Source organism: Channa argus, chromosome 14 (genome assembly GCF_033026475.1).
Source record: "Channa argus isolate prfri chromosome 14, Channa argus male v1.0, whole genome shotgun sequence".
Classification (NCBI taxonomy): domain Eukaryota; kingdom Metazoa; phylum Chordata; class Actinopteri; order Anabantiformes; family Channidae; genus Channa; species Channa argus.
In genome coordinates, this window is record NC_090210.1 from 24,170,550 (window position 1) to 24,705,946 (window position 535,397).

The window sequence follows — 535,397 nt, forward strand, 5'->3', positions numbered from 1 at the left end:
TGGAATGCTAAAGTTAAACACAGAGATGAGGAGCAGGTGAAGTCGCTGGTGGAACCAGGACTGTGTGGTTAAACAACGCAGGTGAAAGGAGGAAAGTTCCCAAACAAAAATCCTTTTGAACTGCATTACCAGGTCCTGTGAGAATGGTTTTGCCCTCATGGTCCACACATTGGTTAAATGGACAAGAAAGACCAGAGTAAGGCTAAGGGCTGAGGTTTTGGCTCCATGACACTGCTTTGTACAGATCTGCCCAAACAAACTCCATCAATGGAAACTAACTAATGTAGGTGTGAAAACATGCTGCAGACTGAGCATCTTGGGCCTTTGTCTACTTTGGCCATCTTTATGAGCAAACAACCAAATTTTGCTGCACCTTAGTGCCTCTTATGAACAGACTGGATTCTCCAGCTCCATAATTCCACTTAACTGGGTTTGTCTGTCTGTCAAACCTCCACATCTCTCCGGCTCCACACTGCTTTGGAACAGGTTTTCTTAGTAAAAGACAGCGAAGAACAGCCCCGAGCGCTGGAGTCATTTTTCTTTGACATGTACACAGACTCCAGCCCCCCTTCCACATAAAAAGCCCGACGGCTGAGGGGGATGAAATGTGACTGGACTGACGGTTAAGCATCACAGAGAATTTGGAGTCATTTTAGAAAATACTGCTGTACAGCTTTCAGGGTTCAAACCTATAAAAAGGAAGTTGCCCACATACGAACAATTATTCATTTCTAATAACCTACTTCACTCTGCTTGATAATATAATTTCCTCCTCTTTACTAACTCTTAATGCATTCAGTGCTCACGCCTCAGGCCAAATTCTCCGTTCACATTACGTTTCTCCTTCTTGTCCCTCTCTCTCTCCTCTTTGTGTTTCCTCCTGTCATTTTTCTCTGCAGAGCTGCTTCCTGTAACATTTCCCCTGCACCAACCTGCTGCCTGACAGCAGCTGGGCTGATCTGACTGAACCACCTCTTCGCCTGTGCAGACGTCCATTACCGACCAACAGGGGAGAAGAAGAAAAGATGCATCCAAACCAACAGTGGGAAAGATGAGGAGGACGCTTCCATGCTGCAGCGACCGGCTTCCAGCAGAAAACCTGTGAGTAGATCTTCTCTGGCTACAAGAGAAGATCTAGTGAAGATGATAAAAAAAAAAAATGACCAGCAGCAGCATCTTCGAGAGCTGAGCAAATACAAACACTGATTAAATATGAAACCGGGCTGGATTGGAAACATGTCTTCAGCTCAGCATAATGTCACTGCCTCCAGCATTTGGCTCCAGCGTTGACTTTTGTCATACAGAGAACGAGTAGCAGGCAAAACGCTTCTGAATAAAGGGGTTTGTTAATCTGTCTTGTTCTGCTCGCCACATCCAGTGTTTGGGCCGATCACGGTGACAAACATCAGAAAGGTTTGATTCTGATTTGTTTCTGAACCATTTTACTTTTTGCACGGTGCAAAGAACCGAACACAAAATTAAACAAAATTGAAAAAAAAAAAATTACATTTATGCAAAGGTTTGTGTGTCTGCATAAACCTGGACAGACTCCGAGGGCAGAGCCAACTAAGAGGAACCACGAGACCCTCAGAAAGAGCAGCGAAGATGGGAGCTTCATCCAGATCATCAAAAAAATGCTAATGACATCGGCTGCTTTTTAGTTGTAAGTTCACGGCACCACATGATAGTTAGTAAAACTCTGTTCACCACAAACCAAGGGACAGATTCTGAGTCAGCCTGTCCCTGTCCTCTGCTGCCTTTTTCAGATTTAACAACTTTTCCTTTCCTGTCAAAAGAATTATTCTTTTTTTAAAGTTTACATTGTGAATTAAGAGCATTATGGTTGACATCACATCCAACCTGATTAAACTTTAACAGCAGGAACTCAAAGCTCCTAAAACATCAACACTTGGTCAGATCATTTTCAATTCAGACTGACACAGAGGAGGTTAAACACCTCATTTCAACCAACAAGTGATATTTTATGGACAAGCAGCTCCTCAGAGCTCGATGTACAGTAGCATCCCAGTGTTTGACCTGCACATTCTCTTTATATTTGAACCGTGTTTTTCTGTGATCTCAGCATTTGGACAAACTATTTGTTCAGTCTATGGGAGTGTGGAACAAGTGGGAGAAGCTAATGAGTCTACTGAATCAGACTGGTTTGTGCTTCAGTGGCTGCAGGTTTAGGTTAAATGATTATATCTACTTATAATGTCTTAATGTGATGAGGAGGACAGGTCTTTCGTCTCTTTCCTCCACCTTTAAGTCTTTCCAAAGGTATTAAACAGCAGCTGTGATTCTGCAGGTCATTTATCCAAAGTTGCACTCATTCATGTTCTGTTGAGACTAATTGGCTGCTTAACATTCCCTTTTTGCCACAGCAGAATTAATTAATGCCCTGATGAGAGCAAACTCCCACTACATCATCACTTTCTCTTGTTTCTTTCTGTCTGTAATGAATAAATCGTGAAGTGTAGACTTGACTGTTATGTTGACATTCAGCATTTACCTCTGATTAAATGAAAAGTGTTTACAGTAATTAGAAACTAATGTAGGTGACTTTGAAATGAACTCTGGCCTCTAATGAAACCAGATCCTCCTGGAAGGAACCGCTGTGCCAAGTTGGATCTAAATTATCTGGATAAAGAAACACTTTAGTGTTAATTGCTTCACTGTTTCTCCAGTTTTTTTCCATCAAAAACACAGGTTAACACAGCTTATTAAAAACAAAAACTGATTCCTGCCATGTTTAGGGGCCTCTGCCAACCAGCCAGGTTGCAGTTTATATGCAGGTCTGTCCAGATGTCTATTGTCAGCTCATGCTTGAGTCCAACTGGACATTTGGGTCAAATGTATCAATCCTCCCTTCAGGTGTTAAATGCGACACATCAAAGTCACTGTGACCTTTGTTCAGCAAAATCTAATCAGTTCATCCTTCAACCAAAGTGGACATTTGTGCCAATTTGGAAGTTTTTCCATCATGACGTTCCTGAGACACTGTATGTGCACTTGGCAGTTACTTCAGGAAGCAGTCCTGCAAATATTAACGCAAACTAATTTGGAGAGCACAACCAAACTGCTAATGTTAAACTCTGACAGCATGCAGGAGCTGCCATAAATGCATATTCACGTCGTTAGCTGCTAACATCTTACCCCTTATCTACAGAAGCACAAAGGCAAACAGACACTGCACACACAGTTGGTCGGGCTAAATCTAGGCAGACCTGCCGTGCCGAGGTACATCTGCTTAACGGGGGAAGAGTCAACTAATTTTCCAACCAACGCAAAGTCAAAGTCCCCAGAAGTCTAGAAAACTGGGAGATAGAGTAAAGACTGGGATCACACAGATGACTGGCTCTGAAACCTCCAAGACCCAGCAGCAGGCTTCATCAGAGCTGAACTGGGATCAGTCACATCACACTGGCTGTATCTGTGGGGCCCCTTAGCTCTCTGTCATTATTGCCCATTTGGCACAGTCTGAGCGGCTCGTCCAGAATGTGAATGAGGGAGATAAAAATCCACAGTGAAGCGGAGCCTTGTAACCGAAAGAATTATCAATGCCACGACTCCTATCAGAGCCCTCGCCACACACACACACACACACACTTTGTGGCCGCTTTGCTTTCTCACGTCCTCATGACACTATTCACTTAGACTGACAGCTGAATTCCACAGCGCTGCAGGTTTGTTCACGGCGTGTGGCACCAGGCCCAGACCTGCAATTGATGTGTACAGCTATTAACAGCTTAACGATCTAAATGTGTTTGGGTTTTTAACCATGTCAGACACTGAATCCGTGTCCCAGATATCAGGCAGCTTCCCATCATCATTTCTTTACTGACCTTTAATAAAACTAGGTAGACATCAGGCGTTTGAATGTAACAGCTGATAATGTCATAAAAGAATCAGGTGTGTTTAGGTCACTAAACAAAACTTGGATCATGCTCCTTTTGTAAAACACGCCTCACTAAGCGACACAAAGAGACTAATGCAGGCTCTTAAATTCAGCTCGACCCACAGAACTCAAGACATTGTCACTACTTTTACCATTTGTATCTGTTGTCTTGTTACACCTTTAAATCATCTCTAAAGAACTTTGCCTTGCATTGATCTGTATGAAAGTAGATATATGATTTAATAATCAAAATCAATCACTCAATCTATCAAAGAAAACTGGCTGAAACGTAACCTTTGACAAAAAAAAAAAAAAAAAAAAAAAAAAAAACTCAGTGTGTTACAGTAAACGAGCATAAGCAGCGTGAAAACAAATATGGAAGCACAAATGTTGTCCTGTCTTATTTGGTTAATCCCGTTAAGTGTCCACACTGGAGTGTCTCCTCTGCACAGGTTCTTTTCTGTATTGGTTTCTGGGGTTTATGTTGGACAGCTTGTGGAAGTGGTGGGGGGCTCAGTGTCTCCTCCAGCTATAGGAAGAGTTTAACATGTAGCCAAAGGGAGTCAGACCTCAAACAGACCCCCCGGGCATAAAATAGGATGATAACCCAAAAAAAAAAAAAAAAAAGGTACCAAACAAACTATACGTCCACAACTGCTACTAATGAGGTCTTTGAGAATTTTGAGGAATTTGAATCCATTTGGCACCAGTGATGTGAAAGCTTATTGAGACCAGCCTGGTCAGTGCATTTCTTCATGCTAAATATCTGTACTACTGCAAAAAGACAGGTGGGCGTCCCCCTTCTGTCCTCTACAAGGAGCTGCCCTGTGAGCTGCCCCACAGTACAGTGAACATGGGGCCCTTTGGTTTTTCTTCATCCTTGTTGCATGGACGCTGCAGCACTGTGCAGCCAGTTTAACAATAATTTACCGTCTTCAGAGACAGAAGGTGCAGTTCGACTCTTAGAGACGTCCCCCAGTAACTGTCTGGGATTCTTCTCTCGAGTCTCTGACTGGGGAACATTTCCAAACATCATTCTCATGTAGGTGAACACACCGTGACACACTCTCTTTCACACACACGCACTATGTGGCCAGAAAATGGAGGTTCACACACTCAGACTGTGAAATGTGGCCAGTATCATCAATCAGAGCTCGGACGAATCACAATAACAGGTTCATCTGGCATTAATCTACCATCTCTGCACCAAAAGCAAATCTTTATATTAAAACACAGGTTTGTCAGTTTAGTACATGATCTTTCAAAAACAAGCAGGACAGAAGAGACCATTCATGTTTGATGCATTTAATGCAATATTTCCCAGTAATTACTGTTCACTGCATTAGTCTGCACTAAGTAAAAAGCTTTGGGTTCGTTTGGATCAGCTATTTTGGTCCTGTTGCTAAGTGATGTCTTTTTGCATTCAGACATTTTACGAATGCACGGCATCTTGTATCAGCAGAGAAACATCGGGGTTGAACAGGACTGAACTGATCTCCATTAAAGGAAACTTAGACTCAGAGTAAATGAGCTTATGTGACTGTGTGTGAACATGCAGGGAGGAAAATCCCGAGTCATCAAGTCTGAAATGTGCCGTGAGGTTACAGCTTCTATTCACTTCTGAATTAAACACTAACACTTTTTATATAAAAAGCTTCCAGTCATTTGGATTATACACTAAACGGGTCAGAACCAGAGGCAGCTGGGTCATTTTAATAGATTTTGATACTAGTGCAAAACTAGTGAGTTCTTGTACAAACACAAGTTGCACAACTGTAATTTGAATCCGTATTAGGAGTTTTTGATGGTGATTCGTGCAACATGCCCCATTAACAATCTCTCCTTTTAATGAATCTTTCACTCAGCTGCATGTTTCTGTCTGCAGCCTTTACGTTTAGCACACGCACAGTGAGACAAAGCCGATTAGAAATCTGGTTTCTTTAAACATGAAAAAGAAATCAGCGCACTTTGACAGAAATCTACCAGGCTTCTCTAATCCACTAACCAGCTTCCCCGTTTTCACGGCACTTAAGAAACCAGCTTTTCCTGAGAAAGGAGAGTGTAACCTCATCACTTCTGTCCATGTAAACTCACTCGATGAATCACCCAAATCCTGGCGACAAAATGAATTAAGAGTTTTCACCACAGCTCAACATGACTTTCATCACACACAATTAATGATTGAATAACTGTTGAAGTGTTAAACAGAGCAGCAGGGCCATCTGACAATCACAGAGGAGGAGTAAAGGCAGGATTGAACCACCTGTTGATACATTTTGAGGGGGGGGCTGTAACACAGTGTCTTGATCTCTATCCAGATCAGCGCAGCAGGAAGCTGCCGGCATTAAGTAAACGTGGAGGAGGAGAAGCTTCATTAGGTAGCAGCAGATCGTCTTCTACCTGAAGTCGAGCTGTTGATGAAAGGATCTGAGTGAACTTCAAAGAAAAATATAATTTCACATAAACAGATTCCGTTCAAAGTTGGTTTTAACTAGAACTTTGGTCACTTCTGTGTGTTTCCACTGTGCTGACTGTACGTCGTCCATGTTACCCGTGACAGGAAGTAAACGTTGGGCCACATGCAAAGATGTACAGAAAAAACCCGACTGTGAACCTGTCGCAGTGAACACAGTCGCTGAGAGGAGTCGTTTCCAAGCATCAGGAGACTGATTTGTAAAAATAGCAGAAGTAACATTACAATAAAGCTGCAGCTACAGCACAGTGCTGCTGATGTGAATCACTGCTCCACCATCCTGATGACTGCAAAGGATCAGGATGCAGAGTCGGAGCCAGGAGTGATGGGACTGTGACGGGAGCAGATTTCATCCAAAATTTCAGGATGTTTACCAGAGGAAAACATCAGAAAAGGCGAGAATGACCCAGGTGTGATCTGAATAAGAAAAAAATTGTTTACATCTTCTCATGAAATTATTGTAACAAAGTGATTTATTCCTGATAGATAAAGTTTATACGGCATCTTCTCAAAACTTTATAATCACAGCCTAATTAACCGATTTGGGCCCTTTTTGCCTCCAGTCTGAGTGTAGTCCTGGTGCATTAGGTTTAAAAAAAAAACAGCCTAAATTGATTTGTCCAACATTTATTGTAGTACCTCCAAAGTCCCATGAACCTGAGGGTTTTTGCCAAGCAGCATAGAGGACTGACAGCAGAGTAAACGGCTCAAATGTTGGAATAAAACCACTTTGGATCGAGGCGTCTGCCTAATGACTAAGTGTCAACGCAACGTCTAAATTGTTATTAACTTTGTTAAATCATAAAGGCTTCAGCTTGAAATAGCTTGTGCTTCAGTGGCTGGTGATTTTTTAACGGGACTCTGGAAAGAACCTTGAGGAACACACTAAAGAACAATAACAGAAATGCTCAGGTGGAGCTCACTTGACTCTGGCCTCCTGTAGGACAGCTTGAACGTTTCAGGAAGATGCAAAAAGCAGCAGCTTCAAGACAGCAGCTCTCCATCACCTTCTCTCTTAAACCCCACAAGTGACAGACATGTGTGACATGACACATCCTCCCACGTCTGCTCTGCTGTGAAGAAACCGTTGGGGCACAGTGGCAGCAGTTTGTCAGAGACTCTGCTCGAGCTTCAGTGTGACTCATTAACAACCGGGCTGCGTCGCCGCTCTCAGAGCTGCAGGCAAAGTCAGCCAATAAAGAAACGGGACAATTAAACATATAATGAACGCTGCCGAGAGGAGAAATTAAATTTTAAACTGAGCCAGGTGTGCTGCTGAATGAGAGGGAGGGAGAGACTCATGTGTCGCCATGTTCATGAAATTAGAGAGAATGATGAGGGGGAAAGGATTTAATAATCAAAGTAAAGGGAGACAAGAATTAGTCAGAGTCCATTTGAATGTAAATTTGTCTCCATCAATATGAGATGAGATAAGATTGAAAACACAAAAATAAAACCGTTGTGTTTCTATGTATAGTGAAAAAGCAGCTCTCTGATCAAAGCTTTGTTCGGGTCTGAAGACAAACCTTATTTTCTCCACAGCATAACTCACAGGTCTTGAGTTAAGCTGCCTTTTGATCTAAATGATGTTATTAATCAGGACCCAGAGGACAGGAAAGACTATTGACCTTTATAATGAGCGTTGTGGAGCTGACGTGCTTCGTCTTCTCTCATCCTCACCTCCCGCTGTGCACTTCCTGCCGTCAGCGTCTTGCCCTTTTGTCTCCTGCTCTCATTTTCTTTCTCTGCCCTCATTTCTCTCCCTACACTCTTCTCTCAGTTTCTTTTGAGCATCATTGTTTCATGTTTGAAATATCTTTGAGGGGATTTCGAGAGACTGGATTCAAGAACGGCCTCACAGGAGAACGGAGAGTTCAGCCATAGTTCCTCTGCACACTGGGACATGTTTTCCCAGTAGGAAAAGACGCTCAGTCCACTGCCTCTCTCAGTCCAACACTGTGGGGTTTTTTTTGTTTTGGTTCAGATTTTGAGTGACCGTGTCCATGAACTGCAGAGTCAAGTGTGCAAGAAAACACAGCAAAGGAGCAGCCGTTTCCCCCATGAGGACCAGTAAAGTCATTTCAGCTGGAGCTTCTCTAAGTGACAGTCATCACAGAACTACAGACATTTATAGTTTCTGTGAAGGACAGGCCCAAGCTTTTCATGACTGCTGCTGCACAAATATAAAAATAAAGTCCACAAGGGTCACAATCCTCTGACAACAACCATGAGTAGTCTTTAAAATCACTTCTACTCACATTTACTGTCCATCAGTCCTGGATTAGCCTGTTCGTCCCTGCTGTGGACCTCCGTTGTCCTAAAATGGTTATAGTGGTTCATTTTCTTCACCATCACCCCAAAGTTTTTGGACGAAGCATGAAGAAGCATCACCAAACACCTGCCAAACAAAGAAAACACTAGAGATAAATCTAAAACTGCCAAACATTTCGAGAAAAGACAGCAAACAGGCATCGTAACACACAACATTAGACAAGGTTTTGTTTGCTGCTGCTGTTGCTAATTTTGTGAGCATCAACTTTGTCCTATTTGAAATTGTTTTAATTAACATTTTACACTAAAAGCCACTGATGAAACACACGCGACCGTCCATCAGCAGCTCCATCATCCAGAGCTTTAATCGCACTAATCCTCCTGCTGGAGGCTTTGTCCTGCCTGCTTCCTGTTGGTCTGGCAGAGCGTGACAGCATCTGTTTGGAGCGGACTTAGTCCCTTTAGCGGATTCTGTCTCTGATTTTTTTCCCTTTAAAAACACCGTCTCAACACTCCTCATTAAAAAGAGCCAGGAATTACCGCAGTGTGCAGACACAGCCGGGTCTGTTCCACACGTTCTAGCTACTGAAACAAACCACCTGATTCACAGTGATACTGAGGGAAGCTTGCTGCTCTTAACCTCAGACATGACTGACCAGATGCTCAGTTCCTCATTTTTAACTACATTTCCTTGAAGATGCATTAAGCTTTTCTATTGATAAACTGCACTTCTAACGATCAGTTGCATGAACCTGTTCATACATATGGTGAGTTCTACACGGTTCTGACAATGACTGAATTCAGTGTCAGTCTGGTTAAAAATCTTCTGTAAGAAATTGTGTTAGATATTGGGACATGTAAAAACAAGCTGCAGGTGGATGAATTTAGACACGAGCTCCAATTATTTCAAAATGAAAACGTACAAAGTCAGTCATCACTGGTCAATGAGCAGCTGTCAGTATGTGTTTATGCAGCAGACAAACAGCCCTGATGCTGGATTACAGTTCTCTGAAGTCGGAATTAGCATAAACGTTACTTTGAGAGATCCAGGGTTCCAGGCACAGTTTTAGGATGAATACTACATTCTTACGAACATATTTTAATGGCAGAATTAATAAGAAATATGATTGTACGAATCTTTAGTCAGACATAAAAACAGTCGGTGTCACTGGAGATTATGATCTACACCATGAAACGCACAGCAGTAAATACAATTTGCAGCACCGATGATTGTTTTGCATCACAATAATTCATGAAACCAAAAACAGCAACAAATAAACATCACAGCCTAATGATTGATCACCGATTTCTCTTCTTAACTAAAAGTGTTGAGTTGCTGTGTGAACAGCTCCACAGCTGCTGCTGAGCTCATTTTTTGATACATTTTATAAATCAAAGATCACCAGCTTTGGCTTGTTGCCACAGTGCCCTTCCTGCCGCAACCCTCCCCATTTTATCCGGGCTCGGCACCACGGTGGCCCTTGGTAGCCGGGCGGGGACACACCTGGTGGGTTGCTCTACCACTGACGGACCAGCACCTGATTTTTCATAAATGCAATTAGTTAAAACTTATGTGACATTTTTTTTTTGCACCAAACATCTCAAAATCCATCTTCACAAACAGACAGATTCCCTTTGTCCTTCATCAGGCTGTTTCTGCATTATTAATGAGCTCCTGCTTCGATTGGCTGGAGATGTGGCCTCCATCTTCACTCCCGGCCTATGACAGCACGAGCTCATGAATAACACATGTTCTTAGGACAATAGTTACAAACAGTTTTGTAAACTGGACTCTGATCCTGAATGGGGAACAAGCTGCTGCAGAAAAACTGACATCTCCAACATGTTTCAGAAGCGTAGGATCGATTCCTCAGCTTTACTCACTTTTAGCAGAGCTAACTTAAACCTGAAACATGAAGCACACGCAAACAGTCGAATCACTTTCCTCCGAACCTGTTACTAAATGTTCTTTACGGTTTTAGTTTCCTGAAGAATTCAACTATTTGAAATAAAAGTACTTTCTGCTTTCATTGTCACACAGTTCGATAACGGCAGAAAAATTAACAAATATTTTGTAATATTAATATTAAACACTTTCCCCCTTTGGTAAACAGCACCAGGCCTCCTTTAGGTGGACGTCAGCTCCCGGATACGTTACGTCCTCTTCCTGCATGAATATAACTAAAGCTGAATTTGAATTTAATGCAATATGTTTTTCTTATTATCCAGAGCTCGTCTGAGAGCTGAGTGAATCTCTGAAGACGCCAAACCCAGTCAGAGTTTAGCAGCTTGTCTTTAATCACAGCTCACTGTTCCTCCTGTCTGTTCACAGGCTCAAACTGGAGTTCAGCCAAGGACGCCCGTCCACCTGTAAAGCTCCAGTCGCACAACAGGTCCAAATCCCCGTGGACAGGAACCCTCCTGTTGTTGTTGTTATTGCTAAGATGATGAAATGACCTTGGGCTTGTTGTGCTCGATGAATTGGGCTCAAATCTTCAGAGGACTTTTTGTTTACCAGTAACATTCGGCTGCAGCAGATAAAAAGTCCTCGGAGACAGACACACACAGCCACAGCACAGAGTCTTCTTCTTGTCCAATGCTGCTCTTTATTACTAAATTGTTTCCTGCACAGATGCCTCATTAGTTGCCTGATTTCCCCTAATGATAGTTATCAGGTTAATAAGTAATGAGCGTCAGGTGTGTTTGCAGCAGCTGTGACTTCTAATGCTAATGATTTTCTTGTTTACCAGCTCACCTTGTTGAGGAAGTGAGCAAACAGGAAGACACGAAGCAGCTTGTGGGACACAAAGAGTTGTAGCTCCCTTCATCCCTGCGACTCTTGGAATCAGAGAAAAACTTTGACTTGAATGCAAGTACATCAAGCTGTTCCCACTCGAGCACTGACATCAAGTCTTTGACCGCAAAATAAAAGCTTTGCATCTTTCAGTAGAGATTTATAGCCAGACAACTCTGACCTCCACACGGAAACGAGGCCACGTTGTGAGCAGGATTTTCAGTGAAAATTAGAGCAGGCCGCATTAAAAAACACAGAGCTGACGTATGAAATTATTCATACACGATTTAATCTCTCTGCTGTCTACTCAGTCCGACCGGTCGGGGCAGATGGCCGCCCACCCGGAGCCTGGTTCAAAGTTTTTGCCGCCTCACTGTTGCCGAGGGGGATTTGTTAGGTTCCCTTCCTTTTACTATAGTCTCAACATGTAAAGTGCACTGAGCTGATTTTGTTGTGCTGTAGTGAAACTGTAGTGTAAATATAATGTGTTTTTACAATATAAAAACACTTAAACAATGAAAAAGTTTGATTATCGCATTGTTTTGTTCTTACATCGACCAACCTGAAGAGAGGCTCACGTTCCGTGTGTTATTAGCACGAACTGCTACTATGTTAGCATGCTAACCTTGTACCCAGATCCCTGCTACATCCTGAGCAACTAGCCTGCTGGCCGACGCACAGAAGCCACAGTCCACCTCGAATATCCATGGAGAAGCCTCGTGTTAGCAAACAACAAGCTAGCATCGTGCTCTTGGAGCCACCAAACATTTCCCGCCTTCACAAAAGCTGCTGTGCCACAAGCAACACACCTTCCACTTCAGTCCAAAGCTCCTTTAGTTTAGTCCCCAGGTTTTTATCTCACCTCTTTGTCTCCTCATCAGTGTTCACAACCTGATTCTGCTATTTTATCCTTAACTCGTTAACAGAGAGAAAATGTGATTGGCTAACAAACACTTAGTCCCCGCCCCCTCTGGGCGGATCCTTAGTTTTCCCATCATCCCTTCTGTCTGGGCTGGACAGTTTCTTGTCATGGGACTGTCACAAAATCCAAAATCCTCTGTTTTTTTTTTCACTTCTTCATTGTTTTGGAGAATCAAAAATCTGATCAAATCATCTTGTTTCCTTTTTGCCTCTGCTGAGTTTTCTTTCTGTCTTTTATGTTGTTCGTATGTGTCTTTCCCCTTATCAACGCACCAACTTTACTGTATTTGTGTGACAAATGACAAAGGACAATGACAAAGTCTAAAGTCGTCATTTTCTCACTGGGGGTCAATAAATGGACCATTTCTCAGCTGTGTTTTCCAGTTGGTTTTCTAAACTGAGTCATTCTGACATGAGGCAAAGGTTCAGTACCCAACAGGAACTTTGGGCATGATGTGAAACACCTGGTTCTACCTGATCTAAAACCTAATTGGTTGAGGTGTTGACGCAACATCGTTGCTTCTTTTTCAACTTATTTTAATTTAACACGTTAGGTTATTTGGTGAATCTAAAACCTCTTGCCTGATGAAAGCTGGTAACAGTTCCAGCCCCCTGTGACCCAAATAGGATAAGCGGTGACAGATAATGGATGGATGAACTTGAACAAGCACTGCTTAAAATCCAGACTCACTGATCTAAAGCTCTGCAACATATACTGCGATCATGATCTCAGAATCACTCACCTCATTGGGTTCAGTGAGTGATGGTTCTCAGAAATTCCTAAATGATATTTTGTCAGTTTGACAGGCTTTTGAATCTGTGACTGAAAGATGTGTCGGTGCCTATTTGATGACCTGATTTGGTTTCACAGTAGTTTAGGTCACTACAACAAGCTCTGTATAAAATAATGAGTCCTGCTTGGATTTATTTCATTTATAGCTGAACATTTGTCATTGTTGATTAGACTTTAAAACATGGTTAGAACTATGCACTTCGAGTACAATTCACCTCCATGACGTTTGTTAGCTCCACACTTTCACGTTAGACAATCTGGCCCTCTTTAGAAAAAGTTTGGACACCCCTGCTTTAAACTGTGTTTGTGAACTTTATGTTTCTGCCTCCATTCAGTCCGTCGCTGTAGGGAGTTTCGGTCACAGGAGAGCAAACTGTCAGAAGTTTTTAGAAAGACACACACGAGGCCTGTGAAGCCGAACGAGTGGAGCATCTCTTCCACCCTCGGTGGGTTTGCTTCCACTGGGACCTGAGTGCTCTCTGTGGTGTGAGCTGCAGATAAGCGTGTCCACAAAGCAGCATGTACATATGAGGACACTGAGGCGGTGATATCGGCCTCTGTTTCTGAGCTCGTGTTTTCGCTCCACATGCTGCATCATCCTGTTGGTGCAGAGACAAAGAGCAGAAACTTCCTGCTGCCATCTGGAGCCAACACTTTGTGTCTGTCCTGATAGAGGACAGAGGAGACCGGACTCTTCCAAGAGTTTATCAGCAGCAAACAGCAGCACAATTACACCACAAATCTACAATGGGAAGTGATTACTGGAAGCAGCTTGAGGAGATTTACATAACTCACACTGACTGTCTCTCGCTCCCAGCATCTCTGCTTTTCTTTTTTTTTTCCTCCCTCTTTCACTCGTGCAGCATCCCAGCATTATTTTCAGCTCCAAACCTGTTAACTCACCTTTCTGCTTTAAGTCGCACTGCAGAGTTGATCTGTCAGGCTCCAGTTAAACAAGATTCCATTTAATCTAGTTTTCACAGAAAAGGGAATATTAAAATACCACATAGTTCCTTTGCAGACACTTTGCCGGTTAAGAGGCCTTCAGGCAAATCAGAGCAAGTCTTGTTTTCCGAGGTGGAACTTGCTGGCAGCAATCAGGAAAGACCGAAGCAGACACTGTGGACAAACTTGCTTGAGCGCCGGTCCCTGGAGCAGGGAGCTCCCTGATCTACCCAGGCAGCTACTGCACTTAGCTGCAGGATTTGGTGAATGATTTCAGAAGAGGTTTAAGTGCTGCCGGTGCAAAACAGCCCCGAGGCCAGAGGGACGTGTTTCCCCCTGCAGAAAACGTGCAGCAGTGTGGCGGCTCCTTGACACCTTATGCTAATCCGCTCAGTTATTGGCCTTTTGATGGAGACAGCTGCACCATGTTGAAGACAGCGTTTCTGGATTAATGCCTGCCACTCTCACGCACAGCTGCTGTTGGTGGGACTCTGTGACTTTCACTACGGATTGGTGTCACCACTGCAGCCAGCAGACATTATGAAATCTGTCATCCCAAACAAAACAGCAAAAAAAAAAAAAAAAAAAAAAAAAAAAAAGAGTCTGTTGGGATTTTTTAAAAATGCACCTGGGGATGTGTGAATGTTTTTATATGGTAACACCACATTCATCATGTCATCTATTTGAACAACAGAGCTTCAGGAAATGAACTCATGGAAATTTAAATCAGGCAACTGCATTGATGCCATAGACGCCTCCAGTTAAAACACAGTGGAACACTGGTTAACATGTGTAAAGCATTTGAAGCCTTCTTCCCTGGTGGTCTGGTAGGTCCTTGCTCATAGGTTCTGGTTCAGCTCCAGTGTGCAAGTCTCCTTGTTTATGTGGTCACATATTAACCTACTTTACCAACGATGACCACCACCAGGAACAACTCCACTAACTTCTAATTAAAGTAACATCACCTACAAAACACCAACAAGCAGAACAAAAAGACGTTTTGTGGTTTTGTGGTACAGTCAGGGTCAAGGAGACTATGAGCACACATACCAATGTTTAAACCATTAAGGCTTTTCCAAAGCGGCGCCTTGATACCATCGATCAACAAGTGAAGCGAGCGTCACTTTACCCCAAAGAGCAGATCTTTAACTTTCTAGTGATTTAGTGCCAAATAAGACGAACCGTGTGCTCAGTGATGCTTAGCTTCAGCCGAGTTAGAAAATGACAGGAATGAATTTAGTAGAGCTCAGGGCTGTGAGTTTAGTTTGGGCTGGTCCAAAACGATCAAGGACAAAGTGCTATACAAGTTCCACACAACTGCATCTTGTTTTTACCCTCAAGCAGGCAAAACCTTCTAAGTTGTCACTTCAGTAAACTAAACTTTATTCTCCTTTGATTCTGCAGAGATGTTTTAACATTTTGGATTTTCCATTTCCTGTTGTTTGTCAGCCATCTTGCTGATGTTATCACAAGCTAAACCTCTTCGATGAGCACATCTGTAGTTAGCTGGTTTTTCTCCCAGAGGGAGGCAGGTACAGTCCTTGAATCCTTGATCCTAACAGAGATCTCTCACAACCTGCAGTGATGCCCGACACCATGTGGGGACAAGAGCCACAAAGGCTGGTTTGGTGGTTGTTCCGTTTCTCAGACAAACAAGTTCAGTTTCAGCAGCTCAGTGATTCAAACTCCGGCTGGTTTAAGGCCAAACATGATAAATCTTCTGTTCAAACATTATCCCGGTTTTATGTTCGGACACAACCTTTAGTAACAATTCAGGAGGGTGAATGACAAAAACAGGAAGTAGAGGGCAGTAAGCAAACTGCAGATGGAGGTAAACTCTCACATTAAGGTTCTGTTCAGGAGAACCTGAAAGAGTTCTGTGATTTCACTACAGTATAAACATGGATGTGAACCATCAATGCAAAAAAATTGGATCGACCTAAAATCTACGGATTGAGCATTAAGGGCTGTAACCTGAAAGTAGCCTACAATCCCCGAGACTCAGATCTGCTGCTCTCAGCCAGTTTTCTTTTCTCTTTCCAGCCGAATTGGCAGCGAGTTCTTGCCGGTTTCCAGCCACTTTCCAGTCCCTTCCAAGTGAAGTGGCAGCCAGGTTCCAGCTCACACCCGGCCACCCGGTCTCCTGTTTCATGATGGGGTTATTTCGAGATTCCACTGTGTATTCAAGCGACATTCATGACAGTGCAGGGTATCACCACAAGGTGGCGCTTTGTTCCCACTTTAACATTTTCTGCTGCAGATCCTGGACTGTACACCTGCTTCTTTGTTTAGTCCTGATTACAAAAGCTGCCGTGACGGTAATGATGTCACCACCCATCTACTTATTGTTTGTCTTTGAATAAAATTATTTTTAAGCCACAAAATATTTCTTTAGTGTTGTGATATTAGATATTTCTTAAAGGGATACTGAAAGGAAAACTAAATGAAAAAAGCCCCTTTAGCACATTAAAGTATTCTTTTCTAACGGACAGTAACAAAGAAAGTGTTACCTTGTCAATTATTGTAATTTCTAAACCAAAGATTTGATATTTGTGAAAATTTCCCAGAGCCTATTAAAGACTCTTTAATGTTTTCTCATAATACACTCAGCAGATGAGTTGTAATATCTTCATAGATGATTCAAGTGTGGAGTGTGTGGGATGCATATAAAGTCTCCCCATTCAAGTACATGCTCACACATGTCCCACCTGGCTGTTAGCTTTCACTCTGGGTTAAGAGCAGAAAGGTGGCTGTGGGGAAGGTATCATGCAGAGCTGCTGCAGGAGTCGGAGAGGAAGCCTATCAGGAGCGTGTTTGGGTTTGAATTGCAAAGGAGGATGTAATTACCATGGACTGCTCACAGTCGAGGACTTGTCTGCGTCTTTAGCAGTGTGTAGACGGGGAGAGACGTCCTCTGAGGTGGTCAATGTGTGCACCTTGACCTGTTGAGGTTCTTCATGTCTCTCCATCCATCCTCGGATGCTCAGTGACACCAACAAACCCACCTGCAAATGTCTTGAATAATGACACAAATAGACACCTGACAAAACCTGGAGCCATTACACGAAAGCCACCTGCATGTGGAGACAAAAGGGAGTAAGTCTGATATTTCTGTAACATTAACAATGAATCTAAATGTACCAGTCACATTGTTAGCAAAGCTCAGCTCCTCATTTTCATCAGGTACAAATGATCCTTAATTTCTGAGGCAGTAAACATTTGTCTTAACATCATCGTACTGTTTCCACACAAGTAATAATGTTTCCAACACCGACACATTTATAGAAAACGCAGCATTTACTCTGAGCTTTATTTACGTCAGATAAACAGCTTTCAGGTGGTCGGCACAGTGGAACGTGGGAACTTCAGGTTTACTGTAAATTGAGCATTGATGTGTTCAGGACTGAGTATTTTAGGATATTTAAATGAATTGAAATGATACTGAAAATGATTTTCTGTTGCAACATGACCAAACAAAACGGTTTTTACTTTAATTTTGAAGCTGTGTTTTAGCCTGTGGACATGACTTTGTGTTTTTTTTTGTTTGTTAGTTGAGGTTTCTTCCAAAGCAGCTGTTGCATATTCAGTTTTTTCTCACACTATTCAGCCAAACATCCAGAAATGTGCCTCAAACAGCAGCTTCTTATGTTTAACCAGAGCTGATGCTGCATTAACTGCTTCGACTGACAAAGCTGGTTTGGTTCAAAAGTGTCTCTAGATCAGATGCTCAACATTAAAAGGACTCAGAATCAGGGTTCCTATGTACAGAAAGTGCACACTTCTATTTATTTGTAAAGTCATCTCAAGATACTTTACAGAATAAAGTCAAGACTATAAAGATGTAAAGAGAAAACCCAACAATTCCCCCTTGAACAAGCCGTATACAACAGTGGAGAGGAAAAAGTCCCTTTAACAGAAGAAACCTTCAGCAGAACCAGGCTCAGGGTGAGCAGCCATCTGCCTCGACCGGTTGGGGTGAGTGTGTTCATATTCACTAGACGGAGCTACTTTAAATACATTTTTAGAAATATGAATATACATAATTTTGTACTCCGTGTGTGAGTAGCAGAGGATCAGTCGCTGACCTCATCTCTCGGCTGCGACTCTGTACTGGAGCAATTTAAAGTAGGACAGTGTTAAAGAAAGAGGATGCAGCCTCAGCAAAACCTGTTTCCTGGATGAAGTGTTTGGGACTGATATGGTAGTTAGCATTATTCAATATCTACACTGTGGACCCTCATGTAAGATGCACTGACATCTTCCAAGTTTTCGCTTCACTGTTGTTTTTGTAGAGTAACAGAACACAATGGCCCCATTATCTGTTGTGTGTTGTAGGTTCAATTTTATTCTCACAACAAAATGTAAAAAGTGAGGGGGTTTGAATATTGAAGCCACAACATGTGGACAGCGACAATATGCAAGCCATGAAGACATAAACCTAATTTTTAAAAAATGTATCAAACTACAGGAGTTTCTCTTAAAGTAAAGTCCACTGAGTCTGTGCAGTTTTTCCCTATTTGCCCAAAGAATCTCAGTGTTGCAGCACAAAGGTTCTGAACACTTCCATAAATGACATAAATCACTTTTAGGCTTTTAATTGGTTTGAAAAAACTTCCAAAAACAGTTATTTACTTTGTCGTTGTGTCTTATTGTGAGCAGACTGAAGGACAAAATTCCCCCCATTTTGCCTGTTTAACATTAAATCTAATGTGACAGATTAAATTTCCCTTCAGGGAATTTTAATAAAACTCGAATAAAAACGAATCAGGATGTTGTGCTGTGGAAATCCTGCACCCAACTCTTAACTGTACGGCTCATAGATTAAAGGCAAACACCAGATTTTTCTGTCTCCGCTGCGTCAGTCACTCAGATGTGAGGTCCTGATTCATCTCCACATCAGGATGAAAGAAAACCTTTGGCCCCGTATGAATGCTTCATATTTTGCTTTTAACACCAAGAAACTTTTGATGAAAAATCTATTACTGAGATTTAACCCAAAGCACAAGACTTTAAGCATTTGCATAGCAAACTTTGACTTTAGCTGTAGCCTCTACTTTACAGAGTATGACACAGATTTCCATGAATATAACTCTTACAATAAGACGTATGAACTCGTTTCGCATAGTGTGTTGTAGTGTTTACAAAGTGGCCTCTGCTGCTTTGCTTGTTTTAAAGCACATTCACTCACTTTCATTTGTGTGAAACGTACAAAGGTTTGATTACAGTTTCCGTTGTAGAAGTTTAGCCGGTGGAGATATAATTGATGTATTTAAACTGGGCTTCAGGAAGAGTAAAACATCTCTGTAATAGGTGGAAAATCCTGGGAGGGTAAATCAGAGATGAAACATATTCAGAAAAACCAAAAACTCAATAAAACACTTTTTACATGTCCTCAGATATAAGAGTGGTGGTGTCTGATGTTCCTGACGCAGTGACTTTTGTTCATGTGATAACAGGTAGAGGCCGACAGCTCGCATAAAAAAATATAATAGAAAAGAATAAAGAATAAATCACGTTAGAAGTTTTTATTCCAGTTGAATAAAGCCGTCATTACATTTACAGTCTCTACCTGACACACAGGTAAAGTCCATTACCCCAGCTCATTATTCATTCCTCTCATCTGTTGCTTGCACAATCATCACGATTATACCTCCAAGCATATGTACTTACATTATACTAACTCTTCATACACTATATTGTCATTAGACCCATTCATCCGTCCACTCCCCGTTTCCACATGCACAAACACACAAACACTGTACAAATGTATCGATGTCATTTTTCTTGTTTCTAAGCTGAGATTCGGACTGATGCACTTTAAAAGCCGAACGGAGGAAGCGAAGTGCAGATATAATACAGACTGGCAGCAACCTGTCGTGTGTTCAGAGGACCTCGGTCCAGTATTTCAGGAGGACAGAAAGAGACAGAGAGAAGCAGATTCAGACAGAGGGTGAAGGAATTTAACGTTTAAAACAAAGAGTTCCTAAATAAAAACCTCCACGTCTTTGTTCTTGCTCCAACTTGTGTCTTCGTAGTGTCCAAACCTCTAGAGGCCATTCTGGATTTTTCTGTGTGGTTCATACAGACTTACAGGATCAGAGACCTCAGACACTGACACCTGCTCCGTGTCAGTCGTCTGACGGCTGGTTCAGCCCTCGTGTTTACAGCTTTTAGGAATCCAGTGTCAGGACTTGAGTGAAGTAATGCAGCTGCAGGAGAAAATGAGACTGAAAGGTGCAAAGGCTAAACTTTTTGGTCACAGGCTGGTTACAGCTATAGTTTGGTTCATGAGACATATTTGCAGTGGCTTTGGTTCAGAGGCTGCAGGATCTGGAGAAGCCGGAGAAGGCAGGAGATGAAGAGAAGCTGTTCCCGGGTCTGACCGGACTAGAGGGAGCGGTGATCGGCAGGGCCATGCTGTGTTAGGAAGAGCTCTACGTTGGGAGAGGAGAAACAGAAAAGAACCTCATCCTCCGGCGTCTCCGTCTACCTGCCAAAAATACTCTCGTATTCCAGTAGTATTAGTTCCACTATCTGGTTCTGGTAGACCATGTGCACCGCCATGTTCCAGGTCTCTATTTCAGGCCGCAGCAGCGTGGGGCCAAACACGATGGCCACGCTCTGGGTGGTCATACGGTTCTCCTCACCGTGGTAGATCACCCTGCAGGGAGGAGGGAGTGTTAGTCAGTCAGGCAGTTTCCACATTAACACACATACTGGTGCTGGGTCACCTGTGATTGCTTAGCTCAGCTTTTAGGTTTCCTGCATTTAACCCCAACTTCTCAGATATTCCTGGTTTTGACTACATGTTCACGGGCGCAACATGGCGCCTTCACAAAACCTGTTAGGCTCCGATTGTGCACATTAATGAGCGCATGAAGCAATGTAAGGGTTGATATCAGACGATCTCAACAGCAGCTTTAAGTCACCAGAACAATAGAGGAAAATGTTGGGGACAAACTTATTGAGCCTGTCCACAACTACCTGCATCTACATACCTGTCATTTATGTCATCATCAGTTTCTGTGTCGTGATCTCAACATTAACCTCTTTTACGATGTTGCCACGGTTGCTGTTTATTTGAGAAAAGCGCTGACATTTGATTTTGAGATTCCGTTGTGACACATACACGTGTAAGTGTCGATCTAATCCACTATCCACTTTAAAACATCTGTGTCAAGAAAACAATTCTGATGAATTAATCTTAGGTGACTTGATCTCTTGTTCTAGTTTACAACAGTAAATGGAATTTTTCTGAGTTTAGACTCTAGGTTGACTCTACAAAGACAACTGCAAACTTAACCTCTGGCTCTAGTCAACATTCATCATCATTTTTTAATATTTACTGACATACTTGAAACAAACACTACATCTACATTAATCCTAATATAGATGTAGTTCCTGTATTTGTTCCTGTATTTATCTCCCTCCACATTATAACACTGATAAAGGGGGAAACAGTTCATTCTCTTTTCTGATTTTTGTGTCCTTTCGGTTTGTTCCGTGAGCTCAGGGTCGTCACAGCAGATAATTTGTCCTCATGTTGATTTGGCAGTTTTTACACCGGCTGCCCTTGCTTAGCTTAGCTTAGCTTAGCCTGCTACAACCCTCCCCAATTTCTACCGGGCTTGGCACTGCATGGGCTGCTGGGGGTTCGGTGTCTTGCCATGGGACACGTTGACATGTGGTCGGGAAGAACGGGCTCGAACCTCTGACCCTATGGACGTTAGGTGGCCACTGTACCCATCTAGCCACTGCCGAGCCCAAACAGTTCACTCTGGAACTGAGCACAAATGGAGGACTTACTGTATGTGGGTATGTTCTCGAAAACGTAGAGACCCTGAAGTCAACTTTAGCCTGTTTGAGAGGAAAATTTCAGCACCCGTCAGAAGGTGGGACTAACTCAGGGTCCAGGTACTTGCAGGGGGAAGGGGCAGGTGCTTGTGAGGTGATCATTTGTGAATTGTTAGAGGTGGAAGCGGTGTCCTCCCAAGCGTTAGCATAATAAGCACAGTGAGAAAACACACACGGGTGTAAACAGCAGCTAAACACAAGAAGAGGGAAAAACTTTTACCTGAAAAATTCAGGTTACAGTTCAGTTAAGTTCCTGTGGTGGAAACTCACCTAACCAAGTTAGCCACAATAAACAAGAGAAGAAGAAGCTGTTTACTATTTCACCAGTTCGAGAATTTCAGCAACAATTTTCAGTTATGGCTTCATTACAAAAGACAACATAATTACGATAAAAACAAATCAAACATCGTTGTCCATCCAGACAAAGACGTCTGACGGATTTCTCCCTGTGCACACGTCAACATCAACCCAGCGTTCTCAGATTTAAACTCCAGGGAGTTTTTAAAGAGCTTAGTTTAAGGGGAAGAAAAGCTGTTTTAGTCTGAAATAGAGAAAGATAATAAAAAAAATAATTGGTTAACGCCTTTGATTCGTATCAGGCCAAAAGCTGTGTCTATGATAGAACTTTCTCCAGATTCAACGTCTGTTCTGAGAGACAACAACAATAATGTCCTGTTGTGTTTCTTACTTTCTGAGGTGTTTGAAGAGGGTCTGCATGGTGTCATGGTTGGGCTTAGGCAACTGTTTCACCAGCTCTTTGATGCCTTGGGCTCGCTGCTTTAAGTCCAACATCTCTGCACAACAAAACAGGACATTTATCAAAGTCTGGATGACAAACATTTCTCCCTGGAAGAATTAAGATGATGAAGAAGTACACCAAGTTCACAGTGATTCACTGGCAGCACGTACTTATGGCATTGATGAAGTCGTGGAAGAGTGCGTAGGTGAAGAGCGGCTCCGGCAACTCTCTAAAGTACATCTTTAAAGCGCCAGTCGTCACGTGGATGTCCTCCCACTTTGGGTCTGCCAGGTTCACCTTCTCATCTGGACACACACAGACACGTTAATGCTTCACTCAGGTCCTTGTCCACAGACTCAAAGTGCCTCACACGAACAGAAGAAACTGATTGAAACAACAGTAACTCACCGTGATTGACAGCATAGCGCAGTTTCTGTATGATAGCCAGGTTCCCACTAACTCTATAGAGCCCGTCTACACGCAGACCTGCACAGCATCAAGGGAAAAAGATTTCAGTTCTGTTTTTCTGAGTCCAATTAGAAACAATTAGACTGAAACTGAGACTTTCAGACGCAATCTGTGTTATGAGGAGGAAGTGAAGCTCAGCCTGGTAAAAGGAAACACGCTCAGGTCGGATAAAGTGACCCACCGCTGTTCTCTACGTGGTCAATGCACATCTTGACAAACGCTGGCACTGTGCTGTTTTCCCTTTGACACAAACTGGACAAACTGCAGCCAAACACCAGATCTAAAAAAACACAGACAAAAAATTAACAAACTTTGTCCAAAGTCTGTTACAATATGTCCAATCAGATCTTAACATTGTGTCCTTATTAGGACGAATTGTCACATTTTCAAAGAGTAAGATCTGACTGCAACTAAGAAACTTGAATGATTCCTGGAGGCAAACAGGGCAAATAACGTAGAGGAAAGACATTTCTAAAATAACTTGTAAATGAAACTGTAAATGAGACTAAAACCAACAATGAATTTTTTCTACTCCCGTTTATTTTCTGTGCAGTCTCCAAAGCCCCTGTTGGAAAACTTTAAAACGACAGGAAGAAATCTCACGTGTGCTTATTTTTTAGCCCACTGTAAAAGGTTAAGCTTCAGGAAGAAGTCATTTATATGTTGCTATGTTATTTCCATCAAGTAAAAGCAAACAATTATTTTAAGATCTTGTGTAATTACTGCAACAGAAATTACCTAATAGTTTATATGCGCAAATAAGGTGTGTGAAGCTTTTAATTTAAACTGTATCAGCGATTTAAATGTTTCCGACTCTCTGATAAGACGACTGCCTCTGCCCTGTAAAAACCATATTTCTCCAAAACATAATATTTTCTAAACCTAAGAAAAGCAGCTTGTTCAGCCAATCAAATTAGTTTGTAAATAATATTTTAAATTCAACATTCGCAGTGTTTACAGCCAAATCAAACTGGAGGCAGCGTGAGTCGTTTCGGTTCCTTACCTTTAATGTATCCCTTGTCTCTGATGGACTGCAGGGTTGGACGGCCACTGAGGAACTTCTTCAGCTTGTGTTTGGTTTTCTTGTGGTCGGACGCGTCCATGCTGGTGGACGGCTTAATGGCTGCAGAGGAGAGATGAGACAGGAAAGTGTTGTCCAAAACTTGTCTCAGCACACTGACCCTCATGATGAACGCTCAGTGTTTTGGAGGAATGAGACTGATAAGCTGCTGTTTTAAAGGGCTATTAGGACACATTTACTTTCATTTTCAGTCTCATACACTTTGAACTATGTTGTGTGTTTGTTGTGGGACAGCGAGTCAGGAAAGCCTTTAACTCCTTTTGTCCTCCCAACATGTTCACTGAAACACCACTGAATATCACACGGACCTCTGCCCTTCTTTGAGTCTTTGTGCTCTTTCTCCTTGTCATGCTTCTCTACACCAGGTGACTCGGGCATGTCCTCTTCTATGGCTTCATCAGACTCCCAGGCCTGAAATACACACACACAGATAAGATATGACCAGTCATAAAAACCTCCACTTGCTGCACCTTTGGACTCTCGGGGCAGGAAAACAAATGAACACAATGTGTTGATTATGAGGGAAACCAACTGATTCAGGCTGAACAGAAATTGAACATGCAGCTTATTTTTCAAACTGTTATTTGCACAAGCTTAACTTCCCTCTAAGTGTTTTAGTGGGTTGGCTACAGCATTTAGTATTTATCACCCTAACATAACCAGCTCTGCTCCTCATTTCATGCTCACTACAAACACCCCTGGCCTTCACGCTTCCTAAACTAATACTAGTTTTGGGGGATGTCTAGATGAATGTTGGTCCTCACGTGGGTGCTGATGACGTCCTGGAGCGCTCGGTGCCACTCGCTAATGAGGCTGTCACTTTCAGACTGGATCAGCAGCTCTGTGCCCTGACGCGTCTTCACCTGCAGCCAAGAGAGTCACCAAATAATCATCATTTAATGTTTGCTCAGTACGGCACTAAAAGCTATTTCTACATATTTACTGCCAACAGTTACAAAAACAGGTGATACACAATATGTGACATAGTCTAATGTACAAATGCATAGAGAAAAAGATTGAACAGGTCAGTCTCATCTTTATCTGACAAGGATCTTAGTATCTCTGTTGTTTTTTCTTTCCCCTTAATGTGTGTGTATTTCTTTCTCATATATATGTGAATAATGTGCTTGAGTTCTGGGTGTAATGTTTTGTGTAGTGTGTCCTCTTTACAGCTTTTTATTGGGGGAGCGTCTGGTCTTGCAGCACAGGTGTGTCCACTGGAAGGTCTAGAATTCTGTTCTTCCTATATGTATATTGTCTGTAGCAGTGTTTTTCCACTGCATGGTATCAGTTCAACTCTACTCGCTTTCAAACTCTGAACCCTGACAGGTGTGACACCAAAAACGTAAGTAGTAAGTAAGTAAAATGTATTTATATGGCACCTTTCACAGATAAAAATCATAAAATACTTTACAAAATGTAAAAAAGAGAAAATAATGCAGACAATAACAACAATGATGCAACCATAAGGGCCCAGTCAGCTAAAAGCTCGTCTGAAGAACAGTGACTTCAGTTGCTTTTTAAAAGAATCAGCCACAGGCAGAGACAGGGGACATCAATGCTCTAGAGGAGCCATAAGGGGTCAACAGGTCAGAGATGTAATCAGGAGCCTGGGCTTGAAGGGCACCATAATTTTAAAATCAATTCTATATTTGATTAGTAACCAGTGAAGAGAATATAAAACCGGTGTGATGTGGGATCTTCTATTGGTTCCTGTTAAAAACCTCACTGCTGAGTCCAAGATTTGATGATGATGCAGATAAGTGGAAAGTTGTTGGGCTAAAACTTTTTGTAAAATTTATGCTTGAAAGGTAACTTAGATATAGACCTGTAGTTTATAGGATCAAATTTCCCTGATGTCCTGCAATTTAAAAATCTGTTACAGTCAGCTGATGAGTACACAGACACTTGTGGAGCTGAGGGTGAGACAACATTTTTAAATGGTATCAAACACGACTTTAGGATTTTTCTTATTCGCAGATCTAAGATTGGTGAAATAATCTGATCTGGCCTGTTTAAATAAGACAGTGAGAGGTGTGATCAGCTCCTTAAGATCATGTTTAAGTGCTGCCACATTATTTAAAAACAGACACACAATGATTATTAAATGACTGAACTAATGACTCAGCATCAGTACACTCACTAAAAGAACTTGGATTAAACAAAGAACAAAACTTAACAGCAGCTTGATGTATAATGCGTCATTGAGTCATCATCACCTTAGATGGTGGAGACTCCATATAAAAGGTCAAATTGAAGAAAATACAAGTGTGATCACTGCCACGATCAACAACTTGTAAGTACGGTCCAACTAAGCTGACATCATGTGGTAGAAAAATGCTATAACACTGTCACACTGACATGGTAAATCCCCTTAGTTGGGCTGTTCCCCTTCCACACTTCATTGTCTTTCCATCCTGACACAGGGACACTGATGCTTCATTCATGTTCATGCATGTACAGACTGCAAAACCTCAAAACCAAATGATAAAGTTGATAAACTATATCTGAGTTGACCCCCACCTCTATAACATTTTTCTTGCTGGACTTGTCCTTTGAGGCCCAGTCTGCCGACCCCCCCTTCAGGTCCACAGTGAACTCTGGTTTGGACTGATTGCCAAACTAGACGGAGAAAAGAAGGCCAGTTTACACACAGACAACCTATTCACATCTGTCATCTCTGACTATTTAACAATGCTAATAAGAAGACGAGGAGTGTAAAGAGATGGATGAATGAATAAAGAACAAAAAGAAAAGATTAAAGAAAAAAAAAGCTGAAAATGAAAAACCTTTCTGCACTTTGTTTCGACAAAATACGGGAAGCATAAAAAGTGAGGTGGATTGATCAGAGAACACGTGCGCTCACCCAGCTCGTCCCAGCACTTTGTCCCTTGGTAAACAGCAAGTTGGATCCTTGTAGGACCGTCCAACAAGACGTCCAATTCTTCCTGCAGCAAATAGATTCGATTTTTTTAAAAATATATATTTAAGCAGCAGTTTCCTCATTTCGTTTTAAAGTAACAGTTTATAGTATATGTGTGGTGCTGCTTGTGGGTTTTTCTTATCCAAATGTAACTTTGACCAAGTTTACAGTTTGCTATTCATCACATTAGTTTGGGACTAGTCATGCAGACACCCAGTAAAAGGTTTTATCTATTCACATGAAGAGAAAAACAAATCCCAACTGATGTATTCAAACAAAACTATTAGCTTCAAAAATCTCTGATGCTGGACCAGCTCCACTGTGCACTATGTACCGCTGCATGTTCACAGCCAGTAAATGTCGGTGCTTCTCACCGTAGTTTCTTGCCGTTCTCAGTGATCTTTGTCATATTCACAATGCCACACTTCTCAGATGGCTGCAAAGAAAAGAATTGTGTTAAAACAAATCAGGTTACAAACTATGCCTGACAACCGCGGCAGGATCGTGGAGGAGAAAAAAAGCTGTCAGAAGATTGGCGTCATTCCACCACCACAACTACCCCACCACCGAGACAACCACAGAAACTATGATTACACCGACTCAGGAGAGACAAGAAAGAGCACACAGACTTCAAATTCACATAAATTAGATTAGAAAACCAGGTAAAACTCTTATTTATGCAGCATTAAGCTTTTGCCTTTTGAGACTAAACCCACAAAACATACATTTTAGGTTAACCTGGATTTTCCACCCCGACCCAGAATTTCTGCTTCATCCATACTGCTGATCACCAGTGTTTCTACACAGGCGAAAGTTTGTCAGGAGGTTTCTTTCTTTTAAATCACTTATTTACTGCTGAGACACAAGAACTTGCTAATTTAAACTCCGGACCTGTGTAGGAACCCTGCAGCAAGGTGCACCACTTGTCACTGCCTACTCTCAGTTATTCCGTGTGCAGGACAGAGCCTGGTGGTTGGTGAGTTTAGGACTGACTACTAACAGAGGCGGGGGGCTTGGGAGATGTAGGGCTGGAGTCAGAGTCGGGACAGGGGCCGTGATGTACGTCCTGGTGAGGAGACATGAATGAAAACAAACACTGTCACATGGGCTGCCAACAGAAAAGTACGTGATGGAAATCTGCCGTGAGATGATTGGGAGGTGACACTAAATTATAATTTCTCAGAATGATCATGCAACTTTAGGAGAATCATTGTTGCAGCTTAGATAATTGAAATTTAATAAGAGATCATTTTATGCTGTAGTCGAACTCCCGACTACTTTTGTTGATCAGGTCAGAGATTAAATGTAGAACTTTTTTTGGTGAATTTATTTGGGATCAACTCAGAATCTGAAAACAGGTGAATTTCATATTAAGATAAACGTTCCATTATTTAGTGTGATTATGTTCATGCAGCCTGATTATGTGCTCAGATTAAGGGCCAACACAACGATACTGACTTTGTGTTTGTATGGGTGTAGGCGGGCAGAGCCTATGCGGAAACGCCTGGTTTTTAACAGCCGCTGCAATGTGACAAAGTCTACAACTTAAACTCTGGATTCATCAAACATCTCAGCAGTGAACACAACAGACAACAGCAGCATCTGGAACAAAATCATTCTCTACACAACGCTTTTGAGGTAAAAACACGAATGATTAAACATTTTAAAATTTTAAAAGATTTTAAAATGTGCTTTTTGTGAAATTTTGACTGGAGATTATCATTGGCAGCAGTGAAATGATATGTTCAACCGTGCTGGCGTTCGCAGATTTGGGTGTCACACCTTGTCATTGGGCTCTTGATAGGTGCTGTGCCTCCACTTGGTCAGGACGATCGGCTCCACATGTTTTCTGTCTAGACTGTGGCTCTTTAGAACGTCTGCAGATTGCTGGGGAGGGGAGAGGGTGTACTGGAGCCAGGGAACAGGGAAATATATTAATATAATATTAATCTTACCTTGCAAATAGTTATAATGGACTCTGTGAGCTTTATTCTGCTAAAAGTTTCCATGCGGTTACAAACAAACGTCTTAATTTAGTGAGTCGTTATCACACAGTGAGGCTGCAGCACAAATATGACATGTGGTAAAATGATGCCAAATCCAACTACAACCCTGTTTCCAGAAAAGCAGGAGTAAGGATGGAGCAAGGTTCATCGCTCGGCGAAAGACAGTGTGGACGGGTGGTTCAACAACTGGAGAAAAAAACTTTTCATCATCGACGGTACAAAATAAACTGACTCAGGCCTCAGTCATGTCACACACATGAACATCTGGTCAATCAATTCCTCTGTGAGAGTTTTTTTGGGGTTTTGGATTCAACGTCTTATAAAAAAAACTAACCCTAAAAAAAAAGGTGTGAGCACTAATAGTTCATGTTTTCTACACTGAGATGTTAACTGATTGGTAAAGGAAACATGAAATTATATAAAAGTTCAAACTTTTGTTAGGCACTAATGCCATGTTACCGAGTGCTGAAGTAACTTAAATCCGTTGAATAAATAAGAACCTCTGCATGATCTTACCTTCGGCAGCTCCCATTCTGACCTGGAGCCGTCTGCACTGTAGTAATAAGGTCTGCCCTGGTCGTCGACATGTTTTAACCACTGATGATGCACACACACACGCGCACACACACACACACAGAGAGAGCAGAAACACAGGACCAGCTATTACCCATGTATTCGTGCAACAGCATTAAACCTCCTCCAACACAGAGAAATGCAAATGTTAGTCTTCACCATCATTTGACATGTTTATAAAGATGTGGTGATTTATGCAGTTTTTTTCCTGCAACCACACATTTTCCTTTTAAATGAGGGTAAATGGTTTAACCCTACTTTAAATTCCACTGATTATTCTGATGAACGATTTCTGAATATTGAGGACTCTGATTTGAGTGTCTCATAAGAGGAAACTACAGAGTGTGATTCTGTACTTCCCCTTTCATTTGCTTTTGTGTTATACTGCACTCGTCAGTGAGGAGGAGGACATATCAGAGCACAGCACTGCACGTGAAAAATCCTCATAATCAACCCCAAAACCACTTCCCCATGAAACCAATACAGAAGAGAGACAGTAGCTCAGCCTTGTGAAGCCTGTACCTTCTCATTAGTATAGTCGCTGACGTACAGAGTATGGCCATACTCGTCCATCTCTTCGGACCAGCCACGTGCCGGTGAGCCATACTGGCTGTCTGACTGGCTAGAGTAGGTACTGAAGCACGTGTCCTCTGATGACAGGGGCTGGATACGACCAATGGAGAGCGAGAGGTAGGGAAAGAAAGACGGTGAGAGCGAGAGGGGAGTGGTCTACGATTAGTGGAGAAAGAAAGAGAGAGAGAGAGAAGAGAACACAAAGTCACCGGGGTGTCACAGAGGAGAAAACACCATCAGAAACACCAACACCACTTTAATTAAGAACAGAGAAGCAGTAAAACCCATCACAGAGCAGAGAATCACTGAGGTTCATGCTTCATTTTAGGCAGAAACAGAATCAGTAAATCAAGTGTCCGTAGCTGATTTTTACCAGTAGGTGGCAGCAGAGTACAGCTATTAAAGAAAACAGCAGACAGGGCTCCCACATCATTCAGGGTAATGTGGTACTTGGTGTCAGACGTGTTTTTCCTTTGAGACTCAGTTACAGTTTCAACAAACTGCATGTCATGATATCTGAAACATGCTTTTGTCTAAAACTGTCAGTACTGAAAGATGCATCACACTGTGTGTGTGTGTGTAGGTTGCTGGGCCCAGTTCATCATAAAGCACTCAGAGTTAACACAAACCCTTTTTTTATCTGTGTTCTCTGTATAACTTCAGCGCTGTGGTAAAAAGTGATTTGAAACCTGATCACAGATGGTAGAGATGTCTGCGTTCTACACGGAGGAATCTATCTAGAGATAGCAAGTTATCTAATCGTCTACTCTGAATATCATAACCGGGTTTCTCTTTTACATGACAGTGAAGTGACCACGTGAATGTTGTCAGTCAGAAAGTCTCATCTGCTTTCTGCAGTGATTGACCAGATGTTTACATGAAAATAACAAGGGTCCTCACATGAGCTGCAATGATTAGATCCGTCTCTGCAGTCCACACCTGAAAAACTTTGTCCACATCAGTTTGCTCACATTTTCTACTCCATCTTTTTATAAACCATTGAAACTGTATTCATCTGGGATTTAAGTCACACTTTTAAGTACTTCACTTTGATTTGAGGATTCTCCTTAATCCTCTCAAATGTTTAATGCTGCAGTCTGCAAATGGTAAATGGTCTGCACTTATATAGCGCTTTTCTACCTGTTGGCACTCAAAGCACTTTACACTGCTTCTTATTCACCCATTCACACTCACAATCACACACACATTCATACACCGATGGGGGAGCTGCTATGCAGCTGGCCAACACTCACCGGGAGCAACTCAGTTTGGGTTCAGTTTCTTGCTCAAGGACACTTCGACATGTGACCGGAGGAGCCAGGGATTGAACCAACAACTGTGAGATTGGTGGACAACCGCTCTACCTTCCTGCGCCACAGTCGCCAACATTTTGAACCATACTTCAAGAAAAAAGTTTTCTCGTGTCTACGATTTCACTAAATGTAAATAGCTAGTTTTTTTTTGTTAACTTCTTGATGAAGATCGTTGCTGCAAAAGGTGAGCAGCCACTGTGATGTAAAAAGACTGTGTGTCTTGGTGCAGTCTGTGGGACATACCTCACAGCTCTCCCCTGCGCTGTGGCTCTCTCCTCTGGAGTTCCCAGTGCTGGAGTCTTTGGCTCGAGGTGGCTTCCAGGTCCTCTCCTGGGTGGAGCGGTTGTAGTAGAAGTGCCTTCCATTCTGGTCCTTGTAGGTCTCCCAGTCACCCAGCACGTTGATCGGTGAGCCGGATGGCTGAGGTGGCAGGCTTGCCTGGGTGATCTTTAGCTCCTGAAGGTTGGTGTAGATAGGTGAATCAGAGTGGCCCTGGCCTGATGAAGACACAGTCTGATGAGGAGAGACAGAAAGAATTGGAAGTGGATGAGTACGTCATCTGTGAAGAGGAGGGTCACACAGTTTTTGGAGTGTACATCAACAGCTGAGCATCCATCCAACGTAGAGGACCCTCAGCGTTTAAGTCAAAAACCTCAACCCCAAAGTGTTAATCCCATGTCCCTACTGAGCTCATGGATCATGAAGGAAATAGCTGAAATATCAATAGAGGAGCAGAATACTGAGTCAACTCGTAGGATGAGGACAGGGGAAGGAAACACTGGCTTATGTAACAGCGAGTAGCAGGCACCCAGGTCAGGTAGAAATAGGGAAGTTAAACTTATTATCAAACCATCCATTCTGAAAACTGGCAGGACTGATCGTCCACGGTCAAGAAGGAATGATTAGGTCTGTTTTAAAACCAGAAAAATCCGGAGGTTCGATACACTACAGAAATATGTCTGCTAAACAGCCGAGGTGGGAGAAATACAAAATACAAAATAAAAGTCACAATACTTGAGTAATACTACAGGAACTTGCTTAAAAATGTAATCTACTACAAGTTGAAGTGCCATTTCGAAATCCTTACTCAAGTGGAAGTACTGAGTACATGCTCTTAAATGTACCTTTAGTTAAAAAGTAACAGCATCTAAGTAACTTCTGAGGTTACTGATAAAAAAACTATTATTATAGTATTTTAAACACTACTGAACTTGATTGTGTTGATACAGTGAGTAAATCAAGCTACTTATGTATTATAAGACACTTATGGAGTGAACAAAAAGAGTGGTTCCTCTGCAGTGGACCAACATAATCTCCACAGCTGGAGAACAGCCTGCATCGTCTGCATCTTTTCGTCATGATTATTTGATGCAGATATTGCAAAGAAGCTGCCTGGCTGCAGACTGACAGGGGCAGGGAGAGTCATAAATAATGGCAGTTCTCTGAGGCCCTGTTACACCAGCCCTGTGAAGGTTTTTTGCTCAGAGATCAATAAGAATAAAACACCTAGAGGTGCATGTAAGAATCAGGTACTCTGTGGACTAGAAGTTCCACAACCTGACTTTGGCAGCTGGGAATGTGGGAATGACAACAAGTGTAATCAAATATGTAAAATCTCTCGAGTCAGTCACTGGTTGGACAGGTGACACAAAGCAGCAGGGGTGTGTCCTGAAATGTTTGAATCGGGAGGCCAGTGTGGGGCCATAGATGGATCACTGAACAGGCCCAACATGGCACAAGGTGTCAGGGCCCCTTGAGTTACAAAATAATTAAAGAGAGACATGAGGAGTCGCACAGTAAGTCAAAACACGTTTTGCAAAAGTACAAAAAAAGAACAGAACACTGAGAAGACACATAAGACATAATTAGACAATGGTCAAAACCATACTGAGTGTTAGACAAGGTTCCTTATATAAAATTATGTCACTTCAAACAGTCATCATTTCATTTGTTTTTTCCATTAATACTGTTGCAAACATTAACAAGACTGATATGTGCGATACTGTGGAAATGACAAACTAACCACTATTTCCTTCTCATTTCTGCAGCTGTCAGTGAAGAAATAAAGTCAGACTCAAAGTTTGATATCTTAGATGTAAGCAACAGATGGTGATAAATAATTTTGCACAAAATGTACAGCATGGACACCCAGAGTATGCCCTCTGTGTTAGATTTACATTGTCAGCTGAATTTAAGTTTCAGGAAACACAACAGGAAATAATACAGTGAGAAATGGAACAAAAATGTACTCACACTTTTGTTTTGACTTCCTTTTATTTTTTAAATTTAATAAAAATATGAAATAATCAATAAATTCCGTATTTAGAGACAATGATGGCCTGAGGCATCACGTTTTCGGGCCGTCCTTCCTTTTCTATGTAACACTGGAGATGCATTCTTTTCAAATTTGGCACTAAACTCAAGTATCCCCTGTTTAGAACATGAGTCTGGGAACACATGCATAAAAACTGTTACTTGCATCCAGCAAGGCGGTAAATTCTAATTATTATGTATCATGCCAACTTATTCCAAAGTAGAATTCAGTCAGTCATGCTCGTGTGCAACATTGTACATCCTGTGATAATCACAAACCAACTACCAACCACTTTTCACCCAATGGCAAACGGGGCTCCAGGGGCGGCTAGTGAGTCTTTTGGAGGACACCTTGGTCACTGCACTGGCCCTGCCCCTGCCAAAGCACATGTACACAAGATTTCCAAAGTAAACAACTGCTTGTCTGTAGACTGTACAGCCTAAAAGTTAAGTTGTGCACAGAAACTAAACATATATAAAATACAGCCTCACTTGTAAGTCGCTTTGGAAAAGAAGCGTCTGCTAAATGACTAAATGTAAATGTAAAATATTACCTGTGGCAGCGAGCCGCTAGTAAACACATCATCGTCTTCATGTAATGAGATCGCTCGAAGAAAACTTCTCCTCAGACGGGTCATTGCCATTTCCCTGCTTTATGTTTTGAGTTTGAGCTGTCAGTATCCTTCACTGCGTGCGGCGTGCAACACTGTTGTATGGTCTTCCTGCACTGAGCCGAGTGAGCATGTGATTAAGTGCAAGGGTCTGTCAAAGGGGAAGTCCTGGTAAACATTCGACCGTTACAAAGCCAATTGGGCAACATCTCACTTAGGTGTCAAGTTATTTTTATATCAGTGGTTTTGACCTGACAGTGTGTCACTACGAAGTCACAATATGTAATTCAAACGGCTGATTAGTCTGAGAATAAGAGCATTCATTATGTAACTAAAGGCTACAACGCCATGTGCCAGCTTGGCTCATTAAGAATCCAGGGGAGGATCTAACTCTATTACAGCAGCAGTATATTAGCAGCTGTGCAGGACATCTGGTATGAACAGACTGACCCACTAATCAATACTAAGCTCTGAAATCACTGACCCACAGTGGCACGTTTAGAGGTTGCTCTCTAACAATGAGGAAGGTGCCCCCACTGTGAATTAAGTAAAGGCTGCAAGGTGGATGAGTATCAACGTGAACTACAGTGGAGCCAAGTACAAGGAAAAAATGTGGTGTTCAGGGCTCTGGAAACCAAAATTGTGTTTATTTTCTGCCAAAACAATATTAGGCAATTGAGTTTAAGGGCTCAGACACGATATACTTCCCAAATACCTACTATTGTATTTTAGCAGAATAATGCCCCTCTCAGCATCCCTCTCCATTTTTCAACTCCACTTTTATAAATTATGTAACAAGTTACACACAAGGCTCAAAGCTACAAACTTCATCATCATAACTACAACCACAACACCACCCGTACTGAGGCCGAGTCAGCATACTGGTAATATCTTCTATCAGACCAGGGGTTAGTGGGCAGCAAACAGGAAGGGATGGAAAGTGACGCTGCTAATTCCAGACAGAGGCTGTGCGTAGCCTTATCAGTACGGCCTGCAGCTCTGCAGGGGAATAACAATCGACTGGTCCCATATTACTCAGCCAGAGATAATTCACATCAGAGCCAGAGAGAAAGAAGAGGAAAGAGACAAGACTTTGCTTCAGGCACGACAGCTAATATTAGATGGAAACAGCTGCAGATGCTTCTGCAGCTTTTACTGTCACATTCAGGACTATTTATTTTAGAATGTGATGCTGCTGTTTTCATTAAGGTTAAGTTGGCCTCTCTAGGAAATGACTGGGCTGCGTTTCAAATACCACGAGACGTCTGCTGCCTCCTTTCAGTGTTTGTTTCAGTTGTGGTTTCCAGGGCCCAAAGTCACTTCTTATTTTTATAAGAACACTTTTAAAACAACACTGTTTTAATATTGTGCATCTACAAAAATCAATTATAGCTGCAATGATTAGTTGAATCATTAATTAGCAGATTGTCACAAAAGTCATCAGTGATTGAATAGTTGTCTTTTTCTTTTCTTTTTTTTTTTAAACACGAGTAAGGTCTCCACAGACCTGAATGTGCAATGGGTGCACATTTCCACTTCCCAAAATAAAAAGACACTTCTGCACGCGGTTTTAGTTCAACTACAATTATTATTCATATTTCACTCTCTTAGACCTTTAGTGAGTGTAGGAAATTGCACCACATTGATCCCATCAAGATCACCTTGACTAAACATGCACATCTTGATGTTTCAGTGCTGGGACTAGCCATGCGACATCTCAATTTACTGAACAATATATCTGCAGGTAAATTTGCTGATATTAAAAAAACAACAAAAAAACTATTGTAGCTCATGGATCTTTGGTGTGTATGCTATTTTTGAAATTGTAATGCATTTATAGCGTCCATGGTTTTAGTTATATGCATGTGGTAGATGTTGGACTTGTAAGAGTATTTATAATGCGGTTTTAACATACTGATGCTGCTGAGACAAAGCACAGCATTTCAATATGTCACCTAAGGAAAATTGTGTCCACACACGTTAGAAAGGCTTCTGTAACCTTTTCCGGACTGATTAGAAACAACAACTCTACTTCTAAAGTATCTTGCTTGTTTGAGCCATGACATACTTGTTCAAACACGTGTTGTCAAAATCAAATTTTAACAGTAATGATCCAGACTCTTCTTTGAATGGGTAAGTCCTCCAAGACTCACAACTGGGATCCCATTCACTGAAACATCTGATTCTACGTTCCTCTTTAAATGAACTGATAATTCCAGAGGTTCACATACTTTTGTCATGCACAAAAATGTAAGACTGGATTATTTGACTTAGTCAATGAATGAACAAATGTATGTTCTCTCTCATTTGGTCCAGTTGGGTAATTGTGTGAAAGCCTGGTCACATTTCAGGTCATCATATAAAGACGTCACAACCTTTTAAGCACCACAGTAAATGACGGTTCTGCTATGACGGATTCTGTTTTGTCAGCAGCAGAAAGTAAGTCCCAGGAGTGCACAGAAGCAGGCATTACTGTCCTGTAGGTGGCAGCCTGACATCAAAATTGGTGAATTCTTGGAGCGCTGGTCAAGTGACGGAGGAGGAGGTGGGGCTCCACGTGTTCACCTCCTTCCTGCCCCCTTGTTCTGTTCTACACAGATGAACCTGCTCTGCTGCATACCACAGAGAGCTGGGCCACGCAAACCTGCACACACACACACTTGTAAACATACAAACGTAGTGAAGTGCCACGAATTCACATGTGCACATGCACATGTGAACACGCTTACAGAGAAAGAGAGAGAGACACTCCTCTTCTGCTTCCTCATCCATTTAGTGTGTAGTTGCACTGAGGCAAAGTGCCACTGCACATCATGAGTGTGTAGCAAAGATCAACAGCTATTTAACATGGGTAGGAACAGATTTCCTACTCTGACTCCACAGCGAGGCAGAAATTAAGTCCAATTCAGTTTCTTTATCAAAAAATCCACAGAGTCACTTTGTTTAATTAACTCTGGAACTGAATGGCACAATTATAAAGTGCAAGTCTTCCACATCACAATCTGCCAAAGGAAACTACAGTAAGTTTGGCAGCTTTCCAGAGCCAATGCTTCCACAATGAACAACAAGGAAAAAAGCAGGTGGCTAATGCTGCAACGATTGGTCAACACAACATTTAGCATATATTGCGTTACATTAATGTTCATAGGATATTTTCTTCATAACTTCTAACAGTTGCTTTTTGAAATATTTTGTATGTATGATGACTGTTAAAATCCTTATAAACAGTATATGTACATCTGTACTTGAGCAAATGACAAATGAAGCCTTGATTTGACTTCAGTGTTAGTCATCTGTTGCTTCTGGACTGTCAGTCATATAAAACAAGCCTTTAAAGCAGATACCTTTGGCCTTATACTTTTATACTAGCATTTATTACCATTTCATAACCAACTTTTAATGTCAATACATTTAGTTACAGTGATAAATGTAGGTACAAAAACAGTGCATTTCTGTATTAGATATGGTTTAAGGTGGAAGCAGTTAGTTATATGACAGAGCTAAACATTGACCAGTGACCAGTGAAACCAGTCTGAAGGTGTGACAGCACCTGATCGAAACAGGAAGACAGGATGTTGCATTAAAGAGGAGTTTGCACTTGGACACTGGCCAGGATCTCTTTCCTGAAAAGATTACATCACAGTCAATGTGTGAGATGTCAGTTAACAAAACTTTATATCGTTAATCACTGTATGATCTTATGCCGGTTCCTCCTTTCAGCTCACTTTTCCCAGAAACCACATCTCTGTTGTAAATATGCAGAGGGGTAAGAACTGAGAACAAAGGAGACAAGGGAAAATACATGTTAAGAACACAGTAAATTAACCAGGAGCAGAGACATAATATAAATATGACTGAATGGCCCAAAGGTCCAACAAACAAACCTGAAGAGGCCTTGAAGAGCTTCTTGCTTAAACAACATGTCCAGTAAAGCCAAGGTCATCTTAGTAAATCTAAGTGAACCAAAGGGAAGAAAAGCCAGTCCTGGACAAAACACTGCAAGTCAAAACACAAAAATGCCTCGAAACGGCGGCAACACCCAAAGCGATTACATAACTCAAGTGCAACTGCATTCAAACAGGAGAAAAGAGCTGATAATGCAGAGCGAGGAAGTGAACCGCCTGAGGTGAGCTGGTTCTATGAGAGAAGCTCTATTCAGGACGCCACATCAAAATGTCCATTTGTCTGGTTTGGGGACAATATCACAACACAGACATACCAGATATAGAAAACAGGCATAGAAAATTAGAAGATGCCTCTGAAACAACATTCATTTACCAAACTTACTGTCAATAAAGAAAGGAATTAAGAAGTCAATAATCCAATTATTGAACTGCTGTCTTTTCTTAGAATTATTCACCAACTTGTCTGAGAGCGACTGTCAATACATGCAGCAAGTTTACCTTAACAAATCAGTACTGCTCTAAAAAGTAAAAAAGTGGGTGTTCACGTTAAACAAAGTAGTGTTCACTTCAATGTTTGATTAGCTAATACAGCCCATTGCCAGAAGATGTTGCATGCTGGTAAAAATAGACAAAGGTTTGACTTCTTGGTTCCCTTTGACCTTTTTTATGCAGCGCTAATAAACATTTGAAAAACTGAGGAAGTAAAAAAACTTCTACAATGTACAATTCTGTTTTTACCTCGACTAAATGTACAAAAGTACCTGAGGAAGAGTGACACAGAAAGTGAAAAGTGATTACGCACTGCCCAACCCTAGATGTGTGCTGCAGAGAGGACGACCATATGGATGTGAGTCTGGAAGAGCAGCTGTCTGGATGCGGCTCTGCCTCCACCCAAAGGGGTGAGAGTTATTCCCTGCAGGCTCATACATGATGCCAGCTCCTCCTGCTCCCCATCCAATTGCAGCGTGTATCAGTTTTGCCACCTGAATGACATTTCTGTCCACAGCAGCAGGTCAGCTCAGTGTTTCTCTGAGATATTTTCACTGACTGGGTTTGAAGGTTCGAACACAGTGACACACGCTTGTTAAAATATAGTCTTTAATATTCTCATAGTTGACTCAGCTTTAAATACAAGATCACATGCTGTGGTGAATCCAGGCTAAACAAGCTTGGGGGATGGGGAACAGCTGACAAACTCCACCGAGTGATTAATCCTCTAATTCCATCTACCTGACTGCTCACAGTTAATGACGCTAATTCTTCTACACTGTGGTTGGCTGCAGGGGATTATGTAAGAGGATAGCAGGGGGACAGGTGTGGTCACTGCACTAATGCAATAGGATGTTACGTAGGAAGCTGCATGGTGTGTGTGGCCTGCTTCTCCACCCTGTGCATCGGATTTAATGATGTTATCTAAACCATGGAGCTATAAAAACCTGTTGCCAGGTAGAAATGCTGATAAAAGATTCTAAAAAGCCAATGATTAAAATATTAATTTCTCAAATCTAAAACAGAATTGGCTAATTAGGAAGATACAGTTTTCACATTCACAATAGAAAAACCCAGAAATCTGTTTTATTCTGTATTATTAGACATTATTAGTCTAACACATGCTTGTTATCTCAATCCTGCTCTGTTGGCTAAAGACGGTTAAAGATATGAAGAAGTGATACAGTCTCAGGTTTATACAGCAAAACAAGCCACATGTATGGAATCTGGTGCTTTATGGTCTTTAAGTCCAGCACGGAAAACAGCCAATTTACTTTGCTCACATTGTGTATTTATTTAGACATTGTGTGGCCTACAGCACAGTCTATTTTCAGCAGTGCTGTTTTACATTCATGCTGTTACAACCTTTCAGGCCTCAAACGGTTTTTACACTCAGAAACTTCACTGGAGCAGCTGGGTGTTAACAGGTCTCAGGAAGCAGCTCTTTCTATCCATATCAATCCTGCTTTATTGCAGCTGGTCTAATTGAACCACCAACTCACTGGTCACAAGACCACAACTGTCCAGCTGATCTCCTAGAAGAGATTTAGAATTTGAGCCAAAGTGCGTGACCCAAAATAAAACACGTTGATGTGAAACTGCAAAAAAACAAACCAACAAAAAAAGAAATCTATTAATAAAATACAGTTGGCACAACAGGAAGAAATAAAGAGACGATATGTTTTCGATGGTTGTGTCCATCGTGCAGTCATAAGACGAATGTAGAAAAAAATCCTCAGCACATTTAAGTTGCAGTTCTCTGATTTTTCCGAGAGAAGATTGGTGTTTTTATGTAAAATACTGGAATAGCATCCTTTAGTTAAACTGCTTAAATGTAATAAACATGTATAAATTGTCATGAGAGATTGATGAGGTCTTTGTAAAGGCGGAAAACACCTGAAGACTAGCTGAGGTCTACAAAGACGGGATAAATTACACTTAGGACGGCTTCCACCAACTGTTACACATGTTTAGTCCAAGTTGAGTTAAAAACTCAATCAGTCTCGGATGGATGTTTGTAGCCAGGTGCATCGCAAAGACTCTGGCACAAGACAAACCCTGTGAAAACACTGTTTAAATGGTGGATGTACAAAAGTAGAATCAACAGTTTCTAAATGATGACATTTGTGTTCACGACCAGTTCAACAGTCGTAGGGTGTGTCCCTCCCTCATGTGGTTATGCAGAATCCCCCTCATTGGCCAATTAGTAAAGTGAAAGCAGACTGTAGGTCAGATATAGTTTGAGCAGCAGCTTTAATTAAAGTCTAGGACCAGTATTACTGACCCATGAACATCAATAATCATAATCAGTATTCATTACTTTCAGGTAGCATTTAACCTTTGCGTGTCTAACCTCCAGCAGACCTCAGCATGGTTTTGAAGTGGTGAGACAGACGGGCTGAGTCAAGGGTGTGTGAGTGTATTGTAATTCGTCCCTCAGTTCATTTCCCCGAGCAGCACATTAGACAACACGACGGAGGCAAAGCCTGGTTTTAACTGGAGTCTATACCAGTCCGACCAAACATTGATCCGTAAACAAGGGCTTTAAAATGTGGGCTTCCAACAGATCCACACAGAACAAATTAGGAACAGACTGATTAAATGTAACTAATGTTTCCATTGATGTCGCTGAGTTACATACTGTTACAATTACACATTTCCTGATTCTGACATCTTTACAAATATTAAAATATTTGGCTGGCATACATCAATAATGTCAAAGCTTGAACAAATGTTTCTACTTTGCAACGTTTAAAAAGGCAAAAGTCAATCAAATGAAAAACAAAAAGTAGAATGGAAACACACCTAGCTTCAAATTACATCGACAGTTTATAGGCACGTTAATAGAATACTCAGGTACGAGCAACTGCTCAGCTTGCTATAACAACTAATATTTGCATAACAGAATGAAAACATGCAATTGGTATTAATTTGCATTTTCCTGTCAGTTATTTTCAGGACATTCTGCTCAGTTTGCACAAAATTTGGATGGAGACTTGGCCTCTGTGGGACAGACCTGTGTAAAGTGAGAAGCAGTGTGTTTTACACACTCACGATTGTCAGTTCCTCTACTCATCTGCTTATCTAGTGACTCTAAACATTATGATGAGTAAATATGGGAATTCAGTCACAGCTGTTGTCTGTAAACAAGTGAACATGACAATTCGCTTTTGACAAATATCATCAAAGAAGAGCTTTGTCATAAAAAAAAAAAAAATGTTAACAGACAGTGAAACTGGCAGGACAGCAATAAAACATAACAGCTTCATTTAAAGTCACCACACCTTAGTGCTAATGTCCAACAATCAACTGTCTACATTTAGGTGGGACATAAAACCCTGGCCTCACTGAGTTCACCAAGGTTTTGACCTGATGCTCATCACATTCTTACTGTTAAAACTCCTGGCTCAACAACACAACCTGTCTATAACTAAAATGACCACCCTATTATATATATAATGAGATACATATCTACTTCATTATAGAAGAAGATGATCTATTGGAGCTTCGGGGGCATCACTAAATCAGGAAAGCAGATTTATATTAATTTTACTAATTGTGTAAGTAGAGCTGAAAGGAAAGGCTCGATAACACATAATGTAATATACTTACATGATTGCAATTTAGCTAAATTTAAATGATATTTACAGCTAAATAACTAGTTAATTGTTCAAGTTTTGTCATGAAAATATTTGCTGATTTGTTTCTTTGTATATCATTGAAAATCAAAATGGATTATCTCTAGGTTTGAGATGTGTTGCTAGTAGGGCAAAATGAGACATGATGTGATTTTCCCCACTAACAGAGATTTTCAAATAAGATGTTTTCATTTTTATTGATTATTAGTATAGAACAGATTAGAGAAATACTTACAGTAAATGAAAAGACTAAATTTGTGATGAAGGAAAGTTGAGCAGCAGCATGTGATAAAAAGATAGAACAATTAGAAAGTCGCACTGTAATTAAGCTTGACAATGTGCTTGAATACTTCCTCTCAAGCCTTTTCACAGCTCCAGTAACAGAGACTGATGAGGAAATTAGCAATTACAGCTTGATTCAAGTGTTTGTAGAACTATACATAAACACAAGGTCAACGCCGGATGCCTGTCCTGTTGCAACCCTCCCATTTTATCTGGGCTCGCCCTTGGTGGCTGGGTGGGGCCACACCTGGTGGAGTGGGAATCGAACCCACTGCCTTCTGCATGCCAACCCAATGGTCTACAACTGAGCCACCAGGCCCCAAACTATACACGATCACAACTCCCATTTTATTGCGGCCTTTGTCTCACTGCAGTGTCTCTCTCTGAGGCAGGTCTGAGTAGATCTGCATTTCTTTAAGCCCATGTAGGTTAACCTGCCAGAGCCTCATTGATCATCCCGTATCCCATTTAGACCATGAGACGCAGCGGAGAGCTGCATATAGAAAACAGGCCAACGCTGACGCAATGTTTCCTCTTAAAGAGAAACCCACGACAGATCACTTTGTGTTTTCCTTACATTCTGTTAAAATATATCTTCACAGTTCAGCTGCGTTTATCGTGTGTTTTTTTTTTGACAGATAAAGTGCTGTGTTGGGCAACTGTGGTCTACAAAAGCTGGTGTAAAAATCGGATCAGTTAAAGGACAAGTATCTGCTTTTGCAACACGGCCTCCTCTCTGGTCTTCTGCCCCATCTTTCTCCTTTCTTGTGCATCTTTTTGAGCTCATTTCACACACACTTAATCCCTTCACAAGAGATTCATGCATCAACCTGTATTTGCACACCTTAAGGAATGTGGTGAAGAGGGAGGAAGCAAAAAAAAAGAAAAGAAAAAAAGACACTTAAATACTTTTACCTCCTCCAGCTACAGAGAAGAGGCTACGTGTCCCACTTATCTTACAGCCGCATGCCTCAACAAGGCACCTCTTAATGGAAGAGGAGGGGAGTCAAGGGCAGGTATGAGGAAGACCGAGGCAGACAGAAAGATGCCGCTGGCTAAAGATGATCCTACAGTACTGCCAGCTCGCTGCAAGTCAGGACTTTTCCTTTAAAATTACTTTATGGGCTCGAGCTGAGAGACATATTACACAAGCAGAGCACTACTGCATACAAAGATTCAGGTAATTTTATATTATAAGATAAGAAGCAAAGTATTACTGGACAGCACTATTGGAGTGAAATTTAAGGGAGACATCCACCATTAATCTGAGCTCATGTTACTATCATACAAGTGTCATTTTTGTAAAATGTTATGTAGCAGCTATATTATTAAAAAAGGCCAAATAATCACAAAATGACTTCTGTTTGAACAGGTAGAAGCTCCTATCTACAGTATATTAGTCACATTTGCAAACAAAAACTAGTACCGGAAAAGTCCATAGATCTTGTCAGTAATTATCTGATTACAGATGGGCAGATAAATAAGTAGCGCTTGAGGAGCTGGGTGGCTCAATGACTAACACATTGTGCTGAGAAGATTCCGTATTGTGGCAAAGTCTAGGCAGAACATGCAGATGCTGCTAAAGACTGTGACTGTTCAGACATCCAACCCCGGAAAGATAATTGAAAATGTGAAGAATGTAGTAAAAAACGGAACAAATTTCCCTGCTCGGATGTTATATGCTGTAGCCCGTTTTCTGCGTTGCTCTTGGCACGTTTCACCGTCAACTGGCTTCTAGCCGGCAGCTTGGGACAAAAGTGCTGACTGTGATTACTTCAACGACCATTCAAATTCTGCGAGGTCATTTAGAGAAACAAGCAGGGAGGCACAGAATAGAAGAAGCACAAAGCTCTGCTACAGTGAGTCAGTAGTGAGATCAATTGGAAGGAGAGGTCTGAGAAAATGAATGTAGCACACAGCATTTGCCCAGTATGCTGTGGAACATGTTTCAACATGAACCAAAAGGAGAAAATCTGCTCAAACATCACTCAGGAGCACTCTGGGTTAAAGAGGTACAGAGTGTGAGTGAACGAGCAAGTGAATGAAAAAGAAATTACACAGTAAAAGAATCAGAAGTATGACAGTCTCCTGCATTGTTTTCTGACCAAAATAAGAAGAGTCTCCTCCACAAAAAAAGACCAGACACAGACCGTATGGTTAATCTGATGCGTTCTTCTTTGTGCATGGCTGAATAGGAACGACCACGAACAAAAGGTTTCACAGCAGAGGATCAACTTTCTCCAGGGCCAAACAAGCATGAATCTTAACGTTGTGAGGACTAAACAATTGTATTAACTGAATTGTTTTACTCTTGTAGTTATGCAATAATCTCACCTATGTGTGGCCTGTCCTAGTGTGTTTTTCAGTGGTGCAGTATTCTTCCCCTATGATCTGGGTGGATGGAGGGGTTGGGCAATGTATAGGTGGCAGTAATAATCTAATCTGCTCAATAAAGAGAACAATAAAAGAAAAGATAATGCATTCATTTTTTGAAACACTTTTTTCATAGAAATGGGCAATCAATGATCAGATAGCTCACACTTAACATAAATGACCAGAATATATTGAGTGGGTAGCAACATGTGGGTTGACTGGAGCCACTAAAATACAACTGTCCTCGTGAAAAAGAAAGAAACAAAAACAACTACACCCGTTTCCTCCATTCAGAATACCAGCGAATCATTGGGCCTGAACCTGTATTTCTGGTCTTGAATGAAAATCAACAACAGTGTGCATGGTGTCTCTGGGCTTTTCTGGCAGAACACACCTGAACCAGGCATAAAAACCTCCCCTTGTCAAACCAGTTCAACAAGCTAAAGGAGGATCACTGGGACTTTGGTGCACTTATAACTTTAACAGCACTTTGGATCATGTGGAACGAGCAGGAGGAAAAGCAGTAGGAAGAGGAAGTGACAGGCAAGTCTCCAAGAATAATCTAATAATCTGATCTGAATTATATCGGGGCACAGTCCTAACGGGACGTTTAAGAGCATTTATCCTGCAAGTGAGAAGCTGGAGAGCTGACAGTGTGGAGCCAATTTCCCAGCATGACTCTGTAGCTCCTGCTGTAGCCTTTGTTCTGTCAAAACAATTCAATCACTATGTTCAATGCAGAGTATTTCTATTATTATTATTATTATTATTATTATTATTATTATTATTTTATTTTTTTTCCAGGTCACTTTTAACTTTAAAATGTGCAAACTGTTGAAGGATGCAGATGGAATGAGGACCAGGCAGACTTTTGAGGCTGCACAGCTGCTGTTTGACAAAAATACACAAAAATACACAAAAGCTGCAGAGATTGGTTTGAACTTGGATCTATACCAGTATAGTTGATCAGGTTATCGGTGAAGTCAATAATATGCATGCACATATACTGACTCTCTGCAGATGCTGAAAACCAATATGCACACAACATGAAAAAAAATGCGGCTCCCTATTGTTCCCTATTCTATTTTTATTCTGCTTTAGAACAAAGAAAAAAACTCACCCAAACATAAAAAAAGGCATTTAAGGCACTTCTTTGAAGCCTGGTGTTAGCCTGGACTAGACCTGTACCTTGCTGCCCATTATGGGTTTGTTCTGTTCTGACATTCTTTCCTTGCTTAGAAAAATCAAAAATCAAAGTTTTGTAAGCATAAATAATAGTGATATATTCTTAGTGTTACAGAGGCAGGGAAATAAATTACTATACATCAGTTTTACAGGTTTTTAAAGGTCAACTTGCTCTTAAATTGGTGTATTTCAGAAGCTTGTGAAATGTTCCTAGTAGTCACTGTGACTCTTGCTGCCTGATTAGTTCCAGTGAAACACAATAAAGAAACAATCCTCCAACCAAATAGAAATCAGCCGACGCAAGGTCAGACTGAATAAGTCAAAGGCGACAGCCTGTGTGCAGGTGACCTATATGCAAAGTTGATTATCTCTGGCTTTGAACTTCACAGGGGGCAAAGTTCACAAAGAATAGAAGACAAGAAAGTGTGAAAAGACTGTCGTCAGCCTAACCAACATGAGCACACATGGGCAGGGCCGTAAACAAACCTTTATTTATACTGGAGCAGCTGATTATATGGTGCATATGGTTCTCTGTCATTTAGTGGCTGCTCAGATAAACATGTTGGTTTTGGAGGAGACTGATCTTTGCTTTGAAAAGAGACGTTTCTGAGAATTCATGTTCACATAGTTTAATGTTATGAACTCCAAGAGAAGCACTATTTGGTGGAATTTCTGCATGTCACAGTGTAAATAACCTGCTCAACACACACACACATTCCCAGAACTACAGACCTGCCAGAGTTTAGCTACCCCCAACCACTTTGTATCCATATGTGTGTAAAGTGTAGACCTGTCTGATAATGATGTCACAGTTCAGTAAAATATATGTTGTTTGTTCTATACTAAAATGCAAAATGTTCCAATATGTCTAAAATAAATGCTACGGTATCTCTAAAAATAAATCTGTCAGAATATTTTGTCCTGTCTGGCACTTTCCCTCCTCTTCCGCCTTCACCCTCTCTCCCTCCCATCATTCCCGCTGCCCCCCAGCTCATCTCATCGGCCAGCTGTCCAAACAAATGTTACATAGCCGACACTTATGCAATGAAGCAAGGGAAGTGCTTAGCACATCCTCTAAGCCATCTTGCCTCATGATATAATCAGCTGAAGTGTCTCAGGATACGACTGGCCCTCCTGATTCCTCTACCTGGCTATTGATTTTATGGATTTGGTAAAAATGTGGCATCATCAATCAATGTTATAGATCACTGTGAGTGGTCAGTGGACGGTAAATACAAATTCTGCTTGAGCTGTTGAACAAAAGCTGCAAGATCGGCTACTCTGTGTGTTAGACAGACAGGGAAAAGAAAAGAGACAGAAACACTGTGATGATGAAGAATATTCACAATGAAAGCTTGTGTAGACAACTTTAGGGGTCAATTCTCCCAGCTTGCATGACTGGGATGGAAAAATCACTGCTCTTAGTGTGCAACAGACACTAAATGCAACAGTGGCAAACATCCAGCTGGATGTTTGGCTTTGTTTCTAAAGTAGTTACTGTGCAGCACGGTCACAAAAGTGTTTGCCGACTTGGTGAAAAATGCGGATGCAGTCATATCAACAGATCAACAGATCAATCAGTTACTGTGTCCCTACTGTTTATGCACACATACACAGAGAAAGAAGCTGTCTCTTACCGTCTCATTCTCATCTGGGTACATACTGTCCTGTTGCCGAGTTCCCACTGCAGAGGAGAAAGTGTTGTAGCTGGCAATGCTGATGAACACTGATGATGCCGAGAAACACAGCAGCCTCTGCCTATTCACAAACCCTCTCCCTGACTGACAGGTCACTGTGGCGAACCAGATAATGTCACTCAGAGGCCACACACACACTGCGAGACACTCTTATTTACTCACACATTATTACATAAACAGAGAGGGAGAGAGCGTGCACATAAAGCTCAGTGGTGCTTGGTCTCCCGCACACATACAGTTTGACCTCCTCCCATAATGCCATCATTTCACTTCACACAACACAGGATGCCACAGTACACGTAATACCCAACATGCACGTACACAGACAAGCATAGATTTAGTTCTCACAAAGGGATTAAAAAAAGCTCCTCCACAAACATACACTTCTCTTTTTTTCTCTCTAATCAAAGACATCATATAGAGCTGGATAACTTAACAACAGTTGACAGTTTTTAACTTCAAAGTGATGGACGGCTATCAAAGATTCCTACTGTATGAACACTCATTAACCAGGCTCATTAAACAGCCTAACACATCAACATGACCCACATCAGCAGACTGTATTACTAGATGGCACGCGTTGCTGTGTATGATACAATAGATTAGCAGTGACCTTGTTTGATAGTACATTGACTTATTATTTTTATTTAATTATTTATTTATTTGTCCTTTCGGCTTCAGTGTCGCCACAGCGGATCATTGTCCGCATGTTGATTTGACACAGTTTTTACGCCAGATGCCCTTCCTGACGCAACCCTCCCCAATCTTTACAGTGCTTGGACCGGCACTGCACAGCTGGGGACGGGAATGGGCTGTTAGGGGTTCAGTGTCGAAGGGACATTTCGACATATAGCCAGGGCCAGGGATCAAACCACTCACCCTGTGGTCCCTGGACAACTGCCTTTACCAACTGAGCTACAGCCGCCCCTGATAGTACATTGAGTACAGAGTTACATGGTGCCCTAAGCCATTATACAGTTCTAGTAAGAGGACTCTGAGATGGGACTCCAAAGTTCCATAGATCAGTATCTGAGGTTCAAGTTCCGCTGTTGTGATCACAGAGATGCTATTTACCCTATTATAAGTCAATGATAGGGTACTTGGGTGACTTTTTTTGCTCTTCATGCCCTCTTTCAGTAGATCCATGTTCTTAGCCTGGCAGTAAGAAGGTGACTTTTGGGTCTGGAGTGCCAATAAAAACATATCTGTTCTGATTCTGTTTGTGGAATCTTTGACTGGTACGCATGAGGAAAAATGTCTGATCCTTAATATATTTGATTCAATATAAAACTATGTTTTAGCACGTTGGAGTTTGGTTTATGGTTTGCATGCACATTACACTGGATAAGTATGTTACAGAAAGTTGGGATTACATGATGATTATTCGTTGAGTTGCTCTTTGTGTTATGAAAATAAAATTATCAAATAAAATTACACAAAGTCATTAGAATTCTGTAAATAGGGCTGGACGATATGATCTATATACGTTGTGAACACAGAGAAATGTTTAGAGATGGGAGCATAATATGAAATGATACAGTATACCTTGGACTCTGGAAAGGCTTGTATGTAAAGGTGGAAACACTTCTGAAGGATAGTTTAAACTTTTAAAAACTGGTTGGTTCACACTGAAAGTTTGATAGTCTGTGCAAAACAACAATTTTCAATGTTGTCAGCACTGACTGAACCAAACTGGAACAAACTCAGACCAACAATGTCGAAACTACTCATCAACCACGACCAAATCACACGTACAGTCAGTTCTACGGTTGTTAACTGTCTACGTTATTTATAGCCAAGCAGGTCTCTACCTAACAATTTATGGCTGTCTTAGACCACTCTGTTTTCAAAATAAGAATAGCTTTAGGAAAAATAGTATTTTTACCACAATCTGATGAAGTACCATCATAACATATCATGATTGATTGAACTGGTCAAAAACTAAATTCTACACACTTTATCTACAAAACATTTTCGGTCTGGGTTTTCAGAAAATGTGTTTGACATATTAAATATAGCTATTTAAAGAAGTGATCAGTCTGGGTCAGCTTCCAAACAAAATATGTATAATATACTGCAGCTGGGAGAGCACATGTATTTTGAAAGACCACAAAATAAAAAGACACTGACACAAAGTGAAGGTGTCAAACCTGGTGTTACCTCTGCTCTTTTACACAAAAGGCAAACACACTGCAAACAAGTGGACCAGACTGCTTTAAGCTGTGTGTGTGTGTGTGTGTGTGTGGCCCAGGTTGAGAAAAGTACAGAACAGTATTTATAAAACCCTCAGGGCTGCTACACACACTAACACACAAGCTGACACTAGCACAGAGTGAAGAACTCCGCTGAGATACTCTTGCTTTTTCCCAAATGAGCTGCTGTTTGGTGACAGCGATATCCCTGAAAAGAGACATCTGGGAAGTGTGAGAGTCCACGACAGAAACAATGAATATGGACAACAAAGATCTGTTTGAATTGGCCGCTGTTGTTGCATTTTAAAGATGAGCTGAAACACAATCTTTAAGCATCTCACTGTGCTAAAAATCTGTACGGCTAAAACGGTGAGTCAGACTTAAGAGAAATGTGTTTGTGAAAAAAGGCCAGCAGCTGTAATCTTTAAACAACCTGGCAGAAACAATTATGGAGTGAGATAGAGACACACACACACACACACACACACACACAGCTAGTTTTCAGTAAATGATAGTAAGCAGAACGTCTGGGAAAAGTGTGGCTTGGTGTTACTTCTGTAAACAGTTAATGCTGATCAAGCAAGGCATTTAATTTCTGTAATTATGCTGTTCAGCAGCCAAAAACAGAAGCTGAAAAAAGCAACTCATGAGACTCATGCATCAATAAAAAAAAAACAAGGCAAAGCTTTTAAGAAAACTAGCTCAAGGGCAATGAATTCATGCTTTATTACAATTCTTTACAAATTAGAGACCTTGTTTTATTATGCTTCCATCTGGGAATCCTTGGCATGAAAGCATTTGAGACCCCCTTAAAGAGGAGAAAATTCGGGATCTAAACAACCCTGCAGTGAGTTCAGATCCTCCCAGTCAGTATGTGATATAATAGGCTTTTTATCAGGGCAGAGAAAGAGTATTAACAGCAGGGCAGATGGCTTGGCTTCGATTATCAAGTCCCCCACACTGCATGTACGTGTGCATAATATGTGTGTCTGCTCTGAATTAGGCATCTTTGCTGACAAGATCACTTGACTCGACTGTCTGTAAATAGCCACAGAGAGTGAATGAATAACTGGATTACCACAGATTTACATCAATGTGCATGGATGTGTTCAACTGCTTAATGCACGACAAAGTAGAGCTGCATAAAGGGCCACAACTTCCTACCACATTAAGTAATCAAAATGAGGAAGCGCTTCCTGTAATCAATCATCCTGCTGAGAGTCAGAGGTTTTTAGGTGATTACAGCCATCATAAGTAATGACGGGAGTCTGGTGGTTTGGGTGGGTGTTATTGACCGTATCAATCAAAGGTGGCGGGCACAGAGAACTCTCAAGTGTCTGCAGCTTTCATAAGTGAAATGCTAAGTGTGACAGTCTAGATTTAAATTGTTTTTCTTCAAAAGGATTTTCTTGATTTTTAGATGGTTTCTTTTTTTGGCAAGTACAGACTCTTGAGGACGGAAACGTTTTTCAAAACTTCTCAAGACTTCCAGTAACCCTGCAAATACATAAGAAAGAGACACATGGACGTCCGAGGTGAACCTATTTTAGCAGAACAAAGGCTGCAGTGACTGTAGTAGGTGAATGCACACTGTTTGCAATTATCCATGTGTTCAAACTTGCACAAGCAAGTTGTCACGTTGTCGCACTCTGACATTGTAGTGGGTTCGGTGAAAATATAGTTTCGGCACAATCTCTTGTCTCTCTCTCTCCCAGTCAAGTGTCCTTGGCTGCAGCAGAGAGGGAGCAGACAGCTCAGGTAACATCAAACATACTTTTCAACTCAAGCGGACAACATCAGTGCTGAACCAGGTAAGTGCGAGAAAAAGGCTCTGAATTAGGGCTGTTACAGGATCACACTGCAGCACATGAGGTTACATAATGATTTAATGCACGTAACACCAAACCCAATGACTAAACAGTTCAATAAAATTGTCCTGGTTTTTAAGCATAGGTCCTGTCGCGACATTATTTCTCCAGCTGTCTGAATACTATCTTTGTAAAGCTATAGTTGCACTAGACATGTTTAAATATTGTAACACTTCGCTACAAGACCTAAGATTAAGGCATATTATCATGGGTCAGGGTTCAGCAGCCTATTAATTTTTAATAGGCAAATCTAATTACATCGGGAAGTTCCTGAGGAAACAGAGAAGATGAAAAGCAGGATGGATGAGCCGGTGCAGTGAAGCAGCAAATTGAAACACTCTGAGACCATAACAGTCATTATATTCAGTGGCTGGAGGGAAACATCTGCTCCGGTGGATACACTATCCAATCCACCCTGGCCAGGGGCTTTAGATGTATAGTTCAGTAAGGTCAACATTCTCCAACTAAGGATCACTAGCAAATAGATGGATTATAACACAATTTTGAAATATGCCTGTGCTGTTTTCACATACATCATTTATTTTATGGCAATGTGCTTCTTCAAATTAGCCAAATGCTAATTTTGGCCAACTTCAAACCTCTGCTAAAACCTGAAGCTACCAAACTTTCCTTTCTGTAGCTACTTCCAAATGAATGCTATCGATAAGTAAAGGGTGTCTTATAAAAAGCAGTAACATTGAGAAAATGAAAAAGGGGCACAAAGAGCCACTTTAACTATTTCTGGTCACACCAGAATTAGTTGAAGTGGCAAATCAATATACAGGATCAATAGCATCAATATACAGGAAAACACAGAGCAGGTTGTATTTTCCAAGGAGACTAATGTCCTTCCACATCTGCAGCACCATGCTGTGTTTTATGAGTCAGTGGTAGCCAGCTCAATGTTCTATGCTGTGGTTTGCAGCAATATGAAGGTGCCAGATGCCAACAGGCACCAATCGATCGGTAGCGTTTACTCGTACTTGTCTATTTTCTTGGGTCTGGTAAAAGTTTTTCTTTCTTTTCTACTTTTCCCGTGGAGAGCAGCTGTAACAAGGCAACACAATTTCCCTATGGACTCAATAAAGTTGTCTAAATCTTGAAATCACCACACCTGTTAGCTTGCTGCCTTATTGGACGACGGCTCTCATAGTTTATATTTTGCGGAAATTGCGCTGTGTGATTCCATTTAAACATGGAAATTTTTGTGTAAGATTTTTTAAAAAAAATCAAGTTAAAATCTTATTTATTTAAAACCTTATTTTGCGCAAATCTTAATGTGGAGATGAAAAACATACATTTTACAAATCAGCTGCTGAGGTGCAATCACAAATTCACGTATTGTGAGCAGCATCTGAGAGGAGACATAGAAATACACAAAAACAAAACAGTGGGTCTGTAGGAGCCGAGCAGTGAGTTCATTCATCACAGTTTGAACAAAGTGGCTTATCAGAAACTATACAAGTTGGCAACAATACCTTGGGGTGTAAACAAACTTCCTGCATTTAATATACATTTAGTAAATTGCTTGCACCTAGTATAGGAAAGAGGCTTGGGACAGCACATGAGAAGAGGAAATAAGAGAGACAGGAGCAGTGGGGAGTGAATATTTTCGGCTCCTCTGAATAACACCTGCAGCCTGCTGCCAGGTCAGAGGGAAAACAAACAACTCCTCACTGAAACCGGGACAGTTTCATATCCGCAGGCTTGTGTGGGAAACGCCCATATTCTACACGTTTATTGTCATCTCATAACAGTTATATTAATAGTTTTGTTGTACTTTGGTACATATGATAAAATTTAATTGTATTTCCCAGGGTTCTGGTGAGATGCAAGGTAGCTTGCAGTACCTTACCAAAGGAATGTGCAGTAGGACAGTAATGATAATGCTAGTAGTACTAAAGCATACAGGACTTATATTATTATATAGCTTGTAAGAATGCTGATTACTTGCAGTCTATTACAGATGACAATGATTTAGAACAGTGACTAAACTGTTGATGACATGTTCATTTTCAGGCGTCCTGATATTTAATATAAAAGCAAATAAGCCAAATAAGAAGAAACGTTCTCCTGCCAAGTGCAGCACTAACTGAAAGGGTATCTTTGGGGAAGCAGATCCAATGACGGGAAAAACGGGAAAGTCACAGAGTGTTTACCTGCAGACAAAGCTTGACTTGTTGTGTACAAAACCACAAGCAGCTTGACTGTTCTGACCTTTCTACTGACATTTATATGGCACTGGGTGACTGAGGAAGGAAGGAACACTATTGTGAACTGGGCTGTTTTCAGAGAAGATACAGAATTTGAAACTGTATATGCTCACTTTTAGATAACCTTTAACAAAGATATCATACTGAATCGCACGTCACTCTGCCATGCGTCATTTTGAAAACAGTACTAGTAAAACAAAAGTTGGAAAAGTGTTAACGAGGATAAAAAAAAAAAAGAAGAAAAAACAGTGAAAAGGTAACAGAGGTGCAAGTCCCTGAATACATTTCTCCTGTTCTACTTAAAATTATTATTTAGGTTAGAATAAATAAATAAATAAAGTATGATGTTGTACATGTGTAACTTGAACACAGCTCGTATCCCTTTCTTCCCATAAACACAATAAGAGGCAGCAGCACACAGACTCAGCTTCTACTTTGTCATGTGCTTTTGTTCAGTAGCAGGCTGATCTAATGATTTCAGGAACAAACAAGGCAAACTAAATATCTGAGGCTACTCCACATTAGCTGTAGATACAGAGCAATAAAAGCCAAACCTTTTGTATCCTGTCAAGACATCAGACTGCATAAATGTAGAGAGGATACAGAGAGGAAGAACTTACAAGACTTATAGGAACAACAAGGGGAAAATAACTGGAGCCAACACCATTAATCCTGTACAGACTTACAGAAAATCCAGATACCACTTTAATGACAAATCATTGCTGCATATTCAGTGTCTAGAAAATATATAGTATAGCAGCTGTCTGGAAACACTGACAATAGCTTTAAATCAGTAAACAGCTGTGCACTGACCGTCTCAGTCCACTACCTGTTGCATAATACACAAAACATACCCTTTTTCGACCAACGCAAACAAGGTACTAGTTCTAGTTATGGGGGGTTCCAGTACCAGTTTACAATTGCTCTATAGGATGTAAAACATTAACTCTGTGTATTCTTTCTCCCGTAGTTGTCCTTCTCCTTCTCTGTCTCCATCTCTCTGTCCCTTTCTGCAGGTGTCCCCGGGCTTTGAAACTGTGTGTTTTCCAGTGTGCAGCTACTGGTTCTACCAACCTGCCCGGTGTTTTGTTGTTGCCCTTTTTCTTTTCTCTCTTTAATTTCCACTCACCCCAACCGGTCAAGGCAGATGGCCGCCCACCCTGAGCCTGGTTCTGCTGGAGGTTTTCCTCTGCACTGTTGTCTAGGGTTTGCTCATGGGGGAATTGTTGGGTTTTCTTTAAATATCTTTATAGACTTTATTATGTAAAGTGCCTTGAGATGACTTTGTTGTGAATCGGCACTATATAAATAAAGTTTAATTGAAAATTAATTGACTTGCATCTATTTTACACTGAGACAGTTCCACGGCTGGTTCGTGTGCCTAGTTTTGACCGTGTTCTTTGTGATTTAAAAGACAAAGAACTGGTTCTTGGACAGGAAAACTGGTTTCAGAGAGGCACCAATTCTTTGCTGCTCCAGAACAAAGAAGTGCTTTTTTAAGAGGCTGGTGTTGAGACCATTTTCTCAGAGTAAAGCCTTGTTGTATAGACAAAGAGCAATGAGTGGATCATTTACTGTTTGTATAACTGCACTGCGATTGATACCGACACAATGATGCTAGTGCGCTGGCTAAAGGCTAATAAAGACAAACATCAAAGCTGCACGTTCCATATTATCACAAATCAAAACATGATGAACAATTCGTATCCAACATAATCACAGTCCATAGCAATCACAACAGCCCATTGTGGTGCAAAGTGTTACTCCTGACCTGCAAGCCTACAATGCATCATGGACACATACATTTAACAGCACTAAAAGTCGACTTTACCTGTAGATGTTCAGTGGAAGAGCTGCTCAGTTCATCTCCAGATTCTGAGTCGTTTGTGCGTCTCTCTTCGCCTGCAGAGTCACAGTGTTGGGTGCTGTCCACATCCAGCGGGGCCCTGGAACTGATCTCTGGGGATCGAGCTCGGGTACGGGGCAGAGTACTAGACTTGTGGGTCAGCTGGTGGCCGCCACCCTGGACAAGAATGTCAGGCAGAGATCGGTCATAGTCTGTGGGAGAGCTGGGGGTATGATGGTTGTTTGTGTTTCTTCGCTGACTGGAAGGACTAAGGTGTCCTGAGGAGGCAGTCTGTGCAGATGGTGAGCGCCGACAATTGGAATCCTTTCTTTGAAGGTTCTCGGGGGACCGGTCTCTGACTCCAACCTCCAGATTGGTTGGCTTTACCCAGAGTGCACCCCCAATTTGTGGAGGTGGGTTGCTGCTGGCAGGAGGAGGGTGCAGAATAGGTTTAGGAGGCGGCATGAGGGCTTTGCGAACCTCTCGAACATACTGAGCTGGTACATAGAAAGCCTTAGCCCCCTCCTCTTTCTTCACCTGCCACCAGTCCTCATTGGTTTTCTTTACCAACATGTAGCGATCCCCCTGCCGGATGCGGATGAGGCGGTCCTTAGACTTGTACTCATAGTCGTACTCTACCTCGATGTAAATCTGTCCCGGGGCAATAGGCAGTTCTGCCATGACCTTCTACCAGGCAGTTCACTGCAACACTGCAATGATGTTTATTAGCATGGCTTCATGAGGAGCACTGAAAAGAAGAAAAAAAAAAAAAAAGACAGCTTCAGTAAAGCTCAATTTGTATGATAATGCATTTCTTAATGCCACTTTCTATTTTAATTTTATATTCTGCCATACCAATCCAAGCGATATCTGGACCATAGGGGCCATAGTGCTACTAAGACACTGACCCCAAGGCTACAGCTACAATGGTACTGATCTGTAGCGGCCAAGTCAGAGCCCAGACCTCAAAGCCAGTTTAGAACTTTTTACCTCAAGAGGAATCTTTTTGGTTGAGCAATATAATAGGAAAAGCTAATTGAACTGTACATGAATTAGGGCTGGGTGATAAATCAAATTAAAATTATTATTTTTTTATTTTGAAGAAGATTGAAAGATTAGAATTTACACTGCCATTACTCTAGCTGAAAATTTCACTGATTCATACATAAATAAACAGAGATTTAGATTTAAATTGCCAGCAGGCTCACAATTTAATGTTGACAGGTTTTAAGGAGAGGGAATATAATAATTTTTATAGGTACTAAATGTCCAGATGTCCAATCTGCCTTTCTATTTTGTGCTATCAAATTAAGGCAACATGCTGAAATTATTTTCCCAATTAAATCACCTGTCTCGGTCTGGTTTCAATGTGAGAGTATTATGTGTATTGTTTGCAATTTGGGAAATTTTGAAACACAAGGTTTATTTTGTTTTCAGCTTAAGCACCCGCAAAGGTCAGCAAAGGTCAAAAGCCCAACAAATCTGAACTCTCCGCACATTCCCACTCTACTCAGCATACTTCAGATGCCCACGTTCAATACATCGTATAGAAAAAAATGGCAAGCAAACTTTGTGTTCAACAAACTTTGTGTTCTACATTTTCATCTTGTACTAATTAGTAACAATATCAACCAGTAGTCCAGAAAAACATCCACCAAATGATGAGCAACTCACATCATATCACTAGTAAAATCCAAAGGAAAAGACAAAGCTTGTAGGCAGAAAAAGTTGAGTGTAAATAACAAAAAAAGATGGATTTGAAAAAGTGAAAAGATCAAAACTCCACATAAAGACAGAAACACAGCCCTGAACTCCCAAAACCTAATTAGAATCCACAATTTGCTGAGGGCAGCTAAGATCAGACATTAACGTGACTCACGTGATCTCCTTCCACAACTGTATCTCTGATTTTCTGCCTAACAAACTCTTTCTCTGCTCCTCTGCTAATGAGGCACGTTGCTGCTGAGTGGAGAGATTGGTCAAATCGCACACATAGTTTCCTGCTGAAGTCATGTGCGTACACACACAAACACTGTTTCAACATGGAGGTGAGGCTGCAGCACCTTGAGCAACCTCAGCTTCGAAGTCACTTTTTCCTCAAAGCTATTTTCAACATGTCCTTAAGAAGTATGCGATGTGTTTGGTTCAAAACCCCAAAAATAACCTGTAGTGAACTTTATGGACAAACCTTACTTCAGTAATAATAATAATAATAATAATAATAATAATAATAATAATAATAGCCATAAGCCAAACTGTAAGAAAGCAAGGTCAAAGCTACACTAAAGTCAGGCGGGTTCTGTGCACAAAAACAGATGGTGCAACATGATGTAGCTAATGCTGAGATTTGGAAGCTCATGGTAGGAGAATTAAGACTTCATGTCCTAACAGGCTGAAGAGTTCAAAGACATGTATCTTGCCAGGAAAAGCTGGTTAAAGTGAAAAATTTCTGCAAAGCATTTGACCGGATCTGTGTGATCGGACTATTTTCAACCATGCAAAGCTGATCATGCAAATCATTTTATAGTAGAATAACGAACAGAAAAAAGACATGTTTGGAGGTTGTGGATACATTTTGATTTGCATCATTTAATAATCAATTGAAGATGTCCTTATTTTGTGGTTGTTACTGCTTGTAATATGAATATAATATAGGACAACACACTGGCAAAGCTGCCATATAAAACACTAGACTTGTGGACTTCAATATGTGCACATGAGGAGCTGGGGATCAAACCATTGACTCTGTGATGAGTGGACAAAACATTCTGCCCACTGAGGCACTTCTTTAATATGTTAAAAAGATGGGTAGAAACACTGCAATACCACAGTACCTGAAAACAGGTACACTGTCAAAACAGGAAATGGATAAATTGGAAAAGATTTATAACTTATATTTCAGTGAGGTCAGTTAAATATAATATGTTTTAATTGAGTATTCAATGTCTTATATTTTCATAAATTAAATAAATGTAATAATAAATAAATGCATTTATGCTTTTTGTCTTAATGGTTTTGGCTTCATAAATAGATGCTGGTTTTGGTTCAGCAGATAAAAACAAACCATCTGTGTTTGTCAAGTTGCTCTTAAGTTGGAAAATTCTGGGGGACACTTCATAGACAGAGGAAACACTTCTCAGATTATTTAATTGAGGTTTAATAAAAATCACACTAATCATCAGTGTGACCTCAGTACATAATATAATCACACAACCTACAACATACAAGCTGTTTCTGGGTTAGATCAGGGAACAGAACTTGACAGTGTCAATAGCAGTTCAAGAAGAAGATGTTATATATTGTCGTAACTTTAATTCACACTAAGTCATCAGTAAGTCATAACCAGTGAGAACTTTGTCTTTGAAACAAGATTGTGACTTCAATGGACAATGTGGATTGAAATCTGTAATCCTGGATATATATTCATGATGCACAGCCCATAATGACTTCTTCCATCAGAGTCACAGCTCTTTCTCTGCTGCGGACGGGGTCACAACCAATAACTTTCACTGCCAAGTCCATGTGGCTGCCAGACAGACAGAATCCTGATGGATGTGTGTGAGGAGCACGTTTACAGCTTGTTCTAACTCTATGTGCAAAGAATCCATAATGAATCTAACATGGAAAGTAGCCACAATTTACACATAAACCTGAAATATTCACGCCTCTTTACAACAACTTGATTAATCATTAAAACATTTTAAAGTGTTGTCACTATAAAAGTGGCAGCTGAATAGTTAAGCACGGCTTTTCCAGCTGTTGTGTAGTATTTCTGTGGCGTCTCTATTGACGCACTCTCTCAATAAAGATCTGTGATTACAGCCAACATCACCAGGATTACACCTAATGCGGTGACAACGGGGTTAATATCCTTCCTCGTTTAGGTCAGATCTCACCACGTCTCTCTGCTGCACAGACCATCCATTAGTTTCATGAAACCCAGCTCAAGAGTAGTAGCACACACACACACACACACACGCACGCACGCACGCACGCACGCACGCACGCAGGGCCAGTGAAGCTTTACACTGGGTCATGGGCATATCTTGGCACAAACTGGCAAACTGGCATCTTCCCACATTAAAACTTGCCCTGCTAATTCATCCAGCTGGCCTCACAAGAACACTGTCTTTTCTATTCTTATCTAATCCTCGTGCTGAAGACGAGGAGTCCAGCAGCACAGCAGACCAAGAGTCTGTCTGGTAACAGCTGCAACTAATGATTAGATGCAGGTTATATTCTCAATAATCCAACTGTTTAGTCTATAAAAAGTTAGAAAATAAAGAGTAATGAGTGTTTCCACACAAAATAAAATAAGTATTTCACAGGTGAAAACTGTTTTTTTTTTTGGTTTTTTTTGCATTTTTGCTTAGAAAATGACGAACAGTTATTGCAGATTTTTTTAAATACATAGATGTAGCCATCTATCCATCTATGCAGAGATGCCTTTGTAACAGAAGTAGGTGGTAAATTAGTCAAAGTTGGAAGGAAATTTTAGGATTTTAGTTCCTGCAGCAGTTGGGCTCGTTCATTTCTTCATCCTAAAAGCATCAGAAGGTAAGCAGCTGGGGGCTCTGGTATCTTTCACTTATCCCTGTCCACATTAAGCTCCAGTATCTGCACCAGTATTTAGACGACAGCACAAATCTTCTCAGAGTGCAATCAGCAGAATCCCAAGAAGCACCTTAATTTGATGTGATGGTAATACCAGCTCAGTACAAAGGGCCTGGATGAGCTGTTAGGAAGAATAAAACAGAAGGTGATGACAGGGCCTCTACTGGACACACTGGGGGTGATGGGAAGAAAGAACGGCAGCATAACAGAAAACAGCAAACTTAAAAAAAGAATTAACTACGTCGTGTCTCACATGACTGCTTCTGTACAGCGCTTTGCGCTCAGTGTCAGCAAGCTAAAATCTCTGTGTACATATTTAAAGAAGGCAAAGGAGGTCAGAGAGATGGTTATCAGCCACACTAAGCTCATGCGAAGTGTTTACATACAGCAAAACCCAGATGCCATTTCTGTTCCTCATGTGAATTCACAAAGATCACGGTTTATTGTTTCTCTGGAACTACACTAATCCCTTAGAAAACTGCTGACAGCCAGGTTTGTGGAACCATAACAAGGTTTGCAATGGAAAAACGCCTTTAAACGGCTCCCATTAATATTTTTATGATAACAAAATTTCATGTGAAGGCTGTTGCTTGTAGCGAAAAAACCTGACGATCAACTGAATCTGCACCTCCTGTCAACTTTACAGAGCTTTACAGGAGTTTCAGTTTGTTGTTCGGTTTCCAGGTTTAGGTTAAGTTTTACACTCGCAGACAGAAAGAACTGTTCTATACCTGGTGGATGTGTAAAAGGAAAAAAACAAGTTGTTTTCTCAAACTGTATAAACTCCAGCTTTCGACCTTCTGGAGAAAGCAATTTCTTAAATGTCATAGACAGAAACCTGAAGTCCGCTGGCTTGGTGAAAAGGAGCTCTGTTCTGTCCTTTTTTCTCACGCCATGCCATCAGGAAAAATACGTAGCCAGGAAGTCAGGAAGCAGCAGCATCTCTCACCCAACAGATAAAATCTGGGAGTCACACTTTCAAAATAAGTCAGAGGTAAATGTCACTCTGAGCAGCAAAGCACTGCTGACACAGATGCAGATGTTGAGGCAGATGTGTCAGAAACTGAGATATGTCCAATCTGCTACGCATGAGGAAAAACCATCAACATGGTTCAACAACTAACTGAGTAACTGGGTGCACTGACTCTTTAATGTGTAAAACTGATGAACATTAACTAGCAATGGGAGCGAGCAGACTGTCAAAGTGTGCACGGTGACCTTCGCACGGAGCCACACCAAAGATAGGCCACATGTTGCCCCCGAACAGCCTGGATTCTGCACACGCTGTCCCACATAGGCTCCTCTCAGCACGACTTTCCTCAAAACTCAGCTTCCCGTGGTCCCCAGAGACGGACAATACCACAATGTGTCACGCTTCAACAAAACCCAGCTGCAGCTCACTTAACGTGTGGAGAGAGACGAGGCGTGAGAGTCCACAGCATGAAGACACACACAACCAGGACATGTTCAGCTGCAGGTCGGTCACTTCACGTATATGTACTTGATGTCCATAAAAGAGCTTGTAGTTCTTCTTAAGGTCCCACAAAGCAGCAAAACTAATCACATTTGAACAGAAAAAGACGTCCTCACACATTTTATAAGCATAAAACTGAAACACCTTGGACGTCAACAGACAGAGACCTCTTTTTTCACATACACTGGTCAAACTCAAATGATGAAACCACAAGTTCTTTATTGTGAGCTGCAGCCTGCCGGCGATTCCAGATGAGTTTATTTTAATACATTCTAGTTACAAAACTGCTGCTCTGCAGTGTTTCTTCATTTGGTAACTGACACCCTTCTAACCATTTAACAAAATGACCTTTCATGCTGTATTCGTTCAAATTAGCTCCACCTCAACAGTAAAATGCTGCTCACATTTTAAGCCATTAGTAATATCAACATAAACATCATGTTGAAAATATGCTAAATCAGTGGGAGTCATTTTACTCAAGTCTACATTTGATAATCTGAGACTTTAAACGCAGCATTGGTAATTTTACCACAGTATTTTCACACTGTGGTGTCGGTACTATTACTTTAGTACATTTAAATACTTCTAACAACACTGCTCATGGGAATATAAAGACACATCTGCCACAGGACACAGAAGCATTTTTTTTTTAAGAAATCAGGTTTTGAAGCGTGTCCGTCCTTGAATCTGTCCACGATTTCTGCAGAGACATGTGGAACAAATCTGGGCTCGTGCAATCATGTTATCACCAGCACCAAGTTCCAGACCATTAGTGATTAAAATACTTTGTTCTTATGACCAAGTCAGTGGCTTTGATGACCAGAGAAGAATCTCTTTTGTACTTAAAGTACATTGTGGAGCATTTAGATACTTAGCACCTTCACTTTTTAGACAAGTACTTGCACCTTTTCCTGTGTATTGAGTAACTTCTGGCACCACTGTGTAAAAACTTCCTCTGAACTGCATTAGGTGAGTAACGTTACTCGAGTACTTTAATTTTCGGGGGTTAGAGTTTACTTACGCTAAACTAACATTTGGTGGCGGCTCTTCGCAGGGATTCGGACCCGGTTTACAGGAGCTAATCCCGCACTAACGTTAGCTTGGTTCGCTAACTAGCTTCCAGGCTACGACATTCCTGAGCGTCCCACACCAACACCCGCCGCCGCACCTTCACCTACCGTCTCTCCCGGGCTGAGGCCGTCCGTCCGCACAGGTGAAAATTCGCTCCAACGCTCCTGGAGGTGACGTTAAACTTCCGAAAAAACTTCCCCGTCCACGGAACACCGTGTCCTGTTCTCCTTGTCAGGTTGCTGCCGACTCTCCTGCTCTCCCCTGGCCGGTGCTCTGCTCCACAGCAGCGGGGCTAGTTCTTGCGGATTCACGCCCGCTGTCACAACTTCAGCGAAGATGGTCTATTAAGAAGACACATCACTCTGGTGTTTTTCCCCAGGAGAACCTAAATCAGTTTCCGGTTACCGTTACCACAGCCACCGAGGCGATCTCTGAACTGACATTCTAAGCAAAACACTGTTTTATTTGCTAAATCAACCGTCTGTTTATGAGTATAAACTCACTAATGAACAGTGTTTATCACAGAGGGGTTCGGGTGGCTCAAATGTTGACATACGCATTAAAAAGAACGCACCATGTTTACAGCGAACGGAATTGCATTCAGAGTGAGAGCTCTTTCTAATTTGCATTCTCTGCTCCCAACTCTCCAGAGATTTGGTGCCACCTGGTGGTGCACAGGTCGAATTATTCGAATCCCGAATTACAGGACGCAACCAAGCGGTTCAGTTGTTTCCCATGTGCTTAATTAAACACTACACTAGAAACCCAAACATAAAATAAACATCAATTTATGAATATGCGTTATTCAAATATTTATAGATTTTTTTATTTTGTTGTCATATTGCGGCACTCTGCACCTGTACTTTGTAGATTACTAGTTGAAATACAGTTATAAAAACTGAAATTAGAAACTAATTTTTACTGTACTGCATCAGATTTCATTTCCATAATGTTCAAATACGGTAAAGGTGAACTCTGTAAATACTTAGGTGTAGGGCGACACATAACGATTTTTTTTTGGTCGTTTAATGTTTTAAGATGTTTTCGATTAATCTATAATTATTTTCCCATTAAGCTCTTTTCTGTTTTACAATAAATATATCATTTATTTTCATAAAATTTTAAATTATCAATCATTGATATTTCAAATTGTTCATTAATTTTCACTTTAAACATACAAATAAAAGTTTTATTTTATTTTGTGACGCATCGACGTAAATACGATTTAAGAGAAATAAAGAGAAACCAAACAAAATGAAGGGTGGAAATATAAAAAAAAAAATCTAAATGAATAAAGAAAACACAGAGAATTTAGTCCATTAGGACACCAGTTCTCATCACCGCCACACTTGACTGTTTTCTCTTGTCTGTGATCCATTAAATAGAACACACCATGTTTACAGCGAACGGAATTGCGTTCAGAGTGAGAGCTCTTTCTAATTTGCATTCTCTGCTTCCAAATCTCCCGAGATTTGGTGCCATCCGGTGGTGCACAGGTCGAACTACAACTCCCGAATTACAGGACCCAATCAAGCGGTTCAGTTGTTTCCCACGTGCTTAAACACTACACTAGAAAGCAAAAGACCTTGTCTGTGATCCAAAACAGACGACCATGTTTTATGGATGGATCAGGACTGATCACTAATTGGAGTGAAACTGTACATACACATATAAATGAGAAAATTCATCGATTTGTAAGGAATTTTTATTCCTACACATTTGCTGTGCTAAGAAAGTGACGATGAAGGTCAAGTAGATACTGATAAACCAACACAAAATCAATCCCACCCTGTGCCGCCTTTGGGTTTTCATGTATGTTGTAGCCTACAATCACTCTGCCTCAGCAAAAACATACAAAAATAAAAAAATCAGTTCAAATACATCATTTGAAGCACAATTTTGCCCCTCGCCACAATCTTAAAGTCTAAACACAGCAGTAGTGTAGTGAGGAATTTCTCTGGGCATCAATGCAGCTTAGTTACTGATAAAAACGAATTATTTTCTTTAAAACATGAACTTGATGCTGTTGATAACATGAATGTACAAATCTAGTCCAGATTTGTTCCACATGTGCCTCATAAATGAAGTTTCCGCAGAAATTGAAAATTCCGTTCGTTTTAATTCATGTACAGATTCAAGGAGGGAACCACTTCACAAACTTGATTTCAGACCATTTTCTGTCAATCATCATCAACATAAGCTGTATTTTAGCAATCACAGCACCTTTATTCATGGTTTAGGGTGGAGAGGAGGAATATAGACAATATCCAGATAAATCTATTTATTACTACATCTCAAACACATGACATTTAATTAACTAGAGAACAGCTGTTCCAATAAAACATTGTTTGTATATATCAGAAACATCATTATGAATGTAATTATGATTATTTTTTTAATTACAGCAAAGAAAACTACAATTATTTGGTCAAAATAAGGAATAAGAGTGAGTACTGTACATACCCCAAATACATCAGGGGTTAAAATATGAGAAGTGCGAGAGCTGAAATCTGTTACCTGCTCTCTGTATGTTACTGATGAAGGTGTGTTGAATGTGATCAGTGTGAACATTGACACAATAAACCAACATGAAGTGAAACATTAGACATAAAAACTTCCCCACTGAGTATATTTAAGTAATAAGTAGTATTATGCATTACAAACATTTGAATGCAACAGTTAATGGCACCAAGCAAACTCTTGAAACACTCAGATTTCCCTCTTTCACTGTAGGATTTATGGCCATATCAAAAAAGTGTTAATTAAACTTCACTGATTTGAATCTAGCACTACAAACATGATCAAATGTTCAAAGTCCAACAACAAACTGAGACACCATGCTAACACCACCATTGCTACAACAGGACAGAAAATCTACCTTGATTGTAAGCAGATAAATATGGTTATTCAAAGTTTATCATTAATCTGGCAGATTGGTTTCCCTGGAAATACAGTAATGAGCATTACAGAATCATAACTCTTGTTTTACTCAAACCCAAAAAAAATCTAAAAATCTTTTAAACAAGCCTTTCTTTTTTTGCCTCTGCTCACTTTCTTCTGCCAACTCTTCCTGGGTTTTTGTAAGTTTGTCTCGCTTGGCTACCTTAGAGATGATTGTTGCTCGTTCCTTCATCGCCTCCAAAGACCTGATTCGAGCCTGGTAGCCCTCTTTGGCCTCTGACTTTTCTCCTTCGATCAGCATTTCAATGTACTCTGGAGTGGTCAGAGGGTTCGGTCTCAGGGCGATCTCTTGTAGACGAGTTATACAGTTGGCTGACTGATCCATGAGGGACACTATCAGGTCTTGAAGGTGAAGGATCTCCTCTTCTTGCCTCTCAATCATTTGCTGAACAGTCATCTTTTCTTTTGTGGCTTTTTCATACTTCTGTTTGAGCTCTTGCAGCGTTTGCTTCTCTTTGACTCGAACATACTCCCACCTGTATGTCTGGTTGAAATGCACACTCCAAATACATTTTCCAGGACAGACGGTGCACATTCCTGTGTTGTCCATTGATGCACAGCCTCTTTTCTCATTATCATTAGGTATCGCACATGGGTAGTGGCATGTTATTGAACATTTCTGGCAGTTGGTGATGTATGCTCCTTTCTCCGTGAGTGTTTTTTGCACTGGCCTAATAACATCCACCTCAATTACAAAGTTTTCATTTGAAGTCAGGGCTGCTTCATGCTCTTTGATCTTTTCTTTGGTTGACTTAATTTCTTCAAGTTTTGCTAATCCAGCTCTGACTTGTGGCTGCAGACCCTCCACAGCTGTTTCCAGCTGCTTTCGTTCTTTCAGAACCTCTTTGGTCATCAGCAAGCTTTTGGTTGTCATCTTGCCCAAAGCAGTGAAGAACTTCTCCATACTTTTAGCACCCATGTTCCAAAACATTTCATCAAAGTTGTCTTCATCCCCATCTGAATCCTCATCACATTTGTTGTCTGCGAACAAGGCAGAGTTGTTGAATTTAAAGTGAACTGGAAGTCCTATGTCATTTTTTGGACATGGAACCGCAGAGACATTTATTGCCTCAAGAACTGGTGGCTGCTTTCCATCAGCAAAAGTCACCAGCATCTCAATGTTCTCTGCCACATCTTTGCCAAAAATGGAGAGCACAGAGTCAAACACATACCGTTGTGTTGCTGTTAGTCGTGCTAGAGAGGCCTGAGTAACAAAACACACTGCATCAATCTCACTGACTCCATTCCCTGAAGTAAAAAGCCTCCGGATTTGTTCTGTGATCTCCTTGTCTCTTGCAACTCCTCTTGTATCTCCAAACCCTGGGGTGTCCACCACAGTCAGCGAGTAGGGGATTGTAAAACCGTCCTGATGGTTTATTTTGTACACAGTGACTTCAGAAGTCTGGCTTTCAGCTTGTGACCTTGACTGACCCTCATCAATTAATTTAAATCTGAAATTGTCCTTCCACTCTACACCAACAATGTAGTTGATCATTCCATTGATCAGAGTGGACTTTCCTGCTCCAGTTGCTCCCAGAAGCATGATAGTACGATTCTGCCTCATGCTTTCTTTGCCAAAGTAATAGCTACGACATCCATCAATATCAATATCTTCTTCTTTCAGTGGCAGTTTGTAAAGTGAAGATTTAGAATTTATCCTCTTGCTGATGTGTTTGAGAAAGTCGGCAAGACGTGCAAATTCCCGTTTTGTTGTGCAGACTTTAACACTGATGCTTTCCTTGCTAGTGCCAGCTACACCACAATCACATCTGACCCTGACAACATATTGTGTCTCTGAATCAAGCCCTGAAATTATTGTCTTTTCAGCTCTTGACATGGTTTGGTTCCACTCCAGATCTTCCTCTTTCACCCTGTTGTCTGTTGTAGCGTACTCGACCACGTAGCTCAAAATGTGAACATCCTGTCCAAGCTCAGCAGGTTTCTCCCAGCTAACTGATATCTCTGTAGAGTTTGCTTCAACTTTAGGTTTTCCAGGAGGACTGCAGGGTAAGGTTTTAATGGAACCACTGACTTCATTGGCTGGTCCAACACCTACTGAGGTCACTGCTCTGCATCTGAACATATACTCTGTGTTGAGCCTCAGATCGCTCACTGTGACTTCTCCAGGTGTTGATGCTGTCTTTCGTTGCCATCCATCCTCTCCACTGACACAGTACTCAACAGAGTAGGAGCTGATGTTCTCTGCTCCAAATCTGGGTGGAGAAACCTTCAGTGTCACACTGTTGTGGTTTATGTCACTGACTGTCACAGTTTCAGGTTTTGAGGGAGGCTCAAAGTTCTCACTGACAGAAAATCCATCTTTATAAAGGTAGATGCTTGAACCTTTCTGTTTCTCATCCTTTAAACCCACTGTCAGGAACTTAATGTTCTGGTTCTCCTTGTTGGCCTCTGCAAAATCACTGAAGAGCTTTGCTTTTTTTCTCATTGCCTCCGATACATTGTTTGAAAGGTACCATTGTTCCTTCTCTAGATCATAGATATGTGGGTTTTGAATGTTGTCTGGCTTGTTTGGTTCTTTTAAGTACTCTGATAAAGCTGAGAGATACGGTTCACGATCTCCCAGTGAGGTAAAAACAAAGCACACAGCATGTTCTACACTGAAAACTTCCTCATGAAGAACATTTGGAGATGGGACGATCTTTGTGTTTTTCATCATATTGGTGAAAGATTTTAAAATGCAGATTTCTCTTTCTTTACAGTCCATCCACTCATTCAGGTTCTTGCTGTTGAAAGGAGAAGAATGTCTCTTCTTCAGGATCTCGGCAAGCACAGCTTCCTCTTCACCGCCTCCTCGGATTAATGGAAGTTTCTTTGCCAGGTTTTGCTGAAATCCGAGCTTGAACTCAGAGCACATTTCTTTAAAAGCTCTAAGCTTTTTGCAAATCTGTGAAAACTGCCGTGTAGTTGTTGCTCTCATTGCATCATTGCACCTCATTTCCAACTCATTCAAGTCCTCCAGGACACTCTGCGATTCCTGAACTAGCCTTATACTTATCTGACGAACAAGTTTAGCAGCATTAGAATCTAAACTTGCTAGAGGCAACAGCCAGACCTTTACTGGTACAGCATTTTCTCCCTTTGCTCCCAGCAGTTTGGGCAGACTTTGATAGACTTCCACCGCATCCTGAAAGGACACTGGACTTTTGTCAAGAGAAAAGTCCCCATGGAATTTGCAAGAGAATTTCTGAACATTTGCCAAGTCCTTGTCTTCCATTTTTAGTGAACCTTCACCCTCAATAGAAAAGCAAGGAATCTTCTTGATCATCACTTTCAAGTTGCCCTGAATGTCTTGATGATCTTCTTTTTCAGACACCTCACGGTCAAAGACAAAGAAGGCTTGTGCCCCATAAAGAACACCTGTGACTACATGTGTTGCTATTCCTTTATCAAAAACATATGGATGCTTCACATTTCCTCTTCCAAGATGATTCATCGACAACTCTTGGAACTTAGTAGTGGCTTTGTAACTCAGTGTTACTCTGGCCTGATTTTTGGATGTCCTGTGATCATTCAGGTATTTGGCAGATCCTTCAACTTCAACTAGCCCTCCCAAGAAACTTGCCTTCAGAGAGGCTTCAACCTTTAGTGCTGATGATTTAGCCTCAATCGATTCTGATGCAACTATCTCAAAGTCACTGTTAGGTTTTGATCTTTCTCTTGTATCTTTTTCAAGGTCATCACGGTCCCACAAAGTCATTCCTGCCAACAAGGAGTCAGAAAAGGAGAGAAAGAAAACAGAAGTGTGAAAGAAAAAGTTAATCAGTTTTTTCTCCATGACTGAAAGCTCAGAAATGTTCAGAATAGTCTTTTAGACATAAGAAGAAAAAAATAAGCCTGAAAGAAACAAAACCCCAGTTTATTTCTAAGGAGCTTTCTCCTGTTCATGATTTAAATCTATAGTCAAATCTAAAAGTGAAATAAAATTACAAAGCATAAATTTTTGGCCCTTAGTGTCCAGAATTTTAGGAGTGAGACTGATTGCTTGATCTCAGTGGTGTGGGAAGCAGGGGGGCCAGGGGGCCATTGACCCCCCACTTTAAGCCCCCATTCCCACAACAGGACAGTGTCTCACTATTCATGTACAGTGTGCACAGAAATAGGTCTATAACTGGGTACGTAGCCCTCTGCAGTGCTGATCCACAGACACATAATGTGGTTTTCTTTATTAGTCATTTAGCTTAAACTCGGCTAAAACAAACACATTTTTCAATGCAATTCAGCCTCAAGGTTGATGATTTGTCAATGACAACACAGCTTCTTTAAGGTGGACATTTTGAGAAAAAACCTAACTGCTCATTTCCATTTTTGACTAACGTTACAACCCCCAGTCTGAGGTCAATAACTACTTTGGGTAAAGTTGGTAAATCGAGGCTGCAAAAGTAAACTTTACTATCCAGGCAGTAGAAAAACATGAAGCATTTAAGTATAACAAAATGTGAAAATTCACTTTGTTATATTAAATGCAAGTCTGCAGCTCTTTCAGGTCAGTAAGTGCACTTAGTAACAGAACTGGCCAACTATTCTCAATGGCTGCATGCAGCGCACTTTATTACATTTACTGAAAACTGTTTTTCCCCCCAAGTTAAACTATTTCAGGACAGTCCTTCACTATAACGTGCAAAACAAAGGGGGCCAAGGGGGAGAACTAGGGTTCAGCTAAGGTGTCAAGCATAATGAATTATTTTTCAGATGAGGCCCCACAATGTGTCATCCCTCCACATTTTATGTCAGCGTTGATGAACCAGGAGAGTGAAACAGATATGACTTTATTGTGCTCAATTTTCTTTGGTTTTTAGATGACTGTAGATTTGAAATGTTAACTGAAGCTGAAGTCATAGTATTTGGGCCCAAAAATCTCAGAAATATGATGTCCAACCATATTGTTACTCTAGATGGCACAAGTCTGGCCTCCAGTGCTACTGCAAGGAACCTTGGAGTTATTTTTGACCAGGATTTGTCCTTTACCTCACATATAAAACAAATCTCTAGAACAGCCTTCTTCCACCTACGGAACATTGCCAAAATTAGGAGCATCCTGTCTCAAAGTGATGCCGAAAAACTGGTCCATGCATTTGTTACCTCTAGGTTGGACTACTGTAATTCCGTACTTTCAGGATGCCCCAGCAGCAAGAGTACTGACTGGAACTAGCAAGAGAGATCATATTTCACCTTCGCTAGCTTCTCTCCATTGGCTTCCCATTAAATCTAGAATAGAATTTAAAACCCTGCTTCTTACATATAAAGCTCTGAATGGTCAGGCTCCATCATATATAGAAGACCTCATAGCACCATATCATCCCAGTAGACCACTTCGCTCTCAGAATGCAGGCCTACTTGTGGTAGGTAGAGCTGAGAGGTTGAGGTAGAGCCTTTAGCTATCAAGCTCCTCTCCTGTGGAACCAGCTCCCAGTTCAGATTCGGGGAAGCAGACACCCTCTGTACTTTTAAGTCTAGGCCTAAAACCTTCCTCTTTAATAAAGCTTATAGTTAGTTATAGTTATGCTGCCAAAGGCTTAGACTGCTGGGGGACCCACCCCCCGATGCACTGAGCTCCTTTTCTCCTCTTGGCCATCTCTCCTCTACTGCTGGATGTTTCTTCCGTTAAAGGGAGTTTTTCCTCTCCACTGTTGCCTATGACTTGCTCCAGGGGGAATTGTTGGGTTCTCTCTACACATCTTTATAATCTTGACTTTATTCTGTAAAGTGCCCTGAGATGACTTTGTGGTGAATTGGCGCTATATAAATAAAGTTGAATTGAATTACATTGAATTAATTAAAGCTTTATTAAACTTAATTAAAGTTTTTTTTTTTTTTTTTTTTGGGGCGATGTGCTGGATATTAAAGTGGAGAGGTGCTTTCAAAGCAATGACACAGATTCACAAAACAGCACTGGCAGCATTGTAATTGTGGCCAAACCCTATGCCTCACTATAACAATACGGACAGGAACCTTGCGTGACTCTATGAGATGCCCCTGGATGACGCAGATTTTGACAAAATTGAATTTCAGGTCTCATGCTGTAACTAGCTTGCTTCCCATAAGTTGCATGTTGTATCATCAGTGTCCATTTGTGTGCTTCAAAATTGTCATTTGATTGTGCTGTGAACGTCAAGGGCAGAAATGTTGAAAGATTGTTTCCCAAACTGAATATTTAGAATGAAATCCTGGGGCTTATTTTGAACACTTTAAATAGCATTGTGGTTTACTTGCATTCGTTAACTTTATGTGAATTCTTACCAGGGACGAGTAAGTCTTGGCGGCAGTCGTACAGCATCCCGAGACTGAAAGGCCGGCCAAGCGCCGCAAGCTCCATCGTTCTGCTGGCTTCAGGGTCCATGTCTTACTCTAGATTTGGCAAAAGACAGAGTTAATTCCCAGCTGTCCTGCTATTAAAAATGCCAGAAGCAGCAGATACTCTGTTGCTGGCATATGATCAACCCTTGCACCTTTGGCTAAAAAGATCATTTAGGTGCATGAAAAAAAAAAGTCCAGAGTCACAGTGCGGACTCATGGCTGCTTTGAGACGGAGCTGCTAACGTCTGCATGCTCACAGTGACAACGAGCAGCCACAAGTTCACCATCATAGTGTAGCACATCAGCATGTTAACATTTTCCCTATGACAGACACACAGTCAATTAACATTGATCCACAGTGTCTCTAAATACACATTTATTTAAGGAGACCAAAGTTTGAAAAGAAACTTCTGTGGAGTCGGAAATGTTGAAGGTCTAACTCAAATTATCTGTTGATATTTCAGTCTGTAGACACATTCTGCATTGACTGGCTGGATAACAAGTCCATCAATTGAACATCACTGCTTATTTTACTCTTTAAACCTGCAAGCTTCTGTCCATAAAGTCACAGGTTTTACAGAAATACATTCAAAGGGTATTTAACAACCATTCTCTTATTCTTTTTGTACACCGGCTTGAAAGATTTGAACAGTCAGTGACATACAGGATTATTTATTACATTTCTTTTCCCATAGTTTGGTTAAATCTCAGAATCTGAAACTCAGACTGAACCACAGCACATTAACAAAAAGAACCTTGTTGTACTTACAGTAGAGATATGTGAGGTCCTCTGGAGGAGTTTTGTAGCTTCAGACATTTTATGCCCTGTGAGAGAGAGAAACACCCCCCTGATCATTATTCATTAACCGGAGGCGGCACAGAGGAGAATCAGGGTTATTTCCCAGAAATGACATGACCTGCAGAAAGTACTCTTCATCACTGGGGGGCAGCACCCTGTGCTACCCAGCAACTCAGACAATATTGTGAAAATTGGAAACAGGCATTTGATGCAGCTACTATATTTGTAACCATGAGATGAAGGTGGTGTGTTTGTTGCAAAGAGTGAATAAAAACAGCCTCATAAGTTGGATTTCATATTGTTCAGTCTTGCAGTTATTACTTTGCTGTAAATATGCTGGAAACAAAGGTGAATATGAAGTGAAGTCGTATTCACTGTAACTAGGTCAGTTTCCTCTTTGTCTCCTGACCTTCACTTTTTAAATGCCTGATGACTGAAACAGGGCTCAAAGAACATTAGGTTTGCAGAGCTTCTTCTTTTATATTCAGGCTGATAAGGTTGGAGTTCATGGAAACTGTCTAAACTTTTGGTTTGTAGTTTGGTTGTTAAAGATCATCTGTGTTTTTCTCTGCTGTTAACGTTACAGGGCTGATAACTGAGCTCCACTTAGAGTTTAACGAGGTATTTGGGGCAAAGAGTATCAGAACTTTTAACCACATACCAACTCTTTTAAAAGTGCCAGAGCCTGACAGCTGCCCTTAGTGGTAAATTAGCTTAATCTCCGTTTCCACTTTGTCCCCTGACCTTCCACGTTTCACACTGTGGCCATGGGGCAACTGAGCGGTCACACCTTAGGAAAGGGTTTCAAGCAATGTCAACAATGTGGAATTCAGTCGCTAACCCTGCAGACTTATTCAGCACGGTACCTCAGAGTTACCTTGCCTGTTTCACAAGAACTGCAAAACTGCTTTGCAGCACCTTTGTCATAAGAAGTGAAGATTTCCTGTTTTGATCCCCATTGGAAAATGTTGTTGTTCAGCAGCAGGACCAAACGTCAAACACTCGCCTTCTGGTGCATTATCTATGAACACCCTCCGACCTCGATCATCATATCTCACTCTTCCTTATGTCTGCTTGTTTCTCTCAGTTCTCTTGCTCTCATTTGGCTGGAGCCTCTGGATGACTAAACAGTAAATTGAGCTCAATATACAAACCTTATTTACTGAAATGTAAATGGGCTTTGAAATGCTGTGTAAGTAAATGAATACAAATGCTATTATTTGCTGAAACCAACAATTCTGATTTGCTAATTTTGAATTTGATGCCAACATATTGGTACAAAGTTGGGACAGGCCCATGTTTTTCTCTCTGAAAGCATCTGTGAACAGAGAAGGAGGCTATTTTTCCTCATTCCTGCATAATAAAGGATTTCTGATTGAAGCGTCCGTAGGCAAGACGCTGAACCCACAGTTGCCCCTGGCTCTTGTTCTATTAGTCAGTTTAAAAAAACGTGTCAGATCAGCAACTGTAAGTGTCATCAGGCATGAAAATACTGAGCAGATATTTTATTGTCTTTGACATTTTCACTTTCATCAAAAAAAGATTAATTAAATTGAATATGTGTCATATGGTTGTATTCACGTTCATCACTGACGTAAAGACCAAATGTGCAATTTCTAACATTTATTTTCAAAATATTGCATAACTTGCTTTTTGTTGTCTGATTTCCATCTCCTGACAACCCAACAAAATGATCAAAGTGTGCACAACGATCAATTTGTTGTTATATGGAAATGCAATTTAGCCTGATATTCAAGCTTGTAAAGACATATTCTGTGTGTATCTCTAACCTGTGAGGAGCCTGGTACGAATTTCTGTATTAATCTTCCTGTGTTTTGCTGTACAGTTGACGAACTTTAAGAGTGTATATATTATGTGACAGGGAAGAAATATGTTTGTACAGCAAAGAGGCTGCTGACGCTGCCCCACCAGAAGCATCCTGTTTATAACCACAGGTCTCTGAAAGAACCAGTGACTGTAAGTATCTGTGCAGATTATTGGAAACTTGTGAATTGTAGTTGAATCTTGTCATGCAACATTTTATTATTATAAACTTGCCCAGTTTGCATTGATCTGAGTGAAACTTGGTTTATCAGTGATGAAGACCAAGCCTGAAACTGATTCATCCACGTCCGAACTTTCATTTCCTTTTTTAATTCTGCATAAGAAGAAATTCCACATCCAGGATACATTGTATTCAGCAGTGTATATTTTATCTGCTTTAAGCTTTAAGAGTAGAACAGTGTAATAAGGTGAAGTTAACCTTAAGATAACATTAAAAGTTCAAACGCTCCAAGATGCCATCATATTAGAAAGGTGTGGGGAACTGTAAGAAAGCCATGTGTCCTGGTAACAGTATACAATATCAGAAGAAGAAGTTTTAGTGTGTGACCTTTATGAACCATGGCCCTTGCAAAACACATCCTGTGGATAAGTCTGTTATCAGCATTTACAAAAATGCTGCCTTTCACTTTCACCGTCAGGTTCGCAGGCTGTTATTTCTGGGAATTGGTTACACTTTTTGTAAAGGCATTATGCAGTTCATGGCCCATCTCACGTCTCTAACCACTGTGTGCAAATCTTTCTTGTTCCACTTGTTATCTGCACATGTAGAATAAAAAGAACATCAAACCCCAGTAAGCATTTCATCAAACAACACATTGACATTCTTTCAATGATTTTTTACACAATGTACAACAAACGCTAAATACATCTATCAATACCCCAAGGTGATTTACTAGACATGACAAACTGCTGAACTGTGCACTTTTCAGACGCCTGTTGAAATAATAAACATTTCTTCACATTGTACAGCTACATCAAGCATCTACACTAGACCTGTACTGTATTCTTTCTTCAACAACAAATACATCTGATTTTACCATTTTTACTGTATTATATTGTATCAGATTTCATTTTTTCCACCCTGTGTTCAAACACAGAACGGATCAAACCTACTAAATGATTTACATTAGGAATAAGCTGGGATTAGTTGCTTTCTTTTTGTTTAACATGGTCTAATAAAGTTTTTGGTCTTTGGATGGTGTGTGTCAGGAGGCGATAATGAAAAGTAAGTGGATCCCAGTTTCATGAACTGAGTCTTAGCAACTGAGAGAAAGTGAGGGAAGTGAGAAAAGTAAATTAAAAAGGGTTAAATTAAAAAAGTAGAAAAGTTACGGTTAAATGCTGCAGTTTTTCTTTCACTCTCAGGATTTAATGGCCATTAAATCCTGAGTGTGAAAGAAAAACTGCAGCATTTAACCATAATTCTTCTCTGGTCAGGGTTTCTGGGACTGGTGTCAACCGTTGCAAAATTCCTGCACTTTTTGATCCAATTTTACAAAAGGACAGTCTGCAATGTTCTGAATATTTTACTCCTATAAATCTTTCAACATATTCTTATAATATGCTGTTTGTTCAGTTAGTGCTAATTATTTGTTCACTGAGCAAAGTCTTTGCACTAAGTGAAGCCACACCCTCGAGTGTGCGTAAGATATAAAACAGCTGCATCTACCGAGTGAAGTGCAGCAGACCTCTCCCTGCCTTCCTGATCAGAGGAGAACTGAGCGGTAAGTTGATGAACACACTGAGCTGTTGGTTTACTTCTTTTATGTGTTTTAGTGTTTATGTCATATAGTAATTGTATAACTGCCTGATTTCACCGTTGTTTTAAAGTGTGACAGTTGGTAGTGCCTGCAGTACGGTTAATGCACATATCACACATCACTATTTACTATAATTCAGAGATGCAAACTGGTGAAGCCTCCAAAAAGTGACATTCTGACCACACAAAACCGAAAAAAGCTGCACCTTCTTCAATGCAAATTTCAGATCCTTCTACTAACCTTTCAACTGTTTGATATTTTTCTTTTCAGTTATCTGAACAAGTTAATATTCATCTTTTTAAATGAGATATATATCACCGATTTATGGCAAAATCTCTCAAGTCTAGACTATACAGATTTCTAGAGAAAACCCAACAATCTCTTCATGTTGATTTAAGACTACTGGCTGGACAATATTTGTCTCAATATTTTGCATAGTTTAGAACTTTTACACACTAAAAAAAAATCCACTGATAATTGAAGAAAACAATCAAAACATTACACCAAATAAAGTCATCACTTCTTGAGGTCCTGCATAAGATACTGTGCACAACAGCCAAAGCAAAACGCTGATTACACATTATCTATAGTAATAGTGACAATACTATCATAAAGTGGTTGTGATTATCAAAGTTATATCAAGATTTTAAAAGTAATAAAACGTTTTACAGTGTGGTCTGAATACAGCATCTGAGTTCACTGTACGACTGATTGTTACTGGTTATCTACTTACAGAATGTCAAAGAAACCCACAGTGGGGAATGAAACAAGACTTCTTACTTAACAATCACTCATCTTCTTTCAGCTACAGTTTAGCTAAGCTCTCTCAGGTGAAGGCACGTAGACACGTCAAAGACAACATTAATCTAATTGGTGAGTATTTTTGTTGTTTACCAGGGCTGACAGCATAACACTAAGATAAATGCATAAATTAGAAAATTCAGAATTCAGAGTCAGGGAACCTTAGACTTTACCCTTTGGGCACAAAGGAAAAAAACACCTGCACAAAATGCTGAGGGCTGAAAACACAAAACTGCCAACTTGAATTTTTTTATAAAGGATTTTATTGACTGCTGATATTCTTCACAAGTTAAAGAAAAACTAATGCTACATGAACAACTGCACGGAACACGTCAAGGTGGGAGGCTGGTCAAAAATACAGCATTTATGTTTGAAGTGTTTTAAATTTTCTTAATAAAGTAACTCACTTTTTCCTCAGTTTGTCAACCAATCCATTCCCCTTGGCTCAGGCGGACAAGTGAAGCTGGTTAGTTTACGGCAAATGTCTACACAAGGTAACACTCTCTTTTCTCACTGTCCTCAGTCTAACTGCTAAACTACACACTGCTAGTTCATTCAGTATTATTAAACAGTAATATGAATGTTCATCATGTTACCAGGCAACCAACAAACCCCTGTCCTTAGCCTGAGTGCTAACCTCAAGAATGCTAGTTAGCTAAGCATTTGTAAACATTAATATGAATATTCGTCATATTACTAGGAAACCAGGAAATCACTGGCCTAGTTTTTAACCCGAAAATATTCAGCAAGTTCAGTAAAGATGCTGTGTTATGGCTGCAAAAAGTTATGTGAAAGCTCCAGCAAAACACATGTTCTGCACAGCTGAATTATATTTAAAGTTCAAGAAAATCCACAAAGTCCTATTTTAAAAGTTTGATAAATTTCTGATGTTTCCAAGTAAGTGGTGAGTAAGTGAGTAAATTTTGTTAAACTACAATGAAAATATTGAAGAATGTAATTGGGATTATGATCTGTGTCCTATTTGAGCAGCAGCAACATGTTTCAAAGCAGCCGTCTAAAGGTCAGTTGTCAGGTGACTGACTGCACAACGTAGCTAATTGCACCGTAAAGATGCTGATTGGTCAGAAGGTGAATGTGTCGCCCTCTACTCTTATGGAACCTGTTAGTATTTACATAAGAATTTTGATCATCATCCATGAATAACCTCATGATCCTCAGTAATTACTTTGATTTTACTGTACAGTATTGGAAAATGGTAGCTGCTTGGTCTTAGAGATTTACAATGAGATTAACATGCACTAGTATCTACACACTATGAAATTGTACTACTGCATTACACAGTGATCAGGGCCTTGTATTCTGTGTATTTTATTCTTGGAATGTTTCATATTTTACAGATTTGGACCTAAAGTACAAAGACACTTCAAAGCAGAAGATAAGCAGTAGTATCAGTCTTCAGTCTGCTGGTCCTGACATCACTCACTGTGTTATTTCAAATACATTCTACAGCCATGTCGTCTATGTTGTCTATGTTTAAGTCTAAAACTTCAGGCCCCCAACGACTTTCTGATGTTGTTAAAGACAAAATCAAAAAGCTGGGTATTCATGAAGGGCCTATGCCTGTCTATCAGATTCCTTTAAAAAACATCAAAATCGATGTAGATGGATGCAAGCGTTTCACTTTTGGGGAAGAAACCAAATCAAAACCAAAACAAAATCGCACCATAATGGTTCTTGGAGCAACTGGTGCTGGAAAGACAACTCTCATCAACGGGTTGATCAATTACATTCTAGGTGTGAAATGGGAGGATTCATATCGGTTTAAGTTAGTTGATGAGGGTCAGTCAAAATCCCAGGCTGAGAGCCAGACTTCGGAAGTTACCGTCTACAAACTCTACCATGAGGACGGTTTTACGATCGATTACTCCCTGACCATTGTTGACACCCCAGGATTTGGAGACACAAGAGGCATAGAAAGAGACAGGATGATTGTAGAGCAGCTACGTAATCTGTTCACTGCTGAGCTGGGGGTCAGTGAAATCGATGCTGTGTGTTTTGTAGCTCAGGCAGCTTTAGCACGACTCACACCAACACAGAGATATGTGTTTGACTCTGTGCTCTCAATCTTTGGCAAAGATGTGGCTGAAAACATCAGGGTTCTGGTGACATTTGCAGATGGCAAACATCCACCAGTTCTAGAGGCCATCAATGCTTCAGGTGTCCCGTGTCCTAAAGCTAAAGACGGTCTGCCAGTTCACTTCAAATTTAATAATTCAGCACTGTTTGCACACAATACATCATCTGCAGGTGACACCCTGAGTGGGGATGATGATGATGAAAACTTTGATCAGATGTTCTGGAAAATGGGAATAAAAAGCATGAAAAGGTTCTTTTCTGCTCTGAATGTCATAGAAACCAAAAGCTTGACCCTGACAAAGGAAGTCCTCAGAGAAAGACAGCAGCTGGAGAATTCAGTTGAAAAGCTGCAGGAGCAGGTTAAACTTGGTTTAGCAAAGCTTGAAGAAATAAAAGAGACAAGTGAAATACTAAAAGAAAACGAGGCAGAAATCAGCAGAAATGAGAACTTTGAGTTTGAAGTCACTGTCAAGAAGCCGCGTCAACAAGATATTTCTGGTTCTGGAAACTACATCACCAACTGTCAACAATGTCATGTGACCTGTCACTATCCTTGTGCGATACCAAATGAGGGACATAAGGCAGGTTGTGCTGCAATGGACTCAAATGGATACTGCACTGTGTGTCCAGGCAAATGTTATTGGAAAAAACACTTTAATCAGAAGTACAGGTGGATGTATGAGGAGGTTAAAGAGAAGAGAACAGTTAAAGAGCTACAAGAAAAGTACCTAAAAGCCACAGAGGGTAAAAAATCTGTTAAGCAACTGATTGACAGACTGAAGGCTGAATATGACCAAGTGCAGGCTGAGGTGGTGAAACTGATGCAGAGGTCAGCAAACTGTCTGAACAGACTTCAAGAGATAGCACTGAAGCCAAACCCTCTGTCCACTCCAGAGTACATTGACATGCTCATTGAGGGAGAGAAACAGGAGGCGAAGCCAGGCTGGAAACAACGCATTCAGTCCCTGACAAGTATGAGAGGAAAAGCAGAGACCATGGCCAAAGTGGCAAAAGGAGACCAACTCCTTCATCGCCAAGAATCTCAAATGTAGGGTCACCAACCTGGTGATAAGGCATCTTGTTTTTATTGTTTGTGATACATTTTTCGCCAATTTTAAAATATATAATCATCTACTGCCGTTGTTTTTAGTACATTTACATTTGAAGTTAAGACATAAACTAAATAATTATGACTTTACAAGTTATTAAAAGTACTGAGTTATACTTTATTTTGTATGGTAAAAAGGGGGCTTCTCTTGAATGTTGGAGAAATGATTAAATCAGAAATTTCAATATGCATATTAATTGTTGTCACTTGGTTATTAGTTTATTAAATGTCCTAAATGTTCCAAACCACCAGATGAACAATCAAATGTCTGAAGACCAAACTGTGGTCATGGGGTCTCTTAATGAACATCACATCACTCTCCTCCAGCTACAAGATGCTGCAGTTCAGTGTTTGTCCACACAGGACTAATCGGCCTCCAACAAGAATGTGGTGGACAGTCACACATGAAGTTAAAAGAATCATAGTCATATATGGAAAACTATGATTTTTTCACAAATTCGGGAAACATTGTTTGGGAATTCTCCCTGTGAAACTTTGTCTGTGGAAAGTATTACTTGAGTGTGCATTAATATTTCTGCTTTATTTGTATTAATAACTTAGTGTCATATGTAACATGTGTCATTATAGCTATAGCGTGATTAGAATATATGCAAGCAATAGTAAAACTTAACATAGTGAGTGTGTGTGTGTGACACATCGTGTGAACAATGTATGTAAGTTGTTTGGCAGATGGCAGAGCAGGGGGCGGCTGGAGAACAGGAACCAGGCTCGATGTATATGTCTCCAAATAAGGAAGTAAACGTTGAAAGAGCGACTCCCGGCAGAAGCTGCAGCTGCAGTAAAACAGACTGGCTATGTAATGTCTGGCTGGTCGAGGGAGAATCAGAGGTCAAATTATATTTTCACACCTGTTCATATTATTCATATTTAGATCTCTTGTAACCAGGATTGAACTAAAATAATAAAATCTCTCTTTGAGAATAAAGTCGCAGTCCTTCTCATCTATTTTGGAGACGCTACAATACACATCCAAACATGGAAAAACACGAGTCTTGGTTGGTGACTTGCTACAGTCTAAGTATTTAACCAATAGTAAGGATCTGTTGCTCACAAATAATAATACGAGATCGTTAAGCTGCCTACAGTATTTCCCTCTGTAATGTAGAGTAGAAGCATTAACTAACACAAATACTGATAAGGATGTTAAAAGTGTACTTTACAGTACCTGAGTATATGTATGTTTCACCGCTGTGTACAAGTTACACACAGTACATTTACACTTAGTGAGATGCAGAACAGCTGCTAGTATCATAATAAACTGGTCTTGTAAAAACAGAAGAAAAGAAAAACAATAAGATTAATGATATGGATAATTCTAAAATTATACTTTAAGTCTGACAAATTCACCGACCAATTTTCAAACAAAACCAATTTAAAAGAAAGAAAAACCCAAAACGGATTAACCTGCTCCAAAGAGAGTGAAACCTGAAAAAAAAAAACATTTCTTCCCTTTTAAACTCAAGACAAGAGTAATGAAAAGGTCACCTTCAGTAAACAGATATCATCTTACATAATTTAATTGTAACTTATTACTTTTAACGCACAGAAATAAGTCTATTATTTGATACAATGAAGCTGTTGCTTTCATGAACAAACTCAGGGGAACATCTTCAGATCTCTGTCCCTCTGTAGCTGGTCCTGTTCTACTGCTGCAGCTACTAATTACCTCTAATTGATTTGCAATTCATTGTTCATAAACAAGAAAAGTTCCGTTTGTAAAAACTGAAGTGATCTGACAGTTTTGCTGCTCTGTCCACAAACTTTACTAATGAAAATGTCACTTGTTTTATAACTGCTTCCCTTTTTTAGATGAGTACATTCTACCTGAACTTTATTTCCTGTCTCCTGTCTTCAATCACACTGAAATATGAAACGTTTTTGATTTAAATATCTGACAGAACGTCAAGCAGCACTTTAAGGTGCAGGGTGGACACAGGTCAGGAGCTGTGAGTCTCTGTCAAACTAACTAAAGCAGCAACAGCGTGACACTGAACCTTTAACTCCGCAGCAAAAATCATATTTTCCCACTTACAGGCCTGACTCATAACCTGGGAGCTAATGGCTGCTTCATTTGTCAGAAGGCACAAAATAAAACACACACACAAAGTTAGTTTCTACTCACCGGTCCATGGAGCCTGAACTCCACCGTGGAGGAAAAGGGGGAGGCTGTGGTGGACTGGACACGGCAGCAGACGGGTCTTTGGCTGGTGTCTCCAGGTCGGACTGTACCTGTAGCAGGCCGGAAGCTTCTTCTGCTCACACAGTCCAGACTGTTACCCGCTCTGCTCTTAATACAAATGTCAACCGAGCAATCAGAGACTGTAGCACACCGAGCTAGTTTTAGCATTTAGCACCAAATCTATGCTAATATCGCTAGCATGCTAACGCGCTACTTAGCATCACTGTGAATGAATACAAGCTTACAAATGTACACGTTTTTATACTAGAGGAACTACAGTAAGATCTGAAACAGGTAGTAGTACTTCGTAATAACCAGGGTTATGGACGGTTTTACACACAGCTACTGGTTTGTGCTGAGATGGTCTCTGCTCTGCAGCTTTACTCTGTGGTGGTGCTGCTACAACTTGGCTAAAACTCGGATTAAAGTTCAACAAAATAATGATTTCACTTGTGAAGCAGAATATATTTGAGATTTACAGATTCGTTGTGAATTGGTGCCATATAATTAAAGTTGAATGGAATTGACATTAAGTACATTTTGACCCAACAAATAAACAGGTTCACACTGGTTTTTCTAAGCGGTTAAATCAAAACCAAGGGACTGAAACACTTTCATGGAGTTTTGTAAACTCAACAAACACAATGTCAACAGAGGGAAATAATGAGTTTCTGTAACCATAAAGAAATATTAAGTACAAATACATTTAGTACAAATACCTGTCCTTCCCTGCTTCTTCACTTCTTGCTTTTTCAGGCTGAGAGCAATAAAACACACTGAGACTAAAATGTCCAGTTAATGTCTACATATATTCTCCTACGCTGTCTAACAATGTAAAGACTGTGTGTAAAAGTCAAAAAAATGTAGTGAAAATCCTCAAATTAGTGAACGAAAAGGCAGCAGATCAAGACTGTGACCAGCAGACAACTTGCACATTCACATGTAAAACCAAACCTTTTCCAGTAGATGTCGACATGTTAAAAACAAATTAAGGACAAGGTTCAGTTTTGTAGACACAGAAACAGCAGCAGGTAAAAGTGGAGCTGATATAACATCTTTATTTACCGACAGCTGCTTTATCCATAAGAATCCATCATGATCAGTACTTAAAGTAACGTAAACTTGAAATACTTCAGTAAAGTACAAGTACCCAAACATTTTACTCAATTACAGAACTTAGTAGTAAAATAGACTCAGTTACTCTGGAAAGTAGAACCTCAGAACAGCTGCTCTCCACCACGTGCTCATCACCCAGTTACCTGATCAGCTGCTCCCTGTTACTCATTAGCTTCAGTCATGTACGTGTTGCTGCACAGCATCTTCTTCTGTGTGTATAATCTCACACGTCACGTGTCCTGGAAATTACTTGGTTAATGTGAATGTTTGTCTTTTTTCCTTTCATTTTTTAATCTTCATTCAGTTCTTCAGCAACAGAAGAACAACTGGACTGAGCTCAGGATCAGTTTCCTCCTTCATTCCCTACAACTTGCCTTAAACACCTAAAAGACTTTCTATCTCCTAGTAGGTTCAGTCAACTCTTATCATGCCATATAATGGTAAAAGCACCTGACATGGTTCTTACCATCCACTATGCTGCACAATTGTTGCAGTTCTTGTTGCAAATTAACACAGGGCTACAGTCTTCTCATGTTTAGGTAATATGTAAAGGTAATATATGAAAATATGAGTGGTCTCCACTGGAAGAATCTTACAACAAAATAAAATAGGAAAACAGGAGTTTCAACCCTTATACACAAACTAAAATTAATAAAAAGCTTTTCAGCTGGTTGATGTTTTAACATCTGTCTTTGGGACCATTAGGTAGCTAGTTAATTCAATGTGTTGAATTTTGTAGTAAGGACGAGATCATTCACTCCACCTGTGGTAAAGCAGCAAGATGGTAATCGTCATATGATACAGTTGGTTTTCCTGGTGTTGTACAACATCTTCGTAGCACCAAAGCAGAGTTATATTTAGGGGACTTGTATTATATGTATCTCAGAATTAGTACAGATCTGTGGAACCGTGATGATGGGTGGAACAAGTTATTCATGATGATTGTACAGTTGGGTGCAAAACTTTGCATCGTCTCATTATGAAATAGCAAAATGATTAAAACAAAATCCAAAATATTAAATGCACACTTAACTATTACAAATTCTATTACAAATCCTTCATCAGAAATTAAAGTAACTTTTTAATTCATTTATCAAGGGGGATGCAAACTTCTGCACTAATATGATTTTCATTATTTTACTGAAACATACTTTGATGAATTTTGTTATGTTGTAAATTTAGGGTTAAGTTTGCATCCACTTATACTGAAATGGCATAAAATGTCTTTTATTTAGATTTTGCAGTTATGTATTTTATTCTGTGTATGTGTCTTTTGGCTTCATTTACTCTATGAACAAAATGTACCAACAGCAAAATGATCAAAACAATCTGTGCAAAATGATGAATTATGTTCTATAGAAGTTAAAGGTTGTGAGCAGTCCGAATGTTGCATCGTCTTCAAGCTTTTCATAACGGGACATAAACTGGGTCTTGTCATCGTCCTTGTATTTATCAGGTTTCAGCATATTCTACTTTACTCTAAAACCTGTGATGATCTTTGTTTGCATGAATTTCTATATTAATCTTACTGTGTATCACTCTGCAGTACATGAAATTTAAGAATTATGTAGAATTTGAGAGTGAAGAAATGTGTTTGTGCAGCAAAGAGGCTGCTATATGGAATGAGGGAAACACACTTTTTATATAAAGCTTCCCTAGTTTGCATTGTCCAGGGTGGAGCTTGGTTCCTCAGTGATGAAGCCTGTGTTAACCAGATTCAAATAAAGTGCCTAAAACTGAAACATCCACATCCTGATTCTAATTTCCCTTTAATTCTGTATATAATGTAATTCTCACTTATACCAGGATCAAAGACTGTGTCACGCAGGGCTCATAATTAAGGGTTCTTGTTCATTCTTTCTAAACCTCACCCAGTTTCCATTTGATTAAGGAGACATCACTGAGTCTGTGTCGGGACTTTGCTGTTGTAGATGATGAATAAATTCCTACTCAGTTGTAAGTTTATTGGACTCAAACTAAGTCAGTCTGATCCAACAGTCCTGCAGAAAATCCTCCTTCATGAAGGCGATAATGTTCAGTTTGTGTTCACACTCAGAGGAGTTTATTTGTTTTTATGCTGTAAAATAAATCATTTACTGAGTTTTCCAAGTGTGTCTATATACATTTTCCTCACCAATAGAGAAACACTTTAAAGACTGTGGAAATATCCCCATCTTAGTGAATCCCACAGGACATCCAGGAAAAAGAAAAACACCCCATGGCCGTGATTCATTAAGATGTGCAGATGAGATAATTTCCAATGTAATTAAGACAGGATGCTTCTGGTTTTCGTGAAGTTGAACCGTGTTATAAAGTATCAGGTGTCACAGATGATGCCTCAGTAAATCTGTACATTTCAGAGAATCAGACTGTGTTTTTGAACATTATCTGTAGCCATAATCTGCATGCACATGTTTTGCTAAATAGTAGAGAGTAAGGTGCAGATTTGCCACGACACACTAATATCTCCAATTCTATTGGTTTGTCCCATCAAGCCGGCAGAAGACACTTATTGTCTAGTTGTGTGGACAAATTAACCACATCATACAATGTGTAACATTAACCTTTTTAGCTAAAATAGTATAACAGTATAGGGCATATGGATTTGAGCATATGGATTTTTGATTAACAGAAAATCACTTTTAGAATCTTTAGTTGACAGGTTAAGGAGATAACTGCATAACTTTGACACATTTTTCTAAAAACTTCAAAGGGAGAAATAAAATGAGAATAAGAAGACAATAATAATGACTAACCCATAAATGTCTTCAAACCACTGCAAACAATGTCTTTTGTTTCCCGTTTAATAATCCTTTTAGAAGTTATCTTGTTAATTTTAGTTAATTTTAGAAGGCATCTTGTTTTCATTGTTTAACACAAGCTGTGATCCGAATTTTGCTAAATAGAAAAATTGTTTAATCATCTACTATTGTTAGATTTTTTTTTGTTTGTAGATTTGAAAGTCCTGAAGTTAATATCGTGTATACGGAGGTGATCACTCTCCTCCAGTTACCACATGCTGCAGTTCAATGTTTGTCCACAGTGTGGCAGCACAGCCTCCAACAAGAATGAGGTGGCCAGTTACACATGAAGCGGAAAGATGTGCTAGTCATATATGGAAAACTATAATTTTTTTTTTCTCAGATTCAGTAAATCTCCCTGAAACATGTAAAACAATGAATTTTAACTATGGTCACATGCAAATCACATAACCTTTCACTGATGCTGCCTTAGAAGTCACATTCAGCCATGTTGATGTCACATACTTCACATATTAGCATATAACAAGATGAATGTAAACTTGAGCTTAATGACATATCAATTGTTAGACTCAGCCTCTTGTTCTTGTATACCATTGTATACATCATGTATAATAGTACATTTAAATCATATTTTTTGTCCTTTTGGCTTAACCTGTACAGTCAGCGGATCATTTGTTCACATGTTTTTACAGTTTTTACACCGGGTGCCCTTCCTGACACAACCCTCCCCAATTTCTACCGGGCTTGGGAGCGGCACTGTGGAGCCAGGATGGGGAAGTGGGCTGTTGGGGTTCAGTGTCTTACCCAGGGACATTTCAACGTGGTTGGCAGGCAGCCACTGCGGCCCCACACTATGATACATTTAAATAAGTTAGACAATAGTTAATTGTTTCCATTCACTCATTTGAACAAACTTTTTTTGTTCTCTGTAAACAGGTGTTCAAGTTCACTTTTCTCTTAAATTGTGGTATCTTAAAATGAACCTATGGTAATTTTAAAGAGGAGAAATCAAACAATATGAATTAATGAAGTACAATATAAACCAATGTTTGACAGTGTTATGAACTGTATGTTATCAGTAGCAATAAAATTTTACAATTGAAACTTCTTAAATACAGTAGCAGTTAACATCCTTTCATCCACCAAACACTTTGGAATCAGTTTACAGTCAAAGTAAATGCAAATTAACTTTTTAGAGAGTTTAGAAGAGCTTTTCTGCCGAATTAACTACTTAACTATTAATGAACTTTAATTTTGTTTATTATTATTAAGTGTGTACATGTGTACAATCTACTGTGCGTTAGCTATGTAAACTCCCTTCTGCTTTAAAATCTAGTCTTGATAACTGGTAACAGTCACGGATGTCATACAGTTCTCCTACTATCAAAATGTGGTGGTCAAATAAAAAAACAAAAAAACAAATTTCAATCAGACAACAAATTTAAACCAAACTCAAGATTTTTAACATTGATGTACTGACTGTGCTGCACAATACACTAACACGCTGTGTTCATGGTCTGGTCTCATCACTAAATGTACAGAAAAGACAACTTGTCACCAGATTCATAAAATATTATGCAGACCTCCACAAACCCTATTGCTGTATTGATCCATCCATCCATTTTCTTAACCACTTGTCCCCCTAAGGGTCACAAGCTGACAGACAACCATTTAGAGCTACAGGCAATTCAGAGTCACCAATTAACCGAACATGTCTTTGGACTGTGAGATGAAACAGCAGTACCTGGAATTAGAAACCAGGAATTCCTATTCCTATTCGAATTCGAGCTAAGAGGTGGCAGCACAAACCACTCCACCAGTATTTAACAGTATGTATTAGCTGATGATTCTTTTATAGGAATAAACATCTTCAAACGGCAGCCAGTAATTAAGTAGTATAGTGTGTTAAGTATAGTGGTGTAAAAATACATATGTCTGATTTGATGGAAATAAAAAAATACAGTACTTGACTAAATCTACTTAGTTATTTATGACCACACATAAGTGAAAATTAAATGACTTTTTTTGCCCTGTTTTTCCTTCCAAGCAGTAAAAAATGTCAGAAATTCTCCAGATGAAACTCGGAATAACAGTGGTAATAATAATATCCACATAAGAACTTTTCTCACTCAGCTGCTCAGAATAATTTAAACAACTTGATATGAATGCAGCACCACGACAGAAGCCTCCAGATTCCATTAATTTTGGAAATCTTAGCACAAGGTCACATTGTTACCGTTTCCTATTATTATCTCCCAAGAAAAGGGTAAAAATCTGAAACCAGTGAATGTTCAGCTTTAGTATGAGTTAATGAATTAAGCAATTGCAGCTGAATTTATACTTGCATTGTAATTTCCTGTATTGCAATAGTCTCTACACTGATTCCACAATAATGTGAGGACACTGTCATGTTCTATTTTTACCTTCCCATTTAAGGTGACTAAGAATGCAACCATCTCCTTGTTAAAAAATAAATAAACATTTTCATACATTTTCTTGTGAAGCCAAAACAACGACAAATCACTGTGTCAAAATCAAAACTGAAACCAAACTGTGTCTGATGTCTTGATAAGGATTAACAAAATGTGGTAGTGGGAGAATGTAGTACCACAATGCATAATATTGAGTACCTACATTTTGAAAATTGAATTTGTATTTAACTGTCTATTGTTTATTCCATATTGTTTGTTTTGCCAAATGAGGGCTGATGGAAATTCAGCTATTACCTAATTGTGGTATATGTAAACATAAATTCATCTCCTCTTGTATGGGATTAATGTTGTTAATGTTAACATTGTCCGTGATAACTAAACACACCCAACCACTACAACCACTAGAACGTGGCCTGACTTCCCCTGACTTCCCGTACAATCTGCACATCCATCGAGTTTCAGTGCCTGAGTCCTGTCACTGCCTCAGGTGAGGCTGGTATGGGTTAGTTAGAAAGACGTCCAGCAGCCATGACTCAACTTCCACATTCAGTGGATCACTGATGTCACAACATAACTCCCCCTGACACTTCGTTGTACCACCTCTAGGTCATGAATAAACATCAGGGGGTGTTTCTTGCTGATAGAGGATTTAAGGATGGAAAGAACAGCTCTGCCACTGTGCCGAATCAGATCTGCAAACCTCTACTGTAAGTACAGTGGCGCGTTCATTGTTTTCAGTATTAATATTTATTATAACGGGTAACGTTAGAGCTCCACTGATGGTTATAGTCTGAATTAACATTTGTATTTTTATTAACTCAAAAAAACTAATAGGGCTAATTTCAGATGTGTTAAAAAGATCCTGAAATAAATAGAACATGATGCCTATTGGTAAGAATATACAGACGAACACCAGTCAGTCACTAGCTTAGCACTGGTGGTCTTACTGTTATAGAGGACAAGTGTGCATATGAGCAATTTAAGAAAACTTGTAGCATTCACACATTTGAAATTACTTCGAAAGATGTTTTCCAGACATTATTTGACTTTAGAATAACAGTGGCTTTGTCTTAATGAATTTGAAATTTGACTATAACACTCGAATTGACTGAACTGACATGTTTAATTTATGTGTCAAACCTAATGCTAACTTGATGTTCACATTATTGTCATTATGATGGCTACCAATTTATATAGAGATATTATAGATTTCAGTAGTGGTATTCGCATATTTGGTCCTGGCAGCCTCTTCATTTCAGTAGTTAAATGATAACTGGTCATTTTCTAAATGAATTGTATTTTAATAAATCCTCATTCTGACACTAAAACCAACAATAAATTGCCTTTACTGTTATTTGCTGTGTTAGCCTGCAACCTGGATCAGCTTATTTATCTGAGCCTTAGACTCAAGTCTAAATCAAATTCCATTCTACATTTATTCAAGGCTTAATCACACCTGATGTGAGCTGATCATAATGTAACAACTGCTGACAGAACTGACAATGATTAGAACATTGTAGCTACGTTAATGCTCAGTATTTTTATTGTCCTTTCTGTTTATCCCGTGAGTTCAGTGTCGCCACAGCGGATCATTGTCCGCATGATGATTTGGCACAGTTTTTATGCCGGATGCCCTTCCTGACCCAACCCTCCCCAATTTCTACCGGGCTTGGACCAGCACTGCACAGCTGGGGAGGGGAATGGGCTGTTAGGGGTTCAGTGTCTTGCCCAGAGACACTACAGCCGCCCCCACTCAGTATTTTCAGTATAATTTTATATTATTTGAAGTTGGATGGTTTGATAAACTTTGAATAATATTAATACGATGTGAGGTCTACTGAGTTCAAAAACTCCTGGTACAACTCAAAGTTTTATGTTTCGAGAAATTTTCAGAGCTACTTTTTCAGATTTAATTGAGTAAAAAGTTGAATCGGTACTTCTACTTTTATCAGTCTTTTTTTAAAACAAAAAACTGTACTTCTACACAAGTAAAGAACGTACTGTACTTTTGACATCTCTGCCTCGCATAAAGTCTTTGACCTGCACATTAGAATAACTGAAAGACTTCCTGGGAACCATGCTGGTGAAAAGTTGTTTGAATCCTTAATGGAAACTATAACACTGTTATTAAGTGTTATTGCCTACACTTAAATGATGCTTAAAGGGAAAACAAGTTTCGAGGTAAAAGGTTGGTAACAGGTTAGACGGCATCAGAGTTACAGATTGATCTTTTTTTCCTCTAGTTCACGCTGAAAGATGGACCCTACAACAAGCCACACAATGACCGTAGCAGCGCTCGGCCGACCTTTCAGCCTTGGGATGCTGCATGACTGTCGCCAAGATGCACTGATCCCTGGTGAAGTTTCACATGTAACTACAAAAAGTTGTCAGTTTGTAAGCTCATAGGCCCCAGCAATTGTTACTAGAGGTGCTCTATCGTTAATGTGATGGCGCTTATATTCAAAATACAGATAGGCAATATGGGAAACAAATTATTTATTTGTGGTTTTACAAAAAAATATCTCTCTAGCTTTAGCAACCTTACACAGGAAAGGAAGAATTGAAGTCCTCAACGTAAACAACCATAATGTATGATATGACAAAAACAAGCAAAAAGATTAAAATGAACATTATTTTCAGATCTTTGTAATATTGCTTGATCATTAAACAGGCCAGCAAAGTAGAGTATGGTCCTTATATTTGTCCCATCTATTTTGCAGGGGTGACATTGTGGGACAGTGAAGTTCTAGCAAATAATATTGGAGAAAGAAAACAAGGCAACAGTGACTTTCAGATAGTTGCATCTGAATCAATTGCAGATAAATCCTCAGTATTAGATGTTGGGGCATCCCTGAAGGCAAGTTTCCTTAGCGGACTAGTAGATATTGAAGGATCCGCAAAATACCTGCATGATGATAAAACATCAAAAAATCAGGCCAGAGTAACACTGAAATATGAAGCAACCACAAAGTTCCAGGAACTGTCAATGGATCACCTTGGAAGAGGAAATGTGAAGTATCCGTATGTTTTTGATGAAGGAATAGCGACACATGTAGTCACAGGGATCCTGTATGGAGCTCAAGCTTTCTTTGTCTTTGACCGCGAGGTGTCTGATGATGAAAATCACCAAGACATTGAAGGTCACCTTAAGGTGATGATCAACAAGATTCCCAGTGTTGGGATAGAAGGTGATGGGTCCCTGAAACTGGAGGATACTGAAATTAGAAAAGTTGAAAAATTCTCCTGCAGATTTTATGGAGACTTTCTACTTGACAAGACTCCTGCCTCCTATAAGGACGCTGTAGAAGTCTACCAAAGTCTGCCGAAGCTGCTAGGAGCTGACGGAGAAAATGCTGTACCAATGAAGGTCTGGCTGTTGCCACTCACAAGTTTAGATTCTTCTGCTGCTAAACTTGTCCGTCAGATAAGTGCAGTATATGTAGAAGAAGCGCAAACTGTCCTGGAAGACCTTAAAGAGGTGGAAATAAGGTGCAATGATGCACTGAAAGTCACACAGCAATTCTTAGAAATCGTTAAAAAACTTAAAACTTTTAAAGAACTGTGCTCTGGATACAAGCTGGAATTTCAAAAGAATCTGGCAAAGATTCTTCCATCAATCCGAGGAGGCGGTGAAGAGGAGGCTGTGCTCGCAGAGATCCTGGAGAAGAGACATTCTTCTCCTTTCAATAACACATCCCTAAATGAATGGATTGACTGCAAAGTGAGAGAAGTCTACACTGTGGTATCTTTCACCAACATGATGAAAAACACAAAAATAGTCCCATCTCAGATTGGCCTGTACAAAGACATTCTCAGTACAGAACATGCTTTGTGTTTTGTTTTCACCTCACTGGAAAGTCCCGAACCGTACCTCTCAGCTCTATCAGACTACCTAAAAGACCCATCCAAATCAGTAGACCCTCAAGATGTAGAGAGGGAACAATGGTACGCCTCAAAAGAAATAGCAGGTCAAATGAGGACAAAGGCAAAGCTCTTCAGTGATTTTGCAGAGGCCAACAAGGAGAACCAGAACATTAAGTTCCTGACAGTGGGTTTAAAGGATGAGAAACAGAAAGGTTCAAGCATCTACCTTTATAAAGATGGATTTTCTGTCAGTGAGAACTTTGAGCCTCCCTCAAAACCTGAAACTGTGACAGTCAGTGACATAAACCACAACTGTGTGACACTGAAGGTTTCTCCACCCAGATTTGGAGCAGAGAACATCAGCTCCTACTCTGTTGAGTACTGTGTCAGTGGAGAGGATGGATGGCAACGAGAGACAGCATCAACACCTGGAGAAGTCACAGTGAGCGATCTGAGGCTCAACACAGAGTATATGTTCAGAAGCAGAGCAGTGACCTCAGTAGGTGTTGGACCAGCCAATGAAGTCAGTGGTTCCATTAAAACCTTACCCTGCAGTCCTCCTGGAAAACCTCAAGTTGAAGCAAACTCTACAGAGATATCAGTTAGCTGGGAGAAACCTGCTGAGCTTGGACAGGATGTTCACATTTTGAGCTACGTGGTGGAGTACGCTCAAATAGACAGCAGGATGATGGAAGAACATCTCCAGTGGAAACAAATAATTTCAACATCTGAAACAGCAATCATTTCTGGACTTCAGTCAGAGACTGAATATACCGTCAGGGTCAGGTGTGACTGTGGTATAGATGGCAGAAGCAAGGAAAGCACCACTGTTAATATCTTCACAACACCGGATCAAATTCAAATGATATTACATGAAGTTGTGCAGGACATTAGTGATCTCATATTAAGGTGTGATAATACAACTAAAACTACAACTGTACAACAGTTTCCACAGATTCTCAACAAAATTAAAATGTTTAAAAACCTGTGCTTGCAGTACGAGCAGCAAGTTGAAAAAAGGGTGACGTGGCATTTATCATCAGACATTCTGAGCAAAGAGGAAATAAATGCTTACATCAAGAGCCTGAAAGCTGAGAGAAATTCCTCTCCTTTCAATGAAACGTACCTGAGCAAGTGGATGAACAATAAAAAGACAGAAATCCAGACCATAGAATCTTTAAGCAGCTTGATGCCAAACACACAGATTGTCTTTTCAGAAAATGCCTTTCAGACAGAAATTCATAATGCAAAACATGCTTTGTGTTTCATTTTCACCTCACTGGGAGATAAGGAACCATACCTCACAGATTTATCACAGTACTTACAAATAATCAACCTCCCAACACGTCTTGAACCACCAACAAACATAAAGTGGGAACAATGGTTTGAGGACATCTTGGATGTATTGAGGGATAAAGCAAAGCTCTTTGGGGATTTTGCAGAGGCCAACAAGGCAAACATGGGCATAAACTTCCTAGTAACTGGTTTAACATATAATAGTAGGAAAGGTGCAACCATTTGCCTTTTTGAAGATGGAATGCCACTCAAGGACGACTTTGAGCCTCCTTCAAAACCTGAAACTGTGACAGTCAGTGACATAAACCACAACAGTGTGACACTGAAGGTTTCTCCACCCAGATTTGGAGCAGAGAACATCATCTGCTACTCTGTTGAGTACTGTGTCAGTGGAGAGGATGGATGGCAACAAAAGACAGCATCAACATCTGGAGAAGTCACAGTGAGCGATCTGAGGCTGAACAGAGATTATGTGTTCAGATGCAGAGCAGTGACCTCAGTAGGTGTTGGACCAGCTACAACAAACATAATAAGCACCAGGTTTGTGTTAGCATGCACCACATATTACAACTGCAACAGGACATCCTGGCCACAAATCTCTCTCTCACACACACACACACACACACACACACACCTTAATACATTATATGCCACACACATTTTATTACACCCTCTCAACTGAAATACATTAATCAGCATACATGAAACCAAGCAGCATATATTACATTATAATATGAAGGCAACATAAACAAACACATGAACATTTAGTTTCCAGTGTTGGAATTTTTTGCCAGATCAGATGTCCTACACAATCATTATTAACTAAATTAACAAAATAGCAACAAAGATGTTAGCAACACCATCAGCTCAGTCTTCAGGTTTTTCTCAGCTATTTTGTCTGAGAACTCTTTTATTACTTAATTATCACTAACAAAACCAGAAACACGAGTCAAAAACAACACAAATTTTTCCATAGCTATTACTTTTAGAATGAGAAGTTTTACAAACTTCAGGCCTTTTGAATGTGCATGACAATATTTAAATGCTATTTATACTTAAATATGTAGATGAATAATGTAAAGATGCTGAGTAGTGTATTCAATTTCTAAAGAGGGATTTTCGTTATCTCATCAAAACATCAAAAGTTCCTTCGTACATAGATACATACATGCAAACAACTTTCTTAAGTGTGACTCATTTTGTGACTCTGTTTTGCTGTTCAGGTTGGGGGGCAGGGGCCCAGGAAAGAAACCACCACACCCTCCAGGGCCTATATAGGTACACTTGGGCCAAAGTGCATCAGTGAATGAAGGAGCAGAACACAACACTTGCCATGATGCTGAGAGTCACAGTGATCTGCAGAAATCCAATTTAATCTCAGTGCTAACAGTGTTAGTGCACACTGTTAGCATCGTATGATTTTTTTGTTTTAGATTTATTTGTGTTTGAGGATTACATAGTGTTCTGTAATATGATCAAATCTCTGAGATAAACAAAACGTTTCCATATTTGTGCAGCTGGGAAAGGAATCGATTGGCTTCCAGCTATGTCCAGTTAATTACTTAATTATACTACAGCCAACTAATGGCAACTGTTTGTATTTCTTTTTGTCTGATGTTGCAGAGCAGACGTTTAAATAATCAATAATAACATTTCATTTATCAGATTGCTCTTTTTTCAACTCATTTATTTTAATTGTCTTTCAATAATAATTTGATTGGTTTATGGCTTTGCATTTTACTGTCAGATTGTTGATCTTGAAGAATCTTTGAGAAGAACATTTTTAAACAAATTAAAAGATAAATGGTGGTGATGATCGAAAATGGCACAACTTAGTTGATTTGAGTAGTTATACTATATCTTGATGTTTTGTTTTTAGATTGTTCGTCGTTTTTGTGTTGTTTATTTGTTCAACTTTCAGAAAGTATAAATAAAACTTCTAAATGCTTAAAACTGTAATTTTTTACTGTGATAAAATGACAAATCTACTGCACATTGCATTAAATTATCAATATTATAAATCATTATTGTAAAATGCATGAACTATTTTGTCATCGGGGTAAATTAGTAACCAGCTATTCCAAACCTTTAATAAAAATAAGACAACGTCTGTGTGTGACTCTTATCTACTGCTTTAATATGTTGTGAGTAGCTTAAGTGGGTTTTTTTTCCAAGTAGTTTAGTTCAGATAAGTATAAACTTATCAGCAGATCTTAGCAGAAACGTTTAAATGTTTTATTTTACCATGTTCACAAACAGTTATACTAAAATAAGCAAAGTTTCTCAAATTGTTTATGTTAAATATACTCAGTTAAAAAGAGTATTTCACAATACAATGGAATATTTTTTTGAGAGTCAGATAAAATAATTTCATGTAGAAAAACTTAAATATCTCCCACCGATAACTTTGAGGACCATGACCCCCTTATTCTTTTTCTGACCACCCTCTCGAACCCAAGTTGTGGGAGTCCATTCTACACACGAAAGATTAAGTGAACAAAATATCACATTATAGTCAGTGACAATTCTAGACATTTAGAAATGTGGTGGCCTTGTAGATGTCTGTAAAAGTGTGTGTGGTTATTTTAAGATGTCATTTGCACCTAATTTAATCAAACTAAAGCAGTAGATGCGATCCTGCCACTTCTGCAAAAATCAGATTCATTTTATAAACAGCACATGCCTCTCTGTTGGGGTTCCTTCTTTTTACCACATGACTAAATAATTGTTTTAATTGACTGATCATACCACACACCAAGAACTAACTTTCCGATGTTTTATGAATAAACATTCACAATAATACGATTGCTCCTCTCTTTGTGTATGTGTGCACTGGCTTTGGCACCAAAATCCATAAACATGCAAAGCTCAGGATACAGTTGTCGTGCTGCACATACAATACAATGCAACTTACATTTCAGATTTAATTTGACAGCGGACATTTTACTATTACACCATCTATGGCCTATGCCGTATTTGCTGTTCTTAAAAACAGGACAAGCACCAAAGAATTTGCTTTTTAAGCAACTGAAAAGGAAAGCTGCACATTTTAGATAAATCCTATCAAGACAATTTGGTAACCGAGTTTAACCGAAGAAAAACACTGATATAAAAGTTTACAACATAAACAGAAGATGAAATATCATCACAGATGAACCCAGCAAATAACATCTCTGCAGGGGGTAAATGTAAAATACACAGCTCCTACGTGTTGGTGGGTACTGGTCCACTTTGAGCTCTTTGCATAGGAATTACAGAAGTTCATGGAAATCTCGAAGAAGCCACAGGTACAAAGCACTATGCTGAAAATATTGTTTTAAAAAAGCCTCATACCTGATATTTAACAATCATTGATCATGAGCAATGATAATATATCAGTAATGGTACAAATGTTTATGGCAGTAACTCATCCAGTCAAACTGGGCTGTTTTACCTGAATTCAGGTGAGGTTTACTAATTTTTCTCTGTGCAAAAAAGTTATTAAATCCATGGCTGGTTATTATCCATCAGACAGATCTGGACCATATCCTGGTTTTCAAACTTCTTTTCTCCTCCATTTGTCCAGTATAGTACAGGTCAGGAAAGATTAGCTTGAAGCTAATGGGTTTAGCCCTGGTCCTGTGCAGTGTCCCAGTGAAATGTAATCTGTTCTCAATGATATTTACATGAAGAGCAGGTCGTCCTCAAAAACTGAGTGACCATACAGGAGGGAGACTAGTGAGGGAGGCCAGTCAGAGCATCTAGACTCCGATGGTCACAAAGTTCAATTTTGGTCCCAACAGACCATAAACATTCTAGTTCATTCAGGTTGAGTCTTGAGTCTCCAATATGGCTTATGGTAAACTCCACCCGAGATTTCAATTGATCCATTTTTGCCATTCTCCCCTAAAACTCTGACTGCTGTAGAACCTCGTGCATCGTGTAGCCAGTGCACAGTCTTAGCAGGTGAATCTTTTATGCAATCACCTTATTCTATATTTTTGATTAATTTTGATTGCTTTGTATAGAGATTAATTGTCAATTTGACAGGACTTTTTTTGTAACTTTGTCAAAAAATGTCAAATTAAATTGACTAGGATTTAATGTTGCACACATGATTCTTTTCTATACCCACTTTAAAAAAATAAGATGACCTTCTCCAGTCAAATCCTGAATTTTGGACAGTACAGTTGTGAAGTTGAGAACATTTAGATAGCTGTTGTTTTCGTGCTGTAAGGCCAACATTTTCCCACAACTGTATGCATCAAAATGGAAAAAGTCACAAAAAAAAAAAATGTTGAAACATCTGCATCTGAGTGACACATTTTCCATGCGCAATACCAGTGGTGGATGTTTTACACTCAGATTTTGAAACAAGTGGAACAACATATGCCATGACTGCATGAGTAACATTTTGCTGACACAGAAACAAAAGGTTAAACCTAAAAAGAAAAGTTCAGCATGTTTGCAAATCTGTTTAGTCCAACAATTGTTGAACTGACTTATGTGCTAGAAATCGTGACCATAGCTTTCCAAAATTGAGTACACTCATAGTTAATATCAAAATATATCAGCTAAATTCAAAAACAGATGTGTTTAGTTACTTTGACTACAAGTCACAGTTTAAGAATCAACTGTAACAAAGTCAGTGCATCCTTAGTGATATTCCATTATTTTATTTAAATCTAGATGTGTATTTCTTTATTAGCTATTACAAATGTTGCTTCATCAGAAATTAAGTTAATTTTAAATCATTTATCAAGAGGAATGAAAACCTTTGCAGTTTTCAAGTTTTAATTATTTACTTTTTTTTTTTTTAATATAAACACTTTGGGCATTTTTCTTACTTCTGATGATGAAAGAACATTTGGACTAGGTGAATGTACATTGTTATTGTACCAGGTTTAGGGTTAATTTGCATCCCTCTACATGCTGTTTAAATGTAAGGAGATGCAAACACAACCCTAAACCTAAAATAATAAAAAAAGCCGTTCAATAGTTTCAATCCCGCCATTACAACTAGTTGCAGAACCAAAGATAAAATACTAATCAGATTAAAAACAACATATAAAAGTGGCTCAGATCTGACATGAAATAACTGATATGACTTTTGTTGCAGTGGTCACGTGTTCAATTTTGTTGCTATGAAGTTTTACTTTATGGGCTGGATTTTGTATGTGAACTATTAAACCTAACTATAATACATAGAATGAAACATTATTTAGTTAAACTTCAATAAAATTATTATTATAAGATTATACAAATTTGAATAAGTTAAACAGAGTAGTGATAGTGACCAGGAGGTGCACTCACTTGTATGAGCCAAGATATGTTAATCTTGTTGGGTAATTTTCTGTGCTTCCTCCAGTTAATGAATAAAGATCAGGGGGCGTTTCTTCATCTCTTGTGAAGAATATAGTCAGAAACAACCAAACTGCCTCTGTGACAATCGATCACACAACTTTCTACTGTAAGTACTCAGTTCTCTTTTGGTGCCATCATGATCTTGTATGTTTATTATTCCTTTAGTTTTCTTCAAACGTGTCACCATACTGCTGGAACATCACTATGTGCTTGATTTTATATGTGTCTTGAGGTTTTATTTACAAAAACGGGTGTATGTTATAAAACCATATTTGAAGTGCAGTTTATAGATGGCTGCTATGACTTATTTTTAAATATGATCCTTATAAAACAGTCCATAGACAGTGATTGTACTTACTCAGCAACTCCATTCTTATTTCCCATTGCTGCATACTGATCAGCTACACATAAGCTTGTGATGAAATGTCCAATTAATATGTCATTATGAGATAAGTTATTCAATTCAATTCAACTTTATTTATATAGCGCCAATTCACAACAAAGTCATCTCAGGGCACTTTACAGAATAAAGTTAAGTTTATAAAGATATATAAAGAGAACCCAACAATTCCCCCTGGAGCAAGCCATAGGCAACAGTGGAGAGGAAAAACTCCCTTTAACGGAAGAAACCTCCAGCAGAACCAGGCTCAGGGTGGACGGCCATCTGCCTCGACCAATTGGGGTGAGTGGAAAGGGGAGAGAGAAAAGAACAGAGCAACAAAAAGCAACAACAAAACATCGGGCAGGTTGGTAGGACCAGTAGCTTCACGCTGGAAGACACACAGCTTCAAAGCCGGGGGACACCTGCAGAAAAGGACAGAGAGAGGGGGACAGAGGAGGACAAAGACAACTACGGGAGAAAACACACAGAGTTAATGACATACAGTGGTGACAATTACAGGGTGAGAGGAGGAGAGAGGGTCAAGAGGTGGTGGGTCCCCCAGCAGTCTAAGCCTATGGCAGCATAACTATAACTAACTATATGCTTTATTAAAGAGGAAGGTTTTAAGCCTAGACTTAAAAGTAGAGAGGGTGTCTGCTTTCCGAATCTGAACTGGGAGCTGGTTCCACAGGAGAGGAGCTTGATAGCTAAAGGCTCTACCTCCCATTCTACCTTTGGAAATTCTGGGAACCACAAGTAGGCCTGAATTCTGAGAGCGAAGTGGTCTACTGGGATGATATGGTGCTATGACATCTTCTATATATGATGGAGCCTGACCATTCAGAGCTTTATATGTAAGAAGCAGGGTTTTAAATTCTATTCTACATTTAATGGGAAGCCAATGGAGAGAAGCTAGTGAAGGTGAAATATGATCTCTCTTGCTAGTTCCAGCCAGCTCTCTTGCTGCAGCATTTTGGATTAATTGCAGGCTCTTTAGTTACTGGGGCATCCTGAAAGTAGGGAATTACAGTAGTCCAACCTAGAGGTAATAAATGCATGGACCAGTTTTTCGGCATCAAGTTATGCATTTAAATCTATGGAGGACCACTCCAACCATATGTACTTGCAGCACAGTATCTTTACACAATACTAACTATTTAGAATTCAAAGTACTCCATACTGTCTAGTAGTAGTATCCATTCAGATCGCAGAGCTAACCACCATTTTTCTAAAACTGAATTTATCAGTGATTATTAAAGCCACACTACTTTGGTTTCCAAAATACTGAAACAACTTGAATGAAAAACAAAGTACTTTTAGACACTTGCTGTAATCAACTGTACATAATGTAATAATTATTGCATTCACAGTTTGTCTCAAAAGCTAAGGTACTCATCAGTTACTGCACTTTCTTAACACCTAATGCTGTGTTGGAGAAGCGGAGGGACATGTTCTTCTTATGTCATGTTCAGGGTGGGAAGTTTTTAAAAACCATAAGGTATTAGTGCTTCCAAGACCTGACAGATGTTTATGCCAGGAAAGATGACAAGAATGTATCATGAAAAGTTAACATTACATAAGTGCAGTATTGGTAAGAATATTTACTGAAAATATTCAAAGACGTCTATCAAAAATGGCTCCTGTGCAGTTATTATTATGTAAACTGTTAAAACATATAAGAGTTATTACAAATACCTACACACAACTACCTACAAAGCCTCAACATTTAAGGTTGAGCTAATTTTAACTGCTTTGTTATTTTTTGTTTTGACTTTTCATCACTGGTCATATTCTTACAGTGTGTGTTGCTGGTAGTCTGTCACATTACGTAAGTAATATTTAGTTGTGTTTTTTTGTCTAGTTTCCACAGAGCTATGGACCCTGCAACAAGCAAGACTATTACGTTGGCGGCGCTCGGTCGGCCTTTTAGCCTTGGGATGCTATACGACTGCCGACAAGATGCACTCATACCTGGTAAAGGATCACAATAAGGAATTAGAACTGAACATTTGGTATAAAAATTGTTAGCACAGACATCAAAACATGAAAACAAACCAATCCTGATTGCTAAGGTATCAAAAAAGACAACTAGTCTTCGTAAAATATATTAGCAGTCTACACAACCTGTCAAATGGTAAATGATCTGCTTCTATAGTGCTTATCTAGAGGAACCAGAACTCGAGCCACATGGACGACTAATCAACTGTGCTACAGCCACCATAAAAAAAAAAAATTCTTTCTTGTGCTCAGGATGAAATGGGAAAAGCTCTATAATAACCAAACAAGAAGTTGACAAACTAATTCTAGCTGTAGTAGGATTAGCATCAAGTTTTTTTATTTAATTTTTTTACAGCTCACTAAAAGTTTTATAAAAGCTATAAACACACAAATAATACATTTAACCTGTAGTTAATCCTTTATTTACATGTTTTTAAAACAGGAGTTACAATGCTATTATTATGATCATCCTATATTTAGATTAAACCTAAAGCAAATTAAAAGTGAAGTACAAAGCAGGCAAACTATAATACAGAGGTTAAAAAGTTTAAAAATTATACCCATGTGTTATAAGGATAAGTAAGAATTATTATTATTATAACAATAAATATGCTTTTAATAACTACATTTGTGTTATCTGCTTGTCACTTTCATAGATTTCCTTATATTTTATACCGTTAAAGCCGCATGCAACTAATACAACTGTCTAATTAAACTCAAATTAAGAGGCATAATGTTGTCAGTAAATAGCATCAATAGCATTAGCACAAAATTAAAAATGGTGAATTTCCAGTACCTTAAAAAATGCTAACTTTGAGTTTTAACTTCTTTTGCAGGCATGACATTGTGGAACCATGATGTCCTAACAAATAATTTAAGGGAAAGAGCAAAGAACAACAGTGACTTTCAGATAGTTGCATCTGAATCAATTGCAGATAAATCCTCAGTATTAGATGTTGGGGCATCCCTGAAGGCAAGTTTCCTTAGTGGATTGGTTGAGGTTGAAGGATCTGCCAAATACCTTAATGATGATAAATCATCTAAAAATCAGGCCAGAGTAACACTGCAATATAAAGCAACCACAAAGTTCCAGGAACTGTCTATGGATCATCTCGGTAAAGTAAATGTGAAGTATCCATATGTGTTTGAGCAAGGATTAGCAACACATGTAGTCACAGGGATCCTGTATGGAGCTCAAGCTTTCTTCGTCTTTGACCGTGAGGTTTCTGATGATGAAAGTCATCAAGACATTGAAGGTAGCTTAAAGGTGATGATCAAGACGATTCCCAGCATTGTGATAGAAGGTGAGGGCTCCCTGAAACTGGAGGATGACGAAATTAAAAAAGTGGAGAAATTCTCCTGCAAATTCCATGGAGACTTTCTGCTTGACAAAACTCCAACATCTTTTCAGGACGCTGTAGAAGTCTATCAAAGTCTGCCAACACTGCTGGGAACGAATGGAGAAAATGCTGTACCACTGAAGGTCTGGCTGTTGCCACTGACAAGTTTAGATTCTACTGCTGCTAAACTGGTACGTCAGATAAGTGCTGCCTTAGTTAATGAAGCTCAGAGTGTCCTTCAGGACTTTAGTGAGCTGGAAATGAGATGTAATGATGCACTGAGAGTCATTGAACAGCAGTCTGCCCAGATTGTCAAAAAACTTAAAACTTTTAAAGAACTGTGCTCTGGATACAAGCTGGAATTTCAAAAGAATCTGGCAAAGATTCTTCCATCAATCCGAGGAGGCGGTGAAGAGGAGGCTGTGCTCGCAGAGATCCTGGAGAAGAGACATTCTTCTCCTTTCAATAACACATCCCTAAATGAATGGATTGACTGCAAAGTGAGAGAAGTCTACACTGTGGTATCTTTCACCAACATGATGAAAAACACAAAAATAGTCCCATCTCAGATTGGCCTGTACAAAGACATTCTCAGTACAGAACATGCTTTGTGTTTTGTTTTCACCTCACTGGAAAGTCCCGAACCGTACCTCTCAGCTCTATCAGACTACCTAAAAGACCCATCCAAATCAGTAGACCCTCAAGATGTAGAGAGGGAACAATGGTACGCCTCAAAAGAAATAGCAGGTCAAATGAGGACAAAGGCAAAGCTCTTCAGTGATTTTGCAGAGGCCAACAAGGAGAACCAGAACATTAAGTTCCTGACAGTGGGTTTAAAGGATGAGAAACAGAAAGGTTCAAGCATCTACCTTTATAAAGATGGATTTTCTGTCAGTGAGAACTTTGAGTCTCCTTCAAAACCTGAAACTGTGACAGTCAGTGACATAAACCACAACAGTGTGACACTGAAGGTTTCTCCAACCAGATTTGGAGCAGAGAACATCAGCTCCTACTCTGTTGAGTACTGTGTCAGTGGAGAGGATGGATGGCAACGAGAGACAGCATCAACACCTGGAGAAGTCACAGTGAGCGATCTGAGGCTCAACACACAGTATATGTTCAGATGCAGAGCAGTGACCTCAGTAGGTGTTGGACCAGCCAATCAAGTCACTGCGGTGACTAAGGCTCATCCCCACGTACCAAACTGGTAAGAGTTTTCAGGTTAAGGCCGCGATAAAGCATCACTAATTTCAATTTTGGGTTTAATTGTTAATGACCATGTTTGCTTAGAATTTAATTGTAAAACATTTATCAGAGCAGATCCTGCAAGGAAATGAAATGAAACGTCAGTTATTTGGTTCACATGTTCAGTGGAAACAGTTTACTTTCAAAATACATGTATTAAAACATTCCCCAATAAGACCTAAATGGTTAAAAATGTAAACTGGACATTGCTGTTTTTCTATAAACCCAACTGATGTTGTAAATCTGTAGTTTATAGAGGTAATATCCACATATAAAGACTCTCTTGCCAGGACATTATTGTTGATTGTGCTAAAATATTCTGTATTTTCTTTTATTTTAGATTCCCTCCTGTTGATCTTTCTGGTGCAGGAGGAGTTGGCATAGTGGAACCTGTCCTGTAGATCATGTGGCAGCAAAGGCTGTTTACCCGCAAGTGAACTTAGCAATTTAAAGCCATACAGAACAAATTTGCTCCTGCTAATATGCTTTACTAGAAACTGGATATCAGTGAATGAACGAGAAAACATTTTTATTTTCAGGTCTTTAATCTATTAGCTATTTTACCCATTAGTCAACTTATTAAAATGATTAATTTTCCTCCCAAAAGATGTTGACGTGTTTTTTTGACGTGTTTTTTTGCACATACTATAGAGAACACAATTATAGTAATGTTAAAATCTTAAATCCCTAGTTGATCAATACTGTGATTAAAGATTGCTACAAATAAAGGTTATAATTTTTTAAAGGTTAATAAAAATTGTTTCAACTGTATGATTTGTTGCCATTGTTTCCACTCTTATATAACCCAAACTGCTGCCATAAAACCATTTGGAAAATAAAAAACCCACAGTGTCATCTTTGTTCTGGTTGCTGCTTCATTCACATAAGATTTTAAATAATCAACAGGGTTTTAACAAATCACTATTTTACAGGTTTCTCATATCTTAAAACTTTGTTTACCTACATTTGTGTCCACTTACGGTGCTAGAGGAATTACAGCAAAGGTCTCTTATTTTAGTGTATAGTTAAATCGAATTTATTATTGAAATCCAGAAAAATTTGAGTCACCTTTTTAATGCCCAGTAAATATAATTATTAATTAAGTATAGGAAACTGTGTCATAAGTTTTACATTTGTACACATATAATATTTCATCTAATAGACAAAAAATAATTATTATTTCACTAAAATGTTAGTTCTTTCTAGATTTTTCTGAGCGACCATGAAGTGGTTTGCACTGGACACATGGAAAAATAATTATATGAGCTCTTTCTGTGTTAGTTACAGCATATCTTTAACAACCCCAATTAAAATAAAAGTTGGGATAAAATGTAAGCTATTAAAAAAATAAATAATAAGAATGCAATGATCAACCCATATTTTATTAACAATAGAACATAAACAACATATCAGATGTTGAAACAGGTATCTTACCTTTTGATGTAAAATATTAGCTCCATTTGAATTTGATGACAGTACCACATGTCAAACAAGTTGGAACAGCGCCAACCAATGGCTGGAAAAGTAACAGCTGTGAATCAAAAACTAATTGAGCATTTGACAACTAATTAGGTTAATTGGCAACAGGTCAGTAACATGTCTGGGTATAAAAAGAAGGCAGAGCCTCTCAAATGTAAAGATGGGCAGAGGTTCACCAATCTGAGACAAACCTTGTCTAAAAATTTCATAAAAAGTTTCCTCAAGGTAAATTGTCAAGACCTTGAAGATCCCACCATCGACACTATATATCATCATCAAAAGATTCAGAGAATCATGAGAAATCTCTGTGCACAAGGGACAAGGCCAAAGGTCAAAACTGAATGTGCATGATGTTCAAGCTCAGGCAGCACTGCATTAAAAATAGGCCCGATTCTCTACTGGACATCACTGCATGGACTAGGAAACACTTCCAGAAATCACTGTCTGTGAACACAATTCACTGTTCAATCCCCAAATGTAAGTTAAAGCTGTATCATGTATAGAAGAAGCCATATGTGAACAGGATCCATGTTCATTTAAAATGTTCTGAGGCAAAATGGAAATAAAACTGTTGTCAGGTGAATCAAAATTTGAAATTCTTTTTAGAAACCATGGATGCTGTGTCCTGCGGACTAAAGAGCAGAGGGACCATCCAGCTTGTTATCAGCGGACAGTTCAAAAGCCTGCATCTCTGGGTAAATTAGTGCCTATGGGCAACTTACACATCTGGAATTTTTCCATGAAATGGTAAAATGCCTCAGTTTCAACATCTGATATGTTGTTTATGTTCTATTGGGAATAAAATATGGGTTGATGAAATTTGCAAATCATTGCATTCTGATTTTATTTACAGTTTACACGTTGTCGTAACTTTTTGAACTTGGGTTGTATTATTCCCTTAAATTCTATATTGCATAACGAAACTGAAATATGCATTATTACAAAAATGTGTGCTGAGAGATGAGCCAGCATCCCAGCCTTAGGTCTCATGGGGTAGGTTTTCTTCAAGTGGTTCTCTGTATTTGTATGAGTTTAGAGAAGAAAGATAATATTAAATCTTGGCTAGAATCTGCAAAAAGATGTGTGAGAGATTGAAGTTATCTGGAAGCAGGCTCTATTTTCTGAGGACAACAGGGAATCAACATTTTGACTTGTTGCTTTAGCCAACAAGCTGCAGCCATAGCAGCTACAGAAGCTAAAGACACTGAAATAAAACCAAAGAAAGACCATGTAACCTCAGTGATCTGACATCTGAACACTTCATATTAAAAGAAAGCTGACTGACACCACTCCAAACAGTTTCAGTTTTAATAAATTTTGGATTACTATATTTACTTCGATTACTTTACACCCACACACATACGTATACTTTTCTAAGCTATATGGAATTACTTCAGTTTGCCACCGGTGGACTTTACATAAAACCATTTAAACAAACAGGATGCACCTGAACGCTGTTGGAAAACAGCAATTATATGAAAATTTAGTTTTTGCTGAAACGCAAATATACAGAGTGTTTTAATGTCAAATTGCAAAAAGTGAAGAGGTCTGAATCTTGACTAAAAAGTAGACCACAAACATGGCAGAAACCTTTACACTTTAGACTAAAATCAATGTCAGGATTCCTTGGATATGTTTTTTCCTCCCCAATTTAAACACCACCACTGTTACGCGTTTTTCCAGTTGTCAAGATCAGCAACAGATGCTATGACTACACGACAAAGATTTTGCTGACATTGATTGGATGTAATCCACTTTAGTGTTTGACCCTAGAATTTGACAGGTCATGAACTAACAGTCATCACTTACTGTGCAATTTACTTCACCCACGCTTCTTAAACTGTCAAAGTTCCCCTTTCTTTCCTCTGAGTGTACACACACCCACACACTATGTACCTTTTTGAATAATTCACTGTTCAAGATAAAATACGATTTTGGCTTTCAATCAGCGATGAGTCCTTTAATATTAGCTTTTGTTGGTTGCATACAGCACAGAGGGCTTTAGTGCCATCTCGTGGTTGCATTATATTGTCTCAGTTGATCTATATTCAGACTGATTTAGTTAAATGAGCAACTAATATAACAAACGTACAAACAGCATACGTTTGTACGTTTACACTGTGCCATTATAATCAGACAATAGATACAGGTATGTATTTTTTTTTTTAATATTGTTGATTACAATCCATCCAAACATTACCTTTAACCACTTATTCTGTTCAGGGTGGCGGGGGGGAGGGGGGGGGGGGGGGAGGGGGCTGGAGTCTATCCCAGCTGGGAGAGAAGTGGGGTACACCCTGGACAGGTCTGCAGTCTACCTCGGGGGCCAATGCAGAGTTTCTTACACAGACAGACAACCATTCACACTGACGTATTCACCTACAAACTATTTAGAGTTACTACTTAATTCAACATGTTTTTGGACTGTGGAAAGAAGCCAAGACAAAGCACGAGAGAACATAAAAAATGCCCCCACCAGCCAGGCAAGATGAAAACCAGTGACCTGAGTGACTCAAATACAGTCAATTGCATTAAAGACAGGTAAACATTCATTCTAATTTTTCCTTATCAAATTTGTCTTTTTGTGTTTTGCTTTTTCACATTGATTTTAACCTAAATTTGTGATCCAGTCAAATTTTGCTGAATTGCTGTATTTAGTGGGTAATTTTTTTAGAAAGTAATTTTGTGCTTTTTTTCATAGTGCGTTTCAGAGGAGACAGAGTGGTTTCGAGCTTCCTACAGGAAGGAAGAAGATGTAAACCTCAGTCAATTCTGGATTGAAAGCCCAGTTTTCTATGTCAATCTCCTGCCTTTTAGCACAAGCCATGACATACAAAGAATTTTGCCACTTTTCTTTCACTTTTCTTCTCACTTTATACTTTTCGCTCGGAATGCAGCCTTTCGCCTCTTTTCAGTGATTGACTGACATTCTCACCCCGACCAATCTCGGTCCTCAGGCCTAAACTGATAGCATGTCCCTGAGGCTGAGTAGTGTTGTAGAAACATATCAGAAAAGACTCGTCGGTCCATTGTAATCTCCGCCAGAACTGAATAAATAAATAAATAAATAAATGATATGACGGTTCTGGGGCTGTGTCCAGACAGGATAGGGTCTGTGTCCAGACCTGGACTGCGGTCCACTTATTAGTTACATTACATCTCACCTAATCTGACACAGAAGAGCAACAGACCAGCAAACGCAGGTTTCCAACCAGCCTATTTTTGGTCAAGATGCTCAGAACATGCATAAAAACTGAACTAGTTCTCTGTCAGCTGAAAAGCATTAACCAAGAAGCTGGGTTCTTCTGAATTTACAATACGCCCCAAACATGTCAGTACTACCACCTCAGCAGAAACTCTTCCACTTGGGGCCGGTGCAATTCTTATGTGCAATCGATGGAAGGTCCGCCCTGGGTGTATACGGTTTATTTTTCCCTATTCAAACACAATCTGTTAGATGTTTCACAAAAACGGATGTCGATTTCAGCAAAAGTTGCCCTGACTATCTGAAAATATTTCTGCTGATCCTGATTAAATGGACTGTATCTTGACCCCAAAACAACTTCCAATATTAAATACTATTCATCAAACCACACATTCAAAACTCCTTACTGAGCAATTTACTTTACCAAGTTTCCAAAGTTCCCTTTTCTCTGACTGTACACACACTACGTGCACTTCCCCTTTTGCGATAGTCACTATTTCTTTAGGATAAAATAAGATTGCTCATATTATGTAAACATATAGCATTTAGGTCAAGTATACATTGCTGATTATACAACACAAGCTTCTTCTACAATCACTTAGTCTGCTGATCATTTCTGAATTAACCAATATGTAATCTATAACCAATTAATCAATGTGAAAATGTATACAATTGTGCACGAAAACCAATCAGAGTTCAAGATACTGTTAATCCACAAAAGCTGTCCAATGATTACAAGCCAAAGGTTAATCATTCTCAAATTGGCAATTCTGGGTAATGGACACTTTCATTTTTGTGACTTTAACTATGTTAATGCTAACATACTTTTACTCGGGTAAATTCAAAATGTAGCATGTTTACTGTACATTTAACAGAATTTCAACGCTGTAGTACTAAAAAACTAGCTTTGATAAATTAAACGACCTGCTGATCCCGTACTAAGTAGGAAATCAGGTTTTGATGCTGTTTGACCTATTCAAACAACCACGATGGCTTTGGAGGGTTTGCTGCTGGAACAGTGGAATTTCCCCATTCTGGGATCAATAAAGTTTTGTTTAATTTTATTCCAGCCTGTAAGATCCGTAAGTTGTAAAAGAGCTAAATAGTACTATTTGTAATACTGTAAAAACCCAAAGTCAGAGAAGAAATTGTCAATTGTTCTTCCTGTTTTCAACCTGAACGTAATTTAGACCCGGATCAGTCAGATGTGGTCTTTCTGGTAAAAAATGAGGATTTCATGTAGGCTGATAAAAGTGACTTCAATAATTAATAAATCAAACACTTTTTGGATGTGTCTTATTATTTTCCTCCTTATCATCTAATCCTGTTTGAATGTATCTCTGTCTTAGGTAAACACCCTCGGTTTTAAAATGTCCCACATAAATATGACAGTGATGACAGGCATGAGCATAAATGCCTGTGTCTTATTTTTTTTTTTACTTTATTTACTGCTTGCATATATAATGCATATATTGCATATATAATGCGGATGTGTGCCCACATTACAACAAGGACTATTTTCCTGTACTTTTGTACCACAAAAACAGTTTATAAACCTCATATTTACTGTAAAAGTACAACATAAACTTGTAAAAGTACTCCCTGAACATTTCTGGGACCTCCCTCCGAATAACATCTGTTCTGCCTCCAGTTTATGAATAAAGATCAGGGGGCGTTTCTCCCTTACAGCAGATTTAAAGACAAATGACAAACTTGCTTAAAAGGATCATATGTTTTCTATGGTAAGTACATCTGCGTTGTTTTCACCAGTTTGAATGTTTTATTGTGCTGCTGTGCCCGTCTTTTTGAGTTATTGCTATTGAGTACTTTTAAACATGTTTTTAAAGCTAAGGGCACCTTATGGTAAATCACTTAACCAATTCCATACCGCATGCATACAGCAGGGAATAGTCTGAAGAAATGATTACAAGCCAGACTGAGCCAAGTGACTTCAACATGTTGTTTAGGCCCTTAACTGTACTGAAATAAGACACATTGTGATGAATATATTTATTACTATTTTTGTTCATTTTGTTTTCACATCTTCTAGCATTTTATTCTGTTACTGGTCAAGATACTGTCTACTGTCAAGTTGACATGCAGTATGTTGATATGACATTGATATGAATTATTAGTTTTATTATTAATATGTAGCAATATATTTTAGCAAGCAAACAAATAATATTACATAGATCATTTGTTTCCATCAAAGAGGTATGTAAATTCAGCAGCAGCATTATCCACATAAATGCCTATCGACAATGAAGTTATTATGCACATAACGAAAAATATCAGCACTGCACAATAACCATTATCGCTCAGTTGTTCCTTAACTGCTCATTCATGCTCCAGCAGATTACGGTTATGTAGAAGTAAATGGTGCAACGTTGCTTCTATTCAGTGTTACTAAATGTACCATAATTATTACATTTGCATAGTAATTTTGACCTTTATGCGATGTGTGATCAGTAACAATTTGGAATTCTAACTGGTCTAGAACCAGCCTGGTCTTTACTGACAAAGTTAGTATAGAATAATGTGTTAGGTGACTGATGTTAGTTCTGCCATTAATGATCCAAATCAATCTCTTCGATATCTTGTTAAACAGTCACTGAAACTACTCATAACCTTTTAAAATCTTTCTGTTAGAAATTATGAGGTCAGACCATCTTCTTAGGTTTGGTTCATGGTACAAGAAATACTGATCTGAGTAACTAGAGCAGACTGCAGTCAGGTTTGTGGGAGCTGCAGGACAAACCTTCAAGCCCTGTGACATTACATCTAATGCTGCAGAATGTACAATAGTTTTTCTGTTTCTGTGCAATTACTTTGTTTGCAGGATCTTGTAACACTGCTTCCTCTATTTTGCACACTCAGAGGCTAAAAGGTCCACTCTGTCTGGACAGTTTGCTATTAGCCAACAGTAAAAATATGCAAGATTATACAAAATTATAATATCTTGTCCAAATGTTTAAATATCACACAGAATTTAAAGTCATTATGGAAAATTAGCTCACTCCAACATCTGTCTCCTGGGAGTAATAACGCCGGACTGTTTATTATCTGTGGCATCACATGGACCTTGCCGCTTCCCATTTTAATTGCCGAACTAACTTCATGTTAAAACATTCTTGCTTTTTTCATCACAGTAAATCTCTGATGACACACACCCCTTCAGTTATTTTCCTCTAATAAAGCTTGTGACTGTCCTATTTTACTCCCAACCTCATTGTAACATGTCTGTGGTTTTGTATTTTCTAAAGTGAAGCCAGCAGGATGGACCCTGAAACCAGCAACACAGTGATGGTTGCAACACTCGGGCGGCCTTTCGCCCTTGGAAAGCTGTATGACTGCCGCCAAGACTCACTCATCCCAAGTAAGAATTCACATGTACATTTGTTTTAGAGCTTAAAAATCAAACATCTTCTGACTGAAAACCTGATATGCTGTACTAAAAACTAAATTGATGTGTTTCTTGTATTTCAACCATTTCATTTTTATTTTTGGTTTTCACAAGTTTTTATTTCACTTAGAGAATATTACTTCACAACCACCTTACATTACAGCGATGAGGAAAAAAGATGAAAGGAAGAAACTAGGGGTTTAATTCTATTAATTTCAAGCGGTGTTGTCCTCCAAAAAACAAACATCATGAATTTATAATCATAAAAACATAGAAAGTAATGCTCTGACACTTGAGCCTGGATTCCATTTTCCTTCACATGGATTTAAACAAATGACCACTGATGAATAATTTCTTGTCTATTGAGTAAGTGTGAAAGCCCTAATATAAAACCCAACCAAGCAGTTTCCACTCTCCTGAACAAAATGTTTGCTACAAGTTTTCCTTCTATAATAAGAAATGAAATTGGCCTGGAGAATGACAACAATTCAGTGCTGTATTCTTTTCTAAATATTTGTACAGACCACTGTCTGAATATTTGTCACAAACACGATTTAAACTTTTGAGTAAACAACATATAAAATTCTGATGTGAGACCATCTGTCCAATGTTTATACCATCTCCTTTCACATTACAGTGTTTGATTAGATTTTTGGTGGAATAGACCAAAACAGCTACACAGAGCATAGCATCTCCTTGAAAATTAGTTGTGTGTTAGCATGCTTAGCCCATTTTTAGGCTGATTCACTTAAGACCAGGAAGAGCCTGTTACATCTCCCAGTGAAACGTATGGTCAATTCCAGTTGTCTTAAGCTATCCTGCCATCACTCTTACATGTAACTTGTAGCTTTGGTAGCCATCGCAAATATTATCTACACTCTCAGGCATATCCACACAGAGCTCAAAGTTTGGCAGTGCTAGTAATCCAACCATTAACATATAAATAGACTTTGACATGTTTTATAATACATGTAAATTTTTTGATTGAAGACTTAGATTGTCCTATCACAAGGGCTCTTATACTTTATATGTACCTGGAACACTGTCCTTCCTCATCATGAATATAGAAATCTACTTTTTGTGTTAGAAGTTGTTGGACATACAGCCAAAAACCCAATCTTTAATTTACAACAGTAACTTTGTAAATGTGGTTTCCTGTTCAAATTAAAATATTTAGAGTAGTGGACATTATAGTGTTAGTAACGCCCCTTTCCTGCCACAATCCTGTATATAAAAAGGTATAAGTATAAATTGAGCTAAAACATGTTTCCTGAACTTTCTTTTTTTAACCATTTTTTGCAGGTATGACTTTGTGGGATCATAATGATCTGGCCAATCACATAGTAGAAAAAAAACAAAGTTACAATGACTTTAATATAGTTGCCTCTGAATCAATTTCTGAAAAATCTTCAGCCTTAAGTCTTGAAGTATCCCTCAAAGCAAGTTTCTTGTTTGGACTAATACAAATATCAGGATCTGCTAAATACCTCCATGATAACAAGATATCCAAACGACAGGCCAGAGTAACACTGAAGTACAAAGGAAGTACAAAGTTTCAGGAACTGTCAATGGATCATCTTGCAAGATGCAATGTAAAGTATCCTGAAGTTTTGGATAAAGGAATAGCAACACACGTAGTCACAGGGATTCTTTATGGGGCTCAAGCTTTCTTTGTATTTGACTGTGAGGTGTCTGAGGAAGAAAGTCACCAGGAGTATGAGAGTAGCTTTTATGGGATTCTCAGGAAGGTTTCAAACATGATTATACAGAGTAACGGTTCCCTGAAATTAGACAACAATGACATAAAAATTGCTGAGAGATTCTCCTGCAAATTCCATGGAGACTTCTCCCTTAAAAAATCTCCAACAAATTTCAAAGAAGCCCTAGAAGCCTACAGAAGTCTGCCAAAACTGCTGGGAGCCAATGGAGAAAATGCTGCACCACTGAAGGTCTGGCTGTTGCCACTGACATGTTTAGATTCTTCTGCTGCTAAACTTGTACGTCAGATAAGTGCAGCCTTAGTTGATGAAGCTCAGAGTGTCCTGGAGGACTTACATGACCTGGAACTTAGGACCAATGATGCATTGAAAACAACTGCAGAGCAGTTCCCACAGATTGGAAAAAAGCTTAGAGCTTTTAAAAAGCTGTGCTCTGAGTTCAAGTTAGACTTCCAGCAAACATTAGCAAAGAAACTCCCATCAATCAGAGTGGGAGGTGAAGAGGAGGCTGTGCTGGTAGAGATTCTGAAGAAGAGACATTCTTCTCCTTTCAACTGGAAACATCTGAATGAATGGATTGTCTGTAAAGAAAGAGAAATCTACACCTTAATGTCTTTCATCAACATGATGAAAAATGCCAATATCATCCCATCTCAGAATCATCTGTACAAAGAAAGTCTCTGTGTAGAACATGTTATGTGCTTTGTTTTCACCTCACTGGGAAGTCCTGACCTGTACCTCTCAGCTCTATCAGAGTACTTAAAAGGAAGAACCAAACCAGACGACCCTCAACATCCACATTCTCATGATGTGAAGAACGAAAAATGGTACACCTCAGAAAAAGTATTGGATGAAATGAGAACAAAGGCAAAGCTCTTCAGTGATTTTGCAGAGGCCAACAAGGAGAACCAGAACATTAAGTTCCTGACAGTGGGTTTAAAGGATGAGAAACAGAAAGGTTCAAGCATCTACCTTTATAAAGATGGATTTTCTGTCAGTGAGAACTTTGAGCCTCCTTCAAAACCTGAAACTGTGACAGTCAGTGACATAAACCACAACTGTGTGACACTGAAGGTTTCTCCACCCAGATTTGGAGCAGAGAACATCAGCTCCTACTCTGTTGAGTACTGTGTCAGTGGAGAGGATGGATGGCAACGAGAGACAGCATCAACACCTGGAGAAGTCACAGTGAGCGATCTGAGGCTCAACACACAGTATATGTTCAGATGCAGAGCAGTGACCTCAGTAGGTGTTGGACCAGCCAATGAAGTCATGATACCCCTTCCAGGTCCATAATTTGCTTTGGTAAGGAGACAATGTTTATTTTTAAATAATAATGAAAACACAAAAACAGGAAAAAATTAAGACGGCAGCTTAAAGATAATAATGTTTAGTCTTCTATTCAGCTGGTAGCATTTAGATGTGTGCATAGATGGGAAACTACACATTGTAATGTTTCAGAGCTTTCATTTTAATCTTTAACTTCACAAAATCCGCTTTGGTCAGGTGACATCACTTGACCTAGATGTTAACAGCTGGTCATGTCAGAGAGGCAAAAAAGGTTTGATGTATCCTTAGCACCATGTACTGCCAATATTCACCTGAATGATGACTCCTAATCAATGGAAATACAACTAATATCCAACATTATGAGAGCAAGTATCTGAATCTCAAACATTAGGTGCACTTTAAAGATACTGCATCACATACTGCATAGGTGAAAACAGAAATCTTGGGTGTGTTGCATTAATATTACAATTTGTTTTCATTTCAGGAGCAACTGTGCATTAACAGATCTTCCTTCAGTTAGTTAGCAGAAAACATCTAGAAAAAAACTAACTGGGAATCATTGAATGAAGAACCACAACTCAGTAAACAGAGGACATGATGCAACGTCTACACATGCAGGCAAATTTTATTTTAAATGAGTACAGTGTTAAGTCAACTACACTCTCTAACTACAGAATGGTGTTGAGCTTGACACATGTAAATTAATGGAGTAAACACGTCTGCTTAATTTTATTCCTATGACACTTGACAGACATTTATCCATGTTTATATTATACTGGAAGTCACAACTCTTAACCCGGTAATGTTGCAAAGACTGCTAACCTTGTAAAGACTATCTACAAAATGGCACAAAACAAACTTTGCAGGCCATTTTTAGGTCAATTCTATCCCAGCTTCATGTTTTTGGGTGCACTGAGAAAATATATATATAGATTTAGAGCTATAGATAGATATTATACACAATATCTACTCAACATCCTTATTATTATTATTATTAAAAAGACTGTAATAATAAAACGTACTCAGCTTGTCACTTAGTAGTCAAATGTCTGCTTAAAACTACTACTTACTTTAGTTCGTATACACTATGTACTTATCCTTGTATACTTGCCCTAAATTGTAAACTCATGTTACAATAATTAAAAGTGTATTTGTCTCAAGCCAAATTAAGTTGGATTTTTCATTGTTAACATAGATTTTCTGACATATTCCACTGAAAGAAAATGCTGGTTATTGATCTCATTACACTTTCTATGCAATAGTAGTAAAAAGCATTGGAAATCATGCTGTAAAGAAGTAAATCTTGTAGTTAAAACCTTCAGCAGTAAAATCTAGCAATGTACTTTTCTGACAAAAGACATGCTCACTGCCTGCCCTGCAACAACCCTAAAGCAAAGGTCCCATTTCGTGATGTGAATGGCATGTTCCCTATTCTTACGTGAAAATTTCTATTATTTTATTTGTGAATAATTTATTTTAGCACTCTTCCTAAAATCAAACAGAAGCCAGAGCATTAGAAGACTCTTTGATGAACAGACTTTGTCCACATGGTGGCAGCACAAACTATAAGCATACAGACCTCTGAGCCTACAACAAGAATGAGCTGGAGAGCCAGACTATAGAACCCACAGATAACCAGGCTGGTTATCTGTGACAAAATATAATATAATGTAAAGATAACGTAAGCTTCAGTTACGTACAGCATGATGGAAAGCCTGTAGTATTGTGCCAACCCACCTTGACTGCTAGTACTAAAAAAAAACATGTAAACTGTTGTAAAACTAGTTTATATAAATACTATATTAAACTCTTTTCAAAAATAAGAGCTACAATAAGAGATACAAGTACAAAATGTCATAAATGAGGCCCTTACCTCACATAGGCTGTTATAGTAGGAAATTATTTATATTTTACCAATATCCTGTCATTCTACATGCCGATTCGCCAACAGTCAATCATTCACATTAAGCATAAATCACCGCCACGTTATAAAGAAAAATGAAAACTAACCTCAATTTTCTGGCACTGGGTTCTCGGCTCTGATGGCCTCTGTTAGCTTCCATCCCCCAGGTAATGAATCAGGTTCTGGGACTGCGTGTAAAGCCACCACAGCTCCAGGTTCCATGTTGGTTCCCGAGGAGTTTTTTTTTTTTTTTTGTAGTACTTACTTAACTCCGATCGAAGCCAAGTCTGCGGTCCGTTTCCTTGTACAGTTTTGGATTCTCTTTAGTCAGGATGCACCTGCTCAGGTGCTTCATTTGATGTGTCTTCTTCTCTTTTATTTATTGATGAGCAGCATACAATGTAAAGGTACATTTACACCACTTACTAGGTGGACCACTGTAACTATCCCATTAGTATTTATAAAAAAATTAGTAAACAAATAAAACTAAACTCTATTTATTATTCCCTAAAGGCTCTTTCTGTTAGTGACAAAACTAAATGTGACTAAACGTGTCTCGTTTGCCTATTGAATGTTAATTTTTGGCTCCTGTTGATATTCTGACTTGTTTTCATGATGGCAGCCAAGGCTGTACCCTCCACTGAAGTCACCAACATCTGGACTTGAGAATCAGTTTTGTGCCACAATTTCTGGTTTGTCTAAAAAACAGACGGACTGCAGTTGTGTTGTTCTTGCCTTTGCCCAGGCAACATTGAGAAAACATAATAATTTAGAGGTAAACCTGGGAGTTGGTCACTCAGAATGATGGGGAGCATGTCAAGTTAAGTTAAACCTATATCATAAAAATAGATACAGACCAGCACAATGTTGTCAGTTAAAGAAATTCTGTCCCAATCTAAAAGCAATAGATCATGAAAAAACTTTTTATGAATATGTACAAATCAAATTTCAAAAAAATACTAGACCCACGTTTTGGAAGCTTTGTTTTTCTACCTGCTGTTACAACACAGTTATCCTTAAAATCATTAGCAAAGTCATAATCCAAGAACATTCAATAATACCAGCTCAGGATCCCAGTCTGTCAGGACAGGTAACAGAAGGTTGGAAGGAACCCTGACCGAGCCAAAACAAGATAATCAACGTGTTTCCAAAGACCAAAACCAACAGAAGACCCCTGTTCATGGGAAAGATTTGACAGGATTTCACAGCAGCCACCTAGTCCACTGCACCAACTACAGTCTTGAAGAGCAACGACAAAAGCTTAAACCAACAATTATGAACATTGATGGTTGTGGATGGTGCACACTCACCCACAGGAGCCAGGGGCGATTCTTAGATCAAACCTTTAGGGCAGATTAGCCCCTAATGAGAAGGAGACCTGAGTACAATGCCTTCATTAATTTTTTTCCCTGAACTTTAAACAATTATTTCTGCTTAAGTTTTAATTCACATTTGGTTTTTCCTTGAAATTCAGTTCACGTCTTCTTCTTTTCCTTTTTAAGAATATTCTGTAATAGACCAAAGGTCTGTTTAATTGTGACATTGAGAGATATGATCAGCTCCTTAAGGTGTAATCTGTGTACTTCAAGTTTCAGAGGTTTTCCACAAACGCTCTACTTTACGACAACTTGTCCTAAAACTAAAGATGCTTTCATTTAGCCAAGAACACTGTTTTTGAGGAGAAATGAGATCATGTTTAAGTGGTGCCACATTATTGAAAACAGACACACAATGATTATTAAATGACTTAAGTAATGACTCAGCATCAGTACACTCACTAAAAGAACTTGGATCAAACAAAGAACAAAACTTATCAACAGACCAGACCGTTTGTAACCCGTTTTTGAGTGATCACCTTAGATGGAGGAGAATCCATATAAGAGGACAAATGAAAGAAAATACAACTGTGATCAGTCACTTGAATATCGTTGATAGATATTTGATCCACACACAGGCCCAAACTGAAAACCAAGTCCAGTGTATGGCCTTGTGTGTGTGTGGGACCAGAGACCTGCTGTGTGAAGGACTCGGTCAAAGATATTAATTCTAGAGCCGTGTTGCAGGAAGCGTCATCAATGTGGATGTTAAAATCACCAGCTATTAACACAGACTCCAATTTGATGATAGTGGATAAAAACTCTGCAAACTCATCTAAAAACACACTTTGTAGTACCAACCTTAGACATGTGGTGTTCGAACGAGCTGCAGATCCTCCTCCACGACCTGTACCAAACACGGAGCAGTCCGGAGGACGGATGTATTCCGACTCACGCTGCCAGGTCTCATTCAGGCACATGAAGTCTAAACCTTCTTGATAAAAACATCACGATTGTTCAGCAGAGCAACCCGAATCAGGTCTGCGCCAACTCCAGCTGACTGGAGCGTATGGGGCGGAGGTTCCGCTCCGTTACTTCCCCCACACAGAGGCACGGGACGCAGAACCCGTTCCAGGGGGCCCGCTGTCTGGGCCTGTCGAGTTGGAAAAGCTCGGCTGCAGTGTAGATCGTAGAGGTGAAGTGGCTACGACTGAACCATGTCCTGCTCTACCTGTTCCGGTCTGGTCCCACTCGGAGGAAACGGAGATGCCCGGTATCTCCCGGTCTGGAGCCTGACTTTTAAAAACCTCCTGCCACGACCCTTAGACAGCAGGAGGTAGTCCGGTGACGTCACCGAGCGCTCAAAGACGGGCGGGAAAAACGGCTTGTACCTGATCCAGGTAACATAGTCCTCCATAAGCTCTTTGATGTGAAACAACATGTGCCGATCATACTTAATAGCAGTCAACACACAAATGTTAGCATACAGGGCTAAAAAGCAACAAATAACACAGGAACAATCACAAATGCACGAGAAAGCAGAGAAGTAGCGAATCCGAACGCAGGCGCCATCTTGAAAAACAGCAGTGAGTATATTTACTCAAGCTTAGTTAAGCTCTTGCAGACTGGACACGTCTTGGTGTATTACACATGAAGTAGCTTATATTCATTCATACTTATTTACTGCTTATTTATGACCAAATATCTGTAATTAGAAAAATGTTTAGCCATAAAGGGAAAGTCAGCATGAATATACTGTGGCAGGACAGTGAGGCATAGCTGAAACTAACCACTACTTTCCTATGTGGTTTCAGCTCAGCAGGTGATTCACTTACAAAGCCTCCGTGGGACAAGTTGGCAGCTGCAAGTCCAGGAAAAAGTGTCTGGAATTAAACTAACTGATACAGGTCAGTCTTTCAAACACATTCACTGCATTCAGCTGGTCTCCATTTAGCTAATTTTGTGACTTTAGAAACATTTTGCTGCTTTGAGTTGCTAGAAAAAGGGATGAATCTTTATACAGTCACTTATTACTATCCATTTTCATTTTGACATGAAGGTGTATTTTTAGTAAATTTTCACACACACACACACACAAATTAAATCAACTACGATACAATGTTAAAAAAATAAATTAAATTAAAACATTAATGGTAACCATATCAAAGGGGGGTGATTCTTTCTATACCCACTCTAACTGTGATACCTTCTCATTCTGCACTCAACATGATGGTTGTAATACATATTGTATGAAGATACAATAAATTAAATACCTATTCCTGATTAACACATTTTGCTTTGGTAAATGCTTATTTAGTGTGTTTCTTTATGACACTGTGTTAAGGCTGTTAACAATAAACTCCACACATGAAAAAATGAACAAGAATATGTTCAAACATTGCCAACAATCGTTTAAGTGTGAGAAATACGTGTTTAAACATGGGTTCACGCTCTCAACCATATGGCCTGTATATTGATATTAAAACTATTACAGATGAACAATTTAGGTCTTTATTCCCTGGTTTGAAGTTTTTTTAATTGTACCAGGAGGGTCACACTTGTACTAACTTGGCTTTCCCAAACCAGGTAGGTAGTCAGACCATTAGATATGTAGTAGTCAGTTTTGTGTTTGCAAGTCTGGTTTTGATAGTAAGCTTGCTGTTTGTATTTAAAGAGGACACCAACATTCCCACCTTTATCTTTATTTTACGAAAAACCCTAGAGTAAATACTGTAAGTAAAATTACTTCTACGCGTCTAGTATCTACAGACCAGGTTGGAGCCAGAGGGGTGGGCTCACTGGCCCCTGCCAAAATCTAACTGGCAACCACAGGTGGCAACCCCCTGCCAAAGTGAGAAGGTGATAAGTACATGATGTACAACTATTGGCACAGCGGGAACAGACCAAATCTGAAGCTGAAATCAATAAATAGCATCTTAAATCAAGAAAGGCAAATTGTGTATTTAAAGCATATTCCTATTTTTCCTGCATTAGAATTTTGTAGCAATAGATTATAACTACAATGGATGGTATTTTTACCACCTACGCAAATATTTTTTTATTATAAGAAATATCTTATTATTTGTTTATTAGAAGTTATAAATGGTTCATATAAAACGAACAGGAAAATTAATGTGTTTGATTACAGCATATTTGACAATTGGTAAATGTGTCACCCTATATTGGGAATGTGCTCAGCCTTGACACCCCAACAATGAACATCTAGAGCCGCTAATGCTACAGAAAAATACACAAAAATATTTTCCAATATTTAACTTGACTGAGGAGCAACATTCAGTGTCTGAGCTAACGACTTTATCCACATGCACTAGTAGATAATGAAAATCAGCTATGTGCATACCAACCTCACAACTTAGCAGTATTCTAATTTTACTTTTATTTTTTTTACATCAGTGTCACATTACTATCGCTCAACACAGAAGCATTTGATAAGCTACACATTGTGCTGGTTTGAACATTGCAGCATCTTGAACAAGAATTCACTCAGCTGAACAAAGTAAAAATGTCGTTGTTAGAAACCAGGCCAGTGGTCAATGGTTATTTTACATTAACCCCCAAGCAAATATGTTACACAGTGATTTCATTTTTTGAAACAATGAAGTGAAATCTTGCCATCTTGACCTTTTAAAGATTAAACCATCCTAAATTTAAGTTAGCCAACCTCAAGGAAATCAAAAACAGGTGTGACCAGACCTTGAATGCAAAACTGAGGACAGAATATTCTAGTTATACTATGAAAAGGTCTGAGGAAGGGCATCGGTGTAAAAACGGTGCCAAATCAACATGCGGACAATGAACTCACGGGATCAGCGGAAAGGACAAAAAAAAAAAAAAAAAAGTGCAGACCTTGTCATATTTATTTGTTTAAAGAACAAAGTTGATTGAAGAAAATATTGAAATATAAATGACGGATACATTTTGATGAAATTTTTGAGTCTTTAGTATATAGTGTTTGTTAAAATGATGCTCAGTTAGTTCCCCACAGTTCAATTATGAATTTCTGGTAGATCAATATAATTTTAATATTAGAATAGTTGTCCCATTTAAAGTCTCCAACTGTCTCCTTGACTTCTCTGTCCATTTGTCCTTTAGGGTCTGCAGGAGGCCGTCCTGCATGGAGCTGTAGGCTCAGTAGTAGCTGACCTGCTTCACTTTCTGACCATTAGTAAGTTTTACTTCAACCTGTGTTTGTGTCTTTTCATTGCTTGTTTCTTGCTTTAGTGGCACTTAACTTTGAATGTCATGCTCAAAGAATGTAGGATCATTTTATTTTTCACAATTCTTCTGCACAACAACTTACAGAAAAAATATTAGTGTGTCCAACCTATGGGTGGGAGGACGCATCGACGTAAATCGAGGGTAAATACAAATAATTTACATATAATACGATATAAGCTTTGGCTTTATTTATATATTGGACAGACACATTTTTTGCATTTCCTCCGGTATGTTAGTCCTCCCGTCTCCACTACAAACTCTACAGTCCTTCTTTGCCTAAAGGTTAACAATGCACCTGCTCATGTACTTTTACAAATAAGCAGCTGTTCCATTTTTTTTATGTCTAAAGATTCTTTATTGACAATATATCAGTTACGACAACACAATGTAAACTTTGTACACAGAAACATTTCCCACCATTTGGCTGCTTTTCAATAGAAAATGTATGTTTGGGAAACATCCATTTAGTGTCATAGAAATCTAAAACGGACATAAAAAATAATTTAAAAAGTAATAAATAATAAAAAAAAAATCCAGCATGTACATTAAGAGCATTGAAGCAGCTGTTCTATTTGTCTGTACAGACATGCCGCAAGTGTGGGGTTACCCTCTGTCATGATTCCTTTATTTTTTACTGTTTTATCCTATTAATTTAGCCATTTACTATTGATGAGTTAAGATAATTTTGGGTAGGAGATATTTTTAAATTTAAAACACACAGGAACAATGTATTCACTTCATCAAGTTTTATATAATAACAAAAACAACAACTGCTGAAAATATAATAAGGTACCAGCAACACATCAGTAACTACTACATAACTGCACGTTGTCCTTAATTTGTCAAATACATTAACATCAATATGTGGGACACGCTATAGTAAAAGATTTACGTGTGCAGGTCAAGGGTCACAGAGAACTATTATATGTGAAAAAAAAAAAAAAAAAGATTTAAATTTTTTAAACTTGCATTTTTTTAAACACAGAGGTTAGGTAAATATATTTATTTAGTTGTGTTTGCCATTTGTAGGCTCCCAGTCATTTTATAGGACAAATTACTTTAATACTAGTCACAAGTATTCTGTCCATGTCCTCTGGAACTGTCCTTGAATATCCAGTTTACTGGTATCCATACACCAGAAAGCATCAAGTGCCAGCAGTCTGCCCCAGTTAGGAACCAGTCCTGGTCCACAGGACTGAGTTTAGAACGCAGCTTTCTTTCTGTGTTTCTTTTAGTTTCTTCAGCTTTGGTTTGAAGGTTTGGTTCAACAAAATCCTCTAAAACTCACCGGAAGATGAGTTCAACAGCAGCTCCTAGAAACATAGATGTTCAGTAGGTTGGTCTCCAGATGTGCAGTGAATGCAGCATCAGTCTCTGTTGCTCATTGCTTGACGTAAACATTCTGTACTACGTGGACCTGCTCACAACGCTCCTCTTCCTCCTCCTGAGGACCTAGCAGGACGCCCTGCACATGTTGCTGCAGAAAACACAAAAAGCAGACCTGAGTAAACAGGGGACACGTCATCCTGTAACGTGTGCTGTAACAGCTGGGCTCCAGTTGAAGGATTTGAGATTGAGTACAACAACATCCATCCCAGTGAGTGAAACACATTAAGTATTAATATGCACTATAAGAATAAACTCTGTGGGGCATGTTTAAGATTTAGATTTCAAGTTCTGGAGCTTTAGAGAAAATGAAATATGAAACACTGCATTTTGTCATATACAAATTATTTCAAGTTATTTATGAGCTGCATAAATGTGCAGAGCACAGATAGTTGCTCCATAAATGTGGCAACTATTTATTATTGATCATATTTTGTTTATTTGCGCCACAACATGTTTTTCTGTTTCTGATCTATCAAAATGTAATTTACTCGAGTGGTTGTAAACTGTAGAACTGACCAGTGATTGTGGCAGCTGCTGCTTGCGGAAATACGTTTGGCACTGATCTGGACGACAGTAAGCAATGGACCAGAAGACAGCGAACAGGAGTCCGGCCATGATGATGACAGTCCCAGTCACAGTGGTCGTCTTCTTCCACGCAGCATCCGGGCCTGCAGGTGAGTCAAGCGTTTACTCTCAGAGATAACAGTGAGAAGCATCGTCCTCGCTTTGTCAACTCCAGTCAAATATGTCATAAGACGTCATGTCATAATTACTTTCTGACAAAAACGGCTCATTTGTGGTTTGGAGGTTTGAGATCCAATTCTGTGGGTCTGATTCTTCACTTTACTGGTTAGCTTTGAATGCTTTTTAGAAATTCAGGCTTTGGTTAGAAACATCTGGAAAATGTTCATTTTTGGACAGTGAAAATATAGGTTTGAAAAGGGGCAGTTTAAAGCTATAAGAACAACTTTTTTCAGATTAATAACATTTTGAGAACTCAGTAGATTTTTTAAGAAAGAACAAACATGTTAGAAAAATGTGTGCATTTAAGAAATCTAGGGGAAAGTGTGGACGTTTTTTTAAAACAAAGGTCAAACAATGTTGTCAGAGGTCAATGACATCATTTTAGGAATTGGCACAATTTTGGGAGGTTGAAACATGTAAGAAATTGACCTTAGTTACAGATAATTATTATACAGCTAAGCTGTGTGTTTTAGGTTCATAACATTACGTTGAACAGGTGGATTTAATTTCATTTCTAATTAACAGTAATTACTTCATCATCAACTATTGTGCTTTATAATTTTATTTACATATTGACACGAGTGCATATGAATTGTTTAACACTTCACCCAGAGAGTGAGAGTTGTGTTACCATTACCAACACCCCAGAGACACTGGAGAATCATAGCCAATCCAGAAAAAAAAGGGTTAACGTTTGATGACATGGATTATTTCTACTGAGAGTTGGGATGTTTTTGTATTGAGGACGGATCAGTAAAATGGTGTGTGTGCGTGTGTGTGTGTGTGTGTGTGTGTGTGTGTGTGTGTGTTTGCTGTACCTGTGATGGACACACAGTGAGCGTCAGTGCTGCCGCTGTGGAGCTGCGTGTTCAGAACAGTCTGAGCTGTGACGCAGTACTCGGCCCCGGCCTGCAGATCGCTGACATGCAGCACCTTCTGCTCAGCTGGCACCGTGTAGAAGGAGGCCTGAAAGAGAAGGAGATGGAGAGGAAGTGTCAGTTTGGATTGTGTGAGCAGTGCTGAAACCCACTCATGGAGAAAACAGTAAAGACTCAATCTGCTGCACTGTGAAATGGGGAAATGGAAAATGAAGAACCGGGAAAGGTAGTAGGGAAGCTACGAGGTGAGAGGAGAAGAAAAAGGGCAAAATAAGGCTGGAAAGAAAAGAAATGAGTTGGGGAGGTAAGAAGAACAGACTTGAAGTTAGAGGTAAAAATACAAGAACAAAGACATAAAAGGAGACGGAAGGTAAACTCTGACCTGCAGCTCGTGTCCTTTCTTCCACACCGTCACACTGGCGACAGCATTGGAGGGAAGTTTAAGGAACGACAGGTGAAGGCCGCCGCCCACCACAGTCACCGTCATGTTGGGCACAGTGAGAACTGCTGCACAGGAGATCAACACTCAGTGATTTTGGTCATGTGGTTAAAAACCTGCTGACTTCTTTACTTCGAACAGAGCAGAGCAGCTGAACTACACGAGTCATATGAAGGTGTGTTTATTGATCAGTTAGAGTTAAACAACCTGTGCTGTCATCTACACTGTTGTTTGTTTCAGTCAATTTACATAAATGTCTAAAAAAAACGCCAACATATCTGTGTCAAAGTCTTTGCATGAGTTTCTGTGTCAGTCACTAAAACTGTTAGAGAGGAAATAACACAGCTCAAGCTGCGATCAGCCCGGAAGAACAAGCTGCACTCTAGCAACTGTTAAATGTTTGTGGCAAAGGTTGTGTTTCCGTTCAGTCTTCCTGTCCCCTCTCAGCCACTAGGTGTCCTCGGACACTGTCCCTGTCCTCTGTATTTTTGACATTTTTGACTGAGCTACTGTTTGTCTTTAACTGGTGATGGACACTGGGGAAAATGTGCAAAGATAAAAACAGCAGAAATTCCAAACTCCATGAAAAGTGTCCCTTTTTAAAAGATTCACACACTTTTGACATTACTCAGCCCCCGACTGTCTTCTCACCACAATTTCTGGAACATTCATGTTCCATTTACTGATGCTTTTTCAGTCTTTTTTACTGCAGCTGCACCTGCTGGACTGAGAACCTGCTGCTGCTAATGTCTTACTGTCTCTGCGGTTGAACGGTCGGCTGAGCTCGGACCAAGCCGAGAGCTGGGACCCGCACCGCGCTCTGACGTGGAGGTTGTAGTCGGCATCGGAGCCCAGGTCAGCGGTCACGTCACAGTGAGTGTGAGGAACCTGCTGGCAGTGGTGAACGTCCCTCCAGCTGCCGTTCAGGAGCATCAACTCAAACTCCCTGAAGGACACACACACACACAGCATATGTATTGGTCTCCCTGAGTCAATGCCTGTGTCAAGTGAAACTAATTCACAATCATCATTTTCTTAGTGCTGAATCACACAGATCCTTGTACTCTAAATTTTAAACGTTGCCTGCTCCCATTGTGCAAATTATTTCACTTCCTAATAATAAAATGAAAGTAGATTTTTATGTGAAAAAAAAAATTTAACAGCAGAACTAAATTATGAAGGCAACACTGGCGTCTCACTTTTATATTTTCATTGTGGTTTTTGTTTCCGCCTCTGCAGAATTGCTCCATATCCACGTTCGTAGCGTAGACACGGGCGGTTATGTTTGTAATGGCACTAAACCTGATCTGTACCAAAGCACCTACAATTATGAGACATCTCACATTCCAGGTGTTTTTGTGCATGTGGCCACAATAACTGTGAGGTGCTGCGGCCTCTTTGCTCCTGCATCACACGGGCCGCAGTGGATGTCAGAGACACACAGAAACCGGTGAGTCCTTATTGTTTTTCTATTTTCTTTTTGTTTTAATTTGGAATTCTGTTTTCAGCAGTTTAGTCGGAAGTGAAATCAGGTGTGAATGTGAGTCAGTGTTTCAGTGTGGTGGAGTCGACCTGTTGGGTGACATTTCACCACCTTCGTATTACTTGTTATCAAAGTTTTAGTTTAGGTGCCAAAGTTTTCAAGACAACAGAACTGAAACATTTGTGCTGATTTTCCACCTTTATTGTTCTTGATGTTTATGATGGCTCAGAAATTGCTTGCTACAGAATGTTTCAAGACTTCAAAACACCTGCAGGAATGTTTAATTACAAGGTTCTTTTCTTTGATTGACAGCTTGATGACGCACATCAAACATATAAACGTCCTCCTGAGTGCAAACTAAAACCAAACAGCTCTAATTGTTGCTGTGTTTGTTACACACACACCTGCTGATATTAATTATTAAAAGAGGTGTGTCATTGAAGCCTGTGCTATTAGGCAGTAAAATTGACGTCTTAATGTACACAACAATCATCAGGAATACGCTGCTCACTTTGAACTGAAGGCATCTGCTGCATATCTCACATATTTCCCTCTGAAACATGATGAACAAACCTTTCAGGGTGTTTAATGAAGAGCTTAAACAATAAGCCAGGAATTTAAAAGCTATTAGTCAGTTTAACAATAATGATGTGTTTTTCTGATTCAGTTTGTTGCATATTTGTCCAGTATGAAACAAATTTCATAGCTCGCGGGCTGCTAGCATGAGTTCATCACTCACCCCTGGTACTGGACGGAGTAGAGGATTGTGGTGTTGCAGGGAGCCTGCAGTGGGGTCCACGTCAGCGTGTGCCTCATGTCTACAGAGTCCACAGTGACCGAGCTGGGAGCTGGTAGCGTCCAAACACCTGCAGACAGTTCAAATTTTAAATCATATCTCAGACCTCAGGGTTTTTCCTGGGGAAGTGGCCTCGTGTCACTGGTTATTGTTTTATTCATCTTCTTTTCACCTTTCTTCATGGTTCACTTGAACCCTTTTCAGTCTGCGGTTGCTGCGACTGAATGCTGGCTACAAATAACAGCTTCCAGGTGTGAATGTGTTTAACTGTGTCAATGTGACCAGTGTCTTTCTACAAAAGAAGAAGAAGCTTTGCAGTGAATCTAACCTGAAGGAATTAAGGTTACGTTTAAAAACTGAAATGAGGCCCTGTGACCATTAACAGAAGCCACCCAGTTACTGTAGGAAACCACTGTGTGGAACAGTAGAGATGTGATGCTGTCTACCAGGTTTCCACTTGAATTCCTGTTCTGATTTTTAGCTTCTGGGTGTTATTTTTGGCCTGAACACAAGTCTGAAGTTTGTGATTGCTTCATGCAGCACTGTAAAAAAAGAAAGTGTTCAAGACAACAAACATCAGCCAAGTTAATCTTAGTGATTTATTTAATGCATTAGTATGTAAAGTAATATTTATCAAAACTTACAGTTTGACAGCTTCTTATTTTTTGTAATTTCATATTGACTGTGCAGAGCGTAGTAGATGGTGCAGGAGCAAACAGGAGCAGGGAGAAGTAGGGCTGGTTAGAGCAAAGTGGATTGAAGCTGCATATTGTATCCTTCACTTTAAGTTTATACAAGTTAGAAGTTTTATTCTTGTTAACTTTTCCAGGTTAGGAAAACAATTCATATATTGTGTTGTGTTTTAGTTTTTAATTTTAGTTCACAAATGAGCTGGAATTTCTTCTTCTTTTTTTTTTTATCCTGTTTACCAAAATGGCAAATTCACAAATTTTGGGCGCGTTTTCTGCCTGTATTTTCAGTGAGTGGCAGTGAGGCAGATAGGAAATATGGCGAACAACAGGGGTCTGCAGCTGGAACCCAATCTGGGACGTTGCAGTCATGCAGCATGTCCTCTTTGACCTCAAGTTTCTAGCATTTCATTTTTGTATAGGACGTCAAAGTAAATGTAGCCTTTGGCAAATACATGCTGAGGAGTAGGTGCAAATGTGTTCTCACTCATGATTTCGACAGTTTTCTGATCACACGGAGTTTATAAAAGATGTTTGTCAGACATTTCTTTAAAAAGAACATTGACAGGATTTTAACAGTTTGCAATTAAATACAGTCAAATGTGTCACACTCTATGTTGATGGATTTTTAGGGGGGGGATGTTTTTATTTTTACTTTTATAGTTAATAATCATAACAACATAATATTTATTCCACTTTTATTCAGTTGGGGTTTTTACAGTCAGCCTGCTTTACACTTCATATCCACATATTTGTATTTATGACCAAACCTACTGTAACTTAAAGATACTGTCAATGTTGAACATTGAGGCCTGATTATCAACACAGAGACACGAGATTTACTCTTTGCGCAATCACTTTAACTTTTACTTTGATGGTCCAGAAGCTGATTTAGGTTTTTATGTCTTCCGCAGAAACTGGACCAGGCTGAGAGTGTAAGTGAACTCACCTGTGATTAAGTGCAGCAGGACTATCGTCATCATCGTCACACTCAGAGTCTGCTGCAGTCTCATCACCACAAAGCTCATCGCCACAACAAAGGATTTAAAAGTAATGTCACGTCAGCTCCACCATGTCCAAATCCCACCTGTCATCTGAGCTTGGACTGACCCAGAACCTTTATATAATCCAGAATGATGTCCAGGAATCCCTAATGGAACAGAATCCAGATGCTCCTTTTTTTGTTGATGTAATGCTGTTTCCACCAGTCTCCACCAGTCAGATCCTCCAGCAGGTTAATAAAAGCTTTCAATCCACTGTGGAGATGATGATGTCTCCATGTTAAATCAGGTGAGGATCCCGATCTTCCACAGCCCTGTGACGTTTCTTTCCAAAGTGTGTTGTCCCATGACAAGCAGTTTTCCTGTGTGTAAAGCAGAAGCCATGTGAGGCTCAGTGCAAACTGTGCTGCATCTGCAGAGAAAAGCTGGTGTTTCTGGATGCTGAGGCTGGATTCCAGGCTGCAGAGCCGGTCCGACTTGTTGTCAGCTCCCCCGGGCCATCACCTGCCAACTAGGCAATTTCAAGTTTAAACTTAACAGCACACCTGAAGAAGACAATGTAGGGCTGTTAGAGCTCCTGGTACAGAATGTGCTGACGATCCTTCACAGTCACCTTAAGTGCTTTAGTTTCTTTTCTTTTTAAAGGCGTTAATAAGCACAATGACATCCCCATAATAAAGTGATTATACTTCTCTATTTCTTTTGTTAATAGTCAAAGTCCTGAACTGTTCTGAATGGTTATAAAAACAATCTGTGTTGCCTGAAGGACGACAGAGAAAAAATATTGATTTATATTAGATTCTTCACATCCAAAGTAAGAGTTTTAAAGTTGTTCTCTCTTTGAATTTATACATGAGTTCAACTTAACAAGACCTGAACATTGTAGATTTCTGCACAAACTTTATTTACAGATATACAGATCTGGCATAACATTATGACCACCTGTGCAATTTAACGCAATCCTGTCAGAAAGGTGATAATTCTACTATTTGTTTAGTGTTGAGTAAACGTGGGGAGCAGAGTCGTCCTCGAGTGTATTATAAGAAGAGGTGGTTCTAATGTTTTGGCCACTATACTTAAAATAAATGTGGCCAATACAATACATCATGATAAACCCACATTTCCTTCCCCGCCTGTGTCACCTCTGGTTATGCTGTTGTTTGGTTTAATTGGTTAATTGGTCAGGGACAACACAGAGAGACATACAAAGACATCACACAAACTCATGTCTCCTCTATTTTATTTTTGAAGATGTAAAGACGACAGTGTGGTGTTTCAGGTCCAGTCTGTTACTTTGGTTGTAAAGATGAAGAGTGTTTCAGACTTTGGCCTCTCACCACAATCAAATATTAACAGGCACCAGCCATAAAACTATAAAATGACTCAGTCAACCTGCTGCTTTGTAGCTTTGCTTTAGTCTGAAACCTGCAAACACACAACTCATCTGCTCCAGCAAAGGGCATCTAACGTGGACTATTCAAACTGTATTTATTTCTATTCCTCATGCTTAAACATTTTTAACCCATGTTCAAGCAGCTGTAGCTTTTCCTCTGCAGTGCATAAACGTAACAGGGGGACAAAGTTGTGGCAACGTTTTGTTGGTTAGGTGACTGAATTTATGCTTAAAGGGTGATTCAATGGAGAAATGATGTAATTATTCAGACAGGTGGAGCGGAGGAGACATTAATCTGTCCTTATTGATTTGACTGACAGCAGGGCGGGAGCTTCATTTCCTTATTTGGACAGAAAAATGTTTATTGCCGTCCCACTGCTGCTGTCGAAAATTTCACCATCTGCTTTTCTCACACTCAGATTCACACCTACAGACAAATTAGAGTCACCAGTTAACCAAACATGCATGTGTTTGGACCGTGGGAGGAAACTGGAGGAAACCCACAGAAGCACGGGGAGAACATGCAAACTTCACACAGGCAAATATCAAACATATTTACAGTCCATCTTCTGTTTTCTTTTCTGTCAGCGGTTTAAAAATGTTTCTCATCCTTTAATGAATCAATGCAACAATGTAAAATACTCCATCACAGGTTACTTGAGTAAAGATACCTCTGTATCTTTACTCAAGTAAAGATCCTTTAAAGTATCAAAAGTAAAATGTCTTGTATCAGGTCAGAGTCACAGAACAGACCTGAGGTCTGGACATGACTTTGCACCAAAACTATTTTTTTCACATCCAACCCCTGTGGGGGTGTTGGGTGATGAGCAAGAATCAACCCCAGTAAAAACCTCACATTACCAAGCAACGACTAACACCACCCCTCCGTAAGATCTGAGGACATTACAGCAAGTCAGTATCAGCGAGTGTTGCCAACAACATACTTAGTGTATTTACTCCTTTGATTGGGATCAGTTTTTTATTGACTAGCAGTCCTGGTCACATGGCCACAGGCAAACAACCACACACAACCTGCAGCCTTTTCTGTTGTGGTTACACTGTTGGTCTTCTGCAGCTTCCTGTGGGGAAAACCAGTATATACCTGAGGAGTGGCTGGAGATGATGATGATGTCATCATCATCATCATTATGACCAGGCAGGCTGAATGATGGGGGGGATTAATAAAGGGAGTGGCTCCCAGCCATTTATGGCCCCTTGCAGAGGCTAAAGTCCTGCTGTCCTCCTTTTGGAGCCACAGTTGTCTGATTAACAAGCCAGAGGCTCCAAAAGCCAACTCCGACTGAATTCACCTGCTGAAGCTTCACCTCTGAAGCCCGAGACCCTGTTGTTCCCTTGAAACTTGAAGGTTCTGTTCTTCGTTTGGATTTTCTCAGAAGGTTTTGCACTTGTTTCACCTCAGCAGTTTTCTGGAATCGCTGCCATCATGTCCACGGGTTTGGAAACAACCGGCTTCATCATGTGTATAATCAGCTGGCTGGTCAACGGGGCTGCGCTGTCTAACGACTACTGGAAAATTTCCTCTGTGTCTGGCAATGTCATCACCAGCCAGAGACTGTTTGAAAACCTCTGGCACTCCTGTGCCGAGAACGCCGGCGGCCTGTCGGAGTGTCGAGATTTCCAATCGCTGCTCGACCTTCCAGGTAAGACACAATATGCTTTCATTTTTTTCATTTGTACACGCAGTACATATGGGGGTCATTTCTAAACCTTACATTTCAAAACTGACAGAGATAATTGGGCACAGGGACGAGAGCAATGACTTCTGAATAATCTGCTCTTTTTTCAGAATAGATTAGTGATTTATAGACAACATTTTCTTCACTTTTTTATTCTGACTTCAGACCACAGAGTTAACAAGTTGTAAAGAATAAATAAAGACATAGAAACATTAAGTTCCTTGTTAGAAAGCTGCTATAGGAAACCAATAATCTGAAATAATTTCATTAATAATTAGCTCTAAATATTTCAGAGTCACCAGAAGCTCTCATAAATATAGAATTTTGTGTACTTTCTGAAGATGTGTCAGGTCAAAAACCCTTCTGAATCACTTGTCCAAAGGTTGGAGGATTTCTTTTGTTTTTCACAGCTAAATGTTTCCCCACCTAAAATAATCTATGTCTTTACAATGAAAACACAGCCAGCAAATTATCTTCACGGACATTTTTATTCAGTATTTGTTTCATTCTTAATCATAGTGAAGTTAATTAATAACTAGGTTGTGTTTTCCTTATACATCGTTTAAGAGATAAGACCATCGTTCGGGCGCCATTTTGATCCTGCTCCTCGCAATAAAATGGAGGGAATCACCTGTCGAGAAGAAACACAGAGAGGCAAAAAGGATTTAGTTTGTAGCTTAGAGGAGTTTGTTCAGGAATCTCCTGAATGCCCATGTTCCCCTTAAATGTTCCCTTAAGTTTCTAATTAGCAGAAAGCCTCTGTGTTTTTATGCTGATAAGTGCTTGATGTCAAAGACACGTCTTCTTTGAAAAGTTCGGGCTCTCCACAAATATTTTTAAGAAAATATTTTTTGTTAAAATGAAGCCGGAGAAAAGTTGCTGGACTGGAGAAGACAATAGCTCAGTGTTCAGCTGACTTATCCTAAAAGTCATAAAGAGGTGTGGCAGGTTTTTATGATCATTACAGCTCATTTCGTCAATCAGACCTGGTGGCTCAATGGGTGCAGCATAGGATTGGGATGCAGAAGGCCGCAGGATCAAATCCCACCCCACCACGTGTAGCCCTGCCTGGCCACCAATGGCCACCTTGGTGCTGGTCCTGAACCCGGATAAAATGCGAAGGTTGCGACAGGAAGCGCATCCGATGTAAAAGGGCACGACAAATCAAACTGTGGAACATGATCTGCTGTGGCGACTCCTGAAAGGGAGACACACTTAAAGACGTTGATCTTTTTTGACAGGTCATTTAGTCAATAAATTACTCCAACAGCTGGGTACTACAGTCCCACAGTGGGTGAAAACTGCTTTTAGTTTTCTTTTTTCTTTGAACAACTTTAGGATACAAAGATTTTATTTAAAACCTTTAGAGGGACAGCAGGCTGGTAGGTTTCTTTCGGACCGAGCGAGTGGTTTCCTCCTGTTTCCAGTCTTCATGCTAAAAGTTCGACTTCTCAGAGCTGTGTAAACTTGCAGGTATTTCCATTGCACTTCCTGTTTTCTTCGTGATGGACAAGCCTGTCTTGTACAAATCACAGTGCATTTTATGTGCAACTAAACTTCAAAAACAAGTGTTTGGTACAAAAAGTTAAATTCAGTGTTCATGGTGTCAAACACATTAATCTCTGCCTAACTGAAAGTCCAAACAGTCCATTTTGGTGGAAAGAGATGTTGGCTGTGGCCTTTTTACTGACTTTTTACTATTTTTTACTATTTTACCAACATTTCTTTATAACAGTGATAGAAAATCTGATGTGGTTGTCACTCAGTTTCATGATAAATGTATGTTACTGCACTTTCGTGGTACATAAATGTAATTACTAGGAGACAGTGTTGTTTGACCTACTTCACTGCTAATGTCACTGTAAATGAAGCCTCTGTCTGAGCTCAGTGGTAAACTACAGTTCCTCCAAATTAAGCTGCCATTGGGTTTTTTTCTTGACTGAAATGTTTGGCTTCAGTTTTTTGTATATTTCTGTCTCCGTAGTCCATGTCCAGGCATGTCGGGCTCTGATGATCATCTGTCTGCTGCTGGGGCTTTGCTCCATGATCATGACCCTGTTCGGCCTTAACTGCATCAAGATTGGCTCGGCCGACGACCAAACCAAAGCCAAGCTCGCCGGTGGAGGGGGAATCATGAGCATCATCGCAGGTGAGTCCACACAAAGCACAACCTGAGACAAGTTCATGTGAGCAGAGGTAAAGCAGTGAAGACATGACCTGATGACCTTCACCCTAATGCAACACTGCATCAACAACGCTTTTCATATAAAGTTTGAATTTCCTGGGTTATTTTAGTGAGATTCCGTCTTTGGAAATGACCACAACGTGAAGCACATCACACATAAACTAACATTTCACTAGCCTTAGTGTTAGCTCTCCAGGGGTTTATTAAAAAGACAAAAAGTCCTGTGTGACAGGATGTTACCAGGCTTCACTACCAGCTGAACCTTGTTGATGCCTTGCTGAGAGTGACTGAGCTCTTGGTGAGAGTTGAGAGTCCACAGCTGTAACTTTTAACACAAGGCAAAATGAAACAGGAAGGGTCATCCTTGTTTTCATAATCATTTGAAGCCATAATGATAATTAAAATCAAACTTCAATTATTGCACAGCCCTAAACGCAAGTTCGTCTTTTTGCAGTTTAAAATTCTCTTCAAATGTGTGGTAAGTCTTTTAAAGGCTTTTATTTTGATGTATGTGAAGAGTTGTTTAAACTAACTCTTAATGCATTTAGAACCCAAAGACCACCAACAAAGTGCAAATAAATGTTTTTGTGTTTGCAGGCTTCTGCTGCTTGATAGCCTGCTCCTGGTACGCCTACAGAGTGGTGCAGGACTTCTACAGCCCACAGTATGTTGGCATAAGGTGAGTTCACAGCAGGTTTGGTTTTTTAACTTTTAAACCGAAGTTCGGGTTCTTTAAAATCCTGTGATCAGGATCTAAATTCATATTAAATAGTGGGGATTTTATAATGTAGCGGCTTGAAGAAGAGAGACGGTGTTTACTGTGTCTGTGGATCCATGTTTCATCTGACCATTCATCCATTTTTATTTTTATATAAAGATGATTCCTGTGATTGCAGATTTGAGATGGGTGCCGGCCTCTTTTTAGGCTGGGCCGGAGCCGCTCTGGCCACTCTGGGTGGAGGTTTTCTCTGCTGTGCATTTAGGAGAGCATCATCAAAAGGCAATAAAGGGTAAGAGCTACACACCTCACCGGTCCTCTTATTGTCTTAGTTACGGAGCAGCTGAGAATCTGTGGCTGAGAGTTTCACAAACAGAACGTCACTGGTTTGTCCTGTTTCTGATTCGTTTGTCCCGTCTGTCTCCTGCCAGTTCTCCATCCAGGTGTTGCTGAATCTTTCCCTTTCTCTGAGTCACATTCATTCTTTTCCACTGTCTAATACCTGCACACACTCACACTTACACACCTATATTAGCTCGGTTTCACTAGTCATTAACCTCATTTGTTTTTGCCAACCTGCCTGTTTTCCCTCCCTGCTTGTGCTTTCTTGAACTTCCTTTTTGTTCTGGCGTTTGTGGATTTGTCTGCCACTGCTTGTCTTCCTGATTTTGCCTCTGGCTGTCTTCATCCCATCTAACTGACCTGGACTCTTTTTAGGCTCCGTTGTCAGAATAAAGCGTTCAGCTTTTTACCACTTGCCAGCTCTGTTGTCTGCGCTTGGTTCACTTTATTTCCCGTTTCTTACACAAAACATGAAACTGAAACTTTCACCCACAGAGGTTGTTGGTCCAGTAGATGTGGTCACCTGTAATCAGACCCAAAGGTCCTGGAATGCAGCTTTTAAAACAAGTTCAAAAATACACCTACAGTACAATTTAGTTGCCTGCAACACCAAAAGATGCAAAACAAAAGACAAAAATTGACATAAAATTACAATAAACACAAAAAAACTACAAATATAGACTCAACAGAACGAAAACCAACCAAAAAGAAAGCATGAGGCCCCGTCCCTGTGTGAGCCCATGTGGCCTCTTTGTCTTGATCCGCCTGTGGTCTGAATTGAATTAAATGTTCTGCTGTAACGTGCACAGACCATTTAACCTCAATGTGTTGTATTAACAGCTTGGGTGTGATGTTCCTCCTCCTGTTTTTCAGAGTTTACTATGGACAAGCTCAGCAGAAGATCTTCACGGCCAAGTCGGAGTCAGAAACAGCCAAATCTTTTGTCTAAACCCAAACTTTTCTACACTTGTTAAGGACATTATCTAGACCTGTTTTTTTTTTTTTTTTGAACAGCCCTCTTGCTGATTTTTATTAGCTGTTATAATAAAATGTAAAACCTAAAAGCAAGGTTTGTGGGGACCTGCTGTTTGTCCAGAGATGGAAACAAAAAGGACTGTACTCCAGATCCTCTTGTGTCTGACTTAATGGACCAGGTTCTTATGAGCTGTGTTGTTTCTTTCTGTCTTTTTTTGTGTGTGCTATGAAGAGTTCTGGAGGTGAAATCTTGAATCTGAATCTAGGGACTAGACAGGAATGTGCTGATGATTGTTGTTATTGTATTTCTATTCATAATTGGGTTTCTGAATAAAGTTTGTATAATATAAAAGACCTGGTTTGTTGTTGTGCTTACTTACTGTCAGGCCACAAACTGCTTGCTGCCTGTTCTACAATAAAAGAGCTTTTTGTATGTCTATTAGTCCACTAAAGTAAATTAGACACTTTTTAAAAACTACATTGAAGGTTTTTGCAAATATGATGGATGCTAATGCTAACAGAAGGTAAATGTACATGATTGTCCAAGTTCAAACTACTTGTTTCAAAATTTTTTCACCACACACAGTTCCACTACAGGCTGTGGACGTCCCTGCTTTTACAGGCAGACATCTGTTTGCTTCCAGGTCTGCGATGGACATTATCTAAAAGAACATTAAAAAAGCAGTTTGGGACTAATAGCATGAAATAATGTCCATGTTTAATTTGTGTAGTGCAGCAGTCCCCTGTTGTGTGTTTGTTGTAATCTCCTGTGTAATAATGGAGATTAATGTGAGCAGGGCAGTAATCCATCTGTGTCTGTTTACCTGCTGACGGGCAGAACAGTGGATTAAAGCTCCACAGCTTCACTCGTCCGTCCCTAGTCCTCTACAAACCTGCTGCCGTGTGGTTCAGCATCTGTTCACAGCCCTTACTGCAAACGAAATCCTCATGTGAAAAACCACTTCTAAAGTTCCTGAGGTTCTGCTGGTTTTCTGGATTACTTTCCCATGCTGATCCCTGTAAAGTTGGTGGCTGGTTGATGGAAACACACCTGTGTCTGGAGGGTCCAGTCATTGCTGAAGTATCCCGGACTGAATCCACACTGTGAACACAAAAAACAATCCAGTCAACTCTGTTCAAAGATTATTCAAAAGCAGAAGTCAGGGGATTGAGTCCAGAACAGTTCCACACTGAATGTCTCTGAGTACAGTTGACTAGTGTCACTCTATGTTTGATGCAAACCAAACACTTTTACTGTATTTTCTTCATGTACTGAAACACAAAAGACAACATGTTCGGTGTTTAAAGTCAGAGTAAAAAAGATGCTAAAACTAACTGTCTTCCTCCCCCTGTCTCCCTCTGTCTCGCTCTAATCTGGCCCTGTTGTGCTGACTACGGAGGAACCTCAATCTTCTCAGTCGGCTCATTCAGGAAGTCTGCATGAGTCTGTCTGGATGCAGGGATCAGTGGAGGAGGAGGGGGACGTGGGGATTGGTCAAAGTTCACAGCCGGATCAGCTGATTGGCTGAGGGCTGTCTTGACGGACAGCAGGTGTTTACTTATAGAGCTTCTGTGGACGCTGCTTGTCTCCTCTGATCCAGCAGCATTTCCTTCCCCACTACAACACAGGTGAGTTTGATCCTAAAACCGTCTATTCTGAATCTGTGTGTCTGTTGAATCTGTTTGAGTCGTGAAATCTGAAAATGAGCATCACTATCTTTAAACGCTGCATTAGAGACAATGTCCCATCCACATTCAAAGAGACATCACTTTAGCAGCATATGGCATCTGAGACTAACACAAAGACAGATTCACAAACAGAAATCTGTCGGACATCTGAGGATGAAATTATTGCGTTGCCAGGTGAACGTGTCATGTAGCAATGATACGTTTATGTAGCACATTTACTTCATACATTTCTTAAACTGACAAACCGATTAGATTAGAAATGATGTTGAATGGAGATGATTTTTTTTATTCCAGAAACAAAAAACAGTTAATATATACAAATCCAGGTGATTTTTAAAATTCAACATCTTTTTCATTTATTCTTATGGCTAAACTGCTTTGTAATTAAGAACTTCACATGTTGGGAATATTTACTGATGAAGCTGATTTTCATGTAAAATTATCATTTTTAGTTTGGCTGATTACCAAACACTCAAAGGAAGTGAAATTCGTTTGTGTTGTTTTCAGTGAGCAGAGGTGAAACCCATCAGAGAAGGTTTTAACAGGATTAGGAAGCTCAGCAGAGTTAAATCGTCTTTATTCAATTAACTCGGCAAAAAGAAATCATTCAGAGACCAATGCAAACATCCCTCACTGTTATGGTTTAGTGAAAATCAGGATTTTTGAGCTGTACTCTGGTTGTTCAGTCAGTTCTATGGAACCTCTGGCCTTAATACGCCAGATTTTAAATCATTTTTATTGACATGCAGTTTTTATTCCCCTGAATATGTTACATGGTACAAACAAATGGAAATGACAGTGGTCTTCTCCAGTTTTATCAGGGCCAAATGATTGAGCACAGCAAAGGTTCTAATTACAGGAAATAGTTGGCATTATCACTATAATCCATTTATCTGTGATCTTTTTAACAGATATGTCTGAGCCATTTTCATTTACTGTATTGTTTAAAATATTTAATTGAACAAAATTGCATTTTATTTATTTTACTTCCTTTTTTACTTGTATTGTGCAGCTTTTGTCAGTTTCATATTAATTCAGAGTAAATTTCATTTTGAATTTTTTTCCCGGATGTGTGAAAACTAATTTCCTCCACTGAAGAATCACTGACATCATGTCACAAACCTCATGTACAGATATTTCTGTCTGAATTCTGTCTGAATCTACACCGTTGCCAAGTTCAGATTAGTGTGCATCCCAATGTTAGGTAAATTATTACATCACATCATATTTCTCATCCATCCATGGATTTGTTTTCATTTTGGAAAATAAAATACACTGAATGAGCAGAATCGTGATTCTGAAAATAAAATACACTGAATGAGCAGAATCGCGATTCTGCTGTGACACTTCATGTTTTTTCTCTGTGACAGTGTGAGTTTTACTGAGCAGCTGCTGAGGTTGAGGAAAACTGGCTGACTGGCTTTTATCTGTGCTGCAATATTTTGCTGCCATTGTTCAAAATTAGGGAAGAGCTTTCAATTAAGATGTGAAGAACTGAATTTGTTTGATCAAAACCATGATTAGAGTTTTAAGTGTACACGTTTGAAGAAGCTTGCGTTTCTCTTTTTGTTCAGGTGCTGCCGACCCGCTGCACTTTCTGCACCAACATGAGCTCAAAGAATGTTGTTTTCAAGAAGATTTCTAAAGACAAGTCGGTGAGTGAAACATCTGAGGTGAAATAACCACAGGCGCACAAAATGTGAAGTTGTTGTAAGGACACATCGATACCTGCTATTAAACCCACAGCACCATCTTCAGGTGCCAAGTGCGTTTTCTTTCTAACAAAGGAAAATAGACAAAGGGATGTTGCAGTGAAAGAACTCTGATGAAACTAGATTTACTTTCAATGTATAAACTGAACCAATGAAACTGCAGAATGTCACTTAGTTAAACTGTGCAGCTTTTTAAAAATAGCTAAAGAAAATATGCACCTGGCATCGAACATGCTGTTATTTCTTGACGTTGACCATTTTCCGTCTCCCTGCATGTAATTCTGTGAAGCAGTTCAGCAGCTCGTCGCACTGATCCTCAGGTCAACTCAAAGTCACGGCAACGTGAGCTGAGCCACGTGTGCGAACAAAGCTTTATGTCAGATTACAGCTACTGCATCACTCTGCTCAAAAGTTTGAGTGGTTGTTTCAAACTATTTAATAACAGCACACAGTGTCTGGTGGATTAGAGGATGGCTGTGATGTACACAACCTCTTCGTGCTCTGCAGAGACAACAACCTGTGTTACCAGAGAACTCACTGTTAGTCTGACACTTCCTGCTGCTTTAACTATAGTTAGATCCGTTTTTTATTGTAACGTAGACTTTTTCTCTGTTGTAGTCAGTTTACAGTCGATTCTTGGCAGAATATGATTCTAATGATTTATACAGAGAAAACTTCTAAAAGCTATGAATGGGTTCTGTTGTTTTGAAGGCTGTTGTCACGTGGTATTTCATCCTAAATCTGCAGGGCCCTCGTTAGAAGCAACACCATTTTTTAGCCCTAACTGGTCATAATATTGAGGTGATGTTGGGAACATCCAAAGATTTCAGTGACTGTAGTGTAATGTAATGTATGTGTCTGTCGAGCTTCAACATAGAAAACACTGTAATGCTGCCTTAAACACATCATGCAAACTCTCCTCATGCTCCTCTACAATTATCCAGTTAGATCTACAGGAACAACTATGAATCAGTAGTAACCCTGTGAATAACAGTCTGTGCGACTGAAACAAATTCTGTTAGAGTGACAAGCAAGTCTGTACGTGAGCAAATCTGCCAACACTGACTCACTTTAGCCTGTTTACTGAACATTGGACCTTTTTACACTTAGGTCGAAGACAGTATTTTACAAAACACACATTTAATCTTCGTTTCTTCTCAGTTTTGACAGGGACAGTATCTTCTCTCCTACAGGTCGGAGTGTACATTGGAAAAAGGGACTTTATCGACCATGTTGACTCTGTGGATCCTCTGGGTGAGTTTGTCCAAAATTAAACATGAAAAAAAAAAAGTCCAGCTAACTTAATGGATCTTGAGATTAGAGGTTAAGAGTTCAGTTAGATCAAATCACTAAACCTGTGCCATTAGGTCTATTATCTATCCATTGTAACAGCTCATCCTGTTCAGGGTCAAGGGGGGCTGCTGCCTATCCCAGCTCTCATTGGGCATGAGGTGGGGTCCACCCTGGACAGGTCTCAAGTCAGGGCCAACACAGAGAGACACACACAGACAACCATTCATACTCTCCTTCACATCTATGGGGAATTTAGTCACAAATGAGCCTAACAAGCGAGTCTTTGGAGTGTGGGAGGAAGCCGGAGTACGTGGAGAAAACCCACATGAAGACGGTGAGAGCGTGTAAACTCCACACTGAAGGCTGGAGCCAGCAGAGATTCCAACCAGGGACCTTTTGGCTGTGAGGTGGCAGCAATAACAAGGGCTGCACCAAACAATGTATGTTTTGGCTGATTAATCTGTTGACCGTTTTTTCGATTTATCAATTAATCTATAGATAATTTTCCCATTTCCGCATATCATCAGTCATTTATATTTCGATATATTCTTCTCTTTAAACAAACAAATATGATAAAATATGCAGTGGTACTGTTATTTTACCTTCATGTTCCTCTACGTTCCATGTTGTTCACAATTCTCCATCCAGGATCTCACATCATTTTTTCTTCTTTTCTTTTTGCTCTTTGCAGCCAGAGTTGCTCTGTTTGTTAAAAAACGGGTCACTGCCATATTTGTTTTGGCAAGAATGTGCGTGAATTTGTTAACTGCTGTGGATTTTACTGTCCAGCAAATCATAGAAGCCAAACAGTTTAGTTCTCGTATCAGCATTTGGTTTGGCCGAGTACTCAATTGTAAGTACTTGTTCTTGAACTCAGTCTGTGTGTTAATATGCTTGTTCATGAGGCTGGACTTGTTTGTTTGCCACCTAGCTTCACTGCCCACCTTCCGACCATGTAGACCTGTCTGTCATGTGGCTCTGAATTTGTATTGTTGCTGGTAAATTCTAGCAGAACAGTAAAGACATGGGAGAAAGCAGCTTATGTTGTTTGTAACCCAGTAAAGCTTACAGTAGGAATTGAACTAAAGGTTTTAGGGTATTTGGTGTTTGGTTATCTGCTCTTTGTGGTCACAACTTCACTGAAAGACTCTGGCTCAGGGACCTGAGAGGCAAAAGTCAATCAATTCGCCATTATCCATATGTCCCAGTACTTTTTCTCTTTCCCCGGCATAAGGAAGCGTGGCCTTATTTTCATTATCCAGACAATAAAACTTTGTTTAAAATTTCTGTTTCCTTTAATCTCCGAAATAACTTGTGTTTTTTTCCCACTAGATGGCGTCATCCTCGTTGATCCTGAGGCACTGCAGGGGAGAAAAGGTCAGTAACCATAGTTCATTAACTTAGTATTAGTTTTATAGTATTACAGGAGATTAAGCTTAAGATACAGTTTACCTGCCACATTTGTCCTGAAGTGTGACAGACCTGTTTCCTTGGCCCCTCAGAGTTTAGTTTCATTTCCCTTCAACACGTTTAATATATCTCAATCTTGTCTCATCTAGTTCCAGCTGTATTAAATTCAGACTGAGTGAAATATTTGTATGGCTGCTCTTTCTATCTAATAGAATTAATCTTTATGTCTCGTAAAAAGGTTTTAATCCACAAAACACTGAAGTGAAATAACAGACATAAAGGACCGGAAACATCAGTGTCTCTCTCCTGTCCTCCAGTGTTCGTCACGCTGTCTTGCATCTTTCGCTACGGCAGAGACGACATGGATGTGATTGGAATCGCCTTTCGCAGGGAGCTGTACCTGTCCACGCGCCAGGTGTACCCCCCTCTGCAGGATCTCGAGAAAGGAATCCACACCAAGAGTCAAGCCAAGCTGCTGCGCAAGCTAGGAAACAATGCCTACCCGTTCTTCTTTGAGGTGAGAGGAACAAGCCGGATGATGCTTCAATAGCGGGATTCAATAGCATGGATGTAATACTGCTTTTAAATGATACTGGAGCTTTAAACTTTACTGTCGAGGTCGTGAGGAACAGTAGGAGGTTTATTTCATTATTTTGTAATACTCCTCTTACGTATTACTCTGCCTCTTATATGTTATGATTTTATTTATCAATATGTTGAGATGTATTTGCTAAAAATCAGCGAGTAAATAAAGACTCTGACTTTGTAAAATTCCCTCTCAGTTTCCTGACAACCTGCCTTGCTCAGTGGCTCTGCAGCCAGCGCCCCACGATGTTGGCAAGGTGAGACCCAGACTAAGGAGTCAAAGTAGAAGCCAACGTGTCCCATGATGCTGATGCCTCTATTCTTCTTTGCAGCAATGCGCAGTGGAATTTGAGATCAAAGCTTTCAGTGCTGAGAGTCAGGACGCTAAAGTGCGCAAACGGTGAGTGTCAGTTAATTCGTCCCAGCTGCAAGAACGTGGAAGCTACACCCAGACTTTGTAAACTGAAGTTATTACCATTTTTGTCCAACAGGAGCACAGTGAAGTTAATGATTAGAAAGGTCCAGTACGCTCCAGAGAGCGAGGGACTGGCCCCCTCTGTTGAAACCACCAGGGATTTTCTCATGTCAGACAAACCGCTGCATGTCAAGGCGACTCTGGACAAAGAGGTTTGCTCCTACACATCAATATCAGCTTCAGCTTCATTAACAGTCAAGACTCAAAGTACTCATGTTTTACTTTCAGTCCACATCACACTGAAGACATTTTATCAGTCAGGCGAGGATCCAGAGTCCAGGATCTCAGTGGATCAAATTCTCCAGCTCAAATATCAAAATGAAACGTGGTTGTTGTCATAGAATTTTGATAGTGTGAGAAGTTCTTGCTTTACGTTCTTTAATGAGGGTTTTTTAGAGGCCGTTTTTACTTCCAGTTGTGTGATGAGGAAAGTGGTGTTGGACTGATTATAAAGCACCTTGAAGCCAATTTGTAATTTTGGGCTATACCACAGTACTAATGCAGCAAGAACAAACGCTATTTTATGTTTCCATTATATGTTCTATTATATGTTCTATTGTTTTTCATTGATGCTGATATTTATCAGATACTGATATATATCAGTTCATTAACCAGATGTTGATAAAAGACCTTAAACAGGGAAGATTAACTTTATCCACCTTGAGTACTGTAACATCAGAACATAATCTGATGTATTTGCCTCTTGTTTTCAGATTTACTACCATGGTGAGGTCATCAAAGTACATGTCAGCGTAACAAACAACTCCAGCAAAACCGTAAAGAACATCATCGTCTCTGGTAAATAATTCCTGCCATTCCATATTATTTTGACTCTAAGTGGAAATGTGTTGGGGGTTAATGTTAAAAAAGCTCAAAATATTTGACCTCATTGGAAAAGAAAAATAAATAAATCAATAATAATTCACTGAATGGAATTGGTGAGTTACACTTGCTTATGTCTCCTCTGCAGTTGATCAAGTTTCCACTGTGGTGTTATACTCCAATGACAGCTACGTCAAATCTGTGGCCATCGAGGAGCATGGGTAATAGTCACCACACACACACACACACACACACACACACACAACACACACACACACTCCACAAAAATGTTTATGTCTGTACTAGTGTATAAATCTTTAACAGTACTAAAAATAAAAGTCCTGTTTAGAAAGGGAATAAAGAAAAACACATCTCAAAGCTGAAACCAGTGGAGCTGTGTGTTTACAGTGTAAAGGGGCATTTTTAGTACTGATACTGATTATTGTTGCTGTCATTTGCTGCCTTGCATGCTGCACAGTTCTCCATCACTTCATTAGACAGGGTTTGCCCCCGCGTCTTCTATCAGTTGGATGTACCTGGAAAACTGTTTCGGTTCCTTTCGAGGTGGATCTACTCCCTCAGGATGTCTGAACTGTACTCAATTTCTAATACTTAGTGCTTAGACATCCTATGTAGGGAACTTATCTCGACGGCTTTTATTTGTGACTTCATTCTTTTGGTTACCACCTAAAATTGACCACAGGTGTGGGGTTGGAACAATAAATACTGGTAAATTGGCAATTTTACTCCAAATAATTAAATCATGCCAGTTTTAGAAGTTTTGTTCTTGATCGTTAATCAGGACCTTGGGTTTTGGGATTAGTAGCTACTATTTTACTAGTAGCTGCTATTTCAATGTGTCAGATACAAATGTATTCATCATTGTGTGGTGATTACACACCCGATACCAAATGATAGTACTAACAAACGAATATGATTGGGATGTCCTTGCTGTGGGTACATTCGTATTCAGCCCCTTTACTCTGATACCACTAACTAAAATCCAGTGGAACCAATTGTCTTCAGAAGTCACCTAATTAGTAACTAGAGTCCACCTGTGTGTAATTTAACCTCAGTATAAATCCAGCTGTTCTGTGAAGCCCTCAGAGGTTTGTTAGAGAACATTAGTGAACAAACAGCATCATGACGTCCAAGGAACACAGCAGAGGTCAGGGATAAAGTTGTGGAGAAGTTTATAGCAGCGTTAGGTTATAAAAAATATCCCAAGCTTTGAAAATCTCACGGAGCTCTGTACAATCCACTATCTAAAATGGAAAGAGTGTGGCACAACTGCAAACCTACCAAGACATGGCCGTCCACCTAAACTGACAGGCCGGACAGAGAGCATTAATCAGAGAATGAGCCAAGAGGCCCATGGTAACTCTGGAGGAGCTGCAGAGATCCACAGCTCAGGTGGAGAATCTGTCCATAGAACACGTATTAGCTGTGTGCTCCACAAATCTGGCCTTTATGGAAGATGTGGCAAGAAGAAAGACTTTGTTGAAAGAAAGACATAAAAAGTCCCCAGAAGCCATGTGGGGGACACAGCAAACATGTGGAAGAAGGTGCTCTGGTCAGATAAGACCAAAATTAAACTCTTTGACCTAAATGTAAAACATTATGTGTGTCTGAAACCTAACACTGCACATCACCCTGAACACACCATCCCACCGTGAAACATGGTGGTGGCAGCATCATGTTGTGGGGATGATTTTCTTCAGCAGGGACAGGGAAGCTGCTCAGAGTTGATGGGAAGATGGATGGAGCCAAATACAGGACAATTTTAGAAGAAAACCTGTTCAGACTGGGGAGGAGGTTCATCTTCCAGCAGGACAACAACCCTAAACATACAGCCAGAGCTACAAAGGAAGAGATCAAAGCATATTCATGTGTTAGAATGACCCAGTCAAAGTCCTGACTTTGAGCTGTTTTCCAAAGAAGAAAGTTTCACTCTCTAGATGTGTAAAGCTGGTAGAGACAAACCCCAAAAGACTTGCAGCTGTAATTGCAGCAAAAGGTGGTTTTACAAGGTATTGACTCAGCGAGCTGAACACAAATGCAAGTCACACTTTTATTGTAAAAAAGTTTGAAAACCATTTATCATTTTCCTTTCACTTCACAATTCCACTTTGTGTCGGTCTATTACAATAAAACACATTTGCATTTGTGGCTGTAACATGACAAAATGTGGAACATTTCAAGGGGTATAAATACTTTTGCAAGGCACTGTAATATGATCAGATACTACATGTACCCACTGAGCATTGAGAGCATTTACACTCACACCTTAGAGTGAACATTAACAGAATATCACTTTGTAACACTTGTGGTTTGCATTTCACTGCCTTATTATGTGAAATAAAACCAACCTCTGGACTGATGAACAAGGAAACTGGTATTATAACTAACTTGCTTCGAGGAGACTTGTAGAGAACTATGAAATGAAAACTCTGAGAAAGATCACTTATAAAAGTGAGTACTGGGAAAGCTGTTTTTTTTAACTTGCTGAAGACTGAAGACACACTGACCTACACTAAAGAAGCAGGTGACAGGACCATCTGATTCTCTCATGGCTTCGAAGTTGGAGAAGGATCTCTGCTGTCCTGTCTGCCATGACATCTTTTTAGATCCTGTCATCCTGCCATGTTGCCACAGTTTCTGTAGAGACTGTCTGCAGAAATGGTGGACAGTGAGAACCATTCACGATTGTCCACTTTGCAAGAAAAGGTCTTCAAAGGAATTCCTTTCATGTAATTTTACTTTGAAAAGGCTGTGTGAGAGCTTCTTACAGGAGAGAGACACAAGCTCTTCAGATGATCTTTGCAGTCTCCACTCTGAGAAACTCAAGCTATTCTGTGAGGACCATCAGCAGCCAGTGTGTGTCGTGTGCAAAGATTCAGAAAAACACACCAACCACAGATTCAGACCCATCGATGAAGCTGCGCAACAACACAAGAAAGAAATTAAGAAAACACTGGAGCCTTTAAAGGAGAAGTTAAAGGTTTTCGAAGAAATAAAAATGAAGTTTGATCAAACAGCAGAACACATTAAGGTCCAGGCCCGACACACAGAGAGGCAGATTAAGGAGCAGTTTAAGAAGCTTCACCGGTTTCTAGAAGAGGAAGAGGAGGCCAGGATGGCTGCACTGAGGGAGGAAGAGGAGCAGAAGAGTCAGAGGATGAAGGAGAAGATGGAGGCTCTGAGCAGAGAGATGGCAGCTCTTTCAGACACAGTCAGAGCCACAGAGGACGAGCTGAGAGCTGAAGACGTCTTATTCCTGCACAACTACAAGGCTGCAGTGGACAGAGTCCAGCAGTGCCCCCTGCTGGAGGATCCACAGCTGTCCTCAGGAGCTCTGATAGACCAGGCCAAACACCTGGGCAACCTGAGCTTCAACATCTGGAACAAGATGAAGGATGTGGTCTCCTACACTCCTGTGGTGCTGGATCCAAACACTGCTCACCCAGAACTGATCCTGTCTGAAGATCTGACCAGTGTGAGGCAAGGAGAGCAACAGAAGCTTCCTGACAATCCAGAGAGGGTGAGGTGTTGTCATTTCTCTGTCCTGGGCTCTGAGGGCTTTAACTCAGGGACTCACAGCTGGGACATCGATGTGGGAGACAGCACAGACTGGGAACTGGGTGTGTTCTCAGAGTCTGTCCAGAGGAAGGCAAACTCATGGCCTGGATTGTGGACAATATGGTTCAGCCACGGTAAATACAAAGCATACTCTACCTTTCATGTATCCAGTGTTTTTGTGCTGAAGGAGACACTTCGGAAGATCAGAGTGAGCTTGGACTTTGAAGCAGGGGAACTGTTGTTTCTTGATCCTGATACCGACACACACATTTACACATTCACAGACACGTTCAAAGACAAAGTATTCCCATATATTCGGAATGGGAAACTTTTCACATTAAAGGTTTTGCCAGCAAAGGTTTCTGTGACAGTAGAATAGCAGAAAAACATTTGTGTATTTGTAATCATCCATTTCAAACTCTTCTAAAGTAACTTATGAATAATTACAAACTTAACAAATCTCTGCCAGTTTGCCATCATAGTTTCATACCTTTGCTGTTATGCTTGTGAAAATGTTCCCTGTACCTACTTACTCGTACTCGTATCATATTATGGCAGTTTAGATGATCTGGATGAACATGTCTAATCTTATTTTAATTCACATCATTGTATTCAGAGATCTCAAATATTAATTTGGTGAGCTCAGTGTTATTACTGACAGAGACCAGGGCTGGAGAAGCTGTGAAAAATACTCCTAAATCATAATTAACCACCAGTTTTACTCTTAATAATTTGAATCATATGACCAACAAAAGGGCCATAAATGTAAATAAGCTTTGGCTTCAGACTATTTATTTCTTGATCTCACTTGAGAGGACATCAATCACCATATCAGTCATCATTTGTACCAGCTAAAGGTGCAGTTATTATGTTCCCCTTACACTGAAACTTCATGTAGGGGGATGCAAACTTAACTCTAACCTAACACAATAATAAAAATAATTAATAAGTGTTTTGGGGGCCTTTCTGTTTATCCCGTGAGTTCAGGGTCGCCATAGTGGATCATTGTCTGCATGTTGATTTGGCACAGTTTTTACACCGGATGCCCTTCCTGACACAACCCTCCCGAATTTCTACCGAGCTTGGACCAGCACTGCAGAGTGTCAGTGCATTGCCCAGAGACACTTTGACATATAGCTGGGAACGAGGATTGAACTACTGAAGCTGTTGTCGACTGCCTTTACCAACTGAGCTATATCTGCCCCTAATAACAGTTATTAATAATAATAATAATAATAATAATAATAATAATAATAATAATAATAATAATAATAATAATAATAATGTATATTTAGTTGGTGCAAATTAACTGTATCATACCCTCAGAGTTTGGATAAGTGTTGTAAAATGATTTTGCACATTTGGAAATTGTTGCCATGTATTGATTTCTTTTTAATCAGGGTCTTTGTTTCTTTCTTTAGTGTTTGTTTGTATTCTTGTTCTTACTGTGTAATTGTGTAGTTTGCAGTACTGCTGAATGATATTTGAACATCTCAGTCTCTACTTATAGATTGTTTGTTTCCTCACCCAAAAGTTGACCAAACCTATTCTCTAATTTTGGACCGAATTATTTTGTGATAAAGAAACGTTTCCATAGGAGACTTGTGTGTTAGTATTAGCATAGTAAGTGAGTACATGTTCAAACATTGTATTTGTAATAACTAAATAATATTCATAAAACTGAGCAAGTTTTCAACTAAATAAAACATAAAACCAACTTTTCAGCTCACCCCAAATTGATTTACTTATTTTAATATAATTTAAATGCACTATATTCAGTTACACAGCTTAAAACAAATTGAACAAGGAAGTTCTATAAGATCAATGTTAAATTTGTAGTTTATTATCACACTTCTTCTTTTTTTGAGGTTTTACCTCTGAATTAGTACATACACAGCATTTTATAGCAACAAAGCTTTTGGTTGGTGTGTAACTCTGCTCATGTGACAAAGCTCCACCTTTCTCATGACTAAGCTGAGCCTAACCAGGAACAGGAAGACATTTTTTACTGTATATATTTTCCATTGGTGACAAAAACAACAAAGTAAGAGACAAACTGCACCATTCGCCACTCAATGAAGCTTATCCTACTCCTACAGAAGAGGAAATACTGGGAGTCCTGGAACACTTCAACCTCTTTTTTTTCCAAGGCTGAAAGTGAAAGTAATTTTAAACCTTCTGACTTACAGACTGTCTGCCTGCTGTCTGTCCAGCCTCACAGACAAAATGGCATCACACTCGGAAGAACATCTGAACTGTCCTGTTTGCTGCGACATTTATAAAGATCCTGTCCTCCTGACATGTAGCCACAGCTTCTGTAATGTCTGTCTGCAGAGCTGGTGGAGAGCTAGAGGCATTCAAGACTGTCCAGTTTGTAAGAAACTTTCTTTGCAGAGTGAACCACCCTGTAACTTGGTGTTAAAGAACCTGTGTGAGTCCTTCCTACAGGAGAGACACCAGAGATCCACAGAGGGTCTCTGCAGTCTGCACTCTGAGAGACTCAAACTCTTCTGTCTGGACCATCAGCAGCCAGTGTGTGTCATCTGCAGGCATTCAGAAAAACACACCAACCACAGATTCAGACCCATCGATGAAGCTGCGCAACAACACAAGAAAGAAATTAAGAAAACACTGGAGCCTTTAAAGGAGAAGTTAAAGGTTTTCGAAGAAATAAAAATGAAATTTGATCAAACAGCAGAACACATTAAGGTCCAGGCCCGACACACAGAGAGGCAGATTAAGGAGCAGTTTAAGAAGCTTCACCGGTTTCTAGAAGAGGAAGAGGAGGCCAGGATGGCTGCACTGAGGGAGGAAGAGGAGCAGAAGAGTCAGAGGATGAAGGAGAAGATGGAGGCTCTGAGCAGAGAGATAGCAGCTCTTTCAGACACAGTCAGAGCCACAGAGGACGAGCTGAGAGCTGAAGATGTCTCATTCCTGCACAACTACAAGGCTGCAGTGGACAGAGTCCAGCAGTGCCCCCTGCTGGAGGATCCACAGCTGGGCTCAGGAGCTCTGATAGACCAGGCCAAACACCTGGGCAACCTGAGCTTCAACATCTGGAACAAGATGAAGGACGTGGTCTCCTACACTCCTGTGGTGCTGGATCCAAACACTGCTCACCCAGAACTGATCCTGTCTGAAGATCTGACCAGTGTGAAACGTAAAGACAGTCAGGTGTTTCCTGAAAACCCAGAGAGGTTTGATTTGTACACCTCAGTCCTGGGCTCTGAGAGCTTTAACTCAGGGTCTCACAGCTGGGACATCAAGGTTGGAGACAGTTCAGATTGGACTGTGGGTGTGCTTGGAGAGTCTGTCCTGAGGAAAGGAGTCATACTGTATGAATTATGGACTTTATGGTTGTCTGATGGGAAATACAGAACATTCTCCACATCGCTTCGATGCTCTGATCTTGTACTGAAGAAGAAACTCCAGAGGATCAGAGTGAATCTGGACTGGGAGGAAGGAAAGTTGTTGTTCTCTGATGCCGATACAAACACACACATACACACATTCTCACACACCTTTACTGACAGATTGTTTCCATACTTCAGCAACTGGACTGAATTTCCATTGACAGTTCAACCAGTCAAAGTCTCTGTGACTCTTGAATAACACACTTAGACACGACGATGCTCATGACGGTGCCTTTGTTATTACACCTTTTGGACTTTAACTCCTTCCTGAAGTTCTTGTCTGCACTAGTGGTGCCGCCCAGCGCCAAAAGCTTTATTAAGCTGGTGTAAAGTGTTTCTCATCAAATACAGTGGGTACTTTATTTCCTTTTACTTATTTTATTTGGATCTAATAATCTGTCACTAACAGCTTTTCTTTTTAGGCAGCATATGAAAAAGAAACTGCAACATAGGCCTGACAATGTAAATAACAAGCCCCATTTTAGGGGTTTAGGGAGTTAGGGTTTTAATCATTACATCTTGATGCCTCCACCCTGTTCCCACCTCACAGCTTAAGGAGCCTATTCAGGCCAGGGTGGAACAAAGGTCTATAGGTTATAACTGGGTTCCCTAACCTCTTTATTCACACTGAAGAAGCTGCTTGGAAGAGTAGCAAAATGTTTCTAACCAAGAAGAAAGAAGTCCAGTTGACGTGATTCAATCTTCGGATAACCAAACCTGGATGACGAGAATCTTCACCGACATTAAACATTCATACACATATGCAAGTACATTAACAGTATTAAGTTGTGACAAACTAAGCACAGTGCATTAAGAAAATGCAATATTCAACAATATTGAAGAATATTCTTTAATAAAGAATAATAAAGCAAATCTTATATCCAAAAACAACCTTATATTATGCACCAACCTTATAAAACTAAAGCTGTGACCTTTCCAATCTCTTTTGAGACATGTTGCAGGCATCAAATTTAACATGATCCAGTTTTGTTTTTGTTTTTTTACAAATCTCTCAGTTTCAACATTTTGATATTTTGTCTTTGATCAGTTATGTTTTTTGGAAGCAGACTTACTTTGATTCTCTGATAAATGATGGTAAATTACTTCACTGTGTAGCTGTTTTGCAGAACAGGTTTTATAAAACATCTGTTCTAGACCTGCTTAACCAATAAACAATCACATCTGTCATTAATCTTAACTTTTATTTTCAATGGCTGAAAGATTCACCATAAGATCCAAACTGTTCCAGAGCATTTTCCTGCATTTTCAGGGAACCTTTGTAAGGCCAAGCTAACATGATGACAGCCTGACTGACCTCTGTCTGGTGGAGAAAGAAAGAAATTGGAAAGCGTCCGGTGTGTAAAAAGAGTATTGTTGCAGAGGGAGCCACACTGTAACCTGACTTAAAAGAAGCTACAAAGATTGTCGGTTTAACATCTTTTATCATTTTTATCTTTTTTTATATTCACCACATATACACAAAAACCAACAATTAATTATTTCTACTCACATTTACTGTCTGACCGTCTCAAACCTGGATTATTTTGTCTCTGGTGTGTCTGTCCTCCTTTGCTGTCCAGAAACTATTAAAAACACATCGGCCAGACACACGGCTTCACTAAATGTTTCTTTGTTGCAAAATGCTTGAAGATTTGCTTGAAATATTTTTGCTTGCACAGTTGACTGGCTTAATTAACACAGAAGTTGTTGTGATGCTGATGATTTGGACGAACGTTTGTTAAAATGTATGTTCCCCAAATGTTTTGGAATAAAGAAAAGATGTCACCCAGTGCAGTGGTGTATCTGGCCCATGTCTTTTTAATTCTTTGTCTGAATATAGTTTCTCATGCAAAGTAACTTACATCCCTGAAACCTTTAAAAAGCTTCAATATATTACAGTAATGTATTTAAGCTTTTCATTTTTTACACCTGCTCATTTTATTGTACTTTAAATTAAACCTTCCTCCATTTTCACTTTTGTTTTGAAACTTAACTTTAGTCTCAAGTGTCCAACCTCCCAATGGGCCAGCAGGATATTTAAGATGTAAAGGCTCAGTATTCATGGCTGAGGTTGTTGATCCGCCTTTTGCTTGTTGTCTATTTCATGTCTCAGCGACTCTGTGTCTGCTGGAGCGACCCTACACAAAGTCTACACTCTGCTGCCTCTGCTGGCCAACAACAGGGAGAGGAGGGGCATCGCTCTGGACGGCAAACTCAAGCACGAAGACACCAACCTGGCATCATCCAGCATGTGAGCAAACAGTCAGACGCAGCATCTTCAGACATGCTGAACGTCAGCTCAGACACATGCTTTCTTCTCTTCTAGTATCAAGGAGGGTGTGCTGAAGGAGGTGCTGGGCATCATGGTTTCATATAAAGTCATGGTGAAGCTCATCGTTGGAGGGTTAGTCACAACTGTGTGTGTGTGTGTGTGTGTGTGTGTGTGTGTGTGTGTGTGTGTGTGTGTCACTATTTCAAAACATTAAGCCTGAATGGGTTCAAACTAACATAATTAGGTTTGAGCCTGAGATGCAGGCAGTGGTGACTATCACTTAAGTAGATGTGTTCAGTGCACCGAGCTCTTTATATGAACACTACAGCACTGCCAAGTCTTTACTAACAGAGAAACAGGACATGCATAATGTTTTTTGTTTATTAGGTTAGTTCACACAAAGTCCTGAGTCTTATAATAAATGCCCTTATGGAAAAAGTACATGTGAAGTGTAAGATTTCACTTGTGTCAAAAGTTGTTTTTTCAGTTGTTCGGATTTTTATCTTCTGTGCTCCCTCTGTGCTCATAGGATGATGGGATCAAGGTGGGTGGATCTTTGCTTGTTTTCATTACTAGTTAACCACTGCTCCATTTAGTTTGAGTAGAGAAAATGCCAAAGACTAGTCATAATAGTAACAAAAAGTCTGAATAGAAGATAAATGGTCTATTTATTGAAATTTATTTCATGTTTCTGATTTCTTGATCAGGATATAATGAATTTATTTGTAAAAGACAGTAAAATGTTGTCATTTTACACATGTAAATCTTTTAATATCTTTTTTTCAGGGTAGTTCATATTTATTAACATGGATTCTCGTTTGCTCAATTATGCATTATGATTCACAGTGATGAATCTTTAATCCAGTAAAGACAGTTGCAGTTTCGCTTTTTATTGCAGTGAGGTCGGCCTAGAAGTTCCCTTTAAACTGATGCATCCTAAACCAGCTGCAGGTAAGAAACATACAGATCATTTCAACAACCGACTGTACAGTTAACCTGAATCTGAACTGTCCTGGTTTTTCTCTTCTTTATTTCTGCCAACAGTGAAGGAGGGGTAAGCAGCGGTTCTCTCTCCTCCAGCTTTAAGCATTGATACTATTAATTGCTATTCGTCCATTTCACTAAACTTCAACTGTGCTGCTTTTGTCGGCAGTGAGATTGAGGAGGAGATGGTGTTCCAGGAGTTCAAGCGCTCCTACCTGAAGGGGGTGATCGCAGACGACGAGGACGAAGAGGGAAATGTCTCAGGTGGCGACGACGTGCCCAAAGAGAAGTAGCGGAGACAGTTGAGCTGGGAGTTTGAGTAGCATCAGATTTAGCATGAGAAAAGATAAGATTTAATAACAGGAATAAAACAGTGATTTTCAGTTTCGGCAATACTGAGGTGTATTTAACATCACTGCAGGTCAGTCTACAAATCCTCCTGTTAGGGTACACGCTTCATGTCAAGTATGAAAACACAAGACTTTGGGAGGATAATGCACGTTGCTCTTCACCAATAAGAAAACAAGGGAGCTGATGTGCATACAACCAAAGTTTACATCAAAAGCACAAAAATGAGGGTTTTCACAACCAAATGAAAAACATGTTTCCACGAATTAAGTTCAAATCCATGTTTTGAATTCTTCAATGTGAAACAGTCCTTAAGTCTTGGGACAAAATGAAAAGACCTTATGTAGCTATTGTTCTACATAAGGACCCAAAGATGAAAATGAAAAACTGCAGAATCTAAACATCTGGGCTGACGTGGGACAGTTTCAACTACAGCATTTTAACCAACAGTTGCTTGTTAACATGAAAATCTACATATGACATCCTTGAAGAAATAGTATAATTTGGTAAAACGTAGTTTGTGAGGACTGTTGTTATTGCTTTTGTGTTTGTAGCAACACAGCTAACACTTAACTATTGAGGTTCACTTAGGAAACCAGAGAAGAAAGAAAAGTGTAAATGTGGCTGATGGAGGAGAAAGTTGATGGAGAAGGAGTTGCTTTAGTAAAGTTACAGTTGTAACTGTTTTAATTAAACTAGTAGAGAAATGACAAAAATGCTAAATGGATATTCTTTAAATGTATGTTCTCCTTGATATTAAAATAATCTTGTTATTCCTAGAGGTTAGCTATAGGTCACATTAGCATGGAAACCAGCACAACTTAAACAGCTGAGTTTCTTCTTTGTTTGACTCTGGTGGGAAGGTCCCAGCTGATAATGTGATCAGTTATAAATAAAAGCTGACTGACTGTCGGTGTAAGTCATGTGGTGTTTTTTCTTTCTAAGAAGACATAAAGAATGTGTTTTTAATGACTTCACATTTTCAGATAGGGTGTGAGTTGTTCAAAACAGCCAAACCGCAGAAGAAATAATGGAAGATGCTGGAAGCCTCGCGAGAAAGTAAATTTTTATTTCAGACAAAAACCACAATGCACAGATCACAGCAGAAACATGTGTTGCACTATAACATGTTCATATCTTCTGTTTGAGCGCTGTCCTGAATCACCTAAAGGTGTCTTATAGCACTCAAGGATCACAGCTTCCTTTTTTAACATGTTTTTAAATAAGCGCAAGGGGGTTTTATGAATTAAAAAATTTTAACTCTATTGTAATTATTGTAAACAGTGTTGAGAAGTCGGCCTCTGTTAGTTATCTCGCAAATTCATTTTTAGCAGTTTTCAGTTTTAGAGTATTCGAGTAAGTATGACATACTATGCAAAAATGTTTTATTATCTTAACAAATCATGTGACCTTGTGTTCCAACGTCACTTAAGATAATACAAATAAAGTAATTTGTTCCCCATGCAGTCTGCACTACTATTTAAAAATCTTAAAATCACATTGTTAGAAATATTTGTTCATGTTGGTTTTAACCTACATTTAAAACCAATGACCTCTAAACAGTCCAAGGCCTATTCGAGCCTCCGTTTTTCAACTTCTTGTTCCCTTCAGTGGCTTTTGTCTCCTGAGAAGACTCAGTTTAAACCTCTTCAACCAGAAAACCTCGGTCTAAACAAAGAGTTTATTAATAGGATTCAGTATAGACAGTTTTGAAGTATTTCCTTGCTTCTTCCTAAAGCTGTTGAGTTAAATTAAAGATTTATCGGGCATAACTACACCGACCCAATATTTGAAAAAAATGTTATCACCCCTCCAGGAAATAACAGAATGTGGATGTTTTTTATTTAGTTTCTTTCCGGTTACTCTAACAATACTGTATGTTCATTGAGACAAGTAATTCAGCTGTAGAGTTTGTCAAACCCTATTTCAGACATTGTCACTTTTGTCTGAAATACAATGTCAGAGAATGTTTAATCAAAGCAGCTGGTTTGCTTGCAATATTCTTTTGCCTTAAGCATCAAAATTTTTGCATAATCAACATGAGAAAGCTAAATGATAATATATCTAAAACTAATCTGATCGCAAGAATAAAAAATTTACTCTGATGCAAAGTGCTTTTAAAACATTTGTCGTTGCAGCAGGTCTGAACCCCTACAGCTGACTAAAAATGTCCGCAGCAAGCTTGGTGATCGAGCCAATTATTAAAGCAAGCGCATGATCAAATGTTAAGTTCAAGCTGGCAAGTGTAAGCTTTTATGCATTTCATATTAGTGAATTTATCTCCACACTTAAAGGAGGGGTATTATCCTGATACATTTTTGTGTCTCAGTCTTTTGTTTTTCTTTGTTTTAGTGCAATAGAACATGTTAACTTGTTGCAAATAAAACATTGTTTTAAATGTTTTTGTTCATCATTTAGTGCTCAGACCCTTTTTTATAAAAATATGCAGAAAACTGCTGCTTAGTTTGAATATTTGAGCCTGATTGAAATATCAATAATTCAACTATTATAAGACCATTTTGAGTAATTATTGTTTGTAGCTTAAAGGATACGTTTGGTCAGTGTCCACACATGCTTTTAACGTATGTCAGTCTGCAGCCAGGATTAGCTTGTTTGTCTGTGCTGCAGACGTCCACAGTTCTCCAAAAACATAAGTCGGACACATTGCTCCACTGTGTAACATGTTTCCTCTTTCTGTGTGGTGGAAAAATCTTGAACAAATGTTGCTCAGATTCACCATAACTTTCAACTTTGCGTGTGCAAGGTCTCTGCAAAAATTTGCAAAAACTTCAACATTTTTTGATAAAGTGTTTTGGAATAGAGACACATCACCATTTGTAGTACTGTGTCTGGCTGATGTGACAATACCAAATAATTAAGAACAGAACTGACTCCACCCTCATTCTAGCATCTTTGCGAGGCGTTGGCACAGCGAGGCTTTAGGCTAAATGCTAACACCAACATGCTAACGTGTTTTTATTAAAGGTACCTAAGCTAGCACTAGCGTTAGACTCCGAATCAGTCCTTTCTGCTCTGGTCAGTCCTGCTCTGAAACAGCTTTACTTTACTTACATAGAGATCAAATCAAATTACAATAAATAAGATTGTCAATAAACATAATAATTTAGCAGAAATGATTGCTTTTTTCTGGCTGGTCAGTAGGGTAAATGTCGCTCAAAATACTATATAAAATAGAAGTGAAAATCTGTTCCCGCAGGTTACCACCACGTCTCCACATCAATATAAGTCTAATGCATATTTCTATGAAAAATGTTACGGTAAGTTAAACGGTAAGTTTAAGCAACTGTAATGTTTACCAAGTTAAGTTTTAGTTTAGCATGCTAACATTTGCTAATTAGCATTAAACACAAAAATATTGGACAAATTCAAATTTTTATCTGACAATGCAACTAGATAAAAAGCCAGATAATCATAAAATTGGAAAATTGATTCAACAGTGGTTTAGATGTTTCCATATAGACCAAAGTGGACAGACTGATCCCAGTCATTAACATTAAATGTTTCATTTGTTTTCTCTGCATTTCTAGAATACCCCTCCTTTAAATTTTGCAGTTATAAATACACAATGTTTGATTTTGTGTATGTCTGATTAGGATTGTGGCTCTGTATGACTGACTGGACTATGCTCAGTAGGGTTTATTGTGGTACCTGGAGGACCATCCCAGCTAAAGTCTTCTGGCTGATACTCTGGTGGGAGAACAAAATCTCGTCCCAAGGGTAACTCACAGCTGTCGGGATACAGTAGGTACCCAGAGAATGTGCTGCTGCTCTCATTGTCGGTGTAGATGCCGTTGGTGACACTGTTTTTCACCTGCAGCCACACTTGGTCACCCATTGTGAGGTGGAGGACGACAGTCTGGCTGGCGGTGGCTTGGTTGTTTGCTTCAGTTATTCTGACTATAGGGAAGAGGTTTCGAAACAACCCAACCTTAAGTGCCCTGTTTGCAACAGCCAGGTGAAAGCTGAAGACATAGGTGCCATTGACAGGGGCTGTGTAGATGCCAGATGTTGGGTTGAAATGCCTTTGCTGGTTCGAAATGATATTTAAGAAAGGAATCGGCTGGTTTTCCAGGGGATATGGCTGTTGGATTGATGCAGTGAATGTCGATTGGATGGTTGGGGAGCAGGGGCCGGGTGGCCCAGTGGGACCAATGATGCCTTCATGGCCTTTTAGCCCCATGGCCCCCTGTATACCTTGAGCACCGGTATCACCCTTTTCTCCTTTAGCCCCTTTCTCTCCTGGTCTACCATCAGTGCCGTTGAGCCCGTTTGTGCACTTACATAGACCCTGCTCACCTTGCTCACCCTTTTGGCCGATCAACCCAGGATCACCAGGTCTACCCAGGTCTCCCTTATCACCCTTAAGGCCTTTGGCTCCAATTGGTCCCTCTATTCCAGGCAAGCCTCGGACTCCAGCTGGACCAGGGGTACCTTGAAGACCTGGTGGACCCTGGATGGTCTCACAGGATGCAGGGCATGTGCCAGTTTGTCCCTGTGGGCCCTGATCACCTGGGGGACCCATCAATCCTCTGTCCCCTTTCTCACCTGGAAACACACAAACATAGACTTAAGCAACATCTGTTTTAGAAACCCCTCGACTTGTTTCCTTAAAAGACCCCAGTTGAAAGTTTTAGAAAATTAAGGTAATTCTTGTTATTTCTATGCAGATTCTTACACTTCCTTTATATTCTGTGTGAGGGATTATGGCATCTGCAAATCAGGAGGCTCATCAAGAGCATCTGCCTGAGATGGATAAACTGTTATTTTAGAAAAATAGCTAGAAAACCCAACAACAATAGCACGTAAAGTGAGTCGTAGTAGCTTTCAATGCTCTGCATAATTTATAATTTGAACTTTAAAGAAACTAAAGTAAAAAGAAAATCAAATCAGTATTTGGTGTCACCCCCTTTTGTCTTTAAAACAGCACCGGTTGTCCTTGGTGCACAGATTTTCAAGGCACTTGGCAGGTAGGTTGTTCAGCATGTTAGAGAACTTGCAGTAGTTCTTCTGTGGATTTAGTCTCTTTCAGTTTATCTCTCCATGTATGGCTCTGTAGAGGCCCATGGTGACCTAGAACGTGGCGATCATAAACTCAAGCTGTCTTTTGTAGTGGACGCACCTTTGGTTGCAGGACACTTTGTTCTTCTTATCTCTTTGATAGTTCTTTATGAATCTGATTCATGATCCTCCTTGTAGCTGGCACTTTTTTCTTTTTCATGTCCTTTCGGCTTATCCCGTGAGTTCGGGGTCGCCACAGCGGATCATTGTCCGCATGTTGATTTGGCACAGTTTTTACGCCGGATGCCCTTCCTGACACAACCCTCCCCGATTTCTACTGGGCTTGGGACCTGCACTGCACATCTGGTAATGGGAATGGGCTGTAGGGGCTTCAGTGTCTTGCCCAGGGATGTGGTCAAGAAGAGTAGGGTGCGAAAATCAGTAGGCAGCCACTCATGCTTGCACTTCTTTAAAAAGTTTAAAAAATTGTTAAACCTTTTTTGATAAGTGAAATATCTTCAAAGCCTACAAGCTAGTTCAGGTGCCATGAACAGCACCTTTGGTATAACCGTGATTTCAGTTACTAACTGCAAAGTTATTTTTGTGCCTGACCCAACCAAACCTTAAGAACAGTGATCATAACAGTTTTTTTAATTGTTATTTATACAGATTTATAACAGTTTGGAAAATCACTGAAAATGTTTTTCTCTACTTGAAGATTGTTTTGGGCTCCAATTCCGGCCCTTTGAATATTTGCTGTCAGCCAGTTCCAAATCCAATCCAGTACTTTATTTAGGAAGAACTCTTAAAGTTTGCTGCTGTGGGATCATTAGCACCTCCTGCACCTGCGAGAAATCTTCATATTCTCTTGAAAACCAACTAATTTGATATAGACAATCCTATTGCTAGTTAGAATTAATGGATACATAAAAATAGCTTTCATTTTCATCTTTTTCAGATTAATTAATAAAATTAATTAATATAAATGTAAACATACATTTGAAATTGTTTAGGTGTCAAAGTAGTAAGCGAAGCAGTGACAGGTTCACATTTCTGCAAATCTTGCTCTGATAAACCCCCCATATCGTCCCTATCAGTGATTCTTTTCCACATTTTCTTAATAATTGACTATGGCCTCCATGTTATCTTTGCACCCTTCTTTGTCTGTGAGCAACTCATCCCTCCCATTCTTACTGTACACAAAGAGCAGGAAAGGGACAAGAAAGAAGTAGACATAACAGGATACTTGGAGGAATCTTAACGGACCTTTGAAGCCTCGCTCCCCCTTTGTCCCATTGAAACCGAGAGGTCCTTGCTGCCCTTTCTCCCCCAGGTCTCCTTTCTGACCTATGACAACAGATGAAGACAAAAATTATAACAAAAAGTGAAAAGCAAGAGGTGACTTTCATGAAGAGAGTCAAGTCAAGTGCTATGGACTAACTAGTAGGAAGTTAAACATGGCAACTATCCACAACATTTTTCCCATTATGCCATAATTTCAGATTTAAAGCCACTAAACCTTATATATTATTTTTTAATTATTTCTCTTTGGCATCATCCAGTAGTATCAGCAGGGGACAGCTTTACTGAAGTGAATAGGCTTACAGGCTAATAGTTTCCCTCTGCTTCTAGTCTATTTGCTCAGCTAGACTAAGGCCTTCCAGGACCAATGTCTGAGCTGAATGTCCAGAGTTGAGATCTATCTTCTACTTTGTCACTGTAATATTATTTAGATATGGTATAGTGTTTGTGGTACTTGTGGTCCACAGGATTTAGCATTAAGTGACGTCTTAAGCAAACCTATAGGCGAAGAGACCAAAACTTCAACAACAGGACTGAAGTTTTGTTTGTTGTCATAACACATGAACTGAAAGGGGGGTTAGTGATTTGTTACTCACCTTTCATTCCTGCAGGGCCTGTGAATCCTGGGTTACCTTTGAACCCTGTCAGTCCTCTAATCCCTTGACTCCCAGGCATACCTGATCACAGATAACAGTCAGCTCAGTTTCTGCTTTGAATGTTCTAATGTACAGTACTGAAGGGGCAAACAGCCCTGACAGAGAGCAGTGATTGTCAATACTTATTTGTCTTTATCTTATTTATAATAAAATATTAACACAAGAGTGAAAACTTGTAAATTTTGAATTAATTTTAGTGGAATGACCACATGTACTAATTATATTATGTTCCTCTTTTCTTTTCATACTAGTATAGTCTTTGCAGCCTTAGGTTTTGCTCAACTTTTTCTCAAATGATGCAAACAGGTTTTTGGTTCTTAAATCTTTTTATTCACGTCTTGCTTTCTGAAATCATCTTGCTAACTTGAATATTTAGAAACTAAGCTAGATTGGTTCATTTTAAGAATTTAGGTTGTCAAGTAAAGTGGTCTACATGCCTGGTGGACCCCGGTCTCCGTGGTCTCCTTTGGGCCCTGCCGTGCCTTTGCAGTGTGAACACAAACAGAAAAATGGAATCTGGTCGATAGGTGGGGGTATCGGCGAATTCAGCAGAAAGTCACAGATGGTGGTATCAGGCATGGGTGGTAACCCTGGGTTAGTGGTCCCAAATGACCGCGAGGAGTCGAAAAGGTTGGAGTTGTTGCCGATGTGGAAAGGGGGTTCCCTTGTGGGGTGGAGCGGCAGGAGCCCATCTTGGGAATTGTTTGACCAGAGCGTTGTACTGTTTGATAGATTAGCAGAAGATTCCTCTTCTGGTCCTTCCCAGTAGTGGGTGTTGGGGTCCAGGTAGGAGCCTTCATCTTCTTTGAAGTATTCTGTGGTTTTGTTTTGTGGCAGCATGGTTAAGCAGAGAGAGGACAGCATGAGGACTCCCAGCAGCCTCAGCAACATCTGGAGGAAACAGTCAAAACAATGATGCTGAGAAAATCTTTTTCAGTCTCTTTGTGATGATCTCCATAAGGGAAGATGGCTGATTTTAATAGAAACACATTTGTTTGAGTCGGTTTTCATTTTTCCACTTCATGACTTCTTACGGAAACTCAGGTGATGCACACAGAAAAAATGATCTCACACTGTGTGCTACTGACCCTATTTACACTAATCTGGGTAAAATTACATGGAATTTTATTCATTCACAAATGTGTATGAAACAAAGCTGTTGGAAAGTAAATTTAGTCAGGAACTGTTGAGGTTGACGTACTTGTCTTTTACTTGATTATTTCAATTTAATGCAATTGTTTGTCCACTACAGTTTCGAGGGAAAATCTTGCTTTTTGTTCCACTCCCTGCATCTGACAGATTTATCTTTAGAAAAGAGAATCTTTAAAGCAGAATCTAAATAACTAATAAATGCTGATGCATTATTGTAGATGAAACAATTGTTAGTCTATAAAGTGGTTTAAATCAGCTCCACTCTAACCTGCTGCATTATCAAAATGTGATGTTCACATAATGGTGATAACGAATGTATCATAGTGCTAACACTTTTCACACATTTACACTTCAGTTGTCAGAGAACGACTGTCGACTGATGTATTTTAGTTGGGAGATGTATGCATTTATACCTTTTCACTAGTTTGGTATATTAATCTGAAGTAAAGCCTCTTTAAATAACCAATAACCATTTGATCTATCAAAGTGTAAATAAATTGTATTAAAGCTAATCGTATGGATGCAAAGATACAAAAATAACAGGGTCTAAACTGCGACTTTTATCTTCGTGCATTTGCCTGTAGTTGTAAATTTTTCAGACTGTTGCACTTTCATACTACTTTTTTGCCAATTAACACAGTGAGAAAAGTCCAAAACTTGCCATGGCTCTAAACCCTGACCTCCAGTACACATTCAGAAGATACTCTCTAATTCTCCACCAGGTTTATTGCATAATAATTGTGTGCTGACTGTGAAGCAGGAGCAGGATCTTTTAAAAGCTGTTGGAAAACTGTATGTCTGCAGTAGCCATAAATGTACTTTGGGTGGGCTAAACACAGGTATTTAGGTTTTCTAAATTAAACATTATCTGGTTGTTACAGCGCAAACTTAAGAACAGTAATATTTAAACTTTTTAATGAGCTGTGGATAGACAATATAATCAGATAAGAAAATTATTTTTTTATACAAAAAACCTTTTCTGCTTAGCATTTTCTGCTTAAAGAATTTTAACTTGGAATAAAAATAATAAACTCAGATCGGAAAACTCACCGCTCCGTCTTTGCGCGGCATCGCCTGGAAGAGGATTTGTGGGATGATGAGCAGGCTCGAAAGGCTTTGATCCACTTATAAGCCTCTCTCAAGACAAAACGTCTTTCAGGGTCTGTCTCACCTGCCAGGCCAACAAACAAAAGCTGAGGATGGAAGGGAGGAGAGACAGGGAGGGAGGACATGTCTCTATTGTCTAATTAAGGAAGAACTGGGGCTTTTGCCTGCAACATGACCTTGTTCACCATGAAACAGCAAATAATAAAGTCAGTCTATCTCTCCATCGTTATCCACCCTCTTTACATCTCTCATCCATCAGATTGTCTCTGGCATGTTCTGTGTGGCACTTTGCTTCAATCAGTTTGGGGTTTTACAGTAGAGTCACACTTTCTCTGTTGTCCACATATTCCCAGTATCAACATGAGTGGTGGCAGCAGAACTCTGACGCTTTCCTTTCCTGTCCTTTCAGTCAGCTTTTTTTTTTTTTTTGCTTACTAAAAGCACAAAAACCTATAAATTGTCACATGGGGATTAAATTCTGAATCAAAGCTGACATTAACACCAAAAGAGATGTAGTGACCCATTTGTCAGTGCGAGAGTGACAATGTGGATCATAGTAATGCTTCAATTAGCTTTATAAAATAATACTAAATATAAAATAAATGTTTATTTCTTTGTAGACATTTCATAAGCTCACGTCCTGTCCCTTAAATCAAATTCTTCCGGTAAGTTTGAAATGATAAACACATAGCTTATCATTAAACAACTGCAAGCGCATGAACGGATCTCTCTGTATTTTAGCTGAAGTTCATGTCAAATTATATGGCTTCTTCCAGTCTTAGGAGATAGTTTGGTAATTATTTGAAATTTTCCAACCTCAAAATAAAGCATCGAGTCACACATGAAGCAGGTTAAAACCTATTGTGTGCATAAACTACCCATTGCCTTTCTCATAGTGTAATACAAAACATATCTATCCATTAAGCCATTGTTTCGAATAGAACACAAACAACTGAAGGCCTAAATTCGAAACGTGGCTGTGATGCAGCCTAATTGTCAGACTGAAATTGTCCTTTAAACAAAAAAGTAAAATGATTAGGTAATTCCACTTGTTCCCAAGTAATATGAAACAAATACTCCTCAATGGACAACAATGACTTAGTAAGGTGAAGATTTTTTTTCTTCTTTCTCTTTCTCTTTACAAACACCTCAGTTGGTTCAACAATGTAGTAATCCAAGTAGTCAGTCTTCACAATGAGCAGCCTACTTTATTTATTTTAACAAACTTTACAGCCAGTGACAATGATTTCAATCTGTAGGACACACACATAAGAAATCAACATGAGGACAGAGGTAAAAACCTTCAATTTAAAATTGCATTCTTACTGTAATATTGTCAAGCATACATTTTACCGCTATTATTCATAGTCAACATATCTCACTTCTATTACTGAGGCTAATGATTTAAGTTCTTTTGTTCCTTCATCCCTCTTTCCCTCTCACTCGTTTCTTGTTACATTTGGTGTTAATGTGCAATACAGAGTTAATTCTGTAAAAATATCTTCTTCAGAACATGTATTCACGTTCTGAGAAACAGAAATTCTGTCCTGTGGCGTTTGCATCAGTAAAAGACGTACAAAGCTATCTGACAATTGATGCCTGGCTCTTCAACATTTGAAGGTATTTGAATATTTGAATTTGAAAGCAATGACATAGTATGTAAATCAAAAAGTCTTCAGGGTGGTTGAACAATAAAACAGCATAAAAGCAGCAATATTTGATGCCTTGACCAGCATAATTATCTGACACTGTACGACACGTGACGTGATGTGTTGGTTCTACTGATGTTTTTTTTTTCCTGATGTCCCTATTGATTACAGTAACGTCCATAAGAAATTCTTCTTATTTATGATATGATTTATCCTCGTGTTGTTAAGGGTTTTTCTTTACTGTGGAAATTTGTTTGTCTGTTATGCACATTTATGCTTGTTTTGTTGTTCCTGAGTTCAGCACTTACTTTTTAGAAGTGATAGATTTGTCTGATTTGTCAGCCTAATGGCCTCTGTACCAGCAGTGATGGATCTTTGAACTTAACAAATTTCAAAAGCAACAAACACCTGACTATTGAATAGCAGAGCGAAAAACTAATCTAAATTTAGGGGTTATGTTTCAAAATAGCTGCAAATTATCCACAGTTGATCCAATATCTATCAGCTAAGACATACAGAGCCAAAATTATGAAACTTTGTCACTGTTCAAAAACTAATGGAGCTGACTATGTGTTAGAAATGTCACTACAGTAAATCCAAAAAAGGTAAAGCAACAGCAATATGTTCATCAATACAGACGTATTTACAGCAATTTTGATAATCAAATTATTGTTAAAATAAAATTATTTTTGGGTTTGGATTATTATCATTGGTTTTGCCACCTCAGAGCCAGAAGGTCCCCAGTTCGAATCCCTGGCCGACTGTATGTTGTGTGTGGTGGCCCTGAGATAGAATGGAGACCTGTCCAGGGTGGACCCCACCTTTAACCCAATGGCAGCTCAGATAGGCTCCAGCCCCCCGTGATGCTGAACTGTTAAGTGTTTAGGATAAAGAATGTATGGATCTTAGACTCCAACAAACTCTGACATCTTTTAGACATTATTTACACTAACAGGTCTTTTATTTAATCAAGAATTTAATAATTAGATTATTGGTGACAAAAAGGAAGTTTGCTTTGACACAAAGCATCAGGCAGCAGGCAAGTCCTTGGACCAGCTCATATCACATAAAAGTCATGTTTGGGAAAAACATACCCTGCCTGACCAATTCCCACATCAGCATCACTCGCCCAGTTGCTGAATCACCCTTGGAACCAGAGACAGGTCTGGTTCATCCCTGAGCCAGCTTTTATTCCGGAAAATCAAAACAGCGGAGGACACAAAAGTAAACTGAGCTGAGGGAATGATGCTGAGGCATAAAAGAAGACAAAGAGATGAATAGTTCACCTTAACAAGTGTCCTGGTTTCCACAGCCAGGGGCACTCCCAGAGGAGGTCAGGACCTCCTGGAGGACAGACTGAGTTTCACACCTATAACTGCTCCTTCACTGGGTGTTCAGAGCAGGACAAAAACAAGACCTGTTTCCTGTTTGACTGTTTATTGAGGCTCACTGGAAGGATTCCCCTGGACTGCAAAAGTAAAACGTGAAAACTACATTAACTTAGGAAGAGAACATCATGTGACCATTGTGACAAACATGATATATATGCATACATATAGTAAATTGCAATCATATACAGTTTTCTTCTCGCAACTTTAACATTTCACATTAACTTCTTGTTGAGAGGTAGCTGATATATAAGTACCACTGTGATGTATGTGCTGTAATTATGAACCTACAGCCAGACGTTTGGCATCTAAATTTAGAGTAAAGCCTAGTTTAGGACACATCATCATTACATTTGTTTATTCTATACCAAAAGTGTAAAAACTACATCTTGTGGCTTCAAGGGACGTTATGAGTTGGATTATTTCTGGGAGAAGTGATTAAATGGATAACATGAAAATGAGAAAATGAGTACATACTGATAGGGGGTTACTGATAGGTAAGGTTTGTTTTACTTGATACAGTCTTTATTAGAGCTGTCTCCAGAGTAAGTCACCATTTTGTATTCAGCTCCTCAGGAATCCAGGTCTCCATCTGGATGTATTACAGACCAAGCCTATTCTGACATGGGTTTTTGACCTAAACCTTATGACTCATTTCAGCTACCCAACTAAATCCTGACGTGCTAAATAGAGGACATCCTGGCATAATATCTAATGTGTTTGGGTGGGATGAGGGGAACTTAGTTTTCATGCTGAGACAAAATGGTGACTGCAGCAAAACATACTTTTTTCTTTGGGTCTCAGAAGGATAAGAGAAACCATATGAGTCCACTTTTGCACCCCAAAAAATGCTTGTATTTGTCTAACATTTCTCAGCCCTTGTTTCAATTTGACGCTCCTGATGTAAAAAAAATACATTTTGTTTAAATAACAAAATCCATTTTTATCATAGAATAGATCTTCCTGTAGTATCTAGATGAACTATTTTGGTTTAATGTACTCAGGTGATACAAGGTGCAAAACATTGTTAAAATAAAAGCAAATATACGTGAATAAATTCAAAAAGGTAGAAACCACTAACTAGTTATAATATACAAATCTAAATGCACAACATGTAAAGAATTTTCTGGGAGCTCCCCCATAGCCAAATGGTTTGAGCACACATCCATCTGGAGGACTTTGCTGCTGTGTCTAATGATTCCAAAAAATCCTTTAGAACACCCTTAAATTTTACCTAAATCTCTTGTGATTAAGAAAACCACCTGATCGGCCTGGCTGATTTCAGGGACCACTCATTTTATGTGTGTGTTCTTGGGGACATAAAGATTGTCCTCAAAAGAAAAATCATTAAATTTGGGGTTTAAGACTTTAGGTCAGAGTAGGGTGTAAGATTCAGTTATTGTTAAAGTAAGTCAATGCTGTGTCCTTCCCGGGGACAGAACAAGTTTTTTGTGATTGTGGTCTTTTCATCCCATTTTGTCTATTGATGTCTTCCTGATCTCATAAGTTTTACAAGTTATATAATGCCTCAGTCTTTATGTGTGTGTTTGTGATATGTAATTCAGCTTGAAAAATAATACGTATCATGGTCCCAGAAGCCTTTTTATTCCTTTATTTTCAGTTTCCTTTTATAAAGGCCAACTCTGATTGTATCTGCCGTCTGTTGTCATCTGCAAGTTGAACTCTTTCTAAAGCTACAACAAGTGTTCTCCCTCGTCTTTATTTTAACTAGTTCATACAAATGAGAAATCAAGTGTTGTATTTCACAATCTGCATCAGTTACATGATGATCAGACACAGACTTTGGAGTTCTGTAAATTTTCAGTGATGCATTACAACTACTGGAAAACATCAATTTATTGTTATAATTATTTGAAATTTTTTATTTATGTTGAAAAACATTGTTGGTGTTTATCTGTCACCAACATTCTTTTTTCATTTCAATTTACATAATTTCATTCACATTTATATATTATTGTTGTGCTTCTTGTTAATTAATCCCAGAAATTTCAAGATTTCAAACGAATAAAATGAAAAAAGATTATTTTACACGCTAAGGCAAAATACCATCCCCCTTATTTACCTGTAAGTTATTTTTTTAAATGTACACCATGCCAGATGCAGGCTCAGTCCCAGCTCCCTTAACTGCAGCCATGCAACAGCATCCTCAATGTCAACCAGTCTGGCTTCAAGAGTGGTCAGTCCATAGAAACAGCACTCCTGACACTCATGGAAACTCTGCGGGCTGCAAAAGCTTCAGGTCAATCTTCTGTCTTAATCCTACTCCATCTATCTGCAGCCACTGACACTGTGAACCATCACATTCTCTTGTCCACACTCTCAAGCACTCTTAAGCATTTCTTGATCAGTTTTAGCCTGGCTTCGGTTTTAATTTTCGGGGCGAAACTTCAAGGTATCCTGGCACGGGTATGTTTCTAACTCTCACAGCCTCTCGATGGGTGTCCCGCAGGGCTCAGTTCTTGGTCCTCTTCTTTTTAAATCTATGCTACCTCCCTGAGTTCTATCATCTGCTCACGGGGCTTTTACTATCACTGCTATGGTGACATCACACAGCTTTTCCTGTCCGTTTACCAGATGACTCCACTGTCTCATCACGCATTTCTGCCTGTCTCTCAGACATCTCTCCTAGGACGAGAGAAAGACATCTTCAGCTAAACCTCTCCAATACCAAAATGTCTGGTCTTCTCAGCCAGACCTTCAACACAACATAACATCAGCATCAATATTGGATCTACAGTGATTGTCCACATTAAGTTGGTCAGAAATCTGGGGATCATCATCAACGATTTGATTTAAACACTCACATTAAGGGAAATATAGAGTTGCCAATTATCCAAACACTAGATTCACAACCCTCTACAACATTAAAAAGATCAGATCCTACCGTACAGAATATACAATCCAGCCTATTATGCAGGTGCTGGTCATATCTTGTCTCGATTAACTGCAGCGTCTTGTTAATGGGGTTACTATTAACAAGAGCATTACAGGTTTCCACAATCAAACTCTTGCAGATGATCCAAAATGTGGCAGCACGCCTCATTACTAAACAGCCAAAAGGACTCATGTCACACCACTCTTCAGATCTCTGCACTGGCTTCCTGTAACTGCACGCATCAGGTTCAAAGCTTTGTCTCTTGTCTACAGGATGTTCCACTAAACAGCTCCTGCTTACCTCAACTCCGTCATTCAGGTCAACAATCCCTCCCATTGATGATGTCTGGTGGTCCCAGTACCGCACAGATGACACCAAGCCAAACTCTTCAGCTCAGTGATCCCACGGTGTTGGAATGAATAAACGTGAAAATTATGTTAATCATATGGTATGGCCTTTGCAGTCAACAGATCTCAACACAAATGAACATCAATGGGAGATTTTGGACCAGTCTGTCAGACCATATTTGGACCATGGTCGCTTGTCAGAAGGGTTGGTACACAGTCGGCACTAGTCCGAGCCTCATCAGGGGCTTTTCAACACGTTGAAAATCAACTTTTGGAGGTCTGGGCTCTGATCTGTTACAGAAGTGAGTGGGTGGAGGTTAAAGAGGAGGATTGTGTGTGTATTGACAATGTTGTGACAGTGTTTAGCTGCAGACTGTGGACTCTTAAATAAACACTGGTAGTTAGTTATTAACACAGCAGAAACAGCGCAAACTGTCTTCTCTGTCAACAGCTTCTATTCTTCACTCGTAAGTAAAAAAAACTATCTCAGACATCCACTTGTTTTTCTGGATCTTGTTTTAATGAAATTGTGACAACAGTTTTAGGCTGTTGTCTCAGCTCTGCTTCAGGGCCTCTGTTCGTAGGTTCAAAGGTTATAGGAGTTTAAGTTATTGCTCTGTCAGTTTGGAGGCCTCTATGGTCAATACATGATTAATATTGTAGACGCTGAAGTAGTTCAGTGAGTCTTAAACATTTAAAGTAATAAGAACAAATGCAGACGATTTTGTATATTTGTTTGTCTCCTCTCGGGATTCCCCAAATTTTATCCTGTCAATTTGTTATTAATGTGTTCACATTAACCTCCTTAAATCAGTCGCTCTTGAATAAGAATTGCTTCTGTTATAAGTGAACCTGGGAAACACTTTATTAGTATTATTAATAGCGGCTGAATATAAACAGTCTAGCTTTGCTCACATTTGTCTCGTGTCACTGGCTGCAGATTTGACTGACATCATGTCCCGCCTCCTCATCTGTGCATCTGTCATCATTGCTCTGTGGTCAGCATCAGTGCTCAGTGTGTCAGGTGTGTTTCAATGGATTACTGAAACGGAATGTACAGCCCCCCTGCCATAGACATAATATGTGTAATGTGTGTTTTAGCAAAAACTAGCTGGAAAATCTCCAGTATGATTGTTGTGACATTTGACTATAAGAGCTCAGTACATTTGTCATCGCTTAACTGTTGATTTTTTTGACTAGTATAATTTCTTTTACAAAATAATATATTGTTTTGTAATGTATTAAGGTCAGTTCATAATTCAGTTCATAATTTATATGAACTGACCTTTTATAATGCAACATAAATTTACTCTACTCAGTGTTCTCCGACCCTCCGGAGGCTCACATGTTGCTCCGGTCTCGTCGGGCGAACTCGTTCCTGGAGGAGCTAAAAGCCCCGTCCAAGGAGCGGGAATGTATAGAGGAGAAGTGTAGCTTTGAAGAAGCCAGAGAGATTTTCCAAACTAGAGAAGCCACGGTAAGATTCTTTACTTATGTGTCTGAAAAACCAATCAGTTAATGTAGAGAAGATTAAGTTTGCTGCAGTAAACCTCACTGGTTCAGTGTGAAATGATCCTTATGGCAGTCAAATTTGGAAATAGCTGTTGACTTCTCCTTCTGTGTGTTCGCAGCTGGAGTTCTGGACATTGTACACAGGTGAGACAAGTGTATTTCCCCCGGTGTCCGTACGATATATGTCATCAGCTCTACAGTTTGTTTCTTTTCACCTTGTTTTGTTCACCTTGGATGTGCATCATCTTTTTCTTCTCTTGCTGCCTCCCTCTGTCAGTTTCCTGCTTCACCACAAATGGCATGCAAGTAATGTATGATGGCACAAGACTGTAATCAGAACCAGAATATGTTTTATTAGCCAAGGAAATAAAAAAAAACCTTTAAAACATTTTTAAAAAATTGGAATTGTTTACATTGTCATGATATACTGACAATTAAAATTTGGTATGAAATATGTACTAGCAATGAGCAAGGGAATGAGGTATATGTACAAATGCGTTATGTAAGAGATAAGTAAGGCAAGTAGCAGTAATTGATACTGTATAACAGTGAAGGATGGAGGAGGATGAAGGAAGGTGGACTGTTAATGACAGACATGTAAACGTATGCCAATAAACTTCCCTTTGACTTCTCTATATTAAGATATCTCGCTTGAAAGGAACCTTCAGTTCAGATAACATCATCTTGTTGCTCACACAATGGAGTTTGTAATCATTGTCAAGCTGCTTTTCCAGAAGTCCTCCAGATGACTCATCTGAACTCCTAATGGTGCAAAACACTTCAGGGGATGTCATCTGGGGGAGTTTTTCAGCTAGAAGCAGAGAAATATTTAGATATAAGGAAGTCAGAGGAATGTTCAAAAACATTACATGTACATTTACACTCAAACTAAAGTCATAGAAAGTAAGTTCGAAATTGGTGAAGTCGCCCTTTAATATTACTTAAAATATGTTGGACATTTGGAACAAAACCACAAAAAGCAACTGCAAATACAAAGTGAAGCTGATTCTTCAAACGAAAAATGCGAAGAAAATAAAATGTTTCTTGATGTCATTGTAGGAAAACCTGGCAATGTACAATTTAACAAGTAGAACTTTGTTTTAGATGGAGACCAGTGTCAGTTCCACAACTGTGTCCATGGAGTCTGTGTGGATCTGTACCAAGACTACACCTGCAACTGTACCCTTGGATACGAGGGCAAATATTGTGACCAACGTGAGTCTGACTCTAATCAGAGGCAGTAATAGTACACAAATACTTAGGTACATGTGCAAGTACTTGGCTAAATAAAACTCAAATAAGACTAGAGGTACTATTTCAAATTGATTTTTTAACTCAAGTTAAGGTACTATGTACTTCAACCACAAAAGGTCCAAAAGTAGCAGGACTACAAGAGGAAAGTATTTAAACCACTAAAGAACTTGATTCTGTTGATTACATAAATGTAAAGTCCAGAATTGTTCTACATGTGCCTCATAAATTAGCTTTCTGCAGAAATCTGAAATGTTCGGGTTTTGTTAAGTTTATCAAAAACACTTTAAGGAGGGAACCACTTCAAAAACCTTCTTTTCCCCTTTAAATATAACTAATTATGAAGCTAATCGTGGGGGCTACACACCACAACTTTTTAAAGGGAGTGACAGGAATTCTCCACTAAAACCTAAACTTAGTTTACGTTCTCAAAAGTAAAATACGAACTTTGCAATTTCACATCTTTTATAAAGTAACAACAGCAACTTAACATGTACTAAAACTTTAAAGGTGAATTATACCTGTTCGTTGTTCAGCTCAAACAGCCACCAACTGCTCTGTGGATAACGGTGGCTGCGACCATGACTGTACAGAGAGCGAGGACGGCCTGTCGAGGACCTGCAGCTGCTTGAAAAGATACAAACTGCACTCTGACTCCAAAAAGTGTGTCCCAGCAGGTGAGAACAGGCAGAGTTGGACTGCAGGTGCATGGAAAGCTGTTTTAAGAAGTTTTTTATTGATGCTTTATCAGAAGTGTGAAGCCACAGAGTTTACAGCTGATGACTTTATGTGTGAATATATTAATGTGTATGTGTGCAAGAATATCTAAAACCATTTACTTCACTACAAATACGTGAGGCCAGCAATCATTCCAATCCCATGTCTGAAAAGAGCTTAAGTGGAATTCAGGTACTGGCTCTGGCATGAAGCTACACATTTATCACAAAACACACTTATCAGTTTTCAGACCCTCATCTGTGTAATGTAATGTGGTCTAGAGCTCATCTGTTTTTTTCCTATAGAAATATTAGGGAAAGGACGATAATATTATTAACCTAACAGAACCAAATGGGATCTGCTTTTTATTTTTATACTTAGAAATGAAATGAAAGCAGATAATTGCTTCTAACTAATCAGTTATTTCCCTTTTGGTTTGAGCTGAAAGGGGCAAGTGTATTGTAGCTTAGTTGGTAAGGCAGTTGTCCACAGTGGTTCAATCCCCGGTCGTGTCGAAGTGTCTCTGGGTGGGACACTGAACCCCTAACAGCCCATTCCCCTCCCCAGCTGTGCAGTGCTGGTCCAGGCCTGGCAGAAATTGAGGAGGGCTGTGTCAGGAAGGGCATCCAGTGTAAAAAACTGTGCCAAATCAACATGCGGGAAATGATCCACTGTGGTGACCCTGAACTCACAGGATAAGCCGAAAGACCAATTTTGGTGGTTTTAATAAATTGAATACCACACAAAAGAAAAAACTATTTAAAGCATATTGGAGCACAGACTAAATTTTACATGTTAAATTTTAGTTTCTTAAAAAAACTGCCTTTGCAGAAATAAATTAATTTATTTCAACTTTATTTATATGGCACCAATTCACAAAAAAGTCATTACCAAAGGCAGTAACTGCCTGACAAACCTGTGGTTTCTACTGATCACTTTTTGTGGATAGTCAGGTGTGATTTCCCCACAGGCCTGCTGTGCGTGTTTATCAGTGTTCCCAAACTCTTCAGTTCAGCTTCTCCCACACCACCTTGATGGGGTTCACATCTGTCCTGCTGAAAAATGTAGTTATCCCCAATTAATTGTTGCCCAGAGGGAATGACCTGCCGCGTCATCAATAATTACCAGTATTTTCCCTGCAGGAAGCTCGTCCTGTGGTCGCCTGATGATCAACAGGTCGTCGTACACCAAACCACAAGACGGGCTGCTGCCCTGGTTGGTGGGAGGCGAGGTGGGAAAGAAGGGGGAGAGTCCCTGGCAGGTAACAGATGGACTGAGGGAGAACTTACCTGTTTTGTCACAGTGTGGAGATCAGGGGAGCTAATGTGATACATGGCTCCTTTTCTAGACATTTAACACACAGCAATAGTGGGAAATAAGCCATAATATTGTGACAACTTGTACGACCACCACACTGAACAGATTTTTGAATTTCTAGTCATGTGTTGCTAAAAAAAATGTTGCTGTTTTGTTTTCATATAACTTAGTGTTGGAGGATACAAACATTTAAAGAAGAAACTACAGAAATGAAAAGCAAAGTAAAAAACAGTAGCACACACTACAGAGTTAGATTTAGGATATTTACTTATTCAATCTTTTATCTAATGGCAACAGTTTTGTGGATTACAAAACATTTATGCTGTTTGGTATTTTCTGACCTTTAGTTGAAGTTAGATAAATGTGCTGAGCTTCCTGCAACATTTGAGTGTTGCAAGTTAGTGTTCATGCACCGACTTCTGGAGCAAGATGGAGCCTGTGTTCGGCTTTGCTGTCGCTCCTTCTCTGCTTTCTCGTGCATTTGTGATTGTTATTGTGTTATTTGTTGCTGCATTAGCCCTGTCAGCTAACATTTGTGTGTCGGCTGCTATTAAGTATGATCGGCACATGTTGTTTCACATCAAAGAGCTTATGGAGGACTATGTTACCTGAACCAGATACAAACCGTTTATCCCGCCCGTCCGTGAGTTCTCCTTGACGTCACCGGAGTACCTTCTGCTGTCTAAGGGCCGTGGCAGGAGGTTTTTAAAAAGTGAGGCTCCAGAGCGGGTTGAGGAGATACCGGGCAGCTCTATTTATGCAGCTTGGGACCGGACCGGAACAGGTAGGGTGGCTTCTAAGGCAGGTTTCAAAAAACGCATCGGGACATGATGTGGCTACGACCGCACCCCCTCTCTACGATCTACACTAAAGCTGAGCTTTTCCAACTCGACATTTCTCCTTCCTCGCACACCTATACTAGAGGTTCTCCACTGCACTCTTGGTCCTGTTTTTCTCCTGTCACCCTACAGGACATTAAGCTTTTATTAAAAAAAGGTGAAACCTTCTTGCAGCCCTGTTGAGATTGTTCCAACCACTTTACTGTTGAATGTTACTGAATCACTTGGTCCTTGTCTGGTAAATATGATGCATTTGTCTCTTTCTGCTGCCATGTCCCCGTCCTTTTTTAAACAAGCTGTAGTGAACCCCATTCTTAAAAAAACAAACCTGGATCCTTCTGACCCTAAATTACAAGCCTATATCTAAGTTGCCTTTCTTTGATTGGCTCCTTTTTCTTTGATTGTTGCCCCAGAGAAAATTCTGCAGATCAGGCAACATCTTGGTTCTTTGGGCTCCTGACTGTTTATCTGAGGACATAGATTAAATACAACACAGTCTTGACTGAACAGAGGACAGATGGCCAAAAATGTTTTTATTATTTACAGAATATTTCTAAAGTGAGGAAAATGTTGTCAAATGTAGATTTAGAGATGATCATACATGCTTTTATCTCATCTCCTTTGGACTATTGTAAATCACTCTTCACTTGTCTTAACAAATGAGGGATAAATCGCAGATTGTTCAGCATTTAGCATTGAGGATTTCAACAGGAACCAGTAGAAAATCCCAGATCATCATTTTATATTCTCTTCACTGGTTACCAATCAAATTTAGAATTGATTTTAAAATTTTTGTGCTCACTTATAGAGCCCTTCATGGCAACGCTCCTGAGTACATTTCTGACCTGTCTAACCCATTATGGCTTCTCGAGAGCATTGAGGTCATCAGGTCAAAATCTGCTTGTGGTTCGTAAAACCCATTTTAAACTCGGCGGGATCTTTCTTTTCAGTCTGTGGCTCACAGACTGTGGAACAGACTGACTCTGCGTGTGGCTCTTCTTCAGACGAGCTTTTTGCTGACTGGGCTCTTATTGTTGCACCTTTGTTGTTCTTGTGTTTTAAGTTAGATTTGAAGTGTTATTGTCTGTATTATTTTCATTTTTACATTTTGCAATTTTTGATTTTATCTGTGAAAGGTGCTATATAAATACATACTTAAATCTGGTGACAGCTGTGAAAGGATACTATCTAATCAGATCCACTAAGTTCTAAGAAGAGGATTAGCTGCGTGCTATTCTATAATTACAGTAAATAACCAAAGATGTTTAATTTTCCCACACTTTAATTTAAAGGTCAAATCTGGTGATTTTCTGTAATTCTGTGCTGATGTAGTGAGCAAATGTGGCGCTATGGCACAGACAAATAAGATAAAGTTCATTGCTGGTCCTTTTAATTTGATTTACTGACAATTTCAAAAACGCAGAAAATCACCGGCTTTAAAATTATAAACTTACACTATGAAAAGGTTGGACAGGAGTCTTTTTGTGCACAGGCGCTGTTGGTGAATGCCAAAGGACGATTTCAATGTGGAGGCGTCCTCATTGATGAGAGCTGGGTGCTGACGGCTGCTCACTGCCTTGAAAATAGCATAAAATTCAGAGTACGACTGGGTGAGTTTTCCCTCTGCAGACACTCAAATACTAAACCCAGTAGTTCTTGATAATATCAGTTTGCCCATATGAGTAGTAGCATGAACCAGATTAAGTTCTAAGTGGCACAAACATGTAATTTAAAGGAATTTGAAATATTTACACACTTAACATTTGTCCTGCCCTTATTTTTTTCAAAAATGAGGAGAAAGGTCATGTACACAATATTGTGCTGCTGTGAAACAAAAAACTTGTTTTAATTAATTACCATCTGAATCAAGTTAAATTAAATTCAAAACATTCCCAAACACTCTAGAAAGCAGGAACAGCTTTACTGAGAATGTGACTCACACAAATTTTTTTTGAGCAAACTTTTTTCAGATTGCTGTCATACGATGCTTAGTTTGACCTGCAGCACTTGATCAATCACCTGAATGACAATCTCAGCTTGGTTCTCAAATATCAATAGACGTTTGACCAAGTTAGTAATTTTGGACCTTTTGAGCAGTTTGAACATGGTTGCTGTCAAAGGATTAAAAAACTGTGCTGAGCTGTTTTGATTTTACTAGACTAGTGTTTTAGTGGATAAAAGTGGATAAAACTGTCTCCTAGAGGTAGACAATATCATTGGTGAAAGTCTGATGTGTGTCTTTAGGGGACTACGAGCGTCACAGAGTTGAAGGCAGTGAGGTAACTCTGAAAGTTGTTGAGTTCTTCAAACACCCAAACTACGACAGCATAAGGGTGGACAATGACATCGCCCTGCTGCGGCTTGAGTATCCCATCAAGTTAACCGATTACATCATCCCCATTTGCCTGCCGGGACGTGAAATGGCTGAGCGTGTGCTCCACCTCAATGGTACCCTCACTGTGGTGTCTGGCTGGGGCAAAGAGGAGCAGGACAGTAGCAAGTTCAGCTCAGCGCTCAACATCATCAAGGTCCCACTGGTCGACCACAGCATCTGCGCCAGACAAATGTCCCACAACATCTCAGAGAACGTCCTCTGTGCTGGGATTCTTGGACAGAGGATGGATGCCTGTGAGGGGGACAGTGGAGGACCGATGGTAACGCTTTATCGAGACACCTGGTTCCTGATTGGCCTGGTGTCCTGGGGTGAGGGTTGTGGCAGAGAAGACAAGCTGGGAATTTACACCAAGGTGTCCAACTACAACGATTGGATTAACAGTGTGATTAATCAGTGGAGCCCGGATCAGGTTCAAAAACAACCTCCAAATGTCTGAACCTCCTCTATCCTCCCTTCAGTATTTGAAGCCTACATAAATGCTTCAGTAGAATAGAAACATAACACAAATAAACCTATTCTGTCTCAAAAAGCTTCTGTTTATTGTTTTTAACATGAGTGTCTTTATTTTCAGTCATTTAAAAAAACATTTTGTATTACAGATCCCTCTAAAAGTACTGGAACAACAGCAAAGCCAAGTAATTCGTCGCTGCTGTACAGCTTGTTTAAGATGGACGTGTGCTGAAAGTTCACCATAGTTAGATTGAACAACATAGAACATAATCCCTTTTTCACGTGAAAGTTTAAGTGAAAAAGGTCCTGGAACATATATTTTTAAGTAAATAAAATTTTATATTGCATATTTTTTTAATGCAATAACTGTTTAGTTGCATTAAAAGCAAATGAACTGTTGTTTTAAGTCAAGTGCGAACACCCAGAAGCTATAGGTTAGCTGACCTGAAACATCAAACTTCAATATGACTTAACAATTCAGAGATGTACTCAGGGGTCTCGCCATGTAGAAAATGATAGGTAATAACTGAGGTTTACCATTTGATTCTAAATTCCTCTGGCAGCTAATGAAAAGATGCTAACACTGGAGTTTTGTGGTCCCAGTGCTTTGTCTGCACAGGCCGTAGCCTTTTTAACTGTTCCACAATTATGCTGCTCTGTCCTTCGAGCACCATCAGTGCCTGTTATAAAGACCTCTAATTCGTCTTCATTCCATTTTAGACATCCAGCAAGTCGTGGCTTTCAACCACTGATTTAGATGTTATAAATTGCAGAGATTCTTACATTTCACAGACAGGTAACGTTGGGTGTCATCTGCATATAATGATTTGATATCCATCCATTAATTATCATTAACTGCTAATCCTGTTCAGGGTCACTTGGTGCTGGAGTCTATCCAAGCTGTTATTGAGTAGGAGGAGGGGTCCACCCTAGACAGGTCTCCAGCCTGTCTCCGGTCTAACACAGAGAGACATATACAGACAGATGACCATTCACACCTATGGGCAATTTAGAGTCACCAATTAACCTAACATGCTTGTCTTTGGACTGTGGGAGACCGGGGTACCAGGAGGAAACCAACACAAGCACGAAGAGAAAATGAAAACTCCACACAGAAAGGCTTCAGCGAGCCTGGGATCCAAACCAGGCACCTTCTAGCTGTGAGGCAGCAGTGCAGTGTACCCAAAAAAAATTGGTCCAAAAAAAGATTATAAACTCAGATGATTATTTTTATGTTAATGTATTATGTTTCAAAATGCTTGGAAAGATCAAGTAATTCTTGAAATATTATTTCCCTAATTGCCAAAGTGCACTTGTGTTGCTGTACAGAGGTTTCCCGTAACTCAATGCCTGGGTGACCTCCATCTTTGTATCTCCAACACCAAAACCCCATTCAATACTTCAATCTGGTTAAAACAAACATGGCAGATTTAAATTTAACCTTTATTTTACCAGGAAGTCCCTTGACATTGCATCTCTTTTACGAGGGAGATCTGGCCAAAAAGCTCAATAAGTGCATCAACAAAACAACAAAACAACACGGAAACACATCCAAGGATGAATTTCACTTGGAATTTTATTGAGTGAGAGACACAGATCTTTATTTCATTTTACAACAATTAAAACAAACAGACATTTGTATAGTAGCAGTGCATTATCAGGCTTGTCCTTGTACAAAGCTGCAAAGCAGTGACAACACATACAGCTGATCATCAGCAGATCTATTGTCATGCTCACATAATGAGGTCTTATGTGATTATAATGATAACAATAAAATTGTTGCTTTTAATTCAGTTGCGGCACCAAAAAAATCCTTTACAAACACATACTCCCTAAATCCCAGTTTTTATCCTGCGCTGACATTCATTCACTGGAAAGACAAATATTGAACCATTGTTCATCACGGAATAAACAGAGGACACTGAACACTTAACCATTAGCAGCTTTAAAGTGACGCATGCACACTCATTTCAGTGAATATCACTGAACATTTAGTAAATTGTAGCATCTCAGTTTCTTTCATGATGTCATCAAAACAGGCTGTAACCTGCACTAGTAAAGCGCTGATGCTCATTAAATCTTCTTTTCCTTTCAGCTGTTCCCTTTCAGGAGTCGCCACAGCGAATCATGTGCCTCCATCTAACTCTGTCCTCTGCATCCTCTTCACTCACACCAACTAACTTCATGTCCTCCCTCACTACATCCATAAATCTCCTCTTTGGTCTTCCTCTAGACCTCCTGCCTGGCAGCTCCAACCTCAGCATCCTTCTACCGATATATTCACAATGTCTTCTCTGAACATATATGCAGCCTGATAAAAACGCACTTTAGAATAATGTTTATCCTACTGTCATTATTATTGTTAACCTGAGCTTAAGTCTTGGTTTGTTCTAATCACTATGTCCAGTAAAGTTAAAGACATCTTATTGCTTGTTTGAGTATTAATCCTGAGCTAAAAAGTTACTCTGTAAGAAATGTTTTCTGGCCTGTAAGGATTCCTGTACGCCAGAGTTTTGAAAAACCGCACCATCACTATGTTTTAAAGACTCTGTTTACCCACACAGTTATAGTTCTGTTATAATTAGTTGATTATGTAGACTTTTTAGTTATTTCCTGTATTCATATACAGTCACATCAATAGTAAATAACTCTTATGAAACAGGTTGTTGTGCTTTTTCTAATAACAGTGGGAAAACCTGTTTCCTTGTGTGGCCAAAAGTGATGTTTGTGAGAGGGAAATCAGTATAAAGGTACTAAGGCTGAGGGAAATTCTCTTTTGGTTGTGTTAAGAAAGTTTATTATAATTGATTATAGTCGCTTTAATGTCAGTAACTATTGTCTGATTATCTAACTGTTCTAACTGTAATATGCTGCTTCAAAGAAAACTGTATATAAACAGAGTTTGTTTAATTTTTAACTAAAGGTATTTGTACTTTAGTATTTCCATATTTGACTACTTTCTACTTCAATTTCACTACATTTCCATATAATATTGTACATTTTTACTCCATTAATCTAAATATTAGATAACATTTAGTTATCTGTTCAAAATCAGATTAATAAAACAAAAATACAGTATAATCATCAGACTTCATTATAAAATTCCCCAATAGTGCGTAAAGTAATTTGCATCATTATATTCAAAACACATGATTTAAGTATATTAGGTGGTGCAAAGTGATGAACACATTAATGCTATTATTGTTATTCTATTTTAAAACTAGAAGAGCAGTGAACTAAAGTCTGCTTTTAATAATTTAATCAAACGTGTCCAAGTGGAAATTAAACTCTTGAATCAGGTTGACGTTGGGCAGCGGCAGGTTATAAATATGGGCTCACTAAAAGTAAACATATAGAAAAGATTCATATGAGTGGAAATGCCTGTGTGGGCTTTACATATTCCGTTTTACCCAGAAGAGGTTTCTCTTTGCTCTGCTGCATTATTCACATGAGATTGAAAGTAGAAATCTTCAGTGTAACGTCATCCCTGCTCAGCTTGCTGCCTCAGATTGACAGTGGGAGCGTCCCAGTGAAACTGACCTGTGATCATTATTATGCTAGTTATCCTGTATGAGCAGGACCAAAAGTGGGAAATTAGTTAGCTATTATAATTAATAGACGTGATTTGTTGGAGTAAGAGTTTTAATTGTGTTAATACAGAAAACGGATTTCAGAGCAGATTCCTTCAGGATAGTAACAGCTGTTTGGTTGTGTTTCATAATGAGCCTGAGTTACTTTGTGAAGATAATATTCCTTTTTTTTTAAATGCAGCCTGCATCAGAGAAAACCTGATCTGTGTTTAATTCATAGAAACACTTCCATCTTGAGGTAGAAGGTGGAACTATAGCCAGAGGTGTTTTAAGTAAAGATAAAAAAAATAAACTGCAAGTGAAGTCTGTGGTTTTAGACAGAAAAGTTTTAGTAGACTGGAGCAGATTAGTGGTTTTCTTTGTCACAGTTTTAGCACTATTTTCATTCATTTCGGCAAAGTTTCACCAATTGAGGACAAAATATTATACAAAGATATAATTTTATTAAATGAGATGACTTTAAAACACATTCTTGAAAGTCACATTTCTTGAAAGTCAACTGTGTCAATATGCTAATGTCTATGTTTCTGTACTTATGTAAAACAAAACAGTCGACATGAGGCCTGGAGGAACCGAGAGTCAAACCATCGACTCTGCAGTTATTGGATGAACCACTCTCCTGTTCACCTTAACATTTTACGTTAATCCCAAAGCCAGAATCTAGAGGTGAATAAGGACATTTATGGCCCCGCTTTAAAATTCCTACTTGATAAGAATAAAAGTGAAACACATTCTGATCCTGCAGAGACAAATTGTCTCTGATCAGAGACAAAGCAGTTCACCTGGTGGTTGTTGTTGTTTTTTTTTTAGGACTCTCCTCGTCTTTTCTTCAGGTCCTGCTCGTATCTCTGCAGCTGGGACATGAAGCCGGGGTTTGGATCGATTACATGACGGGCCGTCTTCACTTTCTAAAGGAAAGACAACAGCATACAAAAAGAAGCATGTGAACCTTCTCTTTGCAACTGATTGTATTTTAAAATCTATTTTTGCAAAAGATAAAATGATTTTTTTTTAATACCATCTGATTGATTAAAAATTGGAAAGGACACCGCTAATAAAAACATTTGGATGGAATATCTGTGCTGCTAGTGCTGCTCTGTGAGTCTGTGTCAGGTGTATTTTTACTCATTTAATATCAAGATCATAAAAAACATCCATCAGACCATCATTTCAAATGAACCAAATTAACTGAATGACACCTCTGGGTAAAACTAATCATAGATAATATCGTACAAGAGCTAGCTCAAAGTTCAGTTCACACAGGTTAAAATAAACTAGTGGTGTTGATTAAAATTCACAGTCTCAAAAGCCAAAGCAGTCCATGATATCACACCCAAACAAACTTTGTTTCAGCGAGATGCCTGTTATACTGGTCGACTTTGATAAACGATAGATTCATTCAGCTCTTAACACTTTTGAAATGTAACCACCTATGATCTGTACAGTCTCTGAACGCCTCACGTACACATGGAGTGAGCAATGTTCAGAGAGAGAGGATCAGGGAAGGCTGGCAACTGTGTAGTGTATGTGTACTTGCTATATACTAATGTGTACAAGTAGACAAAAGCAGCAGCATCAGGATCATTGTTCACATACTTCCTTGTGTCTGTCTGGAGTTTGAACGTTAGCCACAAGGGGGGGAGATTTGGGCCTGATCATGTCTGACTGAGGATAACATTTCTACCGCACGAACTTCTATTTTTCCTCAACATAACCAGAAACTATGGCAACACTTGAAGAGATGACATTAATGCTCTGTAGTCGAAGAAAGAAATGTTTAGTTCAGTGCACAAAATTAGTACATTAAATGAACAGCGCTCCGATCACACGTTCAAGCACAGCAGCATCTAAAGACAAACATTAAAGAATGAAGCATGTGATATGACCAAAATCTCATATCCCAGTATAATACTACTGATCCCTCTAAAAGTACTGGAACAACAGCAAAACCAATTAATTCGTCACTGCTGTACAGCTTGTTTAGGATGGACGTGTGCTGAAGTTCACCATAGTTAGATTAAACAAAATAGAACATAATCCCTTTTCCACATGAAAGTTTAACTGAAAAAAGGTCCTGGAACATATATTTTTAAGTAAATAAAATTTTATATTGCATATATATTTTATGTATAATGACAGAGCACATTTCCTGTAAATTGAAGTAGGGATGTCTCAAGCGTGAGAATTTCTGTTTTTGCAGACTGCGAAGGATTGATGTGTCCCGCTACTATAGTTTAGTAGTTGCATCGGTACTTGGTACTGGTGAGTACTCAACAGTAAGTACTTGGTTAGTACTCTGGTTGGGAAAAAAATTGGATGCCCCTAAATTTAAACATACTGCTTTGCTCATGTTACTCCCACCTGCAAGGCGTCTGTCAGTGTCATTTTGCGGTGCTTCATCAGGTAGGCAATGCAAACTGTGGCTGAGCGGCTACGTCCGTTCTTGCAGTAGACGACACTGCATCCTCCCCGGTTCCCCTCTTTCTGGATGGCGTCGGCGCAGCAGTCAAAGTGGCTGTACAGGTCCTCGTTAGGGTCGTCGTAAACAGGGATTTGCAGCTTCTTGACATCGGAGGAGGGAAACGGCTGCTGCTTGGACACATTGATGCAGAGCGTCACCGCCTCCTGCTGGATGAGCTCGTCGCTGCAGGCTGAACGGGCATTACTGATAAACAAGGCATTGGTGACTTTACACAGCTGCAGCATCCTCTGCAGTAAGCAGGAGGACTGACCCTCACAGGCTTCCTTACTCGGCCTCTGAGGCTCTGGGTAACCGCCACCTGGTCCAAAAGAGGTGTGAGCATGCAGATAAATGAACCTCAGAGGCTTCTTTACTGTGAGAGTAGATTAATGTATTGCTGAAATATTTAATCAATTTAAAAATGATTTATTTGATGATACAATTATTTAGTCAGAAACTCCAGGCATACTCTTCTATGCCATGTAAATAAACACAAAGTTTGCCCTTTTTTGCAGTTCAGATATTTCAATAGATATTTCATTTCTCATTTATATTTTTTAATATAAATGTGTTACACCCAGACAGGAGTAAGTAAATGTAATGTAAATTTAAGAAAATAAAACCAAATTGTAATAAACGACCCACCAACACAAGCAGAGCCTGTGTCACACAGAGCCCCACAGCGACTGATCACCAAGGACACACTGACTCACATCAAGCTGATCTTCGGGGTCACTTTAGATAAAGTCAGAGGATTTTTATATGTTCTTGTCCTCTTTGCAGTCCTGCAGACAGATGTCAAAAGCTTCAGAATGATCCGGTCTGTTCAGGTCTCCTCATGACCCCCAACTGCCCTGATCAACACGCTCCTGCTATATTTACTGCATGGACTGTGACAGCTCCTCTGCTCTGGGTCCTAACTGTGCTCAGACTCAAGACTGACAGATCAAAACATGTACAAGAAGGAAAAAGAAGTCAAGTAGGAAACAATGAAGTAGGGCTACGCCCCACGAGCAGCTTACACATTGTTAACAATATTTAAGAAAAAGAAAAAAGACAAGACAATGATAAAACCAGAGTGTATTCATTTTGCATTTTAGAGTAAGACAAAGAAAGAGCAAATTCTCACAAACTAGAACCAGGTAATTTTAGTATTTCTGTGTTTTATAAATAATCATAAAAATACTTATAATTGCAGATTATTTTCCTGTTATTGTATGACGCTGATAAACTGTCTGACTGAAAAGCGGAACATTAAGATGATTCAATGTCGGAGGTTTAAAGTGTGACACCTGCCGGATGTAAGCGGAAGCGCTAGTCTGCTTAGCAGTGTGGTTATGTAGCGTTGGTGCAGACGCCAACATTTGTGTAGCAAAGCAGCAACAATGTCCTCAGTTCAGTATCTGAGAGAGTTTGTCACCGAGCGACTAACTGCTGCTGCTCCTGAAGAAATATTGGGAGTTTTTGGAAAAACTCTTGTTGAGTACGAAGAAGAGATCGACCGTCAGCGCAGATTGTTGGACATCGTTTGGAAAATGGAGATAAAAAGAGGGGACAGGACGAGGACAGGATTTAGTGTTTCTGATGTGTTTTGACGTTACCACACGAAGTTTGTCATCTCTGTCATTTACAGAGAAACGACGAGCTGCATGATTTGTTGTGCTGATGCAGGGATTCAAAGTCGGCTGCTTTCGGCTAAAATTGTGGTTGTTAACTGTGCCGCAGACAATTTGTGTGTAATTTGTGCAGTTCAGTATTAAATGTGAATCACTATATCCATTCAGTGCTTTTAAAGGGAAGTTTAACAGCGTTGGTTTTAGTTTAGTCCTGACGCACCTAGAATTAGCAGTGTTGTTTTTAGAAGTGTGATTCTCCATTTGTGTTGTTAAAGAGCTGTGTATTTATGAGCATTGTGGCACATTTCTAAATGTCTGCAGATGATCTTTTCCCATCACCACACTATTTAAAATGTTTCTTGTGTACCTGCACATATATTGATTGATTTATATTGATTCACTCTCAGTAGGACTCAATAGAAAGTGACCACAGTGAACTAGAACTGAACACTGACCTCCAGCTGCACTCTCATAGCTCACCAGTAGTTGACAGTCAAGATCAGGAAGGAAGGAAGCGTGTAGACTCTGGATCCATTAGGGATGCAAACTCTAAACCAAAGATGCAATGTCACACTAACAATGCACACAACTCTGTGATGTCAGAAATTCCACATTATTTTGACATAAGTGAAAAGCCTTGTGCATGATTTGTTGTGCTGAAGCAAGGATGCAAAGTCCTTTCGGCTAAAATCTTGATCGTTAAAGTCCAAGCTGATGCACAGACTATTCGTCTATTCGTTTGTTTAACTTAAATGCAGGTAAAGCGTTGGTTTAAGCACCTAAAAGATTTACCAAGAACCACCAACTCTTGCTTACTTGGATTCTCTATTTGTGTGTGGACATTAGGATTCATTGCTTTAGAACAGAAGTCTCTTAAGTCTTTACCTTGAGTCCCAAAGGCCTGTTGTTTTGCAATTATCCCTGCACTTCCCACTGCTGATCACCTGCATCAGGTGTGTTCAGTCAGTCAGAAACCGGAACATCACAGTTGTGCAGGGATAGTTGGACAAAAACAGAGCAGGGGTCCTTGAGGAGCACTGTTGTAAGATGATTTACCTCTCACCCAAACAATCATGAATGAAAAATTTAAATATCTTATATTATATATTATATTTTAGTAGGACAAGGAAAAGAATAGACAAGTCTTTATCCGGTTACACAGCAGAACATATTCGTTTATTTAGTATTTTTCTAGGTACCAGCAAACATTTGGGTCAAAGGAAATTAAACGACTGACAAGATCGACATTAAAGGAGAAATTGAAGGAAAGATGGCAGAAGCCATAAATGAAAGAAAAGAACGGACACTAGTTTTATAGGATTCAAAGGAATATTGGAGAGATCAGAGATGCAGGTGCATTATTCAAAATAGGAAAACCAAACAAAGGTTCATTTGATTATTGTGGGCAAGAAGAAACAGAACATGTCATGATACACTGTCAGGACTATGAAACAGAAAGAGGGTAACTAATTAAGAACCTCCGGAAAATAAAAGTACATTTTGATTTAACAGACATTTTAGGGGAAAGATTCAGAAACCGAGTGTTATATGTACACAACTATTTCAATTTCTTAGAGGATATGAGTTTTTAAAAAAAATAATGTATGTATTAGAATCCTGATTCACACTCCATTCTAGTTGGTGTCAATAATGCACCATTCCGTTGTTTGCCAAGAATTTTATTAGATTTTGATACTTGTGTGAATGTATATTTTCACACTTGTTGTAACTTTTTCATTTTTAAATAATGACAGATTTAAAACATGTCACAAAGCCTTATTGTGTTTTTTCTGCTGTTAAAAGGTTCATTAAGTGGTTTTTGTGGATGTCTTATAAAAAAGGTTTTTAAAGCATTAAAGTCCTTGATGACCTGCAGATACCTTTTTGTTATCACCATATTAGTAAAATGTTTCTTGTGTCCTTTTATCCCCGCAGAGCCCCCACGCCAATATATCTGTTGGAAGGAGGAGGTTCTCACTGACCAGCAGCTCTGTAAACAGGAGAGGAACTCATTCTGGACCAGGTGGACCCAGAACCATCACAGATTAAAGAGGAACAGGAAGAACTCAGCAGTCAGCAGGGAGAGCAGCTTGTCCTGAAGCAACAGACTGAAACCTTTATGTTAATTCCAGTCAATAAGGATAATGATCACAGTGAACCAGAACCAAACACTGACCACCAGCTGCTCTCTCACAGCTCTCTTGTAGCTGAGAGCCGAGATCAGGAAGGAAGCAAGCATAGAAGAGATGCTACATTTAAAAAAGTCACAGTAACAATAACTCTCTGAAGACTCATTGTCAAGGTAAAAAGTTTTTCAAGTGTGGTACCTGTGGAAAAGCTTTTACACGTAACTTTGATTTGAAAAGACATATAAGAATTCACACAGGTGAGAAGGCATATGTTTGTAACACCTGTGGGAAAAGATTTACTCAGAAATCAGCACTGACTTAAGAATCCACAAAGGTGAGAAACCGTATTGTTGTGAAACGTGGGAAATGTTTCAGACACAAAAGTACCTTGTTGTTCCACCAGAGAACCCACACAGGTGAGAGGATTTGTAGAGAAGCTATATTGAGAAATCATATCAAAATCCACACTGGTGAGAAGTTGTACTGTTGTGGAACATATGGGAAATGTTTTCCATACAACAGTAACTTCTTGGTCCATGCAACTCAGAAGTTGTATTCATCTGAAACATGGGAACAGATGCTGTCAGATGGCAGAAACTAGAAGACAAAGAAGTAAATAAGACAATTGTGTCCCTGACTTTTATTGAAAGCTTTTGAGTATATATCTACACTGGATAGACAAAGTTTTTATTGATGGAAGCCAAGTCCAAGACGGTATCTAAATTACAGATACAAAAAATACACATATTAAACCTAAATGTTTCAATTAATGCAAAACAAAACTGTGATATTTGTACTTTGTCTGCTATATATAACAGCCATAGCTACTTTGCTAAATACAACTTTTAACCAAAAGAGACTAGTAATAATGCATTTTTTTATAGCAACAATTTAAGGTAAAACAATACAATTAGTATGCAGTTACAAATTTATGGAAAATGGTTCAGGCTTATTGAAATAACTACTTCCTCAACAAGTCGAAGATAATTAGTTGATAAAAGGTACCTTCCCGTTGACTCTGGGTGTTGGTTGGTTTAAAATAATCCAGTTACAATACTGGTTGTGTGAACTGGGTGAAATTGAGGATGAATTTTTCTACTCTAGTCTTTGTACTGTTCTTATGAGGATTTAGGAAAATTTACATTTGATGTAATATATGAGAAAGTTTATAAAATACTGTGTATGAAGAACCAATCCAGACTACTATGTTAAATGTGTTTTAAATCTGTTATTATAAGTTAGATTTACTTTTATGTCCCTTTATTTTACTTTTATAATATATATTAATATTTCTATAAATTATGTGTATTATAAGGACACAAAAGCTAGGTATCTGTAAATTCATGACACGATAAAATGAATAATATTTTGAAATAACTTGGTGTGAAAATTAAGTCAAAATACAGAGAAGTTGCCACTTTTGCTCAGTTTTGTGTAATTCTTCCATCCCTGCTTCTGCTGCTGCTTCCCTGGTTTGAATTCCTGGCCTGCTGCAGCCTTTCTGTGTCGAGTTTGCATGTTCTCACCGTGCTTGTGTGGGCTTCTTCCGGCTAATTAATTTGTGACTCTAAATTACCTGTAGGTGTGAATTGTTGTCTGTCTGTGTATGTGTCTCTGCGTTGTCCCTGAGACAGACTTAAGACCTGTCCAGGTTGGATACTGCCTCTCACCCAGTGACAGCTGGGATAGACACCAGCCCCACACACACATGAGCAGGATACGCTGCCTTTTTTGGAAATAGCTTAAAAAGGTCTGTTAAATGTAGACGTACAGAAAAAAATCGATTTTGTGGTGGAATGAGCAAAAAGAGGAACAGATATAATCGAAGGCGGAACGAAAAGTGAACTCGCTTTCACTCTCGGAACTTTACCGTGTGACATCCGGTGGAAGTAAACAAAGAGGTCTCCAGTAGCGTTAGCTCTTCGGATGTGAGTAGTTTGAAAACGTTCTTTTAGTTTTATCACTGATAAATATTTAAATAGAAAAGCAGCAACAATGTCCTCAATTCAGTATCTCAGAGAGTTTGTCACCGAGCGACTAACTGCTGCTGCTGAAGAAATATTGGGATTTTTTGAAAAAACTATCGTTGAGTACGAAGAAGAGATCGATCGTCAGCGAAGATTGTTGGACATTGTTTGGAAACCGGAGATAAAACTACAGAGGATCGGTGGGTGAAACGACCAGCGGGTGACAGGATTTAATGTTTCTGATGTGGTTTTACGTTACCATCTCTGTGATTCACAGAGAAGCGATGATCTGCATGATTTATTGTGCTGATGCGGGGAAGGAGAGTCGGCTCTCTTCGGCTAAATTCGTGCTTGTTAATAAACACTGAGCGTGAAAATAATTTTTATGATTAAACCACCCTCATTAAAATCATGTGGTGCACCGGAGAAAGATGCTTAACTGAAACGGTTTCAGTGCATCTGTGTGTGTTCCTGTAAAAGTTAGTCCCCTTAAACAATCCTGTGTAAATATTCATACATTTTGTAAAATAATTTGTTCTGGTGTTAAAAAAAGGCATTTGTTGTTCTTTTTTGATGTCTTAAAAAGGCTTCAAAGAATTAAATATAATTTCCAAAACCTTTTCCTAACCCCATATTGGTAAAACGTTTATTCTGTCCCTGCAGAGCATGCCATTATGGAGGAGGATGTTCCCACTGACCAGCAGCTCGGTAACCAGGAGAGGAACTCCAGTTCGGACCAAGAGGACCCAGAACTCCCACAGATTAAAGAGGAACAGGAGGAACTCTGCAGCAGTCAGGATGTTAAGGAGCTTGTCCTGAAGCAGGAGACTGAAAACTTTATGTTAATTCCTACTAATGAGGAAAATGACCACAGCGAACCAGAACCAAGCATTGACCAGCAGCTCTGTGACAGCTCTACTGAACCCGAGAGCCAAAACCAGGAAAGATGCAAACATGTAGACTCAGGATCAACTATAAATGCAGAGCCAGAGCCAAAGAAGACATCTCTTGAAAACACAAGTCACGGTAACCGTGGCGATAAAATTGTGTCAAAGATTCATTGTGAATCTCAATCAGGTGAAAAGTCTTTTGAATGTGGCTTTTGTGGAAAAACTTTTTGCCGTGAATCTAAACTGAATGTACATGTGAGACTCCACACGGGGGAGACACCATTTGTTTGCAAAACCTGTGGAAAAGGATTTAGGCAGATATCAGCTTTGAATACTCATTTAAAAATCCACACAGGTAAAAAACCATATTCTTGCAAAACATGTGGGAAAGGTTTTCTCCGCAGCAGTAACTTGTTAGTCCACCAGAGAACGCACACAGGTGAGAAACCGTATTCTTGTGAAACATGTGGTAAAGGTTTCACACATAGAAGTAACTTGATGGTCCACCTGAGAACCCACACAGGTGAAAGACCATACTGTTGTGAAGTATGTGGGACACGTTTCATATATAGTAACGAATTGACTGTCCACATGAGAAGTCATACAGGTGAGAAACCTTACTCCTGTGACATCTGTGGAGAAAGGTTTAGTGGAACAAAGTTTTTGAGAAACCATATGAAAATCCACACTGGTGAGACGTCGTATTATTGTGAAACATGGGAAACATTAGATGTGAGTGATTTTACCGTAAATGATGGATTGAACGATACTCCAAGAGACATTCAGTGACTCAACCTTTTTTGTATCCATTCTCCGAGTTTTGCATTTCAGTTACCGTTTTCATAGAGTTGCTTGAAGTGTTTTTTTGTCTTGATGGTGTAGTTATTGGTCAGGGTACTGATTCACTAGTAACTCAACCGTCCTGATTTTTAACCATGTTAGCTGCACTCAGGTGACCTCTATATAGCCGACTGTGAGACTTCTAAAAACCCATTGGCTGCATCGGTGATGGTTCTAGTTAGTCCAGGTAAAAATAAACTGGGTGAATAATGTTTTCTTTTCTATATTAATAAATTTAGATTAGTTTAGAGAACGCTTAAAATGCTAGAAATGCCTTTCTTTTGGTTAAAAAAGGCCAAATAATATTGACCATGATGCAATATTTTAAAAATGAGAAGGTGAAAACCAAATACATTTACAGAGAACATTCACAGGAGAACATGCAGAGCTAGTGGTGGCTTCAAAACCTGTGACTTGACAGGAGAGAAACCTTTAACCTTGTGCCTGCAAAATATGCCACTTGTTGACAAACCACACAGGAACCCACAGAAATGAAGAGCCTTGTAGTTGCAGCTCATTTCTGAAATGTTTTTTTTAAATCCGATAACCCAATGTTAAAAATACACCAGAGAACTACTTTACACGGGGAACCATTAAGTTAAAACTTGTATTGAGAAAAACCGACGGAATCACACTTTTGCAGTTACTACGTGTATTTTAATGTAGAAAATTCCTGTTACAAAGTGGTCACAACATGTTAATTTTTCTTTGCATCACACTATGTTAACCATGCTGAACCTTTTCTCCTCATGGCCGCATTACTCATTTATTTGACACTGTGAACTGTAATATTCAGAATCTTGCCAAAAATATGTCTTATAGTAAGTACTTAGGCCTACAAATGTGAATGATTTGCCTCCTAAATGAATTTTTCATCATCTACTATTTTATCCTCGATTGTAGCTATATTTATTAGTGATTTGTGAACTCTGACAAACCCTCGGGTGCTGCTGGTTACAGATGTTGTCATTCTGCCACCTTGTCTTTATTTTTAAGACGTGTTCTTTTAATGTGTAGTTTTATTAATTTTGTCATTTCATCAGATTTTAAAAAAAAACTCTGTCTGGCTTTAGAGTTGACACAGACAAAAGTTATGTACTGCAGTGTTGTGTATATGAATAAACATTTGTATTTGACGTTTACTAAATAATTCTGATAATTGTTTCAGTGCTCATTACTGAGACTGATGTTCCTCAAATAATTAATGGAGTAATTAGCTGATTTTGTTGTTCTTTTCATAGTTTAAGTAAAATATAACTTGCATACTTCCCTACATTTACCTAAGCAGAAATATCAACTTGTATGAATACTTTTACTAGAATACATTTGTTGTGTGTGTATTCTTATTTTATTTATGTATTCTTTTGGTTTCTGAGCACTTTCTCCACCACTGGTAATTTTGAAATAAAACGAAACGACACAAAACAACAAATGAAGAAAGATAAGTTGACTGACGTTTACACTCGGTACTTTATTGTGTGACATCCAGAGGAAGTAAAGCTCTGTCGTCACCGTGTGACATCCGGTCGAAGTAAACAAAGAGGTTTCTCTGTGGATGTGTACAGTTCTTTAAGTTTTATCACAGATAAATATTTTAATAGAAAAGCAGCAACGATATCTTCAGTTCAGTATCTAGTATAGAATGAGAAAAAACTATTTACAGTTGTGATCGAAGGCGGAAAGAAAATTCAACTCACTTCCACTGTCGGAATTTTACCGTGTGACATCCGGTGGTAGATCTCCAGTAGCGTTATCTCTGTGGGGTTGTGTATTTAGAAAAAAAATACCCGAGTAGAAAAGAAGCAACCATGTCTTCAGTTCAGTATCTGAGAGAGTTTGTCACCGAGCGACTAACTGCTGCTGCTCAAGAAATATTGGGAGTATTGGAAAAAAAAATCGTCCAGTACGAAGAAGAGATCGATCGTCAGCGCAGATTGTTGGACATCGTTTTGAAACCTGAGATAAAACTACACACGATCGGTGGGTGAAACCAGAATGAGCACAATAGAAAACACTTGTCCAATCAGAAAAGGTGCTGTCAGAACAAGACTATAAATTTGTGTAGAAACCGGAGATTTTCTGGATCTCCGAATACGGTTCACTGTTTAAAAGCGTTTGACACAGCTTGATATGACGATAACTTCTGATCCTATTCTTGTTATTACATGCAAACGGGCTGAATAAATGATGAAGTCGTTTTTTTCAAAACTCATCATGTTAGACCATCACACAGTGACAGTAACAGCTTTGTCATTTCAAGCATAAATCAATGATACAACCACTGAGTAAATATCCAGAGAGCTGGAAAAATTTGAGGATGCACAAAATGAAAGAACCACAGAAATCCCTTAACAAGGAGGAAATATGAGTGTAAAGGTCTGTGCTTCTCTTGGAGCTTTATTTAGTTTTTTTACACCTGATTTAATCCAAGTAAGTTCCAAGTTCCAAAGGACGGGTGAACAAAGAATGTCCTTCATTCATAAGAATGTGTAAAAGTCTCCAAACCACTTCACAGGAAGATAAATGAGTTCACACACTTTTATATTTCTTTTTCTGTTTACTCCATAACATCCATTGCCTTAAGCCTTTAACTTTATGATTATATTCAGTTTGACACAGATGTTGATGTCGTGTCAGGTTTTTGTTCGTCTAGTCTGCATTCTACTTTTCTGTCTCTTTGTTAGACCACATCACACTAGTTGGTAGACTTAAGTCATTGACATTAGTGCATCCAACTAATTTGTAAGACTCCAACACCATGTAATTTCCTTGTTAATGACATGGTGACATTGTAGGACCTTGTTAGTAATTTGGACTTTTCATGTGCTCAATTTTGTCATTTACTATAATAGCATTAGTAAAATATTTCTTGTGTCCCTGCAGAGCTCCCAAAGCAACGTGTCTGTAAGGAGAAGGAGGTTCTCACTGACCAGCAGCTCTGTAACCAGGAGACGAGATCCAGTGTGGACCAGGTGGATCCAGAACCCTCACAGATTATAAAGGAAGGGGAGGAACTCTGCAGCAGTCAGAGGGGAGAGGACCTTCTGCTGAAGCAGGAGACTGATACCTTTATGTTGATTCCTACTAATGAGGAAAGTGACCATCAGGTCCTCTCTGACAGCTTTCCTATAACTAACAGTCAAGATACGGAACGAAGGAAGCATGTAGACTCTGGATCAACAAAAAAAGCAGAGCCAGAGCCAAAGAAGATATGTCACATAATCACAAGTGATAATAACAATACTGACAACACTTTCATGTCAGGTACTCACTGTGATAGTCAGACAGGTAAAAAAGGTGAATGTAATGTTAGAATGTAACTTTTGTGGAAAGGATTAAGAGTTTGCATTTGCATTTGAGGATTATTTAATAATGAAATGCAGCATGTTTTGAAAGCAGATCTGTACAATGCTCTAATTCATCCATCCATTACCTTAATCACTTAGCCTGTTCAGGGTCATGGGGGCTGGAGCCTATTTCAGTTGTTAATGGGAGAGAGATGGGGTCCACCCTGGACAGGCCTCCAACACAGAGACATACACAGACAGACACCCGTTCCCTCCCTTACTTGTCTTCTTGCACAGTCAGTCCGTTTGTGAAGATGACCTGCTCAAGGCAGATTTACGCTTGTGCCATATTTTTTGATTTCTGTGTAACTAATTTTATGACATCGGAAACACCACCAGGAATAATTTACATGAGTTATTTTTGAAGTGCTTGAATACATATGAAATCATCAGCTCTCCTGAATAAAATCTCATCATATTGTGACTATATAGCCATGTGACCTTGTGTAAGGTGGACATTTCACCTAACCAAACCAACAGCATGCATGTGGTGGGGGCCCCAGCTCAACTCTTATTTTTAGGATTACATTTTTAGCCAACATTGTAGAGATCTGTTTTCATTTTGATGTAAAAGAACCAAATTTAATTGAAAAAATAAAAGGTTAAACATTCCAAGTAGGGTGGTTATTGGTTCTTGAGTGAACAATTTTAAAGCCATATCTAGGTGTGTAATTAAAAAGAAAGTATTTTATTAGTAAGAACTTTTGCAACCAGACAGAGAACACCTTTATTGTAATCTATTATTAATGAACCTTGTCCTTGCAGAGCTTTAACAACATGTCTGTAATGAGAAGGAGGTTCTGGTAATGGTTAAACTTGTATTTATTTAACCAATATCACATCAGTAAAAGGTTTCTTGTGCCTTTTTATCTCTGCAGAGCTCCCAAGGCAACATGTCTGTAAGGAGGAGGAGGTTCTTACAGACCAGCAGCTCCAAAACCAGGAGAGAAACTCCAATCTGGACCAAGAGGATCCAGAAACTTCAGAGATTAAAGAGGAACAGGAGGAACTTTGCATCAGTCAGCGGGTAGAGGAACTTGTCCCGAAGAACGAAACTGAGAACTTTATGTTGATTCCTCCTTATGACGAAAGTGACCACCAGCCCCTCTCTGAAAGCCAGCAGGTAGACTCGGAATCAACCAGAACTCTAGAGCTAAAGCCAAATAGAGAGCACACAAACACAAGTTACAATAAGAATGTAGACAACTCTCTCATGTCAGAGACTCATTGTGATACTCACACAGGTAAAAGGTCTTTCACATGTGGCACTTGTGGAAAAATGTTTAAATATAAATCTGCATTTGACATACATCTTAGAATCCACACCGGTGAGAAGCCGTATGTATGCAACACCTGTGGGAAAAGGTTCACTCGGGTATCAGCACTGAATGTTCATTTAAGAATCCACACAGGTGAGAGACCTTATTTTTGCAGAATATGTAGGAATACTTTCACGTTCAGAAGTGGCCTGCTGGCCCACATAAGAACCCACTCATGTGAAAAAACATATTCTTGCTTGGGATGTGGTAAAGCCTTCAAAGACAGCGGTGATTTGAAAATTCACATGCAAACTCACACTGGTAAGAGTCCATACACATGCAACAAGTGTGGCAAAAGATTTAGTGACACTTCATCAGTGAGACAGCATATAAAAACCCACAAAGGTGAGAAGCCGTATCCTTGCCATATATGCAGTACACGTTTCATATATGGTCATGATTTGAAGATCCACATGAAAACTCACACAGGTGAGAAGCCGTACTCATGTAAAACCTGTGGGAAAAGATTTAGTGCTACTAAATTATTGAAGAGTCACATGAAAGTCCACACAGCTGTAAATGCATATGTTTGTGAAACATGTGGGAAATGTTTCACATTTAGCAGTAACTTGTGGGTTCACTTGAGAACCCACACTGGTGAGAAACCATATTCTTGTAAAACATGTGGGAAAGGTTTTCTATGTAGTCGTGACTTGAAAGGCCATATGAGAAGTCATACAGGGGAGAAGCCCTATGCCTGCAACACCTGCGGAACAAGATTTGGTTGTAGCGCATCATTAAAAAGGCATTCGAGAATCCACACAGGTGAGAGGCCGTACTCTTGTGACATTTGTGGGAGAAGTTTCACACATAATAGTAGCTTTTTGGCCCACAGGAGAACTCACACAGGTGAAAGCCGTACGCCTGGAACACCTGTGGGAAAAGATACTTTCAGATGCCGGACTTCAGAAGACACATAAAAATTCATAAAGTATAAAGTTGCTTAATGACAAAATATGTGGGAGAGCTTTCAGACTTAGTGGCATCCACTAAAGAAAAGCCCACACTGGTGAGAAACCACATCACTGCAACACCTGAGGGAAAATAAACTTTATTTGTTTTATTCAGGATGACATGTAAGATCAAATGCAGGCAAGTAAGCTTGTATGTTGAAAAAATTGTTTGTAGCTGTGATGGGAAAGTTTTCCATTTTATGTTTGTTTTTCGTTTTTACAAATTACATATTTAAATAAAACATGCAAATCACTCACACGCAAAAGAAACTATTAAGATGAAACCTTTCTGGAGAAGAGTTGACTGACAGAAATACACTTCTGCCAGACCAGAGATTTGCTGTAGAATGTAGTGTCTGTAAATAAATGGTCATAATATCTAAACATGACAGTTTAATGTGGAACATTAGTGCTTAGTGAAAATTTTAATAGCCACTTTTTTTTTTTTTTTTAAATTACTATTCGTGGGAACGTGGGTCTCAATGGGTAAGGCATCAGGTAAGGATGCAGAAGTTTTCCAGTTAAAATGCTGACCAATGCACCAGATTTGTTTTTAAGTGAGACAGTTCTAGCCCCCAAGCACTGCCTGTGGCTGCCCACTGCCCCCCCTTTGGTGGTAAGTTAAATGCAGAGAACAAATTTTATTGTGACATGTATGTGTTAATGTATATGTACTAAATAATGGCAAAGAGATTCTATTTAATTATTTTTGTATTATTGCTTTTTTTACAACAGTATTTCCTTTCTGTAATCACTCAACAATAACAAACTCAAATGTTGAGATTAATCTTTTAGTGCTGTTGGTGCCACCTGGGGGTCCCTAACTGAATCTGTTGAACCATTGATTAAGCTCATTGACTATCCAGACAGATAGATTGACACTTTATTCATCCCAATGGAAAATTAACAAATTTCACCAGGTGATGCTGTGCAGTAGATGCTGTAATAAGAATATTAATAATAATAATAATAATTATTATTATTATTTATTATATTTATAAAGCACAAGCAGATTAAAAGCAAGACTAACACGTAAGAAACATGTAAAGTATAGAAACATATAAAAACAGTGGATTGTCCATGATCCTCACCAGCTTGTCCAGATGTGAGGCATCCTTCTTGATGCTGCCTCCTCAGCACACCACCGCATAGAAGAGGGTGCTTGCCACAACAGGGTGATAGAACATCTGCAGCAGTTCTTTTCAGATGATGAAGGATGGCAGCCTTCTGAGGAAGTATAAGAGTGTCTGTCCTCTCCTGCTCAGAGCGTTTGTGTTAGCCGTCCAGTCCAGTGTATCATCCAGCTGCACTCTCAGGTATTTGTAACTCCTTATAAACTCCATACTGTGACTGCTGATAGTCACAGGCTCCGGTTGAGGCCTAGGGCTCCCGAAATCCACCAGCATCTCCTTGGTCTTGGTGGTGTTGAGGTGCAGGTGCTTTGAGTCACACATGAGACAAAGACCTGCATCAGTTTCCTGTGCTCCTCCTGTCCACTAGTGATACAACCCACAATAGTAGTTTCATCCACAAACTCCCTGTCAGGTAGTCCATTATCCATGCTACCAGGTGTGAGCCCCCTCCCATTTCTGTCAGTTAGGCCGTCAGCAGACATGGGGATATTCTGTCTGGACATGCTGCTTTTCTGGGATGAAGCCCCCACAGTATTGCAATCAACAACCTCCTTGATGTTCCAACTATGCGACCCTTGTAGTACATCCCAGACTGTATTTCCGAAGCAGTCTCTCAGAGCCGGCTCTGCCTCAGAAGACCAAACCAGGATGCTGGTTGGGACCCAGGTTTCACAAAAGCACAACAAACTGCATCTCTGTAGTTCTTGACAGGCGTTGTACCATTCCCCCCTCCTTTCTTCTTACCGCTCTGTCCAGCCCGTACGATGTGGAACCTAGGGATGGTGGAGTGAGGGTCTGGAACATGCTCCTGCAGCCAAGTCTCAATAAAGTGCATCATGCTGCACTCCTAAAAATCCCGCGGGTGAGTGCACCAAGCTGTAACCTCTGACCCCAACTGATTTCATGTTAATTTTGGCTTAAGTATCATGAAATTAATGTAGTAATTTATACAGTAATTTGTGCCTATAAATATGAGCAAAATGTTGTTATTTATCTTAACAATAAAGCTTTGTACAGTGATATGGTAAGAATACCAGATTTATACATTTAAGTCTAAAAGCAGAGTGGCTACAGGCTTCAGTGTATTGGTGTCAATGGTGCAAACAATGCACAGTCAGAGAAAATGTCTGTAGAATTGACAATGAATTACTCTGTAAGCTTTATAAGGTTTTATCTCCAAAAGGAGTTTGGGTTTTTTGTCATCTCTGCCATTTATGTCACACTCATTGGACATGCAGAGAGAGCTGCAGCCTACTGATTAGACTGTGTTACCATCAGCTACAGCATTCACCTTCTTCTTTTCCTTTTGGGTGTTCCCTTTTTAAAAGCACTTAAACACGTTTGGCTAATTCTGACCATAACACAGTACCACTTAATACCAACAGGCAGCAAACCACAGATAAAAACTATGACTGTGTGGTCAGAATAAGTATAGAGATACTGAAAGAATAGAATTTATGAAAAATTTAGGTTTCAGGAATCACAAGAGGGCAAAGCTGTTAATGGTTTAGAAAGAACTTTAACCAGTTGTTAAAGGAGGCCAGTAGGTGGCAAGCGGATAATGCAACCGCAAGGGGGCACAAGCCAGTGTCTTCTTGTGCCAGTCCCAAGTCTGGATAAATGCAGAGGGTTGTGGCAGGAAGGGCATCCGACGTAAAACACATGCCAAATCAAACATGCGAATCGTGACAAAGACTTCCATACCGGATCGGTCGGGGCCCGGGTTAACAACGACCGCCACCGGTGCTGTTGACCTACAGGGTACCGGTGGAAATTGGACTACTGTTGGTCGAAGACGAAGAAGAGGAGGAAGGTGTGTTCGTAGGCAGAGAGAGAAGAGGAAAGCTAAGAATGTAGGACTGACAGTAGGGACTTTGAATGTTGGTACTATGACAGGGAAGGCTAGGGAGTTGATCGACATGATGCAGAGAAGGAAGGTGGACATACTGTGTGTCCAGGAGACCAGGTGGAAAGGTAGCAAGGCTAGAAGCTTAGGAGCAGGGTTTAAGTTGTTTTACCATGGGTCAGATAGGAAGAGAAATGGAGTAGGAGTTATATTGAAAGAGGATTTTGTGAGGAATGTTCTAGAGGTGAAAAGAGTATCAGACAGGTTGATGAGTCTGAAGCTGGAAGTTGAAGGGGTGATGTTCAATGTTGTGAGTGGTTATGCCCCACAGGTAGGATGTGAGTTAGAAGAGAAGGAGAAATTCTGGAGTGAGTTAGATGAAGTGATGCAGAGCATCCCCAGAGGTGAGAGAGTTGTCATTGGTGCAGATTTCAATGGGCATGTAGGTGAAGGGAACAGAGGTGATGAGACTGTTATGGGCAGGTTTGGTGTTCAGTACAGGAACGCAGAAGGTCAGATGGTGGTTGACTTTGCAAAGAGGATGGAAATGGCTGTAGTAAACACTTTCTTTCAGAAGAGGCAGGAACATAGGGTGACGTACAAGAGCGGAGGGAGAAGCACTCAGGTAGACGACATCTTGTGTAGACGTTGTAATCTGAAAGAGATCAGTGACTGTAAAGCATTGGTAGGGGAGAGTGTAGCCAGACAACACAGGATGGTGGTGTGTAAAATGATGCTGGTGGTGAGGAAGATAAGGAGGACTAAGGCAGAGCAGAGGACAAAGTGGTGGAAGTTGAAAAAGGAAGAATGTCGTTTAGTTTTCAGGGAGGAGCTGAGACAGACTCTGGGTGGTTTGGAGGTGCTTCCAGATGACTGGACTACTACAGCTAATTTGATCAGGGAGACAGGTAGGAGGGTACTCGGTGTGTCATCTGGAAAGAGGAAAGCGGACAAGGAGACTTGGTGGTGGAACGAGGAAGTTCAGGAGTGTATACAGAGAAAGAGGTTAGCTAAGAAGAAGTGGGACACTGAGAGGACTGAAGAGAGTAGACAGGAGTACAGGGAGATACAGCGTAAGGTGAAGATAGAGGTGGCAAAGGCCAAACAAAGAGCATATGAGGACTTGTATGTTAGGTTGGACACTAAAGAGGGAGAGGTGGATTTGTACAGGTTGGCAAGACAAAGAGATAGAGATAGAAAGGATGTGCAGCAGGTTAGGGTGATTAAAGATAAGGATGGAAATGTATTGACAGGTGCCAGGAGTGTGATGGGAAGATGGAAGGAGAACTTTGAAGAGTTGATGAATGAGGAAAATGAAAGAGAACAAAGAGTAGAAGAGGTGACAGGTGTGGAGCAGGAAGTAGCAAAGATTAGTAAGAGTGAAGTGAGGAGGACATTGAAGAGGATGAAGAGCGGAAAAGCAGTTGGTCCTGATGACATACCTGTGGAGGTATGGAAGTGTCTAGGAGAGGTGGCAGTAGAGTTTTTGACTAGTTTGTTTAACAAGATCTTGGAGAGTGAGAGGATGCCAGAGGACTGGAGGAAAAGTGTACTGGTACCAATTTTTAAGAACAAGGGAGATGTGCAGAGCTGTGGCAACTACAGAGGAATAAAGCTGATGAGTCACACAATGAAGTTGTGGGAAAGAGTAGTGGAAGCTCGGCTAAGGGCAGAGGTGAACATTTGTGAGCAGCAATATGGTTTCATGCCTAGAAAGAGTACAACAGATGCAGTATTTGCTTTGAGGACGCTGATGGAGAAGTACAGAGAGGGTCATAGGGAGTTGCATTGTGTCTTCGTAGATTTAGAAAAAGCGTATGACAGGGTGCCGAGAGAGGAGCTGTGGTATTGTATGAGGACGTCTGGAGTGGCAGAGAAGTATGTTAGAGTGGTGCAGGACATGTATGAGAGCTGTAAGACAGTGGTGAGGTGTGCTGTAGGTGTGACAGAGGAGTTTAAGGTGGAGGTGGGTCTGCATCAAGGATCGGCTTTGAGCCCCTTCTTGTTTGCTCTGGTGATGGACAGACTGACAGATGAGGTTAGACAAGAATCTCCCTGGACTATGATGTTTGCAGATGACATTGTTATTTGTAGTGAGAGCAGGGAGCAGGTGGAGGAACATCTAGAGAGGTGGAGGTCTGCTCTGGAAAACAGAGGAATGAAGCTTAGCTGCAGCAAGACAGAATACATGTGTGTCAATGAGAGGGACCCAGGTGGAATGGTGAGGTTACAGGGAGCAGAGGTGAAGAAGGTGCAGGACTTTAAGTACTTAGGGTCAACGGTTCAGAGCAACGGTGAGTGTGGAAAAGAGGTGAAGAGGCGAGTGCAGGCAGGTTGGAACGGGTGGAGAAAAGTGTCAGGTGTGTTGTGTGATAAAAGAGTCTCAGCGAGAATGAAAGGAAAGGTGTTCAAGACGGTGGTGAGACCAGCAATGTTGTTCGGCTTAGAGACAGTGGCACTGAAGAAAAGACAGGAGGCAGAGCTGGAGGTAGCAGAGCTTAAGATGTTGAGGTTCTCTTTGGGAGTGACGAGGATGGACAGGATCAGGAATGAGTACATCAGAGGGACAGCTCATGTTAGATGTTTTGGAGATAAAGTCAGAGAGGCCAGATTGAGGTGGTTTGGACATGTTCAGAGGAGAAACTGTGAATATATCGGTAGAAGGATGCTGAGGTTGGAGCTGCCAGGCAGGAGGTCTAGAAGAAGACCAAAGAGGAGATTTATGGATGTAGTGAGGGAGGACATGAAGTTAGTTGGTGTGAGTGAAGAGGATGCAGAGGATAGAGTTAGATGGAGGCACATGATTCGCTGTGGCGACCCCTGAAAGGGAGCAGCCGAAAGGAAAAGAAGAAGTAGGTGGCAAGCGGATATAAAAGAACAAGATATCACCACAAGTTCTCCAAGACTGCGAAGGCCATAAGGAAAACAGAGTCAAGTAGGAATCAAGGAGACATCTTGTCACCATGGATGATTCTCCAAAAACTGGCAAACTAAATGATTTTGTACTTTAGGATTGAGGCTGAATTTTACTTATTACTGCGAAACTGCACTTAAGTCCACTCTAAGTAACTAAGCCAGTAGTAGACTGATCTGTCCAGTCACTCTTCCATCAGGTATGTACCAGGATCTTACTATTTTTACTATCTTTAGATTCACACACTATACATGTAGTTTGAAGTTTAAAAAGTTATTATACCAAATTCAAATAAACGCTGTTCAAATTTTAAAAAATGGACCATTGAGCTTTAACCTTACTTTAAATGGTATATATAATGGATGGATGTACATATACTTTTACGTAACAATTATACTTCACCAAAAAAAAAAAAAAAATACTGTGACTTTCTTAACCGTGTTATGTTTTACATGTTAAAATATATAAGTCAGTATGTGGACTACATCATTAAAGATATTTGCATTTGGTCCAGAGAAAATAATAACATGTCCTTCTGCAATAAACTCCACAAATGTACGATAACTGAAGGCGGAACACAATGCTAACTCTCTTACCTCGTCGGAATTTCATAGTGTGACATCCGGCGGAAGTGTGCTAGTAGTGTTAACCCTTCTGTTGTGTGGAGTGGAAGAAGGAAGATTTAATTAGTTGTATAGTTGAAAGATTCTTCAGTTCAGCAGCCATGTCGTCAGTTCATCCCCTGAGGGAGTTTGTGACCGAGCGACTAACTGCTGCTGCTGAAGAAATATTGGGAGTTTTTGCAAAAGCGACCGTCGAGTATCAGGAAGAGATCGAGCGTCAGCGCAGACTGTTGGCTGTTGTTCTGAAACCCCAGATAAAACTAAACAGGATCGGTGAGTAATCTTAGCTATACTCCCTCTTTTATGGATCTTATTTTGTATACTATTTAAGAGGGACATGCTGGAGCCTGGAGAACATCTGCTACACATTTACAAAATACTGTCTTGATGCTAACACATAATGGAATTTGCTATTAAGACTCTAACGGAAATGAGCATCGCGATATTGTTTTCACATTTTTTTTTTACAAATAAAGTGAGCTATCTCTACCTCAGTTCAAACAAATTTAACGTGACCTAAAACTTTCAATTAACATCTTCATCATACTTACAAACATATGTTCGCTTTGCTCTGTATAGATAAACCTGATGATGTAAAAAAAAACTTTAAGAACAGTAAATCTTACAACACTTATGCATATAGTTCACAAACCTCAATAGACTCTTATCACATATGAGTAGTCGGTTTTCCTTGTATGGCATTTTCTTCTCCACAAAAACTAAGATGGGCACAGGAATGAAAGGACTAACACTCTTATTTGTTAACTCAACTCTGTAATAGAGCTCATATGTAACGTCAGTCCTGTGATGTACCAGTGGTTTTAGTTGCAGGCTAACAATGATTCTGAAATGTTTAATAAATGTGGGCCCTGAGCTCTTTTCTTCTAGAATGTTAAAGTACTCAAATGAACAAAGAGGTAAAGTGTGTGATATCTGATACAGTTTGCCGGTTCAAATGCTGCGTTGTTTAATAAAGCTGGTTACAATAGAGCTGTGTGATATGATAATATATATCATGTGAGGACAGATATTTCTTATTTATAATATTGTTATTTATTTTGTTTGTTGTTCTTTTTGGCAGCATGAGACACATTTCTTTACCACAGTGCAGATACAGCAGTGCAGTGACACAAACAACCAGAGGAGATTGAAGGTTATGCAGAAAAGTAATGTGGAACAGGAGGAGGATAATCCAACAGTCAACCAAAAGATAGATTTCACCTACTTACTTGTGCAAATCAAATGAAGCAGCATTAGAAAGATCCATTTATGGGAAAAAGTTACTGTTGTTATGCTCATCTAGGAAAATGTTGTGCAAGCTTTTACTGGTTTCTGTACCAGTTAACATTAGCTAGCAACACAGTTATGGTTGCTGACACGCTAACAGCAGCTACTGGCAACTTCAAGGCAGCTAATGATTATTTTTCTTGTTGATTAATCTATCAATTGTTTTTTCGATTATTCAGTTAATCTATCGATTGTTTTACCGTTAAGCTCCTTATTATTTTCAATTAATAAATAATAATATGACATAATAACATAACAGTCCATCCTCACTCAGACTCAGAGAGAAAAAGCTGCTCCACGAGTTCATTTTCTTATTCACTAATCTCAGTGGTGTCTTGAACAATCCACATCAGAACACAAATATTTATATTTTCGTGCTTTAGTTGACCTTTAACAACTAAATCCACGCATTTTGAGGTAACTTCTTTATTGTCCTAAAATTGCCCCTTACAAAATCTTTGTGTATCATTAATTTTAGACCAGTTTGTGATGCATTGACGCACCTTTCGTAAATCAATATATTTACGTCCCTCCTCTAATGTTGTTTTCCACGTGCTTCAAGTGCATGAGCTCCCATTTTGAATCAATCAATCAACCAACCGTAAATTTTTATACAACTTTGACCATTACACATGTTTTTATTGCATCCATTGCATGATATACACTTTGCTCATGATTGGATCTTGAATGTAATAAAGAAATGTAGCAAAGCCTGCAGCTTCTGTGCTCTGGCAGCACCAAAACTGTGCGCTCAACAATGAGTAACACCAATGCAAAGTCATGTCACATAGTGCAGATGTAATTTTTGAAAGAGAGCCTACAATTATGCTGCACATTTTGTGAACTAGTTAATTGTACAAATACCTTTTTGGTCAAGTATATAATTCAAATCATAATAAGAAATTAACCTTCCCAAGTGGTATTTTCATGCTGATTTGGAACAGTTTTTACGCCAGGTGCCCTTCCTGGCACAACCCTCCCCAATTTCTACCCGGCTTGGTATCGGCACTGCAAGCCTGGGGAAGGGCTGTTGGGGGTTCAGTGCCTTAATGCATATTATTATTATTATTATTATTATTGGGATATAAAATAAGGTATTTCGGCATATGGAATTCTGGTGATACTGCACAACCAAATGTGACAGCACAGTTGTTGTAGCTATATCTATTAGGGCCATGCAATATCTCCTTAATACAGCTGGGTGCAAATGTTTGCATCTGCTTAATTTAAAATGGCAAAAACAGTGAAAGGTTTTTTTGTGAACATAATAGTTTAAAATCTCCTTGATAAGAAATAAAGTTTATTTTTTAACAAATATATTAGGGGCCATTGACCATTTTGTTACTTCTGATGATGAAAGAACATTTGTACGACCCGGTTTGGACATCTAGTGAAACTTTAGTTCATTCTTCTTTGCATAAAAGCTCAAGCTCAGTCAGCTTGGATGGAGAGCGTCTTTGAACGGCATTTTTTTAGTCTTGCCACAGATTCACAATTGGATTTAGTTCAGTTGTGGTTTCATCTGACCAAAACACCTTCTTCCACATGATTACTTTGTCCCCCACATGACTTGTGGGGATTTCTTATGCGGGCTTTCTTCAAAAATGGCGTTGTTCTTGCTACTCTTCCAAAAGGGCCATTAAACATTTATCATTTTTCTTTCACTTCACAATTATGTCCCACTTTGTGTTGGTCCATCACATAAAATTACAACAAAGATTTAGGTTGTAATGTTCAAGAGGTAATAATATTTTTGCAAGGCACTGTAAATTAAATTTTCTATTCAGTTTCAATTCAATTCAACTACAATGAATTTTCCAATGAGAGAGACTGAAATCAATAATAATTTGCACCTGTGTTCCCAAATAATTTGTTATAATCCCCCTATATAATTCTTCTGTACATGAATGGCACACTGTAAAATTCTTTAATGGGTTAAACTTGTATTTATTTGATGAGATGTCTTTTTAATGATCATCGCATTAGTAAAAGGTTTCTTGTGCCTTTTTATCACTGCAGAGCTCCCAGGGCATTATGTCTGTAAGGAGGAGGAGGTTCTCACAGACCAGCAGCTCTATAATCCAGAGAGGAACTTCAGTCTGGACACAGAGGAACCAGAACCTCCACAGATTAAAGAGGAACAGGAGGAACTCATTCAGGAGGGAGAGCAGCTTGTCCTGAAGCAGGAGACTGAAACCTTAATGTTGAATCCTACTAATGAGGAATTTGACCAAAGTATACCAGAACCAAACACTGCCCACCAGCTCCTGTCTCGAGGCTCTCCTGTAGCTGAGAGCAAAGATCAGGAAGGGAGGAAGCATGTAGTGCAAGGTTTAACCACACATCCGAAAACCACAAGTCAGAGTATCAATGTACACAACTCTGAGTCAGAAAATCATTGTAATACTCGCACAGGTAAAAAGTCTTTCAAAGGTGACGGTTGTGGAAAAGCTTTTCAAAAAGAGTCTGAGTTGATTAGACATACAACAATCCACACAAGTGAGAAACCATATGTTTGTAACACATGTGGGAAAAGGTTCAGTCAGAGAACAAGATTGAATGTACATTTAAAAATCCACACAGATAAAAAACCTTATTCTTGTAAAACATGTGGCAGAGCTTTTCGAGAAAACAGCGACTTAAAGGTTCACAGTAGAATCCACACAGGTGAAAGACCTTTTTCTTGCAAAATATGTATGAAGACTTTCCTAGTTAAAAGCACTTTGTCGACCCATATGAGAATCCACACAGGTGAAAAACCATATTCTTGCAAAATATGTGGGAGAGCATTCAGAGTTAGTAGTGTCTTGAAAGTTCACATGAGAATCCACACAGGTGAGCGGCCATACACCTGCAACACCTGTGGGAAAAGATTTAGAGAAAACTCATCATTGAAGAGGCACATGAAAGTCCACACAGGCAAGAAGCCATATTGTTGTAAAACATGTGGGAAACGCTTTATTTGTAATAGTAACTTGTTAGTCCACATGAGAAGCCACACAGGCGAGAAGCCTTTTTCTTGTAAAATTTGCAGGAAAGGTTTTACAGTTAACAGTAACTTGTTGGTCCACATGAGAACCCACACAGGTGAGAAGCCATTTTCTTGCAAAAAATGTGGCGCTTGCTTCAAACGTACTAATGACTTGAAAATTCATTTAAGACATCACACAGGTGAGAAACCGTACTCCTGCAACACTTGTGGGAAAAGATTCCGTGAAAGCTCAGCACTGAGAAGTCATATGAAATGCCACACAAATGACAGGCCATATTCTTGTGAAATATGTGGGAAAAAATTTACATATAGGAGTAACTTTATGGTCCACTCTAGAACCCACACAGGTGAGAAACCATATTCTTGTGAAACATGTGGTAAAAGTTTCCCACTTAGTCGTAGTTTGTGGGGCCACATGAGAATCCACACAGGTGAGAAACCACATTCGTGTGAAGTATGTGGGAAAGACTTTACACTAAGAAGTACTTTGATGGTTCACATGAGAACCCACACAGGTGAAAGGCCGTACTCTTGTGACACATGTGGGAGAGGTTTCACGCATAGTAGTAGCTTGATGGCCCACATGAGAATTCACACGGGTGAGAAGCCATATTCTTGTGAAACATGTGGGAAAGGTTTCACAATTAGTAGTTCCTTGATGTTCCATAGGAGAACTCACACAGGTGAAAAGCCGTATGCCTGCAGCATCTGTGGGAAAAGATACTATCGGATGTCAGACCTGAGAAGACACATTAAAATTCATACAGACGAAAGTTGTTTTCAGACTTAATGATGTCCATTAAAGAGGAGCCCAAAGTGGGTGCTGGAGTCGTACTGCAGTGCAGTTGTGTGTTCTGTAAAACTCAAAAGCTTTTGACTGTTCAGACTTGGGATTTTAGTTTATTATAGATACTGTTTTTATTTTTTGAAATACAGTTGTATAATGTTCTACATTACTAAGGAACAGTTAAAAAACTGTTTAAGCTGGACAAATAGAAACTTGGTTTATATCATGATGTACATCAATGTCGACTGAAAAATGTGGTTGTGAAAATTGTGAAAATTTTCTCAGGCTTTTATTTAATGAGAAAAGCTTAATGCAGAACATTGTCTAAAATGAATTATTCATATGTCTGTATTCCTTGTATTTCTGTTTTAGTCTATTGTAATTTCCCAAATTTAAGAGCATAACTTTTTAAAACCCATCACCTTGGGGTGTATGGCACAGAAAAGTGAGCTAATCCTGTTTGCACTAACAGGCACCGTTTGTGAGTACTGGGAATCATTTGTTGGTTTTGTATATGTAGGGGGGTTTGGAAAATATGTGTATTATAGAAAAAGACAAGTGATGTATTTGTAAATGCAAGGCTTGGCTAAATAAATAATAGCTCAAAAAGACTAAGCTGGCCATTGGGGTTTTTGCACTAGAGTTCATAAGTAGCATTAGTATTTTATGGATGCAAACATTTTGCTAATATCACAAAACTCTAAACTCTCTGGTTTCTTTCCAATTATTTTTTACATTGACACACTGTAATTTTTACCCTACATTTGTAGAAGTGAAAAAGAGTTAAACTACAAAAGCAACATGTGCAGCAAACGTAACGTTACGTAAAGCAAACTTTACCTTTGTCTACTTCATAATTAATATTGTGTTTATGCATATGTTAAACAAATGACATTTCATTGTATGACAGAACAAAATGTCATCCCACAGCATTTCTGAAGGATTCAAATCACTTGGAGTTTAATGCAAAATCGTTTCCACTAAAGTAGAAGAACACCGCTCTTTTGAAAAGAGAAACTGATTTCCAAGCTGCTGACACACATCTTCATGGTAAAATGGAAGGCGGAACTTAAGGCTTTCGCTGTTCCCCAGTCGGACCTTCACAGTGTGACATCCTGCGGAAATAAGTCGCTAGTAGGGTCAGTGTTGACATCAATAGAGCTTTCGGCGGAGTAACAGTTGCGGGAGTATAGTCGTATCTAAGATAAGTTCTTAAACTGCAACGAGGCAACAATGTCTTCTGTTCGGTATCTGAAAGAGTTTGTCACCGAGCGACTAACTGCTGCTGCCGAAGAAATATTCGGGGTCTTTGAAAAAACTATCGGCGAGTATCAGGAAGAGCTCGTTCGTCAGCGCAAATTGTTGGACATCATTTGGAAACCGGAGATACAACTACCCAGGATCGGTGAGTAAAACCCGAGCGGTCCTAGTGAAAGTTGAAGGAATGTGACTTTAAGGTATTAAGCTTAACGTTGCGCTGATCCCTTAGTACATAACGTTAGAGGGAAAAGGACAAAAACAATGCATCTTAACTTTAATAACATTAAGTGTAGCATAGTAAATACTATGACTGTGTATTTCCACCATACAAACTATTTATTGACCAGTTTATTAGGCAGTGGCGCTTTGTGATAGTTTCTCAACAAAAGCAGAGCGCAAAGCAACGAGTCCAAAAACCGTGGAGAGGAGGGGGCAAGATAGCGAAGCGATAACTTAAACTTTTTGTGGGCTGGTGCCTTCTATTTACATGGAAGCTCGGAATGACGTCACAGTCGAGTTGACCACATTCCATTTGGTCAGCTAGTTTGATTATAATACAGTACATTTAAAAGCTACTTTCCAGTCCCCGTACAAAATCCATAATAAAGTATAAACAGAGCACAAGAACAAACTACCTAAGGATAAAATTGCCCAATAGGGCAATAAGGTAAAAGTTACAGTGGGAAATCGCAAAGGATAAGTCATTTTAAACTGAGTCGTGATTTGAATAGGGATAAAGAATCAGTGTTGTCAGGGAGAGTTCCAAAGACGGGGGGGCGGCAATGCGACTAAAAGCCCTAGAGCCCATGGGCTTTTAGTCACATTGCCCCCCCCCCCCCCCACGTGGGTGAGGAAAGAAGAACTACCATGTGTACCAATGAGTGGAAGAACGACGAGTACATGAAGGGGGTATATGACTGTAGGTGAGTTGGTGCAAGGTTGTGAAGGGCTTTAAAAGTAAGGAGGATTTTAAAGTCAATACGATATCTGATGGGAAGTCAGTGAAGCAGTTGAAGAAGGGTGTGACATGTTGTATGGTGGGAGTCTGGGTTATAATATGAGCAGCAGAGTTGTGAACAGTTGTATATTTTAAATGGGACTGGTTTAAATTTAGAATGAGACAGATTGCCATTAATATTTATATTTACATTTAGTCATTTAGCAGACGCTTTTATCCAAAGCGACTTACAAGTGAGGTACAAGGCAGCAAAAATCTAAGTCCTATCAGAAAAGTGTTCACATTTCACGACATGCAAGTGCAATAAAGAGCAGAAAGGAATTTTTTAAATTTATTTTTTAATAGATTTAAGTTCATAGGAAGATGTGGAAGAGTTCTGTTTTCAGCAGTTTTTTGAACATTGGGAGTGAGTTTGCTGAGCGTGCAGAGTGCGGTGCTGGGACCACCAGGCGTCGTTCGTTGGCAGACCACAGCAGACAGGAAGGTTTGTAGACTTGAATGAGTTGAGCTAAGCAGGAGCTGTTGAGGTGATCACCCTGTAAGCAAGAGACAGAGCTTTGAGCCTGATGCGAGCATCTACAGGAAGCCAGTATCAATATGGAAGTAGAAGATGGCAAATATTAAACAAATCTGTAGTCTCACTACCACGTGAACTTTTTGACTTCTCGCTGCAGATGTTGATGACCCTGATTCAGAACATCTGAGTCTGCTGGATTCTCACTGCTGAAATAGACATAACACATCTCCCTGTTAGAGCTACAGAGACAATCCACTGATCACTGGTGCTACAGAGTGATGGTTTCACCTTAATCAGAGTAAAGAAAGCAGCGTGATGTTAAAGTCTGATGTCTTTTATAGTAGAAATGTATGTATGTTAATTATATGCATTATACACTAATCACACAGACTGTCAATGTACTTAACAAAAGCTATACTGCTAAATAGACTCAGACTAGCTTCTAGTTGACTGGTGTTTGTTCTGGACCAACTGGGGCTGTGAACTCACTCTGTTCCTTCGCTAATACAAAGTTACTGCTGCTAGAATCATTTGAATGTTTCTAAATGTAACTTCTTTTCTTTCTATGCCTTCACCTCTAAAAAATAATATTCATGTAAAGCGACTCAGCAAGTGTTTAAACCTTGGTGAGCCACTGCACTACTGGCAACAGTGATGCCTTTAGACCTAGCTAAATCTAAGAAGCGCCTCTGTTTGTACACTAAACCCCAATCTACCCCAGTAGTAATATTTTTCTTGTGTTCTTTGTCCCCCCAGAGCTCCCACAGCTGTATGTCTGTAAGAAGGTGGAGGGTCTAAATGACCAACAGCCCTGTGACCAGAAGGAGAACTGTGGTCTGGACCAAGAGCACCCACAACCTTCACAGATGAAAGAAGAAAAGGAGGAACTCTGCAGCAATCAGGAGGGTGAGGAGATTGTACTGAAGCAGGAGACTGAGATCTCTATGTTGGTTCCTACTGATGAGGAAAGTGACCATAGTGAAGCAGAACCAAAGAGGGACCACCAGCTCCTCTCTGACAGCTCTTCTGTAGCTGAGAGCCAAGATCAGGAAGGAAGCCAGCATGTAGACTTGCCATCAACCATAAATGCAGAGCCAAAGGTGAAGAGGAGACGTTGCAATAACAAGAGTCACACTAAAAACGCAGACAACTCACACACAGGTAAAGTCTTTCAAATGTAACGAGTGGAGTTTATTTACAATTTCATCGGCTTTGTGGGTAGTTTGAGAGTCATTAATGCCTCAGCTAGAAAGACAAGAAGCCACATTGTTTTAAAATATGCTTTTAAACTTTCTGGTAATGTGAAAAGAACATTCATAAAGGTTAGAAGTTGCATTCTTACAAATTATGTGGGAAAAGATTTGGCACCACATATGTATTGATGTGACATATGACAGCACACACAGGTGAAAAACTATACATATATATGGTGAGAGAAAATGTAGGCACACGTCATATGTACAAATCCTGCTGCAGAGAGAAACATGCAGCTAAGTGTAAGGCTGAATAAATGGAGACATTATAAATGATGTGATGCTGCTTCATTTTAAAACAAAGTGCCTGAAGTCACACAGAAAAATGTACCTACCATACTTCTATGTAAAAGTCTGAGTCACTTTTCCCAGCAATTGTTTTAAAAATTCAGACAATTCCTGTTGTGGATCAACTGTGTCTCACCCTTTGTCCCCCCTTTCTCCCCCCCTGCGATGTCACTCTGCTGTGATATGAACACACACACAAAAAGACAGAAAGCTGCATTTTCTGTCAGGAGAAATAATTTTACTCTTCTGCTCCATGTTTACGTGCGTTTCCAGTAACCATGTTTCTTACGTGCATGTAAATGCTGTTGCCCAGCTACTCAACAAAGCTGATTTCTCTGAGTAACCTGGTAACAAGGCAACATTATTCACACTTGGCAAAAGCCTGCTGTTAGCCACCAGCTAGTATTTATGCTAAACACATGCCAGCTCTCAGCTGAGAGACATGAAATCTAGTGGTAGCTGAAGATATGAAGGTACAGAGCTGAAGCCAGGTGTTTGTTACACATGGCTCAGAATTGCACCCCTTGACAGCCAGTTTTCAACTGTCCCCCTTCTCCTCCCTGCCTGATAGGTGGAATATTCTAGAGAAGGAAAGATTATTTCTTATCGTTGATCTAACTCACGGTCACAATGTAAGTGACAAGACAAGTAATTTTGGAAAGGTTAATTGGTTATTATATGTTTGCATTGATAAAATTTGATCTCTTTGATGTTTAATGCTTTTCTTTAGAAATGGAACCCACTCAATAATTTAATATTTTTATTCCTCCTAAATTTTACCTGCTTTACATTAATGTAAATAGTATGTGGTTGATTGCAACATGACTGTCCCCTGAACAGCCATGAACTGCAAATTAAACGTTTGGCAACATTATGAATTTTAAAAGAGAGATGGGAAACAGCACATGTCACATCCAGTTTGGTAAATGTGCTGTGCTGCTGTAAAGTACATGGAATATACAGTTAAACTTCAACTAACATGAAGCAGTGTCATGCTGTGATTTATTGTGGACTAACTAACCTGTAATTGTGCAGGAGTCTGGATGACCAAAAAGTGTCCTATTGGCACTATTATCTTTATCATTGTCTGCATTCAAGTTCTGACCAAAGTTATGGTTAATTTCTGTCTCAGCTGTTGTTATGACTGTGAGACTTGTTGTTTCTAGCAGCATGTAACTGCTAATACTGCTTTCCTTCTTTTCTTATCCGGATGTATCCAAGCTGTACTGTACTGTAAGCTTAAAACACAGAGACCACTTACAAAACGAGTGAAGTTATTCGATAAGTAAACAATCATTGTATTTGAGTTGCATAGCAGCCAGTCTTTTGCATTGTCCAAACTCATCTGATCGCATTGAATTGTGGTGTGTTAAATCAGATTGTGTTAAATTTTGCTGCAGCTTGATTCAGGTATAAATCCTATTGTGTTGCATTAGTAAAACCGCAGGCCTTGAGGGCCTCTGCAATGCTTTTTGTAATAACTATTCCTGCACTGCTGATTGCCTGGATCCGTTGTGTTCAGTCAATCAGTACCTGGAGGACATGGGTTGGGCAGGGACAGCTGGAAAGTCAGCAGGGCCGCTGGCCTTCAGATCTGGAGTTTACTATCCCCTATGTAGCAAGAGTAACTCTGCACAAAACCAAGCATTCAGGACTGAAGCTCTCACTTTAAAACTCCAGTCAGTTTTTGCAGCAGGAAGATATGCTGCTAAATAAACTGATTTAATGTTGTAGCTTTGATTTCTCCTCTGAAGGCTAAAAACAAAGCTGCCAACACAGATTAAAAATAGATAAATAGCTTTTGGCTTGACCCTTGGGGGTCGATACAGTGGACCCTGTTCTGCATGTTGATTTGGATTGAGTGCCCTTCCTGCTGCAACCATCTCATATTATCCAGGCTCGGGACCGGCACCAAGTTGGGTGGGATTCGATCCCATGGCCTCGTGTATCCCAACCTAATGCTCAAGCCACCAGGCCCCTATGTTGTAGACACAGAACACTTTCATATATTACATATATTTGTTGAGGACACATTATCATAGTTTTTGGAAGTTTATTGTCACCTCGTTATGTAATGCAAGCATGAAGTCTTACCCAGAATTTTCTTAGGACTGGACTCATAGTGGTCTCTCATTGTTAATTAATTCACTTGTATTGGAGGTCTTAGTGATTATATCATTAACGTAGCTGGTGCTCCCCATAGAAATCATTTAGTTATTATGTTGGTAATTATGAAGAAACCTTAAGTTCCTGCTTGAGTACATGCATTGTGGGATAAACTTAAGAGCAGCTGAAAAGTGTTTTGAGATGTAAGAAGAAATAACAAAGGCTTGAATTTAAGTTTGAATTTAAAGAATGTCTAAACCCATATGATGACTTTCCTTATGGCAGGGTGTCAGTATGTATCAGTATGTATCAGTATGTATCAGTATGTATCAGTATGTATCAGTATGCCGCTTTGCTCATATTATAATGATTAAATAGAAATACATATGTTTAGGGGTTTAGTTTAGTTGTTATGTTTAATTGGGAAAGGCAGTTGTCTACAGACCACAGGGTCAGTGGTTTGATTCCTGTTCCCGGCAATATGTTAAAGTCCAGGGAGACGCTAAAACCCTAACAGTCCATTTCCATCCCCAGCTGCACAGTGCCCATCCAAGCCTGGTAGAAATTGGGGAGGGTTGCGTCAGGAAGGGCATCTGGCAAAACGGCCAAATCAACATGCCGACAATGATCCGCAGTTGCAGCCCTGAACTCACTGGATAAGCCGAAAGGACAAAAAATAAATAAATAAATCGTAGTTGAAAATATAAGAATACATGTGGAACAACAGAGTTATATTTCAGTTTTACCTTGTTTACCTGGGACTCTGGAAGGCAATAAACATTGTTTCAAACCAAATTCAGCTTTCTATGTTTTTCTAAACTCACAGCCAAGCATTTGTTGGCTGCTTTCAGTTGTCCTTTTATTTGGATTAGATTTATTTTAATTTCTTTCCTGACCTCTTGTGATATTAAGCCACTGGAGTGGCCAACCTGTTTGCGTCATTCTTTAGGTACAATAAGCTCCACTTTGTCCAGTCCCTCTCATTGTAGTACAATTGAAACCCTCGACACTTTGATATTTGACATCTAAAGCAAAGACGTAGCATATAAATTGCGTATAATTGCATTTTTATGTAATTTATCTTATAACTTAACTTTTCCCTGAAAGTTGTTTCTAATCCTAACCCATGTCATCTTATAATGTAACCTTAACCTGAAGTTGTTTTATCTCGTGGCGCAAAAGGTTACCATCAATATGATGCGACAAATTTGACGTCTTAGGCAGCTTCATCTGACGTTGTGGGATGAGAACGTAACACGCAGATATACAAACATGGTCAGTCACTAACTAAAACATATAGGCCTGAGAATTAATAAAACAGTGATGAAACAAGACAAATTAGTTGATTTAATTCGTTGGTTTAATTTGAAATTTATTTTAATTGTTCAATTAAAATCTAACATTTTGGTTATTATAAATGAATGTGCACAGCTCTAGAGAGTCAGCTGGAGGAAACGAGGACTCAGCTGGAGACAATGAGGCAGAGCCTGGGGCAGATCAGAGCCCGTTTACAGTGGGGATTATCCAGCTCGCCAGCGCAGCACAACCAGCTGACCACCAGCCCATCCCACCCCTCCTGCGGACATTTGCTTTTTCCACCCTCGGCCGAGAGCCTAGCAGAGGAGAAGCCACTGTCCTTCCCTCCACAGGTAAAACCTGCCAGTCCAGCCAGCTGCAGCACGGACACGACAATCCCCCCTCAAGAACAAGATGTGACTCTCCGGGTGCTGTCTGCAGAACGAGAAGATGCGTTATTTAAGGACTGCTTTGTGCGGGGAGAGCATCGCCCTGATGTGTATGCTGCAAATATATTTATGGCACTCGCGCCATTTGATGCGTACAGAAGCTGGGTTAAGCGGGTTAACTGGAGTGGCAGTAATAGCAAAGCCGAACTGCCGCAGAACCTAAAAGATAAGGTTCATGAGTACATAACACAGAGGTTTCCTGAACTCTCGACTGATCAATGGCTCCGGATCCGAAACAAAATCAATGAAAGGCTAAGGAGTTCCCGAAAGGTCGACCCAGAGAAGGCCCGCGCCGGTTTTCCAAAATAAAAGATAAGTGTCAATGTTATTTTTAAATAAAGTTTATCAAACCCTCAATTTAGTCTTTTATTTCCTGGTTGGCATTAAATCTACTACGACCACAAGCCGTTTTTTCTAAAACAAAAGCTGTTTTTGGGCCAATTATTAATATATTTGTTCACAATGATTTCATTGTGACTACAAACAACTAAACACTCCTCTCTTTAAAGCACAGCACACAACTTTTGCATTGTTGTAGATGGGGATAAGCTGCAAATAATGACCAAAATGTGGGTTTTGGTATAAAGGTTTTCTAGTGGACGGAGCACATCACCAGTTACAGTGCTTTAGTCTTTGTTTCAGCATAGCCTATTGCTTCACTTTGATCACTTTTCATACAGAAATGCTGCCTTCAGTGATGATGATTAGATTATTTGTCTCTGGTAAAAACACCTGGGTATGGCCATCAAGATAATAATGAAATTTGCAGTTGCGCAAATCACTAAAAGTAATCCAAAGATGGTGTTTGATGTAATTGGATGAATTAACCATAGAAATTAAAATTTTTAATGCCAACTTAAGACGCTTCTGGTGGTTGGTGTGTTGGATTAAAAGTGTTTATTTACATGTTAAACATGGCCTCCTAACTCTCCGCATTTGCTGCTATACAGTTAAATTTATTAGATTGCTCTTCATGACAAAAGCAGAGAGTAATAATGCTTTGAAACCAGAGATGGATCACAGATGCATTTCTTCAGTGTAGCAATATTAAAACCGCTTGAAACGTCCAGCTGATCATTGTTAGCGCTTGCCCCAAATCTCCTGTCAGGCAAAAGCAAATTTCAGGTACAGGAAGGGATGGAACGTTGCACTGGTTGGTGTAAAAACCTATTGAAAGGTTCTATCTTTCCTTACCTCTTGCATTAAGTAGCTGATACAGACATACAAACCTAATATCACACATATGTACACACCAGAAAAAAGCCACATTTAATATGTCTGTGACCTTACACTGAAGAGTTTTGATTTGACAGATTGTTCAGATCATCACACTAGCAATATCCTACCATTTGTTATAAAAAAGATTTTGTTGTTATGTCATTTAAGGGCCCTCATTATGAATGTTCTTTAGCCTCAGGAATGCCTGAATAAACACTGACCAGGCACAACAATATGACCACCTGTGCAATTTAATACAATCCAAGACGGTGGTTCTGCCATTAACTCAACTTTTACAAGGTTATTATTTTTCCGATTTGGGTTTAAACTGTCAGAAACGTAAGAATTTAGTTTCAACCTAAAAATGGTGAAGCCATAATCTTTTAAAAGTAGAATTCATGGCAAAGCCACTGTATTGGATTTTATTAAGTTGCACAGGTGGTTGTAATGTTACGCCTGATCTGTGGATATAGCGATATAGTGTTCTCATGTTTCAGTAGTGCTTAGGAAGACACCTCGGACTTGTTGTTATAGTTTTTTTTGGGTTTTTTTTGGTCATTTTTGTGGAACTCTCATGAAAGTGCTGTATAACTGTCATAGTTCATTATTTGTGCAGCAATAAATACATGAAAGACCATCTTGTTGAAATCTGTTTATTTCTTTAACAAAATCGCTGTTTGATCACTGTTCAACCTGACAGATCAATACAACATTGTAACAGAAGGTTGTTTTCGTTATAACATTATTGGGGAGGTCATCAACAGCATTTCACTGACAATAACCAATACTGAATTTGAAGAATGCATAGCTTAACATTTACTACTACTAATATTTTATTTTCTACAGGAGTAAAATGAATAGATTGTGAACTTCCAAATGTGCTGTTGGGCCACTTATGTTTTCATCCTGTCAACTCTTTTATTGTCTAGAAAGTGGGCTTTAATTACTTTATTTTTTTGATCTAGTAATTGTTTATTCAATAAACAATAATTACTAGATCAAAAAATAAAATCGGTGTCACGTCCTATACAATGAACTATGTCAATTTTGGTTTTGGTCACTTTGATAGTTTCAGATGAGCAATTACCACAAATAATCGAGCAAACACTTTTATTCAAACCAACTAACAAGTGAGTAGCACAACTGACCCTGTAGTTTGTGAACAACTACTCTACCAACTCGGCTACAGCTGCACATGACAACCTCAGTACAGCTTGTAAATTCCTGAACTGTTCCTTTAATTGTTCCCATACATAGAAAACAGCTTACGCCTTTTAATAGCATTCTGTGTTCAAAAGTTCAGTTTTGAAGGACTGAACCACATTTTTATTTCTTCCAGTCTAAGTAATATAGTTCTGGTTTCATGAGTGTTTATTATGCTTCATATATTTAGTACAGCTGCCATTTGATGTTACTTCATTGTCTGCATATGTATTAATATTCTCTAGAATTTTCTTAATCACTGTACATTATTGTAGCTTTGTAATTGTAGTTTCAGAGTAGTTTTTCTTAACTTTTTTTTGGCTTTAATGGGAGAAGCCAACCTTGATGACAGACACAAACATACCTTACTCCATTACAATTATGTATCAGCTATGTTTGCATTTAATGACATAAAATAAACTTCACTTTCACCTTCCAACCAACAACTTCACTTTGGAATATCAAGTGCAGTTCCACACAGGCGAGAAGCCATACTTCTGTGACACCTGTCGGAAAAGATCACTGTAAAGAAAACATTTCTTAGTCCACACAGGTGAAAGACCATATTGTTGTGCCCCTTATTGTTAAAACATCCGAGCAACCACATTGTGGGACTTTTAAAAATCCATAGATCATACTGGATGGCACACTTCATATAACGGTTCATACATTTAAAGAGCAGGTTAAAAAATGTTTTTTCAACTTATCTTTTCAACTTTTTAGCTTAAGAGGGTACTTTTTGAGAATTGCCTCCCCCACTGAGTTAAATAGATTCAGTTGCTTTCTACCTCACGTGAAGAAAAGCTCAGAAACAAACATGACAATCTGTATTGATCCATTAAATCTGATTCTGATTTTATATATTTCTACCTCAATTCTCAAATGTGTAATTGCAATTTAGATTGTGCTAAAAGTTGAGCTTGCTTAAACCTTTTCTTCATTTATTTCCAAACATCAGCCAAAAAAAAATTGAAATGCTTCAATCAACAGGACCAGTGTCACCCTGAAATCTGAAGCAAAGATTCAGATAGATGTTAAAAGTAGTCCTTGTGAAAAAGAAGTATTTTTTTCTATTATTACTTAAAACAAGGGCTTTATTGCTGCAGGTAAGTATGATATATTCCAATTTGGACACTGCCATATATTTACCAGCAGTGATTGTTCTCAAATAATCAAGATGGGTGTGAATTCTGCAGTTCTATCTAATAAACCATATATGTCTTTATATGTACATTTTTAGTTCCCCGTTATTTAATGGAGCATCTTAGAAGCAATCTTCTAAATTTGAATGTCAGAAATTGATCTAGGATATTGTTTTCATGCACTGAATCATATTTTTTTGCTGTTTTTATTTTTTGCTTTTTATTTTTTGTTGGTGGTGTTTGTTATGCAGACTATTAGTAGAGACTTTAACGATTTCTCTACCTTTACAATTGGTAGAATTGTCATTTGATTTTATGGATTTTGAATAGGTCATTATGAATTTTATTTTAATTTTTGTTATCAGCTTATTGCAGTTGGAGTGCATATGAAGTAGAGTTACATGCCATATGGGCTGCTTTAAAGTTTTCCCTTAAGGAGCTAACAAATGAAACATGAAACAATTGTCAAGCAGTACTCACACAGGGATAACAGGTAATGAGAAGGCAGAAAGAGGAAGGAAAACAAGCCATAAGTAAAAAAAACATGATTAACTCAATATACTATTGGAAAGAAAAGTGTAAGGAGGGAAATAAGGGTAGCGGCAGAATTGGAATAGTGAAAGCAATGGAAGAATTCTCATTGCAAAGTAAGGTGGAAATGGCAAAGAGCTGAGGTCCTTAAAGACCAAACACTCATCGAAGGATGAGTCTGGCAGTGTGTTCAAACATTAGAGGTTCTTATACACTGGAGTTAAAATAAATTTACTGAGGCAAAATTCCCTCCTTGAACCTCTGGAGTAAAACTTTTTTAAACAATTAATAATAGAATGTAAATTATGTTTACTATATATGTTTAATTGCTATTAATTGCTTTGTCTTCAACTCATGAGCAAACGCATCAAAATCTCGTTAATTAACTAATGATTGTTTATTTGCTGAGACTTTCACTAAACTGCTTCTGGTGTCTCTTTCCAGAGCTCCCACAGCAAGCTGAGAGCCAAAATCAGAAAGGACGGAAGCGTGTGAAGTCAAAATCAACTAAAAATAAAGAGCCAAAGCCAAAGAAGAGAGATCAGGAAAATAGAAGTCAAAGTGAAGAGTCATTCAAATGTGAAACCTGTGGAAAGTCTTTTCAATACAAATGTAGATATACTGCACATTTAAGGAGCCACACAGGAGAGAAGCCATTTGTCTGCAACACCTGTGGGAAAAGATTCCACTACACATCGCATCTGAATAGTCATTTAAAAATTCACACAGGTGAGAAGCCGTACCCTTGCAAGACCTGTGGGAAACGGTTTGTTCATGCTTCAGCTCTGAAAAAGCATATGAGAAGCCACACTGGTGAGAAACCATATGCTTGTGAGACGTGTGGGAAAAGATTTAGTCAACTGTCATCCTTAAGAAACCACATGGTAACGCACAGTGACGATAAACCATACCCATGCAACACCTGTGGTAAAAGATTTAATTTACGGTCAGTATTAAAAATTCACATGAGAATCCACACAGGTGAGAAACCATACTCCTGCAAAACATGTGGGAAAAGATTTAATTACTTGGCGTCACAGAAAAAGCACATGAAAATCAGGTATGTTTGTGCAGAACCTGTGAAAGAGCTTTCAGAGTCATTGGTAAATTGATGATCCACATGGGAAGAGCACACATGGGTGAGAAGTCACATCACTGTAACATCTTAGATCATTCATGGATGAAACACACAAGAAAACACCACTGCAAAAGTGTTTACACTGGACAAACCATCAAGAAACTTGCATGAAGAACAGTACAATGAGAATAAAATACAATTTTGCAATAACTTGATCTCTGTATGTGTAAAATGTCCCATTAAGAAGAGGTCACACATCTCATGTTCATGCAGTTCACTGGCAAGTTTTGTCAACCTGGCTTATTTTGTCCCTTCTTTGACTTTGTTGCTTTGGAGTATTTGATGTTGTGTTTTGTAAGTCAGTTTTCTTTAAACGTACTGTTCTTCAATTCTTCCTTATGTGTTCACATACACAATTACTATTTAATAGAACGATTCAAAAACAGAAAAAAGGTCAACAGTCACAATTGAAGGCAGAACTTAAAAGCTAACTCACGTCCACTGCCGGAGTTTGACAGCGTAACATCCGGCGGAAACGCGGAAAGCGCTAGTAGCATTAAGCTAGCTCCGTGGAAATGTGGAGTTGGTTGATGGTGGCGTTTCATCGCAAATGAATAAATCTGTCGTAGTGAAACAAGCATGTCTTCAGTTCAGTATCTGAGAGAGTTTATCAGCGAGCGACTAACTGCTGCTGCTGAAGAAATATTCGAACTGTTTGAAAAAACCATCATCGAGTATCAGGAAGAGATCGAGCGTCAGCGCAGACTGAGGGAAAACGTTATGTCATGGAAACCCGGAAAAAAGCTACACATGAAAGGTCAGTAAGACTCCAGCTCATATCCGATACGAGTGATTGGATTTGTCTCGTCTGCGTGTGGGTTGTCACAGATGTAATGTTATTGTCCACATCATAAAACCACGTTGCTACATAGAATTTAACTGTGGTTAGTCGTTTGGGTGGTTTTATTCTTTTTATACCATTTGTAATGTTAAGTTTTGTCCGATTTGTCAACATTTCAGGACAACTTGAGCTGATTTTAGTGCTTTTGTGTGTGAAACGCAGTCAGTAGGTTTTTGTTAGTGGGATTTAAAAAAAAATGATAGTTAACATTTCTTTTGCACAATATTAGTAGATTCTGAAACGGTTGGACAAATTGTTAAAACACTGGTTTGCCACTTTTTGTGTAACTTCAAAGCAGAGACATACTAAACACAGATGTTCTGATCCATTGGTGAGGTATATCTGTCATCTGCAGTTAATTAATAAAGAGGATTTCCCCACCTTTGCTTCTACATAATACAAACCCAAAGTAACCAAATGGAAAAGCTACAATAGGTTTATCAATCATTATTTCACTTCATAACTATTACCCCATTTCCACCGAATCCATTTCAGAGCTGGTTCTGTGTCAGTGTCTATTGTAGAACCAGATCTTTGCATTTCAACAGAAAGTAGAGCTTATTGCCAGAGAAACTGGCCCCAGAGTAGCACCAACTATTTGCTGAGGTAAAAATAAATGTACCATTTATCAGCTTTGTATAACTGCAGTGTGATCAATACCAGTGAACTTGATGCTAGTTAGGGAGGCAGAGACTAAGGCTAATAAAGGCTGAAATCGCTTATTTAAGTTCAGTGTTTCAGTTAGGTAGCGTTAATTACAGTTTGAATCAAACAAAGATACTGCAGAAATGCATTTGAGCATTGGTATTTGGGTGCTGATGTATTCTCACAAAGTCAGAAGCAGCATCGGTAAAGAAAGGTTGTTGTTGTGCTTTGTGATTGCTGTAATGACACGGCTCTAAAGTGGCTTTCTAGCTCATCGAAAGCAAAGCAGTTCTTAACACGTGCTAGTTGAACCAGCTTTGAACAGGCTCCGGCACAAGTCCAGGACTAGTACCTTAGCAACCTTAAGGTACCAGCAACTCTGGGGCTTCTAGATCTACAAGCCCCAGAGTTGCTGGTTAGATTCCCAGTTCATCCTCGAACATCCAAGTAAATATCTTTAGTGGCGCCAACATATCTGTGCTGTGACATGTAGGTTTGACTTCAATTATTGCTTCGATTTTGATTAATTTACAATTTTGGCCAAAAAAGGGATTATTCAGCCTATACAACCATGAGTTTCACCTACTAGCTCAGCCTGTGACACAGTCAGGCTGATTCTTTATGACGAGGGAAGTACCAAAAGAGGAAAACAATAAGAAAAACAACAGTGATTCTTTAGTAAAGTGGTAGATTCCAGTCTGGGTTTGGAATCAAGGGGCTTGTATACAGACTACGTGGTGTTCCTGATGTCTAATCAAGTCAGAGGATCGTGGTCACAATATTGAAGACAATTATCATGATTACAGACCAGGGCTGGGTCTTTACTAGTGCTTGAAAAACACAATACATTAAATAATATTATGTAATTGTTTTCTGAGGTCACATTAGAAACTTTATTTCCTGTGTGTATTTCTCCCTGCAGAGCTCCCAGAGCAACATATATGTAAGGAGGAGGAGGTTCTCACTGACAAGCAGCTCTGTAACCAGGAGAGTAACTCCAGTCTGGATCGAGGGGACCCAGACCCTCCACAGATTAAACAGGAACAGGAAGAACTCTGCACCAGTCAGGATGTAGAGGAGCTTGTCCTGAAGCAGGAAACTGATACGTTTACGTTGACTCCTACTTACGAGGAAAGTGATGACAGTGAACCCGAACAAAACAGTGACAATGAGCTTCTCTCTCACAACTTTCCTGTTGTTCAGAGACAAGATCTGAAAGGAATCGAGCATGTAGACTCAGGATCAACTATAAATCTACAACTAAAGCCAAATAGACAGCAAGTAAACATTGGTCACACTAATGATGTAGATAACTGTCCTATGTCAGAGATTCATTGTAATACCCACACAGGTGAAAAGTCAATCGAATGTGACTTCTGTGGAAAAGCTTTTAAGTATAAATACAATTTAAAGAGGCATCTCAGAATCCACACAGGTGAGAAGCCATTTGTTTGCAACACCTGTGGGAAAAGATACAGTCAAATGTCAATTCTGAAAAGGCATATGAAAATCCACACAGGTGAGAAGCCATATTCCTGCAAAATCTGTAGGAAAAGATTCTGTCAGAAGACACAATTGCAAAGACACATGAACATTCATACACGTGGAGAGACAAATACTTAATAATCACTTAGGTGAGTTTTCCGACTTTGTGATGGATTCACTGCCAACATCACCTGAGAGAAAGAATAATTTGATTTGTCTCAGGTGGGGATGAATGTGGGGATGTTGGGGTGTTAAAATACAGGCGAGTAAGCTTGTATTTGATATGTTGGAGAGGATTCAGTTGTAGCACTTCATAGACAAAGCTAAAAACACAGAAGTGAGGAGCCACAAAATGAGCTCTTTAAAACTTGTTTCTGAGAAACTCCTGACAATGAAAAGACTTCATATTCAGCTGGGTACAAAAGTTTCCCCCCATTTTGAAACAGCAAAAAGTGTAAAATTCTTTTTTAAATCAACATTATACTAAATGCACACTGAGCTTGTACAAATTATAGGAAAATAAAGTTACATTTTAATTTATCAAGGGGCATGCAAACTTGCACCAGTGTAATTTTTATTGTTTTGCCATTTACATTTAGTCATTTAGCAGACGCTTTTATCCAAAGCGACTTACATGTGAGGTACAAAGGCGGCAAAACTCTAAGTCAAGGAGAAAACATCAAAGCAAAGTCCTATGAGAAAAGTGTTCACATTTCATGAGATGCAAGAAAGGAAGATGGAAGGAAGATGCAGAAGAGTAGTGTTTTCAGGGGTTTTTTGAATATTGTAAGTGAGTTTGCTGAGCGTGCAGATTTTAGTAGCTCGTTCCACCACCGTGGGATCACTGAGCTGAAGATTTTTGCTTGGTGTCTCCTCGGTGCGGTGCTGGTACCACCAGGCGTAGTTCGTTGGTAGACTGCACCTGGTAGACCTGAATGAGTGAGTTGAGGTGATCACCCTGTAAGCAAGAGACACAGCTTTGCAGCTGATGGGAGCAGCTACAGGAAGCCAGTGTAGAGATCTGCACTGGACAGATCCTCATTAATCCACTGCAGTTAAGCGAATCCCATGAGAATGGAACTTCTAGCGTGTTCTTCTGTGAAAGCAAATGTGGCGACCAGTATTTTATAAATGGAGCAACTTGCGCTGAAAAGAACAAAAAGAATCTGGAAAAAAAGACAAAGCACAGATTTAGAGTGAAATCCTGAACGGAGAAGCATGGACAACATGGGACTGTAGAGAACGTACAACAATTGACCTTTTCACCAAATACAAGTACTTAGCAGTTGGTTAACTTTAAATTAGAGCCAACACAACACACTGACGATGGGTTATTACCTTGCAGCTAACGTTCTACATCATGTTACATGTTCATCTTTCTTACCAGTGGTGGGCCTGAACCCTCATCGTGGTCCAGTTGCAAAGCTTCAGTGGCAGCTTCAACACTTACACCAGACAATGAGGAGACAGTTTCCTCTGCAGTTAAAGATTCACTTGCCCTCTGATAGACGTTCTTCCCTTTCTGCTGATCCAGAGAAATTGGCTTGGGAAAACTTTGTTTATGAGCCGAGTGCTGCCTGCTTTAATTCAATGATCCAGAGTGAACCGCTGAATACAAATGTATGCACTACCTCTTTGCACCTTAAAACTTTGTCACCTGTCTCGCCTAATCACCTGCACCCATTTTATTTATTTTTTAAAGCTTTGGATATGTTCGTCTTCAGATATGCTACAAAAGCAAGTTTATAGATCGTGCAATTGTTTGGCAGCCTGTTCTCAGCTTCTTCCCGTTTAGAAATGTGGAAGTGTGAAAAAGATCTATATGAAGGTAAAATAAAGAGCAGTTCAGGTAACATTCTAGTTACTATATATAACACTCGTTGCCAATGTCAGTTGCAAGTATTAAGTTTTTAAAAAAACTTTTTAGAAACATGAGTGACTATTATGATCTAGATCTTAAGACTTTTCAGCTTTACTTTTGTCCTCATCGATTATCTTAAAACATCCACCTCCGTCTACCTGCAGCGGTTAGCGGGGTATCGGGTGCAGTATTGGAGAAGTTGTAGGAGTACAGGTACACAAAGGCAGAATTGGAGCCAATGTTCGCTATTGGTACCTGCATCAGGAAAGCATGAATAATAATATCAATTATTATTAATAAAATTATCCCCATTCAGCTAGTTCAACCTTTATTTAATGATCAAAAGTTAAACAAAACAGCAACAACAAAAAAAAAAAAAAAAAAAAAGGAGCATATAAAAAAAAAAGTAAGAGTAAAATGCTGGATTTTAAATTGGTGCAAACTTAATTAAAATTTAACATTAACTAATTTTGGTTGATGGCACATTAGTACAAACCCAGTGTGCATTAAATATAATGTTATTGAAAAAACTTAATAATGGATGCAAACATTTGCATCCAACTGTAGCATCTACAATTTCACATTCTGTTCAGATACCAGTGTTTTTGTCATTAACTTTTGCAACAGTTCTTTATACTCAGTTCTCTACTCAAAGGAAACATCTGCTTTTACACTGAATGCTTAGTTTTTACAAATGTAAATGATGAATGAATGACTTCATTATTCACTATTGATTGCAAACGTTTATGGGATTTTGCAGCTGAAGAACTTCTAGTGCTGTTGAGTTACTTGTCATCTTGCCACCTATGGTTCTGTTTTTAATGTATTTTGTGATTGCATCAACCTAATGTAATATTTATTGTCTCATGTTTTAGATGTAATATAAACATGTTGTAACAGACATGGTTTAGTGAATGGTCCTACAAAAATAAACATCAAAGAATTTTAATATTTTGCTCAGTTATTGTCCCAAATGTATGGACAGGATGAATCGATTAGATGACTGGGGGAGGCAGTGGCTCCAGAAACTGGAACAAACACTATGTTAATAATTATTAAGACTATTATTATTAAGATTATGACTGAATTAAATTAATGATACAGTCAGTTTTTCTTTCTCTAATGTTACACGTTATTGTGTACAACTACATATAAACGTGCTAATTAAAAAGGTCAGCATGTCTGTCTGTCTGCCTTGGATTAATGTACAGATACAGTGTGGTTATATTTAGTGGAATAGATGAACATTCCATAAGGGTCTTCGTAATTTATTTACAATAAACAAAAAGGCAAAGGCACTGATGTATTTTCTAACTATGTACAACAGTATAATGTATAAGTATAGTGCAGAAGCTCATTTGTAAACTAGTTGTATCCTATTGTGTTGATTTAAAAGGTCATAGATCCTGTAGAGCAGCACATAATAATAAGGCATCCATGGCTCTGGGATTGTTCCATGAGGCTGTAGAGAAATTTGGTCTTTCATCCCTGTGGAGCATCTTGTTTTGCTTTTAATGTTAACATTTACAGTTTTCAATGAATGAAACTGTGAATTACAGTAAGAAGCTTTGGTCCACTAACCATTACATTAATGTTACTAAATCACATTCTCTATTTAGTCGCTACAGGTTGCACAGATGTTATTACTGATCTGACACGTAGTCAGCGGGCTAAGGCTGTTTTGACTAATCGGTGTCAGCCAAAGTCATTGTGAGTCTCTCATTGCTGTCAAATTTGAAATATAATCCTCTCTGCACTGACGTCTATCATTTAAGTTTGGAAGAAGAGAGAGGCAGATGGAAAGAATGGGAGAATGATTAAACTGAATGATTTAAAATCATCTGAAGTAAAACCTGTATTGATTGATCTGTATGTATTTGTGCACATTTCAAGAGTGAGAAAGGATCAAGGACTCAGGAATGTGGGAACTGCTCACTGCCTATTTAAAATTTGAGGCTGTGGTGGTGGAAACGTCATCTCAGGGAAAAGCGTCCACATCCACAGGTAATGTCAGCATTTGCAAGTCCACCATGCTCTATTTGAGTATCTTCTACTTTTATTTCCTGGTGTATACTTGGCCAGTGTCTCCAGGAAGTCGCAGACCACTCTCTCTCTTTTTTACATAGAAGCAGCCTAAAACAATCTATTTCACAACACATTTTCTTAAAAAACATTGTGATGCATCTTGTGTTGCAAATGAGTTTTTTTGTTGTCATTTCTCAACATGAAACAGCATAGAAGTGTTACAGTAGCTCGATGGGTAGAACAGCAGGACGGGATGCAGAAGTCTGCAGGATCAAATCCCAGTGAGACACCAAGTCACCAGAGACACTCAGTGCTAGCTCCCTGGGCAGGATGGGTAAATGCAGAAAAAGAATTTCATTGTAATATGTATAATGTGCTCAATGGTTAGATTCTTCTGTACACTGCTTATGGTAACATTTGTAGCCTCTGAGACAGAACAGTTATGTCTCAAAACTTTCAACAGCTGTACCACCGAGTTTGCAGAAATACAGGACAGTTGATTATTTAATTAAGAATTAGAGAAGCCTTTACTGCAGTGTTGGTTTGTCGCTTGGGTGGATTCTTAAATGAGCATTCAGGGATAATATGTGACTAAATCCTTTCTCACAAATGTTACAACAATATGGTTTCTCATCTGCATGGATCAACATGTTGCAGACGTGTGGCTTCTCACTTGCGTGGGTTCTCAAGTGAGCTGACAAGTTACTACTATGTTATTACAAAAAATGAAATATATATATAAAAATACAAGTATTCATTAATTCACAAGCAGCATGGATACAGATTCACCCATTTTATTAAACTTGGAATTATTTTAAACTACTCTTTTTCCAAAACAGTATTACTTCATAGATACAAATGTGTACAAATTTACCACAATGTCTGGTAACTACATTCAGGTTTTGGGGTAAAAATAACTGCCTCCTTAATGCAGTTAGTCAGTTAGTCAGTTAGTTAGTCAAGAATTAAAATACTGCGTACATGTAACTAGATAAACCTGTCAGTTTTTTTTAATAATTGCAAGCTATACCTAAATAATGTTTTAAAAATATTAGAGGGAGAAAATATGAGATTAGTCTTTAAAAAGAAATGCTGCTGCTCCAACATAGTGTAATATAAAGCATGTAAACAAAGATGCTGCTCTTGCAGCACGACGCTGTTTCCCATCTTATTAAGGACAAAAAATTCCTCCACGTTTTGCATTTAAACAGCTCCTTGCTTGGTTTGACATCTGAAACTTTAAAGCTGCCATAAACCCACATTTCACCTTTGGGCCTTTTCATATTACAGATTACTAACAGTTCTACTACTCAATATACTAAACTACATCAAATTTAATCTTCGACTCCAGCAGGTGAGGTGAAATATTTAAACACATCTCGTATGAGAGAACAAACTGAAAATTACTTTTTTCTATTATGACTAGATTCTTCAGATTTCCATTTGAATTGGGTTTATTTGCTTTTAAAAAGACTGCAGTGCCCTTAAGTGGTGAACTCGGAGAAAAGCATGTTTTGTAGCTTTGGACTTAAGCATGAATCTGGTTGTTCTTACATCACCACTTTACAAAGCTGTGATGAGGACAGATGATACCTTTTAAAATAAGAACCAAACAAAATTCCTTTAGCCACTGATCATTTGGGCTGACAAAGCTTGTAGTTACATGCATTTGGAAACATAAGTCTAGATTTAGTTTTAAAACATGTAAATACATGTAGAAAATCTACAGAATGTTTAGGACATGTCCAAAGCCTGAGATCTGCAACCATAACCCAAAGACAAATGAACAGTTAGTAGAAAGAATAAAAGACCTTCATTGCTCAATTCTGTTTTTAATTCAGATCTGATCATCTTTCTATGTTGGTTGTTCACATTGATGTTTGCAAGTGACGTGTCCAGGTCTGGTGTAGATGTCGTTGTGGCCCTCAGTAAATATCAGGCACAAAAACACCTGAAATGTGAGTCACATGCTTGTAATAATGACAATGTCTTTCGCACAACGGTCAAATGGTACCGTTTCCTTACAAACTTCTTGCTTACAATATGATTCTTTGCATATGTCCATTCATGCCCATCTCTGTTGTAGCTTGCTTCTGTGTTCATTTTTACCTGACACTAGCTGATAATGGTAACCGGTGTGTGTCACATTAAAATAAAGCAACAACAACAACAAAAAAAAACAGGAATTCTGATCTGAGCCTTCTGACAAATGAATTAATAAATCTAGGATACATACAAATATTTAATGAGATGTATCTCTCTCTCTACACACATTAAAAATTAAATGTCAGTTTCTCCTGATTAACAGTTGCAATGTTATTTTATATGAAAGCGTTTGTCAAGACAGTCAAAGATCCTAGAAAACAGATAACGTACAACCTTAAATTAACTGTGTGGACTGTTACATGATTTTTTATATTCATATCTAATTGAAGATATTGCACAGGTTTGCAGGGTAACTGGTTTTCACCTGTGGTTTCTCATGTGGACTTTTAGATAAGACTTGCGTCTGAAAGCTTTTTCACAGATTTTACACAAATGTGGCTTCTCACCTGTGTGAATACTCACATGAGCATTTAGTGATGATATGTGACTAAATGTTTTCTCACAGATCTTACAAAAATATGGCTTCTCACCTGTGTGGATTCTCATATGTCTTTTCAGTACTGACTTATCACTAAATCTTGTCCCACAAGTATTGCAGACGTGTGGCTTCTCCCCTGTGTGTATTACCATGTGTCTTTCCAATTTTGATGAGTCAATAAATCTTTTCTCACAGGTGTTGCAGGCAAAAGGTTTCTCACCTGTGTGGATTTTTACATGGGTATTCAATGCTGCTGTCTTCCTGAACCTTTTTCCACAGGTGTCACAGCAATAAGGTCTCTCACCTGTGTGGATTCTTAAGTGAACATTCAATCCTGACATCCAACTGAATCTTTTCCCACAGGTGTTGCAAACATATGGCTCCTCACCCGTATGGGTTTTCAGATGTGATTCAAACCTGGACTTGTATTCAAACGTTTTCCCACAAGTGTCACATTTGAAAGACTTTTTACCTATGTGAGTATTACAGCGAGTCTCCGACATGGCAGAGATTATTATGCTGTTACTATGATTTGTGTTTCTGTAACATCTCATCTTCAGCTCTGCATTTCCAGTTGATTCTGAGTCTACATTCTGGCTTCCTTCCTGATCTTGGCTCTTAGCTACAGGAGAGCTGTCAGAAAGAAGCTCCTCGTCCCTTTCCTCATTAGTAGGCATCAACATAAAAGTCTCAGTCTCCTGCTTAACAACAAGCTCCTCTACATCCTGACTGCTGCAAAGTTCCTCCTGTTCCTCTTTAATCTGTGGAGGTTCTGCCTCCTCATGGTCTACACCGGAGTTCCTCTCCTTGTTACACAGTTGCTGGTCAGAGAGAGCCTCCTCCTCCTCCTTACAGACATGCTGCTGTGGGACCTCTGCAGGGAAAAGGGGACACAAGAAACACTTTACCAATGCATTAGCAGGACGTAACCGTTTAACTAACATACTAACATCTTGGTTGGACAACATTTTGGTGCCGCAGTGCAGGTGATTTATAAGATCTGAGTCTCTTATTAGCAAACTTTTACAAACCTCAGGTAATCAATCTCTTTAGCTCTTCAGGTAACAGAGTGTTGGTAAAACAAGTGTCAATCCAATGTAGCCTCTTTATGTACTAAGTGATTTGCAAACATGTCCCAACTGTTTTGGAAACGTTGTTGTATTGTAATACAATTTGACAGTTTGATAAACAGCTGAGTTATAATTCATAACTGCATGTATAATTATTATATTTCTATGTCTGCGGTTATTTGTATAATATGTGATGAGAAATAATTGTAAGTTGTGTATTAGCCATCTGATACCAGGGTGGATATTATTACCACACCTGGCGACAACTAAAAGATCTGAGATCAAAACTTAAACGGTCATGTCAGTATTTGTTTCCACTGTGACTTTACATACGTGTCCTCTGTAGTTTTATCTCCGGTTTAAAAACGATGTCCAACAATCTGCGCAGACGATCGATCTCTTCTTCGTAGTCGACGAGAGTCTTTTCGAAAGCTCCCAAAATTTCCTCAGCAGCGGCAGCGAGTCGCTCGGTCACAAACTCTGTTGCTTCTTCACAGACTTGGAATATTTCTTCACTAGCAACATTCAATCTCTCAGTAACAAACTCCCTCAGAAACGGAACCGAAGACATCGTTGCTTCTTCTGTTAAATTAATTAGATCTGTGATATTAAACCACCGTCTTCTAACTAACGCCACGCACGCGCAGGGCTACTAGCGCTTGTTTACTTCCGCTGGCGTCGTCTTCTTCGTTTTCTTTGTTTGTACTTAAGCTCATTGCCGCCGCCTACAGATCGGAGTGATTCTTACAGCTAAACGTTCCTGCTACGCCCGTGTTTTATTCCAAAGATGTAAATAAGCCCCAAACCCAAAATACACCGAATTTAATTGCAAACAATTCCTTCACTTCAAATTTGTACATTTTTTTTTCAATTTCATTTAAAGCACTACTTTTTCTTGTTGATACTGAGAACAGTGACGAGCAAGAGTTAGTAGCCCGTTTATTTTGAAACACGGAAGGTTTTTATTAACATATTTAATCTACACTGAGTGACTACAAATGTTTCTTAAAATTCACCTTCACTCACATCTGTACATATAAACGCTCTTTATCATTCAGCGACATACAAATTGCCATATGTGTCAATGTGCATTTTTCTTTATTTTTCTAAAATGAGAGCCACTGGAAACTGGAGTAAAATTCCTACCATGTGCAAACTTACCCAAACAATAAAACAGATTTTGATTATTATTAAAAGTTATTATTTTGTTTTCCACACTCCATCAAGACACTGGTCATTGTGTCTAATGCAACTATGATTTTTATCAATCATTGAACCCATCAATTTGAAAAACATTGGGAATATCACCACTAAAAGAAATATCCTCCCTTTCATTATGTTGACTGCTTCTTCTGTTAAGGGTCGTGGGTCTGCTGGAACATATATTAGCTAGAATAAATGTTTTTTTCCTAAATTAATTGACTAAAGTAAATGTATTATTTGTAGCACCTTTTATTAAAAAAAATAAGTTTGTCTAAACCAATTACAAAGCCTGAAACCTGCAAATCAAAAACTATAAAATACTAGTTTAAAACAACAATCACAAGGGGTCAATCTCGTAGGAACCATGGAGACAATGAGAAGCAAAGAATTTGTAAAAGCAGTAAAAAATGTTTATCAGAGGTCAGTCATTTACAGTACATTTGCATAAACAGTGCAGTCAGTGTGAATCCAAGCACTGAATATTCAGGTTCGTTTTTGACACAACTATGAGTAACACATCTATCAAAAATCAACACTTATCTGATGGCACATTACTTGTTTAGACAGAATTAAGGCTTTTCATAAAAGTATATTTCAATCAGATGTGTAACTCCACACAAGTCTGATCTGATTTGCGGTTGTATAGGATGTATTTTAGTTTAAGTGCTTGTCAAAATGAAGGTGTGTTGGAAGGAGTTATTACCTTAAAACTACACAACTAGGAGTTTGTACCAGTGTAAACTTTTAACTGGTTTCACTGTTGATATCTATGGCTTCATACATGGGAATTTTGTGGATACTCAAGTGGACTGTAATTACCACAAAGTTTGCACAAATATGGCTTCGCTGCTGTTTGGTTACTCATGCGCCTTTTCAGTACGGACCTGTCATTAAAGCTCTTTCCACAGGTGCAGCAGACAAGCGCTTTCTCACCTGTGTGGACTCTTAAATGAACATTTAGTGATGATAAGTGACCGAATTTTTTCTCACAGATGTTACAACAATAAGGCTTCTCATCTGTGTGACTATTCATGTGCCTCTTTAATGATGACTTGTCATTAAATCTTTTTCCACAGGTGCTACAGACGAACGGCTTCTCACCTGTGTGAATTACCATGTGCCTTTCTAATTTTGACATGCTAATAAATCTTTTCCCACATGTGTTGCAGGGTAAAGGCTTCTTGCCTGTGTGGGTTCTCATGTGGGCCATCAAATTACTAATATGCATGAAACCTTTTCCACATGTTTGACAAGAGATTGGCTTCTCCCCTGTGTGGAGTTTTACATGATTATTCAGTGCTGCTGTTTCTCGGAATCTTTTACCACAGGTGTCACAAGAATATGGTCTGTCACCTGTGCGGCTTCTCGGATATGAAGAGTCACATTTAAAAGACTTGTTGCCTGTTTCACAGAAAGTCTCTAACATTGGAGGGTTTTTTATATTGTTACTGTGACTTGTGTTTATGTGTTGTCTATCTGGGTTTGACTTAGCAAAAATGTGAGAGAAGAGCTGGTGGTCACTGTTTGGTTCTGCTTTACTGTGGTCACTTTCCTCAGAAGGAGGAATCAACATAAAAGTATCAGTCTCCTGAATCAGGACAAGCTGCTCTGCCTCCTGACTGCTGCAGAGTTCCTCCTGTTCTTCTTTAATGTGGGGAGGTTCTGGGTCCTCTTGGTCCAGACTGTAGTTCCTCTCCTGCTTACAGAGCTGCTGGTCAGTCAGAACCTCCTTCTCTTTACAGACATGTTGCTGTCGGAGCTCTGGGGGGGAGGGAAAAAAGTATGGCTCAACTGTTTGTACCAAAACAACCTTGTAATAAAACACACTTATGATCTTAATTAGAAATAGTAATCTGTCAGAACTCCACGACTCCTAACTTGTAACGTTTAGCTTGAACAGGTGTAGTAAACTCATGCGACTTAAAAACTGTGGAGACTGGGATCAATCACCGGTGCCGGTCACATGTCAAAGTGTCCTTGAGCAAGACACTGAACCCCAACTTAGTTGCTCCCAGTGAGTGTTGGCCATTGGTGTGTGAATGGTGAATGAGAAGCAGTGTAAAGTGCTTTGGGTGCCAATAAGGTGGAAAAGCGACATATAAGTGCAGACATTTAAAAAGCATTAAATACTTGTGAAGCCCTCCCAGTTTTGTTGTGCAAGTCAGGGTCACACAAGGCATTGACAGAACCGCTCCACAGTGACATGAGTTTGTTTTTTACATTGGTCACTAATGTCAAAGGTACATTTAGAAGAAGACATCACACACTTTGTGATCGTGACTCTCAGGACCCACTGATCTTTCGTAAGCATATGAGTATGAAAAGGGTAAATACTGGAGTTACGTTTATTTCTTAATTTTTGCGTATGTTTCTTATAATGTATGTTTAATGTTAAATGTTTAACCACGTTCCACTTCTTTAAAACAACAGACGTGTATCATGTGTCCTTTAAAATACACGTAAGGGAGAAATCCTGTATAAGATTCTTTTTTTTTTTAATCAAAATGATTCTGCTTTCACCCACCGACCCTCTGTAGTTTGATCTCCGGTTTCCAGACGATGTCCAACAATCTGCGCTGACGATCGATCTCTTCTTCGTACTCGACGATAGTTTTTGCAAAAACTCCCAATATTTCTTCGGCAGCAGCAGTTAGTCGCTCGGTGACAAACTGTCTCAGATACTGAACTGAGGACATCTCTTCTCCTTTACAACTTAAGTTTGGATTTGCCTCACAACTACCAGCCACACTTTCACTGTTTGTTTCCCCCGGGTGTTACACTATGGGTTTCCGACAGTTGAAGTGAGTTCGGTTTTTGTTCCGCCATTTCATTTAAAACCCACGTGTGTCGATATTATAATGTGCACAATGTCAATTCTAAAACTTACATGATATTTGTATATTATTATAAAATCTAAGATGTTTATGCTAATCTTAAACAATGCATATTTTACATTTGTTTTATCTAAACCTCAAATTACCTTTAACTACATTCACAATATACATGTATGTATTTATATATAAATATATTTTTTCCTTCGAATGAAGGTGAAGAATTACAATACTGTTCAATGTCCACCCAAACAAATAGCTTGTCACTTTCTTCAGCTAATTGCAAAGTAGAACTTCTGAACTACTAATAAAGCAGAGGAGTCTTTGTAAAAAAACCTTTTGTTTTACTAGAGTGAATTATTTGAATTTTTGACAAAAACGTCTACAATCTTCACAATCTGTAACCGAATTTAATGAAACATAAACACGTACCCCTTTAAAGTGGCATCACTGATTGGTTAGCACATTCAGAGTTTACTTCTGCTGGGTGTCACATTATTCTAGCAACGAAGAGCTTTAGCTTTCATTTCCGTCTCCATCCATCAACATTCTACTAAAGATACTTGTGTTTATTATTAGCAGAATTGATGCAAATCTACTGTGCTTCACACTATGAAATGTAGTAACGTAAATTATGCAGCACTTCATTTTATAATCTCATTATGTTCTTTTACTTAACCTCTTAGCAATTACAGTGTCTGCAGCTGGGTAGGTGCAGTAGGTACTAAGAGCTAAAGAACTGTCAGACTAAAGTCCAACTGTAACTGTAGTATTATTATTAAATTAAGACTTTAACAATCGTAAATATGAAAACAATATGTGACAAATAGAGATAAAGAAGAGCATTTGATCAGTTGCATGACTCCAAAATGTGAACACCTGATCTTGTTTGCATTGCTCCAGCATAGGCTCCTTCAGTCATTCAGCACATCAGCTTGGGAACAAATACATTAACACAAATCTTACACTGCTGATATAGCAGTTTTTGAAACAATGAAATTATATCAAATTGATTAAGTATATATAAGTACAGTACAACAATATTAAACTAAAAAGAAGTTTCTTTTTCGTCACATGATGCAGTGATGCAGCTTCTGACCAGTGTGGGCTCTTCCACATACTTTCTAATCATACAACTCGACGTGTATGAACTTTCATGTGACTTTTCAAGTGTGTCGTCCGATTGAACCTTTTACCACACATTTTGCATAAAAAAGGCTTCTCATCTCTGTGGATTTTTAAATGACCATTCAGCGTCGATGTGTCTTTGAATCTCCTACCACAAGTGTCACAAGAATACGGCCTGCCATTTGTGTGTATTATCATATGTCTCTTCAGTTTCGACTGTTCATTAAATCGATTCCCACAGGTGCTGCAAAGGTATGGCCTCTCACCTGTGTGGATAACGAGATGCCTTTTCAGTTTTGACCAATTCTTAAACCTTTTGCCACAAGTCTTGCAAACATGTGGCTGCTCACCTGTGTGGACTCTCAGATGTATATTCAACCCGGACTTTGACCTAAAAGCTTTTCCACAACAGCTATATTGTAAAGACTTTTTACCTGTCCCAGTATGACACTGAAAGAGAGGAACGATCGGAGAAATGTCCTCACTTCTACTGTGACTTGTGTTTCTGCAACATCTCATCTTCAGCTCTGGCTCTGCATTGCTAGTTGATTCTGAGTCTACGTTCTTGCCTCCTTCCTGATCTTGTCTCTCAGCTACAGAAGAGCTGTCATAGAGTAGCTGATGGCCACTTTCCTCATAAGGAGGAATTAACACAAAGGTCTCAGTCTCCTGCTTCACGACAAGCTTCTCTCTCTCCTCACCGCTGCAGAGTTCCTCCTGTTCCTCTTTAATCTGTGGAGGTTCTAGCTCCTCTTGGTCCAGGCTGGAGGTTCTCTCCTGGTTACAGAGCTGCGGATCTGTGAGAACCTCCTCCTCCTTAAGGACATGTTGATGTGGGACCTCAGCAGGGACAGAGGGACACAAGAAATAAAGTTTCTAATGTGAGAAGAAAAAACAAACTTCGTCAAAAATGAAGTTCAAACTGACTCTTGTAATAAACTGGATCAAGGTTGAGACAAAAGGAAGGAGAGACGTGGTTTTGCATATAAAAAAGGAAAAAAAAAAAGCTGCTTAAATAAAACTGTATAAAATAGTTTCATTAGTAATGTGGCTGGATGCATGAATGAGTAAAAAAAAGGTTTTGCTCAAGGCCAACACAACTCACCAAACAGAAAAAGCTGAGCCAGAGAGATGAACTGATCAGTCCTGCTTCTACTTTATTCACACGACACATGCTGAATTTTGTTGAAGGTTCACTTCCATCTTTGTATGTTTACACATTATACCTGATCCAAACGCTGCATGAGGGTCTGACTCCTTAATATCACAAACGGTCCTGCAAAAAACTGACGTTGGGTGACAACCTCACCAGGTGGTGACACTTCTGTCTCATGTAGACGTTGCTAATTCATCCGGTTTTGAATATTTATTTTTCCTTTTCTACATTTTACTACGTTGACACTTCATATTTTTAAGTAATTTACAGTAAGTTTTAATTCGAAAGCAACCATTACATTTGGAACTTGTTTGAGAAAATTGACATTTGCATTTTAAAGATCAGCTCACTTTCACTTCTTCGTTGTCAGGGTTTCATTTCATCAGCAAGCACAACCCATCTTCACCTGACTCAGGTGGTTTACAGTGCACTCAAAAGTCCACTACTTTACGAAGTGTCCAGAGCAGTTCGGCCACCTCATCTACTCTAAATAGTGTTTTAGACGCGTTGGTTTGAGGCACAACGTTTTTAAAAAGGCAAAATAGTTTAATCATTTAAAACGTTCTTAATTTTAACAAAGATCATTCAGGTTTTACCCACCGATCCTCTGTAGTTTGATCTCTGGTTTAAACACGATGTCCAACAATCTGCGCTGACGATCGATCTCTTCTTCGTACTCGACGATAGTTTTTCCAAAAACTCCCAATATTTCTTCGGCAGCAGCAGTTAGTCGCTCGGTGACAAACTGTCTCAGATACTGAACTGAGGACATTGTTGCTGCTTTGCTACTGAAATATTTACCTGCCAATCGACTAAACCTCCGTCTTTCAATAGTTCCAACAGATATTGCAGCGCTTTGTTTACTTCCGGTGGTTGTCACATCATAAGGTGTCGCCGACACCAACAGTGACTTTTAGTTCCGCGCGTAACAAGGAATTTTAGGAAAATCCTAATTGATAGATGTTTATTTACTGACATTATTCTCCCAGGGAATTTCATTACTATTTTTCAAGAATCTTTGAAGGTATTTGCAAATTCCGTATTTTATATACAATGTTTAGATGTTTAAATATGTACATGTTAAACCGTAAAGGTGGATTTAAGCAAAATGGCCACTGAAAGTTCATTCAGCTATGACAGTTACACCCATGTTAATTCCCTAACAGCTGACATAAAGCATTTATCCCACACTTTATTAAAGTGATTACAACTTCATACAACTTCATCACTGTGTATCAACTGACTGTTCATACAATCCAGACCTGTCACCCAGTGACACATTATATAATATTAATTTGTTTAAAAATACTCAACAAAGGCAACAGTGAACTGATGAGCAGCTTAGATCCTGTATCAAGCAAGATTTTTTAAAGCCGTGTTACTGGTATTAAATTCAGAACGAGCAAGTATTATTTTAAAAAAGTATTATATTAAAAAAAAGTATTATATAAAAAAATATTGATGAGTCTCTTTGCTGTTTAAAATAAAAATCAACTTTTGAATTATGTGCAAATTTTTGGATTTTTTCCATGTTACAGTCAGCCCACAACTCTGGAAACAGGGTTTGTACATTATTTGTAGGTTTTAGTTGAACACTGAAAAACTCTTTGATGTCACTCAACTCCACTGCACATTAAATTGACACATTCTTAAACTTCATTTTGAGTGTGAAATTCCTAATTTAAGACTTTATAGAGAAGTATTGTTGGAATCAACAAAAAGATGTTATCAGTTATCCATAAATACACTACTACCACTCAGGAAAATGACACTCACGTACCCTAATCATTCATTCCATTGGTTTGGGAACATCAGTCTGAATAAGTAGCACTGAAAAAAATTGTCTATTTACAAATGTTGGTCAAAAGTTTCTTTTTATGTCACATTTTGCAAAATCATGTAATACAACCTCTGAAACTTCTCTAAAGCCTGAAACTGTAAAATTGAAATGGGTAAACTATATACACCAATGAAGTTCAGTAATAGCATGTAGCATATGCAAACAATAAAAACAACTGGAATCTCTTCTCCGTATTTTGGAAACACAGGTCTCACACAGTGTCACCTCATATATATATTTACCCAACTGAATGGTAAATGATCTGCACTTACATAGCGCTTTACTACCTATTTGCACTCAAAGCGCTTTACACTGCTTCTCATTCACCCATTCGCACTAACAGTCACACACACTCACCGGGAGCAACTAAGCTGGGGTTCAGTGACTTGCTCAAGGACACTTCGACGTGTGAGCCAGGGATCGAACCAACAACTGCAGGATTGGTGGACGACCGCTCTACCTTCCTGTGCCACAGTCGCCCCAAACTGAGAAATTGCAGTATGTTTTCCCCTCAGGTGTTGCACTGATGTTGTGTCTCAACTAACTGGGCTCTTCTCATGTTGAGATAAAGCCTGAAGGGGCTGCCATATGTTTTAATGTAAGTCTCTTCACGTATATGAACTTTCACATGATTTGTCAAGTGGCTCATTTGATAGAATCGATCCCCACAGGTGGTGCAGAGGTAAGGCTTCTCTATTGTGTGGACTGACTTCATGTGCATTTGAAATTCTGGCCATTCATCATATGCTTTCCCACAGATGCTGCAGCAGTAGGCCTTCTCACCTGTGTGGACTCTCACATGTTTATTCAATAAATACTTTATCTTGAAAGTTTTTCCGCAAAAGTCACATTCCAATAACTTTTTACCGCCCTTGGTTTTGCACTTATTCACTGACACAGACGGGTTTTCCACATTGGTCACGTGACCTGTGTTTTTGTAACATTTCCTCTTTGGCTCTGGCTCTGCATCTCTGGTCGAGCCAGAGTCTACACGCTGGCTTACTTCCTGATTCTGGCTCTTGGCTACAGCAGAACTGGGAGAGAGGAGCTCATTAGTAGAAATCAACATAGATGTATCAGTCTCCTGCCTCAGGACTGGCTGCTCTTGCTCCAAACTGCTGCAGAATTCCTCCTGTTCCTCTTTAATCTGTGGAGGTTCTGCCTCCTTTTGTTCCAGACTGGGGTTCCTCTTCTGATTACAGTCAGTGAGAACCTCCTTCTCCTTATAGACACGTTGCTGTGGAGGATCTGCAGGAAGGAAAAAAAAAAAAAAGCGACATCTGACAATTTGGATTTAACATGTATCTGGTTCCAGTGTAAGCACCAGGTCTCCCTAAAAAGGAGCCACATGGTTACAATGATGACATTTGTGCAAAAGTTAAACAGCAGTGTTTACTCAAATGCTCCTTTATGCCGTGTCCCTCACAGTTGGACCTGAACAGAAGTGCCATGATCAACAGAAGTAAAACTTTACTTATTCAGTGAATTCACCTCCGTTTATGGCAGCACATTGCATTCACCAAAAAATAATCTAACATTGAGACCTTATGTTGTAATTACATGACAGACAAACATAAGATAGGGATCTCATATTTGGATATTGATCATATAATTGTGACTTAGGGATTTCATAATTTCTGTTTTACTGAACTATGAGGAGCTGATGTGAAATGATGACAACAGGAGAAACTGAGTTGAGTTTTTGAATATTGTAAATAAATAAAAAGTTCAAGGAGACATGGGAAAACAAATTAAAATTACATAATAAAAACAAGCACTTTTTCTAATCCTTCTCATTGAAACGTAAACAGTTTCATTTAATCTTTCCTACGTTTTTACTAAGATCATTAAGTGTATACATACCGATCCTGCATAGTTTTATTTGGGGTTGCAAAACAACATCGGAAGGAAGTTTTCTCATTGAGGTTTCAGTCTTCTCAACATCCTGACTGCTGCAAAATTCCTCTTCCTTTTTAATCTGTGGAGAATCTTGCTCCTCTTGGTCCAGACTGGAGTTTGTCTCCTGGTCACAGAGCTGCTGCTGCTGCTGCTGCTGCTGCTGAGTGAGAACCTCCTCCTCTTTACAGATATGTTGCTGTGGGAGCTCTGCAGGGACAGAAGGACACAAGACATTATGTTTCTAATGTGAAAAGAAAGAAAAAGGGACATGTTGAAATTATTACCAGGTTACTATGATATGGAAAGGTTCCTCACATATACAAGTGAAATGTATGTATATATTATATGCTTCATGAGTTCTTGTGATGAACTGACTCAAGGTTTAGAAAAAAAGGAGAGTCACGTGGTTTGTATCAAAAGTTTATAAATGGCCAAATAAAACTGCTTCAATTAATCAGTGTAATTAGTCATGTGCCTTGATGCCAGAAGGGGTGAGAAGGGTTGTGCCCAAGATAAACAAAACCAACCGACCTGCTTCTAATTTAGTTACATTACATATGACATAGACGCCGAATTCGAAATCCAGTCACATCTGAACGTTATTTAAAACCACGCACGTGCAAGTGCCTCTGAATGGGAGCCACGTGCTTCCATTAAGGGGATTTGTGCAAAAGTCGGGTTTAGTCAGCGTGTCCCTCACAGTTTGACAGGAACAGAAGTGTAAAACATGAACAGTCAAACTGTACCACCTCTGTTGTTGGTCTGTATAATTACTTTTACTGGACTGCGAAGAGCTGGCGCGGATTAATGACGATACAGACTTTTTTTTTTTCTAGGGTTAAGCAAAAAAAGGACAAGGGAAAAAGCAATGAAATGGTCCGGGAGGAACAGGAAGACAAATTCAAATTACATTAAGTAATTACACAACACAATTACACAACAAACAACTTGAGCCCTAAACAGTTAAATTTAATATAGTTTCACTAAGATTCTCAGGTTTGTACATACCGATCCTCTGTAATTTTATCTGAGGTCTCAAAACGATGTCCAACAGTCTCCGCTGACGATCGATCTCTTCCTGATACTCGGCGATAGTTTTTTCAAAAACTCCCAATATTTCTGCAGCAGCAGCAGTTAGTCGCTCGGTGACAAACTCTCTCAGATGATGAACTGAAGACATTGTTGCTGCTTTATTACTGAATAAGTCTGACACGACCACACCAGCGTCTGATAACCTGAAAACCAGCGAAGCACATCTGTTGACCTAAGCTACTAACGCGGTTTGGTTTCCGTCGGGTGTCACAGTATAAAGTTTCGGGATACCAACCCTTAACTTTTGTTCCGCCCCCAATTGTGTCCGTTTAATAAAAACAATGCATGAACCCTCATCTGCTTTCATTGATCTCAAACTACTACCGAGGGAATTATAGTTTTTTTGTTACTTTTTAAGTATTGAATCTGAAAAATATCACAAAGGTTTTGCAGAAATATGGTTCTGACCTTTGTCGAATTCTATATCCTTCTTCAGTTTCGAAGTTTTACTAAATCTTTTCCCACATGCCTTGCACTCGTGTGGATTCTCTGATTTACATCCAATTTGTACTAACACTGATAAACCTTACTATGAGTGTTTTATTTCAAACCCCTTTTACTTATCTGAGTATCACCGTGAGCCTCTGAGTTGTCTGCATTGTTACTGCAGAAAACTGTGTCTGCTGTGAGCTGCTGGTTAAACAGAACATGCTCCTATTTTGGGATTCTTGGTGTTTTTATCTGGTAATTATCCTGTGACAGGCCCCATGACCTACAACTGTATCCTATATGGATTATCAGCCTACTTCTCCAATTGAAGCCTTACATCATCACCTCTCTGTTCTCCAAATGCAGTACTGGTTGTCCCTAGAGCTAAAACGAAGTCAGCTGCTGGCAGAGACTTCTACCGCCCTACTTTGGATCAACCCTGCTGTATGGATGCACATCTATATGTATATTTATCTTTTTCTTTTCATCTTTTATTGTAGTAAAATGTTGTGAAACTAATTTTAAAGTGTGGTAAGACGTGTTTATGTGTAAACATAATATGTTCATAAATCTTGAATTAATTCATAGTACATTCACTATAACTAACCAAAGTATTCAAGTATTTCTATCCAAATACATATTAGTTTGTAAGTGTTTAAATAACATTTTTGCAGAATGGCCGATCAGATCAATAAATATCACGGATTTTGCTCTTGGTGTTAGTTGGAGCTAATTTTCTTAACTTTTGCAGTATTGCCTAAAACAAATGATGGTATTTGCAGTTTCACTCCTGTTTGTTGTACATCAGACTCTAGATAGAGCAGTTGATTAATCTGTCAAACTGATTGGAAGAAGTCTTAATAAAACAAACATCAGACAGCAGTCTTTCCTAAAAAGATTGACAATTGGTAAATGCTCTTATCAAGAAAACAATTTATTATCCGCATATCACCATTACTGTGCATATACACCACTGATTGTCCTGAGAAATGATTTTCAAACATATTTTAATAACTGTGATATAGCATAGCATGGAGGTGCTGATTTATTGATCATATGTCGGCCATTGGTAGTTGTCGGGCTCAAAAACTGTGGTTAAGTAAAAGTAAAAATACACAAACAAAACTGTACTCTAGTATAAGTACAAGTGCCCTACTGACATTTGTACTTAAGTAAAAGTATGTACATGATTCACATATAATTTACTTATACGTAAAAAAAGCAAAACAATAACATCGATCAATTAGTTGACAACTATGGAGCCAAATAGGCTTTAATTAGTCAACAGTGGTCTTCACTCAAAAGACCTTTTTTGACATTTTTCAAGAAAAAATGTCCTGACAGCTGTAAATAAGGTGAGGATGCAGAGAATTAAAGAGCCCTAGAAAACAGGGAGGAAACCTAAGTGTAAAGGTCTGTGCTTCTCTTTGAGTTTTATTTTGTTGTGAAGAGGCTGGGAGCCACTGAGGTGTAGAGTTTTGCTTGGGATCTTTTGTTTGGTGCTGGGACCACCAGCTGCCATTTGTTGGCAGAGCACAGTGGACAGGAGGGATTGTAGACCTGTTGAGTTGTAGGCAAGAGTCAGAGCTTTCAAGCTGATGGGGAGGGTTTGATTGTGCTGGTGGTAACACAGTCAACATGAATCCTTTTGATTCCAGAAAAATGTTTTGGATGCACTATAGAACATCCTACAGTGCATCCAGAAAGTATTCACAGCGCTCAACTTCTTCCACATTTTGTTACGTTACAATAATTCTACCAATCAATACCCACAATGACAGTGTGCAAAAAAGTTTGTTTTTAATCTTTACAAATTTATGAAAAAAATGTTTTTGAAAAATCACCATGACACTCAAAATTGCCTCCCGTTTCCACTGATCATCCTTGAGATGTTTCTACAACTTGATTGGACCAATCAAATTTAGTTGATTGGATCTGATTCTGAAATGCATACACCTGTCTTTACCTGTCCCACAGTTAACAGTGCATGTCAGAGCACGAGCTGTGTGCTGAGCACATTATTCAACTCTGCTGATTGTGGACAGTTGTTTTCTAAGCACCACCAGATGTAAAGAATGAAAGCATTTTCATTTTAATTCCTCCACACGAGGTAGAAAATAAATGTGCTGGAATCAAAATGATTGTGACTGAATCAACTGGCTGTTGTTGTAAACGGCTTCAGAGAATATTTGCATAAAGTTGCGGCTTTCCAACCTTTGCCCTGTAGTGTCGTGGTGGACAATTTAATTCTGTTAAGCTCTGTGAATGATGCAGAGCCTTTTTGAATCTGTATGTGTAAACAAACTGTACATCTATAAGCTTTTCCACCTATTTAGATGAAAGACTTTAATCTATATGAATTTTCATGTGACCTCTCAAGTGTGTCATCCGATAGAATCCTTTCCCACAGGCTTTGCAGCAGTGCGGCTTAACACCTGTGTGGATTTGTAAATGACTTTTCAATGCTGATGCCCGCTTAAATTTTTTACCACAGGTATCACAAGGATATGGTCTTTCACCTGTGTGGATTCTCTTATGCCCAATCAAAGCTGACTGATCGCTGAATCTTTTTCCACAGGTGTTGCACAGGTATGGCTTCTCGCCTGTGTGGATTCTGTTATGCGTTTTCAGATTTGAATGTTCCTTAAACTTTTTCCCACAGACGTTGCAGACATGTGGCCTCTCGTCTGTGTGTACTTTTGTATGAATTTTCAGTCTGTAAAGCTGATTGAATCTTTTTCCACAGGTGTCACAAGAGTACGGTCTCTTAGCCATGTGGTTTTTCTTATGTCTATTGAATTTTGATATTTCTCCAAATCCTTCCCCACAGGTTTTGCAGAGGTACAGGTTCTGACCTCTATGGACTTTTGTATGCTTCTTCCATTCTAAAGTTTTCCTAAATCTCTTCCCACATGTCTTGCAGACAAATGGTTTCTCACTTGTGTGGATTCTCCGATGTAAATTCAGTTGGTAGTTATACTGATAAACATTACTACAAATGTCACATCTGAAAGAACTTTTACTTGTCTGAGTGTCACAGTGAGTTTCTGACATGGTAGAGCTGTCTGCATTGTCACATGTCTTCTTTGGGTTTGACTCCACATTTCTAGTTGATCCCGAGTCCACATCCGTGCTTCCTTCCTGGTCACTGGGGTCACTTTTCCCATAATGCGGAATCCACATAAATGTATTAGTCTCCTGCTTCAGGACAAGCTGCTCTCCTTCCTGACTGGTGGAGAGTTCCTCCTGTTCCTCCTTAATCTGTGGAGGCTCTGGGTCCTCTTGGTCCTGAGTGGAGGTCCTTTCATGGTTACAGAGTTGCTGAGCAGTGAAAACCTCCACCTTACAGACATACTGCTGTGGGAGCTCTGCAGGGAAAAAGGACACAAAAATATGGTGGTGATGTAATGATCGAACAACTGACATCTGAGCATGTACATTACGTTTTCTTTAACTATGAAATCTTAAGGCCATAGAGTAGATAGATAGTTAGATATTCAGACATTTGGCAAATTTAATTCTCATTAGCTTGTAAGGGAGAAAGCTTCTAGATATTTCAAACCAACTTCATAAAAATGTCGGAGTTGACTCATTACATGCACATGCTTTGTTTTCAAACTAAAATAATGTAAAATATAATAATAAGGTGTTAACTTGTTTTTTCCCAATAGCTTCCTCAGTTTTGAGTGACTCATTTTATTGAGATGTGGACGTCCTCTCGCTGCATACACAACCTCCAGATCTGATTAAGAGCTCGTCACAGTTGTATCTGACTATGGCATTAACTCTCTCTCAGTCTAGGCCATTTACCTGTTTTTTCATTCTTTGCATGGTTTTATCCTAAAAATAGGACATGTGACATCAGTGATATCAGGCACTTTTGTGTCCACCTGGCTGAAACCAGAGTAGTATTCTTCATTTTACTTAATGTTTTATCAACATACATCTATGTCCATTTATTGTCTAACTTGTGTCTATTTTTATACTCTCTCATTTTCTCCTGTATATTTCCATATCTAATGTTCTGTGCAATGGCTACACCAGAATTTCCGTTTGGGATTAATAAAGTATCTATCCAAATCTAATTCTGGAGGTTATGCATGCAGTAAGTGGAGGTCCAGGTGTCAATAAAAGTGATTTAAAGAGTGGTAGACAAAATATAACAAAATAAGATATTTTGACAAAAATCTTTAAAACCTTATTTGTACATGCTGCGTGATTTTAGCCCCAAAAAAAAAGAACATGTGCAATAAGTGAGTACAAAGTTGGTCTAAAATATCTAGAAAGCAACAATTACACTGAATCTTGAAAATGACCTGATCCTGTATATGACACAGCTAAAACACTAAAAACCGGACGTAACAGGCCACTGAGCCATGAATGCTGTGCATGTAAAAGGACCCTTAGATGAAAAAACTTTATATGTCTCAGATCAATGAGTTGGAAACTACTGAGAAAAAAACAGGCCATAAATAGCTCATTTGACCACATCGTGTATTTTTATGGAAAATCCTGGTTGTGCACATGGTGGCAGAAAACACAGGCTGTAAACTTTGCAACCGCTTTGCAGGTTTCATTTATAGTAGAAGGCTGAGTTGAGGAAAAGTGGTTTGAAATTTGTGAGTCAAAAATGAGCAGGCTATTAGGAAAAACGCTGTTTCACCTTCTTAGTATGTCGGTGAAGGTTCTCGGTTATCCAGGTTTAGTCATCCAAAGATTAAATCGTGTCAAATAGACCCTTTTCTTCTTGGTTATTAGAACACGCTACCTGACTTTCTTGTAAAAACAAAGCATGTCCCTAAGGAGTAATGAGTGATTATGAAGCTGCTTTGAAATATTTAGAAAACATGAAAAGTATGAACTTGGAATAATGAGAAAAACACTTGTTGCATGCTACGTTTCCCTGTGTCCCGTGAACTGACGCGAGGTTTTTCAAACACGGATCACGCGGTGCAGAAAGCACCTGTTCGGCATCGGAGACGTTTTTCCTTTTTATTTCCAACCAAGCTGATGTGAATTAGAGTCAACTAGTGTCGTGGAAAAACAGACATTTGAGCAAATACACACACGTTTGAAAATTCACGATCCTTTCTACTTTTATTTGTTCCCGTTAAGATCACGATTGTTTTTACCGATCTTCTGTAGTTTTCTCTCCGGTTTCCAAACGTTGTCCAGCAGTTTGCGCTGACGATCGATCTCTTCTTCGTACTCGACGATCATTTTTTCAAAGACTTTGGATATTTCTTCAGCAGCAACAGTTAGTCGCTCGGTAACAAACTGTCTCAGCTGCTGGACTGAAGACATTGTTGCTGCTTTAATACCCAAATACTTTAACCATATACGATCGCTAACCACAGGCAGTGCGCTCATTCTTTACTTCCGCTGGTGTCACACTTTACAGTTCCGATAGTGGAAGTTTAAGTTCCGCTCGATTCTGATCTAGTAATAATTTTCAGCTTATTTGTAGTAATTGTTTTAAAGCAGCTTTTGCTCACTTCAAAAGGCCTAGAAAATCACAACTTTAAACTATTTTTTAAACTACTTTCAAGTCTTGTGCCTTATAAGAGATGGACACGTAGAGCATCAATAACTGAGCTTGGCTTATTTCCACAATACATAATTCTGTATCAATTGGTCAATCTGCATAGTGAGTATTTAAAATAGTAGCAATTCAGGTGCATTTTGCTCATAATAACAAATGGTTACAGAGCTGCTGGTCAGTGAAACCCCTTCCTCCTTATAGAAAATGTTGATGTGGGAGCTGTGGGGGGTCAAAGAGACAAGAAGTACTTTACTGTGAAACATGGTATGATAATAAAGGAGATGGCTAAACCTTTTTCACCAATTTCAGGTCAACACGGAAAGTGGCATCACCATCAATTTCAATATGAAGAAAAATGTGACAAAACTAATTGACAGATTGTAACATTAACATTTTGAAAATGAAGAATACCGTTAACAATTAGGGGCATTGTGGTTTCTGTGAGATAATGGATCACTGTAACCTGGAGAATCCTGGGTGAAGTATCAGTGAACACTTCTCTTCCATAAACTTCAGTGTATGTATGAAATACATTAAAAGTGTTATTCTCAGGTCACTCTGTCAAAGAGAGACCAGACTGAAGCAGAGATGAGACACGGAGAGAGGCACCTTCATTATAGAAACTATTCATGTTGTCAGTCTAAAGATAAAGAAGTAGAAACATTATAACATAACAAGTATATCTTTTACTTATCTATATGTGGATCACAGCACTTGGTGCATGCAGGACAGGTGAATCACCTGAATCTTCCTGGACACCAAGATTTTGTCAGTTGCAGACTTTTTCTTTTGTCCTTTATTGTTCTTACTTCTCATTTCTGTGTTTATATTTATTGTCTCACTGTAATTGTAATTTTTTTTACCTTTTAAACGTGGCATCTGTTTCATCCTGTAACAGCATGCACATTGCACCTCTGCATACATCTCTTCCACACTCTGCACATCAAGCCAGTAGTTTGACTCTCTCTCCAAATCAACAAAAACAATATGGCTCCCCACAATCGATCTAAAAAAAAGCAAATTAAACTGAAGGCCAAGGACCCTACAGGTCCAGTTAACCGATCCAGGTGACTTTTTCTGGATTACCGTAATACTTGACAATACACAGGGAATTTGAGTTGGAATGCAATGGATTACCATCATGTATGGTATGCTGTAGCTCAGTTAGTAAGGCAGCCGACAATGGACCACAGGGTCAGTGGTTCGATCCCTGCTACCAGCTACATGTCAAAGTGTACTTGGGCAAGACACTGAACCTCAAGTTGCTCCTGGTGGGTCAGGTGAGCACCTTGCATGGCAGCCACCACCATTGGTGTGTGTTAATGGGAATCAACATTGTAAAGCGCTATATAAGTGACTATTTACCATTTTATACTGGTGCAAAGTTCAGATTGTGTAGTTTCAAGTGCACTTCAATTTTGTGGTATCTCAAATTTATAGCATTTAACAGATGGCTCACTAAACTGCATCTCCGACAACACGCTCTATGGTCTTAAAGGGTTAAACCGAACACAGAATCTTAAAGGAGCGAGAGGGTGTGACGTAAAACAAAGGTCACTATACAGACTGGGAATGTTGCTGGATAGTGGCATCTATTGTAATCATTTGTTTACCAGGAAGCTCCTGCAGAGATGCTGCTTTTCAACTGAGAAAGTTTTCATGTGAGTTTACAAATTACTCGTAGAGCTGGGTATTACTAAAACGGTAGGTTCGTGCCCCGTGCTTCCTGTCGAGGGACACTTCACAAGTCTAAGTGTCCCTGGGCAAGACACTGAACCACAACAGCACAGCCCCATCCCCGGCCATGCAGTGCCAGTCCCAAGACTGGTAGACATTGGGCAGAGTTGCACGAGGAAGGTTATCCGGGGTAAAAACTGTGCCAAATCAACAATTTAATAAAATGCATTTTAACAAATGCCATCTTAAACAATTTTCCTAGGTAAAGTTTTTAATGTCAGTACCAATACCAGCACTTTGAGCTTGAATCCAGTTCCTAAACATTACTTTAAAAAAAAAAAAAAAATTTTCTAAAACCAATTCTAGCAAAATTATACTACACATCATGCTACAAATCTAGTTTATTTTGCAGTAGTTTGAAATATTTACACTTAAAGCAACATAAAAATTAAAAGCCATTTATCACAACTTAAAGTTGTCTGCTAACATATCAATGACTAAAAAGTATAAAAGCTGGATTTGAAGAAGGAACCTCCAGGTTACCAAATCCCAGATGTACTTCCTGAACCGCATCCACTTTAACAAAAAATATTATAGAATAAAAAAACTAAATACAAACAATGCAAAAAATTGCAAGTCATGCTTATTGACTCACTGATGCAGATGAGATTTATCATCAGGGAATGACAAAGGATATTGATTTCTGTCTGTACTGGACAAAGTTCAGTACCGAATCCTAATTACTACGGTTTCTGGAATCTTCCTCATATACTGTATATCAAAAGAACATTGCTTCTCATCTGTGTGGATTCTCACATGTACTATTCAAGTTGCTGCATCATTAAATCTTTGTCCACATGTCTTGAAAAATTGTAGTTACTCATCTAGTATGTGTTTTCAAATGAGTTCTCAATGTTGAACTCAGACTGAATCTTTTCCCACAAGTGTGGCAAACATAAGGTTTCTCACCTGTGTGGATTCTCATATGGTTTGTCAACGATTGCATACACCTAAAGCTTTTGTTGCATGTCTGGCAAGGGAACGGCCTCTCACCTGTGTGGACTCTAATGTGGTATTTGAACGTATCCTTGTTAGTAAATCTCCTCCCACATGTGTTGCAAAGGTAAGGCTTCTCACCTGTGTGTCTTCTTAAATGAATATGTAATGTTGATTTGAGAAGGAATCTTTTTCCACAGGTGTTGCAAACGTGCGGCTTCTCTCCTGTGTGGATTTTCATGTGCGTTGACAAACCTGATTTAGAAACAAATGTTTTCCCGCAGGTCTTACAAGCGTACGGCTTTTCACCTATGTGGGATCTCATGTGGGTTTTATAATTTGAGCAATCATTAAATCTTTTCCCGCAGGTCTTGCAAAGATATGGCCTCTCACCTGTGTGGATTCTCATATGGACCACCAAGGCTGACCTACTTATAAAATCTTTCCCACATGTGTTGCAAATATATGGCCTCTCACCTGTGTGGATTCTCGAGTGGATAAACAAGCCTGAAGAAGTTCTGAAACCTTTCCCACATGTCTTGCAAATACATGGCCTCTCACCTGTGTGTAGTCTTACATGCTCTATTAAAGACGCCTTTCTACTAAATCTTTTCCCACATGTACTGCAAATCTCAGCCTCATCTGTGTGAACTTTAAAATGATCAGTCAGTAAAGCTTTCTGCTTGAATTGCTTCCCACAGCTGGTGCAAACATATGGCTTCTCACCTGTGTGATTTGGTAGATGTCTTTTTAACTTGTGTTCTTTCTTTTTACCAGCATGGATTCTCAGATGTCTATTCAACTGGGACTTATACCTAAAGGCTTTGCCACAAGTGTCACATTTAAAAGACATTTTACATGTCTGAGTATTAAGGTGAACATCTGACATGGATGAATTGTCCACATTGCTTCTGTGATGCCTCTTTTTCAGCTTTGACAATCCCAAGCTAGCTTGGCTTTCTTTATGGTCTTGGCTGTCAGCTACTGGAGAGCTGTGAGAGAGGAGCTGATGATTATTGTTTGGTTGTGGTTGACTGTGGTCACTTTCTTCATCAGTCGGAGTCAACATAATGGTATCAGTCTCCAGCTTCATTAGCAACTGTTCTCCCTCCAGATTTCTGCAGAGTTGCTCCTGTTCCTCTTTAATCTTTGGAGGCTGTGGTTCCTCCTGATCCAGCCTGGAATTCCCCTCGTTGTTACAGAACTGCTGGTCTGTGAGAACCTCCTCTGCCATACAGAGATTTTGCCCTGGGAGACAGGAAATGTGTTACTGATGCCATGATAGAAAAATTGAAATCTGAGCAAATAAATACAAGTTGCACAAACTTAACTTAAAGGCAGCATTGTTAGAGAGACTGATTCTTTGTTTTATGTACAGTTTCTGCTTGTGAAAGCTTGTGACCTAAAGACCTACATTCTTTGCAATCTTTGAATAAGAAACATTCTTTTTGAACTTATTGAAAATTCACTCATTGGCATATGACACAAAGTAGTAAAGAGCCATCATTACTCACAAATACTGAGCCTTTAGTGAAGGTTCATTTAAATCCAACCACCTGTCACCTGTCACTAATTAACCTTCTAACTAACGAATCATCCAGAACAGTGTTACATGAATATTTTATACACCTGTCACAACTTTTTTTAGAGAGTGGTGCAGCATCAAACACTGAATTTGCTTATATTCAGGAAATTTAAAAAGTTGTTCAAATCTTTTCTTTGTACTTTTGTCCGATAAGAAACAATTCAGGTGATTAAATAAAATAGCATTTATTGCAATATTTAAAAAGTTGGAACTTTTGCAGTGTATAAGTCATATTCATTTTCCTTTTCTTAAAAAGCAATATGTATTTACTCACCTATCCTGTGTAGCTTAATTCTGGGATTCCAAACAATATCTAGCAGTCTGTGTTGACAATCGATCTGTTCCTTGACAGTCTCTGACATGGGAGAGCCGTCTACATTGTTGCTGTAGTAAGTAGTAGTAGGAGTCAACTTAAAGGTATCCATCTCCTGGGTCAGGACCAGCTGCTCTCCCTCCTGAATGCTGCAGAGTACCTCTCGTTCCTCTTTAATATGTGGAGGTTCTGGGTCCTCTTGGTCCACACTGGAGTTTGTCTCCTGGTTACAGAGCTGCTGGTCAGTGAGAACCTCCTCCTTCGTACAGACATGTTGCTGTGGGATCTCTGCAGGGACCCAAGAAATATTTTACTGATGAGACGATGATAAAAAAAGGACATAGCTTCCTAGCTTGGTTACAGTGCTACAGCTTAATATGGCAACACATATACGTGATCATCGCAAGCAGAGCTGACCTTACCTTTTATTAGTTTGTTAAAAAAAAAACTACTTATATTGGCTTTTTACTTGCTGAGCTGTATTTGCAAGTAGCAATACAACATAAAAGTTCTGATCTGTCTCCCTGCAGCTGCTGCTGTGCCCTCTGTTTTACAGAGATGCAGCCGGCAGTGAAACTGTTTCAGAAATATCACAACCATAACTTCACATCTGCTCATTTCACTCAGTCCACTCTTCGAATTAAATAAAATGCTCATAAACAGCCAGTTTTCCTACTTGGTGACTCACACTGTCGAGCTCTGCACAGGTGAAGCAACAGGTGATTGTAACAGAAACTCAGTTAACAGTGTTGAAAAAAAGTGTTATTTTAAAGGGAATTTGCATTAACGCCTTATCACATTATCACACCTATGAAATAATCACAAATGTGAACCTCTGACAAACATACATATAAAATGTCAGTATATCCAGAAGACATTTCACTGTGATCGGAAGGTTCCCAGCTGTCAAGAAAACTGAAAGAACAAAGAAGAAGCTGATGATCAGAAGGTCTGGATTTATTCCTCGTATATAAGACCAGGTCAGCAACAGTGAGCAAACCACACAATCACCTGACAGGACTGCTCACGGCTAAAGGAATCCACCAGACTAATGATTTGAAGAACTGTTCAGAATCAATGGGATCTTCAGCAGCTTCAAAACCATCTCTGTACAACAATGGATCATCCTTTATATTTCACTACATGTCACCCAGTGGAGATGATGTGTTTTTAAAAGATTTTGCACAACAATGGATTTTTATGAAATCAAGAAATGAGTGAACCCAAAAGTTTAGCCATCTAGCAATATGCAAATCATAAATCAATTTTAAAAGTATTCAGAAACAGAATGGCAATGTTGCTGTAATTACTGTCATTTGGATATGGTTGATAAAGTTGACTGTAGAGACTGGCCTGACTTTAAAAACTCTTTTTGATGGTTAATGGGGTAAAGTTACGTGAAACAAAACAACTTCAACAAATAGAGGACTGTTAGTAATCTGTACTGTTAATTTGACCTTATTTTATTGAAAGGATACTTCTTCACCCACTGGTTACTTCAATACGTTAATCAAGTTTGCTTTTGATATTTAGATTGTTGCACTGCTTTGGATTACAACTGTCTGAGAGATTCACAAATTCTGGGCCAGAGTCTCGCGCAGAAGACTCCGATTTTCCTACCAAATAAAACACATAGGCAAATAGGCCAGATGTATGTAAAACTGCTTTTAGGTGAAATATCAGAAATAATGTTAGAAAATGATGATAATTGTCAAAGTTTACTTTTCTTATCACTCCAGCCTTTGTCACAACAACTCTAGATACTTATTGGAACAACCATTTCTCTCCCATTACACTGTCTAATCTACTTGATACCATATCGCATATGAAAGCATTAACTGGTCCACTTGACATTATTCTGACAAAGTTTTTACTGGCTACCGCCCCATTTTCAAACTGCCATTTGTCTCTAAAGTGTTTCGCTAAATTGGTCTCGCTGCAGTTGCTGGCAGTTTTGGAAACAAACAAGAGTTTTTAAAAGTTCCAATTCGTTTTTTGTGGTTTGTTGAGAATTAATGCTGACTGGCTTATGCTCTGTTCTAGTGCTGTTGGACTGAAGAGCTGCATTTGAAACGGTTGATCATAATGTTCTGTTGGATGCACTGAAGCACTGGGTGGGTATTGGGCACAGAGTTAAACTTGTTTGCTTCATATTTGTCAAATAGGAAATCTGGTGTTTCCATTGACAATTATATATCATCCCTCTCCCCGTCTGAGTATGATGTTTCCCAAAGATCAATAATTGGTCCAATTCTCTTCTCAATCCCACTGGGATGTCCGATATTAGAAACTGGATGTCTTTAAATTTTCGGGAATTAAATTCATATAAATCGGAAATTCTCAGAACTGGACAGAAACCTTGGTGTTTTATTTGACTTGAGTTTTGAGCATCACATCACTAAACTAGTTCAGTCCTGCTTTTATCATCTGAGGAATATTGCAGAGCACTGACCAAGTTACTTTGTACAGGTTTCAAGTGTAGGTGCCACGAGGCAGAGAAACTTAAAATTGAGTTAAAATATAAAATCCCTTGCAGGAGTTTGGTTCACATATTCTAATCATGTTCAAACATCGATGTCTCTGACAGAGACAAACCCACTCAGGCTCCACTAAACACAATTCATCGGTTGTTTAAGTCTTTGTGGTTTGTTAAGAATCACAAAACCAAACGTTAAGATCACAAGCTTTTCCTTTCAATTTCTCCAAGTATGATATTTATTTAATTACATCTTCAATGCTAACTTAGCCCCTTTATTCTTTACATTCGTCCATGTCCCTAAAACTAATTGTAAACGTTAATTTAACTTTCATTGAATGTATTCTGCTTTCACCCACCGATCCTCTGTAGTTTGATCTGCGGTTTCCAAACGATGTCCAACAATCTGCGCTGACGATCGATCTCTTCTTCGTACTCGACGATAGTTTTTCCAAAAACTCCCAATATTTCTTCGGCAGCAGCAGTTAGTCGCTCGGTGACAAACTGTCTCAGATACTGAACTGAGGACATTGTTGCTGCGTTTATACTCAGAGATGTATCTAAAATACGAGCACGTTTTCCCGCTAACTACACACACGCGCGGAGCGAACGTTGCACGCGCCTCTTTGTTTACGTCGGCCTGATGTCACAGCGGGAAGCTCCGGCAGCAGAACGAAGACAGTTTTTCGTTCCGCCTTATATGTTTTAAATTTCACATGAAGAAAACACATCAGCAGTGTTGAAAGAAGTGTTCAGATTTCAAATGGAGAAAACTCTGTGCAATTCAACGTGAATTAAAATATTTGCTGAACTGTTATATGAAAACAATTCACTGAAATTGGTCTCAGTGCTTGTTATCCAGAAAACCAGAGCTAATACAGACTTGCCCTGTTTAATATGGTCGCGTTGTTGAAGTACATTTATGCAAACAATGCACCATGTACATATTGTGTCTAAGGACCCCCTACAGCAGTCAGAACACATTTCACACATTCATACCTGGTTGGGTGGGATTTGAACCCACTACCTCCTGCATACTAACCCAATGCTCTGAGCCACCAGGCCCCAAAAGAACATGGGTTTTGACCTTATGGACTTTTGTATGCTTCTTCATCATTAAAGTTTTCCTCATGTCTTGCAGACAAAGCTGTCTGGATTCTCCGATGTAAATTCAATTGGTACATTACTGATAAACACTACAACAAATGTCACATCTGAAAAACTTTTCTTTGACTCAGTATCACAGAGAGTTTCTGACATTAGAGAGCTGTCTGCATTGGTACTGTGGCATATGTCTTCTTTGACTCTGCATTTCTAGTTGATCCTGGGTCTACATGCTTTCTTCCTTCCTGGTTACTGCTTCCTTCTGGTTCACTGGGCTCATTTTCCTCATCAGTCAGAATCAACTTTAAGGTATCAGTCTTCTGCTTCAGGACAAGCTGCTCTCCCCAATGACGAGTTCCTCCTGTTCCTTAATAGTCTGTGGAGGTTTTGGGTCCTCTTGGTCCAGACTGGAGTTCATCTCCTGGTTCCGGAGCTTCTGGTCAGTGAGAACCTTCCCCTCCTTACAGACATGTTGCTGTTGGACCTCTGGAGGGACAAAGAGACATATGGAACATTTTACTAATAGGCCACAAAAGCATATAAATACAAGTTTAAAACATTTTCGTGGCTCTGTAAAGCTAATGCTTCACACACACAAAACTTATGATGTATAAATGTTGGGTACCAGAGTAAATAACTCAAGTTTCTGACTCACCTCTCAAAGAAGCTCAGTTTAGATGATAAAGACCAGGACAGTAAGTGAAACTTTGCTGTTATAGTGTTTGTGTACTTTCTTTAAGCAATTCTGCAGTTTGTGTTCAGCCAAAAATTGTCTAAGGCTCTAAACAAAGGAATAGATATTAAACAGCTGACACTTCTTCTACATCAAGCCAAAATTTATTTATACAAGACCTTTACAGAACAAATGTTACAGGGTCCTACACAACTAAACATGTCAAACAACAGAAAGCATCTCCCTGTTAGATTTTTATTCATACTCTGTCAGCAAATTGTTAGTTCTGGGAAACCAAAGCAGAGGCCCTTTCAAGGACTTCCATGTCAGCCGTATATCACATCCAAGCTAATACTGCAAACAGCAACCGGGGCTGTTAACTTACAGCCAGCATGCAAGCAGATGTTTACCTCAAGATTTGGGCTTGGATCATATTTAATACTGACACCCAGCTTCACATAATATTAGATCATGAAAAAGATAATATGATCTTTTTAAGTACAGAACCTGTGTAATTCTCATTACATTCACAATAAGCACAAGTATGAAAGGCCCCTGTCAGATACATATAAACACAGGTTATAACGGGAATAACATTATGACCAAATGTGCAATTAAAGGCAATCCAATACAGAGGCTCTGCCATGAATTCTACTTTTACCAGGTTATAATTTCTCAGTTATTAGGTTAAAACTGATAATTCTACTATATGTTTATTATAGAGGTCAAAGTGGGTAGTGGTGTTGTACTGGAGCGCATTATAAGAATAGGTGGTTCTAATGTTTAGCCACCTCATTCATTTTAAATAGGGGGGCCTAGTGAAAATAAATTTGGTTTTATTGTTTGTTGTCTATCAGACTCTAGATAAAGCAGTCCACGAATCTGTTAAACTGATTAGACCAACTACTAATAACATCAAAACATCAGACACCAGTCTGTAAAATTAACTTTTATGACATCAAATCATCAGCAAATGAGTTAGTTCTGAATCAGAGACGCTTATATCTGAACTAAGTATTGAAAATAGAAGCTTTAGGTGATTATGTGTAAATACAAATGTTAGTAATATTTTGTCTTCTGCTGCCATGTAAAGTCAGGTACTCTATTCCTTGACATTCAGCTTAAATTGAATAATGGCCGCATTGAGTTTCAGCTTCAAATGTTTTTTACATAAATATTGAAATAACTCTGAGAGAGGTCACAATTTTAACTTATGAAACTTGACTACTAAAGGCCTTTACCTCCTCTGTAAAACTGCTGCTGGTTGTGCTATGGCATATATGACTGCCAGTTAAAGTGTCCCAGTCAGGTCTTTCAGTCTACCTGACATGAGTGAACAGTACTGATGCGTGGCTTCTTCCTTGTAAGATAGATTAATAATATGAAATTCTGTTGGAGCAGCTCCTGATGCCACACAAATTAATCTATACAAAAGGAAATAGAATTATAAAAACAATTGTAAACACTTATTAGATGTCCATTCGTCTATGTCAGTGTATTATATATTGCTAAGGAAATTATTCAGTGATGCACACTACACAGAGTGTATGTCACACAAGGTATATCTTGCACAAATATATGTCAGGTGCAATAAATACTATTTATGTGTTTATGTGAATGAAGTTTACTGTAATGTTTGCCAGAAGGGAGGAGGAGGAAAATCTTCTGACTCGGATGTGAGGGGTCAGTAATGATGGCCATGGTGCAGCTTGTGCACCATAATTTGCTGAAAAGACTTTCTGTTTTGTGCAGGACAACCAGAGCACCATTCTGTGATGCAGTAGGTGATGACACACTCAATGAGTGTCATCACATCATCAAAGTTCACCAGCAGTTGTTGTGGGAGTTCTTTTGTAGTTTAATGTTACGTTTCTAGATGTAGTTCTGGGCGGTAATAGGAGACACCTGTTTTCCAAAAGTATTCCCAAGCCATGTGTCTATATTCTTAACAGTAGCATGACAGTTTCTCATGCAGTGTCACCTGCAGGCTTGAAGGTCACACACGTCTACAGTGGTTTCCACCCATATCATTGGGACCATGAGCAGATTCTTTTTAACTAATTGACAATTATCTCATTGGCATTTGGCACATGACCCATCTTTGCTTGCAAAGACTGAGCTTTTGCTGAATGCTCCTTTATACACACCTGTTACTAATTAACTTGCTAATTTTGGAATCTTCCAGAACAATGTTACATACATTTTTTTAACCTTTTCAGTTTTACTTTGCCTCTGTTTCTGACTTTCTTAAGTGTGCTGCAGCAACTCGAACTTTGATTCAGCACCTATACGTGCATTCACATCACTCCCAGAGATGGACACATTAAAGCCTTAGTAATTATAGTTTCATTCTAAAATACACAACTGTCCGAGAATAGTATTTAAAACTACAGTAACACAGGTATATTTTGGTCATACAGCTAAACAGATGCACAAAAACTGCAGTCTTTTATCAATTGTGGTACAATACCTGAGTGAAGAGATTCTGGAAATCCAACAGTGAAGATTTAATTTGTCAGAATATGCCATACGACAAATATGGCCAAGTATGTGCCAAATGCCACTTACATTAATTACATGTCACTCCTTCAGTTATGCCTATTGAACATGTGGTAATTCCTTTGTTCAAAACTGTATTACACTTTAACAATTTACAACATTTAAATACTTTAATCATGTTCTAATTTCTCGCTGATAAGAAAAGTCTTCACTTTGACCACTTGGTTACATGTATCTGCAGCTTTGATGAACAGACTGCTTGGATTTCAGTGTGAATGTAGTTATTTTTCTGCCTTGTATACCTATATAAGACATTTATTTATTATTATTAATATTATTATTGTTTCTCCGGCCAAACTTTGGCAAAAAATAAAGGACACGTAGTTTCAGTTACTTTTACAAGTTGATGTTTGTTTGAATAAACCAGTGTCTGTGTGGAAAGCTGGAAACTCATATGTGCACATTCACAAACACTGTGGTAACCTCAGGACAACAGTGATAAGATGATTTTATCCCAAACGGACAGGATAAGCTGTCAGTGACGACACAAAACAAACAGAGGTGAAGGAAGAGATTTTATTTTTGGGGGTTGAAAATTCATCACACATGCAAACAGTGATGTCAAAGCCGGTTGTCATTATTATTTTATTAGCAAACCAGAGAGAAGTAAACAACAACAACAAAAAAGCTGAAGAAACTGAACAATCTGTGTTTCCGTAGTTTATGTACAGGTCCAAATATACTACAATATATACTATTATACAGCTGGATTACAATTCATGTCATTAGTACAGCAGTCACAAAGAAAAACTTTAAGTGTTTAACAGCAGTGTCTTCTTCCTTCGGATTTGTTTCCTCTCTTACTGATGATGACGATAATGACTCGGGTTCAGCTAATGAGTCTGCTACACTAATGTTCCCTCTCTTGCTCAAAGTGCTAAGTCTCACATTTGCTAACTTCAATGCCAAAAAGAAACTTCATATCTGTGATTCACACAACTGGGAATATGACCAAAACCAGAAAACAAAAAGGCCAAAGAACATTTTTAAGGTCAAATATGAAGATTTAAGTTTAAATAAAGAACGTCTGACATAAAAAAATCACACAATTAAAAGTTGAACAAAAAAAGCCTTAACGCAAAACAAAGTTTGTGTTCAAAAAACAAACAAGAACAGGTTTTAAGGCCTGACAATGAGTTCCTCCATCAATGTCATTTCAAGAGCAACATGGAGATTTGGAAAAACATTTTGCTGGCAGCAAAAGCGACTGATTCGCAGATTCTTAATTTTAAAGGACATTTGACATTTTGGGATATTGTGGTTCTTTGTCCAAACATTTCTCACATAATTTCTTATCTCTGCATAACATCTCGTCTGGCACACAACCCTTCTGTAAAATCTGAACATTTTACTTAAAGCTTGTACCAATTAAACAAACAAAATGTATGAGATAATAAACTGAAACAGTACACAGTCGGTCTAAGCAGCCAACTCTTACTAAAATATTCCTCTCAATTTGTTTCATTGTCAGATCAGCGAACATTTCTGTGGGTAATAAGCTCTGCTCTAAGACGAAGACACCATCACTTTGGTGTAGGAAGCAACAATAACTGCAAGGGTCTTTATTAGCATCTAATCACAGCATCAAAAGGAATCATGTATTCTTAATGAATCACTAAGAGTCGGTTTCTTCTTATGTGATCTTAACATTTTGATATGTGGGATTTGCCCTAATGAGAAATAGGCTGCTTTTCTATTTTAAAAATAAAATTAGTGTGCAACAACACAAAGCTTTCTCAGGTCCAGGTTCTGAGTTCAAAGGTTTCTAACTGTAATTCTGGCTCCCAATTAAATAAGTAAAAAAACTTTAAACCTCCTCTGTTCTCAGCAATGAGCCAGAATGTCTTAATGCTCAAAAGAACAGTGAACACCTTTGTGAGACCGTGGTCGACTGAAACTGTTATTAAAATAGACATAAGCAGCAGGCTAAGAATGACTGTACTAATGATTCTTTTATTCTGCAAAATATCTCCCCGCAAGAACAAGAATCTACATTTTTTGAAACAGAAGCCAATCATACATGATACATTATTTATCTACATTAAGATCTTTGACACCCAAGTGTGAAACCATTTGTGGGGTTAGTTTTGTGCATTTTGAAAACCACGTCCAAACCATGCAAAACAAACCAAATGTTCAAAAATGTGTCGTTGTTAGTCGTAGATTCAACCTTTTTTTTTTTAAAGACTCTTAAATAAATCCAGTCAAAAACACAAGGCTGTCCATATACTTCTGGCCACATTGCGTAGCTTTCAGCTCCAAAACATAAAATCCTTCAGGATAGTTCTTTAGCAACAAAACTAATTTGTTTTTGCTACTCACATCCTGTGTGTACAAATGCAAAAAATGCGGAATGTGAACCAATACTGAAGCTAAAGAGGCACAAACTGCAACAACCTGACGGGGAACAGCAACAAGGTCTGAAAATAGAGCAGGGCTAATGACTTATGAGAAGCAAATAGGAACCTTTGGATGTGATTAGATGCTTATAAAGACGTCTGCAGCAGTTTGGATGTCAGAAGTAAAAAGAAGAGAAAGCCAAAAAAACTACAATCTTTTAAATGCTACGAGACCGGGAGACTTCTTCTGTGTGAAACAGCTTAGCACCCGCAGTGGTTTGTTTAAACCTACAGTTTAAAGTACATCCTCCACCATAAAGGTGATAATGTTCAGGTTTTGTTGATTAAACTTTGTGGTGATGTTGTTGGGCAGCAGACAGTCGAGTCAACATCTTTCTGAAACATTTTGAACAAAACTGGAACATTTTCACCTTCATGAAGAAGGATTTATTGCTGTACTGTTTAATTAGACTAACCTAGTTTTAAAGAGGTGTACCTAATAAACTGGACACCCACTGTGTGTGTTTGTTTGGAGGGTGGGGTTCACTGAAGAAGTCTGTATAGGACAGAGGCACCTGTAGATTAGTTTCCTTTATCAAATGTCAGATCCAGAGACTGAAAACCAGAGACTTGAACCTGGTTTATCTTTGGACACATTCTGCCTTTAAATTTGGAGGTTTTAAACATAAATCAGCCAAAGAGCCAATGAAACACGATGACAGAAAAGGTTGCACTTCTATGGGATGTGAACCTGCATGATGTTCTCGTTCGAGCGACAACAACCCTGTTGGTATTGTAGCATGTTTGACCAACATGTCTGGTTCATTACCAAACTGACTCAGAGCTCGTGTTCACTCTAAACATTTATCATGGTGCCCACTTTCAGGGCTGAGTGTGGGGTAAAGGGGTAGTGTGACAGTAAGATAAGAGCAAAGAAACCTAAAAACTCATGCAGCTCAACACAAACCCCACACTTTGTAACATTTCTCATTTTCATTCCAGTGGCGAACTCTAACTGCATTTCACCAACTTACAGTTAAGGTAAAATGGCATTTCTAAAATTAAATGATCTGTTGAAACTCTCAACATCTTGTAATAATGTCGTCTTTAGATGAGAAACACCCCCTGCAGCTGCTTTTAAGTTGCTCACGCATGATTCTGTGCAGAGTTTCTCCACAAGGGGGATTTTTCTTTCCCTTTTGCACATCATCAGACCGACTGACAACCAAACACCAAACATCTGTACCACCAACCAGCAACACCTACGGACCTGAAGTCACTTCTGCTCGATTTTTATTTATGTTTACTAAAATATGAACTGAACATTTGCATCTGCTTTGCATCTATTACCAAGAAAACACTAGTTTCATATTGATAAACTGTTAATTTTACTAGAGGCAAACACTTCTATTTTATTGTTTCAAGTTTTGAGAGGGACAGGATCAGCTCTACGGATGGACATGTGCTTCAGATTTAAATTGAATCAAATGTTGGCTGTGTGTGGTTTTCATACAAACAATGGAACATTGCTGTGTCACACTGACCACATTCAAGTCCCCATTAAACACAAATCTGAACACAATACTGCATACTGCCGTAAAACACATTTTTCTAAGCGAAACTATCTTCTATTTTCCTCTAAACATGAACTGAGCCACACGAAGCTATTTTAGGCACTTGACCATTTAACAGATGTGTCTTAACTGCAATAATTATGTGTAGAAATACTCGTGAACTACGTAAAGAGTTTTGATACTGTCAGAGCTGACAATATTTAGAAATAAGTGATTCAACCTACACTGAACAATGACAACTGTAATTCAAGGCTTTTCAAGGCTAATAATTAAATCGCTATATATTTCAGTCAATATTTGTTTTAAGCAGAAATACTAAATGTGCTTCCCAGTACATTTTACAGGATAAAAACCCGTCACTGGTGTCTTGAAATGCCTTCACTTGTATGTTTTACAGCTGACACTTCTGCTAAATGATTGCTGATATTGATATATTTTCAACAATCTGTGGACTGTGGACACAGGATGTTACACTGCATTAAATAATGAACAAAAAGTTAGAATACAACACACTTTAGCAGCCGATGGTATCGAACTTCCTGGCCTGTAGGTGCTGCAAGTTGGTCTCAAGCTGGATTCAGGTAACAAAAACACTGTTGTGGAAAATAAAATTCAGAAAAGTTAAATTGAAGTGGTGACTGTTGGGAGATGGAAGCTTACATTTTTCTACCAAGCAGTTGGACACAGATTAAAGCTCCTCCTGTGGTCCTCAGACAAAGGGACAGTGAAAAAGCAGATTCTGGTGAAGAAGGCGTTGATGCATACAGAGGCTGGTGCACGATTCAGAGTGTGCACTTTGACGGAAGCATGTTTAAGGATGTGACACTGCTGCCAGCAACCAGCAGGTCTCCTTTTGGTGGCAGATTAAGACTCAGAGGACTTTTGTATCTACAGGAATGCATCTCACACATCACAGCATTTGTTTCCTCTTTGGATATCCGTGCGTGTTTAAAGCGAGAGGATCAAACTTCTGCAGATGGGTAGGGCTTAACATACAATCCTGTGAATCTGCGATCAACTGCAAGACAGTCGTTTACGATACATCATCAGTTCATAAGAAAAACGTATCCTAACAAGCAAAATAATTTCTTTCAGAAGCAGTAAATCAATCATAAGCTGTGTTTATTATTTACTGCATTGTGAAATGTAAGAGTTGTGTAGGCAACTACCAAAGTGCACAGAGTGTAAACACACACACACACACACACACACACACACACACACACACACACACACACACACACACACACACAGCTACAGCTTCAGTTGTGGAACTGAACTGTGGTATTGGTGTGTTCTTGATGCATCGCAGACAGCGTGTCACAGTAAATCGCCTCATCACTCAGTGGACCCGTCCCCAGACTGCACCTAGGTGAGGACGGTGGTCCCGCTCTTTAGTCATGCAGTAAACACAAGGAAACACAATGAAGACCGAAGCTTTAGAATTCGACCTGAGGCAATATGATCCACAGGTGCCGGCCAGACGGAGCGGGGGCAGGGCAGCGCCGGGGATCAGAAGTGATCAGGAGTGATCCATGGGTTCGGTTATATTGCTGTGCCCAGCATCTTGGCTCTCCATCTCCTCCAGTTCCTCTGCCTTCTCTTCTGGTTTACTGGCTGCAGATGCTCCCCCCACAGCTGGATCGCGGCTGACTGTAGAGGATACTTGACCTTTACCTGTCTTAGTCCCACCTGTCTGTTCCGGGCTGGCCTCGCCCCCTGTGGCAGCGGCACTCTGCTGCTCTCTCAGGTGACGTTCCATGGAGGCCTGGATGGAGGAGACCATCTCCTGCAGCTGCTTTCTCTGTTGCTCCATCAGGGTGGGATCCAGACCACGACTGTCCTTCATGGTGACAAAGCCCGGCGCCATGCGGACCAGCTCCCTGGTGGTGTCCTCAGGGATATCCGAAAGGTCTGGAGGGCCATGGGACACGCTAGCGCTCAGGTCCACACCGCTGCTGTGCTGACGCGTGATAGGCCGGTGCTCTGGAGGGGAGGATGCACCGGCGCTGCCCAGAGAGTGACCTTTACCCTGGAAGGCGGTGACGGTCTGCAGCTGCTCCTTCTTACGGACGACGCCACCACTACCCAGCCGCAACACACCATGGGATGGACTCCCCTCCCTGTTGCCCCTGGTGGCTGCCTCAGAACGTAGCTGCACCAATGCCTCCTTCACCAGCTCCTCCACATCAGGGCCAACAGGGAAGTGACCGGCAGCATCCACGCAGAGCTCCAGACGCTCCTCTGCAGCATTATACACAAACGTCTTCCCCGTCAGATGAGGCAGCGTGCAATGTTTCCCGTCTATCAGGCCTGAAAAACAGGAAGTAGACACAAGCTGAACAAATGCGATTAGGGACAGTCGATTTCCCAAACAAAATTATTAACACTGCTGGGGTTTTATATCTAATCAATCCAACACCTCAACACATAATGCTTTTCTTACCCTTAATAGTTCTTTGTGAACTTGAAGTTACAGAAACTACAAGATGAAATCAAAAAATTCTGATTTACATCTAAAAGTAAACCTAACTAGGAGCCTAAGTGATGATATATGTAAGCATCACCAGTGAATCAGCAAAGCGTTGTGCTGGTTTTGAATACAGAATGTGTTTGACAATCTGCCACAGTAAGCAAAGCAAACCTGTTTTTAATCACGATGTAGAGAGGAAGTAGTTACGTGTCGTGAGCTTCAATAAATGCAGTAATGGCATCTGACCAGCAGCCGTCACCATATGACTGAATTAAATGCTTTAAATCGATGAACAATCTTTAGTTTGATTGTTTAAGGTGGTTCAAAACTCAAGATACACCATAATAACGACATATCTCAATAAGTATTGATTCCTAGAGGTTTTACTTATAATAATAATAATAATAATAATAATAATAATAATAATAATAATAATAATAATAATAATAATAATAATAATAATAATCTGTCCTTCATTTGCACCACTCTGGAGTCATATGCTGATATTTCTGTTTGTCATGCACACATCCTCCTTTTAAACTTTATTACAAAACAGGGTTTTGTTTTTGCCAATGTGAATCAAGTTTATTTTAATTGCTAATATGATCACAAAAAAGAGCCCGATTATCAAACAGTAGTCTATTAATTACATGTAAAACCACTGGAAGAGGTGAGAGAGAACTGTTTTATCTGAGAATCCCAATGAAAACAAACTCACCCATGTCTTTCTTGACAATGTTGTAGAAGACGCCACCTTGCTGGAACAAGTGTGGCAGCTTCTTTGCATATGACCAAACATCCTCACCTGCAGCAGAGAGAAACAGTTCCAAGCAAGTTAACAGTGACTTCAGTGACAAAGCAGATGAAACTCATCATTCAGAGTGACGGGCTGCAGCATGCTCCCACCAATGTGACAGCAAACACACAAATTGCAATAATAAAGCAGGAGTAGCTGATTTTCAAAGCACATAAAGGTTAAATGAAACCAGCAGTTGCCTATAAGGAGGCTGCAGTTCCTTCTCTTCAGTCTGGGCCTTGTTTCTGCACCCTGGTCTATCAGTCATAAAACTATTGGTGGTGATGCAGCAACCCTGCTAACCACAGTGCTAACAATAGTATGACAACATGTGTTCAGTTCAAAATTAACCATTGAAACTTCCATTTAAAAATCACTGAAGTAAAAAAAAAAAAAAAAAAACTGCATTAGAAAAACAGACATTCCTCAAATAAGTAGACTATAAAACACTGTGAGAATAAAGCCCTTACATTCTTAATCAGAACTGCTCATTTTTTTGATTCTTTGTTTAAAATGTTAGACGTGTATTTAGTTCTAAACTGTTTAGTACAGAAACAGTCTGTGAAGCCTTTGGAATTACCTTTATAAATTATAGAATGACTTCAAACAAAGAGAATTTTCTAAAGTCGGAGCCCAGAAATCAACACAGCAGAAAGGCTGTGGAATAAGCTCAGAGACGTTCACACCAGACGTCCTGAGAATCTGTCTGAGCTGAAGCAAGTCTGATCCATAGCTACAGGAAGCTGCTTGCTGCTTAAAGACATTTAACCAGTTATTAAATCTTTGCGTTCACTAACTTTTTACACAAGTGATTTGACTGTTTAGTGGTTGTGTTCAATGAAGATGTTTGTGTATTATTAGCACATTGTTTTTCAGTGTAGTTGTGACTTCAGTGAAATCACGTCACATTTACTAAACAGTTGTATTCAGAAAACAAGCTCAACTCAAATGGTTTACTGACTTTTTCATGCCACTGCACCAGTTGTTCATTTTGCTAGTTTATGTATGAGTGAGGCTCCTGTTATTACTGTTTGTCTGTGACTGTGAGGTCTGTATAACCATGGTAAGTGGCATTATCACAGTGCATATGATTTGTATTTAAAACCCAGAAAGAACAGTTACTGTGATACAGCAGCTAATGAGAGTCTAATAAAACCATCTAACTTTAGCAAACGATATACATTTTTGACAAATCTTTTGTTGCATTTTAAATGGGAACATATATTATCTAATGTTATATGATTTATTGATGTTAATACGCCTGGATTTAAAAAGCAATATATCAAAAGTGATGTGCTACATTAAGGACCTAAAAGCACATTTGTGCAGATACTGGTTTCACTTGAGTCTCACTGTGCAGACTCTGAGCTCCAGTTTAGAAACTCAGACTGATGAGCGGATGTTTTGTTTCTTCATGGGCTGAAGGATTATTGAATGTAAGCTCTTGCTAACAGGAAGTGCAGCGTCAGGCCCACAGGGCGCTCAGAGTGCAGACGAAACCTTCCTGAATATCGGGGCCCTCTATCACGCTGCCTGTTGGCCTGATTATCTGTTTATCTGAATGCGGCAGTGACCTTTGACCCTGTTGGCAGGTGAGATGCCTGAGTCAGCACATTCAGATCAAAAACACACTTTCTGGTAGTGTTCAGGGCAGTTGAACAGGCACAGACCCTGTAAGCTCAGTTGTTACCTGCAGGTTGTTATTCATCTGCCTGCTGTGACCAATCAAGCACCAGGATACACCTGTGAACTAGACCCAAGTATGTGAGCAGAGGGAAACCGTTTCCTCTCAGCATCACAGCCACTTCCTGCTCACACTGAGGAATAACCTACTGAATTCAATGAAGTTAACCTATGCAAATCTGCAAACTACAGATAATTACTGCAGTTTTTGGCAGTAAATGAGTAAATGGGTTGTGATTTACCAAACAGACATAGACAGATTTGGCACAGGACAACACTTCCGTGAATGTTTTTCATGTTTCACAGAAATGTCCAGAGATAACGAGAAGATTTTCTTTAAATATAAAATGTTTTAACAATCTTCTTTAATTACTAAAATATAAAAAACACAACTGTCACAAATCCATAAAACCAATGTGTTGTCTTTAAACTGTTTGTCCCAACAATTTCTTTTGTAATGAAACAAAGAAAAGCAGAAACTGCTAACACCGAAAGCTGCAACCAGGACATGTCAACGGATGAGACCTGTCACTGATTATTTTTTCTGTTCTGCTCAACGAATCTCTTTAGTACGTTAAGGAACTTAAATAACAGCCCATTTTTTGTACATCATTGTAGTGATAGTATCTCAGGAATAAATTCTCTTTAAAACTCCATTAAAGACCCAGTATCTCACTATTTTGAAGGCTGTCATAATAGTAGGTTTGAACAGTAATAATTTAAACAAACAAAGGTCATATTTATTATTATTCATATTACAAACGAAGTGGTCATGTTTGGACCTAAAGACCTTAAGTTGAGCTTAAGGAGAAACATAGAATTTAAGATATGATTTAAAGTAAACTTAAAGCTGAAATGAAGTATTATTAGCAAAACTACCATTAGTTAAATAAAACAAATTTTAAAGCAGATTAACAACTTTAAAATTAGTCAAACTATATTCTTACTATAAGAATTACATATTTTTTATGTAAATATAATTTATTGCTGAATCAACTAGTTAAATGAATTACAATTTGATAACCAGCTGGTGATTTATCAAATTATTATTTGTTTTAAATTTTAACATTTTAGCCAATGTTCAAATCTGCTTTTCTCTGTTGCCTACAACTTGACTGAATCTTCAACTGTGTTTACTCTGTGTAGTTGAAAAATAAATACAACAATTAATAATTTAACTAAAAGATCATCAGTTTAAGTCAGTGTTAGTTCAGGTGATAAAGTGACTTGCCACACATGAACTTGTTACTGTGAATCTGGCTTAAGATGGACTCTCTAAATTCAATGGTTTTCTAAAAGAAAGGAAGTGATGGGGAGAGACATCAAGGGAAGCAGCTTACATGTTAAACTCATCTGTGTTCTTACCCATCAATGTTGCCAGGAGACAGAGGGAAGACATCTCAAGGTCTATGCTGTCTTGGAGCTCCCTGCTGCTCATTCTGCCGGACGTCACAGCATCATCACTCTTCATCGAGTGCAGGGCGGAGTGTGAGCTGGAGGCTCTGGGAATAGAGGCTGGAGGGCTCTTTTCCTCTGGGCCCCTCAGTATCTCCACCGTTACCCTGTCACCGTGCTGGAGCGCCACTGGCTCGTTCTCTTCTCCATCCTTTGGGGGGATCAGCTCTTTGGGTGGGAAGCCATAACGGATGCACTGCTGTGCAGGTGGCACGCCAAACTGATTAGTGATGCTCCTCTGCAGCTCTGAGAAGGTGGTGTGGACCTGCAGGGTTAGCATAGCCTGCCTGCCATCACTGGTGGTAACACGGATCTTCTTCTCCTTATTGGATGTAGATGGGGAGGAGGATTTGGTTGGCGTAGCCGGAGCTGAAGATGAGGCTTCTGGAGACCCACCAGGGGAAGATATTCGGCCTTGACCTTTGTGCTCTTGTTTCAACTTGTCAGTCCGCCGCTTCTGAGTGACAAAGGCCTGTTCACTGATGCTCTGCTGGATGCTACGCTCCGTTCGGCTCATCGTCAGCTCTTCTTTGTGGAGTGTCTTAGCTTTCTGACCAGTGAGGATGATCTTAGTGGGTGGCTGTGGGTCCACTGTCTGCTCAATCTCTGTGGTGTCAGTGAATCGCTGGACATGGGCCCCGTCGATGGACACTGGGTTGTACTCGTCCGGGTTCTTCTTGGCCGTGTGATGCAGGATGGTGTTGACAACTTTCTGCACCAAAATCTCGCTGCCAAACTCTCCAGGAAAGTGCTTGGTAACCAGCTTCATGGCCACATCGTATACATTACTATTCAAAGTTGGGTCAGTCTCATACTGAAACCAGTACACAGTCTCTCGCACCACACGACCACCCCACTCCAGCGTGATGGGGAAAGCCTCTGGGAGGTTGTCATACTCCTTTCCTTCCCAGTAATGCTTAAAGCCACAGCCACACTTACCGCCCTGTGAGCGGGTGTTGGTTCTGTCCCCATTAAGATAAACCACTGAACCGTTGCCATGGATGTGGCGGACTGATGTGCCATGACACCAGTTGCAGGTGTTAAGGGAGCTCAGTTTATAATCTGGAATGAGGATGTCTCTCTGGGGGTCATAAGAGCAGACAACATTGTTAAGGGGGAAGCTATAGTTCTTGTCTGGCCGCAGCTGGCCATGTGTGGATTTGGCTAAGTTGTAGAGCTTCCCTCCAGGAACCAACCACTCAGGTGGGACATGGAGTTCAGAGAGAGCACCACAGATGAGGCAGCGATGGAGCCGGTTCTCCATTACTGACTTCTTAGCTGCCTCAGTCACCTCCTCTGGCTGGATGCCAATCACTCCAGTCCGTCTGTAGACATACTGGTGCACATCAGCCACCAATGATGGGTGAATGTTGTGCTTCTCCATGAAAACCTCTTCCATGGCATTAACCAGCCTCATCAGATATTTATCCTGCAAGCTGCGGTCACCACCAATCACACAGCTCCCATCTGGTTCCAGTTTGATGTACTTCTTTATGAGCTCCTGAGGTACTCCCCAGGCCTTCGGGAGGAGGCGGGCCGGCAGTTTAGGTAACAAAGTGTTCTTGATTCCCACCAGAGGGATGTAGTGGTTTCTCCCAGAGCTGCTCCAGGCTATGCAGATGGGTTTGTTGAGTTTCCCATCTTTCCCCCTGCACTGCTCCTCGGGCACTAGACCAGGCAGGAAAGTGGCTGAATAATCTCCAGAGCTCCTCATTCCACTCAGGGAGTCCAACAGGATTATGGGTCGATGCAGGACATTGGCTAAGCCAAAAATGTGGATGTTCCGTAGTCCGAGCGGCACACCTTCAGGTGGGATGAACAGGGGGTCACACTCATTGATGATGTCCTCCCACTCTGCAGCATCAATAAAATCCTGAAACAGGGCCTTATAGCGATCTAGGTTCTGCTTGAAGTTCTGTTTCAGGTTTTCTCTCAGGGCGTGCCAGAACAGTTCTCTGCCCACCAGCGCTCTGGACACAGCATGGACCAGACAGTGTCCGTCTCCATCCACATGGACTGGGATGAGACATTCTCTGTTACCATTGGCTTTTTTGACCTCCTCCAGGGTGTCGTGGAGGTATATGAGGCTCCCAGACCGGTCTTTGCCATAGCCCATGGTGGAAACATGGTCAGGCTCAATGAGAAAAGCTCTGTCCCCCAGGAGAGAGCAGTCAAACATCTCGCCTTGGTTCATTTCTCTCAGCAGCTTGGCTTTGCCGGTTTGTTTGTCCATGCCATACCTGGTAAGGACTGGCGACAGCAGCTTGCAGTGGTAATTAGAAAGCCCCATTACCTTAACGAGCTCGGTCCCTTTCTTCGGCGCTCCGGTGACGCCGAGCAGGGCGTTTCTGAGCAGATTGTGAAGCACAACATCTGGATCAGTCACTTCTTCGACATTTAGCAGGCTCTTCTGTTCGTGGCGTTGACCACACTCCGTGCACTCGATGCTAATGGAACCGTAAGCGGGGAAGAATAGCCTCGCCTGACATTTCGGGTCTGGGCAGGTACCAGACAAAATACGCTTGTCTTTTTTCTTTGAGCTCTGCAACAGCGACATTTCGAATCAGAAAAGCTTAAACTATCTATTAACTTCACAAAACCATGATAGTCCGAGTACTGGTAGGCTGTCAGATGAGCTCTGACTCCGCTAACGATAGTTATTAACCAAAATAACACAAGAACAACACGGAAGCGGCTGTTTTTTTTTAGCCACTGACCGTTGCCAAACGTAATACGTAATGACGTCAAATTGTGGGACTTGTAGTGCTGCATGTAATTACTTTTAACGTACTAAATTCAAGAATCGAAAAAAATGTCCTTGCTTTTTATTTCTGTCTGCATAGAAATATTGACATTAAGAGAATAACTATTTATCAAACACGTATCTATCGTTAAAACCTTAAAATCAGCAAGGTTTGTGATCAGTTGACTACATTTACCATAATCCAACGCGCTAGGATGAAGCTACGTTTCGTTGTGTCAGGAAGTCAGTAAAGCAGAATCATGGCAGTTTAGGCAGAATGTGTGATTGTTTCCCAAAATGTTTTCTACTTTAATTAACCAGATATTTATTAAATGAGTTTGTGGCTGCATGTGCGAATGTAGACTTGTGTTGCAGTGTGGTTTGAGTTATTTAGGCCATAACAGTAGCTGAGTTTGAGTTTAACGATACTGAACACCGGAGCTTTGTGGTTAGCTGAGCTTAGCATAGCCACTAGCCAGCTGCGTGAACAAGCAGAGCAACGCTGCTAAACCGTAAAACTAAACCTAAACATGGATTATATTGCACACGAAAAAGCAGCTATTCATGTCCGAACACTAATGACGTTGTAGACACAACTGTAGCCTCCCTGGATCTGGACGTTAAAACAAAGATGCGTCTGTTTAATGGTTCTGTGCTTTGCGACCAACAGAGACAAATTAAAACACAGCTTCTTTAATTCTGAGTGACTTTGAATCAATACGTCCTCAACTCCATCCACCAAATTGCACGTTTTAGTTCAGCAAACTGGCTCAAACCGTTTACTGCTGCCATCTGGTGGGACAATAACAAACCACATGACAGTACGGATTTTTAGAAGTGTCCGCCGAACCACCAACAGCCCATTCCCCTCCCCAGCCGCGCAGGGCGTGTTTCAAGCCCGGTAGAAATTGGAGAGGGTTGCGTAAAACTGCCAAATAGACATGCAGACAAATGATCTGCTGTGGCGACCCTGAACTCACGGGAGAACCCGAAAGGACAAATGAAAAAATAGTGAATGTAATTAGTTAGTAATATAAACCCTATAGGAAACAATTTTCCTAGCAAACATAATAAGACAGACCGGCAAAGAAATGCTAGAAGAATCATTACTAAAAAGAAAGAAATAGCTGAAAGAAATATTGCTTCCTTATATATTGAACTTCAAAGGCAATGATGTGATGTCATCAATGAAGTCACCAAAGCAATAATTGATTAAAGTATAAACGATATTTCAAGTCAAGTCAAGTTAAGTCAAGTGGCTTTTATTGTCATTTCTACTCTACACAGTGGTTCACAGTACACAGTGGAAACGAGACAATGTTCCTCCAGAACCAAGGTGCTACAAAACAGCTAATAATGCTAATAATGTCCCTTATAAGCTGAATGCTGTGAAGTTTGAACAGTGTTTCTATCTGAAAGTATTCCAAAGTAGTTAGGCTCCAAAACAAGTACGGAAGACATAATAATAATAATAACAATATTACGGATTAGTAGATGAGTACATGTAAGAACTCCAACCCTTACACAGCTCAGTATCTGGTCCAAGATCTTTTAGCTTGAACCACTTGGATGTAACTCTAAGATTCTGACAGTTAAAGGACAAATGGATCCAGTTAAGTAGCTACTGCTCATCCTATAGAGAGTTTCATGGGCCCTGGAGCCTACTCTCTCCTTGGAAAACTAATTATAATAATCCAAATATGATTTTGGATAAGTCTCGTTATTTATTTATTTTTTTGATTCTTTGAAGCTGGTTTAAAATGTATCTGGAGTTCATCAGCCAAACCTTTCAAAAAGCAGGTTTATTTATTAGCTGGATCAGGACCCAGACATGAAGTTATTTAAGATTCTAATCACTTCCTTTAAAAGAGCCTATAAAGCAACAATCTCTTGATTTAAGCATCACAATGAAAGTCCATATTCTCATGCACATTAAAATATAACAATGAATTAGATGTGAAGTTAAATTGTTAACTTATTCTTTTTGACATCTCATTCTTTTATTCTAATTGAAAAACGTGTGCATACATGTGGTGAAAAAGGTAACAACATTACTCATGGACTGAACACATTCACTGGAAACTGGCGAAAGTGAGATCATGATGGAACAATACAACAGTAAAATGTTGAACTTATTTCTATTAATCTATTGCCCCAGTGCATGCTGGGAAGTTTCCTAACCTACCAGCCACATTTGCCGCCAACCATCAGCCAAACAAATTAATACTCGTGACATTTTCAACTCTTTGACAGCCTTGATCCAGCAACCTCTCAACACACTGCACAAACCTTTTTGTTGCTCTGACATCAGCTCAAAATCAAAATTAAACCAGTTTCACTGAACCAAAACACACAGACTTATTTCATATCATAAACGTTATAATCTGGATAATTTGGTTATTAGATGTAGTGATTATACTGATTTCGGTGAAGCTTCTTAGTCATCCAGGTTTGGATATCCGAAGATCATACTGATAACTATATGATTATAGTGTAATTTTACTGTTTTAAATACATACTACTATATCATTGCAGTAGAAATAGTATTTAAACTGTTTCTTGAAGTAGTAGCAGCAGGAATGTCACTAATTCTCTAGTAAGTGACTGCTCATTAGATGTGACTAGGATATTTTGGTAGCATCATAACAGATGAGAGCGACACCAGGTTGTCATGACAATCATAATTTGCCTTCCCCACAGCTGCTTGCACCTGCTATGCCTGACCACTGGATGGCAGTATCACTCTTTCATGTTTGATTTCACCCCAGCAGCAAACTGAAAGCGGGGGAGCTGCCTGCAGCAAAAAGATCACAGACTGCTGGTGGTGAACTTCTACGAGTACACTGTGACAAATAGATGTAAATTTAAAGTGGATTTAACACAATATCTTACTATATTTAAAGATAAATGTAAAAAAATCGTTAGGCAGGTGGTAAAGTGGTTAGCGCATGTTGATTTGGCAGGAGTTTTTATGCCAGACGCCCTTCCCGTCACAATTTTATTTTATTTGGTCTCAGGACTGGCCTTTGGTGACTGGGTGGGGCCACACCTGATGGGGTGGGATTCGAACCCGCGGCCTTCTCCATTCCCACCCAAAATCAGACAATAGACAACTGTCATTAAATGGTAAATGTTCTGCACTTATATATCGCTTTTCTACCTATTGGCACTCACAGCTCTTTACACTGCTTCTTATTCACCCATTCACACTCACAATCACACACACCGATGGGGGAGCTGCTATGCAGCTGGCCAACACTCACTGGGAGAAACTAAGTGGTGGTTCACTGTAAAAGTGCTCAAGGACACGTCATCATGTGACCGGAGGAGCTGGGGATTGAACCAACAACTGCATCATTGGTGGACAACAACTCTACCTTCCTGTGCCACAGTCGCTATTAACAGGCTCCATAAATGGAATTTAGACCTTACATGTTTAAATAATGTAGCTGCTTCTGTTACATGATCCTGGTCATAATACCTGTGTGCTTCTTGCTGTGGCGTGTCAACATGTCTGCAGTGAAGAAGGCCTTTTGTCAGAAAGCTTTATCTGTCCACCACAGGCGCTGATGGGAGCTTTGAGCAGCCGTCACAAACCACGTGGTCCTGCTCTGATCTCCCAGCTCGTCCTTGTTTGGCCTCAGCTGCATCAGAGCGCCACTTCTCCCCAGGTTCACCAGAGGAAACAGCACTACACAAAATGCTTTTCCTCCCAGCTGCTGCTCTGTGCTGTCTGTGTTCAGGTGAGTGTTTCCAGCCAATCAGGAGCCAACAAAGTCAACCTTTACCAAACACTGTCACACTGACCTTCATCTATCTGTCTGCTTCTCTACAGCACTGGTTGCCGTGGCAGCACAGCTGATTCAGGACGATTTGACATTGACCAAGAGAGCTGATGAAACTGACACCTTAAGGTACACAGTCACTGGGCAGTGTGAAAATAATCAGGTTTACTGGTACCAGAAGACAGACACAGACCCACTTAGAGTGATTCTGCGTGTGGATCTGACTAATGGAAAAGTGAATTCACGCTACAGTCATCCTCAGAAAAATGATTTCTCTGCTTCAAGGAAACCATACGGCTGTGAGCTGGTGATCACAAAAATGAAAAGCTATCACTCAGGCACCTACTACTGTGTGTGCTGGAAGAGATATTTCCACGTTGAGAAACGATTCCTTCCCCCCTAACAAGAACCAACAGATGAACAGATGTTAAACAGTGTTGGTGACAGGGAGAGAACAGGAAACCACAGCACAGGTTCAGATAATTCACCGGCATCTCAGACAAAGCCACAAAACATTATAGGGAGATAAAACATTATCGGCCTAAAGGTTTAGAGTATGACATTTTAAGTGTCATCCTCTAGAAGATTGAAAGCAGTTCGGTTAAATAATAATATGGATCACTACGGTCTACTGTGTTCTAGGAGGCAGCGCTAATCCCTCGACTATTTCTAAAAACTTTGGTATAAATTATAAGGGAAATGTACAGTGTTAGTTGCTACTGTTAAGAAGTTTTTTTTTTTTTAATTCTAAAACAAAAATAGGAATGCGTTTTGAACATAAATGTGTATTTTGGATACTTTCGGACTTTAAACTATCACATGCTATAGATCTGGTTGGTGATCAGTAACATGAATCAGTTTTAATGTACCTGATGTTTTACTACACTTTGCACACTTTGTCACTTTTAGCTGCACTGGACAATTTTAGTTCTGTGTTTCAAACTGATGATGATCTACAAACCAAACACACCACCTGCTGTACAGATATATGGACTCAGCAGGTATATACACAAACAGATTTACTTCATTTCTACAAACCAGACCTAAAAAATGACTTAATGCTGCACAGTTTCTGTCTTATCAACGAATAAGATTTTTTGTTAGTCTGTCTTTGAAACCAGATAATGATGTCTGTTTATTAACTATTTTTTACTTTAGTAAACTTATTACAGGAGCCAATAACACTTAGTCTATTTGCCTTACAACTAGTGTAAAAATTCTTGGGCCTTTCTGGGAAATATTCATGTAATTAACAGTTAAATACCAAATGTTGTTTTCAGGAAATAACCTGGGACACATAACATAAAACATAAAGTTTGATTGTATCTTTATCTTCTGCAAATTTTCAGTTAAACGAGAAAGCAGGTTATATCCTCAGATCAGCTCCATACATCAGGTAGTTTTATTCTTAAACTCGAGCTCAGGGCTAAAGCTAAATCTGGACTTGACAGAGGAGATGTATTTGTCACTGTGTTTAAAGAAGTGAACTAAACATCTGATACAATCAGTGATAACATTTTAATTTTACCAACTAGGAACTCAAACTATTCTGCTTGTTTATTGCTGCAGTTAGAGTAAAATATAACCTCAGTGGTTTTCCACATGGATCAGTTCTGGGCGCAAAAAATTCTGAACAGTTTTCAACAACACAGTTTAATACAAACAGGAAGCACTGCAGACTGAGCTGCTTCGAAAAAATGTCTTGAAAAAGCCTCATCTGTCCACCACAGGGGCCAATGGGAGCTTTGAGCAGCCGTCACAAACCACGTGGTCCTGCTCTGATCTCCCAGCTCGTCCTTGTTTGGCCTCAGCTGCATCAGAGCGCCACTTCTCCCCAGGTTCACCAGAGGAAACAGCACTGCACAAAATGCTTTTCCTCCCAGCTGCTGCTCTGTGCTGTCTGTGTTCAGGTGAGTGTTTCCAGCCAATCAGGAGCCAACAAAGTCAACCTTTACCAAACACTGTCACAATGACCTTCATCTGTTTGTCTGCTTCTCTACAGCACTGGTTGCCATGGCAGCACAGCTGGTTCAGAACCAGTTATCTGTCACCAGTAAAGCTGGTGAAACCGTCTCTATAGGTTGTACTGGCTTTGACCAATGTGACAACAGTTTCGTGTACTGGTACCAGAAGACAGACACCTTCACAGTGCTTCTGCGTTTCGATCGCAGTAAGCATAAAACTTCACGTTTCAGTCATCCTCAGAAAATTGATTTCTCCGCTATGAGAAGCGAGAGCGGCTGTGAGCTGGTGATCAGCAACACTAATACTTTACATTCTGCCACTTACTACTGCACCTGTCAGAAGGTTGTTTCCCACAGTGAGAAATGATTCCTGCAGCCTGAACAAAAAACCAACAGATGAACAGATGTTCCTGTCACAGGAAGAGAACAGTCCTTAAACAATTCATGCTTTACAATCCATTCCTTTATTTGACTGAATATATTCAGCATGCTCCAAATACTCATTCTCTCTTTGTGTACTTGGTATAAACTCTGACAGTGTCTGTACTTTAAGTGTAATGTTGCATTTCTGTGATTTAATTATAGGGTGTGTTCGACTTACGTTTGCATTTTTAGCCTTCATCATCTTCTGTGAAATTCAGGTTTAAAAAGCGAGGGGATCCTCCCTGTTGTCCTCAGATATGTTCCTTGCATCATCAATTGGGGAAGTAAACCAAAACATGTACTTTATGCTCAGCAGCGGGGAAAGTTTTCTTTGTGTGAACTTTCCTCTTTTTCCTTTGTTCATTAACAAAAGCCTCACACTGTTTAGAACATTTTTGCTGCAAAACCCATCTGAGAACAACATATAAGCATCACCACAAGACAAGTCTTTACAAGGCTTTTAAAATGCAAATCATTTAAAGTGACAGTAAGTAGAACATTATGGTTCCTGTGAGGAATGAAAGTCTAATATCAGTTTGTTTTACAGTTCATTAGTACTTCAGGCTGCTGCAGCTGCTATGAGTAAAATCCTACATACTGAGCTGAGGATGAAGAATTGTATTTTGTAAAAATGGCTTGAAGCACGAGTTACACAGGGTTAATATATGTTATAAAAAGTACACATCCAACAGCAGATACAATGTAGTCAGTCAGTTCAGTGTCTTTATGCTGCATATACCTGAAAATGTTCCTGCTGGTTGTTACACTAACGTGTAACTGCTCCTATGTTGAGTTTGGCAGAAACATTTTGCCAGGATGAATATTTTCCAAAGACAATAGCTGATGCAGTGTTTATATTATGAGATATTTATGAGATCACCTCTGACACTACACAAAGCCCATACCAGTTTTTACTAGGGCAGTGTGTGGACATTATAAAGCAGTTTTGTTGTCCCATGTCACCTGGAGGCTGAACTACACAAACCATCAGTGTCTGTAACAGTAGCTTCTTTAGAGTTGATGGTGTTGAACAGTAACTAAACAAAACCACAGACGTTTAGAGTGAAACTACTTTGTCGCAGGTGCAAAAAGCTTTAAAATCCTTCACCACTTCACATTCTGTGTAATAAACAACTTCAGCTAAGGCATGACATTTAACTAAAAAATATTAAATATAATGGAGACTTTGATAGGAAGGCTTGATAAATAAAAACGATATTATTATTATTAATATTAATACTTTCTTTTAATATTTTTTGTTAAAATTTCCGAACCACGAGTGATTATTTTACTACAATACTATGTGTTTTAACAAATATGATTTGTTGAGTTAAAGTTGATAATGACTGTTGCTCTTCCTTACTAACTCTTTCCCAACTTGAAACTATTCTTTTTGTTTATTGCTATACTAGTAAAATATAACCTCAGTGATGTTCCACATGGTTTAGTACTGGGCCCCTTAAAATATATCAGTTCCACTGTCCTGTCGCAGGGTAAATTTTCAAGTTCATGTTTACAGACAACATTTAGTACAAACAGGAAACTCAGCAGACTGAGCTGCTTCGAAAAAATGTCTTGAAAAAGCCTCATCTGTCCACCACAGGGGCCAATGGGAGCTTTGAGCAGCCGTCACAAACCACGTGGTCCTGCTCTGATCTCCCAGCTCGTCCTTGTTTGGCCTCAGCTGCATCAGAGCGCCACTTCTCCCCAGGTTCACCAGAGGAAACAGCACTGCACAAAATGCTTTTCCTCCCAGCTGCTGCTCTGTGCTGTCTGTGTTCAGGTGAGTGTTTCCAGCCAATCAGGAGCCAACAAAGTCAACCTTTACCAAACACTGTCACACTGACCTTCATCTATCTGTCTGCTTCTCTACAGCACTGGTTGCCATGGCAGCACAGCTGGTTCAGGACCAGTTATCAGTGACCAGGAGAGCTAGTGAAACTGTTTCCATCAGCTGTGGAGCAACTGATGAATGTACTAACAAGATTGTGTACTGGTACCAGAAAAAAGAGCGAGAACCATTCACAGTCATTCTAGGTATTAACAGGAATACAGGGAATGTTTATTCGGAGTTTGATCATCCTCAGAAAGATGATTTCTCAGCTGTGAGAAGACAAAATGGCTGTGACTTGGTGATCACGAAAGTCAGTCCTTCACACTCAGCCTCCTACTACTGCTCGTGTCAGAAGTTAGATTCCCACAGTGAGAAGTGATTCCTGCAGCCTGAACAAAAACCGACAGATGAACAGATGTTAAACAGTGATTGTGACAGGAAGAGAACAGGAAACCACAGCACAGGTTCATGTGTTTCACCTGCATCTTAGACAAAGCCACGGACACTGAGAGTAAAACTAATCAGCTTTGACCTTCAGCTTCCTCTTTCACATTGACAAACTTTCTGCAACTTCTTCACAGTAAAAGCTTTCCAGCATGTGTGTTTCAGCTATTTTCACATTAAAAAAATTATTTCACTAGCATTTGTAATACATTTCATCATAGATAGACTATGGATGCTTTAATATATTAACACTAATAGTTTTTATACTACTACTACTCTCCTTTCGGCTTATCCCGTGAGTTCGGGGTCGCCACAGTGGATCATTGTCCGCATGTTGATTTGGCACAGTTTTTACGCCGGATGCCCTTCCTGACGCAACCCTCCCCAATTTCTACCGGGCTTGGACCTGCACTGCATCGCTGGGGGAGGGGGAATGGGCTGTTAGGGGTTCAGGGTCTTGCCCAGGGACACTTCGACATATAGCCAGGGCCAGGGATCGAACCACTCACCCTGTGGTCCATAAGCAACTGCCTTTACCAACTGAGCTATAGCCGCCCCTTAATAGTTTTTATAAAGTAAATAAAATACATTTTTAAAGAATGATTCATTACATTATTTTTTTTAAGTATTCACATCCACACACTTTTCAACAGCACTAAACATTTTATGTTCATTTATGTTTAGAAAAAGTATTCTTCCATTATTATTTTAATACTATCATAATTTCAACAGAAATATATACAAACAGTGATGTGTAAAGTCTACACAGACATTATACACAGTGTGTGAACAGCATGGAAATACATCATGGAGCTGGAGAAATATGATACTGGTTTTGTTACAGTTCAACTGACGCCTTCACGATCAGGTTTTTGTATCACACTCTTTCACTGTGGAAGGAGCCAGTGAATCTGACAAGTACCTGATTTTTGGCTCTGGAACAAAACTATATGTAAACAGTAAGTAGTTCACTTTCCTCTGTTGTATTACAGTAGAAGTAGTTGAGTTTGATAAGTGTTCCTACATGTTTTACACATTAATCCATAGACAAGTCGCTGTTTACCTCTTCTCAGCTTATTAGTCGTGGTTTTCTCGCACAGCCTAAATTCTTAAAGTGTGACTAGTAAAGAGAGAACATGCACTGACGTATGTGGTTCAATCTGTTTAAGGATCAGCTGCCGTTAAATGAAACTTTTCTTTTGAATTATTGTGCCGCGTTTTACTGCTTTGAGTATAGACAAAGTCTGTGTACAAAATCTTCAAACTTAAAATGTCAGTCACTTTTGTTGATGATGAGGATGTGTCCACACAGGCAGGAAGTGTAAAGTCTGGCAGTCAGTCTGATTTGTCTCCTGTTTTTATTCTATGTGTGGTACTTTATGTCAAAAATACTTCAATGTGTACCTCTTGAATGCGCTATGTTATGGTACATATTAAATATTTAAAATGAAAGCAAAAGTATATCTAATGCTTAGATAAACAAGCCTCTTAAAATCAAAGTAAAATATGAGCAATTTATATTTTGTATTACATGTAAGCATTTAAAATAAATAAATGAAATACATTCTTAAATTAAATCTTTTAAATTATAACTACCTTTACCGACAATTATGGATTGAAATAAATGTGGGGGATACATACAATTTGTAATATAGGATTGTAAAGAATTTTATCAGATAGATAACATTTTCTGAAATGTTTTTAGATTTTAGTAATTATTTCTTTAAGGATAAATGTAATATAATATTATTTTAAAATAAATAAAAGTTAACCCATTTAATTGTAAAACTGTAAGAGTTGTTATAATAATTTTTTTTTGACCTTTCAACTAATCCCGTAAGTTCAGGGTCGTCACAGCGGATCATTGTTTTTACGCCAGATGCCCTTCCTGACGCAACCCTCCCCAATCTCTACCGGGCTTAGACCGGCACTGCAAGCAGGGAGGGGAATGGGCTGTTAGGGGTTCTGTGTCTTGCCCAGAGACGTTTCAACACATAGCCAGGGCCGGGGATCGAATAGTAATTTAAAACTGATAATTTTGTTTTTCCTCATTTGCTCAAAAACTTTTGTAAAGTTTAGTGATTAATATGATGATACATATCATGTCTCAGTCGATGTTATATTGGAGATAAATATTGTGCAGCTTTTAATTTAGTTTCATTATATTTATGTGGAATTATTTTTACTCTTCTAACTAAAATAACTTTGTGTTTATTATTAGTTACTACAACTAATAAAATATTAATTATATTTTAAACATACATACAACAAAACAGTAGTACAACATATGACAAACAAACAACATACAACTTTTCCAAAGCACAGTGACAAAGTGCTTTACATGAGAAAAAATACTAAAAAATTCATCATCATAAAAAATTAAAATAAATCAGACCAGTGAACAAAAAGTAGTATGTGTTAATGTTACACAGACAGTCTGTTATTTAGCTTAACCTCATTCCTACAAATTGAGTGAACAAAATAACAATAACCCTTTTTATACAGTGCAACACAGTCCAAAAGAATGAAAAACTTAATTTTCCAAAATAACCATACACAAACATGCACACTTTACCTCTGTAACTGTGCAAATAAATATGAACCATTATCAGCTTTATGAGGATAGGAATTGTTGCAGAACCTCAGTTGATTGTACTTGAAAAAATTTAAAGCTGAGTAAATATCATGATACATCACAGTGTTACTACAGTCTGTGTAGTAAACTTTGTGCTGTAATAATGAGTAGTTCAGTGAACATGACGTTTCCAGTATCAGAGCTGGAACTTGCTGTTGACTGTGTGAATGTGTCAAACTTGAGATGAGCAGGTGGTGAAGCCCGTGGTGAGCGTGTACCCAGCAGCATCCAGAGACCACCTGGAGGGGAAGAGCTCCCTGCTGTGTGTGGCCTCACAAATGGTTCCTCCTCAAGTCAAGTTTCTCTGGAGAAGACAGAAACAGAACGGTCCTCTGGAGGAACTGCCCGATGCTGACGGAGAGCAGCTGCAGCTGGAAGAGTCGGGACGCACCGTCTCCATCAGGAAAGTGGATCGAGTTGCTCTCAACACGTATAAATACAGCTGCTCTGTCAAACATGAGGGGGGAACAGTGGAGGCCCAAACAGAACAAGGTGATGAAGGTTTGGTGACTGTGTTCGGTGGGGATTCATGTGAAGATGATTCTGTTTCAGAGGTGACTCCGTCCCCAGAGACTGGTGGACAGGACTGGCACAGACACAGGCTGCTCTGCATGATGTACACTGTTCTCATAGCTAAAGGTTTGGTGTACTGCTGTGGACTGTCTCTGCTCAGGATCCTCAGAACCAAGGTGCTGTGCTCAGGATCATCCACCAACATAGAAGATGACTTATAATTGTTCTTTCATTTTCCACAGTCATCTGTGTATTAAAGTCTGATTATAAACTGAACTGATCCTCTGATGCATTTTTCTGTTTTTCAGCAATAAGAATATGAATTGTTTCAATGTCTCAAATTAAAAAATGCTGCAAACATATAACTAAATTAAAAATATAACTTGTGATTAATGGAAACAAAGTGAGTAAGACCTCCTGATGCAGGTTTGGTCTTTCATATACAATATGTAGGTTATTAATGTGTGTTTTTGTATCATGACATTGTTTTTTTAATGACAGTGAATCAAATCCTGAAACATCTGTTTTTATAATAAAGTTTATAAAGTAAATAAAGTCTTTTTTTTCCCTCATTTGTCTTAGATATAGTTCTAAACTGTCCATTTGTGTTATTATCCTATTATTATTTTCTATACTGTAAAAGTTTCATTTAACATTTTAGGATAATGGGTATAATATAATATTTTTACCTTTAAAGGCAACGTACACAATATATAAGACAATTTGTCAATGTTTACTATGTAAAATATTTGTTATGTGTTAAACATGTGGCAAAAACAAACAACTCTTCTAAAGTAAATACAACTTTATTTAATTGAATGTCAGATTGTGTTAAAATATTAACTTTTACCATTTTAAATCAATCATACATTTTATTTATATAGCATCGTTTTTACTTATAATGCAAATCAAAGTCAAAACAGTGATAATAATGTCATAAGAATCATAAAAATAAATAAATAGTGAAGTTGACAACAAGCCAATACCAATGAGGGCAAAAAGACATAAAAGTATGGGACCATAAGACCATAAGAATTATAATCAATGAAAAATGTTAAGAACACAATAAAAAAATGTAATTTTGATTTTAAAATATATAAAATCTTATATAAATGTATGAATAATATATAAACATATAAAACTGAAGAAACAATGATGAATTTAATGTTAGTGTTTTTAACAAGAATATTTGAATTTAAACAGATGTTAATAACAGAGGTGTCACATGAGAAATCTAATAATAGATGATTTTTGAGGACTGTGTGAGTCACTGAATTCAGTTTCTGTGAAGCCTCAGTGGAAAAAGCTTCACTAAAAGACGAACAGTGCTGATGAGTGTTCAGAGCAGCAGATGTGAACCTGTTCTCAGTGGCTATTAGGACTTAGAAAAAACTGTTTACAGCAAATCAACACTTGGTTTCTGCAGCACATGAGCTGTGTGGGTTTCAGCTCTGCAGCCTGCTGTTCGCTGTGGTTTCTCACTTTAATAACACAATGACAGTTACAAGCCTCCACTTTGGTTAAAGAATCTTTCCAGGAAGCATCTGTGTGTTTTGTATCTGTGAGAACTGATAAAGTCAATAAAGCTTGATAAAATAAAAGGAGAGACATTAAACCACCTGCAGAATAAGTTTTGAGATATTGATGACTTAAATAAAAATGTTGGACGAGCTTTTAAAACACAAAAGACATTTTTTTGTAATTTACATATCTTTTTGTATCTTTTGTGAAATTATTTTTCTCATATATTTGACTTTAGTCCTAACTTCTCATCATTTTATAGACCCCGCCCCCAACAAATCATACTGTTGAGATTATAAACTGTACAATAAAAAGTAAATACATCCATTAATATGACTATAATGTATAAATATGAATAGAGTTGGTTTTACTGTAAGTTTTGTCACTAACTCAGTGCAGTTGTTGAATACTCACAAAATATTACCTCTATGATGAGTAAATATTAAAAATGTATGTTTACATTAATACCGTGAAAGGTTTTTCGATTTTGTCTCCTCCAGAGAGCAGATTTTCCATATGATATGAGCTACTAGTTATTATTGTTCATCAGACCAACATGAACCACACACAGAACAAAACACAAACCACTGAGACAAACAAGTCAAGTTGTCTTTTTGAAGCAGCTACAGCTTCCATGTTGGTTCACCTCTAGGTTCCAGCTGATGAAGAAAATCTGCCATCAGACCAGATTTAAGAGTCTGTACGTCTGAAAACTTGTTACATTCATATTAGTTCCACATGTGAACCACAGTGAACCAGTTTTTAACATGTTTGGACTGTAAGGACACCTGAGAAACAAGCACAGGAAGGACACAGTCAACTGGGGATGTGAACCTGCAACCTTCTAGCTATGAAGCTATAACCATCCTGCCACTGTGCTGCATGATTAACCACATATTAAATATATATTTTTTATCATTATATAAACGTATTAAACACAAACCTTAAACAGCCTCTTTATCTTTCAGAAATGAACACTGTAAAAAATTGGCTGTAGAATTTACAGCATTTACAATTTACACATAACTACTGCCACCGCAAGGGAACACACGCCAGTGTCTTCTTGTGCCAGTCCCAAGTCTGGATAAATGCAGAGGGTTGTGGCAGGAAGGGCATCCGACGTAAAACACATGCCAGATCAAACATGCGAATCGTGACAAAGCCGAAAGGAAAAGAAGAAGAAGACAATTTACACATAACTACTGGAAAAAGAATTACAGTATACAAGTGGATGTAGTTTAAACAATTTATTATATTTAAATTACAGCAATATGTTGTTTTCTGACAGAAAAAAAAACTTGGCTTCTATAAAAATGACAGGAATTATCTCCTCTACTGGGACTTTATCCACGACATGTTCCCTTTACACCGGGTTAAACTGGGCTTCATGAGGTTGGGGAGCTCAGCAAGAAGTGCAGCTTTTAGTTTCCTCCAATTTCCAGCTGAAGGTAACTTCATGTAGAACCATGGTCTGATGTCTTTGTTCTTCCAGTGAGTCACCACATGATGGAGCTGCTTCTCTTTGCTTCTTCATTTTAGATAAAAGCAGAAATAAAATCATCATCCTGCTCCAGTTTGTCCATCACACAGACACAGTGGAAGGACTCAGAGACTGATGGGACACTGATCTAAGACTGTGGACACATCAGTTCTTCATGGTGTTGACAGATAGAAACAAGGTGTTGGATCAAACACAACTGTCATTAAAACACAACTTTATCACTGCTCATATTTTGACACGTCATAGGTGGAAATAATGTAAGAAATGACGGCTGAATTCCATGTAGCTGCTTCACTTTCGGATCCTGCTTTTGTGTCTGTTGTCTCTCTGTCTCACTGTCCTGTTTCACTGGGACACAACAGAGACACAACAGAGTTAATGTTCTTAGTAACAGCTGAACAGCAGCATGAGTCTTATCTGTGGGCAGCAGCAGCAGGGGCTGATGGGAGCTTTGAGCAGCCGTCACAAACCACGTGGTCCTGCTCTGATCTCCCAGCTCGTCCTTGTTTGGCCTCAGCTGCATCAGAGCGCCACTTCTCCCCAGGTTCACCAGAGGAAACAGCACTGCACAAAATGCTTTTCCTCCCAGCTGCTGCTCTGTGCTGTCTGTGTTCAGGTGAGTGTTTCCAGCCAATCAGGAGCCAACAAAGTCAACCTTTACCAAACACTGTCACACTGACCTTCATCTATCTGTCTGCTTCTCTACAGCACTGGTTGCCATGGCAGCACAGCTGGTTCAGGAGGATTTGACATTGACCAGGAAACTTGGTCAAACTGTCTCATTTAGGTGTGAAGGAACTGGAGAGTGTGATTACGACTATGTTTTCTGGTACCAGAAGAAAGAGACAGAAACATTCAGAGTGATTCTTGATATTGACAAGACTAATGGTAACATAGATAATGATTACAATCATCCTCAGAAAGAAGATTTCTCAGCTGTAAATATAAAAAACGGCTGTGAGTTAAAGATAGAGAAAGTTAAACTCGATCATTCAGCCTCCTACTACTGCTCCTGTTTGATCAGTGATTCCCACAGTGAGAAATGATTCCTGCAGCCTGAACAAAAACCAACAGATGAACAGATGTTAAACAGTGTTTGTGACAGGAAGAGAACAGGAAACCACAGCACAGGTTCATGTGTTTCACCTCTGTCATAGTCAGTTTTATAGTCAGATTTGTTTGATATTATTCAGATTTCAGCAGGTTTTCCATAATCCTTAGCTTCTTCCTTACATGGACTAGGACTTTGGAATTGATGTACTCAAATGGTAAGAAGGTCTGCAGCTCCACTGTCCTCCTCCCCCAAATTATTGCACATATTTAAAACACACAAATAATAAATATTGCACCAATTTGAGACTGGCATTCAGAAAAGTGGTTGCTTTTAAGTAAAAGCTATTTAACAGTCTAGTTGTTCTTATACAAACTGTCCTGTAAAACCTGTCAGGGTTTCAAAGACATGGTGTGATTGGTTTTGATGAGACCTTCAGAATATTTTTTACCTTCTGGAGGCAGTGACAAGTGAAAATGTCCTCTAGAGCTGGTAGTTGTGTTTTTATAACTGTCTCTGCAGATCTGATGATTGTCTGCAGGACCTTCCTATCAGCTGAAGAACTGCCCCTGTACCACACAAGGATGTAATGAGTCAGAATACTTTCCACAGAGCAGTAATAAAAGGAAAGCAGCACATGTTGTGACAGGTTGATCTTCCTGAGAGCTCTCATGAAGTATAATTACTGCTGCACAACTTATCAGGCGGTTTGTATTTTGTGTCCATGTGAGGTCCTCAAGAGATTTGTGTGCCCAGGAACTTGAAAGTTGACACTCTCTCCACTTTTTCCCCTTCTCTGTCTCATGAGGCTCATGATCATTCTGTGTCTTTCTAAAACCAATGATTATTTCCTTTGTTTTTTTAGTTTTCAAGGTTAAGTTGTTCAATTCACACCACTCAGTTAGGTTGTAAATCTCTTCCTTATAAACAATCTCATCACCATTACTGATCAGGCCAAAAGTGGTGTATCTGTGAATTTATTGATGACATTGATGTTACTGATGGATGTGCAGTCATGGGTTTACAGAGGGTACAGGAAAGGGGTCAGGACAGAACCTTGTGGCTCCTATACTGAGAGACAAGGAGGATGAGTGGTAGGGGCCTATACTCAGACTGTGCCCTGTTTGTTTAAAAGTCCATTGTCCATAGGCAAATGTTATGATGGAGGTGAGGTGATTAGTACATAAGGCTGGACCAAGTAAATAGAAAGGCAAAAAAAACCTCAGGAAACTGAGGACAGAGCTAAGTAAAAATCCTTCTAAATCAGCGGTCTCAAACTCTAATTACCTGGGGGCTGGGTGAAATTTACTGTGAAATTATGAACACAATGACATTTACAACTCTTCCTGAAGCAGAACTAGAGCGTCCATGTTGGTTCACCTAAGGTCTCATTGTTCCACTTGGTTCCAGATAATAAAAAATGTTGTCAGAAGAGTCTGTGCATCTTCATCACTGCTGCATTTTCATTCTGACTGTGTCATTAAAGCTGGTTTGAAAATTTCACTTGGATGTTGTTGCTCTGGATGTGTGTTGGGCTGTGAACTCATCTGGTCTCCTGCAAAGAGTTGCTGACGATGAAATGAAATTATGTCATCTGCAAACAAACAAACTGCTTTATCTGTGGTACTACAGCCATAAATGTTATGAAATGAAAGGAAACATTTAACAGTTCAAACCTGAGCAGAATATGTTGTTGTTTTGTGCCCTGTTTGTTAAAAAGTCCATTGTCCATAGGCAAATGTTATGATGGAGGTGAGGTGATTAGTACATAAGGCTGGACCAAGTAAATAGAAAGGCAAAAAAAAACCTCAGGAAACTGAGGACAGAGCTAAGTAAAAATCACTTTAAATCAGGGGTCTCAAACTCTAATTACCTGGGGGCCGCAGGAGCCAGAGTCTGGGTGAGGCTGGACCACATCAGGTATTCCACAAAAAAGCTTTGTTAAAAAAAATCTAATGTTCTCAAACGTCATTACTAACAGTTCCTTAATTTAAATAGGTTCTTCTGAACATGGCTTCTCTTACCTGCTTCTTGCAGCCAGAGATCTGGCAGCGCTTCCTCTCACATAGCTGAGCCACATTTGGCTTGAGGGAGGAGGCAGTTGAGACCCTCAGTATGGCTTGAAGATGATCGTCATTAAGTCTGGACCTGTACTTGGACTTATTGAAGTTCAAGTTAGAGAAACACTTTTTATACAAATATGTACTTACAAAAAGTCACAGGCTCAGGGGAACCGGGGGTCAATTCTCTCAAAAATTGCCAAAGCTTGTCTGCTTCTCCACTCACTTCCCTGATGTGATGTTACACAGACGCCTCCATAGTTGTGCAAAGTTTCTCTGCTTGCAAAACTCGTGGGCCGCACTAACATTAAACTTTCATATCGTCTTGTGGGCCGTGAGTTTGAGACCCCTGCTCTAAAGGGAAGCCAAAATCCACATAGACAAAGAGAGAGAGACTAATCACAGAAGGGCAAAGGAAAATTTGGAAGCTGAACAGGAGCAAAGCTCAGTGAGTAGAAAACTTAACAGATCAAAACTAAGTGCGTCGGAAACTAAATGTGAACAGGACAATATGAACTTGGGAAACTAAATGTCACGGCCGTGACTTTGATTTGTGTTGTCCTGGTTACCAGTCCTAGCTCTCCTCCCCATGGCTCAGACTTCCTGTTCTGTTTTTCCTTCTCCTGGCAATTCATTGTTGGACCTCTGGTTCTGATGGTCTGCCTCTCCTTGTAGTAAGTGACTCTTTGTCTTATTAAGAAGAGGATTTTGCACAAGTCTATTACACAAACTTTCTCCTAGTGGACACTTTTAGTTGTTACTTTGTTGCTTGTCTTGCTCCCTGTGGTGTTGTACTCCTGTCTCCACAGCCGTCTTTAGTTCTCTCTCCTGCCCTGGTTTTCTTCCCTACCACCAATCACAGTAAGCATATAGTTCCTGTAGTTTATTCCCTGTATCCACTATATTACTTACTACTTCTCTCTTTTCTAGATTTACGCTACGTTGCCTGTTCCCCTGGTCTCCTCTGCAGTGTGAAACCCGCTCCTCCTGCTAAACCCACCTGCTTCTCCATCTACTCCCAATGTTATGATGATGATGATGATGATGATGATGATGATGATGATGATGATGATGATGACCTGCCTTTTCAATCATTTGTGTCCTGCATTGATTTCCAGGTCCCCATTTCTGACACTAAATCAGCTGAGAAAACCACACATGGGCTAAACAAAAAAATTATACGAAGACCTAACATGGAACAGTAGAATTAAAGTCTGACAATAATGTCTGACAGAGATGCACTTGCATCTAGTGAAATGTAAAGACTTTTATGATGTTTTCTCTTTGACTTAGATTGTTGCTGCCTTGTACCTCACGTGTAAGTCGCTTTGGATAAAAGCATCTGACAAATGACTAAATGGAAAAGGAGTTTAGACACACGGAGAACTAACAGGGACGAGAATAAACAAAACAACCAAGAAGTTGCACATGTAGGGAGCAACAGAAGCAAGATTACACGACATGTCAAAAACTATGTGCAAACAGAAGCTTGGATACTAAAATACAATGTGCACACTAATCAAATAAACAAGAGTGGAGATCAAGATAAATGAAACTAACAACACATGAAGAAACCCATAAACCAAAACTCAGGAAACAGAGTCCAGAAACCAGGAAGCTGAGAGTCCATGGAAAAGTATCGTAGAGGCTCTGAGGGAATGGATCTTGGAGGGGGTTTCAATGGTCAGGAACACGGGTCAAAGCAATCAGGACTGACGATGAGTGCTGAAGTTGCCGGAAATAACTATGGGAACAGGAAATGAGATGGGGGACTACCAAAATAAAAGCAAGGAACAGGAGCTGGAGAGGGAGAATGACAAAGCAGGACTATGTTGGACATCTTGTGAAAGAGTCTGTGTGGGAGGATGGTGTTAAAGGCAGAAGACTAATCCACTAATAATAACTTTGCTCCTCTTCATCATCTGGTGTGATCTGCTGTTTTCCTGCAGTTTCCTCTTCTGTAGTGCAGGTTATGCTAATGCTACTTGGCTCTATTTCAACCAGTGATGCTGTGCTGCTGTTAGCAAGGAGTCTTGAGTTGTAGCTGCGCCATCAGCTATTTATACTTTTGGCATCGGTAGTTGTTTTCATCAAATGTGTTGTAAGTTTTGCTCTGTCCTTAAGTATTGGTTCACTTTTTGTCTTCTTTATCAGCTGTTTTTTTCTGTGCACCACTTTCGTGTTTACGAGGTGGGTTCATCTCGACAGTGTCTCAGGCAAAACCGAGATTAAAATTTTTTTTAATAGAATCTATTTAAAGCCATTTTTTGTCACATTGATTGCAAAAATAAAAGCAAGTGTAAATATATGTATAAAAAAGAATTTAACATTTAAAAATATTAAAATAAAAAACAAATTATCTATACAACTCGTTGCCGCCCCCTGCTGGTGAGGACCTGGGCTGCAGCCTGTGTAGCTAATGTGTCTAAAATGACTCTGCTGGTTATGTTCTTTGTGTTTAATCCTGTTCATACTTTGTTTGTTGGTTCCCCTCAGTCCACTCATGCTTAGCTTTTTCTAGTTCTGTTAGTCTTGTTTCTACTTGGCTTTTTTGTCTCTTAGTGAGGCTCCTGTCTAGCTTCTCTTGTTTCTTCAGGTTTGCTCATGTTTAGTTTCTTCGTTTAGTTTTCTCAGTGTAGATTTTGTTCTCTCTCTCTGGCAGTGTCTTAATTTTGTTCTTTTTCTCCAATAAAGCACTTTTCACTATGATCCATCCTTTACACAAAACCCTGACATGGACGGCCGGTTTCATTGTTCATTGGCTGTTGGATATGTACAATGAATTTTAACAGGAGACATTTATAAAGTAAAAATAAAGTCCCAGTAGAGGAGGAGCTGAATTTTCCTGCAGCTGTTAAACAACAGAAAACAGTCTGTTACTAAATTCACCACCAACCTGAATGTGTTTGTGGGAACGTGAAGCTTTTTTGTGTTTCTGCATCATCATGACCCAGATTCTTGATCTGCTGTCAGATTCAAATCATCACCAAGAAACTTTTCTCTGAACCCGTCAATCAGCAGCAGCAGGGGCTGATGGGAGCTTTGAGCAGCCGTCACAAACCACGTGGTCCTGCTCTGATCTCCCAGCTCGTCCTTGTTTGGCCTCAGCTGCATCAGAGCGCCACTTCTCCCCAGGTTCACCAGAGGAAACAGCACTGCACAAAATGCTTTTCCTCCCAGCTGCTGCTCTGTGCTGTCTGTGTTCAGGTGAGTGTTTCCAGCCAATCAGGAGCCAACAAAGTCAACCTTTACCAAACACTGTCACACTGACCTTCATCTATCTGTCTGCTTCTCTACAGCACTGGTTGCCATGGCAGCACAGCTGGTTCAGGACGATTTGACATTGACCAGGAGACTTGGTCAAAATGTCTCGTTCAGCTGTGAAGGAACTGGACAGTGTGGTACCTATGTTTACTGGTACCAGAAGAAAGAGACAAAACCATTTCAAATAATTCTGCGTATTGCTAGAAGTAATGGTGACATAGAAAGACATTACAATCATCCTCAGGAAAATGATTTCTCATCTGTAAAGAAAGGAAACAGCTATGAGTTGGAGATAAAGAAAGTTAAACTGGATCATTCAGCCTCCTACTTCTGCTCCTGTATTAAAAGTGATTCCCACAGTGAGAAATGATTCCTGCAGCCTGAACAAAAACCAACAGATGAACAGATGTTAAACAGTGTTTGTGACAGGAAGAGAACAGGAAACCACAGCACAGGTTCATGTGTTTCACCTCTGTCATAGTTAGATTTATACATTTATTGCATATTAATCACATTTCAGCAGGTCTCCTGTCTCTACAGTGAGGACAACAAAGGACAAACACCAACACAACTTTAAGAATAAAAAAAAACATTCATTTTAATGTATTTTCAGTCTTTAAAAATGCCACATCACAGCAAACACGTCCTCTGCCCGGTAAATCTGGGTGATTTGGCCATTAAATAATATTGCAATATTTTTTGGCTGTATTGCAATGCAATATATATATCAATAAATCACTTTATAAATACTGGACTTAACTATTTGATGTACAGTCTCACAAGTGAATGATTCTAGTGATCAGTGCAAAATAAATTGAAACATTCTCGTTTACATTAATAGTTTTTATTGGATCATTTTAAACCTTCATGTAAAAAGGGAGAAATCACAACCGACTTAAAGTAAACAAAGCAGTTGTTTTTTAAATCAGACAAATATTAGCAGCTGCCATCAAATAAATAATGTACCAGGCCTCATACACGGTTTTTAGTGTTTATCCCTATTTTAAAATATCACTCAGTTATTTTATGGCAGGTGTTTTATATTCGCACACATTTGATTATTGACAAGAATAATTGTGTTTACAAAGTAAATAAGACAGTTAAACTGCATTATGAAACACAGGGACCACCTGTAATACCTTCACAGACCACTAGAGGACCAAGAACCACAGGTTGAAACCTCTGCCGTAGCAGCCTGACTTCGTCCCTTCATTCACTGTCATGAATGTGCAGTAAAAATACTTCAGTTCTAAAAATATCAAAGTACAACAAGCTGCAGTCCAACATTCAGTGTGGATCCAGGTTTGGAGCTGTGGAGTCACTGTGAAGCCAAATGAAAGTCTAAAGTAACAGCAACATGTAAAAAGAGTCACGGTGTAGAAAGTGAGTTATGGTTCCTGTGTGTTTTCTTCTTAATACTGATGAACCATGTGAATCTTCAGCTGAGGGACGTCACTGTTTAACACAAAGGAAACACTGTCAGGTGTTTTTCCTGTTCACTTCTGAACACGCTTCCTCTTTTTTCCTCACTCACTCTCAAAAACTAAACTCCAAATCAAGTCTCAGGCCAGAAGCCAGAAGCCTGTACCATCACTATATCATGTTCATGATATAGTGATTTAAAACATCCCACAGAGAACAAGTCACAATACACGAGTGTGTGTGAGACATCACCACCTCTACTCTCTGTGTTTCAGTCTTTCTATGTGAATAATTCTCAGATTCTCAGTGTTTGTGTCAGTGAATTTGTCAGCAGCCTGATTTAAAAGTTAAAGAAATGGGTCGACTGTTCTGTGACCAGTGGGATGTTACAGACACAGAACTGCTGAGATCTTTGGTTCATCAACATCAACTGAAGCCTCCAAGAATCAAGCACAGCACTGGTTTTAATCTGAGGACACATGGAGATAAGTGTGAGAGACAGGACGAGGAATGGTCCAATCTGTCCTATGGACGATAAGCAGCCTTGGATTTAACAACATGAAACAACATAACAGTGCTGCAGCATCACCAAACCTGAGCTGCTGCTTCAGTGTGAAAACAGGAAATTCCCTCTAGAACCAGAGTTTGATTTGTCTGTTCTGGGCTCCTGTAGAAACATGTCAGCACAACATGGCAGCTACTGTGAAAAGGGACCTGCTCCCTGTAAAGACATGAAAGATTCATTCAAGCTGAAGATTTTCAGGTGATTACACACTGATGAAAACTGAATTCTAAATACTTTATTCCATTTCTATTCAATTCAACTTCATTTATATAGCACCAATTCACAACAAGGTGATGTCAAGGCCCTTTACAATAAAGACTATAAAGATATTTAAAGAGAAACCAACAATTCCCCCTTGAACTAGCCATAAACAACAGTGGAGAGGAAAAACTCCCTTTATCAAGAGAAACCTCCAGCAGAACCAGGCTCAGGGTGAGCGGCCATCTGCCTTGACCGGTTGGGGAGGGGAAGGTGGAGAGAGAAAAGAAAAAGAGCAACAACAAAACATCGGGCAGGTTGGTAGGACAAACGCCAAAGCCCGGAGGACACCTGCAGAAAGGGAGAGAGAGAGGGGGACAGAGAAGGACAAAGACAACTACGGGAGAAAACATAGAGTTAATGTCATACAGTACTGACAATTGTTGGGTGAGAGGAGGAGAGAGGGTCAAGAGGTGGTGGGTCCCCCAGCAGTCTAAGCCTATGGCAGCATAACTTTAACTAACTATAAGCTTATATATAGCTTTTACTTAGCTGGTTCCACAGGAGAAGAGCTTGATAGCTAAAGGCTCTACCTCCCATTCTACCTCTGGAAATTTGGGAACCACAAGTAGGCCTGCACTCTGAGAGCAAAGTGGTCTACTGGGATGATATGGTGCTATGAGGTCTTCTATATATGATGGAGCCTGACCATTCAGAGCTTTATATGTAAGAAGTAGGGTTTTAAATTCTGTTCTAGATTTAATGGGAAGCCAATGGAGAGAAGCTAGTGAAGGTGAAATATGATCTCTCTTGCTAGTTCCAGTCAGCACTCTTGCTGCAGCATTTTGGATTAATTGCAGGCTCTTTAGTTACTGGGGCATCCTGAAAGTAGGGAATTACAGTAGTCCAACCTAGAGGTAACAAATGCATGGACCAGTTTTTGAGACGGTCAAATCCTGGTCAAAAATAACTCCTAGGTTTCTTGCAGTAGTACTGGAGGACAGACTTATGCCATCTAGATGGTTGGTGACTTTTACCAGTGCTGTTTCTGTACTATGATGAACTCTAAATCCTGACTGAAAGTCTTCATACAAATTATTCCTATGAAAGTGGTGACATAATTGTTTTGCAACTACTTTTTCAATTATTTTAGAAATAAAGGGGAGATTAGATATTGGTCTGTAATTGGCTAAAACACCTGGGTCAAGACAGGGTTTTTGAAGTAGTGGTTTAATTACAGCTACCTTATAGGCCTGTGGTACATAGCCTGTTTCTAAAGATAGATTGATGACATCTAATATGAATGTATCTATTAAGGGTAAAGCTTCCTTGAGCAGCTTAGTTGGAATAGGGTCTAGCAGACAGGTTGTTGGTTTAGATGAGGTAATAATAGAAGTTAGCTCAGAGAGATCTATGGGTAAAAAGCAGTCTAACAGGGATTGTGGCCTTATCGATGAGTCTAGCACTGTTGAACATGAAGATCTATCTGTAATTTTTGGGGGGAGGATCTGGTGAATTCTTTTTTTCTAATAGCTACATTTTTATTCATAAAGAAAGTGAAGAAGTCATTGCTGCTCAGAGTTAAAGGAAAACTAGGCTCAACAGAACTATGGCTCTTAGTCAGCCTGGCTACAGTGCTGAACAGAAACCGGGGGTTGTTCTTGTTTTCTTCTATTAATGATGAATAATATGCTGTTCTGGTATCACGGAGAGCTTTTTTGTACATTTTTAAACTATTTTTCCAGGCTAAATAAGATTCTTCTAAATTTCTGGAACCACTTCCTTTTTGACTTTTGTGTTCCCTGTTTTATGTTCATGAGTAATTTAATCCATTTCAAGTGAAAGATATGAGTCATATGGAGGTTAAACCATAAACACAGATCACCTATGTGAAAATGTCCACAGATTGCCTCATTTCTTAGTCAATAAAAGCTTTAAAAGCTCTGACTCAGCAGAAAACCACACTACAGCTTCAAATGATTATCTGTGGGGAGCAGCAGCAGGGGCTGATGGGAGCTTTGAGCAGCCGTCACAAACCACGTGGTCCTGCTCTGATCTCCCAGCTCGTCCTTGTTTGGCCTCAGCTGCATCAGAGCGCCACTTCTCCCCAGGTTCACCAGAGGAAACAGCACTGCACAAAATGCTTTTCCTCCCAGCTGCTGCTCTGTGCTGTCTGTGTTCAGGTGAGTGTTTCCAGCCAATCAGGAGCCAACAAAGTCAACCTTTACCAAACACTGTCACACTGACCTTCATCTATCTGTCTGCTTCTCTACAGCACTGGTTGCCATGGCAGCACAGCTGGTTCAGGACCATTTGACCAGGAGACTTGGACAAACTGTCTCATTCAGTTGTGGAGAAACTGGACAGTGTAGTGACGACTGGATGTACTGGTACCAGAAGAAAGAGACAGGAACATTTCAAAGGATTCTGCGTATTGCTAAGACTAATGGAAACATAGAGAGAGGATACGATCATCCTCAGGAAAATGATTTTTCAGCTGCGTATAACCAGAACAGCTGGGGGTTACGGATAAAGAAAGTTAAACTCGATCATTCAGCCTCCTACTACTGCTCCTGTTATAAAAGTGATTCCCACAGTGAGAAATGATTCCTGCAGCCTGAACAAAAACCAACAGATGAACAGATGTTAAACAGTGTTTGTGACAGGAAGAGAACAGGAAACCACAGCACAGGTTCATGTGTTTTCCTCCATCATAGTAACTTTTTATTTGCTGGTGTCAGGATTTATTTTATATTGTAATTTATTACTTTTTATCAGATTTTTCTGCAGGTTTCCTGTTGTTCTACAAATGAGGACAATGAAGACAAACAGAAACACAATAATCAAACTAATAAAAGTAACTAAATTTATCAAATCACAGACAAAAGCAGATTAAAGATGAAAAAGCTTCAGTGAAGCACTGATGAAGCCAAAGCAAAGTGTGATGAGGAGGAGGAGGTTGGACTGAGACTCTGATCTGCTTGGAGCTAAATGCTAACATGCTAACATGCTGATGTTCAGCAGGGATCATGTTGAACATGTTCATCCTCATTTGCTATTTAGCACTAAATCCAAAGTCCAGCTGAGGCTGATGCTGATCTCATGAGTTCTGCAGCTGATCAATTTATTTATTTTTTTTTTGACTTATCCTGTGAGTTCAGTGTCGCCACAGCGGATCATTGTCCGCATGTTGATTTGGCAAAGTGTTTACACCGGATGCCCTTCCTGACGCAACCCTCCCCATTTTCTACCGGGCTTGGACCAACACTGCACAGCTGTGGAGAGGAATGAGCTGTTGGGGGTTCAGTGTCTTGCCCAGGCACACTTTGACATATGGCCAGGGCTGGGGATTGAACCACTCACCCTGTGGTCCATGGACAGCTGCCTTTACCAAGTGAGCTACAGCCGCCACCCTGCAGCTGATCAATATGTCGTCAAAATATTCAGAGAAAATCTCATCCAGCTGCAAATATGTTCCCTATAAAAACAGCTCAGAGATGTGCACACATCCATTAAAGACGTCTTTTTACACATTCTATCAGTTTTATCCAGGACCAGTACTTCAAAATCAGAGCAACTCTGAAATCTGGATCCACAGCTTCTTCCTCCTGCCTTTATCACACAACGGGTTCCTGGATTTGAATTTGCAGAGGATGTTAGAGGAAGTTGATGAAATGATCCTCACTGTGGAAAACAGTGACTTTGATGTTTTGGATGTAAAAACACATCAAGAAGCTGAAATATGATCATTGATCTAAGCTGAAACATTCAGCAGCAAAAAGGTTTTTGTATCACTCTCTGTCACTGTGGGGGAAGGCTGGTACTTGATCTTTGGTTCTGGAACTAAACTGGTTGTAACAGGTAAGAATGAACATTTATTTTCATTATGTTGTTTTAATGAACAAGTTGAAAACGTGTTTAAACTCAGTTTCTGCTTCTTCAGACTTTAAATGTTCATAATAAATTCATTCTGCAGCTGATTTTAAAGGCAAAAGTTCAATAATAGTAAATAATCAGCTACATATTAGAGAAAGACAGAATCAGTTTTTCAGGTGTTTGGTCATAAAGTATCTGACAAAGTCAGATGTTGAGTTTATGGTGGAACTAAATGAAAAGTCAGAGAATCAGTTAGTTAATTAAGTTAATTAAGTTAGTTAGTAATTAGTTTTATATCAGGGATGAATCTATTTATCTAAACCAAAGTATTTGACAAATGTTGATCTGATGAAGGAGCCAGACCAGAAGTCAGAGGATCAATAAAGTTATTAGAGTTTATCCTCAGAGGATCATGAATGTCTGAATCAATGTTTAAACAATAATTGATGCGACTGATGTTGAAATGTTTCAGTCTGAACAATAAAAAGAGAAGGAAAAACAGCAATTGTGATAAAACATTATGGAAATTCATCATGGAGCTAAAACACATAATGTTTATACTGGTAACTCATTCACCTCAGCTGATACATTCAGCAGCAAACAGCTTTTTGTATCAGTGTGTTTCTTTGGTTCTGGAACTAAACCGATTGTAACAGGTAAGAAAACTGTTTGATTTTCCTTCACTTGTTTCTTTCAGAACAAGTTAAAAATCAGTTTAAAAAATTGTGAAACAGACGCAAAAATCAAGAATTAATTTTCTTTACTGACATTTAGTCAAGAAATTGTTCAAATAATGAGACGTTGACTGTTCTGAACATTAGAAACAATATTTTCTAACAATATTTCAGTCAGGTTTGTTAGAACATGTCAGCAGTCAAGTTCTGTGTCTGATTTTCCTGCTCTGGTCACTTTTTGTACTAAACTTAGAGAAAATACAAATAAAATTCAGTGAATTCTTCACATTCTCCAATTCTTAAGTTAAATGTTTAACATATTGTTGTTTCTCAAATTTATGGTGATAAATAAACGACTGTATGTGAAATGAAAATTATAGTTGTTGTCTGAACATAAATGTATTTTATCTTATTGTATATATTGTTTTTAAGATGAAAAATACCTTCAGAAAAAAATACGTTTCTATATTTACATTTTACACAGAGAAATTTTAGTATGTGAAACATGTAAGTATTGAGTAACAAAACTACATTTTGTACACGTGAAACTTGTTGATTTAAGTAACTGCTTTACAAGAATTATAAATATGGGTCAAAATCTTTGTTTTTATTTTCCTGAAAAATAGACTTTATATGAACGTAAACATTTACATCATAAGTTTATATATTGTAGTTTTTATTCCAAAAATACAAAAATTTATTAACAATAAAAAATATTCACAGTTATTTTTTATATAAAGTGAATGAATGTGACTGTATTTTCTGCCCCATAACATTTACACTATTTACTATAATGTGGGTTGTTTCCAAAACTGAATGTTGATAAAAGTTTAATCATAACTTTATGATCTAAATATATTTCTGAAATTATTTTCACTGCATATTTTTTATATGTGTAGAAAAGCAGTTTTTTTCTTCCCTCTGTGAATCAGGAATATGTTCACACCGTATTATATTTACTTCCATGTTTTACCAAAATCTATATTGAGATTTTCTCTGTGTCAAACTTGAGATGAGCAGGTGGTGACGCCCGTGGTGAGCGTGTACCCAGCAGCATCCAGAGACCACCTGGAGGGGAAGAGCTCCCTGCTGTGTGTGGCCTCACAAATGGTTCCTCGTCGCATCCAGTTCTCCTGGAAAAGACAGAAACAGAACGGTCCTCTGGAGGAACTGAACCCTGCTGACGGAGAGCAGCTGCAGCTGGAAGAGTCGGGACGCAGCGTCTCCATCTTGCTGCTCCATCAGCCAGAGAGCAGCACATATAAATACAGCTGCTCTGTCAAACATGAGGGGGGAACAGTGGAGGCCCAAACAGAACAAGGTGATGAAGGTTTGGTGACTGTGTTCAGCAGTGATTCAGCTTCATGTGGAGACACAGAGGACTGACATTTGTCACTGCACCTCCTTTTCTGTTTCAGAGCTTCCAGCTCCAGCAGCCTCCTGTCCTCCAGAGAGACAAGCAGCAGACCTGGCAGCTCTGCAGCAAGAAGCTGACTGTAAGATCACCTGCTGCCTCTCTGCATGTTGTGCTGCATATCAGTCTGTTCAAACAATTAGCAATTACACAACTTGGACTTCACATTGTGACCAGTAACATGTTTGTTTGAGTTTCTTTTTGCCTCCTTTTGTGTTGCAGTGGTTCCTCTGGATCCTCTCCAGTCTCAGTACCAGGTGAAGCTGCTCTGTCTGCTGTACACAGTGCTGATAGTGAAGAGTCTGGTGTACTGCTGTGGACTGTCTCTGCTGAGGAGCCTCAGAGACCAGGGAGCGTCCACCAACTAGTTAAATACTGATTATTACTAAGTGCAAAAGCTGTTGTGATGTTTAACAGTTCAGTCTGTTCAGTTTGACATGTTTAATAATAGAAAATTATCAGCAGCTGTTTCCTGTTTCTGTGTTTATCTTTTAATCCTGTACATTATACAGTTTGGTAAGTTTGGTTATTTTCTTCATTGCAATATTCTAAATAAAATATAAATCTCCAAATTTTTATTTCCAACTGTGCATTATTCTGCAAGGACCCGTGTGTGTGTGATGATCATTAAATTAATCAGTTCAGCACCTTTTATAACTGTCAGTTTGAATGTAAAACTCTTTGCTGATGATGTTGTTTTTGACGTCTATCTACAGCACAGTGAGCTGCTCAAACTTTGCATAAAGCTGATGACATTATTTCTGAAGTAAATACAGTTTTGCTTGGATATAATTTACAACTTACCTCAAAAGTTACTTAAAGTCTGGTTCACAATCATTAAATTCAAATCCTATTTTAAAAGTGTGTTGATAATCAAACAGTTACAAAGTGATCAAGTGGACAAATGACTATAAGTTTTTGTTGTATGGATGTTTTATGCATTGGTTTAAACCAAAAGTAAAACAACAGTGACATCTTCAGTTTTTCATAAATGTTATACAATGAAGGAGTTTGGCTGTTTTCTCAGGCCTCCATGTTGTGTCCTTGTACATTAACCATCACACAGTTGTTAAAATGTTGGAAAGCTCTATGTGATGCCATAAGTGTTTATGTCAGCAGATGTGAATCTATTTTCAGCAGTTATTAGGACTCACAAACACCAGCTGAAAGCGAGTCAACACTTTGTTTCCTGCAGCAGATGATCTGTGTGGGTTTCTGCTCTGCAGCCTCCACACTATGAGCTGTGGTTTGTCACTTTAATGACACAATGCCAGTTACAGGTTTGGTTAAAGAAACTTTCCAGGAAGCATCTGTGTTATTAATCTGTGAGAGAGTGAGAACCAACTTTATTACAACACATTATTCATCAGTATTCAATAACACCATCGTCTCTGTGTCCTAACTCAGGAGCATAATGTAAATCAGCATCATCAAAGAAGAGGACTTCATCTAAAGTCTTCTCAAAAGTGTCCAGATCCTTCATTTTTACATAGAACCGATAGAGCTGATGTTAGTTTTACCTTTACAATTTTTTTAAATCATCATCACTGGTTCAACCTCACGTTCATTCTCCAGTCTCTTTTAGCTGCTCATATAATTCACCAAGTTCAACTTCCTGATAAGAGAATTAGTTGATCATCTTTCTTTGTCATTTCCTTTCTCATAGCTAAATTCCACAATGAAAACCTGGTTGCTAAACACTGCACCCAGACGACTCATCAGCTGCAATGTACAGTGACTACAGTATTGGGAAGCATCAGAAACTGACCAGCATCTTCTCTACCAGTCTAAGGGAATAGACTTGACATTTGACAGATATACTGAGTTATGAATAGTAACCATTCCACCCAGTAACCATTGCATCAGGATACCAGGGTGGAAAGGTTCATGCATGCTTAGGTAAAAAGGTGGTATTGAATCCAATAAACAAAACCAACATAGTCCATATACTAAGCCACCAACCTGACAGAGGATGTTCTCTGCTATTTGTCTCCATGGCAGAATGGGAGGTCCATAAAGCTCCATTAACTGCAACTGTGACGTCATCTGCATGTGTAGACACATGGAAACTATATAACAGCCTGACCCCCACATTGACAGAGGTTCAATGGATAGTGAATACAGCATCGACTCAAACCTTCATTCATCTTCTAAATTTTGCCACTGCCGGCCCCTAACTTTAAGTGTTAATATAAAGAACTTTAATCCTCATGAAAAAACATAGTAGCGATGTTCTAATCTATCAAAGGCCAAATCATTAGACCTTTGTCTGTCTCTGTACTTCAGTGGTTTTCTTAGTATCTTACTGATAGAATTTTTTCTGTTGCGATAAACCAGATCATGTCTGACTCAATGCCTCAGTCATGTTAAGTACCACAGTGATGTGTTAGGTCTCTTGCTGTTTTTATTGTATCTGACACCTCTTGCTTGGATTATTCAGTGTTTTAAACATGTGTCTTATTGCTTATATGCTGATGATATTCAGATATATTGCTCTTTCAGGGAGTCTGAGTTTCACTTGTTTTCTAGCTTCTTGGAATATCTGTCTTGCATTAAGAAGTGGTTGGGCAGTAACTACCTTCAACTAAATCCAAAAAAGACAGAAACTTTGATCGTTGGTCAAATGGTCAAAAACTATTTTTATCATCTACGGAAAATTTCTAAAATGAGGAAAATGTTGTCCAGTGTAGATTTAGAGATGATCATAAATGCTTTTATCTCATCTCCTTTGGACTATTGTAACTCACTCTTTTGTTCGAAATGTCTTTCAGATTGTTTAAAATTCAGCAGTGAGGCTTTTAAATGGAACCAGTAGTAGATCCCACATCACACCGGTTTTATATTCTCCTCAATGGTTACCAGTCAAATTTTACTTAACATATAGAGCCCTTCATGACCAAGCTACTGAGTACATATCTGACCTGTTGACCCCTTATCCTTATGGCTCCTCTACAGCATCAATGTTATGAGGTCAAAATCTGCTTGTGGTCCTAAAACCCAAAAACCCAAAAACTTAAAAAAAATTTAATACTCATGTTAATTTTAGTGTGACAATCCTTCCAAATACTATAGTGTTTGACTTTCATAAAAATGTTTTTCTTCATGTCTTTTTACTTGTAGGACAATTACAACAGGTTTAAAATGCCTTTAATAAATGTGTCATTTGATGTCAAACTGTACGCTGATGATACTGTTCTCTACGTCTAGATATTTAGCAGCAATAAAACACACGGGCTGATGGGAGCTTTGAGGAGCATTCACAAACCACGTGGGCCTGCTCTGATCTGACTAGACTTAGACATTACTGTCAGGGTTTGTTTTAAGAGGTCGGAACCAAGAGACAGAGAAGGGAATGTTCTAAATAAAGGTTTATTACAGACCATAAAGTATAGAAAACAGGTTTGTTAGAATCACTACAGAAGGGAGGACAAAACATATCCAAACACAAATAGGTACAAGTTTTACACCAAAAACAGCTAATGTGCTGTGTTGAGTGATTAACAAATTATTAACAAAACCAGAGTCAGACAAACTAAACAACCTGACTGGGAGAATAAGGGAAACTAAGCTGAGCTGACTAAACCAATTGCATAAACTACAAGGTCTAATACTAAACACAGAAACATTTATAGGGGAAAATATTAGCAAGGGGACACGTGAGCTGGAGGGAACAAAAAGGCTGTGGAAATAAACAGAGAATCCAACACAGGAAAACTAGAATTAAACAGGTTATAAATGACTAGAGAAGTTAAACTTAAGTGCACTGGATTAAAACGAGGAACCAAGTTCAAACAAAGCAGCAGCCAAGTCACGTTTAATCAGTAAAACTACAAATCCCCATTTTAAAAAGATGTGAGCTCCAGGTGAATCATTGTCTTAACTTTATAATAAAAATAAAATGTGGATTAAATTGAATAAAAGACAAACTACATGAGTGAGGGGAGGTAATGAGTGTGTACAGCAGCAGATATGAATCTGTTCTCAGTGGTTATTAGGACTCAAACAAACTGTTGTTTCGTGTAACAGACGAGCTGTGTGGGTTTCTGCTCTGTACTGTGAAATTATGAACACAATGACATTTACAACTCTTCCTGAAGCAGAACTAGAGCGTCCATGTTGGTTCACCTCAGGTCTCATTGTTCCACTTGGTTCCAGATAATAAAAAGCTGTTGTCAGAAGAGTCTGTGCATCTTCATCAATGCTGCATTTTCATTCTGATTGTGTCATTAAAGCTGGTTTGAAAATTTCACTTGGATGTTGTTGCTCTGGATGTGTGTTGGGCTGTGAATTCATCTGGTCTCCTGCAAAGAGTTACTGGCACTGAATGAAATGATGTCATCTGCAAACAAACAAACTTCTTTATCTGTGGTACTACAGCCATAAATGTAATGAAATGAAAGGAAACATTTAAGAGTTCAAACCCCAGCAGAGGAGGAGCTTTGTGGGTTTGTTGTTGTTTTGTGAAGCTTTTTTGTGTTTCTGCATCATTGTGACGCAGATTCTTGATCTGCTGTCAGATTCAAATCAACACCAAGAAGCTTTTCTCTGAACCCGTCAATCAGCAGGAGCAGGGGCTGATGGGAGCTTTGAGCAGCCGTCACAAACCACGTGGTCCTGCTCTGATCTCCCAGCTCGTCCTTGTTTGGCCTCAGCTGCATCAGAGCGCCACTTCTCCCCAGGTTCACCAGAGGAAACAGCACTGCAGAAAATGCTTTTCCTCCCAGCTGCTGCTCTGTGCTGTCTGTGTTCAGGTGAGTGTTTCCAGCCAATCAGGAGCCAACAAAGTCAACCTTTACCAAACACTGTCACACTGACCTTCATCTATCTGTCTGCTTCTCTACAGCACTGGTTGCCATGGCAGCACAGCTGGTTCAGGACGATTTGACATTGACCAGGAGACTTGGTCAAAATGTCTCATTCAGCTGTGAAGGAACTGGACAGTGTAGTAGTAGGCTCCCCTATGTTTTCTGGTACCAGAAGAAAGAGACAGAAACATTCAGAGTGATTCTGTATATTAATAAGTATAGTGGTACCATAGATAGAGGTTACAATCATCCTCAGAAAGATGATTTCTCATCTGTAAAGAAAGGAAACAGCTATGACTTGGAGATAGAGAAAGTTAAACTCGATCATTCAGCCTCCTACTACTGTTCCTGTTATAAAAGTGTTTCCCACAGTGAGAAATGATTCCTGCAGCCTGAACAAAAACCAACAGTATGTAACCATCATCCCTATTTATATACAGAATCAGTTTGAATGTTTCCGTCTCTTTCTTCTGGTACCAGAAAACATAGGGGAGCCTACTATCACACTGTCCAGTTCCTTCACAACTGAATGAGACAGTTTGACCAAGTTTCCTGGTCAATGTCAGATCCTCCTGAATCAGCTGTGCTGCCATGGCAACCAGTGCTGTAGAGAAGCAGACAGATAGATGAAGGTCAGTGTGACAGTGTTTGGTAAAGGTTGACTTTGTTGGCTCCTGATTGGCTGGAAACACTCACCTGAACACAGACAGCACAGAGCAGCAGCTGGGAGGAAAAGCATTTTGTGCAGTGCTGTTTCCTCTGGTGAACCTGGGGAGAAGTGGCGCTCTGATGCAGCTGAGGCCAAACAAGGACGAGCTGGGAGATCAGAGCAGGACCACGTGGTTTGTGACGGCTGCTCAAAGCTCCCATCAGCCCCTGCTGCTGCTGCCCACAAATAAGACTCATGCTGCTGTTCAGCTGTTACTAAGAACATTAACTCTGTTGTGTCTCTGTTGTGTCCCAGTGAAACAGAGAGACAACAGACACAAAAGCAGGAGTCTGAAAGTGAAGCAGCTACATGGAATTCAGCCGTCATTTTTAAATTATTTCCACCTGTGACGTGTCAAAATATGAGCAGTGACAAAGTTGTGTTGTAATGACAGTTGTGTTTGATCCAACACTGTGTTTCTATCTGTCAACTGTCCACAGTCTCAGATCAGTGTCCTTCTACAAGTTTAGAGTCAGGTAATAAAATGGGACCTGATCAAACATCAGCAGCTTTTCTGTTTCTCATTATTTCATCACACTTCAGTTCAGAATTTGAGTTGTTTCTCTCACAGATTAAAAACACAGATACTTTCTAAAGTGTTATGGTTGTAATCATCATTCAGAAACCACAGATTGAAGTGTGGAGGCTGCAGAGCAGAAACCCACACAGCTCCTCTGTTACAGGAAACAACAGTTTGTTTGAGTCCTAATAACCACTGAGAACAGATTCATATCTGCTGCTGTACACACTCATTACCTCCCCTCACTCATGTAGTTTGTCTTTTATTCTATTTAATCCACATTTTATTTTTATTAGAAAGTTATGATGACGAGCTCACATCTTTTTAAAATGGGGATTTGTAGTTTTACTGATTAAACGTCACTTGGCTCTGACAACAAGTTCAAATACTTCAGATTATTTCTCAGTTCAAAATAACAAATATGAGAGTTTTCTGATGTAACATTTAGTCAGATAAGAACAGGGCCACATGGTTTGTGAATGTTCTTCAAAGCTCCCATCAGCCCCTGCATTTATTGTAAAAATACATTTATTGCTTTTTTATTTCTAGGTGTACAGAACAGTATCATCAGCGTAGTTTGACATTCAAAATAACACATTCATTAAGGGCGTTTTAAACCTGTTGTAATTAGTTGTCCTACAAGTAAATTTAAAGGTATGAAAAAAAAACATTTTTTATGAAAGACACTGTGATTTTCACTTTATTAAGAAAACATTGCTACACTGAATAATCTCATCAATCTCCCATTGTTGCTGTTATCAGATTATTGTTTTTTTTATAATGGTGGAAGTTGAAAAAGGAAGAATATCGTGTAGTTTTCAGGGAGGAGCTGAGACAGACTCTGGGTGGTTTGGAGGTGCTTCCAGATGACTGGACCACTATAGCTAATGTGATCAGGGAGACAGGTAGGAGGGTAGTCGGTGTGTCTTTGGGAAAGAGGAAAGTGGACAAGGAGACTTATATATATATAGTAGGACCACTTTTGGGTTTCCTGCTGAAACTAACTCTCTGTTTGTCTACTGCTCCAGATTTGTGAACAATTAAAACATTTTCTAAAATCCAAAATCTTTACTGTTTTTATCTTCAGCTTACTTTGTGCTTCTATGAGCCACAAATTCAGCACCTTGAGCTAAATAATAGGATGGTGAAGCACCAAACCTCAAACATCACATTATGTAACAGCAAAATCTTGCTTCTCTCTCATGGTGGGATTGTGTAATGCAGAACCATCTGGAAACAGTAACATTGTAACTGAGTTAATAACATTACATCCATTAACAGTTACATTACATGTCAAGTAAAACTGTATCGTATCTCAGACATCTCACTCTGGAAAGGTGATGAATTCCTGCTCCTGGAAGATGAGAGAGAAAGAGTTAGATCAGCCGAACCAGCACTTTGTCTGCAATTGTCACTGCTTGCAGGCATCATGATCCAGCATATACAGGGTCCAGCTTAAGTAATGTTGTTATCTGCCATCATGGTCCTGTAACAAAACAGATGTCATACAGCATAAATAATAATATATACAGAATAATTAGGAGATTGTTTTCAGTGTGACGTCAGACCCCAGAAACCCAAGAAATCATTTGTTTCTTGGTTAAAGAGATGAGAATGGATTGTTTGGTTCTCAGCTGTGATCACAAATTGTAAAGGAAACAGACTGATTTTATGTCTGTTTTCTGCTAAATGTTTGAGGAGGTTCCACCTTCTCTAACATGCAGACTTTCTCAGACAGGCTACACATCATAAAATCATCCATGTACTGCAGCAGAGCTGATCCTGCTGGTTAATGCAATGTCTATGTCATGGTCACAGTGTACTTCCTGTCCCTGGACTTTTATTTTGTGGCCCCTTCTCCTTAATTCCTGTCCCTGGTTCTTTTTGTCCAGCTTTACCCTCGTTGTCCCTCTTTGTTTGCACCTGTTCCCTCCTCTATTTAAGTTCAGTTTCCCTTTCACTCCCCTGCCAGATCCTTTTGGTCACTGCTGTTGTCATTGCTGGTGTTGTCATTGCTGGTGTTGTCATTGCTGGTGTTGTCATTGCTGGTGTTGTCATTGCTGGTGTTGTCATTGCTGGTGTTGTCATTGCTGGTGTTGTCATTGCTGGTGTTGTTACCCTCACCAACCCCACATATGTGTGTTTCCTGGACTCTGTTTCTTTGTCATTTGGTCTGAGGTTTGGATTTTGATTTGTTTCTTAGTCTTTTCCCGTTGGTTCATTGTTTTAGTAGTTTATTTTCAGACCCGTGTCCTATTTAGTTTGGCATGTTCCCATTTTATTAGTCGTGTTCCATGTGTTGATCCTAGTTTTGTAGTTATTGTTATCTGTGCCTAAGTGTTTAGTTTCTCTCCTGTTTTAGTACTTTTAGTAGTTGTGTTATCTGAGTCTCCATTTACCAGTTTCCTTAGTCTTCCCCGTGTGGTCATATAAGTTATTAGATTTTCTGGTCTTGTTTATTTCCGAGTCTCGTGTTTATTTTGGCCAATTAAGTTCCTCTCTTGTTGTCGATGTTAGTTTCTGTTGTCTGTGTCTTATCTGTTCCGAGCCTGTTTTCTTGTAACCTCCTGTTAGGAGCAGTTTCTGTTTTTGTTAAGTCCCTGCCAATAAAAGCCCTTTTGTTACTGCATCCCTTGCACTGTCTCCTCTCTTGGGTCCATCCTTTAACCAAAATCGTGATAGTCTAGAGTTTCTAGAACTTCCTTGAAAAGTACATTAAAAACCCAAATCTCATAATAAATCATTATTATTTGTAAGGAAAAAAGCAAACAATTAGTGACAGCGAACGTAAGGACAAACATAAATCTTCTTTTCCTTTGGGCTGTTCCCTTTCAGGTGTCTCCACAGCGAATCATGTGCCTCCATCTAACTCTGTCTAACTCCTCTTTGGTCTTCCTCTAGACCTCCTGCCTGGCAGCTCCAACCTCAGCATCCTTCTACCGATATATTCACAATGTCTCCTCTGAACATGTCCAAACCACCTCAATCTGGCCTCTCTGACTTTATCTCCAAAACATCTAACATGAGCTGTCCCTCTGATGTACTCATTCCTGATCCTGTCCATCCTCGTCACTCCCAAAGAGAACCTCAACATCTTAAGCTCTGCTACCTCCAGCTCTGCCTCCTGTCTTTTCTTCAGTGCCACTGTCTCTAAGCCGAACAACATTGCTGGTCTCACCACCGTCTTGAACACCTTTCCTTTCATTCTCGCTGATACTCTTTTATCACACAACACACCTGACACTTTTCTCCACCCGTTCCAACCTGCCTGCACTCGCCTCTTCACCTCTTTTCCACACTCTCCGTTGCTCTGTACCGTTGACCCTAAGTACTTAAATTCCTGCACCTTCTTCACCTCTGCTCCCTGTAACCTCACTGTTCCACCTGGGTCCCTCTCATTGACACATGTATTCTGTCTTGCTGCGGCTAAGCTTCATTCCTCTGTTTTCCAGGGCAGACCTCCACCTCTCTAGATGTTCCTCCACCTGCTCCCTGCTCTCACTACAAATCACAATGTCATCTGCAAACATCATAGTCCATGGAGATTCCTGTCTAACCTCATCTGTCAGCCTGTCCATCACCAGAGCAAACAAGAAGGGGCTCAGAGCCGATCCTTGATGCAGACCCACCTCCACCTTGAACTCCTCTGTCCCACCTACAGCACCTCACCACTGTCTTACAGCTCTCATACATGTCCTGCACCACTCTAACATACTTCTCTGCCGCTCCAGACGTCCTCATACAATACCACAGCTCCTCTCTCTGCACCCTGTCATACGCTTTCTCTAAATCTACGAAGACACAATGCAACTCCCTATGACCCTCTCTGTACTTCTCCATGTGCATCCTCAAAGCAAATACTGCATCTGTTGTTCTCTAGCTTCTACTACTCTTTCCCACAACGTCATTGTTTGGCTCATCAGCTTTATTCTTCTGTAGTTGCCACAGCTCTGCTCATCTCCCTTGTTCTTAAAAATTGGTACCAGTACACTTCTCCTCCAGTCCTCAGCATCCTCTCACTCTCCAAGATCTTGTTAAACAAACTAGTCAGAAACTCCACTGCCACCTCTCCTAGACACTTCCATACCTCCACAGGTATGTGATCAGGACCAACTGCCTTTCCACTCTTCATCCTCTTAATTGTCCTCCTCACTTCACTCTTACTAATCTTTGCTACTTCCTGCTCCACACCAGTCACCTCTTCTACTCTTCGTTCCCTTTCATTTTCCTCATTCACCAACTCTTCAAAGTTCTCCTTCCATCTTCCCATCACACTCCTGGCACCTGTCAATACATTTCCATCCTTATCTTTAATCACACTAACCTGCTGCACATCCTTCCCATCTCTATCTCTTTGTCTGGCCAACCTGTACAAATCCACCTCTCCCTCTTTAGTGTCCAACCTAACATACAAGTCCTCATATGCTCTTTGTTTGGCCTTTGCCACCTCTACCTTCACCTTACGCTGTATCTCCCTGTACTCCTGTCTACTCTCTTCAGTCCTCTCAGTCCTCTTCTTCTTAGCTAACCTCTTTCTCTGTATACACTCCTGAACTTCCTCGTTCCACCACCAAGTCTCCTTGTCCACTTTCCTCTTTCCAGATGACACACCGAGTACCCTCCTACCTGTCTCCCTGATCACATTAGCTGTAGTGGTCCAGTCATCTGGAAGCACCTCCAAACCACCCAGATTCTGTCTCAGCTCCTCCCTGAAAACTACACAACATTCTTCCTTTTTCAACTTCCACCACTTCGTCCTCTGCTCTGCCTTCGTCGTCTTCATCTTCCTCACCACCAGCATCATTTTACACACCACCATCCTGTGTTGTCTGGCTACACTCTCCCCTACCAATACTTTACAGTCACTTATCTCTTTCAGATTACAACGTCTACACAAGATGTCGTCCACCTGAGTGCTTCTACCTCTGCTCTTATGTCTCCCTACGTTCCTGCCTCTTCTGGAAGAAAGTGTTCACTACAGCCATTTCCATCCTCTTTGCAAAGTCTACCACCATCTGTCCTTCTGTGTTCCTGTCCTGAAAACCAAACCTGCCCATCACATTCTCATCACCTCTGTTCCCTTCACCTACATGCCCATTGAAATCTGCACCAATGACCACTCTCTCACCTCTGTGGATGCTCTGCATCACTTCATCTAACTCACTCTAGAATTTCTCCTTCTCTTCTAACTCACATCCTACCTGTGGGGCATAACCACTCACAACATTGAACATCACGCCTTCGACTTCCAGCTTCAGACTCATCAACCTGTCTGATACTCTTTTCACCTCTAGAACATTCCTCACAAAATCCTCTTTCAATATAACTCCTACTCCATTTCTCTTCCTATCTGACCCATGGTAAAACAACTTGAACCCTGCTCCTAAGCTTCTAGCCTTGCTACATTTCCACCTGGTCTCCTGGACACACAGTATGTCCACCTTCCTTCTCTGCATCATGTCGATCAACTCCCTAGCCTTCCCTGTCATAGTACCAACATTCAAACTCCCTACTGTCAGTCCTACATTCTTAGCTTTCCTCTTCTCTCTCTGCCTACGAACACACCTTCCTCCTCTTCTTCTTCGTCTTCGACCAACAGTAGTCCAATTTCCACCGGTACCCTGTAGGTCAACAGCACCGGTGGCGGTCGTTGTTAACCCGGGCCCCGACCGATCCGGTATGGAAGTCTTTGTCACGATTCGCATGTTTGATTTGCCATGTGTTTTACGTCGGATGCCCTTCCTGCCACAACCCTTTCCACTTATCCAGACTTGGGACTGGCACAAGAAGACACAGGCTTGTGCCCCCTTGCGGTTGCATTTGTACCTGCTGCAAGTGTGAACATATTTTTTAAAAGTCCACATATTTGCTATTACACTTAAATATGTATCTGATCGTTTGTCCTGTGTGACATAAAGATGTATAGTTTTTTTTCCTGTTTATTGAAAAAATTACACTGAAAGAATTTAACAAACTTGACTTTCATAAAATGTTTTTATTCATGTCTTAAAATTTACTTGTAGGACAATTACAACAGGTTTAAAATGCCTTTAATAAATGTGTCATTTGATGTCAACCTCTACCCTGATGATACTATTCTCTACATCTAGATATTAAGCAGCAATAAAGATAAACCATTTAAGTAACAAGCTTTGAGAAGCAGTCACAAACCACAGGTGAAAACAATTAGAACTAAATAAGAACTAAATAATGGGAACAGGAAAGGAGAAAGAGGGCTACAAAATAAAAGTCCAGAAAAGGAAGTGAAGCTGAAGGGTCAGATTATGACAATTACATCAGAAAACATATTATATCTATATAATATGTTTATATACATATATATAATATTTGTTATTTTGAACTGAGAAATAATCTGAAGTATTTTAACTTGTTGTCAGAGCCAAGTCACATTTAATCAGTAAAACTACAAATCCCCATTTTAAAAAGATGTGAGCTCCAGGTGAATCATTGTCTTAACTTTATAATAAAAATAAAATGTGGATTAAATAGAATAAAAGACAAACTACATGAGTGAGGGGAGGTAATGAGTGTGTACAGCAGCAGATATGAATCTGTTCTCAGTGGTTATTAGGACCCAGACAAACTGTTGTTTCCTGTAACAGACGAGCTGTGTGGGTTTCTGCTCTGTACTGTGAAATTATGAACACAATGACATTTACGACTCTTCCTGAAGCAGAACTAGAGCGTCCATGTTGGTTCACCTCAGGTCTCATTGTTCCACTTGGTTCCAGATAATAAAAAGCTGTTGTCAGAAGAGTCTGTGCATCTTCATCACGGCTGCATTTTCATTCTGACTGTGTCATTAAAGCTGGTTTGAAAATTTCACTTGGATGTTGTTGCTCTGGATGTGTGTTGGGCTGTGAATTCATCTGGTCACCAATGAAATTATGTCATCTGCAAACAAACAAACTGCTTTATCTGTGCTACTACAGCCATAAATGTAATGAAATGAAAGGAAACATTTAACAGTTCAATCTCTTTTTTGTGTTTCTGCATCATTGTGACCCAGATTTTTGATCTGCTGTCAGATTCAAATCAACACCAAGAAACTTTTCTCTGAACCCGTCAATCAGCAGCAGCAGGGGCTGATGGGAGCTTTGAGCAGCCGTCACAAACCACGTGGTCCTGCTCTGATCTCCCAGCTCGTCCTTGTTTGGCCTCAGCTGCATCAGAGCGCCACTTCTCCCCAGGTTCACCAGAGGAAACAGCACTGCACAAAATGCTTTTCCTCCCAGCTGCTGCTCTGTGCTGTCTGTGTTCAGGTGAGTGTTTCCAGCCAATCAGGAGCCAACAAAGTCAACCTTTACCAAACACTGTCACACTGACCTTCATCTATCTGTCTGCTTCTCTACAGCACTGGTTGCCATGGCAGCACAGCTGATTCAGGACGATTTGACATTGACCAGGAGACTTGGTCAAACTGTCTCATTCAGCTGTGAAGGAACTGGACAGTGTAGTTTCAGTGAAGTATTCTGGTACCAGAAGAAAGAGACAGGAACATTTCAAAGGATTCTGCGTATTGCTAAGACTAATGGAAACATAGAGAGAGGATACGATCATCCTCAGGAAAATGATTTTTCAGCTGCGTATAACCAGAACAGCTGGGGGTTACGGATAAAGAAAGTTAAACTGGATCATTCAGCCTCCTACTACTGCTCCTGTTATAAAAGTGATTCCCACAGTGAGAAATGATTCCTGCAGCCTGAACAAAAACCAACAGATGAACAGATGTTAAACAGTGTTTGTGACAGGAAGAGAACAGGAAACCACAGCACAGGTTCATGTGTTTTCCTCCATCATAGTCACTTTTTATTTGCTGGTGTCAGGATTTATTTCATATTGTAATTTATTACTTTTTATCAGATTTTTCTGCAGGTTTCCTGTTGTTCTACAAATGAGGACAATGAAGACAAACAGAAACACAATAATCAAACTAATAAAAGTAACTAAATGTATCAAATCCTATCACATAGAAAAGCAGATTAAAGATGAAAAAGCTCCAGTGAAGCAGTGATGAAGCCAAAGCAAAGTGTGATGAGGCTGATGCTGATTGCATGAGTTCTGCAGCTGATCAATATGTCCTCAATATATTTAGAGAAAATATCATCCAGCTGCAAATGTGTTCCCTATAAAAACAGCTCAGAGATGTGCACACATCCATGAAAGACGTCTTTTTCCACATTGTCTCATTTCACTTTTGTGTCCATGTCCCAGATTTAATCATGTGACCACAAGCAGTTTTATCCAGGACCAGTACTTCAAAATCAGAGCAACACTGAAATCTGGATCCAGAGCTTCTTACTCCTGCCTTTTTTAGGCAGGAGTAAGAAGCTTTGAATTTGAGTAAGAAGCTTTGAATTTGAGTAAGAAGATTTGAATTTGCAGAGGATGTTAGAGGAAGTTGATGAACTGATCCTCACTGTGGAAAACAGTGACTTTGATGTTTTGGATGTAAAAACACATCAAGAACCTGAAATATGATCATTGATCTGAGCTGAAACATTCAGCAGCAAACAGGTTTTTGTATCACTCTCTGTCACTGTGGGAGGAAACACATACTACATCTTTGGTTCTGGAACTAAACTGGTTGTAACAGGTAAGAATGAACATTTATTTACCTTCAGTTGTTTTTCTGAACAAGTTAAAAATGTGCTTAAACTTTCTGCTGCTTCAGACTTTACATGTCAGTGTCATCATTCAGTTCCTTCTGCAGCTGATTTTACATGAAGCAGTTAATGATGTGTCATCAGGTTTATGTGGTTATTAACTACATCATAACATAATTCCATTGCAACTGTAACCTACATCCACTGTTTGTGATCATGAACATTTAGTCAAATAGTAAACAACATGCACTAATGAACTTTCAATGGACAACAGAGGAACATGTCTCTGGCTTATTAGTATTGTTCACCTCACTAAACTGTCCAATGAACAGTTATTAGTCCGATGTTATTAGTATTTTTTATAATATTTTTAACAGTATTGATATTTTAATACTTTTTCTAAATATTATTATGTGTAACAGCAATACAAAAATGTCCCTTTGGCGATTAATAAAGTATTTATTTCTCTAGAAGATCAAAACTATTACAGCTCATCCTTACAGGATCATAAATATGTGGAGCAAGATTTTAACAATTTAATAGATTTTGAGATTTCAGTTTGAACAATAAAAAGAGAAAAAAACATGGTCACAATGGTATAAACATTATAGAAACTCATCACGGAGCTGAATTATGAAACTGCTTCATAATTTGGACTCATTCACCTCAGCTCATACACTCTGCAGCAAAATGATACAAAGGTTTTTGTATCACTCTCTGTCACTGTGGGAGCAAATAAATATTACCTCGACTTTGGTTCTGGAACTAAACTGGTTGTAACAGGTAAGAATTAACATTTATTTTCATTACTTAGTTGAAGTTGAAAATGTGTTTAAACTAAGTTTCGGTTGCTTCAGACTTTACATTTTCATAATAAGTTAATTCTGCAGCTGATTTTAAAGGCAAAAGTTCAATAATAGTAAATAATCAGGCTACAGATTAGATAAAGACAGAATCAGTTTTTCAGGTGTTTGGTCATAAAGTATCTGACAAAGTCAGATGTTAAGTTTATGATGGAAGTAAATGAAAAGTCAGCGAAGCAACAAAGTTATTACAGTTCATCCTGAGGGGAACAAGAAAGTGTGAACCAGTCAGACACAACCAGCAGCAGGTTTTAGTATCACTGTCTGAACTAAACTGATTGTAACAGGTAAGAATGAACATGTATTTTCCTTCAGAACAAGTTAAAAATCTGTTTAAAAAATTGGAAAACAGACGTTAAAACCAAGAATGAACTTTCTTTAGTGACATTTATTCAAGAAATGTTTCAAATGTTGAGACGCTGACTTTTCTTTGCATCAGAACATTTTACAAAGTTATTTTGAACATTAGAAACAATATATTCCAACAATATTTCAGTCAGGTTTGTTAGAACATGTCAGCAGTGGAGTTCTGTGTCTTATTGTCCTGCTCAGGTCACTTTTTCTACTAAACTTAGAGAAAATACAACTAAAATTCAGTGAATTCTTCACATTCTCTGATTCTTAAGTTAAATGTTTAACATATTGTTGTTTCTCAAATTTATGGTGATAAATAAATGACTGTATCTGAAATTAAAATTACAGTTGTTGTCTGAAGATAAATGTATTTTATCTAATTGTAAATATTGTTTTTAAGATGAAAAATACCTTCACAAAAAATACGTTTCTATATTTACATTTTACACAGAGAAATTTTAGTATGTAAAACATGTAAATAATGAGTAAAAAAAACTGCATTTTCTATTAAGTAACTGTGTAGTTTAAAATATGTACAATCAATAATTACAAATACGAGTCAAAATCTTCAAAAATGACAAAAAGCTCAATGATATTTGTACATTTATTAGAAAAATTATTAATTTGTAAATAAATGAAAATACACAGAAAAGGCAGTTTGTTTTTTTCATTTAAATACATTATCACAATCTATCGCAGTAAATGTTAGAGACATACAGAGGATGTGTCAGGTGTTTTGTTAATACTGAATGTTTGTATAATGGTTAAAATATTTTTTTACTTTTATTTTTGATAAAATAGAAATAATTAGTTAATTCAGTAGTAATTATTTATATGTTATTTCATTACTTACAAACATTATTAAAATATATATATATATGTATGTATGTGTGTGTATATATATATATATATATATATATATATATATATATATATATATATATATATATATATATATATATATATATATGTGTATGTGTATATATATATATATGTATGTATATATATATATGTATGTATATATATATATATGTATGTATATATATATATGTATGTATATATATGTATGTATATATGTATGTATATATATGTATGTATATATATATATATATATGTATGTATATATATGTATGTACATATATATATATGTATGTATATGTATGTATGTATGTATGTATGTATATATATATATATATATATATATATATATATATATATATATATATATATATGTATATGTATACATGTACATATATACACACATATATATATATTTATATGTATGTATGTATGTATGTATATATATATATATATATATATGTATGTATATATATATATATATATATATGTATGTATATATATATATATATATATATATATATATATATATATGTATGTATATATATATATATATATGTATGTATATGTATACATGTACATATATATACACTTATATACATATATACACACATATATATATATATTTATATGTTGTATGTATATTATATATTATATTATATGTATATGTGTTATATATATATGTTGCAAATAGGATGTGAGTCCACTCAGGAATATGTTCACACTTCATTATGTTTATTTCCATGTTTTACCAAAATCTATATTTAGATTTTCTGTGTGTCAAACTTGAGATGAGCAGGTGGTGACGCCCGTGGTGAGCGTGTACCCAGCAGCATCCAGAGACCACCTGGAGGGGAAGAGCTCCCTGCTGTGTGTGGCCTCACAAATGGTTCCTCGTCGCATCCAGTTCTCCTGGAAAAGACAGAAACAGAACGGTCCTCTGGAGGAACTGAACCCTGCTGACGGAGAGCAGCTGCAGCTGGAAGAGTCGGGACGCACCGTCTCCATCTTGCTGCTCCATCAGCCAGAGAGCAGCACATATAAATACAGCTGCTCTGTCAAACATGAGGGGGGAACAGTGGAGGCCCAAACAGAACAAGGTGATGAAGGTTTGGTGACTGTGTTCAGCAGTGATTCAGCTTCATGTGGAGACACAGAGGACTGACATTTGTCACTGCACCTCCTTTTCTGTTTCAGAGCTTCCAGCTCCAGCAGCCTCCTGTCCTCCAGAGAGACAAGCAGCAGACCTGGCAGCTCTGCAGCAAGAAGCTGACTGTAAGATCACCTGCTGCCTCTCTGCATGTTGTGCTGCATATCAGTCTGTTCAAACAATTAGCAATTACACAACTTGGACTTCACATTGTGACCAGTAACATGTTTTTTTGAGTTTCTTTTTGCCTCCTTTTGTGTTGCAGTGGTTCCTCTGGATCCTCTCCAGTCTCAGTACCAGGTGAAGCTGCTCTGTCTGCTGTACACAGTGCTGATAGTGAAGAGTCTGGTGTACTGCTGTGGACTGTCTCTGCTGAGGAGCCTCAGAGACCAGGGAGCATCCACCAACTAGTCCCATGATCACTGACTGCTTTCTGCTCAGCTTCAAGTCTCAGTAATATTATTCATTTCTTTTATGTAAACAAATAAGATACAGTCATTGTTTGAAGAGTAAATACACATATTACACTTATATACTGATTATTAACAGTTCAGTCTGTTCTGTTTGACCTGTTTAATAATAGAAAATTATCAGCAGCTGTTCCTGTTTCTGTGTTTATCTTTTAATCCTGTACATTATACAGTTTGGCAAGTTTAGTTATTTTCTTCATTGCAATATTCTAAATAAAATATAAATCCCCAAATTTTTATTTCCAACTGTGCATTATTCTGCAAGGACCCTTGTGTGATGATCATTAAATAATCAGTTCAGCACCTTTTATAACAGTCAGTTTGAATGTAAAACTCTTTGCTGATGATGTTGTTTTTGACGTCTATCTACAGCACAGTGAGCTGCTCAAACTTTGCATAAAGCTGATGACATTATTTCTGAAGTAAATACAGTTTTGCTTGGATATAATTTACAACTTACCTCAAAAGTTACTTAAAGTCTGGTTCACAATCATTAAATTCAAATCCTATTTTAAAAGTGTGTTGATAATCAAACAGTTACAAAGTGATCAAGTGGACAAATGACTATAAGTTTTTGTTGTATGGATGTTTTATGCATTGGTTTAAACCAAAAGTAAAACAACAGTGACATCTTCAGTTTTTCATAAATGTTATACAATGAAGGAGTTTGGCTGTTTTCTCAGGCCTCCATGTTGTGTCCTTGTACATTAACCATCACACAGTTGTTAAAATGTTGGAAAGCTCTATGTGATGCCATAAGTGTTTATGTCAGCAGATGTGAATCTATTTTCAGCAGTTATTAGGACTCACAAACACCAGCTGAAAGCGAGTCAACACTTTGTTTCCTGCAGCAGATGATCTGTGTGGGTTTCTGCTCTGCAGCCTCCACACTATGAGCTGTGGTTTGTCACTTTAATGACACAATGCCAGTTACAGGTTTGGTTAAAGAAACTTTCCAGGAAGCATCTGTGTTATTAATCTGTGAGAGAGTGAGAGGCTTTGAGTTTTCAAACCAACTTTATTACAACACATTATTCATCAGTATTCAATAACACCATCGTCTCTGTGTCCTAACTCAGGAGCATAATGTAATTCAGCAACATCAAAGAAGAGGACGTAATCTAGAGTCTTTTCAAAAGTGTCCAGATCCTTCATTTTTACATTGAACTGATAGAGCTGATGTTATTTTTACCTTTACAACTTTTTTTATCATCATCACTGGTTCAACCTCACCTTCATTCTCCATTCTCTTTTGGCTGCTCAAATAAATCACCAACTTCACCTTCCTGATAAGAGAATTAGTTGATCATCTTTCTTTGTCATTTCCTTTCTCATAGCTAAATTCCACAATGAAAACCTGGTTGCTAAACACTGCACCCAGACGACTCATCAGCTGCAATGTACAGTGACTACAGTATTGGGAAGCATCAGAAACTGACCAGCATCTTCTCTACCAGTCTAAGGGAATAGACTTGACATTTGACAGATATACTGAGTTATGAATAGTAACCATTCCACCCAGTAACCATTGCATCAGGATACCAGGGTGGAAAGGTTCATGCATGCTTAGGTAAAAAGGTGGTATTGAATCCAATAAACAAAACCAACATAGTCCATATACTAAGCCACCAACCTGACAGAGGATGTTCTCTGCTATTTGTCTCCATGGCAGAATGGGAGGTCCATAAAGCTCCATTAACTGCAACTGTGACGTCATCTGCATGTGTAGACACATGGAAACTATATAACAGCCTGACCCCCACATTGACAGAGGTTCAATGGATAGTGAATACAGCATCGACTCAAACCTTCATTCATCTTCTAAATTTTGTCACTGCCGGCCCCTAACTTTCAGTGTTAATGTAAAGAACTTTAATCCTCATGAAAAAACATAGTAGCGAGGTTATAATCTATCAAAGGCCAAATCATTAGACCTTTGTCTGTCTCTGTACTTCAGTGGTTTTCTTTGTATCTTACTTTCTGTTGCGATAAACCAGATCATGTCTGACTCAATGCCTCAGTTATTTTAAGTACCACAGTGATGTGTTAGATTCAAGATTTAAGATTCAAAGTGTTTATTGTCATATGCACAGATAGAACGCATGTTTCCCTGTACAATGAAATTCTTACTTTGCCATCCACTCTAAATGTCACACAGTTAGTAAAATGAGAATTGATAAAAAAATAGAAATGAAATAAAATACAAATAAAATTAAAAAAATAAGAGCAAACAAAATAAGAGCAATAAGGCAATAAAGGTGAGGTAGTGCAATTCTGAAAAGAAAAAAAAAGAAAAGAAATAAATTTGGGTGCAAATACAAAATGTGATGTGTCCGTGTAACAGTTATGTTATAACTGTTATGTTATGCATAACATGATATGTTATGTTCATGGTTGCAAACTCCTGTCAGCTGTTTAGGAGTCTGATGGCAGAGGGGAAGACAGAGTTCTTCAGTCTCGAGGTCCTGCATGTCACACTTCTGTACCTCCGTCCTGAGGGTAGAAGTGTGAACAGTCCGTGCTGGGGGTGGGAGGGGTCTTTGAGGATGGACGCAGCTCTCCTGTGGACTCTGCGGTGGTAGATGCTCCACAGAGAGGGCATGGAGGTCTCTTGCTGTTTTTATTGTATCTGACAACTCTTGCTTGGATTATTCAGTGTTTTAAACATGTGTCTTATTGGTTATATGCTGATGATATTCAGTTATATTGTTCTTTCAGGGAGTCTGCGTTTCACTTGTTGTCTAGCTTCTTTGAATATCTGTCTTGCATTAAGAAGTGGTTGGGCAGTAACTACCTTCAACTAAATCCAAAAAAGACAGAAACTTTGATCGTTGGTCAAATGTTCAAAAACAGTTTTTATCATCTATGGAATATTTCTAAAGTGAGGAAAATGTTGTCCAGTGTAGATTTAGAGATGATCATACATGCTTTTATCTCATCTCTTTTGGACTATTGTAACTCACTCTTTTGTTCGAAATGTCTTTCAGATTGTTTAAAATTCAGCAGTGAGGCTTTTAAATGGAACCAGTAGAAGATCCCACATCACACCGGTTTTATATTCTCCTCAATGGTTACCAGTCAAATTTTACTTAACATATAGAGCCCTTCATGACCAAGCTACTAAGTACATATCTGACCTGTTGACCCCTTATGGCTCCTCTACAGCATCAATGTTATAAGGTCCTAAAACCCATTTTAAAACATTCTTTTCTTTACATTTTGTTAAGCACTTTGTGACTTGTACATTTTACTATATATATGTGTGTGTATATATATAAATAAAACAGAACTATATATTCCTGTACCTGCTGTAAGTGTGAACATATTTTTTTTCCCATTTGCTATTACACTTGAATATGTATCTGATAGTTTGTCCTGATGTAAAATACAGATGCAGAGTTGTTGTTTTTTTTCTGTTTATTGAAAAATATTACACTGAATGAATTTGAACCGGGGAGGGTTGTTTCAGGAAGGGCATACGGTGTAAAAACTGTGCAAAATCAACATGCGGACACTTATCCGCTGTGGCGACTCTGAACTCATGGGATAAAATAAATAAATAAATAAATAAATAATGGAATAATCATGTTAAATTCAGTGTGACAATGCTTCCAAATACTATTGTGTTACTTTCTAAATAAAATAAAAAATCAGTGTTTGTCTTTCATAAAAATGTTTTTCTTCATGTCTTAAAATTTACTTGTAGGACAATTACAACAGGTTTAAAATGCCTTTAATAAATGTGTCATTTGATGTAAAACTGTACGCTGATGATACTGTTCTCTACATCTAGATATTTAGCAGCAATAAAACACACGGGCTGATGGGAGCTTTGATGAGCAGTCACAAACCACGTGGGCCTGCTCTGATCTGACTAGACTTAGACGTTACTGTCAGGGTTTGGTTTGTGAGGGTGGAACCAAGAGACAGAGAAGGGAATGTGCTAAATAAAGGTTTATTACAGACCATAAAGTATAGAAAACAGGTATGTTACAATCACTACAGAAGGGAGGACAAAACATATCCAAACACAAATAAGTACAAGTTTTATGAAATCGCTCTAAAGCCCCCTGACTTTGCGGGTGACATGCAGATGCTTTGTTATACTTAATATTCAATTGCTTGAGGACATGTGTGGCAGGTAGACACTAGGACTCGGGGTGATGGCAATAGAGGAACAGCAGCCAATGAGGGAAACAGCAAACTGATTAAGAGAGAAATGTGAAGCAGGTGTGAGAAGCTGGCTGCTGCTCATTCTGCTGTGACTGTTGAGATGTTTCTGCTCATGGTTTTAGTAAGTTACATTTTATATTTTTGTGTTCTGTATTTTGATGTATCTAGTGGAAGCAGGTGCTTAAATGCCCTGAGGTACTGTTTTATAATTTAAGTGGTTCTGCCATAACTTTTATATGTTAACGAGTGGAGCAGTCTAATCACTGGTGTAAAGTCTGGTGTTTATATGTTTATATAAAAATATAAAATGTATGTTTATTTCCTTACACATGTTGTAACAGTGCTTTGCTTGTTTGCAGGCATTGCACTGACTGCCGTTTATTTTAGTACTGTTGCATGTTGTGGTTTTAATTTGTTATGATGTTTTTGGATTTGGTTGAGTTTTAACTTTTCTTTTGTTTCTAGTACTGTGGCAGGGTGGAGCCTCCACCTATGGGTGTTGCTGGTATATTGGGAGTTCACCATTATACTGCATGCTCTGTGTTTGTGAGGTTTGTTGTCTTTTTATTTAATATGGTTTTGGTGTGTTGTGTGGTTACTTCACGTTTAGGATACTCCCAGCCCCCTGCCAGTGGGAGGTTCGTCTCCCGGCCGTAGTATGATTATTTGTCTTATTCTTTTCCTTTTAATTTTAGGATTTTAATATTGTTTTGTTTTTATTAAATAGCCAATATGGCAGTTAACCCACACTGACTGTTGTGGCCTCTTTATTGAAGCCCCTGTGCCTGGTTTGTGTATTTAATCTTGATTGTGTATCTTAGAATGTATCAAGGTCACACTTGCAAGAATAAATGTGAAGAAAAGTTAGAACCTTGATCACTTCGAATGAGTTACTTGACACATGACAGTTAATAGATATTTTGATCCCAACTTTGACTTCGGTCCAACACAGTCAATTATCAAATGTTCAAACCACTGCAGGAATTGGACAAAGCGGAGCTGGTTTAAGAGTCTGATTCGGCTTTTCTAACTGACATGTATGACAAGTTTAATATAGGCGGCAACATCACGTTTAAGACGGGGCCAAAAGAATTAACGCAAAATATGAGTGTATGTTTTATTCCCTCCCAAATGACAGGTTTGGTCAAGAGAACACTTCAACACTTCATTGTGGTACTTAGCTGGAACCAAAATCTGGACCACAGGATCACCAGTGTAATTAGGGCTCTGTGGTACCCACTTCCGGACCAATAGTTGATCCTGCAAGAAATACCCACAGACAGCACTTTGGGCTTCCTCACCGGAACGTACTTTCCCAAATAATTTACTCAAAGAGGCATCAAGTCGCTGCTCACTCATCAACTCGTGCTGGGAAACAGAAAAAGAATCTGGTAAATGCAACTCAGAACCCAAACCACACTCTTCTTCACAGCGCGAAAAACTTTATGAATGAGCTTTAGCCATGGCTCTTGTTCACAATTATTCAAATGTTTCACACACATAGGTGGTAATTTGATTGATGAAGATCTACCAGGCCAAACCCGATTGCCAGCCAAATCATTCCCTAGAATCACGTCTATACCATCTATTGGCAGTGCTGGATGAACACCAATGTGAATATCACTGTCCACAAGGCCACAGGACAGGTTGACTTTATGCAAAGGAACACACAAAGTAGCTAAACCCATTCCTTACTAACACACAATCACTTGTATCCGCTTCGTCAGAAAAAGGGAGAACAGGCTGTAGGATAAAAGAATCCTTTGCTCCAGTGTCCCGTAAAATCTTTACAGGGACATTAACTTTACTATCAGTAAGAGACACAAATCCATCTGAAACAAATGCTTCAAAACCAGAGTATTTTTAAATACCAGATTTAACTGCATGATGTGGTTTTGTGAAACATACAGGCCTTTTCCTAATTGGAGCTGCAGGTTTTACAGGTTTAGCACCTGCACAATTACCTCAGTTTTTCAACATAGGACAGGCTGTCTTCCAATGTCCCATATCATGGCAATAATTACACTCTGAACGAGAGCCACAATTGGTTTTGGTTGTCTCAGACCAATAATATTTAGGTGCATGACCTGGAGGCTTATGATTAGCATTAACAGTTAACTTGACAGTTGAATAGTAACCATTCCATACAGTAATCATTGTATCAGGGTGGAAAGGTTCATACATACTTAGGTAAAAAGGTGGTATTGGATCGAATAAACAACAACAACATAGTCCGTCCATACACCAAGCAACCAACCTGACCGAGGATGTGCTCTGCTATTTGTCTCCATGGCAGAATGAGAGGTCCATAAAGGTCCATTCACTGCAACTGTGATGTTATCTACATGTGTAGACAAATGGAAACTATATAACAGCCTGACCCCCACAGAGGTCTGACAACAGTAGATGTTTAATGGATAGTGAATACAGCATCCCAGACAGAGCACAGCCTAGTTTAATTCTGGAGCATTCAAACCAACACTGATGTTCTAAACTTTGCCACTGCCGGCCCCTAACTTTCAGTGTTAATATAAAGAACTTTAATCCTGATGAAAAAACATAGGTAGCAATGTTCTAATCTATCAAAGGCCAAATCATTTAGACCTTTGTCCGGCACTGTACTTCAATGGTTTTCTTTGTATCTTACTGATACAATGACTCAATGCCTCAGTTATGTGAAGTACCACAGATATGTGTTAGGTCTCTTGCTGTTTTTATTGTATCTGACACCTCTTGCTTGGATTATTCAGTGTTTTAAACATGTGTCTTATTGCTTATATGCTGATGATATTCAGTTATATTGTTCTTTCAGGGAGTCTGAGTTTCACTTGTTGTCTAGCTTCTTGTAATATCTGTCTTGCATTAAGAAGTGGTTGGGCAGTAACTACCTTCAACTAAATCCAAAAAAACTTTGATCGTTGCCCCAGATAAGAAAATTCAGCAGATCAGGCAACATCTTGGTATCTTGGCTCCTCTGTTCAGTCAAGACCTTGGTGTTCTATTTAATCTATGTCCTTAGATTAACATTCAGGACAGATGGTCAAAAACGTTCTAAAATGAGGAAAATGTTGTCCAGTGTAGATTTAGAGATGATCATACATGCTTTTATCTCATCTGCTTTGGACTATTGTAATTCACTTTGTTTTAATAAACATGTTCAAAATCTCATTCAGATAGTTCAAAACTCAGCAGCGAGGTCTTTAACAGGAACCAGTAAAAGATCAAATCACACTGGTTTTATATTCTCTTCACTGGTTACCAGTCAAATATAGCTCACTTATAGAGCCCTTCATGACCAGGCTCCTGAGTAAATCTCTGACCTGTTGACCCCTTATGGCTCCTCGAGAGCCTCAATGTCATAAGGTCAAAATCTGCTTGTGGTCCCTAAAACCAATTTTTAAACATTGGGTGGAACCTCTTTTTTTCAGTCAGTGGCTTCCAGACTGTGGACCACCCTGCCCATCTCCACGTGTGGCTGGTTTTTAAAAAGCAACTTAAGACACAATTCTTCAGATGATTTTTGTTTGTTTTTTACAATTTGTAAAGCACTGTGTGACTTGTGCATTTTACTTAATAAAACAATATATTCCTGTACCTGCTTGTACCTGCTTTTACCCTGTCTTTTAAAAGTCAACATATTTGCTATTAAACTTGAATATGTATCTGATCCTTTGTCCTGGTGTAAAATACAGATGTAGAGTTTGTTTATTGAAAAAGATTACACTGAAAGAATTTAACAAACCTGCCAGTGTTTGTCTTTCATAAAATTGTTTTTCTTCATTTCTTAAAATTTACTTGTAGGACAATTACAACAGGTTGAAAATGCCTTTAATAAATGTGTAATTTGATGTCAAACTGTACGCTGATGATACTGTTCTCTACATCTAGATATTTAGCAGTAATAAAACACAGGGGCTGATGGGAGCTTTGAGGAGCAGTCACAAACCACGTGGGCCTGCTCTGATCTGACTAGACTTAGATATTACTGTCAAGGTTTGGTTTATGAGGGTGGAACCAAGAGACAGAGAAGGGAATGTGCTAAATAAAGATTTATTACAGACCATAAAGTATAGAAAACAGGTTTGTTAGAATCACTAACTACCAAACACAAATGGGTAGCAGTTTTACACCAAAAACAGCTAATGTGCTGTGTTGAGTGATTAACAAATTATTAACAAAACCGGAGTCAGACAAACTAAACAACCTTACTGGGAGAATAAGAGAAAACTAAGCTAATCCGACTGAACCAACTGCATAAACTACAAGGTCTAATACTAAAGACAGAAACATTTATAGGGGAAAATATTAACAAGGGGACACGTGAGCTGGAGGGAACAAAAAGGCTGTGGAAATAAACAGAGAATCCAAAGCAGCAGATATAAACAGAACAAAACTAATCAGGAGAACACACACACACACACACAAACACACACATCTCAGAACAGCGTCAAGAATCAAGAATGTGAGTTTGCACATAAGAGGGGATCTGATAACTACTCCAAATAACCAAGGAGTAGGTTCATAGAAAGCAGATCAGGAACAGGTAGAACCACTGAAACTAAAAGCGCCAACGTAAAGGCTGCAGAAAACACAATGGAACAAACTTCAGACCAGAAACAAGCAACAGAGTCCAAATGACAAGAGTCAGAAGACTGGAAGTTTACTCAGTGAATAAACAGAGTGTGAATCTTGCTGGGGGGTTTAAATAGACCAGAGACAAAGGTGACAACAATTAAAACTAATTAAAAATAATGGGAACAGGAAAGGAGAGAGAGGGCTATAAAATAAAAGTCCAGAAAAGGAAGTGAAGCTGAGGGGTCAGATTTTGACAGTTACATCAGAAAACTCTCATATTTGTTATTTTCAATTGAGGAATAATCTGAAGTATTTAAACTTGTTGTCAGAGCCAAGTCACGTTTAATCAGTAAAACTACAAATCCCCATTTTAAAAAGATGTGAGCTGCGGGCGAATCATTGTTGTAACTTTCTAATAAAAATAAACTGTGGATTAAATAGAATAAAAGACAAACTACATGAGTGAGGGGAGGTAATGAGTGTGTACAGCAGCAGATATGAATCTGTTCTCAGTGGTTATTAGGACTCAAACAAACTGTTGTTTCCTGTAACAGACGAGCTGTGTGGGTTTCTGCTCTGCAGCCTCCACACTTCAATCTGTGGTTTCTGAATGATGATTACAACCATAACACTTTAGAAAGTATCTGTGTTTTTAATCTGTGAGAGAAACAACTCAAAGTCTGAACTGAAGTGTAATGAAATAATGAGAAACAGAAAAGCTGCTGAAAGTTTGATCAGGTCCCATTTTATTACCTGACTCTAAACTTGTAGAATGACTCAGAGACTGATGGGACACTGATCCAAGACTGTGGACACATCAGTTCTTCATCGTGTTGACAGATAGAAACACAGTTTTGGATCAAACACAACTGTCATTAAAACACAACTTTTCACTGCTCATATTTTGACACGTCACAGGTGGAAATAATGTAAGAAATGACGGCTGAATTCCATGTAGCTGCTTCACTTTCGGATCCTGCTTTTGTGTCTGTTGTCTCTCTGTCTCACTGTCCTGTTTCACTGGGACACAACAGAGACACAACAGAGTTAATGTTCTTAGTAACAGCTGAACAGCAGCATGAGTCTTATCTGTGGGCAGCAGCAGCAGGGGCTGATGGGAGCTTTGAGCAGCCGTCACAAACCACGTGGTCCTGCTCTGATCTCCCAGCTCGTCCTTGTTTGGCCTCAGCTGCATCAGAGCGCCACTTCTCCCCAGGTTCACCAGAGGAAACAGCACTGCACAAAATGCTTTTCCTCCCAGCTGCTGCTCTGTGCTGTCTGTGTTCAGGTGAGTGTTTCCAGCCAATCAGGAGCCAACAAAGTCAACCTTTACCAAACACTGTCACACTGACCTTCATCTATCTGTCTGCTTCTCTACAGCACTGGTTGCCATGGCAGCACGGCTGGTTCAGGACGATTTGACATTGACCAGGAAACTTGGTCAAACTGTCTCATTTAGGTGTGAAGGAACTGGAGAGTGTGATTACGACTATGTTTTGTGGTACCAGAAGAAAGAGACAGAAACATTCAAACTGATTCTGTATATAAATAAGGATGATGGTACCATAGGTAGAGGTTACAATCATCCTCAGGAAAATGATTTCTCATCTGTAAAGAAAGGAAACAGCTATGACTTGGAGATAAAGAAAGTTAAACTCGATCATTCAGCCTCCTACTACTGCTCCTGTGAGAAGTTTGATTCCCACAGTGAGAAATGATTCCTGCAGCCTGAACAAAAACCAACAGATGAACAGATGTTAAACAGTGTTTGTGACAGGAAGAGAACAGGAAACCACAGCACAGGTTCATGTGTTTTCCTCCATCATAGTCACTTTATATTTGCTGGTGTCAGGATTTATTTCATATTGTAATTTATTATTTTTTATCAGATTTTTCTGCAGGTTTCCTGTTGTTCTACAAATGAGGACAATGAAGACAAACAGAAACACAATAATCAAACTAATAAAAGTAACAAAATGTATCAAATCCCATCACAGACAAAAGGAGATTAAAAATGAAAAAGCTCCAGTGAAGCACTGATGAAGCCAAAGCAAAGTGTGATGAGGCTCCAAAGGAAAGTTGGTGACAAATATGAACAACAGTGTGCAGCCATGCAGCAGCTCTGGGAGGTTGGACTGAGACTCTGAGCTGCTTGGAGCTAAATGCTAACAAGCTAACATGCTAAGGTTCAGCTTGGAGCTAAATGCTAACATGCTAACATGCTGATGTTCAGCAGGGATCATGTTGAACATGTTCACCATCATTTGCTAATAAGCACTAAAGCCAAAGTCCAGCTGAGGCTGATGCTGATCTCATGAGTTCTGCAGCTGATCAATATGTCCTCAATATATTCAGAGAAAATCTCATCCAGCTGCAAATGTGTTCCCTATAAAAACAGCTCAGAGATGTGCACACATCCATGAAAGACGTCATTTTCCACATTCTCTCATTTCACTTTTGTGTCCATGTCCCAGATTTGACCATGTGACCAGAAGCAGTTTTATCCAGGACCAGTACTTCAAAATCAGAGCAACACTGAAATCTGGATCCAGAGCTTCTTCCTCCTGCTTTTATCACACAACAGGTTTCTGGATTTGAATTTGCAGAGGATGTTAGAGGAAGTTGATGAACTGATCCTCACTGTGGAAAACAGTGACTTTTATGTTTTGGATGTAAAAACACATCAAGAAGCTGAAATATGATCATTGATCTGAGCTGAAACATTCAGCAGCAAACAGGTTTTTGTATCACTCTCTGTCACTGTGGGAGGAAAGTGGTACTACATCTTTGGTTCTGGAACTAAACTGATTGTAACAGGTAAGAAAACTCTTTAATTTCCTTCGCTTGTTTCCTTCAGAACAAGTTAAAAATCAGTTTAAAAAATTGTGAAACAGACGCAAAAATCAAGAATTAATTTTCTTCAGTGATATTTATTCAAGAAATTGTTCAAATGTTGAGATGCTGACTTTTTTTTTTGCTTCAGAACGTTTTACAAAGTTATTCTGAACATTAAAAACAATATTTTCTAACAATATTTCAGTCAGGTTTGTCAGAACATGTCAGCAGTCGAGTTCTGTGTCTGATTTTCCTGCTTAGGTCACTTTTTGTCCTAAACTTAGACAAAATACAAATAAATGTCAGTGAATTCTTCACATTCACTCTGATTCTTAAGTCAAACGTTTAACATATTGTTATTTCTCACATTTATGGTGATAAATGAATGAGTGTATGTGAAATGAAAATTACAGTTTTTGTCTGAACATAAATGTATTTTATCTTATTGTAAATATTGTTTTTAAGATGAAAAATACCTTCAGAAAAAATAATTTTATATATTTACATTTTAGAAAGATAAATTTTAGTATGTTAATTGTTAATGTAAATAATGAGTAAAAAAATGCATTTTGTATTAAGTAACTGTGTAGTTTAAAATATGTATTAACAATAATTTATTTTCCTGATAAATGTATTTTATATGAATGTAAACATTTACATCATCAGTTTATATATTATAGTTTTTATTCCAAGTCCACATTTCAAAAATGACATTATGACAAGAAAAGTTCAGTGACATTTGTAAATTTATTAGAAAAAATATACATTTGTAAGTAAATGAAAATACACAAAAAAGGCAGTTTGTTGTTTTCATTTAAATACATTATCACAATCTATCATAGTAAATCTTTTTTATCTCTCTCTCTCTCTCTCTCTCTCTCTCTCTCTCTCTATATATATATATATATATATATATATATATACAGATTTAATCAACTTTATGAAAACAATTGATTTAATTTACATTAGAAACATACAGAGGCTGTATCAGGTGTTTGGTTGATACTGTATGTTTGTATAATAGTTAAAACATAAAATTTTTAATAAAATACATATATTTAGTCAATTCCTTAGTAATTATTTATGTTATTTTGTTAGCTACAAGCATTATTTAAAAAAAATCTATATATTGCAAATAGGATGGGAGTCCACATTACAAAAATGGAATAATGATATGGAATGTTAGATTAGATTTATTTATTATGGATTTAATAATCTCAAATATATTATACATATAAAGAGGCTGTATTAGGTGTGTGGTATAATGGTAAAAAAAAATTATAAAATATTAATATTCAATGAGGGATTCAATAAAAATATAGTCATTATAGTCATAGTATTCTAAATATTATTTTAGATAAATTAAATAAATTATTTTGTTAGCTACAAAACATATTTAATAACATTTAATGACAATGTAAAATATTCACAGTTATTTTGTACTGTATTTCCTGCCCCATAACATTTACACTATTTACTATAATGTGTGTGTTTCCAAAACTGAATGTTGATGAAAGTTTAACCATAACTTTATGGTCTAAATATATTTATGAAATTATTTTCACTGCATATTTTTAAATGTGTAGAAATGCAGTTTTTTTCTTCCCTGTGTGAATCAGGAATATGTTCACACTGTATTATATTTACTTCCATGTTTTACCAAAATCTATATTTAGATTTTTTCTCTCTGTCAAACTTGAGATGAGCAGGTGGTGAAGCCTGTGGTGAGCGTGTACCCAGCAGCATCCAGAGACCACCTGGAGGGGAAGAGCTCCCTGCTGTGTGTGGCCTTGCAAATGGTTCCTCGTTGCATCCAGTTCTCCTGGAAAAGACAGAAACAGACACAGGCTGCTCTGCATGATGTACACTGTTCTCATAGCTAAAGGTTTGGTGTACTGCTGTGGACTGTCTCTGCTCAGGATCCTCAGAACCAAGGTGCTGTGCTCAGGATCATCCACCAACATAGAAGATGACTTATAATTGTTCTTTCATTTTCCACAGTCATCTATGTATTAAAGTCTGATTATAAACTGAGCTGATCCTCGGATGCATTTTTCTGTTTTTCAGCAATAAGAATATTAATTGTTTCAATGTCCCAAATTAAAAAATGTTACTGCAAACATATAACTAAATTAAAATTTAACTTGTGATTAATGGAAACAAAGTGAGTAAGACCTCCTGATGCAGGTTTGGTCTTTCATATAAAATATGTATGTTATTAATGTGTGTTTTTGTATCATGACATTATTTTTAATGACAGTGAATCAAATCCTGAAACATCTGTTTTTATAATAAAGTTTATAAAGTAAATAAAGTCTTTTTTTCCCTCATTTGTCTTAGATATAGTTCTACCAGCAGGACTCCTGTCATTTATAACTGTCCATTTGTGTTATTATCCTTTTATTATTTTCTATACTGTAAAAGTTTCATTTAACATTTTAGGATAATATGTAGAATATAATATTTTTACCTTTAAAGGCAACGTACAAAATATATAAGACAATTTGTCAATGTTTACTATGTAAAATATTTGTTATGTGTTAAACATGTGGCAAAAACAAACAACTCTTCTAAAGTAAATACAATTTTCTTTAATTGAATGTTAGATTGTTTTAAAATATTAACTTTTACCAATTTTAGAATAATAAATCAATCATACAATCAACATTTTACTTATAATGCAAATCAAAGTCAAAACAGTGATAATAATGTCCATTACATGGAAGAATCATAAAAATAAACAGAGAAGTTGACAACAAGCCACTACCAATGACGGCAAAAAGACATAAACGTATGGGACCATAAGACAGTGAGACCAATGCAAAAGAGCAAAGATAAAAATAAATTAAGAATTATAATCAATGAAAAATGTTAAGAACACGATAAAACAAATGTAATTTTGATTTTAAAATATATAAATAATATATATAAAATCTTATATAAATAAACATATAAAACTGAAGAAACAATGATGAATGTATTGTTTGTGTTTTTAACAAGAATATTTGAATTTAAACAGATGTTAATAACAGAGGTGTCACATGAGAAATCTAATAATAGATGATTTTTGAGGACTGTGTGAGTCACTGAATTCAGTTTCTGTGAAGCCTCAGTGGAAAAAGCTTCACTAAAAGACGAACAGTGCTGATGAGTGTTCAGAGCAGCAGATGTGAACCTGTTCTCAGTGGCTATTAGGACTTAGAAAAAACTGTTTACAGCAAATCAACACTTGGTTTCTGCAGCACATGAGCTGTGTGGGTTTCAGCTCTGCAGCCTCCTGTTCGCTGTGGTTTCTCACTTTAATAACACAATGACAGTTACAAGCATCCACTTTGGTTAAAGAATCTTTCCAGGAAGCATCTGTGTGTTTTGTATCTGTGAGAACTGATAAAGTCAATAAAGCTTGATAAAATAAAAGGAGAGACGTTAAACCACCTGCAGAATAAGTTTTGAGATATTGATGACTTAAATAAAAATGTTGGACGAGCTTTTAAAACACAAAAGACATTTTTTTGTAATTTACATGTCCTTTTGTATCTTTTGTGAAATTATTTTTCTGATATATTTGACTTTAGTCCTAACTTCTCATCATTTTATAGACCCCGCCCCCAACAAATCATACTGTTCAGATTATACACTGTACAATAAAACGTAAATACATCCATTAATATGACTATAATGTATAAATATGAATAGAGTTGGTTTTACTCTAAGTTTTGTCACTAACTCAGTGTAATTGTTGAATACTCACAAAATATTAAATCAGTGATGAGTAAATATTTAAAAATGTATGTTTACATTAATACCGTGAAAGGTTTTTCGATTTTGTCTCCTCCAGAGAGCAGATTTTCCATATGATAGGAGCTACTAGTTATTATTGTTCATCAGACCAACATGAACCTCACAAAGAACAAATCACAAACCACTGAGACAAACAAGTCAAGTTGTCTTTTTAAGCAGCTACAGCTTCCATGTTGGTTCACCTTTAGGTTCCAGCTGCTGAAGAAAATCTGCCATCAGACCAGATTTAAGAGTCTGTACGTCTGAAAACTTGTTACATTCATATTAGTTCCACATGTGAACCAGTTTTTAACATGTTTGGACTGTAAGGACACCTGAGGAACAATCACAGGAAGGACACAGTCAACTGGGGATGTGAACCTGCAACCTTCTAGCTATGAAGCTATGACCATCCTGCCACTGTGCTGCATGATTAACCACATATTAAATATATATTTTTATCATTATTTAAACGTATTAACCACAAACCTTAAACAGCCTCTTTATCTTTCAGACATGAACACTGTAACAAATTGCCTGTAGAATTTACAGCATTTACCTGGCAAGAAAGTTGCCAACAAAGTCTTGTAAAATTTGTACATAACTATTGGAAAAAGAATTACAGTATATATGTGGATATAGTTTATACAATTTATTATATTTAAATTACAGCAATATGTTGTTTTCTGACAGAAAAAAAAACTTGGCTTCTATAAAAATGACAGGAATTATCTCCTCTACTGGGACTTTATCCACGACATGTTCCCTTTACACCGGGGTTAAACTGGGCTTCATGAGGTTGGGGAGCTCAGCAAGAAGTGCAGCTTTTAGTTTCCTCCAATTTCCAGCTGAAGGTAACTTCATGTAGAACCATGGTCTGATGTCTGTGTTCTTCCAGTGAGTCACCACATGATGAAGCTGCTTCTCTTTGCTTCTTCATTTTAGATAAAAGCAGAAATAAAATCATCATCCTGCTCCAGTTTGTCCATCACACAGACACAGTGGAAGGACTCAGAGACTGATGGGACACTGATCTAAGACTGTGGACAGTTGACAGATAGAAACACAGTGTTGGATCAAACACAACTGTCATTAAAACACAACTTTATCACTGCTCATATTTTGACACGTCACAGGTGGAAATAATCTAACAAATGACGGCTGAATTCCATGTAGCTGCTTCACTTTCAGACTCCTGCTTTTGTGTCTGTTGTCTCTCTGTTTCACTGGGACACAACAGAGACACAGTTAATGTTCTTAGTAACAGCTGAACAGCAGTGAGAGTCTTATCTGTGGGCAGCAGCAGCAGGGGCTGATGGGAGCTTTGAGCAGCCGTCACAAACCACGTGGTCCTGCTCTGATCTCCCAGCTCGTCCTTGTTTGGCCTCAGCTGCATCAGAGCGCCACTTCTCCCCAGGTTCACCAGAGGAAACAGCACTGCACAAAATGCTTTTCCTCCCAGCTGCTGCTCTGTGCTGTCTGTGTTCAGGTGAGTGTTTCCAGCCAATCAGGAGCCAACAAAGTCAACCTTTACCAAACACTGTCACACTGACCTTCATCTATCTGTCTGCTTCTCTACAGCACTGGTTGCCATGGCAGCACGGCTGGTTCAGGAAGATATAACACTGACCAGGAGACTTGGTCAAAATGTCTCATTCAGCTGTGAAGGAACTGGAGAGTGTAGTGGCACCTATGTTTACTGGTACCAGAAGAAAGAGACAGAAACATTCATAGTGATTCTGTATATAAATACGGATGATGGTACCATAGGTAGAGGTTACAATCATCCTCAGGAAAATGATTTCTCATCTGTAAAGAAAGGAAACAGCTATGAGTTGGAGATTCCGAAAGTTAAACTGGATCATTCAGCCTCCTACTACTGCTCCTGTTTGATCATTGATTCCCACAGTGAGAAATGATTCCTGCAGCCTGAACAAAAACCAACAGATGAACAGATGTTAAACAGTGTTTGTGACAGGAAGAGAACAGGAAACCACAGCACAGGTTCATGTGTTTCACCTCTGTCATAGTTAGATTTATACATTTATTTCATATTAATTACATTTCACCAGGTCTCCTGTCTCTACAGTGAGGGCAACAAAGGACAAACAGCAACACAACTTTAAGAATAAAAAAATAAAACCAACCCGTTCATTCTAATGTTCTTTCAGTCTTTAAAAATGCCACATCACAGCAAACACGTCCTCTGTCTGGTAGATCTGGGTGATTTGGTCTTTAAATAATATTGCAATATTTTTAAGCTGTATTGCAATATACTATATATATGTCAATAAATCACTTTATAAATACTGGACTTAACTATTTGATGTACAGTCTCACAAGTGATTCTGATGATCACTGCAAAATAAACTCAAACATTGTTGTTTACATTAATAATAGTTTTTATTGGATAATTTTAAACCTTCATGTAAAAAGAGAGAAATCACAACCGACTTAAAGTAAACAAAGCAATTGTTATTCAAACCAGACAAATATTAGCAGCTGCCATCAAATGAATAATGTATCAGGCCTCATACATAGTGTTTAGTGTTCATCCCTATTTTAAAATATCTCTCAGTTATTTTATGGCAGATGTTTTATATTTGCACACATTTGATTATTTACAAAATTAATTATTACAAATGTGTTTACAAATAAATAAGACAGTAAAACTACATTATTAAACAAAGGGACCACCTGTAATACCTTCACAGACCACTAGAGGACCAAGAACCACAGGTTGAAACCTCTGAACACGCTTCCTCTTTTTTCTTCACACACTCTCAAAACTAAACTCCAAATCAAGTCTCAGGCCGGAAGCTTAAAAAACTGCTATGTTCCAGTTTATACTGGATGTTCATGATATAGTGATTTAAAACATCCCACAGAGAACAAGTCACAATACACCGAGTGTGTGTGGAACTTCACCACCTTTACTCTCTGTGTTCTACTTCAATATGTCCTGTTCGAAAGTGACCATCACAAACATTCACAAACTACAACACTGATCAAACCTTTATGTGTAGAAACTATTTAGTTCCATGAGTGAAAATGCAATGTTTTTCATGTAAAGAAGCACCAACAGTAAATAAGTGGTTAAAGTTCTCATTTGACTAAGAAACAGACGTTTTTCAGTCTTTCTATGTGAATAATTCTCAGATTCTCAGTGTTTGTGTCTGTGAGTTTGTCAGCAGCCTGATTTAAAAGTTAAAGAAATGGGTCGACTGTTCTGTGACCAGTGGGATGTTACAGACACAGAACTGCTGAGATCTTTGGTTCATCAACATCAACTGAAGCCTCAAAGTATGAAGCACAGCACTGGTTTTAATCTGAGGACACATGGAGAAAAGCAGAGTCTGAGAGACAGGACGAGGAATGGTCCAGTCTGTCCTATGGACGATAAGCAGCCTTGGATTTAACAACATGAAACAACATAACAGTGCTGCAGCATCACCAAACCTGAGCTGCTGCTTCAGTGTGAAAACAGGAAATTTCCTCTAGAACCAGTGTTTGATTTGTCTGTTCTGGGCTCCTGTAGAAACACGTCGGCACAACATGGCAGCTACTGTGAAAAGGGACCTGCTCCCTGTAAAGACATGAAAGATTCATTCAAGCTGAAGATTTTCAGAAGATTACACACTGATGAAAACTGAATTCTAAATACTTTATTCCATTTCTATTCAGTTCAACTTTATATAGCACCAATTCACAACAAGGTGATGTCAAGGCCCTTTACAATAAAGACTATAAAGATATTTAAAGAGAACCCAACAATTTCCCCTTGAACAAGCCATAGGCAACAGTGGAGAGGAAAAACTCTCTTTATTAAGAGAAACCTCCAGTAGAACCAGACTCAGGGTGAGCGGCCATCTGCCTTGACTGGTTGTGGTTAGTGGAAAGTGGAGAGAGAAAAGAAAAAGAAACAGTAGCTGCACATTGGAAGACACACAGCTCCAAAGCCCGGGGACACCGGCAGAGAGGGACAGAGAGAGGGGGACAGAGGAGGACAAAGACAACTACGGGAGAGAACACACAGAGTTAATGACATACAGTGGTGACAATTGCGGGATGAGAGGAGAGGAGAGAGGGTCAAGAGGAGGAAAGGAGCTCAGTGCATTGGGGGGTGGGTCCCCCAGCAGTCTAAGCCTATGGCAGCATAACTATCACTAACTATATGCTTTATCAAAGAGGAAGGTTTTAAGCTTAGACTTAAAAGTAGAGAGGGTGTCTGCTTCCCGAATCTGAACTGGGAGCTGGTTCCACAGGAGAGGAGCTTGATAGCTTAAGGCTCTACCTCCCATTCTACCTTTGGAAATTCTGGGAACCACAAGTAGGCCTGCATTGTGAGATCGAAGTGGTCTACGGGGATGATATGGTGCTATGAGATCTTCTATATATGATGGAGCCTGACCATTCAGAGCTTTATATGTTAGAAGCAGGGTTTTAAATTCTATTCTAAATTTAATGGGAAGCCAATGGAGAGAAGCTAGTGAAGGTGAAATATGATCTCTCTTGCTAGTTCCAGTCAGCACTCTTGCTGCAGCATTTTGGATTAATTGCAGGCTCTTTAGTTACTGGGGCATCCTGAAAGTAGGGAATTACAGTAGTCCAACCTAGAGGTAACAAATGCATGGACCAGTTTTTGAGACAGTCAAATCCTGGTCAAAAATAACTCAGAGGTTTCTTGCAGTAGTACTGGAGGACAGACTTATGCCATCTAGATGGTTGGTGACTTTTACCAGTGCTGTTTCTGTACTATGATGAACTCTAAATCCTGACTGAAAGTCTTCATACAAATTATTCCTGTACAGGTGGTTGCATAGTTGTTTTGCAGCTACTTTTTCAATTATTTTAGAAATAAAGGGGAGATTAGATATTGGTCTGTAATTGGCTAAAACACCTGGGTCAAGACAGGGTTTTTTAAGTAGTGGTTTAATTACAGCTACCTTATAGGCCTGTGGTACATGGCCTGTTTCTAAAGATAGATTGATTATATCTAATATGAACGTATCTATTAAGGGTAAAGCTTCCTTGAGCAGCTTAGTTGGAATAGGGTCTAGCAGACAGGTTGTTGGTTTAGATGAGGTAATAATTGAAGTTAGCTCAGAGAGATCTATGGGTAAAAAGCAGTCTAACAGGGATTTGGGGCCTTATCGATGACTCTAGCACTTCTGTACATGAAGATCTATCTGTAATATTTGGGGGGAGGATCTGGTGAATTCGTTCTCTAATAGCTACAATTTTATTCATAAAGAAGGTCATGAAGTCATTGCTGCTCAAAGTTAAGGGAAAACTAGGCTCAACAGAACTATGGCTCTTAGTCAGCCTGGCTACAGTGCTGAACAGAAACCGGGGGTTGTTCTTGTTTTCTTCTATTGATGATGAATAATATGCTGTTCTGGTATCACAGAGCTTTTTTGTACATTTTTAAACTATTTTTCCTGGCTAAATGAGATTCTTCTAAATTTCTGGAACCACCTCCTTTCTAACTTTCGTGTTTCCTGTTTTAAGTTGCGTGTTTGCAAACTATATCCATGGAGATCACCTCTTCTGGTTTTCTGGCTTTTTTTTCCTTCAATTTCAATGTAAGACTCCTAACTTGGTTAGATCAAGGAGGATCACAGTTGTTCTTCACCGATCTCAGTGCATGATGGGAAATGCCTGGTTCTCACCTGATCAAACAGCTGATTGGTTCCGATGTTGGATCAACAACACAACATTTTATACTCATGATTCCTCGTTTATTTAATGTGAAATAAACTGATTTGTGATCAGTTTGTGATTCATCAGAGACTGAACACATCAGTTCATATCACACAGTTCACATGTTGTACTGCTGACAATCTAGTTCTACAGCCTGTGAATTAAACTTTAATGATTTAAGACACAGAATGTTTTGCTAAGTGGGATGAGAACATTCCTAAAATAACATCTGCACAAATGTTTTATCCCTCACAGTAGAAATATCTGATACATTAGTGATGAAAGTTTCTTGTTCCAGTAAATTTTGACTGATTATTTGCATTTATGCAGTTTGAGATGAAATCAGTCAGATCAGTTAGAAACAGCAGCAAAGTGACATCCTGCATTTCATGAGTAATTTAATCCATTTCAAGTGAAAGATATGAGTCATATGGAGGTTAAACCATAAACACAGATCACCTATGTAGTACATCAGCTTTAACTATCTGGTGAAAGTTTTATTTCCTCAGAGGATGTGAGTCTTTGTAACTTCCTGTACAGACGACAACTAATCATGAACTGTAATCATGACAAATGTCTGTAACTATGAAACATGTTTCCCAAGACTAATGAGGAGGTGACAGTCTGGACCAGAGGCAGCCTGTTAGTGAAGCAGTAAGAAATGTAAAAACACACAGTCTGACCAGTTGGATTTAACTTCCAACTAATGTTCCAGTGGTTTCCAGTTGATTCTGTGCAGCAATCTGAAGCAGCAGCAAAGAGTCAGCAAGAAACAGCAGGTGAAATGATTTATGAATTCTGATAATAATGTGTTTCTCCACAAGCAGCTTGTGCATATTTGTCTTTATTATTGTGTTTTCCACATTGGAAAAGTGGTGCAGCTATAGGAGACATTTACATTTGTGTTGAATAATTAGAAAACAGCTGTGGAGTTATTATGCAGAACTGGTTGGTGCATTATTTGTCTATGGATCCAGAAAATGTCCACACATTGCCTCATTTCTTAGTTAATTTTCTGCTTTGAAAGCTCCGACTCAGCAGAAAACCACACACCAGCTTCAAATGATTATCTGTGGGCAGGAGCAGGGGCTGATGGGAGCTTTGAGCAGCCGTCACAAACCACGTGGTCCTGCTCTGATCTCCCAGCTCGTCCTTGTTTGGCCTCAGCTGCATCAGAGCGCCACTTCTCCCCAGGTTCACCAGAGGAAACAGCACTGCACAAAATGCTTTTCCTCCCAGCTGCTGCTCTGTGCTGTCTGTGTTCAGGTGAGTGTTTCCAGCCAATCAGGAGCCAACAAAGTCAACCTTTACCAAACACTGTCACACTGACCTTCATCTATCTGTCTGCTTCTCTACAGCACTGGTTGCCATGGCAGCACAGCTGGTTCAGGACGATTTGACAATGACCAGGAGACTTGGTCAAACTGTCTCATTCAGCTGTGAAGGAACTGGACAGTGTTACAACAGCTATGTTTACTGGTACCAGAAGAAAGAGACAGAAACATTCAGATTGATCCTTAATATTTATAGGACTAGTGGTGACATATATAGTGGCTACAATCATCCTCAGGAAAATGATTTCTCATCTGTAAAAAAAGGAAACAGCTATGAGTTGGAGATAAAGAAAGTTAAACTGGATCATTCAGCCTCCTACTACTGCTCCTGTTATAAAAGTTTTTCCCACAGTGAGAAATGATTCCTGCAGCCTGAACAAAAACCAACAGATGAACAGATGTTAAACAGTGTTTGTGACAGGAAGAGAACAGGAAACCACAGCACAGGTTCATGTGTTTCACCTCTGTCATAGTTAGATTTATACATTTATTGCATATTAATCACATTTCAGCAGGTCTCCTGTCTCTTCAGTGAGGACAACAAAGGACAAACAGCAGCAAAACTTTAAGAAAAACAAAAGAAAAACATAATTTACTTTATTATTTTATTTCTTTATTACACGTTCCAGGAAAACAGAAACAACAAAACAATAACACCTACACACACAAAACAAAGCAAAGAAACAAAACTATTCATATTATAATATCACATAACTACATAGAAGCTAAAACACCAAACGTTCCACACTTGAGAGAAGAACCTGACCGAGCTTAGTGTGGAGTTTGTCAGTGTTCAACTGATGCTGTTCACAGAGTCTAAAAACCTACACATACATCTGCACATGAGATTCACAGCAACACTAACACACATGTGACTGGCACTGGTCCACAGTGGCACCTTCAGCAGCAGCCTCCATCCTTCCAGCCCCATCGTTATAGTGTCGTGTTCCTAGTCCTGTTCTTTAACTTTAGCTTCGTTATCCCTCTTTATTGTTTGCACCTGTTTCACCTAGTAAAGTCCAGCCTTCCCCACACTTCCCCTGCCAGATCATCATCTCCTCACTCCCAGCCAATGCGCTGAACTCTTGGTTTACCTGATTGTAGAAATCGTGGCTCCAGTATATTAGACTCTGTTCTCCTGCAACGTTTGGTCTGAGGTTTGGTGTGTTTCTGTTAATTAGTTTCTTTAGCCCTTTCCCGAGTGTTCATCCAGGTTTAGTAGTTTGTTTCACCTCCGTGTCGTATTTCTTTTGGTGTTTCTGTTTGTTACTTAGTCTTTTCCTGAGTGTTAATTTAAGTTTTGTTTCACATCCGTGTCTTATTTCATTCCTGAGTCTTTGTAATGTTTATTTTGGTTTTCTTAAGTTAACTTCTCTAGTGTTCTGACAAGTTGATAGTTTTGTGTTAGTCTGTTACCTGCCGTGAGCCTGTTTTCTTTGGACCCTTCTGCTAGGAGCGATTTCGGATTTGTTAAGTGCTTATCAATAAAAGCCTTTTGTTAATTAAGTCCCTCTCACGGTCTCCTCACTTGGGTCCACCCTCACCTTAATTGTGATATATACGCCACATTAAGTTTGTGCAATATGCTTTAAAAAGTACAGTCTTCACACATACTGAACACACACCAAGTTAAGCTTGTGCGTCCATCACGCGACACTGTCTGTATATATCCCTGTCATCTGACAGACTGTCAGTTATATAAAGCCCTAAATATTGAACCTCATTACATTCTTTAAGGACAGCACCAGTTGATAGTTTCCTATTATCACTACCCCTAACGATCGTGATGTTACTCTGCTTTGAATTATATTTAAAGTCAAAGTCTGAGAGCAAATCCTCAGTAACTGTTGATGACCAGCGATATATGGACAACAAATTCACCAAATCATCTGCACACATCAAATGGTTGATGATAGTCACCAACCCTTCATCCTGTCCCACAGTCAATCAAAAACTTTGGTAAATAGTCAATATAAACATTATAAAAAGGTGAGATAAAAAAACGTCCTTGTCTAACTCTGGTCAATCCATTGAAGGCAGCTGACACCAAGTTACCCCATTTCACGTACATGGACTCGTGGGTGTACAATCATCTCATATATAAAAGCTCTTAAAAACACACTCTGACCTAAACACTGTTTTATTTTCCTAAATGACAAACTGACCTTGTTTGTTGTCTTGGTGTCTTTTTGGTCCAGACCAGAACCAGTACAGCAAATACATAAATATAACTGATGATGTTATTAAGTCTTTAAAAATGTCACATCACAGCAAACACGTCCTCTGTCTGGTAGATCTGGGTGATTTGGCCTTTAAATAATATTTTTAAGCTGTATTGCAATACACTAATGAAAACAAAGCACTTTATAAATACTGGACTTAACTATTTGATGTACAGTCTCACAAGTTAATGATTCTAGTGATCAGTGAAAAATAAACTGAAACATTCTCGTTTACATTAATTAATAGTTTTTATTGGATAATTTTTAAACATTCAAAAAGGGAGAAATCACAACCCATTTAAATTAATTTAAAGTAGACAAATATTAGCAGCTGTGTAATGAAATTAATAATGTAGCAGGCCTTCATACATATTTTTTTGTGGTTTATCCCTATTTTAAAATAGCTCTCAGTTCATTTCTAGGAGATTCCAATCTTGAGCTGAGTTTAGATTATGATTTTGAACAATAAAAAAAACTGTATGTTGATTTTCTTAAAGCTACAATTTTCATGTTTCTGTATCAGGTGAGTTTTCAGCTGATGGTGGATCAGGGACCACTATAATGACTAAGAACCAACCTGAGGACCCTGTCACCTTGGCTTTTCTAAATGTTTTACATTTGCCCACATTTGATTATTGACAAGAATAATTATTACAAAATGTGTTTACAAAGTAAATAAGACAGTAAAACTGCATTATTAAATACAGGGACCACCTGTAATACCTTCACAGCCCACTAGAGGACCAAGAACCACTGGATGAAACCTCTGCTGCAGCAGCCTGACTTTGTCCCTTCATTCACTGTCATGAATGTGCAGTAAAAATCCTTCAGTTCTAAAAATATCAAAGTACATCAAGCTGCAGTCCAACATTCAGTGTGGATCCAGGTTTGGAGCTGTGGAGTCACTGTGAAGCCAAATGAAAGTCTAAAGTAACAGCAACATGACAAAAAGGTTCAAACAGCATCATGTAAAAAGAGTCACGGTGTAGAAAGTGAGTTATGGTTCCTGTGTGTTTTCTTCTTAATACTGATGAACCATGTGAGTCTTCAGCTGAGGGACGTCACTGTTTAACACAAAGGAAACACTGTGTTTTTTGTCTCCTCCTGACGCTGCTCCACAGTTAAACATTATGTTTCCTACCACAGCTTAAGTGCTTCTGTTTTTTCTGCTGACATCACTGTCATCATTAAAACAATAGGATAACAGCTCACAACAACACTTTTCTTGAAATTCTGTTAATGAAAAAATCATTGTGACTCAGATTCTTGATCTGCTGTCAAATTCAAATCTGAAGCTTTTTCAAGAAGGTTTTCTCTGAACCCGTCAATCAGCAGCAGCAGGGGCTGATGGGAGCTTTGAGCAGCCGTCACAAACCACGTGGTCCTGCTCTGATCTCCCAGCTCGTCCTTGTTTGGCCTCAGCTGCATCAGAGCGCCACTTCTCCCCAGGTTCACCAGAGGAAACAGCACTGCACAAAATGCTTTTCCTCCCAGCTGCTGCTCTGTGCTGTCTGTGTTCAGGTGAGTGTTTCCAGCCAATCAGGAGCCAACAAAGTCAACCTTTACCAAACACTGTCACACTGACCTTCATCTATCTGTCTGCTTCTCTACAGCACTGGTTGCCATGGCAGCACAGCTGGTTCAGGAGGATTTGACATTGACCAGGAAACTTGGTCAAAATGTCTCATTCAGCTGTGAAGGAACTGGAGAGTGTAGTAGTAGTTATGTTTACTGGTACCAGAAGAAAGAGACAAAACCATTTCAAATAATTCTGCGTATTGCTAGAAGTAATGGTGACATAGAAAGACATTACAATCATCCTCAGGAAAATGATTTCTCATCTCTAGAGAATGGACACAGCTATGAGTTGGAGATAAAGAAAGTTAAACTCGATCATTCAGCCTCCTACTACTGCTCCTGTGATTCCCACAGTGAGAAATGATTCCTGCAGCCTGAACAAAAACCAACAGATGAACAGATGTTAAACAGTGTTTGTGACAGGAAGAGAACAGGAAACCACAGCACAGGTTCATGTGTTTTCCTCCATCATAGTCAGTTTTATAGTCAGATTTGTTTGATATTATTCACATTTCAGCAGGTTTTCCTTAGCTGCCTTACATGGACTAGGACTTTGGAATTGATGTACTCAAATGTTAAGAAGGCCTGCAGCTCCACTGTCCTCCTCCCCCAAATTATTGCACATATTTAAAACACACAAATAATAAATATTGCACCTATTTGAGACTGGCATTCAGAAAAGTGGTTGCTTTTAAGTAAAAGCTATTTAACAGTCTAGTTGTTCTTATACAAACTGTCCTGTAAAACCTGTCAGGGTTTCAAAGACATGGTGTGATTGGTTTTGATGAGACCTTCAGAATATTTTTTACCTTCTGGAGGCTGTGACGAGTGAAAATGTCCTCTAGAGCTGGTAGTTGTGTTTTTATAATTGTCTCTGCAGATCTGATGATTGTCTGCAGGACCTTCCTATCAGCTGAAGAACTGCCCCTGTACCACACAAGGATGTAATGAGTCAGAATACTTTCCACAGAGCAGTGATAAAAGGAAAGCAGCACATGTTGTGACAGGTGGATCTTCCTGAGAGCTCTCATAAAGTATAATTGCTGCTGCAATTTCCTGATCAGGCAGTTTGCATTTTGTGTCCATGTGAGGTCCTCAAGAGATTTGTGTGTCCAGGAACTTGAAAGTTGACACTCTCTCCACTTTTTCCCCTTCTCTGTCTCATGAGGCTCATGATCATTCTGTGTCTTTCTAAAACCAATGATAATTTCCTTGGTTTTTTAGTTTTCAAGGTTAAGTTGTTCAATGCACACCACTCAGTTAGGTTGTAAATCTCTTCCTTATAAACCATCTCGTCACCATTACTGATCAGGCCAACTGTGGTGTCATCTGTGAATTTATTGATGACATTGATGTTACTGATGGATGTGCAGTCATGGGTTTACAGAGGGTACAGGAAAGGGTTCAGGACAGAACCTTGTGTCTCCTATACTGAGAGACAAGGAGGATGAGTGGTAGGGGCCTATACTCAGACTGTGCCCTGTTTGTTCAAAAGTCCATTGTCCATAGGCAAATGTTATGATGGAGGTGAGCTGATTAGTACATAAGGCTGGACCAAGTAAATAGAAAGGCAAAAAAAACCTCAGGAAAACTGAGGACAGAGCTAAGTACAAATCACTCTAAATCAGGGGTCTCAAATTCAAATTACCTGGAGGCTGCACGAGGAGAGTCTGGGTGAGGCTGGGCCGCATCAGGTATTCCACAAAAAAAGCTTTGTTAAAAAAATATAATGTTCTCAAACGCCATTGCTAACAGTTCTTTAACTTCACTGAGTTCTTCTGAACATGAACGGTTCTTCTGAACATGGCTTCTCTTACCTACTTCTTGCAGCCAGAGATCTGGCAGCACTTCCTCTTAATAGCTGAGCCACATTTGGCTTGAGGGAGGAAGCAGTTGAGACCCTCAGTATGGCTTGAAGATGATCGTCAGTAAGTCTGGACCTGTACTTGGACTTATTGAAGTTATCAATTCTCTCAAAAATTGCCTAAGCTTGTCTGCTTCTCCACTCTCCTCCCTGAACTTGGCTTTGAGGTCAGACTTGCACTGCAGGTCAGTGAGCTCCATTTGAAGCACAGGAAGGACATCTTGCACAAAAAGAAGAAGGGGTCATGTCTTTCATGATGACATGAAGATCATAACATTTGTAGATGGTAGAAAGTACCAGGAAAAAAAGGCAGCTGCTACCAGGCTCTTCATTATCAGCTGGGACAGTGGGACACTATTATTTATTTATTATATAAAACAATGGGATGCAGCCATGGAGGCGTTATTCACTGGCTTTTGTCATAGCCAACACTGATGTTCCGTTGACTATTTAACCAAGGCAGGTAAGAACCTGATGAGGCTCCAGCCTGACTCCGAAGCGGGACAGCGGGCGGGAGCTGGCTGAGTGTCCCCATCGGAGGTCCACTCCCCTCGGTGACATCGTCAACGGAACATCGGTGTTGGTCGTTAATGCCGGTAACACCGACTTCGTCCAGCTCGAAGTCAAACATGTTCATTTCACACACAGTAAGAAGTAATAATTCTATGATGGTTATGTGATGTTACACAGACGCCTCCATAGTTGTGCAAAGTTTCTCTGCTTGCAAAACTCGTGGGCCGCACTAACATTAAACTTTCATATCGTCTCGTGGGCCACAATTGGCCCTGGGCCTCGAGTTTGAGACCCCTGCTCTAAAGGGAAGTCAAAATCCACATAGACAAAGAGAGAGAGACTAATCACAAGAAGGGCAAAGGAAAATTTGGAAGCTGAACAGGAGCAAAGCTCAGTGAGTAGAAAACTTAACAGATCAAAACTAAGTGCGTCGGAAACTAAATGTGAACAGGACAATATGAACTTGGGAAACTAAATGTCACGGCCGTGACTTTGATTTGTGTTGTCCTGGTTACCAGTCCTAGCTCTCCTCCCCATGGCTCAGACTTCCCGTTCTGTTTTTCCTTCTCCTGGCAATTAATTGTTGGACCTCTGGTTCTGATGGTCTGCCTCTCCTTGTAGTAAGTGACTCTTTGTCTTATTAAGAAGAGGATTTTGCACAAGTCTATTACACAAACTTTCTCCTAGTGGACACTTTTAGTTGTTACTTTGTTGCTTGTCTTGCTCCCTGTGGTGTTTTACTCCTGTCTCCACAGCCGTCTTTAGTTCTCTCTCCTGCCCTGGTTTTCTTCCCTACCACCAATCACAGTAAGCATATAGTTCCTGTAGTTTATTCCCTGTATCCACTGTATTACTTACTACTTCTCTCTTTTCTAGATTTACGCTACGCTGCCTGTTCCCCTGGTCTCCTCTGCAGCATGACACCCGCTCCTCCTGCTAAACCCACCTGCTTTTCCATCTACTCCCAATGTTATTATGATGATGATGATGATGAACTGCCTTTTCAATCATTTGTGTCCTGCATTGATTTCCAGGTCCCCATTTCTGACACTAAATCAGCTGAGAAACCACACACGGGCTAAACAAAAAAATGATACGAAGACCTAACATGGAACAGTAGAATTAAAGTCTGACAATAATGTCTGACAGAGATGCACTTGCATCTAGTGAAATGTAAACACTTTTATGATGTTTTCTCTTTGACTTAGATTGTTGCTGCCTTGTACTTCACGTGTAAGTCGCTTTGGATAAAAGCATCTGACAAATGACTAAATGGAAAAGGAGTTTAGACACACGGAGAACTAACAGGGACGAGAATAAACAAAACAACCAAGGAGTTGCACATGTAGGGAGCAACAGAAGCAAGATTACACGACATGTCAAAAACTATGTGCAAACAGAAGCTTGGATACTAAAATACAAAGGTGCAAACTAATCGAATAAACGAGAGTAGGGATCAAGATAAATGAAACTAACAACACATGAAGAAACCCATAAACCAAAACTCAGGAAACAGAGTCCAGAAACCAGGAAGCTGAGAGTCCATGGAAAAGTATCGATAAGGCTCTGAGGGAATGGATCTTGGAGGGGGTTTCAATTAACAGGAACACAGGTGAAAGCAATCAGGACTGATGATGAGTGCTGAAGTTGCCAGAAAGAACTATGGGAACAGGAAATGAGATGGGGGGACTACCAAAATAAAAGCAAGGAACAGGAACTGGAGAGGGAGAATGACAAAGCAGGACTATGTTGGACATCTTGTGAAAGAGTCTGTGTGGGAGGATGGTGTTAAAGGCAGAAGACTAATCCACTAATAATAACTTTGCACATGTTCCTGGTTTTTCCAGCTATAGCAGTTCAGTGTGGAGGCCTGTAGAGATGCCATCATCTCTTCACCTATTGTGTCCATATGCATATTGATGTGGGTCCAAAGTGATTGGAACAGCAGCAGCATGTTATTCAGTGTTTCACTGATCTTTCCATCACTACTGGTGTTAGTGCCACTGGCCTGTAATCATTTATCCCATTATTGCAGTGTTTTTTGGGTAGTGGTGCTATTGTGGACGTTTTGAGACAGGTGGGGACCAAGCACTCTGACAGGGATCTGTTGAATGTATCAGTAAAGACCTCTGCAGACTCCATAGTCCACTGGTGGACAGATTTACCAAGTGCTCCACAGCAGTTCTTTTCTGGCAGTGGACATTAAACTGTACAACTCGCCCGCTTTTGGACTGAGATTGGACTAAAACTAGACAATCAGTCCAATGTGTTGGACTTTGTTTTTGCTGTGGACCATGTTTTTGACCTGCCTTGCCTGGTTCCCTGGTTTCCTCTGCCCTGGTTAACACACACACTCTTTTTGGAAAACTACATGCAGTTCTCTCTCTTTTAGTAGAATGAGAAAAATGAGGTGAGGTCTCAAAAACTGTTCAAGTTCATCTGGGAAATTTTCATCCAGATTACAGTGGTACTTCCTTTGCAAATTTTAGACAGACTTTATTTCTACAGTCTGTGTTGGTGATCATCTGGTTATCCTCCCTCCCGTTGTCCTCTGTGGGTCCCTCAGTGATGATGCTAGTAGTAGCAGTGAATGTTGGCTCCTCTTCATCATCTGGTGCAATCTGCTGTTTTCCTGCAGTTTCCTCTTCTGTAGTGCAGGTTATGCTACTTGGCTCTATTTCAACCAGTGATGCTGTGCTGCTGTTAGCAAGGAGTCTTGAGTTGTAGCTGCGCCATCAGCTATTTCATACTTTTGGCATCGGTAGTTGTTTTCTTCAAATATGTTGTAAGTTTTCCTGTGTCCTTAAGTATTGGTTCACTTTTTGTCTTCTTTATCAACTATTTTTTTCTGTGCACCACTTTCGTGTTTACGAGGTGCTGGGTTCATCTGGTTCATCTCGACAGTGCCAAACAGTGGATCAATAAACACAATTATGTAAAATAAATGATGCTATAAATACAAAACTCATGTTTCATGTAATTTTAAATGAATTTTAACAGGAGATATTTATAAAATAAAAATAAAGTGCCAGTAGAGGAGGAGCTGGATTTTCCTGCAGCTGTTAAACAAAAGAAAACAGTCTGTTACTAAATTCACCACCAGCCTGAATGTGTTTGTGGGAACGTGAAGCTTTTTTGTGTTTCTGCATTATCGTGACCCAGATTCTTGATCTGCTGTCAGATTCAAATCAACACCAAGAAACTTTTCTCTGAACCCGTCAATCAGCAGCAGCAGGGGCTGATGGGAGCTTTGAGCAGCCGTCACAAACCACGTGGTCCTGCTCTGATCTCCCAGCTCGTCCTTGTTTGGCCTCAGCTGCTTCAGAGCGCCACTTCTCCCCAGGTTCACCAGAGGAAACAGCACTGCACAAAATGCTTTTCCTCCCAGCTGCTGCTCTGTGCTGTCTGTGTTCAGGTGAGTGTTTCCAGCCAATCAGGAGCCAACAAAGTCAACCTTTACCAAACACTGTCACACTGACCTTCATCTATCTGTCTGCTTCTCTACAGCACTGGTTGCCATGGCAGCACAGCTGGTTCAGGACGATTTGACATTGACCAGGAGACTTGGTCAAAATGTCTCATTCAGCTGTGAAGTAATTAAGCAGTGTAACACAGACTGGGTAGTATGGTACCAGAAGAAAGAGACAGAAACATTTAGATTGCTTCTTGATATTAATAGAAAGAATGGTAAAATAGACAAAAGGTACAATCATCCTCAGAAAGATGATTTCTCAGCTGTAAATATAAAAAACGGCTGTGAGTTAAAGATAGAGAAAGTTAAACTCGATCATTCAGCCTCCTACTACTGCTCCTGTTATAAAAGTGGTTCCCACAGTGAGAAATGATTCCTGCAGCCTGAACAAAAACCAACAGATGAACAGATGTTAAACAGTGTTTGTGACAGGAAGAGAACAGGAAACCACAGCACAGGTTCATGTGTTTTCCTCCATCATAGTCACTTTATATTTGCTGGTGTCAGGATTTATTTCATATTGTAATTTATTAATTTTTATCAGATTTTTCTGCAGGTTTCCTGTTGTTCTACAAATGAGAACAATGAAGACAAACAGAAACACAATAATCAAACTAATAAAAGTAACTAAATGTATCAAATCCCATCACAGACAAAAGCAGATTAAAGATGAAAAAGCTCCAGTGAAGCAGTGATGAAGCCAAAGCAAAGTGTGATGAGGCTCCAAAGGAAAGTTGGTGACAAAGATGAACAACAGTGTGCAGCCATGCAGCAGCTCTGGGAGGTTGGACTGAGACTCTGAGCTGCTTGGAGCTAAATGCTAACAAGTGACAGTGTGTTGCCTAGGAACACTTTGACATATAGCCAGGGCCGGTGAACTAACCACTCATCCTGTGGTCCGTGGACAGCTGCCTTTACCAACTAAGCTGATGCTGATCTCATGAGTTCTGCAGCTGATCAATACGTCCTCAATATATTCAGAGTAAATCTCATCCAGCTGCAAATGTGTTCTCTATAAAAAAAGCTCAGAGATGAGCACACATCCATGAAAGACGTCTTTTTTCACATTCTATCAGTTTTATCCAGGACCAGTACTTCAAAATCAGAGCAACACTGAAATCTGGAGCCAGAGCTTCTTACTCCTGCCTTTATCACACAACAGGTTCCTGGATTTGAATTTGCAGAGGATGTTAGAGGAAGTTGATGAACTGATCCTCACTGTGGAAAACAGTGACTTTGTTTTTGATGTATCAAGAAGCTGAAATATGATCATTGATCTGAGCTGAAACATTCAGCAGCAAACAGGTTTTTGTATCACTCTCTGTCACTGCGGGAGGAGGCTGGTACTTTATCTTTGGTTCTGGAACTAAACTGATTGTAACAGGTAAGAATGAACATTTATTTTCATTATGTTTTTATATTGAACAACTTGAAAATGTGTTTAAACTCAGTTTCTGCTGCTTCAGACTTTACATGTTCATAATAAGTTCATTCTGCAGCTGATTCTAAAGGCAAAAGTTCAATAATAGTAAATAATCAGGCTACAAATTAGATAAAGACAGAATCAGTTTTTCAGGTGTTTGGTCATAAAGTATCTGACAAAGTCAGATGTTGAGTTTATGATGGAACTAAATGAAAAGTCAGAGAATCAACAAAGTTATTACAGTTCATCCTGAGGGGAACAAGAAAGTGTGAACCAGTCAGACACAACCAGCAGCAGGTTTTTGTATCACTGTGTTTCACTGTGGGAGACTTTGGTTCTGGAACTAAACTGATTGTAACAGGTAAGAATCAACATTTATTTTCCTTCAGTTGTTTTATTGTTGAAATTTTTTTAAATCAGTTTCTGCTGCTTCAGACTTTACATGTCAACTATATTTCAGTCAGGTTTGTTAGAACATGTCAGCAGTGGAGTTCTGTGTCTGATTTTCCTGCTCAGGTCACTTTTTGTACTAAACTTAGAGAAAATACAAATAAAATTCAGTGAATTCTTCACATTCACTGATTCTTAAGTTAAATGTTTCTCACATTTATGGTGATAAATAAATGACAGTATGTGAAATGAAAATTACAGTTGTTGTCTGACCATAAATGTATTTTATCTTATTGTAAATATTGTTTTTAAGATGAAAAATACCTTCAGAAACAATAATTTTCTATATTTACATTTTACACAGAGAAATTTTAGTATGTTAAACATGTAAATAATGAGTAAAAAACAGCATTTTGTATTAAGTAACTGTGTAGTTTGGGGCGGCTGTAGTTCAGTTGGTAAGGCAGTCGACCATGGACCACAGGGTCAGTGGTTTGATCCCTGGTCCTGGCTACATGTCGAAGTGTCCTTGGGCAAGACACTGAACCCCAAGTTGCTCCCGGTGGGTCAGGTGAGCACCTTACATGGCAGCCACCACCATCGGTGTGTGAGTGTGTGAATGGGAATCAACATTGTAAACCGCTTTGGATAAAAAGCACTATATAAGCAACTATTTATTTTTTATTTTTTTAGTTTAAAAATATGTACTAACAAAAATATTTTTAAAATAATAAAAAATAAATAAAAAATATGGGTAAAATTATTTACAAACCAATACATTATAAATGTATATATTCAATTTACTGACAACTTTGTTGCATTATGTAACTGTTTAAAATATGTACTAACAATAATTACAAATATGGGTCAAAATCTTAAAAAATGACATTATGATAAGAAAAGTTCAATGAACAAACATTGCTCAGTTGGTAAAGGCAGTCTTCCACGGACCACAGGGTAAGTGGTTCGATCCCTGGCCCTGGCCCTGGCTATATGTCGAAGTGTCCCTGGGCAAGACACTGAACCCCTAACAGCCCATTCCCCTCCCCAGCTGTGCAGTGCTGGTCCAAGCCCGGTAGAAATTGGGGAGGGTTGCGTCAGGAAGGGCATCCGGCGTAAAAACTGTGCCAAATCACCATGTGGACAATGATCTGCTGTGGCGACACTGAACTCACGGGATAAGCTGAAAGGACAAAAAAAAAAAAAAAACATTTGTAAGTAAATGAAAATACACAAAAACGGCAGTTTGTTGTTTTCAATTACATACATTATCACAGTAAATGTTTTTATGTCTATACATTACAGATTAAATCAATTATGGATTTTATGAGAAAAATGTATATAATTTACATTAGAAATATACAGAGGCTGTATCAGGTGTTTGGGTAATACTGTACGTTTGTATAATGGTTAAAAAATTTTAAAAATGTATTAATAAAATACATATATTTAGTAAATTCAATAATTGTTATTTTTTTTAGCTACAAACATTATAAAATAAGAAATACATATATATATATATATATATATATATATATATATATATATATATATATATATATACACATTATACGAAAATCTATATACATATTGCAAATATGATGAGAGTCCATTTCATAAATGGCATAATGACTCCTTGTCATTATGCCATTTATGTAATGGACTCTCATCATATTTGCAATGTTAGATTAGATTTATTTATTATGGGTTTTATAAAAAAATCATCTAATTTATTAGTTATAAACATAAAGAGGCTGTTTCAGGTGTGTGGTTTACTTTATGTTTATAAAATGGTTAAACACATTGTCATAATATATATATTTAATGGTGGATTCTATAGTATTATAATAATTATTTTACCTAAATTAATTTGTTAATTAAAAAAAATAATAACAATAAAAAATATTCACAGTTATTTTTGTATAAAGTGAATGAATGTGACTGTATTTCCTGCCCCATAACTTTTACACTATTTCCTATAATGTGGGTTGTTTCCAAAACTGAATGTTGATGAAAGTTTAATCATAACTTTATGATTCACTGCATTATTTTTATATGTGTAGAAAAGCAGTTTTTTTCTTCCCTCTGTGAATCAGGAATATGTTCACACTGTATTATATTTACTTCCATGTTTTACCAAAATCTATATTGAGATTTTCTCTGTGTCAAACTTGAGATGAGCAGGTGGTGAAGCCCGTGGTGAGCGTGTACCCAGCAGCATCCAGAGACCATCTGGAGGGGAAGAGCTCCCTGCTGTGTGTGGCCTCACAAATGGTTCCTCGTCGCATCCAGTTCTCCTGGAAAAGACAGAAACAGAAAGGTCCTCTGGAGGAACTGAACCCTGCTGACGGAGAGCAGCTGCAGCTGGAAGAGTCGGGACGCAGCGTCTCCATCTTGCTGCTCCATCAGCCAGAGAGCAGCACATATAAATACAGCTGCTCTGTCAAACATGAGGGGGGAACAGTGGAGGCCCAAACAGAACAAGGTGATGAAGGTTTGGTGACTGTGTTCAGCAGTGATTCAGCTTCATGTGGAGACACAGAGGACTGACATTTGTCACTGCACCTCCTTTTCTGTTTCAGAGCTTCCAGCTCCAGCAGCCTCCTGTCCTCCAGAGAGACAAGCAGCAGACCTGGCAGCTCTGCAGCAAGAAGCTGACTGTAAGATCAACTGCTGCCTCTCTGCATGTTGTGCTGCATATCAGTCTGTTCACTTTGTGTTCAGCACTGAAGCACTCAAACATACACTCCCTGATCCTGTTACAGTCCAACAGCACAACAAATAGCAATCACACAACTTGGACTTCACATTGTGACCAGTAACATGTTTGTTTGAGTTTCTTTTTGCCTCCTTTTGTGTTGCAGTGGTTCCTCTGGATCCTCTCCAGTCTCAGTACCAGGTGAAGCTGCTCTGTCTGCTGTACACAGTGCTGATAGTGAAGAGTCTGGTGTACTGCTGTGGACTGTCTCTGCTGAGGAGCCTCAGAGACCAGGGAGCGTCCACCAACTAGTCCCATGATCACTGACTGCTTTCTGCTCAGCTTCAAGTCTCATCAGTGGCTTTATGACGTTAGTCAGTTTTCAGTAATATTAGTCATTTCTTTTATGTAAAAGTCAGATACAGTCATTGTTTGCAGAGTAAATTCACATATTATACTTATATACTGATTATTACGAAGTGCAAAAGCTGTTGTGATGTTTAACAGTTTAGTCAGTTTGACCTGTTTAATAATAGAAAATTATCAGCAGCTGTTCCTGTTTCTGTGTTTATCTTTTAATCCTGTACATTATACAGTTTGGTAAGTTTAGTTATTTTCTTCATTGCAATATTCTAAATAAAATATAAATCCCCATATTTTTTCCAACTGTGCATTATTCTGCAAGGAACGGTGTGTGTGTGATGATCATTGAATTAATCAGTTCAGCACCTTTTATAACTGTCAGTTTGAATGTAAAACTCTTTGCTGATGATGTTGTTTTTGACGTCTATCTACAGCACAGTGAGCTGCTCAAACTTTGCATAAAGCTGATGACATTATTTCCAAAGTAAATACAGTTTTACTTGGATATAATTTACAATTTACCTCAAAAGTTACTTACAGTCTGGTTCCTAATCGCTAAATTCAAATCCTATTTTAAAAGTGTGTTGATAATCAAACAGTTACAAAGGGATCAAGTGGACAAATGCCTTCAAGTTTTTGTTGTATGGATGTTTTATGCATTGGTTTGAACCAAAAGTAAAACAACAGTGACATCTTCAGTTTTTCAGAAATGTTATACAATGAAGGAGTTTGGCTGTTTACTCAGGCCTCCATGTTGTGTCCTTGTACATTAACCATCACACAGTTGTTAAAATGGTGGAAAGCTCTATGTGATGCCATAAGTGTTTATGTCAGCAGATGTGAATCTATTTTCAGCAGTTATTAGGACTCACAAACACCAGCTGAAAGCGAGTCAACACTTTGTTTCCTGCAGCAGATGATCTGTGTGGGTTTCTGCTCTGCAGCCTCCACACTATGAGCTGTGGTTTGTCACTTTAATGACACAATGCCAGTTACAGGTTTGGTTAAAGAAACTTTCCAGGAAGCATCTGTGTTATTAATCTGTGAGAGAGTGAGAGGCTTTGAGTTTTCAAACCAACTTTATTACAACACATTATTCATCAGTATTCAATAACACCATCATCTCTGTGTCCTAACTCAGGAGCATAATGTAATTCAGCATCATCAAAGAAGAGGACGTCATCTAAAGTCTTGTCAAAACAGATCCTTCATTTTTACATAGAACTGATAGAGCTGATGTTATTTTTACCTTTACAATTTTTTTTAATCATCATCACTGGTTCAACCTCACGTTCATTCTCCAGTCTGTTTTGACTGCTCAAATAAATCACCAATTTCACCTTTCTGATAAGAAAATTAGATTGTCTTTCTTTATCATTTCCTTTCTCATAGCTAAAACCCACAGTGAAAACCTGGTTGCTAAACACTGCACCCAGACGACTCATCAGTTGCAAAGTGCAGTGACCACAGTACTGGGAACCATCAGAAACTGACCAGTCTAAGGGAATAGACTTGAGATTTGACAGATATACTGAGTTATGAATAGTAACCATTCCACACAGTAACCATTGTATCAGGATACCAGGGTGGAAAGGTTCATACACACTTAGGTAAAAAGGTGGTATTGGATCGAATAAACATCAACAACATAGTCCGTCCATAGACCAAGATACCAACCTGACCGAGGATGTGCTCTGCTATTTGTCTCAATGGCAAAATGTGAGGTCCAAAAAGGTCCATTCATTACAACTGTGATGTTAACTATATAACAATAGTAGATGTTCATTGGTCAACTGGGGTGGGTGTAGCTCAGTCGGTAAGGCAATTGACCATGGACCACAGGGTCAGTGGTTCAATCCCCGCTCCTGGCTACAAGTCGAAGTGTCCTTGGGCAAGAAGCCAGCATCCCAGACAGAGCACAGCCTTGTTTAATTCTGGAGCACTCAAACCAACATTAATCTTTAAAACTTTTCCACTGCCAGCCCCTAACTTTCAGTGTTAATATAAAGAACTTTAATGCTCATGAAAAAATATAGGTAGCAATGTCCTAAGCTATCAAAGCCCCAATCATCAGACCCATCAACAGTCCTTGACCAAAAACCGTGTCATCTTTAATCGATCTGTTGTGCACATAGTGTCAAGTTCAATGTGCGCACATCAATATATTTTTATCTTAAGCCTATTTGCCAGCACTTTTGAAAGGATCTTGTAGACTTCAAATTCATGGCAGAGCAGCTGGATTGTAATTCTATTAGAGTGTGTGAACAGGTGTTCCTAATATTGTGGCTGATTGGTGTATTTTCAGTCTGTAGAGCATTTAGACAAAAAAAAAAACTTACTAAATTATATTTAAAAGTGGTAAAATAACATTGTGAATGGTTGAATGATTCAATTCAATTCAATTCAACTTGATTTATATAGCGCCAATTCACAACAAAGTCATCTCAGGGCACTTTACAGAATAAAGTCAAGATTATAAAGATATATAAAGAGAACCCAACAATTCCCCCTGGAGCAAGCCATAGGCAACAGTGGAGAGGAAAAACTCCCTTTAACGGAAGAAACCTCCAGCAGAACCAGGCTCAGGGTGGACGGCCATCTGCCTCGACCGGTTGGGGTGAGTGGAAAGGGGAGAGAGAAAAGAACAGAGCAACAAAAAGCAACAACAAAACATCGGGCAGATTGGTAGGACCAGTAGCTGCACGCTGGAAGACACTCAGCTTCAAAGCCGGGGGACACCTGCAGAAAGGGACAGAGAGAGGGGGACAGAGAAGGACAAAGACAACTACGGGAGAGAACACACAGAGTTAATGACATACAGTGGTGACAATTGCGGGGTGAGAGGAGAGGAGAGATGGTCAAGAGGTGGTGGGTCCCCCAGCAGTCTAAGTCTATGGCAGCATAACTATAACTAACTATATGCTTTATTAAAGAGGAAGGTTTTAAGCTTAGACTTAAAAGTAGAGAGGGTGTCTGCTTCCCGAATCTGAACTGGGAGCTGGTTCCACAGGAGAGGAGCTTGATAGCTAAAGGCTCTACCTCCCATTCTACTTTTGGAAATTCTGGGAACCACAAGTAGGCCTGCATTCTGAGAGCGAAGTGGTCTACTGGGATGATATGGTGCTATGAGGTCTTCTATATATGATGGAGCCTGACCATTCAGAGCTTTATATGTAAGAAGCAGGGTTTTAAATTCTATTCTAGATTTAATGGGAAGCCAATGGAGAGAAGCTAGTGAAGGTGAAATATGATCTCTCTTGCTAGTTCCAGTCAGGACTCTTGCTGTAGCATTTTGGATTAATTGCAGGCTCTTTAGGGAGTTACTGGGGCATCCTGAAAGTAGGGAATTACAGTAGTCCAACCTAGAGGTAACAAATGCATGGACCAGTTTTTCGGCATCACTTTGAGACAGGATGCTCCTAATTTTGGCAATGTTCCGTAGGTGGAAGAAGGCTGTTCGAGAGATTTGTTTTATATGTGAGGTAAAAGACAAATCCTGATCAAAAATAACTCCAAGGTTCCTTGCAGTAGCACTGGAGGCCAGACTTATGCCATCTAGGGTAACAATATGGTTGGACATCATATCTCTGAGATTTTTGAGCCCAAATACTATGACTTCAGTTTTGTCTGAGTTTAAAAGTCAAAAATTGTGGGACATCCAGGCCTTTATGTCTTGTAGGCTTGAAGCTTTATTAACTGATTATTTTCATCTGGTTCCATAGATACATATAGCTGGGTATCATCAGCATAGCAGTGGAAATTTATGGAGTGTTTTCTAATAATGTTGCCTAAAGGAGACATATATAAAGTAAAAAGTATTGGTCCTAACACAGAGCCTTGTGGAACTCCATAGCTAACCTTTGTGTGCATGGAGGATTCATCATTAACATGAACAAATTGAAATCTATCAGATAGATAAGATTTAAACCAACCTAGTGCAGTTCCTGTAATTCCAATTTCATGTTCCAGTCTCTGTAATAAAATGTTATGATCAATGGTATCAAATGCAGCACTAAGATCTAACAGAACAAGTATAGAGATGAGTCCATTATCTGAGGCCATGAGAAGATCGTTGTTGACTTTTACCAGTGCTGTTTCTGTACTATGATGAACTCTAAATCCTGACTGAAAGTGTTCATACAAATTATTCCTATGAAGGTGATCACATAATTGTTTTGCGACTACTTTTTCAATTATTTTAGAAATAAAGGGGAGATTAGATATTGGTCTGTAATTGGCTAAAACACCTGGGTCAAGACGGGGTTTTTTAAGTAGTGGTTTAATTACAGCTACCTTATAGGCCTGTGGTACATAGCCTGTTTCTAAAGATAGATTGATGATATCTAATATGAACGTATCTATTAAGGGTAAAGCTTCCTTGAGCAGCTTAGTTGGAATAGGGTCTAGCAGACAGGTTGTTGGTTTAGATGAGGTAATAATTGAAGTTAGCTCAGAGAGATCTATGGGTAAAAAGCAGTCTTATCGATGATTCCAACACTGTTGTACGTGAAGATCTATCTGTAATTTTTGGGGGGAGGATCTGGTGAATACTTTCTCTAATAGCTACAATTTTATTCATAAAGAAGCTCATGAAGTCATTGCTGCTCAGAGTTAAGGGAATAGTAGGCTCAACAGAACTATGGCTCTTAGTCAGCCTGGCTACAGTGCTGAACAGAAACCGGGGGTTGTTCTTGTTTTCTTCTATTAATGATGAATAATATGCTGTTCTGGCATCACTGAGAGTTTTTTTGTACGTTTTTAAACTGTTTTTCCAGGCTAAATGAGATTCTTCTAACTTTCTGGAACGCCACTTCCTTTCCAACTTTCGTGTTTCCTGTTTTAAGTTGCGTGTTTGTGAACTATACCATGGAGATCGCCTCTGCTGATTTACTGCCTTCTTTTTTAGAGGGGCAACACTATCGAGTATTGTACGTAGTGAGGCTGCAGAATTGTCAACAAGATAATCTACTTGTGCAGGAGTAACATTAAGGAGACTACTTTCCATTGTATTAACATATGGTGAAGCAAATGATGGAGAAATAATTTCTTTAAATTTGTTGACAGCTTTTTCACTTAAGCATCTGCTATAGTGGAATTTTCCCTTAACTGCTATATAGTCTGTTATTGTAAATTCAAATGTTATTAAAAAATGGTCAGACAGAAGAGAGTTGTGAGGAAATATTGTTAAATTATCCGCTTCAATTCCATACGTAAGGACAAGGTCTAACGTGTGACTAAAACAGTGAGTGGGTTTATTTACATTTTGGGAAAAACCAATTGAATCTAATAATGAATTAAACGCAGTGCTCAGGCAGTTACTGTCAGCATCTACATGAATGTTAAAGTCACCCACTATAATGACTTTATCTGTACTAAGCACTAAATCAGATAGAAAATCAGAAAATTCAATCAAAAACTCTGAATAAGGGACTGGAGGACGGTACACGATAACAAATAATAGTGGTTTTTGAGTTTTCCAGTTTGGGTGTGAAAGGCTAAGAGTAAGACTCTCAAATGAGTTATAACTATATTTAGGTCTAGGGTTTATTGATAAGCTACAATGGAAGATTGCTGCAACTCCTCCACCTCGGCCTGTGCTTCTAGGAACATGATAATTAATATGACTCATTTAAACTGACATATTCTTCCTGCTGCAACCTAGTTTCAGTGAGACAGAATAAATCGAATTGATGATCACTTATTAAGTCATTTACTAACAGAGATTTAGAAGAGAGAGATCTGATATTTAATAATCCACATTTAATAGTTTTGGGGTTTTGTTCTGTAAGAGGAGTAGTCTTAACTTTTATTAGGTTATTATGATTAACTCCTCTTGTTGTCATATTTACTCTATGTAATTTAGGTCGGGGAACAGACACAGTCTCTATAGGTATGTTGGAGTTGTGGGGGGGTGACGGTTGTAAGGACACTGCAGAGAGGCGTGTAGGACAGGATCTCTGCATCCTAGGCTCAACTCTGGATTGTCATACTTTTGGTTGTTTAATAAAACCAGCCATATTTCTGGATAAGAAAGCTGCACCATCTAAAGTAGGATGGATGCCATCTCTCCTAATCAGCCTAGGTTTTCCCCAAAAACGTTTCCAATTGTCTATGTAGCCCACATCGTTTGCTGGACACCACCTAGACAGCCAGCGGTTGAACGATGACATGCGGGTGTACATGTTGTCACTGGTCAGATTTGGCAGGGGACCAGAGAAAATTACGGAGTCCGACATTGTTTTTGCAAAGTTACACACCGATTCAACGTTCATTTTAGTGACCTCCGATTTACGTAATCGGGCGTCATTAACTCCCACGTGAATAATAATATTACTGTATTTACGTTTATCTTTAGCCAGGAGTTTCAAATATGATTCAACGTCGCCCGCTCTGGCCCCAGGAAGACATTTGACTACGGCCGCTGGAGTCTCTAACTTCACGTTTCTGACTATGGAGCTGCCAATTACCAGAGTTGGTTTCTCAGCGGGTGTGTCGCTGAGTGGGGAAAATCGATTAGAAACATGAACCGACTGGTGGTGAACCTCGGGCGTCTGTTTAGCATTAGATCTCTTACGAACCGTCACCCAGCCGGACTGGCTTCCCGGCTGCTCGGAAACTGCCTGGGGACAGCTAGCAGGGGCTACGCTAGGTCGGCCCGCACCAGCTACCGGGGCCTGACTAGCGGAGTTGTTTTCCATGGTGCGGAGCCGTGCTTCCGAATGATGTGCTGAATGATGTGCTGGTGGACATGTTACTATATTAAATAATAGAGGAACATGTATTATTTATTAAGATAAGACTTTGATCCCACAATGGGGAAATTCTACTGTTCCAGCATAGAAAAAAAAACACGTAACAGAAATTGGACCTCACATTAAAAAGAGACCTCACATTGCACAAGAGCAAAAACAGTTACTCCCATAATAAACATGAATATAACACAGAAAAACTCCCATTTGTGTATCACTGTAGTATCTGTATTACATTTGCTTTTCTAAACCTTAGAACTGAGAATTTCCAAAACCCAGAGTGAAGCTGAAAATATACAGAAAACAAACCACAGAGACAAACAAGTCCTGTTGTTGTTGTTGTTGTCTTCCTGAAGCAGAACTACAGCGTCCATGTTAGTTCACCTCAGGTCATGTGAGTGATCACACTTGGATTTTCTTCAATTTGACCTTTTATATGGAGTCTCCACCATCTAAGGTGATGATGACTCAATGACGCATTATACATCAAGCTGCTGTGAGTGAGTGTACTGATGCTGAGTCATTAGTTCAGTCATTTAATAATCATTGTGTCTGTTTTAAATAATGTGGCACCACTTAAACATGATCTTAAGGAGCTGATCACATCTCTCATTTTCATAATTAAACAGGCCAGATCAGATTATTTCACCAATCTTAGATCTGCGAATAAGAAAAATCCTAAAGTCCTGTTTGATACCATTTAAAAATATAAAAACACCCTCAGCTCCACAAGTGTCTGTGTACTCATCAGCTGACTGTAACAGATTTTTAAATTGCAGGACATCAGGGACAGTATTTGTCCTCCTTCACACATCTATATCCAAACACAAATAGGTAGAAGTTTTACACCAAAAACAGCTAATGTGCTGTGTTGAGTGATTAACAAATTATTAACAAAACCAGAGTCAGACAAACTAAACAACCTGACTGGGAGAATAAGGGAAACTAAGCTGAGCCGACTGAAGCAATTGCATAAACTACAAGGTCAAAGCTAGGAACCAAGTTTAAACAAAGCAGCAGATATAAACACCCACACCCACAAACACACACACCTCAGAACTGGGTCAGGAATCAAGAATGTGAGTTTGCACATAAGAGGGGATCTGATAACTACTCCAAATAACCAAGGAGTAGGTTCATAGAAAGCAGATCAGGAACAGGTAGAACCACTGAAACTAAAAGCGCCAACGTAAAGGCTGCAGAAAACACAATGGAACAAACTTCAGACCAGAAACAAGCAACAGAGTCCAAATGACAAGAGTCAGAAGACTGGAAGTTCACTCAGTGAATAAACAGCAAGGACGTGGCAGAGGGTGAATCTTGCTGGGGGTTTAAATAGACCAGAGACACAGGTGACAACAATTAAAACTAAATAAGAACTAAATAATGGGAACAGGAAAGGAGAAAGAGGGCTACAAAATAAAAGTCCAGAAAAGGAAGTGAAGCTGAAGGGTCAGATTATGACAGTTACATCAGAAAACTCTCATATTTGTGATTTTGAACTGAGAAATAATCTGAAGTATTTGAACTTGTTGTCAGAGACAAGTCACGTTTAATCAGTAAAACTACAAATCCCCATTTTAAAAAGATGTGAGCTCCAACTGAGTTGTTGTCTTAACCTTATAATAAAAATAAACTGTGGATTAAATAGAATAAAAGACAAACTACATGAGTGAGGGGAGGTAATGAGTGTGTACAGCAGCAGATATGAATCTGTTCTCAGTGGTTATTAGGACTCAAACAAACTGTTGTTTCCTGTAACAGACGAGCTGTGTGGGTTTCTGCTCTGCAGCGTCCACACTTCAATCTGTGGTTTCTGAATGATGATTACAACCCTAACACTTTAGAAAGTATCTGTGTTTTTAATCTGTGAGAGAAACAACTCAAATTCTGAACTGAAGTGTGATGAAATAATGAGAAACAGAAAAGCTGCAGAAGTTTGATCAGGTCCCATTTTATTACCTGACTCTAAACTTGTAGAAGGACTCAGAGACTGATGGGACACTGATCTAAGACTGTGGACACATCAGTTCCTCATGGTGTTGACAGATAGAAACACAGTGTTGGATCAAACACAACTGTCATTACAACACAACTTTGTCACTGCTCATATTTTGACACGTCACAGGTGGAAATAATTTAAAAATGACGGCTGATTCCATGTAGCTGCTTCACTTTCAGACTCCTGCTTTTGTGTCTGTTGTCTCTCTGTCTCACTGTCCTGTTTCACTGGGACACAACAGAGACACAGTTAATGTTCTTAGTAACAGCTGAACAGCAGCATGAGTCTTATCTGTGGGCAGCAGCAGCAGGGGCTGATGGGAGCTTTGAGCAGCCGTCACAAACCACGTGGTCCTGCTCTGATCTCCCAGCTCGTCCTTGTTTGGCCTCAGCTGCATCAGAGCGCCACTTCTCCCCAGGTTCACCAGAGGAAACAGCACTGCACAAAATGCTTTTCCTCCCAGCTGCTGCTCTGTGCTGTCTGTGTTCAGGTGAGTGTTTCCAGCCAATCAGGAGCCAACAAAGTCAACCTTTACCAAACACTGTCACACTGACCTTCATCTATCTGTCTGCTTCTCTACAGCACTGGTTTCCATGGCAGCACAGCTGGTTCAGGAGGATTTGACATTGACCAGGAGACTTGGACAAACTGTCTCATTCAGCTGTGAAGGAACAGGACAGTGTGATGACACTTGGATATTCTGGTACCAGATGAAAGAAACAGAAACATTCAGAGTGATTTTGAGTAATAATAGGAAAACTTGTAAACTTATTTCACGTTACAATCATCCTCAGAAAAATGATTTTACACCAGTTAATAAAGAAAACGGCTGTAATTTGGAGATTCCGAAAGTTCAACTCGATCATTCAGCCTCCTACTTCTGCTCCTGTATTAAAAGTGATTCCCACAGTGAGAAATGATTCCTGCAGCCTGAACAAAAACCAACAGATGAACAGATGTTAAACAGTGTTTGTGACAGGAAGAGAACAGGAAACCACAGCACAGGTTCATGTGTTTCACCTCTGTCATAGTCAGATTTATACATTCATTTCATATTAATCACATTTCAGCAGGTCTCCTGTCTCTACAGTGAGGACAACAAAGGACAAACAGCAGCAAAACTTTAAGAAAAACAAAAGAAAAACATAATTTACTTTATTATTTTATTTCTTTATTACAGACACAGACACGTTCCAGGAAAACAGAAACAACAAAACAATAACACCTACACACACAAAACAAAGCAAAGAAACAAAACTATTCATATTATATCACATAACTACATAGAAGCTAAAACACCAAACGTTCCACACTTGAGAGAAGAACCTGACCGAGCTTAGTGTGGAGTTTGTCAGTGTTCAACTGATGCTGTTCACAGAGTCTAAAAACCTACACATACATCTGCACATGAGATTCACAGCAACACTAACACACATGTGACTGGCACTGGTCCACAGTGGCACCTTCAGCAGCAGCCTCCATCCTTCCAGCCCCATCGTTATAGTGTCGTGTTCCTAGTCCTGTTCTTTAACTTTAGCTTCGTTATCCCTCTTTATTGTTTGCACCTGTTTCACCTAGTAAAGTCCAGCCTTCCCCACACTTCCCCTGCCAGATCATCATCTCCTCACTCCCAGCCAATGCGCTGAACTCTTGGTTTACCTGATTGTAGAAATCGTGGCTCCAGTATATTAGACTCTGTTTTCCTGCAACTTCTGGTCTGAGGTTTGGTGTGTTTCTGTTAATTAGTTTCTTTAGCCCTTTCCCGAGTGTTCATCCAGGTTTAGTAGTTTGTTTCACCTCCGTGTCGTATTTCTTTTGGTGTTTCTGTTTGTTACTTAGTCTTTTCCTGAGTGTTAATTTAAGTTTTGTTTCACATCCGTGTCTTATTTCATTCCTGAGTCTTTGTAATGTTTATTTTGGTTTTCTTAAGTTAACTTCTCTAGTGTTCTGACAAGTTGATAGTTTTGTGTTAGTCTGTTACCTGCCGTGAGCCTGTTTTCTTTGGACCCTTCTGCTAGGAGCGATTTCGGATTTGTTAAGTGCTTATCAATAAAAGCCTTTTGTTAATTAAGTCCCTCTCACGGTCTCCTCACTTGGGTCCACCCTCACCCTAATTGTGATATATACGCCACATTAAGTTTGTGCAATATGCTTTAAAAAGTACAGTCTTCACACATACTGAACACACACCAAGTTAAGCTTGTGCGTCCATCACGCGACACTGTCTGTATATATCCCTGTCATCTGACAGACTGTCAGTTATATAAAGCCCTAAATATTGAACCTCATTACATTCTTTAAGGACAGCACCAGTTGATAGTTTCCTATTATCACTACCCCTAACGATCATGATGTTACTCTGCTTTGTATTATATTTAAAGTCAAAGTCTGAAAGCAAATCCTCAGTAACTGTTGATGACCAGCGATATATGGACAACAAATTCACCAAATCCTCTGCACACATCAAATGGTTGATGATAGAGTCACCAACCCTTCATCCTGTCCCACAGTCAATCAAAAACTTTGGTAAATTGTCAATATAAACATTATAAAAGGTGAGATAAAAAAACGTCCTTGTCTAACTCTGGTCAATCCATTGAAGGCAGCTGACACCAAGTTACCGCATTTCACGTACATGGACTCGTGGGCGTACAATCATCTCATATATAAAAGCTGTTAAAAACACACTCTGACCTAAACACTGTTTTATTTACCTAAATGAGAAACTGACCTTGTTTGTTGTCTTGGTGTCTTTTTGGTCCAGACCAGAACCAGTACAGCAAATACATAAATATCACTGATGATGTTATTAAGTCTTTAAAAATGCCACATCACAGCAAACACGTCCTCTGTCTAGTAGATCTGGGTGATTTGGCCTTTAAATAATATTGCAATATTTTTAAGCTGTATTGCAATACACTATATGTCAATAAAGCACTTTATAAATACTGGACTTAACTATTTGATGTACAGTATCACAAGTTAATGATTCTAGTGATCACTGCAAAATAAGACTGAAACATTCTCGTTTAAATTAATTAATAGTTTTTATTGGATCATTTTAAACCTTCATGTAAAAAGAGAGAAATCACAACCGATTCAAAGTAAATAAAGCAATTTTTATTCAAGCCAGACAAATATTAGCAGCTGCCATCAAATGAATAATGTATCAGGCCTCATACATGGTTTTTACTGTTTATCCCTATTTTAAAATATCTCAGTTATTTTATAGCAGGTGTTTTATATTTGCACACATTTGATTATTGACAAGAATAATTATTACAAATGTGTTTACAAATAAATAAGACAGTAAAACTGCATTATTAAATACAGGGACCACCTGTAATACCTTCACAGACCACTAGAGGACCAAGAACCACAGGTTGAAACCTCTGCTGTAGCAGCCTGACTTTGTCCCTTCATTCACTGTTATGAATGTGCAGTAAAAATACTTCAGTTGTAAAAATATCAAAGTACATCAAGCTGCAGTCCAACATTCAGTGTGGATCCAGGTTTGGAGCTGTGGAGTCACTGTGAAGCCAAATGAAAGTCTAAAGTAACAGCAACATGACAAAAAGGTTCAAACAGCATCATGTAAAAAGAGTCACGGTGTAGAAAGTGAGTTATGGTTCCTGTGTGTTTTCTTCTTAATACTGATGAACCATGTGAGTCTTCAGCTGAGGGACATCACTGTTTAACACAAAGGAAACACTGTCAGCTGTTTTTCCTGTTCACTTCTGAACACGCTTCATCTTTTTTCCTCACTCACTCTCAAAAACTAAACTCCAAATCAAGTCTCAGGCCGGAAGCTTAAAAAACTGCTAGTTTATACTCGATGTTCATGATATAGTGATTTAAAACATCCCACAGAGAACAAGTCACAATACACGAGTGTGTGTGAGACATCACCACCTCTACTCTCTGTGTTTCAGTCTTTCTATGTGAATAATTCTCAGATTCTCAGTGTTTGTGTCAGTGAGTTTGTCAGCAGCCTGATTTAAAAGTTAAAGAAATGGGTCGACTGTTCTGTGACCAGTGGGATGTTACAGACACAGAACTGCTGAGATCTTTGGTTCATCAACATCAACTGAAGCCTCAAAGTATGAAGTACAGCACTGGTTTTAATCTGAGGGCACATGGAGATAAGCAGAGTGTGAGAGACAGGACGAGGAATGGTCCAGTCTGTCCTATGGACGATAAGCAGCCTGGGATTTAACATCATGAAACAACATAACAGTGCTGTAGCATCATCAAACCTGAGCTGCTGCTTCAGTGTGAAAACAGGAAATTCCCTCTAGAACCAGAGTTTGATTTGTCTGTTCTGGGCTCCTGTAGAAACATGTCGGCACAACATGGCAGCTACTGTGAAAAGGGACCTGCTCCCTGTAAAGAGATGAAAGAATCATTCAAGCTGAAGATTTTCAGGTGATTACACACTGATGAAAACTGAATTCTAAATACTTTATTCCATTTCTATTCAATTCAATTCAACTTCATTTATATAGCACCAATTCACAACAAGGTGATGTCAAGGCCCTTTACAATAAAGACTATAAAGATATTTAAAGAGAAACCAACAATTCCCCCTTGAACTAGCCATAAACAACAGTGGAGAGGAAAAACTCCCTTTATCAAGAGAAACCTCCAGCAGAACCAGGCTCAGGGTTGAAGGTCATCTGCCTTGACTGGTTGGGGTTAGTGGAAAGTGGAGAGAGAAAACAAAAAGAGCAACAACAAAACATCAGGCAGGTTGGTAGGACCAACGTCAAAGCCCGGGGACACCTGCAGAGAGGGACAGAGACAGAGAGACAGAGAAGGACAAAGACAACTACGAGAGAAAACACACAGAGTTAATGTCATACAGTAGTGACAATTGTGGGGTGAGAGGAGAGGAGAGAGGGTCAAGAGGAGGAAAGGAGCTCAGTGCATCGGGGGGTGGGTCCCCCAGCAGTCTAAGTCTATAGCAGCATAACTATAACTAACTATATGCTTTATTAAAAAGGAAGGTTTTAAGCCTAGACTTAAAAGTAGAGAGGGTGTCTGCTTCCCGAATCTGAACTGGGAGCTGGTTCCACAGGAGAGGAGCTTGATAGCTAAAGGCTCTACCTCCCATTCTACCTTTAGAAGAACCACAAGTAGGCCTGCACTCTGAGAGCAAAGTGGTCTACTGGGATGATATGGTGCTATGAGGTCTTCTATATATGATGGAGCCTGACCATTCTGAGCTTTATATGTAAGAAGCAGGGTTTTAAATTCTATTCTAGATTTAATGGGAAGCCAATGGAGAGAAGCTAGTGAAGGTGAAATATGATCTCTCTTGCTGGTTCCGGTCAGCAGTCTTGCTGCAGCATTTTGGATTAATTGCAGGCTCTTTAGGGAGTTACTGGGGCATCCTGAAAGTAGGGAATTACAGTAGTCCAACCTAGAGGTAACAAATGCATGGACCAGTTTTTGAGACGGTCAAATCCTGGTCAAAAATAACTCCTAAGTTTCTTGCAGTAGTACTGGAGGACAGACTTATGCCATCTAGATCGTTGGTGACTTTTACCAGTGCTGTTTCTGTACTATGATGAACTCTAAATCCTGACTGAAAGTCTTCATACAAATTATTCCTATGAAGGTGATCACATAATTGTTTTGCAACTACTTTTTCAATTATTTTAAAAATAAAGGGGAGATTAGATATTGGTCTGTAATTGGCTAAAACACCTGGGTCAAGACAGGGTTTTTTAAGTAGTGGTTTAATTACAGCTACCTTATAGGCCTGTGGTACATGGCCTGTTTCTAAAGATAGATTGATTATATCTAATATGAACGTATCTATTAAGGGTAAAGCTTCCTTGAGCAGCTTAGTTGGAATAGGGTCTAGCAGACAGGTTGTTGGTTTAGATGAGGTAATAATTGAAGTTAGCTCAGAGAGATCTATGGGTAAAAAGCAGTCTAACAGGGATTTGGGGCCTTATCGATGACTCTAGCACTTCTGTACATGAAGATCTATCTGTAATATTTGGGGGGAGGATCTGGTGAATTCGTTCTCTAATAGCTACAATTTTATTCATAAAGAAGGTCATGAAGTCATTGCTGCTCAAAGTTAAGGGAAAACTAGGCTCAACAGAACTATGGCTCTTAGTCAGCCTGGCTACAGTGCTGAACAGAAACCGGGGGTTGTTCTTGTTTTCTTCTATTGATGATGAATAATATGCTGTTCTGGTATCACAGAGCTTTTTTGTACATTTTTAAACTATTTTTCCAGGCTAAATGAGATTCTTCTAAATTTCTGGAACCACTTCCTTTCTGACTTTCGTGTTCCCTGTTTTAAGTTGCGTGTTTGCAGACTATATCCATGGAGATCACCTCTTCTGGTTTTCTGGCTTTTTTTTCCCTTCAATTTCAATGTAAGACTCCTAACTTGGTTAGATCAAGGAGGATCACAGTTGTTCTTCACCGATCTCAGTGCATGATGGGAAATGCCTGGTTCTCACCTGATCAAACAGCTGATTGGTTCCGATGTTGGATCAACAACACAACATTTTATAATCACGTTTCCTCGTTTGGTTAATGTGAAATAAACTGATTTTATAGTCAGTTTGTGATTCATCAAAGACTGAACACATCAGTTCATATCACACAGTTCACATGTTGTACTGCTGACAATCTAGTTCTACAGCATGTGAACTAAACTTTAATGATTTAAGACACAGAATGTTTTGCTAAGTGGGATGAGAAGATTCCTAAAATAACATCTGCACAGATGTTTTATCCCTCACAGTAGAAATATCTGATACATTAGTGATGAAAGTTTCTTGTTCCAGTAAATTTTGACTGATTATTTGCATTTATGCAGTTTGAGATGAAATCAGTCAGATCAGTTAGAAACAGCAGCAAAGTGACATCCTGCATTTCATGAGTAATTTAATTCATTTAATGTGAAAGATATGAGTCATATGGAGGTTAAACCATAAACACAGATCACCTATGTAGTACATCAGCTTTAACTATCTGGTGACAGTTTTATTTCCTCAGAGGATGTGAGTCTTTGTAACTTCCTGTACAGATGACAACTTTACTAATCATGAACTGTAATCATGATAAATGTCTCTAACTATGAAACATGTTTCCCAAGACTAATGAGGAGGTGACAGTCTGGACCAGAGGCAGCCTGTTAGTGAAGCAGTCTTCTTCTTCTTTTCCTTTCGGCTGTTCTCTTTCAGGAGTCGCCACAGCGAATCATGTGCCTCCATCTAACCCTGTCCTCTGCATCCTCTTCTCTCACACCAACTAACTTCATGTCCTCTCTCACTACATCCATAAATCTCCTCTTTGTTCTTCCTCTAGACCTCCTGCCTGGCAGCTCCAACCTCAGCATCCTTCTACCGATATATTCACAGTTTCTCCTCTGAACATGTCCAAACCACCTCAATCTGGCCTCTCTGACTTTATCTCCAAACATCTAACATGAGCAGTACTTAAAGTCCTGCACCTTCTTTACCTCTGCTCCCTGTAACCTCACTGTTCCACCTGGGTCCCTCTCATTGACACACATATATTCTGTCTTACTGCGGCTAAGCTTCATTCCTCTGTTTTCCAGAGCAGACCTCCACCTCTGTTGATTTTCCTCCACCTGCTCCCTGCTCTCACTACAAATAACAATGTCATCTGCAAACATCATAGTCCATAGAGATTCCTGTCTAACCTCATCTGTCAGCCTGTCCATCACCAGAGCAAACAAGAAGGGGCTCAGAGCCGATCCTTGATGCAGACCCACCTCCACCTTGAACTCCTCTGTCACACCTACAGCACCTCACCACTGTCTTACAGCTCTCATACATGTCCTGCACCACTCTAACATACTTCTCTGCCGCTCCAGACGTCCTCATACAATACCACAGCTCCTCTCTCGGCACCCTGTCATACGCTTTTTCTAAAAAAGACACAATGCAACTCCCTCTGACCTTCTCTGTACTTCTCCATGTGCATCCTCAAAGCAAATACTGCATCTGTTGTTCTCTAGCTTCTACTACTCTTTCCCACAACTTCATTGTGTGGCTCATCAGCTTTATTCCTCTGTAGTTGCCACAGCTCTGCTCATCTCCCTTGTTCTTAAAAATTGGTACCAGTACACTTCTCCTCCAGTCCTCAGCATCCTCTCACTCTCCAAGATCTTGTTAAACAAACTAGTCAGAAACTCCACTGCCACCTCTCCTAGACACTTCCATACCTCCACAGGTTTGTGATCAGGACCAACTGCCTTTCCACTCTTCATCCTCTTAAATGTCCTCCTCACTTCACTCTTACTAATCTTTGCTACTTCCTGCTCCACACCAGTCACCTCTTCTACTCTTCGTTCCCTTTCATTTTCCTCATTCACCAACTCTTCAAAGTTCTCCTTCCATCTTCCCATCACACTCCTGGCACCTGTCAACACATTTCCATCCTTATCTTTAATCACACTAACCTGCTGCACATCCTTCCCATCTCTATCTCTTTGTCTGGTCAACCTGTACAAATCCACCTCTTTCTCTTTAGTGTCCAACCTAACATACAAGTCCTCATATGCTCACCTCTACCTTCACCTTACGCTGTATCTCCCTGTACTCCTGTCTACTCTCTTCAGTCCTCTGTGTCCCACTTCTTCTTAGCTAACCTCTTTCTCTGTATACACTCCTGAACTTCCTCGTTCCACCACCAAGTCTCCTTGTCCGCTTTCCTCTTTCCAGATGACACACCAAGTACCCTCCTACTTGTCTCCCTGATCAAATTAGCTGTAGTAGTCCAGTCATCTGGAAGCACCTCCAAACCACCCAGATTCTGTCTCAGCTCCTCCCTGAAAACTACACAACATTCTTCCTTTTTCAACTTCCACCACTTCGTCCTCTGCTCTGCCTTAGTCCTCTTCATCTTCCTCACCACCAGCATCATTTTACACACCACCATCCTGTGTTGTCTGGCTACACTCTCCCCTACCAATGCTTTACAGTCACTGATCTCTTTCAGATTACAATGTCTACACAAGATGTAGTCCACCTGAGTGCTTCTACCTCTGCTCTTGTACGTCACCCTATGTTCCTGCGTCTTCTGAAAGAATTTCCATCCTCTTTGCAAAGTCAACCACCATCTGACCTTCTGCGTTCCTGTCCTGAACACCAAACCTGCCCATCACAGTCTCATCCCCTCTGTTCCCTTCACCTAGATGCCCATTGAAATCTGCACCAATCACCACTCTCTCACCTCTGGGGATGCTCTGCATCACTTCATCTAACTCACTCCAGAATTTCTCCTTCTCTTCTAACTCACATCCTACCTGTGGGGCATAACCACTCACAACATTGAACATCACCCCTTCAACTTCCAGCTTCAGACTCATCAACCTGTCTGATACTGATACTGTTTTCACCTCTAGAACATTCCTCACCAACTCCTCTTTCAGGATAACTCCTACTCCATTTCTCTTCCTATCTGACCCATGGTAGAACAACTTGAACCCTGCTTCTAAGCGTCTAGCCTTGCTACCTTTCCACCTGGTCTCCTGGACACAGTATGTCCACCTTCCTTCTCTGCATCATGTCAATCAACTCCCTAGCCTTCCCTGTCATAGTCCCAACATTCAAAGTCCCTACTGTCAGTCCTACGTTCTTAGCTTTCCTCTTCTCTCTCTGCCTACGAACACACCTTCCTCCTCTTCGACCAACAGTAGTCCAATTTCCACCGGTACCCTGTAGGTCAACAGCACCGGCGGCGGTTGTTGTTAACCCGGGCCCCGACCGATCCGGTATGGAAGTCTTTGTCACGATTCGCATGTTTGATTTGGCATGTGTTTTACGTCGGATGCCCTTCCTGCCACAACCCTCTTCATTTATCCAGACTTGGGACTGGCACAAGAGGACACTGGCTTGTGCCCCCTTGCGGTTGCATTAACTGAGAATTATAAATAACTTTCATAGTATTAATAAAATTAAGAATCAACATTTCAAGAAAAAAAAAAATGTAGTGTATAATTTTTTTGAATGTAATTATCTGTTTCTTAGTGGCGTTTCACATTCCGACTTTTAACACTGCCACTTTTTCAGAGCAGATGAAGGATGAACATGTATGACACGTTTCATTACAGAATAAAAGCCCAGTTTTGTGTGTCAACCTTCCACCGAAATGTAACCTCTGCCAAAACTGTATAAAAACTTAATTGTGTGTTGGTTCCAGCTCTGGGTCTGGACAGGACAAACTCAGTCTTGGTCCAGACCCTATTTGTGACCCCTGCCATAGGTTCTGTGGGTCTTAGCTGAGCTTCATAATGTAGTTCAGACTAATCAGAAGAGACAACATCATATAAAGTCAAAAGTGTCCAGATGATTATTTTTTTTTACATAGATAGAGCAGCTGTAGCTCAGTAAGGCAGTCATCTATGGACAACAGGGTCTGTGGTTGGATCCCTGGTCCTGGCTACATGTCGAAGTGTCCTTGGGCAAGACACTGAACCCCAAGTTGCTCCCGGTGGGTCAGGTGAGCACCTTGCAGGGCAGCCACTGCCATCGGTGTGTGTGTGTGTGAATGTGAATCAATATTGTAAAGCACTTTGGATAAAAGCACTTTGTAAGTGGCCATTTAAAACTGATATTTTTGCCTTTACACCATTACTGGTTCAACCTTGCCCCTTTTCTCCAGTCTGTTTTGCCTGCTCTAATGAATCACAAATTTCACCTGCCTGATAAGAAAACTGTACATGTAGACATTAGATTGAATAAACAATAACATAGTCCATCCATACACCAAGCGTCCAACCTGGATGTTGTCAGGGTTTTGGTTAAGGGTGGACCGAAGTGAGGCGACTGTGCGAGGGATGATAAAAGCTTTTATTTACAACTTAAAAGGCAAACGAAAATCGCTCCTAACAGGAGGGTACAAGAAACCAGATTCAGAACTGATAAGACTAAGACAAAACAATCCACAGGACCAGAACATGAGGGTAGTTAACTTAATAGAAAATAAGACAACAGAGCTAAAGTCCAGGGGAACAGAATTTACCAAAATAAACACAAAGGCTCAGGGACAAATAAGACTAGGACATGAAAGAATGAAGTCTAAATGGACACAGGGAAAAACTAGAACTATTTTAACATAACACACTTAACGAGAGACATGGAACAGGAAACAACTAAAAAACTGGAGAGTGGGTGAAAGCAGCACTGGAGAATATCTTAACCAAAAGAAACCTAAACACTAATGTAAAAGTTTAAACACAAAGACCAAGCAACACTGAACAGAATCTTCAAAGTTACATAGAAAACTAAAATACACAAACCAAAGCCACAAGGTTTAACGTTAACAAAATAACTAAAAAGACTTAAGCAACAGAAATGTAGGGGCAGGAATAATCAACTAGACAAAACTTCAGACATAACTAAAGAACAAGGGCTACTATGAATCCACACAGAAAAAAACAACTAGGAGACAGGGTGAAAAATAAACCAAACCTCAGATCAAAGGTTGCTGATGCACAGAGTCCAGAATACAAAGTCAGGTTTGCAAGACTTCAGAATGTTGACTGTGGGTTAGACAACAAGGATCTGGGAGTGGGGAAGATTGGACATTAAAAGTGAGGGGAACAGGTGCAAACAATGAGGGATAACGAACGTAAAGCTAAGGAACAGAACTAGGCACAGGAAGTGGGGAGAAGAGGCCAAAAAATAAAAGTCCAAGGACAGGAAGTGTGTGGGATCATGATAGATGTGCTCTATTTGTCTCCATGGAAGAATGGGAGGTCCTTAAAGGCCCATTTACTAAGATTGTAACATCATCTGCATATGTAGACACGTGGAAACTATATGACAGCCTGATCACCACAGAGGTCTGACAACAGTGGATAGTGCTCAATAGGCTCAATGGATAGTGAATACAGCTTTGTTTAATTCTTGATCTTCAAAGCACTTTCATTTTTTATTATTTTTTTTTGGGGCTTTTGGCTTATCCCAGTTCAGAGTTCAGAGTCAACACAGCGGATCATTGTCCGCATGTTGATTTGACACAGTTTTACCGTGGATGCCCTTCATGATGCAACCCTCCCTAATTTCTACCTGGATTGGTACCAGCACTGCCCAGCTGGGGATGGAGATGGGCTGTTGGGGGATCAGTGTCTTGCCTAGGGACACTTTGACATGTGATTGGGAAGAGCGGGGCATGAACCTCAGACCCTATGGTCAGTGGGAAGCCACTCTACCAATTGAGGCACTGCTGGCCCCTAACTTTCAATGTTAATATAAAGAATTTTAACCCTCTTGAAAAACCACAGCAAAAGCAGCTGGGACGTCCCAAAGGTAGCAACATTCTAACCTATCAGAGGTGTTTTCCTTGATCTAATGGTATAAGCCCAAACGTTAGTCCCATCTCCCTTGAGACTTCTAAACAATCTTTGACCATAAAAATTGTAATGTTTAATCGATCACAGCGGCTCAGCTCAGTGTGTAAATACATTACCATCCTAAGCCTATTTGCCAGCACTTTTAAAAGCATCCTGTAAAAGTTGAATCTCATTGTTTCACAATAAAACTGAATATCACAGAAACACAGATTCATATATAGACAGAGTCTGTGTTAATAGTTGGTGATTTTTACATCCACACTGATGATGCTTCCTGTAACACGGCATTAGAATTAATATCTCTGACTGAGTCCTTTAACTTCACACATCAGTTCTCTGGTCCCACTCACACAAAGGGCCATACATTAGACTTGGTTTTCTGTTTGGGCCTGTGTGTGGATCAACTATCTATAGAACATATTCAAGTGAGTGATCACAGTTGTATTTTCTTCAATTTGTCATTTTATATGGAGTCTCCACCACAGGGCGGCTGTAGTTTCCTGAGGAAGTTTTCCTTCCAGTTAACAAAATTAGAAGAAAAGTTGTTAAATTAAGAAAAGTGTTTGTCACAGAAAGACATACAGATGTGTAACTTACATAATTTGAAATGTGTGGGGGAGAAAAAGGAAAATGAAGTAGAGAATAAGGAAAGAAGACGAGTAAAAAGAAATAAAACTCATCACAACTGCAGCAAACAGAACAGATAATGCTTCATTAGAAAACCCACATCACTATCACATCTTCTCTCTGTCCACAGACCACTGCACTGAAACTGGACACTGACTTGGACTCCTACCCATCAGCTCTGTCTCCACCACCAGTTCAAGGAGCAGAAGGAGGACGGCATACAGAACCTGATTCAGCCACCTCTTCTAAGCCGTCTACTTTGTAAAGCAGAGTGCAAACCAGATCAATGAGGGATGAACCCCGAGAATGCACCTATGGTCGAAGTGACCGGCCCAGAAGGTCCGAAATTGGTCTTCAGTACGTACACTGTCCCTCTGGCATTAATTGATGTCCTTATTGGCATTGAGGAGGACATAGACCCAAAGATTGTCCTGAGAAGTCATTGCCAGTGGCAAACTGACGAGAGGAGGAAAAGCTGGTGCTCTGCGGACGGTTGCTGCTGGCTAAGGTCATGCACATTGACACACACTGCAATGATGATGAGCAGACTGACAGTTTGCCAGACAAATGCAATGGAAACTGCTTAACAAAGCTCACACATGCAGAAATTGATGTGGATTTGATTGAGCAATGTGTTCAATATCTGAAGCACCTGTTTAAACAGTAGGCTGAGGGAGAGACTACATTTCCTGAATACACTCTGTGAGTGAAAGGTCAAGAGGTGACATTTTTGGTAGAGAGCAACTATGTCAGTAACGGAAGTTGCAAAATGAGCAGTGTGCATGTTGGTGTTTCTGGAGAAACACGAAAACAGTATTTGACTCAGTCATAATTCTCAACATCGATCTTTCAAACATGCATTCATGTTGTCAGAATTATGCCCCATAAATCTGATGATTAAGTTGTGGATCTATCTGATGTCTTCATCAGAAGAAATACAAGTGTTCAATAATTTAAATGTACAAACACACAATGATGAATTAACGCCCTGATTCTCTGTTATGTGTGTGAATGGAAGCTGCAGCCGTCTGTCTGTCTTGTTCATGTCAGGAAGTGATTTACATTGTACAACACGTTTCACATGACCCTGATGTTCCTTATGAACAAAGAGCAGATTCAGTGAAGTAAAAGAAAACATTTTCTATGACGTTCCAAATGCTGCTCCCCATATTTTCATTAGTTTAATCAGAATAAGTCAGGTGTGAAAATTTAGGCTATTTTGTCAAAAGTGCATAGTTGTTAGCAACTTGAGGTTGAATCAGCTGTGATATGTTCAGTGTCTGCCTGTGTCTACAGGAAGGCTGTTACTTCTGTTCTTCCTGCTTGTGCCTGAGCACTTTTCTTTGTTCCCATCAGAAATAGTAGCAACATACAGTGATAGAGGTGCAAGCAGAGAGCAGAGGGTTAGGATCAGATGACCCAGTGATTCTCTCCTGTGTGAATCAACTGAGATTTTAATATTTCCCAGTCAAAGGGCATGAAGCTGTCCTTGTTATAGAGTAGGTCACATATTAATACACACTGACGTCACAGTGAGCTTAATGTAACCTGTGATAACCTGTAAATTAAAATAAATGATAATGTGATTCATTCATAAATATTTCCAAGAGGGTGATTCAGATTCACTGTTTTCTAATGGGAAAAGTGGGATTTTGCATCATTCAAAACATTTCAGCAAAAAAAAGGTTTTTATACTGATTGAGTAAAACAAAAATACATTTGGTTCCTGTTTGTTTTCATATAGTGTATAATAAATAGTTAACCAGCTTAATGTTAAAGCTTATAATATGTTGAAACAAAGAGTTCAGATGCTGTAAAAGATGCAGAAATAATTGTTTCTACATTCAAATTATAGCAGCCGATTAACAGCTGACTTCTTACGTGTTACTGTGACTCAATAAACAAAATAAATAAAATAAAATAACATTTTGAGCTGGTTGTGAAAACACCAAAGTTTACCTACAGGCCCAGCAAATATCGATATTCTTTAAAACAAAAAGGCCACTGATGGAATTACATCAGTTTTTAAAAGCATCTGAGAAATATATCTGGAATATCTGGAAATATTAAACCAAAACCAAATCATTTTCTGATTGCTTATTTGAGTAATGTATTTATGTTTGTCCTTATGTTCGCTGACAGTCATTAATTGTTTGCTTTTTTCCTTACAAATAATAATGATTACCTGGATGAGATTTGGCTTTTTAATGTACTTTTCGGGAAGTTCTAGAAACACTAGACTGTCACGATTTTGGTTAAAGGATGGACCCAAGAGAGGAGACAGTGCAAGGGATGCAGTAACAAAAGGGCTTTTATTGGCAGGGACTTAACAAAAACAGAAACTGCTCCTAACAGGAGGTTACAAGAAAACAGGCTCGGAACAGATAAGACACAGACAACAGAAACTAACATCGACAACAAGAGAGGAACTGAATTGGCCAAAATAAACACGAGACTCAGAAATAAACAAGACCAGAAAATCTAATAACTTATATGACCACACGGGGAAGACTAAGGAAACTGGTAAATGGAGACTCAGATAACACAACTACTAAAACAGGAGCAATAGAAACGAATGACACGGATAACAATAACTACAAAACTATAATGAACACATGGGAGTGAAGGGAAGACTGAACTTAAATAGAGGAGGCAACAGGTGCAAACAAAGAGGGACAACGAGGGTAAAGCTGGACAAAAAGAACCAGGGACAGGAATTAAGGAGAAGGGGCCACAAAATAAAAGTCCAGGGACAGGAAGTACACTGTGACCATGACATAGACATTGCATTAACCAGCAGGATCAGCTCTGCTGCAGTACATGGATGATTTTATGATGTGTAGCCTGTCTGAGAAAGTCTGCATGTTAGAGAAGGTGGAACCTCCTCAAACATTTAGCAGAAAACAGACATAAAATCAGTCTGTTTCCTTTACAATTTGTGATCACAGCTGAGAACCAAACAATCCATTCTCATCTCTTTAACCAAGAAACAAATGATTTCTTGGGTTTCTGGGGTCTGACGTCACACTGAAAACAATCTCCTAATTATTCTGTATATATTATTATTTATGCTGTATGACATCTGTTTTGTTACAGGACCATGATGGCAGATAACAACATTACTTAAGCTGGACCCTGTATATGCTGGATCATGATTGCAGACAAAGTGCTGGTTCGGCTGATCTAACTCTTTCTCTCTCATCTTCCAGGAGCAGGAATTCATCACCTTTCCAGAGTGAGATGTCTGAGATACGATACAGTTTTACTTGACATGTAATGTAACTGTTAATGGATGTAATGTTATTAACTCAGTTACAATGTTACTGTTTCCAGATGGTTCTGCATTACACAATCCCACCATGAGAGAGAAGCAAGATTTTGCTGTTACATAATGTGATGTTTGAGGTTTGGTGCTTCACCATCCTATTATTTAGCTCAAGGTGCTGAATTTGTGGCTCATAGAGGCACGAAGTAAGCTGAAGATAAAAACAGTAAAGATTTTGGATTTTAGAAAATGTTTTAATTGTTCACAAATCTGGAGCAGTAGACAAACAGAGAGTTAGTTTCAGCAGGAAACCCAAAAGTGGTCCTACTATCTATCTATCTATCTATCTATCTATCTATCTATCTATCTATCTATCTATCTATCTATCTATCTATCTATCTATCTATCTATCTATCTATCTATCTATATATATATATATATATATATATATATATATATAAAGTCTCCTTGTCCACTTTCCTCTTTCCAGATGACACACCGACTACCCTCCTACCTGTCTCCCTGATCACATCAGCTGTAGTGGTCCAGTCATCTGGAAGCACCTCCAAACCACCCAGAGTCTGTCTCAGCTCCTCCCTGAAAACTACACGACATTCTTCCTTTTTCAACTTCCACCACTTGGTCCTCTGATCTGCCTTTGTCCTCTTCATCTTCCTCACCACCAGAGTCATAAAGCCTGTACTGTGTGTCACCTTTATTTTAATACCAATGATTTCCTCTAAAACATTAAAGGCAGTCAGGTTCTATCCCAGCTCACATTGGATCAGAGACCATCTACAACCTTTACAGGTGACAATTCTATCACAGGGCAGAGACAGAGATAATCACTTATAATCAATAATTAGCAATATGTAGATTTCAATGCATCTGACCTGCAGATCTTTGCATCTCCAAGCACCTGGAGACCAACACAGACACAGGGAGAACATGCAAACTTATAAGTCACCTTTGTAAAATGCTGTCTGACATTTTTGCTGATATAATTGAATGTGTGTGTGTGTGTGGTCCTTTACCTCCTGTTGTCTGACATGTGATGATTTAAACAACTTTTTAGCAAAACCAAAGATATGCAGGTCACCCATTGTAACCACTGCAACAGGCAATGAGAAACAGAACACACTCATCACAAGATGGTGATGTCATTTCACATTCACTGTATTCAGATAGGAAATGAGGTGACAAAGAGACGTATGACCTAAAACAAAGACCTTTTCAGTCTCCTGCCACTGGGTTTGTCCACCAGCTCACATCACTGTACCACACTGCCATAAAACTGAGCATCTACACTGTTCTATAAGTTCTCTGTGAAAGAAAAGAATTTTTTAGACAGGAAAAGAGGAATCATTACATTTTGTTGTCATATTGAGAGAAAACAACATCTGATTAATCTATTCCCAAGTGTTTTATATTATTAATATGGACACTAATCATTTCATCCACAAGATGATAAAAAATCCATAAAAAAAAAACAAACAAACAAAACTTGTCACAGACAAACCTGCAGGTGCTGTCTACAGTCAGACACCTGGTCTCACTAAAGTCTTTCACCGCTGCTGGTCAACTGTGGAAAAGAAAATATATGTTTTCTGAATATGTTAGAGTCAATACCTGAAGTTTACTCCCACGTCCTCATGCTAACTAATGCCTAACAATAGCTAGCATTAGCCTTTAGCATTTGCTAATGTTAAACCTGCTGGTATCTACAGTAAAAACACAGTATACTTGTAGCATTAAAGTGGAGCAGTCAGTTACTACTAAGCCTCCAGCACCATGCAGGATGGCGTCTCTGGAACATTGAGTATTTTACACATCGTGACGTGGTGCTTGGTGCTGGACACAGTGTTTCAGAAACTGTTGATTCACACACAAATCTCTAGGGTTCACAGAGAACAGTCTAAAAAAGAGAAAATATCCAGTGAGCAGCAGTTCTCTGAGTGACAATGTCAAGTTGATGTCAGAGGTTGGTAAAGTGCAGGACATCAGGACAGTTGTCCTTCTTCACACACCTATACTAGAGGTTCTCCTCTCCACACTTGGTCCTGTTTTTCTCCTGTCACCCTACAGGACATTAAGGTTTTATTAAAAAAGATGAAACCTTCTTGTAGCCCTGTTGACATTGTTTCAACCACTGTTAAATGTTACTAAATCACTTGGTCCTTGTCTGGTAAATATGATGCTTCAATTAGGTTTCTGCAAACTGCACTCAACAGAGACAGAGTCCTTCGTAAAGTGTCAAGTGACATTTTGATAACCGCGGACTAGGACCCGTACACAGTGTTGGTTTTATTGGATCTAACTTCAGCGTTTGATACAGTTGACCAAAATGTTATTGGTTTGTCTGGCTCTGTACTTCAGTGGTTTTCTTAGTATCTTACCGATAGAACTTTTTCTGTTGCGATAAACCAGATCATTACTCTGTCATGTGGAGTACAACAGGGATCGGTTTTAGGTCCCTTGCTGTTTTTATTTGTTACGCCCCTGTCTAGGGGGTAGATGTGCAACATACAAAGATATGATACGATGTTCTAACAGAAAGATATTTATTGTAAACGAAAGAAAAGTGTCAAACAAAACATGACACTACAGCTCAGGGTGAACCAAGGCCAACATAATAAACAAAATAAACTATTCCCCACAGAAAGTGCTAGCTAGCCTGATAGAAAGAAACAAACAAAAAGACAGTCGCTAACCCTAACTCACTAATGTGAAACAAGAGAAAACAATCAAAAGAAAATGGCAGTTCACCCCTACAGATTTAATACTATTTACAAAATGTACAATTTACAAACAAAACCACGGCACAAAACCTAACAGTTCAAAGAACAGCGAACAGGTGCTGCTGCCAGAAAAAGCCTCTCGCTGGCTGTTGGGAACCGTACTTTTCAAACTCCAGGAAGTGTAGGATGGACCAATCAGCTTCCGGTACTGCCCCCCAATCCGGCCAATCAGGCAGGGCACCTATAAGAACAACAATGTACAAACAAAACATACGGCCAGGGCCATAACATTATTGTACATGACTCCTCTTGCTTGGATTAGTCAGCATTTTAAGCATGTGTATTATCACTTATATGCTGATGATATTCAGTTATATTGTTCTTTCAGAGAATCTGAATTTCACTTGTTGTCTAGCTTGTTGGAATTTTTTCTCTTTGTATTAAGTGTAGCTGGGCAGTAAGTACCTTCAACTAAATCCAAAAAAGATGAAAACTTTGATCATTGCCTCAAATCTCTACAACAGCCTTCTTCCACGTATGGAACATTGCCAAAATTAGGAGCATCCTGTCTCAAAGTGAGGCCAAAAACTGGTCCATGCATTTGTTACCTCTAGGTTGGACTACTGTAATTCCCTACTTTCAGGATGCCCCAGTAACTAAAGAGCCTGCAATTAATCCAAAATGCTGCAGCAAGAGTGCTGACTGGAACTAGCAAGAGAGATCATATTTCATCCTTCACTAGCTTCTCTCCATTGGCTTCCCATTAAATCTAGAATAGAATTTAAAACCCTGCTTCTTACATATAAAGCTCTGAATGGTCAGGCTCCATCATATATAGAAGACCTCATAGCACCTTATCATCCCAGTAGACCACTTCGCTCTCAGAGTGCAGGCCTACTTGTGGTTCCCAGAATTTCCAAAAGTAGAATGGGAGGTAGAGCCTTTAGCTATCAAGCTCCTCTCCTGTGGAACCAGCTCCCAGTTCAGATTCGGGAAGCAGACACTCTCTCTACTTTTAAATCTAGGCTTAAAACCTTCCTCATTGATAAAGCATATAGTTAGTTATAGTTATGCTGCTATAGGCTTAGACTGCTGGGGGACTTAATTTGTTGATTAATTTGTTGTGAATTGGTGCTATATAAATAAAGTTGAATTGAATTGAAATTATGTTGCATCCTTGTTCTAGTGGTTTTTTTACATTTGGATTTGAAGTTTTATTGTCTGTATTATTATCTTGTTTTTAATTTTGTAAAGCACTTTCTGATTTTATCTGGGAATTGTGCTATAAAGTTTACTTACTAGAATTATATATTCCTGTACATGCTGTAAGTGTGAACATATTTTTAAAAAGTCAACATACTTATTACACTTGAATATGTTTCTGATAATTTGTCCTGGTGTAAATAACAGATGCAAATTGTTTTTTTTTCTGTTTATTGATAAAATTACACTGGAATAATCTGTATTACGCATCTAAAAGAAAACAAAACAAAAACTGAAAAAAAAAATTATAAAAAAACAATTACAATGACACTATTATAGAAAAAACAATAATCTGATAACAGCAACAATGGGAGATTGATGAGATTATTCAGTGTAGCAATGCTTCAGAATTTCTTAATAAATTGAAAATCACAATGTCTTTCATAAAAAATGTTTTTTTTTCATACCTTTAAATTTACTTGTAGGAAAACTAATTACAACAGGTTCTTAATGAATGTGTTATTTTGAATGTCAAACTACGCTGATGATACTGTTCTGTACACCTAGAAATAAAGCAGCAATAAAGTTAAATGCAGGGGCTGATGGGAGCTTTGAAGAGCATTCACAAACCATGTGGCCCTGTTCTTATCTGACTAAATGTTACATCAGAAAACTCAGAAAAAATCTGAAGTATTTGAACTTGTTGTCAGAGCCAAGTCATCTTTAATCAGTAAAACTACAAATCCCCATTTGAAAAAGATGTGAGCTCCAGGTGAATCATTGTCTTAACTTTCTAATAAAAATAAAATGTGGATTAAATTGAATAAAAGACAAACTACATGAGTGAGGGGAGGTAATGAGTGTGTACAGCAGCAGATATGAATCTGTTCTCAGTGGTTATTAGGACTCAAACAAACTGTTGTTTCCTGTAACAGACGAGCTGTGTGGGTTTCTGCTCTGCAGCCTCCACACATCAATCTGTGGTTTCTGAATGATGATTACAACCCTAACACTTTAGAAAGTATCTGTGTTTTTAATCTGTGAGAGAAACAACTCAAATTCTGAACTGAAGTGTGATGAAATAATGAGAAACAGAAAAGCTGCTGAAGTTTGATCAGGTCCCATTTTATTACCTGACTCTAAACTTGTAGAAGGACTCAGAGACTGATGGGACACTGATCTGAGACTGTGGACAGTTGACAGATAGAAACACAGTGTTGGATCAAACACAACTGTCATTAAAATACAACTTTATCACTGCTCATATTTTGACACGTCACAGGTGGAAATAATTTAAAAATGACGGCTGAATTCCATGTAGCTGCTTCACTTTCAGACTCCTGCTTTTGTGTCTGTTGTCTCTCTGTTTCACTGGGACACAACAGAGACACAGTTAATGTTCTTAGTAACAGCTGAACAGCAGCATGAGTCTTATCTGTGGGCAGCAGCAGCAGGGGCTGATGGGAGCTTTGAGCAGCCGTCACAAACCACGTGGTCCTGCTCTGATCTCCCAGCTCGTCCTTGTTTGGCCTCAGCTGCATCAGAGCGCCACTTCTCCCCAGGTTCACCAGAGGAAACAGCACTGCACAAAATGCTTTTCCTCCCAGCTGCTGCTCTGTGCTGTCTGTGTTCAGGTGAGTGTTTCCAGCCAATCAGGAGCCAACAAAGTCAACCTTTACCAAACACTGTCACACTGACCTTCATCTATCTGTCTGCTTCTCTACAGCACTGGTTGCCATGGCAGCACAGCTGGTTCAGGACGATTTGACACTGACCAGGAGACTTGGTCAAACTGTCTCAATCAGCTGTGAAGGAACTGGAGAGTGTTATGAAAACTATGTTTTCTGGTACCAGAAAAAAAAAACTGAAACATTCAAAGTGATTCTGAATATTAAGAAAGATACTGGTAAAGTTTCCAAATACAATCATCCTCAGAAAAACGATTTCTCAGCTGTGAATGAAACAAAATTGCAGATTCAGAAAGTTAAACTGGATCATTCAGCCTCCTACTTCTGCTCCTGTATTAAAAGTGTTTCCCACAGTGAGAAATGATTCCTGCAGCCTGAACAAAAACCAACAGATGAACAGATGTTAAACAGTGTTTGTGACAGGAAGAGAACAGGAAACCACAGCACAGGTTCATGTGTTTTCCTCCATCATAGTCACTTTTTATTTGCTGGTGTCAGGATTTATTTCATATTGTAATTTATTACTTTTTATCAGATTTTTCTGCAGGTTTCCTGTTGTTCTACAAATGAGGACAATGAAGACAAACAGAAACACAATAATCAAACTAATAAAAGTAACTAAATGTATCAAATCCCATCACATAGAAAAGCAGATTAAAGATGAAAAAGCTCCAGTGAAGCAGTGATGAAGCCAAAGCAAAGTGTGATGAGGCTCCAAAGGAAAGTTGGTGACAAAGATGAACAACAGTGTGCAGCCATGCAGCAGCTCTGGGAGGTTGGACTGAGACTCTGAGCTGCTTGGAGCAAAATGCTAACAAGTGACAGTGTGTTGCCTAGGAACACTTTGACATATAGCCAGGGCCGGTGAACTAACCACTCATCCTGTGGTCCGTGGACAGCTGCCTTTACCAACTAAGCTGATGCTGATCTCATGAGTTCTGCAGCTGATCAATACGTCCTCAATATATTCAGAGTAAATCTCATCCAGCTGCAAATGTGTTCTCTATAAAAAAAGCTCAGAGATGTGCACACATCCATGAAAGACGTCTTTTTCCACATTCTATCAGTTTTATCCAGGACCAGTACTTCAAAATCAGAGCAACACTGAAATCTGGATCCAGCGCTTCTTCCTCCTGCCTTTATCACACAACAGGTTCCTGGATTTGAATTTGCAGAGGATGTTAGAGGAAGTTGATGAACTGATGCTCACTGTGGAAAACAGTGACTTTGATGTTTTGGATGTAAAAACACATCAAGAAGCTGAAATATGATCATTGATCTGAGCTGAAACATTCAGCAGCAAACAGGTTTTTGTATCACTCTCTGTCACTGTGGGAGGAAAGTGGTACTACATCTTTGGTTCTGGAACTAAACTGGTTGTAACAGGTAAGAATTAATATTTATTTTCATTATGTTGTTTTAATGAAAAAGTTGAAAACGTGTTTAAACTCAGTTTCTGCTTCTTCAGACTTTAAATGTTCATAATAAATTCATTCTGCAGCGGATTTTAAAGGCAAAAGTTCAATAATAGTAAATAATCAGGCTACAAATTAGATAAAGACAGAATCAGTTTTTCAGGTGTTTGGTCATAAAGTATCTGACAAAGTCAGATGTTGAGTTTATGATGGAACTAAATGAAAAGTCAGAGAATCAACAAAGTTATTACAGTTCATCCTGAGGGGAACAAGAAAGTGTGAACCAGTCAGACACAACCAGCAGCAGGTTTTTGTATCACTGTGTTTCACTGTGACCTCATCTTTGGTTCTGGAACTAAACTGATTGTAACAGGTAAGAATGAACATTTATTTTCCTTCAGTTATTTAATTGTTCAAAATGTTTAAAATCAGTTTCTGCTGCTTCAGACTGTCAGTTTTTTATCCTTCAGTTTCTTCTGCAGCTGATTTTTTATGAAACATTTCATAAAGTATCATCAGGTTTATTTGGTCATAAACTAAACCACAATGTAATTTTATTGTGACTATAACAATCATCCACTGTTTCTGCATATGTACATTTAGTACAAACACTAAACAACATCAGGCACTAAGCTTTTAAGGACTGTTCACCTCCTTAAACTGTTTATTACATTATTGTACAAAGTATCAATATTAGTTTTATATCAGGGATGAATCTATTTATCTAAACCAAAGTATTTGACAAATGTTGATCTGATGAAGGAGCCAGACCAGAAGTCAGAGGATCAATAAAGTTATTAGAGTTTATCCTCAGAGGATCATGAATGTCTGAATCAATGATTAAACAATAATTGATGCGACTGATGTTGAGATGTTTCAGCTGAACAATAAAAAGAGAAGAAAAAACAGCAATTGTGATAAAACATTATGGAAATTCATCATGGAGCTAAAACACATAATGTTTATACTGGTAACTCATTCACCTCAGCTGATACATTCAGCAGCAAACAGCTTTTTGTGTCAGTGTGTTTCTTTGGTTCTGGAACTAAACTGATTGTAACAGGTAAGAAACTGTTTTATTTTCCTTCACTTGTTTCTTTCAGAACAAGTTAAAAATCAGTTTAAAAAATTGTGAAACAGACGCAAAAACCAAGAATTAATTTTCTTTACTGACATTTAGTCAAGAAATTGTTCAAATAATGAGACGCTGACTTTTCTGAACATTAGAAACAATATTTTCTAACAATATTTCAGTCAGGTTTGTTAGAACATGTCAGTTGTCGAGTTCTGTGTCGGATTTTCCTGCTCAGGTCACATTTTCTACTAAATTTAGACAAAATACAAATAAATATCAGTGAATTCTTCACATTCACTCTGATTCTTAAGTTAAATGTTTAACATATTGTTGTTTCTCACATTTATGGTGATAAATAAATGTTTGTATGTGAAATGAAAATTACAGTTGTTGTCCGACCATAAATGTATTTTATCTAATAGTAAATATTGTTTTTAAGATGAAAAATACCTTCAGAAAAAATACATTTCTATATTTACATTTTACACACAAAAATGTTAGTATGTGAAACATGTAAATAATGAGTAAAAAAAATGCATTTTGTATGAATTAACTGTGTAGTTTAAAATATGTACAAACTAATTCTGGAAATATGGGTAAAATTATTTACAAACCAAATATTATAACCGTATATATTCAATTTACTTACAACTTTCTTGCTTTATGTAACGATTTAAAATATGTACTAACAATAATTACAAATATGGGTCAAAACCTTCATAAATTACAAAACATTATATGATTTTTATTATATGATATTTGTACATTTATTAGAAAATTTATAAATTTGTAAATAAATGAAAATACAAAAAAGGCAGTTTGTTTTTTCAGTAAAATACATTATCACAATCTATCACAGTAAATGTTTTTACATATATATATTAGAGATTAAATCAATTATGGATTTTATGAAAAAAACATTTTTAATTTACATTAGAAACATACAGTGGATGTATCAGGTGTTTGGTTAATACTGTATGTTTATATAATGGTTAAAATATTTTTTTAAATTTTTAATAAAATACAAATATTTAGTAAATTCAATAGTAATTATTTACATGTTATTTCATTACTTACATTATTAATAAATATATATATATATATATATATATATATATATATATATATATATATATATATATATATATATATATATATATATATATATATATATATATATATATATATTGCAAATAGGTTGAGAGTCCACTCAGGAATATGTTCACACTGTATTATATTTACTTCCATGTTTTACCAAAATCTATATTGAGATTTTCTGTGTGTCAAACTTGAGATGAGCAGGTGGTGAAGCCCGTGGTGAGCGTGTACCCAGCAGCATCCAGAGACCACCTGGAGGGGAAGAGCTCCCTGCTGTGTGTGGCCTCACAAATGGTTCCTCGTCGCATCCAGTTCTCCTGGAAAAGACAGAAACAGAACGGTCCTCTGGAGGAACTGAACCCTGCTGACGGAGAGCAGCTGCAGCTGGAAGAGTCGGGACGCAGCGTCTCCATCTTGCTGCTCCATCAGCCAGAGAGCAGCACATATAAATACAGCTGCTCTGTCAAACATGAGGGGGGAACAGTGGAGGCCCAAACAGAACAAGGTGATGAAGGTTTGGTGACTGTGTTCAGCAGTGATTCAGCTTCATGTGGAGACACAGAGGACTGACATTTGTCACTGCACCTCCTTTTCTGTTTCAGAGCTTCCAGCTCCAGCAGCCTCCTGTCCTCCAGAGAGACAAGCAGCAGACCTGGCAGCTCTGCAGCAAGAAGCTGACTGTAAGATCACCTGCTGCCTCTCTGCATGTTGTGCTGCATATCAGTCTGTCAAACAATTAGCAATTACACAACTTGGACTTCACATTGTGACCAGTAACATGTTTGTTTGAGTTTCTTTTTGCCTCCTTTTGTGTTGCAGTGGTTCCTCTGGATCCTCTCCAGTCTCAGTACCAGGTGAAGCTGCTCTGTCTGCTGTACACAGTGCTGATAGTGAAGAGTCTGGTGTACTGCTGTGGACTGTCTCTGCTGAGGAGCCTCAGAGACCAGGGAGCGTCCACCAACTAGTCCCATGATCACTGACTGCTTTCTGCTCAGCTTCAAGTCTCATCAGTGGCTTTATGACGTTAGTCAGTTTTCAGTAATATTATTCATTTCTTTTATGTAAAAGTCAGATACAGTCATTGTTTGCAGAGTAAATACACATATTACACTTATATACTGATTATTACGAAGTGCAAAAGCTGTTGTGATGTTTAACAGTTTAGTCAGTTTGACCTGTTTAATAATAGAAAATTATCAGCAGCTGTTCCTGTTTCTGTGTTTATCTTTTAATCCTGTACATTATACAGTTTGGTAAGTTTAGTTATTTTCTTCATTGCAATATTCTAAATAAAATATAAATCCCCATATTTTTTCCAACTGTGCATTATTCTGCAAGGAACGGTGTGTGTGTGATGATCATTGAATTAATCAGTTCAGCACCTTTTATAACTGTCAGTTTGAATGTAAAACTCTTTGCTGATGATGTTGTTTTTGACGTCTATCTACAGCACAGTGAGCTGCTCAAACTTTGCATAAAGCTGATGACATTATTTCCAAAGTAAATACAGTTTTACTTGGATATAATTTACAATTTACCTCAAAAGTTACTTACAGTCTGGTTCATAATCACTAAATTCAAATCCTATTTTAAAAGTGTGTTGATAATCAAACAGTTACAAAGTGATCAAGTGGACAAATGACTTCAAGTTTTTGTTGTATGGATGTTTTATGCATTGGTTTGAACCAAAAGTAAAACAACAGTGACATCTTCAATTTTTCATAAATGTTATACAATGAAGGAGTTTGGCTGTTTTCTCAGGCCTCCATGTTGTGTCCTTGTACATTAACCATCACACAGTTGTTAAAATGGTGGAAAGCTCTATGTGATGCCATAAGTGTTTATGTCAGCAGATGTGAATCTATTTTCAGCAGTTATTAGGACTCACAAACACCAGCTGAAAGCAAGTCAACACTGTTTCCTGCAGCAGATGATCTGTGTGGGTTTCTGCTCTGCAGCCTCCACACTATGAGCTGTGGTTTGTCACTTTAATGACACAATGCCAGTTACAGGTTTGGTTAAAGAAACTTTCCAGGAAGCATCTGTGTTATTAATCTGTGAGAGAGTGAGAGGCTTTGAGTTTTCAAACCAACTTCATTACAACACATTATTCATCAGTATTCAATAACACCATCGTCTCTGTGTCCTAACTCAGGAGCATAATGTAATTCATCAAAGAAGGGGACGTCATCTAAAGTCTTGTCAAAAGTGTCCAGATCCTTCATTTTTACATAGAACTAATAGAAATTATGTTATTTTTACCTTTGCAATTTTTTTTAACCATCATCACTGGTTCAACCTCACCCCCATTCTCTAGTCTCTTTTGGCTGCTCAAATAATTCACCAAGTTCAACTTCCTGATAAGAAAATTAGTCTTTCTTTAACATTTCATTTCTCATAGCTAAAGCCCACAATGAAAACCTGGATGGGTTATCTCTATACATCTTTATAGTCTTGGCTTTATTCTGTAAAGTGCCTAGAGATTACTTTGTAGTGAATTGGTGCTATATAAATAAAATTGAATTGAAGTGAATTAAACACTGCACCCAGATGACTCATCAGTTGCAAAGTACAGTGACCACAGTACTGGCAAGTATCAGAAACTGACCAGTATAAGGGAATAGACTTGTGTCACAACCTCTTTCAACAGTATGTGACAAAGAAGGAGGGAGGCCACACAAGGTTCTCAATAAACTCAACATATTTTAATTGAGTATATAAAGATTCAAATTAAGTTTGTGAGCAAATCAGTGTTGTATGCAATGTTGGATGGAAAGTGTAAAAGACATGTAGAGAAAACTAAAAGAGAACTCAGCAAGAAGGCCCAGGGTAAGAGAGTGAGCCGATCTTTAAGGCCTCCTTTATAGGAACCTCAACCCAATTGACACAGGTGTACAGCATTCCTAAATCTCAGCTCCACCCACTGGCTTCCTGGAAAACAAGGAAAAACACAGCCACACAGACACGGAGGAAGACAGAACCCAGATCTGGCTTAGGCCATCACACTCCCCCCCATAAGACAGGGTTCCTACCCTGAACCTTACTACCATTGTATTTTTAGCTGCAATAATTTAACAGTTGAACTTAACAAGAATTAATAGAGCTGACCTGAGACAATCTTCCCACACACACCCACAATTTACGACTCCCAATTCTAAAAGCATCAGCATCTCCCACCTCAGCAACCATTTTATTTAAGAGGAGAAGAACAGACTACAAAGAACCAGGGAAAACGTATGACTAACAATCAGAGTAAGTGTTATATAGGTGCACGGGAAAGAGCATCTGCCATCTTTGCCCTTAATAAGTTTAATAACCAGGTTATAAGGCTGCAAAAACAGAGCCAGCGCACAAGCCGCTGATTAGGATTCTGAAGAGAGTTCAAGAATGTAAGTGGGTTATGGTCAGTATTTACAAGTGTTGGCTTTGCTGAATCAAGATAAACATGTAAATGCTGCAAAGCCAAAATTAAAGCTAATGCTTCTTTTTCCATCACTGAATAATCAGCTGATAAGAGGTGAACTTTTTAGAAAAGAAACTAACAGGACAATCAATACCCTGTGGACCACCTTGAAGCAAAACCGCACCCACTCCAACGTGGCTTGCATCCACCTGAAGTGTGAATGACTGATCCAAACGGGGAGCTGGCAAAACCGGAGGAGAACATAGTAAAGCCTTCACATTAGCAAATGTTTGTTGACAAGTTTCTGACCAAATAAATTTTGATTTTGCTTTAAGCAAGTCTGTTAGCGGAGCCACAACCGTTGAGAAATTTCGGCAAAAACAACGATAATATCCAACCAAACCTAAGAACCTCATTAGAACCTTTTTAGTTGTGGGAACAGGGAACTCATCAATAGCTAAAACCTTAGCACAAACAGGTCGTACCTGCCCTTGACCCACCACCTTACCAAGATACACTATATTGCCAAAAGTATTGGCTCCCCTGCCTTTAGACCCATATGAAATTTAGTGACGTCCCATTCTTAATCCATAGGGTTTAATATGACATCGGCCCTTTGCAGCTATAACAGCTTCAACTCTTCTGGGAAGTGTGTTTATGAAATACATAATACACAGTGCTCGCAGTCTTCGCTCTAATTCATCCCAAAGGTTGAGGTCAGGACTCTGTGCAGGCCAGTCAATGTCTTCCACACCAAACTCACTCATCCATGTCTTTGTGCACCTGAATTCATTTATTTGGATGAGCGAGCGAATACTGTTGGCAATATAGTGTATGTTACAGTGGCTTTTGCAAATTCACACTTAGCCAAGTTCACTGTCAAATTAGCATCGGCTAGTCGTTGTAACAAAGCCCCAATACGTTTCACATGCTCCTCCCAGGTATCACTATATATCACCACATCATCCAGATACACAGCACTACCCTCAAGTCCATTAACTACCATGTTCATCAGACACTGGAAGGTAGCAGGTGCATTACGGAGGCCAAAACCCATAACTGTATAGGAGAAAAGACCAGATGGTGTTATAAAAGCAAATATTTGTTGTGCTCTTGGGGTCAGTGGCACCTGCCAATACCCTTTTAACAAGTCAAATTTACTTACATACCTTATTTACCTTACAGAAATCTTTGCAACAGCGTGGCAACAGAAGAAAGCACAGCAATGTTATTATCAAGCATGTATTTCACTTCAGCATCAATGATTTTCCTTTTCTCTTCTGAAACCCTATAGTAGCGTTGGAGAGTTGGTTCTGCATCACCAACATCAATGTCATGTTCCAGCAAGTTTGTTTTAGAAGGCGTGTCACCAAAAAGAGATAGATAACCTTTAATTAAATTTCCCAACTCTGAACGGTTTTCCTCAGGTAAATGAGCCGAAAACCATTTACATAATCTATCAAATTCTGGGGGGGTTGTTTGGTTTTCATCCATCCTGCAGGACTGCCAAGGGACCACGTACCTTTCGGCCAAAAACCAAATCATTAGGAGTAAAGCCAATACTATCATGACACACTTCTCTGGCAGCTAACAAAAGCCAGGGCAAACCATCTTCCCAGTACCATTTCTGTACAATACGCTCTCTTTAAAGATTTAAGGGTCTGATGAAATCGCTCTAAAGCCCCCTGACTTTGCGGGTGATATGCAGATGCTTTGTTATACTTAATATTCAATTGCTTGAGGACATGTGTGGCAGGTAGACACTAGGACTCGGGGTGATGGCAATAGAGGAACAGCAGCCAATGAGGGAAACAGCAAACTGATTAAGAGAGAAATGTGAAGCAGGTGTGAGAAGCTGGCTGCTGCTCATTGTGCTGTGACTGTTGAGATGTTTCTGCTCATGGTTTTAGTAAGTTACATTTTATATTTTTGTGTTCTGTATTTTGATGTATCTAGTGGAAGCAGGTGCTTAAATGCCCTGAGGTACTGTTTTATAATTTAAGTGGTTCTGCCATAACTTTTATATGTTAACGAGTGGAGCAGTCTAATCACCTGGTGTAACTGTCTCAGCTCCTGTCCCTGTTTGCCCCAATCCGGTCCAGAGGTCTGGGTCAGCCACCACTCCACCAGCTACTGTTCTGGGGCGCGTCGACGCCGCCACTTCGGTCCAACCCCCCGGGAGAGTCGACGCCGCTCTGGCTCTTCCTGTTTCTGTCACGGCGCCGAGGACGGCGACCGCTCGTCTGGTTCCTGTTCCTGTCGCGCTGCTGAGGGCGGCAACCGCTCGTCTCGTTCCTGTTCCTCTCCTTTTCCCGGCGCAGAGGTCGACGTCTGTTTCTTCCGTCTCTGTTTTTCCTGTTTCTATGTGCCTAGGTCCAGCTCCCGACTCTGATCCTACTTGGGCGCCTGCCTTTCGACCGGTCAGTGCTTCACCGGGCCCCGATGCCGATGTTGCTACAGCACCTGCCTCCAGGTCCCTCGATGACTCGTCCGGCCTCGACACTAGTCCTGCTACGGCACCTGCCTCCGGGTCGCTCGCCGCCTCGCCTAGCCTCGACTCTGGTCCGGGCTGTGTTCCTGTTCCTGGCGTTGGGTCGGCCGCGGTCTGGCCTGGCTCTGTTCCTGTTCCTGATCCTGGTGCCGGTCCGGCCTGGCTCTGATCCTGTTCTGGTTCCTGCTCCTGGCGCCAGGTCGGCCGTGGTCCGGCCTGGCTCTGTTCCTGATCTGGTTCCTGCTCCTGGCGCCGGGTCGGCCGACAGTCCTTCTGGTCATTCTGTCCGGCCCCCGGAGGGCCTTCGCCTCTGCCGTCGCCGCCGGCCTCCCACCCGGCCCCGGTGGGCTTCTGCCGTCTCCGACGGCCACCCGCCCAGCTCCCTGCTGGGTCTCCTTTCTGGGTCTGGAGGGCTTCTTTTGATTTAAAGATTGTCCGGTGTTTATTTCCCTTCCTCCTGTTTGGTAGTAGAGTTCGGAGTTTTCTAGTTTAGAGTATTTATGTTAAGATAGTTTTCCTTAGCCTTCCCCTCGTGTTTACTTGCTTTAGTTGTCTGTTAACCCGCGCCTTATTTATTTAGTAGTTTAGTGTTTCTCCCGTGTTTTCCTTTAGGTTTTATTTCTGTATCTGTTCTCCCTATAGCCTAGGTTTTTTGTTACCTCCTTTTAGGAGCAATTTTGGTTGTATTATATACCTGTCAAATAAAGCCCCTTTCCGTTCATCCCACGCACGGTCTCCTCTCTTGGGTCCATCCCTAAGAAAAACCGTGACAATAACAGTGATGCAGCATCACCAAACCTGAGCTGCTGCTTCAGTGAAATTCCTTCTAGAACCAGTGTTTGATTTGTCTGTTCTGGGCTCCTGTAGAAACATGTCGGCACAACATGGCAGCTACTGTGAAAAGGGACCTGCTCCCTGTAAAGACATGAAAGATTCATTCAAGCTGAAGATTTTCAGACGATTATACACTGATGAAAACTGAATTGTAAATACTTTATTCCATTTCTACCTCTTCTATCACTGACATTTGATCAAGAAATGTTAAAAAAATCATACATGGATTTTTTTATCAGTTAATGATTTGATGTATTTATCATATAACATATTCTGACCTGTTTTCTCACTGTAGCTGGAACTCTAGTCCTTAAAGTAAAAGTTTTGTGTCTCAGATAATAAACAGTACAGTACATTTTAGCAAATATAGAAAAGACAGTGGAGACCATCACTCATAACTAAACGTTTCTTGAAATTCTGTAAAATGTGTCGCTTGCTCGGTGTGTCTCATGTTCAGTTTTTCCTCTGCCTCCTTTAGTGATAATGGTTTATGTAATAAGTGTAAGGTTTTTGCAGCTTTGGAGTCGAGGCTCACGGAATTGGAAGCACGGCTCTGCACCACGGAAAACCACTCAGCTAGTCAGGCCCCGGTAGCTGGTGCGGGCCGACCTAGCGTAGCCCCTGCTAGCTGTCCCCCGGCAGTTCCCGAGCAGCCGGGAAGCCAGTCCGGCTGGGTGACGGTTTGTAAGAGATCTAATGCTAAACAGACGCCCGAGGTTCACCACCAGTCGGTTCACGTTTCTAATGGTTTTTCCCCACTCAGCGACAAACCCGCTGAGAAACCAACTCTGGTAATTGGCAGCTCCATAGTCAGAAACGTGAAGTTAGAGACTCCAGCGGCCGTAGTCAAATGTCTTCCTGGGGCCAGAGCGGGTGACGTTGAATCATATTTGAAACTCCTGGCTAAGGATAAACGTAAATACAGTAATATTATTATTCACGTGGGAGTTAATGACGCCCGATTACGTAAATCGGAGGTCACTAAAATGAATGTTGAATCGGTGTGTAACTTTGCAAAAACAATGTCGGACTCCGTAATTTTCTCTGGTCCCCTGCCAAATCTGACCAGTGACGACATGTACACCCGCATGTCGTCATTCAACCGCTGGCTGTCTAGGTGGTGTCCAGCAAACGATGTGGGCTACATAGACAATTGGAAACGTTTTTGGGGAAAACCTAGGCTGAGGATGCATAGATCCAGTCCTACACGTCTCTCTGCAGTGTCCTTACAACCGTCACCCCCCCACAACTCCAACATACCTATAGAGACTGTGTCTGTTCCCCGACCTAAATTACATAAAGTAAATATAAACAAGAGGAGTTAATCATAATAACCTAATTAAAGTTAAAACTACTCCTCTTACAGAACAAAACCCCAAAACTATTAAATGTGGATTATTAAATATCAGATCTCTCTCTTTAAATCTCTGTTAGTAAATGACTTGATAAATGATCATCAATTCGATTTATTTTGTCTCACTGAAACTTGGTTGCAGCAGGAAGAATATGTCAGTTTAAATGAGTCATATTAATGATCATGTTCCTAGAAGCACAGGCCGAGGTGGAGGAGTTGCAGCAATCTTCCATTGTAGCTTATCAATAAACCATAGACCTAAACATAGTTATAACTCATTTGAGAGCCTTACTCTTAGCCTTTCACACCCAAACTGGAAAACTCAAAAACCACTATTATTTGTTATCGTGTACCGTCCTCCAGTCCCTTACTCAGAGTTTTTGATTGAATTTTCTTTAACATTCACGTAGATGCTGACAGTAACTGTCTCAGCACTGCGTTTAATTCATTACTAGATTCAATTGGTTTTTCCCAAAATGTAAATAAACACACTCACTGTTTTAGTCACACGTTAGACCTTGTCCTTACTTATGGAATTGAAGCGGATAATTTAACAATATGTCCTCACAACTCTCTTCTGTCTGACCATTTTCTAATAACATTTGAATTTACAATAACGGACTATATAGCAGTTTGGGAAAAATTCCACTATAGCAGATGCTTAAGTGAAAAAGCTGTCAACAAATTTAAAGAAATTATTTCTTCATCATTTGCTTCACCATTTGTTAATACAATGGAAAGTAGTCTCCTTAATTTTACTCCTGCACAAGTAGATTATCTTGTTGACAATTCTGCAGCCTCACTACGTATAATACTCGATAGTGTTGCCCCTCTGAAAAAGAAGGCAGTAAACCAGCAGAGGTGATCTCCATGGTATAGTTCACAAACACGCAACTTAAAACAGGACACACAAAATTTCAAGAATCTCATTTAGCCTGGAAAAATAGTTTAAAAATTTACAAAAAAGCTCTCAGTGATGCCAGAACAGCATATTATTCATCATTAATAGAAGAAAACAAGAACAACCCCCGGTTTCTGTTCAGCACTGTAGCCAGGCTGACTAAGAGCCATAGTTCTGTTGAGCCTAGTTTTCCCTTAACTCTGAGCAGCAATGACTTCATGACCTTCTTTATGAATAAAATTGTAGCTATTGGAGAAAGAATTCACCAGATCCTCCCCCCAAAAATTACAGATAGATCTTCATGTACAGCAGTGCTAGAGTCATCGATAAGGCCACAATCCCTATTCCAACTAAGCTGCTCAAGGAAGCTTTACCCTTAATAGATACATTCATATTAGATATCATAAATCTATCTTTAGAAACAGGCTATGTACCACAGGCCTATAAGGTAGCTGTAATTAAACCACTACTTAAAAAACCCTGTCTTGACCCAGGTGTTTTAGCCAATTACAGACCAATATCTAACCTCCCCTTTATTTCTAAAACAATTGAAAAATTAGAGACTTTCAGTCAGGATTTAGAGTTCATCATAGTACAGAAACAGCACTGGTAAAAGTCACCAACGATCTTCTCATGGCCTCAGATACTGGACTCATCTCTATACTTGTTCTGTTAGATCTTAGTGCTGCATTTGATACCATTGATCATAACATTTTATTACAGAGACTGGAACATGAAATTGGAATTACAGGAACTGCACTAAGTTGGTTTAAATCTTATCTGTCTGATAGATTTCAATTTGTTCATGTTAATGATGAATCCTCCATGCACACAAAGGTTAGCTATGGAGTTCCACAAGGCTCTGTGTTAGGACCAATACTTTTTACTTTATATACGTCTCCTTAAGGCAACATAATTAGAAAACACTCCATATTTTCCACTGCTTTGCTGATGATACCCAGTTATATTTATCTATGGAACCAGATGAAAATAATCAGTTAATAAAGCTTCAAGCCTACAAGACATAAAGGCCTGGATGTCCCACAATTTTTGACTTTTAAACTCAGACAAAACTGAAGTCATAGTATTTGGGCTCAAAAATCTCAGAGATATGATGTCCAACCATATTGTTACCCTAGATGGCATAAGTCTGGCCTCCAGTACTACTGCAAGGAACCTTGGAGTTATTTTTTAACAGGATCTGTCCTTTAACTCGCATATAAAACAAATCTCTAGAACAGCCTTCTTCCACCTACGGAACATTGCCAAAATTAGGAGCATCCTGTCTCAAAGTGATGCTGAAAAACTGGTCCATGCATTTGTTACCTCTAGGTTGGAGTACTGTAATTCCCTACTTTCAGGATGCCCCAGTAACTCCCTAAAGAGCCTGCAATTAATCCAAAATGCTGCAGCAAGAGTGCTGACTGGAACTAGCAAGAGAGATCATATTTCACCTTCACTAGCTTCTCTCCATTGGCTTCCCATTAAATCTAGAATAGAATTTAAAACCCTGCTTTTTACATATAAAGCTTTGAACGGTCAGGCTCCATCATATATAGAAGACCTCATAGCACCATATCATCCCAGTAGACCACTTCGCTCTCAGAATGCAGGCCTACTTGTGGTTCCCAGAATTTCCAAAGGTAGAATGGGAGGCAGAGCATTTAGCTATCAAGCTCCTCTCCTGTGGAACCAGCTCCCAGTTCAGATTCAGGAAGCAGACACCCTCTCTACTTTTAAGTCTAGGCTTAAAACCTTATAGTTAGTTATAGTTATGCTGCCATAGGCTTAGACTGCTGGGGGACCCACCCCCCAATGCACTGAGCTCCTTTCCTCTTCTTGACCATCTCTCCTCTCCTCTCACCCCGCAATTGTCACCACTGTATGTCATTAACTCTGTGTGTTCTCTCCTGTAGTTGTCTTTGTCCTCCTCTGTCCCCCTCTCTCTGTCCCTTTCTGCAGATGTGTCCCCCGGCTTTGAAGCTGTGTGTCTTCCCGCGTGCAGCTACTGGTCCAACCAACCTGCCCAATGTTTTGTTGTTGCTTTTTGTTGCTCTGTTCTTTTCTCTCTCCACTTTCCACTCACCCCAACCGGTCGAGGCAGATGGCCGTCCACCCTGAGCCTGGTTCTGCTGGAGGTTTCTTCTGTATAAGGGAGTTTTTCCTCTCCACTGTTGCCTATGGCTTGTTCAAGGGGGAATTGTTATAATCTTGACTTTAATCTGTAAAGCGCCTTGAGATGACTTTGTTGTGAATTGGCGCTATATAAATAAAGTTGAATTGAATTGAATTAAAATTGAAATAATGCAGCAGACACTGAAATGTATCATAAAGAAGATTCATATGTTGCTAATACTTAAATGAATTTTAAAATAATACAAATCTAATGGCATAAATTTAGATAACATGAATTTTAGCAGGAGACATTTATAAAGTTAAAATAAAGTCCCAGTAGAGGAGGAGCTGGATTTTCCTGCAGCTGTTAAACAACAGAAAACAGTCTGTTACTAAATTCACCACCAACCTGAATGTGTTTGTGGGAACGTGAAGCTTTTTTGTGTTTCGGCATCATTGTGACGCAGATTTTTGATCTGCTGTCAGATTCAAATCAACACCAAGAAACTTTTCTCTGAACCCGTCAATCAGCAGCAGCAGGGGCTGATGGGAGCTTTGAGCAGCCGTCACAAACCACGTGGTCCTGCTCTGATCTCCCAGCTCGTCCTTGTTTGGCCTCAGCTGCATCAGAGCGCCACTTCTCCCCAGGTTCACCAGAGGAAACAGCACTGCACAAAATGCTTTTCCTCCCAGCTGCTGCTCTGTGCTGTCTGTGTTCAGGTGAGTGTTTCCAGCCAATCAGGAGCCAACAAAGTCAACCTTTACCAAACACTGTCACACTGACCTTCATCTATCTGTCTGCTTCTCTACAGCACTGGTTGCCATGGCAGCACAGCTGGTTCAGGACCATTTGACCAGGAGACTTGGACAAACTGTCTCATTCAGTTGTGGAGAAACTGGACAGTGTAGTGACGACTGGATGTACTGGTACCAGAAGAAAGAGACAGGAACATTTCAAAGGATTCTGCGTATTGCTAAGACTAATGGAAACATAGAGAGAGGATACGATCATCCTCAGGAAAATGATTTTTCAGCTGCGTATAACCAGAACAGCTGGGGGTTACGGATAAAGAAAGTTAAACTGGATCATTCAGCCTCCTACTACTGCTCCTGTTATAAAAGTGATTCCCACAGTGAGAAATGATTCCTGCAGCCTGAACAAAAACCAACAGATGAACAGATGTTAAACAGTGTTTGTGACAGGAAGAGAACAGGAAACCACAGCACAGGTTCATGTGTTTTCCTCCATAATAGTAACTTTTTATTTGCTGGTGTCAGGATTTATTTTATATTGTAATTTATTACTTTTTATCAGATTTTTCTGCAGGTTTCCTGTTGTTCTACAAATGAGGACAATGAAGACAAACAGAAACACAATAATCAAACTAATAAAAGTAACTAAATTTATCAAATCACAGACAAAAGCAGATTAAAGATGAAAAAGCTTCAGTGAAGCACTGATGAAGCCAAAGCAAAGTGTGATGAGGAGGTTGGACTGAGACTCTGATCTGCTTGGAGCTAAATGCTAACATGCTAAGATGCTGATGTTCAGCAGGGATCATGTTGAACATGTTCACCCTCATTTGCTAATTAGCACTAAATCCAAAGTCCAGCTGAGGCTGATGCTGATCTCATGAGTTCTGCAGCTGATCAATTTTTTTTTTTTTGACTTATCCTGTGAGTTCAGTGTCGCCACAGCAGATAATTGTCCGCATGTTGATTTGGCACAGTTTCTACACCAGATGCCCTTCCTGACCCAATTTCTACTGGGCTTGGACCAACACTGCACAGCTGTGGAGAGGAATGAGCTGTTGGGGGTTCAGTGTCTTGCCCAGGCACACTTTGACATATGGCCAGGGCTGGGGATTGAACCACTCACCCTGTGGTCCGTGGACAGCTGCCTTTACCAAGTGAGCTACAGCCGCCACCCTGCAGCTGATCAATATGTCGTCAAAATATTCAGAGAAAATCTCATCCAGCTGCAAATGTGTTCCCTATAAAAACAGCTTAGAGATGTGCACACATCCATGAAAGACGTCTTTTTCCACATTCTATCAGTTTAATCCAGGACCAGTACTTCAAAATCAGAGCAACACTGAAATCTGGATCCAGAGCTTCTTCCTCCTGCCTTTATCACACAACGGGTTCCTGGATTTGAATTTGCAGAGGATGTTAGAGGAAGTTGATGAACTGATGCTCACTGTGGAAAACAGTGACTTTGATGTTTTGTATGTAAAAACACATGAAGAAGCTGAAATATGATCATTGATCTAAGCTGAAACATTCAGCAGCAAAAACGTTTTTTTGTATCACTCTCTGTCACTGTGGGAGGAGGCTTGTACTTGATCTTTGGTTCTGGAACTAAACTGATTGTAACAGGTAAGAATGAACATTTATTTTCATTATGTTGTTTTAATGAACAAGTTGAAAACGTGCTTAAACTCAGTTTCTGCTGCTTCAGACTTTAAATGTTCATAATAAATTCATTCTGCAGCTGATTTTAAAGGCAAAAGTTCAATAATAGTAAATAATCAGGCTACAAATTACATAAAGACAGAATCAGTTTTTCAGGTGTTTGGTCATAAAGTATCTGACAAAGTCAGATGTTGAGTTTATGGTGGAACTAAATGAAAAGTCAGAGAATCAGTTAGTTAATTAAGTTAATTAAGATAGTTAGTAATTAGTTTTATATCAGGGATGAATCTATTTATCTAAACCAAAGTATTTGACAAATGTTGATCTGATGAAGGAGCCAGACCAGAAGTCAGAGGATCACTAAAGTTATTAGAGTTTATCCTCAGAGGATCATGAATGTCTGAATCAATGATTAAACAATAATTGATGCCAGTGATGTTGAGATGTTTCAGTCTGAACAATAAAGAGACACGAAAAAAACAGTAATTATGATAAAACATTATGGAAATTCATCATGGAGCTAAAACACATAATGTTTATACTGGTAACTCATTCACCTCAGCTGATACATTCAGCAGCAAACAGCTTTTTGTATCAGTGTGTTTCTTTGGTTCTGGAACTAAACCGATTGTAACAGGTAAGAAAACTGTTTTATTTTCCTTCACTTGTTTCCTAAAGAACAAGTTAAAAATCAGTTTAAAAAATTCTGAAACAGACGCAAAAATCAAGAATTAATTTTCTTTACTGACATTTAGTCAAGAAATTGTTCAAATAATGAGACGTTGCCTATTCTGAACATTAGAAACAATATTTTCTAACAAAATTTCAGTCAGGTTTGTCAGAACATGTCAGCAGTCAAGTTCTGTGTCTGATTTTCCTGCTCAGGTCACATTTTGTACTAAATTTAGACAAAATACAAATAAATGTCAGTGAATTCTTCACATTCTCTGATTCTTAAGTTAAATGTTTAACATATTGTTGTTTCTCACATTTATGGTGATAAATAAATGACTGTATGTGAAATGAAAATTATAGTTGTTGTCTGAACATAAATGTATTTTATCTTATTGTATATATTGTTTTTAAGATGAAAAATACCTTCAGAAAAAAATACGTTTCTATATTTACATTTTACACAGAGAAATTTTAGTATGTGAAACATGTAAGTATTGAGTAAAAAAACTAAATTTTGTACACGTGAAACTTGTTGATTTAAGTAACTGCTTTACAAGAATTAAAAATGTGGGTCAAAATCTTTGTTTTTATTTTCCTGAAAAATAGACTTTATATGAACGTAAACATTTACATCATAAGTTTATATATTGTAGTTTTTATTCCAAAAATACAAAAATTTATTAACAATAAAAAATATTCACAGTTATTTTTTATATAAAGTGAATGAATGTGACTGTATTTCCTGCCCCATAACATTTACACTATTTACTATAATGTGGGTTGTTTCCAAAACTGAATGTTGATGAAATTTAACCATAACTTTATGATCTAAATATATTTATGAAATTATTTTCACTGCATATTTTTATGTGTAGAAATGCAGTTTTTTTCTTCCCTGTGTGAATCAGGAATATGTTCACACTGTTTTATATTTACTTCCATGTTTTACAAAAATCTATATTTAGATTTTTTCTCTCTGTCAAACTTGAGATGAGCAGGTGGTGAAGCCCGTGGTGAGCGTGTACCCAGCAGCATCCAGAGACCACCTGGAGGGGAAGAGCTCCCTGCTGTGTGTGGCCTCACAAATGGTTCCTCGTCGCATCCAGTTCTCCTGGAAAAGACAGAAACAGAACGGTCCTCTGGAGGAACTGAACCCTGCTGACGGAGAGCAGCTGCAGCTGGAAGAGTCGGGACGCAGCGTCTCCATCTTGCTGCTCCATCAGCCAGAGAGCAGCACATATAAATACAGCTGCTCTGTCAAACATGAGGGGGGAACAGTGGAGGCCCAAACAGAACAAGGTGATGAAGGTTTGGTGACTGTGTTCAGCAGTGATTCAGCTTCATGTGGAGACACAGAGGACTGACATTTGTCACTGCACCTCCTTTTCTGTTTCAGAGCTTCCAGCTCCAGCAGCCTCCTGTCCTCCAGAGAGACAAGCAGCAGACCTGGCAGCTCTGCAGCAAGAAGCTGACTGTAAGATCACCTGCTGCCTCTCTGCATGTTGTGCTGCATATCAGTCTGTCAAACAATTAGCAATTACACAACTTGGACTTCACATTGTGACCAGTAACATGTTTGTTTGAGTTTCTTTTTGCCTCCTTTTGTGTTGCAGTGGTTCCTCTGGATCCTCTCCAGTCTCAGTACCAGGTGAAGCTGCTCTGTCTGCTGTACACAGTGCTGATAGTGAAGAGTCTGGTGTACTGCTGTGGACTGTCTCTGCTGAGGAGCCTCAGAGACCAGGGAGCGTCCACCAACTAGTCCCATGATCACTGACTGCTTTCTGCTCAGCTTCAAGTCTCATCAGTGGCTTTATGACGTTAGTCAGTTTTCAGTAATATTATTCATTTCTTTTATGTAAAAGTCAGATACAGTCATTGTTTGCAGAGTAAATACACATATTACACTTATATACTGATTATTACGAAGTGCAAAAGCTGTTGTGATGTTTAACAGTTTAGTCAGTTTGACCTGTTTAATAATAGAAAATTATCAGCAGCTGTTCCTGTTTCTGTGTTTATCTTTTAATCCTGTACATTATACAGTTTGGTAAGTTTAGTTATTTTCTTCATTGCAATATTCTAAATAAAATATAAATCCCCATATTTTTTCCAACTGTGCATTATTCTGCAAGGAACGGTGTGTGTGTGATGATCATTGAATTAATCAGTTCAGCACCTTTTATAACTGTCAGTTTGAATGTAAAACTCTTTGCTGATGATGTTGTTTTTGACGTCTATCTACAGCACAGTGAGCTGCTCAAACTTTGCATAAAGCTGATGACATTATTTCCAAAGTAAATACAGTTTTACTTGGATATAATTTACAATTTACCTCAAAAGTTACTTACAGTCTGGTTCATAATCACTAAATTCAAATCCTATTTTAAAAGTGTGTTGATAATCAAACAGTTACAAAGTGATCAAGTGGACAAATGACTTCAAGTTTTTGTTGTATGGATGTTTTATGCATTGGTTTGAACCAAAAGTAAAACAACAGTGACATCTTCAATTTTTCATAAATGTTATACAATGAAGGAGTTTGGCTGTTTTCTCAGGCCTCCATGTTGTGTCCTTGTACATTAACCATCACACAGTTGTTAAAATGGTGGAAAGCTCTATGTGATGCCATAAGTGTTTATGTCAGCAGATGTGAATCTATTTTCAGCAGTTATTAGGACTCACAAACACCAGCTGAAAGCAAGTCAACACTGTTTCCTGCAGCAGATGATCTGTGTGGGTTTCTGCTCTGCAGCCTCCACACTATGAGCTGTGGTTTGTCACTTTAATGACACAATGCCAGTTACAGGTTTGGTTAAAGAAACTTTCCAGGAAGCATCTGTGTTATTAATCTGTGAGAGAGTGAGAGGCTTTGAGTTTTCAAACCAACTTCATTACAACACATTATTCATCAGTATTCAATAACACCATCGTCTCTGTGTCCTAACTCAGGAGCATAATGTAATTCATCAAAGAAGGGGACGTCATCTAAAGTCTTGTCAAAAGTGTCCAGATCCTTCATTTTTACATAGAACTAATAGAAATTATGTTATTTTTACCTTTGCAATTTTTTTTAACCATCATCACTGGTTCAACCTCACCCCCATTCTCTAGTCTCTTTTGGCTGCTCAAATAATTCACCAAGTTCAACTTCCTGATAAGAAAATTAGTCTTTCTTTAACATTTCATTTCTCATAGCTAAAGCCCACAATGAAAACCTGGATGGGTTATCTCTATACATCTTTATAGTCTTGGCTTTATTCTGTAAAGTGCCTAGAGATTACTTTGTAGTGAATTGGTGCTATATAAATAAAATTGAATTGAAGTGAATTAAACACTGCACCCAGATGACTCATCAGTTGCAAAGTACAGTGACCACAGTACTGGCAAGTATCAGAAACTGACCAGTATAAGGGAATAGACTTGTGTCACAACCTCTTTCAACAGTATGTGACAAAGAAGGAGGGAGGCCACACAAGGTTCTCAATAAACTCAACATATTTTAATTGAGTATATAAAGATTCAAATTAAGTTTGTGAGCAAATCAGTGTTGTATGCAATGTTGGATGGAAAGTGTAAAAGACATGTAGAGAAAACTAAAAGAGAACTCAGCAAGAAGGCCCAGGGTAAGAGAGTGAGCCGATCTTTAAGGCCTCCTTTATAGGAACCTCAACCCAATTGACACAGGTGTACAGCATTCCTAAATCTCAGCTCCACCCACTGGCTTCCTGGAAAACAAGGAAAAACACAGCCACACAGACACGGAGGAAGACAGAACCCAGATCTGGCTTAGGCCATCACACTCCCCCCCATAAGACAGGGTTCCTACCCTGAACCTTACTACCATTGTATTTTTAGCTGCAATAATTTAACAGTTGAACTTAACAAGAATTAATAGAGCTGACCTGAGACAATCTTCCCACACACACCCACAATTTACGACTCCCAATTCTAAAAGCATCAGCATCTCCCACCTCAGCAACCATTTTATTTAAGAGGAGAAGAACAGACTACAAAGAACCAGGGAAAACGTATGACTAACAATCAGAGTAAGTGTTATATAGGTGCACGGGAAAGAGCATCTGCCATCTTTGCCCTTAATAAGTTTAATAACCAGGTTATAAGGCTGCAAAAACAGAGCCAGCGCACAAGCCGCTGATTAGGATTCTGAAGAGAGTTCAAGAATGTAAGTGGGTTATGGTCAGTATTTACAAGTGTTGGCTTTGCTGAATCAAGATAAACATGTAAATGCTGCAAAGCCAAAATTAAAGCTAATGCTTCTTTTTCCATCACTGAATAATCAGCTGATAAGAGGTGAACTTTTTAGAAAAGAAACTAACAGGACAATCAATACCCTGTGGACCACCTTGAAGCAAAACCGCACCCACTCCAACGTGGCTTGCATCCACCTGAAGTGTGAATGACTGATCCAAACGGGGAGCTGGCAAAACCGGAGGAGAACATAGTAAAGCCTTCACATTAGCAAATGTTTGTTGACAAGTTTCTGACCAAATAAATTTTGATTTTGCTTTAAGCAAGTCTGTTAGCGGAGCCACAACCGTTGAGAAATTTCGGCAAAAACAACGATAATATCCAACCAAACCTAAGAACCTCATTAGAACCTTTTTAGTTGTGGGAACAGGGAACTCATCAATAGCTAAAACCTTAGCACAAACAGGTCGTACCTGCCCTTGACCCACCACCTTACCAAGATACACTATATTGCCAAAAGTATTGGCTCCCCTGCCTTTAGACCCATATGAAATTTAGTGACGTCCCATTCTTAATCCATAGGGTTTAATATGACATCGGCCCTTTGCAGCTATAACAGCTTCAACTCTTCTGGGAAGTGTGTTTATGAAATACATAATACACAGTGCTCGCAGTCTTCGCTCTAATTCATCCCAAAGGTTGAGGTCAGGACTCTGTGCAGGCCAGTCAATGTCTTCCACACCAAACTCACTCATCCATGTCTTTGTGCACCTGAATTCATTTATTTGGATGAGCGAGCGAATACTGTTGGCAATATAGTGTATGTTACAGTGGCTTTTGCAAATTCACACTTAGCCAAGTTCACTGTCAAATTAGCATCGGCTAGTCGTTGTAACAAAGCCCCAATACGTTTCACATGCTCCTCCCAGGTATCACTATATATCACCACATCATCCAGATACACAGCACTACCCTCAAGTCCATTAACTACCATGTTCATCAGACACTGGAAGGTAGCAGGTGCATTACGGAGGCCAAAACCCATAACTGTATAGGAGAAAAGACCAGATGGTGTTATAAAAGCAAATATTTGTTGTGCTCTTGGGGTCAGTGGCACCTGCCAATACCCTTTTAACAAGTCAAATTTACTTACATACCTTATTTACCTTACAGAAATCTTTGCAACAGCGTGGCAACAGAAGAAAGCACAGCAATGTTATTATCAAGCATGTATTTCACTTCAGCATCAATGATTTTCCTTTTCTCTTCTGAAACCCTATAGTAGCGTTGGAGAGTTGGTTCTGCATCACCAACATCAATGTCATGTTCCAGCAAGTTTGTTTTAGAAGGCGTGTCACCAAAAAGAGATAGATAACCTTTAATTAAATTTCCCAACTCTGAACGGTTTTCCTCAGGTAAATGAGCCGAAAACCATTTACATAATCTATCAAATTCTGGGGGGGTTGTTTGGTTTTCATCCATCCTGCAGGACTGCCAAGGGACCACGTACCTTTCGGCCAAAAACCAAATCATTAGGAGTAAAGCCAATACTATCATGACACACTTCTCTGGCAGCTAACAAAAGCCAGGGCAAACCATCTTCCCAGTACCATTTCTGTACAATACGCTCTCTTTAAAGATTTAAGGGTCTGATGAAATCGCTCTAAAGCCCCCTGACTTTGCGGGTGATATGCAGATGCTTTGTTATACTTAATATTCAATTGCTTGAGGACATGTGTGGCAGGTAGACACTAGGACTCGGGGTGATGGCAATAGAGGAACAGCAGCCAATGAGGGAAACAGCAAACTGATTAAGAGAGAAATGTGAAGCAGGTGTGAGAAGCTGGCTGCTGCTCATTGTGCTGTGACTGTTGAGATGTTTCTGCTCATGGTTTTAGTAAGTTACATTTTATATTTTTGTGTTCTGTATTTTGATGTATCTAGTGGAAGCAGGTGCTTAAATGCCCTGAGGTACTGTTTTATAATTTAAGTGGTTCTGCCATAACTTTTATATGTTAACGAGTGGAGCAGTCTAATCACCTGGTGTAACTGTCTCAGCTCCTGTCCCTGTTTGCCCCAATCCGGTCCAGAGGTCTGGGTCAGCCACCACTCCACCAGCTACTGTTCTGGGGCGCGTCGACGCCGCCACTTCGGTCCAACCCCCCGGGAGAGTCGACGCCGCTCTGGCTCTTCCTGTTTCTGTCACGGCGCCGAGGACGGCGACCGCTCGTCTGGTTCCTGTTCCTGTCGCGCTGCTGAGGGCGGCAACCGCTCGTCTCGTTCCTGTTCCTCTCCTTTTCCCGGCGCAGAGGTCGACGTCTGTTTCTTCCGTCTCTGTTTTTCCTGTTTCTATGTGCCTAGGTCCAGCTCCCGACTCTGATCCTACTTGGGCGCCTGCCTTTCGACCGGTCAGTGCTTCACCGGGCCCCGATGCCGATGTTGCTACAGCACCTGCCTCCAGGTCCCTCGATGACTCGTCCGGCCTCGACACTAGTCCTGCTACGGCACCTGCCTCCGGGTCGCTCGCCGCCTCGCCTAGCCTCGACTCTGGTCCGGGCTGTGTTCCTGTTCCTGGCGTTGGGTCGGCCGCGGTCTGGCCTGGCTCTGTTCCTGTTCCTGATCCTGGTGCCGGTCCGGCCTGGCTCTGATCCTGTTCTGGTTCCTGCTCCTGGCGCCAGGTCGGCCGTGGTCCGGCCTGGCTCTGTTCCTGATCTGGTTCCTGCTCCTGGCGCCGGGTCGGCCGACAGTCCTTCTGGTCATTCTGTCCGGCCCCCGGAGGGCCTTCGCCTCTGCCGTCGCCGCCGGCCTCCCACCCGGCCCCGGTGGGCTTCTGCCGTCTCCGACGGCCACCCGCCCAGCTCCCTGCTGGGTCTCCTTTCTGGGTCTGGAGGGCTTCTTTTGATTTAAAGATTGTCCGGTGTTTATTTCCCTTCCTCCTGTTTGGTAGTAGAGTTCGGAGTTTTCTAGTTTAGAGTATTTATGTTAAGATAGTTTTCCTTAGCCTTCCCCTCGTGTTTACTTGCTTTAGTTGTCTGTTAACCCGCGCCTTATTTATTTAGTAGTTTAGTGTTTCTCCCGTGTTTTCCTTTAGGTTTTATTTCTGTATCTGTTCTCCCTATAGCTTAGGTTTTTTGTTACCTCCTTTTAGGAGCAATTTTGGTTGTATTATATACCTGTCAAATAAAGCCCCTTTCCGTTCATCCCACGCACGGTCTCCTCTCTTGGGTCCATCCCTAAGAAAAACCGTGACAATAACAGTGATGCAGCATCACCAAACCTGAGCTGCTGCTTCAGTGAAATTCCTTCTAGAACCAGTGTTTGATTTGTCTGTTCTGGGCTCCTGTAGAAACATGTCGGCACAACATGGCAGCTACTGTGAAAAGGGACCTGCTCCCTGTAAAGACATGAAAGATTCATTCAAGCTGAAGATTTTCAGAAGATTATACACTGATGAAAACTGAATTGTAAATACTTTATTCCATTTCTACCTCTTCTATCACTGACATTTGATCAAGAAATGTTAAAAAAATCATACATGGATTTTTTTATCAGTTAATGATTTGATGTATTTATCATATAACATATTCTGACCTGTTTTCTCACTGTAGCTGGAACTCTAGTCCTTAAAGTAAAAGTTTTGTGTCTCAGATAATAAACAGTACAGTACATTTTAGCAAATATAGAAAAGACAGTGGAGACCATCACTCATAACTAAACGTTTCTTGAAATTCTGTAAAATGTGTCGCTTGCTCGGTGTGTCTCATGTTCAGTTTTTCCTCTGCCTCCTTTAGTGATAATGGTTTATGTAATAAGTGTAAGGTTTTTGCAGCTTTGGAGTCGAGGCTCACGGAATTGGAAGCACGGCTCTGCACCACGGAAAACCACTCAGCTAGTCAGGCCCCGGTAGCTGGTGCGGGCCGACCTAGCGTAGCCCCTGCTAGCTGTCCCCCGGCAGTTCCCGAGCAGCCGGGAAGCCAGTCCGGCTGGGTGACGGTTTGTAAGAGATCTAATGCTAAACAGACGCCCGAGGTTCACCACCAGTCGGTTCACGTTTCTAATGGTTTTTCCCCACTCAGCGACAAACCCGCTGAGAAACCAACTCTGGTAATTGGCAGCTCCATAGTCAGAAACGTGAAGTTAGAGACTCCAGCGGCCGTAGTCAAATGTCTTCCTGGGGCCAGAGCGGGTGACGTTGAATCATATTTGAAACTCCTGGCTAAGGATAAACGTAAATACAGTAATATTATTATTCACGTGGGAGTTAATGACGCCCGATTACGTAAATCGGAGGTCACTAAAATGAATGTTGAATCGGTGTGTAACTTTGCAAAAACAATGTCGGACTCCGTAATTTTCTCTGGTCCCCTGCCAAATCTGACCAGTGACGACATGTACACCCGCATGTCGTCATTCAACCGCTGGCTGTCTAGGTGGTGTCCAGCAAACGATGTGGGCTACATAGACAATTGGAAACGTTTTTGGGGAAAACCTAGGCTGAGGATGCATAGATCCAGTCCTACACGTCTCTCTGCAGTGTCCTTACAACCGTCACCCCCCCACAACTCCAACATACCTATAGAGACTGTGTCTGTTCCCCGACCTAAATTACATAAAGTAAATATAAACAAGAGGAGTTAATCATAATAACCTAATTAAAGTTAAAACTACTCCTCTTACAGAACAAAACCCCAAAACTATTAAATGTGGATTATTAAATATCAGATCTCTCTCTTTAAATCTCTGTTAGTAAATGACTTGATAAATGATCATCAATTCGATTTATTTTGTCTCACTGAAACTTGGTTGCAGCAGGAAGAATATGTCAGTTTAAATGAGTCATATTAATGATCATGTTCCTAGAAGCACAGGCCGAGGTGGAGGAGTTGCAGCAATCTTCCATTGTAGCTTATCAATAAACCATAGACCTAAACATAGTTATAACTCATTTGAGAGCCTTACTCTTAGCCTTTCACACCCAAACTGGAAAACTCAAAAACCACTATTATTTGTTATCGTGTACCGTCCTCCAGTCCCTTACTCAGAGTTTTTGATTGAATTTTCTTTAACATTCACGTAGATGCTGACAGTAACTGTCTCAGCACTGCGTTTAATTCATTACTAGATTCAATTGGTTTTTCCCAAAATGTAAATAAACACACTCACTGTTTTAGTCACACGTTAGACCTTGTCCTTACTTATGGAATTGAAGCGGATAATTTAACAATATGTCCTCACAACTCTCTTCTGTCTGACCATTTTCTAATAACATTTGAATTTACAATAACGGACTATATAGCAGTTTGGGAAAAATTCCACTATAGCAGATGCTTAAGTGAAAAAGCTGTCAACAAATTTAAAGAAATTATTTCTTCATCATTTGCTTCACCATTTGTTAATACAATGGAAAGTAGTCTCCTTAATTTTACTCCTGCACAAGTAGATTATCTTGTTGACAATTCTGCAGCCTCACTACGTATAATACTCGATAGTGTTGCCCCTCTGAAAAAGAAGGCAGTAAACCAGCAGAGGTGATCTCCATGGTATAGTTCACAAACACGCAACTTAAAACAGGACACACAAAATTTCAAGAATCTCATTTAGCCTGGAAAAATAGTTTAAAAATTTACAAAAAAGCTCTCAGTGATGCCAGAACAGCATATTATTCATCATTAATAGAAGAAAACAAGAACAACCCCCGGTTTCTGTTCAGCACTGTAGCCAGGCTGACTAAGAGCCATAGTTCTGTTGAGCCTAGTTTTCCCTTAACTCTGAGCAGCAATGACTTCATGACCTTCTTTATGAATAAAATTGTAGCTATTGGAGAAAGAATTCACCAGATCCTCCCCCCAAAAATTACAGATAGATCTTCATGTACAGCAGTGCTAGAGTCATCGATAAGGCCACAATCCCTATTCCAACTAAGCTGCTCAAGGAAGCTTTACCCTTAATAGATACATTCATATTAGATATCATAAATCTATCTTTAGAAACAGGCTATGTACCACAGGCCTATAAGGTAGCTGTAATTAAACCACTACTTAAAAAACCCTGTCTTGACCCAGGTGTTTTAGCCAATTACAGACCAATATCTAACCTCCCCTTTATTTCTAAAACAATTGAAAAATTAGAGACTTTCAGTCAGGATTTAGAGTTCATCATAGTACAGAAACAGCACTGGTAAAAGTCACCAACGATCTTCTCATGGCCTCAGATACTGGACTCATCTCTATACTTGTTCTGTTAGATCTTAGTGCTGCATTTGATACCATTGATCATAACATTTTATTACAGAGACTGGAACATGAAATTGGAATTACAGGAACTGCACTAAGTTGGTTTAAATCTTATCTGTCTGATAGATTTCAATTTGTTCATGTTAATGATGAATCCTCCATGCACACAAAGGTTAGCTATGGAGTTCCACAAGGCTCTGTGTTAGGACCAATACTTTTTACTTTATATACGTCTCCTTAAGGCAACATAATTAGAAAACACTCCATATTTTCCACTGCTTTGCTGATGATACCCAGTTATATTTATCTATGGAACCAGATGAAAATAATCAGTTAATAAAGCTTCAAGCCTACAAGACATAAAGGCCTGGATGTCCCACAATTTTTGACTTTTAAACTCAGACAAAACTGAAGTCATAGTATTTGGGCTCAAAAATCTCAGAGATATGATGTCCAACCATATTGTTACCCTAGATGGCATAAGTCTGGCCTCCAGTACTACTGCAAGGAACCTTGGAGTTATTTTTTAACAGGATCTGTCCTTTAACTCGCATATAAAACAAATCTCTAGAACAGCCTTCTTCCACCTACGGAACATTGCCAAAATTAGGAGCATCCTGTCTCAAAGTGATGCTGAAAAACTGGTCCATGCATTTGTTACCTCTAGGTTGGAGTACTGTAATTCCCTACTTTCAGGATGCCCCAGTAACTCCCTAAAGAGCCTGCAATTAATCCAAAATGCTGCAGCAAGAGTGCTGACTGGAACTAGCAAGAGAGATCATATTTCACCTTCACTAGCTTCTCTCCATTGGCTTCCCATTAAATCTAGAATAGAATTTAAAACCCTGCTTTTTACATATAAAGCTTTGAACGGTCAGGCTCCATCATATATAGAAGACCTCATAGCACCATATCATCCCAGTAGACCACTTCGCTCTCAGAATGCAGGCCTACTTGTGGTTCCCAGAATTTCCAAAGGTAGAATGGGAGGCAGAGCATTTAGCTATCAAGCTCCTCTCCTGTGGAACCAGCTCCCAGTTCAGATTCAGGAAGCAGACACCCTCTCTACTTTTAAGTCTAGGCTTAAAACCTTATAGTTAGTTATAGTTATGCTGCCATAGGCTTAGACTGCTGGGGGACCCACCCCCCAATGCACTGAGCTCCTTTCCTCTTCTTGACCATCTCTCCTCTCCTCTCACCCCGCAATTGTCACCACTGTATGTCATTAACTCTGTGTGTTCTCTCCTGTAGTTGTCTTTGTCCTCCTCTGTCCCCCTCTCTCTGTCCCTTTCTGCAGATGTGTCCCCCGGCTTTGAAGCTGTGTGTCTTCCCGCGTGCAGCTACTGGTCCAACCAACCTGCCCAATGTTTTGTTGTTGCTTTTTGTTGCTCTGTTCTTTTCTCTCTCCACTTTCCACTCACCCCAACCGGTCGAGGCAGATGGCCGTCCACCCTGAGCCTGGTTCTGCTGGAGGTTTCTTCTGTATAAGGGAGTTTTTCCTCTCCACTGTTGCCTATGGCTTGTTCAAGGGGGAATTGTTATAATCTTGACTTTAATCTGTAAAGCGCCTTGAGATGACTTTGTTGTGAATTGGCGCTATATAAATAAAGTTGAATTGAATTGAATTAAAATTGAAATAATGCAGCAGACACTGAAATGTATCATAAAGAAGATTCATATGTTGCTAATACTTAAATGAATTTTAAAATAATACAAATCTAATGGCATAAATTTAGATAACATGAATTTTAGCAGGAGACATTTATAAAGTTAAAATAAAGTCCCAGTAGAGGAGGAGCTGGATTTTCCTGCAGCTGTTAAACAACAGAAAACAGTCTGTTACTAAATTCACCACCAACCTGAATGTGTTTGTGGGAACGTGAAGCTTTTTTGTGTTTCGGCATCATTGTGACGCAGATTTTTGATCTGCTGTCAGATTCAAATCAACACCAAGAAACTTTTCTCTGAACCCGTCAATCAGCAGCAGCAGGGGCTGATGGGAGCTTTGAGCAGCCGTCACAAACCACGTGGTCCTGCTCTGATCTCCCAGCTCGTCCTTGTTTGGCCTCAGCTGCATCAGAGCGCCACTTCTCCCCAGGTTCACCAGAGGAAACAGCACTGCACAAAATGCTTTTCCTCCCAGCTGCTGCTCTGTGCTGTCTGTGTTCAGGTGAGTGTTTCCAGCCAATCAGGAGCCAACAAAGTCAACCTTTACCAAACACTGTCACACTGACCTTCATCTATCTGTCTGCTTCTCTACAGCACTGGTTGCCATGGCAGCACAGCTGGTTCAGGACCATTTGACCAGGAGACTTGGACAAACTGTCTCATTCAGTTGTGGAGAAACTGGACAGTGTAGTGACGACTGGATGTACTGGTACCAGAAGAAAGAGACAGGAACATTTCAAAGGATTCTGCGTATTGCTAAGACTAATGGAAACATAGAGAGAGGATACGATCATCCTCAGGAAAATGATTTTTCAGCTGCGTATAACCAGAACAGCTGGGGGTTACGGATAAAGAAAGTTAAACTGGATCATTCAGCCTCCTACTACTGCTCCTGTTATAAAAGTGATTCCCACAGTGAGAAATGATTCCTGCAGCCTGAACAAAAACCAACAGATGAACAGATGTTAAACAGTGTTTGTGACAGGAAGAGAACAGGAAACCACAGCACAGGTTCATGTGTTTTCCTCCATAATAGTAACTTTTTATTTGCTGGTGTCAGGATTTATTTTATATTGTAATTTATTACTTTTTATCAGATTTTTCTGCAGGTTTCCTGTTGTTCTACAAATGAGGACAATGAAGACAAACAGAAACACAATAATCAAACTAATAAAAGTAACTAAATTTATCAAATCACAGACAAAAGCAGATTAAAGATGAAAAAGCTTCAGTGAAGCACTGATGAAGCCAAAGCAAAGTGTGATGAGGAGGTTGGACTGAGACTCTGATCTGCTTGGAGCTAAATGCTAACATGCTAAGATGCTGATGTTCAGCAGGGATCATGTTGAACATGTTCACCCTCATTTGCTAATTAGCACTAAATCCAAAGTCCAGCTGAGGCTGATGCTGATCTCATGAGTTCTGCAGCTGATCAATTTTTTTTTTTTTGACTTATCCTGTGAGTTCAGTGTCGCCACAGCAGATAATTGTCCGCATGTTGATTTGGCACAGTTTCTACACCAGATGCCCTTCCTGACCCAATTTCTACTGGGCTTGGACCAACACTGCACAGCTGTGGAGAGGAATGAGCTGTTGGGGGTTCAGTGTCTTGCCCAGGCACACTTTGACATATGGCCAGGGCTGGGGATTGAACCACTCACCCTGTGGTCCGTGGACAGCTGCCTTTACCAAGTGAGCTACAGCCGCCACCCTGCAGCTGATCAATATGTCGTCAAAATATTCAGAGAAAATCTCATCCAGCTGCAAATGTGTTCCCTATAAAAACAGCTTAGAGATGTGCACACATCCATGAAAGACGTCTTTTTCCACATTCTATCAGTTTAATCCAGGACCAGTACTTCAAAATCAGAGCAACACTGAAATCTGGATCCAGAGCTTCTTCCTCCTGCCTTTATCACACAACGGGTTCCTGGATTTGAATTTGCAGAGGATGTTAGAGGAAGTTGATGAACTGATGCTCACTGTGGAAAACAGTGACTTTGATGTTTTGTATGTAAAAACACATGAAGAAGCTGAAATATGATCATTGATCTAAGCTGAAACATTCAGCAGCAAAAACGTTTTTTGTATCACTCTCTGTCACTGTGGGAGGAGGCTTGTACTTGATCTTTGGTTCTGGAACTAAACTGATTGTAACAGGTAAGAATGAACATTTATTTTCATTATGTTGTTTTAATGAACAAGTTGAAAACGTGCTTAAACTCAGTTTCTGCTGCTTCAGACTTTAAATGTTCATAATAAATTCATTCTGCAGCTGATTTTAAAGGCAAAAGTTCAATAATAGTAAATAATCAGGCTACAAATTACATAAAGACAGAATCAGTTTTTCAGGTGTTTGGTCATAAAGTATCTGACAAAGTCAGATGTTGAGTTTATGGTGGAACTAAATGAAAAGTCAGAGAATCAGTTAGTTAATTAAGTTAATTAAGATAGTTAGTAATTAGTTTTATATCAGGGATGAATCTATTTATCTAAACCAAAGTATTTGACAAATGTTGATCTGATGAAGGAGCCAGACCAGAAGTCAGAGGATCACTAAAGTTATTAGAGTTTATCCTCAGAGGATCATGAATGTCTGAATCAATGATTAAACAATAATTGATGCCAGTGATGTTGAGATGTTTCAGTCTGAACAATAAAGAGACACGAAAAAAACAGTAATTATGATAAAACATTATGGAAATTCATCATGGAGCTAAAACACATAATGTTTATACTGGTAACTCATTCACCTCAGCTGATACATTCAGCAGCAAACAGCTTTTTGTATCAGTGTGTTTCTTTGGTTCTGGAACTAAACCGATTGTAACAGGTAAGAAAACTGTTTTATTTTCCTTCACTTGTTTCCTAAAGAACAAGTTAAAAATCAGTTTAAAAAATTCTGAAACAGACGCAAAAATCAAGAATTAATTTTCTTTACTGACATTTAGTCAAGAAATTGTTCAAATAATGAGACGTTGCCTATTCTGAACATTAGAAACAATATTTTCTAACAAAATTTCAGTCAGGTTTGTCAGAACATGTCAGCAGTCAAGTTCTGTGTCTGATTTTCCTGCTCAGGTCACATTTTGTACTAAATTTAGACAAAATACAAATAAATGTCAGTGAATTCTTCACATTCTCTGATTCTTAAGTTAAATGTTTAACATATTGTTGTTTCTCACATTTATGGTGATAAATAAATGACTGTATGTGAAATGAAAATTATAGTTGTTGTCTGAACATAAATGTATTTTATCTTATTGTATATATTGTTTTTAAGATGAAAAATACCTTCAGAAAAAAATACGTTTCTATATTTACATTTTACACAGAGAAATTTTAGTATGTGAAACATGTAAGTATTGAGTAAAAAAACTAAATTTTGTACACGTGAAACTTGTTGATTTAAGTAACTGCTTTACAAGAATTAAAAATGTGGGTCAAAATCTTTGTTTTTATTTTCCTGAAAAATAGACTTTATATGAACGTAAACATTTACATCATAAGTTTATATATTGTAGTTTTTATTCCAAAAATACAAAAATTTATTAACAATAAAAAATATTCACAGTTATTTTTTATATAAAGTGAATGAATGTGACTGTATTTCCTGCCCCATAACATTTACACTATTTACTATAATGTGGGTTGTTTCCAAAACTGAATGTTGATGAAATTTAACCATAACTTTATGATCTAAATATATTTATGAAATTATTTTCACTGCATATTTTTATGTGTAGAAATGCAGTTTTTTTCTTCCCTGTGTGAATCAGGAATATGTTCACACTGTTTTATATTTACTTCCATGTTTTACAAAAATCTATATTTAGATTTTTTCTCTCTGTCAAACTTGAGATGAGCAGGTGGTGAAGCCCGTGGTGAGCGTGTACCCAGCAGCATCCAGAGACCACCTGGAGGGGAAGAGCTCCCTGCTGTGTGTGGCCTCACAAATGGTTCCTCGTCGCATCCAGTTCTCCTGGAAAAGACAGAAACAGAACGGTCCTCTGGAGGAACTGAACCCTGCTGACGGAGAGCAGCTGCAGCTGGAAGAGTCGGGACGCAGCGTCTCCATCTTGCTGCTCCATCAGCCAGAGAGCAGCACATATAAATACAGCTGCTCTGTCAAACATGAGGGGGGAACAGTGGAGGCCCAAACAGAACAAGGTGATGAAGGTTTGGTGACTGTGTTCAGCAGTGATTCAGCTTCATGTGGAGACACAGAGGACTGACATTTGTCACTGCACCTCCTTTTCTGTTTCAGAGCTTCCAGCTCCAGCAGCCTCCTGTCCTCCAGAGAGACAAGCAGCAGACCTGGCAGCTCTGCAGCAAGAAGCTGACTGTAAGATCACCTGCTGCCTCTCTGCATGTTGTGCTGCATATCAGTCTGTTCAAACAAATAGCAATTACACAACTTGGACTTCACATTGTGACCAGTAACATGTTTGTTTGAGTTTCTTTTTGCCTCCTTTTGTGTTGCAGTGGTTCCTCTGGATCCTCTCCAGTCTCAGTACCAGGTGAAGCTGCTCTGTCTGCTGTACACAGTGCTGATAGTGAAGAGTCTGGTGTACTGCTGTGGACTGTCTCTGCTGAGGAGCCTCAGAGACCAGGGAGCGTCCACCAACTAGTCCCATGATCACTGACTGCTTTCTGCTCAGCTTCAAGTCTCATCAGTGGCTTTATGACGTTAGTCAGTTTTCAGTAATATTAGTCATTTCTTTTATGTAAAAGTCAGATACAGTCATTGTTTGCAGAATAAATACACATATTACACTTATATACTGATTTTTAACAGTTCAGTCTTTTCTGTTTGACCTGTTTAATAATAGAAAATTATCAGCAGCTGTTTCCTGTTTCTGTGTTTATCATTTAATCCTGTACATTATACAGTTTGGTAAGTTTGGTTATTTTCTTCATTGCAATATTCTAAATAAAATATAAATCTCCAAATTTTTATTTCCAACTGTGCATTATTCTGCAAGGACCCGTGTGTGTGTGATGATCATTAAATTAATCAGTTCAGCACCTTTTATAACTGTCAGTTTGAATGTAAAACTCTTTGCTGATGATGTTGTTTTTGACGTCTATCTACAGCACAGTGAGCTGCTCAAACTTTGCATAAAGCTGATGACATTATTTCCAAAGTAAATACAGTTTTGCTTGGATATAATTTACAACTTACCTCAAAAGTTACTTAAAGTCTGGTTCACAATCACTAAATTCAAATCCTATTTTAAAAGTGTGTTGATAATCAAACAGTTACAAAGTGATCAAGTGGACAAATGACTATAAGTTTTTGTTGTATGGATGTTTTATGCATTGGTTTAAACCAAAAGTAAAACAACAGTGACATCTTCAGTTTTTCAGAAATGTTATACAATGAAGGAGTTTGGCTGTTTTCTCAGGCCTCCATGTTGTGTCCTTGTACATTAACCATCACACAGTTCTTAAAATGGTGAAAAGCTCTATGTGATGCCATAAGTGTTTATGTCAGCAGATGTGAATCTATTTTCAGCAGTTATTAGGACTCACAAACACCAGCTGAAAGCGAGTCAACACTTTGTTTTCTGCAGCAGATGATCTGTGTGGGTTTCTGCTCTGCAGCCTGTGGTTTGTCACTTTAATGACACAATGCCAGTTACAGGTTTGGTTAAAGAAACTTTCCAGGAAGCATCTGTGTTATTAATTTGTGAGAGAGTGAGAACCAACTTTATTACAACACATTATTCATCAGTATTCAATAACACCATCGTCTCTGTGTCCTAACTCAGGAGAATAATGTAATTCAGCACCATCAAAGAAGAGGACGTCATCTAAAGTCTTGTCAAAAGTGTCCAGATCCTTCATTTTTACATAGAACCGATAGAGCTGATGTTAGTTTTACCTTTACAATTTTTTTAAATCATCATCACTGGTTCAACCTCACGTTCATTCTCCAGTCTCTTTTAGCTGCTCATATAATTCACCAAGTTCAACTTCCTGATAAGAAAATTAGTTGATCGTGTTTCTTTATCATTTCCTTTCTCATAGCTAAAGCCCACAATTAAAACCTGGTTGCTAAACACTGCACCCAGACGACTCATCAGCTGCAATGTACAGTGACTACAGTATTGGGAAGCATCAGAAACTGACCAGCATCTTCTCTACCAGTCTAAGGGAATAGACTTGACATTTGACAGATATACTGAGTTATGAATAGTAACCATTCCACCCAGTAACCATTGCATCAGGATACCAGGGTGGAAAGGTTCATGCATGCTTAGGTAAAAAGGTGGTATTGAATCCAATAAACAAAACCAACATAGTCCATATACTAAGCCACCAACCTCTCTCTTGCTGTTTTTATTGTATCTGACACCTCTTGCTTGGATTATTCAGTGTTTTAAACATGTGTCTTATTGCTTATATGCTGATGATATTCAGTTATATTGCTCTTTCAGGGAGTCTGAGTTTCACTTGTTTTCTAGCTTCTTGGAATATCTGTCTTGCATTAAGAAGTGGTTGGGCAGTAATTAACTTCAACTAAATCCAAAAAAGACAGAAACTTTGATCGTTGGTCAAATGGTCAAAAACTATTTTTATCATCTACGGAAAATTTCTAAAATGAGGAAAATGTTGTCCAGTGTAGATTTAGAGATGATCATAAATGCTTTTATCTCATCTCCTTTGGACTATTGTAACTCACTCTTTTGTTCGAAATGTCTTTCAGATTGTTTAAAATTCAGCAGTGAGGCTTTTAAATGGAACCAGTAGAAGATCCCACATCACACCGGTTTTATATTCTCCTCAATGGTTACCAGTCAAATTTTACTTAACATATAGAGCCCTTCATGACCAAGCTACTGAGTACATATCTGACCTGTTGACCCCTTATCCTTATGGCTCCTCTACAGCATCAATGTTATAAGGTCAAAATCTGCTTGTGGTCCTAAAACCCATTTTAAAACATTCTTTTCTTTTCATTTTGTTAAGCACTTTGTGACTTGTACATTTTACTATATATATGTGTGTGTATATATATAAATAAAACAGAACTATATATTCCTGTACCTGCTGTAAGTGTGAACATATTTTTTTTCCCATTTTCTATTACACTTGAATATGTATCTGATAGTTTGTCCTGATGTAAAATACAGATGCAGAGTTTTTTTTTTTTCTGTTTATTGAAAACAATTACACTGAATGAATTTGAACCGGGGAGGGTTGTGTCAGGAAGGGCATACAGCGCAAAAACTGTGCAAAATCAACATGCGGACACTTATCCGCTGTGGCGACTCTGAACTCATGGGATAAACAAAAACTTAAAAAAAATTTAATACTCATGTTAATTTTAGTGTGACAATCCTTCCAAATACTATAGTGTTTGACTTTCATAAAAATGTTTTTCTTCATGTCTTTTTACTTGTAGGACAATTACAACATGTTTAAAATGCCTTTAATAAATGTGTCATTTGATGTCAAACTGTACGCTGATGATACTGTTCTCTACGTCTAGATATTTAGCAGCAATAAAACACACGGGCTGATGGGAGCTTTGAGGAGCAGTCACAAACCACGTGGGCCTGCTCTGATCTGACTAGACTTAGACGTTACTGTCAGGGTTTGTTTTAAGAGGTCGGAACCAAGAGACAGAGAAGGGAATGTTCTAAATAAAGGTTTATTACAGACCATAAAGTATAGAAAACAGGTTTGTTAGAATCACTACAGAAGGGAGGACAAAACATATCCAAACACAAATAGGTACAAGTTTTACACCAAAAACAGCTAATGTGCTGTGTTGAGTGATTAACAAATTATTAACAAAACCAGAGTCAGACAAACTAAACAACCTGACTGGGAGAATAAGGGAAACTAAGCTGAGCCGACTGAACCAACTGCATAAACTACAAGGTCTAATACTAAACACAGAAACATTTATAGGGGAAAATATTAGCAAGGGGACACGTGAGCTGGAGGGAACAAAAAGGCTGTCGAAATAGAGAATCCAACACAGGAAAACTAGAATTAAACAGGTTATAAATGACTAGAGAAGTTAAACTTAAGTGCACTGGATTAAAACGAGGAACCAAGTTCAAACAAAGCAGCAGCCAAGTCACGTTTAATCAGTAAAACTACAAATCCCCATTTTAAAAAGATGTGAGCTCCAGGTGAATCATTGTCTTAACTTTATAATAAAAATAAAATGTGGATTAAATTGAATAAAAGACAAACTACATGAGTGAGGGGAGGTAATGAGTGTGTACAGCAGCAGATATGAATCTGTTCTCAGTGGTTATTAGGACTCAAACAAACTGTTGTTTCGTGTAACAGACGAGCTGTGTGGGTTTCTGCTCTGTACTGTGAAATTATGAACACAATGACATTTACGACTCTTCCTGAAGCAGAACTAGAGCGTCCATGTTGGTTCACCTCAGGTCTCATTGTTCCACTTGGTTCCAGATAATAAAAAAGCTGTTGTCAGAAGAGTCTGTGCATCTTCATCAATGCTGCATTTTCATTCTGATTGTGTCATTAAAGCTGGTTTGAAAATTTCACTTGGATGTTGTTGCTCTGGATGTGTGTTGGGCTGTGAATTCATCTGGTCTCCTGCAAAGAGTTGCTGGCACTGAATGAAATGATGTCATCTGCAAACAAACAAACTTCTTTATCTGTGGTACTACAGCCATAAATGTAATGAAATGAAAGGAAACATTTAAGAGTTCAAACCCCAGCAGAGGAGGAGCTTTGTGGGTTTGTTGTTGTTTTGTGAAGCTTTTTTGTGTTTCTGCATCATTGTGACGCAGATTCTTGATCTGCTGTCAGATTCAAATCAACACCAAGAAGCTTTTCTCTGAACCCGTCAATCAGCAGGAGCAGGGGCTGATGGGAGCTTTGAGCAGCCGTCACAAACCACGTGGTCCTGCTCTGATCTCCCAGCTCGTCCTTGTTTGGCCTCAGCTGCATCAGAGCGCACTGATGCACTGCACAAAATGCTTTTGCTCCCAGCTGCTGCTCTGTGCTGTCTGTGTTCAGGTGAGTGTTTCCAGCCAATCAGGAGCCAACAAAGTCAACCTTTACCAAACACTGTCACACTGACCTTCATCTATCTGTCTGCTTCTCTACAGCACTGGTTGCCATGGCAGCACAGCTGGTTCAGGAGGATTTGACATTGACCAGGAAACTTGGTCAAACTGTCTCATTCAGCTGTGAAGGAACTGGACAGTGTAGTAGTAGGCTCCCCTATGTTTTCTGGTACCAGATGAAAGAGACAGAAACATTCAGAGTGATTCTGTATATTAATAAGTATAGTGGTACCATAGATAGAGGTTCCAATCATCCTCAGAAAGATGATTTCTCATCTGTAAAGAAAGGAAACAGCTATGACTTGGAGATAGAGAAAGTTAAACTCGATCATTCAGCGTCCTACTACTGCTCCTGTTATAAAAGTGTTTCCCACAGTGAGAAATGATTCCTGCAGCCTGAACAAAAACCAACAGTATGTAACCATCATCCCTATTTATATACAGAATCAGTTTGAATGTTTCCGTCTCTTTCTTCTGGTACCAGAAAACATAGGGGAGCCTACTATCACACTGTCCAGTTCCTTCACAGCTGAATGAGACAGTTTGACCAAGTCTCCTGGTCAATGTCAAATCGTCCTGAATCAGCTGTGCTGCCATGGCAACCAGTGCTGTAGAGAAGCAGACAGATAGATGAAGGTCAGTGTGACAGTGTTTGGTAAAGGTTGACTTTGTTGGCTCCTGATTGGCTGGAAACACTCACCTGAACACAGACAGCACAGAGCAGCAGCTGGGAGGAAAAGCATTTTGTGCAGTGCTGTTTCCTCTGGTGAACCTGGGGAGAAGTGGCGCTCTGATGCAGCTGAGGCCAAACAAGGACGAGCTGGGAGATCAGAGCAGGACCACGTGGTTTGTGACGGCTGCTCAAAGCTCCCATCAGCCCCTGCTGCTGCTGCCCACAGATAAGACTCATGCTGCTGTTCAGCTGTTACTAAGAACATTAACTGTGTCTCTGTTGTGTCCCAGTGAAACAGGACAGTGAGACAGAGAGACAACAGACACAAAAGCAGGAGTCTGAAAGTGAAGCAGCTACATGGAATTCAGCCGTCATTTTTAAATTATTTCCACCTGTGACGTGTCAAAATATGAGCAGTGACAAAGTTGTGTTGTAATGACAGTTGTGTTTGATCCAACACTGTGTTTCTATCTGTCAACTGTCCACAGTCTCAGATCAGTGTCCCATCAGTCTCTGAGTCCTTCTACAAGTTTAGAGTCAGGTAATAAAATGGGACCTGATCAAACTTCAGCAGCTTTTCTGTTTCTCATTATTTCATCACACTTCAGTTCAGAATTTGAGTTGTTTCTCTCACAGATTAAAAACACAGATACTTTCTAAAGTGTTAGGGTTGTAATCATCATTCAGAAACCACAGATTGAAGTGTGGAGGCTGCAGAGCAGAAACCCACACAGCTCGTCTGTTACAGGAAACAACAGTTTGTTTGAGTCCTAATAACCACTGAGAACAGATTCATATCTGCTGCTGTACACACTCATTACCTCCCCTCACTCATGTAGTTTGTCTTTTATTCTATTTAATCCACATTTTATTTTTATTAGAAAGTTATGATGACGAGCTCACATTTTTTTAAAATGGGGATTTGTAGTTTTACTGATTAAACGTCACTTGGCTCTGACAACAAGTTCAAATACTTCAGATTATTTCTCAGTTCAAAATAACAAATATGAGAGTTTTCTGATGTAACATTTAGTCAGATAAGAACAGGGCCACATGGTTTGTGAATGTTCTTTAAAGCTCCCATCAGCCCCTGCATTTATTGTAAAAATACATTTATTGCTTTTTTATTTCTAGGTGTACAGAACAGTATCATCAGCGTAGTTTGACATTCAAAATAACACATTCATTAAGGGCGTTTTAAACCTGTTGTAATTAGTTGTCCTACAAGTAAATTTAAAGGTATGAAAAAAAACATTTTTTATGAAAGACACTGTGATTCTCACTTTATTAAGAAAACATTGCTACACTGAATAATCTCATCAATCTCCCATTGTTGCTGTTATCAGATTATTGTTTTTTTTATAATGGTGGAAGTTGAAAAAGGAAGAATATCGTGTAGTTTTCAGGGAGGAGCTGAGACAGACTCTGGGTGGTTTGGAGGTGCTTCCAGATGACTGGACCACTATAGCTAATGTGATCAGGGAGACAGGTAGGAGGGTAGTCGGTGTGTCTTTGGGAAAGAGGAAAGTGGACAAGGAGACTTATATATATATAGTAGGACCACTTTTGGGTTTCCTGCTGAAACTAACTCTCTGTTTGTCTACTGCTCCAGATTTGTGAACAATTAAAACATTTTCTAAAATCCAAAATCTTTACTGTTTTTATCTTCAGCTTACTTTGTGCTTCTATGAGCCACAAATTCAGCACCTTGAGCTAAATAATAGGATGGTGAAGCACCAAACCTCAAACATCACATTATGTAACAGCAAAATCTTGCTTCTCTCTCATGGTGGGATTGTGTAATGCAGAACCATCTGGAAACAGTAACATTGTAACTGAGTTAATAACATTACATCCATTAACAGTTACATTACATGTCAAGTAAAACTGTATCGTATCTCAGACATCTCACTCTGGAAAGGTGATGAATTCCTGCTCCTGGAAGATGAGAGAGAAAGAGTTAGATCAGCCGAACCAGCACTTTGTCTGCAATTGTCACTGCTTGCAGGCATCATGATCCAGCATATACAGGGTCCAGCTTAAGTAATGTTGTTATCTGCCATCATGGTCCTGTAACAAAACAGATGTCATACAGCATAAATAATAATATATACAGAATAATTAGGAGATTGTTTTCAGTGTGACGTCAGACCCCAGAAACCCAAGAAATCATTTGTTTCTTGGTTAAAGAGATGAGAATGGATTGTTTGGTTCTCAGCTGTGATCACAAATTGTAAAGGAAACAGACTGATTTTATGTCTGTTTTCTGCTAAATGTTTGAGGAGGTTCCACCTTCTCTAACATGCAGACTTTCTCAGACAGGCTACACATCATAAAATCATCCATGTACTGCAGCAGAGCTGATCCTGCTGGTTAATGCAATGTCTATGTCATGGTCACAGTGTACTTCCTGTCCCTGGACTTTTATTTTGTGGCCCCTTCTCCTTAATTCCTGTCCCTGGTTCTTTTTGTCCAGCTTTACCCTCGTTGTCCCTCTTTGTTTGCACCTGTTCCCTCCTCTATTTAAGTTCAGTTTCCCTTTCACTCCCCTGCCAGATCCTTTTGGTCACTGCTGTCGTCATTGCTGGTGTTGTCATTGCTGGTGTTGTCATTGCTGGTGTTGTCATTGCTGGTGTTGTTACCCTCACCAACCCCACATATGTGTGTTTCCTGGACTCTGTTTCTTTGTCATTTGGTCTGAGGTTTGGATTTTGATTTGTTTCTTAGTCTTTTCCCGTTGGTTCATTGTTTTAGTAGTTTATTTTCAGACCCGTGTCCTATTTAGTTTGGCATGTTCCCATTTTATTAGTCGTGTTCCATGTGTTGATCCTAGTTTTGTAGTTATTGTTATCTGTGCCTAAGTGTTTAGTTTCTCTCCTGTTTTAGTACTTTTAGTAGTTGTGTTATCTGAGTCTCCATTTACCAGTTTCCTTAGTCTTCCCCGTGTGGTCATATAAGTTATTAGATTTTCTGGTCTTGTTTATTTCCGAGTCTCGTGTTTATTTTGGCCAATTAAGTTCCTCTCTTGTTGTCGATGTTAGTTTCTGTTGTCTGTGTCTTATCTGTTCCGAGCCTGTTTTCTTGTAACCTCCTGTTAGGAGCAGTTTCTGTTTTTGTTAAGTCCCTGCCAATAAAAGCCCTTTTGTTACTGCATCCCTTGCACTGTCTCCTCTCTTGGGTCCATCCTTTAACCAAAATCGTGACAGTCTAGAGTTTCTAAAACTTCCCGAAAAGTACATTAAAAAGCCAAATCTCATCCAGGTAATCATTATTATTTGTAAGGAAAAAAGCAAACAATTAGTGACTGTCAGCGAACATAAGGACAAACATAAATCTTCTTTTCCTTTGGGCTGTTCCCTTTCAGGTGTCTCCACAGCGAATCATGTGCCTCCATCTAACTCTGTCTAACTCCTCTTTGGTCTTCCTCTAGACCTCCTGCCTGGCAGCTCCAACCTCAGCATCCTTCTACCGATATATTCACAATGTCTTCTCTGAACATGTCCAAACCACCTCAATCTGGCCTCTCTGACTTTATCTCCAAATAATCTAACATGAGCTGTCCCTCTGATGTCCTCATTCCTGATCCTGTCCATCCTCGTCACTCCCAAAAAGAACCTCAACATCTTAAGCTCTGCTACCTCCAGCTCTGCCTCCTGTCTTTTCTTCAGTGCCACTGTCTCTAAGCCGAACAACATCTCTGGTCTCACCACCGTCTTGAACACCTTTCCTTTCATTCTCGCTGATACTCTTTTATCACACAACACACCTGACACTTTTCTCCACCCGTTCCAACCTGCCTGCACTCGCCTCTTTACCTCTTTTCCACACTCTCCGTTGCTCTGTACCGTTGACCCTAAGTACTTAAAGTCCTGCACCTTCTTTACCTCTGCTCCCTGTAACCTCACTGTTCCACCTGGGTCCCTCTCATTGACACACATATATTCTGTCTTACTGCGGCTAAGCTTCATTCCTCTGTTTTCCAGAGCAGACCTCCACCTCTCTAGATTTTCCTCCACCTGCTCCCTGCTCTCACTACAAATAACAATGTCATCTGCAAACATCATAGTCCATGGAGATTCCTGTCTAACCTCATCTGTCAGCCTGTCCATCACCAGAGCAAACAAGAAGGGGCTCAGAGCTGATACCCACCTCCACCTTGAACTCCTCTGTCACACCTACAGCACCTCACCACAGTCTTACAGCTCTCATACATGTCCTGCACCACTCTAACATACTTCTCTGCTGCTCCAGACGTCCTGATAACATTAGCTGTAGTGGTCCAGTCATCTGGAAGCATCTCCAAACCACCCAGAGTCTGTCTCAGTTTGTCCATGAAAACTACACAACATTCTTCTTTTTTCAACTTCCACCATTTAGTCCTCTCCATCTTCCTCCGCTCTTGTACGTCACCCTATGTTCCTGCCTCTTCTGGAAGAAAGTGTTCACTACAGCCATTTCCATCCTCTTTGCAAAGTCTACCACCATCTGTCCTTCTGCATTTCTGTCCTGAAAACCAAACCTGCCCATCACAGTCTCATCACCTCTGTTCCCTTCACCTACATGTCCATTGAAATCTGCACCAATCACCACTCTCTCACCTCTGGGGATGTTCTGTATCACTTCATCTAACTCACTCCAGAATTTCTCCTTCTCTTCTAACTCACATCCTACCTGTGGGGCATAACCACTCACAACATTGAACATCACCCCTTCAACTTCCAGCTTCAGACTCATCAACCTGTCTGATACTCTATTCATCTGTAGAACATTCCTCACAAACTCCTCTTTTAGGATAACTCCTACTCCATTTCTCCTCCTATCTGACCCATGGTAGAACAACTTGAACCCTGCTCCTAAGCTTCTAGCCTTGCTACCTTTCCACCTGGTCTCCTGGACACACAGTATGTCCACCTTCCTTCTCTGCATCATGTCGATCAACTCTCTAGCCTTCCCTGTCATAGTACCAACATTCAAAGTCCCTACTGTCAGTCCTACATTCTTAGCTTTCCTCTTCTCTCTCTGCCTACGAACAAACCTTCCTCCTCTCCTTTTTCGTCTTCGACCAACAGTAGTCCAATTTCCGCCGGTACCCTGTAGGTCAACAGCACCGGTGGTGGTCGTTGTTAACCCGGGCCCCGACCGATCTGGTATGGAAATCATTGTCACGATTTGCATGTTTAATTTGCCATGTGTTTTACGTCGGATGCCCTTCCTGCCACAACCCTTTCCACTTATCCAGACTTGGGACTGGCACAAGAAGACACAGGCTTGTGCCCCCTTGCGGCTGCATTTGTACCTGCTGCAAGTGTGAACATATTTTTTTAAAAGTCCACATATTTGCTATTACACTTAAATATGTATCTGATCGTTTGTCCTGTGTGAAATAAAGATGTATAGTTTTTTTTTCCTGTTTATTGAAAAAATTACACTGAAAGAATTTAACAAACTTGACTTTCATAAAATGTTTTTATTCATGTCTTAAAATTTACTTGTAGGACAATTACAACAGGTTTAAAATGCCTTTAATAAATGTGTCATTTGATGTCAACCTCTACCCTGATGATACTATTCTCTACATCTAGATATTAAGCAGCAATAAAGATAAACCATTTAAGTAACAAGCTTTGAGAAGCAGTCACAAACCACAGGTGAAAACAATTAGAACTAAATAAGATCTAAATAATGGGAACAGGAAAGGAGAAAGAGGGCTACAAAATAACAGTCCAGAAAAGGAAGTGAAGCTGAAGGGTCAGATTATGACAATTACATCAGAAAACTCTCATATTTGTTATTTTGAACTGAGAAATAATCTGAAGTATTTTAACTTGTTGTCAGAGCCAAGTCACATTTAATCAGTAAAACTACAAATCCCCATTTTAAAAAGATGTGAGCTCCAGGTGAATCATTGTCTTAACTTTATAATAAAAATAAAATGTGGATTAAATAGAATAAAAGACAAACTACATGAGTGAGGGGAGGTAATGAGTGTGTACAGCAGCAGATATGAATCTGTTCTCAGTGGTTATTAGGACTCAAACAAACTGTTGTTTCCTGTAACAGACGAGCTGTGTGGGTTTCTGCTCTGTACTGTGAAATTATGAACACAATGACATTTACAACTCTTCCTGAAGTAGAACTAGAGCGTCCATGTTGGTTCACCTCAGGTCTCATTGTTCCACTTGGTTCCAGATAATAAAAAGCTGTTGTCAGAAGAGTCTGTGCATCTTCATCAATGCTGCATTTTCATTCTGATTGTGTCATTAAAGCTGGTTTGAAAATTTCACTTGGATGTTGTTGCTCTGGATGTGTGTTGGGCTGTGAATTCATCTGGTCTCCTGCAAAGAGTTGCTGGCACTGAATGAAATGATGTCATCTGCAAACAAACAAACTGCTTTATCTGTGGTACTAGAGCCATAAATGTAATGAAATGAAAGGAAACATTTAAGAGTTCGAACTCCAGCAGGATTTGTTGTTGTTTTGGGAAGGTTTTTTATGTTTCTGCATAATTTTGACCCAGATTATTGATCTGCTGTCAAAATTAAATCAACACCAAGAAAATTTTCTCTGAACCCGTCAATCAGCAGCAGCAGGGGCAATGGGAGCTTTGAGCAGCCGTCACAAACCACGTGGTCCTGCTCTGATCTCCCAGCTCGTCCTTGTTTGGCCTCAGCTGCATCAGAGCGCCACTTCTCCCCAGGTTCACCAGAGGAAACAGCACTGCAGAAAATGCTTTTCCTCCCAGCTGCTGCTCTGTGCTGTCTGTGTTCAGGTGAGTGTTTCCAGCCAATCAGGAGCCAACAAAGTCAACCTTTACCAAACACTGTCACACTGACCTTCATCTATCTGTCTGCTTCTCTACAGCACTGGTTGCCATGGCAGCACAGCTGATTCAGGACGATTTGACATTGACCAGGAGACTTGGTCAAACTGTCTCATTCAGTTGGGGAGAAACTGGACAGTGTAGTGACGACTGGATGTACTGGTACGAGAAGAAAGAGACATAAACATTTCAAAGGATTCTGCGTATTGCTAAGACTAATGGAAACATAGAGAGAGGATACAATCATCCTCAGGAAAATGATTTTTCAGCTGCGTATAACCAGAACAGCTGGGGGTTACGGATAAAGAAAGTTAAACTCGATCATTCAGCCTCCTACTACTGCTCCTGTTTGATCAGTGTTTCCCACAGTGAGAAATGATTCCTGCAGCCTGAACAAAAACCAACAGATGAACAGATGTTAAACAGTGTTTGTGACAAGAAGAGAACAGGAAACCACAGCACAGGTTCATGTGTTTTCCTCCATCATAGTCACTTTTTATTTGCTGGTGTCAGGATTTATTTCATATTGTAATTTATTACTTTTTATCAGATTTTTCTGCAGGTTTCCTGTTGTTCTACAAATGAGGACAATGAAGACAAACAGAAACACAATAATCAAACTAATAAAAGTAACTAAATGTATCAAATCCCATCCCAGACAAAAGCAGATTAAAGATGAAAAAGCTCCAGTGAAAGAGTGATGAAGCCAAAGCAAAGTGTGATGAGGCTGATGCTGATCAATATGTCCTCAATATATTTAGAGAAAATATCATCCAGCTGCAAATGTGTTCCCTATAAAAACAGCTCAGAGATGTGCACACATCCATGAAAGACGTCTTTTTCCACATTGTCTCATTTCACTTTTGTGTCCATGTCCAAGATTTAACCATGTGACCACAAGCAGTTTTATCCAGGACCAGTACTTCAAAATCAGAGCAACACTGAAATCTGGAATCCAGAGCTTCTTACTCCTGCCTTTTTTAGGCAGGAGTAAGAAGCTTTGAATTTGAGTAAGAAGCTTTGAATTTGAGTAAGAAGATTTGAATTTGCAGAGGATGTTAGAGGAAGTTGATGAACTGATCCTCACTGTGGAAAACAGTGACTTTGATGTTTTGGATGTAAAAACACATCAAGAACCTGAAATATGATCTTTGATCTGAGCTGAAACATTCAGCAGCAAACAGGTTTTTGTATCACTCTCTGTCACTGTGGGAGGAAACACATACTACATCTTTGGTTCTGGAACTAAACTGGTTGTAACAGGTAAGAATGAACATTTATTTACCTTCAGTTGTTTTGCTGAACAAGTTAAAAATGTGCTTAAACTTTCTGCTGCTTCAGACTTTACATGTCAGTGTCATCATTCAGTTCCTTCTGCAGCTGATTTTACATGAAGCAGTTAATGATGTGTCATCAGGTTTATGTGGTTATTAACTACATCATAACATAATTCCATTGCAACTGTAACCTACATCCACTGTTTGTGATCATGAACATTAATTCAAATAGTAAACAACATGCACTAATGAACTTTCAATGGACAACAGAGGAACATGTCTCTGGCTTATTAGTATTGTTCACCTCACTAAACCGTCCAATGAACAGTTATTAGTCCGATGTTATTAGTATTTTTTATAATATTTTTAACAGTATTGATATTTTAATACTTTTTCTAAATATTATGATGTGTAACAGCAATACAAAAATGTCCCTTTGGCGATTAATAAAGTATTTATTTCTTTAGAAGATCAAAATTATTACAGCTCAGGATCATAAATATGTGGAGCAAGATTTTAACAATTTAATAGATTTTGAGATTTCAGTTTGAACAATAAAAAGAGAAAAAAACATGGTCACAATGGTATAAACATTATAGAAACTCATCACGGAGCTGAATTATGAAACTGCTTCATAATTTGGACTCATTCACCTCAGCTCATACACTCTGCAGCAAAATGATACAAAGGTTTTTGTATCACTCTCTGTCACTGTGGGAGCAAATAAATATTACCTCGACTTTGGTTCTGGAACTAAACTGGTTGTAACAGGTAAGAATTAACATTTATTTTCATTACTTAGTTGAAGTTGAAAATGTGTTTAAACTAAGTTTCGGTTGCTTCAGACTTTACATTTTCATAATAAGTTCATTCTGCAGCTGATTTTAAAGGCAAAAGTTCAATAATAGTAAATAATCAGGCTACAGATTAGATAAAGACAGAATCAGTTTTTCAGGTGTTTGGTCATAAAGTATCTGACAAAGTCAGATGTTAAGTTTATGATGGAAGTAAATGAAAAGTCAGAGAAGCAACAAAGTTATTACAGTTCATCCTGAGGGGAACAAGAAAGTGTGAACCAGTCAGACACAACCAGCAGCAGGTTTTAGTATCACTGTCTGAACTAAACTGATTGTAACAGGTAAGAATGAACATGTATTTTCCTTCAGAACAAGTTAAAAATCTGTTTAAAAAATTGGAAAACAGACGTTAAAACCAAGAATGAACTTTCTTTAGTGACATTTATTCAAGAAATGTTTCAAATGTTGAGACGCTGACTTTTCTTTGCATCAGAACATTTTACAAAGTTATTTTGAACATTAGAAACAATATATTCCAACAATATTTCAGTCAGGTTTGTTAGAACATGTCAGCAGTGGAGTTCTGTGTCTTATTGTCCTGCTCAGGTCACTTTTTCTACTAAACTTAGAGAAAATACAACTAAAATTCAGTGAATTCTTCACATTCTCTGATTCTTAAGTTAAATGTTTAACATATTGTTGTTTCTCAAATTTATGGTGATAAATAAATGACTGTATCTGAAATGAAAATTACAGTTGTTGTCTGAAGATAAATGTATTTTATCTAATTGTAAATATTGTTTTTAAGATGAAAAATACCTTCACAAAAAATACGTTTCTATATTTACATTTTACACAGAGAAATTTTAGTATGTAAAACATGTAAATAATGAGTAAAAAAAACTGCATTTTCTATTAAGTAACTGTGTAGTTTAAAATATGTACAATCAATAATTACAAATACGAGTCAAAATCTTCAAAAATGACAAAAAGCTCAATGATATTTGTACATTTATTAGAAAAATTATTAATTTGTAAATAAATGAAAATACACAGAAAAGGCAGTTTGTTTTTTTCATTTAAATACATTATCACAATCTATTGCAGTAAATGTTAGAGACATACAGAGGATGTGTCAGGTGTTTTGTTAATACTGAATGTTTGTATAATGGTTAAAATATTTTTTTACTTTTATTTTTGATAAAATAGAAATAATTAGTTAATTCAGTAGTAATTATTTATATGTTATTTCATTACTTACAAACATTATTAAAATATATATATATATGTATGTGTATGTATATATATATATATATATATATATATATATATATATATATATATATATATATATATATATGTATATATGTATATATGTATATGTATATATGTATATGTATATGTATATATGTATATGTATATGTATATATATATATATATATGTATATATATATATATGTATATATGTATATATGTGTATATATATATATATATGTATGTATATATATGTATATATATAATATGTATATTATATATTATATTATATGTATATGTGTTATATATATATGTTGCAAATAGGATGTGAGTCCACTCAGGAATATGTTCACACTTCATTATGTTTATTTCCATGTTTTACCAAAATCTATATTTAGATTTTCTGTGTGTCAAACTTGAGATGAGCAGGTGGTGACGCCCGTGGTGAGCGTGTACCCAGCAGCATCCAGAGACCACCTGGAGGGGAAGAGCTCCCTGCTGTGTGTGGCCTCACAAATGGTTCCTCGTCGCATCCAGTTCTCCTGGAAAAGACAGAAACAGAACGGTCCTCTGGAGGAACTGAACCCTGCTGACGGAGAGCAGCTGCAGCTGGAAGAGTCGGGACGCAGCGTCTCCATCTTGCTGCTCCATCAGCCAGAGAGCAGCACATATAAATACAGCTGCTCTGTCAAACATGAGGGGGGAACAGTGGAGGCCCAAACAGAACAAGGTGATGAAGGTTTGGTGACTGTGTTCAGCAGTGATTCAGCTTCATGTGGAGACACAGAGGACTGACATTTGTCACTGCACCTCCTTTTCTGTTTCAGAGCTTCCAGCTCCAGCAGCCTCCTGTCCTCCAGAGAGACAAGCAGCAGACCTGGCAGCTCTGCAGCAAGAAGCTGACTGTAAGATCACCTGCTGCCTCTCTGCATGTTGTGCTGCATATCAGTCTGTTCAAACAAATAGCAATTACACAACTTGGACTTCACATTGTGACCAGTGACATGTTTGTTTGAGGCTTTGAAAGTGACTGACTGCTTTCTTTTTGCCTCCTTTTGTGTTGCAGTGGTTCCTCTGGATCCTCTCCAGTCTCAGTACCAGGTGAAGCTGCTCTGTCTGCTGTACACAGTGCTGATAGTGAAGAGTCTGGTGTACTGCTGTGGACTGTCTCTGCTGAGGAGCCTCAGAGACCAGGGAGCGTCCACCAACTAGTCCCATGATCACTGACTGCTTTCTGCTCAGCTTCAAGTCTCATCAGTGGCTTTATGACGTTAGTCAGTTTTCAGTAATATTATTCATTTCTTTTATGTAAAAGTCAGATACAGTCATTGTTTGCAGAGTAAATACACATATTACACTTATATACTGATTATTAACAGTTCAGTCTTTTCTGTTTGACCTGTTTAATAATAGAAAATTATCAGCAGCTGTTTCCTGTTTCTGTGTTTATCTTTTAATCCTGTACATTATACAGTTTGGTAAGTTTAGTTATTTTCTTCATTGCAATATTCTAAATAAAATATAAATCCCCAAATTTTAATTTCCAACTGTGCATTATTCTGCAAGGACCCGTGTGTGTGTGTGATGATCATTAAATTAATCAGTTCAGCACCTTTTATACCAGTTTGAATGTAAAACTCTTTGCTGATGATGTTGTTTTTGACGTCAATCTACAGCACAGTGAGCTGCTCAAACTTTACATAAAGCTGATGACATTATTTCCAAAGTAAATACAGTTTTACTTGGATATAATTTACAATTTACCTCAAAAGTTACATACAGTCTGGTTCATAATCACTAAATTCAAATCCTATTTTAAAAGTGTGTTGATAATCAAACAGTTACAAAGGGATCAAGTGGACAAATGACTATAAGTTTTTGTTGTATGGATGTTTTATGCATTGGTTTAAACCAAAAGTAAAACAACAGTGACATCTTCAGTTTTTCAGAAATGTTATACAGTGAAGGAGTTTGGCTGTTTTCTCAGGCCTCCATGTTGTGTCCTTGTACATTTACCATCACACAGTTGTTAAAATGGTGGAAAGCTCTATGTGATGCCATAAGTGTTTATGTCAGCAGATGTGAATCTATTTTCAGCAGTTATTAGGACTCACAAACACCAGCTGAAAGCGAGTCAACACTTTGTTTCCTGCAGCAGATGATCTTTGTGGGTTTCTGCTCTGCAGCCTCCACACTATGAGCTGTGGTTTGTCACTTTAATGACACAATGCCAGTTACAGGTTTGGTTAAAGAAACTTTCCAGGAAGCATCTGTGTTATTAATCTGTGAGAGAGCAAGAACCAACTTTATTACAACACATTATTCATCAGTATTCAATAACACCATCGTCTCTGTGTCCTAACTCAGGAGAATAATGTAATTCAGCACCATCAAAGAAGAGGACGTCATCTAAAGTCTTCTCAAAAGTGTCCAGATCCTTCATTTTTACATAGAACTGATGTTATTATTACCTTTACAATTTTATTTTAATCATCATCACTGCATCAACCTCACCTTCATTCTCCAGTCTCTTTTGGCTGCTCAAATAAATCACCAGTTTCACCTTCCTGATAAGAAAATTGGTTAATCATCTTTCTTTTTTTTGTCATAGCTAAAGCCCACAATGAAAACCTGGTTGCTAAACACTGCACCCAGACGACTCATCAGCTGCAAAGTACAGTGACCACAGTACTGGGAACCATCAGAAACTTACCAGCATCTTCTCTGAGTCTAAGGGAATAGACTTGGAATTTGACAGATATACTGAGTTATGAATAGTAACCATTCCACACAGTAACCATTGTATCAGGATACCAGGGTGGAAAGGTCCAAACATACTTGAATGAATGGGAGAAATAGAATGGGAGGTCCATAAAGGTCCATTCACTACAACTGTGACGTCATCTGCATGTGTAGACACATGGAAACTATATAACAGCCTGACCCCCATAGAGGTCTGACAACAGTAGATGTTCAGTGGATGGTGAATACAGAGCACAGCCTTGTTTAATTCTGGAGCATTCAAACCAACATTGATCTTCAAAACCTTTCCACTGCAGGCCCCTAACTTTCAGTGCTAATCTATCAAAGGCCCAATCATTAGACCCATCAACAATCCTTGACCAAAAAACGTTTCATCTTTAATCGATCTGTTGTGGACATAGTGTCAAGTTCAATGTGCACACGTCAATATATTTTTATCTTAAGCCTATTTGCCAGCACTTTTGAAAGGACTTTGTAGACTTCAAATTCATGGCAGAGCAGCTCGATTGTAACTCTATTAGATTGTGCAGATGTTCCTAATATTGTGGCTGATTGGTGTATTTTCAGTCTGTAGAGCATTCAGACAAAAGAACTTACTAAATTATATTTAAAGGTGGTAAAATAACATTGTGAATGATGTGCTGGTGGACATGTTACTATAATAAATAATAGAGGAACATGTATTATTTATTAAGATAAGACTTTGATCCCAAAATGGGGAAGTTCTACTGTTCCAGCATAGAAAAAAAACACCTAACAGAAATTGGACTTCACATTAAAAAGAATATTGCACAAGAGCAAAAACAGTTACTCCCATAATAAACATGAACATAACACACAAAAACTCCCATTTGTGTATCACTGTAGTATCTGTATTACATTTGCTTTTCTAAACCTTAGAACTGAGAATTTCCAAAACCCAGAGTGAACCTGAAAATATACAGAAAACAAACCACAGAGACAAACAAGTCCTGTTGTTGTTGTTGTTGTCTTCCTGAAGCAGAACTACAGCGTCCATGTTAGTTCACCTCAGGTCATGTGAGTGATCACAATTGGATTTTCTTCAACTTGAACTTGTTGTCAGAGCCAAGTCACGTTTAATCAGTAAAACTACAAATCCCCATTTTAAAAAGATGTGAGCTCCAGACGAATCATTGTTGTAACTTTATAATAAAAATAAAATGTGGATTAAATTGTATAAAAGACAAACTACATGAGTGAGGGGAGGTAATGAGTGTGTACAGCAGCAGATATGAATCTGTTCTCAGTGGTTATTAGGACTCAAACAAACTGTTGTTTCGTGTAACAGACGAGCTGTGTGGGTTTCTGCTCTGTACTGTGAAATTATGAACACAATGACATTTACAACTCTTCCTGAAGCAGAACTAGAGCGTCCATGTTGGTTCACCTCAGGTCTCATTGTTCCACTTGGTTCCAGATGATAAAAAGCTGTTGTCAGAAGAGTCTGTGCATTTTCATCACGGCTGCATTTTCATTCTGACTGTGTCATTAAAGCTGGTTTGAAAATTTCACTTGGATGTTGTTGCTCTGGATGTGTGTTGGGCTGTGAATTCATCTGGTCACCAATGAAATTATGTCATCTGCAAACAAACAAACTGCTTTATCTGTGCTACTACAGCCATAAATGTAATGAAATGAAAGGAAACATTTAACAGTTCAATCTCTTTTTTGTGTTTCTGCATCATTGTGACCCAGATTTTTGATCTGCTGTCAGATTCAAATCAACACCAAGAAACTTTTCTCTGAACCCGTCAATCAGCAGCAGCAGGGGCTGATGGGAGCTTTGAGCAGCCGTCACAAACCACGTGGTCCTGCTCTGATCTCCCAGCTCGTCCTTTTTTGGCCTCAGCTGCATCAGAGCGCCACTTCTCCCCAGGTTCACCAGAGGAAACAGCACTGCACAAAATGCTTTTCCTCCCAGCTGCTGCTCTGTGCTGTCTGTGTTCAGGTGAGTGTTTCCAGCCAATCAGGAGCCAACAAAGTCAACCTTTACCAAACACTGTCACACTGACCTTCATCTATCTGTCTGCTTCTCTACAGCACTGGTTGCCATGGCAGCACAGCTGGTTCAGGACGATTTGACATTGACCAGGAGACTTGGTCAAAATGTCTCGTTCAGCTGTGAAGGAACTGGACAGTGTAGTCTCCCCCTTGTTTTCTGGTACCAAAAGAAAGAGACAGAAACATTCAAACTGATTCTTTATATTAATAAGGATGATGGTACCATAGCTAGAGGTTACAATCATCCTCAGGAAAATGATTTCTCATCTGTAAAGAAAGGAAACAGCTATAAGTTGGAGATACAGAAAGTTAAACTCGATCATTCAGCCTCCTACTTCTGCTCCTGTTATAAAAGTTTGTCCCACAGTGAGAAATGATTCCTGCAGCCTGAACAAAAACCAACAGATGAACAGATGTTAAACAGTGTTTGTGACAGGAAGAGAACAGGAAACCACAGCACAGGTTCATGTGTTTCACCTCTGTCATAGTTAGATTTATACATTTATTGCATATTAATCACATTTCAGCAGGTCTCCTGTCTCTACAGTGAGGACAACAAAGGACAAACAGCAGCACAACTTTAAGAAAAACAAAAGAAAAACATAATTTACTTTATTATTTTATTCCTTTATTACAGACACAGACACGTTCCAGGAAAACAGAAACAACAAAACAATAACATCTACACACACAAAACAAAACAAAGAAACAAAAGTATTCATATTATAATATCACATAATTACATAGAAGCTAAAACACCAAACGTTCCAAACTTGAGAAACACTGTTTTATTTCCCTAAATGACAAACTGACCTTGTTTGTTGTCTTGGTGTCTTTTTGGTCCAGACATGAACCAGTACAGCAAATACATAAATATCACTGATGATGTTATTAAGTCTTTAAAAATGCCACATCACAGCAAACACGTCCTCTGTCTGGTAGATCTGGGTGATTTGGCCTTTAAATAATATTGCAATATTTTTAAGCTGTATTGCAATATACTATATATATGTCAATAAATCACTTTATTAATACTGGACTTAACTATTTGATGTACAGTCTCACAAGTTAATGATTCTAGTGATCAGTGAAAAATAAACTGAAACATTCTCGTTTACATTAATTAATAGTTTTTATTGGATAATTTTTAAACATTCAAAAAGGGAGAAATCACAACCCATTTAAATTAATTTAAAGTAGACAAATATTAGCAGCTGTGTAATGAAATTAATAATGTAGCAGGCCTTCATACATATTTTTTTGTGGTTTATCCCTATTTTAAAATAGCTCTCAGTTATTTTCTAGGAGATTCCAATCTTGAGCTGAGTTTAGATTATGATTTTGAACAATAAAAAAAAAATGTATGTTTATTTTCTTAAAGCTACAATCTTCATGTTTCTGTATCAGGTGAGTTCTCAGCTGATGGTGGATCAGGGACCACTATAATGACTAAGAACCAACCTGAGGACCCTGTCACCTTGGCTTTTCTAAATGTTTTACATTTGCACACATTTGATTATTGACAAGAAATAATTATTATAAATGTGTTTTCAAAATAAATAAGACAGTAAAACTGCATTAATAAATACCACCTGTAATACCTTCACAGACCACTAGAGGACCAAGAACCACAGGTTGAAACCTCTGCTGTAGCAGCCTGACTTTGTCCCTTCATTCACTGTCATGAATGTGCAGTAAAAATCCCTCAGTTCTAAAAATATCAAAGTACATCAAGCTGCAGTCCAACATTCAGTGTGGATCCAGGTTTGGAGCTGTGGAGTCACTGTGAAGCCAAATGAAAGTCTAAAGTAACAGCAACATGACAAAAAGGTTCAAACAGCATCATGTAAAAAGAGTCACGGTGTAGAAAGTGAGTTATGGTTCCTGTGTGTTTTCTTCTTAATACTGATGAACCATGTGAATCTTCAGCTGAGGGACGTCACTGTTTTTTTTTTCTCCTCTTGAAGCTGCTCCACAGTTAAACGTTATGTTTCCTACCACAGCTTCAGTGCTTCAGTTTTTTCTGCTGACATCACTGGCATCAATAAAACAATAGGATAACAGCTCACAACAACACTTTTCTTGAAATTCTGTTAATGAAAAAATCATTGTGACTCAGATTCTTGATCTGCTGTCAGATTCAAATCTGAAGCTTTTTCAAGAAGGTTTTCTCTGAACCTGTCAATCAGCAGCAGCAGGGGCTGATGGGAGCTTTGAGCAGCCGTCACAAACCACGTGGTCCTGCTCTGATCTCCCAGCTCGTCCTTGTTTGGCCTCAGCTGCATCAGAGCGCCACTTCTCCCCAGGTTCACCAGAGGAAACAGCACTGCACAAAATGCTTTTCCTCCCAGCTGCTGCTCTGTGCTGTCTGTGTTCAGGTGAGTGTTTCCAGCCAATCAGGAGCCAACAAAGTCAACCTTTACCAAACACTGTCACACTGACCTTCATCTATCTGTCTGCTTCTCTACAGCACTGGTTGCCATGGCAGCACAGCTGGTTCAGGAACATTTGACATTGACCAGGAGACTTGGTCAAATTGTCTCATTCAGCTGTGAAGGAACTGGACAGTGTAGTAGCAGCTATGTTTTGTGGTACCAGAAGAAAGAGACAGAAACATTCAAACTGATTCTGTATATAAATAAGGATGATGGTACCATAGGTAGAGGTTACAATCATCCTCAGGAAAATCATTTCTCATCTGTAAAGAAAGGAAACAGCTATGAGTTGGAGATACAGAAAGTTAAACTCGATCATTCAGCCTCCTACTACTGCTCCTGTATTAAAAGTGTTTCCCACAGTGAGAAATGATTCCTGCAGCCTGAACAAAAACCAACAGATGAACAGATGTTAAACAGTGTTTGTGACAGGAAGAGAACAGGAAACCACAGCACAGGTTCATGTGTTTTCCTCCATCATAGTCACTTTTTATTTGCTGGTGTCAGGATTTATTTCATATTGTAATTTATTACTTTTTATCAGATTTTTCTGCAGGTTTCCTGTTGTTCTACAAATGAGGACAATGAAGACAAACAGAAACACAATAATCAAACTAATAAAAGTAACTAAATGTATCAAATCCCATCACATAGAAAAGCAGATTAAAGATGAAAAAGCTCCAGTGAAGCAGTGATGAAGCCAAAGCAAAGTGTGATGAGGCTCCAAAGAAAAGTTGGTGACAAAGATGAACAACAGTGTGCAGCCATGCAGCAGCTCTGGGAGGTTGGACTGAGACTCTGAGCTGCTTGGAGCTAAATCCTAACACCTTCCCACATTCTTTTCCACGTCTTTTCTACATTCTATCATTTCACTTTTGTGTCCATGTCCCAGATTTGACCATATGACCACAAGCAGCTTTATCCAGGACCAGTACTTCAAAATCAGAGCAACACTGAAATCTGGAGCCAGAGCTTCTTCCTCCTGCCTTTATCACACAACGGGTTCCTGGATTTGAATTTGCAGAGGATGTTAGAGGAAGTTGATGAACTGATCCTCACTGTGGAAAACAGTGACTTTGATGTTTTGGATGTAAAAATACATCAAGAACCTGAAATATGATCATTGATCTGAGCTGAAACATTCAGCAGCAAACAGGTTTTTGTATCACTCTCTGTCACTGTGGGAGGAAAGTGGTACTGGATCTTTGGTTCTGGAACTAAACTGATTGTAACAGGTAAGAATTTATTACATTACATTTATTTATTTATTTTATTGTTGAAAATGTGAATTGGAATTTATTTCCATGCTCAGTTCACTTTTTGTATATTTGGAGAAAATCACAGATTAATTCTGATTCTTAATAGTTAAATTGTTTAATGCTCCTTGATGTGTTATCCAGCATCATTTATTGTTGTAGTTTAGGATATCCGCTTGTGAAGATTTACTAATGTGCATAAAACTGAAAGATTTTAAAATATGACTGATTAATTTCAGTAATTAGACTGAAGGAAGTTGTCAGTAATGTAATTCATTTTTCAGGTTTTTGATGATAAACCAAAGTATTTGATACATTATAATATTTACTCTATGGAGCCGATAAATATGACATCAGACGATCAATAAAGTTATTACAGTTCATCCTCAGAGGATCATGAACGTCTTAATCAATGATTAAACATTGATATTGAGATGTTTTAGTCCAAACAATAAAATGGAGAAAATAAGATACAGTCATGATATTATATTAGAGAAAACCATCGTGCAGCTGAAATATGAAACTGCTTCATAAATTAGATTAATTCACCTCAGTTAAAACATTCAGCAGCAAACTGTTTTTTTTTTTATCATTGTGTTTTACTGTGGGAGGATATGTGAATCCTATCTTTGGTTCTGGAGCTAAACTGTTTATAACAGGTAAGAAAACAATTCAAATTTCCTTTAGTTTTGTCCTTTAAAAAAGTTAAAAATTGGTTAAATTAATAATAAAAAAATCCAGAAACCGACACTAAACCAACAATTTACTTTCTTTACTGACATTTAGTCAAGAAATTGTTCAAATATTGAGACGCTGGCTTTTCTGAACATTAGAAACAATATTTCAGTCAGGTTTGTTAGAACATGTCAGCAGTCAAGTTCTGTGTCTGATTTTCCTGCTCAGGTCACTTTTTCTACTAAACTTAGACAAAAAACAAATACAATTCAGTGAATTCTTCACATTCTCTGATTCGTAAGTTAAATGTTTAATATATTGTTGTTTCTCACATTTATGGTGATAAATAAATGACTGTATGTAAAATGAAAATTACAGTTGTTGTCTGACCATAAATGTATTTTATCTCATTTTAAATATTGTTTTAAAAGATGAAAAATACCTTCAGAAAAAATACATTTCTATATTTACATTTTATACAGAGAAATTTTAATATGTTAAACATGTAAATAATGAGTAAAAAAACTGTATTTTGTATTAAGTAACTGTGTACTTTGAAATATGTAGTAACAAAAATTACAAATATGGGTCAAAATCTTCAAAAATGACATTATGATAAGAAAAGTTCAGTGACATTTGTACATTTGTTACAAAAATTATACATTTGTAAGTAAATGAAACTGCATAAAAAAGACAGTTTGATGTTTTAATTTTAATACATTATCACAACCCATCACAGTAAATGTTTTTATGTCTATATATTACAGATTAAATCAATTATAGATTTTATAATTTTATTTTAATATAATTTACATTAGAGTGGCTGTATCAGGTGTGTGGTTAATACTGTATATTTGTATAATGGTTAAAATGTAATTTTTTTATTAAACCACATATATTTAGTAAATTTGATTGTAATTTATATATATATAATAATATAAATAATTATAATTGTTATTTTGTTAGCTACAAAAAATATTATATATATATATACACACACACACATACTATTATGTGTTTTATTAAAAAAAGAATGTCATTTACATGATAAACATAAAGAGGCTGTTATTAGGTGTGTGGTAAATACTTTGTTTATACAATGATAAAAACATTGTTATAAAATATTTATATTTAATGATGGATCTAATAAAAATATAAATATTTTTTATAAGTATTATTATGTCAGGTATAAATATAAATTAAAATAAATGTTGATGACAATCATTTTTGTACAAAGTGAATGAATGTGACTGTATTTCCTGCCCCATAACATTTACACTATTTACTATAATGTCGGTTGTTTCCAAAACTGAATGTTGATAAAAGTTTAATCATAACTTTATGATCTAAATATATTTCTGAAATTGTTTTCACTGCATATTTTTAAATGTGTAGAAATGCATTTTTTTCTTCCCTGTGTGAATCAGGAATATGTTCACACCGTATTATATTTACTTCCATGTTTTACCAAAATCTATATTTAGATTTTCTGTGTGTCAAACTTGAGATGAGCAGGTGGTGACGCCCGTGGTGAGCGTGTACCCAGCAGCATCCAGAGACCACCTGGAGGGGAAGAGCTCCCTGCTGTGTGTGGCCTCACAAATGGTTCCTCGTCGCATCCAGTTCTCCTGGAAAAGACAGAAACAGAACGGTCCTCTGGAGGAACTGAACCCTGCTGACGGAGAGCAGCTGCAGCTGGAAGAGTCGGGACGCAGCGTCTCCATCTTGCTGCTCCATCAGCCAGAGAGCAGCCCATATAAATACAGCTGCTCTGTCAAACATGAGGGGGGAACAGTGGAGGCCCAAACAGAACAAGGTGATGAAGGTTTGGTGACTGTGTTCAGCAGTGATTCAGCTTCATGTGGAGACACAGAGGACTGACATTTGTCACTGCACCTCCTTTTCTGTTTCAGAGCTTCCAGCTCCAGCAGCCTCCTGTCCTCCAGAGAGACAAGCAGCAGACCTGGCAGCTCTGCAGCAAGAAGCTGACTGTAAGATCACCTGCTGCCTCTCTGCATGTTGTGCTGCATATCAGTCTGTTCACTTTGTGTTCAGCACTGAAGCACTCAAACATACACTCCCTGATCCTGTTACAGTCCAACAGCACAACAAATAGCAATCACACAACTTGGACTTCACATTGTGACCAGTAACATGTTTGTTTGAGTTTCTTTTTGCCTCCTTTTGTGTTGCAGTGGTTCCTCTGGATCCTCTCCAGTCTCAGTACCAGGTGAAGCTGCTCTGTCTGCTGTACACAGTGCTGATAGTGAAGAGTCTGGTGTACTGCTGTGGACTGTCTCTGCTGAGGAGCCTCAGAGACCAGGGAGCGTCCACCAACTAGTCACATGATCACTGACTGCTTTCTGCTCAGCTTCAAGTCTCAGTAATATTATTCATTTCTTTTATGTAAACAGATAAGATACAGTCATTGTTTGAAGAGTAAATACACATATTACACTTATATACTGATTATTACTAAGTGCAAAAACTGTTGTGATTTTTAACAGTTTAGTCAGTTTGACCTGTTTAATAATAGAAAATTATCAGCAGCTGTTGATGTTTCTGTGTTTATCTTTTAATCCTGTACATTATACAGTTTGGCAAGTTTAGTTATTTTCTTCATTGCAATATTCTAAATAAAATATAAATCCCCAAATTTTTATTTCCAACTGTGCATTATTCTACAAGGACCCTTGTGTGATGATCATTAAATAATCAGTTCAGCACCTTTTATAACAGTCAGTTTGAATGTAAAACTCTTTGCTGATGATGTTGTTTTTGACGTCTATCTACAGCACAGTGAGCTGCTCAAACTTTGCATAAAGCTGATGACATTATTTCTGAAGTAAATACAGTTTTACTTGGATATAATTTACAATTTACCTCAAAAGTTACATACAGTCTGGTTCACAATCACTAAATTCAAATGCTATTTTAAAAGTGTGTTGATAATCAAACAGTTACAAAGTGATCAAGTGGACAAATGACTATAAGTTTTTGTTGTATGGATGTTTTATGCATTGGTTTAAACCAAAAGTAAAACAACAGTGACATCTTCAGTTTTTCATAAATGTTATACAATGAAGGAGTTTGGCTGTTTTCTCAGGCCTCCATGTTGTGTCCTTGTACATTAACCATCACACAGTTCTTAAAATGGAAAGCTCTATGTGATGCCATAAGTGTTTATGTCAGCAGATGTGAATCTATTTTCAGCAGTTATTAGGACTCACAAACACCAGCTGAAAGCGAGTCAACACTTTGTTTCCTGCAGCAGATGATCTGTGTGGGTTTCTGCTCTGCAGCCTCCACACTGTGAGCTGTGGTTTGTCACTTTAATGACACAATGCCAGTTACAGGTTTGGTTAAAGAAACTTTTCAGGAAGCATCTGTGTTATTAATCTGTGAGAGAGTGAGAGGCTTTGAGTTTTCAAACCAACTTTATTACAACACATTATTCATCAGTATTCAATAACACCATCGTCTCTGTGTCCTAACTCAGGAGCATAATGTAATTCAGCAACATCAAAGAAGAGGACGTCATCTAGAGTCTTTTCAAAAGTGTCCAGATCCTTCATTTTTACATTGAACTGATAGAGCTGATGTTATTTTTACCTTTACAACTTTTTTTATCATCATCACTGGTTCAACCTCACCTTCATTCTCCATTCTCTTTTGGCTGCTCAAATAAATCACCAACTTCACCTTCCTGATAAGAGAATTAGTTGATCATCTTTCTTTGTCATTTCCTTTCTCATAGCTAAAGTCCACAATGAAAACCTGGTTGCTAAACACTGCACCCAGACGACTCATCAGCTGCAATGTACAGTGACTACAGTATTGGGAAGCATCAGAAACTGACCAGCATCTTCTCTACCAGTCTAAGGGAATAGACTTGACAGTTGACAGATATACTGAGTTATGAATAGTAATCATTCCACCCAGTAACCATTGTATCAGGATACCAGGGCGGAAAGGTTCATACACAGGTAAAAAGGTGGTATTGGATCACATAAACAAAACCAACATAGTCCATACACTAAGCCACCAACCTGACAGAGGATGTTCTCTGCTATTTGTCTCCATGGCAGAATGGGAGGTCCATAAAGCTCCATTAACTGCAACTGTGACGTCATCTGCATGTGTAGACACATGGAAACTATATAACAGCCTGACCCCCACAGAGGTTCAATGGATAGTGAATACAGCATCCCACTCAAACCTTCATTCATCTTCTAAATTTTGTCACTGCCGGCCCCTAACTTTCAGTGTTAATGTAAAGAACTTTAATCCTCATGAAAAAACATAGTAGCGAGGTTCTAATCTATCAAAGGCCAAATCATTAGACCTTTGTCTGTCTCTGTACTTCAGTGGTTTTCTTTGTATCTTACTTTCTGTTGCGATAAACCAGATCATGTCTGACTCAATGCCTCAGTTATTTTAAGTACCACAGTGATGTGTTAGATTCAAGATTTAAGATTCAAAGTGTTTATTGTCATATGCACAGATAGAACGCATGTTTCCCTGTACAATGAAATTCTTACTTTGCCATCCACTCTAAATGTCACACAGTTAGTAAAATGAGAATTGATAAAAAAATAGAAATTAAATAAAATACAAATAAAATTAAAAAAATAAGAGCAAACAAAATAAGAGCAATAAGGCAATAAAGGTGAGGTAGTGCAATTCTGAAAAGAAAAAAAAAAGAAAAGAAATAAATTTGGGTGCAAATACAAAATGTGATGTGTCCGTGTAACAGTTATGTTATAACTGTTATGTTATGCATAACATGTTATGTTATGTTCATGGTTGCAAACTCCTGTCAGCTGTTTAGGAGTCTGATGGCAGAGGGGAAGACAGAGTTCTTCAGTCTCGAGGTCCTGCATGTCACACTTCTGTACCTCCGTCCTGAGGGTATAAGTGTGAACAGTCCGTGCTGGGGGTGGGAGGGGTCTTTGAGGATGGACGCAGCTCTCCTGTGGACTCTGCGGTGGTAGATGCTCCACAGAGAGGGCATGGAGGTCTCTTGCTGTTTTTATTGTATCTGACAACTCTTGCTTGGATTATTCAGTGTTTTAAACATGTGTCTTATTGGTTATATGCTGATGATATTCAGTTATATTGTTCTTTCAGGGAGTCTGAGTTTCACTTGTTGTCTAGCTTCTTTGAATATCTGTCTTGCATTAAGAAGTGGTTGGGCAGTAACTACCTTCAACTAAATCCAAAAAAGACAGAAACTTTGATCGTTGGTCAAATGTTCAAAAACAGTTTTTATCATCTACGGAATATTTCTAAAATGAGGAAAATGTTGTCCAGTGTAGATTTAGAGATGATCATAAATGCTTTTATCTCATCTCCTTTGGACTATTGTAACTCACTCTTTTGTTCGAAATGTCTTTCAGATTGTTTAAAATTCAGCAGTGAGGCTTTTAAATGGAACCAGTAGAAGATCCCACATCACACCGGTTTTATATTCTCCTCAATGGTTACCAGTCAAATTTTACTTAACATATAGAGCCCTTCATGACCAAGCTACTAAGTACATATCTGACCTGTTGACCCCTTATGGCTCCTCTACAGCATCAATGTTATAAGGTCAAAATCTGCTTGTGGTCCTAAAACCCATTTTAAAACATTCTTTTCTTTACATTTTGTTAAGCACTTTGTGACTTGTACATTTTACTATATATATATGTGTGTGTATATATATAAATAAAACAGAACTATATATTCCTGTACCTGCTGTAATTGTGAACATATTTTTTTTCCCATTTGCTATTACACTTGAATATGTATCTGATAGTTTGTCCTGATGTAAAATACAGATGCAGAGTTGTTGTTTTTTTTCTGTTTATTGAAAAAAATTACACTGAATGAATTTGAACCGGGGAGGGTTGTTTCAGGAAGGGCATAAGGTGTAAAAACTGTGCAAAATCAACTTGCGGACACTTATCCGCTGTGGCGACTCTGAACTCATGGGATAAAATAAATAAATAAATAAATAAAAAATGGAATAATCATGTTAAATTCAGTGTGACAATGCTTCCAAATACTATTGTGTTACTTTCTAAATAAAATAAAAAAATCAGTGTTTGTCTTTCATAAAAATGTTTTTCTTCATGTCTTAAAATTTACTTGTAGGACAATTACAACAGGTTTAAAATGCCTTTAATAAATGTGTCATTTGATGTAAAACTGTACGCTGATGATACTGTTCTCTACATCTAGATATATTGCAGCAATAAAACACACGGGCTGATGGGAGCTTTGATGAGCAGTCACAAACCACGTGGGCCTGCTCTGATCTGACTAGACTTAGACGTTACTGTCAGGGTTTGGTTTGTGAGGGTGGAACCAAGAGACAGAGAAGGGAATGTGCTAAATAAAGGTTTATTACAGACCATAAAGTATAGAAAACAGGTATGTTACAATCACTACAGAAGGGAGGACAAAACATATCCAAACACAAATAAGTACAAGTTTTACACCAAAAACAGCTAATGTTTTGTGTTGAGTGATTAACAAATTATTAACAAACCAGAGTCAGACAAATTAAACAACCTGACTGGGAGAATAAGGGAAACTAAGCTGAGCTGACTGAACCAATTGCATAAACTACAAGGTCTAATACTAAACACAGAAACATTTATAGGGGAAAATATTAGCAAGGGGATACGTGAGCTGGAGGGAACAAAAAGGCTGTGGAAATAGAGAATCCAACACAGGAAAACTAGAATTAAACAGGTTATAAATGACTAGAGAAGTTAAACTTAAGTGCACTGGATTAAAACGAGGAACCAAGTTCAAACAAAGCAGCAGCCAAGTCACGTTTAATCAGTAAAACTACAAATCCCCATTTTAAAAAGATGTGAGCTCCAGGTGAATCATTGTCTTAACTTTATAATAAAAATAAACTGTGGATTAAATAGAATAAAAGACAAACTACATGAGTGAGGGGAGGTAATGAGTGTGTACAGCAGCAGATATGAATCTGTTCTCAGTGGTTATTAGGACTCAGACAAACTGTTGTTTCCTGTAACAGACGAGCTGTGTGGGTTTCTGCTCTGTACTGTGAAATTATGAACACAATGACATTTACGACTCTTCCTGAAGCAGAACTAGAGCGTCCATGTTGGTTCACCTCAGGTCTCATTGTTCCACTTGGTTCCAGATAATAAAAAAGCTGTTGTCAGAAGAGTCTGTGCATCTTCATCACGGCTGCATTTTCATGTTAACTGTGTCATTAAAGCTGGTTTGAAAATTTCACTTGGATGTTGTTGCTCTGGATGTGTGTTAGGCTGTGAATTCATCTGGTCACCAATGAAATGATGTCATCTGCAAACAAACAAACTGCTTTATCTGTGATACTACAGCCATAAATGTAATGAAATGAAAGGAAACATTTAACAGTTCAAACCCGAGCAGGATTTGTTGTTGTTTTGTGAAGGTTTTTTGTGTTTCTGCATCATTGTGTCACAGATTTTTAATATGCTGTCAGATTCAAACCAACACCAAGAAACTTTTCTCTGAACCCGTCAATCAGCAGCAGCAGGGGCTGATGGGAGCTTTGAGCAGCCGTCACAAACCACGTGGTCCTGCTCTGATCTCCCAGCTCGTCCTTGTTTGGCCTCAGCTGCATCAGAGCGCCACTTCTCCCCAGGTTCACCAGAGGAAACAGCACTGCACAAAATGCTTTTCCTCCCAGCTGCTGCTCTGTGCTGTCTGTGTTCAGGTGAGCCAATCAGGAGCCAACAAAGTCAACCTTTACCAAACACTGTCCCACTGACCTTCATCTATCTGTCTGCTTCTCTACAGCACTGGTTGCCATGGCAGCACAGCTGGTTCAGGACGATTTGACATTGACCAGGAGACTTGGTCAAAATGTCTCATTCAGCTGTGAAGGAACTGAACAGTGTTACAACAGCTATGTTCTCTGGTACCAGAAGAAAGAGACAGAAACATTCAAGCTGATTCTGTATATAAATAAGGATGATGGTACCATAGGTAGAGGTTACAATCATCCTCAGGAAAATGATTTCTCATCTGTAAAAAAAGGAAACAGCTATGAGTTGGAGATGAAGAAAGTTAAACTGGATCATTCAGCCTCCTACTACTGCTCCTGTATTAAAAGTGATTCCCACAGTGAGAAATGATTCCTGCAGCCTGAACAAAAACCAACAGATGAACAGATGTTAAACAGTGTTTGTGACAGGAAGAGAACAGGAAACCACAGCACAGGTTCATGTGTTTCACCTCTGTCATAGTTAGATTTATACATTTATTTCATATTAATCACATTTCAGCAGGTCTCCTGTCTTTACAGTGAGGACAACAAAGGACAAACAGCAACACAACTTTAAGAAAAAAAAAAACAACCAAACAAAAAAAAAAACACAATTCACTTTATTATTTTATTTCTTTATTACAGACACAGACACGTTCCAGGAAAACAGAAACAACAAAACAATAACACCTACACACACAAAACAAAGCAAATAAACAAAACTATTCATATTATAATATCACATAACTACATAGAAGCTAAAACACCAAACGTTCCACACTTGAGAGAAGAACCTGACCGAGCTTAGTGTGGAGTTTGTCAGTGTTCAACTGATGCTGTTCACAGAGTCTTAAAACCTACACATACATCTGCACATGAGATTCACAGCAACACTAACACACATGTGACTGGCACTGGTCCACAGTGGCACCTTCAGCAGCAGCCTCCATCCTTCCAGCCCCATCGTTATAGTGTCGTGTTCCTAGTCCTGTTCTTTAACTTTAGCTTCGTTATCCCTCTTTATTGTTTGCACCTGTTTCACCTAGTAATTAAGTCCAGCCTTCCCCACACTTCCCCTGCCAGATCATCATCTCCTCACTCCCAGCCAATGCGCTGAACTCTTGGTTTACCTGATTGTAGAAATCGTGGCTCCAGTATATTAGACTCTGTTTTCCTGCAACTTTTGGTCTGAGGTTTGGTGTGTTTCTGTTAATTAGTTTCTTTAGCCCTTTCCCGAGTGTTCATCCAGGTTTAGTAGTTTGTTTCACCTCCGTGTCGTATTTCATTCCTGAGTCTTTGTAATGTTTATTTTGGTTTTCTTAAGTTAACTTCTCTAGTGTTCTGACAAGTTGATAGTTTTGTGTTAGTCTGTTACCTGCCGTGAGCCTGTTTTCTTTGAACCCTCCTGCTAGGAGCGATTTCGGATTTGTTAAGTGCTTATCAATAAAAGCCTTTTGTTAATTCAGTCCCTCTCTCAGTCTCCTCACTTGGGTCCCCCCTCACCCTAATTGTGATATATACGCCACATTAAGTTTGTGCAATATGCTTTAAAAAGTACAGTTTTCACACATACTGAACACACACCAAGTTAAGCTTGTGCGTCCATCACGCGACACTGTCTGTATATATCCCTGTCATCTGACAGACTGTCAGTTATATAAAGCCCTAAATATTGAACCTCATTACATTCTTTAAGGACAGCACCAGTTGATAGTTTCCTATTATCACTACCCCTAACGATCGTGATGTTACTCTGCTTTGAATTATATTTAAAGTCAAAGTCTGAGAGCAAATCCTCAGTAACTGTTGATGACCAGCAATATATGGACAACAAAATCACCAAATCATCTGCACACATCAAATGGTTGATGATAGTCACCAACCCTAATATAAACATTATAAAAAGGTGAGATTAAAAAACTTCCTTGTCTAACTCTGGTCAATCCATTGAAGGCAGCTGACACCAAGTTACCCCATTTCACGTAAATGGACTCGTGGGTGTACAATCATCTCATAAATAAAAGCTCTTAAAAACACACTCTGACCTAAACACTGTTTTATTTTCCTAAATGACAAACTGACATTGTTTGTTGTCTTGGTGTCTTTTTGGTCCAGACCAGAACCAGTACAGCAAATACATAAATATCACTGATGATGTTATTAAGTCTTTAAAAATGCCACATCACAGCAAACACGTCCTCTGTCTGGTAGATCTGGGTGATTTGGCCTTTAAATAATATTGCAATATTTTTAAGCTATATTGCAATACACTATATGTCAATAAAGCACTTTATAAATAGTGGACTTAACTATTTGATGTACAGTCTCACAAGTTAACGATTCTAGTGATCAATGCAAAATAAGACTGAAACATTCTCGTTTAAATTAATAGTTTTTATTGGATCATTTTAAACCTTCATGTAAAAAGAGAGAAATCACAACCGATTCAAAGTAAATAAAGAAATTGTTATTCAAACCAGACAAATATTTGCAGCTGCCATCAAATAAATAATCTACCAGGCCTCATACATAGTTTTTACTGTTTATCACTATTATAAAATATCACTCAGTTATTTTATGGCAGATGTTTTATATTTGCACACATTTGACAAGAATAATTATTACAAAGTCACTGTTTAACACAAAGGAAACACTGTCAGGTGTTTTTCCCTCCACTTCTGAACACGCTTCATCTTTTTTCCCCACTCACTCTCAAAAACTAAAGTCCAAATCTAGTCTGTGAATGTGAATAATTCTCAGATTCTCAGTGTTTGTGTCTGTGAGTTTGTCAGCAGCCTGATTTAAAAGTTAAAGAAATGGGTCGACTGTTCTGTGACCAGTGGGATGTTACAGACACAGAACTGCTGAGATCTTTGGTTCATCAACATCAACTGAAGCCTCAAAGTATGAAGCACAGCACTGGTTTTAATCTGAGGACACATGGAGAAAAGCAGAGTCTGAGAGACAGGACGAGGAATGGTCCAGTCTGTCCTATGGACGATAAGCAGCCTTGGATTTAACAACATGAAACAACATAACAGTGCTGCAGCATCACCAAACCTGAGCTGCTGCTTCAGTGTGAAAACAGGAAATTCCCTCTAGAACCAGAGTTTAATTTGTCTGTTCTGGGCTCCTGTAGAAACATGTCGGCACAACATGGCAGCTACTGTGAAAAGGGACCTGCTCCCTGTAAAGAGATGAAAGAATCATTCAAGCTGAAGATTTTCAGGTGATTACACACTGATGAAAACTGAATTCTAAATATCATGTCCTCCCTCACTACATCCATAAATCTCCTCTTTGGTCTTCCTCTAGACCTCCTGCCTGGCAGCTCCAACCTCAGCATCCTTCTACCGATATATTCACAGTTTCTCCTCTGAACATGTCCAAACCACCTCAATCTGGCCTCTCTGACTTTATCTCCAAAACATCTAACATGAGCTGTCCCTCTGATGTCCTCATTCCTGATCCTGTCCATCCTCGTCACTCCCAAAGAGAACCTCAACATCTTAAGCTCTGCTACCTCCAGCTCTGCCTCCTGTCTTTTCTTCAGTGCAACTGTCTCTAAGCCGAACAACATCTCAGCTTCATTCCTCTGTTTTCCAGAGCAGACCTCCACCTCTCTAGATGTTCCTCCACCTGCTCCCTGCTCTCACTACAAATAACAATGTCATCTGCAAACATCATAGTCCATGGAGATTCTTGTCTAACCCCATCTGTCAGCCTGTCCATCACCAGAGCAAACAAAAAGGGGCTCAGAGCTGATCCTTGATGCAGACCCACCTCCACCTTGAACTCCTCTGTCACACCTACAGCTCACCTCACCACTGTCTTACAGCTCTCATACATGTCCTGCACCACTCTAACATACTTCTCTGCCACTCCAGACGTCCTCATACAATACCACAGCTCCTCTCTCGGCACCCTGTCATACGCTTTTTCTAAATCTACAAAGACACAATGCAACTCACTATGACCTTCTCTGTACTTCTCCATCAGCATCCTCAAAGCAAATACTGCATCTGTTGTTCTCTTTCTAGGCATGAAACCATATTGTTGCTCACAAATACTCACCTCTGCCCTTAGCCGAGCTTCCACTACTCTTTCCCACAACTTCATTGTTTGGCTCATCAGCTTTATTCCTCTGTAGTTGCCACAGCTCTGTTCATCTCCCTTGTTCTTAAAAATGGGCACCAGTACACTTCTCCTCCAGTCCTCAGCATCCTCTCACTCTCCAAGATCTTGTTAAACAAACTAGTCAGAAACTCTACTGCCACCTCTCCTAGACACTTCCATACCTCCACAGGTTTGTCATCAGGACCAACTGCCTTTCCACTCTTCATCCTCTTCAACATCCTCCTCACTTCAATCTTACTAATGTTTGCTAATTCCTGCTTCACACCAGTCACCTCTTCTACTCTTCGTTCCCTTTCATTTTCCTCATTCATCAACTCTTCAAAGTTCTCCTTCCATCTTCCCATCACATTTCCATCCTTATCTTTAATCACAATAACCTGCTGCACATCCTTCCCATCTCTATCTCTTTGTCTGGCCAACATGTACAAATCCACCTCTCCCTCTTTAGTGTCCAACCTAACATACAAGTCCTCATATGCTCTTTGTTTGGCCTTTGCCACCTCTACCTTCACCTTACGCTGTATCTCCCTGTACTCCTGTCTACTCTCTTCAGTCCTCTCAGTGTCCCACTTCTTCTTAGTTAACCTCTTTCCCTGTATACACTCCTGAAGTTTCTTGTTCCACCACCACGTCTGCTTGTCCACTTTCCTCTTTGCAGATGACACACCGAGTACCCTCCTACCTGTCTCCCTGATCACATTAGCTGTAGTGGTCCAGTCATCTGGAAGCACCTCCAAACCACCCAGAGTCTGTCTCAGCTCCTCCCTGAAAACTACACAACATTCTTCCTTTTTCAACTTCCACCACTTCGTCCTCTGCTCTGCCTTAGTCCTCTTCATCTTCATCACCACCAGCATCATTTTACACACCACCATCCTGTGTTGTCCCCTACCAATGCTTTACAGTCACTGATCTCTTTCAAATTACAGCGTCTACACAAGATGTCGTCCACCTGAGTGTTTCTACCTCCACTCTTATATGTCACCCTATGTTCCTGCCTCTTCTGAAAGAAAGTGTTCACTACAGCTATTTCCATCCTCTTTGCAAAGTCTACCACCATCTGTCCTTCTGTGTTCCTGTCCTGAAGACCAAACCTGCCCATCACAGTCTCATCACCTCTGTTCCCTTCACCTACATGCCCATTGAAATCTGCACCAATGACTATTCTCTCTCACCTCTGGTGATGCTCTGCATCACTTCATCTAACTCACTCCAGAATTTCTCCTTCTCTTATAACTCACATCCTACCTGTGGGACATAACCACTAACAACATTGAACACCACCCCTTCAACTTCCAGCTTCAGACTCATCAACCTATCTGATACTCTTTTCACCTCTAGAATGTTCCTCACAAAATCCTCTTTCAATATAACTCCTACTCCATTTCTCTTCCTATCTGACCCATGGTAGAACAACTTGAACCCTGCTCCTAAGCTTCTAGCCTTGCTACCTTTCCACCTGGTCTCCTGGACACACAGTATGTCCACCTTCCTTCTCTGCATCATGTCGATCAACTCTCTAGCCTTCCCTGTCATAGTACCAACATTCAAAGTCCCTACTGTCAGTCCTACATTTGTAGCTTTCCTTTTCTCTCTCTGCCTACGAACACACCTTCCTCCTTTTCTTCTTCATCTTCGACCAACAGTAGTACAATTTCCACCGGTACCCTGTAGGTCAACAGCACCGGTGGCGGTCGTTGTTAACCCGGGCCCCGACCGATCCGGTACGGAAGTCATTGTCACGATTTGCATGTTTGATTTGGCATGTGTTTTACGTCAGATGCCCTTCCTGCCACAACCCTCTGCATTTATCCAGACTTGGGACTGGCACAAGAAGACACTGGCGTGTACCCCCTTGCAGTTGCATTTTACCCTGAACGTTACTATCATTGTTTTTTAGCTGCAATAATTTAACAGTTGAACAGGGTACTCTTGCTTTAATCGGATACATAAACTCAGGGCAACTTAACAAGAATTAATAGAGCTGACCTGAGACAATCTTCCCACACACACCCACAACTTACGACTCCCAATTCTAAAAGGATCAGCATCTCCCACCTTAGCAACCATTTTATTTAAGAGGAGAAGAACAGACTACAAAGAACCAGGGAAATGTATTACTAACAATCAGAGTAAGTGTTATATAGGTGCACGGGAAAGAGCATCTGCCATGATGTTATCTTTGCCCTTATTAAGTTTAATAACCAGGTTATAAGGCTGCAAAAACAGAGCCAGCGCACAAGCCGCTGATTAGGATTCTGAAGAGAGTTCAAGAATGTAAATGGGTTATGGTCAGTATTTACAAGTGTTGGCTTTGCTGAATCAAGATAAACATGTAAATGCTGCAAAGCCAATATTAAAGCTAATGCTTCTTTTTCCATCACTGAATAATCAGCTGATAAGAGGTGAACTTTTTAGAAAAGAAACTAACAGGACAATAAATACCCTGTGGACCACCTTGAAGCAAAACCGCACCCACTCCAATGTGGCTTGCATCCACCTGAAGTGTGAATGACTGATCCAAACGGGGAGCTAGCAAAACCGGAGGAGAACATACTAAAGCCTTCACATTAGCAAATGCTTGTTGACAAGTTTCTGACCAAATAAATTTCGATTTTGCTTTAAGCAAGTCTGTTAGCGGAGCTACAACCGTGGAGAAATTTCGGCAAAAACAACGATAATATCCAACCAAACCTAAGAACCTCATTAAAACCTTTTTAGTTGTGGGAACAGGGAACTCATCAATAGCTAAAACCTTAGCACAAACAGGTCGTACCTGCCCTTGACCCACCACCTTACCAAGATACACTATATTGCCAAAAGTATTGGCTCCCCTGCCTTTAGACCCATATGAACTTTAGTGACGTCCCATTCTTAATCCATAGGGTTTAATATGACATCGGCCCTTTGCAGCTATAACAGCTTCAACTCTTCTGGGAAGTGTGTTTATGAAATACATAATACACAGTGCTCGCAGTCTTCGCTCTAATTCATCCCAAAGGTTGAGGTCAGGACTCTGTGCAGGCCAGTCAAGTTCTTCTACACCAAACTCACTCATCCATGTCTTTGTGCGCCTGAATTCATTTATTTGGATGAGCGAGCGAATACTGTTGGCAATATAGTGTATGTTACAGTGGCTTTTGCAAATTCACACTTAGCCAAGTTCACTGTCAAATTAGCATCGGCTAGTCGTTGTAACAAAGCCCCAATACGTTTCACATGCTCCTCCCAGGTATCACTATATATCACCACATCATCCAGATACACAGCACTACCCTCAAGTCCATTAACTACCATGTTCATCAGACACTGGAAGGTAGCAGGTGCATTACGGAGGCCAAAACCCATAACTGTATAGGAGAAAAGACCAGATGGTGTTATAAAAGCAAATATTTGTTGTGCTCTTGGGGTCAGTGGCACCTGCCAATACCCTTTTAACAAGTCAAATTTACTTACATACCTTATTTACCTTACAGAAATCTTTGCAACAGCGTGGCAACAGAAGAAAGCACAGCAATGTTATTATCAAGCATGTATTTCACTTCAGCATCAATGATTTTCCTTTTCTCTTCTGAAACCCTATAGTAGCGTTGGAGAGTTGGTTCTGCATCACCAACATCAATGTCATGTTCCAGCAAGTTTGTTTTAGAAGGCGTGTCACCAAAAAGAGATAGATAACCTTTAATTAAATTTCCCAACTCTGAACGCTTTTCCTCAGGTAAATGAGCCGAAAACCATTTACATAATCTATCAAATTCTGGGGGGGTTGTTTGGTTTTCATCCATCCTGCAGGACTGCCAAGGGACCACGTACCTTTCGGCCAAAAACCAAATCATTAGGAGTAAAGCCAATACTATCATGACACACTTCTCTGGCAGCTAACAAAAGCCAGGGCAAACCATCTTCCCAGTACCATTTCTGTACAATACGCTCTCTTTAAAGATTTAAGGGTCTGATGAAATCGCTCTAAAGCCCCCTGACTTTGCGGGTGATATGCAGATGCTTTGTTATACTTAATATTCAATTGCTTGAGGACATGTGTGGCAGGTAGACACTAGGACTCGGGGTGATGGCAATAGAGGAACAGCAGCCAATGAGGGAAACAGCAAACTGATTAAGAGAGAAATGTGAAGCAGGTGTGAGAAGCTGGCTGCTGCTCATTGTGCTGTGACTGTTGAGATGTTTCTGCTCATGGTTTTAGTAAGTTACATTTTATATTTTTGTGTTCTGTATTTTGATGTATCTAGTGGAAGCAGGTGCTTAAATGCCCTGAGGTACTGTTTTATAATTTAAGTGGTTCTGCCATAACTTTTATATGTTAACGAGTGGAGCAGTCTAATCACCTGGTGTAACTGTCTCAGCTCCTGTCCCTGTTTGCCCCAATCCGGTCCAGAGGTCTGGGTCAGCCACCACTCCACCAGCTACTGTTCTGGGGCGCGTCGACGCCGCCACTTCGGTCCAACCCCCCGGGAGAGTCGACGCCGCTCTGGCTCTTCCTGTTTCTGTCACGGCGCCGAGGACGGCGACCGCTCGTCTGGTTCCTGTTCCTGTCGCGCTGCTGAGGGCGGCAACCGCTCGTCTCGTTCCTGTTCCTCTCCTTTTCCCGGCGCAGAGGTCGACGTCTGTTTCTTCCGTCTCTGTTTTTCCTGTTTCTATGTGCCTAGGTCCAGCTCCCGACTCTGATCCTACTTGGGCGCCTGCCTTTCGACCGGTCAGTGCTTCACCGGGCCCCGATGCCGATGTTGCTACAGCACCTGCCTCCAGGTCCCTCGATGACTCGTCCGGCCTCGACACTAGTCCTGCTACGGCACCTGCCTCCGGGTCGCTCGCCGCCTCGCCTAGCCTCGACTCTGGTCCGGGCTGTGTTCCTGTTCCTGGCGTTGGGTCGGCCGTGGTCTGGCCTGGCTCTGTTCCTGTTCCTGATCCTGGTGCCGGTCCGGCCTGGCTCTGATCCTGTTCTGGTTCCTGCTCCTGGCGCCAGGTCGGCCGTGGTCCGGCCTGGCTCTGTTCCTGATCTGGTTCCTGCTCCTGGCGCCGGGTCGGCCGACAGTCCTTCTGGTCATTCTGTCCGGCCCCCGGAGGGCCTTCGCCTCTGCCGTCGCCGCCGGCCTCCCACCCGGCCCCGGTGGGCTTCTGCCGTCTCCGACGGCCACCCGCCCAGCTCCCTGCTGGGTCTCCTTTCTGGGTCTGGAGGGCTTCTTTTGATTTAAAGATTGTCCGGTGTTTATTTCCCTTCCTCCTGTTTGGTAGTAGAGTTCGGAGTTTTCTAGTTTAGAGTATTTATGTTAAGATAGTTTTCCTTAGCCTTCCCCTCGTGTTTACTTGCTTTAGTTGTCTGTTAACCCGCGCCTTATTTATTTAGTAGTTTAGTGTTTCTCCCGTGTTTTCCTTTAGGTTTTATTTCTGTATCTGTTCTCCCTATAGCCTAGGTTTTTTGTTACCTCCTTTTAGGAGCAATTTTGGTTGTATTATATACCTGTCAAATAAAGCCCCTTTCCGTTCATCCCACGCACGGTCTCCTCTCTTGGGTCCATCCCTAAGAAAAACCGTGACAATAACAGTGATGCAGCATCACCAAACCTGAGCTGCTGCTTCAGTGAAATTCCTTCTAGAACCAGTGTTTGATTTGTCTGTTCTGGGCTCCTGTAGAAACATGTCGGCACAACATGGCAGCTACTGTGAAAAGGGACCTGCTCCCTGTAAAGACATGAAAGATTCATTCAAGCTGAAGATTTTCAGACGATTATACACTGATGAAAACTGAATTGTAAATACTTTATTCCATTTCTACCTCTTCTATCACTGACATTTGATCAAGAAATGTTAAAAAAATCATACATGGATTTTTTTATCAGTTAATGATTTGATGTATTTATCATATAACATATTCTGACCTGTTTCCTCACTGTAGCTGGAACTCTAGTCCTTAAAGTAAAAGTTTTGTGTCTCAGATAATAAACAGTACAGTACATTTTAGCAAATATAGAAAAGACAGTGGAGACCATCACTCATAACTAAACGTTTCTTGAAATTCTGTAAAATGTGTCGCTTGCTCGGTGTGTCTCATGTTCAGTTTTTCCTCTGCCTCCTTTAGTGATAATGGTTTATGTAATAAGTGTAAGGTTTTTGCAGCTTTGGAGTCGAGGCTCACGGAATTGGAAGCACGGCTCTGCACCACGGAAAACCACTCAGCTAGTCAGGCCCCGGTAGCTGGTGCGGGCCGACCTAGCGTAGCCCCTGCTAGCTGTCCCCCGGCAGTTCCCGAGCAGCCGGGAAGCCAGTCCGGCTGGATGACGGTTCGTAAGAGATCTAATGCTAAACAGACGCCCGAGGTTCACCACCAGTCGGTTCACGTTTCTAATGGTTTTTCCCCACTCAGCGACACACCCGCTGAGAAACCAACTCTGGTAATTGGCAGCTCCATAGTCAGAAATGTGAAGTTAGAGACTCCAGCGGCCGTAGTCAAATGTCTTCCTGGGGCCAGAGCGGGTGACGTTGAATCATATTTGAAACTCCTGGCTAAGGATAAACGTAAATACAGTAATATTATTATTCACGTGGGAGTTAATGACGCCCGATTACGTAAATCGGAGGTCACTAAAATGAATGTTGAATCGGTGTGTAACTTTGCAAAAACAATGTCGGACTCCGTAATTTTCTCTGGTCCCCTGCCAAATCTGACCAGTGACGACATGTACACCCGCATGTCGTCATTCAACCGCTGGCTGTCTAGGTGGTGTCCAGCAAACGATGTGGGCTACATAGACAATTGGAAACGTTTTTGGGGAAAACCTAGGCTGATTAGGAGAGATGGCATCCATCCTACTTTAGATGGTGCAGCTTTCTTATCCAGAAATATGGCTGGTTTTATTAAACAACCAAAAGTATGACAATCCAGAGTTGAGCCTAAGATGCAGAGATCCAGTCCTACACGTCTCTCTGTAGTGTCCTTACAACCGTCACCCCCCCACAACTCCAACATACCTATAGAGACTGTGTCTGTTCCCCGACCTAAATTACATAAAGTAAATATAAACAAGAGGAGTTAATCATAATAACCTAATTAAAGTTAAAACTACTCCTCTTACAGAACAAAACCCCAAAACTATTAAATGTGGATTATTAAATATCAGATCTCTCTCTTTAAATCTCTGTTAGTAAATGACTTGATAAATGATCATCAATTCGATTTATTTTGTCTCACTGAAACTTGGTTGCAGCAGGAAGAATATGTCAGTTTAAATGAGTCATATTAATGATCATGTTCCTAGAAGCACAGACTGAGGTGGAGAAGTTGCAGCAATCTTCCATTGTAGCTTATCAATAAACCATAGACCTAAACATAGTTATAACTCATTTGAGAGCCTTACTCTTAGCCTTTCACACCCAAACTGGAAAACTCAAAAACCACTATTATTTGTTATCGTGTACCGTCCTCCAGTCCCTTACTCAGAGTTTTTGATTGAATTTTCTTTAACATTCACGTAGATGCTGACAGTAACTGTCTCAGCACTGCGTTTAATTCATTACTAGATTCAATTGGTTTTTCCCAAAATGTAAATAAACCCACTCACTGTTTTAGTCACACGTTAGACCTTACGTATGGAATTGAAGCGGATAATTTAACCATATTTCCTCACAACTCTCTTCTGTCTGACCATTTTCTAATAACATTTGAATTTACAATAACGGACTATATAGCAGTTTGGGAAAAATTCCACTATAGCAGATGCTTAAGTGAAAAAGCTGTCAACAAATTTAAAGAAATTATTTCTTCATCATTTGCTTCACCATTTGTTAATACAATGGAAAGTAGTCTCCTTAATTTTACTCCTGCACAAGTAGATTATCTTGTTGACAATTCTGCAGCCTCACTACGTATAATACTCGATAGTGTTGCCCCTCTGAAAAAGAAGGCAGTAAACCAGCAGAGGTGATCTCCATGGTATAGTTCACAAACACGCAACTTAAAACAGGACACACAAAATTTCAAGAATCTCATTTAGCCTGGAAAAATAGTTTAAAAATTTACAAAAAAGCTCTCAGTGATGCCAGAACAGCATATTATTCATCATTAATAGAAGAAAACAAGAACAACCCCCGGTTTCTGTTCAGCACTGTAGCCAGGCTGACTAAGAGCCATAGTTCTGTTGAGCCTAGTTTTCCCTTAACTCTGAGCAGCAATGACTTCATGACCTTCTTTATGAATAAAATTGTAGCTATTGGAGAAAGAATTCACCAGATCCTCCCCCCAAAAATTACAGATAGATCTTCATGTACAGCAGTGCTAGAGTCATCGATAAGGCCACAATCCCTATTCCAACTAAGCTGCTCAAGGAAGCTTTACCCTTAATAGATACATTCATATTAGATATCATAAATCTATCTTTAGAAACAGGCTATGTACCACAGGCCTATAAGGTAGCTGTAATTAAACCACTACTTAAAAAACCCTGTCTTGACCCAGGTGTTTTAGCCAATTACAGACCAATATCTAACCTCCCCTTTATTTCTAAAACAATTGAAAAATTAGAGACTTTCAGTCAGGATTTAGAGTTCATCATAGTACAGAAACAGCACTGGTAAAAGTCACCAACGATCTTCTCATGGCCTCAGATACTGGACTCATCTCTATACTTGTTCTGTTAGATCTTAGTGCTGCATTTGATACCATTGATCATAACATTTTATTACAGAGACTGGAACATGAAATTGGAATTACAGGAACTGCACTAAGTTGGTTTAAATCTTATCTGTCTGATAGATTTCAATTTGTTCATGTTAATGATGAATCCTCCATGCACACAAAGGTTAGCTATGGAGTTCCACAAGGCTCTGTGTTAGGACCAATACTTTTTACTTTATATACGTCTCCTTAAGGCAACATAATTAGAAAACACTCCATATTTTCCACTGCTTTGCTGATGATACCCAGTTATATTTATCTATGGAACCAGATGAAAATAATCAGTTAATAAAGCTTCAAGCCTACAAGACATAAAGGCCTGGATGTCCCACAATTTTTGACTTTTAAACTCAGACAAAACTGAAGTCATAGTATTTGGGCTCAAAAATCTCAGAGATATGATGTCCAACCATATTGTTACCCTAGATGGCATAAGTCTGGCCTCCAGTACTACTGCAAGGAACCTTGGAGTTATTTTTGACCAGGATTTGACCGTCTCAAAAACTGGTCCATGCATTTGTTACCTCTAGGTTGGAGTACTGTAATTCCCTACTTTCAGGATTCCCCAGTAACTAAAGAGCCTGCAATTAATCCAAAATGCTACAGCAAGAGTCCTGACTGGAACTAGCAAGAGAGATCATATTTCACCTTCACTAGCTTCTCTCCATTGGCTTCCCATTAAATCTAGAATAGAATTTAAAACCCTGCTTTTTACATATAAAGCTTTGAACGGTCAGGCTCCATCATATATAGAAGACCTCATAGCACCATATCATCCCAGTAGACCACTTCGCTCTCAGAATGCAGGCCTACTTGTGGTTCCCAGAATTTCCAAAGGTAGAATGGGAGGCAGAGCATTTAGCTATCAAGCTCCTCTCCTGTGGAACCAGCTCCCAGTTCAGATTCAGGAAGCAGACACCCTCTCTACTTTTAAGTCTAGGCTTAAAACCTTATAGTTAGTTATAGTTATGCTGCCATAGGCTTAGACTGCTGGGGGACCCACCCCCCAATGCACTGAGCTCCTTTCCTCTTCTTGACCATCTCTCCTCTCCTCTCACCCCGCAATTGTCACCACTGTATGTCATTAACTCTGTGTGTTCTCTCCTGTAGTTGTCTTTGTCCTCCTCTGTCCCCCTCTCTCTGTCCCTTTCTGCAGATGTGTCCCCCGGCTTTGAAGCTGTGTGTCTTCCCGCGTGCAGGTACTGGTCCAACCAACCTGCCCAATGTTTTGTTGTTGCTTTTTGTTGCTCTGTTCTTTTCTCTCTCCACTTTCCACTCACCCCAACCGGTCGAGGCAGATGGCCGTCCACCCTGAGCCTGGTTCTGCTGGAGGTTTCTTCTGTATAAGGGAGTTTTTCCTCTCCACTGTTGCCTATGGCTTGTTCAAGGGGGAATTGTTATAATCTTGACTTTAATCTGTAAAGCGCCTTGAGATGACTTTGTTGTGAATTGGCGCTATATAAATAAAGTTGAATTGAATTGAATTAAAATTGAAATAATGCAGCAGACACTGAAATGTATCATAAAGAAGATTCATATGTTGCTAATACTTAAATGAATTTTAAAATAATACAAATCTAATGGCATAAATTTAGATAACATGAATTTTAGCAGGAGACATTTATAAAGTTAAAATAAAGTCCCAGTAGAGGAGGAGCTGGATTTTCCTGCAGCTGTTAAACAACAGAAAACAGTCTGTTACTAAATTCACCACCAACCTGAATGTGTTTGTGGGAACGTGAAGCTTTTTTGTGTTTCGGCATCATTGTGACGCAGATTTTTGATCTGCTGTCAGATTCAAATCAACACCAAGAAACTTTTCTCTGAACCCGTCAATCAGCAGCAGCAGGGGCTGATGGGAGCTTTGAGCAGCCGTCACAAACCACGTGGTCCTGCTCTGATCTCCCAGCTCGTCCTTGTTTGGCCTCAGCTGCATCAGAGCGCCACTTCTCCCCAGGTTCACCAGAGGAAACAGCACTGCACAAAATGCTTTTCCTCCCAGCTGCTGCTCTGTGCTGTCTGTGTTCAGGTGAGTGTTTCCAGCCAATCAGGAGCCAACAAAGTCAACCTTTACCAAACACTGTCACACTGACCTTCATCTATCTGTCTGCTTCTCTACAGCACTGGTTGCCATGGCAGCACAGCTGGTTCAGGAGGATTTGACATTGACCAGGAGACTTGGTCAAACTGTCTCATTCAGCTGTGAAGGAACTGGACAGTGTGATGACGACTATGTTTTCTGGTACCAGAAGAAAGAGACAGAAACATTCAGAGTGATTCTTGATATTTCTAGGACTAATGGTAACATAGATAAACGTTACTCCACTCATCCTCAGAAAGATGATTTCTCATCTGTAAAGAAAGGAAACAGCTATGAGTTGGAGATAAAGAAAGTTCAACTGGATCATTCAGCCTCCTACTACTGCTCCTGTTATAAAAGTGTTTCCCACAGTGAGAAATGATTCCTGCAGCCTGAACAAAAACCTACAGATGAACAGATGTTAAACAGTGTTTGTGACAGGAAGAGAACAGGAAACCACAGCACAGGTTCATGTGTTTCACCTCTGTCATAGTTAGATTTATACATTTATTTCATATTAATTACATTTCAGCAGGTCTCCTGTCTCTACAATGAGGACAACAAAGGACAAACAGAAACACAACTTTAAGAATAAAAAATAAAAAGAACATTCATTCTAATGTTCTTTCAGTCTTTAAAAATGCCACATCACAGCAAACACGTCCTCTGTCTGGTAGATCTGGGTGATTTGGTCTTTAAATAATATTGCAATATTTAAGCTGTATTGCAATATACTATATGGACTTAACTATTTGATGTACAGTCTCAAAAGTTAATGATTCTGATGATCAGTGCAAAATAAAAGGAAACATTCTTGTTTACGTTAATTAATAGTTTTTATTGGATCATTTTAAACCATCATGTAAAAAGAGAGAAATCACAACCGACTTAATGCATTTTTACTGTCTTATTTATTTGTAAACACATTTGTAATAATTATTCTTGTCAATAATCAAATATGTGCAAATATAAAACACCTGCCATAAAATCACTGAGAGATATTTTAAAATAGGGATAAACACTAAAAACTATGTATGAGGCCTGGTACATTATTTATTTGATGGCAGCTGCTAATATTTGTCTGGTTTGAATAACAATTGCTTTGTTTACTTTATTAAATACAGGGACCACCTGTAATACCTTCACAGACCACTAGAGGACCAAGAACCACAGGTTGAAACCTCTGCTGTAGCAGCCTGACTTTGTCCCTTCATTCACTGTCATGAATGTGCAGTAAAAATACTTCAGTTCTAAAAATATCAAAGTACATCAAGCTGCAGTCCAACATTCAGTGTGGATCCAGGTTTGGAGCTGTGGAGTCACTGTGAAGCCAAATGAAAGTCTAAAGTAACAGCAACATGACAAAAAGGTTCAAACAGCATCATGTAAAAAGAGTCACGGTGTAGAAAGTGAGTTATGGTTCCTGTGTGTTTTCTTCTTAATACTGATGAACCATGTGAATCTTCAGCTGAGGGACGTCACTGTTTAACACAAAGGAAACACTGTTCACTTCTGAACACACTTCCTCTTTTTTCCTCACTCACTCTCAAAAACTAAACTCTAAATTAAGTCTCAGGCCAGGACATGAAGTCCATGGAGATTCCTGTCTAACCTCATCTGTCAGCCTGTCCATCACCAGAGCAAACAAGAAGGGGCTCAGAGCTGATCCTTGATGCAGACCCACGTCCACCTTGAACTCCTCTGTCACACCTACAGCACCTCACCACTGTCTTACAGCTCTCATACATGTCCTGCACCACTCCAACATACTTCTCTGCCACTCCAGACGTCCTCATACAATACCACAGCTCCTCTCTCTGCACCCTGTCATACGCTTTCTCTAAATCTACGAAGACACAATGCAACTCCCTCTGAACTTCTCTGTACTTCTCCATCAGCATCCTCAAAGCAAATACTGCATCTGTTGTTCTCTTTCTAGGCATGAAACCACATTGCTGCTCACAAATGTTCACCTCTGTCCTTAGCCGAGCTTCCACTACTCTTTCCCAAAAATTCATTATTCCTCTGTAGTTGCCACAGCTCTGCACATCTCCCTTGTTCTTAAAAATTGGCACCAGTACACTTCTCCTCCAGTCCTCAGCATCCTCTCACTCTCCAAGATCTTGTTAAACAAACTAGTCAGAAATTCTACTGCCACCTCTCCTAGACACTTCCATACCTCCACATGTATGTCCTCTTCAACGTCCTCCTCACTTCACTAATCTTTGCTACCTTTGCTCCACACAGTCACCTGCTCTTCTCTTCGTTCTCTTTCATTTTCCTCATTCATCAACTCTTCAAAGTTCTCCTTCCATCTTCCCATCACACTCCTGGCACCTGTCAATTCATTTCCATCCTTATCTTTAATCACCCTAACCTGCTGCACATCCTTCCCATTTCTAACTCTTTGTCTGGCCAACCTGTACAAATCCACTCCTCCCTCTTTAGTGTCCAACCTAACATACAAGTTCTCATATGCTCTTTGTTTGGCCTTTGCCACCTCTATCTTCACCTTACGCTGTATCTCCCTGTACTCCTGTCTACTCTCTTCAGTCCTCTCAGTGTCCCACTTCTTCTTAGCTAACCTCTTTCTCTGTATACACTCCTGAACATTCTCTTTCCAACACCCAGTCTCCTTGTCCACTTTCCTCTTTCCAGATGACACACCAAGTACCCTCCTACCTGTCTCCCTGATCACATTAGCTGTAGTGGTCCAGTCATCTGGAAGCACCTCCAAACCACCCAGAGTCTGTATCAGCTCCTCCCTGAAAACTACACGACATTCTTCCTTTTTCAACTTCCACCACTTCGTCCTCTGCTCTGCCTTAGTCCTCTTCATCTTCCTCACCACCAGCATCATTTTACACACCACCATCCTGTGTTGTCTGGCTACACTCTCCCCTACCAATGCTTTACAGTCACTGATCTCTTTCAGATTACAGTGTCTACACAAGCTGTAGTCTACCTGAGTGCTTCTACCTCCGCTCTACCTCCTCACCCTATGTTCCTGCCTCTTCTGGAAGAAAGTGTTTGCTACAGCCATTTCCATCCTCTTTGCAAAGTCTACCACCATCTGTCCTTCTGTGTTCCTGTCCTGAACACCAAACCTGCCCATCACAGTCTCATCACCTCTGTTCCCTTCACCTACATGGCCATTGAAATCTGCACCAATCACCACTCTCTCACCTCTGGGGATGCTCTGCATCACTTCATCTAACTCACGCCAGAATTTCTCCTTCTCTTCTAACTCACATCCTACCTGTGGGGCATAACCACTCACAACATTGAACATCACCCCTTCAATTTCCAGCTTCAGACTCATCAACCTATCTGTGACTCTTTTTACCTCTAGAACATTCCTCACAAACTCCTCTTTCAGTATAACTCCTACTCCATTTCTCTTCCTATCTGACCCATGGTAGAACAACTTGAACCCTGCTCCTAAGATTCTAGCCTTGCTACCTTTCCACCTGGTCTCCTGGACACACAGTATGTCCACCTTCCTCCTCTTCTTCTTCGTCTTCGACCAACAGTAGTCCAATTTCCCCCGGTACCCTGTAGGTCAACAGCACCGGTGGCGGTCTTTGTTAACCCGGGCCCAGACCGATCCGGTTTGGAAGTCATTTTCATGATTCGCATTTTTAACTTGGCATGTGTTTTACATCGGATGCCCTTCCTGCCACAACCCTCTGCACTTATCCAGACTTGGGACTGGCACAAGAAGACACTGGCTTGTGTTCCCTTGCGGTTACATTTGTACCTGCTGTGTGTGTGAACATATTTTTTAAAAGTCAACATATTTGCTATAACACTTAAATATGTATCTGATCGTTTGTCCTGTGTGAAGTACAGATGTAGAGTTTTTTTTTTCCTGTTTTTTGAAAATATTACACTGAAAGAATTTAACAAACTTGACTTTCATAAAAATGTTTTTCTTCATGTCTTAAAATTTACTTGTAGGACAATTACAACAGGTTTAAAATGCCTTTAATAAATGTGTCATTTGATGTCAAACTGTACGCTGATGATACTGTTCTCTACATCTAGATATTAAGCAGCAATAAAACACAGGGGCTGATGGAAGCTTTGAGGAGCAGTCACAAACCAAGTGGGCCTGCTCTTATCTGACTAGATTTAGACGTTACTGTCAGGGTTTGGTTTATGAGGGTGGAACCAAGAGACAGAGAAGGGAATGTGCTAAATAAAGGTTTTACAGACCATAAAGTATAAAAAACAGGTTTGTTAGAATCACTACAGAAGGGAGGACAAAACATATCCAAACCCAAATAGGTAGAAGTTTTACACCAAAAACAGCTAGTGTGCAGTGTTGAGTTATTAACAAATTATTAACAAAACCAGAGTCAGACAAACTAAACAACCTGACTGGGAGAATAAGGGAAACTAAGCAACCAACTGCATAAACTACAAGGTCTAATACTAAACACAGAAACATTTATAGGGGAAAATATTAGCAAGGGGACACGTGAGCTGGAGGGAACAAAAAGGCTGTGGAAATAAACAGAGAATCCAAAGCAGCAGATATAAACAGAACAAAACTAATAAGGAGAACACACACACACACACACACACACACCTCAGAATAGGGTCAAGAATCAAGAATGTGAGTTTGCACATAAGAGGGGATCTGATAACTACTCCAAATAACCAAGGAGTAGGTTCATAGAAAGCTGATCAGGAACGGGTAGAACCAATGAAACTAAAAGTGCAAATGAAAAGGCTGCAGAAAACAGAACGGAACAAACCTCAGACCAGAAACAAGAAACAGAATCCAAATGACAAGAGTCAGAAGACTGGAAGTTCACTCAGTGAATAAACAGCAAGGATCTGACAGACGGTGAATCTTGCTGGGGGTTTAAATAGACCAGAGACAAAGGTGAAAACAATTAGAACTAAATAAAAACTAAATAATGGGAACAGGAAAGGAGCAAGAGGGCTACAAAATAAAAGTCCAGAAAAGGAAGTGAAGCTGAGGGGTCAGATTATGACAGTTACATCAGAAAACTCTCATATTTGTCATTTTCAACTGAGAAATAATCTGAAGTATTTGAACTTGTTGTCAGAGCCAAGTCACGTTTAATCAGTAAAACTATAAATCCCCATTTTAAAAAGATGTGAGCTCCATGTCAATCATTGTCTTAACTTTCTAATAAAAATAAAATGTGGATTAAATAGAATAAATGACAAAGTACATGAGTGAGTGGAGGTAATGAGTGTGTACAGCAGCAGATATGAATCTGTTGTCAGTGGTTATTAGGACTCAAACAAACTGTTGTTTCGTGTAACAGACGAGCTGTGTGGGTTTCTGCTCTGTACTGTGAAATTATGAACACAATGACATTTACGACTCTTCCTGAAGCAGAACTAGAGCGTCCATGTTGGTTCACCTCAGGTCTCATTGTTCCACTTGGTTCCAGATAATAAAAAGCTGTTGTCAGAAGAGTCTGTGCATCTTCATCACTGCTGCATTTTCATTCTGACTGTGTCATTAAAGCTGGTTTGAAAATTTCACTTGGATGTTGTTGCCGTCACAAACCACGTGGTCCTGCTCTGATCTCCCAGCTCGTCCTTGTTTGGCCTCAGCTGCATCAGAGCGCCACTTCTCCCCAGGTTCACCAGAGGAAACAGCACTGCACAAAATGCTTTTCCTCCCAGCTGCTGCTCTGTGCTGTCTGTGTTCAGGTGAGTGTTTCCAGCCAATCAGGAGCCAACAAAGTCAACCTTTACCAAACACTGTCACACTGACCTTCATCTATCTGTCTGCTTCTCTACAGCACTGGTTGCCATGGCAGCACAGCTGATTCAGGACGATTTGACATTGACCAGGAGACTTGGACAAACTGTCTCATTCAGCTGTGAAGGAACTGGACAGTGTAGTAGCAGCTATGTTTTCTGGTACCAGAAGAAAGAGACAGAAACATTCAGAGTGATTCTTGATATTTCTAGGACTAATGGTAACATAGATAAACGTTACTCCACTCATCCTCAGAAAGATGATTTCTCATCTGTAAAGAAAGGAAACAGCTATGAGTTGGAGATAAAGAAAGTTCAACTGGATCATTCAGCCTCCTACTACTGCTCCTGTTATAAAAGTGTTTCCCACAGTGAGAAATGATTCCTGCAGCCTGAACAAAAACCAACAGATGAACAGATGTTAAACAGTGTTTGTGACAGGAAGAGAACAGGAAACCACAGCACAGGTTCATGTGTTTCACCTCTGTCATAGTTAGATTTATACATTTATTTCATATTAATTACATTTCAGCAGGTCTCCTGTCTCTACAATGAGGACAACAAAGGACAAACAGCAACACAACTTTAAGAATAAAAAAATAAAACCAACCCGTTCATTCTAATGTTCTTTCAGTCTTTAAAAATGCCACATCACAGCAAACACATCCTCTGTCTGGTAGATCTGGGTGATTTGGTCTTTAAATAATATTGCAATATTTAAGCTGTATTGCAATATACTATATGGACTTAACTATTTGATGTACAGTCTCAAAAGTTAATGATTCTGATGATCAGTGCAAAATAAAAGGAAACATTCTTGTTTACGTTAATTAATAGTTTTTATTGGATCATTTTAAACCATCATGTAAAAAGAGAGAAATCACAACCGACTTAATGCATTTTTACTGTCTTATTTATTTGTAAACACATTTGTAATAATTATTCTTGTCAATAATCAAATGTGTGCAAATATAAAACACCTGCCATAAAATCACTGAGAGATATTTTAAAATAGGGATAAACACTAAAAACTATGTATGTATGAGGCCTGGTACATTATTTATTTGATGGCAGCTGCTAATATTTGTCTGGTTTGAATAACAATTGCTTTGTTTACTTTATTAAATACAGGGACCACCTGTAATACCTTCACAGACCACTAGAGGACCAAGAACCACAGGTTGAAACCTCTGCTGTAGCAGCCTGACTTTGTCCCTTCATTCACTGTCATGAATGTGCAGTAAAAATACTTCAGTTGTAAAAATATCAAAGTACATCAAGCTGCAGTCCAACATTCAGTGTGGATCCAGGTTTGGAGCTGTGGAGTCACTGTGAAGCCAAATGAAAGTCTAAAGTAACAACAACATGACAAAAAGGTTCAAACAGCATCATGTAAAAAGAGTCACGGTGTAGAAAGTGAGTTATGGTTCCTGTGTGTTTTCTTCTTAATACTGATGAACCATGTGAATCTTCAGCTGAGGGACGTCACTGTTTAACACAAAGGAAACACTGTTCACTTCTGAACACACTTCCTCTTTTTTCCTCACTCACTCTCAAAAACTAAACTCCAAATCAAGTGTCAGGCCAGAAGCTTAAAAAACTGCTATGTTCCAGTTTATACTCGATGTTCATGATATAGTGATTTAAAACATCCCACAGAGAACAAATCACAATGCACTGAGTGTGTGTGAGACATCACCACCTCTACTCTCTGTGTTTCAGTCTTTTTATGTGAATAATTCTGAGATTCTCAGTGTTTGTGTCTGTGAGTTTGTCAGCAGCCTGATTTAAAAGTTAAAGAAATGGGTCGACTGTTCTGTGACCAGTGGGATGTTACAGACACAGAACTGCTGAGATCTTTGGTTCATCAACATCAACTGAAGCCTCAAAGTATGAAGCACAGCACTGTTTTTAATCTGAGGACACATGGAGAAAAGCAGAGTGTGAGAGACAGGACGAGGAATGGTCCAGTCTGTCCTATGGACGATAAGCAGCCTCGGGTTCATTTACATTTACATTTACATTTAGTCATTTAGCAGACGCTTTTGTCCAAAGCAACTTACAAGTGAGGTACAAGGCAGCAAAAATCTAAGTCAAAGTTCAACAACATGAAACAACATAACAGTGCTGCAGCATCACCAAACCTGAGCTGCTGCTTCAGTGTGAAAACAGGAAATTCCCTCTAGAACCAGAGTTTGATTTGTCTGTTCTGGGCTCCTGTAGAAACATGTCGGCACAACATGGCAGCTACTGTGAAAAGGGACCTGCTCCCTGTAAAGACATGAAAGATTCATTCAAGCTGAAGATTTTCAGAAGATTACACACTGATGAAAACTGAATTCTAAATACTTTATTCCATTTCTATTCAATTAAATTCAACTTCATTTATATAGCACCAATTCACAACAAAGTCATCTCAAGGCCCTTTACAATAAAGACTATAAAGATATTTAAAGAGAACCCAACGATTCCCCCTTGAACAAGCCATAGGCAACAGTGGAGAGGAAAAACTCCCTTTATCAAGAGAAACCTCCAGCAGAACCAGGCTCAGGGTGAGCGGCCATCTGCCTTGACTGGTTGTGGTTAGTGGAAAGTGGAGAGAGAAAAGAAAAAGAGAAACAACAAAACATCGGGCAGGTTGATAGGACCAACGTCAAAGCCCGGGGACACCTGCAGAAAGGGACAGAGAGAGAGAGACAGAGAAGGACAAAGACAACTACGGGACAAAACACACAGAGTTAATGTCATACAGTAGAGACAATTGTGAGGTGAGAGAAGGGGCGAGAGGGTCAAGAGGAGGAAAGGAGCTCAGTGCATTGGGGGGTGGGTCCCCCAGCAGTCTAAGCCTATGGCAGCATAACTATAACTAACTATATGCTTTATTAAAGAGGAAGGTTTTAAGCCTAGACTTAAAAGTAGAGAGGGTGTCTGCTTCCTGAATCTGAACTGGGAGCTGGTTCCACAGGAGAGGAGCTTGATAGCTAAAGGCTCTGCCTCCCATTCTACTTTTGGAAATTCTGGGCACCACAAGTAGGCCTGCATTCTGAGAACGAAGTGGTCTACTGGGATTATATGGTGCTATGAGATCTTCTATATATGATGGAGCCTGACCATTCAGAGCTTTATATGTAAGAAGCAGGGTTTTAAATTCTATTCTAGATTTAATGGGAAGCCAATGGAGAGAAGCTAGTGAAGGTGAAATATGATCTCTCTTGCTAGTTCCAGTCAGCACTCTTGCTTCAGCATTTTGGATTAATTGCAGGCTCTTTAGTTACTGGGGCATCCTGATAGTAGGGAATTACAGTAGTCCAACCTAGAGGTAACAAATGCATGGACCAGTTTTTGAGACGGTCAAATCCTGGTCAAAAATAACTCAGAGGTTTCTTGCAGTAGTACTGGAGGACAGACTAATGCCATCTAGATCGTTGGTGACTTTTACCAGTGCTGTTTCTGTACTATGATGAACTCTAAATCCTGACTGAAAGTCTTCATACAAATTATTCCTATGAAGGTGATCACATAATTGTTTTGCGACTACTTTTTCAATTATTTTAGAAATAAAGGGGAGATTAGATATTGGTCTGTAATTGGCTAAAACACCTGGGTCAAGACAGGGTTTTTTAAGCAATGGTTTAATTACAGCTACCTTATAGGCCTGTGGTACATAGCCTGTTTCTAAAGATAGATTTATGATATCTAATATGAACGTATCTATTAAGGGTAAAGCTTCCTTGAGCAACTTAGTTGGAATAGGGTCTAGCAGACAGGTTGTTGGTTTAGATGAGGTAATAATAGAAGTTAGCTCAGAGAGATCTATGGGTAAAAAGCAGTCTAACAGGGATTGGGGCCTTATTGATGACTCTAGCACTGCTGTACATGAAGATCTATTTGTAATTTTTGGGGGGAGGATCAGTTGAATTCTTTCTCTAATAGCTACAATTTTATTCATAAAGAAGGTCATGAAGTCATTGCTGCTCAGAGTTAAAGGAAAACTAGGCTCAACAGAACAATGGCTCTTAGTCAGCCTGGCTACAGTGCTGAACAGAAACCGGGGGTTGTTCTTGTTTTCTTCTATTAATGATGAATAACATGCTGTTCTGGCATCACAGAAGTTTTTTGTAAATTTTTAAACTATTTTTCCAGGCTAAATAAGATTCTTCTAAATTTCTGGAACCACTTCCTTTCTAACTTTTGTGTTTCCTGTTTTAAGTTGCGTGTTTGTGAACTATACCATAGAGATCACTACTTCTGGTTTACTGCCTTCTTTTTTCCTTCAATTTCAATTTAAGACTCTACACTTAGATCAAGGAGGATCACAATTGTTCTTCACCGATCTCAGTGCATGATGGGAAATGCCTGGTTCTCACCTGATCAAACAGCTGATTGGTTCCGATGTTGGATCAACAACACAACATTTTATAATCATGTTTCCTCGTTTATTTAATGTGAAATAAACTGATTTTATTAGTCACTTTGTGATTCATCAGAGACTGAACACATCAGTTCATATCACACAGTTCACATGTTGTACTGCTGACAATCTAGTTCTACAGCATGTAAACTAAACTTTAATGATTTAAGACACAGAATGTTTTGCTAAGTGGGATGAGAAGATTCCTAAAATAACATCTGCACAGCTGTTTTATCCCTCACAGTAGAAATATCTGATACATTAGTGATGAAAGTTTCTTGTTCCAGTAAATTTTGACTGATTATTTGCATTTATGCAGTTTGAGATGAAATCAGTCAGTTCAGTTAGAAACAGCAGCAAAGTGACATCCTGCATTTCATGAGTAATTTAATCCATTTCATGTGAAAGATATGAGTCATATGGAGGTTAAACCATAAACACAGATCACCTATGTAGTACATCAGCTTTAACTATCTGGTGACAGTTTTATTTCCTCAGAGGATGTGAGTCTTTGTAACTTCCTGTACAGACGACAACTTTACTAATCACGAACTCTAATCATGAAAAAGTCAGCAAGAAACAGCAGGTGAAATGAAATGCATTATTTGTCTATGGATCCAGAAAATGTCCACATATTGCCTCATTTCTTAGTCAATAAAAGCATTAAAAGCTCTGACTCAGCAGAAAACCACACTACAGCTTCAAATGATTATCTGTGAGCAGCAGCAGCAGGGGCTGATGGGAGCTTTGAGCAGCCGTCACAAACCACGTGGTCCTGCTCTGATCTCCCAGCTCGTCCTTGTTTGGCCTCAGCTGCATCAGAGCGCCACTTCTCCCCAGGTTCACCAGAGGAAACAGCACTGCACAAAATGCTTTTCCTCCCAGCTGCTGCTCTGTGCTGTCTGTGTTCAGGTGAGTGTTTCCAGCCAATCAGGAGCCAACAAAGTCAACCTTTACCAAACACTGTCACACTGACCTTCATCTATCTGTCTGCTTCTCTACAGCACTGGTTGCCATGGCAGCACAGCTGGTTCAGGACGATTTGACACTGACCAGGAGACTTGGTCAAACTGTCTCATTCAGCTGTGAAGGAACTGGCACCTATGTTTACTGGTACCAGAAGAAAGAGACAGAAACATTCAAGCTGATTCTGTACATAAATAAGGATGATGGTACCATAGGTAGAGGTTCCAATCATCCTCAGGAAAATGATTTCTCATCTGTAAAGAAAGGAAACAGCTATGAGTTGGAGATAAGGAAAGTTAAACTCGATCATTCAGCCTCCTACTACTGCTCCTGTTATAAAAGTGATTCCCACAGTGAGAAATGATTCCTGCAGCCTGAACAAAAACCAACAGATGAACAGATGTTAAACAGTGTTTGTGACAGGAAGAGAACAGGAAACCACAGCACAGGTTCATGTGTTTTCCTCCATCATAGTCACTTTTTATTTGCTGGTGTCAGGATTTATTTCATATTGTAATTTATTACTTTTTATCAGATTTTTCTGCAGGTTTCCTGTTGTTCTACAAATGAGGACAATGAAGACAAACAGAAACACAATAATCAAACTAATAAAAGTAACTAAATGTATCAAATCCCATCACAGACAAAAGCAGATTAAAGATGAAAAAGCTCCAGTGAAGCAGTGATGAAGCCAAAGCAAAGTGTGATGAGGCTCCAAAGGAAAGTTGGTGACAAAGATGAACAACAGTGTGCAGCCATGCAGCAGCTCTGGGAGGTTGGACTGAGACTCTGAGCTGCTTGGAGCTAAATCCTAACACCTTCCCACATTCTTTTCCACGTCTTTTCTACATTCTATCATTTCACTTTTGTGTCCATGTGACCGATTTGACCATGTGACCACAAGCAGCTTTATCCAGGACCAGTACTTCAAAATCAGAGCAACACTGAAATCTGGAGGCAGAGCTTCTTCCTCCTGCTTTTATCACACAACAGGTTTCTGGATTTGAATTTGCAGAGGATGTTAGAGGAAGTTGATGAACTGATCCTCACTGTGGAAAACAGTGACTTTGATGTTTTGGATGTAAAAACACATCAAGAAGCTGAAATATGATCATTGATCTGAGCTGAAACATTCAGCAGCAAACAGGTTTTTGTATCACTCTCTGTCACTGTGGGAGGAGGCTGGTACTTTATCTTTGGTTCTGGAACTAAACTGATTGTAACAGGTAAGAATTTATTACATTACATTTATTTATTTATTTTATTGTTGAAAATGTGAATTGGAATTTATTTCCATGCTCAGTTCACTTTTTGTATATTTGGAGAAAATCACAGATTAATTCTGATTCTTAATAGTTAAATTGTTTAATGCTCCTTGATGTGTTATCCAGCATCATTTATTGTTGTAGTTTAGGATATCCGCTTGTGAAGATTTACTAATGTGCATAAAACTGAAAGATTTTAAAATATGACTGATTAATTTCAGTAATTAGACTGAAGGAAGTTGTCAGTAATGTAATTCATTTTTCAGGTTTTTGATGATAAACCAAAGTATTTGATACATTATAATATTTACTCTATGGAGCCGATAAATATGACATCAGACGATCAATAAAGTTATTACAGTTCATCCTCAGAGGATCATGAACGTCTTAATCAATGATTAAACATTGATATTGAGATGTTTTAGTCCAAACAATAAAATGGAGAAAATAAGATACAGTCATGATATTATATTAGAGAAAACCATCGTGCAGCTGAAATATGAAACTGCTTCATAAATTAGATTAATTCACCTCAGTTAAAACATTCAGCTGCAAACTGGTTTTTTTTTTATCATTGTGTTTTACTGTGGGAGGATATGTGAATCCTATCTTTGGTTCTGGAGCTAAACTGTTTATAACAGGTAAGAAAACAATTCAAATTTCCTTTAGTTTTGTCCTTTAAAAAAGTTAAAAATTGGTTAAATTAATAATAAAAAAATCCAGAAACCGACACTAAACCAACAATTTACTTTCTTTACTGACATTTAGTCAAGAAATTGTTCAAATATTGAGACGCTGGCTTTTCTGAACATTAGAAACAATATTTCAGTCAGGTTTGTTAGAACATGTCAGCAGTCAAGTTCTGTGTCTGATTTTCCTGCTCAGGTCACTTTTTCTACTAAACTTAGACAAAAAACAAATACAATTCAGTGAATTCTTCACATTCTCTGATTCGTAAGTTAAATGTTTAATATATTGTTGTTTCTCACATTTATGGTGATAAATAAATGACTGTATGTAAAATGAAAATTACAGTTGTTGTCTGACCATAAATGTATTTTATCTCATTTTAAATATTGTTTTAAAAGATGAAAAATACCTTCAGAAAAAATACATTTCTATATTTACATTTTATACAGAGAAATTTTAATATGTTAAACATGTAAATAATGAGTAAAAAAACTGTATTTTGTATTAAGTAACTGTGTACTTTGAAATATGTAGTAACAAAAATTACAAATATGGGTCAAAATCTTCAAAAATGACATTATGATAAGAAAAGTTCAGTGACATTTGTACATTTGTTACAAAAATTATACATTTGTAAGTAAATGAAAATGCATAAAAAAGACAGTTTGATGTTTTAATTTTAATACATTATCACAACCCATCACAGTAAATGTTTTTATGTCTATATATTACAGATTAAATCAATTATAGATTTTATAATTTTATTTTAATATAATTTACATTAGAGTGGCTGTATCAGGTGTGTGGTTAATACTGTATATTTGTATAATGGTTAAAATGTAATTTTTTTATTAAACCACATATATTTAGTAAATTTGATTGTAATTTATATATATATAATAATATAAATAATTATAATTGTTATTTTGTTAGCTACAAAAAATATTATATATATATATACACACACACACATACTATTATGTGTTTTATTAAAAAAAGAATGTCATTTACATGATAAACATAAAGAGGCTGTTATTAGGTGTGTGGTAAATACTTTGTTTATACAATGATAAAAACATTGTTATAAAATATTTATATTTAATGATGGATCTAATAAAAATATAAATATTTTTTATAAGTATTATTATGTCAGGTATAAATATAAATTAAAATAAATGTTGATGACAATCATTTTTGTACAAAGTGAATGAATGTGACTGTATTTCCTGCCCCATAACATTTACACTATTTACTATAATGTCGGTTGTTTCCAAAACTGAATGTTGATAAAAGTTTAATCATAACTTTATGATCTAAATATATTTCTGAAATTGTTTTCACTGCATATTTTTAAATGTGTAGAAATGCATTTTTTTCTTCCCTGTGTGAATCAGGAATATGTTCACACCGTATTATATTTACTTCCATGTTTTACCAAAATCTATATTTAGATTTTCTGTGTGTCAAACTTGAGATGAGCAGGTGGTGAAGCCCGTGGTGAGCGTGTACCCAGCAGCATCCAGAGACCACCTGGAGGGGAAGAGCTCCCTGCTGTGTGTGGCCTCACAAATGGTTCCTCGTCGCATCCAGTTCTCCTGGAAAAGACAGAAACAGAACGGTCCTCTGGAGGAACTGAACCCTGCTGACGGAGAGCAGCTGCAGCTGGAAGAGTCGGGACGCAGCGTCTCCATCTTGCTGCTCCATCAGCCAGAGAGCAGCACATATAAATACAGCTGCTCTGTCAAACATGAGGGGGGAACAGTGGAGGCCCAAACAGAACAAGGTGATGAAGGTTTGGTGACTGTGTTCAGCAGTGATTCAGCTTCATGTGGAGACACAGAGGACTGACATTTGTCACTGCACCTCCTTTTCTGTTTCAGAGCTTCCAGCTCCAGCAGCCTCCTGTCCTCCAGAGAGACAAGCAGCAGACCTGGCAGCTCTGCAGCAAGAAGCTGACTGTAAGATCACCTGCTGCCTCTCTGCATGTTGTGCTGCATATCAGTCTGTTCAAACAATTAGCAATTACACAACTTGGACTTCACATTGTGACCAGTAACATGTTTGTTTGAGTTTCTTTTTGCCTCCTTTTGTGTTGCAGTGGTTCCTCTGGATCCTCTCCAGTCTCAGTACCAGGTGAAGCTGCTCTGTCTGCTGTACACAGTGCTGATAGTGAAGAGTCTGGTGTACTGCTGTGGACTGTCTCTGCTGAGGAGCCTCAGAGACCAGGGAGCGTCCACCAACTAGTCCCATGATCACTGACTGCTTTCTGCTCAGCTTCAAGTCTCATCAGTGGCTTTATGACGTTAGTCAGTTTTCAGTAATATTAGTCATTTCTTTTATGTAAAAGTCAGATACAGTCATTGTTTGCAGAGTAAATTCACATATTACACTTATATACTGATTATTACTAAGTGCAAAAACTGTTGTAATGTTTAACAGTTTAGTCAGTTTTGCCTGTTTAATAATAAGAAATTATCAGCAGCTGTTCCTGTTTCTGTGTTTATCTTTTAATCCTGTACATTATACAGTTTGGTAAGTTTAGTTATTTTATTCATTGCAATAATCTAAATAAAATATAAATCCCCAAATTTTTATTTCCAATTGTGCATTATTCTGCAAGGACCCGTGTGTGTGTGATGATCATTAAATTAATCAGTTCAGCACCTTTTATAACTGTCAGTTTGAATGTAAAACTCTTTGCTGATGATGTTGTATTTGACGTCTATCTACAGCACAGTGAGCTGCTCAAACTTTACATAAAGCTGATGACATTATTTCTGAAGTAAATACAGTTTTACTTGGATATAATTTACAATTTACCTCAAAAGTTACTTAAAGTCTGGTTCATAATCACTAAATTAAAATCACATTTTAAAAGTGTGTTGATAATCAAACAGTTACAAAGGGATCAAGTGGACAAATGACTATAAGTTTTTGTTGTATGGATGTTTCATGTATTGGTTTAAACCAAAAGTAAAACAACAGTGACATCTTCAGTTTTTCAGAAATGTTATACAATGAAGGAGTTTGGCTGTTTTCTCAGGCCTCCATGTTTTGTCCTTGTACATTAACCATCACACAGTTGTTAAAATGGTGGAAAGCTCTATGTGATGCCATAAGTGTTTATGTCAGCAGATGTGAATCTATTTTCAGCAGTTATTAGGACTCACAAACACCAGCTGAAAGCGAGTCAACACTTTGTTTCCTGCAGCAGATGATCTGTGTGGGTTTCTGCTCTGCAGCCTCCACACTGTGAGCTGTGGTTTGTCACTTTAATGACACAATGCCAGTTACAGGTTTGGTTAAAGAAACTTTTCAGGAAGCATCTGTGTTATTAATCTGTGAGAGAGTGAGAGGCTTTGAGTTTTCAAACCAACTTTATTACAACACATTATTTATCAGTATTCAATAACACCATCGTCTCTGTGTCCTAACTCAGGGGAATAATGTAATTCAGCACCATCAAAGAAGAGGACGTCATCTAAAGTCTTGTCAAAAGTGTCCAGATCCTTCATTTTTACATAGAACTAATAGAAATTATGTTATTTTTACCTTTACAATTTTTTTTAATCATCATCACTCGTTCAACCTCACCCCCATTCTCTAGTCTCTTTTGGCTTCTCAAATAATTCACCAAGTTCAACTGCCTGATAAGAAAATTAGTTGATCGTCTTTCTTTATCATTTCCTTTGTCGTACCTAAAGCCCACAATGAAAACTTGTTTTTTTCCACTTTCCACTCACCCCAACCGGTCGAGGCAGATGGCCGTCCACCCTGAGCCTGGTTCTGCTGGAGGTTTCTTCTGTATAAGGGAGTTTTTCCTCTCCACTGTTGCCTATGGCTTGTTCAAGGGGGAATTGTTATAATCTTGACTTTATTCTGTAAAGCGCCCTGAGATGACTTTGTTGTGAACTGGCGCTATATAAATAAAATTGAATTGAATTGAATTAAACACTGCACCCAGATGACTCATCAGTTGCAAAGTACAGTGACCACAGTACTGGCAAGTATCAGAAACTGACCAGTATAAGGGAATAGACTTGTGTCACAACCTCTTTCAACAGTATGTGACAAAGAAGGAGGGAGGCCACACAAGGTTCTCAAAAAACTCAACATATTTTAATTGAGTATATGAAGATTCAAATTAAGTTTGTGAGCAAATCAGTGTTGTATGCAATGTTGGATGGAAAGTGTAAAAGACATGTAGAGAAAACCAAAAGAGAACTCAGCAAGCAGGCCCAGGGTAAGAGAGTGAGCTGATCTTTAAGGCCTCCTTTATAGGAACCTCAACCCAATTGACACAGGTGTACAGCATTCCTAAATCTCAGCTCCACCCACTGGCTTCCTGGAAAACAAGGAAAAACACAGCCACACAGACACGGAGGAAGACAGAACCCAGATCTGGCTTAGGCCATCACACTCCCCCCCATAAGACAGGGTTCCTACCCTGAACCTTACTACCATTGTATTTTTAGCTGCAAAAATTTAACAGTTGAACTTAACAAGAATTAATAGAGCTGACCTGAGACAATCTTCCCACACACACCCACAATTTACGACTCCCAATTCTAAAAGCATCAGCATCTCCCACCTCAGCAACCATTTTATTTAAGAGGAGAAGAACAGACTACAAAGAACCAGGGAAAACGTATGACTAACAATCAGAGTAAGTGTTATATAGGTGCACGGGAAAGAGCATCTGCCATCTTTGCCCTTAATAAGTTTAATAACCAGGTTATAAGGCTGCAAAAACAGAGCCAGCGCACAAGCCGCTGATTAGGATTCTGAAGAGAGTTCAAGAATGTAAGTGGGTTATGGTCAGTATTTACAAGTATTGGCTTTGCTGAATCAAGATAAACATGGAAATGCTGCAAAGTCAAAATTAAAGCTAATGCTTCTTTTTCCATCACTGAATAATCAGCTGATAAGAGGTGAACTTTTTAGAAAAGAAACTAACAGGACAATCAATACCCTGTGGACCACCTTGAAGCAAAACCGCACCCACTCCAACGTGGCTTGCATCCACCTGAAGTGTGAATGACTGATCCAAACGGGGAGTTAGCAAAACCGGAGGAGAACATAGTAAAGCCTTCACATTAGCAAATGTTTGTTGACAAGTTTCTGACCAAATAAATTTTGATTTTGCTTTAAGCAAGTCTGTTAGCGGAGCCACAACCGTTGAGAAATTTCGGCAAAAACAACGATAATATCCAACCAAACCTAAGAACCTCATTAGAACCTTTTTAGTTGTGGGAACAGGGAACTCATCAATACCTAAAACCTTAGCACAAACAGGTCGTACCTGCCCTTGACCCACCACCTTACCAAGATACACTATATTGCCAAAAGTATTGGCTCCCCTGCCTTTAGACCCACATGAACTTTAGTGACGTCCCATGTTTAATCCATAGGGTTTAATATGACATCGGCCCTTTGCAGCTATAACAGCTTCAACTCTTCTGGGAAGTGTGTTTATGAAATACATAATACACAGTGCTCGCAGTCTTTGCTCTAATTCATCCCAAAGGTTGAGGTCAGGACTCTGTGCAGGCCAGTCAAGTTCTTCTACACCAAACTCACTCATCCATGTCTTTATGGACCTTGCTTTTTGCACCTGAATTCATTTATTTGGATGAGCGAGCGAATACTTTTGGCAATATAGTGTATGTTACAGTGGCTTTTGCAAATTCACACTTAGCCAAGTTCACTGTCAAATTAGCATCGGCTAGTCGTTGTAACAAAGCCCCAATACGTTTCACATGCTCCTCCCAGGTATCACTATATATCACCACATCATCCAGATACACAGCACAACCCTCAAGTCCATTAACTACCATGTTCATCAGACACTGGAAGGTAGCAGGTGCATTACGGAGGCCAAAACCCATAACTGTATAGGAGAAAAGACCAGATGGTGTTATAAAAGCAAATATTTGTTGTGCTCTTGGGGTCAGTGGCACCTGCCAATACCCTTTTAACAAGTCAAATTTACTTACATATCTCGCTGCACCAACTTGGTCCATACAGTCTTCCACACATGGAAGTGGGTAAGAATCTGGTTTTGTCACAGAATTTACCTTACAGAAATCTTTGCAACAGCGTGGCAACAGAAGAAAGCACAGCAATATTATTATCAAGCATGTATTTCACTTCAGCATCAATGATTTTCCTTTTCTCTTCTGAAACCCTATAGTAGCGTTGGAGAATTGGTTCTGCATCACCAACATCAATGTCATGTTCCAGCAAGTTTGTTTTAGAAGGCGTGTCACCAAAAAGAGATAGATAACCTTTAATTAAATTTCCCAACTCTGAACGCTTTTCCTCAGGTAAATGAGCCGAAAACAATTTACATAATCTATCAAATTCTGAGGGGGTTGTTTGGTTTTCATCCATCCTGAAGGACTGCCAAGGGACCACGTACCTTGTGGCCAAAAACCAAATCATTAGGACTAAAGCCAATACTATCATGACACACTTCTCTGGCAGCTAACAAAACCCAGGGCAAACCATCTTCCCAGTACCATTTCTGTACAATACGCTCTCTCTAAAGATTTAAGGGTCTGATGAAATCGTTCTAAAGCCCCCTGACTTTGCGGGTGATATGCAGACGCTTTGTTATACTTAATATTCAATTGCTTGAGGACATGTGTGGCAGGTAGACACTAGGACTCGGGGTGATGGCAATAGAGGAACAGTAGCCAATGAGAGAAACGGTAAACTGATTAAGAGAGAAATGTGAAGCAGGTGTGAGAAGCTGGCTGCTGCTCATTCTGCTGTGACTGTTGAGATGTTTCTGCTCATGGTTTTAGTAAGTTACATTTTATATTTTTGTGTTTTGTATTTTGATGTATCTAGTGGAAGCAGGTGCTTAAATGCCCTGAGGTACTGTTTTATAATTTAAGTGGTTCTGCCATAACTTTTATATGTTAACGAGTGGAGCAGTCTAATCACTGGTGTAAAGTCTGGTGTTTATATGTTTATATAAAAATATAAAATGTATGTTTATTTCCTTACACATTTTGTAACAGTGCTTTGCTTGTTTGCAGGCATTGCACTGACTGCCGTTTATTTTAGTACTGTTGCATGTTGTGGTTTTAATTTGTTATGTTGTTTTTGGATTTGGTTGAGTTTTAACTTTTCTTTTGTTTCTAGTACTGTGGCAGGGTGGAGCCTCCACCTATGGGTGTTGCTGGTATATTGGGAGTTCACCATTATACTGCATGCTCTGTGTTTGTGAGGTTTGTTGTCTTTTTATTTAATATGGTTTTGGTTTGTTGTGTGGTTACTTCACGTTTAGGATACTCCCAGCCCCCTGCCAGTGGGAGGTTCGTCTCCCGGCCGTAGTATGATTATTTGTCTTATTCTTTTCCTTTTAATTTTAGGATTTTAATATTGTTTTGTTTTTATTAAATAGCCAATATGGCAGTTAACCCACACTGACTGTTGTGGCCTCTTTATTGAAGCCCCTGTGCCTGGTTTGTGTATTTAATCTTGATTGTGTATCTTAGAATGTATCAAGGTCACACTTGCAAGAATAAATGAAGAAAAGTTAGAACCTTGATCACTTTGAATGAGTTACTTGACACATGACAGTTAATAGATATTTTGATCCCAACTTTGACTTCGGCAACGGTCCAACACAGTCAATTATCAAATGTTCAAACCACTGCAGGAATTGGACAAAGCGGAGCTGGTTTAAGAGTCTGATTCGGCTTTTCTAACTGACATGTCTTAATATATAGGCGGCAACATCACGTTTAAGACGGGGCCAAAAGAATAACAAAATATGAGTGTATGTTTTATTCCCTCCCAAATGACAGGTTTGGTCAAGAGAACACTTCAACACTTCATTGTGGTACTTAGCTGGAACCAAAATCTGGACCACATGATCACCAGTGTAATTAGGGCTCTGTGGTATCCACTTCCGGACCAATAGTTGATCCTGCAAGAAATACCCACAGACAGCACTTTGGGCTTCCTCACCGGAACGTACTTTCCCAAATAATTTACTCAAAGAGGCATCAAGTCGCTGCTCACTCATCAACTCGTGCTGGGAAACAGAAAAAGAATCTGGTAAATGCAACTCAGAACCCAAACCACACTCTTCTTCACAGAGCGAAAAACTTTATGAATGAGCTTTAGCCATGGCTCTTGTTCACAATTATTCAAATGTTTCACACACATAGGTGGTAATTTGATTGATGAAGATCTACCAGGCCAAACCCGATTGCCAGCCAAATCATTCCCTAGAATCACGTCTATACCATCTATTGGCAGTGCTGGATGAACACCAATGTGAACCTCACTTTGCAAAAGGCCACAGGACAGGTTGACTTTATGCAAAGGAACACACAAAGTAGCTAAACCCATTCCTTACTAACACACAATCACTTGTATCCGCTTCGTCAGAAAAAGGGAGAACAGGCTGTAGGATAAAAGAATCCTTTTCTCCAGTGTCCCCTAAAATCTTTACAGGGACATTAACTTTACTATCAGTAAGAGACACAAATCCATCTGAAACAAATGCTTCAAAACCAGAGTATTTTTAAATACCAGATTTAACTGCATGATGTGGTTTTGTGAAACATACAGGCCTTTTCCTAATTGGAGCTGCAGGTTTTACAGGTTTAGCACCTGCACGATTACCTCAGTTTTTCAACATAGGACAGGCTGTCTTCCAATGTCCCATATCATGGCAATAATTACACTCTGAACGAGAGCCACGATTGGTTTTGGTTGTCTCAGACCAATAATATTTAGGTGCATGACCTGGAGGCTTATAATTAGCATTAACAGTTAACTTGACAGTTGAATAGTAACCATTCCACACAGTAATCATTGTATCAGGGTGGAAAGGTTCATACATACTTAGGTAAAAAGGTGATATTGGATCGAATAAACAACAACAACATAGTCCGTCCATACACCAAGCAACCAACCTGACCGAGGATGTTCTCTGCTATTTGTCTCCATGGCAGAATGGGAGGTCCATAAAGGTCCATTCACTGCAACTGTGATGTCATCGACATATGTAGACACATGAAAACTATATGACAGCCTGACCCCCACAGAGGTCTGACCACATTAGATGTTCAATGGTTAGTGAATACAGCATCCCAGACAGAGCACAGCCTAGTTTAATTCTGGAGCATTCAAACCAACACTGATGTTCTAAACTTTGCCACTGCCGGCCCCTAACTTTCAGTGTTAATATAAAGAACTTTAATCCTGATGAAAAAAACATAGGTAGCAATGTTCTAATCTATCAAAGGCCAAATCATTAGACCTTTGTCCGGCTCTGTACTTCAATGGTTTTCTTTGTATCTTACTGATAGAATTTTTTTCTGTTGCAAAAAAAGCAGATCATGTCTGACTCAATGCCTCAGTTATGTGAAGTACCACAGATATGTGTTAGGTCTCTTGCTGTTTTTATTGTATCTGACACCTCTTGCTTGGATTATTCAGTGTTTTAAACATGTGTCTTATTGCTTATATGCTGATGATATTCAGTTATATTGTTCTTTCAGGGAGTCTGAGTTTCACTTGTTGTCTAGCTTCTTGTAATGTCTGTCTTGCATTAAGAAGTGGTTGGGCAGTAACTACCTTCAACTAAATCCAAAAAAACCTTTGATCGTTGCCCCAGAAAAGAAAATTCAGCAGATCAGGCAACATCTTGGTTCTTGGCTCCTCTGTTCAGTCAAGACCTTGGTGTTCTATTTAATCTATGTCCTTAGATTAACATTCAGGACAGATGGTCAAAAACGTTCTAAAATGAGGAAAATGTTATCGAGTGTAGATTTAGAGATGATCATACATGCTTTTATCTCATCTGCTTTGGACTATTGTAATTCACTTTGTCTTAATAAACATGTTCAAAACTCAGCAGCGAGGTTTTTAACAGGAACCAGTAAAAGATCAAATCACACTGGTTTTATATTCTCTTCACTGGTTACCAATCAAATATAGAAATGATTTTAAAATTCTGGTGCTCACTTAGAGCCCTTCATGACCAGGCTCCTGAGTAAATCTCTGACCTGTTGACCCCTTATGGCTCCTCGAGAGCCTCAATGTCATAAGGTCAAAATCTTCTTGTGGTCCCTAAAACCAATTTTTAAACATTGGGTGGAACCTCTTTTTTCAGTCAGTGGCTTCCAGACTGTGGACCACCCTGCCCATCTCCACATGTGGCTGGTTTTTAAAAAGCAACTTAAGACACTCTTCTTCAGATGATTTGTTTGTTTTTTACAATTTGTAAAGCACTTTGTGACTTGTGCATTTTACTTAATAAAACAATATATTCCTGTACCTGCTTTTACCCTATTTTTTTAAAAGTCAACATATTTGCTATTAAACTTGAATATGTATCTGATCCTTTGTCCTGGTGTAAAATACAGATGTAGAGTTTGTTTATTGAAAAAAATTACACTGAAAGACTTTAACAAACCTGCCAGTGTTTGTCTTTCATAGAATTGTTTTTCTTCATTTCTTAAAATTTACTTGTAGGACAATTACAACAGGTTGAAAATGCCTTTAATAAATGTGTAATTTGATGTCAAACTGTACGCTGATGATACTGTTCTCTGCATCTAGATATTTAGCAGTAATAAAACACAGGGGCTGATGGGAGCTTTGAGGAGCAGTCACAAACCACGTGGGCCTGCTCTGATCTGACTAGACTTAGATATTACTGTCAAGGTTTGGTTTATGAGGGTGGAACCAAGAGACAGAAGGGAATGTGCTAAATAAAGATTTATTACAGACCATAAAGTATAGAAAACAGGTTAGACATGTTAGAATCACTACAGAAGGGAGGACAAAACATATCCAAACACAAATGGGTAGAAGTTTTACACCAAAAACAGCTAATGTGCCGTGTTGAGTGATTAACAAATTATTAACAAAACCGGAGTCAGACAAACTAAACAACCTGACTGGGAGAATAAGAGAAAACTAAGCTGAGCCGACTGAACCAACTGCATAAACTACAAGGTCTAATACTAAAGACAGAAACATTTATAGGGGAAAATATTAACAAGGGGACACGTGAGCTGGAGGGAACAAAAAGGCTGTGGAAATAAACAGAGAATTCAAAGCAGCAGATATAAACAGAACAAAACTAATCAGGAGAACACACACACACATCTCAGAACAGCGTCAAGAATCAAGAATGTGAGTTTGCACATAAGAGGGGATCTGATAACTACTCCAAATAACCAAGGAGTACGTTCATAGAAAGCAGATCAGGAACAGGTAGAACCAATTAAGAACCAAGAAATTAAAAGTGCCAATGAAAGAGCTGCAGAAAACACAATGGAACAAACTTCAGACCAGAAACAAGCAACAGAGTCCAAATGACAAGAGTCAGAAGACTGGAAGTTCACTCAGTGAATAAACAGCAAGGACCTGGCAGAGGGTGAATCTTGCTGGGGGGTTTAAATAGACCAGAGACAAAGGTAACAACAATTAAAACTAATTAAAAATAATGGGAACAGGAAAGGAGAAAGAGGGCTATAAAATAAAAGTCCAGAAAAGGAAGTGAAGCTGAAGGGTCAGATTATGACAGTTACATCAGAAAACTCTCATATTTGTTATTTTGAACTGACAAATAATCTGAAGTATTTGAACTTGTTGTCAGAGACAAGTCACGTTTAATCAGTAAAACTACAAATCCCCATTTTAAAAAGATGTGAGCTACAGACGAATCATTGTTGTAACTTTATAATAAAAATAAAATGTGGATTAAATTGTATAAAAGACAAACTACATGAGTGAGGGGAGGTAAGGAGTGTGTACAGCAGCAGATATGAATCTGTTCTCAGTGGTTATTAGGACTCAAACAAACTGTTGTTTCCTGTAACAGACGAGCTGTGTGGGTTTCTGCTCTGCAGCCTCCACACTTCAATCTGTGGTTTCTGAATGATGATTACAACCCTAACACTTTAAAAAAGTATCTGTGTTTTTAATCTTTTTTTTTTTTTTCGTTTTTAATCAACTCAAATTCTGAACTGAAGTGTGATGAAATAATGAGAAACAGAAAAGCTGCTGAAGTTTGATCAGGTGCCATTTTATTACCTGACTCTAAACTTGTAGAAGGACTCAGAGACGGATGGGACACTGATCTAAGACTGTGGACAGTTGACAGATAGAAACAAGGTGTTGGATCAAACAACTGTGAGTGAACTGACAGGCAGCAGCAGCAGGGGCTGATGGGAGCTTTGAGCAGCCGTCACAAACCACGTGGTCCTGCTCTGATCTCCCAGCTCGTCCTTGTTTGGCCTCAGCTGCATCAGAGCGCCACTTCTCCCCAGGTTCACCAGAGGAAACAGCACTGCACAAAATGCTTTTCCTCCCAGCTGCTGCTCTGTGCTGTCTGTGTTCAGGTGAGTGTTTCCAGCCAATCAGGAGCCAACAAAGTCAACCTTTACCAAACACTGTCACACTGACCTTCATCTATCTGTCTGCTTCTCTACAGCACTGGTTGCCATGGCAGCACAGCTGGTTCAGGACCATTTGACCAGGAGACTTGGTCAAACTGTCTCATTCAGCTGTGAAGGAACTGGAGAGTGTAGTGGCACCTATGTTTACTGGTACCAGAAGAAAGAGACAGAAACATTCAGAGTGATTCTTGACATTCATAGGACTAATGGTAAGATAGATAAACGTTACAATCATCCTCAGAAAGATGATTTCTCAGCTGTAAATATAAAAAACGGCTGTGAGTTAAAGATAGAGAAAGTTAAACTGGATCATTCAGCCTCCTACTACTGCTCCTGTTATAAAAGTGATTCCCACAGTGAGAAATGATTCCTGCAGCCTGAACAAAAACCAACAGATGAACAGATGTTAAACAGTGTTTGTGACAGGAAGAGAACAGGAAACCACAGCACAGGTTCATGTGTTTCACCTCTGTCATAGTTAGATTTATACATTTATTTTGTATTAATCACATTTCAGCAGGTTTTCCATAGTTGCCTTACATGGACTAGGACTTTGGAATTGATGCACTCAAATGGTAAGAAGGCCTGCAGCTCCACTGCCCTCCTCCCCCAAATTATTGCACATATTTAAAACACACAAATAAATATTGCACCTATTTGAGACTGGCGTTCAGAAAAGTGGTTGCTTTTAAGTAAAAGCTATTTAACAGTCTAGTTGTTCTTATACAAACTGTCCTGTAAAACCTGTCAGGGTTTCAAACACATGGTGTGATTGGTGGGATGAGACCTTGCTGCTGCAATTTCCTGATCAGGCTGTTTGTATTTTGTGTCCATGTGAGGTCTTCAAGAGATTTGTGTGCCCAGGAACTTGAAAGTTGACACTCTCTCCACTTTTTCCCTTCTCTATCTCCTGAGGCTCATGATCATTCTGTGTCTTTCTAAAACCAATGATCATTTCCTTGGTTTTTTAGTTTTCAAGGTTAAGTTGTTCAATGCACACCACTCAGTTAGGTTGTAAATCTCTTCGTTATAAACAATCTTGTCACAATTACTGATCAGGCCAAATGTGGTGTATCTGTGAATTTATTGATGACATTGATGTTACTGATGGATGTGCAGTCATGGGTTACAGAGGGTACAGGAAAGGGGTCAGGACAGAACCTTGTGGCTCCTATACTGAGAGACAAGGAGGATGAGTGGTAGGGGCCTATACTCAGACTGTGCCTTGTTTGTTCAAAAGTCCATTCTCCATATTCAAATGTTATGATGGAGCTGATTAGTACATAAGGCTGGACCAAGTAAATAGAAAGGCAAAAAAAACCTCAGGAAAACTCAGGACAGGGATAAGTAAAAATCACTCTAAATCAGGGGTCTCAAACTCTAATCACCTGGGGGCCGCAGGAGGCAGAGTCTGGGTGAGGCTGGGCTGCATCAGGTATTCCACAAAAAAAGCTTTGTTAAAAAATCTAATGTTCTCAAACGTCATTACTAACAGTTCTTTAACTTCATTGAGTTCTTCTGAACATGAACGGTTCTTCTGAACATGGCTTCTCTTACCTACTTCTTGCAGCCAGAGATCTGGCAGCACTTCCTCTCACATAACTGAGCCACATTCGGCTTGAGGGAGGAAGCAGTTGAGACCCTCAGTATGGCTTGAAGATGATAGTCAGTAAGTCTGGACCTGTACTTGGACTTATTGAAGTTCAAGTTAGAGAAACACTTTTTGTACAAATATGTACTTCCAAAAAGTCACCGGGGGGTCAATTCTCTCAAAAATTGCCCAAGCTTGTCTGCTTCTCCACTCACCTCCCTGAACTTGGCTTTGAGGTCAGACTTGCACTGCAGGTCAGTGAGCTCCATTTGAAGCACAGGAAGGACATCTTGCACAATAAAGAAGAAGGGGTCATGTCTTTTATGATGACATGAACATCATAACATTTGTAGATGGTAGAAAGTACCAGGAAAAAATGCGACTGCTACCAGGCTGTTCATTATCAGCTGGGACAGTGGGAACCATTATTTATTTATTATATACAAACAATGGGATGCAGCCATGGAGGCGTTATGCACTGGCTTTTATTTTCCTATAATAACCACGTGGATTCAGCTGTACATCCTACCCAACACCGATGTTCCGTTGACTATATAACTAAGGCAGGTAAGAACCTGATGAGGCTCCAGCCTGACTCCGAAGAGGGACGGAGGGCGGGAGCTGGCTGAATAGCCCCATTGAAGGACCACTCCCCTCAGTGACATTGTCAACAGAACATCGGTGTTGGTCGTTAATGCCGGTAACATTGACTTCGTCCAGCTCAAAGTCAAACATACTCATTTCACACACAGTAAGAAGTAATAATTCTGTGATGTTATGTGATGTTACACAGACGCCTCCATAGTTGTGCAAAGTTTCTCTTCTTGCAAAACTCGTGGGCCGCACTAACATTAAACTTTCATATCGTCTCGTGGGCCACAATTGGCCCCGGGCCACGAGTTTGAGACCCCTGCTCTAAAGGGAAGTCAAAATCCACATAGACAAAGAGAGAGAGACTAATCACAAGAAGGGCAAAGGAAAATTTGGAAGCTGAACAGGAGTAAAGCTCAGTGAGTAGAAAACTTAACAGAACAAAACTAAGTGCCTCAAGAAACTAAATGTGAACAGGACAACATGAACTTGGGAAACTAAATGTCACGGCCGTGACTTTGATTTGTGTTGTCCTGGTTACCAGTCCTAGCTGTCCTCCCCATGGCTCAGACTTCCTGTTCTGTTTTTCCTTCTCCTGGCAATTAATTGTTGGACCTCTGGTTCTGATGGTCTGCCTCTCCTTGTAGTAAGTGACTCTTTGTCTTATTAAGAAGAGGATTTTGCACAAGTCTATTACACAAACTTTCTCCTAGTGGACACTTTTAGTTGTTACTTTGTTGCTTGTCTTGCTCCCTGTGGTGTTTTACTCCTGTCTCCACAGCCGTCTTTAGTTCTCTCTCCTGCCCTGGTTTTCTTCCCTACCACCAATCACAGCAAGCATATAGTTCCTCTAGTTTATTCCCTGTATCCACTATATTACTTACTACTTTTCTCTTTTCTAGATTTATGCTACGTTGCCTGTTCCCCTGGTCTCCTCTGCAATGTGACACCCGCTCCTCCTGCTAAACCCACCTGCTTCTCCATCTACTCCCAATGTTATGATGATGATGATGATGATGACCTGCCTTTTCAATCATTTGTGTCCTGCATTGATTTCCAGGTCCCCATTTCTGAAACTAAATCAAAACAAAAAAATTATATGAAGACCTAACATGGAACAGAGGCATTAAAGTCTGACAATAATGTTTGACAGAGATGCACTTGCATCTAGTGAAATGTAAAGACATTTATGATGTTTTCTCCTTGACTTAGATTGTTGCTGCCTTGTACCTCACATGTAAGTCGCTTTGGATAAAAGCGTCTGACAAATGACTAAATGGAAATGGAAATAACAATGTTCAGGGTTCAGTGAAACAAAATATTAGCAAGAACACTGGGGGGTAACCGTAACTAGAAGTGAATCCAAAACCTGTGTCAGAGGGGATAATTATACAGGAGAGAAACTAGTAGGTAAAGTCCAAAGTAAAATGAAGGGGGTGTGAATACAGTGAACAACTAAACCAGAGAACACAATTCTGTCAAAGTGGCATAGAAAAAGGAGTTTAGACACACAGAGAACTAACAGGGACAAGAATAAACAAAACAACCAAGGAGTTGCACATGTAGGGAACAACAGAAGCAAGATTACATGACATGTCAAAAACTATGTGCAAACAGAAGCTTGGATACTAAAATACAAAGGTGCAAACTAATCGAATAAACAAGAGTGGAGATCAAGATAAATGAAACTAATAACATATGAAGAAACCCATAAACCAAAACTCAGGAAACAGAGTCCAGAAACCAGAAAGCTGAGAGTCCATGGAAAAGTATCGAAGAGGCTCTGAGGGAATGGATCTCGGAGGGAGTTTCAATGGTCAGGAACACAGGTCAAAGCAATCAGGACTGACGATGAGTGCTGAAGAGGTGATGACGGCTGCTCGTGCGGTAAGCGTATTGCGTCACCTGTTTCTGCACACTCTTGGGTTTCTACCGAAAGACTGTTTACTGATTAATTGTAGCTGTTATTTTTACTTAAATAAGTGATTTCTTCACACAAGAATTAATACTTAGTCGTAAAATACGCTTGTATTACACAAGCACCTGCTTTTGCAAAACATAACCAGCTAAAGTTTACAAATTCCACATTTCACTTATATTAGCTTCGTTAGCTTAGCAGTTATCCATTAGCAATGGCTTCTCTGTCTCCCTCTGTCTCTCCTTCTCTCACTTGCTCGGTGTGTCTCATGTTCAGTTTTTCCTCTGCCTCCTTTAGTGATAATGGTTTATGTAATAAGTGTAAGGTTTTTGCAGCTTTGGAGTCGAGGCTCACGGAATTGGAAGCACGGCCCCGCACCATGGAAAAAAACTGCGCTAGTCAGGCCCCGGTAGCTGGTGTGGGCCGACCTAGCGTAGCCCCTGGAAGCCAGTCCAGCTGGGTGAAAGTTCGTAAGAGATCTAATGCTAAACAGACGCTCGAGGTTCACCACCAGTCGGTTCACGTTTCGATTATGCAAATCGGAGGTCACTAAAATGAATGTTGAATCGGTGTGTAACTTTGCAAAAACAATGTCGGACTCCGTAATTTTCTCTGGTCCCCTGCCAAATCTGACCAGTGACGACATGTACACCCGCATGTCGTCATTCAACCGCTGGCTGTCTAGGTGGTGTCCAGCAAACGATGTGGGCTACATAGACAATTGGAAACATTTTTGGGGAAAACCTAGGCTGATTAGGAGAGATGGCATCCATCCTACTTTAGATGGTGCAGCTTTCTTATCCAGAAATATGGCTGGTTTTATTAAACAACCAAAAGTATGACAATCCAGAGTTGAGCCTAGGATGCAGAGATCCAGTCCTACACGCCTCTCTGCAGTGTCCTTACAACCGTCACCCCCCCACAACTCCCACATACCTATAGAGACTGTGTCTGTTCCCCGACCTAAATTACATAAAGTAAATATGACAACAAGAGGAGTTAATCATAATAACCTAATAAAAGTTAAGACTACTCCTCTTACAGAACAAAACCCCAAAACTATTAAATGTGGATTATTAAATATCACATCTCTCTCTTCTAAATCTCTGTTAGTAAATGACTTAATAAGTGATCATCAATTCGATTTATTCTGTCTCACTGAAACTTGGTTGCAGCAGGAAGAATATGTCAGTCTAAATGAGTCAACCCCCCCAAGTCATATTAATTATCATGTTCCTAGAAGCACAGGCCGAGGTGGAGGAGTTGCAGCAATCTTCCATTCTAGCTTCAATAATTCCTAGACCTAAACACAGTTATAACTCATTTGAGAGTCTTACTCTTAGCCTTTCACACCCAAACTGGAAAACTCAAAAACTACTATTATTTGTTATCGTGTACTGTCCTCCAGTCCCTTATTCAGAGTTTTTGATTGAATTTTCTATCTGATTTAGTGCTTAGTACAGATAAAGTCATTATAGTGGGTGACTTTAACATTCATGTAGATGCTGACAGTAACTGTCTGAGCACTGCGTTTAATTCATTGTTAGATTCAATTGGTTTTTCCCAAAATGTAAATAAACCCACTCACTGTTTTAGTCACACGTTAGACCTTGTCCTTACATATGGAATTGAAGCGGATAATTTAACAATATTTCCTCACAACTCTCTTCTGTCTGACCATTTTTTTAATAACATTTAAATTTACAATAACAGACTATATAGCAGTTAGGGAAAAATTCCACTATAGCAGATGCTTAAGTAAAAAAGCTGTCAACAAATTTAAAGAAATTATTTTTTCATCATTTGCTTCACCATATGTTAATACAATGGAAAGTAGTCTCCTTAATGTTACTCCTGCACAACTAGATTATCTTGTTGACAATTCTGCAGCCTCACTACGTACAATACTCGATAGTGTTGCCCCTCTAAAAAAGAAGGCAGTAAACCAGCAGAGGCGATCTCCATGGTATAGTTCACAAACACGCAACTTAAAACAGGAAACACAAAAGTTAGAAAGGAAGTGTCACGTTTAGGTTAAGGGAGGACCCAAGTGAAGAAACTGTAAGAGGGATTGCAAATAACGAGGGGCTTTATTGAAGAGTGTAAATAGTAAAGAGAAGTCGCTCCTAACAGGAGGATACTAGGAACCGGCTACAGAACAAAGAAAACTCAGACTAACCAAAGGGAGCAGAACATGAGGGGGATTAACTTAACAGATAGTAAGAAGGTAACTTAGGACAACATAACTTAGGACAACAGGCTCAGGAAACAAATAAGACTCGGATAAACATAAACTCTAATAACTGGTAAGTACACGGAGGGGGAGTAAGGAAAACTGATAACCAGAGGGAAACCAGATAAATAAGGGACAGACAAACAAAAATCACTACACAGGAAAACAACGAGGAAGTCTAAGGAAACTAACAGACAGATAAACTAAATTAACAAGACACAGAAAAACAAAACAGCAAGCAGGCACATCACCAAAACTCAGACCAAAGGGGAAAGCTGCACAGGGTCCCAAAAACAAAAGTCCAGGAGAAACAAGAGTCCCGAATGCAAGAGTCCATAAAATACACTATCAGCTTTTACCTAGAGTCCAGAGCCAGAGGGGTTGGTGAGGGTAATAATGATGACAGTGACCACGATGGCAGAGACCACATTAACAGTGACGAGGATCTGGCAGGGGAGTGAAGGGAAGACTGAACTTAAATAGAGGGTGGAACAGGTGCAAACAATGAGGGACAACGAGGGTAAAGCTGGGTGAACAGAACCAGGGACAGGAAGTAAGGAGAAGGGGCCACAAAATAAAAGTCCAGGGACAGGAAGCGCAACAAGATCCTGACAGGAAGTGGTTCCAGAAAGTTACAAGAGTCTCATTTAGCCTGGAAAAATAGTTTAAAATGTACAAAAAAGCTCTGTGATGCCAGAACAGCATATTATTCATCATTAATAGAAGAAAACAAGAACAACCCCCGGTTTCTGTTCAGCACTGTAGCCAGGCTGACTAAGAGCCATAGTTCTGTTGAGCCTAGTTTTCCCTTAACTTTGAGCAGCAATGACTTCATGACTTTCTTTATGAATAAAATTGTAGCTATTAGAGAACGAATTCACCAGATCCTCCCCCCAAAAATTACAGATAGATCTTCATGTACAGCAGTGCTAGAATCATGGATAAGGCCCCAATCCCTGTTAGACTGCTTTTTACCCATAGATCTCTCTGAGCTAACTTCAATTATTACCTCATCTAAACCAGCAACCTGTCTGTTAGACCCTATTCCAACTAAGCTGCTCAAGGAAGCTTTACCCTTAATAGATACGTTCATATTAGATATAATCAATCTATCTTTAGAAACAGGCTATGTACCACAGGCCTATAAGGTAGCTGTAATTAAACCATTACTTAAAAAACCCTGTCTTGACCCAGGTGTTTTAGCCAATTACAGACTAATATCTAATCTCCCCTTTATTTCTAAAATAATTGAAAAAGTAGTCGCAAAACAATTATGTGATCACCTTCATAGGAATAATTTGTATGAAGACTTTCAGTCAGGATTTAGAGTTCATCATAGTACAGAAACAGCACTGGTAAAAGTCACCAATGATCTTCTCATGGCCTCAGATACTGGACTCATCTCTATACTTGTTCTGTTAGATCTTAGTGCTGCATTTGATACCATTGATCATAACATTTTACTACAGAGACTGGAACATGAAATTGGAATTACAGGAACTGCACTAGGTTGTTTTATATCTTATCTATCTGATAGATTTCAATTTGTTCATGTTAATGATGAATCCTCCATGCACACAAAGGTTAGCTATGGAGTTCCACAAGGCTCTGTGTTAGGACCAATACTTTTTACTTTATATATGTCTCCTTTAGGCAACATTATTAGAAAACACTCCATACATTTCCACTGTTATGCTGATGATACCCAGCTATATTTATCTATGGAACCAGATGAAAATAATCAGTTAATAAAGCTTCAATCCTACAAGACATAAAGGGCTGGATGTCCCACAATTTTTTACTTTTAAACTCAGACAAAACTGAAGTCATAGTATTTGGGCCCAAAAATCTCAGAGATATGATGTCCAACCATATTGTTACTCTAGATGGCATAAGTCTGGCCTCCAGTACTACTGCAAGGAACCTTGGAGTTATTTTTGATCAGGATTTGTCCTTTAACTCACATATACAACAAATCTCTAGAACAGCCTTCTTCCACCTACGGAACATTGCCAAAATTAGGAGCATCCTGTCTCAAAGTGATGCCGAAAAACTGGTCCATGCATTTGTTACCTCTGGGTTGGACTACTGTAATTCCCTACTTTCAGGATGCCCCAGTAACTAAAGAGCCTGCAACTAATCCAAAATGCTGCAGCAAAAGTGCTGACTGGAACTAGCAAGAGAGATCATATTTCACCTTCACTAGCTTCTCTTCATTGGCTTCCCATTAAATGTAGAATAGAATTTAAAACCCTGCTTCTTACATATAAAGCTCTGAATGGTCAGGCTCCATCATATATAGAAGACCTCATAGAACCATATCATCCCAGTAGACCACTTCGCTCTCAGAGTGCAGGCCTACTTGTGGTTCCCAGAATTTCCAAAAGTAGAATGGGAGGTAGAGCCTTTAGCTATCAAGCTCCTCTCTTGTGGAACCAGCTCCCAGTTCAGATTCGGGAAGCAGACACCCTCTCTACTTTTAAGTCTAGGCTTAAAACCTTCCTCTTTAATAAAGCATATAGTTAGTTATAGTTATGCTGCCATAGGCTTAGACTGCTGGGGGACCCACCAACCCAATGCACTGAGCTCCTTTCCTCCTCTTGACCATCTCTCCTCTCATCCCGCAATTATCACCACTGTATGTCATTAACTCTGTGTGTTCTCTCCGGTAGTTGTCTTTGTCCTCCTCTGTCCCCCTCTCTCTGTCCCTTTCTGCAGGTGTCCCCGGCTTTGAAGCTGTGTGTCTTCCAGTGTGCAGCTACTGGTCCTACCAACCTGCCCGATGTTTTGTTGTTGCTTTTTGTTGCTCTGTTCTTTTCTCTCTCCCCTTTCCACTCACCCCAACCGGTCGAGGCAGATGGCCGTCCACCCTGAGCCTGGTTCTGCTGGAGGTTTCTTCCGTTAAAGGGAGTTTTTCCTGTCCACTGTTGCCTATGGCTTGCTCCAGGGGGAATTGTTGGGTTCTCTTTATATAGCTTTATAATCTTGACTTTATTCTGTAAAGTGCCCTGAGATGACTTTGTTGTGAATTGGCGCTATATAAATAAAGTTGAATTGAATTGAATTGAAGTTGCCAGAAATAACTATGGGAACAGGAAATGAGATGGGGGGACTACCAAAATAAAAGCAAGGAACAGGAGCTGGAGAGGGAGAATGAGAAAGCAGGACTATGTTGGACATCTTGTGAAAGAGTCTGTGTGGGAGGATGGTGTTAAAGGCAGAAGACTAATCCACTAATAATAACTTTGCACATGTTCCTGGTTTTTCCAGCTGTAGCAGTTCAGTGTGGAGGCCTGTAGAGATGCCATCATCTCTTCACCTATTGTGTCCATATGCATATTGATGTGGGTCCAAAGTGATTGGAACAGCAGCAGCATGTTATTCAGTGTTTCACTGATCTTTCCATCACTACTGGTGTTAGTGCCACTGGCCTGTAATCATTTATCCCATTATTGCAGTGTTTTTTGGGTAGTGGTGCTATTGTGGACGTTTTGAGACAGGTGGGGACCAAGCACTCTGACAGGGATCTGTTGAATGTATCAGTAAAGACCTCTGCAGACTCCATGGTCCACTGGTGGACAGATTTACCAGGTGCTCACACAGCAGTTCCTTTCTGGCAGTGGACATTAAACTGTACAACTCGCCCCCTTTTGGACTGAGATTGGACTAAAAGTAAACAATCACAATCTATATGTTGGACTTTGTTTTTGTTATGGACCATTTTTTTTGACCGACCTTGCCTGGTTTCCTCTGCCCTCTGCACTGGTTAACACCCACACACACACACACACTCACACACACCCACACACACACGCACACAGCACTCAGCCTGTCCACACACACCCACTCTTTTCAGCTCCGCCTCTTCTCTTGTCCACTGAAGCTCTGGCCACACCTGTGCCCGGCTGTACCTGTTTACTCCACTGAGCTCCACCCACTCCCAGTCCCTCACCATGGATTCCATTTATACCTTCAGCAAACACTCACTCGTTGTCAGATTTGTGTCAGTACGTGTCAGTTCACAGTGGTCCACAGCCCACAAACGTGGCCCTCACTGAACACACAAGCAGCACATCTAACAAACTCTGAAATATCTCTTATAGAGCAGTGAACATTCTGAAAACATCCCCCCTGATGTGGTTTAGACGTTGTTCACACATTGTTGTCCTTAGTCTGTTTTTAATGAGGCCAAATTTGGAGGAGTGTTCACCTGTTGCATTTGATACAGGCAGAGTAAGATACGTCCTCAGAGCGATGTCCACAATTGGGAAAACTACACTTGGTTCTCTTTCTTTTTGTAGAATGAGAAAAATGAGGTGAGGTCTCAAAAACTGTTCAAGTTCATCTGGGAAATTTTCATCCAGATTACAGTGGTACTTCCTTTGCAAATTTCAGACAGACTTTATTTCTAGTCTGTGTTGGTGATCATCTGGTTATCCTCCCTCCCATTGTCCTCTGTGGGTCCCTCAGTGATGATGCTAGTAGTAGCAGTGAATGTTGGCTCCTCTTCATCATCTGGTGCGATCTGCTGTTTTCCTGCAGTTTCCTCTTCTGTAGTGCAGGTTATGCTAATGCTACTTGGCTGCGCCATCAGCTATTTATACTTTTGGCATCGGTAGTTGTTTTCTTCAAATATGTTGTAAGTTTTGCTCTGTCCTTAAGTATTGGTTCACTTTTTATCTTCTTTATCAGCTGTTTTTTTCTGTGCACCACTTTCGTGTTTAGGAGGTGCTGGGTTCATCTCGACAATGTCTCAGGCAAAACCGAGATTAAAATAAAAAAATAAAAGCAAGTGTAAATATATGTATAAAAAAGAATTTAACATTTAAAAATATTAAAATAAAAAACAAATTATCTATACAGCTCGTTGACTCCCCCTGCTGGTGAGGACCTGGGCTGCAGCCTGTGTAGCTAATGTGTCTAAAATGACTCTGCTGGTTATGTTCTTTGTGTTTAATCCTGTTCATACTTTGTTTGTTGGTTCCCCTCAGTCCCCTCATGCTTAGCTTTTTCTAGTTCTGTAAGTCTTGTTTCTATTTAGCTTTTTTGTCTCTTAGTGATGCTCCTGTCTAGCTTCTCTTGTTTCCTCAGGTTTGCTCATGTTTAGTTTCTTCGTTTAGTTTTCTCAGGGTAGATTTTGTTCTCTCTCTCTGGCAGTGGCTTAATTTTGTTGTGTTTTTTCTCTAATAAAGCACTTTTCACTTTGATCCGTCCTTTACACCCTGACATAGACGGCCGGTTTCATGGCTCATTGGCTGTTGGAAATGTACAATGAATTTTAGCAACGATAAAGTGAAAATAAGATGCATCAGCTCACAAAGTGTATTTAAATTCTGCTGGTTTTTGTAACCAAGACATGAAACTATCAAAAATAAAGTGTATTGAAAAGAAGCAAACAGTTAATAAATACAATTATGTAAAATAAATGATGCAGTAAATACATAAATCATGTAATTTTAAATAACTTTTAACAGGAGACATTTATACAATAAAAATAAAGTCCCAGTAGAGGAGGAGCTGGATTTTCCCACAGCTGTTAAACAACAGAAAATAGTCTGTTACTAAATTGAGCATCAACCTGAATGTGTTTGTAAGAACATGAAGCTTTTTTTGTGTTTCTGCATCATCGTGACCCAGATTCTTGATCTGCTGTCAGATTCAAATCAACACCAAGAAACTTTTCTCTGAACCCGTCAATCAGCAGCAGCAGGGGCTGATGGGAGCTTTGAGCAGCCGTCACAAACCACGTGGTCCTGCTCTGATCTCCCAGCTCGTCCTTGTTTGGCCTCAGCTGCATCAGAGCGCCACTTCTCCCCAGGTTCACCAGAGGAAACAGCACTGCACAAAATGCTTTTCCTCCCAGCTGCTGCTCTGTGCTGTCTGTGTTCAGGTGAGTGTTTCCAGCCAATCAGGAGCCAACAAAGTCAACCTTTACCAAACACTGTCACACTGACCTTCATCTATCTGTCTGCTTCTCTACAGCACTGGTTGCCATGGCAGCACAGCTGATTCAGGAGGATTTGACATTGACCAGGAGACTTGGTCAAACTGTCTCATTCAGCTGTGAAGGAACTGGACAGTGTGATGACGACTATGTTTTCTGGTACCAGAAGAAAGAGACAGAAACATTCAGAGTGATTCTTGATATTGACAGGACTAATGGTGACATAGATACAAGTTACTCCACTCATCCTCAGAAAGATGATTTCTCATCTGTAAAGAAAGGAAACAGCTATGAGTTGGAGATAAAGAAAGTTAAACTCGATCATTCAGCCTCCTACTACTGCTCCTGTTATAAAAGTGATTCCCACAGTGAGAAATGATTCCTGCAGCCTGAACAAAAACCAACAGATGAACAGATGTTAAACAGTGTTTGTGACAGGAAGAGAACAGGAAACCACAGCACAGGTTCATGTGTTTTCCTCCATCATAGTCACTTTTTATTTGCTGGTGTCAGGATTTATTTCATATTGTAATTTATTAATTTTTATCAGATTTTTCTGCAGGTTTTCTGTTGTTCTACAAATGAGGACAATGAACACAAACAGAAACACAATAATCAAACTAATAAAAGTAACTAAATGTATCAAATCCCATCACAGACAAAAGGAGATTAAAGATGAAAAAGCTCCAGTGAAGCAGTGACGAAGCCAAAGCAAAGTGTGATGAAGCTCAAAAGGAAAGTTGGTGACAAATATGAACAACAGTGTGCAGCCATGCAGCAGCTCTGGGAGGTTGGACTGAGACTCTGAGCTGCTTGGAGCTAAATGCTAACATGCTAACATGCTGATGTTCAGCTTGGAACTAAATGCTAACATGCTGATTTTCAGCTTGGAGCTAAATGCTAACATGCTAACATGCTGATGTTCAGCAGGGATCATGTTGAACATGTTCACCATCATTTGCTAATTAGCACTAAAGCCAAAGTCCAGCTGAGGCTGATGCTGATCTCATGAGTTCTGCAGCTGATCAATATGTCCTCAACATATTCAGAGAAAATCTCATCCAGCTGCAAATGTGTTCCCTATAAAAACAGCTCAGAGATGTGCACACATCCATGAAAGACGTCTTTTTCCACATTCTATCATTTCACTTTTGTGTCCATGTCCCAGATTTGACCATGTGACCAGAAGCAGTTTTATCCAGGACCAGTACTTCAAAATCAGAGCAACACTGAAATCTGGAGCCAGAGCTTCTTCCTCCTGCCTTTATCACACAACGGGTTCCTGGATTTGAATTTGCAGAGGATGTTAGAGGAAGTTGATGAACTGATCCTCACTGTGGAAAACAGTGACTTTGATGTTTTGGATGTAAAAACACATCAAGAAGCTGAAATATGATCATTTATCTGAGCTGAAACATTCAGCAGCAAACACGTTTTTGTATCACTCTCTGTCACTGTGGGAGGAAAGTGGTACTGGATCTTTGGTTCTGGAACTAAACTGGTTGTAACAGGTAAGAATGAACATTTATTTTCATTATGTTTTTATATTGAACAAGTTGAAAATATGTTTAAACTCAGTTTTGCTTCTTCAGACTTTAAATGTTCATAATAAATTCATTCTGCAGCTGATTCTAAAGGCAAAAGTTCAATAATAGTAAATAATCAGGCTACAAATTAGATAAAGACAGAATCAGTTTTTCAGGTGTTTGGTCATAAAGTATCTGACAAAGTCAGACGTTGAGTTTATGATGGAACTAAATGAAAAGTCAGAGAATCAACAAAGTTATTACAGTTCATCCTGAGAGGAACAAGACAGTGTGAACCAGTCAGACACAACCAGCAGCAGGTTTTTGTATCACTGTGTTTTACTGTGGGAGACATCATCTTTGGTTCTGGAACTAAACTGATTGTGACAGGTAAGAATGAACATTTATTTTCCTTCAGTTGTTTTATTGTTGAAAATTTTTAAAATCAGTTTCTGCTGCTTCACACTTTACATGTCAACTATATTTCAGTCAGGTTTGTTAGAACATGTCAGCAGTGGATTTCTGTGTCTGATTTTCCTGCTCAGGTCACTTTTTGTACTAAATTTAGAAAAAATACAAATAAAATTCAGTGAATTCTTCACATTCACTGATTATTAAGTTAAATGTTTCTCACATTTATGGTGATAAATAAATGACTGAATAAATGAATAATTTTATCTTATTGTAAATATAGTTTTTAAGATGAAAAATACCTTCAGAAACAATAATTTTCTATATTTACATTTTACACAGAGAAATTTTAGTATGTTAAACATGTAAATAATGAGTAAAAAACAGCATTTTGTATTAAGTAACTGTGTAGTTTGGGGCGGCTGTAGTTCAGTTGGTAAGGCAGTCGACCATGGACCACAGGGTCAGTGGTTTGATCCCTGCTTCTGGCTACATGTCGAAGTGTCCTTGGTGAAGACACTGAACCCCAAGTTGCTCCCGGTGGGTCAGGTGAGCACCTTGCATGGCAGCCACCACCATCGGTGTGTGAATGGGTGAACGGGAATCAACATTGTAAAGCGCTTTGGATAAAAAGCACTATATAAGCAACTATTTATTTTTTATTTTTTAGTTGAAAATATGTACTAACAAAAATATTTTAAAAATAAATACAAAATATGGGTAAAATTATTTACAAACCAATATATTATAAATGTATATATTAAATTTACTGACAACTTTATTGCATTATGTAACTGTTTAAAATATGTACTAACAATAATTACAAATATGGGTCAAAATCTTAAAAAATGACATTATGATATTTATACATTTATTACAAACATTATACATTTGTAAGTAAATGAAAATACACAAAAACAGCAGTTTGTTGTTTTCAATTAAATAAATTATCACAGTAAATGTTTTTATGTCTATATATTATAGATTAAATCAATTATGGATTTTATGAGAAAAATGTATATAATTTACATTAGAAATATACAGAGTCTGTATCAGGTGTTTGGGTAATACTGTATGTTTGTATAATGGTTAAAACATTTTAAAAATGTATTAATAAAATACATATATTTAGTAAATTCAATAATTGTTATTTTTTTTTAGGTACAAACATTATAAAATAAGAAATTATATATATATATATATATATATATATATATATATATATATATATATATTGACATTATACGAAAATATATATACATATTGCAAATATGATGAGAGTCCATTTATGTAATTGTCATAATATATATATTTAATGGTGGATTCAATAGTATTATAATAATTATTTTACCTAAATTAATTTGTTAATTTAAAAAAATTTATAACAATAAAAAATAATCAGTTATTTTCATACAAAGTGAATGAATGTGACTGTATTTCCTGCCCCATAACTTACACTATTTATTATAATGTGAGTTTTTTCCAAAACTGAATGTTGATGAAAGTTTAATCATAAGTTTATGATCTAAATATATTTATGAAATTATTTTCACTGCATATTTTTTATATGTGTAGAAAAGGAGTTTTTTTCTTCCCTCTGTGAATCAGGAATATGTTCACACTGTATTATATTTACTTCCATGTTTTACCAAAATCTATATTTAGATTTTCTGTGTGTCAAACTTGAGATCAGCAGGTGGTGAAGCCCGTGGTGAGCGTGTACCCAGCAGCATCCAGAGACCACCTGGAGGGGAAGAGCTCCCTGCTGTGTGTGGCCTCACAAATGGTTCCTCGTCGCATCCAGTTCTCCTGGAAAAGACAGAAACAGAACGGTCCTCTGGAGGAACTGAACCCTGCTGACGGAGAGCAGCTGCAGCTGGAAGAGTCGGGACGCACCGTCTCCATCTTGCTGCTCCATCAGCCAGAGAGCAGCACATATAAATACAGCTGCTCTGTCAAACATGAGGGGGGAACAGTGGAGGCCCAAACAGAACAAGGTGATGAAGGTTTGGTGACTGTGTTCAGCAGTCATTCAGCTTCATGTGGAGACACAGAGGACTGACATTTGTCACTGCACCTCCTTTTCTGTTTCAGAGCTTCCAGCTCCAGCAGCCTCCTGTCCTCCAGAGAGACAAGCAGCAGACCTGGCAGCTCTGCAGCAAGAAGCTGACTGTAAGATCACCTGCTGCCTCTCTGCATGTTGTGCTGCATATCAGTCTGTTCACTTTGTGTTCAGCACTGAAGCACTCAAACATACACTCCCTGATCCTGTTACAGTCCAACAGCACAACAAATAGCAATCACACAACTTGGACTTCACATTGTGACCAGTGACATGTTTGTTTGAGGCTTTGAAAGTGACTGACTGCTTTCTTTTTGCCTCCTTTTGTGTTGCAGTGGTTCCTCTGGATCCTCTCCAGTCTCAGTACCAGGTGAAGCTGCTCTGTCTGCTGTACACAGTGCTGATAGTGAAGAGTCTGGTGTACTGCTGTGGACTGTCTCTGCTGAGGAGCCTCAGAGACCAGGGAGCGTCCACCAACTAGTCCCATGATAACTGACTGCTTTCTGCTCAGCTTCAAGTCTCATCAGTTCATCTCATTCATCATTTTTAAAAGTTTCAGAAATGTTAATAAAAAGTTTGTACAGGTCAAATACAGTCATTCTTAAGAAAATAAATACACGTATTACATATAGAAATTGGCTTCTACCACTTTAATACTCTATAATATTTTGCTGTACAATCCACTCTTTTCTACTTTTAAACATGACTTGTCTGACAATAGAAAATTAAATTTAATAATCATGTTAATTTCAGTGTGACAATGCTTCCAAATACTTACAGTGCCATTTTCTAAATAAAATAAAATAAATAAATCTGCCTTTCTTAAAAATGTGTTTCTTCATTTCTTTAAATTTACTGAATTTTAATGAGAACAGGTTTAAACTGCCTTTAATAAATGTGTCATCTGATGTCAAACTCTACGCTGATGACACTGTTTCTCTGCACCCAGAAATAAAGCAGCAAACTGAGCAGCTTAAAAATTTAATATAAAAGTTTCACATGAACATTTTTCCAAGCCACTGAATAAAGTTAAACACAGACAATAAAGCAGTGACTCAGCTTTTAAGTTATTTGATGTGTGAGTTATATATGTACCAGTTTAACAAGCTACTCAACAATTTATAAAGTTTCATTTATGTCATTTACACTCAACAAGTCATTTTAAACTGTGTAAATAAATCAGTTAAATACATGTTTTGAAATCAGCTAATTAGCCCCGAGCCACTAGGGGGCCCTAAAGCTGCATGTTCAGCCTCATCTGAGGAGAATTAAAATTACTTGTCTTTATCTGCCGCTATCTCGTGTGTTTATTAAATCCCTTATATGCTTAAAAATAAATGTAGGATATAAAGCAAATAATCCTAATATAATCATAATAAAGATACAGTGTGGTTGGTGTATTTGTGGCATAATTAAGTCAAAATTGTTGGACTGCAATGTCGCACAGGGAGTAACATCTGCCGACAGGTATGATGGGATTGATTGACGGCTACCCATCATCCCCCTTATTGCCATATGAAGGGCAAACTGTGTTATGGCATCAAAAAGACATTATTGTAGTGGGGCAACTTGTTTGTGATGCAGGGTGGATGAGGGAGGTGTTTGTTTTTTGTGTGATAGAGCTGAATCTCTGTCAGATCTGAATCAATAACCAGGACATAGTTGGACATTAACAGAAACTCTGACTAATAAAACCTGAACCAGTGTGTCTCCAGCAGCTCTTTGCAGAAGGAGGCCAGATGAAATCGCAGCCCAACAAAAAACAAAGAAGTGTCGTTGTTGCTTTTACAAACAGGACAAGTGAAATCTTCAAACCAGCTTTAATGACACAGTCAGAATGAAAATGCAGCAGTGATGAAGATGCACAGACTCTTCTGAAAACAGCTTTTTATCATCTGGAACCAAGTGGAACAATGGGACCTGAGGTGAACCAACATGGACACTAAGACAACAAGAAGGGAACTCGTTTGGCTCAGTGCTTTGTTTTTTGTTGCTCTGACTAATGAGAACAGATTAAGTTTTTCCATTTGGAGTCAATGTGTCAGTTTAGTAAAGTCTCTTTGTTTTAGAGCTGAATTTTATTGTAGAATATTTTAAGTTGTTGAATTATGTAAATAACTGTCTAATTTCTTTTCTTGAGTGAAAACCCTTAAAAGTTACAAGTTTAGAGTCAGTTAAGACAATGAGAGCCGAGCAAACAGAAGATTAAACTATTATTTTCCTACATCTCAGCTGTGTCTGTCACAGATTAACAGCTCACAAACTGTACAGAATGATTTTTAACTGAAGTGAAGGGTTGTAAATGTCTTTGTGTTAATAATATGATGGTGCAGAGCAGAAACCCACACAGCTCGTCTGTTACAGGAAACAACAGTTTGTTTGAGTCCTAATAACCACTGAGAACAGATTCATATCTGCTGCTGTACACACTCATTACCTCCCCTCACTCATGTAGTTTGTCTTTTATTCAATTGTATTTATATTTTATTTTTATTATAAAGTGAAAGACAATTTTTAATTTGTCAGCTTGTTAATTTTAAAACATGTATTTAACTGTTTATTATACACTATACACAGTGTAAAATGACTTGTTGATTGTAAATGACATAAATGGAACATAAAATGTTTAGTATCTTGTTAAACTGGTAAATATCTAATATACACATCAAATAACTTGAAAGCTGAGTTTATTAAAGGCACTTTAAACCTGTTTGAACAAGTAAAACATGAAAAAAACTTTTTTTAGTGAAAGACAGACTGATTTATACTTTATTTAGAAAGTAGCGCTGAAAAATGCTGAAGTATTGTTACACTGAATAATATATAACAAATAAAAGAAAACAAAAAGAAAAATAAACATCAACAAGAGAATTACCACAATTATTGAAATATTTATCAGACTACTAACAATTCAGCTGCATTTCTATTAATGGTCTGCACTTATATATCACTATTCTACCTATTGGCACACAAAGCACTTTACACTGCTTCTTATTCACCCATTCACACACACCAATGGGGGAGCTGCTATGCAGCTGGCCAACACTCACCAGGACCAACTAAGTTGGGGTTCAGTGTCTTGCTCTTTGACATGTGACCAGAGGAGCTGGGAATTGAACCAACAACTGTGAGATTGGTGGACGACCGCTCTACCCTCCTGCGCCACAGTCACAGGAAGGTACCTTTCTATCTTTTTTATTATTGCTTCAGGAAAAGAACAACAGCCTGTTTGTCTCTGTGGTTGTGTTTCCTGTTGCTCTGATTAATGAGAACTGTTATTTTCAGGTTCACTCTGAGTTTTGAAAATCCTCAGTTCTCATTTTTAGAGAAGCAAAAAAATAATGTATGTACCTCCATTATTTATTGTGATAGTAAATATGTCCATCAACACCTCCGTCAACCATCCACAATGTGATAGTGGTAGAAGATTTCTTGTCTGAATGCTCTTGACACTGAAAATACACCCAGCCGCCACAATATTAGGAACACCTGTACAATCTAATCCAATCCAGCTGCTCGGACCTGAATCTGACTTTTACAAGATCCTTTCAAATTTGCTGGCAAATAGACTTAACTTAATAATCTATTGGCTTGTGCCCATTGCGCTGACCCACTATGCGCCCAACAGGTCGTTTTTTGGTCAAAGTTTGTTTAGAAGTCTCAAGGGACATGGGTCTAACGGTTGGCTTTGGCAGGTCTCAGTTGGATTGAAGTTCTTTATATTAACATTGAAAGTGTTTTGAAGATCAGTGTTGGTTTGAATGCTCCAGAATTAAACAAGGCTGTGCTCTGTCTGGGATGCTGTATTCACTATCCATTGAACGTCTACTGTTGTCAGACCTCTGTGGGGGTCAGGCTGTTATATAGTTTCCATTTGTCTACACATGCAGATGACATCACAGTTGCAGTGAATGGACCTTTATGGACCTCCCATTCTGCCATGGAGACAAATAGCAGAGCACATCCTCGGTCAGGTTGGTTGCTTGGTGTATGGACGGACTATGTTGTTGTTGTTTATTCGATCCAATATCACCTTTTTACCTGAGTGTGTATGAACCTTTCCACCCTGGTATCCTGATACAATGGTTGCTGTGTGGAATGGTTACTATTCATAACTCAGTGGAACTGTCAACACAGAGGTGGTTGCAAAAAGGCTGCAAAAACATTCCCTTATACTGGTCAGTTTTGATACTTGCCATTACTGTAGTCACTGTACTTTGCTCTAAGCTGCACAAATTGTTAACTTTTTTGGAAACTGATGAGTTGTCTGGGTGCAGTGTTTAGAAACCAGGTTTTCATTGTGGGCTTTAGCTATGAGAAAAGAACGAAAGACAATTAACCAATTTTCTTATCAGGAAGGTGAAATTGGTGATTTATTTGAGCAGCCAAAACAGACTGGAGAATGAAGGTGAGGTTGAACCAGTGATGATGATAAAAAAAAATTGTAAAGGTAAAAATAACATCAGCTCTATCAGTTCAATATAAAAATGAAGGATCTGGACACTTTTGAAAAGACTTTAGATGACGTCCTCTTCTTTGATGTTGCTGAATTACATTATGCTCCTGAGTTAGGACACAGAGACGATGGTGTTATTGAATACTGATGAATAATGTGTTGTAATAAAGTTGGTTTGAAAACTCAAAGCCTCTCACTCTCTCACAGATTAATAACACAGATGCTTCCTGGAAAGTTTCTTTAACCAAACCTGTAACTGGCATTGTGTCATTAAAGTGACAAACCACAGCTCATAGTGTGGAGGCTGCAGAGCAGAAACCCACACAGATCATCTGCTGCAGGAAACAAAGTGTTGACTCGCTTTCAGCTGGTGTTTGTGAGTCCTAATAACTGCTGAAAATAGATTCACATCTGCTGACATAAACACTTATGGCATCACATAGAGCTTTCCACCATTTTAACAACTGTGTGATGGTTAATGTACAAGGACACAACATGGAGGCCTGAGAAAACAGCCAAACTCCTTCATTGTATAACATTTATGAAAAACTGAAGATGTCACTGTTGTTTTACTTTTGGTTTAAACCAATGCATAAAACATCCATACAACAAAAACTTATAGTCATTTGTCCACTTGATGACTTTGTAACTGTTTGATTATCAACACTTTTAAAATGGGATTTGAATTTAGTGATTATGAACCAGACTGTAAGTAACTTTTGAGGTAAATTGTAAATTATATCCAATTAAAACTGTATTTACTTTGGAAATAATGTCATCAGCTTTATGTAAAGTTTGAGCAGCTCACTGTGCTGTAGATAGACGTCAAAAACAACATCATCAGCTAAGAGTTTTACATTCAAACTGACTGTTATAAAAGGTGCAGAACTGATTAATTTAATGATCATCACACACACACGGGTCCTTGCAGAATAATGCACAGTTGGAAATAAAAATTTGGGGATTTATATTTTATTTAGAATATTGCAATGAAGAAAATAACTAGACTTACCAAACTGTATAATGTACAGGATTAAAAGATAAACACAGAAACAGCAACAGCTGCTGATAATTTCCTATTATTAAACAGGTCAAACTGAACAGTTTTTGCACTTAGTAATAATCAGTATATAAGTGTAATACTTGTATTTACTCTGCAAACAATGACTGTATCTGACTTTTACATAAAAGAAATGACTAATATTACTGAAAACTGACTAACGTCATAAAGCCACTGATGAGACTTGAAGCTGAGCAGAAAGCAGTCAGTGATCATGGGACTAGTTGGTGGACGCTCCCTGGTCTCTGAGGCTCCTCAGCAGAGACAGTCCACAGCAGTACACCAGACTCTTCACTATCAGCACTGTGTACAGCAGACAGAGCAGCTTCACCTGGTACTGAGACTGGAGAGGATCCAGAGGAACCACTGCAACACAAAAGGAGGCAAAAAGAAACTCAAACAAACATGTTACTGGTCACAATGTGAAGTCCAAGTTGTGTGATTGCTATTTGTTGTGCTGTTGGACTGTAACAGGATCAGGGAGTGTATGTTTGAGTGCTTCAGTGCTGAACACAAAGTGAACAGACTGATATGCAGCACAACATGCAGAGAGGCAGCAGGTGATCTTACAGTCAGCTTCTTGCTGCAGAGCTGCCAGGTCTGCTGCTTGTCTCTCTGGAGGACAGGAGGCTGCTGGAGCTGGAAGCTCTGAAACAGAAAAGGAGGTGCAGTGACAAATGTCAGTCCTCTGTGTCTCCACATGAAGCTGAATCACTGCTGAACACAGTCACCAAACCTTCATCACCTTGTTCTGTTTGGGCCTCCACTGTTCCCCCCTCATGTTTGACAGAGCAGCTGTATTTATATGTGCTGCTCTCTGTCTGATGGAGCAGCAAGATGGAGACGGTGCGTCCCGACTCTTCCAGCTGCAGCTGCTCTCCGTCAGCAGGGGGCAGTTCCTCCAGAGGACCGTTCTGTTTCTGTCTTTTCCAGGAGAACTGGATGCGACGAGGAACCATTTGTGAGGCCACACACAGCAGGGAGCTCTTCCCCTCCAGGTGGTCTCTGGATGCTGCTGGGTACACGCTCACCACGGGCTTCACCACCTGCTCATCTCAAGTTTGACACATTCACACAGTCAACAGCAGCTTCCAGCTCTGCTCTGCATTCATTCTGATCCTGGAAACTACATGGTCTGTGATCAATGAACTAATCATCAATTCAGCACAAAGTTCACTACACAGACTGGAGTTAGCATCACATCTAACACAGTTCTTATTGAATGTCAGAATACTTCAAGGTTATGAGGATGGTTAACAAATGCAAAATATGAAATAATTTGTAAAATACTAAATAATTATGTAGAACAGTTTTACAAAGATGACAGATTTAATATGAAAATATCAGAACTAGAGGGGTAAGGGTTGTTTTTTACATAGTTTACTGTATGTATGCATTTAATTCGTTCATGTGGAGATAAAATGCAAAGCTACCTGTTATACATTTCTCTGCATTTATTCCCATATTTTTAATTGTAAATTTTTTTTGTTTTATCTCCATCTGGATATAGTGTCTTTATACATTTGCAATTATATCAATTTGGAAACAGTGCAATTAAACAGTCTCAAATGCTAAAGTCAGCCTCTGTTTTTGGCCTAGTGTAAATAAAAGGAAAGTTGTATGAATTCATGATCAAATCAGTGAAATTAAAACCATATGACACAAAAATATTCCACCTAAAAATGAATTATTAATAATTTGGGTTTTAAGCTATTTAGTATGTAATAGGTAAATGCTGTTCCCATATTGAAATTATAAATAAAAAATGTAAACCCAACTTTTTCCATCAGCACTTAAAGGCAACATACATTTAAAGACCAGAGAGCGACAAGAGTCTAAAACTCCACACAGAGATATAACATGATGAACACATTTAATAATCTTTAAATTAATATAAATAAATTTAATTTGACTTATGAACATGAAGATTTCTCACCAATATTGAGACAATATTTGAACACTAATGTACATCATATAATAAAGGTTTTAAAGGTCACGAAATGTATTTGTCATTACAAATGATAATGTAATTACCATGACTGCAACTATTGTAGCAGAACTCAACCTCTTTTCAACCTATAATTTTACACATGTTTTATAATTACCAAAGATAAAAAAATACAAACAGTAACAAAATTCAGTCTAAAGCAAAATAGTTTATCATACTGAAATACATAATGTAAAATATTATCCATTTGAGCACTGATTTTTGTTGTAAAAACATTTGCCTTCATGTAAACATTTATTACCATAAGTAGTCACATTTATAGTTATTATTATACACACTATAATTAGCAATATTTCATTGGTGATCATCTCAGTAATAAATACTATAGTATTTATTACCAATTAAATATTTGTCATCATTTTAAAGTAATATTAAAATGACACTTTTTGTGGATTTATTTATCATGTAGAAATTATGAATAACTTTAAATGTAATTTAAACATCCTTATAGAATAAAAGTTTTTCCTATGGCTGCAGATTCTGGAATAATGATTAAAAAACTAACAAGAAGTCTGAAACAACAAGTCTGTAAATATCTACATAAAAAACAAAACTACTGTTCATTCTTACCTGTTACAATCAGTTTAGTTCCAGAGCCAACAATACTGTAGTACTGTCCTGCCCTCCCACAGTGAAAGGAAGTGATACAAAAACATGTCTGCTTTTAAGTGTGTCAGCTGAGGTGAACAAGTCCAAATTATGAAGCATCATATTTCAGTTACATAGTGTGTTTCTATAACATTCATATCAACATGACTTTTTTACAACTTTTTCTTTAGTCCCTTTAACGAGTCTCATACTTGCATCTGTCTGTTGCTCAGTCTGCTACTGAAGTGTAGAAAGACTCAACCTGGACTCAAGATGGAGGAGGGAACAGATGCACATTTAACAGCTCAGAGTAAATAACTCTGCAGTAACATTCAACTTCATTTATAAAGCACTTTAAAAAACAGCAAAAGCTGATCAAAGTGCTTAACAATTTAAAATGGTAAAGCCAAAATATATATATATATATATATATATATATATATATATATATATATATAATAGTTTTGTTTTTGTTTTTTTGTTTTTTTTTACATCAAAGATTATGTCCATGCTCTTGCGTGGGTTTCGAAACGTGCTGAAGAAAATTAAAAGAGTCAATAAGGCTTAAAAAGATAAAATTCAAATCTCCATCGATAAGGAGTTGATCATGATTTCAGCCAAAAATTTTGAAAATTCATGAAGAAAGTCCTTATTGTATTTGGGTCGACACACAGCACAGGTTGAGAGCGACCCAGTTCAAATAAGTCAAGTTCAAAGCTGGAAAAAGAAGACGACAGAGGTGGCTGGTTACATATATGCAGATTCATAAACTGTGGCCCCTCGACCCGACGTACGCGGGAAATTAAAATAACACTCCCGCGGGAAAAGTTCAGAAACAGCGCTGGACTCACCCACATTCAGCCACATCTCCGTTAAACAAAGAAAATCCAAACTTTGTGAGGTGAAAAAATCCTTAAGGATAAAAGTTTTGTTCGCTAGAGACCTAGCGTTTACCAGGCCGAACCTGACAGGAGCTGGTGATGCTAGAGTGCTGATGGTCTGGGGGGCTGGCAGAGAGGCCCCAGGTTCTCCAGATTTACCCCACGGTGCCTGGGGCAAGGAGAACAGGGACAGCGGGCCAACAGCAGGTACCAGCCAGGCATTGACAGGCTCCAATGAGTACCAGGAGGGGAAAAGGCAATGAACCACTCCAAACGGAAAATGCGCCAGACATGTCTTGGCCATAATGCCAGGGCCTAACCACACAACACTTGCCACAACCACCATCGTGCCTTCAGTGAGGAACTTGCATGTTGCTCTTCAGTTCCCCTCTCTACCCCAGCGTTCAGGTCTTCCTTGTCCGAACATGCCGATAAGTGGTGACTCCATCATTAGAGAGGTCTGCTTGAATTCAAACCTTTTTGTTTTCTTGGAGCCTCCGTCAGTGACATGGTCAAGAAAACTAGACCCTGACAGAAAAATATCCCACAGCAACAAAACTAGTGATAAACAATCTGAAAGTAACACAAACAGGTGAACAATCCCTCCCACATACCGCGCTCTGCAGCCCCTGGTGGTCCCTGCATTACACAGCAAAGGGGAATTAACAGTTCTTCCCAAACATGACAGTACTTCAGAAATTTCTTAACTTCTTTTAGAAATTCCAAAACCCATGTGTAGAGTCATGTGGTCATTGTGTGTATGCTGTTGCCGCTGCAAAGCTGTGGGTCTTCTTACCACCTGACATCCTCTGCTTTACAGATTTGCCATGTTTTAAATCCAGGCTGAAGACGCTGAAGGTGGCTTTTGATTGTTAGTAGTGAGGACATGTTTCATATGTTTTTAAACTATTTACTCTATTTAAATAGTCTTAATTTTATAAATTATTATTTTAATCATATTGTTTTTATCATTCTTTCGTTGTTTTTTGTAGTTATGTTTTTGTAAATTGCTTGTTTAGATATACTGTTAATTTGTTATAAAGCATTTTCACATTTTGGAAAAACAGAACATTTGAAAACATAAATAAAATAAATGAGTAAATATAATAATTTTAGACTCCAGTAAAGACACATATTACCTCAGCTCAAATTTTATATGGTTTTGCCGATAAAACACATGAACCTGTGCTGTGGATTCCTGTTCTCTTCCTGTCACAAACACTGTTTAGCATCTGTTGGTTTTTGTTCAGGCTGCAGGAATCATTTCTCACTGTGACGATCTAACTTGAGACAGGCACAGTAGTACGTGGCTGAATGAGTGGTTTTAATTTGTTGGATCTCTAACTCCCAGCCATTTCCTTTATTTACAACTGAGAAATCGTTCTCAGTATTATTGACAATAGGGGGAACTTCACCAGTATTTAGGTTAAAAACAAAACACGGTCTTAGTGCTTCTCTGTCCGTCTGCCGTGACCAGAAAAGAAGAGGTTGATCACACTGGTCAGTTCCTCCACAACTGAATGAGACATTTTGACCAAGTTTCCTGGTCAATGTCAAATCCTCCTGAATCAGCTGTGCTGCCATGGCAACCAGTGCTGTAGAGAAGCAGACAGATAGATGAAGGTCAGTGTGACAGTGTTTGGTAAAGGTTGACTTTGTTGGCTCCTGATTGGCTGGAAACACTCACCTGAACACAGACAGCACAGAGCAGCAGCTGGGAGGAAAAGCATTTTGTGCAGTGCTGTTTCCTCTGGTGAACCTGGGGAGAAGTGGCGCTCTGATGCAGCTGAGGCCAAACAAGGACGAGCTGGGAGATCAGAGCAGGACCACGTGGTTTGTGACGGCTGCTCAAAGCTCCCATCAGCCCCTGCTGCTGATTGGCAGCTTAGATGAGGTTCTTGAACAGTTTTCCGTTGAGTCAAAGCTTTTAAAGTAGACAATGTGGCAAACTTTGGTTTAACAGTGAACTTTAACAGTGAAAATGATCATTTCATGCAGGAACATTAAAGAAAAAGCTTCAAATTTCAGTGTGTGATCGCTTAAATTGAGACTAAAGCTCTGTGATTTTCCACTGAGAGAGGTTTTTGAGACTCAACATGCAGCCTGACAGGCTTTGGGGTCTCTAAATGTAGCTGTGAGAATTGGTTCATGAAGACCAAGAGATTGGTGGGTTTAGGAGCAGTTAAATCCAGGTGTGATTCTCATATCTGCAGCAGTGGGTTTGTGACGGTTCCTTCTTGTAATGTTCACCACAGCAGGAAACAGCACTGAACCCACCACAATCTGGTAAAACCCTCTGTACTTCTGTTAAAAAACTAACGTTTCACATTCACACCCACAGACAAGTTAAAGTCCCCAATTAACCTGACATGCAGGTGTTTGGTCTGTGGGAGGAAACTGGAGGAAAACCATGCAGGCAAAGGGAGAACATGCAAACTCCACACAGAAAGTTGAGATTCAAACCGGTGACTCCAACAACTGTCCACCACTGTTAATAGTACAACATTAGTAACATTTAAAATGTCACCTCTCATCCTGTCAGATGTCACAGGGGGCGATTGAGCAGATCCCAGCCGTCACTGGGTGGGTGCAGGTACTGGACATGTCAGCAGTTTATCTACATAGTAAGTATAGGAAATTCTATGTTCTAACTAATGTAACTAGTCATGAATAGTAGCCACTTTGAACAGGCCAGATCTAAACAGCAGCACAGGATCCTACTGTGATCCACTGCTGACATCTAGTGTCTGCAACAACACACTGACTCATATACACCCGTCTATTACTAATATTCTTCTCTCTTTACTCTTCTACTATTACCTAATACTACACTAGTCTACTGCTATTGTACTACTGTTACCCTGCTATTACCAGATATTATTCTGCTACTTTTACCAGACATCACCCTAGTAATATTACTGGGTACTGTTACTGCCCTATTTTTCTAAATAAATTCAAGTTCATTACTCAGTTGATTTCATAATTTGAATTCACTTTCGTGTTGATGTGAAGCACCTTGAATTGTGTATCAAAGTGTGTGTACGGTCATGGTTTATATGGTGAGCATAAGCTGCAATATACAAAGTGTTTTATCCATTAGATAAATTGATACTAATTTTAAAAAAATAAAAAATTCAAACAAAAATCAAAAGAAAAGTGGGCCTGAAATTAAAATAAAAAACATTTAAAACAAGATAAAAAAGCTTGTGAAAAGTTTTTTGAAGAAACAAACAAAAATAAAATGCTTAAAGTCTTAAAAAAAAAACAGGTTGCATAGAAAAACATCTCATTAAACAGAAACTAAAAAATGATAAGAAAGCCTGTCAGAAACAATACTTTGAGATTTGTTGGGTTTTTCTTATTATGTACAGTTATTATGTACAGTTCCTTAAAGATGTTTTTTTCAGTTGGTGCTGCATTAAGTATTGACCAATACTTTTTACTTTATATGTGTCTCGTTTAGGCAACATTATTAGAAAACACTCCATAAATTTCCATTGCTATGCTGATGATCTTCTTTTCCTTTCAGGTGTCGCCACAGTGAATCATGTGTCTCCATCTAACTCTGTCCTCTGCATCCTCTTCTCTCACACCAACTAACTTCATGTCCTCTCTCACTACATCCATAAATCTCCTCTTTGTTCTTCCTCTAGACCTCCTGCCTGGCAGCTCCAACCTCAGCATCCTTCTACCGATATATTCACAGTTTCTCCTCTGAACATGTCCAAACCACCTCAATCTGTCCTCTCTGACTTTATCTCCAACACATCTAACATGAGCTGTCCCTCTGATGTCCTCATTCCTGATCCTGTCCATCCTCGTCACTCCCAAAGAGAACCTTTATATCTTAAGCTCTGCTACCTCCAGCTCTGCCTCCTGTCTTTTCTTCAGTGCCTCTGTCTCTAAGCTGAACAACATCTCTGGTCTCACCACCGTCTTGAACATCTTTCCTTTCATTCTCGCTGATACTCTTTTATCACACAACACACCTGACACTTTTCTCCACCTGCTCCAACCTGCCTGCACTCGCCTCTTCACCTCTTTTCCACACTCTCTGTTGCTCTGAACCGTTGACCCTAAGTACTTAAAGTCCTGCACCTTCTTCACCTCTGCTCCCTGTAACCTCACTGTTCCACCTGGGTCCCTCTCATTGACACACATGTATTCTGTCTTGCTGCGGCTAAGCTTCATTCCTCTGTTTTCCAGAGCAGACCTCCACCTCTCTAGATGTTCCTCCACCTGCTCCCTGCTCTCACTACAAATAACAATGTCATCTGCAAACATCATAGTCCATGGAGATTCCTGTCTAACCTCATCTGTCAGCCTGTCCATCACCAGAGCAAACAAGAAGGGGCTCAGAGCTGATCCTTGATGCAGACCCACGTCCACCTTGAACTCCTCTGTCACACCTACAGCACCTCATCACTGTCTTACAGCTCTCATACATGTCCTGCACCACTCTAACATACTTCTCTGCCACTCCAGACGTCCTCATACAATACCACAGCTCCTCTCTCTGCACCCTGTCATACGCTTTCTCTAAATCTACAAAGACACAATGCAACTCCCTCTGACCTTCTCTGTACTTCTCCATCAGGATCCTCAAAGCAAATACTGCATCTGCTGTTCTCTAGCTTCCACTACTCTTTCCCACAACTTCATTGTTTGGCTCATCAGCTTTATTCCTCTGTATTTGCCACAGCTCTGCTCATCTCCCTTGTTCTTAAAAATTGGTACCAGTACACTTCTCCTCCAGTCCTCAGCATCCTCTCACTCTCCAAGATCTTGTTAAACAAACTAGTCAGAAACTCTACTGCCACCTCTCCTAGACACTTCCATACCTCCACAGGTTTGTCATCAGGACCAACTGCCTTTCCACTCTTCATCCTCTTCAACATCCTCCTCACTTCAATCTTACTAATGTTTGCTAATTCCTGCTTCACACCAGTCATCTCTTCTACTCTTCGTTCCCTTTCATTTTCCTCATTCATCAACTCTTCAAAGTTCTCTTTCCATCTTCCCATCACATTTCCATCCTTATCTTTAATCACTCTAACCTGCTGCACATCCTTCCCATCTCTATCTCTTTGTCTGGCCAACATGTACAAATCCACCTCTCCCTCCTTAGTGTCCAACCTAACATACAAGTCCTCATATGCTCTTTGTTTGGCCTTTGCCACCTCTATCTTCACCTTACACTGTATCTCCCTGTACTCCTGTCTACTCTCTTCAGTTCTCTCAGTGTCCCACTTCTTCTTAGCTAACCTCTTTCTCTGTATACACTCCTGAAGTTTCTTGTTCCACCACCAAGTCTGCTTGTCCACTTTCCTCTTTGCAGATGACACACCGAGTACCCTCCTACCTGTCTCCCTGATCACATTAGCTGTAGTAGTCCAGTCATCTGGAAGCACCTCCAAACCACCCAGAGTCTGTCTCAGCTCCTCCCTGAAAACTACACAACATTCTTCCTTTTTCAACTTCCACCACTTCGTCCTCTGCTCTGCCTTAGTCCTCTTCATCTTCCTCACCACCAGCATCATTTTACACACCACCATCCTGTGTTGTCTGGCTACACTCTCCCCTGCCAACATTTTACAGTCACTGATCTCTTTCAGATTACAGCGTCTACACAAGATGTCGTCCACCTGAGTGCTTCTACCTCCGCTCTTGTACGTCACCCTATGTTCCTGCCTCTTCTGGAAGAAAGTGTTCACTACAGCCATTTCCATCCTCTTTGCAAAGTCTACCACCATCTGTCCTTCTGCGTTCCTGTCCTGAAGACCAAACCTGCCCATCACCTTCTCATCACATCTGTACCCTTCACCTACGTGCCCATTGAAATCTGCCCCAATCACCACTCTCTTACCTCTGGAGATGCTCTGCGTCACTTCATCTAACTCACTCCAGAATTTCTCCTTCTCTTCTAACTCACATCCTTCCCATAACCACTCACAACATTGAACATCACCCCTTCAATTTCCAGCTTCAGACTCATCAACCTATCTGTGACTCTTTTTACCTCTAGAACATTCCTCACAAACTCCTCTTTCAGTATAACTCCTACTCAATTTCTTTTCCTATCTGACCCATGGTAGAACAACTTGAACCCTGCTCCTAAGATTCTAGCCTTGCTACCTTTCCACCTGGTCTCCTGGACACACAGTATGTCCACCTTCCTCCTCTTCTTCTTCGTCTTCGACCAACAGTAGTCCAATTTCCCCCGGTACCCTGTAGGTCAACAGCACCGGTGGCGGTCGTTGTTAACCCGGGCCCCGACTGATCCGGTATGGAAGTCATTGTCACGATTCGCATGTTTCATTTGGCATGTGTTTTAGGTTAGATGCCCTTCCTGCCACAACCCTCTGCATTTATCCAGACTTGGGACTGGCACAAGAAGAAACTGGCTTGTGCCCCCTTGCGGTTGCATTCATTGCTATGCTGATGATACCCAGCTATATTTATCTATGGAACCACATGAAAATAATCAGTTAATCAAGCTTCAAGTCTACTAGACATAAACGCCTGGATGTCCCACAATTTTTTTACTAAATATTATTTTATTTGGACCCAACAATCTCAAAAATATGATGTATTTAGATTATTCTATACATGATGGAGCCTTACCGTTCAGAGCTTTATATGTAAGAAGCAGGGTTTTAAATTCTATTCTAGATTTTATGGGAAGCCAATGGGGAGAAGCTAGTGAAAATGAAATATGATCTCTCTTGTTAGTTCCAGTCAGCACTCTTGCTGCAGCATTTTCCCTAAAAGGGCAGCATTAATTGCAGGCCTTTTAGGGAATTCCTATATAAAAGATCTCATAGCACCATATCATCCCAGTAGACCACTTCACTCTCAGAATGCAGGCCTACTTGTGGTTCCCAGAATTTCCAAAGGTAGAATGGGAGGTAGAGCCTTTAGCTATCAAGCTCCTCTCCTGTGGAACCAGCTCCCAGTTCGGATTCAGGAAGCAGACACCCTCTCTACTTTTAAGTCTAGGCTTAAAACCTTCATCTTTGATAAAGCATATAGTTAGTTATAGTTATGCTGCTATAGGCTTATACTGCTGGGGGACCCACCCCCCCTATGCACTGAGCTCCTTTCCTCCTCTTGTCCCTCTCTCCTCTCACCCCGCAGTTGTCACCACTGTATGACATTAACTCTGTGTTTTCTCCTGTAGTTGTCTTTGTCCTTCTCTGTCTCCCTCTGTCTGTCCCTTTCTTTGGACCTGTGTGTCTTCCAGTGTGCAGCTACTGGTCCTACCAACCTGCCTGATGTTTTGTTGTTGCTTTCTGTTTCTCTTTTTCCTTTCTCTCTCCACTTTCCACTCACCCCAACCAGTCAAGGCCGATGGCCGCCCACCCTGAGCCTGGTTCTGCTGAAGGTTTTTATCTCGTTAAAAGGAGTTTTACCTCTCCATTGTTGCCTAGGGCTTGTTCAAGGGGGGGTTGTTGAGTTTTCTCTATACATCTTTATAGTCTTTGTTCAGTAAAGTGACAGGAGATGACTTTGTTGTGAATTGGCGCTATATAAATAAAGTTGAATTGAATTGAATTGCATTAATAAAAATGAACTAAATTTAATCTTTTATTTTAATGAATCCAAAACAAGCCGTAGATCAAACAGCAGTAGCCATTTCCTTGTAATGGAGTATTTTACAATTGTAATATTGTACATTGTATCACTGAAAATTGCTGACATCAGTACCCCAAACATTTTTATCCACCACTTCTTCTACCACTTGTAACATTACATGATATTGCAGTACAGCTGGTGTGGAGAAGTGTTATGACCACAATGTGGTGTGGTGCAGTGGAGTTGTTAGCTTTGTGATTTTTGCCTCTTTGGGATTGACTAAGTGTACATAACATTACTTTTCTGGTGGTAATCTGAGGAAGTTGAGTTAATTCATGTTGTACATCAGTGCAGTAACAAGCAATGTGTCCCTGCAGCCACCAGAGAGAAGCAGAACACAGGTCTGAATAATTATACAAACAGCAGAATATGTGGAAGGCGTTTGTTTTATTGTTGTATCACATTTCATTAAAGGTAAACTCAGTGTCATGTTAGAGGCATTTATGTCTCCACAGTCTGAGAGTTGTAATAAAACATCCAGTGGTTAAAGTTGCCATTATCAACTGTCAGGGTTTCTGGGGTCTTTTTATGTTTTATGTTAACATTTTAGGTTTACATTACATCCTTACATCCATCCAAGATTAAAGGCTTCAGGAGGTCCAAGAAATACTGTCGATGCAGAGAGAATAAAGAGACATTAGGAGCATTAAATAATCAATCCTTACAACATGGCAGAGGAAACTGCTGGGACAGAACAGAGCTGCTTTACAAGACAAGCCAACTACCTCAACAAGTCCGAGAGGAGTTCGCAAAGCTTACTGTTGTGACAAGGAGGGTCATTGAAGCCAATAATTAGTACAGAACTGGTTTGCTGGTAGACATGGAGTCTAAATCTGGTGGCAGTACTGAGGAAAGAATATGGATTCTCCATTGTAGTACATGATGTTAACTGTGCAGCCTATGAGATTAACACTTCTGGAGAAGCTGATTAAGGAATCTATGAAAACCCTTTCAAACTGGGAACTATTGATTACTCACACAGAGAAAAATGACTTCCAGAAATTACTTAGGGAGTTAAAGGCAGCTAAAAACAAGTTTGAGCCATGCACCTTTGCAAGTGCATGGAGAATTGTAGAAGATGCTAAAGTTACAGAGCACACAGGTAACCAAGTAGAGAAGAAAGAAGAAAGACTGAATTCAACTCCTTGACAGTGTGGATGAAGAGATCATCAAGGAATTGAGAGTGTAAAGTAGTGTAAATAGTACAGGTGATGATAAATGGCTTTTATCCAAAGCACTTTACAATGTTGATTCCCATTCACCCATTCATACACACTCACAATGGCTGTGGCTGCCATGCAAGGTGCTCACCTGACCCACTGGGAGCAACTTGGGGTTCAGTGTCTACATTTCAACATGTAGCTGGGAGCTGGGATTGAACCACTGACCCTGTGGTCCATGGATGACTGCCTTACCAATTGAGCTACAGCCACCCTATGATCTGTTCGGAGTATTGGAAAACAGGTATGGAAATAAGACCACAATTGCTATGGAAATAGTACAAGAACTGGGAAGGTTTCCTCCTATAAAGGGAAATCAAACCAGAAAGGTAATCGATCTAATCCAGAGTGTGGAGAAGGCTCTGACAGACCTCACAGATCTTGGAAACATTGGTGCCATCAAAAATCCACTGGTAATCAATTCCTTATAGAGAAAGCTAACAGAATTTATTAAGGACGGGCTTGTGTTCATGCTCGACCCCAGCGAGGGAGTCACATCTGACAACTATTTTTAAGCTCTTCTGAAATTCCTTAAAAAATAAGAGAATATGTTTGAGAGACTTGAGCAGCTCAGAATATCAGACAGAGAGACAGAAAAATCAAATGCAGCAGACAGACGAGAAAAGAAATGGAACGGAAAATATGCTTCCACCAGAGCCCCAAAGCAAGACAACAGTGATCACATGTGCACTGTGTGCGGAGATAACAAGCACAAAGACAGGATTTTCTTCTGCAAGAAATTCAGAGGGCCACCACTTTCTGCTGTGAACCAACTGGGTGCATGCAGGGAGTGTATTGGATGTCACAAAGGTAGAGATGACTTTAAAGATGATTACCTGTGCAAGAATAAAGATTGCAAGAAGGCAGGATTCCCGAACCATCATTTCTTTCTCTGTCCAAGAGGAGAATACAAGAACGGCAATGGTGAGATACTACAGAGAGGTAGTAGACAGCAAAACTACTTAACTGATGAGCAGGTGAAGTTCTTAAGTGAGCTGACTCCAGAGCTGGCAGAAAGGCGCAAGGAAGCCTTCACCAATGACACTACAGTGGTAAAAAGCAGTGCCAGTAATCAGTTAGGATTCCTGGAGGAGAATGGAATGTCTGCACTTCCGGTAATTATGATGCTAATGGAGGTCACTGCCAATGCAGGGCAGAAAATTGGAACCCTGATAGACCTCGCATCAGACACCAACTTCATCACTCGTAAAGCCACAAGCCGACTGCACCTGAGAAGCCAAATGAAACCCTGGTTATGCATGGAGTTTGTGGAATGACAACTAGAGTGCACACAAGAACATATCTTCTCAAAGTCAGAGTCAAGACTCCCATGGGTACTCTCAGAGCTTACGAACTTGTTTGCTATGGTCTATAAGAGATAACTACATTATGTAGTCTGACCTGAACAGCTAAAGAGATTCTTCCCAGAGGTTGAAATGGGGGAATTAAGGAGACCAGAAGAGATTGATCTTCTCATCAGTCTTGAGAAGGTAGGCTTGCTCCTCAAAGAGAGAAAGCTGTTGGAGACCTTGTCCTATAGGAGAGCCCTCTTGTCAAGACGCGGCGCACATCCTGACTTGTTTGAACAGGTACATGTGAGTGGGCACAAGTCTAAAACACACTTTGCTCATTCTATGAGATAAGCTGCAGTGAGATATGAAGAGGTTACCAAGGACCTTGAAAGCCCAGTCAAAATATAGACACCAGAGATGCACCAGAACATCATAGTGGAGACCAGGTATACAGCTGCTAGAGAGCTTGTAGTCAGGGTGGACTTACTTACATCACAGAAGATGCTAACTGTGACTGAAGTCTCCTCACTGGGATCCAAGATATCCTTGGATAGAGGACCCAACCTCTCTTCCCAATAATAGGAGTAAAGTAGAGGCCACTTTTCTGACAACCGAAAGACGGCTTAAAAGAGACCCACTGTGGTAGACTGCCTATACACAGCAGGTACGTGAGATTTTGGAGCGGGGAGTAGCAAAGAACCTCAACGGGTTTCAGTTTTGTTACTGAAGAAACCTTTTTAATAATCTGAATTGATGG

At 39.3% G+C, this 535,397-nt stretch overlaps 28 protein-coding genes, 1 long non-coding RNA gene and 3 pseudogenes across 63 annotated transcripts; 21 read left to right on the plus strand and 11 right to left on the minus strand.

Annotated features, from left to right (window-relative positions):
* Window positions 1–19,605: 19,605 nt before the first annotated feature.
* On the minus strand, window positions 19,606–63,742 carry LOC137098080 (rho GTPase-activating protein 12-like). 16 transcript variants are annotated; one of them, XM_067473872.1, is made up of 19 exons: window positions 63,504–63,742; window positions 56,223–56,985; window positions 31,869–32,138; window positions 30,262–30,468; window positions 29,683–29,763; window positions 28,943–29,068; window positions 28,619–28,681; window positions 28,161–28,226; window positions 27,535–27,596; window positions 27,104–27,185; window positions 26,761–26,859; window positions 25,002–25,100; window positions 24,546–24,648; window positions 24,160–24,279; window positions 23,338–23,436; window positions 23,097–23,174; window positions 22,859–22,993; window positions 22,638–22,743; window positions 19,606–20,756 (listed from the first exon to the last, which is right to left on the minus strand). In XM_067473872.1, exons 2-19 carry the CDS (start codon window positions 56,916–56,918, stop codon window positions 20,582–20,584), a joined length of 2,667 nt encoding a protein of 888 aa, XP_067329973.1. In that variant the 5' UTR covers window positions 56,919–56,985; window positions 63,504–63,742; the 3' UTR covers window positions 19,606–20,581. The 16 variants fall into 16 exon arrangements, with proteins under 16 accessions (XP_067329973.1, XP_067329974.1, XP_067329979.1 ...); XM_067473873.1 differs by having other exon boundaries at window positions 63,494–63,742; XM_067473877.1 differs by lacking the exon at window positions 19,606–20,756 and adding an exon at window positions 22,151–22,490.
* Window positions 63,743–65,100: 1,358 nt separating this feature from the next.
* On the minus strand, window positions 65,101–120,700 carry LOC137098655 (uncharacterized). 4 transcript variants are annotated; one of them, XM_067475125.1, is made up of 5 exons: window positions 120,236–120,700; window positions 83,226–83,390; window positions 73,442–73,497; window positions 72,616–72,723; window positions 65,101–70,077 (listed from the first exon to the last, which is right to left on the minus strand). In XM_067475125.1, exons 4-5 carry the CDS (start codon window positions 72,713–72,715, stop codon window positions 66,386–66,388), a joined length of 3,792 nt encoding a protein of 1,263 aa, XP_067331226.1. In that variant the 5' UTR covers window positions 72,716–72,723; window positions 73,442–73,497; window positions 83,226–83,390; window positions 120,236–120,700; the 3' UTR covers window positions 65,101–66,385. The 4 variants fall into 4 exon arrangements, with proteins under 4 accessions (XP_067331226.1, XP_067331231.1, XP_067331227.1 ...); XM_067475130.1 differs by lacking the exon at window positions 120,236–120,700 and adding an exon at window positions 84,002–84,210 and having other exon boundaries at window positions 83,226–83,385; XM_067475126.1 differs by lacking the exon at window positions 120,236–120,700 and adding an exon at window positions 84,002–84,210.
* si:ch73-170d6.2 (uncharacterized) lies at window positions 76,966–81,203 on the plus strand. Of its 4 annotated transcripts, none has more exons than XM_067475132.1 (5): window positions 76,979–77,040; window positions 77,882–77,949; window positions 78,136–78,214; window positions 78,296–78,371; window positions 79,236–81,203. In XM_067475132.1, exon 5 carries the CDS (start codon window positions 79,350–79,352, stop codon window positions 81,024–81,026), a length of 1,677 nt encoding a protein of 558 aa, XP_067331233.1. In that variant the 5' UTR covers window positions 76,979–77,040; window positions 77,882–77,949; window positions 78,136–78,214; window positions 78,296–78,371; window positions 79,236–79,349; the 3' UTR covers window positions 81,027–81,203. The 4 variants fall into 4 exon arrangements, with proteins under 4 accessions (XP_067331232.1, XP_067331233.1, XP_067331235.1 ...); XM_067475134.1 differs by having other exon boundaries at window positions 76,984–77,040; window positions 78,167–78,214; XM_067475131.1 differs by lacking the exon at window positions 78,136–78,214 and having other exon boundaries at window positions 76,966–77,040.
* Window positions 91,842–95,434, plus strand: LOC137098456 (uncharacterized). The gene is made up of 2 exons (XM_067474693.1): window positions 91,842–91,948; window positions 92,313–95,434. The coding sequence occupies exons 1-2, from the start codon at window positions 91,849–91,851 to the stop codon at window positions 95,432–95,434; spliced, it is 3,222 nt and encodes a 1,073-aa protein (XP_067330794.1). The 5' UTR covers window positions 91,842–91,848.
* On the plus strand, window positions 102,352–105,026 carry LOC137098458 (stonustoxin subunit alpha-like). Its single transcript, XM_067474704.1, has 2 exons — window positions 102,352–102,451; window positions 103,312–105,026. Exons 1-2 carry the CDS (start codon window positions 102,352–102,354, stop codon window positions 105,024–105,026), a joined length of 1,815 nt encoding a protein of 604 aa, XP_067330805.1.
* LOC137098533 (cytolytic toxin-alpha-like) lies at window positions 114,462–117,220 on the plus strand. The gene is made up of 2 exons (XM_067474839.1): window positions 114,462–116,170; window positions 116,640–117,220. Exon 1 carries the CDS (start codon window positions 114,716–114,718, stop codon window positions 116,159–116,161), a length of 1,446 nt encoding a protein of 481 aa, XP_067330940.1. The 5' UTR covers window positions 114,462–114,715; the 3' UTR covers window positions 116,162–116,170; window positions 116,640–117,220.
* Window positions 120,701–123,329: 2,629 nt separating the features above from the next.
* crfb16 (cytokine receptor family member B16) lies at window positions 123,330–131,616 on the minus strand. 2 transcript variants are annotated; one of them, XM_067475417.1, is made up of 7 exons: window positions 130,981–131,616; window positions 129,286–129,412; window positions 127,819–128,009; window positions 127,007–127,128; window positions 126,565–126,712; window positions 125,519–125,670; window positions 123,330–125,090 (listed from the first exon to the last, which is right to left on the minus strand). In XM_067475417.1, the coding sequence occupies exons 1-7, from the start codon at window positions 131,057–131,059 to the stop codon at window positions 124,995–124,997; spliced, it is 915 nt and encodes a 304-aa protein (XP_067331518.1). In that variant the 5' UTR covers window positions 131,060–131,616; the 3' UTR covers window positions 123,330–124,994. The 2 variants fall into 2 exon arrangements, with proteins under 2 accessions (XP_067331518.1, XP_067331517.1); XM_067475416.1 differs by having other exon boundaries at window positions 123,334–125,090; window positions 127,007–127,131; window positions 130,981–131,614.
* On the plus strand, window positions 127,106–131,075 carry LOC137098801 (uncharacterized). Its single transcript, XR_010910654.1, has 4 exons — window positions 127,106–127,238; window positions 127,761–127,936; window positions 128,303–128,513; window positions 130,946–131,075. It is a non-coding gene; the product is annotated as an uncharacterized lncRNA (long non-coding RNA).
* Window positions 131,617–133,655: 2,039 nt separating the features above from the next.
* Window positions 133,656–138,694, plus strand: cldn15la (claudin 15-like a). The gene is made up of 5 exons (XM_067475418.1): window positions 133,656–134,086; window positions 136,107–136,271; window positions 136,905–136,986; window positions 137,204–137,317; window positions 138,241–138,694. Exons 1-5 carry the CDS (start codon window positions 133,870–133,872, stop codon window positions 138,314–138,316), a joined length of 654 nt encoding a protein of 217 aa, XP_067331519.1. The 5' UTR covers window positions 133,656–133,869; the 3' UTR covers window positions 138,317–138,694.
* A 2,944-nt stretch (window positions 138,695–141,638) lies between these two features.
* On the plus strand, window positions 141,639–155,575 carry LOC137098208 (S-arrestin-like). The gene is made up of 10 exons (XM_067474194.1): window positions 141,639–141,686; window positions 142,937–142,997; window positions 144,369–144,413; window positions 144,764–144,963; window positions 145,229–145,288; window positions 145,364–145,431; window positions 145,523–145,658; window positions 146,220–146,304; window positions 146,477–146,549; window positions 155,434–155,575. The coding sequence occupies exons 1-10, from the start codon at window positions 141,639–141,641 to the stop codon at window positions 155,573–155,575; spliced, it is 918 nt and encodes a 305-aa protein (XP_067330295.1).
* LOC137098205 (nuclear factor 7, ovary-like) lies at window positions 148,430–151,587 on the plus strand. Its single transcript, XM_067474191.1, has one exon. The coding sequence runs from the start codon at window positions 148,898–148,900 to the stop codon at window positions 150,284–150,286; it is 1,389 nt and encodes a 462-aa protein (XP_067330292.1). The 5' UTR covers window positions 148,430–148,897; the 3' UTR covers window positions 150,287–151,587.
* LOC137098206 (nuclear factor 7, ovary-like) lies at window positions 151,855–155,553 on the plus strand. The gene is made up of 2 exons (XM_067474192.1): window positions 151,855–153,670; window positions 155,434–155,553. The coding sequence occupies exon 1, from the start codon at window positions 152,134–152,136 to the stop codon at window positions 153,517–153,519; it is 1,386 nt and encodes a 461-aa protein (XP_067330293.1). The 5' UTR covers window positions 151,855–152,133; the 3' UTR covers window positions 153,520–153,670; window positions 155,434–155,553.
* Window positions 155,576–157,970: 2,395 nt separating the features above from the next.
* LOC137098204 (inner ear-specific collagen) lies at window positions 157,971–172,703 on the minus strand. Of its 2 annotated transcripts, XM_067474189.1 has the most exons (8): window positions 172,394–172,642; window positions 171,281–171,843; window positions 169,096–169,277; window positions 166,104–166,224; window positions 164,339–164,792; window positions 163,842–163,922; window positions 163,210–163,290; window positions 157,971–161,490 (listed from the first exon to the last, which is right to left on the minus strand). In XM_067474189.1, the coding sequence occupies exons 4-8, from the start codon at window positions 166,122–166,124 to the stop codon at window positions 160,535–160,537; spliced, it is 1,593 nt and encodes a 530-aa protein (XP_067330290.1). In that variant the 5' UTR covers window positions 166,125–166,224; window positions 169,096–169,277; window positions 171,281–171,843; window positions 172,394–172,642; the 3' UTR covers window positions 157,971–160,534. The 2 variants fall into 2 exon arrangements, with proteins under 2 accessions (XP_067330290.1, XP_067330291.1); XM_067474190.1 differs by lacking the exon at window positions 171,281–171,843 and having other exon boundaries at window positions 172,394–172,703.
* A 64-nt stretch (window positions 172,704–172,767) lies between these two features.
* proca (protein C (inactivator of coagulation factors Va and VIIIa), a) lies at window positions 172,768–181,000 on the plus strand. The gene is made up of 9 exons (XM_067474193.1): window positions 172,768–172,907; window positions 173,381–173,464; window positions 173,760–173,917; window positions 174,072–174,096; window positions 175,057–175,167; window positions 175,740–175,880; window positions 177,063–177,181; window positions 179,569–179,686; window positions 180,321–181,000. Exons 2-9 carry the CDS (start codon window positions 173,395–173,397, stop codon window positions 180,905–180,907), a joined length of 1,329 nt encoding a protein of 442 aa, XP_067330294.1. The 5' UTR covers window positions 172,768–172,907; window positions 173,381–173,394; the 3' UTR covers window positions 180,908–181,000.
* Window positions 181,001–181,723: 723 nt separating this feature from the next.
* On the minus strand, window positions 181,724–187,858 carry dusp28 (dual specificity phosphatase 28). 2 transcript variants are annotated; one of them, XM_067474196.1, is made up of 3 exons: window positions 187,686–187,858; window positions 186,873–187,291; window positions 181,724–185,419 (listed from the first exon to the last, which is right to left on the minus strand). In XM_067474196.1, the coding sequence occupies exons 2-3, from the start codon at window positions 187,215–187,217 to the stop codon at window positions 185,318–185,320; spliced, it is 447 nt and encodes a 148-aa protein (XP_067330297.1). In that variant the 5' UTR covers window positions 187,218–187,291; window positions 187,686–187,858; the 3' UTR covers window positions 181,724–185,317. The 2 variants fall into 2 exon arrangements, with proteins under 2 accessions (XP_067330297.1, XP_067330298.1); XM_067474197.1 differs by having other exon boundaries at window positions 187,618–187,858.
* A 704-nt stretch (window positions 187,859–188,562) lies between these two features.
* On the plus strand, window positions 188,563–191,177 carry LOC137098263 (zinc finger and SCAN domain-containing protein 31-like; annotated as a pseudogene).
* Window positions 190,753–195,827, plus strand: LOC137098260 (zinc finger protein 239-like). 2 transcript variants are annotated; one of them, XM_067474307.1, is made up of 2 exons: window positions 190,753–190,890; window positions 193,348–195,827. In XM_067474307.1, the coding sequence occupies exon 2, from the start codon at window positions 193,359–193,361 to the stop codon at window positions 194,361–194,363; it is 1,005 nt and encodes a 334-aa protein (XP_067330408.1). In that variant the 5' UTR covers window positions 190,753–190,890; window positions 193,348–193,358; the 3' UTR covers window positions 194,364–195,827. The 2 variants fall into 2 exon arrangements, with proteins under 2 accessions (XP_067330408.1, XP_067330407.1); XM_067474306.1 differs by lacking the exon at window positions 190,753–190,890 and adding an exon at window positions 192,568–192,884.
* A 125-nt stretch (window positions 195,828–195,952) lies between these two features.
* On the plus strand, window positions 195,953–197,734 carry LOC137098264 (uncharacterized). Its single transcript, XM_067474316.1, has 2 exons — window positions 195,953–196,394; window positions 197,298–197,734. The coding sequence occupies exons 1-2, from the start codon at window positions 196,223–196,225 to the stop codon at window positions 197,732–197,734; spliced, it is 609 nt and encodes a 202-aa protein (XP_067330417.1). The 5' UTR covers window positions 195,953–196,222.
* Window positions 197,735–198,781: 1,047 nt separating this feature from the next.
* On the plus strand, window positions 198,782–200,759 carry LOC137098257 (zinc finger protein 135-like; annotated as a pseudogene).
* Window positions 200,760–206,533: 5,774 nt separating this feature from the next.
* On the plus strand, window positions 206,534–230,755 carry LOC137098459 (zinc finger protein 107-like). The gene is made up of 7 exons (XM_067474705.1): window positions 206,534–206,822; window positions 209,856–211,616; window positions 212,820–213,020; window positions 215,107–215,511; window positions 224,281–224,945; window positions 225,533–225,731; window positions 227,383–230,755. Exons 1-7 carry the CDS (start codon window positions 206,651–206,653, stop codon window positions 228,081–228,083), a joined length of 4,104 nt encoding a protein of 1,367 aa, XP_067330806.1. The 5' UTR covers window positions 206,534–206,650; the 3' UTR covers window positions 228,084–230,755.
* Window positions 230,756–232,599: 1,844 nt separating this feature from the next.
* On the minus strand, window positions 232,600–236,183 carry LOC137098259 (zinc finger protein 391-like). Its single transcript, XM_067474305.1, has 2 exons — window positions 235,819–236,183; window positions 232,600–235,289 (listed from the first exon to the last, which is right to left on the minus strand). Exons 1-2 carry the CDS (start codon window positions 236,054–236,056, stop codon window positions 234,298–234,300), a joined length of 1,230 nt encoding a protein of 409 aa, XP_067330406.1. The 5' UTR covers window positions 236,057–236,183; the 3' UTR covers window positions 232,600–234,297.
* Window positions 236,184–236,997: 814 nt separating this feature from the next.
* LOC137098261 (zinc finger protein 892-like) lies at window positions 236,998–243,532 on the minus strand. Of its 6 annotated transcripts, none has more exons than XM_067474312.1 (3): window positions 241,753–242,398; window positions 240,998–241,523; window positions 239,836–240,913 (listed from the first exon to the last, which is right to left on the minus strand). In XM_067474312.1, exons 1-3 carry the CDS (start codon window positions 241,819–241,821, stop codon window positions 240,648–240,650), a joined length of 861 nt encoding a protein of 286 aa, XP_067330413.1. In that variant the 5' UTR covers window positions 241,822–242,398; the 3' UTR covers window positions 239,836–240,647. The 6 variants fall into 6 exon arrangements, with proteins under 6 accessions (XP_067330410.1, XP_067330415.1, XP_067330409.1 ...); XM_067474310.1 differs by adding an exon at window positions 242,404–242,536 and having other exon boundaries at window positions 239,837–241,523; window positions 241,753–241,923; XM_067474309.1 differs by lacking the exons at window positions 239,836–240,913; window positions 240,998–241,523; window positions 241,753–242,398 and adding exons at window positions 236,998–238,449; window positions 242,404–243,532.
* A 126-nt stretch (window positions 243,533–243,658) lies between these two features.
* Window positions 243,659–246,833, minus strand: LOC137098262 (zinc finger protein 184-like). The gene is made up of 3 exons (XM_067474315.1): window positions 246,551–246,833; window positions 245,507–245,749; window positions 243,659–244,891 (listed from the first exon to the last, which is right to left on the minus strand). The coding sequence occupies exons 1-3, from the start codon at window positions 246,720–246,722 to the stop codon at window positions 244,155–244,157; spliced, it is 1,152 nt and encodes a 383-aa protein (XP_067330416.1). The 5' UTR covers window positions 246,723–246,833; the 3' UTR covers window positions 243,659–244,154.
* A 1,151-nt stretch (window positions 246,834–247,984) lies between these two features.
* Window positions 247,985–252,442, minus strand: LOC137098258 (zinc finger protein OZF-like). Its single transcript, XM_067474304.1, has 2 exons — window positions 252,196–252,442; window positions 247,985–250,431 (listed from the first exon to the last, which is right to left on the minus strand). The coding sequence occupies exons 1-2, from the start codon at window positions 252,431–252,433 to the stop codon at window positions 249,410–249,412; spliced, it is 1,260 nt and encodes a 419-aa protein (XP_067330405.1). The 5' UTR covers window positions 252,434–252,442; the 3' UTR covers window positions 247,985–249,409.
* Window positions 252,443–254,522: 2,080 nt separating this feature from the next.
* LOC137098256 (zinc finger protein 260-like) lies at window positions 254,523–260,282 on the minus strand. Its single transcript, XM_067474302.1, has 3 exons — window positions 260,012–260,282; window positions 257,138–257,464; window positions 254,523–256,526 (listed from the first exon to the last, which is right to left on the minus strand). The coding sequence occupies exons 1-3, from the start codon at window positions 260,181–260,183 to the stop codon at window positions 255,163–255,165; spliced, it is 1,863 nt and encodes a 620-aa protein (XP_067330403.1). The 5' UTR covers window positions 260,184–260,282; the 3' UTR covers window positions 254,523–255,162.
* A 4,400-nt stretch (window positions 260,283–264,682) lies between these two features.
* Window positions 264,683–277,038, minus strand: vcpip1 (valosin containing protein (p97)/p47 complex interacting protein 1). Its single transcript, XM_067474644.1, has 3 exons — window positions 274,219–277,038; window positions 271,093–271,179; window positions 264,683–270,214 (listed from the first exon to the last, which is right to left on the minus strand). The coding sequence occupies exons 1-3, from the start codon at window positions 276,863–276,865 to the stop codon at window positions 269,424–269,426; spliced, it is 3,525 nt and encodes a 1,174-aa protein (XP_067330745.1). The 5' UTR covers window positions 276,866–277,038; the 3' UTR covers window positions 264,683–269,423.
* Window positions 277,039–282,703: 5,665 nt separating this feature from the next.
* On the plus strand, window positions 282,704–289,195 carry LOC137098460 (uncharacterized). The gene is made up of 6 exons (XM_067474707.1): window positions 282,704–282,746; window positions 282,839–283,006; window positions 284,827–285,006; window positions 285,099–285,260; window positions 286,353–286,460; window positions 288,320–289,195. Exons 1-6 carry the CDS (start codon window positions 282,704–282,706, stop codon window positions 288,868–288,870), a joined length of 1,212 nt encoding a protein of 403 aa, XP_067330808.1. The 3' UTR covers window positions 288,871–289,195.
* A 67,435-nt stretch (window positions 289,196–356,630) lies between these two features.
* LOC137098170 (immunoglobulin lambda-1 light chain-like) lies at window positions 356,631–361,765 on the plus strand. Its single transcript, XM_067474109.1, has 6 exons — window positions 356,631–356,953; window positions 357,376–357,384; window positions 357,937–357,984; window positions 360,590–360,898; window positions 360,996–361,073; window positions 361,278–361,765. The coding sequence occupies exons 1-6, from the start codon at window positions 356,647–356,649 to the stop codon at window positions 361,421–361,423; spliced, it is 897 nt and encodes a 298-aa protein (XP_067330210.1). The 5' UTR covers window positions 356,631–356,646; the 3' UTR covers window positions 361,424–361,765.
* A 31,176-nt stretch (window positions 361,766–392,941) lies between these two features.
* On the plus strand, window positions 392,942–397,004 carry LOC137098168 (uncharacterized). Of its 5 annotated transcripts, none has more exons than XM_067474104.1 (4): window positions 392,942–393,484; window positions 395,883–396,191; window positions 396,289–396,366; window positions 396,506–397,004. In XM_067474104.1, exons 2-4 carry the CDS (start codon window positions 395,978–395,980, stop codon window positions 396,649–396,651), a joined length of 438 nt encoding a protein of 145 aa, XP_067330205.1. In that variant the 5' UTR covers window positions 392,942–393,484; window positions 395,883–395,977; the 3' UTR covers window positions 396,652–397,004. The 5 variants fall into 5 exon arrangements, with proteins under 5 accessions (XP_067330205.1, XP_067330207.1, XP_067330206.1 ...); XM_067474106.1 differs by having other exon boundaries at window positions 395,891–396,191; XM_067474105.1 differs by lacking the exon at window positions 392,942–393,484 and adding an exon at window positions 393,607–393,886.
* A 10,588-nt stretch (window positions 397,005–407,592) lies between these two features.
* On the plus strand, window positions 407,593–411,986 carry LOC137098917 (immunoglobulin lambda-1 light chain-like). The gene is made up of 5 exons (XM_067475656.1): window positions 407,593–407,905; window positions 409,119–409,163; window positions 410,865–411,173; window positions 411,271–411,348; window positions 411,488–411,986. The coding sequence occupies exons 1-5, from the start codon at window positions 407,608–407,610 to the stop codon at window positions 411,631–411,633; spliced, it is 876 nt and encodes a 291-aa protein (XP_067331757.1). The 5' UTR covers window positions 407,593–407,607; the 3' UTR covers window positions 411,634–411,986.
* Window positions 411,987–449,128: 37,142 nt separating this feature from the next.
* LOC137098466 (immunoglobulin lambda-1 light chain-like) lies at window positions 449,129–453,696 on the plus strand. The gene is made up of 5 exons (XM_067474718.1): window positions 449,129–449,452; window positions 450,224–450,325; window positions 452,529–452,837; window positions 452,935–453,012; window positions 453,217–453,696. Exons 1-5 carry the CDS (start codon window positions 449,137–449,139, stop codon window positions 453,360–453,362), a joined length of 951 nt encoding a protein of 316 aa, XP_067330819.1. The 5' UTR covers window positions 449,129–449,136; the 3' UTR covers window positions 453,363–453,696.
* Window positions 453,697–473,610: 19,914 nt separating this feature from the next.
* On the plus strand, window positions 473,611–489,046 carry LOC137098467 (uncharacterized; annotated as a pseudogene).
* The last annotated feature ends 46,351 nt before the right edge of the window (window positions 489,047–535,397 follow it).

Excerpts from the sequence above, each read along its gene's own strand:
- proca (XM_067474193.1), top strand. The coding sequence starts at position 173,395 with ATGTCCCGCCTCCTCATCTGTGCATCTGTCATCATTGCTCTGTGGTCA. Across the intron at positions 177,182-179,568 it reads AGGGGGAGAGTCCCTGGCAG|GCGCTGTTGGTGAATGCCAA; the intron begins GTAACAGATGGA and ends TTTTGTGCACAG. Across the intron at positions 179,687-180,320 it reads AAAATTCAGAGTACGACTGG|GGGACTACGAGCGTCACAGA; the intron begins GTGAGTTTTCCC and ends GTGTGTCTTTAG.
- LOC137098260 (XM_067474306.1), top strand. The coding sequence starts at position 192,713 with ATGTCCTCAATTCAGTATCTCAGAGAGTTTGTCACCGAGCGACTAACT. Across the intron at positions 192,885-193,347 it reads GATAAAACTACAGAGGATCG|AGCATGCCATTATGGAGGAG; the intron begins GTGGGTGAAACG and ends CTGTCCCTGCAG.
- LOC137098206 (XM_067474192.1), top strand. The coding sequence starts at position 152,134 with ATGGCATCACACTCGGAAGAACATCTGAACTGTCCTGTTTGCTGCGAC.
- LOC137098170 (XM_067474109.1), top strand. The coding sequence starts at position 356,647 with ATGGCAGCACAGCTGGTTCAGGACGATTTGACATTGACCAGGAGACTT. Across the intron at positions 360,899-360,995 it reads GGAGGCCCAAACAGAACAAG|AGCTTCCAGCTCCAGCAGCC; the intron begins GTGATGAAGGTT and ends TTTCTGTTTCAG. Across the intron at positions 361,074-361,277 it reads TCTGCAGCAAGAAGCTGACT|TGGTTCCTCTGGATCCTCTC; the intron begins GTAAGATCAACT and ends TTTGTGTTGCAG.
- dusp28 (XM_067474196.1), bottom strand. The coding sequence starts at position 187,217 with ATGCTGCAGCTGTGTAAAGTCACCAATGCCTTGTTTATCAGTAATGCC. Across the intron at positions 185,420-186,872 it reads CACTGACAGACGCCTTGCAG|AAAGTGAAGACGGCCCGTCA; the intron begins GTGGGAGTAACA and ends TCTTTCCTTTAG.
- LOC137098917 (XM_067475656.1), top strand. The coding sequence starts at position 407,608 with ATGGCAGCACAGCTGGTTCAGGACCATTTGACCAGGAGACTTGGACAA. Across the intron at positions 407,906-409,118 it reads CTACTGCTCCTGTTATAAAA|GCTTGTACTTGATCTTTGGT; the intron begins GTGATTCCCACA and ends CTGTGGGAGGAG. Across the intron at positions 409,164-410,864 it reads AACTAAACTGATTGTAACAG|ATGAGCAGGTGGTGAAGCCC; the intron begins GTAAGAATGAAC and ends GTCAAACTTGAG.
- LOC137098258 (XM_067474304.1), bottom strand. The coding sequence starts at position 252,433 with ATGAGCGCACTGCCTGTGGTTAGCGATCGTATATGGTTAAAGTATTTG. Across the intron at positions 250,432-252,195 it reads GAGAAAACTACAGAAGATCG|AGCTCCCACAGCAGTATGTC; the intron begins GTAAAAACAATC and ends TTTTCCCTGCAG.
- LOC137098655 (XM_067475125.1), bottom strand. The coding sequence starts at position 72,715 with ATGGACCCTGAAGCCAGCAGAACGATGGAGCTTGCGGCGCTTGGCCGG. Across the intron at positions 70,078-72,615 it reads CCAAGACTTACTCGTCCCTG|GAATGACTTTGTGGGACCGT; the intron begins GTAAGAATTCAC and ends CCTTGTTGGCAG.
- LOC137098264 (XM_067474316.1), top strand. The coding sequence starts at position 196,223 with ATGTCTTCAGTTCAGTATCTGAGAGAGTTTGTCACCGAGCGACTAACT. Across the intron at positions 196,395-197,297 it reads GATAAAACTACACACGATCG|AGCTCCCAAAGCAACGTGTC; the intron begins GTGGGTGAAACC and ends GTGTCCCTGCAG.
- LOC137098205 (XM_067474191.1), top strand. The coding sequence starts at position 148,898 with ATGGCTTCGAAGTTGGAGAAGGATCTCTGCTGTCCTGTCTGCCATGAC.
- LOC137098208 (XM_067474194.1), top strand. The coding sequence starts at position 141,639 with ATGAGCTCAAAGAATGTTGTTTTCAAGAAGATTTCTAAAGACAAGTCG. Across the intron at positions 142,998-144,368 it reads TGACTCTGTGGATCCTCTGG|ATGGCGTCATCCTCGTTGAT; the intron begins GTGAGTTTGTCC and ends TTTTCCCACTAG. Across the intron at positions 146,550-155,433 it reads GTGGCCATCGAGGAGCATGG|CGACTCTGTGTCTGCTGGAG; the intron begins GTAATAGTCACC and ends TTCATGTCTCAG.
- crfb16 (XM_067475416.1), bottom strand. The coding sequence starts at position 131,059 with ATGAGCTTTGTGGTGATGAGACTGCAGCAGACTCTGAGTGTGACGATG. Across the intron at positions 125,671-126,564 it reads TCACTGTGTGTCCATCACAG|GCCCGGATGCTGCGTGGAAG; the intron begins GTACAGCAAACA and ends ACTCACCTGCAG. Across the intron at positions 125,091-125,518 it reads AGCAGCTGCCACAATCACTG|CAACATGTGCAGGGCGTCCT; the intron begins GTCAGTTCTACA and ends TGTTTTCTGCAG.
- LOC137098259 (XM_067474305.1), bottom strand. The coding sequence starts at position 236,056 with ATGTCTTCGGTTCCGTTTCTGAGGGAGTTTGTTACTGAGAGATTGAAT. Across the intron at positions 235,290-235,818 it reads GATAAAACTACAGAGGACAC|AGGTCCCACAGCAGCATGTC; the intron begins GTATGTAAAGTC and ends TTTTCCCTGCAG.
- LOC137098533 (XM_067474839.1), top strand. The coding sequence starts at position 114,716 with ATGGATCATCTTGCAAGATGCAATGTAAAGTATCCTGAAGTTTTGGAT.
- LOC137098261 (XM_067474309.1), bottom strand. The coding sequence starts at position 242,575 with ATGTCCTCAGTTCAGTATCTGAGACAGTTTGTCACCGAGCGACTAACT. Across the intron at positions 238,450-242,403 it reads GATCAAACTACAGAGGATCG|AGCTCCGACAGCAACATGTC; the intron begins GTGGGTAAAACC and ends CCTCCCCCCCAG.
- si:ch73-170d6.2 (XM_067475131.1), top strand. The coding sequence starts at position 79,350 with ATGTCGTCTATGTTGTCTATGTTTAAGTCTAAAACTTCAGGCCCCCAA.
- LOC137098460 (XM_067474707.1), top strand. The coding sequence starts at position 282,704 with ATGCTTTTCCTCCCAGCTGCTGCTCTGTGCTGTCTGTGTTCAG. Across the intron at positions 282,747-282,838 it reads TCTGTGCTGTCTGTGTTCAG|CACTGGTTGCCATGGCAGCA; the intron begins GTGAGTGTTTCC and ends GCTTCTCTACAG. Across the intron at positions 283,007-284,826 it reads GCTTCTGCGTTTCGATCGCA|GGGCCAATGGGAGCTTTGAG; the intron begins GTAAGCATAAAA and ends TGTCCACCACAG.
- LOC137098256 (XM_067474302.1), bottom strand. The coding sequence starts at position 260,183 with ATGTCCTCAGTTCAGTATCTGAGACAGTTTGTCACCGAGCGACTAACT. Across the intron at positions 257,465-260,011 it reads GATCAAACTACAGAGGATCG|AGATCCCACAGCAACATGTC; the intron begins GTGGGTGAAAGC and ends GGGTCCCTGCAG. Across the intron at positions 256,527-257,137 it reads AATTAAGCTACACAGGATAG|GGCAAAATCTCTGTATGGCA; the intron begins GTGAGTAAATAC and ends CCTGTCTCCCAG.
- LOC137098459 (XM_067474705.1), top strand. The coding sequence starts at position 206,651 with ATGTCGTCAGTTCATCCCCTGAGGGAGTTTGTGACCGAGCGACTAACT. Across the intron at positions 206,823-209,855 it reads GATAAAACTAAACAGGATCG|AGCTCCCAGGGCATTATGTC; the intron begins GTGAGTAATCTT and ends TTATCACTGCAG. Across the intron at positions 213,021-215,106 it reads GATACAACTACCCAGGATCG|AGCTCCCACAGCTGTATGTC; the intron begins GTGAGTAAAACC and ends TTGTCCCCCCAG.
- LOC137098456 (XM_067474693.1), top strand. The coding sequence starts at position 91,849 with ATGGACCCTACAACAAGCCACACAATGACCGTAGCAGCGCTCGGCCGA. Across the intron at positions 91,949-92,312 it reads CCAAGATGCACTGATCCCTG|GGGTGACATTGTGGGACAGT; the intron begins GTGAAGTTTCAC and ends TCTATTTTGCAG.
- LOC137098458 (XM_067474704.1), top strand. The coding sequence starts at position 102,352 with ATGGACCCTGCAACAAGCAAGACTATTACGTTGGCGGCGCTCGGTCGG. Across the intron at positions 102,452-103,311 it reads ACAAGATGCACTCATACCTG|GCATGACATTGTGGAACCAT; the intron begins GTAAAGGATCAC and ends CTTCTTTTGCAG.
- cldn15la (XM_067475418.1), top strand. The coding sequence starts at position 133,870 with ATGTCCACGGGTTTGGAAACAACCGGCTTCATCATGTGTATAATCAGC. Across the intron at positions 134,087-136,106 it reads ATCGCTGCTCGACCTTCCAG|TCCATGTCCAGGCATGTCGG; the intron begins GTAAGACACAAT and ends CTGTCTCCGTAG. Across the intron at positions 136,987-137,203 it reads CCACAGTATGTTGGCATAAG|ATTTGAGATGGGTGCCGGCC; the intron begins GTGAGTTCACAG and ends CTGTGATTGCAG.
- LOC137098168 (XM_067474103.1), top strand. The coding sequence starts at position 394,441 with ATGGAAATTCATCATGGAGCTAAAACACATAATGTTTATACTGGTAAC. Across the intron at positions 396,192-396,288 it reads GGAGGCCCAAACAGAACAAG|AGCTTCCAGCTCCAGCAGCC; the intron begins GTGATGAAGGTT and ends TTTCTGTTTCAG. Across the intron at positions 396,367-396,505 it reads TCTGCAGCAAGAAGCTGACT|TGGTTCCTCTGGATCCTCTC; the intron begins GTAAGATCACCT and ends TTTGTGTTGCAG.
- LOC137098262 (XM_067474315.1), bottom strand. The coding sequence starts at position 246,722 with ATGTCTTCAGTTCATCATCTGAGAGAGTTTGTCACCGAGCGACTAACT. Across the intron at positions 245,750-246,550 it reads GATAAAATTACAGAGGATCG|AGCTCCCACAGCAACATATC; the intron begins GTATGTACAAAC and ends CTGTCCCTGCAG. Across the intron at positions 244,892-245,506 it reads AATAAAACTATGCAGGATCG|ATCCTCCACAGCAACGTGTC; the intron begins GTATGTATACAC and ends TCCTTCCTGCAG.
- LOC137098466 (XM_067474718.1), top strand. The coding sequence starts at position 449,137 with ATGGCAGCACAGCTGGTTCAGGAACATTTGACATTGACCAGGAGACTT. Across the intron at positions 449,453-450,223 it reads TATTAAAAGTGTTTCCCACA|CTGAAACATTCAGCAGCAAA; the intron begins GTGAGAAATGAT and ends CATTGATCTGAG. Across the intron at positions 453,013-453,216 it reads TCTGCAGCAAGAAGCTGACT|TGGTTCCTCTGGATCCTCTC; the intron begins GTAAGATCACCT and ends TTTGTGTTGCAG.
- LOC137098080 (XM_067473872.1), bottom strand. The coding sequence starts at position 56,918 with ATGGCAGAACTGCCTATTGCCCCGGGACAGATTTACATCGAGGTAGAG. Across the intron at positions 24,649-25,001 it reads AGGACGTCATCAGCACCCAC|GCCTGGGAGTCTGATGAAGC; the intron begins GTGAGGACCAAC and ends TGTGTATTTCAG. Across the intron at positions 24,280-24,545 it reads AGACTCAAAGAAGGGCAGAG|CCATTAAGCCGTCCACCAGC; the intron begins GTCCGTGTGATA and ends TCTCCTCTGCAG.
- LOC137098204 (XM_067474190.1), bottom strand. The coding sequence starts at position 166,124 with ATGCCGCGCAAAGACGGAGCG. Across the intron at positions 163,923-164,338 it reads CGGAGACCGGGGTCCACCAG|GTATGCCTGGGAGTCAAGGG; the intron begins GCATGTAGACCA and ends ATCTGTGATCAG. Across the intron at positions 163,291-163,841 it reads AGGCCCTGCAGGAATGAAAG|GTCAGAAAGGAGACCTGGGG; the intron begins GTGAGTAACAAA and ends CTGTTGTCATAG.
- vcpip1 (XM_067474644.1), bottom strand. The coding sequence starts at position 276,865 with ATGTCGCTGTTGCAGAGCTCAAAGAAAAAAGACAAGCGTATTTTGTCT. Across the intron at positions 271,180-274,218 it reads TCTCCTGGCAACATTGATGG|GTGAGGATGTTTGGTCATAT; the intron begins GTAAGAACACAG and ends TCTCTGCTGCAG. Across the intron at positions 270,215-271,092 it reads CATTGTCAAGAAAGACATGG|GCCTGATAGACGGGAAACAT; the intron begins GTGAGTTTGTTT and ends CCTGTTTTTCAG.